The sequence below is a fragment of the Neovison vison genome, chromosome 6, assembly GCF_020171115.1.
Source record: "Neovison vison isolate M4711 chromosome 6, ASM_NN_V1, whole genome shotgun sequence".
NCBI classification, from domain to species: domain Eukaryota; kingdom Metazoa; phylum Chordata; class Mammalia; order Carnivora; family Mustelidae; genus Neogale; species Neogale vison.
The window spans coordinates 144909692-145486407 of NC_058096.1; the positions used below are offsets into that span (position 1 = coordinate 144909692).

The 576716-nt window shown below is 36.9% G+C and overlaps 1 protein-coding gene and 1 pseudogene across 2 annotated transcripts; both read right to left on the reverse strand.

Annotated features, from left to right (window-relative positions):
- Positions 1-48895: 48895 nt before the first annotated feature.
- ZNF385D (zinc finger protein 385D) lies at positions 48896-346856 on the reverse strand. Of its 2 annotated transcripts, XM_044252540.1 has the most exons (8): positions 346524-346856; positions 272704-272846; positions 172184-172294; positions 136241-136403; positions 61980-62210; positions 54969-55147; positions 53827-53928; positions 48896-51974 (listed from the first exon to the last, which is right to left on the reverse strand). In XM_044252540.1, the coding sequence occupies exons 1-8, from the start codon at positions 346543-346545 to the stop codon at positions 51741-51743; spliced, it is 1185 nt and encodes a 394-aa protein (XP_044108475.1). In that variant the 5' UTR covers positions 346546-346856; the 3' UTR covers positions 48896-51740. The 2 variants fall into 2 exon arrangements, with proteins under 2 accessions (XP_044108475.1, XP_044108476.1); XM_044252541.1 differs by lacking the exons at positions 272704-272846; positions 346524-346856 and adding an exon at positions 229750-230179.
- Positions 239874-240075, reverse strand: LOC122910906 (annotated as a pseudogene).
- Positions 346857-576716: the final 229860 nt, after the last annotated feature.

Genomic DNA, 576716 nt, shown 5'->3' on the forward strand with positions numbered 1-576716 from the left:
AGGGAAGTATATAGCAATACTTTATTGCTTACCTCAAGAAGTAAGAAAAGTCTCATATACACAATATAACTTTATACCTAAAGGAGCTAGAAAAGGAACATCAAATAAAGCCTAAAGCCAGGAGAAGAAGGGAAATAATAAAGATTATAGCAGAAATAAATGATATAGGAACAACAACAAAAAAGTAGAACCAATTAATGAAACTAAGAGCTGGTTCTTCAAAAGAATTAATAAAATGGATAAACTCCTAACCAGACTTATCAAAAATAAAATAAAAAGGACCCAAATAGATAAAATAACTAATGAAAGAAGAGAGAACAGAACCAACACCACAAAAATACAATTATAAGAGAAAACTATGAAAAAGTATATGCCAACAAACTGGGGGACCAGGAAGAAATGTACAAATTCCTAAAAACTTACAAACTACCAAAACTGAAACAGGAATAAATAGAAAATTTGAACAGACCCATAACCAGCAAAGAAATTCAATCAGTAATCAAACGTCTCCCAACAAACAAGTTCTGGGCTGGATTGCTTCTCTGGGGAATTCTATTATACATTTAATGAAGAGTCAATACCTATTCTTCTCAAACTATTCCAAAAAATAGAAATGGAAGAAAAACTTCTAAACTCATTCTATAAAGCCAGAAGTACCTTGATTCCAAAACCAAAGACCTCACTAAAAAGGAGAATTACAGGACAATATCTCTGATGAGCATGGATGTAAAAATTCTCAACAAAATACTAGAAAATTGAATTTAATAGTACATTAAAAGAATTACTCACCATAATCAAGAAATATTTATTCCTGGCTTGCAAGGGTGGTTCAATATTCACAAATCAATCAATGTGATACACCATATTAATAAAAGAAAGTATAAGAACCATATGATCCTCTCAATAGACACAGAAAAAGCATTTGACAGGGATGTCTGGGTGGTTAAGTGGCTAAGTGTGTGCTTTTGGCTCAGGTCCTGATCCCAGGGTTCTGAAATTAAATCCCTCATCTGGCTCCTTGCTCAGCGGGAAACCTGCTTCTCCCTCTGCCTGCTGCTCCCCCTATTTGTGTGCTCTCACCCTCTCTCTCTGACAAATAAATAAAATATAATTTAAAAAGGTATTTGACAAAATGCAGCATCCATTCTTGATAAAAACCCTTCAACAAAGTAGGGATAGATAGAACATAGCTCAGAATCATAAAGGCCATATACAAAAGACCCACAGCTTATCATCCTAAATGAGGAAAAACTGAGAGCCTTTCCCCTATGGTCAGGAACAGGACAAGGATATCCACTCTCACCATTAAAAAACCAGTAAAAAAAAAAAAATTACTCACCAGTAAAAAAAAATTTAAAAATTAAAAAAAATTACTCACCAGTAAAAAAAAAAAAAAAAAAAACAACTATTTTTTAAATTAACATATAATGTATTATTAGCCCCAGAGGTACAGGTCTGTGAATCACCAGGTTTACACACTTCACAGCACTCGCCATAGCACATACACTCCCCAATGTCCATAACCCAACCACCCTCTCCCTATCACCATTACTATTTAACATAGTACTGGAAATGTTAGCTTCATCAATCTGACAACAAAAGGAAATAAAAGACAACTAAATTGACAAAGAAAAAGTCAAATTCGCTATTTGTAGGCAACATGATACTCTATGTGGAAAACCCCAAAACTCCACCAAAAAATTGCTAGAATTCATATATGAATTAAACAAACTTGCAGGATTTAAAACCAATGTGCTGAAATTCATTGCATTTCTATATACCAATAATGAATATATTTTTTTAAAGATTTTATTTGTTTATTTGAAAGAGATCACAAGTAGACAGAGAGGCAGGCAGAGAGAGAGAGAGAGGGAAGCAGGCTCCCTGCTGAGCAGAGAGCCCGATGCGGGACTCGATTCCAGGACCCTGAGATCACAACCTGAGCCGAAGGCAGCAGCTTAACCCACTGAGCCACCCAGGCGCCCCACCAATAATGAATATTTTTAATCTGTGAAATTAATTTCTATTATGCTTGCTAACAATTAATTAATAAAAATTACTAATTTATAAAATGTATAATGTGGGAGAGTCCCCTATTCTCTCTGGGCCTTTTTCTCTTCAGCTTTAAAATAATACTAGCTTTAGGGATGCCTGAGTGGCTCAGTTGGTTAAGTGGCTGCCTTCAGCTTGGGTCATGATGGGTCATGATTCCAGCATCCTGGGATTGAGTCCCACATCGGGCTCCTTGCTCGGTGGGGGGCCTCCTTCTCCCTCTGCCTCTGCCTGCCACTCTGTCTGCCTGTGCTCGCTGTCATTCTCTCTCTCTGACAAATAAAGTAAATGAATAAAAATAAAATAAAATAATAATAGCTTTAGGGGTACTTGGGTGGCTCAGTAGATTAATTGTCTGCCTTCAGCTCAGGTCATGATCTTGGGATCCTGGGATCAGCCCTGTGTCAGGCTCCCCAGTCAGGGGAGTCTATCTGTCCCTCTTCCTCTGCTGCTCCCCTTCCCATCCCAGCTTGAGCACATACTCTCTCTCTGCCTCAGAAAAATAAAATCTTTAAATACATGCAGACATCATACATACATACATACCAGCTTCGTAGTATTTTCAATTAAAAGTTTTAATGTCTGTAACAGAGAGAAATAAAAGGTATCCAAATTGGTAATGAAGAAGTCAAACTCTCTCTCTTCGCAGATGACATGATTCTTTATATGGAAAACCCCAAAGACTCCACCCCCAAACTACTAGAACTCATACAGCAATTCAGCAACGTGGCAGGATACAAAGTCAATGTGCAGAAATCAGTGGCTTTCTTATACACTAACAATGAAAATACTGAAAGGGAAATTAGAGAATCGATTCCATTTACTATAGCACCAAGAACCATAAGATACCTGGGAATAAACCTAACTAAAGAGGTAAAGGATCTGTACTTGAAGAACTACAGAACACTCATGAAAGAAATTGAAGAAGACACAAATAGATGGAAGACCATTCCATGCTCTTGGATCGGAAGAATAAACATTGTTAAAATGTCTATACTGCCTAGAGCAATCTATACTTTTAATGCCATTCCGATCAAAATTCCACCGGCATTCTTCAAAGAGCTGGAGCAAATAATCCTAAAATTTGTATGGAATCAGAAGAGACCCCGAATCGCTAAGGAAATGTTGAAAAACAAAAATAAAGCTGGCGGCATCACGTTACCTGATTTCAAGCTTTATTACAAAGCTGTGATCACCAAGACAGCATGGTACTGGCATAAAAACAGACACATAGACCAGTGGAACAGAGTAGAGAGCCCAGATATGGACCCTCAACTCTATGGTCAATTAATCTTTGACAAAACAGGAAAAAATATACAGTGGAAAAAAGACAGTCTCTTCAATAAATGGTGCTGGGAAAACTGGACAGCTATATGTAGAAGAATGAAACTCGACCATTCTCTTACACCGTACACAAAGATAAACTCAAAATGGATAAAAGACCTCAACGTGAGACAGGAATCCATCAGAATCTTAGAGGAGAACATAGGCAGAAATCTCTTTGATATCAGCCACAGCAACTTCTTTCAAGATACGTCTCCAAAGGCAAAGGAAACAAAAGCGAAAATAAACTTTTGGGACTTCATCAAAATCAAAAGCTTCTGCACAGCAAAGGAAACAGTCAAAAAAACAAAGAGGCAACCCACGGAATGGGAGAAGATATTTGCAAATGACAGTACAGACAAAAGGTTGATATCCAGGATCTATAATGAACTCCTCAAACTCAACCCACATGAAACAGACAAACACATCAAAAAATGGGCAGAAGATATGAACAGACACTTCTCCAATCAAGACATACAAATGGCTATCAGACACATGAAAAAATGTTCATCATCATTAGCCCTCAGGGAGATTCAAATTAAAACCACATTGAGATATCACCTTACACCAGTTAGAATGGCCAAAATTAACAAAACAGGAAACAACATGTGTTGGAGAGGATGTGGAGAAAGGGGAACCCTCTTCCACTGTTGGTGGGAATGCAAGTTGGTGCAGCCTCTTTGGAGAACAGTGTGGAGATTCCTCAAGAAATTAAAAATAGAGCTTCCCTATGACTCTGCAATTGCACTCCTGGGTATTTACCCCAAAGACACAGATGTCGTGAAAAGAAGGGCCATCTGTACCCCAATGTTTATAGCAGCAATGGCCACGGTCGCCAAACTATGGAAAGAACCAAGATGCCCTTCAACGGATGAATGGATAAGGAAGATGTGGTCCATATACACTATGGAGTATTATGCCTCCATCAGAAAGGATGAATACCCAACTTTTGTAGCAATATGGACGGGACTGGAAGAGATTATGCTGAGTGAAATAAGTCAAGCAGAGAGTCAATTATCATATGGTTTCACTTATTTGTGGAGCATAACAAATAGCATGGAGGACAAGGAGTGTTAGAGAGGAGTAGGGAATTTGGGTAAATTGGAAGGGGAGGTGAACCATGAGAGACTATGGACTCTGAAAAACAATCTGAGGGGTTTGAAGTGGCGGGGGGGGGTGGGAGGTTGGGGTACCAGGTGGTGGGTATTATAGAGGGCACGGCTTGCATGGAGCACTGGGTGTGGTGAAAAAATAATGAATACTGTTTTTCTGAAAATAAATAAATAATAATTTTTAAAAAAAAGTTTTAATGTCTGTAAAAAAAAAAAAAAAAAGCACTTAATAGAGGTATGCCCAGGAGATATTTCTTGTGCCTAGAATACTCTGACACAGTCTTAAAGCTTGATTACAGTGAACTCTGTTTTGATTGGTCAGAATCTATGTCTTACCAAGGGTTGATCTAATGTTGAATAGCATTTCAGGATATATTATAGCTCCTAATCTAAAGAGTGTTTTTACTTACATAAAATCTGAAATCAAATAGGACTTAAGTAAGAGAGAAAGCCAGTAGAAACATTATAATATCAGTGAGGGTCAACCATTTGGTGCCAAATGTAAATGGTTTTACCTTTGGGCTCTATGATTTGATATGGTTACTGGGAAGAGAAAAATACCAATGACGAATATTTATCTATTATCCATGGCATGTTGGCACTCATGGAAGATGAGCCTATTAGAAAAATTGCCAACAAAATATACAATGCACATTCTATCACAATGAGAATTGAAAAAAATAGGAAAACCCCGTATGAAAAAGTCATAGCTCTGTAAAAAATGTCATATCATCCAAATTTTTATTGCCCAAACCAAAGGCAGTTTCCAAACACGTTTTAAAACTTGAATTCTTATTTAATCATTTTACGTACTCCTTTAAAAAACAGAAAAAAATACATATATATACATATATATGTATATGCATACATAATCTTTTGAGTTTCATCAGATGCCTTTTGGAAGTAGGTGGCTATACAATAAAGAGTATTAAATAAATGAATTAACAAATAAATGTAGAAGAATGGAGTGGAAGTAGGTAATGATTAATTTTGTCTTTGGCTTTATAGATAAAGGATTTATTATTTCAACCTGGTAATGAAATGCAAACCAATTCCAAAATAATGTTTATAAGTTTGTTTTAAGCTCTGATGTTTAAACTAATTAACACAAATGAAAGAAATGAATACATGAGAGTTTCTATATGACGTTTATGGCCCTCAGTGTGATGAATGAGGGGAAACGTCTGGCATTTTGAATGATGTGATAATTAAAGAGAGAAAGGAGAAGGATCTGTTGTCATTATCATAATTAAAGATATGAAGATTTTCCAAGAACTCAGACTACCTCAGGACTTGCACAAACTCTACTCAAGATCAGGGAGGGAATAGCTACATAAGTCTTTGTGGTTTGTCTTTTCAGGAAAGTTGAGAGTTACTAATGACCCTTCACAATATTTCCCTAACTGCTTTGCCATAAGATAAACACAATTTAAGAAGTGCATGGCCTTTCACTCCATGGTTAAAGAGGGAAAAATTATCAGTCATGTATCACAAACAGACATGGAAGAATCTTGGAGATCCAGACTTTTCATTTTGTAGATGGGGAATCAAAGGCCAAACAAGAACAACAGTAGTTTTTTAGGAATTTTTCAGAAACAAGAAAACATTGGATAGAGCTTTTAGGGATAAGCTAGTAGCCTAATGTCTATGATAAAATAAAATGTACTGCTCTTGGGCCCTTTGCTAATACTGGTGGGAACTCTGTGTGTGTGTGTGTGTGTGTGTGTGTGTGTGTGCGCGCGCGCGCGCTTCAGGGGAAGGGCACAGGTACATGATAAGATCCACAGGGAATAACAGGATGTACACAAAAAAGTTCCCAAAAAGGAGTTTTAGGATAAGTTCTAGAGTGGGTGAACTATTCTGAATATGAAAATGAAAATGTTTCAGTCTCTTGACTTCTGAACAGAATAGGCAACTATATAAAAGCGAATGGCTGAACAACTTAGTAGAATGTTTGAAGGACATTCAAAAACAGATTTTAAATACTCAGTTTTCAATTACTTGCCTTTCTCCAATATAAAAGTTTTTCCAAAACTTTCAAAAAAATATATCTTTTAAGTACACAGTGACCATGTGTGTATGTGATTATGTGCACATGCACCTAAATTAAAAAAAAAAAAGAACCAACTCCCCTTGAGCAAATGTCATATTGAAGATAATAAGACAGAGATATGGAAAACAAATATTTCTTGGACACAGAACATCAGAGACAGAAATTACCATGAAATTTGACAGAAAAACAGCAATGGTTTTAGACTTTTCACAAGACATGGCAAGATGATTTAGGCATTTTTATGAATCATTGTTCAACAAACCATTTATTGACAAGCAGGCTATTCTGTAATGCAGAGTACATAAATGTTATTACAAAAATAGATTCACAGTGAATATTTCAGTGAAGAAGTGGATATAACAGAAACACTTTATCGAAGTCCCTCAGAGGTCACACAAAAATCTGCTGTCAATGTTGTACTGATGTCTCAACCTATGCACAGACAATCTGATAAGCAGAATGAACTTAGGGATATACAAACATGAAAAACTTTTATTGTTCCCCAAAATTGATGTCAGCCATATTGATTTGCACTTCCATTTCCTGATTCTAGATCTTTCCAGTCAGTCAAAGTAAACCTTTTCCACTGTTCTTCCATTCTCTGGGCCAAGCCTGCAGCCTCTTCTGCCACTGGTGGTATGCCGTGTAATTTCTCAAAGCTCTGCCTAGTCACAGCAAGCCATGGCTACATTCCAAGGTACTCACTGAGCTCATTACAAACCCATGTACTAATGCCATGCCCTGAAGCAAAATTACAAACTGCTCTATAGTCAAGGGGAAAGAAAATCCAGTGCCTCTTTCTGGACAAATGCCACGGGACTCTGACAGTATCTTCAATTTCCCTCTTTCCTACAGTTCTCGACTTGTGTTCACCTTTGAAGGAGGAAGGGTTAGAGTCACATAGAAGTTGGTCATCTTGTATTAGTCAGAGGTGTATGTCCCCAGTAATCTCAGCTCCCATCATCTTTTTCTCACTCTCAGTAGTGGAGAAAAAGAGCTAGAAAATGAAGACTTTTAAGGACATGATGTGGCACTAAAATAATAAATGGCTCTCTTAAATATTTTTAAGTAAAATGGCTCCTGTTTTGCCAATGGGGCAACAGTGATAAAGAAGGCCCAACTATTAAGGTGGCCTGCTATTGTATATTTACATTTTCTCTCCGGTGAAATAAAATCTAAGAGACAAATCCATCTTTTAATATGGGAATGTGTCTTTTAAGATACCACTGATGATTTTTGGTTCTGTAGGAGGAACTCTGCTTCTAGCTAAAGAAAGAAAGATTTAGGCTAAACATAATTAAGAATTCTTGTCAGTGTGAGTGAACACTGAAAATAGGATGGATGTTCAGAAAAATATTTACACTGCTCTAAATAATAGGGGGATTTAGCTATCTAAGGACTGATCTATTAGATCAATTCAAAAAATGAATTCTTTCTACTTATGCTGGATCTAGTCTCCCTCAGAAGCACCAGTCTGGATGTGACAAATTTTTAACTTGATAGGTAGTTCTTAGCACAGTGGTATCATCCTCTGCAGGGGAGCTGGACATTTTTTAATCGATATGTTGATTGGTGGATACAAATAGTCATTTACTGGGTGGGAGTATATGATGGTGGACATCTTGGAATTCCTGAGACTACCTGGCACAATAAAGAAATGTTCTGTTTTGTGCATGACTTTTGAAGAACTACCCACCAGTCAAGTAGGTAAAAAGACTGATTGTATTTATCTGAGCCTAATAACAACAACTTCTCATAATAAAGTATTTTAATACTGTTTAAATGTATACTGAAAGCTGCAGAAATGTAATTGCTGTGTTTATAAAGTCAATATCTTGCTTTGCTTTATAAGGACTTTTATGTAGAGTTGTTAACTATTTCAGAAAAGTACATGACAACAGCAATGCTATTCATGGTATTAGGGACTTCAGTACAAATTCCTATATTAATCTGTATTCATAGCCGTCACAATTCAGGGATTCTACAATTAGGTGGAAACATCTGGCTAGTTAATTTGTCTTCTAGTACAGAAGGACCACAGGGCATGTGTACTGAAAAATGGATTATTTTATTCTAAATTACATTCCTTTTAAGTTTACATTATATTTTGAGAATTATATTAATTTTTTAAAGATTTTATTTGTTTATATTGGGGTGGGGGAGAGAGCACGAACAGGGGGAGGGGCAGAAGGAGAAGCGGACTGCCCACTAAATGCAGAGCCTGATGCCTGGCTGGATCCCAGGATCCTGAGATCATGACCTGAGAAGAAGTCAGACATTTAATCAACTGTGCCATCTAAGTCCCCAAGAATTATATTAATTTTAAATGTGTGTAGATCATTCAGGAAATATATGATTTTCATTTCAGTAAAGAAGCATTGCAAAGTATTCATTACCAAAGGGAGTGGTATGGGTGATAGTCCTGGCTACTAGTCCATTAGATTATATGAAAGCTTTAGGTCCTGGACACCAGATGTGGAGTTTTAAAGGCATTCTAGTTACATAAATAGTTGAAAAACAATGACATGAAAATTGGCAGACTTAAAAAATATCCTTAAGCAATTGTTGAGAATGCTTTTGATTTTTATATTCAATCCCCTAGAATGATGAATGCTGAGGTGGGGATAGATTAAGAATCTTCTCTGAGAATCAGGAAATAATGTGCAAAACCAAAGACAGAAAGATTTATTTTTTTTTTAACAGAACGCAAAACACCATCATGGTGTTCTAAAGATTTGCCAAATTATGGTGCAGAAGGAAAAGTATAAGAGTTCAGGTATGGAGAGAAATATGGTATCCTCTAAGGAGAAGATAGTGATTGTAAGTTAGGAGTAAATGACTATTATGTTGGGAGGCACTTATATCACTGACATTGCACAGTATAGGGGTTATCCGGCCTTGCTCTCTAAACCTAGAGGTTTCTTCAAGGTACATCAAGTAATATACTCATTGAGGATGGGACATGCATATAGGTCCCCTCAACTCTTCTCTTCATATACAGCAGCAGTTCTGCACTGTCCAAATTTATATATTTAGGCTTCCAAATGGTCTTTTTGTTTGTTTGTTTTTTTAAATTCTGGGGTTTATAGACTGAATGACACTGTTCTAACCCAAAGCTAGAGTTAACTTCCATCTTAGTCTGTTCAGGCTGCTACAGTAAAATACTACAGACTGAGTGGCATATCAATAACAGACTAATTTCTGGAAGTATAAGATCAAAGTTCCAGCATTGGTGGGTTCTGCTGTCTTCCCAGATGAGGACTGCTAACTTCTTGTGTCCTTATATAGCAGAAGGAGCTAGGGAGCTCTATGGGCTCACACTCTCTCTTTCATTATTATTATTATTATTAACATATAATGTATTATTAGCCTCAGGGGTACAGGTCTGTGAATCACCAGATTTACACACTTTACAGCACTCATCACAGCACATACTCTCCCCAATGTCCATAACCCCACCACCCTCTCCCTGCCCCCTCCCGCCAGCAACCCTCAGTTTGTTTTGTGAGATTAAGAGCCTCTTATGGTTTGTCTCCCTCCAGATCCCATCTTGTTTTATTTATTCTTTTCCTACCCCCTAAACCTCCCATGTTGCTTCTCGACTTTCTCATATCAGGGAGATCATATGACAGTTGTCTTTCTCCCATTGACCTATTTCGCTAAGCATCATACCCTCTAGTTCCATCCAGGTCATCACAAATGGCAAGATTTCATTTCTTTTGATGGTTGTATAGTATTCCATTATATATATATATATATATCACCTCTTCTTTATCCATTCATCTGTTGATGGACATCTAGGTTATTTCTATAGTTTGGCTATTGTAGACATTACTGCTATAAACATTTGGGTGCATGTGCCCCTTCAGATCACTACAAAGATACATACATGAATCTTTAGGGGCAATAATGTAATTGCTGGGTCATAGGGTAGCTCTATTTTCAATTTTTTGAGGAACCTCCATGCTGTTTCCCAGAGTGGCTGCACCAGCTTACATTCCCACCAACAGTGTAGGAGGGTTCCCCTTTCTCTGCATCCTCGCCTGCATCTATCATTTCCTGACATGTTAATTTTAGCTGTTCTGACTGGTGTGAGGTGGTATCTCATTGTGGTTTTGATTTGTATTTCCCTGATGCCGAGTGATATGGAGCACTTTTTCATGTGTCTGTTGGCCATCTGGATGATGTCTTTGCAGAAATGTCTGTTCATGTCCTCTGCCCATTTCTTGATTGGATTGTTCTTTGGGTGTTGAGTTTGATAAGTTCTTTATAGATTTTGGATACTAGCCCTTTATCTGATATGTCCTTTGCAAATATTTTCTCTATGGGATCTCTTTTATAAAAGCATTAATCCCATTCGGGAGGGCCTCCCTGTCCTGACCTTAGTCCTACTTAAGGGCCCCCTGCCTAATACCATCACACTGAGCATTAGGATTCAACATATGAATATTTTTTTTTGGTTGAGGAGAGACCCAAAAATTCAGCCCAGAGGTCATGAAGCTGAGACAGATTGTTGCATCATTGGTCTTCAATGAACCATGCCACCCATACTCTTCCTTTGTATAGTCCCCTCCCACACTGGCTCTTGCCTTGGTCATTGTCTTTGTCAGCAAGCATTGTCTTGCTTTGGTCAGTGGACATTAGTAAGTGTGACGCACACAGAGGCTTGATAAGCACTGGCTCATTATATCTCTCTTATTTCCCTCTCTAGAGCATCCCCTCTTGACATGATCTTAACTGTAAGGAAGCTCAGTTCAGCCACTGAGAAGAGCTGAGGGACAAAGGATGAAGGAAATTAGCCAACAGCCAGAACTGAGGCCCGAGGTATATGACACCAACGGTGGAGCCACAAACAGTGCCGACTACCTGTGCTTCACCAACTGAAGCCCTAACCAACAGGAAAGAAACAAGCCATTTTTGCCCTGTCTCAATTCCTGATTCTCAGAAGAGTGAACAAAAAAACAGCAGTTGTTTTAAGTCACTAAGTGACATAAGATAAGTGAAACAGGGAGTCTTTATGATCCCTTAGCTAAGGGACCACGGCTCCTGTATGTGTGAAAGCAAAGGTGATGTGTTTCAACTATTTTTCCATAGAAATGCTGCTCAAAGTCCCTGCCCATCTTCTCTGGGTCAAAATTCAAAGTGTCTCTGAATGTAATAAATAACACTTTCCAATACAAAATAAGGGTTTAGGCATGACATGGATTAAATTATTTCCTATTTGTTTTAAATGTCAGTGACATGCCATTTCTGTGGCATCAGTGGAAATTCCCAAGAATAGAAAATGATGTGGAAAATTGTAAATTTGGTTTTTTAAAATGAAAATTCAACAGATGAAATTTGTTTCTATTTAGAGAACAGACTCTATGGTCCACAGTTCCCTGCTTTTGCATAGTAAGAACTTTAGCATTCATTTACTGGTATATAGTTTGCCACGTAAATTGACTTTAACAACCCTGTACCACAAGATACTTAGAAATCTTTAACTATTTGTATCTTTTTAATACAGAAATTTGGCATGAGGTCCTACTGCCTATGCTTTTGCCTGAAGTATGAGCGCATGGTATTTTAATTTCTCTATCAAGTAATGTTTGGGTGAAATTTGCACATCTATTGTGTAAGATCTGTAGGCTCTCAATTGATGCCAGGAAATACACCCACCCCTCCTGTTCTGGCCATGATCTCACCAGCCCCTACTCCACCCTGGTTGAATAACTGTTTCAATAAAAATAATTGTAAGTTCTCAACTAGTATAAATGGGTACTTATGTGGAAAATCTTGTTTTATCCTGCTACCAGTTTGAAAGGACATGCTGTCTCTAAATGTGTTCCACTTGGTAAACACATATTGGGACTTCCAAAGTCTCAAAAACCACGAAGGTGAAAAGTCTCCCAATAGCAAAATCTCAGTTATTTTCTTCTATCTATCTATCCTAATTCTCTCTATCCTAATATGAGACTTTGTGCAAGTCACAAAACTTCTGCGTCTCCATTTACCCAGAACTAGACTAGAATTTTTAAATTAGGTGGTTGCTAAGATGATAAAATGAGGAGATACAATTATATATGAATCTGTTTGATATTAATCCCTATGGGGGGCTAGATAGAAGTACGTGCTAATATATATCATTGTATAAATCCAATATAATGTTTTTATAAGTACCGATATTTAAAATTTGAAACTGAAAAAAATTAAAATTAAAATTAAATTTAAAAATTAAAAATCTGATTAAGCTTATGTGTCAACTTGACTGGGTCACACGATGCCCGGGTATCTGGTTAGACATTATTTCTGGATATTTCTTGAGGATGTTTCCAGAAGAGATTAAGATTTGAATTGGTAGAATGTGTAAAGGAGATATCCCTCCCCAATGTGTGTGGGCATCATCTAATCTGTTGAAATCCAGAGTAGAGCAAAAGGCAAGGAAGATCTAATTCACTCTGACCCCAAGCTAGAACATCAATCTGCTCTGTGTTCCTGGTTCTGAGACCATCAGACTTTGAGTAGAATATAAACCCTCACCTCCCTAGCTCTCAGGCCTCTGAACTGTACCACCCACATTCTTGGGTCTCCAACTTACACAGAGGAGATGATGGGACCTCTGAGCTTCCATAATCGCAGGAAGAGAGACCTTATAATCAATCTCTCTCACTTTCTCAATCTCTCCTATTGGTTCTGTTTCTTATTGGAGAACCCTGGCCAATATAACTATCTATAAACTGACAAAGGTAACATTTAAAAATCAAAAGTAGGGATGCCTAGGTGGCTCAATCATTTAAGCATAGGCCTTATACTCAGGTCATGATCTCAGAGTCCTGGGATCCAGCCCCACATTGGGCTCCCTACTTAGTAAGAAGTTTGCTTCTCCTTCTCTTTCTGCCCACTCCCCACTTGTGCTCTCTCTCACTCTATCTCTCAAATAAGTAAAATCTTAAAAAAAAAAAAAAAATTAAAAAAAATAAGAGTAGATGTCTAAAATTTAAGCATTGAGTAGATTCCCCAATTGCTTTTCTAAACCAAGTGTAAGTTAAATTTTTAAGTTAAATTCTATTTTTCTTACAATGAGATTGGTTTGCAAGACAAACTAAAATGTATACAAATAACCACAGCTCAAAGGAGTATGCTTAAGTAGCTAAATTATTTTAATTTTTAAGCTATAATATAGTGCTTTTGCAGAATAAACTTAAAAGAAAAAATTTTTTTTCTCTTTTATTTTAAACTATACTATTGCATAAACTTACTCCCCTGATTCTTCAAAAATGACCTAATCCAATAGAAGATTATCACATTTCAAATATTTCCGGGGTTCTCAGGAAAGAGAAACATAGGTGGGAAAAAATGTAGCCGTACCTGCAGGCTATCATTGAGAATCCTAAAGTGAGAAGCCAAAACTCAGCATGTAATTTCAATTAAAATGAACATCCAGGGAAGTATGAGAAGGAAGAGAAAGGAGGCTGTATTGAAGAAGAATGAAGGGACACGTTGTTGTTGGATGGGAAATAATGGAGGAGTATCTATGGTTATGTCAACTTAATTTCAGTAATTTTATTCTGCTATCACCTGACAGTTTTACCCCACTCCCCAATCTGCTGCTTCCAGAGCATGAAGCTTATGGTACTAGGAAGGGCCCTGGTTAAAGGAGCCTTCAAAGCTCTTGAGGACCCAAGGAGAACACCAACATAGAATCAATTCCATTGTGTAATGATAAATGCACTAGATGGAAAGCCTCAAGACACTGGTTCCTCTCACTTCTGCAAGGTGCATGTGCAGAGTTATTAACCTTTCTATTAAGTACCAAGCCTAATGGAAAACAATCTTAAAGCCCAGAGAATGCTATGCTCATGTGCTCTTCTTGAGCAATCTACAGAGGTAAGCCTTATCCAACCAAGAGACGGCTGGGAAAAATATAGCAAACAGACCATTAGTGAGTGTTTCATGTACTTAACTATAGAACTGGGTATAAAACAATATGTATGTATGTATGATGTGCTCTGATAAAATAGAAAGAAAAAAATAAAAAGAATGTAACTAAAAAATGGGAGAATATGGGGGATTAATGAGAATACTCACCATGATAAACACTGAATAATATATGGAATTGCTGAATCACTATATTGAACATCGGAAACTAATATAACATTATATGTTAACAGTATAGGGATTAAAATTTAAAACTTAGTAAAAATTGGGAGAATAGGAGAGAGAGAAAAAGAAAGTAGAATAAGTTATAGACTGTTGTGTAGGAATACTAACGAACACAACCAACCAGACAGTAAAAAATAAGAGAAAGGGAGATCAAGGGCACTTGAAAATGTATACATGTAAACAAACAAGAACAAAGGCAAAAATCCAAATCTTCAAAATACCAGAAGAAATATTTAAAGCAAGGAAGACACACCAAATGTAGAAAAAAACAGTAAATATAACATTATACAGTAATTATTAAATAATAATATACACAGTTGAGACCAAATATATCAGTTTCAACAAAAGTTTCTTTTAAAGGAAAGACATTTTTAAACTGGCTCATTCAGTAAAATATACCTCTATGTGTTTTAGAGAATATCTAAAAGATAACGATTTAAAAGGGCTAAAAATAGAGGAAAAGGCAGAGGCATAAGAAAAAGAAATGAGAAAGCAGGATTCCAATCCTGAGAGTCAGATAAAGTCAAATTCAGACCAAAAAACAAAAACAAAAAACATGTAACATTAAATGAGACCAAAAAACACAATATAATGCTGAGAATACATGTTTGGGAAGAAGAAGAAGAAGAAAAAAAAAAAAACAGTATTGAGTTCTACTTCTAGTTCTTTCTATAACTTTGAGATCTTAGGCAAGTTCACTACCTTGAGTATAGATTTCCTCTGTACAAAATGATAATGATAGGGGCGCCTGGGTGGCTCAGTGGGTTGGGCCACTGCCTTCGGCTCGGGTCATGATCTTGGGGTCCTGGGATCGAGCCCCACATTGGGCTCTGCTCAGTGGGGAGCCTGCTTCCCTCTCTCTCTCTCTCTCTCTGCCTGCCTCTCTGCCTACTTGTGATCTCTACCTGTCAAATAAATAAATAAATAAAATCTTTAAAAAAAATGATAATGATAAATTTACCACAGAGAGTCCTTTCATTCTGTAGTAAATATAACCCACATTTAAAGAATGGGGAAAGCATTCCTGTCACGCACCAGATGCTTTAATACTGAGTGGAACATACACACTCTATTAGCTTGTATCCAGAGTATTTTTATAAGCTCCTCTAGATGAGTGTTTTTTTAGAGTGCATTCTTTAAAACTAAGAACCTCCTGCCCTTTTTGGATTTCTAAAATGACTGAACCATATTTGGCTGTGGGTTTCCAAAGGCAGTATCCATAGTCCCCTGTGGTAAACACACAAAGAGGAAAAAAACTAACAAAAGCTTAACCGGCTTTTCAGCAAACCCACTGCTTTTTCCACCTTTGGAATTAACACATGTTTACTGAATTCTACTACATACTGGGCACATAGGGCCCTCTTTCCTGCACTGTAATCTATCTCAATTCCTCAAGTCTTCATTGAGGGACTACTGTAACAGCCACTAAGTGCTGCTGGGGTTGCAGACACCAAAAGCAAAGAGACACAATTCTCAGCAACCTCACAAGGTGGCCTGAGTTCCCACCTTCTTATTCTAAGGAGTTTCTTATACTCATGCCCTATAGATTCTGAAAATGATTGTCTGCAGATCAGTCTGAAAGACCTTAAAACATTGATACATGGAGGTAGTTAAAGTATGCACTCATCAGCCTGTAGGGTTTTCCAATGTGAATTAATAGGGAACCCCCAGCGCAGCTTTCACAAATTGGACCGGGTTTTTGTGGATGTTGAGTAGACAAAATCAGAGAGTTTACCCTGAGTCACAAAAGAAATTTTTCATCACAGAACTAAAAGAAGGAAAAAAGAAGGGAGGAATACAGAAAGGAAGGGAAAGCATAAGGGATAAAAGCAGAAAGAAAGGAAGAAAGTGGAGAAAGAGAGAAATGCCTTGTATATATTTACAGATTTTCAAATGCCACATAATTTGGCCTTTGAATATTACTAGAATGTACCTGACTCTGACTTCAGCTTTTGCATTATGTATTTATGTAAAATACATTTAGCTAGGAGGAGCCTTTGAAATTCTCATTGCTATTCCTCGGGGGGAAATTATAAACTTGTTCCTGCTCATACAAACTCAGAGAGAGTTGTCTGTGATCCTCTCCAATATAATTATTTAATCTGAACCTAACTGTTACATGTCTCTCTTCTCTTTCCTGCCATCTGATTGACTGACATGCAATTATCCCATGGTTATTGTATTTCATTAATACCTTTAGATCCTGTGTTCCCATTTTGTTGCACGATCATTTGATTTTAAATACATTAAATATAATCAGTTTAATCCCAGCTATACTATATCAAATAGTTTGCCACCTACAGAATTTCCAGATATATTTTCAGTTTGCACAATAAACAGAGGCCTCACTCTGACTGAAAAATGGAGCTATTCATTAGAATAGTAGAAACTGAAAGTACTGACAAGAGTTGAAGATCTGAAGTTGAAGAATCTGCCCAATTTGGGGCATACAGTTTACCGGGTATTACAAAAGTACCTGAATGAACCATTTACTTATGGGAACATAGAGCAAAGTCCATAATATAAACTCAAATATTGGAACATTTGGGGCTCTAGGGCCTAAACAATGTGATAATATAAGAATACTTTTATTACTAACAAAGTGTATCATAAGTAAGAGTTTTAACAGCCCATCATTGACTTTGCCTGTGGATTCCTGGTGTGCTTTGTATAAAGATAATGTAAATTTAATTTTTAACACTGTAAATATTGTGATCATGTTTCCTAAGAGTTCAGATAGTGAAAATAAGAATAATCTCAATACCAATGTTAACGTGGCCCAGACATTACCAAAAAAGAAAGCTAAATATCTGTGTTATTTTAATAACAGATGGAAGTACAACTGGGCTAAGGAGGTAAATGATCACAATAGAGCATATTAAATAATATTTTGGAAAGAATTTGAAAATGGGCAAGGTGGACAAGGAGATATGAAAGCATATATTGAGACTGAATCTCACAAATATGGGGTAAGATAGGCAAGTACATCTAAATCAACCAAAAGGTGTGTGTTTGTTTTCAATCTCCCAAAAAGGTAAGAATGCTCAGTCAAAAAAAAAAAAAAAACAAACAAACAAACAGCCACTGGATTAGTTTTGGCATTCCTTACAAATCAACACACATACTGTTGTGACTTTGTTAAATTAACATATGGTAATGAACCCCTGGTATATCCCATAGTGAGCCTCCACACAACATAAGACAAGGAAACTGAAATCGAGAACTGTAATATGCACAGGTCCTGGAGGAAGTTCATGGCATGCCTCAAGGAGACATATGAAATGGTCAAGATGGGGTACAGACGGAGAGACACACATGACTGGGGCACATGCCTTTGTTGGGGTTAGGAGGTGGAGTCCTTCGTGGTTTCCAGGTTAAGGCTGGATTGGCCCATTTAAACTGCAAAGAGTGAAGTTTTAGGAAGCTCCATCGATGCTGTATCTAAGGAGCAACAACAGCAGGGCTCTGGGAAGCAGGGGAGACTTCATCACAAGGACAGCTGGGAAAATCCCATCAAAAACTTAACATTTACTTGTGGACAGCGCAGCCCGTTACATAAGGTGTAAAAGGATTTCCATCTAAAACAGGAGCAGAACACCTGAAATGGAGAATCTGATGCATGAGCCCTCAGAAAAACAAAACGTCAAAACGGTGCCGAGAGGATGATTTCTTTTCTTTTTTTTTTTTTTTTAAAGATTTTTTATTTATTTTATTTGAGAGAGAGAGTGAGAGAGAGAGAGCATGAGAGGGGAGAAGGTCAGAGGGAGAAGCAGACTCTCCACGGAGCTGGGAGCCTGATGCGGGACTCGATTTCGGGACTCCGGAATCATGACCTGAGCCGAAGGCAGTCGCTTAACCAACTGAGCCACCCAGGCCCCCCCGAGAGGATGATTTCTACGAACGTCTCACTTAGAGAAGATAGAACTTTCCTCCTAATAATGAACATCCGCCAAGAATCTCTACAAGCCAATGAACTTACTGTTTGGACTTGGGCCAGTCTTTCCCTTGTTTGTATTCCTTGAGCACAAATAGAGCGTGCCCCAGACTTTCAACGGATCCACCTGTAGCTTTCTACAGTTGACATTTCCCAAATTGCAATTCCGCAGCTATTTCCAAATAACTCAATTTCTGATAATTTGGGTTTGCCTCAGTATACCCCCTCAATTGGGTTGACGAGGGCATGAGTCACTGTGAGAGGCTAATGTTAGTTTAAGGCCCCCCTTGGCCAAACAAAATGAATGCCAAGAAAACACCACCATGCATTAACTTAGCCAAACTCTTGAAAATGTCATGTTATTCCCTTTAATGTTCTATGAAAATGAGTAAAATTACATTTCTTGGTTCAAAGACTTCAACTAAAATGTCTTGTGGGTCAATAAAAGGAGAAATTTTGAAAATAGTTATGTTAGCTCCTTGTAGTGTACGGCTCTTTCTGTCAGAACTCATGAATGGTCACATTTTCTGCAGTATATCAAGTGATACACTGAATCATGGCAAAAACCAAAATGATTTTATCCCTAGATATTAGGTGCTTTGATTTAAAAAAATGTAGTTCAAATTCATTTTCTAAATTCTATGAAGGTTTTAATAAAACATCAGTTAATGTAAAATAAAGATTGTTGACATCTTGACCAAATACACTCCACACTGTATCAATCTGCATAATTAGGCAATAAGACAAATGTAAATTTTGGAAAATTTCGTTCACTTTATAAACTTCTTACAAAAGAAAATGAAAAGATTTTACCCATTAAATCTCCTGCAAACCTTGTACTCGATGGTACAAAAAAAGGATGTGATTTGCTTATCTGTGATATTAAGGATTTTTTTTTAAAGGTTTTATTTATTTGTTAGAGAGAGAGGAGCAAGAGTGAGTACAGGCAGGCAGAGTGGCAGGTAGAGGCAGAGGAAGAAGGAGGCTCTCCGCCAAGCAGGAAGCCCAATGTGGGACTCGATCCCAGAATGCTGGGATCATGACCTGAGCTGAAGGCAGCTGCTTAACCAATTGAGCCACCCAGGCGTCCCTGTGATAGTAAGGATTTTATACTGAAAAATTTTTTATCACTTTTCAGTTTCCTTGAAATGTGCATAAACACTTTATGGCACTTTAGATTTTATTGAAATAAAAGAAGAGAACCTTTCACATGTCTACAGGATGGTTTTCATTGTGGACATAGGAAAGATATTAAATGTTGGCTTATTGTAATATTACACTTTCAAAGTTTGGGACAAGAAGAATAGTCTCAAATTTAGACATACATCTAAGATGAGAAATGGAAAAAGGATTAGAGTAAAACAAACTTATATGCTGTTTCTCCAAAACTATTTGTTCATCTTTGAAGGGCCATAATGAGTCAAAAAAGGATGAACTGATTATATCTGAATTATTTAATGTTATATTTAGGTTGCAACAAAAATTCATTCAGTGAAAAACATAACTCATTTTTTGGAAATAAGACAGCTTAAGAATCCAAAAGTGTGTCTACAGAAAAGAAAAGCCAAATTTAATAGGACTTTCCCAGTATCTTTACTAAAACCATAACTGATTTATTATCCAATTTTGATTTCACAAGTTCAGATTATCTCTATATATTAAAACCACTTTCTTGGAAAGATTTAAATTGTGATGAAATCCAATGTGCTTCTGAATGCTCAAAATGATGGACATTTTAGATATGGATAATTTATATGGTGAATTTATACGTGCAAAATATCTTAGTGACAAACATCTTATCTACCAAAACAAGTATATACAAAATGGATGATATTATTGTCAGTGCTTTTGATTTAAGCTATAATTTAAAATAGATAGAGTTATTTTTCATTGTTGTTTTAATTTGCAGTTCACTAATGAAACATAATACTGAGCATTTTTTCATATGCTTATTTGCCATGCATGGCAAATAAATATCTGATGTTCAGATATTTTGTATATTTTATTATTGGGTGGTTTGTTTCTTTATTGTTAAGAATTCTTTATATATTTTGGATACAAGTCCCTTATCAATTGTGTTTTCAGCAAATATTTCTGAGTCTGTAACTTACTTTTTGATTCTCTTAACAGCGACTTCAGAAATCTTTGTGTCTCTGTTAAAAATTATTTTACTCTATTTATGTGGGTCTATTTCTGAACTTTCTAGTCTGTTCCACTGACTTATTTTTCTGTTCTTTCAATAAAATCATACTTTCTTGAATATTGTGGCTTTGTAACAAGTGAAGTTGGGGAGCATCACTCCTCTATTTGTTCTTTAATATTGTGTTGACTCTTCTGAGTCTTCTGCCTTTCTACCTATACTTTTGAATAAGTTTGTTGATATCTACAAAATAACTTGCTAGTATTTGGACTGGGACTATGTTGAATCTGTAAGTGAAATTGGGAAGAACTGAAATCTTAACAGTATTGAGTATTCCCATCCATAAATATGAAAGATCTCTCCACTTATTTAGTTTTTCGTTGATTCCTTTTATCAGAGTTTTGTAGTTTTTTTCACATAGGTCTCGTATATATATTGTTGAGTTTATACTTGCCTATTTAATTTGGGGCACACTAATATAAGTGGTATTGTATTTTTTAGTTCAGTTTCCCAATGTATACTGCTGGTAAATAGGAAAGAACTGGTTTTGTATTTAACCTTTGTGTCCTGCAGCTTTGCTCTAACCACTAATTTGTTCCAGGAATTGTTGTTGTTGTTAAAGATATGGGATATTCTACATAGACAATCATGACATTTGTAAACAAAAGCAATTTATTTTTTTTCCCAAATCTATATTCCTTTTGTTTCCTTTTCTTGTCTTATTATGTTAGTTGGGACTTTCTGTACAATATTGAAAAAGAATGGTGAGAGGAGGCATCCTTGCTTTACTTCTGATTTGAGGGAGAAAGTATGTAATTTCTTACTATTAAGTATGATATTATTGAAGAGACTGTCTTTTTTCCACTGTATATTTTTTCCTGTTTTGTCAAAGATTAATTGACCATAGAGTTGAGGGTCCATATCAGGGCTCTCTACTCTGTTCCACTGGTCTATGTGTCTGTTTTTATGCCAGTACCATGCTGTCTTGGTGATCACAGCTTTGTAATAAAGCTTGAAATCAGGTAACGTGATGCCGCCAGCTTTATTTTTGTTTTTCAACATTTCCTTAGCGATTCGGGGTCTCTTCTGATTCCATACAAATTTTAGGATTATTTGCTCCAGCTCTTTGAAGAATGCCGGTGGAATTTTGATCAGAATGGCATTAAAAGTATAGATTGCTCTAGGCAGTATAGACATTTTAACAATGTTTATTCTTCCGACCCTGCAATTGCACTCCTGGGTATTTACCCCAAAGATACAGATGTCGTGAAAAGAAGGGCCATCTGTACCCCAATGTTTATAGCAGCAATGGCCACAGTCGCCAAACTATGGAAAGAACCAAGATGCCCTTCAACGGATGAATGGACAAGGAAGATGTGGTCCATATACACTATGGAGTATTATGCCTCCATCAGAAAGGATGAATACCCAACTTTTGTAGCAACATGGACGGGACTGGAAGAGATTATGCTGAGTGAAATAAGTCAAGCAGAGAGAGTCAATTACCATATGGTTTCACTTATTTGTGGAGCATAACAAATAGCATGGAGGACAAGGGGCGTTAGAGAGGAGTAGGGAATTTGGGTGAATTGGAAGGGGAGGTGAACCATGAGAGACTATGGACTCTGAAAAACAGTCTGAGGGGTTTGAAGTGGTGGGGGGGGGTGGGAGGTTGGGGTACCAGGTGGTGGGTATTATAGAGGGCACGGCTTGCATGGAGCACTGGGTGTGGTGAAAAAATAATGAATACTGTTTTTCTGAAAATAAATAAATTGGAAAAAAAATAATTAGTTTATATAAAAAAATATGATATTAGCTGTAGGTTATGTTTACTGTTTGCTCTAGCTGAAGGTGTCAGAGTCAAAATTTTCCCCTTTCTGGTCTCTACTGTGATCTTTGGCTTTTCCTGGAGATACCTTCAACAGGGCCTGAGGCTTGATGTTCTTTCAGCTGTAATCTTTAGTTACTATAAAACAGCCCTCTCTGTGGGAGAAGAGGAAGCATTCTATAGTTTTCTATTAGGTCTTAGTCTTTTAGTGAGCCTAGGCTCCTGGGCTGTAACTTCTACAACTACTTCTCTGCCTTTAGTTTTACCTTCTTAGGTAATACAAGAAAGCTAAATGTTTCTGACCTGAGTTGAGTATTTCACTTTTCCCAGGTCCCTTAGGCTCTGGCACAATAATTGACCTTTAGAATAGAATTTTGTAATGGAGAACAGAATGTTCTGAGCTTACTTCAAAATTGTTGTTTTTCCCTCCCTTTTGCGGAAACACAAGGGATTTTTCTTTGATGTTTACCCTGAGAACCTGGTGAGACTATTGGACATGAAACTCACAAAATTGTGGGGAACCCCTTAGAACTGGAGCCCCTGGAGCTTTTAACTCTTCAGCAGTTAATGCTGAACTTCCAGTGATTCATCAAACATGGTTTTAAGTCTTCATAGGTACTGGTTCTAGTTGTGTGCTTCTGCTCCAGAGAAGCTTTGGATCTCTTTCTCTGACTCTTTCTCCAGTTTTAAGGTAGTGGTTTGAACTGTAACCTCAATTCTTTGATGGGTTTACAAAGAGTGGGCGATTCTCAGTTTGGCTTTTTTCTTATTTTAAGGTTAGACATCGCAACTTCTAAGATTTTTGCATATCAGATCAGAAACCAGAAGTCTCTGGATAGCATTGTTGAAAATTGAAAATGAATCCCTACAAATTGAAAAGGACTGCTGATTCCTGTAAGCAAAATTCTAAATAGGTTGGCTACCTGCTTTTGTTGAGAGGGTGTTTAGTATGATGTTATCATATTGGACTGGCACCAAGAATCAATGTATTGTGGCTTTGATAAGAACAAAATAGTAAGTCAAAATGAATTTTATATTTAACCAAATTCATTTTTGCCACTGCATAAAAGAAAAAAATTTTATCCTAAAGGCTACAAGAAATTCAGAGAAGTATTAGTGGGCAAAGAAACAAAAGGAGTAAAAGTATCCTATTCTATCATCAAACAGAAAAACAAAACAAAACAAAACATTTTCTTAAATTGAATATAGGTAGTATCTGTTTAATTAGCCTTATTATATTTATGTTCTCCTTTAAAACAGTTTATTTTTTTAATTAACTTTTTTCAGTGTCCTAGAATTCATTGTTTATGCACCACACCCAGTGCTCCATGCAATACGTGCCCTCCGTAATACCCACCACCAGGCTCACCCAATGCCCCACTCCCCTCCCCTCCAAAACTCTCAGTTTGTTTCACAGAGCCCACAGTCTTTCATGGTTTGTCTCCCCCTTTTGATTTCCCCCAAATCACTTAAATTTATGTATCTTTAGAATATACAATAATACAGCCTATAAAATATAAACATCCACTAAACAGCTTTAAGAGTTAAGCTGTTACATTAAAGAACACAAAGGACCATAAAATTATTGCTATATTTTTCATACACATTACTTAGTCTTACTATTAATTACTACTACTTGCCACTGTTACTTAGTCCTATTGTGGTATTTAAATAATAGCATTTGTTAGGAAAATGACACAAAATAATACATAATTTCAAACAAATGCCTATTTTTCATATTTGTATGTTAAAGTAATAACTCATGGTGGATAATTATTTAATTTATCATTATGATGTTTGTGTTCTGATATGGCTGAGTCATAGCTGGCTTTTTAAAATCTGGTCAGCCTATATGACTTCATTCTAAGAAGTGTAGGCTTTCTGAAGGCAACTGGCTAATGACCAGTCAAGGAAACACTTGTGGTAGACCCAGTTAGTGAATGACACGGGCTATCCAAGTCCATGAAGTATATACCAAAAATCACAGTTTTAATGTAATTTTCAGATATGCAATAAAATCCATTACATATTATCAGCCTTCTGCAGTACTGCAAAAAATAGAGGGGAGGGTTGTATGCATGGTAGGAAAAATGGTAGAAAAGAGGAGAAAATATACTCTGAGAATCACAAGTGTCTCAGGATGAAAATCAGGAGGAGGCATTTGCCAGCTCTGAGGCTCAAAGGAAATGATAGGAACAGGTTGCGTAAGACAGGTTGGTGTAGATCAAGAGGTTAATCATAGGTGAGCCAACAAGTCTTTACCCAACTAAAATGAAAAAAGAGGGCTTTTACATAGTTAGGGTGGCAGTAACCATGATAGCTTAAAAGTTACCTGTCAGAACATGTGAGACTTTGCAGACTCCTAGAACTATTAGCAAGAATAAGAAACCTTAAAGAACTTGCACAGGTGGAATAGGACTGAGGATAGAGAATAGATTGCTATAAAGGTGGGAGCTGCAAGCTAGGAAAAAAACACGATATATATATTACTATGACCTTATTTGCACCCAAAGAGTGAAGCGTGGTGACGTCCAAGTGTCTGTATCTGTAAAGTTGACCTTAATGTCACATTCTTCAAGTTCGTGTAGTGAACACACATTTCTTGTTCCTGCCCAGCCTCCTTTTCCTCTCAGGAAACGAATACCTTAATTTCCCCTACATGAATCATTCTATCCATGTGGTTTGAGTGAGACTGATCTTAATCCAGCCCCAGAGTTAAATATGTGACTAGCCCTAGCCAATCAGAACATTCTGTATCTGGTTACCAGGACTGAATCTCAAAAGTTCACTTGACTTATAACAGGCAAATATACCCACATCTATTTGCTAGAATTGTTTGGGAAGATAAGGTCTTTTTATATTTGTATTCCCAGTCATATAGATGACGTTAATATAAAGCTACTTGTAGAGAGCCAAAACCAAAATACAAGAATGCAGAGCCTAGTGAAAGCACAAGTGAGAGAACTTTTTCACTCAGAGAGAGGTGCTCAGTAATAATATCATTGAAAAAAAAGATGTCTGAATCCTATCTCTCAAGTTTCATCAATAGACCCCTTATTGGAATTACTAATTTCTAACTAATTTCTGTCACTTACATACAAAAGATTGTAGCACAATCTTCTATGTTTAAATAATCAAGAACAAATAAAGATATTAAAGTTTTACATTAATGCATTTTTTCAATTTATTGTTATGATTTAAAGAAATTTTATGTATGTATATTTAATTGCAGTTTGTCCTAAGGGTTTATGACCACAATATGTTCCATATAAACTTTCTGCTAAGTGTGATTTCATTTTTTTTTTAAATATTTATTTATTTATTTGTCAGAGAGAGTGAGCACAGGCAGAGGGAGAGGGAGAAGCAGGCTCCCTGCTGAGCAAGGAGCCTCATGTGGGACTCTATCCCAGGATGCCAAGATCATGACCTGAGCCGAAGGCAGCCGTTTAACCAACTGAGCCACCCAGGCATCCCTCATTTTTTTTTTTAACGTGGAACTCTAGCTTATATTAATAAGAATCCCAATTACTTTCGTTTACATGTAAATGTTATAATTTTGCCCATCTTTCTTGCATGTCAATCTTGTTAAATCAATTTTCCAGTAATCTCTCATAGACAGCTCAAATTGGATTTTGTTATATAAGATAAACTGATAATTGTGTGTGTTTAGTTTATTGATTATAGTCTTCCATTTTCAATGTTTTCATGACCTCCTTATGGTCTTCTTTTTGTCATGAGTTCTAATTTCTTGTTCTTGGTTATGATTTTAAAAATCTTTTTTTGGGGGGACACCTGGGTGGCTCAGTGGGTTAAAGCCTCTGCCTTCAGCTTGGGTCATGCCGGGGTCCTGGGATCGAGCCCCACATCGGCTCTCTGCTCAGCGGGGAGCCTGCCTCCCTCTCTCTCTCTGCCTGCCTCTCTGCCTACTTGTGATCTCTGTCAAATAAATAAAAAAATTTTAAAAAATCTCTTTTTTTTGGCAATTCTTATATTTGTTTAAGAATTTTTGCACCTATATTCAGAAATTATATTTGTCTATAGTTTTTTAGTACTATCTCTTTTTGATCTTGTTATCAGGGTAATATTAACTTCACAAAATAAATTGGAAAGTGTTCCTTTCATTTCAATTTTCTCAAAGAGTGTGAAGAATTGTTAATCCTTTTTTAACCACTTGGTAGACTTCACCAATGCAACCATCTGGATTTAGAGATTTTTCTTTTGGATAATTTATTAATTACAAATTTAACACTTATAGGGTATTTCAAATTATCTATTTCTTATTGTGTGTTATACTATTTTACATTTTTTTGAGAAATTGGTTTTTTTTTTTTTTTAGATTTTATTTATTTGACAGAGATCACAAGTAGGCAGAGGGGCAGGCAGAGAAAGAGAGAGAGGGAAGTAAGCTCCCTGCCAAGCAGAGAGCCTGATGCGGGACTCGATCCCAGGACCCTGAGATCATGACCTGAGCCAAAGGCAGCAGCTTAACCCACTGAGCCACCCAGGTGCCCTGAGAAATTGGTCTTTTTTAAGTTGTCAAATGTATGGGTATAGAGCTGTTTGTAGCATTCCTTTAATATCTTTTTTGATGTCCATACAGTCTGTAGTGATAGTCCCCATTTCTTTCTTAATGTTGATAATTTGTATTTCCTCATTTTTTTTCTTTTCCAGTTTTGCTAGGGGTTTGACTATTTTATTGACATTTCAAAGATACAGATTTTTCTTTCATTGATTTTATCTATTTTCTATTTTGAATTTTATTGATTTCTTCAATTATCTTTATTATTTCCTTCCTTCTAATCATTTTGGAATCATTTTGCTTTTTCCTAGGTCTTTGAGGTCTGAGCTTAGATTACTGACTTTCTTCTTTTGTAATGTTATATTTAATGTTGTAAATTTCCCTTTCAACACTGCTACAGTTAGGTCCAATACAATTTTACCTTGTTTTTTTTTTAATTCAAACTCACTGTATTTTTAATTTTCCTTGAGACTTCCTTTTTGACTCAAGAGTTATTTAGAAGTGTATTATTTAGTTTCCAAATGTTTGGAAATTTTCCACCTAGATTTCTATTTTTTACTTCCTACTTTGATGCCAATGTGCTCAAATAACACAATTTTTATAATTATATTTTTTCAATCTGTTGAGGTTTAGTTTTTGGTGCAAGATATAGCCTATCTTGGTATTATTCCACAGGCACTTTAAAAGAATTCTGAACCCAATTTCCAACATGTGAATGTGATACCAGTTGGGGATTCTATAATTAAACTCAATTCCAACACTATCTACCCAGTGATAGATCCCACAGGTTAAGGGATTAGTTTATGAGACTGTCCCCACTCTCTCTGCTTCAAACTCAAATCGCAAATTCAGGCTGTTTTCTGCACTTCTAAACAATTGGCTATAAATCAGAGGTACCTCCAAGCTCCACCTTGGGCTCTATCAATTTTCTGGAGTGGCTTACAGAACTCCAAGAAACATTTGTTTTGACTTAGTACATGACCTGTTTGTAATAAAAGGATTTAACACAGAAACAGCCAGAGGGAAGAGGTGCATAGGGCAAGGTACAGAGCTTGGAGCTTCTATGATTTCTCTGAGCATACCACTCTGCCCAAATTTCCATGTGTTCACCAATCCAGAAGCTCTCCAAGCCCCATCCTTTTGGGGTTTTATGGCGGCTCCGTGATAAAGACATGATTGATTAAATCATTGGCCTTTGGTGATTGAACTCAATCATCAACCCTGTTCCTATCTCTGAAGGTGATGGGGTGGGACGATTGGAGGGACAGAAATTTCTAACCATCTAACCACATGGTTGGCTCCACTGGCAACCAGCTCCCACCTTTAGGTGGTGGCAGCCTCAAGTTACCACATTAACATAACAAAGACACATTAATTGTCCCCATCACTTAGAAATACCAAGGGTTTTTAGAAGCTCTGTGCCAGAAAAGGGGACAAAGACCAAATATATGTTCCTTATAATCACAGTATCACACATTTGCAAAGAAGGTATATTCTGCTATTGTTGAGTAGAATGTTTTATAATTTCAGTCCTTTTAGGTGCTGGTTTTGAGTTTGTTCATACCTTGCTGATTATCGGTTTAGTTGTCTTATCACTAGTGAGAAGGGTGTTAAAGCTTCCATTCAAAATTTTTGGATTTTTCTGTTTGTCTTTTCAGTTCTCTCAATTCTTACATCACATATTTGACAGTTGTGTTGTTTGGGGCATACACATTGAGGATAGCTATGGCTTCCTGTTGAATTGACCTTTTATCACTATATAATGTGCTTCGCTTTCTCTAGTAATTTTCTTTGTTTTAAAGACTATGTTATTTATATTAATATAGCCATCCTTGCTTTCCTTTGATAAATGTTTGCATGATATCCTTTCTTCTATCCTTTTATTTTCTTTAAAGATTTTTATTTATTTATTTGACAGAGAGATCACAAGTAGACAGGGGGGGGGGGAGCAGACTCCCTGCTTAGCAGAGAGCCCGATTCAGGGCTCAGTCCCAGGACCCTGGGATCATGACCTGAGCTGAAGGCAGAGGCTTAACCCACTGAGCCACCCAGGCGTCCCACCATCCTTTCTATTTTTAATCTACTTGGGTTAAAATGAATTTCTTGGGACGCCTGGGTGGCTCAGTTGGTGAAGCGCTGCCTTCGGCTCAGGTCATAATCCCAGTGTCCTGGGATCGAGTCCCACATCGGGCTCCTTGCTCGGCAGGGAGCCTGCTTCTCCCTCTGCCTCTGCCTGCCTCTCTGTCTGCCTGTGCTCGCTCGCTCTCTCTCCCTCTATCCCTGAGAAATAAATAAATAAAACCTTAAAAAAAATTAAAATTCTTAAAAAAAATGAATTTCTTATAACTCATATATAGTTGGGCCATGTTTTTAAAAACATATTAGGAGATTGTTTTCTTTTTTCTGGAAATAAACCCCATTACCAAGTTGAACCAGCTGTGCTGATAAGATGTTGGTTTCAAAAACACTTTTGTGATTTATTAACATTAGGTTTGGTAAGGCCACACAGTTTGCTCCAATGCAGATACTTCAACAACTCTTAGGTTGGAAGTACAAAAATGGTACTAATTTTTTTTTCCTATTTTCTTCTGGTCTCTCCTAACCTCCAGACCGTGTTTTCTCAGATTTAGAAGTTACCCCTAATATTGTAAGGACTGGCATAGTTATTATTAAGAAATATAAATTATTAAAAAATTGCATAGAGATACACTTTCTCTTCAGCTCTGCAAATAGAAATTTGAAGTACTATTGATTTCCGTAAATACATCAATCACATTGCACATTCAGCACTTGGTGTTCCTACTACTTGGAATTTTCTTCCTTTTAATATTTACATGGCTTACTCACTCATTTTATTCACAGCCATGCTGAAATGCCACTTTCTCAGAAACTCCTTCCCTAGTATCTCCTTCTATAAAACTTTCTCTTCCTTTGTACTTCTTGAGCTATTTCATTTTTATTCATTGCACTAATCACTCCCTACCTGGCTTCTTAGCTTATAAATTTGTGTGTTTATTCCTCTTTTTCTCTGTCTCCCCTCTAGAATATAAGATCTGTTAGAGCCCAGACTTTGTCTGCCTTGATGACTGTGATGTCACCAGCACCTTCAAACAGTATCTGACTCAGAACAAAGTCTGTGTCAGAATGTGTCCAGAAAGGATACTCAAAGTAATTGCTTCCTTACTTCTCTAGAACCTTTCAGCACATATGTTTAAATCATGGAATTTTATTATGTTTGGTTCAGACTATGCAATTACAGCAATGACATTGTTCTTTTGCAGGAAAAACCTATGTTTTGGTTCTTGATGTCTATTTTCCAAACAGTCTAATCAGTTCTATCTATAGCAGAAATTCCTCTAGATAAGAGCTTTTTTTTGGAGCTCTCTATAGGTAGGCCAACTATTAAATGAATTTTTTTCCCAATTTGGCTTTTTTATTCTTTTGGTCAGTTGCTATAAAGGTGAAAGGATTGACAATCTGCACTTATACCACCAGTTTTCCTAGGAGTCATATTTTTTCAGTAACAGGATATGATAGGAAGAATATAGGGCAGTGAACACCCACCACCTGGGGATATGGATAGTATTGTGAGATTTCCTCAAACCATTCATATTATCAAATATCACAACAAACTAAATAAATGATCTATATCTACTAGTCAAATGTGTATGTCGATGGTGTTAGGACAACTAAAAAAATTGCTTTTAAAAATTAATAGATCCCTAATGGTTTTTACTTGTCATTATAAATATGCATGTAGTTCATTCATTCAGTGTATAACATATGAATATAGTCTATTATATGTGTATATTTTGCTATTAATGAAAGCGAAATTCAACTTCTATTCTGTGAGGAGCCTAAGTATCTTCTAAATAGTTTTAATAAATAAATTAAGAAGTTTTAATAAATATTTATTTAATAAATAAATTTAATAAATTAATAAATAAATTTAATAAATTTAATAAAAAATCATTTTAATAAATTAATATATAAATATATATTACATATTATATCAGGGTATTACATTATCTATTTTAATGTATGATAATTTTTCTGGCCTCATTAAGAATTGTGGCTTTGGCAAAGTCATAGACTTCATTTAGTTTAGAGACTTTGAACATATTTAAAAATAGAGTTTCAGGCTTCTTTTTTCATACAGATCTTAGTTAAGAATCTCTACCATTTCTATTAGAATTAGAAATAATATAAACCTGTATAAAATTCTCCAGTGTACAATAAAATATAAATATTATGATTATTGAAGACAATTTAATTATACAATATTTATTTCTATGCATTTCTAAGTTTTTCATGTAAATAATTTGTAATTAGAAAAACTGTCAGACGAAGCATACTGAGTTTTCATTTGTTGTTTTGGGTAGAATGTTCCCTTGGATATTCTATTTGCTTTGGAACATTAAAAATACTTGACAGTCAGCTTTTAGAATGTAATTTCCTTCCTTATAATATTAGTGGATTGCACAACACAGAAGTTGAAACAAGAATGAGAGAGGGAAAAGACATAAAAAGGTAACAAAGAATGATGATGTCAAAAGGAAACTATGTATAGAGATGCCGGGAACTCCAGGATTGAATGCCTTAGAGTTTATCTAACTCAACTCCTTAACTACTTATTGAGGGTTGTGTCCTTAAGAAAGAGGCCCACAACTTTCTAACTTCTACGGATGGGTAGATTCAGGTAAGAATGAAACCTTTTCAGATAAGACTGAGACTGGATGGATGTTCACAGACCATTTTCTTCTTTCCAGGCTCGTAGCTCAGTAGTATTCCCCCGTGTCCTTTGCAGTTAAATGCGGCGATGTAATTGATTTCTAGTCAATGGACTTCAAGGAGAGGTGACATGTGACTCTTCCAGTTCTGGCCTTGGAGAACCTTTCTAGTACAATCCTTCATCTCTCTGTTCATTACACTTGAAGGTTAAACAAATGTTTTCTGAAGAGGATGAAGTCATAACATGAAAGGATCCTGCATACCAACTGAACCTGGGAAGCCCATTGACCTAACCATTAGAAATACACATGTTGAGATCATTAATAAAAAGTGTTAGACCGCTGAGATTGAGGGATTTATCTGTCATAGCAGTTAACATTAATGTGGTAAATACAGTCTGCAATTACAATGAAAACATTGCATTGAAATTATATTTCTTTAAATCTGAATCACTTATTTGACTGCTGTGACAACTCTGAGTTTAGAGACAGTGTTGTGTCTCATTCATATTGGTATCCTTAAGTTAATGCAGGTGTTCAATGAATGCCCGAATTCAGTGAATGATGGACTGAAGTTTCACATTCATGGAAATACCATATTTTAGGTAATTTATAAAAGTTATCTCATTGGGTGGCTCAGTAGTTAAGCCTCTGCCTTCCACTCAGGTCATGATCCCAGGGTCCTGGGATTAAGCCCCACATTGGGCTCCCTGCTCCACAGGAAGCCTGTTCCTCCCTCTCCTACTCCCCCTACTTGTGTTCACTCTCTCACTGTGTCTCTGTCAAATAACAAAATCTTTAAAAAAAAAATGTTACTTCATTTAATTATTACAACATTGCTTGTGATATGTATCATTTTCTCTATTTTATAAGCAAGAAAAGGAACATGAGAAGGCAAGTAATGTGGGCAAGGTTGACAGCCAACATGAGAAATAACAATCAGACCTGCCTAACTCTAAAGTTCACATTAATTGCTTGAAACATATGTCACAAAGTCTGCAGAAATCTGCAATTTATATCTATAACCTTGTGTCTTGTTGTTTTCAGAAACACTTTGGTCATATTTCAGTTCTATGGTTCACTGGTAGAGGTGAAAACTCTTAAAAATCCCAGAAGTAACTTTCGTTTCTAGATAAGCTTATTAGAAGTTATTATTTTCCAAAATATTTTGTGTCTATCATATGCATTTATTTTGTTTTTTAAGAAGTCTGTAGGTTTATCCTTTGAAAAGTGTTCTAGGTTTTTTTTTTTTTAATGGGAGGGAGAAGGTGATTTTTCTTCAAACAATGAGGTATTTTATGATTTAATCAAAAATAAAATACCAGTGACTTGTTATCTTCCAACAAGAACTCTATAGTCCTTTGCTTGCACACTTCTTATTAGTCTCCTTGGCAACGGGTAATCACTTGTATCCCTTAAATAGATGAGATGCCAACAAATATGTAATAGTGGCTTGATACATCAGCAAAGAAAAGTGCCATAATGACAGCATAATAAATCTGAACATGAAAAGTTAATAGCCACATTAGTGACAGCCTAACTATAGTGTGAGAAGCCCATGGAGCCTGAATTTTCTGCTTCTATTTCATTCTTTTTGTGATACTCAGCTCTCCCTAGAATGCCCTCCTCCCTCCCTCCCTACGCATGGCCTAAAACCTGTAAAGGGGTAGATACCCTTCAAAGTTAAAATAGACAAATTAATAATTCCTTTTTCCCCCCTCTCATAAGAAAAAATCTTAAATTTATCTGGATCAGGTAAATACTTTTATAAAAAAATATGACTTTGGGGTCAACCTTAAAGAGTTAAATGTGTAATCTGAACCTAATATATTTATCTAAATATTTTACATTGGGAGCTATTCATCTTGATTTGTTCCAATCAGGGTCATTAATCTCTATTAGGATAATCTCTCTGCTCTCTGATTAAGTATCACAGCTCTGTCGTGTAGACCTATATAAAACTCACCATGGTTCTCTCATAGTGGAGTCAGAGATAGCTAGGCCACACCTCTGAAGGTGCAACTAGTTACAGTGACCCTGCTTGGTTCATGGGAGGCCATTTTCTCTTCTCATTATTGCTGGGTCTATATGGGCATTTTGTACTGGCCAGTGGCCAGCGATTGCTTTAATTTACCCTCAGAATTAATTATGTTCTTCAGTGGCATGAAATTTAGGCTGGAACAAGAAGCCAGTAACACAAGTCTCCTACCTCTCCTCCCTTCTTTATTTTTAGCTTCACTTCTTTCATTTCCTAGGGTTCCTTCTCATATTTTCCATCTTCCATTAATCTAGAGTATCCACTTCTGTCTTTCCCCGTAACAGAGTAACAGAGCCCTCTGAAAAATATCTCTTAAAAAATATTAAGTAGACCAACATAAAAAAAAAAGGTGAGGCCAGAGAATAAAACAGATCAGAGAAATAAAAACCTAAATAAATATAAATACCATAATAACACTAAAAATCATACTGACATACTGAGAAGTAATTCCCATATGCCAAAACATGGGCTGAACTTTGTATACATTATTTTCATTTACTCTTTACAATACTGATACTACTGTCTTGATTTTATAAGCAACAGGGTCACATAGCTAGAAAGAGGCAGAGTGAGTATTTTAATCTCCATCGGCTGGTTTCCAAAGCCAACACAGAGTTGAAAGGGTCATTCAAGGAAAATGGATCATTTTTTACAAAATGTAGTCATTGTTCATTCAGAAATCTTGGAGGGTAATTAACCCAACTCTTTGTCCCTGCCTTCCAAGGCATCTATTCCATTATTAATACTAAGAGGAAGAGTAGCTATAATTTATGTCATGCTTGCAATGTGCCAGACACATTCTTAACCTAGAACACGATCAGTGATTCTAACTGTGGGTTCTGAAGTCAGACTGCCAGGATTTGAATCCTTGTTCTACCATTGTGAGAGCTTTGGCCTCTGATCCTTCATAACACCTCAGTTTTCTCCTTTCATAAAGTGGGAAATAATAATATCCCTATTAATATAGGGTTATAGCGAGAATTAGAGGAAGTAATGCACATATGTGACTGCAACTAGGGAATGTGACTGCAACTAGGAAGCGTTCAGTAAAGGTTAACTACATTGTGATGTTCTTTTTATTGTTGCAGGCAATGTGCAAGGAAGTGTGCAAAGCAATGTGCTACCTGCACTATTATACCTGCTCTTAGTAATTCTGAGTTATGCATTATGGTTATCCTTATTTTACAATTAAGAAACATGAGGCCCAGAGGGGTTATGTAATTTTCCTAAAGAGACAGAGCAAGGAGTGGCTGAGCCAAAGCCTCCCATGTCAGCCGCTCATACTCTGACTCACAGTTGGACAACACTGTAGGTAAGCAAGCGGGTTTCTATTTGAGGCCAAACTGTGCCAATGAAATTTAACCCCTTGATCTTAGTTTCCGGTTATTCGTATTTTATGCACATCATTGAACCGTGAGAATTTTCTTTTTCCTTCCTCCCATCTAATGCTCCACCTTCCTCCTCAACCACCCTACCCCAATGATCCTGCTTCACTAACCTCTCAACACAAGTCATTTGTTACAGTTATTCTAGGGAAAATGTACAAAATAAATACATACCACCTAAAACAAGAAAGCAATTTTTCATAATGTGTTTAATCAAAAAACCTGTCTTAAATTTAACAGATCTATCGATGCTTTTCTTACGATGGAAGGTAATGATAGAGTCAATCCACTAAATCAGAGAGTTTCTCAGCCTATTCTCTTGAGAGAATTCTCAGACTCTCTGAGTCTCTCTGAGAGGAGTCAGTTCTGTGTCCTTCTTTGCCAGCAAGAGAGGGGCATGTGTGTCCAAATTTACTCTGCCCCAGTGGGGATGGGGGTTCCAGCTTGGCAGCTCATATTACCTTACACCCACAATGCCTGGGACTGCCTTTCAGGAATCAGCATCTTTAGAGAAGTTATATGCCTTTTGCAAATTTGTATCATAGCAACATGCACATTTTAAATAAATAAATGGTTCTCCAAATAACTTTATTCACTGAGGAGAGATTTCAGGTTCTTGTCTCTCAGTCTGAATAGCACTTGATGTTCTGCTCTTCCTGTGTTGAATCTAAAAACCACACAAACTTTCTTCCCCCTCTGTAAATTATTATCACAAGTGGAAAATACCTTGGTTTTCAGGGGACGGTAAAACACTGTTTTTCAAAATTCTCCAGAGTTATTAGAGAAACAATGTCAAAGATGACAGGTTGATTTAAAAGGATGAATCTCTATCAGATATCATTTCCGTATCTACCCCTAGAACACTGACTTGGCAAAGGGAATGTTCTGATTTCATTTCCAGTCAGCTCATACCTTGAGTGCTCCTCGTTGTCATTTAGGGGGGAAGGGTAAAGTGAAATGGAGTAACAACAACAAAAAAAAAGCTACAGGACAGAACATTATACAATTTTTGCATACATAATTATATGAGGAATTATGCAACTGAACCAAGGAAATCAGGCTAACTTCCAAATAATCTCTATTAAATTTTTCACTCATACTTTGCTGTACCCCACTTCTGTCCTCCATGGTTTACAGTGAGTAGTCTAACATAAGCCAAAGACTTCTCGTATACAAAAATCTCTACTTGTGGGAAAAATACCTGTCCAGTCTTCATAAACAAGAACTTCATCATTTAGAAAATTCATGGCATCCCTTCCTGTTTGGCTCTAGACATGGCTCATCTTTCACCATTCTGAGGTTCTCTCTCAGCTGCAAGCTTTCTCTGACCTCCCATTTCCTTTTCCCCTAGTAGTTAGGTACTCTCTTCGGATTTGTGTAACATTTTATGTATCCTGCTGACATAATCTACATTTATTTGTCTGCATGTTCATTTACTTTCTATAGCGTAAACTTCTCAAGACAGATGCTATGTTTAGAGGTTTGTTGTTGTTGTTATTCCAAATTGTTTAGGAAATTGTTTCAAGAAATGTTTGTGGCTGAAGATACAAATGTAGTGATTTGAAGGGCATGTGCACCCCAATGTTTATAGCAGCAATGTCCACAATAGCCAAACTATGGAAAAAACCTAGATGCCCATCAACAGATGAATGGATAAAGAATATGTGATATATATTTATATGTATATATATACATATATGTACACACACACAATGGAATACTATGCAGCCATCAAAAGAAATGAAATCTTGCCATTTGCAACAACGTAGATGGAACTAGAGGGTATTATGCTTAGCGAAATAAGTCAATTGGAGAAAGACAATTATCATATGATCTCCCTGATATGAGGAAGTTGAGAGGCAATGTTGGGGGTTTGAGGTGTAGGAGAAGAATAAATGAAACAAGATGGGATTGGGAGGGAGACAAACCATAAGAGACTCTTAATCTCACAAAACGAACTGAGAGTTGCTGGGGGGAGGAGGAGAGTATGGAGTGGGTGGTTGGGTTATGGACATTGGGGAGGGTATGTGCTATGGTGAGTGCTATGAAGTGTATAAACCTGGTGATTCACAGACCTGTCTCCCTGGGGTTAATATATTATATGTTGATTAAAAAAGAAAGAAAGACATATTTGTGGGTTGGTTGGATGACTGGATGAATTAAATGACAAGACTTAATAGTAGAAATATTGGCATCACTACCTTGAAGACTCAATAATCAAACTTTCATTGATTTAAGAGATGATTAATTTGACTAAAAGAAGCAACTGGATTAAAAACAAAAAGACTTGGATTTAAATACCTATAACAGTACCTACTTGCTGTTTGGCCTTGCTCTTATTGCTTAACTTCTTATCAAAGACTACCTCTTGCATAAATTGGGCCTAATAAAATTTATCTGAAAGGCTTTTCAGAAAACTTAAATAAGATTATGTAAATAAATGGTCTGGTCAATTACACATACTCAATAAATGGCAACTCTTATTTCTAAGTCTAAGAACCTCTGTATACTTGAAAACTTATTTTTGTTTTTAAATAAAAATTATTGAAGACCTTCTTGTGCACATAAACCTGTGGATACACATTTCCTCTGTAACACTAATGTTCAAATCAAGAGATGATTTATCAGAAACACACATACATATGATCATGAGTACAAAATGTCTGTTGCTCCCTGGAAATATGTTTTGATTTAGGAACTGTTGCTTGTGTACAAAGCATATAGAATAATAATAATAATAATGGTAATATTTATATTGTGGTTATTATGTCCCAGGGGCTGTTTTAAGCACTTCACTTATGTTAGGTTCCTTCATGGACACAAGAGCATGATGATGTTAGTTTACCCATTTATCAAGTGGGGAAACTTAAGCACAGAGTAATTCTATAAGTGGCCCAAGCTCATATAGCTTGTAAATAGCCCCAGTTGGGTAAATTGATTAAGGTAGCAATGACACGAGTGACCTCATTATGAAATAAGTGGCTGGACAGGAGCTATTGGGTATTTGTAGAACAGAATCTACCCAAGCTTATGAGGCTAAACGTGATCGCAAAGAATGGCTTACAGAAACATACTATGTAGTTTCAGTTATGCGTGGTTGGAACGGAGGCTCAGGTTCCCACCCAAGTGAAGATAGTCCTTGTATTGCTTGCTGTCCACTGGCACCTGAAGTTGCAAGACTCTCCAGCATAGTGGGAGGCAAGGGCTCTTGGCGTAGGTGCCCAGAGTACCGTTTGGATTTGGAGCTTGCAATACTTTGTGTGTGGCTTGTCCCTGAAGTGGAATGCAATGATATTTGGGGCATGTAATCTCTCTAGAATGTACCTCAGCTATGTAATCACATAAACTGGCATCCATGGAAGATTTATACCAATGTGGAAAAATTCTGTTGGGAAAGAGTCTCGTCACAGCGGTGACACTACTCCCGCGTTATTTATCATACCAGAGATCATAAAGGAGGGTGACTAAAGAATGTCAGAATGTGTAGCTCTTTCAGACAGTGGTTTAGTGTACAAAGAATCAGCATGAGAGCTGGAAACAGGTAGAGCAACTTCTTCAAAGATCTTGATTCTCTCTCAGGTAGGGCCCAAGAATTTGCATAATGTGCTTTCCTGATGATTCTGATGGGGGTGATCTCTGTACCACACTTGAGCAAACACTGCTTGGGGGCCTCTAGTTGTTTAATAGCTGATATAATTTGTTTTAAATGCTTCGAAAACTGAAAAATTACAGAAATGATCTCTTGACCCTTATGTCATTACCCAAGGTCCTAAGATACATAGGCATTCTTACACCAAAAATTAGAAGGCAATTAGTCTCGGACACACTGTGGATTATAAAGTTATCCTTCAGTAAATGACAGAGATATTTGAGCCCTCAGAGACTTCAGGGTGCCATCAGAAAATCAGACTTGGCCTTGTAATTTTTTCTACTGTATTTAAAAGGTCCATTTCCTGTCACACGTCTCAGTGGTTGGACCCTTGCTTAGAGATGGTGGGGACAGGCAAAATGCCTCCTGGAGAAATCCTGGCATTCCATGATTTCTGACTGCTGCTAAGGACTTCATCAAGTTTAGAAAGGCCTCTTGTTGCTACTGTGTAATTGATGACCTTTCTAACATCAATCTTACTGCTGTATTAAAGTGACTATAGCACACTGGAGACTAAATAAAAGGCATTTGAGGTTCGAATATAACAAGTACTGCCAAGAGCCGTGAAAAGGTTGGTGGCTGGTCACAGATTTTGCACTTTGGTCTGAACATCTTAGATCACTTCACTGTAAAAGGAAAGACACTGATCAGGGAAGGGCTCTGAGTCTGAAACGAGCTCAGAGACATCAGCACCATCATCATCATTATCTTGGTGATCACAGTCAACATTATTATTCCTCAACAAATTTAATTAAAAGCTGTGACCTTCAGCCTGTAGTACAAATGATTTCTGGTTATTTATTCTTCAGCTCAGTTCTATGAAGTTTTGTTATTTTCTTCTCAAAGAGCCTGATGAAACATTTCGCAGTGCATGTAGAAAAAAAATTAGGAATTGGAGTTCTTCATCTAAATATTATCTTCAAAGATTACTTACTATTTATGTTGGGGCAGGTGCTTGACTTCTCTGATCTTACTTATTTTACATTGGTAACATGGGGATAGTAACTTTTTGCCCTTGTGACCATTGTGAGGATACAATTTAAAAACCAGAAGTATAGAATTTAGCATAGAGCCTGGCACTGAATATACTTTAGTTACCTCCCCCTTACCAAAAAGAAATGTGTTTTATTAAACACAAGGCACTATGCAGAGATTTTTATTATTGGAAGGGTCCTTGTATATCACCTATTTCAACCCACTGACTTTAAAAATTGGGAAAACCAGGATTGAAACAGATTGTTCATGCAGTTATTGGCCACACCGGGACATGGAGCTTGCAATGGAGCACTATTAATGATTACACCTGTGCAACTAGTATAAAATGCAAATATTCCAGGCAAATTGGGATTTCTAATCAGTTTACTTGAAGATAGCCAAGACTTGCCAATGGTCCAAAGAACTGATACTAGCCATCTTTTTTGTACTCAGCTCAGCAATTCTTTCTGACCATACCTGCCCCTGTAATACCTTATCCTTGAATTATATTAATGATAAATAACATCTTAAAGAATTATTGAAAATATTTATACCTAAATATAAATATTTAAGCTAAATATTTAGGCTAAAGCCTGTCCTTAGCTTTCCCCTCCAGCCCTACCCTTCTTCCCTTATTCTCTGCTCCTGAGAGCACTCCTTCAGTAAAAAAACAACTTTCAGGTGAATCTCATCTCAGGCTCTGATTCTAAAGGACCCATTGTGGATAGGTTTCAGGGTCCTGTCCTGCTTGTGTACCACTCTGAACTTTGAGGACAGAAGTGGAGGCCTTAGATGTACTTGTTCGGCTCAAGAACTAGGAAAATCCTAAGGCTAGAAATAACCCCTTAAAGAAATAACCCGATTTGAAGGGTACAAATCGTGGGTAGAAGTTTTCTGGGAAGGGTAAGGTAAGCCTAAAGTGGGTTGATCACTCTCCCCAAAAAGGTATGTTGAAGTCCTACCTCCAGAACCTGAGAATAAGGTCACATTTGGAAATAGGATCTTTGTAGATATAATTAATTAAGATGACACCATACTGGAGGAGAGCGCATCCTAAGTCCAACATGACTGGTATCCTCGTAAAAAAAAAAAAAAAAAAAGAGAGAGAGAGAGAGAGAGAGACAAGCCTGTAAGGAAGGTGCTGTGAAGACACACAGAGCGAACCCCAGTGCAAAACGAAAGGAGAGATGGGGGTGCGCGTGAACAAACTGAAGACTGCCAGCCACCACCAGAAATTAGAAGAAGTCACAAAAGACAAAACAGTTCATTCCTCTTAGCCCGGTGGAGGAAATCAATTCTGCCAGCACCTTAATTTTGGATTTCTAGCCCCTAGAACTTTAAGAGAATGAAATTCTGTTGTTTTAAGCCATCAGAGTATCTGGTAATTTAGTTCAGCAGCCCTGGGAAATTTATCTACCTAAGTGTACAGTGGCAGTGAGTTGGCTTAAACTGGGCTTTTCTTCATAAATCTGACAAAACCGTTTTTATACCAGCTGTTGTTGGCAATTGTGCCCCCCTGCCCACCCAATTTCTTACCTTGAGGAAATCCAGACTAAAGGAAACAGTGGCCAAAATAGGCTTCCTTTTCTCCTGTCCTGTAGAGCATTTTGCTCCCATTAGGCGCTGCATCTAAAGAAATCACACACTCGCAGAGGGTATGTTTATGTAGTCCTTCCCATTATAACCCAACCCAGCCCACCTGAAATGCTCTGACACTCTCGAAAATAATTCTGGTTAATGAATAAAACATGATAAACTGATAATTAGCTTTTGAAGGTGAACTCTTTAACAGGAGGGTAATTCAGTAAGGTTCTAATTGTTTTCCCCAGCATCAGACCTTAGCTGACATTTGGTTTTAGCTTCAGCATAACAATTCCCTGTCTATGTTTAGAAAGACCATGAGCAATTTCCTAGGACTTGGCCTGAAATTATTCACAATGCCTGGATTACACACTTTGAAAAATGTGAAGTTGTACATTAGTCAAGTTTCCAAATCTACTTTTAGCTTGGGTTCCTGCTTGGAGCACTCAACAGAAACATGATCAGCCATGTTTTGTGATTATTGTTATTGTTGTTTTTATTTCTAAGCAAAACAACATGAAGAGATCTTTGCAATTAGATAATTAACAACTTAAGACTTGTAGACGTTGATGTTAATGGCAATGGGTCAGGCAGAATTTAAGGATAGATATTTTGCATGCCATGGTTTCTTCAACATTTTGAATGTTCATCCTAAATGGAGGATATTATGAGGATTATTTCAAAGTTCATAAAAATACTTTGGCTTTTTTTTCAAATTAATTATCTGATAGTCTATATGCCTTTGTGAGAAAGTTGTCTATGGCCCTAAAAAACAAACAAACAAAAAAACAAAAAACAAAAATTTATTCAGCAAAGGTATGCTCAGAAACATTATTTCTGAATTTTTCTTCATATTTTACTTGAGGAAAGAGTAGAAGAAATAAGGAATTGTTTTATATGAAATATGCTTGGTGTCTCTTCCTAAAATCCGATTTCTGCTGTTAGCTGGAGCCAAACCATCCTTTAGAGAAATGTGAAGAAAATGGCAGAATCCTTTTCTTGAATGCAGTCACCCACTCGTTGCCTGAATCAGTTCTTTCCTGGGTGCCAACTCTGGAAAATCCCACATGCTCCCAGCATCATAGTCTAGTGAAGGGAGTCTTTACTGGAATTGATGCTTGCAAAATATTAATCCTTAAGAAACCACTTGTCTACAATGAGAATCAAAAGCATTACAAGATAAACCCAGAAATGACAAATTGAGGGAGAAGGTACAGGGTTGAAGAGAATGCTGAAAACTAGCTAGCGAAAGTGTAGGTGGTGATTGAGAATCAATAAGCTATGCTGGAGTTTGCAAACCAAATGTTTACAGTGGCCTGGCAGAAAACAGTTACTATGGTCTCCCAGTGTACATCATAATCAATTGCAAAACTCCACTTTGTCCAAAGGGGGCAGTCAGTACAATTGCAGATCATAGTAGCCTAGTGGGAATGCAGCAGTATGGCTCTCAGATTTTCCTGGTTTGTTAAAAGAAATCAGAATTTCCAATTTAAAAAAAAAAAAAAAAAAGCTTTTCGGGAGATGTTTGAGAGCTAATTAAAAAATACTGTTCAGGCAAAAAACTTTTTCAACCCTATGGAGACATGGACCATTATCTTGCAACCTCTTGTCTGCACTAAAATTTTATTTCAGCAAAGGCAAACCACAGGTTTCAATGTTACAAATAAAATGATTTTTCTGCCTTATACTTAAATGAAATGTACTAAGAAGTCAGTTTAAAGATAAGAACTTCTGTCCTTCAAACAAGAGAGAAAGAGGAGCCAATGGAATAGGTAACATTCAGAGAGGGACAAAAACCAAATATTTTGTTTTCCCCACCCCCTCAAACATTTCTTTTGAGAAACGGTCATGAGACACATGTTTGTGACTTGCTGATAGCTGATGCTTGGAACTATCATGTTATGCAGTTTTTTGTTTCGTTTTGTATTTCTCTGAACGGTAATCTATTACAAATAAGTAGAGTAGAACCTATAGGATGCACTCTGAATTTCTTCTAATATTCCTCTTCCAAAGAGCCTTAAAACTTAACTAAGAAAGAAAAATCTGTCCTAAATTGGATACATTACCTATGGATTATTTGTGGATGAGAGGAAAATAAGCAACCACCTTTATTTCATGAACTAAGTGAAGACTAAGGACTTAAATGTCCCAATTTCCTGAAACCATCTGAAATATTTTGTACCGGGATAATTTTGATATTGTTGAGGAGAGAGGAGATAATGGCTAAGGACATTTCTAGGGCTGCTAAAGGAACCAGGGAGATTTCATCTCATAAAAGTATTACTAGTGTCTTTCTTTTATTGAAACTGAGGAGTTCTTAAAGAATTCCTGATAAAAATAAAGATTAATTTGTTCACAGCTGAAAGTTTAACTTAGTACAGGACCAGAGACAGGATAAAATGTTCTACATTTTACATTTCTGAGTCAATAAAATTGATAGCAGCTTTGCTTCACATTGGGGAAATTAATGGTATATGGAGAGATTTTTTTACATGACTTAAAACAGAAGAATGGCATGATACAAATTATGTGAATTGCCCTGATTTCTTTAATTTCAACTGAAGACTTTACTGGCACACAAGGGGGAGTTCTTTGAGGCTTCAACTAAAATAAACAATAACAACAACACAAATAATCATAACTCAAGTACTGAAATATAAAACACACAAAAAATTTCATCTCAACGGTCCAAGTCCACGTGGGGACATCTAGAACCTCTTATTATGAGTTATTCAGCATGATTTGGCAAAATGAAAAGAGCAAAGTGAGTTGCTGAACATATGGGCTATAAGGTGACACAAATTTGCATCCTGAGCATTTTGGCTTCCGCTGCTGAAGTTAAGATCCCAAAGGTATAGGTGAAGGAACATGCTAGTTGTACATCATCACAATAGTATTTTAGCTGAGAACCTTATCTGTGTGATTATAGGTAGGGCAATTTCTTTGATCCCTGGTTTGTCTCTTTTATTTTTATTTTTTTGTAAAATCAAGAAAGCTATGTATATTGTACCTCTTCGGTGTTTGTGGTAATGCTCTTTCAAATATGAGGTATTATTGTCATTGGGTAGAACTTCTTCAAACCTTTTGCCAAGTGGTTGATAGTGGACAAAGGCCTGCCTGTATTTTCTAAACTATGAGAGTAGAAGGCGAAAAACAAATCACATATTTTTTCCCCTAAGTACTTTTTTCGCAAGGTTACAGAAAAGTAGGACAAGCCATAACCTATTTTTAAAATTTCAAAATTTTATTCAATTTTTTTTGAATGTTAATGCCAAAGATTCCAATCAGAAGTCTGGTTGTCAAAAACAAATACTGCCTTCAGTTTGTGGTCACTAAATGCATGTGGATTAGCTATTTTTAGAACCTGAGACTAAGGCTCGAATTGGCTGTCAGTAAATAGGCATAGTCATCACTCCATTTATTTGATAGAGTCTGTTTAACACTCTATTATTAAGAAAAACTACTTAAAAATCACCAATACTCCAGTTTGCATGAGAGTTGAATGTCTCATCATATATCAGCTAATAATAAATTTTTCTTTGACCTCTTAGGAGGCAATTTAAAAGTAATTGTGAAATTCCAGTAAATTAAATATTATTAGCAGAAATGATGGACTATATGTAAGGAAACCTTAGTTGAACTGACATAATATTTTGACTGATAAAAGGAAGAAAAACTGACCAACAAATTTCTCAGGAAAAACAATATTCTTAGCACAGAGTTCCATGTGTGTTTAAGACTAGATATCTTAAATAAAATAATTTACTTTTTTTTTTTTTTCAGGACAAAATTGAGGGTCTAACATAGCTACAAATGACATCGGTTTGGCATCAGATCAGTTCTACTTTAAATATGTAGGAATATGAACACTGTCAGTAGAAGATGTATTTTAAAACAACTTTACTGAAATTTATAGAAATTAGGCTTAGATTTTGGAACCAATTTTGAGAGGCAAGTGACTTGCGTTTACTAAATTCAGCTTTTACTTTTTTTCAGCATAACTTTATAGTCACATTGTTACTCTTAATTTTTTTTTCAGAAGCAAGTCATCAAAATGCCAAGCAAGTTGGCCCAGTTTCCTCATAGATATTTTGTGTTGAAGCCAGAAAACATGCCTACTGTTCTGTGATGATCAATCTTATGCCTAGATCCCTTTGCGGCAAGGCTTTTCCGCAAAATCCACCACTTCCACACATTTTTTTTTCCCCCATAATCACTTTAAAAAACAGAGGTCATCCCAGGAAATTCTTCTTGACTATTTCATGAAAGCTAAACTTTCCAGAATCTCAAGACCTTTATTTCCTTTCTGTACCTAACAATATTAACTCACGGTCATGATAGACACAAAACATTTAGTGGAAGGTCTTTACCCAATATTAGCCTTGTCTCGCCCTGGTGTCCTATGCTGAAATTATACAATGATATATTTTAAATTGAGTTGAGAAGTATCCAATAAAACCCACATTGTTATTTTTAGTTAATAAAATTCCATTCATTTCTACCATGGCTTAAAGATGCCATAACACGCGTCCCAGTAGATTTATATCTTACTAGATTTAGATAATCAAATGGCCAAATGACTTTAACAAATTTTGTTTCCTGAAAAAAAAAATACAATCTAGGCCCCCAATACAGGACTAGCTCCTTGCTAATTTTCTTTAGCCCTGTTTTACCATGTCTTGCACAGTACCTGGGTTTAAAGAAGATTTGATAAAGGTTCAACTTCTATATTGGAAGTCAGTAGCTTGTATGAAATGTTACAATTGCATTATCCAACTCAATCTTATAGCATAATGATGTTAGTAGAGAGCATAGTACCTTGACGTTATATCTACTTGTCAACTTCTCCAATGCCCTGTTTATTAAGATTCCAAAATGTGAAAATAGAGTTTCTCTTCTTAAAATGAAACCAACTTGATCATTGGGGGGAAAAAAAGGTATTTCCATGGCCTCATAAAAGGATGAATTCTCTATCACTTCATGTGTATATAAACCCACACATAAACCTTAGAATTATTCATTGTTCAGGTACTCATTTTTAGTTCAACTCTTTTTCTTATAAACCATTTTAGCCCTTCTCTTTGGAAATTACTTTTAGAGTTGACATACCAGTCATGAAAAGAACACGACTCCATTCTTGGTGGTTTTAGAAAACTTGACCAAACTCAAAGATATTCCACTAGATCATGCATATTAATCATCAGGTTTGACCTGAAATGCATTTTGGCCATTTGTAGAGTCAACTTGACCACCTAAGACAGATGGCTTTCTGTCATTGCAAACAGGAAAAAGGTGATCAGACTGAAGGTAGTTCTTGGTCCTTTCACACCTGGGGAAGCCAAGGAATTCTTCAAACCCTGTGATGTTTTGTAACCTGCTTGGACTTCTAAAGAGAGTAGCACATAGGAGGTTTTTCCAGGGCTGAACTTGCCTTCCATTAACTTTCATAATTCTGGTAAGCTATAACCCCATTCCTGAAAGTAACAACCCTGTAGGCCAACTGAGGATGATATATCAACATATCATCTTTCATTGAAAGCCCTGACACCACTCTCAGAACTAGTAAGTAGACCTACTAAGTAGACAAGGAAGATGTGTCTTATAAGTGATCCATTTCACTTCCTGGTGGTAGCCTCTGTCATTATTAAAGCATGCCATTGAAAGTGCCAAAGAGATACTCTAGAAATAAATCCACCCTTTTAGTGAAAACCTACAGAAATCATATGGAAAACATTCACTGTCAGGACGCAGCTCAAATAATTCTTGCTGTAACAATGATGAGAGCATCACTGATACCCTTTGACTGTGGACAAAGTGGTCTTAGTAAAATGCCCATTAGTTAAAACACATGCAAACCCAGGGTAGAATTAGTGATGGGGAGACCCTTTCTGCTGAAGACGGAAAACACAACAAACGAAATAAAGATGAGGCATTTAGTTGTCGCTCCCTTCCATACTCACACGAACAAATTCCTTTTGGAGTTTGCTTTGATCAAAAATTATGATGTTCTAGATTGAGAAAAGAGACACAGTGAATCCTTTATGACTTTGTGAAAAGTCCAGTGTGAATTAGCAACTCCTCTGATAATAGTTGAAGTCTACATTCTGATTGATTAGAGGAGAGGCCTACAGTGTGGTATATACTCAGGAGGGAGGGAAATACAGAACACACCTCCGGACATTTGCAAATATTTAAGTAGCTCCATGGTTCATGACAAGAAAGCAATTTTATTTTTGACAGGATGAGAGAAGTGGTCTTTTAATGCTGATATAGTAAACCAGCTCAGGCATATTACTGACAAAAAAATTGAGGACAAAGCATTAGTCGACTAATTATTACCCTGCTGGTCAGAGATAAAGTCTACAATACAATTGGACTTCTTTCAGCTCATTTTCCCCCCACCACTTTATGATGCTTTCCCTTATATAAATAGTTATTACTATAATGTCATCCATGCTAATGTATAGAAAAGTAGTCCTCTATATTAATTTGTATTTGAAGGAAGAGGCCTCTACACCACTTGAATCATTTAGCTTTGTGATCTGATTTCTTCAGGAAAGTTGACCATCACATGGGTATGGGGTCAAAGTATTTAAAATTTAATCCTAGGTGAAATTTAATGCCACGTGTGCTATGTATTGGTCCTGTGCTTTAGAAACTTACATGGGAACATCCACAATAAATTTGAATAATCCTATTTTCAAAAGCCTTGTTGTCTATTATTTTTTTCACTTTATGATTTCCTGGTCTTTTAATTTGCAAGTGAGTATGAACACTCTCTTCGTTAAATAGTTCTCTGGCAGTAAAATACGTAGCACCTTTCAAAAAAAAAACCAAATTATAGCTCTGATGATAATGGCATGAATTATTGCAATAAGTGAAGGAAAGCCTAATAGTTCCTTAAGATTGCAATCGTTACAGATGAGGCAGGGATGACATAAATTGCCAAAAGCCAACTGTGTTTGCTTATGTGAATAGAACCACCACTCTTCAAAGATTAGGACCAGTGATAGGAGCAATTTGTCATGTGTAATCACCTGTTTTCTCAAGAGAGAAATACAGTACCTCCCCAACGACTGTTTCCCATTTGTCTGGATGATGCGGATGAGGGGCAACAATGCTTTTTCCAGAGGCATCTGGCTCTTGCAATGCATTTATATCTGTTTCAAATGAAATCGGAGATGCTTTCCCTATCACTTCTTTGCCATGGGTGTGATGCGTGGGAAGGGATATATAACCATAAAGTCAGACCACCCTTCGGGATTTTCAGAGCATCGGTGCTGACCCATCTGAATTATTGATCTTTATTCATGAAAAAAGTTCCCTAAGGGAAAGGATAGGGCTTTATAGCAGTCTGAACCGTAACGGATGTTGATCTGGTATTGATAAATAACGTAGAGTGGAGGGAAGCAATTCACAGAAAGTCCACTGTAAGTTCCATAGTTAGGCTTCATCCTTTATTAGGTAGTGAGGAAAAGACAACTGATGATTACAACTCCAATTTAAGAGACCATTTAAACAAAAATGGTTCCATAGCGAAGTGAGGCAGAAGGGATTTAGGTATTTCTGAGTTTTCTCATATGGCTGATGGAGAAAATATGGCTGATTTGTTTGTTCCCAGCAAATCATTAAAGTTAGTAACACCTTGTGATCCAGGACTCTTTGCATCCCAAAGGCCCTGACTTCTAGTGGACTGGCTGATTCACTTTGGTGAAAATGGGGAAGAACAGCAAAAGCACGGAGTAGTGAGAGTGCATCAATTAACATTAAGTTCTCCAACAGAAAGAGGTTTTATCAGGTGTAAAGGTTGTTGGATAAGGATTCAGGCTAAGTTACAGTGAAAGATCAAACTATTTAACAAACCAGAACAAGGCAACTAAAGTTCAAATCCTTTAGAAGCTGGTCACACGGGATATAGACAGAGCCCCGAACAACAAACTCATGAGTGACTTTCTAGCTGGCTGAACCAGTAGGGGGTGTGTGTGGAAAAAAAGGAAGCACTTGCTAAGACCAGAGAGTAGAGGCATTGGTAAACATAAATCACCGGGTACTTTCAAAAAACAAATTTTAATACTAACTAACGTGTTTAACCAGAGATGTGTGGTTTGAAATTCTTTTTACCAAAGACCAATGAAATAACTTTTGTCTTTTGTCTAGCTTATCTACCTGCCATCTTCCCTTTTCTTCCTTCCTTCTATCCTTCCTTCCTTCCTTATTTTGTTGATTGTTTAACAAAAGATGTATAAAGCCAACTGTTTTAAAGATATGTTTATATGACAAATGTCTATAGCTGGATGGTGGAGAACTCCAAAGACCATGTTCGATGTTGAGCACCAAGCACGCTATGGGTGTTTCTCAAATATAAAATGACAAATGCTATATACCTATCTCTCAAATGGTTTCATCTGGAATCTTTGTACCTCTCAAAAAGGTTACTACAGTTTAGATAAGAGCAGTTTCAGGAAGGCCATACCTAGCCCTTCCCTATAGATTTAAATAGTCTTTACAAAACCTTTTCAAAAATATTTTTTTTCCTCTAAACCTAAATCATGTAGGGTTGATTTATACATGTTTTAACATTGTTTTAAGTTTAAGTGTCCTTGTTCTTAATGCAACAGACTGGCTGCATCGAATCCCATCATAGTGATAGGTATACATTAGCTTTCTATGGGAAAAAGCAAATAGCCTTTATCACAAATTAAAGGCACAGCTATTTTTATGCCATTTGTTACCAACTTAATGATAACATGTAACATGGGATGGTTATATAATTATTTTATATAGAATTTCTTTTTATAAGTTATTCTCTTAATCTTTCTAACATATATACAATATACATATATTTATATATACCCCTGATAAATCTTGTTTTAAAGGTAAAACATCAACTCCTTTCAGCCTTTTGGTGACTATCAAAGGCTGCCAGTATTTCATAACTCCACTAGTGAAATCATGGTCAAGTGCACCTTACCAGAATTTTTCCAACACTATATCCTAGGTCTGCAATCACCTCAGATTCATTTTTCTTGTTTTACTAGCGTTTAAGTATATATTAATTGTTCATATCATGTCAGTAGGAAATCTAAAAAAGAAACAAGAAAAAGCCCACAATAGCTAACATCTATCATCATGTTCAAAGCAGAAACCTTTGCCTAAGAGATAACCTTACTGGTATGATATAAAGGGGATATTGCAGGGATGCAATATTCTCTGTTTTTTGTGTTTTTTTTTTTTTTGGATATGTACTAACATGAAAAATCTTTACTTTGCACAATCATCTTAGGTTACGATCATTTCTTATCCACTAAACAGAACAGTTGTACTGATTTCTTTCTAAACACCCACAATGCACGGGTTTACCTGTTTTCAGATATAGTTTCATTACAAAGCTTTCTTTCCCTCTTTCTAGCAACACTGCTTCAGGGGGAGGAAAAAGTACTTTGTAAGAAATGACCTTTATTAATATCTCCCCCACCTCTATGCTTAAGCCGTGCTGTCTTGTCCTCAACTTAAAGTTACCTACAGTCTGGATGGGGGAGAGAATATGGACCAGGAAGACCTCCGCAGAACCCTCTGGTGTTTGTGTATCATTTGGCTGCTTACCGGCATGAAATAGTTGTTCATTCTACCTTTTGCAATTCTTTATAACCTAGTGGCATAGATTGAGACACAGCACTATTGTTTACAAGACATCTACTGTATCTACTTTTGTTGGGATAAATACCCAGTAATTGCTGTCATAGCAAGAGGACCAGCACGGGTACTACTATTCACAGTGTTGCTTTTGTTTTTGTTTTTCTTTTTTGTTTTGTTTTTTGTTTTTCTTTTTTCATATTATCTTAATCTACAGAGTAAATTTTTATATATATACACTGGAACCAGTTAATGCCCTTACAATGTATAGCTGTTTCATAAAGCAGGAAAGACAATGCAGAGGGAAATAGGTGCCCAAAAGCACAGTCACAAAGGCTTCAGAAATTCTAGATACCACTACAAGTCAATGCTGGAGATCACTTCTAAAACAATCAGTGTTCAAGAGGAATGCTTTAATTTGGAGAAAATATCACCCACCCCTCCCACCCTTAAGCCTCCCTCTTTTTTTTTTTTTTTTTTTTTTAATAATCTTTTCGATTCACTATCAAAAGTCCTGGCTCTTCAGATAGACTTTAAACTATAAATAAACACTGCATAGTTCTCTTTTGTTTTTTTGTTGTTGTTGTTGTTTTTTGTTTGTTTTTTGAAAAATTATTGCAGTACAAGTACTCCCATTTGGAACTCAGTAAGGAGCAAACAGCACAGGAGTGTGGGCGGTCCGAATAGGTCCGGGAGCTGGCCGCAGGAGTGCTGGCGGGAGTGCCGAGGTCTGGAACAGTGTGGCCGCTGGAGCAGTTCGGAGACTGAAGGGGGAGTTCACGGCCACTGCGGCAGCAGCGGCTGCAGCTGCCAGTGGGTTTGGTAGAATTCGTGGAGCCAATGGCTTTGAAGGTTCTTTTGAAAATACTAATTTTACCTGCAAGGGAGAGAGAGAGAGAGAGAAAAAAAAAAAAAAAAAAAGACAGAAGGACAGGAGTTTGGGCATCTACCCATAGAATCCAGAATGATGGGCAGCTTTTAAAATGTAGCAGGAAGCAACTACAAAGATAAAAATCACACTTGGGAAGGTCAATAAGAATAACGGAAAGTGTAGAACATCTTTCCTTTGAAAGAGCTGGAAGAGCACTTGAAGATGGCCAGCTTGGACTGTTGGTCCACGAAAGTACTCAGCAACCTTATTTTATTTTTCATCATAAATATACCACCTGAGGAAACTATTCATGTTGAGGAAGAAAGTATGGAATTTTTACTCCACTGTACACACACACATGAACTGTCACAGAATTGATATTTTAAAAGAGAGATTTATTAATGCTGACAGCTACTATTAGGCTATCCAAGTGTATAAACTGGGGAGCCCAGCAAGGTGTGAGGTATTAATGAAGAGAAATAAAAATAACAAAATTTCACTTTCAAGGTGAAACTTGCCTCCCCCCCCAAATCTGCCATTTTATGCTTCCTCTTTGTGCTAATGGTAACAATATTCTCTCAATCCTACTCTACAAAACCAGTTCATTCTTTGGCTAGTAGCATTAGTAAGATGGCTGTTCTCACAGAATGTTCCCATTTATGGAAACAGTAACACAGTGAGAGCTAGGAAGGAGGTTTTGGATGGTGACATTAACACAATTTGACTTCCCTGTTTATTTAAGAACCATTCACTTGATTGTTGAAAGCTGCATCTATGCTGGTCAGAAATAGCACTCAAAGTTATGACTAGTGCTGAAACATCAGCTCTGTGCAGAATTCACAGCCTTTCAATGCAGCTAAAATTGCTTCTGTACAAAAGAGTAAAGTGACTTCATTTGCATAAAAATGGGTGATGCTACTAAATTAATTGGGTCAACTCCTACTGAGGTCTCATAATAGATGATTGCAGTTTTCCTTTAACTATATTTTCATGTGCCAGCAGCACACAATAGCACCGATTATTAATAAGCTCTATTTTGAAGAAAACAGATTTCAAAATGCACAATTCAGCACATGCTGTATAGATCAGTTGTTCTTAACTTTTCATTGAGCCCTGGGTCTCCCTGATGAAAGTTATGGTCAATTCAACCAGGAAAACAAAAACAAGAAACAACAAAACCCCGCCACGTGGTCATAAATATTAGCTTGAGATTGTCAGGTTTCACAGATTTCCCTTAATTCCTAAAAAAAAATTCCAGGTCAGGACATTTATACTAGTATGTTCACTAATCAAAAGGTATATTTGGGGTAATGGAAAGAAGGCATCTCCCAGGAAGAATTTCCCCAGGCCTCAGATATTATTCTTGGTGTAATAATTAAATAAAATCAGTCATGCCCTTGAAACCATGCTATTCAAAATCCAAAACTGTTGAGGGTATCAAAAACAGCAGTGCTTTGTCCCGTGAAGATATTAAAAAAGAGAGGCAAGAACTTTTTTTTCACTGAACTTTCCTAAAATTATCCACTGACAGCAAGACCAGATATCATGATATCACTTACTTGACTCAAAGGTTTGGCTTTACTCCCTTCCCCACGCTCTGTCATTAACCAGAGCCCAACTCCAAAAGATAGAGCTACCATACTGTGGCTAAACGTGGCAAACCACCCAAACAACTCACAAAACCAATAATTCTATTGTTGGAGTGAGGGTTGGGACTTTCCAATCAATTGTTTCTCATGACTAAGGTACCTTCCATTTATTTCACTTAATAATTGACAACAACAACAAAAAAATCAAGTTCATCAGACAGTGGGACATTCAAGATCAGTGTTGATTGGGAATCAATGATGACACTTACCCCCAGAGGATGTGCTGCCTTCTGTAGTTTGTTGTAAGGACTGTATTTAGGTTTCGGGGGCTTCCCAGCAGCTCTGTCTTTGTGCCTTCTACTGCTAATGTGCTATTAAAAACAATTAAAAATGACAGTGTTTAAAAAAAATCATCCCCAAACCCCCCCTCAAAAATACTATTTTAACCTAAGGAAGAAGATTAGTTATTTCATACAAGTTGCAGAGACAAAAACAAAAAAGCATACACTTTTGTCCTTGGGTTCTGATGGCTTGAGGATATATATTTTTATGTTACCTCTTTTAGTATATTTTTAACAAATAGAAGGCTCTTCGTTTTCCCAGCCTTTTTCTTTATCGCTGTGCAGATCTCCTTTTTAAAAGTGTACAAAGGAAAGGAATGTCTAAAGGAATTTTATGTGCAAATAAACAAAGATGCCCAGGCAGGCATGAATTTATTTCCATACTAATATTTACCCTCACATTTGTACAGCCAAATGTCAGCCCCTTAAATTCTAAAGATAAATAACGAAGGTGCATAAAATGAGCACAATATTGCACACATGCATATAAAATACAACACAATATGAGGGCTGGGCCTTTAGCTGGCAACATCTAACTGATCTCTTTGGAGGGCTATTCACAGTAAAAGTGAATGCAATAGGATTAGTCATCCCTTTAGCAGGTGGCTGCAGGATTTAGCAATACAGTACAACACCATGTAATAAAGTACATAAAATAAAAGAATAGAACAGTATAAAATTAGTTGTAACATGTAAATATCTAAACAAGTAAAAATGGAACATTGCAATTTGACCTTTCAAGAAAATCAACACTTTTGAGTGGGAAACCTGGCAGAGAAAAGATCTAATACTCCTTTTCCTCCCACTCTTCAGAAAAAAGAATAGTACAAACTCACTTCAGACATTTTCTGAAAGGACTTGGAAAATATTACATTTTACTATTTCCTTGGCAACTAAACTAGGCATAAATAAATAAAGGCAATGAGTAGAAGATAAGTGGATGGATGGATAGATGGAGGGGAGGGAGGGAGAGGAAAACGGGAAAGAAAGGGAACAAAGGAAGCACACACATTTGCTTATCGGGATGTCCCCTATCTGTTGCTTTCATTTCTAGAATATGCGCTGTCTACCTGTTTAAGTTGTGTTTCCGAGTTGACGTGCACATCACAGATTTCACAGTGAAACGTTTTGTTTTGCAGACCTGTGTTTCCCTTATTAACTGGTCCTTTGCCTTTCACGCCTGCCCTAGGAAAGGCTTTGATAGTCCCGCTTCCATTCCGAGCTTCTAGCATGGTTTTGTGCTTAGTACCTGCCAGGAAGATTTAGAAAAAAAGAAAGAAAAATTAATCTTAGCTAGTATGTGCCTTTGGGAAATGATACAGTAACAAAATGTGATGCCTAGTTTTAGAGCAGTTCTTGCAGGGATTATGACTGAGATATGCTTAACTTAGAAGACAATGAGGTCTGACCACCTTACCTAATTAATTGCTCATGTTTTTACAATGTCCCACATATCAAACCAGCACCATTAACAGAACACCTACACTCCAGAGTCCCTGGATGAAATTAAATGGGTGTGACTTTGTTGCACTTCCTCTCGATGCTAATAAGACATAAATGATAGCAGATGAGGAAGAGTGATTTAGTTGCTCAAGGTATAGTTGGAGGTGATGTGTAACAAATGTAATCAGCTTAAACATGGTGTGTTTACAGAAGTGGCACTAATTAAAGACCCACTTTCTAAACAGAATACAAACAAGCTTTCTTGGCTATGTGTTTTAGGTTCAAAAAGGAAGAGGAAGAGTATAAAGATCTTGATGCCTGGAAAAAAAAAAAAAAAGAAAAAAGCCCATTAGGATAGTAAAGCCCAAACTGGTCATAACTCAATTTCAAATGTAAAAACAAATGACCAAGGAGATAAGCAGTGAAAGGCTAAGAAGTTACACTATCCACAAAGGCTTCTTTTTAATAAACCGATAAACATCTCTGGACTCTCACTCATGATGAGTGTAACTCCCATTATTAACACTTGTTTTTTGTTTTTTAGCCTGGTAGTTTATGAATGGGAGTTTTCTCTCAAAATTTTGTTCACAATTTTCTTTTTCTTCGTGTTGATAACTATTCTTTATTTTTATCACTTAGCCATATGGTTTTGCTATGAAATTTTCTCTCATCATCATTTATGTCCTTTCTGCCATTAAACCCCTTTTTTCCAGTGGTTTCTCTTTCCTACTTGTGTTTATTAGATTGTTATCAGTTCTGGAGGCATAAAAAATAAGATTCTCAATTTTCTGGATTCCTGGACCAGCCTTCCAGAAACATTGACCATCAACGAGGAAAACACATTAAGGGGCACACTAGGTCAGTGCCAGTGACCATCGCCTTAAATAAGAGGTGATGAATACAAGAAACAAGTTCACAGTTGCGTTTCTCTCTTTTAGAGTGATTGCAAAATTACTGAATCTGATATTTAAAAAGGTATATTCTTGGGGCGCCTGGGAGGCTCAGTGGGTTATGCCACTGCCTTCGGCTCAGGTCATGATCTCAGGGTCCTGGGATCGAGTCCCGCATCGGGCTCTCTGCTCAGCTGGGAGCCTGCTTCCCTTCCTCTCTCTCTGCCTGCCTCTGCTTACTTGTGATCTCTCTCTGTCAAATGAATAAATAAAATCTTTAAAAAAAAAAGGTATATTCTTACAACATAGATTCCCCACGTTGAAGGTCGTATTCTTATGCACATCTATGAAAATGTTCATATCCCAACATATGAAGGAAAGAGAAAAAGGTCGACATCTTGTAAGAAGACTGGAGGCCTTGAAATGTGGAGCCGGTGGGGAGGCCTCTCTGCTTTTCCCTTTCAGTTTGCAAGCCCCCTCCACCTGCCCTTTGCAAAATAGACACAAATATATATTTACTCTGCAGATGGTGTAAGTCAGTATATGGCGAAATAATGCTCTGGGGAGCAAGATCTATATACAAATATATTTTTTTTTCATTTTTTTTTCCTTTGTCTCACTGTGTGTGTGTGTGTGTGTGTGTGTGTGTGTCTAGATGGTTGTCCAACCTTCTTTATCCAAACAGGTGATTTTATCAAAATACTCCTTTTCCATACAGCTTCTTCAGTCAAAGTGAGAAGTATTCCTGGGCTGGTTTGGCTTATCAATGCTTAGGAAGCAGTCAGTAGGAGAGCAGCTCTTATTCTGACTGTCTAGAGGGACTCTTGACCCACCCAATATGTTCTGTAATTGGGAGGCTTACTGTTACCCTGAAAGAAGCTGAATAGGACTGGCAGATAATCTTTGGACCTTAAAAATAATAAGGCCATGAACACTGACCACAGCTGACTGGCTTAAATGAATTTCTCACTTGAAACGTGAAACAGATGTCTTGATGAAACAAGTCTTTACCTAATTCTCTTCCTGAACACAGAAGCACGAATTAGACATGGGCTTCTTGAAGGCAACTCCAGGGGTTTGCTCGTCCTGTATTCTTATTGCCTGATCCACAGGAGATATAGCTCAAGTATTGGGTATGAATAAAGAGCAATGAACACATATTTGTCAAGAGCATTGTGGACTCCGGCTCTGGCATGGTAGGAGTCGGGGTTTGCCTCCATTAGCTGTGTGGTTTACATTTCTTTGTGCTTCAGTGTCCTCAGCTGTGGAAGAGGAAATTATTTGCTCCACTGAAGTGTTACATGAAATGCATTTATTGTTCTAAGGATTACTTTTGGCACTTCCATGAGCTCTCAGTAAATTTTAGTTCTCTTCTCCTTCTTAACAGTGTCGGTTTTGTTTAAGCAAAAATTTAGAAATCTCTAAAAGTTAGTAAAGTCTATCCTTTGATAAGTGCCTTTTCTGTATATTAAAACTTAGTGAGGGATAGAATAAGCCCTGTCTAGGGATAGAAAAGCTCAAACGAGCCCAATGAAAATTATCAAATGTTACCACTTCAAGTTATTGCCAGAAAAATTTACCCAAACTTGTAATAAGCACTAACCATAAAACATATTAAAGGTTTTTAATTATGTAGAGAAAACCATCAAAATCAGCTAAGCAAAGCATTACTTAGTAGAATGTTTTGGGGAGATTTCTTTCAAGAAAAAGACAAATTTTTTTGTATTATTTGTGTCTATAACATACAACTGAAAGGAGACTTCCAGATCTTTTGAAAAGAGTATGTCCTCTTAAGTTGTTTTAAACATTCTTACACTGTTTTGTGAATCATGCCAGTAAGCTATGATATCTACTTCTCTCAAATTCTTAAAAAAAAATGCAAAGCAGGAATACTAATATTTAAATCCTGCATTCCAATGTTGTGAAATATAAATCCATTAACTGCAAATTCAGTGAAAAATAAAAGAGAAAGCAAATGAAATAACACAACCGATCCCCAAATAATGCTAGCAGCAACTGTGGTCACAATAATAATCGTGCCATAATAATTCATCTTTACAAGGTGCCATAGGACTTTTTAGCGCCATTAAAGAGAGAGGGAGAGAGGTCCAAAGAGAACAGCTGACTTGCCCAGGTTCACACAAAATTGTTATTTGTGGATCTGAGGTAAAAATGGACTGATCGCTTCTAGCTCATCCCATTGTGACATACAAGAGGTTGTGTGCGATGGAAGCTATAATCTCAAAATTGGTTTACAATTAAAAAGAAAAACCATAAATGTATAACTCTACATTGAGAACTAAAGAACTTATTCCATGCATATGGAAGGGAAGAAAAAGGGAGAGAAATACTTAGAATTACAATTTAGATGCATAGGACACATATCCCCACCCTACAGTCTGGTTGTTTCTGAACAAAATTGGCCTTCAAACAAAGTTCCCTGAAAAAAGCACAGTCTTCACAGTGGTTTCCTAATATCTAGCTCTGAAAGCAAGCAGAGAACTGTTAGTGATACAGGGAGTTGGGGGGATGAGTGTGGGGGCAGTGGAGCCCACAGGCAGTGACTGTAGTCTGCTGTGGGTACAGGTAATAGAGGGATCCATGAAAGAGAACTAGAAAATAATTAAATGGACTAAAGCAGTCTACTTTCCACCTTCACCATGAACTGGCAACTCTAACCTATGTCCATGATAAAGGACTGTGTCCTAGAACACAATTTGGCTATATCCTAAACAAGCGGTGTTTTTCCTGTTGAGATTTTAGCATATATCAAATTAGCCCATTGCTAACTTACCCTATACTAAACATCATATGCTACATGGAAATAAATGGGTAGACCTCTCTATGACACCGTGGGCCACAGACACACAGGAATTTGGCTACAGTCTCCTGTTTCATTAGCAATTCCCTACCTGTTTGAAATCATTCAAGCTCACAAAGGCTGCAGTTCATGCCTTTGGCCCCAGTGGTACTCTGTATTTTTAATGTAAACAATATATCATAAGTGAACAATGAGATGATAACACCTGGATTGTAAAGATGAAGTGACAGAATTTGAGCTAACTCCATTCAGTCATTCTATGGGACCACTGGACATTTTTATGTTTAAAACAGTGAAACGCGGTGGGAGCCCCATGGTGTCACGGCTTTGTTTGGCAAGTCCAGTAGCCCACGTTGGTAACTGCCTAGTGATGCATCGGTCGCTGGCCGCTTCCCTTCCCTGTTCCCCCTTCCCATTTCCTGACCCATGCCCTTGGCCTCGCCTAAAAGCCATTTGCTCTCAAATCCTGGTCTCAGAGTTTGCTTCTAATGGAACCCAAACTAAAACACACCACACTAATCTTAGGATGACTCCTACAACAGCTACTCTTTTTGTGGCAGGCAAGTGAGCCTACAGAGATCCCCTCTCCTTTATATCCCCCTCCCTTGGGTTTCCCCACATGGGATCTGAAGGCAAAGATGCAGGAACCAGGGCACGAGGGGCCGTTGTCTGATTGTGGAAATGACTATATTCACCATCCACAGGTAGAGGACGTCCCGGACACAATTGAGCTGCCCTCCGCTTCTTCAGTTACAAAAGAGAGCTGATTTGCAGATCAAAAATGGTGCACAGAAGGGATTAAAGAGAATCTACTCATGTATCTTCTCTTCTTTCTGGGCCACCTCCAGTTCTGGCCCAACTGGCTAGTGCAAGTCTCGTGGGAGGCTGAAAATAAGCACTCGGTCTGGACCCTGGAAAAAAATCTCTGATGTAGGAAGGGAAATGCAGGGATAAGGAACCAAGCGTAGGCAGAAGGGGGGAGGTTATAGTTCACTGACCGTACGGAAGGTTTGGAGGCGACAACCCTATAAAGGGATTCCTATAAGGTTACACGCATTTACCACCTTAAACTCTCAAATAAGATGGTTCCAGTAGTTCTCAGCTCTGCCTGCGCAACACTTTTGAGGTTTTTTGTTTTTGCTTTGTTTCTTTTCCCAAATAGTGGCTTCCAGGCCTGGATATATAATAAATCAGAACCCCCGGATAAAGGGAATCATATATATCTGAAAGTGAGATGGGTGAATGTGCTTTTAAAGCTTTATGGGTATTTCCCACACACAAAGCAGAGATAAGGATTATAGAATTGGAGAAGGCAAAATGTTGACCTGATATGACATAATGAAATAACGAAGAATACTTTACTTCTTAATCAAAGGTTTCTGATAAGTATTCAGGAAGGACATCCAAATTCTTGATAAATTAACTCCAGCCTCAAAGGTATGGTTTGTTTATCTGTCAAAGCGGAGCGCCCCCCACCCCCGCAAATGAATGTGTTTCTCTGTCACTATGCAGAATGATCAAGAATTCTTGAGAAATAAATGGACTTTCAATGATGTTTTTGCTCTCCAATTATCTGGCATCCCTGAATAATGTAATTGCATGAGTAAAACATGAGGCACGTCTGCACGGTATAGATTCTGACTTGGGGCCAGATCTTTTTCTGTGTTTCTCAGCCTCTGAACTCATGAACTCCCGGACGACAGCTCATGTTGCATGCAGGGGGGAAGAGATGTGTTGAAGGAATTGCTCTCCATCTGCAATTACTCCTGTAGAATACTGAAGTCAATACTTGAGCATTACTGTGCAGCACAGTGATTGGCCAGTGACAGACAACATAAAGCTGCAATATTAACCCAGGGTATGACTTACAAATGATTCTGTTCCTATTGTGATTGCTGACATGGTCCTGGCAATGAACCCAGCCTTTTAAAGGAAATCTAATCTAGGGCCAAAGGGCTGTCTAAAATCTTGGGCAGAATATATATCAGTTATCTGTATCTATATATCTACACATAATTTAATTATAGATATAAATATATAATTTAGATATATAGATATAAATATAGAGATCTGGGCTCTCTTTTTGCATCGACTTATCCAGATAGATAGGTATAGGTATAGATATATAATACCTATATAATATCTTTCTATAGATGTAGATATACAATAGATGGATAGAATTGAAGTATATTGGGAAGCATTTCATCCTGGCTTATTAGCATGTTCTATTATGATATATTCAAGTTTAGTGTTTAAGTTAGAAAGACCTAAGTTGAAATCATGGCTTAGCCACTTAGTTGGTCATGTGCCTGGCCTGAGCCTCAATCAAATAGCAAGAATAATATCTTTAGGTTGTCACAAAGAGTAAATAAAATATTACATGTAGAGAACACACCTCAGTGGTTGCCCATAATAAGCACTTTACCTTTAATTGTCCGGGTGATATAGATTTACGCCAAACAGCGTCATTTGCCATAAAAACCATAATGGAGAGGTTTTAGCTAAAAGCACATAGAGTTTTGGAACCAAATTTTGCAGCTATATTATTGACAAAACTTTAGAAAACATCATTTAGAAGCCAATGCGTGGGAGTACATAGCAGTTTTGAAATCAAATAAATGCAAAGCTTATACTTTAGAATTACATTGTATTTTATCTCCTAATGTTTAATAAGACACGTGCACATGCACACACACACACACACACATCCGTAAACACAAGCACATTAAGGAGCCCCACAAGTCCTCTCTTGTGCCCATGCAAATGACACTTCGCGTGTCATTTTTAATTTTTAATGGTTGATGACTTCCATGTAATAATTGCCAGTTTTCTACCACCCCTTTGTCCCCTGCTGCAAACGATCTAATCCATTCAGAGGAGGATAATTGCAGAGCTGTTGAGACAGAAGAGAAATCACTGCAACTCACCACTGTTGTGCGCCTCCAGCTGCGAGGCAGAGTTGACGGCAACCTTGCAGAGCGAGCAGTAAAGAAGCCGTTTTGCCTTTTCTTCCTCAGTCTCCGTGGAAGGACATGAGCTATTGCCACTGGCTGTCGTGGGGCTTTTTTCCACTTTGGAGGTGATCTCAGTTGTCATAACACTGCTTTTGCGAATTTCCACAGTTGTCGTTGATACTGCTGGTGTCCCTGCGGTACTGTCTGCATTCAAAATAACAGGAAAGAAGGCGAAAACAGCAGTATTATCTTTCCCTATTTGGAAATGTATCACTAATATTACATTCTGCTTATAATGATGAGAGCAGCCCGCAATTGCTGCCTCTGTACTATGAGTCAATCATCTCATGAAGAAATTTGCATAGATGGGCACGTGTAGTTGCCTATATTGATTAAAAAAAAAAAAAAAAACGCAGATGATTCTGAAAAATACACCCAAATACACTTACAATTTTTTTTTCCTGTGGGACAAATAAACATACTCACAGATTTCTCTTGTTAACATATGGCCTTAGTAAAATAGTATTTACAATGCCTTGTACTTTGTATGCCTCTATTTCTACACAGATGGCTTTTTAAAAAATAGAGGATAAACACTTTAAAGATATTTTTATTTTTCTTTATTACTCGTATTTCTATTTTCCTTCTACATTTATTTCTTTAATTAAAATATAAGTACTGATCATTTTCTATAGGCTTGTGCAAAGAAAGAAAAAAAATGGAACCTGATAACATAAGGGTTTGTTCAGATCAACGATTTAGAAAATCATTGTCCTATTTACAAAGAGTTATATATTCAATGCCGGGTACAAAAACTCTGGTCTGGCATATTTATTAAATGCATGCTTTGTACTGGGCTGCGTTCAGAGAGTTTGTTATGTAGTTTTCAAACATCAATGGCCACTCTACAAGAAATTCACAGACTGTTCGCCCCATGTTAATGTCACATCATCGTTCTAAGAGTCTGATGACCACAGAAGTGTTGATGTACTGGAATGCTACAATCCTTCTGGCTCCAAAGTCTGATTCTAAATCTGGAGAGGTCAAGCTCTAAAGCAAAAGTCCTTTATCCTGACTTCACTTGGGCATACACAGCTCCCATTCTGAAGATGACAATTACCAATTACTATCAGCAATGTTTGCCATATCCAATAACAAATTGCAAAGGATCTCTAATGCTCCTAACCTTCCTACCTTTCTACCATTTATTTTTTGTCTCCCAGCTGGCTGGTTCTTAACCTCCTATTCAAAATATTCCCAGGCTCTCTCTAGCTACACCTGCTCTTGGAACTGTTTTTCATTCCAGATGCTGCCATGGTCATTAATGCCACAGTGAAAAGTTCATAATAAGTGAATTAGGCAGTGGTTATAAGGGACAGTGGTCTGCCTGCAATGAAATGCTGTCCTCATAAATGCTTACTTCTTATTAGATCACATTATCAAGAGCTGATTGCAGTTATAGGATCCCCTTTAACTTGGATATCTCCTTTGATCCAGATATAAAGGTGGGAGTTTAGGTGAGATTGGTTATAGCTTCTTTCCCAAATATGGCATCAGAAACACTAGTCAATCAGAAGAAAAATGGGCTCTTGTTGAGGACTGTTGTATAAAACAGTTCATCTGGATCTTCTTTCCTTTGCCTGACATTTCATACATGTTTAATCACTTATCAAGTAAGCCTCCTTTAGTGTTTTGGAGAATATCCTCCAACCATGTGAAAAGAGTCTGCTCATCAGCTTTTCGTGGCTAGAGAAAAATAAATAAAATCACTCTAATCCCAAGTTTTGCACCAGAATATATTTATCCTCTCAACATTGACAGATCCATTTCCCGATTAATTTTTACTTGTCTCTTGAGGTGCCAATGTAAAATTATCAGGTAATAGCTAGAAAATATTTCTGAGAACCTAGATATGGCATCAAATGCAATGACTATGATAGTCTAGTACCTATTCATTGCTCCCAACAAACCAGAAATGATTGAAAGCATAGGCCTATATGTCTATGAATAAATAACAAGTGTCCAATTAATTTGCTAAGTGTTTTATATGTAAAATTTCATTTAACCTTCACACAAACTGTACAACTGAGGAAATTCCAGAAGTTAAGGACATTTCCAAGGTCATAGAAATAGAATATGGTGACTTAGGGCAAAGTCTTTTATAGCTTGAAAACATCAGGGATTAAAAAAAATATTGTGGATGATACTCTTGGCCATGACTGTGATACATGATAAGGTTACAAAGTAAGGTGACAAACAGAAGTAGGCTAAAACTACTAAACTTGTCTTACGATCAGCTCCATGGGGAGTGACAACCGTAAATACAAATATATATTTTAACTTAGTGTGGCTACATGCTGGAGCCGTGTGATACTCTAGGTATTTATTTCATTTAAACCCAGGGAAGGATATCCCTAGTAATACCCAACTTCTAACAACTTCTCCTCTGGATTGACTATATTTATTTTATGTCTTGATCTGAAAACTGTGTGTAGCATAGATCATAGTAATCCTAAACCAACTTCCCTATTTATAGTGATATTCATAAGAAAAGTATACGATAAACAAAACCATAGATCTTCTAATCCCTGTAACAAGCTACATCAGTATTTTTTTCTAACCTCTGAGGATAATGTACGTTTAGACCAAGGATGCCACAAGATTAGAAATGCCAGATTCTCTATGCCTAGGGCTTAGTTAAGTATTAACATTTCTCAAGGCAAGTCCTCTGCATGAGACAGTTTTAGAGGAATTAGTATCAAAAAGCCTAACTTCTGGTCTTTCTGCTTTTTGACCTCATAGCTGAGCACAAATCTGTTATTTTCTCAGTTTTGCAGTTAATTTGAAAGAAATACAAACAGTTATATTTTTCACTTTAAATTTAATATATAAATCTTGTATCCATAGGTAGGATTACTATTAATTTATAACAGGACATGTATTTTTCAGTTCCTTTTCATTTATCAGTGGTGAGGGAAATTTTTCATGGAAAAAGTAAGGTAAGTGTATTTTAAGATTATCCTGTATTTAAAGAGAATCAACTACGTTAGACATTGCCTAGAAAATTACATCTAGTCAAGAAATTTTTCTTAATATGGTACATTAAATTACCAATTATACATAATTTTTTATCCAACCAGAAAAACAGAATCTTCAGTGGGTGTTTATGTTAATAACATATACATTTGATAAGATGTGAGATGAATTACTTCTATACTTCCTCCACCAAACTCACAACTCCTGTCCAACCATGGGAAAAACATTCAACAAACCCAAATTTAAAGACATTTTATGAAATTCCTGACCGATAGTCCCCAAAACTGTTAAGGTCATCCAAACAAGGAACATCTGAGAAACTGTCAAATCTAGAGGAGTCTAAGGAGACATGATGTGATGACTTTATATAATGTGGTAGCCAGGTTAGGATTCTGGAGCAAAGAAAAGAGGGGGGGCATTAGGTAAAAACTTAGGAGATGTGAATGAAACATGGACTTCAGTTAATAATAATGTATCACTATTGGTTCATTAGTTCTGATAAATGCACTATGACATTGTGCGATGTTAACAGGGAAAACTGGATGCAGGGTGTGTAGGTGCCCTCTGTAATTTTTTTGCACCTTTTCTGTAAATCTAAAACTATTCTAAAATGAAAAGTTCATTACATTTAAGAAAAACAGAACTATAACCAGTCAACAAATAGTACATCATGTCAGTTACCTGGTAGAATCATGATCAAAAGAAATCTTAGTTGTTTCTTGGTATAGCTTTCTTAGGTTTCAGATTGCAATTTTTCAGTCACATAGTGCTCTAGGATAGAAACTGGGACTTGACATTGCAACTCCCAATCCTAAATTAAGTGCTTATTATCCTGTGCTGCAATGAGTCACGGATTCATACTTGATTCCACCAACATTTATTAAGCAGCTGTTTTGTGCGAGGTTCTATATATACTAAACCACTGAGGATGAGAAGGTTGATATATATCCATCACGGTTCATGAGACATCTCATGATGACTTGATGATAGTAAAGTTAAATCTTTAATCAGGTTTGTCCATTGCTAAATTCTTGCACTTACACTTGGCATGAGAAAAACACTCAAATATTTATTAAAAGAAAACAATGAATGAATGGATAACAATTACAGCTAATGATTATTGAATCACTTTTAAAACATTTACAGGTATGATTCATTCAGTTCTCATATAAACCTAAGAGGGGAACACCATTTTTATCCCCATCTTGAGAAGAAATTGAGGGATGGAGAGATTTCGGAACTTGCCCAAAGCCAGAGCCGCCAGGTGGAGCACAAGGGTTTGAACTTAGACAGTCTGACTCAGAAGCATATGCTCTTGGCTCAGAAGCATATGCTCTTCATTTATTTTTTATTGTTCAAAATTTGATTTTTTAAATAAAAGAACTGTATACATTCTCTTCATCTAATTTATTTTTTGCCTCTTCAGCTAATTCAAATTGGTCATGATTTATTATGCACGTTTGAAGATAGCATCTTAAAAATTTGCCTTTAAAAGAAACTAAACATAGCCTGAGCTAGAGTCAATCATGTATGTCCAACCATCCATTTATGCTGAGTATTATGTTATTGGAATCGTTTTGGGAGGAGGAGAGAAAAGAAAAATCAACAGCTCTCAAATAACCTCTTGTGCAAAATGGTAAAAGTAAACTACAGGTCTTGTCTTTTCTTCCCTTTCTCTTTTTCTTTCTCCCTTCCCTCCTTCCTTCTCCTCTCATCCCTTCTTTCTCTTTCCTTTTCTTCCTCCTTTCCTTTCCTTTCCTTCCCTTCCCTTCCCTTTCCTATTTCCTTCCTTCCTTCCCCAAAGATGGGAAATTGGAATAATGATTTACTTTTTCCCCAAAGGTTGACTCAGATTTCTTGGCATTCTATAACCAGTGACCTTCTAAGAACTATATATGTCACAAGTCAAAACTAATGGATGCTATTTAGTGGGAAGAAAAAGGTTTGAGATGGGTTGGGTCTGTATTTCTGTGCAGTTTTTCTGCTAGTATCTGGTAGCAAGTATTCATCATTGCAACTGTCAGTATTTGGCTTTGGCATCAAAACAGATTGCTAATACTTTGTGGGATGGGGTTTTAGTTGAGAACAAGAGAAAAGCTGTCAGTATTCAGAGTGACCCATTTGTGGCCCTCATCCTTGCGCAAAAACACTGCAAATACTTTTAAAATTCCGTATAGCATAAGAAAAGATTCCAGAAAATATCGACTTGAATTCCAGAGAGCAAAACAGAGCAGCTAAGTTACATGGTCTAGGTAAGAAATTTATTCTCCTAGACACAAACCTCATTACCCAATAGGACAACTAAAGCTGAGTTATTTAAGTTTCCTCTCAGGTGACAGGAATTAATATTATGACCCAAAGATACTCATCATGTTTTCCTGTAAATTAGAGACTCAGAATTATATACAATTTATGTCCTTCCTCCATGTGTGAATTTAAGTCTCACCCAGGCTTGTTAGCAAGTGAGCAGAACAGCTGCTTCCTCTTAAATATGCTGACATTCTGAAGTATAAAAAGGTGCCTCGTGACCAAAAAAATAAAAATAAAAAAAATCCACAAGTTTTTTTATAAATTATTACTGGTGGTTTCTTTCTGGTGGATGTAAATTAATTTAACTAATATTTATTGAGTACAGGACCACACCTTTAGACCCAGGCAAGAATGACCTCTGCATTGGATTTTTGAAGTCTTCACATTTCACAAGGCATCAACACAAAAGTCTATTTTTTGAATTTGTTGATATTGTTTAAAAAAAGGTGTTTTTCAAAAAATATTTTTATTTATTTGCCAGAGAGAGAGAGAGAGAGAGAACATAAGCAGGGGGCTTGGCAGGCAGAAAAAGAAGCAGGCTTCCTGCTGAGCTCAATGTGGGATGTGGGACTCCACCCCAGAGACCTGGGATCGTGACCTGAGCTGAAGGCAGATGCTTAATTGACTAAGCCACCCAGCCATCCCTTGTAAAAAAAAGTTTTTAGAGAGTTTGATAACCAAATGAGCAAGTGAGAAAGATAGGAAAGGGAAGTGAGAGCTGGAATGTGTACCTCAGAGGCCTGCATACAGAGTCGGAGCTTACAAGTTTGTGTGTGTATGTATGTGTCTGTATCTGTGTGTGTGCATGTGTCTGTGTGTGTTGCCAGGTGGGTGGCTCAGTCAGCTAAACATCCAACTCTAGATTTCATCTCAGGTCCTGATCTCAGGGTCCTAAGATCAAGCCTCTCCTTGGGATTTGTGCTGGGTGTGGAGCCAGCTTAAGATTCTCTCTCCCTCTCTTCTCTCCCTTCCCCTGCCCCTGCTCTTTTTCTCTCTCCAGAAAGAAAGAAAGAAAGAAAGAAAGGGGGAGGAGAGGTAGAAGGAGATCACAGCCTATATCTGGAAACCAGAGGAAGAGGTTAGTTTGTTCATACCTGGGCTTCATCAAATCACCTTAGCAGACAAAGTCCTTCCCCCAACAAATTCCCTCCCCTCTGCTGGGATGGCACAGGCAGGGCTTTAAACTGCCTAAAATCCGGAGCTTACAAAATGAGGGTGGGGAGAAGGGGTACCTCCCCCACAGGCTACCTGATTTGGGTGGATCCAATCACCACCCAAAAAATCCTAACTTGGGGAGCAGCTTCTGCCTTGCCCTCCAGGATCTGTCTTACCCCTTGGCAGGATTCAGGTCTGACACAAGTGAGTAGATCCCTTACCCTTCAGGTCACAGGGGCAATCCCTGGGGTTCAGGCTGTGGGGTTGCTAGGTGAAGGCTGAGGTAGAACACGTCAATATTCACCTAGATGACATAGGGTTTTCATCTGCACTCTGGTCTTAGCCCTGAAACTTTTGGCCTGAAAGAGCCCTCATACGTTAGACCCTGGGCTACTCACTGGAGGTGAAGAAATAAATATGGTAAAATTTGTATACTCAAGAAAGATTTGGCACTAATACAATGGGGAGAGGAGGCAATGGATTTTCTCTTTTTGAGGAGGATGAGCACGAGGAGTTGTAATGCAAACTTTGATTTTATCATGCTTCCAAAAGTGCAAGTACCATGCAAAAAGTGATTCCCTGTACTTTTTAAAACACATGGCATATTCTGTACTAGAGTGACCTTAGCGAAACTCTTAACATCCAATGAAACTCTTAATTCTTCTCCCTTTACAGTATTTGAACTAGATTTTCCATGCCTTGCACATATTAGAAATTATAGAAAGGCAAGAGATTTCAAAAACTCACAAAACAAAATACCAAACAGCAACTTTTGAAATGCTTCTCAAAGCTACCCAAAGATGATCTATTTGAGGCAATTACATCTGGGGTAGATTGAGACACTGATAATGATTATCTGTTGAACTCACTTGAACTCACTTTGTGCCATTTATATCACATGCAGATTAAAACATAAATTATTTCAAAGAATGTATTTGAGACAGACTCTATTTGGATTTGCCTCTTGAAATTAGGACCAATTAGTTTCATTGGGAATGGCCATTTTTTAGGAGCATCTATGATTTGAGAGGGTAACGTTAGATTAACTTTAACAGGATAATTTATCAGCAATTTAGGTAATTTCTATCACTGATTAGAGTTTTGGAGTAAGAAGCTAAGGAAGGAAGTTGCAGGTAAGTGCATAGTTGCAGAAGCCCTTAAAAGGAAGTGATGATTAGGACCAGAGTGAAGAAGGAATGACTTGGGTTAGGCAGCTCTAAGTTCAGCTAGCGAGGGGGAGGAGGGGTGGAGGAAGAGGCCAAGCAGGAGGGACACCAGAGACCCCTGAAGCTCAGGAAGTTAGGAGAAGGAACTGCTCTCAGGAGCAGAAACTGTCCAGACCCCTGACGAGGTAGGTAGGATGGAAGAGTTGGCCAACCAAAGTGGAGATCTACTTATACTTCCAAACCTTATGTCTCCAAAATGTCCTTGACCTCAAAATGGACCTCCCTAGTTTGAAATGGGATCTCACCGAGTAGAAACAGACATAAAACTAGGCAGTAGTGCGCCCACACGCACACCCACTCACACCCCGCCCCCCGCACACACCAGGGAAGGCAGAAAGTGTAAACGAGTGAAGCAGGGCAGCTGACAAAGATGGTTTGAGCCACTATGGTAAACTGGAGAGCACGCTCCGTAGGAAAGGGCTAGTTCATTATACCACTTTAGTCAGTTACTGTTGTTTTAGAAACAGTTGTCCATGGGGCATCTGGATGGCTCAGTGGGTTAAGCCTCTGCCTTCAGCTCAGGTCATGGTCTCAGCGTCTTGAGATTGAGCCCCACATCGGGTTCTCTGCTCAGCAGGGAGCCTGCTTCCCCCCTCTCTCTGTCTGCCTCTCTGCCTACTTATAATTTTTCTCTCTCTGTCAAATAAATAAATAAATATAAATAAAAATATTTAGAAACAGTTGTACAGTTTTACCAGAGCTTTCATTCTTATTTTGATAAAAGCCAAAAAGTTTTATTTAAAATCTCCAAATTTTAAGCATTAGCAATTCCGTGTGTGTGTGTGTGCGTGTATAAAATCCTGTGTAGGCCCAAATCTTCTCTGTGTTCTATCTAAGCTGTGGGCTGCCAGTTTTGCAAGGTTCTCTAGGGACACAGTGGCTGTGCTTCCAGACACACTCATTTCTATAACTGTTCAGAGACTCTGGTCTTACAGCTTGACTGAGATTCTCCCTCAGAAGACAAGGTCTCTCTCTACTTGAAGGAAAGGATTAGAGTTGGTCTTTTTTTTTTTTTTAAATCAGACAATTTGCCTTCATTCTTTTCTTTCAGTCCACAAGAAGGGGTTTGTGCTAGCACAGAAACCCTGGAAACCCTGGAGTGTCTTATCGACTATGTATCGGGTTCATAACTTTATATCTCAGGGATGTTCTTGGTTGATAAATGTAACCTCAACAATCTCTATCAATGTCTTCATGTTGGAGTCTTAGTTTCTAAAAGCCAGGGGGATATATTATATTCCCTTAGTATATATACATATCCCACAATACAACTAGAAAGAGCTTGGTAGATATTTTATAATTGATACATATAGAGGCTTCTGTCAATAAATTTGTTGTTAGGCATTTGCCTTTCTTTCAAAAGTTGAGGTCATATCCCTGTAAGGCACCAGACGTAAAATTAGCATAGCAATAGAAACTCTCTGACCTGCTAACCTAAGTTTTCATCCTTAATCAATTTCCTCTTTTTTAAAAAAGTATTTTATTTCTTTGACAGAGAGAGAGAGAGAGAACACAGAGAAAGAGAAGCATACTTCCTGCTGAACAGGGAGCCCTATGTGGGACTCAATCCCAGGACCCTGGGATCATGACCTGATCCAAAGACAGATGCTTAACCAACTGCCGAGGCGTCCTCATTTTTGTCTTATAATTCTTCACACACTGCTTTTTTCACTCTATTTTCTCTATGCTCCTTTGGTTCTCACAACATCCAACAATGATGAAGCTAAGATGTTAGAAACTTATTTGAATAAAAAATAATCCTCTTCCTGGAAACCTAGTGGTTGTAAAAATGTATTCTATTTCAGAATCACTTGGAAGTTTTTTTTTTTTTTAAGATTTTATTTATTTATTTGAGATAGACACAATGAGAGGGAGCATGAGGGAAGAAGGTCAGAAGGAGAAGCAGACTCCTCATGGAGTTGGGAGCCCGATGTTGGACTTGATCCTGAGACTCAGGGATCAGGACCTGAGCTGAAGGCAGTTGCTGAGCTTAACCCAGGTTCACCCTCACCTGGAAGTTTAGTATAAAACAGATTGTTGATGGAATACTATGCAGCCATCAAAAGAAATGAAATCTTGCCATTTGCGATGACGTGGATGGAACTACAGTGTATTATGCTTAGCGAACTAAGTCAATCGGGGAAAGACAACTGTCATATGATCTCCCTGATATGAGGAAGTAGAGATGCAACATGGGGGGTTGGGGGGTAGGAAAAGAATAAATGAAACAAGATGGGATTGGGAGGGAGACAAACCATAAGAGACTCTTAATCTCACAAAACAAACTGAGGGTGGCCAGGGGGAGGGGGATATGGAGAGGGTGGTGGGGTTATGGACATTGGGGAGGGTATGTGCTATGGTGAGTGCTGTGAAGTGTGTAAACCTGGCGATTCACAGACCTGTACCCCTGGGGCTAATAATACATTATATGTTTATTAAAAAATTTTTTTTAATTATAAAACAACAACAACAACAAAAATAGATTGTTGATTCCAGCCCTCAGAGCTTATGATTTCCAGGTCTGGGTTGGGACCTGAATATCTGCTTTTCTTTTTCTTTTTTTTTTTTTAGATTTTATTTATTTATTTGACAGAGAGAAATCACAAGTAGATGGAGAGGCAGGCAGAGAGAGAGAGGGAAGCAGGCTCCCTGCTGAGCAGAGAGCAGAGAGCCCGATGCGGGACTTGATCCCAGGACCCTGAGATCATGACCTGAGCTGAAGGCAGCGGCTTAACCCACTGAGCCACCCAGGCGCCCCTGAATATCTGCTTTTCTAACAAGTACCCAAGTGTTGCGGCCGCTGCTCTTGGTTTGCCGCCAGCAAGTCAAGAACCGCAACTGACAGATCTGTCAATTAGGGTAACTCAACTTTAGAGCTATAATATCACTTAAATATAAAGTCACTGATGTAAAAAGGGGGAAATGAGGGATCAAGTGAGCACTGTCCTGTTTTGCCTGTGACAAAGGGCGTTCCTGAGACAGGACTTCCAGTGCTAGAACAGGGGAAGGCCTGGCAACAAGGCAAAGACCCTAGAAGGGAATTCAGGATAAATTAGGAAATGACTTCTAAAAATATATTTTCGATACTACTTAAATCAAGCAATGAACACTCCTACTGAAAGATATATATATATATGGAGAGAGAGAGAGAAAGAGATGTGACAATAAATGAGGGAGGTTGGAGACACATTCAGATCGCTTAAACAGAGAAACCTAACTATGGGGCTTAGTTAACCTTCCATTTAGCAGTTAAACCAGAGTGTCTCTTGTGAGAACATAGTCTTCTCTCTTTAATATACAGTCTGTGCATTTCCAAGGGAATTCATTTCCTATATTGCTCATAAGATATCAGCTTCATCCCTTCCAAACACAGATTAATCTAAAGTCAATTCATTCAAAACTACGTTAATCATAAGATAGGACTGCTAGGACTTGGTAGAATCCATCGAGTGGCTCTGGCCACTGTACATACAATTGTAGGCACCAAGAAGAAGGGGTGAATTTTGTCAGAATTTGTGAACTTTCTGATAAATTTTACAGAGGGGAAAAAAAGTAGACGTCAAAAAGAAAATCAGTTTATTTCAGAGCTATTTTAAGTGTTTTGGATGCCACTAGATTAGGAAGCTGCCTTTTTAGGCTTCTAAAGGAATAAGAAAAGAAAATCTTTCCAAATCTATGAATGGCAATTCCCTGTTCCAAGACGTGCAGAGGGAAAAGTGCTGAATGTCACGGTAGCTGTTCCCATTTCATCAACGAGAAGGTCTGGGTCCTCAAAAATTCGATTTGAAATCTGGCAAAAAGTCAAGACATGATTTTTCAGCAGCTGCCTTTGGTAGTTTGTCTTCTTAATATATATAGCAATAGTCTTCCTTCTGGTCATATGCTTTAGGTAAAAAGAAAGGATCTGCCTTGTGTCCTTCCATAATAGCTAACGATTAAAAATTACAACACAATAAATCATGAATCCTGAAAGCTTTTACTAATTGAAAGTGAACACAAAGAGAGAGAGCATGCCTTCTGACTAGTGGATTTAGAATGTGTGAAGAACTGGGGACATGGAGATAGTTTCGCCAAGCCGCTTTCCATACAAATCCTTGAATCCTTGCTGTAGAATGCTGTTAGGTAGCCCATAGCCTAAGAAGGAAGTAATAATTGTCAGCTCTTCAATTTTCAGGTTGTTGTTTTTTTTCTGGTTTTGGGGTTTGTTTGTTTTTTTGTTACCATAGATCTGTCCTGAAGATAAGAAAACAAGCTCTCATAATGGCTGGCATACTGATAAAATATTTAGTGTGGATCTAATTTAGGACCTTATCCCATCTGGGATTGGGCGGTTTATCATATGTGTGAGAGTTGCTTACCAGTTTTCGTTACAATGTTAGTGCTTCATGGACTGACTAGGCAGACCATGTTGTAATCACCAAAGATAACATGATGTAACATGCCGCACTCAAACATCTGGATTAAAGGATTTTTTTTTCCTTCAAATTTCAAGAGATCAGGAAAGGTGTTTTTAGGAAGTAAGTTCTACTGGACAAATTATGGAAAATGGCTGGCAAAGAGGAGAGACAAAGAAAAAGAGAAGACCTTTAAAAATATCAAGGAAACAGAGAGGAGTCAAGGTGACAGAGAAGTAGCAGGCTGAGACTACTTCAGGTAGCAGGAGATCAGCTAGATAGCTTATCTAAAGATTGCAAACACCCACAAATCCAACAGGAGATCGAAGAGAAGAACAGCAATTCTAGAAACAGAAAATCAGCCACTTTATGAAAGGTAGGACTGGCGGAGAAGTGAATCCAAAGCCACTGGAAGATAGACCCTGGGGGGAAGGGCCAGCTCCCAGCAAGCAGTGGAGCAATGGAGCACAAAATCAGGACTTTTAAAAGTCTGTTCAGCTGAGGGACTTCACTCCAGAGGCTAAACTGCGGTGAAGCCCAAGAGGGGTCAGCGTGGCCTCAAGTCCCGCAGGGTCACAGAAGGATTGGGGGTGTTTGAGTGTCACAGAGCTTACACATATTAGAACGGGGAGGCTGGCTACAGAGACAGAGCCGAGGAGTGAGCTCTCAGCTTGGGGTTACCTTGAACTGGTCACAGGCTGGGTGAGCTTGGAGTGCGGCCGGAGGCCAGGGAGATGGGAGTAATTGGGTGCTATTCTCTAAGAGCGCACTGAGGAGTGGGGACCCGAGCTCTCAGCTCCTCTGGGCCTGAGACTGGGAGGCCGCCATTTTCATTCCCGTCCTCCTGAACTCTACGGAAAGCTTTCAGGGAACAAAAGCTCCTGAAAGTGAACCCGAGCTGTTTATCAGCCTGGCCCCTGGTAAGGGTGGTGCAATTCCGCCTGGGGAAAAGACACTTGAGACTCACTACAACAGGACCCTCCCCACAAAGATCAACAAGAAATTCAGTCAGGACCAAGTTCAACTACCAAGGAGTGCAGGTTCAATACCAAGGAGAGTGGAATTCCAGAGGAGGAGAAAGCAAAACGTGGAACTCATGGCTTTCTTCCCCTGATTCTTTAGTCTTGCAGTTAATTTAATTTTTTTCTTTTTCAATTTTTTTTCTTCTGCTGCAAATTTTTTTTAACTTTTACCCTTTTCTTTTTTTTTTTTTAAAGATTTTATTTATTTATTTGACAGAGAGAGAGAGAGCAAAGGAGGGGGAAAGGCTGAGGGAGAAGGAGAAGCAGGCTCCCCGCAGAGCAGAGAAAGCCCCATGTGGGACTCGATCCCAGGACTCCAGGACAATGACCTGAGCCAAAGGCAGTGGCTTAACCAGCTGAGCCACCCAGGTGCCCCTACCCATTTCTTTTTTAACGTTTTTTAAATAGTTTATCTAATATAGATATATTTTTACTTTTTTATTTTTTCTTTATTCATTTTCTTTTTTTAATTGTTTCTTTTTTTTTTTTTTTTTTTGAACCTCTTTCTATCACCTTTCTCCATCCCTTCCCCCCACCCCATGATTTAGGATCTCTTCGGATTTGGTTAAAGCATATTTTCCTCAGGTCTTTGCCACCCCTTTAGTATTTTACTTGCTCCTTCATATACTCTTATCTGGACAAAATGACAAGGCAGAAAATTCAACACAAAAAAAAAGAACAAGAGGCAGCACCGAAGGCTAGGGACCTAATCAAGAGAGACATTGGTAATATGTCAGATCTTGAGTTCAGAATGACGATTCTCAAGGTTCTAGCCGGGCTCGAAAAGGGCATGGAAGATATTAGAGAAACCCTCTCGGGAGATATAAAAGCCCTTTCAGGAGAAATAAAAGAACTAAAATCTAACAAAGTTGAAATCAAAAAAGCTATTAATGAGGTGCAATCAAAAATGGAGGCTCTCGGGCGCCTGGGTGGCTCAGTGGGTTAAGCCACTGCCTTCGGCTCAGGTCATGATCTCAGGGTCTGGGATTGAGTCCCGCATCGGGCTCTCCGCTCAGCAGGGAGCCTGCTTCCTCCTCTCTTTCTCTGCCTGCCTCTCTGCCTACTTGTAATCTCTCTCTGTCAAATAAATAAATAAAATCTTAAAAAAAAATGGAGGCTCTCACTGCTAGGATAAATGAGGCAGAAGAAAGAATTAGCGATATAGAAGACCAAATGACAGAGAATAAAGAAGCTGAGCAAAAGAGGGACAAACAGCTACTGGACCACGAGGGGAGAATTCGAGAGATAAGTGACACCATAAGACGAAACAACATTAGAATAATTGGGATTCCAGAAGAAGAAGAAAGAGAGAGGGGAGCAGAAGGTATATTGGAGAGAATTATTGGAGAGAATTTCCCAAATATGGCAAAGGGAACAAGTATCAAAATCCAGGAATGCAGAGAAACCCCCTCAAAATCAACAAGAATAGGTCCATACCCCGTCACCTAATAGTAAAATTTACAAGTCTTAGTGACAAAGAGAAAATCCTGAAAGCAGCCCTGGAAAAGAAGTCTGTAACATACAATGGTAAAAATATTAGATTGGCAGCTGACTTATCCACAGAGACCTGGCAGGCCAGAAAGAGCTGGCATGATATATTCAGAGCACTAAACAAGAAAAACATGCAGCCAAGAATACTATATCCAGCTAGGCTATCATTGAAAATAGAAGGAGAGATTAAAAGCTTCCAGGACAAACAAAAACTGAAAGAATTTGCAAACACCAAACCAGCTCTACAGGAAATATTGAAAGGGGTCCTCTAAGCAAAGAGAGAGCCTAAACGTAGTGGATAAGAAAGGAACAGAGACAATATACAGTAACAGTCACCTTACAGGCAATACAATGGCACTAAAATCATATCTCTCAATAGTTACCCTGAATGTTACTGGGCTAAATGCCCCAATCAAAAGACACAGGGTATCTGAATGGATAAAAAAAAAAACAAAACACATCTATATGTTGCCTCCAAGAAACTCATTTTAGACCTGAAGACATCTCCATATTTAAAGTGAGGGGGTGGAAAACAATTTACCATGCTAATGGACATCAGAAGAAAGCAGGGGTGGCAGATGAAATAGATTTTAAGCCAAAGACTATAATAAGAGATGAGGAAGGACACTATATCATACTCAAAGGGTCTGTCCAACAAGAAGATCTAACAATTTTAAATATCTATGCCCCTAAGATGGGAGCAGCCAAGTATATAAACCAATTAATAACAAAATCAAAGAAACACATCAACAATAATGCAATAATAGTATGGGACTTGAGCACTCCCCTCACTGAAATGGACAGATCATCCAAGCAAAAGATCAACCAGGAAATAAAGGCCTTAAATGACACACTGGACCAGATCGACATCACAGATATATTCAGAACATTTCATCCCAAAGCAACAGAATACACATTCTTCTCTAGTGCACATGGAACATTCTCCTGAATATATCACATCCTCGATCTTAAATCAGGTCTCAACTGCTATCAAAGATTGGGATCATTCCCTGCATATTTTCAGACCACAGTGCTCTGAAGCTAGAACTCAATCACAAGAACTCAAATTTGAAAAGAACCCAAATACATGGAGACTAAACAGCATCCTTCTAAAGAATGAATGGGTCAATCAGGAAATTAAAGAAGAATTGAAAAAACTCATAGGAACAAATGATAATGAAAACACAACGGTTCAAAATCTGTGGGACACAACAAGGGCAGTCCTGAGAGGAAAATATATAGCAGTACAAGCCTTTCTCAAGAAACAAGAAAGGTCTCAAGTACACAACCTAACCCTAAACCTAAAGTAGTTGGGGAAAGAACAAGAAAGAAACCCTAAACCCAGCAGGAGAAGAGAAATCATAAAGATCAGAGCAGAAAACAATGAAATAGAAACAAAAAAAAAAAAACAATAGAACAAAACAACGAAACTAGGAGCTGGTTCTTTGAAGGAATTATTAGGATTGATAAACCCCTGGCTAGACTTATCAAAAAGAAAAGAGAAAGGACCTAAATAAATAAAATCATGAATGAAAGAGGAGAGATCACAAATAACACCAAAGAAATAGAACATACTATGAGTAACTACTACAACAAAATTTGACAATCTGGAAGAAACGGACGCATTCCTAGAGACATATAAACTACCACAACTGAACCAGGAAGAAATAGAAAACCTGAACAGACCCATAACCAGTAAGGAGATTTAAACAGTCATCAAGAATCTCCAAACAAACAAAAGCCCAGGGCCAGATGGCATCCCAGGGGAATTCTACCAAACATTTAAAGAAGAACTAATTCCTATTCTCCTGAAACTGTTCCAAAAAATAGAAATGGAAGGAAAACTCCCAAACTCATTTTATGAGGCCAGCATCACCTTGATTCCAAAACCAGACAAGGATCCCATCAAAAAAGAGAACTACAGACCAATATCCTTGATGAACACAGATGCGAAAATTCTCACCAAAATACTAGCCAATAGGATTCAACAGTACATTAAAAGGATTATTCACCACGACCAAGTGGGATTTATTCCAGGGCTCCAAGGTTGGTTCAACATCCGCAAATCAATGTGATACTCTCAATAGATGCTGAAAAAGCATTTGACAAAGTACAGCATCCCTTCCTGATCAAAACTCTTCAAAGTGTAGGGATAGAGGGCACATACTTCAATATCATCAAAGCCATCTATGAAAAACCCACCGCAAATATCATTCTCAATGGAGAAAAACTGAAAGCTTTTCTGCTAAGGTCAGGAACACGGCAGGGATGTCCATTATCACCACTGCTATTCAACATAGTACTAGAAGTCCTAGCCTCAGCAATCAGACAACAAAAGGAAATTAAAGGCATCCAAATCGGCAAAGAAGAATTCAAACTATCACTCTTCGCAGGTGATATGATACTCTATGTGGAAAACCCAAAAGACTCCACTCCAAAACTGCTAGAACTTGTACAGGAATTCAGTTAATTGTCAGGATATAAAATCAATGCACAGAAATCAATTGCATTTCTCTACACCAACAACAAGACAGAAGAAAAAGAAATTAAGGAGTCAATCTCATTTACAATTGCACCCAAAACTGTAAGATACCTAGGAATAAACCTAACCAAAGAGGCAAAGAATCTATACTCAGAAAACTATAAAGCACTCATGAAAGAAATTGAGGAAGACACAAAGAAATAGAAAAATGTTCCATGCTCCTGGATAGGAAGAACAAATATTGTGAAAATGTCTATGCTACCTAAAGCAATCTACACATTTAATGCAATTCCTATCAAAATACCATTTTTTTTTCAAAGAAATGGAGCAAATAATCCTAAAATTTATATGGAAGCAGAAAAGACCTCGAATAGCCAAAGGAATATTGACAAAGAAAGCCAAAGTTGGTGGCATCACAATTCCGGACTTCAAGCTCTATTATAAAGCTGCCATCATCAAGACAGCATGGTACTGGCACAAAAACAGACACATAGATCAATGGGACAGAATAGAGAGCCCAGAAATAGACCCTCAACTAATCTTCGACAAAGCAGGAAAGAATGTCCAATGGAAAAAAGACAACATCTTCAAAAAATAGTGTTGGTAAAACTGGACAGCCACATGCGAAAAAATGAAATTGGACCATTTCCTTACACCACACACGAAAATAGACTCAAAATGGATGAAGGACCTCAATGTGAGAAAGGAATCCATCAAAATCCTTGAGGAGAACACAGGCAGCAACCTCTTCGACCTCAGCCGCAGCAACATCTTCCTAGGAACATCACCAAAGGCAACAGAAGCAAGGGCAAAAATGAACTATTGGGATTTCATCAAGATCAAAAGCTTTTGCACAACAAAGGAAACAGTTAACAAAACCAAAAGACAACTGACAGAATGGGAGAAGATGTTTGCAAACGACATATCAGATAAAGGACTAGTGTCCAAAATCTATAAAGAACTTAGCAAACTCAACACCCAAAGAACAAATAATCCAATCAAGAAATGGGCAGAAGACATGAACAGACATTTCTGCAAAGAAGACATCCAGATGGCCAACAGACACATGAAAAAGTGCTCCATATCACTCGGCATCAGGGAAGTACAAATCAAAACCACAATGAGATATCACCTCACACCAGTCAGAATGGCTAAAATTAACAAGTCAGGAAATGACAGATGCTGGCAAGGATGCGGCGAAAGGGGAACCCTCTTTACACTGTTGGTGGGAATGCAAGCTGGTGCAACCACTCTGGAAAACAGCATGCAGTTTCCTCAAAATTTGAAAATAGAGCTACCCTATGACCCAGTAATTGCACTACTGGGTATTTACCCTAAAGATACAACCATAGTAATCTGAAGGAGCACGTGCACCTGAATGTTTATAGCAGCAATGTCTACAATAGCCAAACTATGGAAAGAACCTAGATGTCCATCAAGAGATGAACGGATAAAGAAGATCTGGTATATATACACAATGGAATACTACGCAGCCATCAAAAGAGATGAAATCTTGCCATTTACGACGACATGGATGGAACTAGAGGGTATCATGCTTAGTGAAATAAGTCAATTGGAGAAAGACAACTATCATATGATCTCTCTGATATGAGGAAGTGGAGATGCAACTTGCGGGGGTTAAGTGGGTATGAGAAGAATAAATGAAACAAGATGGGATTGGGAGGGAGACAAACCATAAGTGACTCTTAATCTCACAAAACAAACTGAGGGTTGCTGGGGGAGGGGGGTCAGGAAAGGGGGGTGGGGTTACAGATATTGGGGAGGGTATGTGCTAAGGTGAATGCTGTGAAGTATGTAAATCTGGCGATTCACAGACCTGTACCCCTGGGGATAAAAATATATGTTTATAAAAAATAAAAATTAAAAAAAAATCAAGGAAACATACTACATATATCTTTTTAAGAACAACTTTTCAACAACAACAACTTGAGACAAACTCATTTTATGAGTTTGATTGCACATGTGTTGATTGCTTTAGGTAGCATAGACATTTTTACAATATTTGATCTTCCAATCCGGGACCATGGAACATTTTTCCATTTCTTTGTGTCTTCCTCAATTTCTTTCATGAGTACTTTATAGTTTTCTATAAATTCTTAGCCTCTATAGATAGATTCTATAGATTCTTAGCCTCTTTGGTTAGGTTTATTCCTAGGTATCTTATGAGACTATGTTGTCTCAAGACTCAAACTCCATTCATTTCGCCCAAGATGACACTCTGTTATTATATTCCCCTCTGCTGAAAGTGGAAGAAGAGGGAGGTCATCATATAAAACAATCACTTTTTGATAGAGTTTCTCTCCTCAAAGTTGTTGTTTCCTTGTAATGTTAATATACTTCAGTGAAGAAGATTTTTAAGAGTTGGGGGGGCAATAAAAATTATGGGACATGTACACATCAAAATAGAACAAAGGAAATGAGAATTTTACTCATTACTGAAAGGTTGGCTGCTGAAAAATTAATAGAACTGCTTGGAAAAATAATAAAATTCTGGAGCAAATACCTCTTTTCCCCAGTAGAGCCAACAGACCTTTTTCTAAGATGGTAAGAATCTCATTTTACCTACAGAAGCAACTAAAGTGGATTTCCCTGAAATTCCAGATATAAAATTAACTATCCTATTATTCCCATAAATTATCATACATTTCCAGAAATCCCAAGTTACAGCAAACTGTTTCTTGCCCCAAAATTTACCATATCATATAATCTTTCCTCTTTTGAGAATACCTTCATTATAATTGCATTGTCCTTTCACCAAAACACTGATTGAAACATTAAAAAAAAAATAGTCTCTCTTTTGTGTCAATGATAGAGAGTAACCATTTTGATTTTCCTTAGGGCTTACTTAAGAGACCAGTTATTCTGGTATTATTTAAACAGCTTCAAATCCATTTATTTATTTTGAGTATATACTTAGGGAAAAAAAGACTTTTTGGTTAGCTCTATCAACAAAGATTTCATTCAATACTTTAAGATAAATATATTTTTAAAGTAGAGCTGTGTTAATAAAGGATATTCTGCCTATGAATTAATTTCAAAGTAAATTCATATTATCTGTGACAATCAGTACTGCCATTCTGATCCTGCAGAATGTTAAATATTTTTATAGCTACAAAAGGGTAGAAATCTATCCCATGGGACCTGACCTCTCAAAGGATGATAGCATTTCTATTTCATTTTACTTTGTGGGATTCTCATCTCATGAGTCAAATCAGAATACCATATTAGAGACAATTTGATATGATAAAAGTTCTGAAATTTCATCATTAATTTAGATAAAATATTTTTTTATATTATTTATTTATTTATTTAGAGAATGGGGAGAGGGAAAGAAAAAATCCCAAGAAGACTCCACACTGAGTTCAGAGCCCAAATTCTGGGTTTTATCCCACGACCCTGAGATCATGACCTGAGCATTAATCATATGCTTAAGTGACTGAGCCACCCAGGTGTCCCTAGATAAAATAATTTTAAAATATAATTTTTAATTAAGGCTTAGAAAAGAGTCATGATTTTTTTAGGATACATATTTGTATAGCTACTGTTAATAAGCACTATTTCTATTACTTTTACCAAAACCCAACCATGACAATTAAAATTTAAGGGCAGCACTTAGAGTAAACAACTTTGCTGTATAGATCCTTTTTGAAAATTAATTTTCTTGGGACAGAAGATTTTCTTTTCTATATATCCTGTTTTCTGTAAGCCTGTTTTAAATCAACATTAAAGTTCTTCTAAAGGTGGGACACCTGGGTGGCTCAATTGGTTAAGCGGCTGCCTTCGGCTCAGGTCATGATCCTAGCGTCCTGGGATCGAGTCCCGCATCGGGCTCCTTGCTCGGCGGGGAGCCTGCTTCTCCCTCTGCCTCTGCCTCTGCCTACCACTCTGTCTGCCTGTGCTGGCATACTCTCTTTCTCTCTCTCTCTCTCTCTCTCTCTCTGACAAATAAATAAATACAATATTTAAAAAAAGTTCTTCTAAAGGTGTTTTTCTAGAAACGAGGAAAAAGCCTTACTGTGGCATGTGACTATGTTTGTTCACATCCTTAGTGGCAAATTCTTCTTGCTCAGGGAGGAAGCCAGTCCAAGAAAACCAGCAGTCCAGAGCTGAATGTGTGAAGTTAGAAGCATGAGTGGATGGGGAGTGTGCAAGGCAGAGACCTCATCCAAGCCTCGAACTTGGAAGGCTGTTGCCAACCAGTCAAGATCACAGCCAGGTCGACAGCCACTTCACAAAGCTGGGAAGAGAAGTCAGAGCCAGAAGGCAAGCTGGGTGAGAAGAAACAGCTCTTGGGTATTTAAGGACATGGCTTAGGACCATGGCAGGCAGATGAGGTGGTGACCTTCTTAGGTTACTTTAGGCTTTACCTCTTGGACAGCACTGTCATGGTTTATTGAGGAAAGAGTACTCATGCAGATAGTGGTATCTGCACCTCCCAGAAAATGGGGACAAGAGGCAAAGGAAGATATGGTAGTTGTGTGTCTAGAGATTTCGGGCTTTATGTCCCTGGTTCCCACAACAGGAAACTGGGATGAACATGCCCGCAAGCCCCAGGCTGGGGCTCAAGTTCCTCTCCTGCCTCCTCTTTTGCTCAACTTACCTATTTCCTACCTCATTCAAAATAAAATACTAACAACAACAACAAAATAATGCTTGTATGTCTGTATCTCTCCCTTTGAGATTTCTACTTGCTCCCATGAGCTGCTCCTCTAGAATTGAGGACATTGCTAGGGAAAGAAAGCTAAAAACTTTCCACGTTGGCTGGGAAAAGAAAAAAAAAAAAAAAAAAGGTGACCAAGAATTGGGCAGGTTCGTTAAGAGAGTTGAGTTGTATATGACGAATACCCAACTTTTGTAGCAACATGGACGGGACTGGAAGAGATTATGCTGAGTGAAATAAATCAAGCAGAGAGAGTCAATTATCATATGGTTTCGCTTATTTGTGGAGCATAACAAATATCATGGAGGACAAGGGGTGTTAGAGAGGAGAAGGGAGTTGGGGTAAATTGGAAGGAGAGGTTAATCATGAGAGACTATGGACTCTGAAAAACAATCTGAGGGGTTTGAAGTGGCAGGGGGGTGGGAGGTTTGGGGTACCAGGTGGTGGGTATTATAAAGGGCACGGATTGCATGGAGCACTGGGTGTGGTGAAAAAATAATGAATATTGTTTTTCTGAAAATAAATTAATTTAAAAAAAAGAGAGAGAGTTGAGTTCAGTGAAATCCTTTTTTTTTTTTTTTTTTTCCTCTCATCAGCTCATCTAGAGAACATTGAAACTTAGGTCAAGCTTTGTAAAAATACAGTGCTTCTGACCAAAATTGAAGCATGAAATAAATTTACCTAGATAATTTAAGTGTACAATAATTTTAAGTATCCAGGAAATTCTTGAAAGATGCTTAGACATTTAAAAAATGATACATTTATTTTCACACAACTTCATTTTCATTCCACATGTGATAAATTCGTTTTTAGTATGCTAAGCCATAATTTCAGTAGTCAGTTGCTTTTACTTAACACTGCAGAAAAATTCCACTGTACCTAACTTACAAAGTACAATTCCAAAGCTAATAAAAGTCTCTCTTTTTGCCTGACTTGTCAATCTGGGTTAATAAGTGTTTCCTCAGACTGGAAATTTAATTAACTTAAGTTGAATAGATGTGAATGAGATAGAAATTATTTGTATTTGCTTATTAGCTCTGTTTTTTGGTAATGTAAGAGGGAACTAGAAAGACAAGAAGCAGGAGAGAAGGGCAAGAGAGACTTGTGTCTTATTTGTCCTTCTAAATTAAAGATTTTATAAGGAGAGTACTTTTGTGAGCTTCTCCTCTTAAAGGATATTTTTATCAGTCAGTCCAGATGGATCAATAGGATGGACCAATCAATAGGATTTGGGTGAAATTGTTCTCTTTCGATCTTTGAAGCTCACATCATCACAAATGCTCCATTTCTACTGAAGGCTCTATCAGGATTTCTGAGATGCTAATGGAAAAGGTGCCACCAAATATGATGACTTATGAATTCTGATGTGAATATCACTGAAACGCAAATGAGTGATAAATGCCAAAGAAGTCTACGGCTGATTTTTGCGAGATATATGTTACACAATATACCCAAGATGATAGTTAACGCATCACTCAAAATGAGATAGACTGCTTCTTCAACTACTTTTATGTCTCATTATTTTTTTTGCTATTTTAAACTTTGCATGATGTAGAGTGGTTCTCTCTAGTAAGTCCAACAACCTAGCTGTCTAGTTTTACAGGTTCTTATTCTAAATGCCATTACTGATACCTGAAACAGCCATCAGGTGTGACAGTGGACACTCTCAAAGGTAACCTAAATAATTACAAACTTAAACAAATATGTGATAAAAAAACATTTAGAAGATGCAAGATAATAGTGATACTTTACATTTGCTCAGTGCATTTCAGTTTTCAAGTAAATTTTGTAGATACTTTTATTTTTTTATCCTCATAACAGTACTGAGAGTTCTTATTTTATTAAAGAGAGAATGGGCTTATTGCTATAAAGGCACTTGCTAGAACCACATAGCTGTTAATTAGGAAAGCCATTATCAGTGTCAAGATTTTTTTTTAGGGCTTATTGTTGCCAACTGGTAGAAAATATTATCTTTAATTATCCAGAATGAAGTATTAAAAACTTGCTTATTATCAATAGGACATTGCAGAATCATACAGTAATGTAGATAGGGAGATGGAGATACAGCTAAGACAATGTGTATGACTTGAACACATTATATGTTTAATTTTTAACTAATTTTATCATCCATAAAAGAGACACATGTATATGTTAAATGTTTTTGTGTAGCAATATTACCATATTATTTAAATTTAACGAACCATGTCAGAATTTTAATACTTATTTATCCTATTAACTAAGATTTCTAGCTTTAGTTTTAGAAATTGTAATCACTTAAAACATCAGAAAGACAAAGATATTCTTTTAAAAAAGGAGGTAGGTGGTATCACTTTTCTCCTCAAACTACCAAAATGTTCCCTGTATCTTCTCAAGTAGAAGCCAATGTCTACCTGTAAGCTAGGACTCCTTATCTTAGATCAGAAGCAAGACAAAGATGTCCGTTTTGCCACTGTTATTCAACATTGTACTAAAATTTCTAGCCAGACTATTATGCAAGAAAAATAAATAAAATAAATTGGGACTGGAAAGACGAAGGTAGAACTATCTCAATTCATAGACAGCATAATCTTATATATAGAAAACTTGAGGAATCTAAAAAATATATATAAATAAATAAAGCCAATAAATAAGTTTAGCAAATTTGCATACTACAAGATCAAGGTACAAAACACAGTCATATTTCTATACATTAGGAGTAAACAATCTGAAAATAAAATTAAGAAAACAACTTCATATACCACAGCATGAAAAAGTATAAAATACTTAGGAATAAATGTCACCATGAAATGCAAGGCTTGTACACTGAAAAGCATTGCTAAAGTAAAATTTAAAATATCTAAATAAATGAAAAGACATTTCCTATTCATGAATTGGAAGACTTAATATTCTAAGATGGTAATACTCCTTAAAGTGATCTGCAGTATAAATGTAATATCTATCAACTTCCCAATTATCTTTTCTGCAGAAACGGACAAGTTAAAGTTCATATAGAAATGGAGGGATCCCAATATTCAACAATACTGAAAAAGAAAAATAAGTTGGCATTCTCATACTTCTTGATGTCAATACTTACTAAAAAGCTACAGACATAAGGATATCAGAATATAGATAAATCGAACAAAATCGGAGTCCAAAAATAAACCTGTACATCTACGGCCAATTGATTTTTGATAAAGGTGACAGGACCATTCAAGGGGAAAGGAATGTTCGGATATCTACATGCCAAAGAATTAGGATGAACCCCTGTCTCATATCCTAAACCACTCAAAATGGGCCAATAACCTAAATGTGATAGCTAATACTATGAAACTCTTATAAGGAAATATAGTTGAAATATGTGAGACTTTGGATTAGGCAGTGATTTCTTTAAAAGGATACTGGGAGCACAAAGATGAAAAAGAAAAAAATAAATTGGACTTCATCCAAATTAAAAACTTTTTCATGTCAAAGACATTATAAAGAGAGTGCTAAAAACAAACCACAGACTCAACAAGAAAAAGACAAACAGACTAATTAAGAAGTGGACAAATTATCTGAGTAGACATTTCACCAGATACAATATATAAATAGCCAAAAAAACACGTGCAAAGATGTTTAACATCACTTGTCATTTAGAGAACTGCAGATCAAAATCACAATGAGATACCATCTCACATCGACTAGGATGGCTATAATGATGATGAAAAATTAAATTAAAATCATTGAGAAAACAACAAGTGTTACCAAGGATGGTAATTTCTTACCAATTGAAGGTAATTACCAATTGAAGGTAATTTGTAACAATCCTTGTTACCAACGATGGACAAATTAGAATCCTCATTCTTTGCTGTTTAGAATAAAACATGGTGCAGTGGCTGTGGAAAAGTTTGGTGCTTTCTCAAAAAGTTAAATATAGAGTTAACCTATGACTCAGAAGTTCTCCTTCTAAATATACACCCGAGATAAAGGAAAATATATTTTTACACACCAACACAGGAATGCTCACAGTAGCATTTCATAACGGCCAAACAGTGAAAATAACCCAAAGTTCATCAGCTAACGAATAGATACACGAATGTGGTATGTCCATACAAGGGAACACCAGTTGGCCTATATAAAGGAAGGGAGTGCAGCTACATGTCACAAGGCAGATGACTCTTGAGAACACGATGCTAAGTAGAGAAGTCAGGCACAAAAGACCCCCACATTGACCAGAGTAGCCAAATCCATCCAGACACAAAGTAGATTAATAGCTGTGAGGTAATGGGAAGGAGGGGAAATTAGGAGGTACAGGGTCTCTTTTGGTGAGGATGGAAATTCTGGAATTGGCATAATGGTCGCACAACACTGTGAATATACGAAAACCCTCTAGATTGTACACTTAAAAGTGGTTAAACAGCGAATTATGGTGTGTGAGTTTTATCTCTATCATGTTTTACTTGTTTGTTTAAAACCAATGTTCTTGCAATAGCTAGAAGGCCTATGTAGCCTGGTCCTCTGTTATCTCTCCGACTGAATCTTTTTCTACCCTTCCCTCTGGTTCCCTCCTTAACAACCACACTGCGCTGGTCTTCCCGCAGCCTCCCACCTCAGAAACTTTGAGTTTGCTCTTCCTTCTACCCAGGATACTCTTCTCCCGAAAGCACAGGACTCTTTCCCTCCCCATCTTGAAGTCTGCATAACCTTCTTCTTTTTTTTTTTTTTTAAAGAATTTATTTATTTATTTGACAGAGAGAGATCACAGGTAGACAGAGAGGCAGGCAGAGAGAGGAGGAAGCAGGCCCCCCGCTGAGCAGAGCTCCTGATGCGGGACTCGATCCCAGGACCCTGGGAACCATGAACTGAGCCGAAGGCAGTGGCTTAACCCACTGACCCACCCAGGTGCCCCTCTGTATCACCTTCTTAGTGAACATTTATCTTACTATCGTAGGTAAAACCGTTTGCCTGCATCCAGGCCTGCAGTCCCTCCTTCTCCTCCCTGCTTTCTTTTTCTCTGTGGAACTTAATCACATCACAGCCTGCCGGCTGTTCATTGTCAGCCTCCACCAGCAGAATGTAAACTCTCCAAGGGCAGCGGCTTTCAGTGTTTTTGTTCTCTGCTGATCCTCAGCATCTAGACTTGCGCTAGAGACATAATAGACTCTCAACAAATATTTCTTGAATGAATGAGTGAACAAAAAGAACACCCCAGGAAATAAAATGATACTTGAAAAGAGAAAATGAATTGTGAGAGGAGGCAGGGGAAGACCCGACATCTATGTGATTGCATTTATGTCCATGTCAGTGTTTATCTCCTTAAAATGCCTGCTTTCTTTCGTTCAGGTGTGACTTAATTGATTTTTAAAAAGTGGTCATTTTTTAAAATAAACAATTTTGTGATTTTTGACATCTCTGCCAGCTCTAAAATAATATCATGTTTTGAAAAACAGGATAGTTATTAAAACTTAGCTATAAGATCCACAGATTTTCTAAAAATGTGATTAATAAATTAATTTGAGAATTACACTAATTCTTCACTATCCCTTCTTTACCAAAGGCCAACAAGCTAAATTCAATATGGTATAGGCACAAAATTATCTTCTGTATTTGGGAAGTTATGTCAGGAATCATACCAAGGAAATACTGTAATGTCTTTTTTTTTTTTTCCCCTTCCCATTCTGCTAGATAAGGAAGAAAGGGCTGATACAGACCAGAAAAGTGAGTTTCTGAGATTCTTGGGGGAAAACAAACAAACAACTAACTTTAAGAGGCTGAAAAAGAGATTGAGATAAAAGTCAGTCATGCAAGAAAAAAAGATGAGTAAAATTTGAACTCTCAAATGTCAAACAGTGTAAAACCTAGGAAATGTGACTCTGTTAAGCAACAGACTGAGGTTCTCTCTCTTTAAAACTATAGGTAGAAATATGAGACACTTGGGGGAGCTCAGTCTGTTAAGTGTCTGCCTTCAGCTCCGGTCATGTTCCCAGGGTTCTGGGATCGAGTCCCACATCAGACTCCTTGCTTGGAGGGGAGCCTGCTTCTCTCTCTGCCTGCTGCTCTCCCTGCCTGTGCACTTTCGCTCTGACAAATAAATAAATAAATCTTAAAAGAAAAAAAAAAGCTACAGGTAAAAATATGAAAAAAGGTTTACTTTACTAAATATTAAGGTTCTCTAAATCTTATTCTAAAGCTAAATGAATTTCAGATATATTATTAAGACTAGTTAGTGGTTATGCTTTATGTTTATTCATTTTGAATGCTTTGTTTTGTTTTTATAGAAACACCATCATTAAATAAAAACCCAGACTGATTTTTTTTTTCCAGGTAGTTAATTCTGTGAAAAGCCTACCTCCTAAGAGTACGAACCTAGGGGACTTTGATAAGCAATTTTTGACCTGGTAGCTAAGAATAAGTAGACTCAAACCTAATAAGTGGATGCAGCCACACTAGAAAACATTTTAACATAATTTCTCAAAGCATTAGAAATAGACTTACTAGGTGACCTAGCAACTCCCATCCTACCCAATTCCACACACATGTAAGAGAAAAGAAAACTTAGGTTTACACAGAAACCTACCCAAATGTGCACTACAACATTATTTAGAATATCCCCAAAATGGAAAAATCCAAACATGCAGCCCCTGACAAAAGGAAAAATAAAATGTATATCCATGCAATGGCCGACTGTTTTGCCCTAAAGAGGAATGAATTCATGACACATAGGACATCATGAATGACCCTTAAATATATTAAGTAAAAGAAATCCATCACAAAACACCAGGTATTATGTAATTTCATTTTCAAGAAATACCCAACATAGGCAAATCTACAGAGACAGAAAGCATACAAGTGGTTGCCAAGGGGGCTGGGAGGAAATGGAGGGTGACTACTAATGGCTCTAGGGTTTCTCTGGGGGGCTCTAAAATTGATTGTGTTGATGAATACACAATTCTGTGAATAGACTAAAAACCACTGAACTGTATACTTCAAATGGGCAAACTGTATGGTATGTGAATTATATCTCAATAAAGCAGTTATTAAGAAAACACAGTAAGCTGTGAAAATGTCTTTTAAATTCTAGCACCTTCATTTCTGGTTTTACTATGAGGAAGCATGACCCAGTGTTGATTCATGCTACCTGGAGGATACAGCCACGATCATGTGGGTGCAGTGGCGGACTTTAGAAGTGTTAAGAAGGAACAGGTGTCCCCTGCCAGGCCCTGAGGTTGCTGTGTTGGGAGGCTGAGCTTTATAAATTAATACACACAAATGTAGTTTTCATATATCTCAAACCAAAAGGATCCTCCTGAAAGACAACTGTAATTATGCCTCTGGTAAGAACCCTGTAGAACAAAATCTAACCTACTCTGTGTAATATACCAGTTTGGATCTTGAAAGCTTTCAAGCTTCCATTCAAGCTCCTTGCCTGCACACTGTATTTTAATCTTGTTACACTGTCCTAGCTGCCACATGTGCTATGGCTTTTTCTAGCTTTGCATGCATCTTATGGCCAAGGTTCAGCACAACTGTCATTGTAGAAATCTGGCAATTCCTTTGCCATAAGCTTATACCACCTTTACCCATATTTCTATTTGGGTACTACTCATGTTACTATAATTATTTTTTTTAAAGATTGTATTTATTCATTTGACAGATAGAGATCACAAGTAGGCAAAGAGGCAGGCAGAGAGAGAGGGGGAAGCAGGCTCCCTGCTGAGCAGAGAACCCGATGCGGGACTCGATCCCAGGACCCTGAGATCATGACCCGAGCTGAAGGCAGAGGCTTAACCCACTGAGCCACCCAGGCACCCCTATAATTATTTTTTAAATTAGTAATCTTTTCCCCAGACTGTGAGTCTCCCAAGGGCAATATCTAGCACTTGGTGAATGCCTAAAAAAGTACTTATTATTTGGCTGGCTGGATGAATGATTGAATCTAGTGTTGCATTTAACTCTCTCTGATTCACATCTCTGCTCTGCAGGGAAGGAGAAGAAAAGTGGAGTGAAAAGATATAAGTGAAATATAAATTTAAAATTATGGAAATGGTGCCGGGAATCACAAATTAAATGGGTGGACAATGGTGTGGAATAGGTACGAGACTGACAGGACATGTTTTACTCTGAATGAGTTTTCCTTCCCCTTCTAGAGAGCATTCTACCAAAAAAGGAACCCACCTGCACGGTTAGTGGGAATACAAACCACTGGAGGCAGAGTGGAGAATAGTATGGCAGTTCCTCGGAAATGTAAAAATAAGAATACCATGTGATCCAGTATAATTCCACTATGGGCTATTTACTCAAAGAATACAAAAACACTAATTTAAAAAGACACATGCATCCCTATGTTTATTTCAGCATTATTTACTCTAGCCAGAATATGGAAGCCACCCAAGAGACCACTGACAGAGGAATTGATAAAGGAGATGTGGTACATGTACACGTGTGCACGCACACACACACGCACACAGACTCACACACAAATGGAATACCACTCAGCCATAAAAGAGAATGAAATCTTGTCATTTGCAACATTTGATCCATCTAGGGGGTAAAATGTTAAGTGAAATAAGTCAGGCAGAGAAAGACAAATACCATACGGTTTCACTCATATGTTTAAGAAACAAAACAAATGGATAAAGGAAAAAAAAGAGATGAACCAAGAAACAGACTTCTAAATACAGAAAACAAACTGATGGTTACCAGAAGGGAGGTGAGTGGGAGAATGGGTGAAATAGGGGAAGGGAATTCAGAGTACACTTCTCCTGATGAGCACTGAGTAATATAGAGAACTGATGAACCACTATATTGTACACCTGAAACTAATATAATGCTGTATGTTAACTATACTGGAATTAAAATTTAAAAACAGAGAAAGAGAGACTTCCACCATGCTAAGGGTATTTTATTTTGAAACAAAACAGCTCATAAACACAAGCCAACTACCTCAACTTAGTACTCACTCAATGTACCATAATCTATTGTATTGCTTGATGACAATGGAATAGGCTTGGCATTCAGGAGAGATGGAATATCTACACCAAATGTTCACTTTCTTAAGATATTTTCAAGGGTAACGATGCTAATACCCAGTTTTCACCTTAGGTGGCAACTTCTAAGATGGGACCCCAATTTCTATGTTTGGGTGGACACAATTCTGTTCCAGATCTGAGCTAACCTCTTACAACCTCCCATAATATTGTTTCATAACCTGGGCTGCAACAAGCATTGGCCTACATCACTAATATTACTGGCTGTTGCTAAATCACCTGTCCAATTTCCTGAATTCTCAGTCAGTTTACTCTGAACATTAAGTTTGCTCCTTCGTGTTCATGTTTCTGTTGTGCTGTTTACGTAAGGGTTCCCAAGAGACTCGGGCCTCATCTCAGTTTCATGCTCAGATGCTTTTTCTACAACACCCTCTTTTTTCTTTCTAGTGCTAGACAAAATAAAATTCAAATATGGTTTATTGTTGTGTGCCCTAACTTGCATGAATGACTGATGTAGATTTGGAGGGGAGTGCTTTTGGTTTCTGTATTTCCCTGAAATTTATATATCTCAGCCTAATGCTCTGTGTAACTATTTCATAGATATCAGATAATGTGGGAAATAGTATAGAGAGCACAAAGTAGCTGGTGGTATTAGTATTTATCATTTAACTTTGTTTATACCAGATTATATTCAGTATAAAGCTTTAACAGCATGCTTTTAACTTGTGTGTACTTCATGGGGCGCCTGGATGGCTCAGTAGGTTAAGCCATTGCCTTTGGTTTGGACTGTGATCTCAGCATCCTGAGGTCCCGAGACTGAGTCCCACATCAGGCTCCTTGCCCAGCAGGGAGCCTGCTTCTGTCTCTGCCTGTCACTCTCCCATTTGTGCTCATTCTCTCTCTGAACAAATAAATAAAATCTTTTTTAAAAAGTTAATAATTTAAATTGTGTGCTTCAGTGGTGATAAAGGGACAAAGCAATTGATTCTTCTTTAAAATATTATATTGTATGCAGTTTAGAAATTAAATCTTTGGATGTAATCTTGTGATGAAGCTATAACAAATAGGTCCTTTAATAAACACAGAAGTGTTTACATGTGTAGTCTTTGTGCTATGTGTATAAGAAATAATATTTTATATCATTTTCTATTGGCTACAATAAGTTTTAAGGAAAACAGATATAACAAAGTTACTTAATAGAGGAGCTGTAATCTCTAAAATTGAAGGTTTTATAATTTGTTCTAGAGTCATGATGTACAACATTTTAATAAAAAGAACAATTAATTAGGACAACTGGATTTGTGATCTAGTTCCGGAAAAACCTAAGACCCATCTTTGTTTCACGAAAAAAATATAAAGTTAATTGCATTAATAACATCTAAGCTTTGTTTAGCGTTGTGCAATTTGCTAAATGCTTTTGCATCCATTCACTCGCACAAAATTCTTTAAAATCAAAGCAAGAGCAATTTTTGCGTCTTTTAAAATGTGACTGTGGTTGATAACACTGTATTGTATAATTCAATTCTTTTTAAACGATTTTATTCATTTATTTGACAGAGACACAGAGAGAGAGGACACTCAAGCAGAGGGAGCAGGAGAGGAAGAAGCAGGTTTTCTGCAGAGCAGGGAGCTGGATGTGGGGCTGGATCCCAGGACCCTGGGATCATGACCTGAGCTGAAGGCAGAGGCTTAACTACTGAGCCACCCAGGCACCCCCATATAATTCAAATTTGCTAAAGGAGTAGAACTTAAATGTTCTCGCCAAAGTGGGTGGTGGGGGAGGAGAGGGAGATGTCAGGTGATGGATGTGTTCTGTAAATGAACTAGATGGGGGGGGAGTCCTCTCACAACAAATACATATATCAATCATCATCACCTATACTTTAAATATCTTTTTTTAAGATTTTATTTATTTATTTGACAGACAGAGATCACAGGTAGGCAGAGAGGCAAGCAGAGAGAGAGGAAGGGAAGCAGGCTCCCCACTGAGCAGAGAGCCCGATGCAGGGCTGGATCCCAGGACCCTGGAATCATGACCTGAGCCGAAAGCAGAGGCTTTAGCCCATTGAGCCACCCAGGCGTCCCTATTTTAAATATCTTAAAGTTTTACATGTCAATTATATCTCAATAAAACTGAAATTTTTTAAAAAACCCACAAAATTGAAAACTGGGAGACTTGGATTTACTCATCTAAAGATTCAGGCTCCGGGCACCTGGGTGCCCAGATCGGTATCCCTGCTCAGCAGGGAGCCTGCTTCTCCCTCTCCCTGACACTCTGCCTACTTGTGCTATCTCCCTTTGTCAAATAAATGAATAAAATCTTTAAAAAAATATTCAAAAAATCTAAAAAAAAAAAAAAAAAAAAAAGATCCAAGCTCTGCAGGTTTGGACCAAGACCATGGTGTACCTCTCTCATCACCTATGGTATCATAGGGAACTGAGAGGTAAGAAAAGGACGCAGACTGAATACCGACTCTCTGACTTTCACCTTTTAAAACCATTTTCAAGGTCTAATTTTTCCTTTTTGGCCTTCACATTCTAAATGCTACGTAAATTTTTTAAATGTAAAACTTCTCTTTGGAATTAAATTCTAATTTTGAAGAGGACAGTGTAAAAGAGCAATTCTAGTACAGATGTTATAAATTCAATTTATAATATTAATCATGTTGGGCCAAATGTTAAATAATAACTTATTTGTTTTCAAATTTGCACAGCACTAATTCGACCTCCAGCCAGTTGAAATCACACATTATCAACTTGTAGCTGTACATTTCAAATGTCTGCTGAAAGGAGTTGAGTTGAATGCTCTTCTGAGATCATTCTCTCTACAAATGTCCAGGAAGGCTGCTCGCTGCTACATACTGGGACAAAAACACATCCACAGGCATATTCAAGTATTTTTAACCTCTGAGCACTTCATATCTGGCTTAGATACTCTCTGTGACTTTCTAGTTCTCAGCATAATGGGTAAGAGGAGGACACTATATAGTAGTTGCTAAATAAATATTTTCTGATTGAGCTCATGTTTTTAGTTTCCTCATTTTCATAACTGAAATTTGACAGTCCAACACATCGTTTGTATATCCAATGGCGGCAGTAACAACAATAATCAACAACAAATCTCTTAGACTAGAAACTCCAGAGCACCCCACAGTGGCTTGGCAGTTGGCATTGTTATATTCAAATCCAAATACAAATTTTGAGAATTTAATTTAATCTCTACCACTCCCATAACCCCGGCATAGGATGCAAGAAGTCTCTGGTATTTAAGATTTCTCAGACTATAAGATATGATTTAGTTTCTGGAGAAAAGTTGTATAATGAGTATCTAGATAAGTTGTCATAGAACCAAATGGCAAAGAAAGAGACGTTTACTTCAGAGCTGTTCCTGACACCTAAAATGCTTGCTTGCCATTAAGTAAATCAAGGGAAGAAATATAACTTACAAGTAGAGAGAGATAAATAGGTATATAGGTAGGTAGAGAAGTAGCTAAATATTATTTTATGGATAAAGCTAGATATTAAAATATATACATGTAACAGTATGCTAGAAGTAAAGAGCATTTTTAGAAGTCTAAGGATAAAACTGATAATGAAGGCAAGAGAGAAAATAAATTAAAATGAATTTTAAATATTATAAAGTTTAAATTATATATGGCAACATTGTAATTATATAACTTATATAATATATATAACTACATATAATTATATATAGTATATAATTATATATAATAGTAATTATATCATGCTTTACATAGAAAGCTAAAAAACTAAGCAGGCAACACCAAGTGAAACAATTTTTAAAATATTGTTTGACGGAAAACAAATATATAGATGTGAAAGATCAAATAAGTACATTAAGCTACAACAGTATTAAAGGTAATAGCATATAATTGTATTAGTTTAACTAAATAAAGCTGAAAGTATACAAAAATAAAATAGATTAAGAGGGAAATGAAGTAGAATAGAAAATATTCAATAACATAATATTATAAAACATTATATGTGATGTGCCATTTTTATAAAAACTGCATCCCATATAATTTTAAAGGAAGACTAGAAGGATATATAAGTGATTGACACAATCCTTTTTTTTTCTGTATTAAAACACATACACCAGTGATGGGTCTATGGGTATTAAGGAGGACATGTGTTGTGATGAACACTGGGTGTTATATGCAACTAATGGAGTCACTGGACACTATGTCAAAAACTAATGATGTACTCTATGTTGGCTAATTGAGCATAATTAAAAAAACTGAAAAAAACTTAAAAATATAAAAACAAAACACATAATTTATTGCTTTCACAATTCATAGAATGCTAATTACTTAAAATAATGAAGACAGAGCACTGACCAGTGGCCAGCATGTGAGTCTCACAAAGAGGCTGGGAGGCACACATGGGAGCCTGAGAATCCTGAGGGCATGCTCACAGCTGAGGGCCATGGTGGAGCGAGGAACAGCTAAGCCCCCAGAAGACAGAATTCTCTGTGACAGCTGCCTAGCTGCCTAGCTTTTCCTCACTCAGGACTCCAGACTCACTGGTTTTTTCCACAGATGCCTACAGATATGCAAAGATACCCATTTCCACATGGTTACACTAGAGCCCAAACATCTGGGAATCAGGAGAAAACTCTTCAGATCAGAGGTCTTTTATTTTTCAAGGACAGACCTTACCAGATGAAGTTCCACATTACGGATAGGGTTAAATGTTTACTTTTTAAAGATGACATTTTCCTTTCCTAATTGGTACTCTCATATAGTGTCCTCTTGAGAGAGCCACTTAGCATCAATCTCTTCATATGCAACAGAAACAAGTGTATGTCTCATCTGTTTCATTTATAGGAGGAGACAGCACACTTACAAATGAAACAGTTGAAACAAAGCAATGAACTGCAGTGAGCTCAGCTGAGGTAAATGTTACATGCAATTCTGGTTTAAGCAAAGGAACAAAGGTTACAATAATCCTTAAACTCATCTAAATCTCTACCTAAAGTAAATATTTTATATTACAATATTCACAGAGTATTTGCTTCAAACACATAAAGAAGACTTTTGAGAAAGTAATTGCTGAGGTTTCAAAATAACTTTATAATTCCTGACTGGAAAGCTAATGTAGAGTAACACATTATTCGCATACACTTTTTTGTTAAAGAGGCAATCTTATATTTTCAAATGGAAAACCAAAAGCTTTCTTTTAAGTGAGTCTACTAATTTGAAGCAAATAAATCTTAATGCCAATAAACACATTTTTATATTAAAAAGACAAAATATATTCCCATGCTGTCTCTCTCTTTCTGTGTCGTTCCTTGTAGGCATGCACGTGCATATGCACGCACGTGCGCGCGCGCACACACACACACACACACGCACACAGGCACACCCACCCAGAGAACCTCAAACTCAAAACACTGATTGCTTTTTTTTCTCCCTGGGACACCATATTAGCTTCAGAGACGACAGCAGTCAGCTCCTCCTCAAACAGAGTAGGCTCTAGAAGTGTGGTTTTAAAACCACAGCTGTTAGAAGCTGCAGTCCAAAGTTAATACGTTTATGCCATGTTTTCAACTCATAGTTTCCAAAAATCTGGTTTTAAAAAAAATAGACACACATGCTTAATTATTTACAGTCACCAGAAAATAACACACACGCACATTCTTGTGTGCCCACTCACACTCTCATATACACAACGCAACACCATTTCTGCAGTAATTTCTGGATTAAGAAAAACAAAATCACAGCAAATGTGTAGTATATTAAAATGTTCAGAGAAATATCACCCATGTGAAAATGAGAGTACCCCTGCTTACCCAAACATTACTCGGCTACTCTCTGCTTTTTCAGTGGGGTGCAGGCAGAGAGATCCAAGCAAATTTATAAGGTGGTCATGTGACCCTAGTGTCAGCCAAAGACTCTGATACAAAGTAAGAACCTATAAATTTCTTTCTTATTATATACTTAGTCATCTTCACAGAAAGATTTTACATCCAAGTACTCTATGCTCTGTTTTATTATTATTTTTTAATATTTTTATTTATTTATTTGACAGAGGTCACAAGTAGAGGCAGGCAGAGAGAGAAGAGGAAGCAGGCTCCCTGCTGAGCAGAGAGCCCGATGTGGGGCTCCATCCCAGGACCCTAGGATCATGACCTGAGCCTAACCCAGAGGCTTTAACCCACTGAGCCACCCAGGCGCCCTACTATGCTCTGTGTTTAACAGATTTCCATCTATATCTCTTTATATGGGATATTTTCTATTAAATATTTTTTTGCACATATGTCTGTCTTCTTGACCAACTGGGAAACCTAAATTTTATTTCCATGTAAGTAACTATAGAGTCTTCCTCTTGTTTTATTTTTGTGTGTGTGTGGCTTTGGATTATATTTTTATGTAACCCATTAAGTGTTTAATGAAAAACGCTTTAATTTTTAAACATTGTTCTCTTCACTGGTTATTTTTTATTTGGAACCATGGTTATGTAGGTGCTGTAAATTTGTCTACCAATATCATATATAATCGTAATCAGTGTGAAGTACTTTCTCTTTTCTCAGTGGGGAAAATCATGTATTTAAATATTTCACACAGACCTTCAGTCTAATGGGTCTCTCTTTTCTTATTCATGTTTTTCAAGCACCTTTAGCCCCAAGTCATCCACAGCCTCTCATCACCTGGCAAGGGTGGATAACACAAGACAAAATATTTTAAGTCCAGGAAAAGCCATAAAAGAATGAATGAATCAGAAGCCAAAGCTGTCAATTACCATCAGAGCTTAAGCCTACATTCTCAAATAATTCCTCCAAGAATGTATTACAGTTATTTAGTTTTCTTGGCACTCTTGTCTCACATCTGTGTGAGTCTCAATGTGTCTTGTTTCTGTCTCGACTCTGCTTCTTCCTTGACTGTGAAAATAAGCCATTCAGAGTCCACCTGTGTGAATTTCACAACATCCCTGGAATCCATTTCTTTATTACCCATTTAATGTTCGTGATTAATCGCACAGCGGACTAACACCAGGCACTGGGGATAAGATCTGGCACGTAACCAGATTCATGGCCTGCAGGCTGACCCTCTCAGGCTAAAGAATATTCATTCTCCATCATATCTTCAGGCTCTGGAAATTACTGGGAAGACTACTACTGTTCTCTGCATAACTGTGTGCCAGGCACGTCTGCTAGGATTTCCAAGGAAAGTTCTCATCTCCATCTACTTCCACAGTAAAGTTCAGAATACTGATTGTTCTCACCTACATCACTGAAATAGCTCTGTAAATGACGCTTGCATGTCTTCTATTACACCACCTCCATCCATTCTAATATGTAAATCTATTATGAACATTTACCTTATAATATGTTCATTTGCTCAACATTCTGGGATATATAACCCAATGAACTTAATATGGCTTACAAGGTCCTTAAGGATGTGGTCTCTGTCTAACTTTCTAGATTCCTTTTTCATCTCGCCCACTCCTATATATCCATTTGATGCTCTAGCACACTGAACGTCTTCCCTTTTCTTGGAAATTGTCCTTATTTCAAGGCTTCAAACAGTATGTCTCCTTCACCTTTAATAATCTGGCTTATCATGTGGGTAAAGCCCATTTGTCTCTCAGCTAAGAGAGTTCTTTTTCCAGGAAGCCTTCAAGGATCCCCGAAAATGGGTTGTGAACCCCTCCCGCATGCTGTTGCTAATAATCATAGCTTTCAACGCCTGTATCTCAATTTCCTGTCTACCAGCTGCATGCCTCACTAGTCTTGAAAGCTGCATAAGAAATGGTAACATCCATTTTGTTCTCCATTATAACTTATGAGTCCTGCTCTAGCATTTATTTGGTACAAAAATTTGTTAACTTAATGAAGAGCTGGTTCCATCTCCTTTAATTCCATGATCTCTCCCAATTGCACAGGACCTCTCTCCACATCTTAGGTCCGCATGAATTATTGGCAAATACAGAAGAAAGCAGAAAACTGAAAAACTTAGGACCGTATCTAGTACTGTCCTGTAATTGGATAAATGGCAGCACACTAGCCCAAAGACACAAAACATCTTGCCCAGGATGTGGAACTGGAGAGAAGCAGGCTCTAGACCAGAACATGAATCTTCTAAATCCCTGGTCTGTGCTCTCTTGACTACGCCAAACTACTTATCAATGATCAAGAATTTCTCATTGACTCCTTCCAACGAGGTTCTTATGCCCTCATGTGTACATCTTATCCACAACAATGCTGATGGGGGGGGCAGCTTATTTCATTAATGGCTCTTTACCAATGTACTCACCAGTAACATGTGAAAGCAGAATTAAGAAGGAAATGTAATTAATGAAGTTGTGTCAAGACTTGAACATATTACACTTACTTCTCTATTGAATGCACTTGACAGCTCTTACAAAATACAAAAACCAAGAATGGTTTTCTCTTTGCTGGTGCAGTAGTTGTTGGTGTTCGAGGTTTAGAAATGTTTTCTGTTTGTTTGTTTTTGCCAAAACAATATTCTAAGTAAACGTAAGCTGAAAGACTAAGTAAAATAGTTTCTTTGAGACCTTATTACTACTGATGCATACAGATTTCATAGTTTTGGGGAAAACAAAACAGTTTTCCAAAATTGTGTGTGAGGTTGTTTTGTTGTTGTTGCTGTTGTCCTTGTTTTTGTTTTTATTAATCATATTCCTTTCCCTTCCAGTCTGGCCTGAGGAAGAAGGAGAACACATTTGTACTAACAAAGAGCAAACATAAAGATCTCAGTTCACTTCCACTGTTATAGCTTCCTCCTGGTCTTAGATGTCTGGTGTCCATGACCTCTTTTTGTGGGATCTCCCTGGTCATTCATAATATCCTGGCTCTGTCCCAGCAAACTTGTGCTTCTCCTCAATGGCCATTCAAGTCTATTATGGATTCCATATGCTTCAGGACCCAGAGATTGTACATGTGAGAGTATGCATAGAAGTTACAGGTCTCTTGGAAATATTGGTTCTGCCCTTCGTGGGTGGTGTGAATTTGAACAAGTTAACCTTTGGAAATGTTAACTTGTTCAGTTTCTACATCTACAGAATGGGGATGTGAACCACAGCGAGATACTTATCACACCCACTTAGAAAGGCTAAAATTTAAAAGGTTGACCATTCCATTGGTTGGCAAGGCTATGGAGTAAATGACACTTAGGTTTTGTCTATGAGATGTAAAATGGCATGATCTCTTTGAAGAAAGTTCGACAATTTCTTATAAAGTCAAACCCACTTATCCTAGAACACAGCAATCTACTAGGTTTTGTCAAGAAAAATCAAAATATATCCACAAAAAGGGTACACAGATGTTTAGAGCAGCTTTGTACATAAAAGTGTTACTGAGAAATAATCCAAACAGCCATGACCAGGTAAATGGAGAATTTATGATACATTCATAGAAGGGGATGCTTTTCAGCAACAAAAAGAAACCGCTTAATTGGCACAAAAACATATGTATGAACATGAAGAACCCTATGTTGTGCAAAAGACACTAGGCACAAAAAAGTACACAGTATGGTTTCATTTATGTCACATTTTAGAAAGGCACAATTAGTCTACCATGAGAGAAAGCCGATCTGCGCTTGCCTCTGAATAGGGAAGGCATTGACTGGAATAGGGAACATGAATGAACTTGCTAGGGTGATGGGAAGGTCCTATATCTTCCCCAGGGTGATAGTTGTACTGGTGAACAGATCCATCTGTAAAGTTTGCCTTAATAGAACAGTAAAGGAACTGAAATCTATTCATTCATACTGATCCTTGTATTGTAAATGTAATATGGGAAGAGGGCAGAGACATTTCTGCCATGAACTTGGAAAATAATCATAGTTGCACTGTGATTTCACAAAGGCAGATGCCACCCTAAGCTCCCTCTGCAACCTGCCAAAATTTGAGCTCACCTCCAGCTGACCCCATTCTGCTTCACAGAATGCATCTTGGTACATTGTTTTCTCTTGGAGGACAAAATATAAGCACATTATACATTCCTTTTTAAGTTGCTTTTTTTCCTCCAAAGGGAATTTAAGAAATGTTGGGAAAAATAAGTGGAATTTTTTGAACGATAATAATTAATATACATTGGACATTCTTCAGATAAAATAACAGATTTGGGTTCATATTATGGGGAAAGTGTTCTAGTTAAAATATTCTTTTCTCTCTTTTTTAAAATAACTATATAGACTGATGGAAATGCAATTACTTGAGAAAGATTTTTAAGTTTTCTTTTCCTTGTTTCAGTGTAACAAATAGTTTGACATAGGCATGGCCACTTAAAGCTCAAGAAAGAATTATTAAAGTGGAACTCAAGATATTAAAAAACAGTACAAAGAAGACTTAAGGGGGGGGAGTTCATAATTGTTTTGTGGTCTGGAAGTTTAATACTGGAGATCCAAAGCAATCTTTCATTTCTTTCAAAGTACTCCAAAAAGCAGGTGCATTAAGAAAAAAATGATGGGTAAGAGGACTAAGAATATAGCTACTAATGGAATGTGTTGATTTTAAAGTTGGATAAAATGGAAGTCATATCAACCAAGGATAACCGTTTTTCTCTCAGCACTTTGCTAACTATGTGTCTTATTAGGCACTTAGAGCATTCTCCCCACCGCCTTGAAAAATATAGGTTCACTGCATAATCATGGTAAGGGAACATAACATATACTTCTCTATTTTCTTGTTTTCCCTGGTGCTGGATACAGAGTAACTGTCTATGTAGCTTAAGGAAAGTAGGTAGCTGTCCAGATTTAGAATTCTTGACCCAGTCACTACTATTATTCTAAAATGTGATGGGGCTGAATGTATTCTACCTGCATTACCCTCAAATTTCTATAGAGCTGTCAGAGTATAAAATGACTGAGGAAGAACATCATAAATTTCAATATAAATATTTTTAACCTTTAAAATATTGTTTATATCAGAAATTTCTATATAAACCTTTTTAACATTTAAAAATATTGTTTTATAGAATTAGTATCAAAGACATTATCCAAAATGAATTAGTGACATAAGAATTAAATTTCAAATTCTCCTGAGTTCTGAGTTAGGACTTCCTCCACTGCGCCATCTTCTGTCTGTCTCTCTCATTCTCTCATTCACTTAAACCCTGAGTTGTTTCTTACCATTATTTGGCAGGACCTGTTTATATGAGGACATTGTTTTTATGAAGCAAGTTCAAAGCCATAGTCTGCTGGTACAGCAGAGACTCTGCTAAAACGTAGCCCCCAAAGCAGCTCTGATACTCTCTCTGAAGAACCCAGAGCAAGGACGCAAGCTCATTTCTCTGCAGTAAAATGTCAGCCTCTTATATTTATGGTGGAAATATTTCTGTTAATTAATCTATTATATGAAATCTTCTAATAATCAAAAATCCCAGAGGATGGAGTACAGAGAACACTTTTCATCCCTCAAGTTAAAACCACAAAATATTTTTATTATAATCAGTTTTGTCTTATTTGAAATTGCCTGCAGTACGTAGGGTAACATTTCCCTTAAGACTCTTTAGTTTTGACACAACTGGAAAAATGATTTCTTTCTGAGTATATTTGTAGGGTCTTTCTAAATATCTTTGTGCATGAAAATTTCAGAGACACACAAAAAAATCAATTATTGCTGGTTATGTTTCTTCCATCCCTTTTGGAGGGAAACGTAATAATTATTTCTTCGCATTTCATCGTATACATAGGTTCAGAAAACAAAATGCTAAGTTTGCCAAATTACTTTGGCAATTACTTTAATTTAGAGAGAAATTTTGTGTTCATGTGAGGACTGGTCTGCACTGAAATTTGCTCAAGACAACATGACCTGAGTATTTGAACTTCAGCTCATGTTACACTCTGATGAAGCCTCAAGATTAAACTTTTTCCATAAGCTTGTAAAGTAATAATTCCTTTTGTTTATAATAAAGTCATGTTGCTAAGGGTTGGAATGTGACCAAAGAAGGACATTTAATTCTATTTTAACATTTGTTGACATAAGGCACTGTGCTAGGCACTTTATGGGAATACATAATTTAATTTTAAAGGTTTTATTTATTTATTTGACCGACAGATCACAAGTAGGCAGAGAGGCAGGCAGAGAGAGAGGGGAAGGGAAGCAGGCTCCCCGCTGAGCAGAGAGCCCGATGCGGGGCTTGATTTCAGGAGCTTTAGCTCACTGAGTCACCCAGGCGCCCCCAAATTTTAATTTTAAAACATGACAAGAAGTCTCTCCTATTGAAGAGCTTAAACCTAAGCCTAGGAAGCAGATAAGAACTTCACCCAATGGCAAGGGGACATAAGAGGAGAGCCATAGCACAGGAGCAAGCGATATATTATGGAACCCTAAACAGTAAATGATGACTCCTATTTTGAAAATCCGAGCCTCAGCCACAAATGGCACCACCAGGCAGCTGCTGCTTACATCCGACCCTGGGCTGTCCTTGCTCCCTTACCTCACCTCGATCAATCAACAAGCCTGCTTGTTTCTATCTCAAAATGTACTTTAAAACGTTCTACCACTTCTCTCCCTACACTGTTCCAAGTCACCGTCACTTTTGCCTACCCTGGTGTAACCACCTCTATTCATTCTCCCGGATTCTGCTCCTAATTTCTGATCTACCCCCTGCGCTACAACAAACGTAAACATTTTTGAAACATGAAGAAGACGACTCTGACTTAAAACTCTGCAATGGCTTCCCATTGCTCTTAAAACTCCGACTGCTACTGGGGCACTGGCTGGCTTGGTTGATAGAGCATGTGACTCTTGATCTTGGGGGGTTGTGAATTAACGCCCCATGCTGGGTGTAGGGTTTACTTCAAAAAAAAAAAAAAGAAAAGAAAAAAAAGTCCAACCTCTATTATAGCTTACAAAACTTGCTTGATTTTGTTCCTGTCTTCCTGTCTTGTTTTGTGGAGGACAGAGGGCCTCAGCTCAGCATCCATGCCACAGGCCGGAGAGCTATAGACTCCAGGTTCTAGATTCACCCAATATGCCCTGGCTCTGGTTTGATTTCTACCATTTAGATTGCATCAGACTGGAAGAAGGGATTTAGAAAAACATTTCTTTCTCTTTTTTTCTCCTCTTTTTTGGCAAGTAGTATAAAGGAAGGTTCAGTTTTTCCTGGGCATGTTTCCCCATGTGGGCTCTTTCCTGATGCAGTGTCTTCCTACTACTGGACACGACCCCCTGCTGGCCCAGTTCTACAGGTCGTTTCTTTCTGTACCTCTCCTAACAAATCTGCAGTCCATTTTGTCCTTCCTCCTGAAACAAGCTAAGATGAATTCTAAATCCAGCTCTTCAACTCTGAATGATATATTTATTTTCTATTTCTCTAATATGCTAAGCTTTTTCTTTTTTAAAGTCTTGGGGTGGCCTTCTTTGGGGCCCTTCTCATATCCCACTTCTTTTTTTTTTTTTTAAGATTTTATTTATTTATTTGACAGACAGAGATCACAAGTAGGCAGAGAGGCAGGCAGAGAGAGAGAGGAAGGGAAGCAGGCTCCCTGCTGAGCAGAGAGCCCGATGCTCGGCTCGATTCCAGGACCCTGAGATCATGACTTGAGCCGAAAGCAGAGGCCTTAACCCACTGAGCCACCTAGGTGACCCTATGTTGTTGTTGTTTTTTTTTAACAGTAGTTAATAGAAGCTATAATACATAAACACATACCAAATACCAGCTATTTTATAGCATATACATATATCTATATCTACGTAACCTTGCTTATCATGTTTAGCCACTAAACTGAAAGGTCCGCTACTTGCTCAGCAATGCATACCTAGTACTCTGGAGAGTGCATGACATAAAGATATTTAAATTAAATCTATGTTGCTTCTCAGAGTTGTCCAACTTTTCAACCAGCCCATTCTTCTTTCATTGCTTTTCATTGACTGTGGTTCAGCTAGGGAAACCAAGAGGGAGTATCTATTCAGAGTAGTAAGAGAAGTTCCCCAGACCCTGGCCTTGAGGCAAATCATAGCAAAAGTCTCAGAGTGGTGAGGATCACAAGCATGGGACTGTGTCTCTGTGCTGTCCTATCTCCCAGGCCCTTTGAAAAAGTTGGTTGGGGGAGGTAATAATTGCTTTGTTTTATTCCATTTATCATTACCAATAGTTGAACTGATATTTATATTAGGTAATACAATCAGACTATTTTATACTAAAATATGTATGTATTCTGTTAATGATATATCTGAAGGCATCTACTTCATGCGGAGTAGTCACTTTCTGTTTTGGTTTACTGAATAATGTCATTTATAAAATAAGACATATGTTCATTTAAAATATCTAACGATTCCTTTGTACTTCTTTTGTCTTCAGGAGATTAGGGATTTGATACTCACTTTTACATCTCTCATAGCTCCAGGACACCTGGCTAGCTCAGTCAGTTAACTGTCTGCCTTCAAGCTCAGGTCATGATCCCAGGGTCCTGGGATCAAGCCCTGCATCAGGCTCCATGCTCAGCATGGAGTCTGCTTCTCCTTCGCCCTCGGCCCCTCCCTCCGCTCATGCTCTCTCTCTTTCTCTCTCAAAATGAATAAACTAAAAAAAATCTCTAAAAAATAATAAATCGGGGCGCCTGGGTGGCTCAGTGAGTTAAAGTCTCTGCCTTTGGCTCAGGTCATGATCTCGGGGTCCTGAGATCAAGTCCCAAGTCAGGCTCTCTGCTCAGCAGGGAGCCTGTCTCCCCTTCTCTCTCTGCCTGCCTCTCTGCCTACTTGTCATCTCTGTCTGTCAAATGAATACAATCTTTAAAAAATCATAATAAATCTCTCATAATTACTAAAACAAAATATTTCTTTTTTCTTAAAATCCAAAGTCTTTATTTAGACTCTCTATTTGAAAAGATCCAAGAGGAAAGACCCTCCTAGATCCAACATTCTAAAATTGTATAAAATTTCAAAACATCTTTATTTTTCTCATAAATGAAAGAGCTGGCTCCATTATGCTCAAAGTTAAAGACATACACACTTCAAATGTCAGGCCCATTAACTCTTTCAGTCCCCCTAGGAAGCAATCAATACAGACTTATACTAGTGCAAATAAAATTTAAGACAGGAAAAAGGATTACACTTTATAGGTACTTAAATTTTGAGTTTAAAGTAGACTCCATTGGCACACTTGGGAAAAGCTATTTCTTTTCTCTTGGTTTTTATGGCTTGATATAAAATCATTTCCAATGTATTATGTATGGGAAAGACTTCATCTTTTAGATACAGCTCATGTGTATAGGCATTTTGCATGCACAGTAAATCAACAACAGACACATAAGCATGTTGCTTTCTCAGCAGTTGCTGGTCATGTGGATTAAGAGGCAGAGTGTAGTTAAAGATTCCTGATTATTGGAACATGGTTTTGTAGATATTCCTCAACTCCAACTGTAACGCTAGACATTGAAACGACTAATATTTGTTTGGGCAGAGAAGCTGCAAGCTATGATAGTGTGTGTGGCAGCTTTACTCTATTGAAACACAGCATTTAAACACAACTAAACTACTTCAGTCGTGGACTGGATTTAAACTCTGCCTACATGAAGGAAGGCCACTCCTTCTTTAGCTGTTCACAAAGCCTCTAAAACAGACCAGAACAAGTAGTCAGAAAAGGGGACTGATCAAAGTAATTATCGTCAAATTTACTATTTACCTAATAATCCTGAAATTAGACCATCCACTTCTCTCACACATAAATTAGAATTTTTTGTAATGACATTGAACTTAATTTTCCTCTTACAGTAGAAGATATCACATATATTTGTTTGAATTATGTCTTTAAGATACTTATGTCCAGAGTGTGGTGTGTGTGCATGTGCATATGTTGGAAAGAGACCTAAACTCTTTTTTTATTCTGCATTTACAGCATATAAAATGGAACTGTTTTTTAGGTGAGAATGGCTAACGTTTCAGATTACAGAACTTGAATTAGGTCAGAATTAAAATAGAGCACTTCTCTTCTAGCAAAGAAAAAAGTTCCTTACCCAAAATCTATTTCTTATCTCCTTTCATCTTTCCCTTTGGCTGGAACCTAATTCTCCCCCAAAAATTAGTTCCAGAGGGTGCTCATTCTTTCCCTTGCATGGAAGAGATTCTGGGATGACAGTCTTTCTGGATGCAGTCTGACCCGTATTCACAGCCCTCTCTCTGTTCCCATCCCTTGAAGAGTCCCCTGGTCACCTTGACCATCTTTATAACTGCCTCCACAATTCTAAGACCTTCCAAGTCACAGTCTTTAAGGCACTGTTACTTCTTCCTTTACTCTGATAGACCAAATCCACCATACTTCAAGGCCTCTCCAGCCTACCCCTTCCTTTCCTATCCTATTAACAGCTTTGTTCTGGGAAATGATTGTATCATACTTACAATTTAGCAAAGATCTCCCTACATACTTTCCTCTTCAAGTCACTGCTGGTATCCAAATAGCCTAACAACTGTCAGACTGTCTCCCTAATGTCAAGCACTGAGTCCTTACAGCTACCCAACCCTGGCATTTTAACTCCCCATCAACCAACATGTTCATTCCTGCAACCCCGTTTTTATCCGTGCTCACTCCCATCAGGCTTGTTTCTACTCTGACATCCCCAAAGTCTGTGTCCAAGCAAATTCTTCCTTTAAATTTTACATCTCTCTGGAGCCCCCAGAAATGAAAACCAGTAAAAACAGATGCATTGCCACAATTTTCCACCCCATCAGTTATGAACCCCATTTCTAAAAGAAACAAATCTATGGGTGGCTATAATTGTCTCTACTATCACAATGAAGTCAGAGGGGGGCATCTTCCAGAATTGATGATTCTCCAGGGATATGTATGGAAATGTTCTTGGACCATTTCTTGGTTCCTATCCCTAATGAAATTTCTTTCAGAAAGTAGTATTTGCAGTCTCTATGAAAGGAACATAACATTTCAATCAATACAACACCAACGAAAGAAGAAAATATGTCTATGTCATTTATTATTCTAGCCTAAAATCTAGCACAAAACTTAGCACATAGTAGATGTTCCAAAATATGTATTATATAAGCAAATATTTACTGGGGATGATAGCATCATTGTTCAAAATAATCCAAAACGTTTCTCTACAGTCCCCTTCCCTACCAGAGGACTGTAAATCCCTCACAACCTGAGGACTCATCATGTGACTGACTGCTACCCTGACAGAAAAGCATAAGTAAGTGACCCATGCTAACTCTTAGCAGATAATTTAACAGAAAATGTGTGGCTCACCATTTATTTCTTTTTCCTTGTACCATAAGACAGGCTATACCCAGATAGACCTACTCTATCAGACCATGCCCAGAAATAAAAGCTTATTCAGCAAAGTTACAGCAAAGAACAAATCTTAGTCTTTGTAAGCCATTGAGATTTGGGGGTAATCTCTTTCCATAATATAACTTGGCCTAAGCTGTCTCATACAGAGAGAATCAAATATTTGAAGTAGGACTATTCTCTCCTAGTCCTAGCTATAGTCTCAGAAAGAAGGAAAGGGCAATTTTTAAAATTCAACTTTGTGCATCTATTCAGTACAAAAACACTGTCCCCAGTAACACAAAAAACAGACTGACTGGAGGGACAGAAAACGAGATGAGACCTCATTTTTTCTTTTGACTTTTGTTCAAATTTGCAGGAGGTAGCAGGAGAAATTTGAGGTGGAAGGGATTAAGGGAAGGTGTTTTTTCTTTGTTTTTCTTTTTTTTACCTTTTAGGCCATATACATCTTATAAAATATGCAAAATGAATTTTTACGATGTATAATCAAAATATTAGTAATAAATATATGAGAGGATAAAGTGACAACTATAAATTTCATGCAAACTTTGAACAGAAATATTTTTCTGAATATATTACCTATTTCAGATAAAAACATAAGTTATCAAGTTAATGTTTTTATACTTAAATGGGAAGCCTAGAGTATTGATATTATTCCCTCCATAGAAAACTTCAGAAGATTCTAGAGCTGTAAGTTAATTTAGTTCAATATTCAGGCAGGAAATGCATATTTCTCTGTATAATTTTATCGATGATACCACTTGAGAAATTTATCTTTGCTTTATGTAACTTTTGTGGAAATTTCCCTTCTCAGACCTGATCCATAATTTAGCATGTGTAATTAACACATGTAATGATGTGTTAATGATCTCTTATTTATACAGCATCTAGCTTCAATGAACACAAAGTACTCTATTTACTTAATTTATTCTCTAAACATATGCATCTGGAACTAACCTTGGACTTAAATAAATTAACTCCACTAAAGAGTAGATTTCTATAAAATAAGATTTATTTAAGGGTAAGAATAAAAAATTAAGACATGCAAATATTCTTCTGCATGACAAATTTATTTAAGGCTCTTGATTTAGACTGAAGAGTACTAGAAAAGCATTTCCAAATTCCTACCAGCGTTCAGCAGGCTCCAGATGACTACCTAGAACCTTACGTTTTTATTAACATCCTAAGAACTTAATTTGTAATGAAAGGCTACTTTGCAGTTACAGCTAATTCTACATTTACCTGCCTCTATAATTTGCTTTACTTACAGCTGTCTCTTACATTAATATTCATTACAAAAGCCCCCTTCTAATATTACTTGATTTGACAGAAATGCATTAGCTATGACAAATGCTTCATAATGTACTCAGACAGTATTAATGCAAGTAGAATCTATGCTAATTATTGCTATTTAAACACACAGATTGCTCCTTCTGGTCTTCTTTTTTTAAATGGAAATAAAATTTACAGCCACCAGAAATCGGAACTATCTGCTTTTTAAATTTGCTTTGCGTTAGTATCATTTCCCCATATTAAATGAGCCATATGCAGAGGTAACGGCATATAATAAACATGGTAGACTCATAAATTTATTTTTAAAAAAGGAGAAAGTCCTCACTTGTATGGAAAAAAAGGGGATCTTAGGAGGATGGGCCACTTGGTATCACAGTAAGTGTAAGGCCATTTGTCACTTGATATCAATTCATCCTCCAGGGGTCTCCTTCTTTAACGGCTCCCTTATCCTCATCACATCCATCCAGATCAGCAGCTCCTTTCAGTAAGGAAAGATCCAGGAGATGAAGAAGGATTTCCTGTTCACTTTGATGATCACTGAAAAGCATAGCACATATGGCCTGATTCACTAGTAGGTTGTTTGACTGATGATATTTGATATTTGACTTGTTCAAATTTGTAAGCTTAGCTCATGAACCAAATCCTTTATGGAACTCAGTGAGAACCTTGGGGTCCACAGAGCAGCTTGTGAACCACTGCCCCAATCATATTGACTAAAATGCCCCAGGCTAGCTTATTCTATTTGCGGGATTGTTTTTGCACAACCACAAAGACTGAGAATTCATCACTTCCCAAGGTAGTCCAGTCCCCTTGCAGATAGCTTTAAATTTTGGAGAAGGCTTTGTTATTGAATTGGAATACAATTTTCTATAACTTCCCTTCATTGTCTGGTTAGCTCTGGACAAGTTAGTTCTGTCTCTGAGGCCTAGAATAGCACAAAAATGTATTAAGTGCATGATATACAGTTGTAGGATGAATGAAGGAATGTATTAAAAACTCTATTTTTGAAGTCATATACTTCATAATCTTTTTTTCCAAATAACAAAGTATTTGGACACTGTTCTCAACATTTTCATCAGGTTCAAAATTCCAGTTGCTTTGGATATTTCTCTCCTTGTGTGGTTTTTAGAACTTTTACCTTCCTAAGGATCAGATCTAGCCTGGAGCAATGTCACAGACTTTTTCTGAAGTGAGATGATAAGAACTAAGGGCAATGCACTAAGCTCAGTTTGACAAGAGCAGAGTAAGTAGAACCCTTGGTTCTTAAACCTGGGACTCATTTGTTCTGAGTAGGGTTGCAAAAACTCATGGTCTAGGACAAGGAGTAGGTTGACTTCTACTAAGTGTGTGGTTCACTCAATCCTCTAAATCAGCAGCCAGTGAATTACAGGCCTAGTCTGGTCTATGTCTGTTTTGTATGTAAAGTTGTACGAGAACACAGGCATAGCCATTCTTTTATGAATTACACATGGCTGCTTTCCCTCTACAATTGCAGAAATGAGTAGCTATGACGTGGACTATATGTCCTTTACAGAAAAAGTCTGCTGATCCTTGTCTAACATCAATTAAAGTTTATGCCAACACAGGGGTGCCTGAGTGGCTCAATCAGTTAAGCGTCCAACTCTTAATTTTGGTTCAGATCATGATCTCAGGGTCATGAGATTAAGCCCCATGTCAGGTTCCACTTAAGGGTCTCTCTCTCCCTTTGCCCCTCTATCTCCCATCCCCTTCATGCGAGTACTCTCTTTTTTAAAGATTTTATTTATTATTTATTTAAGAGACAGAGCGAGAAAGCATGAATGGGGGAGAAGCAAAGGAAGAAGTAGAAGCAGACTCCCCACTGAGCAGGGAGCCTAATGCAGGGCTTGATCCTGGGGACCCTAAGAACATGACCTGAGCTGAATTGAAGGCAGAATTGAAGGCTCAACCGACTGAGCCACTCAGGTACCCCTGCCCTCTCTCTCTTAAAAAAAAAAAAAAAAAGTTCACGCCAATGTAAGCAGTACCACCAAACTTTACAAACGCAAGGGAACCAAGGAAACTACTCCCTCCTAGGCAAAACTAATATTTTGCCTTGTAATTCCTTCAAGTGTTTCCCCAACCTCTGCAATTGCTAGAATTATCTATGAAATTTTTTTAAAATGCCAATTCCTGGGTCTCAAACTAGGTCAACTAACTCAGAAACTCAAGGGTGTGGCTTTGACTAATCCCTGACACTGGCACCCCTGTCTTAGTCCTGTCCTTCTAACATCTTCATTTACTTCTGGTTTTGTTGTTATTGTTGTGGTTATTTGTTTGTGTTTGCTTAATTTTTACTTTGACATAACTTTAGACCAACAGAAAAGTTGCAAAAATAGTACTGATAGAATTTCCATGAAGTCTTCACTCAGAATCCCCAAAGATAACATTTTATATAAGATTAACAAAATCATCAAAACCAGAAAAAAATGACTGTGGACAATACTATTAACTAAATTACAGAGCTTATTCAGATTTTGCAATTCTAACATTCAATTTTTTTAGTGTATATTTCTTTGAAATTTAATCACATGTGTATATTCTTGTAATCACCACCACAATCAGGAAACAGCCTATTCCTCCAAAGAAACTTCCTCAAGTGACCTTTGTGGTCATAGCCTCCCTGAAACTCCAGATCCTAAAAACTGTGGCTGACTATGATTTGGAGAATCAAATCATAATAATCTCTACAATAAAGTACAGAATCTTTTGAGATTGGTTTTGTTCATTTACTCATGATGCCCTGAGGTTCATCCAACTTGTTGCACACATCAGTGGTTTTTTTGAATTCCTTTTTACTGCTGAGTAGCACTGTATAGTATCAGTGTATCACCATTTGTTAATCCACTTGCCCAGTGAAAGGCATTTGGGTTGTTTCCAATATCCAGTGAGCACTAATATAGCTGGTATAGAGATTTGTATGCAGGTTTTTTGTGTGAACATAAATTTTCAGATCTGCTGGGTAAATACCCAGGTGTGAGACTGCTAGGTCATATGGCAAGTAGAGTTTACATTTACAGAAACTGCCAATTGTTTTGCTTAATGGCTATACCAGTTTGCATTCCCACCATCAATGTGTTCCAGTTGCTTTGCATCCTCATCGGTATTGGTATTGGCAGTTTTTGTTACTTATTTTATCATAGCCATTCTAGTAGGTGTGTAGTGCTGCCTTATCATGGCTTTAATTTGCATTTCTCTGGTAGCTAAAAAAAAAAAAAAGTTGAATATAGCTTTGTGGCTTATTTATCATCCATGCATTTTTTGGGGAAATATCTGTTCAAGCCTTTTGTCCACTTTTCTAATTGGAATGTCTGTCTTTTTTTTTTTTTTAATTCTATCTTTTTACTTGAGAGAGAGAGAGAACGAGTCGGGGGAGGGACTAAGGGAGAGGATGAAGTTCTCTCTGCTGAGCAGGGAGCCCAATGCAGTTTCTCCTAGACTAACATTTTTCTGTCACAGAACAAAAGCTTTAATATTCATGAAGCCCAAGTTATCCATTTTTTTTCTTTTATGGATCATGCATTTGCCACAGTTATCACTCAAGGTCCAATCTGGAGAGATAAACTACACAGTAACTGGCACATGGAAAGTTCACTATTAACACTGAGAGGAGATAGCATTATGATGATTGGCTAGTATCTCTAACTAATGTATGACTAACAGATACGCAAGGCAACTAACACCCCTAAGGCTGAGGTCATGTGCCCAAGGAAGAGCCTATCCCTCTGAGAGCTGAACTCCAGACCTTGCTGGAGAGGGTATGGCCATGGCCCACTGAATGGTTGCTTTAGGGTGTCCCTGGTGGTCCTTGCTGGAATCTGGCCTCTAAAGGACCAGCTGTTCATGGTTAATTGTCAAACTGGAAGCACAAAGCTACAGAATTTCTATTTGGTGAGTTGGGAGAAGTTGTTGGCCCATGTGTGCTTTTGGCCATCATGCACAGTAGGAGCTGGGTGTCTATTGTAGAAGCTGTCCACACTGCAGGAGTCTGGCCAATGAGTACCCAAGCCCAGGAAGAAAACTTCCTTTCTCCTTCAGTGTCTTTCCTGTGCCCTTTACTGACAAAGCTTAACATAATGCCAGCTGGTAAAAAAAAAAAAAAAAAAAAAAAGAAGAAGAGAAAAATAAAGAAAGCTATTTAGAAGGGCCCACCCAGATCCATTTTCACTGAGTGAGGCCAGCTAATTGGGCTCTGCCCCATAGTTTCACAGTGCCTGCTGGGGAGGGGTCCTGCCTCTAACTTACATCAGTATTGAGCATGGATGGTAAGCAGAACTCCACCCCACAGTTTCTGAAGGGACCAGTGAGGAGAAGCTTCTTTATTCTGTTCATCTAGAGTGGAGTGTGTATACCCAGAATGGGCCCATCCTACAGAGCTACCATCTTGCAAGTCAATAAGAGGGCTGGAAAGAGAAAGCTTTCCTTGGGGCTGCTGTGTGTGCACTCACTGGTAGTTCCACATTACAGGCTGTTCTAGCATCCAGGCTGGCACTTAGGGGAGGAAAACAAAACAAAACAAAAACAAAATCAAAAACAAAAAACATGGAATTTCCCACTGAGTCATCCCTCAAGTCTGTAGGCTCCTAGGCAATCCTCTATCTATCTACCAATCAGTCTTCTGATAGTGGTCACATGGATTTTGCCCAGGCTTTATAGTCATAATTAACAAGGAGATAGGGTGCTGTGTGCTTACTCCATCTTTTCTGAAACCAGAAACTCTCCACAGCCTATGTTTAAATTGATTTATTTCCTTAGACAACATGTCAAGGCTTATTCCATATGTAGGGGTTTCTAAGCCATGGTGTTCAGCTGGCTCAGGAAAATTCCTTCTAAAAAAAATGCTTATCCTGATCTGCAAAGCTTTCTTATTTGTTAAATCTGAAGATGGGGCATAATGTCGGCATTAAAGAGATACCCATGTTACTATGAAGGGCAAGCCTTACTAAATATTGGAACAAGTGAAGAAAGTACTTGAATTGTCCTAAACAACCAGCCAGCTGGTGGAAGCAAATGTACGTTCGGCATCATCAATTCTCATCTTTGTGAAACATTAAAGGTCCGGGAATGCCTTGGTATTCTTTTGGCTAGAGCATCATTTCTGATTTCGCTGGCTATTGGTTTCCTCCATGGGGTATTTATTTATTTATTTAATGTTATTTATTTTTATGTTTTTATTTATTTATTTTATTATTTATTTATTTATTATGTTTTAATTTTTTAAATAGATTTATTTATTTGAGAGAGAGAGAGAGAGACTGTGCACTTGCAGGGGGAGGGGCAGAGGGAGAAGGAGAGCAAGAATCTGAAGCAGACTCCCTGTTGCGCATGGAGTCTGACCCAGGGTTCAAGCTCGTGATCCTGAGATCATGACCTGAGCTGAAATCAAGTCACACACCTAACTGACTTTGCCATCCAGGCGCCCCAGGGTTTCCTTTGTGTAGATGATGCCTTTCTAATCCTCCCCTCTTCCAGTTTTACACCACCAAATGGTAAGAATAACCTTCCTATCATTTCAGAGCATCTACTCTGTGCCAGGCGTTATGATACCTGCTTAACGACACTTTTGATCATCCTCACTACAATTCATTATTTGGTGAAAAAAATAAATGATATAGTAGAGATGAGAAAGCTAGAGTCAGATTCCAAATCTCTTCTACTTTTCCCAAACCCAGCCCTTGCCTCTAACCCCCTACTGCCACATCTGTACCACCCATTTTTGCCTGTACCTGTAGGTAATATCTCGTTGTGTTTCCATTTTGGTTTTATCTACTAAACAAGACTGAAAGCTCCTTGATGGAAGTGAATTACCTCAGGTCTTAAAACACTGAACTGACACAGAACCTGTCAGGTGTTGAGTGGCTGCTGATTTTCATAGCTGCCAATTTAGAGGCTGTCCTTCTCTAGCAACTGACTTAGAAAGATTAAAAGAATTTATCTAGAGAGTCACAAATCCAGCCAATGACTAGCTGAGTGGAAGGGATGCTCAGTGAATAATGAGGCTAATCGGACTGATAATCAAAATTTGACCATGCATGCCTATGCGCACCCAGCTTGAAAAGAGGTGTCACTGTATGCAATAATTTATAGCTACATATGAAGAAATGGAGCCAAGTGTCACAAACACAAGTACTAGCCTTTCATATACACACATTTCAGAGACTCATATATGACGATGATACTTGATAAAGGCTCCCATCAGTCATGCCATAGCCTCCTGTCCTGATTACAAAGTACACACTGTCCATTTCTCTGCACATGATGACATGTTATCAAAAGATGATAAATGTCCTCACAAACAGGTAGGGCTAAAAGAAGCACCTTCAATATTTCTCAGTGGTTTTGCAACAACAAACATCTTGTCTGGATTTTTTTTATTCCATGGAGTGAAAAGCCAAAGGCTTTAATTATCAGGAAAGCTCAAATGTAAAGAAAAAATAAGAGGAGGGTGGGACCTGAGCATTGGACTAGACATTACATCACAGCTAGTATAACCATAATCCAGAGCTGGAACTTGCTCCAAAACATTCCTAACAACTAGTCTTATGGCCTATATCAGAATTCCTCCAGAGTCAGGAAAATATCTGGATGCTTTATTTGATAGGAAGTTCTTTTGTTCATTTTCATGCATTCATTCATTCATTTGATGGTTGTCGTGCTTTGCTAAGACTAGGAAAATAGCCATGAACAAACAAGACACGTTCCTGTTCTTAAGGAATATCTATTCCACTGGAAGTAGCAGGCAATAAACAAAACTGCACAGGAATCAACTCTTTTTAAGTGTGATATTGTGAACCTAGGGAGTTCCTCTATATTTTCCATCCATTAGCTCTAGTTGTATACTTGCATGCCATACAGAACAAGGCTGTCTTCTTTCTTGTACATGGCACCACAACAGATACTGAGGATAACTAGCATCTCACCCTCAAATCTTCTGCAGGACAAATGCCTCCAGAATGGTTGTAACTCTTTCACATTTGACAACATGTTATGGCCCTTCATTCACCACTCTGGTCCTACGTGCTAGGTTGTTTCCTTTGCTCATCTATCACCTTTGCTTATCATCACATTCACTACAATTAATTATATGACCCTGATATAAATGCAAGAGGGCTTGAACACAGAGGGGAATACAGGGATATTTACTAAGCATTGTCTCTACTGCAAATTCCAAATTCCACCTAAAATCATGACAGTACATGTAATAATGAATGCCATCACCTTCCTCATTGTCAATTGTACACCTATACTCTCAAAGGTAATCACACACACATACCACCTAATATACACTAACATTGTTATGTTAGTTATGTATACACAATATGTATATTGTGTATATTGCCCATGTGTATAACAACTAACATTGTTATGTATGTGTATATTAGGTGGTATGTGTGTGTAATGTTAATGTAGCAATAAAATGGAGAAGACTTGATTTAAGAAAGGGAGTTAAATAATATGCTTATTGAAAATATAACCCATATGGCAGAATCACAACCTTGCATTGCAGAGGCGACATGAATAGTGTTCAGGATCAGGTTTGTGAGGTTAGATCTGCTGGATTTCAATTCTCGTTCTATCATTACCAGCTGTGTGATTCTGGTCAAGTACTTAACCTCTCTGATATTTAGTATCTTCATCACAAAATAAGAATAAGATCAGAATCAATGTTTATCCATAATATATAGACTGCTTGACTCATAGTAAGTGCTAGAGATAAATATGCTATTGTTTTTATAACAAAATATGCAGTGAAAATGCAATTTCTTCATTTGTTAAAACCAAGTCAGTGTTCCTAAAGAGCCTCCTCCATGCTAAATTGGAAGGGGGTAGAAAAATATACTGTAACACTGAACTTGTGTATTTATATCATCATAGTGTGTACAGGTTGAATAGCCTCTTTTGGATTTCTTTTAACCCTATGGTACAAAATTAAAATTTTATGTCTCTTTCTCTTCCTGTGCTTGATCTACCTCTTTTTCTTCCCCTCCATTAATTTCAGGAGGATTATAATTGTTCATAAAATTTGTTCTTATCTTCCTGGCAGTCAAGGCAAAAAGGAAAACAACTCATTATGAAAAAGCAAGAAGTATGTCAGCTCCAAAGAGAGCTAATATTAATTTAGCTTTCCTGGCACCTGTATATATCTGCATATCTAGAATAGAATCTTCTATCATACTACCAAGGCAAAACTCCTAATCTAGTACATCTGTCTGTAGAAGAATTCAAAAGGATCCCTCTGATTATCCTGATTCTCGAACTTCTGTTCATCCAACGTCACAAGTGCTGTAGAAATAGGACATCAATGACATTCAGGAGATTGCAAGTAGAATAGGCCTGGGCCCACTGGGCAGTTTGCTACTTAACACTTGGCCATTTTGTTAGACCAGGGTTTTTAGGACATGAATAAATCCAGTCGGTTTCAGTTCTCTGGAAGGAAAGTTTCAGCGTTTATTTGTTTAATCTCTCTAAAGCAGTCCAAAAGCATTACCTGAAGGCAGAACTTAGAATTGGATTTCTGGTCCCAGAGGACACCACTGTTACTGCTACAGTCGGCCTAAAGCCCTAGCATGTAACAAACACATTTGCAGTTAGAGTCTATTAATAAACTGATGAAAGCTCACCAGTTAAAAGCTGAAGATTGCTATTTAATGCTCTCTTTTGCTTTTAATGGACTGAAACCTGTTAAAATGCTGCTAAATAATAAGACAAATTCTTCTTGCAGTTGATAGAGGGACAGGAACACACACACACACACACACACACACACACACAATTGAGAGATTAATTTCCATAGGCTCAACACCAAATGTAGCTGGAATGGAGCAAAGCCTAGAGTCTGGAGAGCCTGAGGAGCCCCACAGACAGTCTGGAGATGAAACTCGAGATGTTTTACTCAGACAAAACTATGATTACATTATCAACTTTTCCTGGGGCTATTAAATCAGTGGAGCAAAAAATAGGCACATTTGGTCCACAGACAGAGAGAGCCAAGTATAGCGGAGAGAGGATTAAAATGGCACAACAGATGTCTCGGGGCTCTCGTATCAAGGTGCATGCTCAGAAGGGCTCTTCCGGGGGCTCTAATGGGGAAAATGGTTTATTGAGCGCAAAAATGAGAGAAGTTAGGGGATGGACTTTTAAAGACTTTGCTCATTCTTTCACTTCCCAGATGGGCTGTTTCATCTATTTTGGATTTGTGATGTCAAACCAACCCATCAATGCAGTCATTTTGGTGAGACTTTTGCTTTTCTGATAGCTGTCACAATTAAACCTCACAGTCAACACTTGTTTCCCCCGTGCCTTTTAGGAATATTCATCTGCCTGCCCCACCCAATGTCCTTGACCTACAGTAGGTTCTAGACCTCCAGGAGATGATGAAGTTCTTGGTTGGTCAAAATGTAGCCTTAATGTTAAAGACATCTCACTCTCGTGGTTATGGAAATCACTTACTGATTTTCTTCCTTGTTTGTCTGGATATAGATTCACAACCTTCCTCTAAAAACTTGAAGCTATCTATTTATTTTTTACATATATTTATAAAATTCTTTTACTTCAACTGATGGCTCCAGTATTTTGAATCTCATTTTAAGTTGGATTTAGCTCCTGCTTGCCTCAGCCATCATGATCAATACGTCCTTCCTTTTATTGCCCCAGTTTCTCTCTTGCTTTCTAAATCTTGTCCTGTCTTTTCTATTGCAGCTGAATAGAATAGAATAGAATATCACTGCGGCAGATTTCATTTACGAAGATGGTTCTCATCTCATAGGACCATCTTATATTGTGACTTTGCCATTCTGCCAGCATTGGGTGGAATCTAGCCTTCTTCCCTTGTGTCTGTCACAAACAATAAATTATGGTAGACAGATATTGTGACTGTAGAGGTAAGTCATAAAAGGAAATAAAGCTTCAGCCTGGCTATCATTTTGGAACCTCAATGTGAACAGCCCAGGACATATGGAGAGGTCATCAGTAGGTACTCTGGCAGACAGCCCAGCTGAGGTCCAGCCAAAAAGGCAGCAACAGGGGAATCTGGGGGGCTCAGTTGGCTAAGTGTCTGAGACTTGATTTCAGCTCTGGTCATGATCTCAGGGTCATGAGATGGATCCCTGCATTGCTCAGCATGGAGCTTACTTAAGACTCTCTCTCTTCCTCTACTTGTCTCCCAACTCCCCCTCCCCAATAAACAAATTCATTAATCTTCAAAAGGCAGTATCAGTAGCATGACATGTGAGTCAGGAAGGTCTTGAAATCACTCCAGCACAAGTTCCCATTTGACTGCAACTGTATGGAAGACAGCACTCTCTACTCCTCCACCAAAGCAACAACCACCCACTTAATCTCAGAATCCTGAGATAGTAATAATATACTACTACTACTACTACTACTACTAAGATACTAATAATCATGAGAGATACTGATAGTAAATGATTCTTTTTTTTTTTTCCCACTACTAAGTTTGGAGTGGTTTGTTTCATATACAGAGGTAATTGGAAAACAACACATTAAATAGCTGAATATGCAGCAGCATCTAGATCAGGGATTTGCAGAGTATGGCCAGGAGGCCAAATCCAGCCTGCTGCATGTTTTAGTAGCTAAGGTTTTATTGGGATCCAGTTCATTTATTTATATATGGCCAATGTTGCATTCATGTGACAGTGTCATTGTTGAGTAGCCATGGCAGAGAGTGCATGGCTCACAGAGGCTAAAATATTAATACCTGGTCCTATTACCAAAGATTGCTGAACCCTGATCTAGGCAACTGGCTAATTTCTTTTCCATTTTTTTCCCAATTTTTTTTTCATTTAATTTATTTCTTTTCAGTGTTCCAAAATTCATTGTTTAGGCACCACACCCAGTGCTCCATGCAATACGTGCCCTCCTATCGCTTCTCGGCCTTTTGGCTAAGATCAAGTGTAATACGTGCCCTCCATAATACCCACCACCAGGCTCACCCAATCCCCACCCCCTCCCCTCCAAAACCCTCAGGTTGTTTCTCAGATGCCACAGTCTCTCATGGTTTGTCTCCTCCTCCAATTTCCCCCAACTCACTTCTCCTCTCCATCTCCTAATGCCCTCTGTATTATTCTTTATGCTCCACAAGTAAGTAAAACCATATGATAACTGACTGTCTCTGCTTGATTTATTTCACTCAGCATAATCTCTTCCAGGCCTGTGCATGTTGATACAAAAGTTGGGTATTCATCCTTTCTAATACTCCATTGTATATATGGACCATATCTTTTTTATCCATTCGTCCACTAAAAGGCATCTTGGTTCTTTCCACAGTCTGGAGACTGTGGTCATTGCTGCTATGAACATTGGGGTACAGATGGCCCTTCTTTTCACTACATCTATATCTTTGGGGTAAATACCCAGTAGTGCAATTGCAGGGTCATAGAGTAGCTCTATTTTTTAATTTTTTGAGGAATCTCCCCACACTGTTTTCTAAAGTGGCTGCACCAACTTGCATTCCCACCAACAGTGTAAGAGGGTTTCCTTTTTTTCCACATCCTCTCCAACACATGCTGTTTACTTTCTTATTAATTTTGGCCATTCTAACTGGTGTAAAGTGGTATCACAACAACTCCTTTCAAGACATGTCTCCAAAGGCAAAGAAAATAAAAGTGAAAATGAAGTTTTGGGACTTCATCAAGATCAAAAGCTTCTGTACAGCAAAGGAAATGGTCAACAAAACAAAGAGGCAACCCACAGAATGGGAGAAGATATTCACAAATGACAGACAAAGGGTTGATATCCAAGATCTATAAAGAACTCCTCAAACTCAACACACAAAAAACAGATAATCGTGTCAAAAAAGGGCAGAAGACATGAACAGATACTTCTCCAAAGAAGACACAGAAATAGCTAACAGACACATGAAAAAATGTTCATCATCATTAGCAATCAGGGAGATTCAAATCTTTTCTTTTTTTTTTTTCAAAGATTTTATTTATTTGACAGAGAGAGATCACAAGTAGGCAGAAGGCAGGCAGAGAGAGAGAGGAGGAAGCAGGCTCCCCGCCCAGCAGAGAGCCCAACGCGGGACTCAATCCCAGGACCCTGAGATCATGACCCGAGCTGAAGGCAGAGGCTTAACCCACTGAGCCACCCAGGTATCCCAAATCTTTTCCATTTTTTTTAAAAAAACTCTGACCTTGGATTTTTACCATTTTGCCCACTAATTTCCTATCCAGCTCTATAAAGTTTTCCATTAATTTGTACATGAAAGGTAGAGCTACACATACACACATGCGTTTTGGTAAAACCTGCATTAAACTCAACTATACCACAGAGATGCTAAATATTCATACACGTGGCTTTCATAATAGTAATGTTGAATGTTGAACTGAGTATGAATTGAGGAACCCAAAAGTAAATATGCATATTGACCTAACCAGGGGGTGTGCCACATTATAATAAAACATTTCATTTTTCTTTCTGGAATAAGAAAACTGCTAATAATACTGGCAACTCCTGACTGCAGAAGTTTACACTGAGTAGATTTTGATGAAAATAAAACAAAGGCTTTCTCAGGTTTTTACCTAAAGGTACATGTTCTTAAAAGCCAACATCTAAACTTAATTCATCTGACGACAATGTACCCAGACACTGAATAGGTCTGCTTTATGGAACTTCAATGTGTTCTGCATGAAAAAATCATTTTGTCAATCAAGGTCAACTTGGCATGTTTCCTTATTTATTCTTGGCATTATAAAAAATTAAATTTCTACAGCATACAAGTTAAAAAAAACACAGACAAACAAAAAACTATCTAACCTTCCTCTGCTAATTGCAAGTTTGGTGGAAGATGTTACCTTTACCCTTCTGAATAAAGGGACTAATAGTGGACAGAAATACTCAATGGATTTGACAAACATGGCAAATAAATTATTCTGTCCATATCCCAACCACAGCTATTAGATTAGTGGTTTTTAACACAAAGACACATAATCTGTTTGGAAACTTGGATTACTCTAAACTCAGAAACCATTTTTCATCTACTATTTCTAAAACCTTTTAAAAATCCACACATCCTTTAGGGTAATGAATACTTCTGGGCCTCCCTTTCCTAGGAAACAAAAGTTAACACATACTAAGACTTAGATGTAGACAGATATTACATTGCTAATATATATTTTTCCATAATATTTGACAAATGAGAGATTTATGAAATACTTCTGCTAATAGGAAGATAAGTATAATTCTGTCCCATTTCTGATACACATAGTTTTCTTCAAAGCAAATTCTTTAAAATGGGGACGCTAATAACTTAGAAATAGCTCTTTTCATTTTTAATTTTTCTGTATGAGGATAAAATGTGGTAATTTATCTGATGGCATATTGAAAACTTAAAAGTTATATATATAAAAACTAGCCTGTTTTTGAAATTGCCAACTTTATAAGGAAAACTATTTGTGACCTTGAATTCTACATTACATTACCTTATTTTTAAATATCACCATATGCTAATCTAAAATGTTTTAGTAACATAGGAAGAAGCTTGCATTTATGGGCCCTGAACCAATCCTTTCTGGGTTACTGGATTTTCAATTACTAGAATTACTCCACTAAATATCATTTTAGTTGCCTGAAAGAATTAAAGCACTTTTCCAAAGCAGAAACTCCTAGCAGATGATACATGTCCTATGAAACTCTAACGTCTTGCAATGCAGGTAATCTCATATCTTTATTTGATAATTTTGTTATATTCATTTAGAAAAATTAACGTTTGACTAAAAAAAAAAAAAAAACCCTGCTTTTGTTTCTTTTTGTTTCTTTCTTTCTTTTTTTTTTTTTTGGCTAATTGAATTTATTTATTTATTTATTTATAATTTCTTTTCAGTATTCATTGTTTTTTCTCCACACCCAGTGCTCCATGCAATCCGTGCCCTCTCTAATACCCACCACCTGGTTCTCCCAACCTCCCACCACCCGCCCCTTCAAAACACTCAGATTGTTTTTCAGAGTCCATAGTCTTCTCATGGTTCACCTCCCCTTCCAATTTCCCGCTTTTGTTTCTTTTGTAGTTTTGTTCTTGGAGAGAATTCTTGTCGCTGTGTAGACAGCATTACAAAATTACACAGAAAAATTAAGGCTGCAATGGTTTCACATGCAATTCCTAAATTATTTGCTGTAAATTTTACACAGGGAGATGAAAGGTGTTACTTTCCAATATACATGAAGCTTTCTGGTCTGGAAAAATAATAACAGTATGGTTTTCACTAGCAAAACATAGACCAACACAAAGCTTTGGTCTTTAACCTTATCTTCTCTTACCAGCTGCCATTCACAACCACAATAAAGATGTGAAGAGCTTAAATGTGGGCAGACACACACATTAGAATCTTGTAACAGGTATAAGGGCTGCTACACATAGCCAAAGATATATAGCAGCACCCTTAGGGGTGTTGAGTGCTTTGCAAAATAAGTGGAACTATCTTGGGTGACCCACAGCCATGGTGATATAAATTAGCAACGAAAACTGGGGCTAGTGCTAGCAAGGGTTATGGGATGCCTAAGAGAAGATAGCAAGTCAAAAGGAGTCAGAACTTGAGTTCGAACCCTAGCTCTGTTTCGTACAAATTTGTTGGCCTCGGTCAAGTTCTTCAATTCAGAAAGTGGTTTCTTTACCTGCAAATTAAGAAAGTTTATTTCTAAGAGTCAGGTACTTCCCCATAACCTTCATAAGCCTCTAGCCCAGAAGTTCTAAACCACTTGGGATAGCCTTTTGTTCTGTCTTCTTCGCTAAATGAGTCACTAGAGGATGGAAGTTATATCTAAAGGCAGCAAATACTGAGTACTTGCTAAATTGGCTAAATGCAACATTTCAACAAAAGAGTCATTTTAAAGATGACATACTCTAGACATTAAGTTTATCATACACCAGTTAATATTCACCCCCTTCTACCTCCCTCATATGAAAGGGTCATTCCAATGGCTCTAGACTTTCATGGTACCATTATCTGCTCTTTTCTCCTGAAAAATCATGTCCTACGCTGGATTAAATTTTGGGCTTATTTCTTATTTTCTCAACCAGATTAAAGAACCTTATGGGAGAACTCCTCTTCTGCATCATAGTTTTCATTCCTGCCTTATCTTACCTACTGCAAAAATACTTGCAGCTGAACGAGTAGGTATGACCGGATGGATGGATGAAAGAACAAATAAACAACCCAGAGTTCACGAGTCAGACTCTCTAATATCTGACCATTTCAGAGAGGAGTGGGGGAGTTTTCCTTTTCCACAAGCCTTTCTACTTTGGCAGCAAGAGAGAAGTACATTATTTTTTTTTTCTTATTTTACTTAATTCCATTAGAGATCTGGCAGGAAAACAGGAGGCGGGACAATAAATAAAATAAGGTCCAAATGGGTCAGTATCATTACTGCTACACATTCTGCATCTTGACCTTCACCTTGGAGTTTGGCCAGGCACCAACTGTTAGTCTGAGTGTGATAGATCTGAACAATCACGTAAGTGTAAAATGTCAAGGCTGCCCCTAAACTGAGTCATAACAAAAGCAAAGCAAAACAAGCACCGGCTGCCCACTGTGGAGTGGCACGGATTCAACCCCGTGGAGTGAAATAAGCTCTTTGCCCTCAAATTTAACCTGATGCCAATGTCAGAACTTGAAGTTAGCGCATAGTCAATCTGACTATATAGAGCTTTTAAAAATGTTCCCAACTCTTCTTAGAAACTGGAGTAGCACAGTAATTTCATGATGAATCTGACTACAATTACGATCATTAAAATAGTAACTTAATTTAATGCTGTCTTTAGGAAACGTTCAACCCAAGGGTTGCACATTCAAATTCTGAGTTACACTGGTTAATATCTTTAATATCTATTATAAAGTAGTTACATGTGATGGATTTCAATTAGTAAAACTTATGGACTATATGCATTCAAATTGTTGCTAAATATTTTGGAGTGTGTTAGTTTTCACTGTTAAAAGAATTCTTAGGATTATCTCCCGAAAATAAAATTAACACAACACTATTTATTGATATATATTTTTCTTTACTTCCTGCCATTTCTTTTCTTTTTCTGTTTTTAAGTAGGCTCTCCATTGGGCGTGGAACCTGATCTGGGGCTTGAATTAAGACCTGAGCTGAGAACAAAAGTCAGAGATTTAACAGTCTGAGCCCATTAGGTGCCTTTACTGATATTTTTAATGTAAAATGTCTAGTTCCCAGGGCGCCTGGGTGGCTCAGTAGGTTAAATGTCTGCCTTTGGTTTAGGTCATGATCTCTGGGTTCTGGGATAAAGCCCCACATTGGGCTCCTGGCTCCAGGAAGTCTGCGTCTCCCTCTCCCTCACCCTTCCCCCCACCCCTCATGTGTGCTCTCTGTCTCTCTCAAATAAATAAATATAGATATATTTTTAAAGTGTTAGTGGCTGGGGCAAAGATGTATGGTATAAAGGTATCTGTTCTACCAAGGTGGTGAAAATTTCATGGGCTTTACAAGTAGGAAGCACACAATTTCAGTAAGTGCTAGAATAAGCTTACCTAGAAGCTTGGAACAGGAATCAATCAGGCAGAGTGTGAATGAGTTTTTATGCATTTGTGCATCCATGCACAAATACATTGTACACAACAAGTACATCCTCTGTGCATCAGTATGTGATGCACTGGGTAGGCTGAGATATAAGAAAGGATTTTTCCAAGCAAAAGAACATACACATCTTGATTGCAACCCTCACATGATTTTGTTGGGCTGGAACTAAGGACAGATACGGAGGACTGACAGAACGGTAGGCAAGAGCTAGATTACAAAAAAGTTTGAATGCTATGTTTCACAGTTTGGCATATGTAGGACATAAATAAAAGTGTAATTTTTAGTTTAAATATGTGTTTCAGTTTGGGTTTTACAGAATTCAGTAGAAGTTTTATGTCTCCTGACAGCAAGAAATACACTGTTGATATGTTTTGTTCCACATTTCCTGTCTATCACTATTAGATAGAAAATTCTTCATTTTCCCAATTTGAAGACAAAGTTCTCTAATTGTCCACATGTTTTTACAGGTGCTCACTTCACATACTGTCATATTTGGTCATTGTTCAACTTTTTTTTTCTTGTAGTTGATATTCAACCTTTAAGAATTATTATCTTGCCATTGAAATAGTTTATATAAGCATGTGTGCAAGCAATTCCTAAGAACATAAAAATAGGAGGGAAAAATCCTTCCATGAATTAAAAAATAATAATAAGAAGAAGAATATATACAAACACACACAGAGACACAGATGTTTTCAGAAGTGTGGCATCTGTAGGCAAAGCCACCGGGAGTTTTAATTTAATTCTTAAAATTCATCCAGATGTCTGGTATTTCATAGATACTGGCTAGGTGCTTAGCCTATAATTTATTTTAAGATTTGATAATTCTGGTAAAAAAGACAATTACATGTACAGAGTGTGTATATATACACACCTCATGTATGCATAGACATACACATATGCATGCAAGCTAGACACCCGGTTGCTTTAGACTCTAGCATAAAATTATGCACTAGCTTGTCAAGATAGTCTTAATTCCTTTATCTTGCACACCATACACCTGCACCCAAACAAAGATGGACAACACGTCCTTTACAAATTTTAGGACTATAACTGCTTCACTCATTCATTATCTTGAGGAAGACAACATGTTCTTGTCCAGATGAATAATTCAATATGAAATTCTTCTGTGATTCAAGGAGCAGTTTTATGTAGTGTATCTAAGACAAAACCTTTATCAGCCTAATAGGACCAGCAAAACACCATTCATCTTGATTTCTTCATGCATGAGAAGAACAGGATAGAATATCTTGTGTTATTTCCACATCATCTTTAATATACAGTTGTCATCACTGATTCACATACAAAGATCCTGGAGCCACAATATTCAAATGAGTGTTAGATTTTTTTCCCTTCTGAATTTCCCTTCTTTTTTTCAATCTCTCTCTAGAGATCTGCTACCAGCACACTCTGCTGGCACTTATCACACATCTTGAAAAGGGAACACTTGATAAAAGTCTCTATCTTTGACCAGTCTGAAGCATGTCAGGAGCCAGTGCTAAGAAAAGAAAAAGCAATTTAGGCATAAATGTTCTCACAATGATACTTCAACTCCTGGCCCAAGAGGCATGCAATGGGGTCCTTTATCATAGTACTGATTGTCCCAGGGAGGTTTTGTTTGGAAGAATGGGTCAGAAAAGAAAGACCCCAGGAGCTAGCACAATTTCCACTAAGCCAAGAGGAGCATTTGTACACCACTGCATCAGCTCTTTAAGTGCTGATAGAAATGTGTCCCTTTTCAAATGACTTCATATTTCTTCTTAAATTTCAACAGAGCTATAGATTCATAAGCCACAAAAGTATGTGTTTCTCTCCTTATAGAAAGCAGGCAATGCTGATTAGGAAGACCATGGGATATTTCAGGAGCAGACATGAAAGATAGAATCTTGCATATAAATAAGTATGTTTAATAGTTATATTTATATATACTATACACTATACTATATCATATATACAAATATATAATATAATACCAAAGATACATAACTTTCTGAATTCAAGCCCAGCTTGTATATTGTTGTTATTTTCAACATTTAGGATATTTGTTTGAGGACTATGTCAAGAAAAACAACTTTTCCTATCTTCCTTATGAAAATAAAACAAAGCTAATTCCCACTTTTTCTCTATTAAAAACTGTGTACCCATCTCCTAAATGACACTGGAATTAGTATTTCCTAACAAAATGTTCATCTACCATTTCTATTTCCAGTTTACCACTGTTATGATTTGGATTCTACCAAAATGGAAGGGGGGAAAAATGTTTGTGCTTATCTTTGCCTGGCACTGGGCCTACTGTAAACAGCTGACTTTAGAGGGTAATTCTTAGGAAAGAACCCAGATTTTGTGAACTTACAACTGATTGACTTTCCCAAAGAGACTTTGTTTCTGGATGTTTGCTTTCAGTCTTTTTTTTTTTTTAGATTCTATTTATCTGACAGAGAGAGAGAATGAGCACAAGCATGGGGAGAAGCAGAAGGAGAGAGAGAAGAAGGCTCCGCTGAGCAGGGAGCCTGATATGGGGCTTGATCCCAGGACCCTGGGATCATGACCTGAGCTGAAGGCAGATGCTTAACTGACTGAGCCACCCAGGCACCCCTCAAAAATCATTTTTGTCATTAGAAAGGTTTATCACTTCAAGTGCCTGATCAAATAATGTGAATTCAAATAAACACTTGGAGTCAATTAACCCAGAGCAAGCAAATATTCCTTTGCATTTCTACTGCTTCTCAATAATAGATTCAACAACATTTCACTCTCAGCACCTTTGAGTCATATGAATACAATATCTCTGGATTATAATTTTAAATTTAAAAAAGAGAGAGAGAGGGAAAAAAGGGGATACAAAGAGGACTAAATCATAAGGATGAATAGAGCAAACTTAAATAACATAGTGACTTTATCCCATGAATATATTTGCAATTCACTGAGACTTGATAAAGAGAACTATGTACTAGAACCAGAAGAAATGTTCTCAGATCTTACCAGTTAGATGACGAAGGTATATCTCTATACTCAATATATAGGCTAATTAACTCCTGACAGATAATCACTGAAGGGACATTAGGAATGTCAAGTGTTCCTTACCTCTAGATCTAGAGAGTTTCAAAACAAATAAGCAAACAAACCTTAGGGATTAGACTTGATGACCTTTATGAAAACTCTGAAATCTGATGAGTAGTATCTCAGAATTCCTTAGATTAATGAGGACCATTGTTCTTCCATGGAACCATCTATGCACAAATTATAAAAGTCTAAAGCTTTGCGATGTTCCCCCAATCAAGAACAAAAACACAAAGCTGACCACTTCAAGTTTTAAAGCTTCTTATTTATTATATTTTGTATAAATAGTACTCTGTAAAAAATAACCAGATTAATAATTAATCAAGTATATACTCTCAATGAATATGTCATCTAGCAATAGGTGGAGGTAAAGATATAAAAATTATATTTAGGAAGAATATGATAGGTATGGATTCTTATGGGATTTGAGATGAAGAGAGAAGAAAAGCGACATACTTTTAAGGAGAAATTTGGAAGAACAATAAGACAGAAAATGAAGGTGGGACAGAAAAATAAGGTGTGTTTGTGGTGCAGAAAATTGCAGGTGAGCAACAGAAGTTTGGAAAGGTAGGTTGTGGTCAAACCACAGAGGACCATGAAGCTAAGCCACGAAGGTACATTGAAGGTTTCTGAACGGGTAGGTGTTATGATCTTCCCTGTATAGTATAAATGGACAAGAGAATGAAGGATATGGTTGTCAAGGGACAAAAGAGGAGACACCTGGACTTGCACGGAGATTAGGGCAATTGTATGTGTAAGGCACAGACTCAAACGAGGCTAGGATGAGGGCAGTCACCAAGACGGAACAAGTAAAGGATGAGAGGGGAGTGGATTCCAGCACCTGAATAGACATGGACTGAGACAGAAGAGGCAGAGACACCTAGGATGTTTCAACCCTGTGAACTGCAGGACTAAAAATGAAACTAGGAAGACAGGATGAGACAAAGTTGGAGATGGTGGTCAAGGTTAAGCTTTTTTACTTTTTTTTCCCCTTGTGAACCTGAAAACAGGTGTTGACAAGCCATCCAGGGAATGACTGTTAAGTCATGAAATAAGTTATGGAAAGTCAGGTCAGGTTTTAGCCTAGAAATGTGGTATGCTGAGACATCTAGTTGAAGCCACAAAGGAATGCTGTGTTACTTCTTGCTAATTTTGGCTTCTCCTTCCTCAAGGAGATTATTTTTCCCTGCCCATGACAATCAATCTTGATCATGAGATTTGACAAAGTAAAGGGAGAAGAATATTATATGTCACTCCCACTAAGAAGCTTTGAGAGCCTATTAATTCACAATCTTTTTTCTACCCCTACTATAGATTTGGCAATGCCCAACTAGTGACTCCTTCATTAGCTTAGCCTAAAGTTAATCTGGAAACAACAACAACAACAACAACAAAACACACAGCTAATATGTAGTGTGAGAAATAATTAGTTGTAAAAGCTGCTAGGATTTGGAGGTTGGTTATGACTGCAGTATAAACTAACCTAACTTAACTCATAGACCATGGGAATGAACAAGATTACCCAAAATGGAAAACTAAAGAAAGATCAGAAGATGACCAAGCCTGGGACTTAATTCTATGTTTGTGAATTTGTCATTTCACAAGAAGAAGAATGAACTACATTTGCTAAGTTACTTTGGGAATACTTCTTAATTTTTCTCATTACTTTTTCTGTGTTAAAAAACCCAACATTAAAAAAGAAAAAACTCGCTAGATGAGACAAAATCATTTTGGCCATATTTGGAAACGTTTGCTCTTTGAATTATCTCTAATGATTAGCAACCGTTCTTACGTACCAACAATTTTAAGTGTTCGATATATTTTTAAACATATTAGTTTTGTCTGGAAATTTTTCTTTGTGTCAATTCACTAACCTAACACCCTTCATTAGATTATGAGAAATAAAATTATGCTTTAATGTTAGGGAGTTTCATCTTGCCTAAAGGTAGGGGAAGTAGGCTTTCTGTGAGCAGTCGGTGGTTGATAACTGAATATTATCTTTTGCTCACCATGCCAGCAGGCAGACTGACATAAGCAATGACAAAAAAAAAAAAAAAATCCCAAAATTATAGTTTGTGAATAAGAACTTACCCCACAGGTCATGTAGACATATTTGTTACCCTAAGGCACCAACCAGTTAAAACCCATAATATATGATTTAGGAATTTAAGAGAAATTGTCTGTCAAAATTATTTTTATCAAGCAGCTCTGCACTGAAACTTTGCTTATTATGACTATTCTACTGCTTGTATTTTAGAGAAACCCAGGAAAACCTCCAAATCAATGTTCTAATTAAAGTCCACACCACTTCTTATCTTTTTCACTATTGTTGTCCACCCTTATTTAAGGTGCTCAACTATCAAATCATTGTATACTTGGCATTTTTAAAAGCAATTAGTTTTTTTATACAGCTGGATTATTTTTATTAAAAATGATTTTGTAAAATTAGTAAAATGTGATTTAATGCATCTATATCTGCTTTGTATGGATAAGCCCACAAAACACAAAACAACCTTGCATATTAAGCAGTAAGGTTAAGTTTTTTATTCTTAAAAAATACATGATCTTTGATTCTAGAGACTTATCTCTCTCTTCTTCTGCCTCCAAGTATTTGATTATTCTAGGAAACTGGCTCAGAGACCCATCTTGTTTTCAGGGTTGTATTTCTTCCTAATCAATATGAAGGAGCAGACCGTAATAAAGGACAAGTAATAGTTTTAAGAAAACTCCAAATTTCAGCATAGATGCAACTAATTTATATTGCAATACAAATGGGTAAGAAGGCTATAAAATGACGGGAGCTCTCTTGAGCTACCTCTCATAGGTAGATTTGTTGAAATCCCAATTTAAGGACAGAATTCAGTGTAAAGCATCTGATGAGTGTGCTGAAATTTTTAGTCTTTCAACTTATATGACTTTTTTTCTGGGTATAAGTTCCCATGAATTAGGAAGGGAAGGTAATTCTGATGCTCATAACTTTCTTCCTTTGGCTTCAGGATATTTGTACAAACTTTATAGACTTTGCTACCCTTTCTGTCCTTCTGAAATTTTCTTAGCTTCATCTTGAAAGGGTCCTTCACCATTTCAACAGCATTCCAACCATTCGATATGTGCTGACCTCTCTGGTGGGAGTCTATTTCTTTTTTTTTTTTTTTTAAATGTAGGTTCTCTCCACAGCCCAATCCATTTAACTTCTAAAAGGACAGAAGCTTAATGACTGCCAACCTTTCCATTTCAGTGTCTAAGATTGAGGGATGGAGTTATGCATTCATAAATTCATAACTCATTTATTATTCTTGTTTCCTAGAATAGTTAAATACTTGGAGGCAGAAGGAGAGAGAGATAAGACTCTAGAATCACAGATCATGTATTTTTTAACAATAAAATTTTAACCCTACTGCATAATATGCAAGGTTGTTTTGTGATTCATGGACTTATCCACACATAAAAGACATAGATGCATTAAATCACATTTTACTAATTTTACAAAATTATTCTTAATAAACATAATCCAGAGACAATATACATGGGAGCATTTCCTAATCCAAGTTAGCAGTTTTACCCACCATGTACAAATATATTTTTAAATAAAGAGAATCCTCAATTTAACAGTTTTTTTTTTTTTCATTTTAAAGAAGAGTCAAGCAAAAAAAAGGGCGGGGGGAGACAAAGTAACCCAAATAGCAATTGATAAAAATAGCTAAGAACAGTAAAGACTGGGGACAAGCAAAAACTTTACATTAAACCCCATCTCTTTATATCAAACTAATTTATTTTGCCCTTCCTACTTCCTATCTTTTGCAAAAAAAAAAATTCTTTATGGCAATATGGCTTTAGGGATCCCAATTTGTACCCTGATATCTAGGAGCAGAAATTATAATCACCTGCTTCATTACTCTTCATTCCCCTACAGCCCCCAAAATAAGGCAGTGAATTTTCAGTTAATAGAGAAAAGATTAATGCTTTCTTGATAAGGTTTTACATCTGAATTAATAAGATGGCATAACCCAGCTCTTGCTCTGGATACCAAAGAATTGAACATGAAAAGAGCTTTTTTTTTCCCCTTTAGTATGCTGTGACAGAAAACTGGATGAATCAGAGAACCAAAAGAGTGAGAGAAAATACAGCCATTCAACAGATGTTTTACTCAGTACCTACACCATGCTAGACCAGGTTCCAGGGTACAGAGATGACAGGTGCGCTCAGCCTCAGAGAGTACATGGGGTTCTCAGGGAGTAGGCGGCACAATGCATCTACCAATAATACTTAGGTAAAGGACATGACGTGTGTCATGGGAACTCAGAGCAAACATCATTATCCCTTACAGATTCACAGAGGAGCACACATCTCTCCAGAACCTTTGAGGAGCATATATGTGTCTAATCGATGCCACCGTGTATAATAAAGTTGCTTTAATCTGGTCTGTTTGTTCACTGTAGCATTTTACATTTTCATCAGTTACGGCTGGAAGATTCTCTTCTAGTTAAGATATTACTATTGATGATGACATAAATGCTTCTTGACCATCGTTCTTTGTAGGGATTAGAAAACAACCAACAGGTACCGGCCATTGTGTTCTATAAATTGATGTATGATTGATATATTAATGAGCCACACAGAACTTCTTTTTAAGTAAAGATTGAGGACCAGCAGTCTTATATTTTAAAATGTCAGCTTAGGGAAACCCCACTGGCTTCTCCCGCCATGAATAAACTGGTTGCTTGCAGGAATTATCCCAAGAGGCCATTCAGAGGCCATTATTTCACTGTGAAGACTCTGTTAAAAAGAATAATTGGTATCAATAACACTTACCTGGGTATGCAGAGGGAAGGTTACCCAGCCATAACAAGCCCAGAATCACACAGTTACTACTTAAAACAATGCAGTGTTTGGGATTTATGAGAATAAGTCCTGTCAGTAATAATGCCCTTATCGGGGCCTTCTCGACTCATTTGGCATACGTTGCAGTGTACTCACAGTTAAATCAAATCTGCCATGCGGTTATAGGCTAAGGTGCTGCGTACAAGACAGAAACGATACATAGTGAAAAGGTTTGCTTCTCAGAAACACGGCTTCAAGTGCCTTTATGCTTTCGTGTCCCCCTAAAGCAGCCCCAGGACCATTTCGAATGCAAAAACTGCAATATAACTAGTGATTATCTTAATCAATTGCTTAAGGGTATTGGAAAAAGGAGGGGAAACAATTACCATTATGCAGAAAGATGGATCAAGCATGAATCGATGTGGCAGGAACATAAGGAAACAGACATGGGGCTAGACAAGGGAAGGGACCCCCAAACAACGATGATGACAACAACAAAGATCATCGCTTAACCTGTTTTGTCAGAGCTGGTATTGATGGTATTGGTAGTGATGGAGGTGAAGGTAGTCTTTGCGCTGTCCTTGGCAGTTACAGATTTCTGCTTATTTTTCATGGCTTCCAGTGCTTTGAGCTTCTTGGCATGTTTCGTGCCTTTGTAGTGGGCCGCAGCCTGGCTCTACAAAGGAGAACAAAATGAACCATGCAATCAGGCTCATTTCTAAACTGGCATTCTCTGTATTACTGCAAATACAGACTCCCTTTCAATAATAGGTACCATTCAAGCTAATTCTGGCGGTGGCCGAACAGTAGGGTGCTATTTAGAATGATGCTAGAAAGCAACGGGAATCACGTTCTGAAACCTCTGGACCGAAGGAAGAAATATTCTATCGTTTGTCTTAAGAGAAATGTAGCTGAACACTAACACATTGACGTTTTCTTGGTGGAGTGGAAAAAAAAAAAGGTAAGAATCTATATTCATATTGCTTTTGTTTTGCTCCAGAAGATGATGGGCTCCCAAAGATTAACAAGGGCCCCACAAAAAAGAGTAGCTCTCACCTTCTTGGCTTGGGAAATGTGTTTTCTCTTTCTACAGTGTGTCTTATTAATACAATCTCCAACAGGTGTCTACAAGGAAAGTTCACATATAACAAGAGAAGTGGGCACCCCGGAGACTAAGACTGAAGCTCGAGAGTTCAAAAGCAAATGCACTGCTTAAGTCCAGACGAAGCAAACAGAAGTTGGGCAATTTCCTGATTCTTTCTTTCTCCTTGCTTCCTACAGAGGTAGCCTGAGAAATTCAAGGGAGTGGCATTCCTTAAACATGTGGGTCTTTCACGCTCTAGCCCATTGTCAGGAGGCTCCAGTGTGTTTTGACTATTTAATGAGGCCAATACACTAATACTACTCTTTTATCTGTGATTTCCGGGATTTTCTTTTTCAACAGCAGTATGTATTTCCCAAGTTTACATTTTCTTAACACGATTTTGTTGTTGTTTTTACTAGAGACACATATAATTAGATAGAAAATCATTTTAAAGAACTCTGTTTATTGGTGTTTATTGGAAAGAAGGAAGACTTGGTGGCTTGGGGTGGGATGGGAGAGGGCAGGGAGATTCTTAGATCAGATTCTTAGATCAGCTCAAAACCCTTAAAAAGTCACCTCATAAAGAAGAAATCTCAGTGGAGGGCTGTATCGGTTAGACTACCTACCACTTCCCATGACTTATTTAAACTCCATGTTCCACTCCATGTTTTGGCTCCATTTTGCCAGAAAAAATAATAACCACACTCTCCTCTTTGTCACAGCAACTATGGTAGGGAGGGTTACAGTAAAATATCTTTTAATACATAGATAAATAAATAATCCACACTTTCATTTGCATCATTCTGACAAGTGTTCTCAAAGGACTAGGTACCGTTATTGAAAGAACACTGGACAAGGAACTTATATTAGAAACAGTTTGAACAGAGAAGACACTCATGCATCAGTTACAAGTTTTCCAACAACACGTAACATCAAAAGACATAGTATGAGCCAAAATGTGAAGTTAAGACTTGTTAGAGTTAATTGAAGAACCAGTAATAGATTGGATTGGGTTGATTCTACATAAAGAATGCTACTTTGATGGACATAGTTGCATCCCCCTTTTTTTCTGCCTAGTTCTCCTTTTTAATAAATCAAGTCCTTTGGCCATATCTTTTGAGGGCAATATGCTATATTCAATTAAATCCACAATAGAAATAGTCATCTTCTCTAGGCATTTGGCTACATACTTCCCTTAAAGTGAAGTTCTTCTCTTCCGTCAGCATTCCTACCCTTGACATAAAAGTGAATGTTTTACATAAAATACATTTTAAAAGAGAAGGTTTAGATTAACAGTGCTATCTCCACTTCACCACCAAAATACATATTTTAGGGTTCCTAACAAATCTTCATTCTCAGTAGGATTTCAAATCACACAAGATTTTGTTTTAACATACCATAGGACCAGGTGAATCTCGCTATTTTGGATACTGAGAAATTCACTCTAAAAAACAAACCAACCAACCAACCAACAAACAAAAAACCCAAAACAAAAAACCCTCTGCAAGTGAAGAAAGTACTTACACCCCCAAAATATTTTCTGCACAGGTACAGCTAAGCCAATGCTTCCAACTCAGGCTCAGTGAAATGAGCTGGCTCATTTCAGTGAAATGGCTCAGGAAGTCATGAGGAAAAGGGGGTGACAGAATGAGCAATAGTTGTTGGGCTCCCAAGTGCGACACCTGATCCATTAAAAAACATGATGAAAAATGCTTATTCACTTGTTAGTTGAATAATAGTCCCAAAGCATCTTGATAATAATTATTTTAATTAAAAATCATCTGACTAAAAAAAAAAAAAAAAAAGAAAAAGGTAACTAAGCCTTCCCTAAATATGAAAAATAAATGAAGATCCAAAGTGCTACAGAGAGATCTGAATGTGTAAAATTTGGGGAAATATAAAGTATAGAGGGGTTGACAGCCCTGGAGGTGATAATGATGATGCAGGGCATATAGGATGTAGGCATATAAGTTGGAAATTGAATATAAACAGATAGCCCTTCCTGGATATTTCACATTTTCTTTGTCATAGACTTTCACTGAATGCTTATAGAATTTATTGGACTGCTCTTGGGTTTTCCTGGTTTAGATTTTTCTAGTCCATGCATATTGACCCCCTAACTTTTGATCCATCTTGATAGAGGTGGGCTGTATGAAGGTGTGTTTCTTGCGTGAAGGAAGTACACCCAGTGAGCTCTCTTTACCCCTTTTGACCACTTCCTGGATCGAATAAATTATTCAGCTCCATCTAATATTTCTGTAACTATAGACAAAGCTGGAGTCCCGCTGGGAGATTTTGAAAAAAACAGCAGTTGGCCAGAGATATTTCTTTGGACCTCAGCTGCTTTTCCTTTGCGCAGAGAGGCACTGGATGCCCCATACCACCCTATATTCCCACCCCCCCGGGGTTGTTTCGTATTATTAGCCAGTTTCTGAATCAAGTCACTCCCGGAAACTTGGAAACCATCAGACACAAACAAACCATTATTTTTCACAAGAATAGTTTCAAGGTTAAATAAATGTACTACTTCATTATGGTACACTTCAGCATTCCATCTTTTAAAACTGAAACAGAAATCAGGTGATCACAGTACACACAGACGTGAGCAGAACAATAGAAACCAGGCTTTGACAACTTCCTTTTAAATAATGAGTGTGATATTAGGGTACTTTATAATAAACATCACTATTACCGACCTTGAAATAGCACATGACAGCATGAAATCTAACAAGTGTCATCCCAGAGGCAAATGCTGACATTAAAGATATGCGCACACATTCCTGTAGAATAGAATGATGCCACTTTAAATGTCATCACCACATCCCAGTTATCAGGAGCCAGTCAGACTTTCTCATCTTCAAATTTCATCTTTAGCATTTCAAAATGGCTTCAAGTTTAAATGCAACTGAAGTCCCAAAGCGGACAGAAATAATTGTTACATGGCCCCAGTGGGAGAGGAATCTCATTCTTTTAAACACACACACACACACACACACACGCATTTGTTTTACTTATCTAAGTAAGAGGCCAATTGCTAAATCACTTTTATCTTATGAAGCTCACTGAAAATTTGGGGAAAGACGTCCCATCTATCATTTTATCTCATTAGCACCAACACATTGTATGTTTTTACTCTACCTCTCTTTAATAAGAGGTGTCTTAATATGATTTTTAAAAACTAAGTTTATTGTTAGCACACGCATCTAGTTCCCATAACCAATTAGTCTTCATGAACAAATGTAATCTCAAAAGGAACATAGTAGCCTTTGTTAGCTTGCGATATCATGTAATTTTACCATATATGAAAATGCATTAAAACTAAATGAACACTATCATATTAAAAGGCAACATCAGAAAAAGAAAGAGTAGTTACTAGACAAGTCATAATCCTTTTTGAGGAGGGGAGGGATAATACTTAAGTCAGAGGAATTCCTTCTCCCTTCCTTCCTTCTTTCTTTCCTTCCCTTCCCCTCTTTCTTTCTCTTTCTTTCTTTCGTTCTTTCTTTCTTTCTGGAAATTATCAGATATTTTTAATTCTAGCTTAAATTGTTGTTTTGGAGATAAAGAAGAAAATGATAAAACACGATATAGTATCCTAAACTCTAAAACACTTACTTTAGATTTACATTTTAGGAATTATTAAAAATCACTTCATGAAGAAGTTCAACATTTTGATTTATCCATGTACAGTTGTTTTTACGTTGTATATACTCTCTCAAGTTTAGTACTGAGGTAGTGTTTACAGACTCAGCCCTATAGGTTAGGACAAGTATGCATTTTATATTGGTCAGCAGCTTATTAAATATTCTGAATACTACTTTTGCAAATGCCAATCGGAGATTTCTATTCTATTCTTATTCTATCTTATTGTTATTCTATCCTTATTGTATCTTAATTCTTTTATTATCATCTCTCCAGCTTCATTGTCATTGATATAAATAAAGAATTAGTTCTCGTAGTGTGGTCCTCAGACCAGTAGTAGCAGCAGCAGCTGAGATCTTTCTAGAAATGCAAATTCTCACCCTCTATCTGAGACATTCTGAATCAGAAACAATGGAGCTGGGGGCTTAGCAAAGTGGGTTTTACAACCTCTCCAGGTCCTTGTAGCCCATACTAAAGTTTCAGAACCATGCATCTTAAATGTGCTAGAGCACTTCCTTCAAAGATGGCCCCTTCTTTAATAAATAGCCAAAGTTTAGATTTTTTAAAAAGATTTATTTATTTAATTTTAGAGGGACTGGGAAGGACAGAGGGAAAGAATCTCAGGTAGACTCCCTGCTGAGTGTGGAGCCCACAGAAGACACTGGGCTATCTCAGGACCCTGAGATCTGACCTGAGCTGAAATCAACTGAGCCACCCAGGTATCCCTCAAAGTCTAGATTTTTAAAGATTAATATCGAATCATTTAACATTAAATGTGAACAATGGGTATCACCCAAGAAAAACCAAAAGTTCCTTTCCTTAAAAACAAGTCACAGTAAGAAATAAAAAATAACTGACACACAGGTAGCTGGGGAACTTCTATCAAAGAGGGATGGATGCAAAAGAGCAAATCAACCTTAGTAATAACCTTCAAGCAATTCTAAAACCCCATAGAAGTGCTTCCCAAGTCTTTGAAATTTTCTCTTTCCAGTTTCTATCTTTTCTTTTCAAGCTAATTATTATTGCAGAATGATCCTCTGACCCCATTATTTTACCTTTATATTGAATGCTTTGCTATGGTTTCTTTTTCAGGGGCCTGGGAATAGCCCCAGCTGTATGAAAAAAAATAAATAAAAATCAAGCCCTGTGCACAACGTTTAAAATGTTCCTATAACAAGTATCTAATCTACTATTTTACATGCATCCAACTGACTTAGTGTTAGTCATGTCTAGCTTCTTTCATTATGTATTTAGGGCTCTTTTCCCAAGGGAGACTTCTAGCCAGCAGACAAATGAAGACCATTCAGGTAAGTTAAGAGAGTGTCTCCCCTGTTGATCCTTTTAACAAAATATTTGAAGAAGAAATTTAAAAGACAGAATAGTTCATTGTTTTGCACTTGCCTTACTGCTGTGAATATGTGTACCTTTAAATTATCTTACATAATGGGGAAAATGATGTGATATAGATATTTTTATCACTTAATCACATGTCCCATAAAGAATATTTAATAATTTATTTTAACACTTGATTGTGTAGTTAACATGTAAGTAGATGACTGCATTATGAATAAAAATGAAAATTCCCTTGCACCGAGTGCTGAAGTAAAAAAACATGATTCAATTAAGAGTGTTCTCTGAGCTCAAGTGATTGATGCCTTACTTTAAATGTGTTCCTGTCTTCTGTACTTTTCAATACAGAAATGAACGGTAAGAGTTGCAGGAATTGAAAAAAATAGAACAAAAGAGATAGTGCCACAAGAGTAGAGTGATTTTTATACATCACCACTACCCTCTGGAAGAAAGAAATTCTAAATAAACAAAGAAAAAGAAGAGAGGGTTGTCACAGTTTCTCAGATACTTTAGGTAACTCTTTGGTTTTTTATAAGCAAAGAAAATACCTCATCACTAAGTGCTTATGTAGCTGTAAAAAAAATAATCTAGATGGACTCACTTATCTTATCAAAGTTTCTCAATGCATCTATAGACTTCATGACTTTTAAGCATTGAGCACTTAATGTTTTCAAGTATTTAAGGTTAGTGCTAAAGTACAGAACTTATTTGAGTGAGATAAGCTAATTTGAGAGGTCCTGCCTGGTTCCTGCTGTGAAACCACTGTTTTTGTGTATTTGGAATCCAAACAGCTGTCTCCCTGACCTCTCTTGGTGGGGTCCTACCTGGGGGGCACTGGCTCACAGTGGGCTCTGGTATGGATGCATGATGTAAGTATGGAATGTAGATGATGTAATGAAGCCAAAAGGAACATCTGGCTTTGCCTAAGTTTGGTCAATATTGATAGAAGCTTTTTGTAAGCCTAATACTTCTAATGAGTTTTAACTCTAGTGATATAATCACAAACACATTTTGTATGGAAATCAGAAAAACCACTTTGTCTAACCACTCAACCAGTGTTCAATATCCTGTCACAACGCCCATAGCTTAACATTCTGCTCAGTATGTGCTGGTCACGTACCACTTAAAATGTGGGAAGGGAGTTAGAAATGTTGAATCTAATTATACTTGAGGGTCAAGCTGTCATAGGTATTGGTATCAGTAACAGCGAAAAAGGGCTTTATTTCCCTGCATGGCATGTGCGCTTCCTCTAAATAACACCCAACTTCCTCCTCCAGGCAACCTGCCTGCCCCCTGGCACAACCCCACAGTCCTGACCCCTCACAGTCACCATGTATGCTCTCTAGAGAGAACAATTGCTTGCTGTGTAGCTCAGGGAGCCATAGCTCTTCCTTTTATTCTCTTAAGGGTAATACCACAAGAAGAAATAATTTCCAAGCCTTTGTGTGACTCCTTCCCTCTGTCTGGAGAACCATTACTTGTTTGGCAGATATCTACTCATCACGTGTCACCTCCCCCACAGAGTCCTGAGTATCTCTGTGTTATAACACTTATGTCACTGACATAAGAAGAGTTCAATGTCTGTCTATTCTAATAGAGAATGACTCTCTCAGCAGAGAGAGAAAGACCTGTTGTTACTCATCATTCTGGCCGTAGAACCTAGTATGGATCTCCGAAAAGGTGCCTATTAAGTGTGCACTGAATTAATTTAACATTTTGATTTTAAAATGGAAAAATGCATATGGTGTCTCAACGGATTTTGTATGTGAACAGGGTTCAACTTAATTCTCTGCCATTCTTTGGCACTTTGCCTTATCTGTTGAACACACTTTAGGGAATTTTTATGGCACTTAATGCTGGAAAAGCATCTGGCACAAACACAAACTATTATTTTTTCTCAGGGAGAAAGCTTATCATCAACCACAAATTGTGCTATTTACAGGAACTCTCTCTGCATGGAATATAGCAAAAGAATAAGTGGAGATTGTTTCACATTCTAAACATTTTGATAAATAACTAATAATTCTTTTTTAATCCTGGAAATGTAATGAATTATTCCAGTGTTGAGTCTGCAATTTAAGATTTCTCTGAAAGACTAAATTCTTATATAAGCATTTTCAGTACTTGGAAAATGCTACTTCTCTGTTAACATTCTTTAAACTTCGAAAATGGAATACTTTATCATCTAAAACAATGCAGGGAAGTTAATTATGACATCCTTAACACAATTTCCTCCCTGATAACCCACATAATAATATATACCTTGTATTTGCTGAAAAAAAAAGCACCTTCCATTGGGGAAAAAATGATTAAATTCCCTAGTTTTCCATAAACCAAGGAAGGGCTTCCCTCTATTATTTTGTAGCATTTCTAATCTCTAATTCCTAAAATTTGAGAATTGTTCTTATTGCAACTTTAATGAACTTGTCCCAGAGATGAACTCTAAGATATGCAATTGTTAATTAGATTCACTGGGTTCACAAATAACTATCTATATTTGAGATAGATGTTTTGTCAGTGTTAAGCACCATAACAGTTTTCTGAAGCACTTTGACTATACCGGGAAAAGATGAAGAATGAGATGACAAATAAGCTCAAGAACCTAGGCATAATCCACCTATATTCCAGCTGCTGCCCATTCATTCACAAAGGACTCACAGAACTGTAGCCAGACGTTATTGTAGTAATGGGAATAGAGCAGAGACAAGTCAGACTGATAAATTACATTTATACATCTTCTCTATAAAAAAATACCTAAGGCAAAATAAAAAGATTTGAAAAAAAAAAAAAAAACTATGAAAAATCCTTGCAAATCCTACTGCAAAGAGGTTAAGCTTCACATTCCATAAAGAATGTTTAGAAAATCAGGAGAAAAAACACACCAATGATTAGAAAAATTGTCAAAGCCTTCACGCAATTCAATGGGATAAATGATCTCAAAGTACCTAAGGTTTCCTGGGATGGAATGGGGGCTCAACAATGAGAATAAATGGCCCGTTTCTTTGGTCAAAATGAAAGAAAGCTAGAGTTCATCTGTATAAATCAATTTAGTGCCTAGGTCAGAACTCCAGAATTTAAAAATAAAAAAAAAATTGTGAATAAGTTGTCATTTTGGGAAATTGTGGGTTTAGGAGAAAGAGAAGAAAATATTTCTTAGTAAGAGCAGTAGTGCTCACTGGACCCCACCTCAAGACACTCTTTTGACCAAAACGGTCTAACATAAGACAACTTGGGGCAAAACCCAGCAAAATCACCCAACTTCTCAAATAATGGTCTTTTGGATTGAGGGAAATATTTGGTGGACAAAAAACAGTGTTTGTTGTTGTTGTTCTTAACTTATAACCAAAGTTGCAGGTAGTAATGGCTTTGACCTTGTATTAACTTTTGGAAGAAGAGTGAGCTGGGAATAGATAGTGGCTATGACCCTAGAAGACTGAATTATCCGGGCATGCATAAATGCCCGATTTCTTGTTATGCCAAAATTTCTTCCCCTTTCATAAGAAAGTATTTATTTTCCCTGATTGAGCAGGGATGCATGAGTTGTGTTGGCAACACTAATTCCATGAGTTTAGTGCTTAGAGAAAGCTTCCACAAATGGTGAGGTTATTAAGAGCACAGCATCCCCCTTGGGCAATCATAGTCCTTGGTGGAATTCTGGCCAGAGGGATTTCTTCCTGACTGATGCCTGGAGGAAGAGCTCTGTGTGTCATGAATGCATGAAGGAGATCCCGCTGTTCCTTTACACAGAGGATGTTTGTAGGAGGCATTTGTGGAATGTTCATCTGTGCGAGGTAGTGTGTTAAGGGCTCTATATGAACATTCTCACTCAAAGACCTATGAGGGAATTACACACTTACCTTGAGCATTTTATAAATGGAGAGATGGAAAGCTAGAGCCACTCAACCGCATAGTAAGGGCAATGCAGGGTGTGCACCTATCTGTCGAACTTCAAAGACCACAACACAGCTCCTGTTATCAGTCCAAAAGAGACTAGAACATGGAGGACAACCTTATTAGATAACTTCATAGTAGCTCACCTTGCAAAGGACATAAGTAAGGCTAAATCGTGCATAGATATTGAGCTCATGAACAAGAAATTATTCTTGATTTTTGTGGCCATTAATTCATATAATTTTACTCATCATCTGTTTTAGGTTCATGTTTTAGATGCTATTATTAGCATCGTTCTGAGGGTCTACCTAGTTCAGTTCTTTCCATACCAGCTCCAATAAAGCAATGCTGATGTTCTAAACAGGGTATGGAAAACTATGTGATGTTTGTTTATATCCCAAAATGTGAAGCCTTCAGACATCAGGAAATATCACAGGGCACCAGTCAGCTCTTGCACAGAGAGCCTTGTAGGCTTGGTTAAAGATTATACTTTTTACTCTTTGTTCAAAGGAAAGGCTGCTTGACAGTTTTAGGCTACACAAAAAATACAAACATTTTACGTTTTTGTGAGATCACCCCAGCAGGAGCAAAGAACGCTGGATAGGAGGAAGAGGGCCAGAGTGGGAAAGGAGCAGAGGGGCAGATTCCTACTGCAGTGGCCCAAGGAAGACATGGCTATAGCTAAGAATTAGATGATGAAAGCAAACACGGAGACAGAAGCATGCACAGATTTGCTTAATATCTGAGTTAAAAATGTCAAGAATTGACGATGAACTTTGACAGGTGGTCTCAAATATGCCTCGTGTATTTCTGCCTCTTGCAAACATGATTGGAGGTTCCATCCCTAGAACTGTTGATGGTGAAAGACGTCCCAATGTTTGGGGAAAGGGCATAAGATGGGTTGGGATATGCTGAGTTCATGAGTCTTTAAAACATCTCAGTAAGGTGTAGGCTCTGCACTTAGTTATGTGGTCACGAGTTGAGAGATGAAGTCTAGGCTAGAGCTAAACTGGGGAGTTATCAGAAACAGATGGTAACTGAAACCACTGGGAAATGCCATTTGAAAGGCAAATAAAAGATTTTTCCTGTTTAACCAGTGAAACACAATCCTTAATCAGCTGCAACATTTGAATGAGTTAATGAAGACGCCGGCTGATAGTGCATGGTAAAACAATTTCCAAATTTTTCATTGAGCTCAAGTATACTTCATCACTTAGCTTCAAAAAAAGTCTTTCCTTAAAGTGCTTAAAATCTTCAAGTTTCAGCCTCAGAGTGAATCATTCCTTTTTTAATCTCACACCACCATAATTTAACTAGAAATAAGGGACACGATTCTCTCTGCTATATAGAATACCATACCTCAGCATTTGGTCTCTAGAGGCTTGATTCATAAAGATAAAAGTACTATCACTAGAGCAGCAAAATGAGGATTGGTAAAGCCCAGCTATTGAAGGCTACGAGTGGCCTCCAGACACGGCAGTAAGGTTGTCCTGTGAGTTAAAATTGTAGTGGATGGAATTAGCCATTTACAGAAATCTTATTAAAGGGTAGGTCAAAAGGAACAAGGTAGGATGGGACTACTAATCAACAGCTGACTAAACGTAAGAGAGAACTGTACTTAATGAATATTATTAACATGTCTGAAGTAAGACCGTCTTAGTTGAATAGGCCTCATCCTGGCATCTGGAAAAAGGGAATTTAAAGATTAACTTCATCTAGAGTTCTTTCTTTCCTCCTGATAAATGTGGGTGAGAAACAACATCAAACCAAAGACCTAACACCGTCTCTACCTATTATGACCAAAGGAGAGTTTGTTCTCTGAGTCTTGTTTTTAAAAATCTGTATACATGTAATATCTAAAAGTCAGTAATTATAAAATTTAAGTACTTTCTGGTTTGTCCATGTGAATAAATAAAAACCCAGAACTCCACAAGATTACTAAATCTAAGATCTTTATCTAATTTTTCAATATATTCAAATGTTAATTTTCAATTTTTGAATGGATCTTTAATTTTAATGCTTTGGGGATATATAGGACTGCTTTTGACATTTTTTTTCTAATAGTATTTATGATTAGTACTAAGAAAAATATAAAAAAGAGTGTTCTTTAAATAAGAAGACATTAAAACTTTGACTTTGTAAATATTAAGAAATTTCTAACAATTGGATTTTCGATAGTATTATCTGAATCTCCAGATTGTTTGAATTTACCAGGGTCAAAACAAAATTAATAAGCGTCTGTATTTTCATGACAAGTATGAATATTTGGATCCAATCTTAAATACAGGAGTTGTTTTAAGTGATGCTTGTTAATATCACTGCTCCCAATGCTTAAACCAGCAAGCGATTCCCCTCTTGGGCATACATTAACAATTTACTTTTTGCAGACAAGTGCACAAATATGATTAGCTTTTGCAAATTGCTCTTTATTCTGTTACTAGTAAGTAATTTTTATATTATTACAGTGTAAACAGATGCTATTTTCCACTACATATTCAGCTGTAATGAGCTAATTTAATGTATTAAAACAACAAAAGAATTTCAAGAATGAGTCAGTGATTCAAGCTGCATGGAAACCAAGAGAAAAATGAAGCATGAGGTTTGCAAAAACTGTTCCTAAATTCAGCTTTCAATAAGGAATTGTGGAAACCCTGTTCTTTGGGTTGTTTAGCCAAAGCTATGTTTGCACCTTTGAAGGTGAGTCCTGAAATCTTCCAAGTGGAAGGGTTCCACAGGCTTCTCTGCTCATTATGTTCCCATTTCCTGAAACGCTATTAGTGTCATGACTTAATGTTGAAGATCGCATCTACTTACTTGTTTTTCTGTTTATTAAATATCTATGTATGCTACAAGTGTTTATGTTATGGGGCATCCCAAATATAGATAGCATTATGGGAAGTGGATCAAGAAAAGGAGATGAAGAAGATGTAACAATGAAAATAGGATAAAACCCTGAAGAATGTGGTATCACTGGAAACCAAGAAAGGTAACAACTTCTGGAAGCGAATTGTTATCAGCACTGACTGCTGCCATATCAGATAAAAGGAGAGCAAGGAGGAGAGTCTGGGTGGCTCAGTCGGTTAAGCATTTGACTCTCAGTTTTGGCTCGGGTTGTGATCTCAGGAACCTGAGATGGAGCCCGGTGATGGACAGGGAGTATGCTTGAAATTCTGTCCCTCTGTCCCTTCCTCCACTCGTTTTCTCTCTCTCCCTCTCAAATAAATAAATATTAAAAAACAAAAAAAGGAGAGCATGGAAGTGTCCTCTGCGTTTTACAACACATATATTGTTGGTAACTGTAATACAGGATGGGATAATTTAATGCTTAGTCAATTGATTGGAACAATGGATTTGGGGAATATCTGGATTGTGTGAGTTTCTGAATGTTTGGTCATAGAGTAGCCAATTTAAGTATCTCCAGATGCAAACTTTGTCATGTGACACTTTCATGCTGAACTGAGCGCTATTCTCTTATCTAATTCTACTAATACATGTTTCCATATTATAAGTGGATATCTGGAAACAGACCTGCAGTTTGTTTCTATCGTTCATAATAGCACAGAGATGAGTTAATATTTTCAATATCATCAATGAGTTATTTCAAAATACTTTCACTTTTTTTTTTTTAACAAAGCCCTTAAAGTAGAAAATCTTAAATGTTTAAATAAAGAGAAGGGCTAATGTAAAATAGCCTATACACAAACCATCTAGTGTTAATCTTTTCAGATTTATTTGTTACTTTGAGAGCAAACTTTTAGATAAAGATTAAATTAGGGTCCAATCTTAATTATTCATAGAAATATTACATTTAGGATTTCCTCTATAGATTAGCATTTGAAATTGTCTACCCTCTGGCCTTCAGTATCCTCCATGTCTTCAATGGCCATGACTTGCTACATCACCAAAACCACATGGAACAGAGATGCCTGACAACCAAAAATGCTCACTGCAGAAAAATTAGTAAAAGAGAAATAACCACCTATGTTCTCAAGTCTCTCTAGTTTAAATTCTATTTGTTACAGCAGCTTGGCATGAACAAAACTGATCAAATCCTTCCCACAGATTTTCAGGTGAGGAACAAATAATAGAAAAGTGCCCTGGTAATGATAATAATAGCTACCAAATATTTGCCAGTGAATATATTCCATTTACTACTGAACAGAGTTTACCTAAAGCTCACAGTTTCTCTCAAAATTAGATTTTATTATACTAATTTCACAGATGAGGAAACTAAACTTCATAATGTCTAAGTGACCTGCCCAAGGTTCATAAGGAGCGAGCCAGAGAAGAAACACTTGAAGTCAGGTCTTTCAATCCCCAAAACTCATAATACATCCAAAACAACAAGATAAATTTTTCGGAGTTCTGTCTTTAATGCAGCTATTTATGAAAATGAAAAAAAAAATGTATGTAACCAGCAGAGGAGAAAAGATTAAAAATTTTTAAAAAGTACTTTCTGATAGAACATATTTCCTATTTTCTCCTATGGCCCTCAACCTTTACCAAAGAAACAAAGCAGGGTATTTTTGGTAATATACTTCCTACTTTCTGGAGCACAAATGTCAGGGACTCATAGAAGAAACACATTTCTTCTTTGGCAAACAGGCAGACTACACTTCTCTTATGTGTAAGTGGCTATGTGGTTGAGTGACAGACAATGAGTGTGAATGTAAATGACCAGTGTGTCCAGCCTCAGTTCACTAAACTTCCCAAGCATAGTGTTCCAGGTTTTTTCCCCTTCTTCCTGTTGGATGAAAAAAAGCATAGCCACCTTGAAAGCCACACTAAAGATGTTGAAACCACATGATGAAAGGACCTGGATTTCTGAATCACCAGTTTGAAGAGATGTGCCAGTGGAGGGAGTACACATATTTTGGGTGTTACAGAGGAAAATTTACAACATCTGTTATGAGATATTTTAGAGCTAATAATATCTACTTTTATTAGATAATAATAATAATAGACAATAATATCTATTACCTAATAATATCTGTTATTAGATATTTTATTGGAGCTGTTATACCACCTTAAGATTTCATTTATTTATTTATTTATTTGAGAGAGAGAGAGAGAGTAGGGGGTGGGGCAGAGGGTGAGTGAGAGAATCTCAAGTTGACTCTGCACTGAGCGTGGAATCCAACACACAGCCTCTAGATCATGACCTGCGTTGAAAACAAGAGTCAGACGCTTAACTGATTGAGCCACCCAGGCATACCTAGAGCTATTACCATCTCTTGATTGATTTACCAGCAACCAGAATTACATTAAACTAATAAATGCATCTACTGTCTTATTATGCTTTAGATCTGGATAAATGTAGGGCTCCCAGCCAGAAAAAGACGAGCCAGACTATAAACAGATAGACAGAATTAAGTTTGCAAATTTATTTTTTCAGCTAGTCTTTGACTAAATGAGGACCAAAGTACCCTGAAAAACTGCATGTTATATGATTTTTAAAAGAATCAAGAATGTGATGTATCTTTCTTTGGGCCTCTTTGGGTATTTCTTTGGAGAGCCTAGAGTAAAGAAAGACCAAGGAATGGTGTTAAACCATAGATTAGACAGACCCAAATCATCCTTTCTATATATTTCCTTATCGATTCTTTCTTTTTTTTTTCCAATTTATTTATTTTCAGAAAAACAGTATTCATTATTTTTTCACCACACCCAGTGCTCCATGCAAGCCGTGCCCTCTATAATACCCACCACCTGGTACCCCCAACCTCCCACCCCCCCGCCACTTCAAACCCCTCAGACTGTTTTTCAGAGTCCATAGTCTCTCATGGTTCACCTCCCCTTCCAATTTACCCAAATTCCCTGATCCCCAAACCAGGCAAGGACCCTACCAAAAAGGAGAATTTCAGACCAATATCACTGATGAATATGGATGCTAAGATTCTCAACAAGATCCTAGCCAACAGGATCCAACAGCACATTAAAAAGATTATCCACCATGATCAGGTGGGATTCATCCCTGGGCTACAAGGATGGTTCAACATTCGCAAATCAATCAATGTGATACAACAAATTAATATGAGAAGAGAGAAGAACCACATGGTCCTGTCAATTGATGCAGAAAAAGCATTTGACAAAATCCAACATCCGTTCCTGATTAAAACGCTTCAAAGTATAGGGATAGAGGGAACATTCCTGAACCTCATCAAATCTATCTATGAAAGACCCACAGCAAATATCATCCTCAATGGGAAAAAGCTTGCAGCCTTCCCATTGAGATCAGGAACAAGACAAGGAAGCCCACTTTCACCACTCTTGTTCAACATAGTATTAGAAGTCCTAGCAACAGCAATCAGACAACAGAGAGAAATAAAAGGTATCCAAATTGGTAATGAAGAAGTCAAACTCTCTCTCTTCGCAGATGACATGATTCTTTATATGGAAAACCCAAAAGACTCCACCCCCAAACTACTAGAACTCATACAGCAATTCAGCAGCGTGGCAGGATACAAAGTCAATGTGCAGAAATCAGTGGCTTTCTTATACACTAACAATGAAAATACAGAAAGGGAAATTAGAGAATCGATTCCATTTACTATAGCACCAAGAACCATAAGATACCTTGGAATAAACCTAACTAAAGAGGTAAAGGATCTGTACTTGAGGAATTATCGATTCTTTCTAAGTCAATATTCTTCTGGTATGATTGGCATACCCAGTTTTTCCAAATTCTCTACCTGAAACCAAAGTTGGAACCATGACTGAGGGTTTTCTCAGACTTTTCACTGAAACCAGGTAATAAGTTCTTACCACAGGGCAATGGAATTTCAGTTTCTGTTATCCTATCTGATTTTGACAGAATAAATCAAAAGATCCTGCTCCTTCCTAAAGAGTCCTGCAAGTGACTGATGAAACTCCCCCAAATCAGGTCATGATCTCAGGGTCCCAGGATGGAGACCTGCATCGGGCTCTCTGCTCAGCAGGGAGCCTGCTTTCCCCCCTCTCTCTGCCTGCCTCTCTGCCTACTTGTGATCTCTCTCTCTCTCTGTGTCAAATAAATAAATAAAATATTTTTTAAATGTTTTGATAATAACTTAGGAGAATTATGCTAAAATAGACCCTTAACACTATTAAAAAAATGTTTGTTTTATGGTTATTTCATCCTAAGGAACTTGAGAAATCTCAGTACCCCCTCCAGAGTCCAGACGATGTAAGATCTAAAAAGTTGCCCTTCCTTGCTGCAGATTCAGCTAAAGGACACCAAATGGAAGCCAGCGATGGAGAGTCAGCTCTGGTGGAAATGAATAGAACAACTTGTCAGAATGTTAGTAGACCAAGAGAATGGTAAAGTAGTAAATGAAGATGAGGATTTGAGGGAGGAAGGAACCCCCAATTGCCATCCAATTTATGTGCCATATTTTATGTGGTTCTAACACAGCTACGTTCTTAAAAGCTATTTCAAAGAAATCACTCTTACTTGGTTGTAACATGGAATACAGAGGCTCTGCTTGCAAAGAGGTAGGAAAACGATCCCCAAATTTTTGGTCTTCCCCCTTACAGATGCCAGTTTATCCCCCCTCAGATGTTTAGTGGGAACTTTCTTTGGGACCCTCAGGACTCAAGAGTGCATCAGTTAAAGCAGTATGCCGCCATCATGATACATTTTAAAGTAATAGGGAGCAAGCTCTACAGTGTTTTGGGAACACTCCTTTTTCTCCCTTAAATATTTTAATTCTTGTTAAAATTACTGTTAAAATTACTTGAAAAGACGCATCTCAGTTTATTGTTTCTTTTTAACTTTGGGTAAGAAAATAAAGGTTTTTTGTTGTTCATTTTTATTATTCATTTTTAAAAATAAAAAGAAACATAAAATAAATTAAAATAATAAATTAAAATAAAAACTTAAAATAATAAAGTTATGAGAAGAAACATTAAAAATAAAAATAAACATAAAATATATTTTTATTTTTAATGTTTCTTCTCATAACTTTATTATTTTAATTTTTTATTTTAATTCCAGCATTATACTAGTTTCAGGTGCACAATATAGTGATTCACCCCTTCCACACATCACCCTGTGCTCATCACAAGACCCACTCTTAATCCCCATTGTCTATTCCACCCACCCCCCTCCAACCACTTCCCCTCTGGTAAGCATCAGAGTTGTCCTATGTTTTTCATTAAATGCCAGCCTGACGACCTTCACACTTGGTTTCAACTCCCCTCCCTCATTTGCTCTGTAATTCAGATCCGTGTCACATTTTCCCAAGACCGTTCAAGAAAACAGGGTGGCTTTTTATGGTGGCTACAGGGAAGCACAGTATTTAATGAAATGTGTGGATTTTGTGTTCAGAAGACCTTGTTCCAATCTTAGCCCTTCTGCTGCTGGTACAGGGAATTTATGCAGCCTTTTAAAGCTCAAGTTTTTCGGGGTGTCTGGATGGCTCAGTCGATTATGTGTCTGCCTTCAGCTCAGGTCATGATGCTGGGGTCCTGGGACTGAGCTCCCTGCTCAGTGGGGAGTCTTCTTCCCCCTCTCCCTCTGCCTTCCCCCTCACCCCCGCCCCTGGCTTGTGATTTCTCTCTCTCTCAAATAAACAAAAAATAAATAAATAAAAAATAAATAAAGCTCAAGTTTCTCATTGGCGAAGTAGAAGTAACAATCTATGATTACCTGTTCATTCATCCTCTGTCAAACATTGCTATAACCCACACCATGTACTAGACTCTGTGCTAGACACTACGGCTGTGGTGATGGGAATTAAAAGGCGGGTGGGGGGCGGTATTCAGTCCCTGTCCTTGGTGAGCTTGGCATTATCATAAGGATTAAAGGAGTCCGTGAATTTCAAAACACGAAGTGCTCAATACATGATAGTTACATCTATTATTGCTCAGAATACTGTTATTATTATGACATGTAGACCAACCATGGTGCAGGTTATGGGGCTGTTAGGAGATTTCCAGATTTCCATTTTAAAAGGAAACAACAAAAAGAGCAATTCACTTTCATATGAAGTGTGCTGCTCCCACACTAGATCGCGGTTAGAATAACCAAAATGCATTTGCATGCACATTTGTATGAATCATGTTAAGTTGCCAACATGTGATCATTTCTGACCTATAAAATCAGCAATTTCACATGCTCATTCTGATGTCAGCCTGAGGTGGGGGTGTGCATGAAAAGATGTATGTGGGAAGGAGAACCCAATGATGAATAGTACATGCTGCAAATTTCACTCTCTTCAACATCATATTTAACTAAATATAGATTTCTGATAATTAGATTTTAAAATATTCTTAAAAATGGAACATTCTGGCTTCCTCCTGGCTATAGCTCCAATATGAATTGTCAAGCCTAATGGAAAATACTTTTAAAATGAAATCATCTGTGGCCCGTATCTGGAACACGTACAGGCAGCATTTGTGCAGAAGCCTGTATCTGTGTGTTGTACGCAATATAATATCCTGAGTAAATGCTCCAAACTGAAAGGTGCACGGCAACTTCCAGCATCACATTCTTGTCTGCATTTCTGTTTATCCTCCCCCAATTCATTCCAGCACATACTCAGTTTATCCAACAGTTACTGAATGCCCATGATGGGCAGAAATGATTTAGGAGCTGTTATTCAAAAACACATGTAAGGTAGTAAATCAAAACCTTTACAAAGGAAAATAGCCCCCCAAATCCATTATGCAACACTCCAAAAGTATCACTAAACTTTGATGTCGGAGTTTGTGCAACTGCCTCGCACGGGGTCCTGCCCTTCAAGGGTTAAAGATCTTGTGATTCAGACCCTGAGTCTGTATTCCGTGAAGATGGATATAATCACTGCCATCAACTGACGAGTTATGCATAAAGTGATCGTGACAAACAAGGCCACAAGCCATCACAGGTCCCTGAAATCACTGATGGAGTACCAAGCCTCTGGTGTGTGGAAGAACAGGTGGCCCTCGCCCTGGACGCTGCGGCTCTAAATCTTCCCAATGGACTGGGAAATAAGCACTTCGCCATTTAACAAGAGCAGAGGAAGTCACTTCATCATTGGCCTGTCGCATGAACTGCTGACATAAGAAACTTTGCCCTACTTAGAAAACCACAAGTACCAAGCGATTATTTATCAGTTGGGAAATGCCTGGGTTCCCCTGCTCCCAACCCCCATGCACTAACAGCCTTGTATCTGGAAATAAAGGCCAGTTCTCTTTGAGGAACATTCTGGTGCACTGAGCATTTGAACTCCAGTCACCTTCCACTGAATCCCACAGCAGCAAACCTTTCACGGATCTGTCAATGGCATATAAATTTATTTATTTGTAACTATAGCTATGCATCTATTATCCACCTATACGATGCAAAATGCCAACTGTCTGATACCTGAACAGCAGTTCGCTAGATATCATTTTTGAAAAATGTTAGGTCAAACCTGCATTTATTATACACGATCTTGTGGCTTAGGATTAGAAAGTGAAAAGAGAAAACCCAGAATCAACCTGTCAGGGACTGAGTCAAGCTATAAATTGCTCCTAGAATTAATTTCTACCATATACCTATATTTAAAAAAATAACTTAGTGACTGTGCATAGTCAAAGCTTTATTGGAAGGAAGGGTTGGCCAAAAGGATAGAACATATCGGCAGAGCCCAGTTAACATGCAATTATCTAACTGATGAAGGAAGATAAAGGAGGAGTTAGATATCTACCAATCCTTGTCACAGGTATGTAGTTTGTGATTTTGGAAAGACAACAAGTATGAAAAACATGACCGTGTCCTATGCCAATACCAAATATAAGAAAATATATTTCTTATATAAAATATAAGAAATTAACTCTAAATATCTACTGTGAATCTACTGCTTTTCTTACAATACACTCTTTAAACCTCAGAGACATCTTTGCATGGTACTGTTATCCCCTTCATTGCAAAGTGAGAATCCTAGATTTGTAGAAGTTAAACAAACTTGCTCAAAATCACACAAGGAATACATGCTACTTAGCCTGATCCAAGTCCCCTAGTCTTTCCATTTCATGAATCTGGAGCAAATAGTAACCTGGAAAATAACTCCTTTCTCAGCTGAACTTGCACTGCGTGGACTAGGTGCAAAGCTGAAATGATGGTCTTAGTGATTTATCAAGGGATCACCCAAAGATTTGAACAGATTGCTGCGTCAACACTCCAGAATGTTTACTATAGCAGCTTTAATATAATCCTCCCTCTTCTGCCCCTCTCCAAACTCCAACAAAAGGTGGTTCAGCTCTCTGACACAAAGGAACTGGAACCAAGCTCAACCTCCCTGAGCAGCAAATCACTCACATGCTGACCAGAGAAGGAGAGCGCTGGTGATTTACCCTCGCCACGCACTCGGATGAGCACAGCTGGGCTGAGGAGACCTCTTTTCCTAAATTCTGTTGCCAAGCTGAATTTTATGATCTTCATTGGCAGATGATCAAATACAAACTCTTAACTTACAGCCAAGTTATCTTACAGCAGCTGTTGGAAGAACTAATTTAGAATGCAAATCTAGTCCTTCATCTATGGGAAAACTGTTGCAGTGATGGATGGTTTTTGAAGGAATAGTTCATGAAAGATAACCCTATGCCTTCTAGTATTATGGAAAGAGAAATATTTAGCTGCCATTTGTGTTTATTTGTTTTCTTTTGAGCAATTGCCTCTTTAGGGGGAATTGAAGCCCCACGGAGGAGGGTCCAGGTGTTTCAATTTGCCTCAGCCCTCTTTTCCACATAAATAAAATTGATATCAGAAGACACATGTGTAGACTAACTTTCAGATAATGTCTTCTTAGTATCTAGGACTCCTTGATTTTAGGCTAAGTCATCTAAAGAACAAAGAACAGTGGGGATGTAACATTTTGCCTAGAGTTTTTTGTCGTGTCAAGAAAGGAAGAAGGTCAGCACCCATCACTGCCTCTGCCTCTGAAGAATCCTGTTACTGTAGGTATGAATTATCAAATGAAGTTGATAGACTTTCTTTTTCTTTTTGTTCATTTAACTGCCAGTGAACAGTGCCCCTCTAATACCTAATACCTAATGTCTAAGAGTTCACTGAATCATTCTACAGCTTCGATCCTCATCTTTTCGGTTGAACAAAATCTTAGAAAATATTAACCCCTGGTTATTAGGAAGTTTCTTAGTATTCTACCGAGCTACCAAAGGAACCCGGGCTTGTACTGTATCTATGAAAATCTCACCTACGGCAACCGTCAGAGTTAATGCAACAGAAAACTGTATGTCTCGATCTGTTCCTGTTTTGTTAGACATGGAGAACGATTATTGTGCAACTGCAGATCAGTTCAAAGAATTATTAGAATAAGAATAAAGGGAAATTGCTCTAATAGGTAAAGGATTAGAAAAGGGAAGATACAACCACTTTGGGTTTTTTATTGTTATTCTTTCAGTTTGGCTTTGTATAGAGAAAAGTTGGTAGTCTAAGTGAGTCTAAGTTATTTGACTTTGAATATTAGACTAAAAACTCTATTAACCCATGAGTGTCTCTAACTGGTCACCTCAACATATGCTCGCTATTCCACAGGAACCATCATGCACAGAAGAAAGAAAATGAAACGGTGCCACTCATCATGCCTATTGGTGATCCTACTTTTCCAGGACCACACACCATCGCTTGTGACCCCTTAGTTTTCTCCGATACATAGCTGTTTATATCACTGATAAACATGCGTCATTGGTAGAGAAGGTGGAGGTTAGTGAAATGCCATAAATTCAACAGCAGTCACAACAGGGAGCTGGCGCTGCGTCTACTCAAGCTTGATATCCCCTTATGTTCTCAAGGATTAGGGGCAGCCAGAGCCCTTGATCATCCTAAATCTTCCTGCGGATAAAATACCAACAATTCATCTGGAAATACAGTGCCTTTCTTTTCCATTTACTATTGCCTTAGTGGACATATGGATATTTACATCATTGGGTATTCATCTTACTTGTTGATGCAGCACATGACGGCAGAGCCTAACAATGCATTTGGTATTAAGATACCAAGAAAAGCCTGGATCCACTGTGAAACCATCTAATGTACATGGACAGACAAAACACTTTGAAGTCAGACTATGAAGCAAACTCATAGGAGGAAGACCATATTCATTCACAAAGGGTGACCTAGGGCAAAGGGAGTTTCTTCCATCTCCCTCAAGAATCTCTCCATTCCATGTCATGGGGTGTGGGCTTTTCTGGTTTGAGTATGAAAGAAGAGCAAGACGTGTATGTATACACACACACGTATATATGTATATATGTATGTGTGTATATATATGTGTGTGTGTATACACATATATGTGTATATATGTACATGTGTGTAATATATGCATATATATGTATACATATACATGTATATACGTATATTCATATATATACACACATACATATATCAGGTAGGCATGCATACATACACGTGTGTGTGTGTATATAAAAGCTTTACTTTATATATACAGACACACATACCTATCTCAGGTAGGCATCATAACATTCATTTAGCCATTAACTTACACATTTAATAAATATTTATTAAACACTATCTATCAAGCACTGCTCTAATTGCTTGATAAAACAATGAATCATCATGCAAACAATCTTTGCCCCAATAGAGCTTACATTCTAATTGGCAGTGGACAAAAAACCTAATAAATAAATAAATGGTGAAGTATACTAGGATGTAATTAGTTCTTAGGGGAAAAACCATCAGGTAAGGAGAGTAGGAATGACAGGGGTTGAAATCCTAAACACAGTGGTTGCATCATGCAGTGATAAAATTTGAATAAAGTTTGAAAAAAATATAGAAATCTGAAGAAAGAGAATTCCAGGCAGAGAGAGAGTCCATGCAAAGAAGTAGAGGTAGAAACAAGCCTGTGTGTATTCAAGGTATAGTAAGGGCAGGGTTGGAACTAGGTTGAGGTAAGTGAAGTACTTGCCTCAGGAGAAAAATTTAAGGGAATACTAAAAAACTCTGTGATCAAAATGAATAATATTTTCATGCAACATTTTTAAAAATTTAAAATGAATGCAAAGAAAATCCATGGTGGACAAAATACCAGAATTTTAAATCACACAAAATCCAGCCCTGTACTTATATAATTCTGCCTCCTTCAACTTTTTCCAGGAAAAATTTATCTACAAAGGCAGGTGACCTGCCTATGGGCCACACTTGGCCAATTTTATCTTTTTATTGCATTTAGTATTTGTTCTGGTTGCTCAGATTTTTAGCAACCCTTCAAGATTTTACCTGAGTGCCTCCCTTGCCTTACCCTCGTCCCGGCTCTGCATAAGAGGCCAGTACTGCTATAGAGGGGCAAGTGAGGTGGTGATGGGAATGAAGAGGTCACATAGGCCCCTGAAGGTCACATCTCATAGGGCTGGATAGCCATTCTAATGATTCTGTCTTTAAATCTAGGGAAACATACCACACTGGAGGGTTTTAAACAGAAAAGCCGTCTGGTCTGAACTTATATTTTTAAAATGTTGAGTAAAAGGAGTAAAGCAGCAAGAATAATTAAGCACATGTTCATAATAATCTAAATGAGAGATGATGGATGGTGACTTGGACCAGCGAGGTAGCATGGAAACGGTGGAGAGTGATCAGATTCTAGATATACGTTGGAGGTAAAACCAACATAATTTGTGTAGTATTGAACACAAGGTGTGATATAGTAAGAAAAGATAATTCCAGTATTTTTTCTAGATGAATCAGAAACATGGAGCCACCATTATCAGAGAAATGCTATCTATGAAGCAGGCTTAGGGGACAAGCCATGGTCTATAGTTTTGAACATTTTAGATTTGCAGCGTCTACTAGCTAACCTAGTGAAGATACTAAGTAAGCCATTGATATTCAAATATGAAGTTGAGGAAGAGATTTCAGCTTAAGAAATAAATATGGATGCCATCTTGAAATCTATAGGTTTAACTTATTCCCCTCCTCCACCTCTACATACTAAAGTCATTCTTCTGTAAACTAGAATCCAGAAACTTTTTATAGAGAATATATCTCTTCATGAGATATACCTATGTTAGCACTTACTCTTTCAAGACTCTTCAGCAGCTTAGGAATTTTTTTTTTTTTAAACAACAAAGAACCCACTTGGTTTTTGTACCTTCACTGGAAATACCTTTGGTGAAATCTTTGTTTTCCACTGAGTTGTTTTTTTTTCCACTGAGGTTTTAATTCTCAGCATTTCTTTTTCAATGTAAAGACTGACAATGTAGTTTCAAGTTAGAGGAGGTGACATGGTAAAATTTTCATAATTAGATCCCACCACAAATCTCTCACTTTCCAAAATCTGCATTAAATTTTCTGCCAATGTGGAATGTGCTAAAGAACTACTCCTAGATGTAACTAAACATCTCCACAGGGTAAACAATGGGTAAAAAAAGTAGGAAACCTCTCCTTGAGTTATTGAAAATAAAGGTTTGTCATTTCATACCAGTCTCCAATAAACTGTGATAAATTTTTCAGTCAATCTTTTTTATGAATATAATATAAACATGGCCACTTGTGCAGGTATGATTTTCAAAGTTGGGCATTAGGTTATACACTGTAGCTACTGTTTAAAAGTATAAAACTCATATGGCAGGCAAAGATGACAAGTTCCTGTGGCAAACCTTTTGACTAGAGTCTCTGGGCTAAGAAGAGATGAACTATTTTGACCTACTCTTCATTACAAGATCCAGTCTGCTGACTGCTAATGAGGAGCCACAAGAGGGGGTGCAAATACTCTTGTTAATTGTCAAGCCTGCAAAATGACAAAGCATCTCTTGCCTGAAGTGATCAGCTCCTATCCTGGGAAGAGAGTCAAGACCACAGATTTCTCTCAAGACCACAGTTTGAGCTGTTAACCTTTCAAAACCAAATCCTATTTGGGGCTCCTGGGTGGCTCAGTGTGTTAAGCCTCTGCCTTAGGCTCAGGTCGTGGTTTCAGGGTCCTGGGATCGAGCCCCACATTGAGCCCCACATCAGGCTCTCTGCTCACAGGGAGCCTGCTTCCCCCTCTCTGTCTACTTGTGATCTCTGTCTCTGTCAAATAAATAAATAAAAACCTAAAAAAAAAAAAAAAACAAAGCCAATTTAGTGTTTTGTGATTTCTGTTTCTACATGGATCACTTTCTTGTTAATTGATGCCATTTGCCCTTGTTTTATTTCACCGATTAAAGTAAGAACTAATAATATCTAAATGTTGGTATCAAATGAAAATAGCAGTCTCTCCTTGTTGTCTTCTTTCACTCGAAAATAGGAATAAATCATCATCATAGGAAGTCCGGCCATAGAAGAAATTTCCCGCTTTTCTAGTTAATCCTTTTTAAGGAGAAGGCAGAAATCCCAATCAAATCCACAGTATTTTCTAATTTCATATTTCATTCAGTTTTATTTATGTTTTGCACTCTAAATGTTAAAATATCCTTTATGCTTCTCTAAATTACTGTTTTGGATTTTATAAAGTAATAAAATATAACAAAATGCATCAAAGAGAGAAAGTATCTTTGTGGCATACACAAAGGATATATTAAATGTTTCTTTAATCATATATTTATTTTAAATACTTTATGAAATCAATAAATATTTTATCATGATAATGTTCTATCATTGCCCTAGTACTACTCTGAAAATGCTCCTGTTTTAAGAAATATGAGTTGACCTAGATAAGAAATAATTTTACTGCTTATAACATATATTACAGACACAGCTAAGAGTAATGCTGTCTTTGGTTAATTGATCTTAAAGCATTTACTTCTCAGTGTTTTTTAAAACATGAACATAGCTACTTAGTGTTGCTTAAAATAAGATGAAAATTAAAGATAAATATTCCCTAGCCTAAGCCAAAACATAAAACAAAACAAAACAAAACAAAAAAAACCCCTAACTTAGGAAACCATTAAAAATTAACAAAATTAGACTTGCAAACATTCTACTAAAACATATGCTAAACTGTTTTTTTACAGAAGTACTGAATATTCATCGAATTATAATTCATATGATTTTAATTTCTACAATAACTGCATTAAGAATGGGAAAAAGTTGAGATGAAAATAAGGAAACAATAGTTTATAAGCTACCCTTTTGAATTAGGAAGGCAAAAGCATAATAATAGTAACAATATAGCACAAATTATCAACCAAACCTTGAGAGCTATTTCAAGAGAATATTTCACATGAGAGAGCAGAGTTAAAGATAGGCATGACAACTCAATGAGACCCAAATGTAAATGATAAAACCATCGACAAAAGCCTTGAAGGGAAACGCTTTCCCCATCGAGGGATGATTTGTACTGGCCTCCAGGTGTAATATCATGTGCACTGATGAGCTGATCAACAGAACAGAACTTCTACCCAGCTGTAATCAAGAGTGATTGATGGTTGGGACAAAAAAGTTGATTATCATGACAAGTTCGCTGATGCAGAGAAAATAAGCTCTGCTTGGAAAATGGATAAAAAAAACCTGTTAGGAGACTACCTTCTGCAACCTTATTTATAAAGGCATCTAAGAGAAGGTGTACGTTGTATAGACGGATCTGATATCCCCATAAGCCTGATAAGAATAAATTTGTCATACCTCAGTCTCCACAGATTTCCTATGTAAGGAATTTAAAGGCTCACTCAGGCACACTAAAAAGGAAACCACGATAGCTCAATGTTACCTGTGCTATTCCTAAAAGTTATCTCTCTGCTTCTCAAAGTATTACTGAAAATCACACACAGACACAGAAAATTAAACTTTCATAGCTCACCATGCCTCCATTTGCCCTGCCCCTTCCCTCCTCCCAAGGAATAAACTCCCCAAATGACTGCAACCTTTACCACTATCACATTCAATTAACATCAAAACATAGATTTGGACTGAGACAACAGATCCCAGAGGCAGTATTTTGCATTTAAAATGAGGTTTGGCAGGCTTGAAAAAGGTAAATCTGGGCCAGAATGTTGGGTGTACTACAGTGTTCTAAAACAGACTTAGATTATACAGAAATCTAGAGAGTCTGAAGGAATACATCCATTTTCTCAAGTTCTGGTTCCAATGTCATCTAAGAAGTTCTAGCACCATAATCCCAATGCAGCGTGCAATTTATAGCACGCTTGGCACAATTTCAATCTCCCTAAACTGGCAATAAAACCAAATAGCCACCCTTAAACTAGTCATCACAAGAAAGTTTTAGTGTGGAGGTGGTAAAATGAATGGGTATGTTCATTTCATCTATAATCTCCTGGCCATGTGAACCCTTGAAAAAGGTACAAAGATTCTGGTTTAATTAATGCAGACAATAGGACTCAACAAGAGACAGCACAGAGCAACAGAGCTGAGGAAGCCAGGATACAAAGAGCCACAAAATCCAAAATGACAGAAGAATAGATGCTAATAGCAGTTAACTTTTTCTTAAATTCCTTTATTTCTCTGCCCAGGAACAAATTCCTCTACTGCTCTAGTTTCCAGGGCCATGGCAAAACCGATGGTATATTAAGTGCTGAATGAACCATAATGACATGTAACAAAAAGGACAAGGGAGGGGCCCCTGGGTGGCACTGTCAGTTAAGCAGAGGACTCTTGATTTTAGCTCAGGTTGTGATCTCAGGGTCCTGAGATGGAGCCCTGCATCTGGCTCCACACTCAGCAGGGAGTCTGTTTCTCCCTCTGCCCCTCTCTTTCGCAGCCCCCCCACGATTATGCTATTTCTCTCTCTCTCTCTCAAATAAATAAATAAATCTTAAAAAGAAAAAAGAAATGCACATCTTGCTTCACATTCTTTCTCCACTTTCTGTCCTTTCATGCTTTGTCCATGCTTAACACTCTTCTGAAAACTCTGCCTTCAGTAGGTGCTGTTGGATGAACAGAGCTCAGCACAGATTCTCTCCTGCTTCCTTCAATATTTAGTATAGCCATACTGTTCTTTAAGTGATTCTCAATTTTGAAAGGTGTTTCTACACTCCAGCAATCTGTACTTCTAGCAATTTAGCAATGAGCGTATCCACCTTGATTAACTTCTGTATTGAGTGTAGAACTTAAGTGACTAGTTGTCTTAGCTGAGAATGGTCACTTGATGCCAGTGCAAACCTCAAGATAAATTTCTCTTAGGGCATGTCACCTGATATGGCAAATAGAAGCCTATGCTGGGAGTTATGAGCCCTGTTTCCAGCCCTACCATTTGTTCCAACAGCTTAGACACCTTGGAAAAGTCAACTAATATTCTGACCTTCCTTTTTTCCAATTCTACAATCTCTAAAATGGAAAGAAGGACTTCTTAGACATCTTTAAGTCCCATACACGACTGTTCTCTGAGGTGCTCACAGTAGTTCATAGAAATACAAAGATCACTTTGATTCCCGGAAGTTATATAACACATCTACTCATAATATCTTAAATCAACTTCTCTTTCTAGAGAAAATGGTCAAATTTTCCATGCGTAGGAGAATCTGATAGAAGAGTGAATTTTATTATTTTGTTTCTCTTTGTTTATAAAGAAAAAAGCCCAGAGGAATATAGATTCTTTTATAAAGAGTTCTCTTTTCTCGGTCCCTTACCCTTCATCCCATCCACAGATGAAACTCTGGAATATCAAAGCCTGATTCAGAGAGTCCCGAAATATCTCAGTGTTGAAGTTTTATTTTTAAAAGCCTGCCAAAGAAGCACGATGCTTAAATAGGTTCCTATGCTCCTGACTGGTTCATTTTCTCCTGAAATCGCTAAGAGCCAGACCCAATATTTCCTGCCTAGTCCTTCAGTTCCAAGTTTTGTTTTCTGAGAATTCCTGACAGAACTGTAGACTCCATTCAGGAAGCAGAAGGTAGTGAGGCTGAGTGATGAAATGGGGCCCAAATGCACACACAAAGCATAAGCCCTTCAAAAGGGACCTCTCAGGCCCTTGATTCAAAAGCAACCAAACCTACAGTCCATTACTACACGCCCCAGAGCTAGCTCCCGACACAAGGGTGACATGACAGTGCAACTAAACCTCATTAGGCCCAGACATGTCTCTTCATACACAAGCTGAATGGCCCTGTCACAGAGTACTTTTGAAGAAGAAAAAGCACCCCATGGGAATGCCACAGTGCACAGGCCAAAGTTCTAAATAGCCCTGGGAGTCCTGAAGATGAGCAGGAGCCACTCTCTTAGGAAAGAGGTATTTGTTTCAAAGCTGCCTGAAATTTAATTTCTGACTGGGTTCCTCAGAAAATCTTTTGGGACTTAGCAGCAGCAGCAACAGACTTAAAGAAACTGAGAGTTTCTAAGAAATGCAGCTTTGCTCAGGACAAGGTAACCCTGCAGTTTTTAAAAGGTAAAAGGTAAAGATACAGGAGTAGTGAGAATTTCAAATCAACCCCAAAATACATTGAACACAGGCACTTCCAACAGGGTAGATCCCTTTAAGTACTTTTCTTAAGGATAGATATTTTCCAACTTCAGTATTTCTTAGAATTAATTTACATTCAGAGAGCAAAACAGTGATAACCACATTATTTATCCTGTAACATAAAAATGACCTTTCCTTTCATTGGCTATGCAGTTTATAATCCAGTTGCCTGCATGTTCTGTTTTATAATCCTTACTACATGGCATAAGGAATGGCTATTCATTTTATTTTTTAATTTTTTTTCAAGATTGTATTTATTTATTCATTTGAGAGAGAGAGAGAGAGATTGAGCACGAGCTGCGGGGAACTGCAGAGGGAGAGGGCGTAGCAAACTCCCTGCTAAGCGGGGTGCCTGACATGGGGACTCGATCCCAGGACCTGGAAATAAGGACTGAGGTGAAAGCAGACTCTCAGCCTTCCGAGCTACCCAGGAGCCCCTGGCTATTCATTTTAAATAAGGTGATTACGCAACTTATAAATTCGACAAAGAGCCCCAGGACACAGGGCCAACTGAAAAACGGGCAGATCTAAACAAGAGGTTGTCTAATTCCTGATCCAGTGATCTTCCTGCCATTATACTTAGCTTCCCTGGATGTTGTTTTTGGGTTTGGGGTTAGATGCACATCCCCATGCATAGACTGATTGATTGATTGATTGATTTGTCAGAGAGAGAGACAGCACGCACATAAGCAGGCAGAGTGGCAGGCAGAGGCAGAGAGAGAAGCAGGCTCCCCGCTGAGCAAGGAGCCCTTGGATGCGGGGCTCAATCCCAGGACCCTGGGATCATGACCGAGCCGAAGGCAGTGGCTTAACCCACTGAGCCACCCAGGTTCCCCCCCATGCACAGATTTCTATTAACCCTTATCCTAGGATATGCAATAAAATGCTGAAATCCGAATGAGACAACGGTATCTATGAACTCTCCTGGACATGTTTTGAGACACTAGACACTGCCAGAAATAGGCAAGAAATATTTAGAAAATTTTAACTGAGGCCTTCAAAATGGAATTTATAATTTAGGACAAAATATGTGTGTGTGTGTGTGTGTGTGTGTGTGTGTGTGGTGTTTAAGTCATAGTAGAATAGTAGATGCAACAATTCCTTTTTAGCTTATAAAATTTAAGCATGCTTATAAAGGAAATTTGGAAAATAAAAGTAGAAATAAGTAGGAAGAGTTCTTCAACTCCAGCACAACCACCATTGGTTTTTTTTCTCTCCCTCCATGCAGTATTTCCTTTAAATATCAACACCGCCCAGAAGACTATAGATTAAATATTTAAAAGATGTGTCTGAAGTCGTGATATTACAAGAATTTAATTATCTAATTTAGTCATTTGGTAAGAAAAATGTTCCTTTTCACAACTTCATCATTATATTGTTTCATTTGGTTACAGAAGTTAACACAGATATAAATTAAATTCAGACATATTGGTTAATTTTACTACATCCCAGGGTGCTAAAATATAGAAAAACAACAGTAATTTCTATTTTATAATTCCACTGAAAAATGTATCAATTATCTCAGTGATAATCCCAAGGATCCCCTCTGGAGATCTGGGCGCCAAGGATTGTGACCTTCTAATGAGGTAGTTTTCCCTTCTCCTTTACAAAACAGCATCTCATTGTAATTGATGCCTAATGGTCCTAAGTCATAAAGGATATGTTGCTACTATATTATCATTCACTAATTTGCATTTGTACTTAAATTTTCACCATGTTTATGATTCAATCATGTGACTGAATATGGGTGATGCCATTGGAAAGTACTCACAAGCACTGTTAGGCAAGGCCTAGCCCAGGCTCTAGAGGACTTTCCCCAGCAGATGACACATCCAGTTAATTCTGCGAGGGAAGGAGCTCCCAGGCCCCCCTCTCCAGGAGCACACAGATCTCTAGCCACACCATTACTGTAGGATTGGCTGGAGCCTTTGGATGGACTGGCTACTCGGCCTAGACCAGATGGTCAGGAAGAGTGACAAGAGTGTCCACAAGAGAGGACACTGACTTTGCTGGCCAGTGGCCAGTGACTGGCTGGGCGGCCTTGTATGTCTCCTATATTCTCTGCTCCTCAGGTTCCATATGGGAAATTAGAAACTTTTTCTTCTGTCTCTAACATATTATGAAATACTATTGTCGGTTAACCATACTGACTTTTAGATGCTACAACTTAATGATTCTTTGGTTTGGGGCCTGAGATCTTCCTTTCCACTCTATAATAGTCATCAAACAATCATTTGACATCTCACTTAATAACATTACATCCATGCTGGTCCTGCTATAAATTGTCTTTCAAAGGTACACTTAATAACTTGCTCAGTTCAATGGTAATTTATGCTTATTTTAAGATGCTGATAAAATAACGACAAATTACAACCTTCTGGTCTTCAGTCGGGAACTTTTTGCATAACCCTTATGTGTGTTTCATGTAAATGTCGAGAAAAGCTCTCTCTTTTTTTTCCAAAGAAAAAGCCTTTATTAGGAGAAAACTATCTCATTTAAGTGCATATAGTATAATATGCCATTTAAACAGATTTCTGCAGGGCCAAAAATAGAAAATGTACTGTACAGGTATTACATAACACCAAACTACACAGGTTATAATATGAAGGGTTAAAAAATATGTAAAACCATAGAGGAAAAGGAAATTGAATTTTCATGATACAAAGATGAAAAGAACTACAAGTTATTATTTTCATTGGAAGGGGAAGAAGCTTTGAAATGTAAAAAGGTTCATAAGGCAGAAATACTTTCCTATGTGATTGAGGATGCATCCAAGCACACAAGTGAATTACAGTGTTACTTTTCCAAAATAATTCTAGGTTTAAGAACGGAAACAGGAAGATAATTCCAGATTCACCTGGAAGAAGCAGATGCAGTTTTGGGGAGATTAAGAAGTCTTTTCTTGGGTTTAAAATGGTCAAATATGAGATATATCTATATGTATCTATCTAGAAAATATTTGTATTTACTCTTAATGTAGATTATTTTCTTATATGTGAATGAATGGATGATAAATCCAACTGATCATGGCACTCAGTAGTAAATATTTTATAAAAGTAATATTTGTGGACATGACCAGTCACTCATAAACGAATCTCATATTTCCAGAACATTAGTTCCCCTTATTGACATAAGAATGCTACAGAGACATTTTTTAAGTGTCTAAAGGAATTTCTGCTCCTGTACTTCAACTTTACAAAAATTATATTTTGTTTGTAAATCATAGGTAAAGGGTTGCCCTGTCATTTATAAATTTAATAACACTAGGTTTTCACATTTTTTAAAACGGCAATTTTAAAAATTAGCACTGCATAGTGAATTTTCATTTGAGAATCAAGATAAAAAACAAGCAACGAATTCAGACGTGTCCAGTTTATATAGAGCAATGAAGCTATACTGGGTAATTATCTGATAAATTCAAGTGGTCATAAAATTCAGTTCAAACCTAAGCCAAACATCCAAATGAGTATCTGTAGCAGGCAGAATAATGATATTTAAGACCTAATCCCTGGAAACTATGAGTATGTTACATTATATGGCAAAGGGGGATTAAGTTAGTAGATGGGATTAGGTTGCTAATTAGCTGATTTTAAAATAGAGAAGTTATCCTGAATCATCCAGATGAATTCGCTGTGATCACAAGGGTCCTGAAATTTGGAAGAGGGAGGCAGAAGAGTGAGCGTCCGAGTCATTCAATGTGAGAAGGATTCAACTGGCCAATGCTTGCTCTAACAATGGAAGGGAGTCATGAGCAAAAGGGTAGCCTCTAGAAGCTAGATAAGAAAGGCAAGAAACTGAATTCTTCCCTGGAGCCTCCAGAAGGAACATAAGCCTGCCAACCATGTGATTTTAGACCAGTGAAACCCATTTCTGACTTTTACCTCCAGAAAGATAGGATAATACATTTATGTTGTTTTCAACTACTAAGTTTGCCATGATTTATCACAGCAGTAATTGAAGATTAATGCGGTAACCATTATGACCCAGAACAATTAGTCTAAATTCTCCAAATACCTTGGCCAGTTTCCATGTCCCACATGCCATACACACCTGAAAACTATTTTAAGAATGAGAATCAACTGTGCCCGATAAATACATACTGATTTCTATATCAACTTGAAACTTCATTGGCAAAATAAATTGTTATTCTCTCTTATCAAGGAAATAAAATAAGATTACATTTTATAAAAGACATAATTGTTCTGTATGTTATTGTTAATGCATAGCTGGTAATAATTCTGAAGACCTTAAGCATGACTTTGATATCCATCAACAGGATTAGAAACACTCAAAGAAAGAAAAGAAAGAAAGAGAGAGAGAGAGAGAGAGAGAGAGACTATTTTCTTGAAGTGGTGAGTGACCCACAGCTGGACCTAGCCTAGATATGGCAGATGGTTTTCTTAGATTTAGCGGGAAACTGGGGGCAATGAGCTTGAGATCTCTTTCTGATTCCCAGTTTACAGGATTTTCACTTAACACAGAGGAGAAAATATTGACAGTGAAATTGTTGGCAGGAGGAGATATTGAAATAACCCCTATTAGATGTAAGGAGCTGACAGCACGGCTCCTGGGAGACTTTTGTTTATTATCTGATCAGTTCCAAAGTGAAATATCAATAAGATTTAAGAAGGAAAGAAATCAAGAAAGATCTACTTAAAACAGCAATTACAGAACTATATGATCGTTCACTAAATGTTCAGAAATGATCAAAATCGCAAGTATTGAGTTCAGAACTCTTATGTACAGGTCAAGAGGACTTTTTTTTTTTTTTACTGAAAGAGATTATTATATGACATTTATCAGTTGGAAAGATTTTTTTCTTAATAAACTATGACAACTTTCTTAAAATCCAAATCAAATCAAAGCACTCCGTATTGAAAAACAAACAAAACAAAACAAAAACCAAAAACCTCTCTTTAAATAAAATGCTATATGTTCAGTGTATTCTCTTTTTATATCAGCAAATACTGTTTAGGTGATATGCAGGCAGTCTACTTTTTTTTTAAGCCAACAGAAGAAATGTTATAAAACTACCTGAGGATTGTACTAATAGGTATGACTTCATAAAACCATAGCAATCCTTACACAAAATGAGATGGTCTCACAGAATGAATTTATTTGTTTATAAAAGACAGTTTATTTGTTACATTTCTTTTCTGTGCATGACTACCTCACATGCTTTCCTCATTACCAGAGCACCTAAAGGACCTGCTTGCCTAGAAAGACTAACAATCTCCAGCATCCAGATCATTCTGGTGGTCTTCTCCACATGGTACATCCACTTAGGGCAAGATAACGGCACCTCGGAGGTCGGGCAACTTTGATAGGATGGGGTCCTCTGTTTGCCTAGAATATCTACACTTGAGCAGTATTCTCTTCCTAGTCCGTCCAAACCAACACTCCTTCTCTTTTCTGGACCTCTCAGGACCAACTCCACGCCAAAGGAGGTTGGGGAAGGCAGGGAGTGTTTTTCACATTGACCACAAGCCAAAATGAGCTTCACTGTGATGAATCCAGAGATTTTGTGATCCTTAGAAAGGTATGGAAGATATGAATGACTCTCTGCAAATAATTTGCCAAGCACTGGTCAGGTCCACAAATGTCTCCTCACTGTCATTTTCTCCACTTAAGATTTATTCATCAGGGGCTTGAGTGCTTGGAGATCTTTAAGACTCCCTATTAAACTGCCAATACTTCTAGGGTAATAACTCGAGAACTCTAACACAAACATCACTAAGGACACAAGGGCTGGTCTGGAATTGGGGACCACCAAGGCAGATTTTAAAAATTACAAAGCAAAATGTTGGCCTTGAAAGATAATTTGGGACTTATATTAGAGGCATAATTTATTTTAAAAAGTCTTGGTCCTAAATCTGACTATTCCCCAAAGGGAAAATATATTACCTAAATTTAACATTACCACAAGATCAAAAATATATAGAGAGAGATATACCATTAAACTGCAAGTATAAAATACTGGTAACACATATGTTTCCATAGTAAACAACCAAGAATAATAAAATAAACTCCAAAATTAAAGAACATAAGGAGTTAAAATGTTATCTTCAAATTTTGACACTCTCAGTTATTGGAGAAAAATGTTTAAGAAATCTCTTCTGCAAGATTAGAACAGCGTAATACATTTTTTTTTCAGTGAATACTAAATGGTAAACTTACATCGGAATTAAATCTCAACTGGCAAATGTTGCATGATATGATTTGCTTTCTTCGATGAGGAAGAGGAACCCCGAATGTATGATTTATTACAGCTTTCTGAATCGGGTCCATCTGTAATGAGAAAGAAAATAAAACAAATAGAAATAAAGCTTGTCAGTTCCATTGGAATGTTGCCTATTTCATTAAAGAGCCAATCTGTACAGCTTGAATCTACTGTTCACATTATGAAAAACATTTTTATTCTAGGAAACAGCATTTCTACTTTCTTGGAAAAGAGACAATAAGCTCAAAGCTCAGTATGATAAGAAAATGATAAAAGTACCCATTAGAGTTTGCATATTAACTGTTTTTCCCATTTTTGATCAACAATTGTCTCAGTTTGATAATACTAAAATATAATTAAAGGTTTATCAAAACTCAAATTATTGCAAATGCCAGCAATCTTACACAGAAGTGAGTCTATGCCATTGCCCCAAAATGAACTTATAAGTAGACTTGGTCAGATGAGTAGTTCTGAGAATAAATTATGCACCATAATCCAACATTAACCTTATGCTACTTTTGGTTATCTTTTCTGAGTTAAGAATATAGTAAACAAATCTTACTTTCTAAGAATTCAAATGCATGGAGCTATCTATTCATTCAAAAATCATTTGTGACCATTTACTATAGCCTGCTCTCCTATGGACTTACTATTTGAGGTTCAGAGAGTCTGTACCAAACCAGTTTATCTTTCTCCATCCCATATTCCCAGGATAGGTCAAGTGACACCAAAGACATAATGTCAGCAACTTGGCTCTGATAAAACTCACCAGCTTTGTACTACTGTCCACATCAGTGGTTCTCAACTGTTGGAGTCAGATAAAAATTTTGATCTGCTTCTTAATACTGGTGCAACGTCTTTGCTTATCTGTGTCTCCTAAGGTGGTGATGAGGTTCAAAAGTGATAATTCATAAATCTACCTAATCATGAAATCTACCTAGTGCTAAGCACATTATAGTGTAAATAAATTTTGGCTATTATATTTTCTCTCTCACAGCACACATGAAGATCAGAGCCTCACACTCCTATAATCATTGTTGGCACACGACTAATTTCTCACATGGCCAAGAAACATTTCAAATAAATCAAACATTACACATATGGCCATGACTTCTGTTGGATGCCTGCAAAGTTCAGAACTTTAACTCTCATCAGACATGAAGTTCTTCCGAGAGTTCTCAAAATGGGTTTGGATAGCTCAGAAATAATATGACACTCAAAAAAAAGCCAAGAATGTGTCTGTGAAATGACTCTCTAATATTAAGCCTCTTTGATACACTGTACTTTATTAATTACCCTAAACAAGTCATTGATAAATTCCATCTCTTTTGTATTTCAAATTATCAGAACCAGTTCATTGATAGGTTGTCTTCATAGTAAGTAGGAGGAAGCTTCTGTCTACAAAGTCACAATTTCTATTAGGTTGTCTAGGCACTCCTAACGCACAATAAAAATAATGCACTCAGCATTTATTAAAAGTGTCTTTTATGTGCTAAGCACTAGGCTAGATGGTTTATATATTAAACAGTTACAATGATAAAGAAGAACTCATGGGTGTAATCATTTTTACCTTCCATCATCACGTGACATTTTTTTATTTGATGTTAATCCTTTCCCTAATTCTGGAGGAAACTCAGCTATCCCTTATTTTTCTGGTCACTTCCAAGTATTAGTAAACACTAAGAACCCCTCTCTCCTTACTAATGAATTTTATCATACTTTTAAAAATCATATCATACTTTTTAAAACTAGTTTTAGTTAGGTATAATTTATATGTAATAAAATTTAGCAATGTTAGGTGTAGAATTTGATGAGCTTTGGCAAATACACATAGTAGTAATATTACACAAAACATTTCCATCACCTGGGAAGGTTTCCCACTGTCCCTCTCAACACCTGACTCCCACACCCCATTTCTGAAATCACTGGTCTGCTTTCTGTCACTATTTTTTTGCCCTTTCTTCAAGATCATATAAAGGAATCATGGAGCATGTGTGTTTTTTTGTGCCTGACATTTTTATTCAGAATAATTCTTTTAAGATTCATCCATGCTGGGGGCGCCGGGGTGGCTCAGTGGGTTAAGCCGCTGCCTTCGGCTTGGGTCATGATCTCAGGGTCCTGGGATCAAGTCCCAAATCAGGCTCTCTGCTCAGCAGGGAGCCTGCTTCCCTCTCTCTCTCTCTCTGCCTGCCTCTCCATCTACCTGTGATTTCTCTCTGACAAATAAATAAATAAAATCTTTAAACAAAAGATTCATCCATGCTGTTGCATGAATCAGTAACTTATTCCTTTTTATTGCTTTGTATTTCTTTTTATTTTTATTTTTTTTTATTTTATTTGTATTTATTTTGTATTCCTTTGTATTTCTTTGTATGGATAAATGACAATGTGTTTATCCATTTGTCAGGGGATGAATATGTGAATTGCCTCCAGTAAATTGTATTACCTTTTCAAGTCTTAACACACAGTCTAAAGCTCATTCCTAAATTCAGTTTGGCATCTTAATTCAGACGTTAAAAACTAACTTAAAATTACATTCTCCCTCTTAGACTAGACCTACTCTCAGTAGTATAAATAACAGTATGAAAAGTCACAGGCCATAGTATACAGTTCTTTTCTCTTTATATATTTTTCTTTCAAGTCCCTTACCTCTACCCCAGCTAATCTTCCAAACGTGCCTCAATCCCATCTCACCCCCATTTCCTTAGAGCCCAGCGGAAGATGCAGAGGCTTGAGAAAGGCTATATACTCCAATAGCCTTCATTTTGCTTCCCCAGATCACTTTTATAACTTTTTTAAAGATGCCATCACAATGCTGCTTGGACAACAATCACAGGGAACACTAGGGGATAATTTGCCTTTTAGCCAGAAGCTAAAGAAGTATTAAAAGCAGAAAGAGGTCACGGACTCAGAGAGAGTTGCTTCATCATATGCTACTGCATCTGCTCGGTGCATAAATGGGAACCATTTCTATTTGGGGATAAGGTGAATTATGTCTATAACCCATTTAGGAATGGGTTATTATAAGAAGTCCTCTTATAATGATACTATAAAATAAGAATAAATTATGCATTTATATTAAAGATGTTCTCTGAAAATGAATAGTGCTGAATTTTTATCATATATTAGTGAGCAGCATATTATTTTGGTCTTTCAGGAACACTGGGAAAGCAGTCACCATATTCAATCCAGATTTGTGTAGGAGGTGTTTTGGAACTAGACACTTAATGCAAATGTGGCATATTCTCTAGATTTAATTTTTTTATTTGCATTGAATGATGCTCTGATCACTGTGAGTACAAAAATCAAATTTCAAGATGCAAAGTAGTGTATTTTTCTTCAGAGACAATTTTATTCCCCAGTATACTTAAAAAAAAAAACACACCCACTTAACTGAATTATATGTCGAAGATGGATTTAACAAACTATAGTTACACCAACAAAAGTAATTCTCTTTATCATTTTAGAAATCCAGTACAATGAAATGGTAAGTTTAATACCTTTATTGATGAGCATGAATCATATTCACCTTTCTAATATCTACATCTCCAAGTATAAGTAAAACCACTTACAACAAAGAATCATGAAAGGACAAAATCTCAATAATAACCACTTCTATCGTTACATAGTTAATTAAATGATATCACATGGTATGTAACTAAAAGTAGCACCTATTATCAATCAAGGGGACACACACGCACACCAATACACAGACACACATACATAGCCACTTTGATTATTTTGTCAAAACATATCATTTGCCATTATAATCAAACATTTTGTTTAAAAAGAAAATCATATGTGTTGGTTTTACCCACAATAGGTATGTGCTGCCAAAACAATGATACTTTATTGTGTGTATGCATATTATCATTAGGAGTTTTTCCACAGAATCAGTCTCAAGTGATGCCAATGGGTGTAGGTAGGAAAAAGTGTTCTTGGGTCAAATAAATTGCAGGAAACCTGGATAGTACAGCTTAGACATTCACAGCACACAATAAAATATTAAATTCTCTGAGATGACCTGTAATAAAAACATCTGTTTTGAATAAATAATTTCTAAAATAATATAACCAAAACTTTGGTTTTCTTTGTTTTTAAATTTAGCATCCTTGTTCAATGCATACAGTTTGGAAAATAATGATCCAGTAATATAGACCAACACAAGAATATGAATGAAATATAAAGCCTTCAAAAGAAAGTAAAGACACCAAACTAAAAATGTAACACAGAGAAATCAGATCCATAAAAGCTTTGATACATTTCGCTTAACTCAGACAGCCTAGAATTAACTAAATTAAATGGTAAAATCTTCTTGTTATTGTAATACATATTTATCTAATTTCTGAAGTGGGGTATTCTAAATATATAATCCAGCCCCCCAAACAAACAAAAGTAAGAATGATACACTACCTATTGATATGCTGATCCAAACTCTAGCCTAAAATTCAATTTCAAACTCAGCCTATGGCCTTATTTAAAGCCAAATGAATATGTTTTTCTTCATTTCAAGCTTAAGCATCTTTGCATTTCTATCTCAGGTCTTGCTTTTCCTTCACATCTCCTTTGGGCATTCTGCTAAATTGATTTGTAAATGAGTATACAAGGGACAGCTACAGCTCAAGATTCCCTTCTCTAGGATGCCCATTGTATTTTCTGAAGATAGAGGTTAGCCCTGAGTTTACCTTTCCTGCTCTAAGAGACTTTCTCTTTTTCTGTTCCTCTTATTATTGTGTCTTTCAATTTTAAAATCAAAGAATAAAAACTGAAATGCCAGGAAGTTTAGAAGTTCAGAAATATAAAGGTTGTCTCTTCCAGGTGGTATTTCTATGTAACAATGGTCAGTAACGATAACTCTAAAGGTTACACTCACAGGAATTTACTGAGTGTTTTTATGGTTATCAGCGTCATTTCCATCCTATCAACTTACTGAGATACTCTCACTGCCCCTCGCCTACTATCACACACTACTACGTGGCAGAGCCAGCTAAGATGCACAACCGCCCACTCTGCCCCCTGTCTCCCTCAGGTACCACCATCAAGCTTTGTGATACCCATTGTCCTGGACATTCGTGACTCTAGTATTAGGTGACACTGGGTTGAGGCCCTGGTGACTTTACTATTCCAACTATGAGTTGGAAAAATCTGAGTTTATATTACTCACATTCACACATTAGAACACACTAATAAAAAATCCTAATTATCTCAAGCCTACAACAAATTTGTTCATTTGAAACATATGCAATGTTGATCTTTTTCTTTAACTTTTAAGTGGACATATAACTTATATTAAAAAGTGTATACATCTTAAGTACATAATTAGTTGACTTTTTAAACCTGTGCATACTTCCATGGTATCATCATCCTAATAAACATATAGAACATGTTCAGCAATCTAGAAGGTTCCAAGAATGGAGGCACAAATGTGGGAGTCCCCAAGCCACCTGCACTTCTGACTATATGGCTATAAATTTGGGGGTTACCATGACTCCTACATGTTTGATAACTTGCTAAAATGATTAATAGGACTCAAGAAAACACTATACCTATGGTTAAAGGTTCTATTATAAAGGATATAAATCAGGACCAACCAAACGGAGAGTCCCAGAGGGGAGATCTGGTAGAAATACTGAAAATGGAGCTTCCATGTCCCTTCCCCAAGAAATTAGGATGCGTCATTCCCCTTCCCAAAACCTCATAGCTAAGAAATCTGCCCCAAACCTTGCTCTCTGGAGTTTTCACTGGGGTTTCATTACATATGCATGACTGACTGAAATACTGGCAAAGTGAATTAACTCAATCTCTAGTCCCTTTCCCCTTCTTGGAGGTCCAGACTGGTATTACCTGCTCAAAGCCCAATCCTCTAATCAATGGTTAGTCTTCCTGGTGACTGACCTCCATCCCAAGTCATCTCATTAGCATAAACTCAGGTGTGATCCAAGGTGGGCATGATTCACAAAGCCTCTCATCACTCAGGAAATTCCAAGATGCTAGAGGTTACAGAAAATTTAAAAACTGAGGACAAAGATAGCCAAATTCTTTATTACACAACCATTGTATATCTTTATATTTTTGAATGCATATCTTTGCACAGTTGTAAGCACAATATAGTATATTTTCTCTTTTTTTATTTAACAATATATCATAAGAATACTTACATTTAAACATCAGTTTTCATATTTACCAATTAAATGGTGGCATAATATTTCATTAAATAATTGTACCATAATTTATTTAGTTTATTCTCTGTTGTTGGATATTTAGGTTGTCACAGTTTTAAATAGCCCTGCCCAGATCATCTATATGGGTGCAACTTTTATTAAGAACCAGAGTCTCTTAGAACTGGAAAGAATCTGAGTGATTAGATTTTGCCTTCTGATTCTACTGACAAGCCCACTAAAGCCCAGAGATGTTTCTACCAGGAGTAGAAAAGGCACAACAATCCAATTCTCCACATGCCAGTTTTAGGTTCTTGTAGCTATAATATATGACAGCAAGTCTAATCCTTCCTCTTTCCCTTCAAGTAGGAAGTAACAAATGGTTAAAATGTAGTCTAAAATGTTGCTGCTCTTATTTGCTGACTGTTCTCAAATCTTTCTAAGCTTCTATGTCATTACCTTTAAATGGAGTGATAATCATGCTGCGTTATTATGTACAATGAATTATATAAAATGTATACAGAGCCCAGCATTGTGTCTGTCACATAGAAAGCACTAGATAAAGGTAAGTATTTCTTCCATTATTATTTTATAGCAATGATAGTAAATACCACATTCCTTTCCAAAAGCAGAAAACTGAAGGAAAAAAAGAGTAGAAAGATGCCTTAAGATGTCCAAGTGATTGGAGTTCTTTGGTTGGTAATCAGCTCACTTTAGGGTACAGGTTTAAAAGGCGCCTCCTCCTACTTCCCCGGCATCTTGTCCCCCCCAAACAGACACATAGACCAGTGGAACAGAGTAGAGAGCCCAGATATGGACCCTCAACTCTATGGTCAAATAATCTTTGACAAAACGGGAAAAAATATACAGTGGAAAAAAGACAGTCTCTTCAATAAATGGTGCTGGGAAAACTGGACAGCTATATGTAGAAGAATGAAACTCGAGCATTCTCTTACACTGTACACAAAGATAAACTCAAAATGGATAAAAGACCTCAACATGAGACAGGAATCCATCAGAATCCTAGAGGAGAACATAGGCAGTAATCTCTTCGATATCAGCCACAGCAACTTCTTTCAAGATATGTCTCCAAAGGCAAAGGAAACAAAAGCGAAAATAAACTTTTGGGACTTCATCAAAATCAAAAGCTTCTGCACAGCAAAGGAAACAGTCAAGAAAACAAAGAGGCAACCCATGGAATGGGAGAAGATATTTGCAAATAACAGTACAAACAAAAGGTTGATATCCAGGATCTATAAAGAACTCCTCAAACTCAACACACACAAAACAGACAATCATATCAAAAAATGGGCAGATGATATGAACAGACACTTCTCCAATGAAGACATACAAATGGCTATCAGACACATGTAAAAATGTTCATCATCACTAGCCCTCAGGGAGATTCAAATTAAAATCACATTGAGATATCACCTTACACCAGTTAGAATGGCCAAAATTAACAAAACAGGAAACAACATGTGTTGGAGGGGATGTGGAGAAAGGGGAACCCTCTTCCATTGTTGGTGGGAATGCAAGTTGGTGCAGCCACTTTGGAGAACAGTGTGGAGGTTCCTCAAGAAATTAAAAATAGAACTTCCCTATGACCCTGCCATTGCACTCCTGGGTATTTACCCCAAAGATACAGATGTCATGAAAAGTGGGGCCATCTGTACCCCAATGTTTATAGCAGCAATGGCCACAGTCGCCAAACTGTGGAAAGAACCAAGATGCCCTTCAACGGACCGAATCGATAAGGAAGATGTCGTCCATATACACTATGGAGTATTATGCCCCCATCAAAAAGGACGAATACCCAACTTTTGTAGCAACATGGACGGGACTAGAAGAGATTATGCTGAGTGAAATAAGTCAAGCAGAGAGAGTCAATTATCATATGGTTTCACTTATTTGTGGAGCATAACAAATAGCATGGAGGACATGGGGAGTTAGAGAGGAGAAGGGAGTTGGGGGAAATTGGAAGGGGAGGTGAATCATGAGAGACTATGGACTCTAAAAAACAATCTGAGGGTTTTGAAGGCGTGGGGGGTGGGAGGTTGGGGTACCAGGTGGTGGGTATTAAAGAGGGCACGGATTGCATGGAGCACTGGGTGTGGTGCAAAAATAATGAATACTGTTATGCTGAAAATAAATAAAAAATAAATTAAAAAAAAAAAAAAGATGTCCAAGTGATCCAAAACCATTCAAGAAAAAATAAACTTAACTGTGATAAAATTTACATTTGAAAATAAAACAATAGCTAATTTTATTTGTTTGTTTGCTTATTTATTTTTTTTCCAATTTATTTATTTTCAGAAAAACAGTATTCATTATTTTTTCACCACACCCAGTGCTCCATTCAAGCTGTGCCCTCTATAATACCCACCACCTGGTACCCCAACCTCCCACCCCCCCCCCGCCACTTCAAATGCCTCAGATTGTTTTTCAGAGTCCATAGTCTCTCATGGTTCACCTCCCTTTCCAATTTACCCAAAAGCACATACCCTCCCCAATGTCCATGGGTTATTTATTTATTTTTAAGAGAAGGAGAGGGAGCAGGGATGAGGGACAGAAGGAGAGAGAGAATCTTAAACAAGCTCCACACCCAGCACAGAGCCTGATGTGGGACTTGATCTCACAACACTGAGATCATCACCTGAGTGGAAATCAAGAGTCAGATGCTTAACCGGCTAAGGCACCCAGGCACCCCAACAACAGTTAATTTTAAAGGAGCACTTACATGTGTGAGGCACTGTCAAAAAAAACCTGTCTGTCTCATTAGGTCTTCACAGTAAACCCACAAGGAAGCTACTTCTGTTTTTCTCCTTTTAAAAGATTATTTTTTATAGTAATTTTACATTCACAGCAAAATTAAGCAGAAGGAACAGCAGTAGATACTCTTTTTGCTACTATTTTATGTATGCAAATGTTTAGGTACGAGACATGAAGTTAATTGGGTTAGGGTTCCACAGCTAGGCAGTTCTACAGCTGTGGTCCGAATTCAGATAGTCTCACACTCTCATTTTCATAGTTCTAAACACTGTGCTAGATTTTCTTTCATCAGTAAACTAAAAAATATACCTTTGCACGCACACACACACAACACAAAGATGGTAATGGGGGGGCGAGAAAATGTCTGCAACATCCCTATTGATCAAAGATTATGTACTTGGCTACACAGAGGAGCTCTAGAAATCACTATGATTTCTAAAAGATAACATATCAAAGCCAAAATGTTCAAGGCATATTAAAAGGCAATGTGCACAGAAGAATATCTGAATGGTCAATAAAATATAAAACATATTGGTTATTCTGGAAGTAAAGTTTAAAATAACAGAGCAAAAATAGTCTAACAGTATTTTGTATTGACAAGGATTTGGGGAAAGTGCTTAAAAACTTGGCATCATCTAGTAAAACTGAAAATGAACAGAATATAAGATCTAAACATTCATCTTCTGTGGAAACTCTGGCTTATGAGCACCACAAGATTATTACCCAGAAGTTCCCTGCAGTTTTGTTTGTATCAGTAAAAACTTTAAAACAACCTAAATAGCCAATGGTAAATAGTCAAAGAGCTATAAAATGGAACATCATATAGATGTTATAAGGAATGTGTTAAATATTTCTTCACCAGCAATGGCAGTTAAAATAAAATGCATCAGAATATCTACAATATGAGATCAGACACTAAAAAAAAAAAAATCACACATACATAGTCAATAGATAAAGTAAGAAGAAATGATTAAGGGAGCACCATTTTATATCTCCTAAAGAAATAATGCGTCTAGGAAGGGGCCATCAATTACAGCTACTGAACAAAAAGGGACCACCGGACAGCAGACATCTCTTGAAGAAGTACAAAACCATCTGTGAGGAAGTCATGCTCAAAATAACAAACCTGCATTTCATCAAACCTCTAGATGTAATTACCCATTCTTCAGAAATAGGGATAGAAGAATATCTTTTCTCCATGCATAGAAAAAGGCAAATCCTCATTCACTATTTGTGAGAATGTAAATCGGTGTGGCCACTGTGGAAAACATTATGGAGGTTCCTCAAGAAATTAAAAATAGAAATACCACATGATCCAATAATTCCACTATTGGCTATTTACCCAAAGAAAATGAAAACAATAATTTGAAAAGATATATGCACTCCTATGGTTATTTTAGCATTATTTATATAGCCAACATATGGAAGCAACCTCAGTGGCCATCAATAGACAAATGGATAAGGAAGATGTGGTATGCATACACATACACACACATATATAAATATAATGGAATATTACTCAGCCATAAAGAAGAATGAAATCTTGCCATTTGCAACAATATTGATGGGCCTGGAGGGTGTTACGATAAGAAAAGTAAGTCAGAGAAAGAAAAATACCATATAATTTCACATAAATGTGAAATCTAAAAAACAAACAAAAAAAGTGAATGAACAAATAAACAAACAAAAACAGAAACAGATTCATAAATGCAGAGAACAAACTGGTGGTTGCCAGAGGGGAGGGGAGTGGAGGGCCAGGCAAAATAGTTGAAGGATATTAAGAGGTACAAACTTCCAGGTATAAAATAAATAAGTCATGGGGATAGAAAGTGCAGCATGCAGAAGTAGGGTTGTATTAAGCTGTATAGTAACAGATGGTTGCTACACCCCTGGAGCTAAGCACTGCCTAATGTATATAGTTGTTGAATCATTGTGTTGTACACCTGAAACCAATATAATAATATATGTTAACTATACTTCAATTTAAAAACGTTTCCACATTAATAAAGTCAATAAATTCCAAACTGTAGGGAACAACAGAACACATGTCAAGCATTTTAAAACAAATAAGTAGCTAGAATATAATGGGAAGAAGACCTATAACTTTAAGAACACTTAAGAGACATAGCGATCAAATCCAAACAATGGGGCTTACGTGGATCCTGATTCCAACAAACAGTATAATAAATATTAGAAGACAACTGGGGGAAATAAAATTGGATATTTATCATATGGAATTATTTTTTATTTTCAGTTGTGATAATTAGAGCATAGCTGCATGTTAAAAAAAGTCACTATTATTTATGCACAGAGAAAATAATATGGTTCTGATTTGCTTCAAAATAATTGAGGATATTTGAGAGCTAAGTGAGTGAGTGAGGATATTGATGAAGGTTGGTCGTGAAGGTAAGTGCTGGCTATGTGAGTTTTCATTTCATTATTTCATTTTGTAAACGCTTGAAATACTTCATAAGACAAAATTAACATTAATCTCACACACACACACACACACACACATGCACTCACAGTCTATAAATGGTTTGTGTATGTGTTTATGTGTATCTAAGAATATGTGAACCAAAGTGGAAGGAAGAATGCATACCAAGCTGGGGATCTTAGAATATGACTGGGACAATGGCTATAGAGGACGAGAGTTATATTCCTAACATTACATTTCTTCTCAGTTTGGAACTAGAAGAAAAACCAATATAATATTAACAATTGTAAAATTCTGGGTTAATTTGGGTTCTGTTATAATACTTATCATAATTTTCATTTATGTTAAAAGATCAAAAAGTAAAAAATCATGTGCGAATCCCTCAGTAGATTGTACACAGGTGAAAAAAAGTTGAGGGATGAATGTCTTTACACTTCTTTCTTTGACATTTGGGCTCGTAGGGAATTTAACAGAAGTACCAATCACCCAAGATCCATACACAACTCTGAGTGGGGTATATGAGGGCCGATACGCATCAAATCTCATAGTTTTCTGCTTTGCCAAATAGCAAATGATGTGCATGAGTTCACTCAACAAATCACTTCATTCGACTAGAGGTAGGCTTATTCCCATGAATCTCATTAATCAGGTCATGCCCAAATCTGCTGATTTAAATCAAGTAGGAAATAGAACACATATAAGTCACACAGGCACATTAAAGGCATAGCCATTTTTCAAAGCACCAACCTTCAATTCTTTCAAACATACATTCCACTTTCTCTGCCTTGAAAACTCTTTTCTTCATGCTTTTGATTGTATCTTCCCCTGACTATTGCCTACCCACTTTTAAGAACTCAAATTTTCAGGATACTTAGCTGGGACTTCTTTCAAATGGGCTACATCCTCCCACTTACTCAATCACACCATCAAAGAGTTCCCTTGACGAGTCTCTCCCTTGATAGTTAAAGCAGGGCTGGGTCCCCTTGTTCTTTGTCTCAGCAATTAGTAGAGTAGCTCCCACTTATCATGGGCTCAACACATGAATTTTGAGTTGATAGGTAAATTGAATAATATGGAAACCCAATATGAAAACACAATACCAATCTTGGAATGGTATTTACAATAGCAGTGAGAAAACATGGACTCACAAGGAAACCTTAGGCATAGGAAGTAAAGTGAGCTTATTAGAAGCAAAGTCATGTGAGAAATAACTCCATGAAAAATATGGGATGTAAGATATAGATTCTGGGAGTGCAATCTAGAACTCTAATCTACTAAGCAGAATTTGCATATAATTTACTACCATGTAAGCAATAGGGCCATTGTTGATAGGTTCTTTCACCTACTCTTTATGTACCAACATGAGATCATTTTTCTATCAGGCATCATCCTAGACAAAGGCTAACAGCCATACTGGCCCCCTGCTCAGTTAAGGAGAAGATGATTTTGTTCATAAAACCAATACTTGAACTTAAGTGAACAAAGACGTACAAATGTCAGAGATTTCATTGTCAGTAGTTCTCTGCCATGGTTACTTTTCCTAATGTTCTCTAGCTAATAGAGTAGGCTAATAAAGTGAAATGTAGAAAGCTCAAAGTAAAGGATGGATTAGCTTGAGGGGATCTTAAGACATCATTATTTTTCTTAGAATCATTTATATGACCATGCAAATTGCATTTCACCTATGTATCATGGCCCTGTCATGGATTGCCCACAGATACATGCATTTTGATATTTTTAAGTGGCAAATATGAAATTGTTACCAATACAATGTCTCCGTCATGGAGGTTCAATCCTGGTTAGAACTTTAGAAATTATCTCTTTGTGGTATTTTCAGTGGGTAGGGTCATGTTTCACACATGTTCATATACCCTGTGCTTCTCATTCCTTTCTCTGGGGCTCATAATATATTTAAAATTTATAGAAAGTTCTCAGTTTATAAATGAGAAAAGCTATACCCTGAAGTGGGGGAGGGAGTCTGAGAAAAAAAAAAGGAAAGGAAGGTGATTTCATTCCACTGATGGGCTTCCTTTTTCTGCAATGTGATAATTTTTTCTAGCCAAAAGAATATTAAATTTCTTTGAAGAGAGTGAATCTTGACTGATCACACTAATAATGCCCTGTAGAGAAGATTCCAGTGTTTAATTTGCACACTTTAGAAACTTTGTAATCAGTATTACTGGGACTTAATTTGACTCAAATGTTTTGATCAGAATCTTGCTTCTGGTGGACATCAATAGCAAAATCTCTTCCAAAGACAATGAATGCCTAGGGTGCTTGTCTGTGCAAGGAGTCAGGTTTCTCAATACTCTTAAGACTTGGTCTCTCTGAATAAGGTCTAAAGTAATCAGACCCAACAACTCCAGAGTTGGGATTCCTTTTACATGGAATGCCCCAGAAAGCATGGCATTATTGATTGAGCAAGAAAATAAATTCTAGAAATCCATTCCATTGCCAGCTGTACCAGAACTCCACAAACACGTCTGGTTCCTGGGCAGGCTGTTGAAATATGGGCCACGTGTTGCATTCTGCTATACTCTGAGATGAAAAGAAAGGTAGGAACAAACACACTATTGTACATAAATTACAAATGGCTAAATTGAAAGAATTTTCTCTTATTCTAAAAGTATGTCCTTCCTACTTTTCCCTTGAATTTCTTGCTTTTGAAAAGTCATGGTGCTAGCAAATGAATTTATTTATTTATTAGTTAGGTAGTTCTGGCTTGAAAAGTTAAAATGCAAAACTCCTATGTTAGTTGGCCTTTTAACATTTTCTTTTTAATATTTTAACCATGCATTAGTTTCTTAGGGCTGCTGTAACACAATACTGCAAACTTGGTGGCTTAAAACAACAGAAATTCATTATCTCACGCTTCTGGGAGCCAGAAGTCCAAAAGTGAGGTCTTGGCAAAGCCGTGTTTCCTCTCAAGTCTGTAAGGAGAATCTTTCCTGCCTATTCCTAGGTTTGGTGTTTTCCCAGACACGTTTGGCAACCTTTGGTTTACAGATGCCAAGGATTACCATAATCCAATGCCGTTACATCGCATTCTTCCTATGTGTGCCTGTGTCCAAATTTCCCTTCTATAAGGACACAGTTATATTGGATTTTGGATCACTCTGCTGAACTCATTGCCATCTGATTATCTCTGCAAAGAGCTTATTTTCAAATAAGGTCACATTGTGATGTACTGGGGGGTCAGGCTTCAACATATCTTTCTAGGAGGACACAGTTTAACCCATAACAAATGGAATGGACAATGTGAAAATCTAGAAATCTTTGTAAAATTTAATTGAAGCACAAATTCTAGGATTTCTTGGTTAAGGAAAAATAGAAATTAAATCAGTTTCTTTGTCTTAGTGGCTGAAAGGGAAAATGTGAACAAACAGTGGATCACTGAGACCATTCCACGCCTGACAGCTTCTTAACACGATCACTTTAAGCCTCAAAGAGTTTTGCAATCCCAGAGGGTGTAGGAAGAAGAAATAAGTTCAAAGTATTAAAATATACATAGAGATGAGGAGGATGGAATTGAACAAGGTAGTGCAGATCCTTATGAACAAGCCTGCAAATAATTTAAGCAAGGTATTTCTGAATGTCCAAAGTGAAAGTTATGAAGTCTACAGAAAGATTAAAAACAGTGGCACATCAGTATGATTTAGGTAAGTGAATATCCTGATTTTTAATTGGTTAAATTACAAATGACATAGATTTGTGGCCACATGTTTTTCATCATATTTTTTTTCCTTGCTCCTTTGCTTATTTTTTCTTTGTTTAAACCACCACTTAATGCTTTTGAAAAAGTATAATAATGTTTGGTATCTTTTTATACAAATTCCCTCTCTGTAGGTAATCTATAAGATCTGCTCTAGCATGGAAATACCAAGATAATACACGTATTAATCCATGAAACAAGATGGGATAGGGAGGGAGACAAACCATAAGTGACTCAATCTCACGAAACAAACTGTGGGTTGCTGGGGGGAGGGGGCTTGGGAGAAGGGGGTAGGGTTATGGACATTGAGGAGGGTGTGTGCTTTTGGGTAAATTGGAAGGGGAGGTGAACCATGAGAGACTATGGACTCTGAAAAACAATCTGAGGGGTTTGAAGTGGCGGGGGGGTGGGAGGTTGGGGTACCAGGTGGTGGGTATTATAGAGGGCACAGCTTGCATGGAGCACTGGGTGTGGTGAAAAAATAATGAATACTGTTTTTCTGAAAATAAATAAATTGGAAAAAAAAAACTGATATTGCAAAATTAATTAATTAATTAATTAAACATGTAAGAATATTCCTGCCTGTTTTTGTTTTGTTAAAAACATAAATATATATATATATATATATATATATATATGCACATGCATGTTTGTAGGTGTGTATGTATGTGTATGTATTCACCTGCATGCATATTATTTATGTACTAATTTATGTACCAGTATTTATCCACCAATTTCCTATGTAAAATCTACTGTTGGAATTTGACATGACTCCATTTCTATTCTTCTGTGTTTGGCTAGACTTGATCATTTCTTGAAATATTCTACCTCTCTTTGCACTGAAGTATTCATTCACTGATTTACACATACTTCCTCCCCTCTTCTTCATAGGTTGCCTATATATACCTGTTTCTCTTAGCCAATGATATGGAATTCAAGCCATAAAGGGGCATTTTGTATTGTTAACACTGCTTTCCATGAGCTAGCACAGACCTCTATTTCTGGATTCAATTCCATTCCTCCTTGCCTCTGATATTTGGCTCCCCTAATTCAGATCTACTGGCAATATCTTGCATAATCCGACTGTGGTTTATTGACCCTCATCTTTTGTAAGGCTCTTTCCTTTCTTCAATCTTTATTACTTATTTTCTACATGTATAATTCCTGTCGATTGCTCCAAATGTCATCTTTCCCAAGAGGATCCCCTTTGGTCTTTCAGTGGGGCTAAAAACCCCTCCTCCCTGTACTCACAACACCCTATGCATTCTAGTATCTTGTCAGACTGTCACTCAAATAGTCTGCTTATAGTTCTCCCTTCCACAAATTGCAAAATATGTAGTGTTATTCATCTTTGAAAAACAGGTGTCTAAGCATAGAAAATGCTCAAGAAAGGTTTATTGTCAAAGAAAGTAATTAGATATGTAAAAGTAGCCATTCTAGCCAACTGTCAATCACTTTAAATAGAAAAAAGTGGCCCAAGGTATTATTCTTGATTGAAGCCACATTATTCAATTTTATAGAAAAATTGCATTGTCATCTGAGGCTAATTGTGTTTGGAGCTTTGATGTAAATATTCAAAGTAAGCCACATATTTAGAAAGTAAAAATAATAAAAGGCCTCTTAAAATGCTTACCATATATTTAAGACACCCAACCAAGGTCCCAGTGCAAAGTAAATTCATTCAGTGTTTTAAAGGACCCTCATGGTGGTGGCTAAGAAGTACTAGCTAAAACTCGGGTAACAGAATTAACTTCTTGTGATTAAAATGTTTTCCTCAAATGCTTCCCAGAAAACCGATGTCTTTTTTTCACCAACAAATAAATTTTAGTGAAATAAAGTGGTATTATCCTCATTTTACAGAAATGAAAACTGGGGAATAGCTAAGATAAATGACCTATTATGGTAACCTTTCTATTATCAGACAGCTCCAGGACTGAAATCCAGGTTTACTAAAATTCAGTGTTCTTCCTACAGATCGCACTGACTCTCAACCGCGTCATAGAGCAACAAACTTCTGGACTCAGTTTAAACTGGATTTGAATTTGAGGTTCTTGGAAATTGGCAAAGGACAGGAACAAACACACATTAAAGAAAGAGAAAAGAAAAACTAAGGAAGAAAGTGACACCAGAACAAAGGCTATCAGAAAGTATTTCTAACAATTGACTTACTTTTATTATATTACAGGCTATTTTTAATCCCCCAAATTGTGCTAAAGCACTGATTCACTTCTTTCTGGATCTTTCTCTACATTGTCTATTTTTCACTTACTGACCTTTTTAAGCGTTTAAGTTAAAGGAACTAATATAAAGTTGAACTAGTTAGACTCTTGAAACAGATATTATGAAGACCAAGTGGTTATGTTTAGCAGAATGTTCTCAATTATGGAGATCAAGGAAGGTTCAAGATGGGGCTATCCGGGACTCCCAGAAATCCTCAAGGTCAAACCCACCTAAACCCAAAGTAAAGATAATCCAATACCTAAGGACCTCTCTTAACCACAAAGTACAGTTACATTTTGTTTGTATTTTAAACAATTTTGGTGTATATCATATAGAAACATGTGTATAAATTCTTGAAAAACCCCAAATACAGTGCTGTTGGACTATGGGTAGCTTCTTGTATAAACTACAATGAAACTGTAGAAACTAAAATATAAATTGGAACCACTTAAACCAGGGATTTGCAAATCCTAGATGGATTCCCAGGAGTAAGCAAGTGGAGAATAGTAGATTTAAGAGGTTATTTTTTCAGTTTGAATACTACCTAGTACATTTTGTATTTCTCATGCACTTCCAGTATTCTTCATAGGGACTCTCAGAATATATTGTGCTGTAATTCTTTTCTATTTTTGTTTATTTTAATCAAATAATACATACATGATAACAAACTAAATAGTACAAAAGAACTTCAGATGAAAAGCAAAACTCTTCTGCTCTAACCCTCCCAGCCCAGAGGTAAACGCTTGAAATGTTTATTATTATTATTATTATTATTATTTTCTGCCTGTTGACATCATAGCTCTAAATAACATACTAATGTATTTTTATCTCTAAATACTCACAAAGGTGAGAATTTAACACATATACACTATCACACTTTTAAAAAAAAAGGCTTTTTATTTATTTGAGGGGGTAAAGGAGGGGGAGGGGCAGAAGAAGAGGGAGACAAGCAGACTCCCTGCTAAGCAGGGAGCCCCAAAACGATGAGGGGCTTGATCCCAGGACCCTGAGATTATAACCTGAGCCAAAATCGAGTCAGACATTTCACCAACTGAACAACCCAAACACTCCTCATACTTGTTTATCTCTCCATATTCCTTTATAGAGCCTTTCAAAATTTTATTAATTTGAATATGCTATTATTTTTGCAACTCTACATAATACAGCTCCACATTTACATTTGGTTTCATTAACTTAAGTAAGGTTCTCAAATTCCCTGCTGGCATATATTTGTTTTCTTACATCTTTTCTCCTTCAATTTCCAATTTTCAAATTCTTTCAACTATATTTTCCCTTTAAAATGTTCAAAATTTAAAAAAAATGTTCAAAATTTTCTAACTGAAATATTTTGTTCTCTAACTTTAGCCCACTTTTTCAGGCTTTGTCCAAGGGTAACTCTAAAATTTAAAAGCTTGGGCGACTGAGTGGCTCAGTTGGTTAAGCATCTGCCTTTGGCTCAGGTCATGATCCTTGATCCTAGGATTCTAGGATTCAGCCCAGAATTGGGCTCCCTGATGAGCAAGGAGCTTGCTTCTTCCTCTTCTGCTCCCCCTGCTTGTGCACATGTAAGCATGCACTCACTCTCTCTCTCTCTCTCTCTCTCCCTGTCAAATAAATAAATAAAATCTTTAAAAAGAAATATAAAATTTAAAAGCTAGTAAACAACATTATCATTGTCTTTATCAATATTTTGTCTGCTGATGAGGTAATTTCATAGGATTAGCTTTCTTTTTCTATGATTCTAAAGCTACAAATCTTGTTCTGTTCAAAAGAGAGTATTTTAGCTTAGAGCAAAGCAGCTTCTACTTTCTTATTATCCATCAATTGATTGAAATTCTGTCCTATTTTCGACTAATACATATACAAACCATACTTTTTCATAGTTCCTTGTATGCTTTTTTTTTTAAAGATTTTATTTATTTATTTGAGAGAGAGACAGTGAGAGAGAGCATGAGCTAGGAGAAGGTCAGAGGGAGAAGCAGACTCCCCATGGAGCTGGGAGCCCGATGCGGGACTCGATCCCGGGACTCCGGGATCATGACCTGAGCCGAAGGCAGTCGTCCAACCAACTGAGCCACCCAGGCGTCCCATTGTATGCTTTTTTCTATAAGAGTTTTTACCTTATTTAAAACGAATTTTCTTCTTTTCAGTCAAAACCCATGTTTTTAGCCTCACTGTCTCATGCTTTCTGCTTTGTTTATTTATCATGAGTACAGACCCTAACTCCAGACCTTTTCCAAGGTTCTGACTTCATACTTTTCTCCACTTTATTTTTATGTGCACATCCATCCACCATCTACCTGGCTTCCAGAAATGTTTAAACCTTCATCTTTTGGAGAACCAAAACAGCTTTGTTCTTTTGTAGCTAGGTCTCCTTTTGGTATTTTTTCAGATTTATTTCAAGGAAATCTTAGGAGAAAAGGAATTATATTTGTAGGATCTTTGTCCCATTTTAAAATAAAACTAGAAGTTAATCCTAATTGTGTGTATGTGTGTTTTTAAGATTTTATTTATTTATTTGATAGAGAAAGACACAGTGAGAGAGGGAACACAAGTAGGGGGAGTGGGAGAGGGAGAAGCAGGCTTCCTGCCAAGCAGGGAGTTCAATGGTGGGGCTCAGACCTTAAGGGCCACCGAGGTGCCCTTCTATATGTGTTTTAAATAACAAGTCTGAAGAGAAGTAACCTTGGCTTTTAAAAATATATGGTAGTCCAATATACCTGATATCTGCTATCAATAAATTATAGTTTGCTGGTAAAGGATTATTGTTGCTCATATTTGATTAGAAAAGAACTACTCCATTTTAATAACTGCCCTTCTAAACACCATTTTAACATCAAGAACATGATTTAAGATCATGTCACTTCCTCTGAAATCTTCTGGGAACTCTTAGTGAAAGCTGCTTTCTTCCACTTCTTAGAATAAGTAATTCCTTCAATCATGAAAACAATACATGACAGCTAAAAACTACATTTTCCTCCTTCCTCTGTTACTGAATATGCTTTATATTTTACGTGAACTTTCTAAACCAATTCTCTAGATCTTTCTTGATAATGATTTATATTTTATAAAAAAAAATCTTGGCTAAAGAAAAACATTAAAAAAAACAACAACAACAACACAATCAAGAAAATGTCCTAGTACTAAAGACTTCTGCTAATTACCTGGCAAAATATTCTGGCTGCCTGAGCACCTCTGGGACAGCAATGTTAATTCTTGAGAAAAACATATCACAGATCAAGTGTCAGGCTGCTAAGCTGAATTTCAAGCAATTCCAAAATATTAAGTAAGGAAAGCCAGAAAGCCCATGTACTCAAAGACATAGCTTGGCAAGAGTTTCCATAACAATTTGCACTTTATTATGTTAATCTACACATGAATAAAATAAAGATGCCATAGGGTTAAAAAATGTGGTGAAGAAGGGCTCTTGGGTGGCTCAGTGGTTTAATCCTTTGTCTTCAGCTCAGGTCATGATCTCAGGGTCCTGGGATCGAGCCCTTCATTGGGTTCTTTGCTCAGCAGGGAGCCTGCTTCCCCCTCTCTCTGCCTGCCTCTTTGTCTACTTGTGATCTCTGTCTAATAAATAAATAAAACCTTTTAAAAGAGTGTAGTGAAGAGTAGATGAACATTGGAACATGTTGATTGAGAAATTGGTTGATACAATAAATGGAAAGCAACAAGTTAAGGATCAGCTGAGCAAGTGGATCAGTTTGATTGGGTTTTAGGATGAAACTGAACACACTGACCAAACATACAGGCTTCCAGAAAGGATGGTCGTTGACTAGTGCTGGTGAGAAGGAGGGATGCCTGTGAAGTAGACAAAAGGTGTTTTCTAGAACTCTGCAGACTTTCATGCATGAAAGAATATGTAATTTAACTGTTGGGACAGGTACAGTAATGTAAAACAAATGGTTTTGATCTCCAGAAAGAAATCTTAGATAATAAAAAATGAAAGAAAAAAACCATAAAAATACATTTAAGTTCAAATTAGCAAGTATTGAAATAAAGATATGAGCAAAGTACCATGGGAAGAGAAGAGAGGAGGCAGTTACTCAGTTTAGGGGTGTTCTAGAAGACATCAAATGAATGATTATGTTTGGGTTGAATGGGCAGGTATTGTTTAGATAGAAAAAGGAAAAGGACAGTTATAACAGAAACCACCCATGTGAAGGCATAGAAGAACGTGATATTGTCAATGAACATTTAAAATTTAGTTATAAACGGAACAGAGTAGGACTAAGAGAGATGAAAGTACAAAATAAATTGGGGCAGTACATTAAGAGTGTTAGGCTGATGAATTGGGGCTTTTTCTTTTTTTAAAGACTTATTTATTTATTTATTTGACAGACAGAGAACACAGTAGGCAGAGAGGCAGGCAGGGAGAGAGGGGGAAGCAGGCTCCCTGCTGAGCAGAGAGCCCAATGCGGGACTCGATCCCAGGACCCTGGGATCATGACTTGAGCCGAAGGCAGAGGCTTTAACCCAGTGAGCCACCCAGGCACCCTGTGAATTGGGGCTTTTGTCCTTTGAGGAATGTTAAGCTATAAGAAAACATGCAGCTTAAAAGTATATGTAATAATATTTGTATTTTTAGAAAAATTATCTAGAGAAGAACCTGAAGAGAGAAAATACATTTGGAGTCAGGAAGACAAATCAAGAGGCTGTCCCATAGTCCCGCAGAAAACACAGGTCATAAATCAGCCACTAGCAATTGGGAGACTGAGGGAGAGCTTGGGTAGATTTTTAGGGGATGGGCTTTAAGTCAGCATTATCCATTTGAAGTAAGTCCTGAGAATGACTGATTCTTCTCATTTGAGCAAGAGAATGGATAGTGACTACATTAACCACCACGCAAATAAAGGAAGAATGGCAAATTTCAGAAAGGTGCGTGTGGAGGTGTATGTGTGGGTACAAAAATTAATGAGTTCATTATTGGGAACATATTATATTTCATGTGCTAACAGCAGGTTTTATATGAGATATGCTATAGATATGTAGGAAATTAGAATAAGTCTCAGGAGTTTAAGTGTACTTAGTACTGAAGGTACAAATGTAGTAATTCTTGGTATGACTGAATAATGAGAGTAGATGATACAGAATAAACTTTTTTAAAAAATATTTTATTTATTTATTTGACACAGAGAGAGATCACAAGTAGGCAGAGAGGCAGGCAGAGAGAGAGAGAGGTGGAAGCAGGCTCCCCGCTGAGCAGAGATCCCGATGTGGGGCTCGATCCCAGGACCCTGAGATCATGACCTGAGCCAAGGCAGAGTCTTAATCCACTAAGACACCCAGGCGTCTCCCCCCCTTTTTTAAAAGATTTTATTACAGAATAAACTTTTGAGTAAGACCAGAAGAGATGGGACTCATTTATGAAGACTTCACTGAGAGTAGATTGTTATCTACTTTGGATGCCCAATCTTCCATTTTTAAAAACTTACAGAGCCTGTATTCTATATGGCAGGCACAGGGACTGAGCCCTGTGATCCAAACACAAGGTTAAGTCCCTGTTCTTTTTTTTTTTTTTTTTTTTAAGTTTTTATTTATTTATTTGACAGGCTGAGAGAGAGCACAGGTAGGGAGAGCAGCAGGAAGAGGGAACGGGAGAAGCAGAGTCCTCGATGAGCAGGCAGCCTGATGCTGGGCTCGATCCCAGGACCCTGGGATCATGACCTAAGCCCAAGGCAGATGCTTAATGACTGAGCCACCAAGGTGCCCCAGTCCCTGATCTTGATAAATGTGTCATCTGGGGCAGGGCAGAGACCTGGGGAAGGGGTAGGGCAGGGGAAGCTATCATATGGGGAGATAATTTTAACACAAGAAAATACTATGATAATTACTGTAAAACAGGGTCATAGTTAGAAACAGAGGGGAAACACTAATGAATTTTGTTGGGAATGGGTCACAGAAGGCTTCATAGTGGGAGAAAAGTTGCAAGTTAAGAGCAAAGTGCTTTTTCCTTTAAGCTTTCTCAGTAGTTTTAATTAGGATTTTCTTTTTAGATTCTCATCTCTTAGCTAAATGGAAATTTTCTGATGAATTATAATTACTAGCTTCTTTCAAAATTTTACCTTCATTCAAAATCCTTGTTACTTATGATCTAATTTTTAGAATGCATAACATCAATGTTCAGTTAAAGATAAGGACATCATAATTTAACTGAAGATATATATGGATAGCTTAACTATGTCCGGGAGAATAATAAGAATTTATCAAACCATGTATAACATTATAGAGATCATTTTCAAAACAATTTTTAACTACTTAAAACAATTGTTTAAAACAATTTTTAAATAATTTTAAGTTTAAAATTAAAGAAGAATCTAATAAATGAGGGCTACATCATATTTATGGACAGAAAAATAATTAAAATGTCTCTCTGTTCTTTCCAAATCAAACTATAGAGTCAATGCAGTGTGAATCAAATAGCTGTGAGGTTTTTCATAGGATTTGATAGATAATTCTAAAATTGACCTGGTGTGGAAATTATCCAGAATAAACAAAACTTACCCTTAAAGAATGAGAGCTTGGAGAGGCATGTCCTATCAGAAAAAAATCTTATTATAAAGGCACTGATTAATGATATTCAGCCAGAGAAAAGGAAATAATAGAGCAATGAACAGGTCTGAAGCCCATGAAGAGATAAATTTTCAAAATGTAATATGCTGATTTATCCATCATTTAATATGGATTACTGAGACCTGATTATGTGCTAGGAATTTTCTAGGTTCTTTGAACAAAACAACAGTAAAACAAAATAGACAAAAATGGGGCGCCTGGGTGGCTCAGTGGGTTAAGCCTCTGCCTTTGGCTCAGGTCATGATCTCAGGGTCCTGGGAATAAGCCCGGCATCAGGCTCCCTGCTCAGTGAGGAGCCTGCTTCCCCCTCTCTCTCTCTGCCCATCTCTGCCCACCTCTCTGCCTCCTTGTGATCTCTGTCTGTCAAATAAATAAATAAATAAAATCTTTAAAAAAAAAGGACAAAAACTTTTCTCTTCATTGTACTTATGGTGGGGGGATGCACAATAAAATACATAACACTAGGGTATACAAATTTAAATAGTCATAAGAGTGATGGAGAAAAACAAAGCAAACAGAAGGGACTGAATAAGTTTGGGGGTGTTGAATTTTAAATATAAATGGATGTGGTCTCACTGAAAAGTGACTTTAGAGGAAAAGCCCAAAGGAGGTGAAGGAGGGAGCCCTTCAGAGAGAGGGCAAAGTCAGTGCAAACACTCTGAAATGGGATGGTAGCTGAATCAGGTATGCCATTGTCATGTACTGAAGAAAGAATTGACAAATCAATGAATGAGTTGGGACATTTGTTTATTCTTATGGAAAAGATAAAATTGGATTCATATCTCTTATAGTAAGTAAAAATTAATTCTGAGTAGATTATAGACTTAAGTATGAAAAACAAGTCCTCACCTTTTCGAAGACAAAGGAACAATAAAAGAAGAAGACAGGGAGAATATTTCAATGACTTTAAGGTACTTTTTTTTTTACACTTAAGACAAAAAAAGTTCAAACAGCTTTGAAATTAAGAACATTTCTTCATTAAAAGTCACTTGTATAGATAGCAAAATGACAAGTCACAAATCTTATGAAGGATTAATACCTTGACATTTAAAGAACTTGAACAATTCAATAGTCATAACCTAATAGAACATGAGCATTTCACAGAAAGGAAAACTAAACAGTTGATAAACATTTGAAGATTTGATCATTCCTGTTAGTAGGGCAATTTCTGAATACACAAAATTAGGGTTCCATTTTTCATTCAACAAATGCACATAAAGTTTTTAAAATGTACAACAACACCAATCTTTGATATGGATGTGGAACAACAAGAACTCTTACACATTCAGGAAGTAAAAGCTCTCTGGTAACTTCTATGGAAGTTAAAATCCTAGTATTATAAGACCCAGCAACTCCATCCCTAGGCAGTAGACTCTAGAGAAACTGCAGCTACGCATGGAGGCATGTGCAAGAGTGGTTATAGTAACAGTCCTTATAACACCAAAAATAGAGCTAGATATCCATCTGTAGTAGATTATACCTTATACCATGGTCTGCTCATACAATGGATAGACTGTGCAATACAATAAGAAATGAAGTACAGGTAAATGTGCCCACGTGGATGAATCTCAGACACATGGCACTGAGCAGAAAAATAAATGACAGATGAGATACAACTCTCTGTATATCTTTATATAGATACATGGATATACTGAGAGAGAAAGAGAGAGTTCTGTGATGCTGAAAAACAAACAGAACTATGTAATCCTTATATTATAATATATATTATATATAATTGATATACAATTGTATATAATTATATGTAATTAATAATATATATTTATATTAATATAACCTTATAAAACCTCATATATAAAAACCTTTAAAAATTTTTTTTAATCTTTTAATTTTTTTTAAAGAGTTTATTTATTTGAGAGAGAGAGAGATCACAAGCAGGCAGAGAGGCAGGCAGAGAGAGAGGGGGAAGCAGGCTCTCTACTAAGCAGAGAGCCTGATGCGGGCCTCAATCCCAGGACCCTGAGATCATGACCTAAGCCAAAAGCAGAGTCTTAACCTACTGAGCCACACAGGCGCCCAGAAACTTTTTATAACCTTATAAAACCCTACAAATATATATCCTTAGGGGCTAAAACAATAAAAAAAATAAGGAAATAATGAATACAACATTTTTGATAGTGGTTACCTTTGATAGGGAAGCAAGAGTATATGATGAATGGGAGAAAGAACAAATTATCTTAAAAACTGAAGATAATGTTAAATTTCTTATGCTGGATAGGAGGTACATAGTGTTTATACTATATTATGCTTTATAATTTACATATATGGCACATATACTTGTAGACACAAATAGTTCCTATAAAAAAGTCAAAGAGTTTGTAAAAAGAGAGTTGCTGAGAGTTTATGAAACATTATGAAATAATGCTTACAAGGAACATTAAAAAATGCACCATGAGAAAATGAGTTACATTGTTTTATTAATTGAATTTTGGGGGCTCCTGGTTGGCACAGTCAGCCAAACGTCAGTCTCTTGGTTTTGGCTCAGGTTGTGATTTCAGGGACATGAGATCGAGCCTCACATTGGACTCTGTGTTCAGCATGGAGTCTGCTTAAGATTCTCTCTCCCTCTCTCCCTGTACCCCCTCTCTAAAATAAAAATAAATAAACCTTTATCAATTGAATTTTTATCCCAAGAATCCTGAAAAATGGCTCATTCTACTAGGAATTTAAGATAGTTAAAATTAACTAAGTGGAGGTAGTGATTATTTCTTCTATCTCTTCTCCTTTTTCTTCATTTGCTGGGGGGAGAGAGCAGGGAATAGAAGGATTATAGCACCTATGTTGCACTGGAGCAACCCTCCCACCACCAAAAAAAAACCTCTCAGTGGCTATCTAGATCTCTACCAAAATCAAGAAGAAAAAACAAAAAACAAAAAAACTCAAATGAATCTAAACTCCATTATATTTTGTACAAAATAAATTAAAATTTTAAATATGTATACAGCATCTTTTTTTAAAGATTTTATTTTTAAAATATTTATTTATTTGTTTATTTATTTATTTATTTAGAATGTGCTCAAGAGTTGGGGGGAGCAGAGGGAGAAGGAGAAAGAGAATCCCAAGCAAGCCCTATGCCCCATGTGGAGCCCCACGCAGGGTAATCCCACCACCCTGAGATCACAACCTGAGCCGAAATCAAGAGTCAGTTGCCTAACCAACTAAGCCACCTAGGCACCCCTTAATATGTATACAGAATCTTAAAATTAACGCGTAGACATGGTAACGCAGACAAATAAGTATGGCAAAGGTTTCTCATTCTTCATGTTCTTTTAAAATTAAATTATAATAAACTAGCAGTCCACATTATAAATTTCTCTTTTTTCATAAGCAACTCTTGCCTCTTCGATAAACAAACTATCTTACGATAGTCTCACTTAACCAAGCAAAAAGAAATGAAGAGTCTATTTGTTCTTACACTACCTAAATACGTCTTGGGGGAGAAATCACTGAATAGATACGGAAATAGAACAAGGTGAAAGAAATTCAGTAAATTTCAATCATTGTTCATCCAGACTTACCCTTTAATGAGTGCATTACATGGTAAGACACTGTGATAATCAATGTCTAGTTTTAAAAGCCAACAATATTAAGTCTAATATGAACATAAATTAACTTATTAGGTATTCATAAATGTTTACTGTGCTGTCCTTACAGAAAGAAAACACCTACCAGCAATTAATTCAGTATGTATTTGTCCAGTTTTAGAATCATACCCTGAATCTTGATTTAGTAGGAACTTTCCGGACTCTGAAATCTCAAATGCATCACTCATTCTGGCCACAAGCTTTTCTCCCACTGTATCTTGTTTTTAACTTCCTTCAGAATACTAGTTCTTTCCAGTTGTATTTCTGACTCCAGTTTCAAGCCTAAAAACCTTTCATGGCAATGACTTTCGTGTCTGTTATTCCACTATACTTCCATCACATTTTTTTTTCTGAAAAATTCCCATCACAAATCAGCCAGACATATGAATTCTTAGCCCTTTTGATTATTGCTATTTATTTTCTTACCAGTTGTTGAGTCTGATATCCTTTCAAGTAGCAATTCCCAACCCTTCCTGGTCGTGATACGTTAGACAAGATAATTAACCTTTTTAAGTTCGAGTATTCATAATTAAGATAATAACATGTGACATACAGTTATGTTGTGGGTTTTCAGGTGAGATTATATTTGCAAAGGACTTTAGTATATTTTCTGGCACATAAGAAATTCTCATAATTATCACTTTTGATTTTTAGTAGTTTTCCTTATCGGAGACAAATGAAACCCTCATGTAGATTTCCTGCTTGGTTTCTCGACTCCTGGTACTTCTCTATAAATTCTATCACAGAATGCTGTTTCTCTGTCTACCCTTTAAATGATACCATTCTCCAGTATTCCGTTTGTATTCCAACCTGAGGACCTATTTATCTATTGCGATTTAGCGCCTTATAAATAAAAGGATACTTCTTTAAAAATTGCCAACAGACATCAAGAGAAACAAGTCAAAGATCACCACAGAGGGCAACATACTGATGTATCCTGTATTCGTCCTGTCTCACTGTGTCCTCTCTAATAGGATTTATATTTTCTTATAAAGCCTTCCCTCTTTCATAACATTGTCTTCATGGCAAAATATAATTAATTATTGAATTATGTGCAATTTTCTGCTCTTTGAGAAAAAAGCAAAAACTTAAAAAGGATGCATCTATAAAACTTGGGGCTGCTCACATTCTTGTTCTCAAATCACAGCTCTTTAGATGTGAAAGGAATGGCAACTTCTATTTTAAGATTTTGAAACCCAGCAACAGGTACCTTTCAAGAATAAAACCTATTCCATTTTCTTCTAAGTAGAAAGCAGTTAGAATCTGTCAATCAAAGTGTAAAACTTCCACAAGGGAAAAGCATTCTAGAACATAAAGCCATTCATTGATCTAAATCAAATGAAAAGGTAGATCTCTTAGGCAGGCGCTTTTCTTAATGTGCTCTGTTCCCTACACTGGCTAGGGGACAACAAAGGCTAAAATATGGCCTGCACAGCAAGCTGCTGATGGTGAAATGCACATCCTTGCATGATCTCAGAGTGTCCTGGCACATAGTCCGCCACCAGGACATTCAACAGCCCCAGTACAGAATGCCTTTTCCCCTGTCACTGTGAAGCATTTTTCTGGGCTACACCCAACTGGTCCTGCTTGGATTGCTCAACTCCGTTCTACTTTGCATTTTGCAGTGAAGACTCTGGTTATCCCTCTTAAAATAAGAACGGAGGGGGGTGTGGTGACCAATGTTTGGCTGGCTTTTCTCCATCCCTCCCCACTTTCCCCGGCTCCAATGCCTGTGATATTAGCAATGTTTCTAGCTTTCCCTCTCTTTGCCTCATCCCAGACAAATCTTCTGTCTTCCTCTCTTCATCCTTACACTAGACCCAACTCTGGGCCAAAATATCCAGAACAACTTCTGAGGGACAAATGACTCCTATGCCATCCTTTATGGACAAAGTTCCATCTTTTCTCCATGACTTTCACTGAAAAAAAGAAGGGTGGGGAAGGGGCACCTAAGTAAAGCAGAGTGTTTTTGCCATTTCTTGCTTTTGGCATTTAGTAGCAAATCTTCCTTTCTAAACACAGCTTGCATGCCACTTGAAAAATATGTGCACGCACACACGCGCAAACACACACACACACACACACACACGATGGGTTTTTAAAAATGTGAACCAAGCTTATTTTTGCTTCCAGATCCCTGGCTATTTATCACAAACTCTGTTGACAATTACAGTGGGCAACAGGAAGGAAAATGTGATCTGAAACTACTCACAATGAAAACGGGCCAAAAGATCAGCCAGTACCAGAAAAGTGCAGAACAAGAGGAAAAGAGGGGTTTTAAAAGGAGAAAAACAAAAGTGCCAGGGCAGTGACCAGAACCAGGAGGAATGTCTGATGGGTTCGTCCTGCCACTAAAGACCCACTATTCCTACTGCTGTTCACTGTCTCAATCTGGCTTCCCAGTTTGGAGCTTAATGTTAGAGTTGACAAGAAAGAGTTAAAGCAGTATACAACTCCAACCAGACAAAAAATGGATAGCTTTTCACCAGAGTTTCTGTCCCAGAAGAACATTGGTAATAGAAGAAAAGATGCAACTCTAGCAGTTCTTGCCATGCGTGGATTCCTTCAGGCAATGCTCAAAAGTTGTTCTTTTATCAATGAAGACCATGGCGGTTTCTGTGTAATACGTCATGTCTGAACTGCCAAAATCATTTAATTATTTTGAAGTGGGCATTTGTCTTCTGAATTTCCTGTGATTGTAGCATCTTCACGAAAGTGTGGAATGACAAATAGGAATGGAGCTAGCTAACAGATGATGTCTGTGCATCTTTGTTTTGGAACAGACCTGTCCTAGGTCTGGTTTCCCAAAAGCAGATGATTAGATAAAGATCACACTGTACAAGTGATTTTTAATGACATAATGCGAGGAGAGACCAGTGTATTTATGGGGAAGCAAGACTGAGAAGGCAGAAGACAATCAATTTTGTGATTTTAGGCCCTGCCTATGGAGAATGGCTTCAGCCTGATCCTCCAGGGATGTCTGGAGTGTAGGTCACACCATAGTTTGTCCTGACAAGACGTGAGAAACTAGGCTTACATGTTCCCACATCTGTCAATCATCATTAAGGACCTTCCTTGGGCATCTTAAATTTCAGAGACTTCTGGTTCTCTGCCCAGGTTAGCAATGTGGCTCTAGTAGCCTCACAACAAAGTGCTGGAAGCAAAAGCATACCACAGCTGAGAAGGGCACGCGGATACAGTCAGGGGGATTGAGGTGATCTGGGTGGATAATGGACAACAAACAGCCACTACAGGCCCTTTAAGCAGCCATGACATAGTAACTGGAAATTTTAAGCTTAGTGATGCATCTGATGTGAATAAGAACTGGAGAAAGACATAAGCCAATTATCAACTAGAAGATCCCCCCCATCTTGCCTTATGCCCAACAAATTGTTTTTAAACTACTCAGTCAGTTTAAGCCTATGTTCATGTATATTGACATTTTGATTCCCTAGTCATGACCTATAGAAAGAAGACTCCAAATAAACCCATGACCTACTATACAACTGCTTTTACGACTAGCTATTGAGCCATAATGCTAATTACTTATATAGTTTAAAAAATGCATGGGCATATATCCATACCTATGTATCAGTCCATCAATACAATATAAAATTAAACTGTTCATTTGCTATCACAGGTAAAATTGGCAGTTAATTAAAGGTCCTAACATTTCATAACTAGTACTAAATAATTAAGTCGTTGTGACACTCTTTAATTCAGGCTTAAAAATGCACATTTGTCTGAACAGAGCTTACACCAGAAGGAACCCTGAAAAAACATGCATATCACAGCTCACATATACCAGGGCTACTGTGAGTTCCTACAGATAGCCACAGACTTGGACCTCACCCAATATTTCTCCCAAGGACAAGAATACAGCACATTTGTAAGCGTGGTTCTCTGCTGTTCCAGGCTCTATAAATGCCTGTAGTGGTCAATCTTTGCAAAGTCTCTTAACAATGAGACATCTCACCTTTGTTCAGACCTTTGCTTCACCTTTGAGACCCCATTATTTGTGTATAGTCTACACTTTAACACACTTCAACACAGGAACCCTGTACATATAAAACAGGAAAATGGGGGGCCTACAACATGACCAATATTGAACACCAGACCACCTCTAGAAATTGAGATGAACTAATGCCAAATTTCCAATTTCTATAGTTTTCTCTTCTATCCTAGGACTCAGTAATCAATGTGGGCCACCTAATGGCACCTGCTCACTATAGAGAAACACATTTTTCTTGGCTGAATCAGCTTTCATCTGGGCAGCAGAAATAATGACAGGGGCACCTGGGTGGCTCAGTGGGTTAAGCCTCTGCCTTCAGCTCAGGTCATGATCCCAGGGTCCTGGGGTCAAGCCCCACATCGGGCTCTCTGCTCAGCAGGGGAGCCTGCTTCCCCCTCCTTCTCTGCCTGCCTTTCTGCCTACTTGTGATCATTGTCTGTCAAATAATTAAATAAAATCTTAGAAAAAAAAAAAAAAAGGAATGAATGACAAAGCTCCCTTAGTGAAGTAAGCTAAAGTTGTCTGCAGACACAAAGCTTTCAGACCAAGAAAGACAAAGTAAAGAAGAACGAAAATCTTAGAGTGATCGTTTATAAATACCATCGTACACCAAACATCAGCCCCCGGATCCTTCATTCCATGGTGGTTTTCCACCAAACACAGGCACAATACCTAACTGAAGACTGAGTCTCTTTTAAAAACATTAATCTACAGACATAGGTATCAATGTGATTTTATAATGCAAAGGCGTTTTTATTTTTCAAAGAACTAGCAATTTGATAGCCTTGACTGAAACATAATGAACACTTAACTGCAAAATTTCACAGAAACTCTTTTTTCAATCATCTTTCAATTAAAAGAAAAGATGATATAGGAAAGAAAGTTATCCAAAATGGTTCTGAATTTCAGTTTTAGCAGCTGCACAAAGGGAAGAGGGTAATTTGAGTTTGAGAGTAATTTACTGCCGAATGTTTCAATAATTTTCTAACAAAATTAAGAGGATACCTAAGGGGCACCTGGGTGGCTCAGTGGGTTAATCCTCTGCCTTCGGCTCAGGTTATGATCTCAGGGTCCTGGGATCGAGCCCCACATCGGCTCTCTGAACAGCAGGGAGTCTGCTTCCCCCTCTCTCTCTGCCTGCCTCTCTGCCTACTTGTGATCTCTCTCTCTCTGCTACATAAAGAAATAAAAAGTCTTTAAAAGAAAAAAAAAAAAAAGAGGATACCTAAAATCACAAAGCAAACACTAGACAGTCACAAACTACACTATTGAGTAGACAGAGCCACAAAGCCTCAGAAGGGTAGGAACTTAGTATTCTTTGGAGCTCCTAGTCTCATCTTCAAATAGTCCCCAAGCTGTGTGATGCGGTCATAAGACAAATTTCTCATCAGTCAAATATCCTTTAATTTTTCTGAGGTGATGCTCTGAGGGAAAGGAAGCCAGCATAATGAGAGGTGCATCTGTGAGTTGTTTTCACGTCCCACCATGCTTGTGAGGAGCTGAGTACTTGTCACCTCACCTTTGCCATTCCTTCATAGCTAAGAAGTACAGAGAAATCTCACAATGGACGGGGAAGGGGAGTATCACTTTATCATCTACTGCCCCACTTCCAGACCTGAAAACAACAAATTCAGTCTAAGAATGCATCCCTCTGCTAACACATTCTGAGGAGCTGCAAGTTTTACTTTCCTGAGAGCTATGCTAGTTTCCCCCATGTTTTTGTGGGTGTCAATGGCTGCCAGGTACTTTGATGCTGGATAATATATCCAACAGTTGGTGTATTCATAGATTTGAAAAAAAATATTGACTACTGGCCTAAAAGCAGGCATTTTAATTAAATAAGGTTTGCTTTAAAAATGAAGCTATGTTTCAGTTCAAGGTTTAATCAACTAGTTATAATAGATTACCTAATTAATTAGTGGTTTCATTTTCTTTTCTAGTGGGAACACTCCTAGAGATTATTTTAAGTAGTGTTATCAAGTGAGTCAAGAAGTCCTGCAATTCACACTCCACTGATATTTATTAAATGAAATAAGGAAAATCCTTGCAGCTGTATTCAACTTATGTGAGCTAGAAACTGTGTTATTAAAGAAGGGGGGAAGGATCTAAAGAAAAATGATACATTAACTCTACCTAGGTGGCTCAGTCAGGTAAGCATCTGACTCTTGATTTCTGCCCAGGTCATGATCTCAGGGTCGTGAGATCAAGCCCCAAGTCAAGCTCCATAATGGGCATGGAGCCTGCTTAAGATTCTCTCTCTCTCTTTCTCTCTCTCCCTCTGCCCCTTCCCACGCTGTGCTCTCTCTCTCTCTCAAAAACAAAACAAAACAAGCAAACAAACAAACAAAAAAACCTCCAGAATATACAGAGAGTAACCAACTATATACAAATAGGATGACATAGGAGTTCAGATGGTAGAAAGAGAGAATGAGAGCAATTTCTGACAGAAGTAAAGAAGGAAGACTCAGTGGAAAACACGTTTAGAGCTTAGGTTTGACTGTTGTGTGGGGCCATAAAAGTGGAAGGGAGTAGTTGAAAGTCAGATCAGACAAGCCAACTATATATCAGAATGGAAGGAATGGAAAGGGCATAGAGGTAGCAAAGCAATGGGCAGAGATACATGATAAAGCATTGGGTAAGGATGGGTGATAATGTATTGGGTAGGGATGGGTAATAAACTTAAGAAGGTTGTTGTAAGATGAGCTTACCAAAGACCCAAAATGTATTTTTGATAGTTTGGAAATGGCATCATAGATAGTCCTTGAAAGTGTGAACCCAACATTCATATAGAGAGTTGGGTGAATAGGGAAGAGAAGAGAAGAGTTAGCAACTGAGATGTCTGAATAATGATCCAGGCAACATTTAATGGGCGACAAAAGACAAAATGTGAACTGAAAAGTTGACTGAAATTGCCAAAAAGAGTGAAATGGAATTAGTGAGATATCTACTGATTCAGATGGCACCTTAAAGAGAACCCACTTTATAGAACACCTGTTATATCTGTAATAATTCATAAGGGACTGAATTATTTATAATAGAAGATAACCATAGGAGTCTTAGAGGAAGCAGACTTGGAAATAAGGGATTTTTTTCATCCTTTTAAAACAATATCAATAGGATATATTTAGCTTAATATTTATATGGATAAAACTGTAGGTACACATCTCATATCTAAATTATTTTCAAAGAGTTCTAGATTTAAAAGATTGTTTCTGAAAGTAAGAATAGACAGCAGTATGAAACAATGTACATGCAGCCTTTAGCTTAATAGGAGACAAACCTTAATAAAAATTTTAGAAAACACAGAAGCATTTTAAGCTTGGTCATTAAGAAGGAAATTTAGTAGAAAGAACTGACAAGCACTACATAACATAATCCCAACTGGATAATTTATATGTGAATAAATAGTATAACTGGACCAAATACTATAATTGGATTTAATGACACTGAAGCAATGTCATTGCTCAAAACTGACTGAAGAGAGTGATATTTCTGTCCAATAGACAAGAGACTAGTGTCTCAAATAATGTCTGTTGATTTGGATCCTGAAAAAAAACCCAAAAACCTCAAGCATCAATTTATGCTTTTAATTAATTTATGAATATATAAATTTATGTTCTTTCATTTAAAGCACAAATTAGGTACTACAACTTAGGTAAACTACATAAATATTTGGGGACTTGAAAAGGAAATGCAAATTTCTAATATAAAATACCCAGTGTCACCAGAGTTTATCCTGGCCTCTCAGGCAAATACAGATCTATTTCATTTCAAAACTATATATTACTTATTCAGCTTCTTTAATGAGTCTAGACAAGTTCACTATGTTCTCTAATGTTCAGAAAAATCTTAAATAGAGATTATCTACAGGGCTGACCTGAATGGAACAAGGCATCCTTGAGTCTGCCCGCCATGTCTTAAACTATTTCCAATGTCATATTTATAAAAATGGCTGGAGAAAGCTCCACTAAAAAAGGCAGTGATTTCCAAATGAACTTCTACTATTTTTTAATGTGAATCTGGGGTCACATATAAACTTTTCTATAGGAGGTCACTGAAAAGTTAATGCTGGTTCTCATGGCAGGCTGGCTCTAATTTTTACAGAAAAACATCCAGCCTGTTTACAACAAATGGAGGGCAAGCCATTTTATGGATTTGATTGAAATACTGTTATTCCATATGTGAGAATAAGAAAGTTCAGAAGACTTCTGGAAAGGATTCTTTAAGGGCTAAGTATAGTGATTGAAAATACAAAATACTGAATACACATTTATTGAGTGGGTGAGTTATGTATGGTATCAAAAGGCAAAAACATTAAACATCAAGTATTTGCATTTTATAGTTTTAAAAACAAATTTTTCCTAAATTGCCTAAGTATTTCCTCCAAGGTTTGCATAGGAGACAATTTCTCTGGGTGAACTAGAATGGATACTATTTATTGAGAATCTGCCACATGCTGAGACTTTTGTTGACTGTAATGCTTATCCATTGTACAAATCTGAAGTTTTGTATTATTATTCCAGTTTTACAGATGAGGAAAATCATGCTCAGAGAGGTTATTTACTTAAAGTTGCAGAGTATGTAAAACGAATACTTAAGGCTGATGAAGAATTAGTTGAAAGAAAATAGTAGTCTGAGGGGTTTTTAAAATTTCTAACAGCAGAATATTTCTAATATGTAGTTATGCATTTTTGCATTTTTAAAATTTTCCAAATAAGGTCTCCTGATTTTGATTTTTTCTTACCAATGATAACAACTGTATTGATTAGTATCAGTTATACAAAACTGGTACAAAGTCAATCATGCCAATTTGATATACCATTTTTAAAAAGGGCAAATTTTTCATTCCAATATGCCCTATTTTCATTTAACGTAAAATTTTAAAATATTAGTGTCATAATAAACTAGATTACATTTACTCATAAAAAATATAAAGACATCAAACATTTATTTTAGTGGTTTTGTAAAGAAAAAAATAAAAGCACATTAAAAATAAAATTTTTTAATCAAACACATTTCAATTATTGTTTTGGACAGGTCTGGACTAACACCATGAATTCCTATGCAACATATTCTTTTTTTTTTTTTTAAAGATTTTATTTTATTTATTTGAGAGAGAGAGACAGTGAGAGAGAGAATGAGCGAGGAGAAGGTCAGAGAGCGAAGCAGACTCCCCATGGAGCTGGGAGCCTGATGTGGGACTCGATCCTGGGACTCCAGGATCACGCCCTGAGCCGGAGGCAGTCGTTTAACCAACTGCGCCACCCAGGCGTCCCATCCTATGCAACATATTCTTAAATGATCACGTTTTTAAGATATTAAAAGATAACAGAGATATTAAATTTTTTAAAGATTGTATTTATTTATTTATTTGAGAGATAGGGAGAGAGAGAGCATGAGCAGGGTGAGGGGCATAGGGAAACGAGAAGCAGACACCCTGCTAAACAGGGAGACTGATGTGGGGCTTGATCCTAGGATTCCGATATCATGACATGAACCAAAAGCAGCCCCTTACCTGAGACAGCCAGGCACCCTGAGATATTAAATTCTTAAGAAACTTGAATTTCTAAGTTTGTTGGCACAATTTCTAAATTGGATATTTGAAGAAAGTTAAATAACAAAGCATTAATGTATGGAATCACAGCAATTAAAATGGAAAGTAAAACAACTTTATCGTGAGATGGGAGATAAATTTCTGTCCCTCTCTCCTTTAATTTAACACCTAAAAAAAGATCAATAAACACCAGAACCAGAATCAAAATCTCTGTATGAGATGATAACACAAATAGGAAACAAAGTGAAAAAAGAGGAAGTCTAGAAACTTCAAGAGAGAGAACATTAACAAGATCTCAGAGTCATAGTGAGCATCAGGGATTTGGGCCACCAGGAACCTGGTGGGGGGGAGGGTGACACTCGAGGCTATAAAAGCAGTGAGTGCTTTATAAGGAGTGGTTAGTCCTACAGGTCTTGCCATTTTCTATTTTGTGCTCACTTTTGATCCATCATTGTGGCAACCAAGAGGTATATTCTTGGAAATGTTCAAACAGAGTAGTCATCTGGGGTAGAGTGATTAACTAAATGGGAGTTTAGTAAAGGTCAATAAAATAACTGGTAAAATTTCCCAGTCCCCTTCCTCACTCCAACATCTAGAACTGTGCTGTCCAATCTGGTACCAGTAGCCAGATGTGGCTACTGAAATGAAACAAAATGAAGACCCAGTTCCTCAACTGCACCTTTCAAGTGTTCAAAAGCTACACATGGCTAGAGGTTACCATACTAGACAGCTTGGTGTAGGACATGCCCATAATCACAGAACAGACAGACTGGACAGCATTAAAGATTTGAGCAATCTGGTGCACCTGGGTGTCTCAGTCATTAAGCATCTGCCTTTGGCTCAGGTCATGGTCCAAGGGTCCTGGGATCAAGCCCCAGGACCTGCTCTGCAGGAAGCCTGCTTCTCCCTCTCCCATTCCCCCTGCTTGTGTTCCTCCTCTCATTGTCTCTCTCTTTGTCCAATCAATCAATCAATCAATCAATAAAATCTTAAAAAAAGAAATGAGCAATCTATCTTGCAGCCAACAGAGAAGATTAAATAGTGCCTCTCAAAACACCTGAAATCCCCAAAATAAGAACTACAGTCTGTAATGTTTAGATCTTCTACTGAAAAATAGCTCTGACTTACTGCCTTACATTGCTGATCCTACCACCACTCACATAGGGCATCAAATTTGCCTTTTCAAAAACTGATGATCAATCATAAAACATTCGAGAAAAATTTTCAAGATGGAAGACAGAGACCTAAACAAAACACACACACACGATATGCAGAGGAAAAGGAGCAGGGCAAGTAACAGAGAAAAAAAATTTCCATGCCAGATAACAGAATATATTCATGCATGAAATTAAAAGACGATGCTGTTAAAAAGGAATATTCAAATGCAAGGAAAAAATCTCTGAGAAATTATAAATATGAAAGTACATATGCAAAATGTAGTTGGAAAACTTTAAAGAAAACTCAAGAAAATATCTTCAAAATTAAAAACAAAACCAAAAACTAAACCAAAAGTATGAAGAATAAGAGAAAAGATATGGAAATTAAATACTCAACATAGAGAGCCTACATCTGACAAGTGGAATCCAAGAAAAAAAGAAAATCTTGAGAAAATCTGCAAAGAAAGTTGAAGTAGAAGTCTGAGGAATACGTATTATTTTTACTGCCATTGTTATTTTTTAGGAGCATTTTATCATTACTACTTTTACTGGGTATATAAAAAACCTTGATAAAATTTAAATAATAATTATTATTTGAAATTCCCAAAACAATTTTACAAAACAGAGTAGAATTCATATATTCCACTGAATGGGTGATCAAGTTATTTACTAATTACATAAGAGATCAATTCCCGAGGGAGAACCCAAAAGATCTTTCACTGTAGAAAGCAGAAGATAAATGATAGGCCAAGACAGATCTGAATTCCTCCTGCTGACTCATCTGCAGGAATGAAGTAAAACATTCAAAATCTCAAAAAAGATAAATAAAATAAAATGAAATAAAATTTAAAAAAAAACCCTCTAGCTAATGAGGCCATTTGTGCAAATTCATTAGCATGAATACTTCAATTGATTAGCACAAAGTGTTACAAAGAAACCTCAAGAGTAAAAAGTAACATATAAGATTAGAGGCTGTTCTCCCAAGCTGGGGAAATTCCCTGGGGAGGAGAAACTGAGGAGTTAAGAAAAGCATCTGGCCTCCTTTGCAAATGAACATCGTTTAAAAGGCAATATCTTCTGGTACTTCCAAGCCTGGATTAGAGCAAGTCCTTCACTTTTATAAGGTTGCTAAATGTGAAGTCAGTTAAGGAAAGTAAAATTTAATGCTAATTATTTATAGAACGTTACCATTATTTTGTAAACAACAAAAGATCACATCACTTCTGCTCACAAGTGTCCAAAGATGTCTGCTCCCTATCAAGCCAGATAAGTGCATTGCATTAATGATCTGGAAGGCACATTTGACCCCTCCGATGATTGCAGCTGTCCCTTCCTGCAGGGAGCTTGAGCAGATCAGCTCCTGTTGTGGTGGAAAAGTAATCCAACTAATGGTACCCAGGCATCCTTACATGTCTCCATTTAGAGCACTTAGCACCATATTGTAATGATCTCTTCATCTGGTTCCTGTTCTCCATGATACTTGATTTTCAGAGAGAACTGGGAACCAGCTAACTTATTAATTGTCATACACAGAGCTACTAATGAATTGTCTGACACACCTTGGCAGATGTACAAATATTGAAGGAAAGAATGAAGAAATAAATGGAATTCTTCATTTTAGAGATGAGGAAATGCACTACTAAAGATGCAAATACTAGCCCAGAACAGGTTAGTAGCAAAGACAGGAGCAGAACTTAGATCTCCTGCTTCCTTATTACTAATAATGAAAAAGAAAACACCTCATTAGCCTACATTGAAAAGCCACCAAAAAATGATTATAAACTTCTCCATTACTTATCCTCCAGTAGTCTTATACTTCGGGACAAAAAGTTCTCTTTATTATTTAAATAATTGCAGTTTACCACTGCCTGACTCTGTTTTTGATGCCTCTGTTCTCTGCCTTTATCTTTATCCCAAACTTACTACCATACAAGGTCCACCTTAAATTCTATCTTATTCAATTATAAAAATTTAAAAAAAAATTAGAAAAAATGCTGAATCCTTTTTATATACCAAGCAATACAGGAGACACAGAGAGGGATAGTAAGTGGCCTCTCTTAAGGAAGCACACCATTTAATTAGGTAATTAAATGATTGATAATATCTAGAGTCAGTAAGAGGTTGAGAAAAACCATTGTTACACACTTTTGGTTGGGATATAAATAAGGGCCACTATTTTGCTTTATTCAGGGGGTGGAGAGGATTTGGTAATGTCTCTCTAAGTTAAAAGTACCTGTCTCCTCAAATCCAGCAATTTTATTTCTAGTAATTTCTCATAAATATACTCTCCTATAGCCATTCAAATTCTTATGTACCTTAATGACTAGAGCAGTGTTTGTAAGATTCCAAAACTGGTAAATTGAGTGCCCATTTATAGGATGTGGTAACAGAAATTGTATCTTTAAGGAGAATATGTGTGAACAGGAATGTGCTCATTCTCTACAAGCTAATACAGAAAAAACTCAAACCTAAGATATGAAAACAGCAAATACGATTGCATTTGTTTAAAAACACCTATGCAAATATGCTGTTATATACATTAAAATGATCAAAGTACAGTTGAAATGTACAAGTAGTGATCAGTTGCCTCAAGGAAGTGGAACTGGAATTGAGTGGGGATCAGTCTTTCATTTTTTACTCTTTAATATTTGAATATCTTAACAGTGCATGGCTATCCTATTCATAATTACTTATTTTTTTAAAAGTCTGTAGTTGATAGGACAGTGGTAGGAAGACTGGGGAAGGAGTAGGTGAGATACGGGGATTGTATACGGGCCTTGAAAGGTAATGTTTCCCACACGTGGAGTTGGTGGAAGGATTCTACACAAAGGGTGAGCAGCAGGTCGTAGGTATACACAGCCATATCATTTGTCCCCTCCAAAGAAATGTTTGTAGAAGTGGCATAGCTTCTATCTAGACTGGGTAAGGGAGAGCCTGTGTGTTCTCCGATTCAAACAGAGAGAGGGATGTGTGTGGAGTTGGTAGAAGAGGACACCGAGTAGCTACAACACACTGAGAGCCGTTGCTCAGGGTTCACGTGACGCCTCCAGCGTGAAAAATGAACTTTCGCTGCAAATCCACTGAGAGTTGGAGGTGTTTGTTACTAGAGCCAAACCCAGCCTGACGGACGCAGACATCAGAAGAGGAAATAACATCACATATGTGCTTAGAAAGTGACCTGGATTTGAAAGGGAAATGAAATCACCGGCCAAAACAAAGAGTTGCATTCGATTTGTTTGGATTTAATAAGTTGCTGGAAGTTTTTTGGTTGTTTGGATTTTTGTTTTTGTTTTATGCTACAAGTGACATGATCAAAGTCTAGGAATATCAATTACTACTCAGGAAAATCAGCCTAACAGTGTTATGTTAGGAAGGATAGCTGGTTTGGGAAGCAGAAGAGGGGTATTCGGCAACCACGAGAGAAAAACAGAGTAAGAGAAAAGTTGGGAGTATTTTATGTTCTAGAATCCAAGGACAAAGGAAGGAGAGCCAGATAGCCCACAATATAGAATCCAAGGAGGTGAAATCAGGTAAGGCCTGAGAACTAAGTGGTTCTGGTGATTAACAGATAAACTTAGAGAAAGTAATTAGTAGAGTAAGAAAGAAACTGGGTTGTAAGAGTTTGAGCAGTGAGAAGATGGTAAGGAAATGGGGTCACTTAGTGTAGGAAACTCTGTATAGAAATAAGCAAAGAGGGGAGAAATGAGAACAGCTTTAAGAAATTTTAAGTGAAAAAAGCTGTTATTTTTCCCCTAAAATTAAGTTACTTATTTAGATAGAGAAGGTAATGAAATATTTGTGGTCATAGACGTGTCAGGTTAGGAGGGGAGAAGAACAGTTAGAGGGTCATAATGAATGGCCCACACATGGTACCAAAGGATGGAGTCACAAGCACAGGTCAGAGAGCAGCCCAGAGCATTCTTCTGACTCAAGCAGAAGCACAAAAAACTGGGTGAAACCCGGGCAAGCTTCTGAGGTGAAGAAGAGGAAGCTCACGGGGAAATTAACCTTAGTCCTAACAGTTCTCAGTAGAGGAAACAAAAGGTGGGCTCTTTCCATCAGAGTGTGGAGACTGCAAGCAGTTTAGAAGTGAGATCACTGGAAGGGGCATTGTAGGAGTTGAGGACATTTCATTTCTAGGAATAAAAAGGGAAGGAAGAAGCATAAACATGTGAGCCACACTGGGGGTTTGGATGCAAAGAGAGGATTTCTATTGGACGCCGTAGAGAGATCTGGTAAACGCCTCCAGTTATGCACAGCAGCCCGGGGATGGAGTGGAGAAAACAGAGAAGTGGGGTCTCCTTGGGCTTAAATTGAAGTAGAAGAGTAAGGTAAAAGAATGAATCATAGCATGTTATCACTGAACTTTCTCAGTGGTGGCAAATGTGTGAGTCATAGCATCTAGCAGTGAATTTTCCAAATGCCCAGGGACAGATGTGAGCCAGCTTAGGAAATTATAAGTGTGGCAATCACAAGTGATAGGCCTGAGTGGTAGCTTTTCCAGATCACATAAGGAAAAATGGATCATTCCCTCTTCCGATGTCCTTCAGCATTTTTGCCCGACTCACTTCCGTGGCATGGATAAACCTCTCCATGCCTCAGTTTCTTCATCTCTAAAATGGATATAACAGCAGTATCTATAAGGTTAATGTGAAGACTAATTGCCATTTTTTTTCTAATCATCATTTTTATCTCATTTAATCACTATTACCATATGATCAGTTAGGCATTATCATTAACTGCAAGGTTATAGATGAAGAAATAGATTCTTACCTTGATCTTTTATGATTTCATTAAAATATTTGACTACAAACACTTCATAGTAACAGCTCACTCTACTGACATTATCCAACATTCAATAAATCAAATCCAAAATGATTCATGTACACTACAGGTACATGTACACCACTAAAAGGAAGCCCCATAATGCACACGTTAGAATGAGCAGACTAGACCAGTCATTGTCTTTTGACCACCTCCATCCACTCTCTGACTTTCTCTCATATCCTGTGTTCCCTGAGGGACTCAGTGTGTGGATGGACTCCATCACCTGCATCCCTTCCTCCTGGATTCTGGTTGTGTTTGGTCCACAGGGGCACCAACAGGAAAACTAAGGGGTGGAGGTGAGAGAGGTCTGTGTATATCTTCTTCAGCTCTCTCCAAAGGTTCACACCACTCTGACAGTAACTGCTTCTCTTTAATACCATAGCTGATGGCTTAGCCCCATGGCCCCCTTGCCCAAGGCCAGATCTCCAGGGCTCCAGCATCATCATTACCTCCTGCTGTCCCTTCTGGCCCAGGAGTGGCCAAGATGCCATGTCTGGAGGCCTCTACATGGCTTGTGGGTTCCTCTAGCATTGCCTTCACCTCTGAGCACAGTCCTTTTAAGAGTTCCGTTAAACCCTACCAAGTAGGTATTTTTCCTATCGGTACCCTGATTCACAGAGGGTATATGAGATCCCACATATTTTGTGTATAAAATGGAATATCAATAATAACTTTTAGACCCATAGGTGACTTTAGAATGCACTTGAAATGAAAAAACTGAGGGCTGGAGAAATAAATTGGATCCCAGCTGCAAAGCAAGTAAGAGTGAGATGGAGAAGGGCTGGCCTCCTGACTCCCAGAACAGACGATTTGTGTTCCATAGTGTGGTCTCCCTCACAGGGAGACCTGAACTGGAAAACAAAAGGTTTTGATTAGAGGAAGCAGCTGCAAGACAGTGACTGTGGCTTCTATTAAATAAATTCCACTGTCAAACCTTTCCACCCCATTGAAAGAAGAGTCCTACCATCTCTCTCCATGGAGATAATTAGGATTTAACCTCCGTGTCAGAGGCAGAAAGCTGCTAGCTTTCAAAAAGAGATGTTACTTAAGGGTCAAAACTATTTTCTTCTAATCAATTCTGCTGCAAATGGAGGAAGTTCTTATACCCGCTTCTGGTTCTGGGGTGTGTGAGGCGGATATATTGTTCTCTCTCCCTCTCCTGCATACTTACAGCAAATCACAGATTATCAGGCAAAATTGAGGAACGCAGTCTTTAATTCAAACAATTCCTTAATCTGAATGCATTTACAGAGCAGAGAATTTATTCACATTAATCAAAATTAACTTCCTAGCTATGTTTTATTCTCCTAAAAATTATTCTTAAAATTGATGGCATACACAATTGATGGTATCTTACACACACACACAGACACACACACACACACAAATATACAAGTACATAAAAAACATATAAACATAGAGTCTTTAAAAACTAATATGAAATTAGCTTCATCTATAATAAAGAATGATAAAAATGTATTTATTGTTTAATTGGGGAAACTCTTATGTTAATGACTTTATGGGATTATCCAATAACTTAAGGTGGCATTGTTATTGTTGTTTAATAGGTGACAAAATCGAAGCATACTGAAATTAATAAAATCAGCCTTAGCTGGCACAGGGTAGTAAATAGAAAACTGTGAATTTGAACACAAGCCTTCCTATATAAGCAGCGTACACGCTTTCCATTTTCTGGTGCTCTCGACGCAATACCACTATCACATGGACCCACAGAGGATGCCTGTATTGATGAGGACTCTGCCAAGAATGTCCTCTGCCAGTGATTTCTTTCCAGTCCTCACATCTTCTTGAATACCCCTCTACCCTCTAACTCATAAAGGGAAAACACCCCTTTGGTCACATCCTGTTGTTTCTTCTGGCAATTTAGCTTTGGGTCCTGCAGATAGTGGTTTCAGTTCTGTTGGTAGTTAAATGGAAACATCCTGTGGGAACATAAGCTGGAGGCCATGTGCATGTTGGACCAGAGAGCTAGTTACAGAGACAGAGAACAAAATTCCAGAGTGAAACAAAGATGACAGACCATTTAGTTCTGGAAAGAAAGAGAGAAAGAGAAAATAATCCAACTCCCTGGTGACTATTTTGTCTCATCCCTGTAAAAGGTTCGATGGTCAATCCTGCCTTGAATTCTGTGAGATGTCCCTTTATTATTCCAGTAAATTACCTCTTCCTTTAATTTGCATAAGCAAGTTTGAATACTGTTGTATTATATGCAACCAAGTGACCCATAATGCCAAACTATAATTTCTTCTGATAATTATGTATGTCTTTTAGGACCAATTCTGAGTGTGGCTGGTTATTAAACCATAGGCATTAGTGGAATGTCAGATAACTAAAAATGTAGAATTATCAGAGAGTGGTTAAAATTGTGGGCTCTGGATTCAGAATGCCTATGTTCAAACCTCTGCAAAAGTGTAACATAAAACAAGTAATTCTGCTTCCTCTGCTGTAGAATATGGAAAATGAAAGAATCTACCTGAAAATATTGTTACAAAAATGAGTAATATATGGAGAGCAATTACCACAGTAACTGACCCAAAGAAGAGCTTTAAAAAAAGGCAGTTATTTTTTTATAAAAAGCAGTTATATTTTTATTTTTTATATCAGATCATCTGATCTGATCATCTCCACAATTCTTTTTCCCTGTCTTACTCTCCAGATAAAGCTTCATTTTGGGTTTCATGGAGAAGCATCAAAATTCCATTTACAAATGAAAGTAGTTCCAAATCCAGTTGTGCAATAAAAACCAATTTTCTGCCATAGCTATTAATATTAACATTTATGGTTCTTCCTTTATCTTTGTTTAAATTTCCAATAAGTTTCATTCATTCTCACAAGATTGTGTTGGGATGATGACTTCACAGAAACGGGCAGAAAAAATCTTTTTAAACACCTTGGCAATGGTAAGTGAGACAACCGTGGGATATAATCGGTACCTAATATGAAAATAATTGTGCCATCTTTCATAAATGTAAGTGATGGCCAACCACTTTCTTGAAGAGTTACTGCAGAGTTGTTTTCCCAGCTGCGCTAAATAGAATCGTGCTGAATAATTTCATTTGATCTGTCCCACATCCCAAAGCTAGTGTTGTCAGAAGAAGGTGAGAGGAAGAGCAGAGCCAATACTCTACAATGAGTAAAACCGACTGGTCCACACAGGGATTTACCCACCACATTAGCCTCATTAACACATAGCTCTAGCCAATTGAGCTACATAATTAGGGTCAGCTATAGATAGAATTACCATTAATTGTTTTCAGATTTCAATCTCTGGGCCTTTTATTCCAGAATCACTAATTAAAACAGGGAAGAAAAAAAGTGCTCAGAAGGATGGAGTGAATTTATGCTTCATAATCATCTATTAGCAAGCCAAATGACTCATTTATGGAGAATGCTATCCAAATCAGGTTTTCCAGTAGTAAATATTTAAATTCCAGGCACTTGAGAAAAATGTTCCTAAATAAATTCTAGACATCATTGTTTTGTCTAGTTAACATGTCTTCCCACCCTTCTTATGGGAATAGTTCTACCCAACCCCTAGAAATAGGAGTAGATTCATGAACTACGCTGAGCCCCTTTGAGTAGCTTGCCCTATGGTGGTTGTACTCATTGGTATGAAGTGGCAAAATAGAAGCTAAGAGAGGATGTGTTCTTGACTCTCTGGTTCTGGAACTGTCAATGTACCAGTTCAGTTAATTTGTAGCCATTTCTGAAGCCACACAAAGGATGAATGAAATCCTCATGCAGAGGGAACAGAGATAAGATGTAAGGAGAGATGAGTAGAGAGGCCTAATAACATTTGAATTCCTTCTTCCATCTGTCCTTAGCTCTACTCTTACCATTCCCAATTATACAGGCTAATAAACTTCCCATATTTCTTAAACTAATCTAACTTAGGTTTCTGTCACTTACAATCAAAATGTCTTGATTAGCATGCCACTACACCAGAATTACTTTCTCTCAAGTATTGTTGAGACTTGCTTCATTTCAAAGATCCTAGAATTACAGAGGAAATTCAGACAGTAGTCATGTCTACAAAAAACATATAAATATGCATAAATGTAGAAATATGTCTCAACAAAGCCCTCAAAGAAAGCTTCTAGGAGAGTGTATTTTAACAAAGGACAGGGATATATATATATATATATATATATATATATACATGCAAAATCCTTACACTAATGGATTAAAGAATAAATGACAATGATGATGCTTTTGAGTTGGTATAATATGTCTGCCATAGATATAAGCATTTCACCTCTATTACAAGATTTTATCCTACAATAGCTCTATTAGGGTGAATTAGTTATCTACTGACATACAACAATCTAGGTACAAATTTAGGAGTTTAAAACAACATGCATTTATTATCTGGCAGTTTCTGTGGGTCAGGAATTCAGACAAAGTTTTGCCAGGTCCTTTGCAAGACTGCGAGCAAGGGGTCAGCCTGGGATGCAGTCTCAGCTGAGGCATAGGCAGGGAAGCACTGCTTCTTTACTTAATGGGTTGTTATGGGCATTGAGTTCCTTGCGGGCTGTTGAACTGGGCCTCATTTTCTTGCTGGCTGTTGGCCTGAGGCTGCCCCAAGTTCTTTGTCATGGGGAATCTCTCTATGAGCAACTCACTAACATGGCAACCTACTTTTCCAAAGCCAGTAAATGGGAAAATCCCCTTGTAAGACTGGTGTTTCAATCATACACAATATAACCATATCCATTTAACAGTGTCCCTTACACTTGTCATATTCTATTGGTTAAAAGTACATCATGAGAGCACCTGGGTGGCTCAGTCAGTTAAGCATCTGCCTTCAGATCAGGTCATGATCCCAGGGTCTTAAGATGGAGTCCTGTAAGGGGATCCCTGTTTGGCAGGGAGTCTGCTTCTCCTTCTGCTGTTCCCCTTGGTTGGTGCTCTCTCTTTCGCTCTCTCCTTGTCAAATAAATAAATCTTAAAAAATATATATTAAAAAAATACATCTTGAGTACCCCCACACATAAGTGGAGGAATTACATAAGAGTGTGAAGGTGGGGCTCAGATGAGAATGCTGAGGCATTCTTCACAAAGAAGATGTACAGCTATGCTTCAAATCCAGGCAACCTATTTCCACTGAACTATTCTTTATGGAAAAAAGAAAAACTAACATTTGGCGATATCAGCCTCAGACCTGATATTCACTAGCCATTTGAGCTGGGACTAAGTCTTAACCTCTCCATTTTCACATTTTTCTTCTATCAAGAAGAAATGATAAATAAAAACATTTTATACCTTTTGAAATTATAAGAATATTGTGTTAAAAATATTACCCTGTATCCCTATGATAAAGAATGATGACATTATCAACTTAATTGCTCAAAATTCTTTTCCTCGAGTACATTGTTTTGTATACTCTAAGCTGGCTAGAATGTACCTACATGGTCAAAGGCCAATAAATCATCCAATGCTTTCTGCAGGGTGATACCAAGTTCAGTTGTGTTAGGAAGAGGGACATAAAGATAAAACTTTCTGAAGATAACATGATACTTCACCATCACCAAGACATGATACTCCAGAACGTTGACAGCAGGACAGATAGGTTCACTCATATTTTTTTGCTTGTCATGCCTTATAATACTGCTATAAAGACTGGATTTAAAGAAATGTCTTTGGTATTAATAGATGGGAAAATGAAGGAAATTCACATCTAGTGAGCAGCTGCTAAAAGTTACCATTGTCCTAGGCAGTTCATTGATGTTATTTCATTTAACCTTCAAGAAGTTCTGTGAAGTAGTCATTTTTAACTTTATTTTCAGATTAGGAAACTACGAATCAGGGAGGTCATATAAATTTGACACTGTAGAATTTAAATCCAAGACTTTTTCAAGTTGGACACAACAGAGAAATATATATTGCATCATGGTGGAATTTACTCATTTTTCAGTTATTAAATCACCAAGGGATAATTGAGCTCTTATATCGGAGGTACATAAAGGCAATGAAAAGTCAGATTAAATGTCACCATATTTTGAAAGAGAAACCACTGAGTGGGGATTCAAAAGATATGAATCCTCATCTGGCTATACTCTTAACTCGCCATGTGTCCAAGTCAACTGATTTAGATTTTATAGTCCAAGTCTCAGTTTCTCATCTGTAAACATGGTACCAATTCCCTCTGCTCTTTTTTTCACAAAGTCGTTACTGGAATCAAATTAGTTAAAATGTCTAAAAATAAAGCACTACAATTACAAGGAATGATCACAGCCCTGGGTGAAGCAAATCCAGTCTTGGATCCATTTCTTTTTGAGTAATAGTCAAAAACAAATGTCTTCATGTGGTATCTTCTTTCACCAGAGTACCTAAGAACACTCTGTTTTCATGAGAATAACTTTGAAGCCTCTTGAATTTAATAGCAAGTGAAAATATGTACAAGAAAGAGCTAAATAAAATAACTGGCTTCTAATCATTACATACCCACAAGTAAACTAATTTCAGAAATGATGATACAATGTTACAAGCTTTGTAGAAATATAGGCATGCTATTTAAAGAGATGTATTTTTCCCCTTAATCTTTCACGTTTCATTTTAAAACATTACATCTTTTAATAGAAACAATCTAAAAATATGCTAAACTTCACATACCTACTTCCCTATAACACCAATGTGTATCTGTGAATACATAGAATAGGAACGGAATGTTCTCCCCATGTCCTAGGCAGAGTCAGGTCAAAACTGCTTTCAGGAGTTAAGTCAAAACAACCAAACAGATAATAATAGCCATAAGAACACAACAGATATTGTCACAGATAGATCCCCCTCCCCTGAAAGGAGAGCCTAAGGGTAGGGTACGAGGTACTTGTCACCAGAAGAGTTCAAGTTAAGGCTTGTTAGTGACATAGATTCAGGATTTTGTAGGGCCTAAAGCTGAAGTTCATACAATTTTAGTGGGTATTTTTAAGAAAGAGAACATATACTTACAAAAACAAAATTAGAATGGAAAAAGAATATTTTTTTAAATAATAAGATGCGTAACCAACTCCAAATCTAAAAGGAAAAAACCTGACAGACAACACAAACATAAAATTCAGAAAAAATATATATTTTTCTAATTCACCCACTTGATAATGCTTTTATCTGCCCCCCCCCATGTGTTTTGGATTCATACTCTTTCATGAACTCTTCACAGGCAGTGATTTCATACTATAGTTTACAATGAAGGCAACTAAAGAAACAAAATCAGTCTTTCTTCTGGTTTGGTTGACTGTTTTTAAAATAATAGTTTGTAAGGTAAATTTTTAGGAGTCTTGTCAAATTTGAGACACTTCTATTAAGTTTCTTCTGTACTTGAGCTATAAGATTTAGAGATACGTTCCATAGACAAGTTTCTGGCTCCACAGATGTCAAGTCTCATCCCTCCTCTATTATACACATACTTTTAGAGCTAGGCTTTTTGTAATTGGTTCATATTGAGATCTAAACTCTGACCTGACAATTCTGTTGTTACTCTGTGCATTACTGATACTATACAAGAAAACCTCAGAACAAATGAAGTTTTGTCAAGAAGACCCTTAGTGAACTTTCCAATGTTGTAATTAAGTACACTCTGTTCTTTATTCATTAGATGGTCCTTTGAACTCTTGAAGCAATAAATAGGCAGACTTGTATTATCAGATGTGGACAGAATGAGAATATTGAGGTTGGAAGTTGGAACCAAGCATATGAATGAATCATAGAAAACTGCTTTGAAACGTGGGGGTTTGGGGGGTAGGAAAAGAATAAGTGAAATAAGATGGGATTGGGAGGGAGACAAACCATAAGTGACTCTTAATCTCACAAAACAAACTGAGGGTTGCTGGGGGGAGGAGAGAAGGAAGAGGGGGGTGGGGTTATGGAAATTGGGGAGGGTATGTGCTATGGTGAGTGCTGTGAAGTGTGTAAACCTGGCGATTCACAGAATCTGTATCCCTGGAGCTAATAATACATTATATGTTAATAAAAAAAAATAAAAAAATTTAAAAGAAAGCTGCTTTGAGAGCGAATGGACACACATGTTTCTCAGTTCATTTCCATGCATACCACATCCATGTTTATTTCAGCAATCAATCCCTGACTGTGTATCTTGTTGGACATAGAAACCGCCTATGCTAATTTAGGGAGATAAACTGCTCTAACTATTAGACTCTAAATATAACAATGACTCAAGAACACAGAAGTTTTGGGGGCTTGGTTTTTTTGTTGTTTTTTGTTTGTCTATTTTAGAAATCTCTAAACCCAACATGGAGCTTGAACTCACAATCCCAAGATCAACAGTCACATGCCTCCTGTCTGACCCAGCCAGGTGCCCCTACAAGATAGTGTAGGGAGGGCGAATAGGTCTGAAGTGACACTATCACCCAGTGGTCACTCAGGGACCCTGGACACAAAGGTTCTACCAGCTTTAACATGTGGTTTCCAAGTCCCTGTAGGAGTTTGCTACAACAGCCATTAAAAAAAAAAAAAAAAACAGAAAACCAAAACAAAACCATTTTTTGGGGGTGGCTTAAATGACAGAAATTTGATTTCTTAAAATTCTGGAGGCTACAAGTCCAAGATCAAAGTCTTGACAGTTTTGGTTTCTCCTGAGTTTCCTGTCTCTGACTTTCAGGTGGCCACCTTCCTGCTGTGTCCTCACATGGCCTCTCCTTTGTATGTGTGTGTCTCTTTGCCTGTGTGCCCTAAAGTTCTCTTCTTACAAGGACACCAGTCAGACTGGATGAGGGCACACCCTCATGGTCTCCTGTTAATTTAATTACTTCTTTAAAGGCCTCTCTCCAAATACAGAGGTACTGAGGCGTAAATTTTGAGGTGTGAGGGGTACAATTCAATCCAAAACCATCATCCCGGGGGTTTTCTTGATTCTGGTCACACAGACGCAGAAAGGACTATGGAGAAAAATATCAATGGGTGTTTTTTACTGCAGACAGGCTTGAGGTAAGAAACTATCACTTGCAGTTCTATTCCTTTCACTGAACTTGGACAAATGGCTGTGTTCACAAAGAGAGCTGGGAAATTTAGTACCTGGGCAGCCCTCTCGCCACGAAAGCTCACACAATGGAAGGTTGGAACACATTTTTTGGTGGACAGGCATGCATCCTTGCCACAGCACTGTATCTAAATCTGTAGGCTCCTTATTCAAATGAAACACTGAGTTTCACATAGCAGGAACCCAACAAATACAATTTTATTTCACTTAACTTTGTTTCTTGTTCTCATCTCCCAGTATTATTAATCTTGCCCTCTAGCCATGTCCTTGACTTTTTTTTTTCAACATTAAAAAGCTACAGTTTTTGTTTTTTTCAGTTGTGTGTGTGACTATGTAGGTGTTGGAGAGTAATTTAAAAAAACTGATCAATTTGAAAAGACCTCATTATTCAGTGAAAGAGGGGAAAAGGCATAACAAGCTAAACAAGACTTCAGGAATCTGCAGTTTTATTTACGTAGGACAGGAAAAGATAACTTTCTGAAAGGCTAATCAGAATTAATGAACAGAAAAAATTAAGGAATAGAATTAATGCATAGAAAACAGGAAAAGAAAAACTGTAATCAAGCATCAAGTTGTTCTCTTTAAACAAGCTGAAATCTATTAGAATTTTAAAAACAAAATCACCTTAAGACTACCTTCCCCCATAATATCAAAAAAAAACAAATGGATATAATAAAAGACTTCAAAAAAGAAAAGGGTGTCTGATAGTAATCATATAATGTGCACAATGTGATAAAAATAACAGTAAAATGAAGGGGTGAGGGTACATATTGTCAGATTATTTAAGAATTCAGGGTGACCACAACTCACGCTATTTCCTTGCAAAGGAATCTGGGTAATAGAAACAGGGTAAGGAATGGCTTAATTCTTGTTTACTGTTGGGAATATACAGACATCTGACTCACTGATAGTGCTAAATTAGTTGCTTCTCCACTGATGCTAAAGATACCCTTCAGTACCTTCCATCAGAAAATCAATTTCCTTGCAGGAGAGTTTTTGAAGGAGGCTGGGGAACTTCTATTATGCTAAATAAGTAGTTGAAGCAAAACACACTTTCATTCCTAAAATGACCTCTATCAAATAGGGCACATTTAACATCTGCAAGTCACAAATACTTCTCTAACTGTTCAATCCAACTAGTTTCACCATTTAAAAAAATTAAAAACAACTCATATTCTCCTGTTTATTTCTTATTGCTTATTACACTTGAAAAGAGATTTGTTCAAATGTCTCCAAACAATGGTCAACAGCTCTGGAACAATGTATGTGCAGGTGTGCACACCGTGCTCACTGCAGTATCTGGTGTCTAAATGCATGGCACGAAATACTTTCTGTGATATTTGTAGGCTTTTGGTAAGTAAGACAGAAATTTACTAACAGTGGTTACTTTGAAGCTGGAATCCCATTGTGTTATAAAAAGAATATAACCATTGTCATCACCTCCGAATCTGCAATAGAGTTCTTTATTGCATCAAGTAGCCAAATTATTAATTCCTGCTCACTGATTATTTTTTGAAAGGCCTCAACAAAATCAGAAGGTACTATGTGACTAAATCACTAGAACACATTGATTTCACCCCTATTTTGAAAATACAAACCTGATATTTTCCTTCTTTGCAAAAGCATGAATTTCAGCAATCTCCTCTCTGTCCTTGAAACCTGTTCCATCAATAACAATTTCTACATTTATAAGCCTTAAAGAGTTGAGTAATAGAGAATTCGAGCCATTAAGGATACCAAATTTTCATCTCCGTTTAATAGAGTTAAGAGCAAGGGGTCTCAACTTTCATGTCCTCAGAACAATAAGCTAAGTACTTCATGAGAGTTTTTTGGCAAGAACTTGGGGTATAATAATGCTGGGTACAGAGAACTGAACTGGGTTTCAGAGAGCAGGGTTTGAATCTAGCTCTGTTATTCAATAGCTATGTGTCCTTAAACAAGTCACAACTCTTCAGACTTCCAGTGTGCATCTGTAAAGTGAATTATTTGGACAAGGTACTTGCCACATAGTTAATGTTACTGTGTTTTCACCGCCCAGGTACTTCTTTGTGCTTTACATGTGTTAGCTCACTTCTCCCTCAGAACAACCCCAAGGGAAGGTACTTTTGAGAATCTTTGCTGAACAGACAAAAACTTAAGTCATGGAGAGGTGAAGAACCTTGCCCAAGAGCAAAACAGCAAGTGAGTGTGAAGCAAATCCAAACTGGGAATAACTGCTCTTAGCCACCCTGTTACACTGCTAAGGTCTTTCCTACCACTAATGTACTCTGATTTATATCCATCTCTCCTATAAGGAAATTAGGCCTGGTGTCCTTGGCAAAACTTTTTGAGACAGGTAATATGCCGTAAGGAGAAGAACTTGGACCAGCAACCAGGCAACTGGCTTTCTCTCCCTCCTGCACCCTTTAGCAGTCGTATGCTGCCAGAAAGGTCTCCAATAAGCTTTTTGTTGTATACACATCCTAAAAGTCCCCTACTGTTCTCCATGTGTGGGATTTTAATTCTGAATTAGCAAAGAGCACATCGCTTATTGTGAACAGAAGCCCGGATTCCCAGGACAATGATTTCTTTTTGCCTCTGCAGTTAGTTGAATGAATGGTGATCTCCCAAAAGATACATCCATATCTAATCCCCAGAACCCCTGCCACATGTGAATACTCGTTTATATCGTAAGAGAATGAAGGTTGCCTTTTTCGGGGGGAAAGGGATCTTTGTCATGTAAGGAAGTAAAGGATTGTGAGGTAAGATTTCCCTGGTGGGCCCTAAATGCTGTGTAACTAGTCACAGCAAAACACATTTTCCTTCCTAAAAAGGCCTCTACAAAACAGGGCATAGTTAGACTTGCAAACCACATATTTCTCTACACTTTACATATAACCAATTTTCCCAAAAAACAAATTAGAAGCAGCTTATGTAAGTGTACATATAAAATAGAGCCAAAGGGAGCTTTCACACGGGGACACACGGAGGAGAGCGGAATGATACAGCTGTAAACCAAAGGAGACCAAGGATTGCCAGGAGCCAGCAGAAGCCAGGAAGGATCCTTCTCTAGAGCCTTCAGAGGGAAACAACCCTGCCGACATTTGATTCTGGAGTACCAGCCTCCAGAAATAGGAGAGGATAAATTTCTATTAAGACACCCAATATGTGGTAATTTGTTATAGCAACCCCACCAACCAATACAGTACCCCGTTCAGGGTGAATTAGGTAAGACAAAGAGTGGTCTCTGAATCATCTTTATATCCCAATGACTGCAAAGTGAATGGGCAACAAATATAAAATTACCTCATAGAAATCAACATACTTTGGTTCTTGTTTTCTTGTTTGTTTGGTTTTTTTCAGTATCAATTGGGAACAGGGACAGTAAGCTTAAACAAGGAAGGCATCCATCCATAAAGGAACATGGGTCTACCAAATATAAAATGATGCTTGAGAAAACATGAAATTTCAGACCATCTTCTTCTGGACTTAACCTTTATGTGTGTGTATATGTAATTATATATGCAAATATGTATAAGTACACATATATTTAGATCCAAGCTGGCATGCCTGTAGCTTTTCCTTTCTAAATTCATACTCCACTATCCAGCCAAAACAACAGTGATAAAAACAAACCTGATGATCACGTTATTCTCCTGCTTAACACCTGCAATGCTGTAAAAGAGGGACTCGACTCCATTAAAAATTCCCTGAAGCCTCTGTTTCTCTGGGGACTGGCAGTAAGGTTGCAAAACCTGTAGCTGCTTTAATGGTCTTGGCCAAGATTTACTGAGGGAGTTATGATGAGAAAGAACCTGTGATATTCTGAATCTGATACGGAGATTCTGGGAACCCACTGATAAGGAGAAGATAGGAGATTTAGCAATTATAATCCCTAGTAATTGTATCCCCACCCCCAAACCCAGCCTCGCACTGCCCTGTTCTACCTGAGAAAGCATGAGGGGAGGGGACCACTTCATGTGTATGGAGACCACAACCTGTTCTGGGTACCAATCAGGCATATTAACAAAGACAAGGCAAAGGTATGCATCACCTGACTGAAAATTGAGCAGAATTATCACTCTAAGTATTCGAGAGCCTACTAACTAAAGATCAGCACATATTTCACAGTAAGGGAAAGTTATTTTAGAAAGTGATGTTCAGTACATCAGAAATACAGTCTGGGGAAATTTGAGAACAAAAGCAGAGATCTCTGGCTACTTTACCTTTGAAACTGAGGCCCCAAAGGATCTAGGCCCCAAGTCTCCCACCTCTTGTGTTCAAAACAGAGGAACAACAGCTAAAAGGGGGCTGATTATTATTCACATGAACACTATAACTCATTAGAGAAGAGCCTTCATTTTACCAATTTTTTAAGAATCTCTGCCTCCGTCCCTCCCTCCTCAGCTCCCCATTTCCTTCTTGGAGGCTCTTTTTGGTGGTGAATAAACACGTGATTGGGTTGAGATGTTTTCAATCTTCCTCAGCCAGAAGCTTCATGCTAAGAAAGTGCCATTTTATACTAACGAGCCAATAATTAGGCTCCTTCAAAGCAGCCATTGCCTACAGCTTCACCACCTCAGATTCGGGCTGTCCCTCTGCCAGGGCCGCCTTCTTTCAGCATCTAAGCCTGTCCTTTTAGCACCAAGTAGCACAGAATGACAAGCAAAGTATTTTAGTCTCAGTCTGCTGTTTCCTTCTTTGAACACCCTCCTCCTGTCTGATTCCGTGTTTTGGTTTTGCCCAGTATGCCGAATCAGAGCCATACATGCAACGGGAACATGGGTGGCTGTGATCTGAAGCCTACCCCACTACATGTCACCCCTGAAATGTCACAGTAGGAGGCAGTTTTCCATAAAGAGCTCAAGATGCAGGACTGGCAAGGGACTCCCAGATCCACAGGTGGAAAGCTGCATATGCAGGTTATTAATGGTGTGACACTAGTTTGCATATGTTTGTCAGGGAACTTATCACAAAGCAGACACAGTAGGGAAGCAAGGCAGTGTGACTGTGTGTATGTATGGGTGTGGTGCACATGGGCGTGTGTGTGCACTCATACACACACACACACACACACACACACACACAGAGTACCGCACATACAGTATTTATTTTCAGAAGTACCAAGTCCCTGGCATAGGTTAACCTTAAGCAATGGAAAGCAATCATCCCCTTACAAAATCCTATGCTACTTGCTGTGATGTTAATGAGGGGCCTGCAAAAGCACAACTTTGAGAGCTGGACTCTTTGCTGCAAATACTGGGTGGCTTTTTCCCCTGATAATTATGCATTTGCTGTCGAAGATTAATCAGGGAAGTTAATGATGCAAAAAATTACATTTATAATCCAGTCTGAATACAGCTGTACTGCAAGCTAAGTTCTAAGTCCTATTAAAGTAAATGGAATTAATGGGCTGTCGCTGGCAATCTTTATATCTATCAGTTACTAATTAACATTCTTCTGTAAAAAATAGTTTGTGGTGGGGAAAAAATAAAACGTACCTTAGTAGCAGCTGTGGTAAAGCTTAAGTGGAGTCATTAAAGGCAGACCCAAGCAGTGGCTACTAGGGAGGAAAATGCAGACGGTGTTCACAATGCAGTGAGCAAGAAACTGCCAATTCACTGTGGCATCAGTTAAAAAAAAAAAAAAGTGTGTGTGCGCGCGTGTGTGTGTGTGTGTGCGTGTGCGCACGCGTGCAGGGGAGCGCGTGTGTGCATGTGTAAAGCTGTTTGTTTTAGGCAGCGGCAAACGATCGCCACTAAGGACAACCTTTCAGCGGGAAATGTGGACTTCAGCTAATCAGGCAAGAGCAGAGGCATGCCAGCTGTAACTCGGGAGAGTTAAATTAGCTACCGAGGACAAATGAATGTGGTGTGTTATCTTCAGAGATACTCAAGCACATTTGCTGCTCTCATCACAAAAAGCTCCCAGTTTGATTACTAATTTTATGTCCTCTGTTCTTGAATTAACTTGAAGTGTCCTTTCCAACCCTTTACCACTGTGTGTGTGTGTGTGTGTGTGTGTGTTTTGTTTGGGAAATTTATTGCTCTTCTGGATTTTAAGTCTTTCACATTTTTGTGTTGCTTTTATTTTCTTAGACAGGAATGTGTGCTTTGCTGCCTTACAGCCAAGAAGAAACTCAATTTGCTAATAAAGGGTACAGTTTCTTTTATAGGGGGCACTGAGAATTTCCACTTATTTTTTGCTATTCACAAAATGAGACTCTGATGCAATAAACTCCTCCTTGGGTCTTATCATAGGTAAAAAAATCTTTTTCAATAGGAGAAAGGTGATTGAGGAGACAGAGATTAAAAAATAATGCTTTTAAAAAAAATAAGGCTAAGATAATTTACCCTCAAATTTTCAATATCACAATTCTGCCTCGATTCAAGTTATCAGTCTGAAGACATCCTTTGTAAACTTTCTAGATGTACAGGACTTGCCTTTTTTCAGTTAGATTCATATTGAACCTCACAAATCAGAGGAAAGGTAAATCTTTAAAAAGTCAAGTGATAGAATAAAGGGAGTCCTAAATTTTCAGTGAAAAGATCAAGGGTGACAATGTAGCTTTGTCACTTATAAGGAAAAAAAATCCTGGAATTTAGATTTTTCATCCATCAAAAGGATGGATGAAACACGATCTTCCTTCCTACTAAGGAGGTATTAAGATGTTGAAGGCTCCATGCGATTTTTATAGATAGCACAGTGTTCATAAATGTAAATCAGTGATCTGTGTGATATATAGCTATCAATAAAGATACATCTTCAGTTCAGGCCGTGCCCATCAGAATCTCTAAAGCAGAGGCCAGAAGTCAAAACATGCCTTAGATTTGGGAAGGGAAGCAGCTGCCTGACCCTGTAATTTGGGGCACCTTCCTGGAAATTTTCCAAGAACTGCATGGCTGCCTGGGCCTGCAGAAGTTGTCAGGGTCAGCCCCTGAGGCGTCCTGAATGGGGCACAGATGCCCATATTGCTCAGTGACTCTTGCCTTTGAGGTGGTCATTGTCCCATGCAGTTCTAAGAGGATGGGTTGTGTCACTTCTGCTGCTCTGTGTACTATTTCTTCCACATGAGATCAGGCCATCTCTGGTGCTGATATCTAATTTGGGGTGACTAGTCACATGGCATAGGCCATGTTTGGGGTTCTGAGATACCACTGTCCACCACGCACCCTGCAGGAGTTGCCCATGTGGGTCCTGTGTGGTTCTGACTATCCATATCCCCAGGATCCAGGGGAATGAGCAACAACATTGGCTATGTGCAACCTCACTGCCAACACCCAGGAAGGGCACCTACTTCCCAGTTTAGTCTCTACCAGCTTCCTGCGTGTTCCTCCTCAATGCCAATATACCCTGCCGGTCAATGTCCTCCCTTACCTCCTACTCATGTCTCCCACCTCTCCCTGTCTCTGTGATCTTAGGCTGAGCTTGATGACAGTGGACACTTTTTGCTAGAATGGAACTTCTCTTGTCACTCTTCCTGCAGGCCAAGACTCTCCCGGCTGGTGGCCTCCTGTGGCTGGCAAGGGTGTGGTCCCCTCTGACAGAGATCACATTGTAGGAAGCCAAAGATTACATCCTGAATCGTTTGAAACATATTGTAAGATATTCTACACTTCCGCTAGAAAATCTCAAACAGTCACCAACAAAGAATCATCCTTCACACTTTCTGGCATACCCAGGACGATTTGCATTTCCTGTTCATCATCAAGGGGAAACCACAGTAACAACCTTTGCGAGGGTCACCGGGAGCCAGTCTTCCCCTGGAATGTAACAGATAAGGCAGCTCATCAGATGTAATCGTGTAACAACCCTTAAGTTAATGGTGTTAGGGAAAATCAGAAGCAAGAAGATCTATTCTGTTTCAATATAAGCCAGCTGTGAAGAACTCTGACACCGTAATCATAATGCTGTTCGTTCCTTCCTCCTTACAGTATCAAGAGATGAAGTCCACAAGGAATGTGCATTGGACGATAATGAATAGGAAGAGATGGTATCTGGGCCTGGCAAAGAGTCTTAAGGGGCACTGACTGGACAATAAATAAATACATCAGTAGCTCTTCTCTACCCATTACTTTAATTTTTCTTCAATAAATCACTATGCCTCCTAGGCTCATGGATATTGTAATGCATTTTGTAGTCCACTGGTTTTATGGACAGGAGCCACACCGAAGAGTATTTGTTCAGACTCTATACATGCTAGAGGCAATTCTGTTACACAACCTTTTTTTTTTTCTTTGTTTTTACGGGAAGAAAAACACATAAATAGATACAGATATACAGTCTATATATCTATACAAACAAATTCTGTCTCCTATTCAGTCCATCTATGTAGCTCAAGAGGCCTTATTTTTAATTTCTCTTGGACATAATTATTTTACTTTTTAATGTAAAATATATGTTGCATTTTGCTTAATTCTCACTTTATTTGATGACAGCCATAATACTTGTACAGCCAAGGCTCATTGTAACGAAGACCCACGTCTTTAAACAAATTCATGTGTTCCTTCAAAATGATTTCTGTGGATGTTCCAAGCAAAATATAATGGTAAAGGGAAATAATAATTTAAAAATCCTGCCCCCAATGAAAACGAAAATGTTTATTAGCCTTTTCTAATATGTCACTGAAACAAAGTGGTGATAAAAGAATGTTCTCAACTAGAGAAACTACCATTTTTTTACTAGTTAGAGGCAGTAAAAACTCACGTTTGAAAAGAGGAGCTCAGATTTTATACTGCCTTTCTTCACAGGAGAGCTCTGGTCTGTCCTGGCTGCATGATCTGGCTCTTGGTTATTTCAGCTCTATATAAAGACAATACAACTCCCACTATAGTATGTTGCTGTAAGGATCCCAATGAATGATGTGGGTCAAGACATTATATAACAGCACCTCGAACCAAGAATGTGTTTAATAAATACAAGTTCTTGTTAGTTTATCATAGGCCATATAATAATGTTTTGCCTTGATGATACATTTATTGCATGCTAATTACAAATCTCAGCAAAAAGTAAATTTCCATATGATCCTTACATCACTACAGTATATTGTATAATTGCACATACCACAGCAGTTTTGTTTTATCTCTTTTAATAAGGATTGGCCTCATGATGCTGATTTTAAAATATTTTATTTATTTATTTGACAGAGGCTTTAACCCACTGAGCCACCCAGACGCGCCTGATTTTAAACTATTCTCCCCATCCACTGTTTCCAATCTACCTGAGCTGCATGTTCTTTTTCTCACAACTGTAAAGCAATAAAATATTGACAAAGATTAGTCTTGAATGACGCATGTCAATGGGTTTGAAGTGAAAAGCTGAGATGTATTAAAATCATTAGGGTGTATTGAGAAAGGGGAGGCATGGCCCTAAAGTGTCTGCAAGTGGTTTGTTCATTTGTTTGTCTGTTTGTTTCAGAAACATAAAGGGACTGAATCATTTACCTAACAAACATGGAACAAAATAGAGAAAAATATTAAAAGTATTCAGATAGGCTTCTTACTCCTACTTCACATGCAACCCATCAACATTATTTGTTTTATGAAAACCAAAAGTGTTATTTCAGAAGGTACCTCTATTCCTAAAAGTACTTTTTACTGCTTTTATAATGCAGTTTTAAGAAAGTACAGTTCGATTGGCCCTAAGTTGGCCACAAACCTTAGAATGGAGCCCAGCTTTCCCCTGCATGGAGGATTACTCTGTCATCTATCAGCTTCCCTGGGTGACATACAAAATCAGCCTGATGTTAAAAACTGGCATTAATGGAAGTAATTCTTTTTTTCTTTTCAAAAAGTGCTATGATAAAAATAATAATCCTATTTCCAGTTAGACAGATTACATATAAAAGATGAAAAGGATACATTACCTGAATTGGAAAGGATTTATTTTAAAATAACAGGAATCTGGGAAATAATCATACTTTGAGACCTTATAATGACTACTGGCAAGAACATGTATTGCAAGGAGCACTGGGTGTGGTGCATAAACAATGAATTTTGGAACACTGAAAAAAAAATAAAATTAAGTTTAAAAAAAAAGAAAAAGAAGAATTAGATTGGTGGAAGTCCAGGCAGCTGGGAAAATGCTGGTTCAACAAGTGCACAGAGAAATCTTGAGTCCCTACCCAGAACTCAGGAAGGAAACCAACACTCCCCAGCCTCAGAAGACCCAACTCAGGCATCATGCAGGTTTACAGCTGAATATTCCAGGAAAACCTTGGGCCAACTGCAATTTGAATCCTGTTCAGTTGGGAAGAACAGTTCAAGTCACAATGTAATGTCCAGACTGTTTTCCTATTTCCTAGTGGAAGCCAAGTTTGAATCTTTTAAAGAGTAGAGGTAAAAATTTCCTTCTCCTTATAGTGACCGGCCAAACCTACCCAATCTCTACCCTCAAACAGGCTTTGAAAGAGAGATTACAATTCAACAAAAATTAGATTTTGTAAGCATCCGTTCACTCATGAGTATTTTCTTAATCTATTCTGAATAATAATTCTTCATTAATAATTAATTAATACTTCTTAATTAATCTACCTCTTGCCTGTCTGTTCAGTGTTCTCTTGAAACCAGTTTTAAGGAATAATGAATTAAAACTGTAATGTAACATGACAGAACAGAATTGATTTTTAGAACATACTTAAAATATTTTGATGCTGGACCTCAATAATCAAATGAAATAGTAAAGATAAAATCTAATTAGCTTTATAAATAAGAAGCAAACAAAACATTTCTTAATGATTCCAAATTCAGGACAAAGACTTTCTAAGTCTTCCTAAGGTTCCTGTTGTTGTGGATGCAGGCATTTTAGATGCTTTTGCCCTTTCTGTTGACAGACTATGAAATGATCCAAAGGAGGAACAACCAGGATGGACTACCTACTGAGAATTCTTTAGGACACACTCAAATGAAGTGAAGCTTTGGGACTTTGGAAACAAAATTATCCACTGAATCATTTTCTGACTCTAATCCTCTTAAATTATAATACTTAGTGATATTTTGCTCTTACCTTCACTGGTAGCTCTAGATACACACACACACACACACATCCACTAATTTTGAACAAATCAGGAGAACAATGTTACTTGACTACATAAGGAGAAAGAGTCTTAACTTCAGCCTTAAATTTAGCTCTTGGGGGGTTCCTGGGAGGCTCAGTGGGTTAGGCCTCTGCCGCTTAGGCCTCTGCCTTCAGCTCAGGTCATGATCTCAGGGTCCTGGGATCGAGCCCTGCATCGGGCTCTCTGCTCAGCGGGAAGCCTGCTTCCCCTTCTCTCTCTGCCTGCCTCTCTGCCTACTTGTGATCTCTGTTTGCCAAATAAATAAATAAAAATCTTAAAAAAAAATTTAGCTCTTGGAAAATAGCAATGTGTTAAGAACTCAGTCTTAATCATTTTTAAGGTTGAGTGATTGAGACACAGAAAAGTCATACAGTTTCTCTTCCTATGCTGCCAATACTATGGACACTGGTGACTACTTAAGCTTAAATTAATTAAAACTAATAATTCAATTCCTTGATCTCACTGGTCATATTTCCTGTGTTCTACAGTCATACCTGCTGAGTGGCTACCACACTGGATGGAAACAGACCATGTTCATCATCACAGAAAGTTCTAATGGACAGCAAGCCCTTCTGTGGTAATCAAAGAAAGCTGAGGCTCATTCAAGCCCTCTCTCCTTTCAGATTTCTTAAAGTTACCATTTTATTTAAATCATACTATTGAAAGGGTACTTTCCACATTTTATCTCCATTGAATTTTCATGGCTGCCCTATGAGACAAATGATATAATTCTCATTTTATAGATGAGGAAGCTGGAGTTGAGGGAAATTAAACACAATGCCCAAGGTCACATACCTAGCACTCAACCCAGGTCTGCCTAGTTAAGGGCTCCTGTTCTATGCCCTATGATTTATAGCTTCTGGATTTTGAACTTATTGGTCCAAGATATTTCAGAGACACACAGACAAGGAGGTAAACCCACCCAAATGCCCTTCGTATGTGTCCTTTGGGTGAAAATGTCACAGGGTGAGAAAGTAGAAAGGAAATTAAAGTGGTCTAAATGTCACCTCTGTGCCAGGAACTATGCCAGATATGTTGTCACAATCTTCACAAAAAGCCCAGTACAATGTATACAAATAAACAGATCGGGAAAGTGATGGTCATCGAACTAAAGCAATAAATTTGCTTATTTATTAGAGTGGATGAAATGTCATCTCTTGAGGTCAGATCTGCTTCTGATTTGTGGCATTCCCTTTCTCTCCTGTGGGATGTTCCTGTCTGATTTGAGGTAGAGATCCCCAGTGGCTAGGCAGGAGAAAGCACTGAGAAGTTTATGGCTATCACCACCTTGTGGCAACATTGGCCACTGCATATACTCCCTCCCCTGAAAAGAAGCCGAGATAGGTAAAGAAAATATCACCCACCTCTGGCTGAGGTGCCTGAAACTGATGGGAACTGTCAAGATGGAACCTGAAAAGTGAGTCCAGTTGGGTACCAATATAAGAAACCTAAGACAAACAGTTTTTGGAGGCAGAATGGGGAGAGAAAACCAGGAAGAAAGAGAGGGAAACAAGTACATTAGAATTTGTGACTGGGCAGTGATCTGAGAAATAGCGGTCAAGACCAGTGGGCTCTTTATATGCTTCAGTGCACATAGATTTGGCCCAGATCTGCCTGTTTAAAAGACTTGGTGTTGAGGGGTTTAGGAAGAAAAAGCACATGTTGACTAGGGATTTGGTGCTTATCAATGATGGGTTTTTGTGTTATACAATAAAATAAAATTTAAAAATTAGGACAATTAGAGAAGTTTTCTTTACTTTTTTTTTTCATAAAACTAGATGACCACAATTATAGAATTATCTTTCTCTCCCCCAGCCAAAGTTATGTCATTTGGTTTTAAAATGTCTATTTTAAATGAAATGCCATCCATATAAATGCTAGTTTGTTCATTTTTATGCCCTTCCCTACTTGTCAAAATTAAATAATTTTGTTTGTTAGCTCAAAAAGATGTGTGGGGGGAGAGAGAGAGAGAGAGAGAGAGAATTATTTCTGGTTTGTGATAGCCAAGTCTAGGAACTACTCTGCTGTTCGACAGTTAGTGAGAAAGCTAAGCCCGGGCTCCATATGCTTAGGTCCTCCACATGTTGTGGTTTATGCGGTTTATACTGGGTCCTGAACCTTTTAAAGAATTACCCTTTAATCAGTGTGCCATATTTTATGAGGGAAGCTGAAAGTTTGTAAGACAAGGTGCTGTGAGAAATCAGGTGATAGATCAAGTGTCTTTTTCTCACAATCCAATGCAATTCCAATTACTGAAATTATACACTTTGTTTATTGGGGCTTCTAAATTGCACAAACAACAGAATAGATACAGAAGAAAATAAATATACAAAAAAAGTTAAAAGCAGCTGCCTTAGGCGATACACAGTATGAAAGGGCAGACATGCTTTTCCCATGAAACGATACATCAAAATGTGTGCTGCTGGGGCAAAGCATCAGTCATGAAATATTTACTGTTCTGGAGCAGAAGGAACTTTTCTATTAAAGTATCATTACATGGAAAGAGGTCTGCTGGTCATTTAACTGCTTTTGAATCATGCAACAATATCGGTAGGTTTTGATTTATACCACAAAAATAATCTGATCCAAAGAGCTTATTTAAATTTTGTTGTGCATACAACAAGCAGAGCAAACCAACATGTCAAGTGTTTCCTTTGCAAATATATTCTAAAACAAAGAAGGGGTATATTCATAATTTCCTTGTAATTTGCATGACAATTTGCATGACAGATTGCAATTTGCATGACAAAATTGAGCAATGGCCTGAAAGACTTTACTTCTCCCACCAATTCTTTTGTTCCTTGACACTGTGGACAAAGGCTTGCTGCATAGATGCCTGCTACTTTCCAGAAGTCTGAAATGCATGTAAGGTGGCAATGCATTTAGAAACACTGAGGCTGGGGCAGGGAGGGGATGGGGGCGCCTGGGTGGCTCAGTGGGTTAAAGCCTCTGCCTTCTGCTCAGGTCATGATACCAGGGTCCTGGGATCGAGCCCCACGTCAGGCTCTCTGCTCCGCAGGGAGCTGCTTTCTCCTCTCTCTCTGCCTGCCTCTCTGCCTACTTGTGATCTCTGTCAAATAAATAAATAAAATCTTCAAAAAAGAAAAAAAGAAAGAAAGAAAGAAACACTGAGGCTGGGGTTGAGTAAAGGCTATGGCAGAAAGTCTTCACTTTGACACCATGGGTTTTAAGAGACATGGCATTGTGGGATAGGATCCAGCTGAAGTGCTCAAAAGCAACAACACAGCTGTTTGAAGAAGTTAAGAAGACTTAACTGAGGAAAGCTGTGGGTTCAACAGAGGAAACATTAACTGGCAGTGGAGAAAAAGGAGGATTTATTCTCAAGTCTGTCATCAACTGGCTAATATCACCTTAGGCGAGTAATTTCTACTCATTTCTTTCTTTCTTTCCTTCCTTCCTTCATTCTTTCTCTTCTTTCTTTCTTTCTTTCTTTCTATCTTTCTTTCTTTAAAGATTTATTTATTTGACAGAGAGAGAGGGAACAAGTAGGCAGAGTGACAGCCAGAGAAGAGGGAGAAGTAGGTTCTCCACTGAGCCGGGAGCCCCAAGGCAGGGCTCGATCCCAGGACCTGAGCTAAAGGCAGCCACTTAACTGACTGAGCCACCCAGAAGCCCCTTTATTCATTTCTTAAAGAGTATTCTTGGAGATAAAGGATCTGAGGTAGCTTATGTGGACAACCTAGATAAAAGAAAAGGTCAATTAAGTAAGAAGAGACAGGGACATAGCTTAACTTCTCCAAGCCTCCATTGACTGTCTTCTGTAAGGGCAGAGGAGTCTACCAGTGGTTGTGGAATTCTACTCCATGGCTTAGTGGCTGGCAGCAGCATCAGAATAACCTGGGATCTTCTTCATTATATAGCTTCTTGGGAACCACTTCTGAAATTCTGACTTAGTAAGGCTGAGGAGGAGCCGTGGAACTTGAATTGTTGTAAGCACCCCAGATGATTCAGGCACCTAACCCAAAGTGGGAGAGTTGTAGTCAAAACAACAACAGTTAACCTAGGGCATGGACTAGATGCCAAAGAGCCTACTAAAATAACATAGGTATATATCTCTTCAAACATGACATTTCTAACTCCATGATTTTATGATTCCGTGTACCTTCCCTCTCGTATTTTGCCTGGTATTAAGGGCAGGATCCTATTTTTTTTTTTAATCTCCCAATCGGCCTGTACATTATAATTAACAAACACTTAGTAAGTGTTGTTAAAATGCAGAGAATCAGCCTAAAAGTCTCTTTTTCTTGTTCAAGTCAACTCTGGGGAGAATGAGTCTGTTACACTGGGAACTTGCCCCTTCTCTCTTCCTGTAGGCTTTCTCTAAGTTGTGGTCTATCAAAGCTATTTGTTATGGGAAGGAGAACCAAAAACGGTGCAGAGCTCTTTGTCAGGACTCTCTGGTCAGGACTGTCTAAGCTAGGGCTGGAGCTTGGAAGCAGAGAAGAGCATCCAGCTGGTAGCTCCTCCCACACAACACCCCAGGAAAATCTACTAATTCCCATCTCTTTTTCTCTAGGGCCATTCCTCTCCTACCAGGTAAGACAGCTCATTCTTAAAAGACAATAACAAACCAGAACAATACATATATTCCAGGTTCTACTGTTCACTTTGAAAGTAAAAGGTTTAAATACAAGAAAAATGATCACTTGCCCAGGTGATAGGAACTGCTGTCGATGACTACTTAATCAATTAGCAATAATCGCGCCTCGGATAAACCTCATTGGCTACGATACTGCCACTGCGCAAAGCTATGATGACTACTTAATCAAGCACACACTTCTGTCTACACATGTGGAGTTGTTTCTTCTTTTTCCTCTTCTTTTTCTTCTTCTTCTTTTCCTCACACCAGCATTTTCTCAAGGGAAAGGTGGCCTCCTCCCACGTGGGCTACTATTTTAAGCTTTATAAGCAATTGGTTTCTAGTTATTTATCAGTGAGGAGAATCTAAGATGTATTATATAGGCTTCTGAAAGTCTAGTCATGGATTAAACAGAGAGATGTAAAACTGGAACACATTGTACTGGCACCCACATTATACCCTAGAATTGCTTTGATGGAATGTTATTCTGACATCATTTCACTGGTTTCTGCCAAATAAGGTTGAGGAAACCTATCACAATATTTGCTGCAAGGATGTGATTAAATATTTATCACATTGATGGTGTTTTCTCAGGGAAGATTCTTCGACAAAGTGTCCCTCTGTGTATTTTTCCTCAATGCTGCTGTTTATGAGCTGATGGGCAATCAAGATCTTCCTAGTAAAGCAGAATATTCTCTTTGTGAAAAAAAAAAAATCATTCTGTGAAGTAGGTGTCATCATTATCAGTTGACAGATGAAGAAAATGAAGATTATAAAATTTAAGAAATTTACTCATAATTATTCAGCTAGTAAATAGTGGAATCAGGAACACCTGGGTGACTCAGTCGATTAAGCGTCTGATTCTTGGTTTCCACTCAGATATTGATCTCATGGGTCGTGAGATCTAGCCCCCCAACCAGGTCTATGCTCAGTGGGGAGTCTGCTTGAAAACTCTCTCCCTCTGCCCCTCTTCCCACTCCCACACACACAGACATGTGCACTCTCTCTCTCAAATAAATAAATCTTTTAGATAGGTAGATGATAGAGGAATCAGTATTCAAAGTCACCATTTTTCCAAATTCACAACCTTTATTTCAAAAGTTTAACTGCACTTCTGAAACACCACCTATATCTCAGTATCACTAACACTTCATCTTTGCAAACCTCACTTTGCTCATCTATAAAATAGGTAGACAAGACTAAACAAGCTCCAAAATATATTCTCATTTGGATACTATAATACCTTTTAAAAAAATATTTTGTATATTTATTTGAGAGACACAGATAGTGAGAGACAGCATGAGTGGGAAGGAGAAGAAGCAGACTCTCCATTGAGCAAGGAGCCCAATGTGGGCCTTGATCCCAGGACCCTGGGTTCATGACCTGAGCTGAAGGTCATAACTGAATGAGCCACCCAGGTGCCCCCAATTTTTAATCACTGTTCTCATCAGGAATGTGGACTTGAAGTTCCTCTACATCATCATCATCACCTGCCTTACAACCTCCATCACTCTTACTTACTGGGCACATATATCCTCATCACTGTGTAGTTTTACTTCTCTCACATATCTTTGAGCTAAGTACTACTGATTTCTCTATTGTAAAGATGAGGTAAGAGACTAAAGGGATGGAACAATTGACTGAGTCTGTATATTAGTAAGAGATGAAGGTAAGGTAAAACTCCAAATCGTCATATTGAGTTTCATAGCTAGATACCACGGAAGTCCCGAGACTTACAAAAATGAGGTTTTTCCAGATATCTGAGATAGGGGAAGGAGGCTTCTTAATGCCAAAACCTGGGTATCAAACAAGCAAATGTTCTCCTAAGCAACCAGATTAATTTTTTTAAAGGGTATATTCTCAGCATGTTACCAGAAATTAAAGCATTTCCTTTATGGCTTCAGAGGTGGACTTTTATTAATTTGGAACTTATATAAAGTCCAAATTTATAGAAGTCTTATTGATACTACATATATATCCATTTATAGGTGTCCATTAGAGATTTATCTCACATTTAACCAATATTTATTGAATTCTTAATGTATGCCAGGCACTATTCTTCGTATTGGTGACAAATGATAAACAAAAAATAAAAATCCCCATTATCTCAGAGACTGCAATCTACTGGTAGGAGAGGTACTCAAATAAAAATGTAGAGAAATTATAATATTCTCACCCTCAGAGAACTTACAGATAGTAGTGAAGAGAGAGACACTAAACAAATATAACTAATACAAAATAATGTCAGATTTGGTAAGTATTATGTAGAAAACTAATTTGGGAAGAGAGGCAGGGCATAATACTGGTGAGGTAACGGTAGCTGATAAATTTTAATTAAAAGTGACCAATTTGAGATTGGCTTTCTTAATTTGTTCATTTACTGAGTTTACAACATTAGTTTAAACCCTTGGGAAATATATTAAATTTTACTCACTTTTCATGCTGATTTTTGTCAATTCAAAACAATTCTGCATGAAATGCATTAAGTTAATTTCCAAAAAAATGTAGCTAAGGGGAAAAAAAGGCAATATAATAGCATTTTGCTCTGGGAGAGTGAACAATAATGCGCGATATGAATTGGACCACAGAGTCTATTCTTTAATGAAAGATACCAGGAAAAGGAGACATAACAAATCTATTTTCAGATTCAGCTGACACGGACTGTTGCTTCTCCCTAATTTGTAGTGGAACACACATCATCTCTGTTGGATTGGATGTGACAAAATTTGGGGAAACAAAATAGAAGTCATCATTTTGTGTGAAAATTGGAATCAAGTTACATTGGCATCAAGCAATTTGAAGTTCTGAGAAATTATTTTTCATGTATCTTAGTCAAATATCATAATGTTTATAACTGAAACATTTGCATTATATCTATTTTATTTCTTTATTTGATGAATTAATTTATGGGAAAGTTTTCTTACTTTATTATATTTATTTTGAAGAAACCTATGATGCTATTAGAATGAAATTTTTTGACTTAGTTGAAATTGAAATATGCTGAAAAAATCTAAAACTCAGTATATTCTTGAGATTTAGCAGAAAATTATCAATTTTGCAGCTGTCATAAGCTGGTATTTAAAGGCAGAGAAAGAAAAGGAATATAAAGTCACTTATTTTGATTCCTTATCATATGAGAGTGAAATTAAAGCAAAATCATTAGAGGTGCAGCAGTTTTTATTTTACTGTATGATCTTATCTTTATTTTACTCTACTATTCATGATTATGCAACTACTATGAATAAGAGCTTGCTGTAGTCCTTGAATTACACAAAGTATGTGTCAAAATGACAGATCTTTAAACTGGAGTACATGAGCAAATGTAGAAAAATGAAACAAACTAGTAATAAAACAAGAAACAAAAGGTAAGGGGGTATGGTGAAACAGGAAAAAAAATAATTTTAATATATTTACCCATATGCAGCTATTTTGCTGAATTACTATTTGCAGGCTGTTCTAAATATTAGTCTGGATGTCCTGCCCTCACTGAGGAAACTTCAAATCATATCCTAAGTTATTTCGATAATAAATTCACTAAGATTCTGAGAGATGGCACTTTTAGCATTTCATTCTTTAATGATTCCAGTAAACGGAAAATTGATAATCAAGTATAAACATTTTATAAAATTGCATATTTCTTCCAACTCTCGCCTCTCATTAATGCATATATTGCATTATTCATAACATACAGATAAACCTAATGAATATATGATCTTCTACTCGCAAACTTAGTTAATGTTCTAACCAGTGATATTGGTGGCTGTGCAAAGCAAATAGAAGGAAAAGGCTTTCTTTTTCATAATAAAAATAAACCATAAAATCATCCATAAAGAAAATCCATGATCTTCTATCTCTAAACAGCATTGTAGTCTACACGTATCTGTTATTTTTAAATATTTAATGTACTTGTAACATTAAATTTGAGGGGTGCTTACCAAAATTTAATTTTCATTTGCCAGTCAATAAAAAGCTGAATATATGACATTCTTAGTTTAGAAGTACATAAAAGCTAAGTAGCATCTTTCTAGTTTTTCCAACTACATAATAACATTTTAGGTGAACGGCATGTATGTTATGTTGTTGTGATGGCTTCTTAAGTACACAAATATCCAGCTAACCAAATTACATGTAAATAAAACAATGTTCTCAAACCTGGTATTTTCCTTCAGTACATTCTAGGATTTAAGGTTTACAAATTTTGGGATTGCAGTTTTTTAAAATTTCATTTTACAAAGAGAAGAAAACTGTCACTTAGAAGAAATGTAATTAAAATATGAGTCAAGAAAATAAATCTATTCATACACATAAAGGTAACGTGTCATTAGCTTACAATTTCAATGGGAACAAACTATGGTTTTGTTCTCCAGGTCTGTCTGTGCTGCTATACAGAGGTCTTCCCTAAAAGTCCAAGCAGATCTTTATGCCAATAGAAACCCACAAACACATACACATGCATACAGAATAAATCACAGACATTCTTTACATCCCTGTAGATTCTGTTTCAGGATTTTGATTAAAAAATATTTATTTTGTTCTCCTATTTGATTAATATTGATCAAGCACAAGTGAGGCATTGTGGTTGCCTAAAAGCATAATGGTGATCAGGCTAGACTTGGTTCCTTTCTTGCAGAATCAAATGGATTCAGAAAATGTCTTTGTTTCTTAAGGTTAAAAAATAATCATTAACAATTAGATGATATCTAAAAGAATGAAAATGTATTGAGTGCCCACCACATGCCTGTATATTAACTAGTTTAATCATCGTAGGAATCTTGCAAGTTATGTTTCACTAGTATCTCTTGTATATAGAGGCAGAAACTGAGGCACAAGGAATTTATGCTACTTGTCCTAAACTACATAGTTACTAAAGTGGCTGGGATGGGAATCTAACTTAGAAAATCTTGCTCCAGGAACTATGCTCTAAAACACTGCACGAACTTTAGTAACAGACCCTGTGAACACAGTACCACGCATCCACATTTGCCTAGTAACTTTCAATGCAGAGTTCAATAAATGTATTGTCTCCAAGTGGTCCAATTTTTCTCTTTCCATTTGCTTGCTTTCCCTCTCCAACTTCTCTCTCCCAAAAATCTAGATTGTAGATTTTAGATGACTCTAATGGATCACTCTCAGGGTAAATTGTTTTTTTGTTGTGGTGGTGGTGGTTAAAGGAGAAAACAGAATTTTTAGATATTCCTGATTATCACACAGTTCCAAAACTTTAACAACTGACTCTGGATCTGGGCTGACTCTAAAATTAAGTCCTAATTTATATGTCCCTCTATTTTCCTATTCTTCTCTGTTATTGAACACATCACCCACAAAAATTCCAAATAATAACAAGAGGAAATTAAAAGAAATACAGCAGTAAAAGTAACTCACCAGAATACTGAATATTCAAAATAAAATTGGAAGGAAAATCCATGGGTTTTATGTGTCTGCACTTCTAAGCAAAGGGACTCCACAGCTTTGTTCTGGACTATCTTTTCTAGGATGTTTGTTTAGCGCATCTTGTAAGTTAGATAGTGTCTCCCTCTGGGCAGAGGACAGAAATGTTTCCTGACCAGTGTAATAAAAATAATGCTCTTCTCCAGAGCAAAGGTTGTGCAGGTTTCCTGGGAGCCCCCTTTAAAAGACTGTTCCCCTGGCTGTGATACAAAGCCACTACCTGTGCAGTACCAATCTATGCCCAGCCTGGCGTCACCCTGTGGACTTGGGAGGCAAAGCAAGCCAATGTGAACGTGAAGCTCAATGGTTCCAGCAATAGTCATTTATCTCTGACCTAGGAGTCTCATGTCTTTCGCCAACATCTATAAATACGTGGTAGACTTAGTTTGCAAGTCTGTGTAACATCTCCGATCCAAATGAATAAGAGGTACATTGGTTTTGTGTATAGAAAACTATTCTAGTTATCCTTCACTTAAATTTTTATCTACCTCTTGTAATCCTCAGATTTCTGGAAGAACACATCGTGAAACATAAGCTTGTACTTGAACTTGACAAGAAATGACCCAATGGCAATCATATCCAAAATTTTTATCTAGAGAAATTTCCTCACTAGCTGAAGCATACATACCTATTCATTGCTATGAAACCACAAAGACACTACAAAAGGCAGTTTCTCAAATTCACCCGATAAAGATAAACATTAAAAGAATTCTAGATCTTAATGTACTAAAGGACACTGACATGTATGTCCACATAAAAAAGACAACCACACATTCCAACTTCAGAAAGAGTTATATTCATATTCCCATCTAATTCAACTAACACTCTGAGACTTAACAGATTTTCAGAACTTCAGTTCATTGGAGAGCAACCAACTATAATTTTTCAAATTTTTTAAGAACAATTAAGGTAATATACAATATTTCTACACTTAAGTCCTACAACAACAGAGAAATACACACCCACCACAGCACATTATCTGTATCTCTCCTCCACTTTGTTTTCCAGAGTACTTAGTATCATCTAACACCCTTTATATATTACTTGTTTATTTATTTATAACCTACCTCTCTCCACTAAAGTCAAGCACTGTGCTCACTAGAGCAATAACAGAATATGATACATAGTAGGTACCCAATAAATGCTGAATGAATTGATAAATACATTAAATAGATATGTTAATTGATTTTTTTACAAAATTATGAAACTACTGAAAAGAGTTTTATATTCTGCTTTATAAATTAAAATATTATGAGCCTTTCCTTGTGTCATTAAATATTTTTTCAAGTCATTATTTTTTATGACTATATAAAATTCCATTTTACTGATCTACCATAACTTAAATATTTCCTCATCGGTAGACACTTGGCTTTTGTCCAGTGTTTTCATATTATAAATGATCCTCTTTATACTTCCATGAATATTCATTCTTGGCTATTTTAGTGCTAAGTATGTACTCTCATTTAGTGCTAAGTATGTATGTGAATGCCTATACATACAATTTTAGATGGAAACCAATTGTGCTTTAGATTTGCCCTACTTTAAAAATTTAGGATAATGTATAACTATTTGCAGTATAGATTTATTTATTCGAAAATATTCATCATATGAGTCTCACAAAGAGAAATCCCTTCACTTCACTATTACAGTTTAGAAAAACAAAAATTGAGACCAAACATCGCAGATTTTGTTTTATTGTACAATGAATAGAGTAAATAGACCTCACGGCTTTCAAATGATCTTTCCTTATTATTTCCTTTTCACAACAGTTTAAGTAATTACACATTGAAATTGTTCACTCAAAATTATCTTGGATTTTAAAATTGGAGTTCTTCTTCCCCTTGTCAAAGTTTTAACTTGTTTTCTTTCTGCAAACATTTGAGAAAGAAAGAAGGTTAAAATCCACTCTGTACTGTGAACGTTATGCACTTCTTATATTGGTCCTCCCAATGTGTCTGGTTCAAACATTTTGCTGGAATTAAATGGTGGAAAGTGGGTCTTCCCGTTGAAATGCACATACACACACATATACACATTTCTTGAGACTATCCCAGTAATTTATCTTCATAGTTTTGTCTTTCTTTTCTACTTTCTTACTGAGCCATGATACTGGTGGGGGGTTGGGGGTATGAAAGATTGTGCCACTCCACACAAAACATGTTCCTGATATCCATCTCCAAATAATAGACCATCTCAGATTCACTCCTCTTGAAATTCAATAGGTTTTCCAAACCTATTGTATTTTTTTATAGGCACAGTATATCGGCTATTGAAAGTGTCTTTTATGATTGGGAGCTACCAACTATATACTTGTAACAATGATCCAGAACTTTTTGTGAATGTATTCTTTGGTATGTATGATGGTACATGTGAGAACATACAGCTTGGTCTCTGAGGAAACGAAGAGAAAGGGTGGGTGGTGTGTTAACTCCAGCAGTTAAGAGTTCACTGCTTTCTTACAAGCTCTGAAAAAAGACCTTACAGGAAGTTAGAGCCTCTTTGTGACAAAGGCCATCATTGGCTGGTCCTTTCTGTTTTCTTGACCATAGGGTCAAAATCACTCCAACACACTAAATGTGAGTGTTTTATGCCAATGCTAGCGAAATTCATTGGCCTGTAAGCTGGCTGTATGAAGAGCTGAGAACCATGTGAAGCAAAACCTGGTATGTCCTTTTATAATACAAGAGAACTGGAATGGGACGCCATCTAGACCAGGGATTGAGAACATTTTCTGTAAAGAGCCAGATAGTAAATATTTCAGGCTTTGAGGGCCACGGGGTCTTGTCTCAACTATTCAACTGTGTTGTTGTAGCATGAAAGCAGCCATAAAAAAATACATAAACTAATGAGCATGGCTGTGTTCCAATAAAACTTTATTTACAAAAATACGTGACCCACTGGATTTGGCCCACAGGTTGTAGTCTGGTGACTTTCAGCTTGTTCTGGCTTCTATTCTGACATGGTGACTAAGCACAAGTAAATCACCAAATTACTCTGGCCCTTAAGTTCACCATCTATAAAAAACACTAATAGAATTCTAGATCTTAATGTACTAAAGGATACTGGCATGCATGTCCACACAAAAAAGACAACCACACATCGACCTCTAAATATTTTTGCTATAAATACATACACATGTGGATTTGACTAAAATGCCACATTTGATATCTGTGCCTCAGTTACTCCAAAGTTACCTTTTGAGTATCCAATCAGAAAAATGTGGCTTGAAACATTAATCTATCAAGTTTTAGCTTTATGAACATAGATAAAGTCATTTCTGCCTTTATGTCTCATATTCTTTACTAAAACGGGGATAATTAAACTACACAAAATTGTTCTAGCTTCATGTATAACTGCACGTGTTCAAACCAAGGTGTCCCCTCTCCCGCAAAGTCATTCAATCTTTCAGGCCACTCATTCATTAGCAAGTATCTTGATGTTCATCTTAATGTGATGGAATACTCCAAATTCTCAGCAACATCACCAAAAGCTATAAGTAGAGTTAGAGTTTTCCTGCACATGCCCTCACTAGAACTTCATCCCTGCTAGCTCCTGCAATGAGCAGCATTTCTCCTTGGTCTGCTTTTGTTCACACTGTAGATTATCTCTCATTTTCCATTTTCTTAGAGCTCTGTGTTTAGTAGAGTGTCATAAACAATTACAGGGTACCTAGAGTAAATTTTAGCATGAGGAATGAGGTATAGAACCAGAGAATTTGGATTAGAAGGGGGAGGGGGAAGACAGGGAGGAGAAGGAACAGGAGAAGAAAGAGACCTGAGGGAGAGAAGAAGAAGGAAGAAGAGAGAACAGGAGGGAGGAGAAGGAAGAGAAAATGGAAAATTATTATTATTATTATTATTTCCTATTACTGGGAATTTCATGAGTTACATCCCTCTATCATCGAGTCCTCCTGACATGTCCTCAGGTTTCTCTTTCTTGTTTAACCGTATTACATTTATGTTCTCTATCTCCACACATCTTCCAATTTCTCGGACCAAATAAAAATTTTCTCCCTTTACTATTAGAACAAATCAGCTCGTCTTTGAAGCAATCTTCTGAAAATCTCCTTACAAGTTAAGATGCATTTTGTGGCATTTTCATTCTACCCTCACTTAGTCAGCAGGACTCACTAGTTAAGAGAAAAGAGACCTCTGGGTATATACTTAAAAGATTTGAATATAGAGACTTGAACAGATATTTGTATACCTATATTCATAGCAGCATTACTTGCAATAGCCAAAAGATGGAAACCACCCAAATATCCATCAATGGGTGAATGGATAAACAAAATGTGGTACAAATATATGATAGATTATTTTTCAACCTTTAAAAGGAAGGTAATTCTGATACATGCTACAACATGGATGAACTCTGAAGACATCTTAAATGGAATAAACCAGATACAAAAGGACAAACACTGTACCCAGAGTATCCAAACCCTTAGAGACAGAATGTGGAAAGGTGATTGCCAGGGGCTGGCGGGAAGATAAGGGGAGTGGCCAATTGTTATTTAATGGGTACAGAGTTTCAAATTTGCAAGATAAAAAAGTTCTGAAGGTGGATGGGGTGAAGGTTGCACAACAATGTGAATATACTTACTGCTCCTGCACTATACACTTAGAAATGGCTAAAATGGTAAAATTTAATTATGTAAATTTTGGTATACTAAAAAAAGCCAAAGCAGAAAAAATACATGTGATTTTCAAAAGCCCACGTTTTTGAATTCCAAGAGTTGGGCTTTTGAGTGTAAGTTCTAAAGGCCATAATGTGTAAAGTTCCTACCATAACAAGACAGATTGAGAAAAATGAAGGTTCACGTAAAACCCATTTTTCCCATGTCAAAGCATAGTAGCTGAGGAAGGCCCACGGAGTCAGAGAAGACAAAAACTTAGTGTTGGTTGGTAAAGAAGAGTCAAGCTGAGTAGCAGGAAAATGGCCATCATGTACTTTGTTAGGAAAGTAGAGACAGAGGGACCTGTTCAGCTTCATCACTGACCTACGTCACCAATGCCAAGAAAGGACAGTGACACTGCAAGATCCTGGAACTTACATGGGCCCACCATAGTTCAGGAGCAAAATATATGTCTGTGTGGGTGAGTAGAAAGGATCTAAAAAAATGAGTGAGTCAAATCATGGAATTACAGAATGTTCCAGTGATGCAACGTTCAACAAAATGAATTTTCATTCACATCACAGTATCATTGATGCTCTGATGGCCTTAGACAGCCACTTCAATTTTCCAAGGACTGCGAGTGTCATGAAGAAATGACTGGATTGATTTCAAGATCCTTCATAGGTTGTAGAAATGGATAGAAATGACGTAACCTGCAGAGACCTGATGTGCTGTCCAATGCAGTAGCCACAAGCCACGAATCACTCTTCAGGTATAAATACGTTAAAATTAAATACAATTAAATACTTGGTACTCAGTTGCATTAGCCACATTTCGAGTGCTCAACAGCCACCCACGGCTAGTGGCTACCCAAACAGAGCAGACACAACACATTTTCAACATCATAAAAAGTTCACTTGCACAACACTGGTTTAGAACAACAGGTGATAAAAGCAATCTATGTGGCTGAACCACCAAGAATCATATGAATAGACCAGAGAGCATCCCACCTCCTACAACAAGAACAGGAAGGACAAAGAACCAGATGTCTCCTGCCCCTGAGATTTTTAATATAAATTAATCCAGAATATAAATATAATCCAGGGAAGTAGAAAGACTCTGGATTAACTAACATTGTATTTTTACCACACACAGAATCGAAGTTCAAAATAGAAACTAAGTTCAGTTAAAAAAAAAAAAAAAATTCTTACACACGTAGCCTTAAAAATCAAAATCTGTAGCATATCACACATAAATCATGCTTTCCCGAGATAAAATAGGCAACACTATTGTGTGAAAGTAACTGTAGCATTTTTTAAGGATGAGATTGTGTTCTTATCACCACCTATACGAAAAGCACAGCACGATACCTAGTTTATACGCCTGGTTTAGAGACGGCACTCAAAACTGGTAGTTTTTCTGGTTATTACTCCCGAAAACATCTTGTTATGGACATACAAAATAAAAGCATGTATCTGAGCAGGAACACAGCCATATCTAAAAACAACAAAACCATCTCTGAGAATAAGCAGCCAGGAAGAGTCGAGAGAACGTGAAGTCCTCTAAGTCAGAAAACTTGGCATGTCTTTGACACCATGGTCCCTGAGAAAGTTTTACAAACTCCAAACTGTAGAAAATACCAGGTTCTTGCACCCACTGGCAGTACCGGAACTGGCAACAGCTGTGCCTGTCAAATTCACACTGATCAGTTAACAGTTGTCCAAATCAAATGACAGCCAAGGTTGTTAGCGTCGTTGATAAAATAAACAGTTGTTGAGAGGGAGATGGTGCAAGCTGGTGAGATCGCACTAACAGCTGGGACTTGGGGTGTGAACGAAAAGGGACAGGAAGTAGAGGTCAGCTGAGAGCTTTGTGACCCACACAGCGGCAGACTCCAGTAGAATTAACTTCCTAACCCTTTCGTCGCTAAGCCTCCTAAAAGCGGGGGTCTTCACTGCAGCTGAAATCCACAAAGACCAGATAAATGAACAAATGAAACTCAGGGGTAATACTCCTGAAGCACAGCCTCTGTTTTGAAGGTGGGAGCAGGGCTTAGAAATAAAAAAAATAAACCTCTAAATCCACTGGCAGGCCAAAATTGGGGGATTTGAGAAAAATAAAGCTATTAAATTAGTTAGTTGGGAGGAATTCTACAGAAGTGTGTGTGACCTAAGATTTTCTGGAAAAGCCAAAGTTCCCTGCAGTCCCCACCTACTTCCAAGGCAGCCAGCCACCAGCCCTCCCGGTCAGCCAAGTTTCACACCATCGGTCCCTGCATGGAGGAAGGAGCGTCAGAGAGAAGGGCAACCGGACAAAGATAAAGCAACTTCATGCCAACGAGTCATTTCTCTTCTCCTCATTACTAAGTCACAGTGGCTGGGTCTTGTTTTAAATTCAGCTTTCCTAGGCCGACATTCAGCATTAGGTATAGCGAAGAACTGCATGTTAATAAAACTTAGCAAATGCCTCTTTCGCTAGCCAGGGTTTTAGGTTTGGCATTTCATTAGTTTATAATTTATGGGTGAGTCGCAAATTTGTCTTCTACCTGGAAGGGCAGTCAACTCCAAGAACTGAGTTTAAATGAGCATCTTGTAAAGCTCAGAGAAATGCAGTCCCAGTTTACAGGGACTGAGAAAAGATGTAAAAGATAACAGGGTCAGATACTTTCTTAAGAAGGAAAAAATTCAAGAAAAGTTTTAAAATTTGTTTTTCTTTTCAAAACTTCACGAAGAAGAATATATATATCTATGTATGTACACATAGATATATATAAAATTTGGGGGTGTAGAGATAGGACATGGAAGTAAACACAGTCATGGATTTGGTTATGTTCAGGAAAATGAGGAAGGAAGGAAAACACCATTCACTGAGCACCTACTTATTCAGGACTGTTCTTAATGGTATAAAGTTTTTACTTTGGAGGTTTTGCTTACTGTGGTGTTCCACATTATTATCCTTATTTTCTAGATGGGGAATCAGTTGCCCAGGAAGATGAAGTAAATGGACCAAGAACCACACTTGTTAAGCAACAATGTTAAATTTGAACCCAGATCTCTATTTTCGAAGGTAAGTTAGAAATTTGAAAGAGGACTTAACAGCCACAGACTGTTTTCAGTGGTAAATGGGACTAATTCATTCAGCCAATATTAAGTGAGAATCTACTGCATGTTGACCACCAATAGGGGAAAAATGGCAAATAGTGCAACTTGGGAACAGGTCAAGCCTAGAGAAAATGGGATAGTGTTGACAATGCTATAGGCTCTACCCACTTCAGAAGAAGTTACAAAGAAGGAAACTAACCTTTCCTCCCATTTCCACTCTCTTCATTTTCTTTCCATGTATCATTCGGCAATGTTTCAACCAGCATTCAGAGCCAGCGGCTTCAGTATGCCAGGTCACAAACAGAAAGCAGTGGAAAGGGCTGTGCTGTTGCCTGTTAATAGCCGCACTGCCCACCCTGTCTTTGTCTAATTCTAGGGCTTGTTGAAGTTAAGGGTAGAGAGAACAGAGAGCCAGTCCAAAGTGATTTTGTAATATATCATTTATACTATGCTACAAGTGATATTTTTAATTGGCAATCAATTTCTTAGTGACAGGCAGTTTCTCCTTTTTAAGCAGCACAGAATACTCAAAGAAAACAGCAAGTATAGGGACACCTGGGTGTCTCAGTGGATTAAGCCTCTGCCTTCAGCTCAAGTCATGATCTCAGAGTCTTAGAATCGAGTCCTGCATCGGGCTCTCTGCTCAGCGGGGAGCCTGCTTCCCTCTCTCTCTCTCTCTCCGCTTGCCTCTCTGCCTATTTATGATCTGTCTCTGTCAAAGAAATAATTAAAATCTTATAAAAAAAAAAGCAGCAAGTACAGACAGATCTAAGATTTTCAATATTAAATTTACAGACAATCCAAATGTCCAGAATAATTCTTATTATCCAAATTCTGATATGGCTGTTAAGGAAATTATAGATATTTTCTAAGCACTAATCTTTTAAAGTGATTGCCTAAATAACATGTAATAAAAATAACACAAAACCTCAATATGAGAGTTTCCTTACTGTCCCACTGTAAATCATTTCTAGTCCTACAGTTCTTCGGCAGAATATCCTGACGTGACAGTGATGAATCAATTCTTCCTTTCTTTTCACCCTCCCTACCTCTTTTTCTCTTTCTTTCTGTTTCCCTTTCTTGCTTCCTTTCTTCTCTCTTTCCCTCCTTCCTTCCATACTTGCCACCCAGATAAAACAAACCCCTGCTTATTTTTCAAGAGTGCTTTCAGTTCTGAAGAACATCCGTTAACACAGCTAATTATATAATACCCATTAACACAGCTGAATTCCTAAAATAATGATTTTGTTCCATTTTCATTATCTGTAAGTCTGTTTCTTTTACCCACAGAATTAATTGTGGTGGTAAAATGTGCTTCTCCCTCTATATTCCTGACTAGCTTAATCAAATAATTCCTTAAAGTACATCACTTCTCATTTTAAATGTAGCTTTAAAAAACAGGTTAACAACTGCCTACATTTAACTGTAGATTTTATGGGCTATAATATTATATGTCATCCACTACCAATTTTATAGGCTTAGCAGAATAAAATAATCATTGATCTTTTTCATATGAATGCTATTAAGAAAAACGATGTAAACTTCAACTGATTAAAATGTTACTTAAGATGCTTTATTAAAACTTATTTTAAAGCAATTTTTCTCATTAAGACTTGACAAATCTGGAGAGCACTTTATTTAATCTCTATTATGAGGATGTTTTGCATGCAAAGAGGAGCCTGCAGGACTGTGAGACCCAGAGAGACTTAGGTGGTCTAGAGTCGCTGGTACCTGTGGGCGATTATTTCTTGCAGATCTGCAGCGTAAATTGCTTCTTACAAAAATCGAGGTGAGAAGAGCAGGGAATCAAGATCTTGTTCATAGCTTTAGTCTTCTATAAATATCGATAACAAATGGAGATGAGAACCACTCCCAGTGAAAGCCTGTGTGATTCTTACACATCTCTTATGATTCCTTGATTAAAATATCCCACAACAGGAATTCAACAGATTTAAAGGATGCTAGCAGATGACAAAAGAACTGGAAAAGATCTATCAGGAAATCGCAAAGGAGCAATCTTCCTTGCTACTTTCCCAACTGCCCAAAGCCGGTACCATATTCTTCAGGTCAGTGTGTTCCAAGAAATAAGATACATGTGATATTTCATTTAACCCGCAAATAACCCATGAGGCAGTTAGTAGTATTACTTCCATTTTACAGATGAGGTAACAGAGGTACAGGGAAACCAAGTAACTTCCTCTACACTATATAGTAAGTAGTGAATACAGAATATAAACCTTAGACTCTGGTTCCAAAACCCATTGTCTTCAGCTCCATGGCCTTGCTCCTCAATATATGGTCCCTGGTTAGCAGGATCAGCTTTCCCTGTAACTTTTCTAGAAACACATTTTCTGATTTAATTGCATGCAGATATTCAGGAACTGCTCTACACTATAACAATAACATGAATAATAGTAAATTAAATTACATTATATATTTCTTTATAGCTTTAAGATATGGGCCCATATAGTACTCAGCCATGGGCAAACCAAGGCTCGAGAACAAGTAAAAAGAATTTTTTTTTTTTTTTTTTTTAAAAGTAGGCTCAGCATGGGGACTGAAATCAAGACCTCAGCTGAAGTCAGGAGTCTGATGCTTACCTGACTGAGCCACACTGGCATCCCAAGAAGAAAGTTCTGAAAGACAAAGAGTTTATTTGGATGTCACCGGAGGGTGTTCTGTCCCTCCGTTTATAAAACAGCATGAACACACTGGCTTCTTGGAAGATTATGAAGGGAGTGGCCATGGACTCGTGTCTCCAGAAACTACTTAGGGCTATGACATCATGGAAATTTGCTGATCTTGCCTAGGAAGTGTTGTCCAACTGTATCAGAATGCTACCTTACCAAAGACACTAAATGTCCTTTCTGAGAAAATAATGAAAAAAAATGCATTTCATGAGAGTTTCCATTTATACAAGGAGCAATCTTGGCAAAGCAACTGTTCAGAACCAGAAAATATTTAGAACTCCCGTATCTTTTATTGAATGCTTTAAATAACTCAAAGACCAAATTTAATTAATTTGTATCAAATGCAAAACTGGATATAGCTCTTTTATAATAAATGCAAGTTAGCTAAAAAATAATGTGATAGGATAGAATTTTTTTTCAATTCTTTGACTTTGTTCAAATAAGAGTCAGCTCATTAAAGAGAATCAATCTGTCAAATTAGTAGTATTGAATTTGCGAATTAAATTATTTAAAATATGTTGATTTCTTGTGCCTGCCTCCTCAGCTAAATTATGAGCTTTATTCTCCATTTATTCTACAACATTCTATAAACATTTATGAATTGTCTGTTACTTGCATCCCTGAGAGTGTCTAGTATGGTACAGATCCATATTAGTCACATAATAAATGTTTATTGATTCATGAACTAAAATGAAATTTATTTAGTTTCTCTGGATTAAGACCACATTCCTTGAAGGAAAGATCAGGGCCTTGGTCATTATTGTATCTCCCAAACTAGAAATCTGACAGTAACAGGGTATTTACTAAATTAATAAATGAGTAAAAGTTTGCAGAGAACTAGGAAGTTGCCACACTCTTGAAGGGTACCGTGAAATATGTTAATTCTAGCAAGGAAATAATGTCTATTTTATGGCAGTCATGTGAACATTTTATATCTTAAAATTTAAATTAACAACAGAACCCTTATGTATTAAACACCTTTATTTAATTATCAATTAAATTGATAATTTAATTATCAATTTTTATTTTATTTTTATTTTTATTTGTCAATTAAATAAAACCAGCTATTGTCAAAGTTTTCAGTTTCTATTCATTTCCTACTAGCTCACATATGTTGTGATTTAATGTTGTGTGCTAGCAACAACCTGATAAACACATTTATGTATTTATATATGTTTCTTTGATTTCCCAAAGTTCATTCCCACTTAATATTCACATTATCAAGAGTCAAAATTTGTAAGAACAAAGTCCACAATTACAAAACATGCATTCATGATTTTAGTAACAGAATTACTTAAGGCAGGTCTTTAAACATCAGTGCTCCACAGACAGACAATTTTTAAAAAGGGCAGAAATAAAATATTTATTTATAACAAGTGTTTTTTAGAACATCTGACATCTGTAAGATTTTTGTTTATGTCATTCTACAAAAAATTAAAAAAAGAAGAAACTAATACAGATATCCTCAGGACATAGGGAGAAATGTAGAGCCGTTTATTCTTCTGCTTTAGCTAATCAAAAATAGAAGTTGCCAATGTCAGTTAAAAATAATGGCCACAAACCAGTCATGTAAATAAAGAAAGCAGCTTCTATTGAAGAAGGCCAATGTACTAAATATGGAATTAGATAGTAATTGCAGAACTAATTACCATATTTACAGTCAAACATTAAAGTTGGCAAGAAGATCAAAAGAAGTGATGAGAAGGCAAGCATCCTGGAGTCCTAGTATTTCAAAAACCGAAAATGTGGGAAAGGTGGCCAAAATAAATGCGGAATATGAGGAACTGCATATGTAATCAACATTTCCCCAAACCTGTGGAACTCTGTATTAAATATAAACAAATTTCACCTTTTGTCAACTTTAAATCTTTGGACTGATTTCAGGAGCCAACATTCAACATTCAACTTGGAACATTTTTCTTTGCTTCTTATTTATTTATTTTTTCCCGGATGTTCTTTTAGGTTTATTTGGCTCCATTAAGAGTAAAGCTAACACCCGTCTCCCTGCCAACTATTGTAAGGATCTTTTTCTGCAGTTGAAAACAGGATAGGCAGCAAAATACATAGATAAGAGAGAATGGTAAAGGGTGCCTAGATGGCTCAGTTGGTTAAGCAATGTACTCTTGATTTCAGTACAGGTTGTGATCTCAGGATTCTGGGATCCAGTCCTATATCAGGCTGGGTGCTCAGTGGGGAGTCTACTTGGAATTCTCTCTCCCCCTCTTTTTCTGCCCCTCCTCTACTACTACTCTCTCCCACTCCCTCTCTCTAAAATTTTAAATCTTTAAGAGAAAAACAAAGAATGAAGTGGCTGCATTCATTTATTTTCCTGTATTTAGGCATGAAATTCTTTAAAACATGACTTTTTAAAAATCCTTCAACAGCTTACAGGTATCTGCAAATGACATACTATTTAAAATAACACATGCCACGTATCTCATGCTTTCAAAAGAATTCTGAGAGCAACATGTATTCTCTGTTCTTCATGTTCCCCTCTCACAGATTCCCAAAACATTTCAATGAAGTTAGAAATTAACCAGGGTAACACAAGGCAGGGAGTCTTACCTCCTCATTGCAGCTTTACTGATAATTTCTGAGACGAGCGGACTGGCTTTGGACACAGCAAACTTTTTTAAGTAGTTGATTGGTTCAAAGTTTGTTGATGTTGTTGATGTGGGTTGTTTTCTTTTTTAAGGAGTAGTTAGCATTTATATTGTTACTTTTATTATTGTTTTTTAAAGATTTTATTTATCCATTTGTTGGAGAGAGAGCACGAGCAGGGGGAGCAGCAGGCAGAGGGAGAAGCAGGTTCCCCGCTGAGCAGGGAGCCTAATGACGTGGGACTTGATCCCAGAACCCTGAGATCACGACCTGAGCCGAAGGCATTGCTTAACCAACTGAGCCACCCAGGCATCCCTATATTTTTATTTTTGACACAAATATGTTTTTCAGACCCTTACAATTATCTTGACAATTTAAATCTTTTTATAAGGTAAAAAGTAAAGACAAATTCTGGGCCTAAGAACCTATAAAATATTATCTCGTTTCTATTTTAGCTCATGTTATTTTCATTCAGCTAAAATTGAGTATATTCATCAGGTGTACCACAGAGTGTATATGTGATCACTTCATTCTATTGTGTGGAAGAAAGTTCTATGGTTTCATCTGGGTTAGTAAGCACAGCAGTCTGGATTTTTTGTGTGGGGGGTTGTTAATGGGGGAGAGGTACCTACAAGTTATTACTAAAACTATGCTGAATAGTTTTACCATTTATATGGTAAATTGCAAGTATTAACAAGTCCAGTTAGCCAACTTTAAATTTAAATTGGACTTGTTAACCTCATTTAGGAGTTTTATGATAGATATGTTATAGTGGGTTCAATGATCCTTACCTCTAAAATGAAAGTTTTCCTAACACTCAGAACCCAGTGGTTCTAAACTACAGTCTTTCCTTGAAAAATACAGACCTTTCAATAGAAAGTTAAGCATCACATTGACATTTTAAATTTGCCCAAAAGTTGACCACTGCTGAGGAATAATCAAAGGGCAGTGTTTGAATGGTGATATTAATTTGCCAAAGACTCTAAACTATCATGCCACCTATACTATGAAACCCAATGTAAGGCAGAGCACCATCTCAATCAAATTCCATGACAACTGATACTAATAACAAGACCCCAAAATGTTCCTAACCTCTTTGATCTCGATGAATATGCAAGTGTTTACATGATAATATTTTTAATAAGTAAATTTGAATTGCATTTTAGGAGTAAGTTGTCAAGCTTGATTAATACATTCTCTGATAGTGCAGTCTCCTCTAAACAGAAAGTTAGGGGACGCCTGGGTGGCTTAGTCAGTTAAGTGTCTGCTTTCACCTCAGGTCATGATCCCAGGGTCCTGGTATCAAGCCCTGCATCAAGCTCCCTGTTCAGTGGGGAGTCTGCTTCTCCCTCTCCCTCTGTCCTCCCCCCACTTCTGTTCTCTCTTTCACTCTCTCAGATAAATAAATAAAATCTTTAAAAATAATAAAAAAAATAGTAGAAAGTTACAAGAGGCAACAATTTAACCTTTCTATTTGGGTATTAATCTAAATCGTTTTAGGAGAAGCCTTTGAGCAAGCCTAATCATAAATGTGATACAGAAATCTCAGAATTGGGAACATGTTGATCAGAAAATAGACTTGTGTCTGCAGCCGGCACATCTAAGTATTAATATTGGCTAAGCCCTAAACTAACCATATGTTATAGTTGCAATATAGCATAAGTTGCAATAAAGTATTTTGCTGAAGACATTTGCAACTAATAAAATTTGAAAAGATTTTTAAAACATAAAGCACATAGAGTATTATAAATAACTATGTATTGATCACCTAGAGTGAAAAACTAAGTATTAGCAACTCTTTCCCTTGTTACAGAATTTATTATTTTTTTAAACAATACAACCTGGACATTATAGACATGTTGAAGTCTTCTTTGTACCCCTTCACCAGCCATATTGTCTCTTTCTCATTCCTTAGAATCCTCTGCAAATAAGGATTTGATGTGTGTTCTTCCAGTCCATGTTTTTATATGCCATAAATCAATCTTTCTTTCTTTTTAAATCACATTGCCATATGATTTTAAAATATGCATATGTGCATATATTCTATAGTTCTATACACATTGTGCGAGTTGTGCTTCCTCTCCGTCCCACCTTTTGCTTTTATGATATTTCCATGTAAAAACAATTCTTTTATTTCAAATACCTCTTGATATATTTATTAAATAGATCTCAATGTTTATCCATTTTCCTATTGATAATCATATTGGTTGTCATGCAGTTGTTTTGTCTATTTCCTTTGGCTAATAAAACATTGCTTCAATGAACATCAGTGAATTAAGCTTCTTGACACAGATATGGAAGTTTTTCTACATACTTAGATTCAGTGTTTTAAACATAGATATCCATATACACGTGTGTATATATATATTTTTTCCTTACTCAAAATTTTAAATGTTTTAGTATGATTTTAGATAAGTAGAATTAAAAACAAACTAGTTCTAAGCTCAAAATCATTTTATTTCATCTCTTTGCCCTCATTCCAAACTAAGATCTCAAAACCGGATATGCCAATAGGACCTGATAGTCTAAGAGCTAATTAAGTTGAATCTCAAAAACAAGTTAGTATTTTCTGACTTTTTTTTTCTAGTTAAAGAACAAGTAAGGTTATCTGAGGGGGGAAAAAAGCCAGTCTCCCCATAGAGACCATCACACACAAACACTACCTATTTGGCTATATAAATTCTGTTACGTAGAAAGTGCCAGAAAGTGCTGATTACCTCTCTATTATATAATTCCTATCACAAGTTCCTAGGAAAGCAGGGACCATTGCTATTCAACGTAGCACGTGATGAAAGTCACAGAAGTACTAAAACAGTAGGTATGCACATCTGTTCTAAAGAGCACAAGGATGTTTTGGTAAAAATGATTGTTTTTTCTGTCTGATTTCCTTTGAAAAAAATGCTTCAAAAATGTCTCCAGCTTACTGTACTACTAGATTATCATCTCTCTGGTTTCTCTTTTTAAAACGATAATTTGGATTTAGAAATCCAAGTAATAAAGTTAGCTTCTTATCTCCATATATAGTCAATTGAAATTCTTTTTTCTTTTTTTTTCTTTTTTCCTTTAGTTTCTGAAAATCCCTCAGTAAGGTCCTTGAAATAAATTCCATTTTAGAGTGTTCAGGAAGGAAAGCTCAAGAATTAACTGCTAACTTTACCTCTTTCATATTCACCCAAACTCAAGATAAAATGTGCCTCACGGGGTTAAGCTTCAGAGAAAGGCAAAATGCATATTATCTTATTTTTGACTGGTACTGTCCTGATTTAAGAGTTTCAGAGAGTGCCATTTACCACTGCCACACCTCACCAGGATAAGGGAAATTGGATAGCACTAAAGGAATTTGGGTGAAATTGTATTTGTGGCTTTCTCAATACATCGTTCAAATTATCTAAATAATGGCTTCAAAGTCCCCATCACTTTCTGTGTAGAGATGAAACTCAAATCCTTAACAATAAGAGTAGAGCAGTGCTTCTCAATTCTCTCTGCTGAAGGACCAACTATTCCCCTCATCAATCACAGACCAAAACTCTTATAAAATATAATAAAATGAATTACCGGAAAAAATGAAATGAAAAAACATACCAAATTAAATCACAGTTCTTTATTGGCTTCAACAGATGTAAAATTGCTCTACAGGGCTATAAAAACTTCCAAATGCTGCTCACTCTCTATTTCTATACCTGTCATAGACCTGTCAACAGTTTTTGGACCAGGACGGCTCTGAGAACAGCACTTTGAGAAGCGCTGGGTCATGAAACCAAACTGTCTTGCTGGCAAAAAAGTTCTCATTCCTTTGACTAAGAGCAGTGAGAAACAGCATTCACATTGTTCTTTACATTTGTGTTGAAGGGGACATATGAAAAGACAACTTTCCTCAAAAGATTGCCTAAGAAGGTTATTTTTATACCTGTACTGAGCTGTAAAAATGGATTTTCCCACCCATTTTGACCACAGGGTGGAAAACACTGACTCTCAACATTTAAGGGACAAAGGAATTGCTTTGGGGAGATTATGAATAATGCTTATAAGGGTTCCAACACCAGAACCTCTGATTCAATAGACTTCCCTAATATCTACTATTTTTATATTCCTTTTAAACTTTAACACCTTTAGACACTCATATGAGGTCAACATGATTGTTCTAGTTCCACGAATGAGAAAATCTGGACTCAGAGTTTCACAATATGGAAAGTATTAAACATAGAACTTAAACCTTTTAATTTCTAAGTTTAGTGGTTTGTTTGTTTTTTTTTTCCTTATGCGTGTACATGGGTCTTGAGTCTTAAGAAGCCTAAATTGTTGCTGGGATAGGAGTGGATTTTTTTTTTTTTAATTTATTGCCATTTAAAGTTTTTTATCCCCCTAACAATGATTGCCCGTTTACAACATAAACGCTTATGAGGGTGACGTAATATACAGTCCTCACTTACGATCTAAATGTTCTTTTCCATACTTGTCCAATCATGCCAGAATATTATTCAGCTTACTGTCTTGGAGATAAGTCTTCCATGAAATTACAGATTACTTAACTGACTAGTATAGAACCAAGGCTCTGACAGCTGATTAAAGAAACTACAACTGTTTTCAGACATGAGATCAGTTAGCTTTGTTATAGATGAAATTGCACTGATCACTGAACCTAAGTCTTGACATGATTTGATGATCAGTATTTGTGTGATTTGGGACAAATTATTTTCTCTCTCACCTACAGGTTTCCTTACTCATGTTATTTAGGTAATAGCTATAACACACAAGGCTCTATGAAATTAGATTTTTTAAAGAGGTGCATGTAAAATTGCCTTAAGAGCGCTTATCACTCAGTTCATGACCAATACATCTTTTTTTAAAAAAACATATGATATATTGTGTGTTATATTGTTCCTTTGTTTTTAGGAACTCCAAGGAGCCTGAACCAGCTCCATAAAGAAAATTTCCCTGTGGTATAGGGTCTCTCCCCAACCAGGGAGACTTACTTACCATCACTGCAGATAGGGAATAAAAAGCTGGATTAGAAATTGTCAGAAACACTGTAGTATGGAGTCTGGTGAGGGCTGGGCGGGTGGTAGATTAGATGGCTCTAAAAATCTTTTCTTGGGGCACCTGAGTGGCTCAGTGGGTTAAGCCTCTGCCTTTGGCTCAGGTCATGATCTCAGGGTCCTGGGATCGAGTCCCACATCGGGCTCTCTGCTCGGCGGGGAGCCTGCTTCTCCTCTCTCTCTCTCTCTCTCTCTCTCTCTGCCTACTTGAGATCTCTCTCTGTCAATTAACTAAATAAAATCTTTAAAAAAATAAATAAATAAATAAAAATTGTCTCGTGCTAGGGCTGCCATAACAAAGTACTACAGATTTGGTGGCTTAAACAACAGAAATGTATTGCCTCACGGTTCTGGAGGCTAGAATTCCAAAATCAAAGTGTAAGGGAAGGATCTATTCTAGACCTGTCTTCTTGGCTTATTGGTGGTGTTTTCCATGTGTCTCTTCATATCGTCTTCCCTCTATGTGTGGCTCTGTGTCCAAATTTTCCCTTATAAAGATAACCCATCATAATGTGTTAGGGCTCACACTAATGAGCTTGTCTTAACTAATTACATCTTCAATGACCTTATTTCCAAACAAGATCACATTCAAAGCACAATGACTTATGTTTTGGCGGGGGAGGACACACAATTCAATCCATAACATTATGATTCAATGATTAGCATCCTCATGAAACAGAAGACATGAGTCTCGGTTTTTTTCTCATGTCTGCCACTTACTAGCCAAGAAACTGGAATTCTCTCAATTATTCTAGGCTTATCTGTAAAATAAGTGAGTTGGAGTAGAAACAAATTGACTCTCAAAAGTTTATTTCATTTCTAAAATGTCTATATCTAAGTGTGGAGTAAAGATTTTCAAAAGACTTCATAAGCAGATGTTTCTTACGAGGCTTTTGTTATACAAATATGACCCATTTCATGACAATCCCATAAACTCTGAGCTTAGATGGGCGCTTATCTGGGTCCCCCTCTTTTCCCAGTATCAAACAGTAAGAAATTCCTAGCAAGAAACTAGCCAACAGGTCAAATATATTCTTTGCAAAAACAAAGTTTCAGCAAGAAACTAGCCAACAGGTCAAATATATTCTTTGCAAAAGCAAAGTTTCAGCTCATCATGATTAGAATAACTGATAAGGGAAAATAAGCATATGATGTGTATTATGCCACAACCTTTAATGAAAGAAACATATTCATACATACTCCTATCTCTGGAAAGATAGAAGAGTCATTGACCACCCTGATTGTCCTTTAAGAGAGGAGAACAGAGTGGCAAGGGGAAAAGAATAAGGGAAACTTTTTTGCTGTTCTTTTTACAGTTTGAATCACAGGAAAATGTGTTACCGGCTCAAAGAGTAAGCAAGTGTTAAAATAGAAGAAATATTCATGTGTTGTGCATTTGTTTATTAGCCTTTTACTTTCAAGCCATGATATTCTATATTTAAGTTATTTGAGTTTTGGAGTCTACATAAGCAGGCTTGACTTTTACGGCTTTGGGCTTCGCAGGAAGCTACAGGGTTCGGCAAACAAGATTACGTATTTGTTTCAGTGTGAAAACATATAATGAAAGAATACTTCATAAGCAGATGTTTCTTACGAGGCTTTTGCTATACAAATATGACCCACTTAATACACAGAACTAGCTAGCAATCTGCTACCTCTGTCTTCAAAGAACAAGGAACTTAGCAATCAATATTATATTTACTATGGCATTTTTCACCTGAAAAATTTCCATACCCTCTACCCATCATGACTAAGAAAGACAGTCTTATTTTTTTCAACCCATAATTTCCAGCTAGCTGCCTACGTACTTTAGTGACAGCAGCAGTTGTAAACATTTAGTAAGAGCAGTTACTAACGTATGAGCTGGATTTAATTAATATCTTTTAAAAAACAAGTGCAAGTGTGCTGAACTATTGTTTCTCTAACTCCTACACTGTTTGAGGGTTGGGAGGCATCTTCATAGCTGGAGCAGTTAACAAAATACAGAACCTCAGAGGAAAGCAAGAGTAAAGAATAGGTTTTGAAAGGAAAGGAGACCCCGTGTGCCAATAAACATGGTGGTAATTCCATTTTAAAGATGGAGGAAATGAAGATCTTGAAGGATATAAATCTGAAGAAAACAAGAACTTGAATCTGACATTTCCTATTTCGAGTTCTGTATTTTTGTCCTTCACCTATTATGATATTATAAATGCTTACTTAAGCTACAACTCTAGAATATATGGCATACACATGCAATGCTGTCCTTCTAGAGTCCTAATGTGCCTCCCAATATTTTATGGTGAAAGTCTTTCCGGATTCACATGAAAGAGTTGATGAATATTATAAAATGCTGATCTTAGAGGACATTCTATAAATAATCACTGTGATTTTAACATCACTGTTCTTTTACATAACCAAAGTAAATAAATGCATGAGCCAACATAAAATTATGGATGTAAATTAAGGGGATGGTTTGATGTTATGCTTGTTTATGTTTCCTAATAATTGCTTAAATTAATAACTTTGGTTAGATGGAAATAATCTAATGTATGAAAACAGTGAGTACTTAGATTTTTTAAATTACTGAAACATTCCCGTCAATTATGTTTTCTTATGGTGCAACTGTATTATCTTCTATTATCTATCAAGCATTTTCTATGTTATCTATCTATCTATCTATCTGTCTATTCATGCATCCCTCTATCCTCCATTCACTCATTCTAGAATTATGTATGAGTCTTTGTACTGTCCCAGGCTCTGTGCTATGGTTACTTTACTAAACAAGATTAATATGGAGCTGATCTCAGTTCCCAAATTAAACATTAACCTTTACCATATAGCTTTCCTTGGTCACCTCCGAGTGACCTCACCTTCCCTTGAACTCAGGGAGCATTTACTTTCAAAGGACTTTATTTAAGCATTTAATTACAGAGACTTCATGGAATGATTAAACACTCTACCTCATTTTTTCAACAAATGAAGAAAACTATATAGATGGAGTTCTTGCTTGCCTGAATCTTACTGTCTAATGTAATGTTTTAACATCCAGCTGTATACCAGTCACTGGTAGAAGTGTGTTTTAAGAAGTGGCTAATCAACTTATTTCAATAATGATAGACACAAGGACAATTCCTCCTCTTCCACTTCCCCCTCAGCCCTTTTGCTTCCTCTTCCTCCTCTCTCTCCTCTCCTCTTTCTTCTTTCTCTTCTTCCTTCTTCTTTTTGTTTTCTATTGTCTGCTATAGTGTCAGATATAGAGCCAGAGCTTAGTAAACATCCAATAAGCAAATCAATGCAGAAGAGATTAATTACATCTTCTTCCTCATATTCTCCATTACATTTATTTGGGTCATCTTCATAAAAGATGCCTTTGATGGAACTGTTATTTTCAAGAGGCCCGTGTCTCAAGTTATAGAATTATTTGGTGGGACTTCAGCTTTTGTAGAATGAATAAATTATTGAATGAATAAGAGAATTAAAAAACTCAGTCATATATTTTCCTCACTAACAATTTTGAGACTGTGATACACATAAAAGCTTGAAAGTTCCATAGAAAATTTTTGCTTTTAACCAGTTGGGAGGCAGGTGATAGTGTCAGATACTTGCCCCATAACAAGCATTTAATAAATAGCAGCTGTAGCCAATGTCTTGCGCAATGTCATCCAAAAAGAGAGGCTCGCAGCATTTCTGGGAGATGAAACAGAACCACAGAAGGTTGATTCTCAACATACAGCTGTAGCTTCCAATACTTCAAACCTCCCTAACACCCCACCAACAAACATCAGAAAGTAAGTTTCACAGTGACAGAAATTTAGTCTGTTAGATTTACTGCTGATTCTGAAGGGCCTGGCACATGGTCAGTCCTCAATAAACTTGTGTTGAATGAATGAAGAAATATGCTCCAGGAGTATAAGAATTGTCCAGTGTATTTAATCATTCCTCTGGCTTCCCCTCCCAATACCCATAGATGTTCAAAACCTGAGGTCCCGAACCTGAACGACTAAATCAAAACTTGAGTTTTAATATGACTCCCCCAGGGATTCATAAGCACCATACAGTATGAGAAACACTGCTATAAATCACATAAATTTCACCTTCCTGTGCCCCTCCCTGCAACTGATAACAATCCTGAACTCAAACTAACACCACACTCAAGTGTCCAGCTGCTGTTTTTTGAGAAATAGGTTGAATTAGAGTAGAGTTAGATGCTAAGATCTGATTCTCTCTTTTTCAGCATCTCCCTCCCCACTCCTCCTGCCCCCTTGGCTCCCTCTCCCCTAGTGAAACCATATCAGACACAGGAATAACACAGAGTCAACATTTCTACACTGATTTACTTTTTTTGAATGTTAGAGAATATGGGGCACCTGGATGCCTTAGTCAGAAGAGCATGCAACTCTTAATCTCGGGGTCATGAGTTCAAACCCCATGTTGGGTATAGAGATTACTAAAAATAAATAAACTTAAAAAAAATATAGAGTATTAGCCCAGGCTAATTGAAGGCAAAGAGTTACTCTCCTTTATTTGCCCATCTTTCTGCCTTTGGGCCCTCTATGTGACTTTATTCTTTTTTGTGCATCTCCTAGAAGGAGAAAGACCTCAGTGTTTACTGAGAATCTGGTATATGCAGGTGCATTAGGTCAGTTTACTCATTTAACCTTTAATGGAAGGTTAAAGCCACGGGAGGGGTCAGACATAAGATCAGGCTTACAGTCAGTCCCCATGTACACATTCTCCCAAAGTTGTACATTTTCAACAAAATTTTGAAGGTTCATTATTGTCTAACTACTGAGGAGGATATGAAGTTTTAATATGTTAGAGTAATGAAAAAGAGAGGGGAATTCTGAGACCTAAGGAGAAAACTGTCAAGAAGTACAGGTATTTTTTAATGATCATCTCCCACTGTAAACAACATCCTAAGTAACCCAAGCCACTTCTCAGCTTCAGTCTCCAGCATTTTGAAAGTCAGCTCCCCTTCCGATCACAAACCTAAGAGAAATGTATTCATTCTCATTTTATAGAAAAGGACACTGAGGCTCCAAAGGATTTAGCCTCTTATCCATGGTTGCAAACATGCTCAGGTTTTCTGATTATGCATAACCTTTCCATTCTGCCATCACGTCAAGTCTGTTGGCAACTCAGCACCGCCTTCCCTCCTCTATGCTCTCCCTCACACACAAGGACTGGAAGCCCTAGGGTTACATTCCCACGGGTCTCTGCTAGCAGTATTCAGGCATGGACCCCATAAAGAGAGGCATTTCATGGGATTTGGATGAAAGTAACTGGGATTACTGAGCATCTTGTATTTCTGCAACTTCCTGATTCCATGAAAACTGAGAGCCAACAGTAGCCTTCTCTGACCTTTGTTTGCCAGCATAGCACCTCCAAAGGCTTTAAAAGCACCTAAATCCTTATAGTAAGTCCCTTCCTGTTTGCATGCCTAGAATAGTTTTTGTTTTTCTCACCAAACCCTCACTAAGCCAACCACACAACCTTCTACTCTTGACCCTAGCCTGCCATTCTACTCTATACATCTTTCTTCATAAAAGCACCCATATTTACTAATATTTATTTGTTCAAGCTTTTTTTCATAAATTGAATTATTTCAGGGCAGGCATCACAATATAATTTTTGCTATCATGATTCCTGCCACGTAGTGATGCGCTTATTAACAACAATTGATTGAATGGATCAAACTCATATCACTTTCTAATATTTCTTTCCTAAACACCATCTGACTATTTCCAGGATTGGTTCCTTTCGAGAAATGCTGATGCAGAATGGGATCAGAATGATCCTGAGTACTTCTGAGTACTCCTGGAGTACTGAAACTCCACATTGTCTTAAGAGATTCAGGGACAGGTTAGGGGGTACATGAGGAATTCAAGGAAAGCTCTCTCTTGTCTGAAAGCTACGGAAACAACCAGGATATCACATCCTTAGGTTAAGGGAACAGTTTCTATTGCTAATCTTTAAAAATTGACTTCGAGAAGAACAAGGGAAATGGTTTTATTGAATGTCCTCTTTTATATCCTTTTCCAAGCTCAGATATGCCACCTGTTTTCCTTTCCTTTCTAACTATGCATATTTTTACAGATGTTTCATTATTCTACTTGACTTACATCCAAACTCAGTGGCTTATGCTCTTGTGGAAGGATAATAATCAGGGATATCCATTTATGTTTTCATGATTTTATTTCATATATATATATATATTTTTTTTTTCCTTCACCATTCTGCCCAACCCTATTCCCAACAGACAGATGATACCATACACAAAGCCTCAGTGGGGGAATATAACAGGCAGTCAGTCTGTGATTGTCATGAACTTGCTTCAACAAGGTCAGATGCAGGAAAGTTGTTTGATGGCAGATGGTTCATCATTTTCTTGGCAAAGAGATAATAGCAGTTTGGCACATCTAGGCGGAACGGACCACCAACAGCCTTGTAAAGTGTGTATGTCTAAAGTTGGGAGCTGGGGGCTTAACTAGCCATGCTAACCAGGTGCTGACCATCTATGACTGTCTTTGTAGATAAATAACTTGGTGAATAGGGGAGTAACCCACCAAGAGCTGGATGGATAACCTGTTTGATTCCACAACCTTAGCACACCCTGAAACAGAATTATATTGAATTTCCCTTCACCATAAAATGGAGTTTTGAATGAGGAATAAAAATCAATTTATAGCAATAAAAAAATTATATTTCAGACACCCTGAATTCATGGATTGAGATTCAGACCCACTACAAAATCAAGAAGTCAGGCTGTTATTTAGAGAAATGCTCTATACTCTGAGTCCAAAGCCACCTGATTATGGGGCTTTTCCCTCTCAATATTAAACAAAGAGTGGCTTAATCCTTGGTTGCTACAGATTGACTAGCACTGGAAGGAAATAACTTAATATGTGTAGCAACAGAGAGTCTCATTTAAATGGAATAAATACAAACATAAGTCAAATTTCATCACAGAGGAAAAAGAATGAAGTCAAACTTTTGCTCTTACTTAATGAACTGCCACATTTAAAAAAAAAAGTTTACAGGCTATGAATGAACATAAGTTAGCACTCAAACAGTGCTTGCTATGGGTTGAGTGCTGTTGTACATGATTTAACACACATTCGCATTACCACATACCTAAGAAGTAGGTAAATTATTAGTCCCATTTTACAGATGAAGATTTTGAGATACATGGGGGTCACATCACTTACCCAAGGTCACACTGATGACAAGCAACAACTCTGAGATTTGAACACAGTCAGTCTAGTTACAGGGTCCGGCTTGACCATCCCACAATGCTGCCTTTGCCCACAAAAGCTCAAATATTTGAATGAAATAAACTCCAGAGGAGGAAGAGATTATTAGGTCCACTCCCTTTATTTTAAAGAGGAGTAAATAGTAATAAATAAATTAATTAATTTTAAAAAATAGTAGCAAAGAGGATAAAGAGGCTTGCTGAGTATCAAATAGCTCAGCAAATCACTCATCTTTGTTTTCTATGACAAGCAATAGTCGTCAATCAAATTAATCATTTTGCTTTTAATATTTCTCAAATGGCAAATCGACAGTTTAAAACACAGCTTTTTACAGCCTTCCAAGAATTTCACCTCAACCGCTCTAAAGCTGACATGAGACCTAAACTGACAGGATGCCAAGTGGGCTTAGAGGTGAGGTGACACACCTTGACGGATCATCTCCGGGTGTCTGGGAAGCAAGACTGTGCCAGGAAACCATTTAACAGAAGAGCAGAGAAAGGGAACCCACGGGACTTGAGGGTGGTCATTTAAAAATCAGAGAATTTGAAGCTGAGCAATTTTTCCTCTACTCTTACTGAAACACCTAGGATTAGAAATCTTTCCTTGGGAGACGTGATTTTGATGTTCCTCCACTTACAGTCCATCAATTTTAAAATAAGATTCCCAGGGAAAACGGCTCACCCCTAAAAGAGCAAAGTAATCATTCAGATTCTGCCTTGCCCTTTAGCGAGGACTAGCATATAACTGTGCCATCTCATTGGCATGAAAAGAGTCCCCATGATGAAGTACTGTTAAAGAAAATAAGACCCACTTCTGTGTCCTGAAAGCGAAAGATCTAACGTGGGAAGATTTTTAAAACTCCATCACGGGAGTCACAAAAAGAAAATCTGTATTATTTAGATCACTGGGCTTTCAGTGACCTCCCATCTTAATCTTCTTTGGTTGTGTTGACACATCCTATCATTGATAAGCTCAGACCTCCATTATGACAAACTGCTGAAATCTGAATCAGATGATACTAGGGAAAAAATAGTCACGGGTTTCTAACCTTTTCAACCCTTATTTCTATTTTCATCATAAGAATACTTCCAGTGCTTGGACGAAAGGAGATGATGATGAATATGGGGAATCTGCCAACTCACAAAGACTAGGAGTGAAAATAGAAGCAAGTAAGTAATTGAATTTGTGTTGAGAAGACCATTAACAAAGCCCAAAAAAACAAAGTAATTTAAGTAAGACTTAACCTGAGCAGAGTAAGAAGGGAAAACATAACAAAACAAAAAAAGTAAAACCAACAAAAGAAACCCACCTACCACCAGAATGCAGAGTTGCTGTAAGTTAAGGAGGAAAAAAGTACTCTGCGAATGGAATTCATCACTACTGTGATTATTGGGCTCCTCTTTATTAAATAAGAAAAGAAGCAACAAATTTGAAAATTAAAGTGTAGCACCCAGATAGAAGAAACGCATTTAAATCTTTAGACATCTACTTGAATGCTAACATTCTCTTTAACAAATTCATTAAGTTTTAATGTAGATATATTCCAACAAAATAATGGAATTGTTAGTATTACCCAGAAAGACACTAAATGGGAAACATGAACTCAAGATCAACCCACTTGGATGAAATCTCTTCATTTTCCCTTGAAGGAGCCTAGTTCTGGGGACCTTACATAAGCAGGCAACAAGGTACCTTGTGGCATTCCGACAATCCACAGAATAAATGATAACAGCAAAATAGAGGTAGTGGTCAATTCACCACACATCAGGACTACTCTTCTCTTTCTATTCTGAACCAAGGTTACAGCCTTGTGGCCAAATGAATTTATTGTTCATAACAAGTCCCAAAGGCTCAGCTATAAAAAAGGAACCCTATGACCTCAACTACTGTACTGAAAAGACCCTGCAGCGGACTCTCCTCTGAGAACTAACAAAACATTTTATATGAGCATTAATTTCAAAAACTAAGATAATCCTTTCTTTCAAAAAAAGAAAAACGACAATAGCAACAACGACAAAGGAAACGACCCCTGCCACTTACCACTCTGCCATATGCAAATGTGACCCGGGGACTTACCGCATTAAAATTGGGGAAGAGGTTGACTGCAGCCGCAGTGTCCAGAGGAAAGGGAAGAAAGGGTTTGATATCCAGCGAAGGCTGCAGAGGAGGGGCTGGTGGACGGACCAGGGCTGGGAGAGCGGGGCTCTGGCATGTACCACCTGCAGAGAGGAGAGCAAAGGGAGCCATCAGCGACATTGTGCGTGTTAAAACAAAAACAAAAAAACCATCAAGGTGTCTTTTGAGCCCAAAAGGCCAGCTTTGTGGATGACTGGAAAAAAACAAGACAGGGACTGTAGTGGCCTCTGCTATGAAGTGGCCAGTGAGCCGATGACCTGCCATGAGGCAGAGAGAGCTAGTAAAGCTGCTCCCTTTCGCTCCTCAGATAATAACTGTAGAGTTGTGTACATAACAGTAAACATTTCAAACATGTCATACTCCACAATCTATCCTTCCTTTCTGGCCTGAAGCTCTGGATTGGATCAGCAAGAAATCTTCCACTAAGATCCCTTGATTCCAAAGGAAAACTCCTTCGTTGCACTCCCACCCCTCTTTGAAAATGAACTTCTACTTCAAACACCCCTAGAGTCTAAGCGATGATTTTACAGAACTGCTCTTTTCCACCACATCCAAAACTCCGGCAGCAAGATGACATGAACTTGGCATGGAAAAGAAACTTAACCACAAAGACAGGCAGCCACACCTTACTGACCTGGCAACTGGAGGATTAAAACAAGCGAACCCACTTACGAACCCACTTACAAACCCAGCTACAAACCCAGCAGTCCCTGAACCGTTTAGCATTCTGGTAGCTCTGAGCATTCGATGACTACCTATGTCCTTCCCAGTCATGAGTAGGTGGAATTTAGAAGGCCACCAATGAGCAAGCAGTGGGAATATTATGCCAACAAAGACACCCTTTGCATACTAGTAGGCAACTGGCTGTTTGCGAGGGAGCGCCCCCACTCCTCTCCCTCACTCCCCATTATTGGACTTCATGCACTCAGAAGCTGGAAGGAAAGAAGCCCATCTCAGTGTTCAGTCTCCCATATTTTGGTAACATTCCAAAACATCAATTTGCTGTTAATTAAAGGCTGTTTGAATCCTAGGAAACCGTTAAAATATGCCAGCATTCTTCTAATCTGAGAGGCAAGCAACAGACTGTAAAAACCTGCTGGTGAAAATCCAAGAAGCATTAGGAAAAAAAAATACAGTGGGATTTTTCCTTTCTCATGGAAAAGAACTCTAAGGGACAGAAGAGAGAAGAGAAGCTCATGTCTGTGCCACTCACTGGCCTGCCATTTTGTTTTCAAAGCAGAGTGAGACCCATAGGAATAATCTTCAAAAATCTCACAGTCACCTCTCTGGTCAGCTGGACACCATCATCCTGCCCTCAATCAGTTACCTGAACACAAGGTAAACATTCTAAAAATGATTCCCTGATGGTGAATCTAACCCTACTAGACCAGTAGATCTGCTAACAAGGTAGGTGACTTAATGCCTACAACAGAAGCCACTGGCGCAAGATGTAATTAACCATACAAGAAAACCATTAACTCTCCTGTTTCCAGGTATAAAATCAGCTGGAGTCAAATTAATAAAACCAGTGTTTTCCCCCACTCTTTTCACTTCCCTTTGAAAATGTTCCTTAACAACAGCAACGCCAACAGCAGCAAGTTTGAATCAGCAAACCAATTAAAATAGAAAGTAGTACAAGTCAGAAAATAAAGGGCAGATGTTAAAACAAACATAGATCAAAGCAAAAAAATAACAAGTCTGCATTCACCAGAGCACACTGTACATGTGTTTTATTGTCCACCTGTTAGTATATTGAGTGTGGGTGCCTTAACTTTCTTAGAGAAAGCATCCTTAAAACTTTGGTGATAAATCTGTCTTGAGTTCAGTATTACTAATAATTTCTTTTGATTAAAAGTTAAAGAACCAAAATGAATTTTTGGTCAGTACGTCTGTAGAAAACTCAAAGTAAAATATGTCTGGGTGGAAATCAATGATATAGTTTAACGTGAACACAAATAATAGTGAGTTTTAATAAATTATTTTGCATTATTTTTATCTGTGTCACACATCATGCTTTACAGAAGGTGTTCACATATATCCATTACCTTCTTTGAGCCTAAAATATCAGATATTAAGTAAGGGCTAACATAATACTATGGAGAAAAAATAAATGGAAAAACTCTTCAGTTGTTAAGGTAGTTTCCATTGAAACGTTCTGTTCTTGTGATTCAAAGAATACAACTAAGCAGGAACATATTCTGTAACTATTTCATTTATAAGTCCCCCTCTGGTTCGGAATGACTAAAAAAGTTAAAGAGATAGCTCAAGCGTATTTATTTATTTTATCCAGCACAATGAGAGGCACAAAGTAGATTGATTGCTTGATAAAGTTAATTCCCACCTCCATGCCTCCAAGATATGTATGCATTTCATATACACTGATACATGTAGCTCAAAACCTTCTCTCATTGTTGCCACTGGGTTTTCTTTAGCAGAGGATACCAAATATCAAGAAAGAGTCGTAAAATTCGGGGAACCTGGCAAACTATTAGAGCCCATCTCTTCTTACCTGTTTGAAGAGATAAGCCAAAAAGGCTGTTTGAAAGCAGAGCACACGTGACTACATGCTTTTTGGCTACTGGCTATGCAAATACAGGTGTAGTGGATGCTGCAGGCTGCTTAGACGGGCCCCTTCCCCAGCTCCTCAGCGCTGGGAGCTGAGGCCTCAAACGAAGAACCTACACATGCACTGTCTTAGGCCAGAGGGTGCCGCCTCACCACAGGTCAAACTCTTCCAGAGTCTAATGACTGATTAATACAGGGCGTCAAGACTTCTCCCTTTCGCCTCAAGACAGGACGACTCTGGAGCTCTATTTCTGTTCTAAAACTCCTCATCAGATCTAGGACAGACTGACGCCTCTCTTGTGACTGTATCACAGTTCGACTTTTCCCTCTGCCCAATCCTGTATGCTTCACTCCTCAGAGAAGATGATCTCCAGCAAACTCTGGGTCCACTTGCAGTACTTGGACAGCAGGGTATAACTATTCATGAGTCGAAGTGAAATGTCGAATGCTTTATTCTAAAATAGATATTTGCCACAAAATCCACAGAGCTGATATTAAGGTAAAAAACTGAAGCTCCCTCTTAAAGATGATCTGTGACTAACATTTCTCCTTTTAAAATTTGGATATGTCCTGAAATACTTCCTTGCACCAAACTGCTCAGCAGCAAGAATATTATTTGCAAATAGGGCAAAATCAAGATCAGCAAATAAAACACATTTAATTTGTAAAGCAGACTAAAATATTCTTGAGAAAACAGTCATTTCATTTCTTCATTTTTTTTTTAAATAGAAACTACTGCATTTAGGATACAAATATATGTTTATTATTTTTTTCTTTATTATAAACTGACCTTAATGATAATGAATATCAAAATGCATAATAAATTGGTAGGCATTATTATCTGTTAAAAAGAGTAGCTTTGTTGTTATTATTTACCAACAGTGTTCCTACAATCATTGGAATATCACACTTCTGGAAGTATTAGTATTCTTAATTTGAGGAAAGCATTTTGAAGCCTTGAGGAGGGGAGACTGAAAAAATGTAAGTTCGTACCTTTTATGTTTGAAACCCTGCCTACCTATGTCTAATACCACCTCTTTCATACCCTATGCAATTTTAACAGACACAGGTTTAACAAATCAAACAAATTATTCTGATTTCAGAGCAGTTAATATCTCTCTGTATACCAAATTTCTAATATGCCATGAAAGTCAGCAAATAAAAACATTCATTGAGTATAGTATGTTAGACACTAAAGTATTGAATAATTTAGGTAAATTAAGTAAGATAATCATTAAAGTTCATAAAAATTTCCCTTTTTAATGTTTATTCTGCTAGTTTATATTTAGAACTTAGACTTGAACTATCGAGCAAACATTAAATATTACTTTGGTCTGCTCACAAGACAGCTCTATACTCACAGAAGTACAAACATGAATTTGGAAAAAAAAAAAAAGAGTCACCCATTTGTTAATGGAGTATTTGTTAATAAAGATTATGTGACAGAGTATGACACATTCACTTCAAATGTTTGCATTTCTGAAAATCAAATTAAAATATAAAATTTGGAAAAGTTCATCTTAATAATTCATACAGAAAAAAGAATATTCTAAGCCAGCAGTTGCCACTCAATGCCTATCTTTTTAGATATTGTATGTATAGTACTTAGCCCAATGGGTCCACTAAGTGAGGCATGTATTTTTTAAGAAACCTAGTGAATTGCAGAGGAGCTGCTCAAATTCCTCCAGACACAAATTGAGGCTCCCTGAAAGCAGTCAATCAAGACAATTTTTAAAGCATGTTCATATCATTCAGTTTGTTTATTCTGACCCTGCCGAAAGAGGATCTTCACAAAGAAGATACTTTTTAAATCAATATTTTGAAATACTCCTTCAGAGTGAGAGAGTTCTCTCTGTAATATAACACTTTTAACCTTGAACTTCTGCGCTTAATCCATTCATGCATTCAGGGTTTATCAAATAGTCACAGATGTCCTGTCTGACAGCCTGACAGCTTAACCTACTACTTAATCTTTCATTTCTCCAAATGACAAAACTGAAGTTCAAAATAATCAAAGGTTGCAGCTGTTAAATATTCAAAACCATGTATGCTTTAGAACTGGGAATCATATATATATATACCAAATATAATTATATATACATGTAAAATATGCATATAATTATATAGAACATATATAATTATTATAATACACTATATATACATAAAATATTTTAAGTCTCCATTTATAAAAATCAGCATAAATCCTCAATTTCCTGATCAGATAAATAATTTCTATGGTATCTTTTTCCTTAACCATCAGTTTTACACACACACACATGCACACAAGCACACATATATACACATGTATATGTACATATATAACTTTAACTATACATTTTTATTTAAATATACACATATTAATTTATGTATTAAATATATAATTATACATATATACTTATATACAAGCATAATATGTTTCAATATTGAGCTATGATTGAGCTAATAAACTACTCAGAATATTCATATCTAACAGGAAAACATCAAGAGCATTTTTTTTTTAAGATTTTATTTATTTATTTGACAGACAGAGATGACAAGCAGGCAGAGAGGCAGGCAGAGAGAGAGGAGGAAGCAGGCTTCCAGCTGAGCAGACAGCCCGATGCGAGACTCGATCCCAGGGTTCGGGGATCACAACCTGAGCCAAAGGCAAAGGCTTTAACCCACTCAGCCACCCAGGCGCCCCCAAAAGCATTTTAAGTTGTATCAAGTTCTGAGTAGTTACTTGTGAAGCAACTACTTTGATACACATGAAACACTATTCACATCCATTTCCAATGATTTCAGTTAGAATTTGTCATGTGCATTGCGGGAAGGAGAGGTGCTCTCCGAGGTGATAGTGGACAGAAAAATATTTAGATCTGATACCACTAGCATGGAGTAGAAAACAAATGATGGATTGGATGCATAAAAGTAAAACTTGATTTGACACAAAGCACTGGCCACAGAGTGCTGTAGTGAGTGAAATCGGCCAGCAAGGATGGGTAGGAATAAGTGTAGAGAATACCGCTGAATATTATAAATCTACTGAGTAATTGCATGGACCAGGTCTCCTATCCCTTAATTCCTTTAAAATGCACAACAACAAACTGATGGTTACCTGAGGGGTGGGAGGCTTGGGGGGGGGGGGGTGAAATAGGTGAAGGGGATTAAGGAGGGCACCTGTGATGTGGAAGTGTTGATCACTATACCATACACCTGAAACTAATACTACACTGTATGCTAACAAACTGTAATTTAAATAGAAACTTAAAAATATAAAATAAAAACATAATAAAACACACAATTCTGAATGTATCTACTGTAATACTCACCTTACAAATTTAAAAGCCAAAGTTCTAGGAGGCAAAATATCTTACCTAAAATCGCACAGGTAAGAAGTGGCATCTGTTGTGAATCCCAGTGACCTTAAACATTTTCAAAGCACGGATGCAAACAGCTTTTAAATTAAAACAACCACAAAAATCAACAAAGTAACAGTAAAGGAATCCTCTACAAAGTCAGTTTTGCCATATAAGACAAGCAGCTCCTTTGCAGCCAGACGTAAGGCATTAAAATGAGAAATCTTGAAATTTTTATTACTATTCAAAAAAAAAAAAAACAAACAATAAACCCATTCCTTGTAAAGACTATAATAAATGAATATTCAGTATTTATCGCAGATATTTATTTACCATGGGAACATCCTGGCACTGCCCTATACTTGAGGGAGAATCCAGAAATACATGCATATCATATCAAACATGTTTCAAAAGCCCTCAAGTTTGCATTCTTTAACATCTACTTGCCAAATCAGGAAAATAAATACATGTTTGTTGCATTCGCTTGTGTGACTGCCTCTCAAATGCTCAAAGTTATTGGTTGGGTACTTCAATGCTGTGATGATTTTTCTACTTTCTGGCTAGAAAACTTACGTTTACCATGTCTCCTTAAACTCAGTGATCCAAACTCCCATTCAGTTCTGATCTTTGTTTAAGTATTGTTCCCAACTGAGTGATAAAGCCAGAACTATAATGAAGTAAAATCTGAATTTAGTGTGACTAGGTCACAATATTTCTCCTATTACTTTCATCTCCTCCTTGTTTTAGATTGTTAATGTATCTAACAGGTTTTGGAAAGCTGACCCAGCACTTCCTCTCTCAGGATCAAAGTCCTCATTGGCCTTATGTGACTTGCCCTTGGCAGGTCAATTCAAATGTTAAAGCAACGTCTGATGCCCAAGGCAGGTGGCAGCACTAAGCCCCACAGGATGGTGGCTGCTGTCTCACATCCTGTTCTAACCACAGAGAGGGATGAGGTGAGAATAGGAGTGTGAGTCAAGACAACTGGAGTATCACTCTGGAAACACCGATTCAGAAACTTTAGCCCAAGTCAATGGTCAGGACTCCATCTTAAAACATGAAAGAAAATATATGTGAACCAGCCGTGTTTTCCCCTATCCAGATTCTATATTTTTTCATTTCAAGTTGTGGTATTTTAGCATTTCAGTAAATCACCTCAAAACTCATTTTGGAAGGAACCTAAGAAGGGTGAGCTAACATTGTTTTCTCTGTCAATGTCAGTGAATGCCATGACCAAAATTTAAAAAAAAAAAAAAAAAAAAAAGGTTATTATCTAGTTGCCAATATCCTGAGTTAAGTCTTCACGAGACGAAAAGTAGAATCTCTCATTTATTTAGCTAACTGTCATGACAATTTCTGGTGTTTGGGAAACACTGGAGAAGATTCTGTTAGTACTGCCAGAGTAAGGGGTTTTAGACTTTTAACCCTGTACTTCATACCCCTCAAAGGGTATGTAACTCAGGATAAGTATCTCCTCACAAGAAGTCAAAAGATCTTGTTTGAAGGGCACCTGGGTGGCTCAGTGGGTTAAGCCTCTGCTTCCAGCTCAGGTCATGGTTTCACAGTCCTGGGATTAAGCCCTGCATTGGGCTCTCTGCTCATCGGGGAGCCTGCTTCCTCCTCTCTCTCTGCCTACCTCTCTACCTACTTGTGATCTCTCTGTCAAATAAATAAATAAAATCTTTTAAAAAAGGGGGATTTTGCTTGAAAAATTCCTCTCAACTCAGTACCAATGATATAAAATGTTAAAATCTAAAATTTTCCTCAAGAGGAATTACCCAAGATTTAATTCCATAAAATAAATTATAAGTAGTAATAAAAATGCTCTAGTACCAAGCTGTCCAATATGGTCATCATTAGCCGTGCGTGGCTATTTTAAATTAAAAATTAGTAAAATTACAAATTCCATTTCTCAGCCACACTAGCCACATTTACGCGCTCACCAGCCATAGGTGGCTAGAGGCTACCACACTGTATGCAGCAGTTAGCACTTCTATCATCCCTGAGGGCTCTATTGGCATTACAGCTCCAGTGCAAAGCCAACATGTTTGAGTGACGAGTAATTTACAGATAAGGTGCCTGATACAGTGTGTTTCAGAATGCAATGCTGGTAAGAGAGGACGTCTTCCTTTCTCCTGGTTTCTTCTCCTTCTGGGTCTGAGGAGAGCTTTCCAAGAGCCAAATGTGGCCACTGGCAGAGGCAGACACTGTTGGATTCATACGAAAAAGGATTACTCATCCACTCCTGGAGAAGACAGTGGACAATATGAATCTTCATGTGTGATCAATGATGATAACACTCAATGGGAAACCTAATTTAAAAAATGTTTAATGCTGAAATCAATATTAATGCATAATGAGTGCTTTGGATAAAAACGATGCCACCTTTTCAAAGCAAGGATGCAAAAAGGGCCAGTCCTAGGGCAAATGAATGTTTATTAATATCTGATAGTCTTTGAGAGTACTATGACTAAGCTTCTATTTCATGAAACTGTGTCACAATGCAGCCGCAATCATAGTCAAGTGTTTAAATCCAGCTAATGCAGGCAGTTAAACCTGCCTAACTACACCTGTCTCTCGGGGTAATTTTGCTTGTAATATCTAAGCTTTAGTCTTCTCACTCTAAAGAGAAAAAACAAAACAAGGCTGAAGTCTTGTTACTTGGCATCGTTTTTCATGATCTGTGCCTTTCACCTGGGACTTCCGTGCGTGAACTTTGCTATGCCAGTAGAGCTGGGCGTGAAGTTTTTCCAGAGCCTGCTAAGTATCTTCCCTCATGGTTTTTTTGTTTTGTTTTGTTTTGTTTCCCTCATGATATAATTGTGTTACATTTTTTGTTTCATCTCCAAGCCCTTGTCAATCTGTGTAGGTACTAAATGTGATCCAAGGCATTAATAAAACATCTCCTGAGCTTAACTGGTTAAGTACAGTTCTCCCAGTTACCATTAAAATGAGTTAAATAAGGGGGTGCCTGGGTGGCTCAATTGGTTAAGTGGCTGCCTTTGGCTCAGATCATGATCCCAGAGTCCTGGGTGGATGGAGGCCTCCAGTGAGCTCCCTGCTTAAGAGGAAACTTGCTGTCCCCTCTCCCTTCTGGGCCCTCTCCTGCTCTCTCCCTCTCTATCTCAAATACATAAGTAAAATCTTTAAAAAATAATAAAATAAAATGAGTTAAATAAGAACTACACACTACCTTCATTTATCTTGAGTAGTATTTTTATCATGTAAATGGTGAAGCTATTAGTTGACAAGAAGAGCAAGTCTAAGAGTAGACAAGCTAAGTTTTTGACCTAAAAAGCCTGAAGAGTAAGTGGGAAAGTAGCCATTGGATAAGAGGGTCCACTGCGTAGAGGCCAGTTCTGGGCAGATTCCACTCTGACCCTGGAGAGTCATCAGACAGGAAATCTGGACACGAGAAAGATTTCTCTGGGAAAGCATGCAAGAGGCCTGGGCCTAACCCTGGGCCTTGACGATTTGATCCTTAGCCCAGTGAGAAAGACCCAGAAGGACTGGAAAGAGCAAGACAAGAGGGGGAAAATACGCCTACCCAGAGGCAAACAAGCCAGCAACTTTCTGAAAGGAGAGAACAGAAATGGGGATTAAACTATCAGAGGATTTTTTTTTTTTTTTTAAGATTTTAGTTATTTGTTCATGAGAGACAGAGAGAGGGGTAGAGGCAGAGGGAGAAGCAGGCTCATGTGGGGTTCAATCCCAGGACCCCAGGATCATGACATGAGCTGGATGCAGATGTTTAACCAACTGAGCCACCCAGGGGCCCTAAACTGTCAGAGTTTATTGGTGTATATTGCTAAAAGACAAAGAACGTTTGATCAAAGATTTTTAGTCCAATTTTGTCCAATAATTAGTTAAATTAAGTTTCAATTTTTTATTTTTTTCTTTAAGAACAATAAATAAATACATAGTCCAAACATAAAACGCTCTAATCTGTTTATAACATAATTTTATTAGCATTTTTTCTCAACATAAGTTTCTTAATCATGGATTTCATTTTTAGGTGTGAATTTATTCTGTCTTTTAAACAACTCCCCCTTCCTCCATCAGCCTAGGAGCAATTACGTTTCAGCTCCTGCACAGGCAGAACTGTACAGAGAACTCTATATAGTATACAGCTCCTTTGTCCATTCATAGTCTTTTGAATTTAAAAAAAAAAAGGGGGGGGGGAATAATGATGAGGTTAAAGACAATTGCTCAAGGTCACACTGTTAGTAAGGTGTAGAGCCAAAACTTTACACCAAACATTCCGTTTCCAGAGTAGAAGCCATTATAGCTACATTTTATTCAGATATTGCCATTTCTTTGATGATGTGTAATACAGAACAACAACTTCTATAAACAAAAATCTGATTTCAATTAAACTTTGCCAAAGACAATGAATGAATGTATACTGAGACAGACTCATCTTTAAGACACTGGAATATTTAAGAAGCAATTTTAGTTTCTTGCTCCACTGGTGCTTATAATCCAGTATATTGCATATTATACATATAATGAATCTGCCAGATACCATAATGCAATAGACTGAACGTTTGTGCTTCCCCAAAATTAATATGTTGAAACCCAGTCCCCAGTGTGATGGTATTTGGAGGTGGGGTCTTTGGACAGTGTTTAGGTCACAAGGGTGAAGCCCTTTAGAATGGGATTAATGCCTTTACTGAAGAGGTCCCAGAAAGAATTCCATCCCTTCCACGTATGTGGCAGAAGTCTGTGAACCAAAAAGTAGGCCTTACCAGACAGAATCTGCCTGTGCTTTGATCTTGGACCTACCAGTCTCCAGAATTGTGAGAAATAAATGTCTGTTAATTATGAGCCACCCAATCTGTGGTATTCCAGTAAAGCAACCTGAATGAACTAAGCAGATGCATTCATCCAAAGATACCATTTTTTCTGTTTGAATTAACCTGTTATTGGTTTAGTTTTCCTTTTCACTTCATCTACACAGTCTGGAAGAACAAAGTAGAAGTTAAACTTACCATCCATCATAATTAGTTCTACTGAACTTAGGATTAATACCTGCTAAAGCATTCACTTGATTGTAAATGTTTTCATCGATGTTTCACTGTGATTTTTCCCCCACATTTCCATTGAGTTTTCTTTCATAAGAGTCATGACACAGAATTCCTAGGAAATGCAGCTGGAGTTAGCCCTGGGTGACACTGAGAAATAACCATCGAAGAGACTGTCAACATCACCAAATTAAAAGAAGATATATTCAAAAGAGGGACAATCACATTTTTGCTATCTTAAAGGTCCTACACTTGGCCCCTACACTATCCTAGTGATAATAGCATCCATTACCTTCTAAGGTGTAGGAACTGTGAGTTCTGGTTTCCACTGCTTTGGTGAATATTCTTATAAGTCCTATAATAGCAAAAAGAAATTCTGATTTCAGTTTCCTCAAGAACATTCCCTGTGGAGCTGACATGTGCTCTGTTTAGTCTCGGCCTCACTGTGATTGTTTCTTCTGGCAGGTTTTGCTTAAAACAAACCTAACTTTATATTTTCTTTTAATTCTGAAACATTTGGTCCTTGGAAAAGATGTAAAATCAGTTACTAATGGAACTGTAGCAATTACGGTGTCCTGAAAATGACTGGCTTTAAAATGGAAGAGAAATAAAATGTCTAAAAGTGATTGCAAGTGAGAAGATACACATGGCCATATTTTATTTTTATAAGAAATCCTGTCATTTAGAGCACTTATTACATTCTAAGTTCTGTGCTAGATGGCATTTTATATATGTTATTTATGTAAACAATGAAGATATCCTTGTCCTCATTATACAGATGAAGAAACAGAGGCCGAGTGAGATCCATTTAGTGAAGACAAGCAACTTTGTTAAGTGGTAGAGCCGAGAAGAATTAAAAAACCAGATATATCTGATTCCAAAGCCCATATTCTTTGATTTTATTATACCCTTCTTCCTTTCAAATACCTACCAAGTTGTGATTCCCACCAATGGCAAAGAGGTATTGATGGAAAGAGAGATTGCCTCTGAGTGAAGGACCTAAGTTTTCACATTCAAATAGCTAGGAAGGAGCAGATACAGGATTTACAAATCCAGGGGGGGGGTGGGGAACCAAAAAAAAAAAAAAATAACAGAAATTGCTAATAGCCTCAGGGAGGAGAAAGTCATCATACCAAGGTTATGGAGCCATCACCAAAACATAACACATAATGAAAAGAGACGTCTATATTGTGATAAAATAAAAGACATCATAAAATGCTGCAGTTAAAAATGAGGATTAAAGTGGAACTAAAATGAATGGGAAGCAAATAATCCCTGGGAGCTATTACTGCTGGGAGCCATGTTGGTAGAGATGACAGACTATAAAGGGTCCGTCTGAGAGAACTTTCTGGAGTGGCTCTGAGCTCAGGGAATAACAGGCACTTGCCAAAAGTCCAAGACCAGAGTCCAAGGTAAACAAGAGAACACAGATTTTTTTCTGCTTGCCATAATCACCTTCTCACCCTTCTGTGAATCCCAGCCTAAATTATATAGCTCTTCTCTTGCCATGAGGTAGAAACAAATCCTGAAGTGATCCATTCATTTGACTCAACTCAGACTGAGTCAGAGCTAACTGGATAATGTAGGGCATCGCAGAAATTGTCTTTGATTTTTCTTTGACTAAAAATTTACTAGAAGTGCATCTTTTTCTTAGAAGAATTAGAATTTGAGTACCCAGAGAGCACAGGCCTAAATAAATTTTGAAGAGAAATATTTAATTTAGCCATTAGGATAAAATATTCCAGTAATTAAATTGTACTCTGCTGGTGTGTGGTGGACTACATGTGCTGAATTATTCAATTTCAAATAATAATAATAAACATTAAAATAATAATAACCACTCTCAATTTTTGAGCACTTTATATATACATAGGATTTTAATTTTCACAATCTGTTAACTCTTCATAATTTAACTTTTATAATAGCGAAACTGAGGCTTTATAAAATTAAGTACTTTGTAGCAACTAATTCAAAGTAGGAAGGCAACCATTAATCGATTGATTTCAATATTTCTGCTCTTGGTAAAAATCATGTTCTATCCATTGTCTCCATAAACCAAAGAAACAAATCCATGATCCTGCTTTCCTTTCTAGTATTCAGGGCATAGTTACCAGTCAATCACAAATCTAGATGACCTCAGAATCCCTTGAACACAACGTACGAGTATCTAATCCAATTGATCAAAGTTTGCTACCCTCAACATGATACTCAAAATGACCTAAACATGATGACATTATGGCATCCTAAACTCTGCTCTTATCCATCAGGTTAGAAGACACATGGAAATGTTTTGTCAGCGTGGGAAGATGGACGGTGGAATCACCCTCAGGGTGTCCTTATGCCAAGCTATTTGGCAAAATGTTTAGCGTTCTCTGGGTTAGAATCTGGTGAAAGGACTAAGAAGGACATTTGACTTTTCTGTCAAAGCTTGCCCAGGTTATGAGGACAACTGGAGATTTGCACTTGCTCCTCAGTTAGTGGAAGACCCCACTCCTTGGCATTCTGCAACAATGACTGCAGACATAGTGAATATGTTTTGTGAGACCCCTTCCTGACTTGGATATGATGGAACACCTTGAGAATATATAGCTTCCTTATAGCTATTCTTCCTCATTGATCTGTCTCAGACAGTGGAAGCCTGTGCACTCACCTGATCAATGTAAAACCAGAAAGGTCTGTGGAAAACAAAAGAACTACCAACCCGATAAAGAAAATGGAGAAGAGGTTCTGATCACAGACAGGGAGAATTGGAGTTAGTCCTTTTAAATTCATGGGCCTGTTTGCCTTAAATTGTAAAGATTATTTTGTGCTTTTGAAAGGACATTAATCCCAAAGGAAGAACAAAACAGAATGAGTCAAATTGCTTTGAGCAGGGATGCCTGCTGAGAGAGGAGAGAAATTCTGCAAGAAGCATCTCTTCTGAAATTGGCCCTGCATTTTCCTGAATGATTCTAATCTGTCCTGCATATCATTTTCAAAAGTCATTATGCCTTCCAAGAGCTAACTATCTGTCTCCCATGTTATCAATGTCATTATGACCTTTTCTTGCCTATTCATACCAGTGAGTGGCTTCATCATATAACTAAGATAAGGAAAATGCTTGTTTAATTTTTTTCACATTTGTGTCATTTGTTTAACTCCTCCCTGCCCTTCAAGGTTTCTCTGAAATGCCACTTTTCCCTACCCCTGTCCATTTAGCACCAAAATCAATTTTCTCTTTTGCAAACGTCCACATAATATTTTAAGTAGTTATGAGAACAGCCTTTGTCATCAGAAATCTGATGAAATCCAAATTCCAATATCTTCATGTCTGAAGGAACTTAACAACTCTGTAGTTTCTTTTCCTATATATTAAGGAAAACAACCTCTAAATCACAGGACTTACGGATTACATAGAGAAATATTTAACAAAGTAAATACTAAATTATGATAACTCTTCTTACTGTTGTTTTCATTATTATTTTATTTAAATGATAGGAAATAAATTGATATACCATATTTTATGAAATTTGATTTCATTGAAGTTATTGTTGAAATCATTAATCATTATGTTGTATCTTACTTTTTATTTACTAGTAGAGTTATTTGGCTATGGTGTAAAAAGTTTTTGAAATGGAGTGTTACCTTAATTTCTTGAAGGAGAATGTACCTTAATTTTTTTCTCATGATGCCTAATGAAGTGCTCTGAAATTTATGGACAGTTAAGTGTACTTGAGTGAATGAATAAATGAATGGATAAATAAGACACTGTTTCTCTGAAAATTAATCCAAAGTGAGTAAATGGAAATGGCAAACTACATTTAATTTCATTAATACTATTTGGTTCATTCCTACTAAGAACATAAAATATTCAGTGATGCCTGTTTTCAATGTATGAGCATTGTGGTGGTAGGAATAGGAAATAATATTAAAAAGAGACAGAAATAAGAAGGGAGGAAGGAAGGAAGGGAGGGATTATGGAGGGAGGGGGGAGGAGGTGTTAACAAAAGCAACCTGGGGAATGATCATATTCAAATCAGATACACACATGACCCGTTTGACCTAGACAGAACTGTTACTGATACAATCTGTAAACAACATGGAAACTACCCAAAAAGATGTCCTATATGGAAACACCCACTCTTTGAAGATATCATGGTAACCCAGAGAAGTATTTCCATCTTTTAAATTAGAAAGTAATTAAGTGCATGGCATTATCTGACAAAGTACTGCATGAGACAGAGACCAGCTGTGTCTAAAATAGCCGGCTCAGAATCAAGCATGGACATAGGTTCACTATTATTTCTGGTCAGTGGAAAAACGGACACGCACTGACTCACAGTCATCCCTTCTTAGCTTTGTTGCAATTACTTCCCTGCTCAGTCACCTCTTCTCTCTTACTGTCCCTCACTTCTCTGTCCTCTCAGGTTTACTTCTTGGCACATTCATTCTCTCTACAAACATTCATCATATATTTATTGGTTGCCCACTGTCATGAATGCACTGGGTAAGTTTTAATAAAAATAAATATGATCCCGAGCCCTTTAAATAAAGATAAAACGAAAGCAATAGCAAGAGAACGAGCACATTCTTTTTTCCATCCCTATTCTCTTCAGCAACACTTTTGGAATAATAGTTTTCTCTTGTTTAATAAAATATTTCTCTCAGCCATCAAGTAAAAACAAGGAAAATGTGTTAATATTAACATATACTAACAAAAGCAAACCAGCCTCTCACTGGACATTGGTTGGCCTTACTTGGGTCTTTGCTCCATATTTTCATAGAGTTAGAAGCCCACCTTTCTTCAGTAAACAGCCATGTGTGATGTTTAATTAACAGTATGATATGACTGGAGCTTTTCTTTTTCTTTTTTAACAAAATGATACATGTTCCGGTATTCGCATGGACTGGAATCAAGGCCACTTAATTTTAGGAGTAGCTTTTTTGTGCATTTGCTACATTTTTACCAACTATTCCAGACAGACAGTTTTAGATGGCATATTGACACTGGGGAAATCTTGATAATAATTGTTTATGGCAGTCCTGCTTGTAGCTGAAGAATTCGATTAGTCCAGCCAAAATTTTAGTTGGCTCTTTTTGTCAAATACCTCTAGCCAAATCATGACTGCTACACAATTCCTTTCTTTTCTATTCTTATACACAAGCTCACAGTCTTCTATTCCTTTTCCCCACAGACAGCCATCTTGTATGCTCAGCCTTTCTTGTAATGGGGATTACCACAAAGCCAGGTAGATGTTTTGGAGAGTCCGTATTTTCATTTTTAACTTTGTCCTCCACTTTCATTTATCCTTGGCTACATTTTCATTTAGCTAGTCTGGGTAGGATCTCAACTGATTGATGAATTCCACCTATAGATCTGAGCACAATGAAACTGTTTGCAAAGAACTCAGACGCTTTCACCACATTTCAGAGTATTATACAGTTACAAAATATCTGAAGTCCTTCCCTGATAATATAAGAACATGGTAAGGTAATATTCCTCAAAACATGTTTATTTTTATTTTTAAAAAATCCTATGTTGAGAGAGCTTATGTGAATATAGTTCATGAATAAAACCCTACATTTCTGGCACATGGGATGCGAATTTGATTGGCATGGAGCAAATTATATTATTCATTATGTTTCTGGAAAGGTAAAGACTGTACAATTGGTAAATTAAAAGTGATTATTTCAGTAATGAGATATTTCAAATGAGCAGGCTTTAATCCGCTAAAGGAAATGGCAGGGCATACCTCAAGAGGCAAGCTTAGGAAAACTGGCTATCCCTCAAAGACATCCATAATACCAAAAGCACAAATGTACATCACAGATAAAGTGGTGGAAGAGAAACCAAAAGGGACAGAACAACAGCCCTGCATATATTTGCAACCCATACAAAAAACACGTGTTCTGGAAAAATCCAGACAAAGTATGATAAAAGAAGTACAAAAAGTCGAAACAAAACAACCACATAAAAAACTATCGTGTATATTTTTCACGCGACACATCAGAAAATACCAAGACTAAAGATCAAACTCAATATGAATGAAAGAAAGGGAAAAGAGAGATTTCATTGACTGAGTCACAGGATGGACAGAAATGGGGGCATAAAATCTTGTCAATTGGAATTGGGCACCTACAGTATGTTGAACCAATTGGTTGACCTATTAAAAATAACAGATGCCAGTGAAAAGCATCTAGTGTACTACATGTTTGACACCAGTGAGTCCAGCCTCAGAACATAAGAATTGACCCTTTTAAGTATGATCATTAAACTGATTTTGGAGAGAAAGGGGTGTAAAGTAAGGCATGTAGGCCACATTTAGTGAACTTCAAACAAAGGTAAGTTCAGAAGAAACACAATTATATAGAAGTCTTCACAAAATAAAAAGCTAAAATCTGGACTCTTGGGAGGTTCATTTGTTTGTTGTTCTGTTTTATTTTAATGGTGCCAGAAAGATTGGTTAAGTATGTTCAATGTCTAATCGCTTATGAAAGAGGTGTACATCTTAATAAATATTCAAAGCAGAGAAAAGGGCATGATTCAAGGGTAGGCACATAGGGAAAGAGAAGAAATGGGGAAAAGCTAAAGTTATTGGCAATGTTTGCCTGCAGGTAAGAGACTCAGTGTGACTTAATAGCCTCCGAGTATTTGAAAAGTAATATAGGAAGGATGGTGAACAGATGTTCTCCATTTTCACTTAAGACAGAAAAAGCAGGCAAAGGACTTAAAGTGCAGAGGAAGGATAAGAAAAGTTATTTTAGTTGCAACCCTGTCTGGAGGAAATGGCACACTTTCAGGTCTTCTAAGTGGAATGACTGTCAAGGGTTAAAACTTTTTAAAAATGAGCTTCTACATCTCGTCGCAGTTTTTTAGGGTTCATATGGGAAGACCAAAAAAAAAAAAAATCAGGACAAGTTAGAATAGGACGGGACTTAAACAATCAAGTCATCGATTCCCTGAGCAGAAACAGCCAACTTTTTTGTATTTTTGAAATGGCCAAATCATAAATATTTTAGGCTTTGTGAACCATATGGTCTGTACTATAATTCCACCCTCATAGTGTGAAGGCAGCCACAGACAATTTTTTTTTTTTTTTAATATGGAAAACCCAAAAGACTCCACCCCCAAACTACTAGAACTCATACAGCAATTCAGCAGCGTGGCAGGATACAAAGTCAATGTGCAGAAATCAGTGGCTTTCTTATACACTAACAATGAAAATACAGAAAGGGAAATTAGAGAATCGATTCCATTTACTATAGCACCAAGAACCATAAGATACCTGGGAATAAACCTAACTAAAGAGGTAAAGGATCTATACTTGAGGAACTATAGAACACTCATGAAAGAAATTGAAGAAGACACAAAAAGATGGAAGACCATTCCATGCTCTTGGATCAGAAGAATAAACATTGTTAAAATGTCTATACTGCCCACAGACAATATTTAAACCAATAGACATGACTATGTGCCAATAAAATTTTATTTACTAAAACAATCATCAAACCAAACCAGATTTAGTTCTCTGGCACCAGCTCTAGGTCTGCTGACCCTGGTGGAAAGTGTTGGTTCTCAAACTCTGTGAGCATCAGAAGGACCTGGAGGATTTGTTAAAATACAGACTCCTGAGGCCAACCTCTACTTCGAGTTTCTGACTGAGTCTTGAGTAAGTCCTGCTGATTTGCATGTTTTACTCATTGACAGACAATGCTGATGCTGTTGGTCCAGAGACCATACACTAAGAACCCTTAGGCCAGAGAATGGAATTGATAAGCCCAAGGTCCAGGCAAGGGTATGTGTGTCCACGTGTGTTGACTAGAATACTAAGACGGCCCCTCAGATTTCCTGCTTCCTGCAGGACACACTGTGCATAACCCCAGGACTGTGGATTTGGTGGGGATTACTCCTGCGATTATGTTAATCTACATGACATGACCTCCGAGTCGGGAGATTATTGGAGTGGGCTTGAGCTAATCACATGTGCCCTTTAAAAGCAAAAAACATTCTCCAGCTGGCCACAGAAGGATTCAATGTGCTGTGGCCAGCTTGCCGATAGAGGCCACGTGGTTGAGGAACACAGAACGGGAACAGGCCCACAGGAGCAAGGAAACAGACTTCAGTCCTACAACCACAGGAACTGAACCCTGCCAATAAGAATGAGCTTAGAAATAGGTTTGTTTTATTTCCCCCCAAAGTCTCCAGATGAGTCCAACCAACATCTTGATTTTGGCCTTATGACGCTCTGAGCAGAGGACACAACCACACCAGTGCTGGACTTCTGACCAACTAAACTGTGAACTAATAAATGAGTATTATTTTAAGCCTCCGAATTCCTGGTAAATTTATTACACAGTAATAGAAATCTAACACTGTGTGAGGTGTATGCCCCGTCTTAGACCTAAACCTCCCCTACTAAACCAGTTACATATCCACCGCCAGACATCATTATCAACGTCAACAAAAACCAGACATGTTCTGCTCCATCCCCTTCCCCCTTTATACACATACCCCCCAAAGCACTGTGTTTAGCAAGCATCTCTCTTTGAGTTAAAAACTTCTCTAACTGCTCAGTCCCCTCTTCTGGTCAGGGGCTAAAAGAAACTTGGGTAATAAATAGCTTATATGTTTGGCAAGCTTAACCTCATTAAACCTAAAAATAATTCATTGTTTTTTATCTTTCTAAGGAGTTTTATGTTCTTTAGTAAGTAATTTCAGCCATTCCTGACTATTTCAATGATGGAACCCCTTTAAGAATCTTTCATAAACCCCAAATTCATAAGAAGTTCAAAAATACCCTCAACAGTTAAGTATTACAAAAATCACATTAATTTAAAAGCATTACATTTTCTGACATTTAAAAAAGTCTCTGACATGGCATATCCATAGTTTGATTTTTCTAATGTTCTTATAAAGGTCATGTTTATGGTATAATAAGCACACATTTGCAAGGGTTATTAATCAGAGCAAAGCTAGGTTGCAAACAGATTTCCAAAGAATTTCCCATTTTTATTCTGAATATATTAGCTACTTAAGAATGTCACATTTTTCAAGAGCCTACTTGGGAAAAAAAATTAATGATTAATTTTGTTCAAAGGGATGTCTTCATTTTAAATGAAGCAGGAGTACAGCTTAGGAAAATAAATGACAGGGATGTATTCTGCTAGTTCAGCAAACTTGTATGGCAATTTGGAAAATTCTAATTTTTAAGCTAATACTTTAGAGCAGGTACATTGCTGGTTAGCAAGGAAACCAATAAGGTCTATGAGCTTCATAAAGAATCCAGTGGGTATTGGCATGAGCCTTTTCTAATTTGCATGTGAAGGAAGGAACACATCCTACCACTGCTAAGAAATACTGCAAAATCCGGATCCATACAGGTCAGTAATTCTCAAACAATTACTTTCCCATTCTGTCTTAGCAAGAGAGAGACTGGATTCCTTCTTGTTGAATGTAAGAAAAGAATAGACTTCTTTTGTTTTAATGTTCAAGAAAAGGCAGAAAGAGGAATGTCCCTGAAGACTTTTTGGCTACTAGGTATTTGGAAACATCATCTGCCTTAGGGGCAAGAATTCACAACCTACTCTTGAATTACAAGCACACTTTCAAAATATTTAAGTTTAACAAAAGAAACACACACATAGCATGGTACACCTCACTGGTCACAAAAGACAGCAGTAGTGGCAGTATTTTAAGCATTTTGTCTGTCCAGATCAGTTTCTCTAACCTTGTGTGTGATGAACTTTATAAACCAGACAGACAAGCTGGCATGAGCAATTTTGCTCCAAAAAGGGGAAGTATTGCTCCAAAGACCTTCTTCACCTGGTGGGTATTTAAACCAAACACTCCAGCTAGATTTCAAGGGCTCCAAATAGCACAGCTCATAAAAAGACCAAGTACAAACCCATGAGAAATTGATGAAATTAGTAACTGGCATTGCCAAATTACTAATGACATGAGATTTCTGGAAAACCTTTCTTATATGGAACAACACATCTGCCTATCTTAATTTAGAAAATGAAGTGCTAGAAGTACAAATCATCAGCCACCCTGAGGTTCTGGGCAAGGGACCAATAAAGCAATAAGCAAAGTATGACAGCAAGACAGGTGAATTCCCCAGGCAATAATTCCTCAACTGAGACAATCAGAGCAGGGAGAATGGGTCAACCAGGGAAAGAAAAAGAACAATAGTGAAAACTAGTAGGCAGGCCTCTTTGGTTGTCAGAAACGTCTGGCTTGGGTTTCCACACAAATAAGGGATAAAGGCAAACTGAAATATTCTAACCTTTCATGGGACCTACTGTCAAATAATTAAAGATAAATAATATAGACAAAGGAAATAGATACAATACATATTTTAAAATTAACTCTTTTAACACATCGAGCTATTTGGTAGTTGTAAATGTTACAATAACGTGAATAAATGTATACTCAATTTGTAACTGTTCTCTTCAGTAATATAATAAAACATAACACTAAATTATTATGATGTTTGGATTTTAAGGTTGCTATTATTATTGTGGGAAAGTGCAGATTATACACTGGTATAAAGAGATTTAAATATTACGCTTTGAAATCATGTATGGTCTCTAACCATGCAATTAAAGAAATAACTATGAGAAACTGAAAAGCATCAGTGTATAGAGTAAAACTGACCAACTGCAGTATAATGAGAGCCACAGATGTGAGTCACATATGTAACTTTACGTTTCCTAAAAGCCACATGAAAATAGTAAAAATAAGCAGGTGAAATTAATTTAAGGTTTTATTTGATTCAATTCACATAAAAAGGCATATCAAAATATCAGCTATTTTATAATCCTTTTCTGTATTAAGTCTTCATAAAAAAGTGTACATCTTATACATAGAGCGTACCTCATTTCAAACTAGCCATTTTTTTTTTAAGATTTTATTTATTTGACAGAGAGAGATCACAAGTAGGCAGAGAGGCAGGCAGAGAGAGAGAGGAGGAAGCAGGCTCCCTGCTGAGCAGAGAGCCCACTCAAACTAGCCATTTTAAGTTTGTGACAGCCACATGTGACTAGTAACTATTGTACTGGGCAACAAAGGGAGAGAAGTTAAGAAATCAGATTTTGGAGTCAGAATCTGATTTTAAAACTTGTCTCCACCATTAACTGTAACCTAAGCAGCAAGTCTAATATTTCTCAATCTAATTTCCTTTCTCTGTAAAATGGAAAAACAAACAAACAAAAAACTATAACTACCATTAAGTGTTGTTCTCTTGATTAAATGAGATAATTCACACTTATTATACATCTAATACTTTTTAGTTTTAATAGAGTATTTTAATATGACATTGGAATTACTTATAGTCTCAAGATTTGAGAGCCACAAAATACTTTTTGTCAGTAAAAGTGGGATTCTACCTTTAATGGTTTGGTCACCTTTATGGCAAATTAAATATAGATATCAATACTTTCTTGATCCTTCCATCATGAAGAGGAGCCCATTTTCTCACCCTGTGAGCTATCACTGACCCTGTGACCTGATTTTCCAATGGAATATGAAAGAAGTGATGCCATGTGCATCCCAGAGTCTGCATCTCATGAGGCTTCACACTCTTGCCCTTGCCGTCCAGTAAGGCTGCCTTTAGACCAGTAAGAAAGGAGACCAGTCTAACCTAATGGGGGGAGGATGGGAGGCCATAAAAAGGAGAACCAGGGTTCATAGCTAGTACCAACCTTCAGAAAGGTGAGTGAAGTCATCTTGGACCTTAAAGCCCCAGAAACTCTTGAGATAAATGGGGCTATGTGAATAAGTCAGACAATATAAGCAGAAGAAGTACCCACACCCAACATATCATGAGGAATAATGTACTGTTTTTGTTGTAAGTCAGTTAGTTTGAGAGTTAGTGTTAAGCAATAAGTAACAAAACTATTAACCCAAAACCCATTATGTTTTCTGAGTAAAGCAAAAGGTAGTTCTAAATTCACAGGGAAAAAACACAAAAAAAGGAGAAACAATGGTTCATCAATGTTAACCATGTACAGTATTGATTTGTTCCATTTAAAAAATAGCTGAAGGTCTTAATGAAGCTTTATGTTCATTATTGAAAAGTTAGACAACATAAATAAACAAAGAATAGATAAAAAATGTTTAAATCACTATAATCTCACTACCAGAAATCACCTCTGTTACTTTTGGTACCTCTATTATTTTGCTCCTTTTCATTTTATTTTTTGAAGATTTATTTATTTATTTATTTATTTGGGGTGGGGCAGGGGGAGAGAGAGAGAGTCTCAAGTAGATCCCGCTGGGCACAGAGCCTAACACGGGGCTTGATCTAATGTCCCTGAGATCATGACCTGAGCCAAAATCAAGAGTCGGTTGCCTGATCAACTTAACCACCCAGGGGCACCAATTTTGCTCCTTTTTCAAATAAATACTTGAAGGGGGCAAATATATTAGCTAACAAACACAGAATCATTTGAAACTGGCTTTGTTCTTTTGAGAAGACATTTAATAAATATACTATTAAAACATCATTTGAAATTTTGAAAAGTATTTGAGAGACATATCATAACTGATTTAACCAATGCCTTATTACTGGGCATTTATGTTATGTCCAACTTTCCCAATTATAAATAAAACTGATATAAAATAATTTAACAATCATAAGTAAGTTATTTCAAGTGAAATAAAATGAGGCAATCCATAAATGAAGGAGGGGATAAGGCATACCATGAGATACATCATTATATCAGTATTCAATGGTTATCTTCATATTATAAAACTAAAAAAAGTCTTTATCACAGCTAAATATTAACAGTATTCTTTTCAAGTCTCAGCAGCTTCAATTGTTTCTACCAATGTTTCTATTTCCATAGCGCATGTTTTAAATAATAAACTCTTTTAAAATCCATGAATTATGCTGCAACTATTGTCATCTGATGAAATTTGAATATTCAATTAGTATTCTAATATTCAGTTAATAACTCCAGAAATAAAATGCGAAAACCAAGTGTCAAGCCATATAATTTTTAAAACGACAAAGAGAGATTTCTCAGTTCTCATTCAACAGCTTTTACCATACCATATGTTTGGAAGATCAATTAAGAGCACACCAGGGTATCTGAAAACAGCATGTGTATACTATGAAATTATTATAATGTGCTTATGTTCCCAACAACATACTTCAATACATATAGAGAGATAGGTCCTTTGCCAAGAAGACTATTACCTAGTCAAATAAGCTACAAAAAATATTCTCCGTGACAATGAAAGGGAAGTTGGAGATACAAATCTTACATACTCCCCTGGCTGAGACTGTGCAATGTCAACATCCAGAGATTTTCCTCATGTCCAAATATTTAGAATCATCTGGCCTTCCGTACTTTCTTTTCTGGAAACACAAAGATCCTATCACAATTAAAGACTGAGCAACTGAATCTCAGAACACTTATGCCAAGCTGAATGTGCTCTAATACAATACTATAAAAGTAGATGCCAGAGAGAGAATTTTGCTGTTTACCCCGTGCTGTCCAGAACAGAACAACACCAGATTTAATGAACCACTAGTATTCAATCCCTGGAAACGTGTGTTCTGTTGTAGGGTAGGGTAAGCCCTATGAACTTGCAACATCTAAATGGACTCTCACTCAAAATGATCAAGTTCCTTCTGCTCCCATGCTCACCAAGCGACTTGCAGACTGACTGGGTCTTTTCAGCAACCAGGAAGGGTGGATTTGAAAAGCTGCTAGAAATATATAGTCACGGGAAATTCAGTATAGATTCAACTGCTCATTAGTAATTAGACACATTTAGATCTCACATGCCTTTTGTTCTTACATGCTGGTCTTTGAGACTGACTTGCTTCTTGTAACAGTATCAGAGTCTGGGGAGGACAGTCAGGTAGCTGCCTGGGGCATCAATCTTATCACAAGCCCTAAAGCAGTGAGTCTCAAGATTTGCCAGAATCACCCAAAGGGCTTAAAAAACAATAATACAGATTTCTGGGTCCTACCACCTGAGAATTTGCATTTCTAAGAACTTCCCCAGTGATGCTGACTATACTGCCTTGAGGACCTTATACTGAGAGTCACTGCCCTAAAATACCCTTGGATTATACTGGGAATCCAGTATATGGCAGTTTATAGGTCTTCACAGACCTAGTGAAATATAAGTGCTTTTGCTCCTACCAAAGTAGATAGTGCCCTTGAGTGATGTCTCAGACCTGGCTCCTTAGGAAACAGAGCCCAAAGCAAGAACTAATATTAATTCTATATTTAGGAGGTGCATGGCCTGGGCAGCGAGGGGGAGGAAATGGGATGCAAAACAGGGAAGATTGGCAAGAGTCGCAGGGCAATGCATGGGCATTGCTTCACAAGAAGCCGTGAAGAGATACAGCCAGCTCTGCTGGACCACATCGGATGTTTCCAGACAGGCTGTGCAGAGAAACTACTGTGGAGAAGCCAACGAGAGAGAGGCGAAGGAGAGGGAATTTGGCTACCTTTCCTTCTCCTTTTCTCCAAACCATCCTAAGCATGCTTCATAAGAAGCCACCCCCCCACCACCCCCCAGGTTCTATCATCTGCAAAACCACATTTCACTTTTCAAGAGGTGTGGCATTGATAGTGGATAGCCTAGTGTAAGAAGTTGAAGGTCTTGGGGCACCTGGGTGGCTCAGTTGGTTAAGTGACTGCTTTCAGTGCAGGTCATGATTCTTGAGTCGTGGGATCGAGTCCCGCATCAGGCTCCCAGCTCCATGGGGAGTCTGCTTCTCCCTCTGACCTTCTCCCCTCTCATACTCTTTCTCACTTTCTCTCTAATAAGTAAATAAAATCTTAAAAAAAAAAAAAGAAAGAAAGAAAGAAACTGAAGGTCTAGGGAATGGAGGTACTGAGAATTTCCAGGGAAGCTCATAAAATCTGTCTAATACCAGCAGAAATTGGAAATCTTCCCTCATTTTCACCCACTTATCTCCAACGAATAGGGATAGCATTCACCCCATTCAACTCTGAAATGACAGATCTTGTTACCAGTTCTGAGATCAGTGAGCTCACCGATGCCTGAAAATACTAGACAGCATCAGCTAAAATTCTAAGACTGAATAATGCATGCCTTGGTGCTGCTGACTGAGGAAAGGGGGATTATCTTCATTCTTCTAAAAATACAAGTGTGAAAGTCTTTAATATGCCTTCCAAAAATTTGACTGGGTCAAAAATTACAAAAAAAAAAAAAGTATTGTTTTTATTCTAAGTAGAAAACATTTGTCAATAAGAAGAATGAGGACTTATTTTCAATGAGATTTACAACTGTCCTAATGAGTGTGATCCACTAAACATTTTGAGTGATGAAAAGATGAGAATTAAATATATCACTTATAAGGTACGTGTAAGAAATCCTTTATTCCGAACCTAAAATTTGTATGACTTTTATACATATGAAATTTTAATTTATTTAGTAGAAAGATCCATTTTTAGGTTTTTATTGCAAAAAATACATTTTTTAAATTTTTATTTTTACCTTTTTTAACTTTTAAGTCATCTCTACACCAGCGTGGGACTAGAACCTACAACCCTGAGATCAAGAGTCACAAGCTCTACCCCACAGGCCTGAGCCAGCCAGGCACTCCTATCACAATTTTAATATAAAATAAATATATATAGATAAACATATATGCCCACATAACACAAATCCAGAGAATATTGACTTGAAAAGGCACTAAGACATTAAGTCACCTACAATAACTGAGTGTAGACTTGTTTAGGGCTCCTTCAATGTACCTGAACTTGCAGACTCAGGCCACACCAAGTTTTGAACACTATGTAAAACCCTCATGGGATGGTAACCTGGTCAACCTAGCAGAGATCTCGTGCTTATCCCTCACTAACTCTACACTCTCCTGATGATCATCTGCAGACACCCAGGTCATTTCCTCATGTTATTTGAAAACTTCAGCACATGGAACAGAGCACTCCTTCTTCATCTCCCGTGTATAATACTATATTGAAGATCTACCCTACCCCCTACTGTAGACTTTCTTCTATGCTCTATTCCCCTGATTCTCAGCGTAGTGTTCAAGCCGGCAGCATCAGCATCAATTGAGAACTTGTTAGAAATGCAGACTCACTGGTCCCTCCCCAGATTAACTGGATCAGAAGCTCTGGGTTTTAGACCGAGCAAAGGATGTTTTAAAGAACCTCAGGCAATTCTGATACACCTAAAACTTGAAACCACCCACCTGCCTTCAGCCCAAGCATCTACTTGATTAGTATCTGGAACCACTCCTCCAAAATCTGAGGCATTCTGACCTCTGATCACAATCCGTGATTGCTATATGTCCCTTTGCCCACAACTTCTGGTCCTTTGCTTCTAGGTCTCCTTGCAGTGTCCCAACCCCTCCTTCTTTTTTTTCCTTTTCTCTCCATCCTGGACCACACGGTCAACCAATTAAATTGTATTCTCATGAGTACCCTCAATTTCCTCAACTCTTTTAACTTTTGACCACAACTGTCTTGCCGATGCCATACCCTAAATCAATCCAACTGACTGTTTCTCTGGGTTGTTTCTGTGCTGCCAAGTACTGCTAGAGAAAATGACATAGCCATGCTTACTTGGCTCCATTACAAATTTATTATATTCAACCTCAGCTGGTTCCTCTCAGCTACTTGGCAATTATTTGATTCATCCCCAGTCTGTTTCCTTTCCCACCACAACAGCTGTTCCACAACTTCGTAACTTTCCCCGTCTCCGACCTCATCTTCAACCTTCATACTCCTTCATCCAGAGAAGTATCACCAGGCAGGAGCTCTTTACACTTCCTTACCCTCTACCTAAAAATGGACTCAAATATTCATGCCCATCCTTTCCTCCTTTCTTTCCCCCAAGGTGTCTTGACTTACCTTCCTACACCACTTTCATCCATCTCCCTTCTCTCCTGTCCTACAGTCACCAAGACCTTGATGCCTACCGACTGAACATTCTGGTCATCATTGCTATGAAACTGTGTTATCTGTATGCACTGCTCATTTTAATTTTCACAACACTTAACTTTTTTATCATGGTAAAATATTTACTATATAAACATTTACTATTTAAAGTATCTTTAAAAATACGGTTCTGTAGCATTGAGTACATTCACACTGTTGTGCAGCCATCACCACTACCCATCTCCAGAACTTTTTTTATGATCCCCAACTAAAACTCTCTACCCATTAAAGGGTAATTTTTCATTTCCCTCTCTAACCCCATCCATGGTATCCACTGTTCTACTTTCTGTCTCTATGAATTTGACCATTCTAGGTATCTCATAGAAGTAGAATCGCATATTTGTATTTTTATATCCAGCTTATTTCACGTATCGTAAAGTTTTCAAGGTTCACCCATGTTGTAGCAAGTATCAGAATTTCATTCCTTCTTAAGACTGAATAATAATCCGTTGTATGTGTATACCACACTTTGTTTATTCTTTCATCCATCAATGAACATTTGAGTTGTTTCTTCTCAGAAAACTTGTGTATGATTCTACTTTTTACCTCATTTTTTGATGAAGAGCCTGAGGTCTACAGAGATTAACTAAATTGTTCATATTCAAACTGCTGTTACGCAGGTGAGGTAATTGGATGAAAAAACCTCTAACTTCGTGTCTCTAGGTATTTCCACTATATCCTGCAGGCTCTATCTCATACACCTGCACTTCTCTGAAGATTGCACTGGATTAGTTTTCACCCTCAGTCAAGTAGGCTTTCTCCCTCACTACCCACTCCTTTGTAAAATCATACCCAATTCTATTCAATACTAAAAATAATTGTTTGACTTCCTGCTTTCAATGTACTTCACAAATTCTTCCAAATTTGGCCATCGAGGGTCACCAAGGATGTTCTAAGCATCTCTTCTCTCTCCTCTCCCACTCAAAGTTGGTCATTTTGTGTCTTCCTAATCCAGCACCAATCTACTTTTCCAGGCTTATCTGCCAATGACACCCTCACTGCACTCTGCACAGGATGTCTGTCCCTCCTGAACAGGACAGGAGGGCTCCATTCTCCTCCCCACATTCTCCTTATAATGTCCTTTTCTTCCCACTCCTTCTAACAAACTCTTCTTCAGACCCAGGTCATAAGTTCCTTTTGTGAAGTCTCCCAGGCCACCCACATTCCCACTTGTTTCAGACAGAGTAACCGTGTCTTTCTCTGAGCTATGATTATTAATGCTACTGCCCACTGTAATACTATCATTATCTGAGTATCTGTCATTCTTCAAGATACTGTGAACATCTTGAAGATAATTACTACTTGTAAATAGAGTAGACTGTGTATATTTGGGTATTTCCTGTGACCACTTCATAAGCTCTTGGCCATTTTTTTCTGCAGCTATAGTTCTGGCATCTAGCTTCACACAGCTGTAACCACTTAGCTCCTGGCTTCAGTGATAGTGGGTATCTGTTGCTTTCTTCTCCAGAGCTGTTCTGGCACTCAATGAGGGATGCCTATGGGAGACTGAGTTCATACACATGCACAGATTTAAATTTCTGCAGGATTTATCCCATGTTGCCATCCATACCCAAAGGGAAACAGAAATTGGAGGACTGCCTTCTTCTTCAGTCCCTTGAGTGGAAATTTCTGAGGCGACTGTGTACAGCACCTTAGAGGCAGCAGTATGATTGAGCCTAGCTTCCAGAGTAGCGATCAGTGTGATGATATACCTTCATTTGATTCTTCCCAATCCCCCATTCTGGTTCCCTGTGATCTCTTCCAAAATAAACTACTTACAAGGCAGACCCTTGTCTTGGGCTCTGCTTTTGGGGGGGAATCTCGGACTTACAATCAGAATACTAAATCTTGCATGTGTCTTTGTCATTTCTAACCTGTGTAACCTTGGGCAAATTACCTGACCTCCCTGCGACTCAGTACTCCATTATCCATAAACAGAATATATTAAGAAGTACTAACACTCATAGGCTGAAAAAGTACATTTTCTTTCTAAAGTATATCAGGTGTTAGAAATATTAGAAGTAATTATCTCCATATTGTTATTTTCAAAAGTTTTTGAAAACATTTCCCATAGTATGCAAACCAACAAAAGCCAATGAATGGTTTATAAATTTAAGAAAATAAGAAAAATGAGGTATCAACTTGTCAGAGAGGAGTAGGAACTATAGCTAAAATTACTTGATAGTGGGGGCGCCTGGGTGGCTCAGTCAATTAAGCATCTGCCTCGGGTTCAGGTCATGATCTCAGGGTCCTGGGACTGAGTCCCACGTTGGGCTCCACTCAGCAGGGAGTCTGCTTCTCTCTCTCTCACTCTCCCTCTGTGCTCTCACTCACTCAAATAAATAAATAAAAATTTAAAAAATAAAATAAATTACTGTAAAACTTAAGGAAATCAGGTAGTAGAATCTTCTAAGGAGCACCTTCTGATATAACCAGGGCTTATAGAAAAAAAGAACCTGCAACACTGGAAGTAGCTCAGATTAGAAGGTGTCACTTCTCAATGTGACCTCAATCTGTTTTCTTTCAGCCCTGCAAAATACTAACTGGTCTTACAGCCAGATCTGGGCACTAGGGAAGGATTTTTAGATCTTCGAGCATCCCATACGTGATAGAAGAAGACAATTCGGGGGGGGGGGGAGGGGAGAAAAGAAACAAAGAAAAAGAAAAGAAAGAAAGAGATCAGAACTGTGATGAGCTCATTTTCTGGAAGGTTACTTGAGTGCTCATTTGTGTGCATAGAGACAAAAGATGGAACCTTGGGTGTTCGAACATATGACAATGAATGAGGACAACTTAGCAAGCTTTTTGTGATGGATTTCAATTAAGCAACCTTGCTGTGCCACTGGAGGTCCAGCTCTTACTAACTGTAGAGGGTCAAGCCAGCTGTCCAATTTCACTGAGTCTAATTAAAACAAACAAAAAAGAGAATTATTAAAGGAAAGGGAAGGGAAAGGAAAGAAAATAGGGAGACAGGGAAGAAGAGAAGGAAGAAAGAAGGGAGAAAGGAAAGAAAGGCAGAGGAAGGTGTGGAAGGATAAGCTTGGCTTTTGAAGGGAGGCCAACCTGGGCTTGGATCCTTGCTCTGCCACAGAATTGCTTTTGTGCTTAATAAGTCATTTAACTTTTCTATGAAATGAGAGCATGATCTTAGAGATCAGACATGGGGTATGTAAAGTGCCTGAAACATAGGATTGATGCATAAATGGACATCATGCACGTCACTGTCCCCACCATCATTACAAGTATTAGCAGTGTATCACCTCCAGAATGCAAAAGTGCCATGCAAAAAGCAGAGAGTCATGCATCCAAAAGGACAAAAGAAGAGCAATATAATGGAGTTATTTTTTCTCGTCTCAAGTAGCTTTCAGAAATTACTTTTCTTTTCCCTTTTAAATTAATCTTAAATGCCTCTGGAGACCCGTGATTGTCAAGAGCGGAGTGAAAGTGAGGCTGATCCGTAGTAGAGCACCATACCTGAGGGACACAGTCTGGTTTGCAAAATGTGTGTCAGCAGCAAGATAGCACCGGGGCAGCACTTCTTAGTTCAAAGGGTGCAGCCACATGTGATTTTAAGCAAGCATCGCTGCAGGACACAGTATATATTATCGCTTAAGTAGAACTGACCAATAGCCCACCCAGCGAACACCAGGCTTCTTCCTCACATGATGTCAGATGCTTCAGTGGAAAGCACAAAAGGCATCATATATCCCTCACCAGGCTCTACAACACCCCAGAGAGAATTTATTCGTGACCTCAGCCAGTCGTCAAGCTATGCCATGAAGCATGAGCTCTTACAGCCACCCTAATAATTTTGTCCTTGTAGTCAAATTGCAGATCTGTTAGAGATATGTTATGCGCATACAGAGTCCATGAAGGTATTTCACTTTATTCTTTTAAAATACCCTCCCTGTTAATGCTAATGGCTGCTACCTCTTGTTAGAGCAAAAAGATGTAGTGTAAATAAGAACAGCATTTTATTCTCCTGAAGGACTTTGTAATTATAGAGGTAATTGCCATTATGTGTCTTCTCAACACTAGACCCTGTGCTAAGCAGCTTAGATATACTTGTCATAATAGTGCTATCGGTATTATAGCCCCATTTTACAAATAAAGGAAGTGAGGCTCTCAGCGGGTAAATCATTTCACCCAATTTCCTACAGTTAGTAATCGTCAGAGTTGGATGAGGACCCAGTTATGTTGGCTCCAGAGCCAAGCAGAGTGTACTTCTTTTGAACTGCTTTCAGAGAATAGAACGAGGCAGCGACCTGGTGAGTGAGGGCGCTAATCACCTAAGGGGGGCAAGTGGGAAGGTTGGACATGGAGTTTGGATTCAGATCATTCAAATCAGAGCACTGACACTTAGCAGGTATTGGACCTCAGGGAATTTACTTAATCTATCTCCCCTCCCTTACTTTATCTATGGTATGGAAACAGTAAATTCTCCTTCTTAAGCATGTGGGAGATAATCCCAGGCCCCTTATATACCTGAAACAAAGAAAACACACAACAAATATTGGTTGTTGTTATGACATGCACTGTGTTGTGACAACACGCAATCATTATACAGTCACATAGATGCTGGCCCAGATGAGTGAAAGCAAGACAGTAAATTTAGCTACAACGCAGAGCCTTTAAACATTTCTCTCTTAAACCACTTAGTCAATCAATAAAGAGGCTTTCTGATCAAATCAGAATAACCATGTCCATGTATCATACCCACATCCGTCAAACTCCAGCTCTTTAAACAATTGATCATTGTCTATCCAAGTCCATATAATGCATTTCCAGAGAATTGTCCAGCAAAATAATGAGAATGAGAACGTAGCTTCTATCAAACAATGCTTTATTGTGAGGAAAATTCTACTCCTGAGTCAAGCTCCTCGTAAATCAGCGCAGCACACAATTACCGCGGCCTGAAGGGAGCGAGAGCCTTACCACTGAAGCCATCCTCTCCCGCTAGCTAGGGAGGACCTGAGGTTATCACCTTGTAAATCATTTTGTGTCTTGTTAATATGTATTTGTTTTAATAGTATTTGAAAAAAGGAAAATTATGAGAAAAACATGAAAAAAGTGGCAGTTTATCGTTCTAGTCAATGTGTCTGTGTATTTTTTAAGTTCAGCAGAGTAGCTCAGATTAAGTATTGCTCTTGAAGAACAGACTGCCTGGGTGGAAACCCATTAACTAGCTGTGTGGCCTGGGGAAAGGTGCTTCTGGTGCCGCTATCTCCTTCTCTTATAAATGGGGGAGGGGCAAAGAGTCAAAGCTGAACCTGCCTCATAAGCTTGTTATTCATCCAACAAAGATCTGAGGGCTTGCTTTGAGTGACATAGCATTCCACCCATTATAGGCACAACAGTGAATAAAGCAGACTAATTTCCCAGCCCTTAACAAGTTTATAATCGCAGGATGAAAGACAATAAATCAACACGCAATTCGTCAAAAGTGGTAAATTGAGTTCCATCTTAGGTTTGGTAATAGTAACTTTTGTGATCTGTTTTGAATAACTCATTTGGCCTTGCTGAACCTCATGATAACAATAATAACAACAGTAATAGGAATAATACTGTAAAGTGGGGTAAAAGGCATACAGATGCACCGACCAATAAGGTAGCCACTATCTCATGTGGCTGCTGAACACTCAAAATGTGGCTGGTCCAAACTGAGATGCATTCCAAGTATAAATACAGTGTATTTACCAGAGGTATCCTAAGTGTAAGTACCAGACTTTGAAGACTTAAATATGAAAAAGAGAATATCTCAAGAATGCAAGCTGAAATGATAATACTTTGAATAAATTAAGTTAAATGAAATACATTATTTAAATTAATTTGTCCTTGTGTCTTTTTGCTTCCTTAAAATGTGACTGCTAGGAAATTTAAAATTACCTATGTGCTTTGCAGTTGTGGCTTATCTTATATTTCTATTTATACTTGGATAGAGAGTGATGGAGGCACAGAAAGGTCAGGGAATACCTTCCTTAATAGCATGACACTGGGGTGGGGACTAGAAGGAAGTGAGGGAGAGAGTCATGTGGGTTTCTGAGGAAAGAAGCATTCCTTCTGAGGAAAAAGTCAGGAATAAATGAAATAATTTATCCTACACAAGTAAAAAAGGACCTGACACCCAGTAAAGAAGTTAATTTTAGCTTTAATGATTATTCAGCCTCAAAAGATATTTATAGATCTGCATTTATACCATATGAATAATTTTAAAAATTAGTTTTGACTTTTCTATTCCTGAGAAGAAATAGCCAGGATTAACTGTCATTAGGAATTAAGGAAAAACAACTGGACAGGACAGAAGACCTGAGTGCACTCTGAATGTGACAAGTTTTATGACCTTGTGACATTCAGAAGCTCACTTGGTCTTTCTGGGTTTCATCAATTGGTGTGTAAAATGGAGAAAGGTAAATAAGAATATCTGCTCTGCCTTCTGCAGAGAATTGTTGTGAAGCTTTAGAAAGTTATTTAAATTATATAATGCAAGAAAAATCACACTGGAATACTCAAGTGGTATGTATGTGCTAATTTCATAATAAAAACTTACAGGAGAAACCTCCAAAAAACAGTTCTAATTCATCTCTGTTAAAACTGCCTATAATGCTTTATGTTGAAAAGGATTTCCTTCAGATTAACATATACTTTTACGTATCTATATCTTTATCTATCTATATGTCTACATATATATGTCCCATAGGTTAATGTTAAAAAGGATTTCCTTCAGATTATCTGTCTCTCTGTCTCTGTTTATCTTCTCTCTCTCTCTCTCTCTCTCTCTCTCTATATATATATATATATATATATATATTTATATATTTATATATATAACTGTTCAATAACTGTTCTGGACATTTTTCCTTGGCCCCCCCTGTGTATACACTCTAGCTTCCTTCACCCTTTCCTGAGAGGCTGACCTGTACTGATTGCAGCAATGGGCTCCTCAGCCTTCCAGTTTCTGATTACTTTGGCCATTGGAAGCAATAAACTATCCGAAAACAGAATGAGCATAAGTTTGAGGTTTTACTCCCTGATGGGTCTCCACTGGTTGTCCATTCTGCTTACCTACCCAACTTTTGTAAATAGTCCCTTTATTAATCCTTCGCAATTACACAGTTTTAGTATGACATCTATTTTCTGCTGGGTCCCTGTCATTGGTAAATATGCATAAAATAAACTATTTAAATGGGAAAGAAGCTGTTCCAAGCTTATAAAGGTGACTTATACTGTATATTCTCTCATTAAAAAGATCTAGGACATACACACTATTGTGTAAAGACAGCACTGCAGAGAGTTGTTGTCCTCATGCTGGTACACGAGGCTAACCATCAGACTGATTAGTTAGCCAAATTTCTTATTTGTGGCTCTTTCTTTGAGCTTATACTGAGGTCAGCCACTTACATAGCAATTAGCCCACTGCCCCTTCATGGCCACCTCCCTCCATGTCCTTCCTTAAGCCATACACTCTTTTTCTGTGAAGGCATGTCAAACTCCCCTCACACACTCTGCCTTGCACACTGTGCCTCTTGTCACCGGCACCCATATCTGCTCTCTTTGGGGTTATACCTGCCCAGGTTCTTTAGCAACTATGAACACTGAAAAGCAATTGTGTGTCAAAATATAAGCCGTTCCCAACCATAAAATGCAAAATGTACACATTTGGAAATTAGAACAGAGTCTCCCAGGGCTTCTGTTCCCCCATAAGTTTTCTGAGACCAAAATTTCTTACTCTTGAAGTAACACTCCATGACTGTATTAACTTCATGGTTGGTTTGCATACTCAATCAACCACTAATGCTGCCCTCTGTATTCGAAGATTCTACTCAGGTGCGATTTCTTGCTAAAAGCCACCACTAAGTTCTAGGGTCTGGATTAAGAGCCCTACTTCATGTGTACCTGAAACATGGTGTCTGTGTTTCCATCAGAGTCCTGAGCACAACTTAGTGTCATTGCTGGGTCCCCTGCCTTCCCCTCAAGTGCCTCTCTTCATTCTCTATCACTTTTCCTTACTTTATTTTATTATCTTTATCAACATCTGAAATTATTTATTTGCTTCTTAATTTATTATCCTTTTCTTTCATGAAAGTGTAAGTTCCAATGAAATCATGTTTCATTCCTCACAGTATCCCCATACTAGGACTAGAACCTGACACATCATGGGTCCTCAATAAATATCTGTCACATTAATGAATGAACAAATAATCTCATGTTTTTCACAAGTACAAGACAGAGGAGATGGTAATAAAGGCCTGTTTGAATGCTGAGTAGCTCCACTCTGGTACCGCAACACAGTAACAGGCTGACTATAGTTCATCTATTTCTGAGAAGAGGTCTCGTTCGGCATGGAGGCAGCCATGATGAACTAGAGAGGGTCTAAGCTTTGTGGAAGGAGCAGCTTGGATTCACTGACAGACATTTATTATCATTTGGGAATATAGGCTTGGTGCTGCCAGATCTTTCCATATTGCAAGAAAAGCCAAAGCCCTTGATTTTTCTGTTATAGTTTCTTCATTTTCAAAAGTGGTAATTAACTTAAAATAGTATAATTATGTGACCTAAGTAAAATGTGCTCAAGTGTAATATATCAAGGAGGCTACCCATTTGAGAACTCTAACCCATATATTTCCCCTACAAATTTTTATCCATAAAAGAAAGCAAACTAACAAATATCAGCATCTTGGATTAGGGCATTGCTTTAAAAATATCAAAAGTGAATTTTTAATATAGATTAAGAAGGAACAGCAGAAGCTTGTATATTTATATTTTAAAATGTTCTCTTGTAGAGTCACAAAGAGTATGAGATATAACTACTAATTAGCTCTTAATTTGAAACTTAATTAAAGTGAATTCTACTGTGCTAAAAACTCAGTGATCTCAAGGATCCTATGACCTTCAGTTTGTTTGTAATGAGGTTCTTCTTTCTAAGCGGGCATGGCAGGGCACAGAATATGAGAATAAAAAACATTCCTCAAAAGTCATCTTGCCCAACAATTTCTTTTATAAAAGCAATGAGACCTGCTTGATGGCAGAGATGGAAAAAAAGAACCCACTCTCTGCCCCACTGCATCTTTCTAACACCCACCAAATCCACCTGCTCCATCACACACCTCCTGTGGCTTAGACCCTTTTTAGTGGAATTTGTTGCACCACTCATGTTGGGATTTGACTCTCTGGACTGCTCTCTGCTTCCTGACCCAGCAGTACTCAATGGTCCAATTCCTGCCACTCCCACACCCAGCCCCACTTGCCAAAGCCTCAGCCTGGGACATGTGCCCAGATGAGCTCAGCCACCAAGGAGAAAACATAACTTGACCAGTGATGGCCGAGGTGGGGGTGGAAAGTGGAAATTTACCATCCCTGACTGCTGTGGAACATCTGATGCATTGCTTTGCCTCCTCCGAGGGTCTAACTCACTGCCACATGATGATTGTCCTTCAGCTAGTTACTCATGTATGATGGAACTAGCAATGACTCAATGATCACTGTACTTTCCTCCCAGGACCAAACCAGAAGAGACTTCAACAAGGCCATAAAACACTACACATTGGTTTATCACAAAGTTCTCATCCTGGTAATTCGTCTTTGTCATGCAATCAGCTTTTTCCTCCTAAGAGTCTGAGATGTTCCCATACCATACAATTCATCCCTTATAAAGCAAGCAACTTCTGATAGCTTACCTGAAACATCTCACATTGGGGTCAATGAAAGATCACAGATCTCTACAAAAGGGTGTGCAGTTCACTAGCAACTACAGCAAGCCAGGAATTGATTTTGCATGAGTCACAGAGTATTTATGATGTGAAGATACAAAAGAGAAGATTTTCTGGTTTTTTTGTTTTGTTTTGTTTTGTTTTGTTTTGTTTTGTTTTTGTAACCTACAGTTGGCCCCTGAACAGAGGCAGAAATTAGGGCTCCAGGGACATGTGTTCAAATTCATGGCTACATTAGCTTTATAATCTTGTCATTAGAAGTGATCATGAACCAGTGGGGTTTGTCTAACTCTCTGATCTTTTTAGATATCAAAGAGTCAATAATAATGAAGACCAATACCCCAAAACCTATTGTTTTGCATGTAACCATGCACCATGAAGGCTGCTGGTAAGGTAAACAAGGACCATGCTCCCCAATACTCTGCTTCTGAGGGCAGCTACTTAAAGAGGTCAACAGAGTCATTTACACCTGTGATAGACAGGTAGGTAATAAATAGATAGATAGATTATATAGATTCTAGGACCAGAGACAAAATCAGGTTTGCAAAGCTGACAGTTTATTTTTCTTCCTCCTTCTTCAAGTGGCCGCCCCCGCCTGAATTCCCCGGTCCATGTAGATGTACCCACAGAGAGTCTGAAAAGCATGATGAAGTATAAGTTCAGAGGCTTTCAGTAGCTTACCTTTAATAAAACCCAGATGTGATTCAAACGTGGCTAGGCCTTACTTGCCAAGAGTATTTGTTGTTATTATTTAAAGAAAGAATCGAGCGAGTTGTTGATCTGAATCACACTGCCAGGAAAAAGAGATGCTTAAATAGTTATTATTCTTTTTTAATAACTCCTATTTAGATTGGCTTCATTATGTGACTTACAAATCACATCATCTTTATTAAAGGCACTTAAAATATTCAACATGAAATGCAATTCCGAACACTTGATTTACTATAAATTGTGCACAGGTGTGGGATTGTTGACAGTCCCTTGGTAGAGTAGGAAGTCAAGCTTTCATTTGGGTTTCACGGTGCAGTAAATACCGTTTAACTCTGAAATGTTAGGATCATTACAAGGAAGCTTTATATACGATGCAACTGTCAGCACAGATCAACTTCATGACTCAGGGACCATCACGGTATCTCCTTAAAAATATTGCAAGTGCTTCTTTGATAGAACCTCAAAAAGGAAAGATCTCTACATATAGAAAATATTTAAACCCCTAAATGCTTTTGAGAGAGAAAAAGACAGCAGATCAGGGAAGTATAGGCTAATATGGGCCAAACTTGAAATGGGTTCCCCTGGGATGGCAATGTTTGGAAAGGGCACAGGCAATCCGAGCACTGCTATGAATTACCTCTGAAGGTGAGAGCATTGGAGAATCTACTGGTCTCCTTAACGGTGTTTTGGTTGGTGTTTGCAATTAGTAATATCTAGTCTCTAATCAGGCCCAGAGACTGGAAAAAGATACAAATTGTAGGAGATGACAAATCAGTTATTTTGAAATTTTAGAAGATGAGAGAAATAAATGAGTAGAATTATGTATGTGCGCGTCTGAGCTTAGTAACCCGAAGCCATTTATTTTGTGGTGATGTGGGGGAGGCTCCGGGCTGGGAAAAGACAGCTGGGTTTTAGTGCTGTTTCCGGTGCAAGAGGCACGTGGGACCTTGGAAAGTAACAACCGCCCTGTAACTCAGTTTCCTCATCTATCAAAGCGGCCCCTGGAAAATGTATCTGGACTCCCTATTAGCCTCCAAACCCTATGACAAGCTGAATTCTAATGTAAGGCAAAAACTCCTGAGTATCAGCTTAAAGCGGCTGGAGCCTATCAGTAAAAAACAACAAAAACAGCCATTTTGGGTGAATTCTGTTTTCTATTCCTAACACGGGCAGCAGCAGTAACTCCAGAAAATGTGCTGTGGTCTAGGTACTGAGCTGAGATCTTCAGCTCCTATAATGTTGAGGGAGCTGCGATTTCCTTCAGGGTGAGGTAAAAGAAATTACCCAACCAAAACAGCCCCACTTGTTAAGTGGCAGATAGGATTCAAACTTACATCAACTCATGTGACTGACTTAGTGCCAAGTGCTCTTACCTACTATCACCTCCTAATGTAGTCTGAGATTCCTGAATGTTCTAACTAATCTCATAGCTTCCTCCCATCTATGGACATTTAAGCTACCTTCCTATTTTGCCAATCATATTTAAGAAATTGTTCATCCCAAGTCCCAGAGTATGAAAATAAATCTGATATTGTTGTTTCACATTACTTAGGAAGATGCTTTTAACATTTGGTATTAAGTGTTAAAAATAATTTTAATAAAGTATTGGTTTGAGTCCCTTCAATCCTAATATTGTATTTCATTACCAACTATTAAAATACCATATATTTGGAGGCACCTGGGAGGCTCAGTTGGTTAAGCATCTGCCTTTGGCTCAGGTCATGGTCTTGGGATCCTGCGAGCATCGGGTTCTCTGCTCAGCGAGGAACCTGCTTCCCCCTCTCCCTTTACATCTCCCTCCTGCTAGTGCTCTCTCCCTCTTCTCTCAAATAAATAAATAAAATCTTAAAATAGATATACAATATATTTAATTATCTAAGAATTTCAATTAATTTGTGTCAATAGCTTTCATTAGTTTTGGGGGGGTTGTTTTGTTTTTTTGTTTTTTGTTTTTTTACACTCAACCTATTTAATTGAGTCAATGATTAGAACATCTGGAGTGTGCTCACACACACACACACACATACACACACAGAGCCATGCCTTGATCATAACGTCCTTATTTATAAAGCAAGTGTTCCTTGAAGGTGAGGTTTGTTTCCCAAGCTCCCACAGTAGAAGAACCCACAGTCAGAGACTTGAGACCACATGGGTGGACTGGCATGAAAACTGTGATGAACACTTACAGTCCTCTTGGGCCTTCCTTATGTATTTCCTAAACTAAAATGTATCATATAACAAATAGATAGTGTCTGTCAAGGACACACGACATCTTTTACATTAGTCGCAATGGAAACCAAATGTTTATTTCCATTTCCCATCTCCTTCAGGATCTCAGATCTCTTCAGTAATGAGGACGCACATCATTTCATTTCACCTTGGTGAAGCAAGCAGGTACACTAAGGGCCAGGTGCGTTATTTTCTGTACCACCTCTTCCCTCTGAATATTCAATGCCTTTCTGATTTTAGAACCCAGAGTTATCTGTACCTACTGGTCACTAATACCTTAGTTTCCAGAAAGGCCTGTGTGGTTCTAGAAAGCCCCTCTAGCCCTCAGCTCACTTACCATCCTCTTATCAGGAGTGGGAGCTTTCTCAGATGATCATACCCCTACCTAAGCGTCTGTGAAAAAATAAAACAAAACAAAAAACTTCACCTCTCTTTAGCCTCTTTCTCTATTTCTAAGCCATCAGTTTCTTCTTTTCCTAATTCTTTTCCATACAAGTGACACTTGAATGATGTTGGAACTAAAAATCTCAAGGTTTTATCAACTATAAGAGACTACTACCACACATTAAACTTAACAAAAGGAGACACAAGGATGGGAAGGACTATAGTATATATTTTCTAAATATTTTTTTTTTTTTTAAGTGATCATTTCTCCCAGTTTCTTATCCAGTTAAGTATACATTGACCATATGACTCAGCTCTCTCGCTCCTAGGTAACCTAGTTCCTACTTTTTCTGAACACAGACAGTGGAGTTATTTGTGATCATCAAAAACTAGAAATAAGGAAACTGCCCTTCAACAAGTGGCTGGTTTGCCAACTACAGCACACCCATACATGAAATATCACATGTAAAAGAATGAATGAATGAATCACTCAATCAATCAGAACAAAGGACTGATACATAAAACAACTTTGAGTCTCAAAGCCTTTAAGCGGAGTAAAAGGAGCTTCTCAAAAGACTACCTACATACTTTATGGTTTCATTTACATGATATTCTGGTAAAGGCAAAACTACAGGAACAGAAATCCATGAATTCTTTTAGAAGCTGGGGCTGGAAGTAGGCATTTACTACCAGGAGGCATGGGAGACTTGGGGGAGAAAATGGAACAGTTCTATATTTTGATTGTGGTGGTAGTTAAATGACTGTGTGCATTTGTCAAAACTTATTAAACTATAAAATAAAGGGATAGATCATAGTTTAATAAAAATAAGTAGAAAATAAACTTTTTTCAAAATAAATTAGGTCTACTAGACCCAATGACCTGGTGAAACAGGTGTAGGCTGACACAGGTTATAAAATACCAGAAAAACGATTGCAAGGAGAAAGTTCTGCCCTACAAATGACAGAAGCCTTCTCAGGGGAAAGGCTGAGGAACAAGTAGCATGTTCTATATCTCATGATTGAGTGGTATCTCTCCCTGGCCACAGTGCAGTGGACCCAGAGTGAGGAGTGAGGGTCAATGCTGGGACAGCTTTTTGAAGTTATTGTGATGTAGATGCTTTAAAAAGAAAGAAAAGAAGAGAAAAAAGAAAAGAAAACAAAGAAAAGAGAAGGGAAGAGAAGGGAAGGGAGGAGGGGAGAGGAGAGGAGAAGAGAAGAGGAGAGGCAGGGAAAGGAAAGGAAAAGAAAGGAAAGGAAAGGAAGAAAAGAGAAAAGTGAAGACAAGAGAAAAGAAAAGAAAGGAAAGGAAAAGAAAAGTGAAGGCAAGAGAGAAGAAAAGAAAGGAAAAGAAAGGAAAGGAAAAGAAAAGAAAAAAGAAAAGAAATCTGCCCAAGACTTTAGCTTGGGTTCTCGAAACTGCTTTGGAGAAATTAAAATGGAGAAAGAGAACACTGGGTAGTGGAACGCAAACACACAGCATAAGAGAAGCAGTAGCTGAGCCAAGTCATTGGAGAAGGGCTAGAATGAGAGCCCACCAACTGCTGCTGAGTAGACAAGTACATTCCGACCCATCCCCTGAAACCTATTCTGTACTCCACAAGGTACAACTTCCTGGCTTTTTCTGAGTTCCTGTGAGGTGCTCTGACTTCTTTTTAACTCTTTCTCTCTCTCTCTTTTTAAGAAGATTTATTTACTTATTTGAATGAGAGAGAGAACAAGTGTGAGTGGGGGTACGGACAGAGGGAGAGGGAGAGAAATCCTCCAGCAGACTCCCCACTGAGCACAGAGCCCCACGTGGGGTTTGATCCCACAACCCTGTGATCATGACCTGAGCCGAAATCAAGAGTCTGACGCTTAAATGACTGCGCCAGCCAGAAGCCCCTATCTCCCGAATCTTTATCATAACCTTCCAAGATCTGAGGACTGGATGGCTCAATTCCACAATGCACACCAGCATGCACTGACTAACCTGTGCTGCATTTTTAAAATTAGTGTCTTTCAGTCTTCACATTTTCCCAGTTTTGATCTTCAGTCATTTTTACCTTCACTCAGGCATGTTTGTGACAGGATTTGTGAAATTACAGCCATAGTAAAGAAGGGATCTGTGTTAATTTTGTAGATACTCAGTACTGGAATTGACATTTAAGGTCTCTGCATCAAAGATGCCTGAATATCTTCTGTATAATATTTCCTCCAAGGAGTTAGCCTCTCCTTGGAAACCAGAAGGGCGGAGGAGCTCATCACTACATGAGCTAGGCTGATTAATTCTTCCACAGCCCTGATGTTAAGGAATTCTTTGTAAAACTCAGCCACACCTCATGAACTAAAATACTCAAATTATTTTTGCTAACCTGAAACCTCTCTGAAATTCTCTTACGCCCTCCTCTAAAACAGCCATGTGACCTTTTCTCTTGGGCAACTTAAACTCCCAGGACGTGACTTTCCCCATTCCTCCAAAGGTTTTCTATCAATAAAGTATATAATCTCCTTTCCCTAGAATGATTTCTTATGTAAGTTTGTAAATACAGAAGAAATGGTTAGGATTTTGGGGAAAACCTCACCTCTAACTCATTTCAAATAAAAAAAAAAAATTCAACAGGAGTAATGATGGGATAATTCTGTTATAAATGATGCAGTCTAACAGCCCCAGAGCCCATACATCATCGCTATGTAGTCTGGAGCTCTCATATGGAGAAGACGAACAGAAATATTCCTCAAAAGGCACTCATTCATTCTGCCTTTTCAGATTTTAAAACACACCCAAGTAACCTGGATGTTTATATTTAGCTTTACTGACATATGCATCTGAAGGATATTAAAAGGAAAAATAAATAGCAACATCTAAGGCCAATCCCCTACTCCTCTAAGAGTTGAGAGAGAAAATTCTGAGACTCGAAGGTGGCGAATAGCACTAGGACTGGAATTCCATCTGGAAATCCCAGGTCTACCTTCTCCATATCACTGCTCAGAACAATGCACACACAGAATTACAGACCAAATAACTGACTTGAAGGATATTTTGCTAATTAAAACCCTTCTACAATTCCCTATACTCCATTGTAATAATACCTAAGCCATTATTTGATGGAGCATTTGAAGCCTTTTTTAAAGACCCCACCATCATTTCTGGACCTGGACCCTTCTGCTACTATAGCCCTTACTGTCTATGGCAATGGACCAGTAATGACTCCCCAAACTTGCCATGTTCTTTCACATCTGTGCGCCTCTATTCACTATGGTCACTTTGCCCTAAAATATCCTTTCCTCTTGAGAACCATACGGATGTCCACAATCCTCCCCTCTCTTCCTTGGCCATGTCTGTTTCTAAGGCATCACTGTAGGAATGTGATGCCCATGTTACGGAGCAGGATCTCTGCCTCTTAAGGACAGGTGTTCTGCATTCCTTATTCTCCACTGAGTATCCCACCTGTCTGTTCTAGCAGAGCCCATTGGCAAACTGACCTGTGGACTTTCACTCTCATCCTCACATTTCAATTTATAATGTTTCTACAACCTATAATGTTTCTATAATGTTACATCATCATATTTGCTTAAGCCATCATGAAATAATGCTATTCTAAATAATTGAAAAGGCACAGATATAAGAAAAAGATTTCTCAATAATTTGTACATCCTTGTGAAATTCTATTTTTTAAAATTTCACCCTATACACATTGGTATCCAATGTGAAAATTTCATGCAGAAAGAAGTAAGAATAGTTCATATGAAGATTACTCAGGTTTGCAAATACATAAGCTCTTGAAAACATGGATTTTACTGTTGTCTAAATACATAAGACCTGATGGCTGCCTTTATCTACTCTGAGCAAATACAGTTTTCTCTACTCCATCAAGAGTAATTTATTTCTTGAATCCATCATATCCTTTCAGCCTCTACTGGCAGTGAATTAATTCATTCTCTATTTATTTCTTGAAATAGTGCAATGCACTCCTCACTGGCTTTGATGTTTTCAGTCTCAACCCACTACACGCATACACACACACACACACACACACACACACACACAATTTTCAACTTACCAGTGGTACCAGATTTTTTAAAATATGAGTATCACTTTTTAAAATAAAAATAATTTTCTTTTATTTCCCTACCATGCAACTATACCTTGGGGCCTCCACTAGAGACAGTCAGTGGAGTACCCATGTGCTTAAATTAAGACTACTCTCCTAATTCCACTGTCAGAAGCCCTTCCCAAATACTTGAAAGTCTCCACCAGCAAGTTTTATGGGAAGTCCCATACTAGAAAAGATGACGCGTTCTCTAGACCTCCACTTGGTGGAGCCAAGTGGCAACCCCCAAACCATGTGCATCTGCAAACCTCTTCTATGATACTTCCTTCCATAGCCTGGGCACTTCCCCCATAATCCTTTCATGTGGTGGCTCTTTTCTCCTCTACCTTCCTTGTGCTTTGGGCACAAAGGTGGGGGATATGTTCTCCATTCCTCTCACTGCCATTTCCAGGCATTTTTCCTTCCCACCCCCAGCTTCAAATTTTACATATTCAGAGTGCCACTGTCATTCACTACAATGATAATGTCAATCATTGCTGCAATCCCTACCCGTTTCGGGGTGCTCCTCTCCTTTTCTTGATGGCTTCAGCGCTTGTTTCTCTACCACTTACCCTGTGTGCTATTTTTGGCGTACCTCGTAGTGACTCCAGTATACGCATAGTCAATACTTCCAGCTCACTGGAATTCCTGCTGTTTGGCCCCCTTTTTCCAAAAATCTTATCTTCCACTCCACTTCAGCCACTCTTACCCACAGTCACGGCCTAGAACCTGTCATTCACAGTATCTGCAACTTCACCACAAACTCAATCTTAAACATCCTGCCCTCCAGACACCACCTACTTTATTTTCAAGTCACTCTTATTGTACCAACTCAAACAATCCTTTATCCCATGAATACCCCTAATCTGATGATCTTACCATCCTTTCGGTCCTTCAGCTTGGTCATGCTTTTCCATCTTTACTCAGCTTAAGTCTTTGGTTAATGATTTTAATACTCTTGCAAGTATCCTCAACTCCCTAGCCCTTTCTTGCTTCTTTATCCCCTTAACTAAATGAAACCATGCTTAAACTTAATCTTTGCCTACTCATGCCTGCATTCATGCCACAGAATCGGGCGGAAGAAATTAAATGTTCTATAATGACTACTCTCAATTTAAACTCATGATAGTCAATATCAAGTGGGCCCTTCCTGCTGCCCAGTAAACAAAGACCTTTCCTGAGTCTGTTCACTCACTCTCCTTTTCTAGACAACTGTTTTTATTTTTTCTCCTCTTATTAATTTCCAACACTTCCACAACTCACCTCTGCGCCAGTGGCCTTGCTTCACATCTCACTGAGGAAAGGGAAGCATCCAAAGAAGAATATCGTAAAAACGAATATCACAGGATCCCATCTGTGCCTGCATCCTCACTACTCCTGCTGTCTATAAATGAACTGCATTCCAAGAGAACGCCAATTCCTCCTCTTGATCTCTGCTCTGAAGTCTGAACACAAACATCGCTTCTTCATTCTTCCTTCTCTCTTCTTCATCATCAAATTTCCCTCCCTACTGTACCAGTCCTGGTCATCTTTAAACATGTCATTATTTCTCCCATCTTCAAAAACAAACATTAAAAAAAGAAAAAACAAAACAAAAAAAAAAACTGGAAAAAAAGAAAAAAAGATTCCTGATCCCATACCCTTGTCCAGCTAACTCTTAACTTCTCTCTTTCCGTTACACCAAAACTCCTTGACAGGGTTCTATAATTGCTGTCTCCAAAGTCCCTGTTGCTGTTCTCTCTTAATCCCACTCCAGCCAAGTCTTTGTTCACATGATGTCATGGAAACTTCTCTCACTGAGATCACTAAAGACAATTTTCAGTCCTTGTATTACTTAACCAATTGTACCCTTCTCTTCAGATTACAGGATATTGGTTTTACTTCTACCAGTCTGGTCACTCTTTTTTACTCTCCTTTCGGTTCAACCTCATCTCCCCATGGCCACTAAATGTTGAAACACCTCAGAGTCTGGTCCTTGTAACTTACTGAATTTCTAATTTATTTTCACTAATTTCTTTGGCAATCTTTTCCAGTCCATGTTTAAAATATCATCTATATTCTAATGACCCCTATGTTTACATGGCTAGCTCAGAACTTTCTTTTAGACCTCAGACTCACTACATTCAACAGCCTAATCAGTATTTTCCCCATGAATATCTAACAGGTATTTCAAGTCTTTTGTGTCCAAAACCAAATTCCTGCTTTTCACCCTTCAAATCTGCTCTCAACACTGTCTCCATCTCAGGAAATAGAAGCTCCATCCTCCCAGTTACTCAAGCTCCAAACTCTGAATAATCTATAATGTTCTATACCCGACCCCTCAGAAAAATCCTGTCAACTCTACCTTTAAAAGAGACATTTCCAGGGCACCTGGGTGGCTCAGTGGGGTAAGCCTCTGCCTTCAGTTCAGGTCATGATCCCAGGATCCTGGGATAGAGCACTGCATCGGGCTTTCCGCTCAGCGGGGAGCCTGCTCTCCCCCCCACCTCTGCCTGCCTCTCTGCCTACTTGTGATCTCTGTCAAATAAATAAATAAAATTTTTAAATAAATAAATAAAGATAAAAATAAAAATAGACATTTCCTTGGGGCGCAGTCAGTTAAGCACCTAACTCTTGGTTTCAGCTCAGTGCACCGTCTCAGGATCCTGAGATGGAACCATGCATCAGGCTCTGCGCTCAGTGCAGAGCCTGCTTGAGATCTTCTCTCTGCCTCTCCTTCTGACCATCCCCCTCCCACACTCTTTCGCTCTCTCTAAAATAAACAAATAAATCTTCAAAAATAAAATAAAATGAACACTTCAAAAAAAATTAGACATTTCCACCACCTCTGTTACCACCCTCCTCCATTGCCTATCATGCCTCAACTGAAATACTCTGATAGCTTCCTATTGAATTTCCTTGCTTCCACCCTTGGCTATGTCGAAGCTATTCCCAACATAGCAGCCAGAATGATTCTACTTACACATATATTGGATTTTTTTTTTTAAGATTTTATTTATTTATTTGACAGAGATCACAAGTAGGCAGAAAGGCCGGCAGAGAGAGAGAGAGGGGAAGCAGGCCCCCCGCCGAGCAGAGAGCCAGATGCAGGACTCAATCCCAGGACTCCGAGATCATGACCTGAGCCGAAGGCAGAGGCTTAACCCACCTGGGTGCCCAAAGTGTTGGATTATTTTTATCCTCTTCTCCGAAGCAGTCGCTATCTACCCATCTTACTCAGAATAAGATCAAAGTTCTTACAGTATCCCAAAGTCCTTATATAATCTCTCTATTATCTCTCTTTATGATTCCTACCACTACCACCCCCACCATTCAAAGTCCACCTCCTGCAACTCTGCATCACTCTCATGCCACACTGGCCTCCAGGTTGTTCCTCTAATAATGTCACAGACTGTTCTCTCTCAGGCCTTTGACGTTTGCTGTCCCTTGTGCCTGGGATGGTTTTTGCCCATATATCTGTCTGGCTTGATTTCTTAGCTCCCTAAATATATTGCTCCAAGTTCACCCTTTCATTGAAAACGTCCCTGATCCCCAACATTTGTCTTCATCCTTCTTTCCTTTATTTTAGTATTTAAAATGTATTCCTATATAGCATGGGAAATATTTCACTCATCTTGGTATCTCTCTGTATCCCCACTAGATTGCAACTTACATTAGGGTAGGAAATTTCATTTCTTTTGCTTCATTGTTCTGCCTCCAGTGTCTAGAAAAGTTTCTGGCAAATCCCTACTAAATATTAAGTGGATAACTGCTATACTTCCAGCTATCAGTTGACTAGAAAATACACGGCAAAAAGTTTTATAAATACACTTGTGTCCTCAAATGGATTTGCCTGTTTTGATCATGAAATCACTTAGTACATGCAAGGAAAGATGGAAGGGATATGCCCTAGAGGATGTTCTGAGCCGCTCTGGAATTTTCAAACTTACAGATAATATTTGGAGCCATACGAGATTTTCAAATCCCTTGTGATAACTTCCTGGATCTCCCTGCAGTCGTGATCCAGAGATTGAAACTCCACTTTTTCTGCCAAGGTAATCTTTCCAAAATATAAAGTTCCATCACATCACTCCTCTGGCTAACGTCCTTTAGGATTGCCTATGCCTATAACAATGCTTCACAAATTCTCACCAGCAAATGAATCACCCGGAAGACTCCTTAAAACACAAACTATTGGGTCCCACCCCAGAGTTTCAAAACCAGTCAGTCTGAGGTGGGGGCAGAGAATGTACACATCAAGTTCACGGGAAATTCTGTTACTGCTTGTGCTGGGACCACAATTTGCGAACCACTGGGCTAAACAAATGAACATACTTGCTTTCCTCCCAGTTCCTCCTCCAGATGAACCTACATGATATACTTCAGAAATGGGCAGTCTGGGGCCCTCTAGGCAACGCGCTGGGAGCATTCCTGGATTGCTCCTCCAAATTTTCTCCTGACCAATCCTTCAGGGCTCCTCTCAGATAACTTTACTCTGCAATTTGATCCCCTGGAGCTGACAGGAAGAATGGTTCTGATTTGGTCTCCTGGGAAAGCCTTCCAGGGACATGCCTGGCAGCCAAGTTAGAAGACTGAGTCCTGGGAACCACTGGTGTCTACATCAGTCAGCCAGCTATAGCCAGCAGCCAACGAGGTAGGATAACAATGAAAGCCAATGTTTATCTACACACTTACTAAGTGCCTGGATATTTGCTAAGAACTTTCATGTATCGTTTTATTAAATCCTCTTAAAAACCCTACAAGGCAGGCACCATCATTATCTTGAATTTGTAGATGAGAAAACTGAACCTCATCAAGATTAAATGTTGTGCTAATAATTAAATAGCTTGCTAGTAGCAAAGCCTGGACTTGAGCCCAGATATTCTAATTCCAGAAACCAAAGTCATAACCAGGTGCTACACTACCTTGTCCTAACTATGAAATCAGGAAAGAGGAAAAACTAACACAATTAAAGCATTTACTTCCCAACATGATTTGGGAATGTTCCGCAATAACTTAAAAAACAATTGGATCAATTTTAAAATCAAGTAGCACTATGGAAGTTAGTTGACCCCAAATCAATTTTTGCTTTTTTCTTACCTTTAAACTATATTATCAGCAGAGTTAAAAAAAATTAAATTATTAAGACTTTAACTTAAAAAAATGAATGAAGGAAAATTACTTAAAAAAGGTACAAATTGGTCTAATACAGTTGCTTAAGATATGCCAATTTCCCTTGTAGTAGTTATTAATCTGCATCTGGAGTCATGGTTTTTACTATATTTCCACTTGAAATACTGATAATGTCCACTTCAACCTTAATACTCAAAATGCAGTCTGTAACGAGGTATATGGACCAAACCTGGGGATTTGTTAGAAATGCAGACTCTCAGACTGCACCCTGGACCTGCTGAGTCAGACTCCATATTTTAACAAGATCTGAGGCAACTCTTATGAAGAGGTCACATTAGGCACTTGTTGCTAAATTTTAAATCCAGGCATACCAGTAAAGAAGCGTCATGTGGTAAAAAGTGCCCTAGCCTGGACATCAGGAGAACCAACTAGCTGTATGACCCAGAGTGGTATCCCTTCTCTTGGCCTGCATTTCTTCATTTAAAAGAAAGAAGAATGGGCCTAGGATAGTGGTATTTCAAATGCAGTGGTTGGCCGTACACTGGGATCATGTGGGATCTTGAAAAAAACACTGATGCCCACTTCTCACCTACAGATAAACTCATTTAAACTGGTCAGGGGTGTAGCCTGGGCATTGGGATTTTTAAAACTTTCCCTGGTGGTTCAAACGTGTAGCCATGAGTGAGAACTCATGTTTGGTTTGGGATAGTGATTCTCAGTGCGCTCCCTTGCCCTGGAGCATCGGCACCCCCTGGAGACTCAGAAACTCAAAGTCTCAGGTACTACCCCAGACCTACCAAATCAAAAGCTCTGGAGGTGGGGCCCAGTAACCTGTGTTCAGCAAGCATCCTGGGTGATTCTTCTGTATGCTCCACTTTGAGAGCCCTGACCTGAGAAATCACCAATGCCCCTTTTATTCTGTAGAGCTATAATCTTATTTTTTATTTTTACTTTTTTGAAGATTTTTATTTATTTATTTATTTATTTGACAGAGAAATACCCTGAGAGAGGGGACTCAAGCAGGGGGAGTGGGAGGGGAAGAAGCAGGCTCTTTGCTGAGCAGAGACACCCCCCACCCCACCCGAGGTAGGGCTCTATCTCAGGTCAGTGGGATCATGACCTGAGCTGAAATCTGCTGCTTAACAACTGAGCCACCGGGTGCCCCCGTACAGCTATAATTTGAGCATGTATTTCTGATTAGGTATGTTAACAATATGTTTATCTCAAGAGTGCCATGATATTTAACTTGAAGTCTTTCTATTTTGGGGAAAGGAAAGAAGAGGAGATTCTCAGGAAGAGTTCCAAATGGTGACAAAAAAAAAAAAAAAAAAAATCCCTGACAACAGCCATGCAAATTTTGGTACCATTTTCCTCTAAGATGAACTTCACAATTGAGGGGGCATACTTAGCATATACCCATCTGATCAATGACATGCTTTTAGATTTCGCTCCTTTTTTAAAAAACATATCTCCTTTTATTTTTTTAAAAAAGATTTTATTTATTTATTTGACAGACAAAGAGATCACAAGTAGGCAGAGAGGCAGGCGGGGGGTGGGGGGAGCAGGCTCTCTGCTCAGCAGAGATGAGGGCCTCGATTCCAGGACCCCGAGACCATGACCTGAGCCAAAGGCAGAGGCCCAATCCACTGAGTCACCCAGGTGCCCCAACATATCTCTTTTTATCATGAGAAAGTTGTAATGGAATTTTTTCTAATGAGCAGAGTTTAATAAATATAATCTATGGTCTATATTCTTGGAAAAGGGCATACACACCTCTTCTCTGTTGCTAAATGCTTGCTGAGAAGTCCCCTGCAATACCCCAGCTGGTGTTGGTACTCACTCTGCCTGTTCCAAGACCTAGAACCAGTTAAGAATTTAAGATTTCCACCTTTAGGCAGAGAGTTGGAAGCAGAGTGGGTATGATCTGAACATGTTTGGACATTTTATCCTGCAGGAAGAAAGAGCAACTAAAATCCTTTGGACAGGCTCTGTCTCCCAATGGTCTGAAACATCCTTCCCATGGTTATAAAAAGAAACAATCCGACAGTGGAGGACCAAAAGTTGGCATATACTAAAAAAGGACTTCACCAAAACAGGAAAATGCCCATCTTTAAATATAAAGAAATAATTTTCTTGTGCCTTGAGTTTCTTTGAGGTTTTATAATGAAAATGAGGACAAGAAAATCCTATTTTGGAGAGTACCTAATTTATTTTAAAATACTTTTGATCCTTAAATCCCTTAGCAATGATAGTAATATTAATTCAGATTATTTTAAGTTATGTAAGTGAAATGTTACACTTTATGGAAAAGATGAGTTTATAAATACACAAAGCCTCTCAACTGTATTTTATAAAGATCAGCATGGAATCTGGAGCCCAGCCTGGTATTTTATGTCTGAGCCCTAAGAGTGTCCCATCTTCAAGAGGTATTTGCAAACAAATAGCAGGGTAGCAGGGGTGGTGCCTGGTCCCCAAAGGGGACTAGTAATCTAAGTCAATGGCCGCCCCCAGCAAACTGGCTGTTTCTAACAGACAAGCTCTACAACAGCACTTCACTCCCCTGTGGCTGTGCAAATAGGAGAGCCACTCTGGATAAAAAGTTCTCCTTAGATACCACAGTGTGTGCACAATAGATATTTTGTATGATGCATACATAACCCTCTCCCTCTCTCTCCCTCCCTCTCCCCTTTATCCTTGAAAAAACAATGCTTTCAGCCATCTGGAGCCTACACCCTATTTGCTTTGCCTTTCCTTTTAGGTTTTTCTGAGGCAGAAGATGCAACGGTACCCATGAAGCTAGTCCAGGGTTACCTGACAGACCAGAGCCTGAATTCTCAGGCTCCCAGGTCCCTCTTCGAGTAGCTTAGAATTCTGTCTTGCTCCCAGCTAAGTCCAGGGAGGCCTGGAGGCCACTGTGGCCTCTGAGAGGCAGCTTTGTTTTCCCTCATCCCCCCCTCCTGGGGCCCATTAGGATTTCATGCCTTATGCTTCAAAGTCCCTCTATCTCCTGTCCCCGATATGACCTAGATTCTCTCACCAACCTCCATACTGAAGAGACCAGATCCGTTTTTGCCAGCTTTCAAACCAACTTTGAACCTTGCTGGCACTACACAAAGGCCCTAAAACCTTTAAGTGACCCAAACTACCTCCAAAGCTATAGTGTAGCTGACCCCCTTCACCAGACTTCTTGTCTCCCCCTCCACCTCTCAACAGATTCTTGTGAGCTTGCTGCACCTCTTGGACAGTGGGTCTCTTACCTGCTGCCCCCTGACTAGTTTCCCAGGCCTGTGCACCCCAGCCCACCCAGCTGCTTATCCGCTGTGTGTTACCTTCTGCTGGTGACATCTTACATGAATCCCGCTCACGTTAGGGCCTAGGTGGTTTCCCCAATATCATGTAAGACAAAAGGAAGAAAAGAGCAGATACCCACCCAGTCAGTAGGGTGGCATTTTCTTTCCCAAGCTCTGCTTACAGGAGAAAAACAAAAACAAAGTTTTTTGCAGAGTGACCTCACCACAGGGCATATAGCCACTTTAAAAAAAAAAAAAAAAAAAAAAAAATATATATATATATATATATATATATATATATATTCAGTTAAAAACTATTTTACTTATCTTTTTAAAACAAAATTTTAAACTATCTGAAAGTATAATAATAATAAAACAAGTAATAAAAACCCTACAGCTTTCTGAGGACCATTCCTTTACTGGGATTTGAACACTGAATTCCCACACAACATAGTAAGATATTTGTCCCCGCTTCACAGGTGAAGAAATTCAGCCTCAGTGGGGTCAGGGGTCTTGATCAACCCAATCACCTAGAAGTGGCAGAAGTGTGTATGGGAGAATTCTACTAAAAAAACGGCCGAATGCCTTCACTGCCTATGTTCTTAACTACTGCTCCATACTGCCTCTGTTCTGAGCATGGAAATAGAAATTCAATCTCATTCCATGCCAAGTCACTCTCCCTGCTAATGATTCAGAAGCAAGAGGACTTCTACCATTCTCATCTCACCGATGGCAAAAATCAAAGGTGTAAGTATTCAAGTATGCCTTCCACCTTGAGGTATAAAAATTTATAAACAATAAGAATTTTAAAACCAAGAAAACTCTAAAAGCTAATTGCTCATTAAAGTGTATTTATTTAAATATTGGTTTGTTAATTGTTGGCTAAAAGACCTTCATTCAAGCTATTTTAACATTATACACCACAGTGAAAACGGATTATCTTCCCACTTCACTGTATTTGAAGATAAAACTGTCATTTCCACAAGCAGTGGAAGACAGTGTGACTCAAGGACTTTGGCAATCTTGTCAAGTCTGAGGAACTCCAGTGGGAAGGAAGCTTCTCTCTCCCCACAAAGTACTTTAAAATAAGATCTTGGGCTCCCTCAGTGCCTTAGCAAGCTGGGTTTCTATAATCTCTCTGATTCCAGTCCTGAATTGTCTGGGTGGGAAATCCTCGCACAAAATGAAAACAAGGGAGGTTTCAAAGGACAGAAACAGCCTAGAAACCCAGGACAATTCAGAGGAAATGCCTCAGTAACCCAGGAGATGACACCACTCCTGAAACCTGCAAGGAACCGCACCCATCAGTGACTGGGCTGAGAAGCAAGAAATGGAGACTAAGAGCTCCTTGCAGCTAGAAGGGGGCTGACTGTATATTCAGTTTGGGTAAACCACTGGAGGAACTTTCATTCAGCTCCCTCCCTGAGCTACTGAGATGCAGGCAGAGCGTGCCTGGGGTGGGAAGTGGAGGCGTTCAGAATGCATGAGCCACTTCTTCCATTTCCCTGTTCTCCTTCCATTCAGTAATCATTCACCCGCTGCATCACTCCATGCTCGATGACACACCACTACTCTGTATACTAACAAGATGGTATTATGTACATAACACACATCATCTAATTTAAGAACAACCCTGTGAAGAAACTAAGATGGAACCCCAGGGAGCCTGGTCAGGGTCACTCAGCTGATAGGCCCAAAAGTTGGTGCTTAAAACGAGGCAACCTGACCACAGACCATGACACCTAAATCATTTCTCAGCACTGGGCAACAGAGACAACCCTACCTGCAAAGGCCTGCAACCTAGAACCAGGGACCATTCCCAAGCACAAACATCTGTCCTGCTATCTGAGAGACACTGCCCCAAAGGGGAGAAGATGAAGTACCAACAGGGCTCTCTAAGTCTGGCTGAGCATCAGGACCACCAAAGAAGCTTTTACGTACATTTATCCTAATATCTTTCTTATCCTTAACTAATATATTTATTATCCTTGTTAATGCAGAGAAATATAGAAAGAGAACAACAACAACAAAAGTGGTTCGTATTCCAACGACAGATCACCCTTGATGAGAGGCCAAAAAAAAAAAAAAAAAAAAAAGCAAACCAATTATTCTACATAGCTCCGTATATTCCATTGTTACTGAGAACCTCTGATTGCCAAGAGTTGATCTCATGCTAAGGTGTCAAGAAGTAAATAAAACAGATATGAATCTCAGGCCCTGTAGAACATTCTATTCAAACAAGGTGACTTAAAAAAGTATAAATCCTGCCCCAATCTAACAAGTGATAATGATTTCTTGTTTTTCTTTGAAAATGCACATGGATTTACCAGTACAGCTGTTCAAGAACCTTCCTAAATTTTTACTCCCAAAGAAGTTTCTCTTGGGATTTCTCTTTCCCTTCCTGAGACTTCTTTTATTGGTGTTCAATTTTGGATTTTTACTGCATCACAACATAAAGATGTACTCATTTTTTTCATGGCTGTACATTCCAACATTTTGAATGTACCATAATTTTATTTAATGTCTCCCCTACTGATGTTCACTTGCGTTGTTTCTACTTTGTGCTTTAAAAACCAACATTGCATTTAACATTCTTACTCATATGTGTGAGGGACCTTTTGAGAATATAAAGCATAACTCTAGTAAAAAACTTGCTAGGGCAAGAATATGCTTATATAAATATCATCACATCACCTTGCGCAGAGGTTGAGAAAATTTGCTCCTTTACACACACGACTATGTATAAAATTGGTTTCTTCCACACCTGATTCTTAAAAATTTGCCCAACTTTTAAATATTTACCAGTCTGCTAAGTGAAGAACTATACACATAGTTCTTCACTTAGCAGATATAAATATCCCTTATTTCCATGTATATTTTGTTAATTATGAGTGAAATTGAATATAGTTTTATATTTTCACAGGCAATATAAATTTCTTGTAATATGTTTGTTCATATTCATTCTTCTTCTGGGTTGTTTGTCTTTTTTTTATTGAGTCTTATACAAGCTCTTCGTTAATTAAAAAAAATAGCCATTTACCTGATATTGGTATTTAAATAAATTTTGTCTTTTTTTTACTCAGTGTTTGAATAATTTTTCTCAAGCACAAGCTATTAATTTTATGTAACTAAAGTTCTATTGTTCCTGCATGTTATAGTTTTGGGTGCGGGTCCTGATTACAAAAACCTTTTCTAGTGCAAGAGTATAAATTTATTCACTCAGGCTTCCTTCTATAAATTTATGGCATCAGTGTTTATGTTTGAATCTTTGTTCAATCTATAATTTATCCTCATGTAAGAAGTGGAATAGGAATCCACTTTATTTATTTGTCTAAATGTTCATCCAGTTGTACCCAAACCATTTATTTAATAGTTACTCTTTCTAACAAGAATTGAAATGTCATTTTTATCATAGCCTATGTCCCCATATACTAAGTATTGAGGTTGACTTCTAGATATTCTAATCTGTTTTTTATTACCTATTATTCAGGACCAAATAATTTAATTATTATGGTTTTATTATATAATTTAGGGTAAGTCTCCCCTGTCAGACCAGTCTTTGTTCATAATTTCCTGGAGTGGAGTGTTTCCTTATGTTTTTTCTTTCAGAGAAATTATGACATAATTTTTTCTAGTTCACATTTAAATCCTGTTAGTATTTTAAGTGCAACTGCATTGCCTTTATAGGTTTATTTATGGAGAGCCAACAATCTTGAGATATTAAATTTGGCGGTAGTTTCTGACAATCCTGATTCTTGGGCTCTATCCCTGGAGATTCTGATTCGGTAAATCTAGGGGAAAATAGGAGTCAGAATATTCAAGCACTCCAGGCTATTGTTCAGATAGGTTCTGGAAATACCAGACATGGAAATTCAGAGAGGGTGTTTACACCTTTTGTAAAGAATTAGATAGTCTTCCTAAAGGAGGTACACTTGCAGTGGATTATGTTTCTCCATAAAATGTCTAAAGGATAGAAAAAAGTAAGAGTGAAGAAGATAATCAATGGGTAGAATTTTAGAGACACAGAGACAAAAACCTATGTATCAGGTAGGAAAGACAATGTGGGACAGTCTCAAAAGGGTTAAGAAGCAGGTTTTAGCATAAGAACTCTTAATCTTACAAAATAGACTGAGGGTTGCTGGGGGGAGGGAGGGAGGGAAAGGGTGGTGGGGTTAGGGACATTGGGGAGGGTATGTGATATGGTGAGTGCTGTGAAGTGTGTAAGCCTGATGATTCACATACCTGTACCCCTAAGGCAAATAATATATTATATGCTAATAAAAATAATTAAAAAAAAAAAGAATGGATGAGATAGGGGTAGTTGTATAAAAATGAAACCGCAAGGTAAATTTTTAGGGGCCAAAGCCTGGACTGTACTGACTACCTAGATAAGCAGTTTGGAAGCTCTGTATCAGGAAATAAGAATCACTGGAGGCATTTAAGTACCTGTGTGTTGGGGGCGGGTATCGTGTCTATAGCTATGCCTGGGGATAACAAAATGTTGACTGAATTGGAAGCATGAAAGAATCAAGTCAGGAAACCCATTAGGGATGATTATGACAGTTTACACAAAAGATAAATAATGTGTTCTGCAATAGTGAGGAATAGAACGAGGGACACTTGCTCATGTGTTTGGAACTGGTGTGAGCTACAGTGATTCATTCCTCCAAGGAGTACTACCTCTTTATCCCCAAAGCTAGTGTAGGATCCAGGAATTTTAGGGCTGGGAGGAATTTCTGAATTCATCTGGACCCTAAGAAGTACACAGACCCACACATGTTCAAACTTAAAGCACATGATGGCAGACTGGAGCCTGGAGTCCAGGAGGCAGAGAGAAGGAATAGAAAGCCTGTGAGCCTGGATTCAACTGCAGACTTGCACACTGTCTCTATAACAGTGGGGAAGTAACTTAAAGTCAGTTTCCTCATCCATAGAATGAGAATAATAATACTCATCTCCTAGATTGGTAGTGAAGGAAAAAAAAAAAAAAATGAGACAATGAGCATCCCCCTCCCTTCTGTCTTCCAAGATAAGAGAGAAAGACGATTGGTCCCCCTCCTTCCTCAGGTCCCCATACTGCAGATAAAGCTCTTAAAATTGTCTATATATTAGCAGGGATTGCTACTTTTCCATAGCAAGGACCAGGAAACCGAGGACCTCCACTTTACATAAATGTCCCTTTATAGCAAGAAACTACAGAAGTGGCCAAAGAATAGAGTGTTAGACAGAAAATACCAAAGGGTGGAGTCAACATTTTGACACACCAGACGTCCAGGTAGATGGTCTTGGGTTTGAAACCCGTGCCTGCCATTTTCAATATTCTTGGGACAAGAAACTTAGTCTTTAAGCATGTATTTCCCCTTTTGTAAACCAGAGAGAATGACATCTAGTTCATTTAAACAATATCATTATTAAAATAAACAAAAAAATCATTACTTTAGAGAGTTAGTCAAAGTTTGTAAGGAATCAAGACCTCAATAAATGGTAGCCATCATTGCTATTTAGAGTCTTTGTGTTTTTTTGTTTGTTTGTTTTTTGTTTTTTTGGAGTTTTTGTGTATTTTTTTTTGAAGATTTTAAAAATTTAATTATTTGAGAGAGAGAGAAAGAGCCTATAAGTCAGGGGGAGAGCAAAGGGAGAGAGAAAAGCATACTCCCCTGTGACAAGGGAGCCTGACGCAGGGCTCAGTGCCATGACCCTGGGATCTCGACCTGAGCCTAAGGCAGATGCTCAACCTACTGAGCCACCCAGGCACCCTATGTTTTTATGTTATTAATAAATGTGGCATTTTTACCATAAAAACATGCTATAGATATTCCAGATTATTTCTAAGCTTAGTATATTCAAATAGAGACACTGAAAAAGTCAAAGAACACAAAGTTAGGAATCGAAGAAAAAAACCCTGAAATACAAAATTATGCAATGGGCCTTTACCTTTTAACGCCCACTGACTCCAAAGAAAATTAAACCTCCAAACATATTTGGCTTAAGATCTAAGTGATGTAGAGATCTCTCAAGGACCAACCTTCTAACTTTGAGGCAAGGGTACAATTTTCTTTACAAGGTGCAAACCTCCTGTTCTATACGTCCCCATTCTTAAAGGATAAGGCATCTTTCCTTTTAGGACACCACTCCTTTTTTGGAAACTGAAACTAGCATCCATATGGAATCAGCACAATGGAAGTGAAATGGAGAGACAGACTGGGGAGGGAGGAGCAAGGACAAAACATGCAGAAAGCCATTTCATTTGGTTTCAGTCTGAGAACCCACATTTGAGAAGTCTGCAAGGCAACGTTCACATAAACAGTTTACCACTTTGAAAGTTTTTCTACTCTCTAATGATAGGAATATATGTGGAAATCAGGAAAAAATTTCCATGGGGCACTTTGGCAATACCCATGATAATTTAATATGCCTTGCCCCATAAATTGCACTTCAAAGAATTTACCCTATAGATATGTGTGTTCATGCACACAAAGAATTATGGGATATTCATTGCTTTTATCAGTCAAAGAATGGAAAGAAGCTATTTCTCTTACAAAAGGGCCAGTAAAATAAATCCCAATATGTTCCTGCATTAGAATACTATGTAGCTATAAAATAAAGAGAATGAGAAACATCAACTATGCTAAATAAAACAATATGAAAAACAGGGTTCGTGGTAGGTTTCCATTCCATGTAAAAATAAGAGAGGAGTATATACATATACTCTCCCATCGAATTTATTTTTTTTCCAGCTTTGAGATATAATTGACATGCAATAGTATATGTTTAATGTATGCAACATACTGATCTAATATATGTATATATTGAGAAATGACCACAATAAGTTTAGTCAACCTCACCTCACATGGTTTCAATGATATTCTTTTGTTTTGATGAGAACCTTTAAGATCTACTCTCTTAGCAACTCTCAAATACACAATACAATATTAACCACGCTCACTGTGCTGTACACATAAGTCCCCAGGACTTATTTATCTTATACCTCAAAGTTTGTACCTCTTGATCACGTTCAACTATTTCTCCTACCCTCCTTTCCCTGTGTTCCACAGAATGTAGACTCTCAAATATAAGAAAGCGCACAAGAGTAAATGAGAAAGATTTCATTTTCACTATTTACCCTTTTATAATATTTGATTTTAAAAATTATATATGTATTGCTTTTTCCAAAAGAAGAGAAAATAATCTCTTCCGGGTATAGAGACAATTGTCTCCTTCACTTCCCTGTTGCTCTATGGAACTAAAATAAGCTCAGATGATTATCTGACAAGAAATTATCATGGGTGATGTGTCCAGGAAGAAGTCACTGAGAAAGGAAAGTGCTTTCCCTGGAAGGGGTACACACATGCACAGGGGAAGGCCACCGCACTAATCCTGGCACACAGAAGCCAGCTGTCCTTGTGATGACATGATTTGCAAGCTTGATTTTGAGGCATTACTGGGATTGGTGCAACGTGGTCTATGAACAAGATTTCCTGTCACCTGCCCTTGGAGGGACAGTCTTTCTGGAAGGGAACTGGAACCTTCCCTTGATCTGGGCCTCAGCCCCACCACCAGGTGGCTTTTGGCATGCAAACAAAGAGGAGTTTTGCTTTTTGGTTGGTTTGCTTGTTAGTTTGTTTGACTGCTTCAGAAACCTGCTGCTGGATCTGAATAGTGAGAATATGCTCCTGGGCTCTGGTTTTCAGAGGCTGAGAGATATACTCAAGGTCACATAGAACAGGCTGGTGGATGAGCCCTGTGCTGGGGAGCCAGGTATCTTAGGTATGCATCAGCTCAGCCTCTTACTACTATACTCCCATTACTCGACCTCTCTGTAACTCCATCTCCTCATCTGTAAAATAGGCATACTGATCATTCCTCCGTCACAGGGATGTTCTGAGGAAGAGCTGAGGGGATATACTTAGAACAGTGATGGCAGGGACTAAGCATTCAAAAAACCTCAACTATTTTTAGTAGGTACAGTGCTGCCTGGTGAGATAGGGTGACTTGTCATTATCCAATTTAATGATCTGGAAGCTGAAGCCCAGGACAATTCATCCAAATTCACACCACTAGGTAAAGATAAGTTTAATTTTTAGTTTGAGTCTTGTTCCTAGCCAGACACAAGCAATCACTAATTACTGGGCCTCTATTTTCTTGTCTATGAGACGCAGACTTTGATTCTGCATGTTTAATGCCCTTTTAGAATGGCATTAGGCTCTGACTACAGTTAAGCAGTGCTGGGACCAGAGACAAAAATCTCCCAATTTTGCCTTTGAAATGAATGTAAGGGAAAGAAAGATTTTGTTGGGCCTTTTCTGCAATTGCACGTCATGCTCGAGAAAAGCAAGAATAGCTTCCGCTTTGTTGTACATTTGCTTTCTTGTCTAAAATGCTAGTCGGCAGCAGCTCAGGCCTGGTAACCCCTACTGTGGAGTAATTTGCTGCTTGTAGCAGTCCTACTCACTAGTCATAATAGAAAAACACAAGTGCACCCTGGTTCACCTATAACAGTCACATATTTGGCAGACTAAGTGCTCTGATAAGCTGATGGCATCTGACAGGAGGTAAGGGAGGTAAGTCCTTCCTAGGTAAGGACTGGCAAAGCCAGCCTCAATCACTCAATACCAGCCAATTGAACACGGGGAAGTGGAACCTCAGCTCTCTATTAGAAATTCACGTGCACGAAAGAGGGATGCCCACAGATTCGGCACTGCACTCAACAAACACTGACGGATCCACACTGCCTGTGTGTCAGGCTTTGGGCTAAGAAGCGTATGAGTTAAAAGTCTTTCTTTTTTTCCTCTCCATGGGTGTTTTTAGTAGAAGCTGCGAGGTAGGTGCTGCCTTATCTGTTTGTGTGTGTGTATGTGTGTTGTTTTAAGGATATTGATTGTTAACACAATGACAGGTCAGGAGATGGAAGGCACAGCCATTAGCTGCTGCCGCCCTCATAAGCTGTTATAGAGCTCAGAGAAACACTAATGGATGAACAAGGTCAACAGGAACACCAGGGGCCAGTTCAAAATGTCCCAAGGTGGCCAAGCCTTAGCCAGGACTTTCTTTCCCTAAACAGCAAACAAAAAGCTTTCCTACTATACACTGAACACGAACGCCTTCAACCCGGCTTGCCCATCACCTCTCGGGGCAGGAGGTGGTTTACAAGTTGTCTTCTTTGCACAGAGATGGTGGAATACAGATGATCTGTGAGTACTGACCCTTGACCTTTGGGGTATTTCTTTTCAGTAATGAAGGGAGTGCGGGCTCACGTCTATGAATTCGGGGCAATCGGCACAGTCAGCATTTAGTGAGACTGAACCAGTGCTTTCTACTCACCACCTAATTTAATACCTACAGTTATTCTAGGCAGTTTATCATTTATCATTCCTGCTTCACAGACAGGGACTTCACAGACAGGGAAACTGAGGCTCAAAGGGATCAAGTTACTTGCCCAGGCTCTCCATGGGGAACTCAGTCTTGAGCTCCTAGAACTCAAGCTGGATCTGTTGGAACCAGAGTGGCTGATTCACCACCGTCATCAGCTTGAGACTTTTTCAGTGTTAGCTCTGAAAGCCCACATTCCGGAAACCAGGCAAAGCAGGATGCTTGGTCCCCTGATAGAAATAGGAAGGTTTAGGTTAGAGTCTTAGAGGTGAATCCCCGTATGTGCAGAAAGCTGTAGCTCAGACAAATAGTCTCTAACACCTTACTGTTTAGAGTGTGGTCAGCGGCCCAGCAGCACCAAGAGTACCTGGGGACTTACTAGAAAGGACTCCTGGGACGCCTGGGTGGCTCAGTGGGTTAAGCCACTGCCTTCGGCTCAGGTCATGATCCCAGGGTTCTGGAATCGAGTCCCACATCGGGCTCCTTGCTCAACAGGGAGCCTGCTTCTCCCTCTGCCTCTGCCTGCCTCTCTGTCTGCCTGTGCTCACTCGCTCTCTCTCCCTCTGTCTCTGACAAATAAATAAATAAAATCTTTAAAAAAAAAAAAAAAAAAGGACTCCTAAGCCACACCCACACCTACTGAATCAAGAGCTGCCGTGTACTACTATCCTCAGGTGATACGTATGAACATCGAGTTTCGACAAATACGGTTCTAAAATCCTTTCCAGAACCATACCACAGTGATTCTGAACCGACTAGCACGAACCTCATTTGGGTGGCAGCTCTATAAAGATCCCCAAATAGAAAGGAGGGAGCCCATCTCTTAGGGACTTCCGCTCCAGAGGCAACAGGGCAGCCCAAGAAGGTTGTCATGGGGCCAGGACTTACACCACGGGCTGATTTCCCGAAGGGGAGTCAGTATGTTGAGGGAGAAAGAACACGGGCTTTGGGCTCCAGGGGACGTCTTCGGCTGGATTCCTGACCCGGACGCAAGCTGGGAACTCCCAGGGTGCGGGATGAGCACTGGTGAAAATGACCCATCCCATTGGTTTTCAGTTCTGGTTGCCTTTCAGAATCCACGGAGGCAGGTGTTGAAAGAAAACGCAGATGCCTGGGCTCCACCCGCAGAGAAGGAGATTTCATCTGACCGGATGGCAATGGGGCCCTGACAATGCAGCTACCGAGAGCTCCCTTGGGAATTCCGCTGAGCAGCCAGGATTTAGATCCACTGATCATCCTTTAAGGAGGGTGGTGAGATGCAATGAATTAACTCACGCCAGCCCCTGGCACAAAGCCGGCCCTGAGGCTGCTAAACCCCCTCTCAGTCAGTGGCTCCGCATCGCCTGTCAGCACCAGGCCTGCTCTCCACAAACAAGGCTTGGGAAACCCTCTCAGGAAACCAAGCTGTCCATAAAGCCCATACCTGGGGCTTCTCACTATAACGTTCTCATTAACTTATTAAGTTATTAAGCATTTTAAAGTTAGGGAAAACCGAGCCACAGTGCAAAAAAAAAAAGGAGTAATTGACCAGAAGGTTCATGTTTAAGATCTTAAGCATTTGTTTTAAAGGAAAAAAAAACAAAACTTTTTTTTTTTTTTAGACAAGCTGCCCTCTAAAGCACATTTTTTTTTTTTTTTTTAGGGAAGGATTTTCTTTTCAAAGATTTTTATTTATTTATTTGACAGAGAAATCACAAGTAGATGGAGAACCAGGCAGAGAGAGAGGGGGAAGCAGGCTCCCCGCTGAGCAGAGAGCCGGATGTGGGGTTCCATCCCAGGACCCTGAGATCATGACCTGAGCCGAAGGCAGAGGCTTTAACCCACTGAGCCACCCAGGTGCCACTCTAAAGCACATTTTCACTGATAACCTTAGGATAGTTCTCCTAAAGACCCCCACAGCCCTCTAAGGTATATCTCACCATCCCTCGGAGCAGCTAATTGAGACACCCAGTGGCAATCGTGTGCCTTCCACATTGTGCCGGGCAAGGGCAATGCTCCGAGCAGTTACCTGGCATTGCTTCTAAACAAGGCACCATAAGTTATGAACTGTCACAGGGCTTTACAAGAAGGCTTTGAAAGAGATGCTAATAACTCCATACAGGAAGGGCAGAATGTTTTCCCTCAATTTTTTTTTTTTTTTTAATAGCAGGGCCAGTCAGCCAAAGAAATCAGTCTTTAAACGTCCAGCAACACATGGAAGGATAGGTAAAATCGATATCAAATCCCTCTTCCCTTCCCAAGCAACTATTAATAAACTCCCTCGGCTTTCAATGTGTGTATTCCCATTAGAGCCTTGGACAGGAAGGAATATGGGGCACAGAATCGTTACAGAGGGTTTTCTGCCCAGCTCACTTTCTCTCCCCTGCCTTTGCTCCTGCAATTCCCCTCTGTTATAAAATAATCACAAAGAACAGATTAGACATGGCCTCACAGGTACATCTGACCTCACCACACAGGAGGCTATGTGAGGATGTACCCAAATGTTTCCTTTCTCAGTGCACTCAGAAATCCCTGCTGGAATGCTAAACTGCATAGCTGAACATATATTTCCAAGTTGTTATTTTTTTTTTTCAAGCTCCCTCTTCGCTTTCTAATTCACTGTTTTTTTACATCCTCATAACAAGGCCCATTCACATGGTGCTTTGCATATTGTGAAGCTTGCATTCAGCAATTCATTGAACCTCGCTGTCAAACAGACTCTTTAACCCACTGTACAAATGAAAAAGTTGACGCAGAGACGGATTCACCAATTTATCCAACGTCACCGTACAAGAAACTGACAAAGTAGGTAACCTGGAGGACTGGTGAGGGGCTGCAGAACCGGACTCTCCCCCAAGCAAACCTCTTGCTGATAACTGAGATGTTTGTGCAGAGACACTCTCATTTAAAGCACTACTCATATCAGGTGTAAGATCTCCCTCCAGGTTCTAGGCCAATTTGCCCTGAGGTCTATTTCCTGACCTGCCCCTGGACCGCCCAGGTGCTGACATCTGCAGGATCCACTGCCCAGGCTGCCCTATCAGTTGACCTCTGGCTCCCTTCTACCAGTGAGAGGCAAAGGCAGAGCACTGGGGTGGAAAGGAGAAGCCAGGGAGAGGATGTCTCTGTCTCTCTTCATACCTAAGACTGACTCCTTCTATCCTTTTATGTCTTAGGTCTGCCATGATTGCGGCTCCCACCAGGAGACCCTTGGGGCCTGGCCTTCAGGCCCGTGTCTCTTGTCTTTCCGTCTTACAACTACCAGTTCCTTGCTATTGCTGATCTCTGGGTTGACTCCCCCAGCCCCCAGGTAGCTTCTCAGCGGTCCTATCACCCATCTAACATTACCTGCATTAAGTAAGTCCTTTGTGAATCAGCATGGTTCGTGTTTTCTGATTTGAACTGTTTTCAGTTAGCATGGTTCCTGTTTTCTGATTTTTTAAATTTTTATACATTTGTATATTAGGCTGGATATAGAGGGAAAAGTAAGGAAGAATCAGATTTTACTGGCGGCTTACCATATACTTCCTGGGGCTTGGCACTTTTATATGCCTTGTATATTTTAGTCCTCAAAATAGAACTGTGGGAAACATATTACCATTATTCTCCTTTTACACAAATCTGGATATCAAAAATGTGAGGTGACTTGCCCAAGGATATAGAGCCAGGAAGTGGAATAGATAAATTCTAACGTAGGCCATTTTCCCCTCTTTTCTCAGTCATGGAATAAAGACCAGGCTGACTCCATCTTGAACAAATACTGGAGACGGTGTCACTGTAAATATCAAAGAGTTTGTAGAACAAATGACCTGGATTTTTTTTTTTTTTTTTGCAAGCATTGAGTCAAGTAGTGACACAGTAGGAATATATAGCCTATAATTAATACACGCCTTAAAATCTAACACTGCCTTGGAAAAACAAGAGGCAGTGGAGAAAGCCGGGTCCTGCCTGAGGCCAATTAGTATTCTAATATTTTACTTGTAGGTTTTTTAAAATTATTAATTATTTGACATAAAAATAAGGCAGAATAAATAAAAGTATGAATTACGTTCAGACCTCTGTTACTGTGATTCCACCCAGTCAAAACACAAACATACCTGCTTATTTCCCAATCATCTGTATTCATTTCTTTATCTATCAGCTGGAATATTTTTTCTAGCATTATTGTTACAAATAATCTCCCTCTCAAAAAATACATATATATCCCCCTCTATTCTTTTGTCAGGTGTAAAGAGCACTGAAGTAAGCCACAGAAGAACCAAACTGGAGTCCTGGCCTTAAGGTTTACTAGCTGTGCGACCTTGACAATGTTGTTTCAGTCGTCAGAGGCTCAAATTCCTCATCTCAAAATAGAAATAATTATATTTTATCTACCTCCTGCAATGGGTCATTTGAAGGATTAAAAAAAGCATAATGTTGATGCATTTCGAAAAATACCAATTGCCATACAAGTGTAAAGGACTGTGTTTATCCAAGTGCGTTTACATTCATTATGGCGTCCTTATCCTCAGAGCAATCTGCCACAGGCACTTTCCTTCATCAGCAAAACGCATGAATATGAAAAAGGTAAGTGTGAAGAACAATTTTACAAAAGCCTTGCATACAGTAGTCAAAATTATCTCCATTTTCTTCAGCTTTCAGGAACAACCGTCTTCAAAACTGGTGGCCCTCCTGGGCACGTCTGGCTATTTGCACAGAGCAGACTGTCCTATCTCCCCCAGCCTTGTGGCAAGAGCATGTCCACACCGGGGCGGGGGGTTGCGGGGGGCAAACTCACTGAAGCCAAGTAAAGCTGAGAGCTGAAGCTGTGATCAAGTGAATGGATAAAAACTGCAATTCTACTGCCTTCTATGTTGATTTTAATTGGGTATTCTTCAGACATTTTTGTCCATTGGTCTTACTAGTCTACAGATCTGTTCCTCTTTACACTGCAGAGTCCTATGAAGAAAGACGTAAATGCAAACAAAAAAGAGACTGTAGAATTCCTTACATGTATTTTAAGATCGAATTTCTAAGGACCAGTCCTTACTTTTAAAGGTTTAAAAAAAGGTGGGGGGCAGCTAAAATGTTTTCAGGGCCAAAAAGAGTGTTTCTCTTGTCAACACACATATACATGGCTGGAACATCAGCCTTAAAGGACCTGCTGAGGAAGTGGACAGCCATCCTCCCTAATTCTCCAGCCCATTCCGTGGTGCACCATCAACACTATTTGGAAGTGCCTACACACCTGGCACTGAGCTAAATGGGGTGCTGAGGATACAAATTCAACAGCATTCATCCTGGAACAAGAACACTCAGCCCACCAGCCCCATCCCCACCCCACATCCCTCATCTCCCACCAGGTACAATGACGCTTTGGGGCAGACAACATTTGCTCAAAGCACCAATCCTGCCACTGCTGTCTCCCTTCTGACCTTGGCCAGGTGACTTCGCTCTTTCCTCCTTACTTACAGAAATGTGATACTGCAAGGGTAGGAAAATAGAGGAGATGGAAACGCTGATAAGAAGAAGGGGCTCAGTGCATCCCATCCAATGCTCCAGAGGCGGTTCACATGTATGTCAGGTTTTGGAATCAAGAGGGTTTCCTGGAAATACCTTACATTTTAAAAGCTGTTTAAACCTGAAAGCTCACATGCAAGGAAGCCCGACTTCCAGCTGCTTCATAATGATTTTAACGCTGCGACAGAGCAAAGCGTCTTCCTATTTTCAACCCTAGTAATTTGGTTCAAGGATGATCTCAACCACTTTAAGCTTTGATATTTCTAGCCACCTCTTAGGCTGTATTTTCTCTTAATGCCACCAATCATGTGTGAAATTCTGTTGCAAAACTAATCTTTGTGGGAAATGATATGTAATGGCTTCTTTAAAGGGGGGGGCAGCAGCTATGACCTTTTTTTTTTTTTTTTGACATGTTTTTCATAGTGTAATACAAATGGAAACATCTCTTTCTCAAGGTCAAAGTAGAGATAGGTTTCTGCTTGCACAAGCATTGCTCTTTCTTAAGCAGAAAAAGGCTTAAAAATTAACCTTATGACTTGATTTTTTTAAAACCTCTAATGTATATAATGGTTGTTAAACTTGAAGCCAGCTGTGCTAAAAAAATAGTGTAATATCCATTTTGTTAAACCAATGTTTTACCTTTTAAATGATGTGCAAAGATTCAAGAACACATACAAGATGTGAATGATCAATGAAATTCAGATATATGCATAAAAAGGCACTATTTGATGATTCAATATGAAGCGCACGCGCGCGCACACACACGCCAACACATCTTGCCTTATCAGGGGAGGTTTCAGTCAAAAGCAGCTGTGACCAAATCTTCTGGAATGAAAGTCAGAAACCACTAATTTAAATTTTTCATTTGTTTTTTGGAACAATTATGCCACCCACAAAATGGTAACTTTGCAAATCGTCATTATCTCATGAATTTTGGAACATATCCCTTAAATAAACCCATCTCATTTCCATATAATTACAGCAACTAATAAGGTCCTTAAAAATATATTTTTTTGCTCAAAATTTAAGAGCGTAATAAGGATTCCATGCTACTGGCATATTGATCAAATCCGGCATTCGTTTCCTTAAAATAAGAGCTTCACATGAATTTAAAAGAGAGCGTGCCTTGAGAAAGAAACCTTTATGGTTTCTTTATGGTTTATGGTTTTCCAAGTTCTCTTCGATTGCTGGTTCCTGCACGTGATCCCTTCTGACAGGATTCACCTGTCACATTCTCCATCCCTGTTATGCAGTAATTTATTGCATGTCGTTTAGATTCATTTGTAATAAAACATAATGGTAATGACTTCAAGTTTTAAAAAGGGTAATCTGCACTAGCAAGTTCCTTCCCTATTATTCTGTCCTCCCGTCAGCCTCAGGAAGATAGAAACACCTCCAGAGCATTTAGAGAGACTCTAGTGGACCTAATTCCCCATAACAGATCACTCAGTACAAACTAATTAGGACGAGTTAAATGTTTCCACTGAAAACACACAAGAAAAGAGGAATGTTTTTCTCTGCTGCCTGCTGTTTTCTCCTCATTTCCTTCCCCATAACCTTGCCACTTAACTGTTTTCCTAACAGACTGCTTCAAAGGTGAAACTTGATGGTCCAGCCACAACCAAAAGTGTAAATGCTGACGTGAGAATGTTCTCAGCATCCCAGGGGAAAAACAAAAATCCTTCTTACGACAAAGTACGAACGTATCTATTAGAGGCTGGGGAATAGGTTTCTGGGCTAGAATTTTCCTACCAGATTTCTGTCTAGCTGTTGTATTACAAGTTTCCTCAATTAAGTATTTCTTGTTATGATCGGCATATCGCGGAGTATTTTTTCTATTTTTTGCAGGCATTTTAAGGGAAACAGCTGATCCACAAGAAACAGTAAGCTGAACTTGAATGGCCCTCTCACACTTTCTAGATTGAGTTTGCCCCTTTCTCAGGTTTATTTAGCACACTGTTAACAGTAGCATTTAGAGTGGCCTCTATTATCTGTCTCTGCGTTCTGTTCATTTGTTGAGGGTGTATCATTTCCTTTTTCCAGATTATTCTCATGGAGCAAGCCCCGGTCTCTGATTGGCTATAAGCTCCCCAGAGTCTCCAGCTGGTGGACCCGGGCCTGAAAACATCTTTAATTTCAGCCACACAGAATCTCCTCAGTGCAATCAGCCTCCTGCTTTCTCTCCTGATGGCAAGGGATCAAGACACGGCCCCTCTCTGGCCAACGATGGACAATGTTTGAGGTTGACTTGACCACTGGCAACGACTCACCGCTCCAGCAGTGGAGAAATGTGGTGGGCCAGATGGAAGGGGGAGATGATTCAGACATACGGCGCTTAGAGCTGGAGAGAGTACACGGTTACAACCTTCTGCCAGGCTCTGACAAATAGCCGGGATGCACTCAAGCAAAGAACATGCCCTTCATACCAGCACACTCCTCTTAACCAAACTGTAACCCAGCAGCTCAGGTCTGTTGTAGTGACAACCACCCACAGCCTCTCTTCCTTAATCTGAGGAGAAGCCTCCCAGCTGCCTTGCTTTTATTTCTGGATTAATTATTAATGGTTATTCATCCTTGGCACATGTAATTTTTAACTATGTAAAATATTTATGGGGGTGGGGAGGGAGTTTCATACGTACTTATTCTTTTTCCTTGCTTTTACTATAAATCCCCAATCAGGTTGCTGGCTGGGATTTTCCTTGCTTCTCTCTCTCCTCTGTGAACCTTATTTTTAACGCCAAGTAATGAATGCAAGATCGATAGCATAAGTAACAAAAGTATCCACGGTGACTGAACAGCAAACTCTTAAATCACTGCACAGTAAGTGCAAATGAACAATTATTGAAAACACTGCACTAAAATTTCAATAGGAGGTAAGAGTGAGGCTTAAGTCATTAAAAGGGTCCATTAGTCTTGTAAGTCTGAGACAGCACACTCAAAACATGAGCTATTCTTGAGAACTGGAAATATTACATATTCCACCCACTTGCACACACAGGAAACTGACTCCAACTGAGCAAGGACGGGGTCCAGTAGTCCAGTCCCTAAGGTGAGAGAGACATACAGAAAAGCAGGCAGGCTGGGCCAGCCTGTTCAGGCAATGATGCTTCAGTTATATTTGAAGGAGGGTATTGAGCAACACTGACAAATTAGATTATTTATAAGGGCTGTAAGTATCCTGCCTACATATCAGTTTACCTGGCTTTACAGCATCACCAAGCTCCTCATCACTCCCTGCTGGAGAAGCAAATAAGTCTTCTGCCGCCTCAACTCCACTCCCACAAACCACCAGAAAAGCCCAGGAATGCAGCCCCGCTTGCTCTTTGTCCATGTTCTCTCTAACTCAGTTCAAGAATGAAGAAGAAAGTCATGGGCAACCAAACTAAAAAGTGAAAGTATTGCTCAAAAAACTACCTGAAATACCTAAAGTTTTGGAAATACACACAAACACACAAATACACACACACACACACGCACACGCACACACACACGTACTCACACATATATATGTCATCTTAGGGATTTGCAAACATTAGCATGCTACTGAATCTTGAAAATGCCTGGGTTGTTTTGCTCAATTCTTCTTGCCCTAGCTCTTGCTCCATGCATTTTATTAGAGACAGGTGGGCTCTGAATGTCTAACAGCTTGAGTGAGGGGCTGCACAGCATAACCTGAAATAAACGACATTCCTGAATACCCACGATTTCCTCCAGGAATAGAAAAATATATCTCATGCTGGAATTATGGTGAGACTGAACCCTGTTCATGACACAGAGGGCAACTTTAGCTTTGCCTTTAAAAGAGTACGGTTTCATCTGAAGTAGGACATCACATTTCAATTGGTTCTATTAAAAACTTGCATTACACAGTGAAACTAATTGCCCTGTGAATCACCCTGCTTTACAAGACAGCTGGACTAGCATACAGTTAACATGAGCTAGCCCAGTGAACATTTCTCCAACAGCCACATGATAATCCAGGACAGCACGGATGGCTACTGACCAGTACTTTTGGACTATGCCACTACTCTGGCCAACCTTCCTTCCTCAACACAATCACACAAGAAATTATTACAAGAGGCTGAAAACTTTAACTAAAATTATAATCTACTTCCTATCCCTCAGTATCATTACAGATGCCAAAATTTTATTTTGTGCAAAAGACATATTCCTTTACAAGATTTCCCATTTACCAAAAAAATATTCACGAAAAACAACTTGATGTTTTATCGGTTGCCAATAAACAAGGTTACCACCTTCATCACTACGCCTGGAAAGAGGTGTTGTTCAACTCTGGATTCAGCTTAAATTTGGCTATGAAATGAGGATTGTTTCTTCCAAATCAACTTTGGTTATTTTTAAGACTTCTTTTCTAATACGACACACATGATAGGGAAATCACAACTGCTATCAGGACAGCTAAAGGCATTCAGCTTTCCCAACTTGTGTTCCTTCCATACTTTCACAAATATTTCAAAGTCTCAAGAAAACAAAAGCAAATAGTAAACACAAATAAATGGCTAGGAAACGAATACTCCCCCAACACAAGTTTACCCAAGCACCTCTTTAATCTGAAAAATGACTCTCGATCTCAGATTTAAAGCAAACCAAGAAATGACCCAGAGCATTTGCATCTTGGAATTCTTCCCTGGCCCCTCTCCAGCTGTTCTCACAAACCTCTTAATATCAGATAGATGCCCTCGGATGATGACGCGGGATGGAACTTACAGAAGGAAAGCATAACTTCGGGGGGGGGGTTCAGTGCCAACCCTTGGCTGCTTCTTATTTAGTGAAGGGGCTGAGTCTTCTCTCCCAGCAGTAAGTTGCAGCGTTACAGTGTGAACACAAGCTCCCAGCCCGCTTACAGTGCTCCAGTGATAGCCCAGATCTAAGCCTCAACATGTTTTCTGGAAATGCAGGCAGCTCAGCTGAAAATCTTCAGGGAGCTTTCCACTGTAGCACACAACTAAACTGCACAAATATTTAACAACTTCGAGACCTCTAAAGATTTAAAATAATATGCATTTTGGGCTAGGCTGTTCTAACTAGAAGGAAAATGGGACGGTATGGAGAAGCGTCCTCAGCTGTTCAATCACGGCACACCAAAGAATGTTTTTTCCTTTTTGGCTCAGAATTAGGGAAAAACCAAAACGTCTAATGAAACATTGATACAGACCAAGCTTTCACAGCATCAATAGTACAGGAACTTAGTTTTACATTCCATTGAGTGAGCCCATGACTTCCCACGCCGCACCATTTCTCCTTCACCTAGCTAAAAAAGCCAACTTCATGCAGACAAATCAAGGCAAAGTTTATCCACCCCCACCACATTCCTTTCTTTTCCAACTTAAACTCATCCACGACAAATAAACAGCCCCAATTGTAGCACAAAGGAAGCCCTGAAGGCTGCACCAGCTTGGTTCTCCACTTGCCAACTGAAGGTAGGTTTAACGTAATATATTCTCGGGGCTTAAAGATTTTTTAAAGGGCTGGTCTGCACTGACGAAGGGCTGGACACCCCCAGAATTACATCATCAGAGTTAACACTCACCAAAATACATTATGTTTCTCATTAATCAGACAGCTGGAACCCCACCGCGGCGTCTTCAGCATCAGCTCGCACCCAAGGCTGACACGCAGAGCAGAGCCGTTTCATGCTACATTCGGTGGAAATGTCCCCGGCGCGGAGAGCTGCGAGCGCTGAGCGTGCGTCCTCCGCGGGATGAGCGCCTTGCAGGCTGCCTTTCCCGGGTTACGATCCCCGGCGGCTGGAGCGTGCGCTCCGGCTGCCTGCTGCACTGCCCATCCTTACTGTAATCCGACTCCTCCTTGCGATGTCCTTGCCGCGCCTGTGACATCAGGACTGAGAGTACTACAAACAGACCCCCCCACCCCACCCCACCCCACCCCCGGTTAGCAGCGGCTCCATGAGGTGCTCCAACTGCCTGCCTGGACCAACCATGGCTCTCGGGAAGCTTTGACGAGCCCAGAGACCTGGGAGGGGGCGGAGTGAGGGGCGCGGGAGGCTCTCTTAAAGAGAGAAGGGTCTCCGGATCCACATGGGAGCACACAGGGGAAATTCAGCACAGTGCGGGAGGGGAAGTGGTTAAGGCGAGCGCTGCCATTAACGTGTAATTAGACACGATTTTATCCCGCCCCTCCCGTGAATGTCACCATCCTCGCCAAAATTTAGCCTACCACCCCAAGTTAAAAAAGCAGTGGGAAAAGGAATGGTGTCCTGTGTCTGCATTCTCTTTGCTGTGGGCTTGAGGGTTTGTTGTTTGTGATGTTTATGCCTACGGGGAATAAAACACTCAAGGGACCATTGCTAGGGTAATAGAGGTTTTCACTTTAGAAATGATCAGATCACCGAAACCTAGTAGTTGAGGTGTTATTTTTATTTCTTCAGTATTTTCTGAGCTAGGTTGATAGAGACATGTAAAGAAAAATAACGTGATAAAAGTCACCCCTCTGTTTCACAAGTTCACATTTGCTGCTTCCCATAGTAGGTAGCCGAAAGGACACTGAGGCTGAAATGATCTTTGACCCCTGAAGAGGAGAGACAATCTAGCCAGACAACCAAGATTGTGTCATAATTCAGGTCTGGTCACCAGTATAGACACGCCCACGCACAAGCACACACAAACTCACATTAAATTTGAGATGAACAGTCAAGAAAGGCAAAGCTTAGCAAAGCCTCTGGCTCCTCCAGTAGTCTAATGAATTGCAGTCCTTATCTTACATAGGAAAAGATGTTAGAAAGAAATCCCTGAAAGCGGCGCTGATTAATACTTAAATGCTCAGCATGGAAAATAAACCCATAAAACAAGTTCAGTTTCCTAAGGACTCATCACTTTGGGATCCAACTTAACCACTGGACCACTGAAACTTAAAAATTTCCACAAAAATCTATAAAATTAAGAACTGAAGATAACAAAAGAACTGTAACCTATGGAATGAATTAGTCGATATATTTTCAATACAGGTTTTATAAGCCATGATAGCAAATATTTCTACATTGTGATATTAAAATAACCAGCAGTCTTTCTTTGCACAATCCTGTCTCTATGGGTAGATTTAATGCATATTGGAACCGAATATTGGGCTGAAGCTCATAAGAGCAGCGTGTTTGGCAATCTTACAAAAAAAGCTAAACCCCCTATTTCCTCTCTGTGAAAAAAACACTATGACCAATATCCTCTTTTACAATGGATTATAAAGAATTTGGTGACTGTGAATGGGTAATCATATATAAGTCAGGAACATTACAATGAGTCTTTGGATAAATCTAGTTGTTTTGTTGTTCTTGTTGTTGTTGTTTTGTTGTTGTTAGAAATACTCTTCATTGAAAGCAATTTGGAGAACAAAATTTTAAATAGTAAAGAATACATTTTTTTATTCCTTTTTAAAAAATCAGAAATAAAAAGAATGTTACAGGAAAATACTGGGGAAAAAAAAAAACACAAAAAACGTAAGTGTTTTTCCTTTTGGACAGATGGAAATCATCCAAAAGTACAATTAATGGCCCTTCCCCCAGGCAAAGGAACCATCTGTGGTAGAGCTTATTCATGAAGCTCATCAGCTGTCCTGACCTCCTACATGGGCTAGGGGGCACTGTAGTTTAATGCTACAGTTCCTGGTCCATTTGTGTTCCTGTACTTCAAAGATGCAAGCATTGAAGAGTTGAGTTTAAGACAGGAGGTTTAAGACACTAAAGGACTGTCTTAATAATTAATAACACCTTGCATTTGTATGGCATTTTGCAGTCACAAGATACTTTCACTTATGCCATCTTTCTTACTAATAAACTGACATATAAAAAAGTGGATATTATCAATGTCCTGATGAACAGGACCTTGAAACTGAAGGCTCAGAGACATTAAGCGTTTCTCAGTGATGCCGTCAGTAAAGTATACTTGTCTTATTCCTTGTATTTTGAATTTATGTTAGCATCCCCAGAAGATTTTTTTATTCAGAGAACTAACTTACAGGGCCGCCTAGGTGGCTCAGTCAGTTAAGTGTCTGCCTCTTGATTTCATCACAAGTCATGATCTTAGGGTCCTAAGATCAAGCCCGCCCTCGGGATCCACAATGAGCAAGGAGCCTGCTTAAGATTCTCTCTCTCCTAGTCCCTCTGCCCCTTCCCCTCCCCCCACCAAAAAAAAGGAAAGAAAGAAAGGAAGGAATAAATAAATAAATAAATAAATAAAAGATTTCCCATTTATAGTGGCTCAGGTAAAGGTCTTCCCCAACCAAATTATGTCACCGTATGCTCCAGGAAAATATGTATCTACTTGGGCAGAATATACAGACAGAGAATATTCAGTCATAGAATATTCCAACTTCTGCCTGGTCTATAGAGGATCTTCCTTAAAAAGCAGCATTTAACCTCTGGAAGAGAATGGCATCTGAAAGAGAACTGAGTGTTACACGCACGCTTACACACACGCATTGGAATTCTGTTCAACCCACACAAAGGAAGGCACCTGCCTCACCCTTCCTCAACTAAGGGTTATTGGAATATCAAGACCTCAGATAGAAACAGTACTTATCTATGGGTGGAAAACAAGTGATTTTTATTTTAATTGTACACTTTTTATTGTTTCCCCTAAAATTATTTGTATGCATTGTATTTATAAAGAAAAAAAAGCAACTATTTTTATTTTAAAATAGAATAACATCCAAATAAAGGCATAGCTCATGTTGGCTAGACATGGGGTTGTGGACATGTCTGCTGTGCCTGAGAGATGCTTCTATATGTCACGTCCAGGAGAGGACTCAGCTGCTTTCAGGGAAGGACCTGGTTCACACCCATGACCATTATCTGTCTCTAAGCTGCTCTGAGAAGCTGGGGGATCCTGAGAGGAAATCGGGTCACTCCTTGCCAGATAGAAATATACCCTTCATGATTAAAACAAAAGATGCCCTAAAATCAAGTCCGTATTTTGAGTGAAAACGTTATGGTAGGCAGAGAATTTTCTCTCTGCTCCAAAAGCCAAATAGCCACCTGTCTGGATCCCTCGTCTCCAAGTCTTGCTCAAAAGTTTGTCAGCGTAGCTTCCTTCCATAGGACTTGTCACCCTCTGACACACTACTGTAGATATCCGCTTATTTTGATCTCTTCTCACTGGAATATAATCTCCATGAGGGCAGAGATTTTTGTTCATGGCTGTATCTACCATCCCTACAAGGGTATCTGGCACTTGTTCCTGCTCCATAAATATTTGAGAATGAATGAATGAGCATACTGAACACAACCATATTGGGTGTAAAACATCATACTTTTCTATGTGCCTGCAGTCAGTTCTTTGAGGTTGATGGTGTTTTATACAAAATGTTTACACAAATTGAATTTGTCCAAGCTTAGCAGCAGCTGTTCCTAAATTCTATGCAATACCGATGCCAGGTGTTACTGCAGGCCACAGTTTGTGAGCTTGCTTGTCCTTTCAAGTTCTCAGCGCTGAATGCCGCAGTAATTTAGCATTGAGTTAGCACAGCCTAGTTGTGTCTCCCATTGCCTTCCCCTGAGCCTTAATTTCGTCCACTTTCATTTCTTACTATATTGCAGCAATAAAATTTTATCCAATGTTCCTAATTCCAGCTTCCCCAAATCCCATCCATTCTTCATGCTACATCACTATTATCTTTTAATTATAAAATAACATTATCAACTATACTTCAATTTTAAAAAAAAAAAAGGAAATGAGGTCAAAGTGGTCAGATAGAGCCTAATTCAGTAGGACTTTGTAGAAAATATTATAAGACCATATTTTTACTTTTATTCTGGTTTACATAGGATGTCTTTGGAATAACATGATTTGACATATTTCAAAAGGTTTGTTATGACTGATTCATAGAGAATGGATAAAAGGAAGGAAGGGAAGATGCAAGGTGACCATTTAAGGAAGACTTTGTGAGAATCTAGAAAAGAAATGATGATTTGGATCAAGTAGGAGCAGTGGAGGTGGCAAAACACGGTCAGAGTCTGTGTGTACTTCAAAATATGTCAGTAGGGTTTGCTGTGGGTTGGGTAGGCAATAGAAGAGAAATAAAATGATAATGGATTACTGAAGGCTGAGGGACTGAGCAACGAAAGGTTGGGATCTCCACTAACTGATGCGGAGAATGCTGTGGAAGAACATGCTTTAGGAGATCGTCGATGTGGGGCATTGTAGTTTACGATTCTATTATATATTCAAGTGAAAGTGTTTACAGAAGTTTGGTTATATAGGTCTAGAGATCAGGGGAGAAGTTTGGGCTTTATATTTAAACTTGAAAGTCATCATTTTAAAGGTTGTAATTAACCCATGAGGCCAGATGATATCTTCAAAGGAGTATATTCTTTTGGAAGAAGAAAAGAGGGTCAACACTGAACACTGGAACATTGTAAGAGCAAGGGGCCAAATACATTGATTCTTGATGACTGATATTTGCTGAAAGTGTAACAATTTGTTGAATGAATATTTGTCAACATATGAATGATATTTGATAGAAGACTATTTATTTTATGCCTGAGTTTGTCTTTGTCTGATACATCACCACCCACCCTTAAAATAATTTAGAAAGGGGAGAAATAAGTAATTGGTCTATATGAGAACAAATGTCTAGTTCAATTAATCCTTATAGTCTTTCGATTAATTTTTTAGATTGTGTAGACACTGTTATAAATTCATAAATCATTTTTGTTCCTAGATTCTTACTTAATGCTTCCACTGAAATTAAATGCCCAGGGACCTTAGTCTGGAAAATGAATTGCCTACAAGAAAAGAAGTGCTAATTGTGAGCTAAGAATAATTAAAAAAAAAACTATTAATACTATGATATTCCAAAATTCTATCTATCTGAATTTCTCTGTCTTTGAAGTCACCAAATACATCCTTCTACATGTGGTCCTATCTATTCCGATAGTCAATTAATAGGAACTCTTTACAATATTTAGTACCTAGCATTAGGAGCCCTCTTAGAATTCTTACCTTGGAGCTGGCTGTGGCCTAGGTTTCTTTATTTATTCAACATATTGGGTATTGGGTATTCATTTGCCAAGTACTATTCTAGGTGCTCAAGGAACATTGATGAAGTTACAGAAATCTTTGTCTATAAGGAGCTTACATTCTAGAGGTTTCTGCCTATCAGCTTCTCTATTACAGTTTAGAACATCTTTCACCTTTCTCCATGTGGAGGAAAGGACCTAAAATATCATTTAGCTCATTCATACATTAATTGGTTACAGTTTATTGTTTCCTTCCCCCCAGTACGATGAGGACATGAGAGAAGGGGCATGTCTACCATATTCATGCTATATCTACTGACTAGATAAGAGCAGGTATACAATAAATATTTGTTAAGTAAATAAGTATCCCAAAAGTCTTCTACCTCTAGATGATATTCTATCCTGGTGTTACTGAGAATATAGTTATATTCTATCAGAAATGCCCTTTTGTATTCCCCTTTGTCTAAATACTTATATTCAACATCCAAAACTGCTAAGATATTTTGTTTTCTAAGAAGTCTTCCCTGGACTGATTTATGTCTGACTCATGTGTTCCCCTAATGAGCACTCACACAATCTTTATAGAAATCCATTACAGTATTTATCAGATTGGCTTTCAGTGACCTTCCCAATTGTCAATATCCCCCAAGTAGAATGAAGGCTTCTTTGGGGTCATAGAAATATATGTTAATTCCTTGAATGTTTTAACCTACTCCAGGACACAGCAGAAATGTATGCCAGGGACATGTCTTTTTGGGTTAGTGAGTAGATTATGCCATTAACATCAAACTTTGTCCATGATTTAGGAAGCAGCAAACTTTACCATGCTTGGAGCCAAGGATCAGAAAAGAAAGAGACATTAGGTTAGAGAAATCCCAAAGGCTTGTGGAAAGGCCAGTTAAGAACAGGATGGCTGGTCAGGAACATGGCAGGGATGTCCATTATCACCACTAATATTCAATATAGTACTAAAAGTCCTGGCCTCAGCAATCAGACAACAAAAATAAATTAAAGGCATCCAAATCGGCAAAGAAGAAGTCAAACTCTCACTCTTTGAAGATGATATGATGCTTTATGTGGAAAATCCAAAAGACTTCACTCCAAATCTTCTAGAACTTGTACAGGAATTCAATAGAGTATTAGGATATAAAATCAATGCACAGAAACCAGTTGCATTTCTATACACCAACAACAAGACAGAAGAAAGAGAAATTAAGGGTCAATCCCATTTACAATTGCACCCCAAACCATAAGATACCTAGGAATTAACCTAACCAAAGAGGCAAAGAATCTATACTCAGAAAACCATAAAGTACTCATTAAAGAAATTGAGGAAGACACAAAGAAATGGAAAAATGTTCCATGTGCTTGGATTGGAAGAACAAATATTGTGAAAATGTCTATGCTACCTAAAGCAAGCTACATGTTTAATGCAATCCCTATCAAAATGCCATCCATTTTTTTTCAAAGAAATGGAACAAATAATCCTAAAAATAATATGGAACCAGAAAAGACCTCAGGTAGCCAAAGGAATATTGAAAAAGAAAGCCAAAGTTGGTGGCTTCACAATTCCAGACTTCAAGCTCTATTACAAAGCTGTCATCAAGACAGTATGGTACTGGAACAAAAACAGACACATAGATCAATGGAACAGAATAGAGAGCCCAGAAATAGACCCTCAACTCTATGGTCAACTAATCTTCAACAAAGCAGGAAAAAATGTCCGATGGAAAAAGACAGTCTTTTCAACAAATGATGTTGGGGAAAATTGGAGAGCCACATGCAGAAAAATGAAGCTGAACCATTTCTTTACACCACACACAAAAATAGACTCCAAATGGATAAAAGACCTCAATGTAAGAAAGGAATCCATCAAAATCCTTGAGGAGAACACAGGCAGCAACCTCTTCGACCTCAGCCATAGCAACATCTTCCTAGGAACATCGCCAAAGGCAAGGGAAGCAAGGGCAAAATGAACTATTGGGACTTCATCAAGATCAAAAGCTTTTGCACAGCAAAGGAAACAGTCAACAAAACCAAAAGACAACTGACAGAATGGGAGAAGATATTTGCAAATGACATATCAGATAAAGGGTTACTATCCAAAATCTATAAAGAACTTATCAAAATTAACACCCAAAGAACAAATAATCCAATCAATAAATGGGCAGAGGACATGGACAGACCTTTCTGCAAAGACAACATCCAGATGGCCAACAGACACATGAAAAAGTGCTCCACATCACTTGGCATCAGGGAAATATAAATAAAAACCACAAATGAGATACCACCTCATGCCAGTCAAAATGGTTAAAATTAACAAGTCAGGAAATGGCAGATGCTGGTGAGTATGTGGAGAAAGGAGACCCCTCCTACACTGTTGGTGGGAACGCAAGCTGGTGCAGCCACTCTGGAAAACAGCATGGGGGTTTCTCAAAAAATTGAAAATAGAGCTACCCTATGACCCCGCAATCGCACTACTGGGTATTTACTCTAAAGATACAAATGTAGTGATCTGAAGAGGCACGTGCACTTCAGTGTTTATAGCAGCAATGTCCACCATAGCCAAACTATAGAAAGAACCTGGATGTCCATCAACAGATGAATGGACAAAGAAGATGTGGTATATATACACACAATGGAATACTATGCAGCCATCAAAAGAAATGAAATCTTGCCATTTGTGATGATGTGGATGGAACTAGAGGGTATTAAGCTGAGCAAAATAAGTCAATCAGAGAAAGACAATTATCATATGGTCTCCCTGATATGAGGAGTTTGAGAGGCAATGTGGGGGGTTTGGGGGGTAAGGAAGGAAAACATAAAACAAGATGGGATTGGGAGGGAGACAAACCATAAGAGACTCCTAATCTCACAAAACAAACTAAGGGTTGCCAGGGGGAGGAGGGGAGGGAGAGGGTGGTGGGGTTATGGACATTGGGGAAGGTATGTGCTATGATGAGTGCTGTGAAGTGTGTAAACCTGGCAGTTCACAGACCTGTACCCCTGGGGCTAATAATAAATTACATGTTAATAAAAAATTAAAAATTAAAAAAAAATAAAAGAATGGGATGGCTGATCACCTAGCAGGCAAGACAGAGATTGGAAGTGTTGTGGACAGGGGTATGTGGGTTGCTTAGTCAGTTGAATGTCTGCCTTTGGCTCTGGTCATGATCGTGGAGTCCTGGGATCGAGCCCTACATCGGGTTCCTTGCTCAGAGGGGAGACTGCCTCTCCATCTGCCTGCCACTCCCCCTGTCTGTGCCCTCTCTCTTTCTGACAAATAAATTAATGAAGTCTAAAAAATAAAAACTTGTTATGGGCAAGTCAGGAGGCCAGTATGGGAGTCAAGAACAGAAGAGAAGTTCTTTTTTTATTTGTTTGTTTTTTAATATTTATTTATTACAGAGAGATAGACACTGAGATCCCAAGTGGGAGCAGCAGAGGGAGAGGGAGAGAGAATCTCAAGCAGACTGAGGGTGCCTGGAACCCATTGTGGAGCTTGATGTCATGACCCCAAGATCAGGACCTGAGCTAAAACCAAGAGTCAGGCATTCAGCCAGCTGTGCCACCCAGGTGCCCCAAGAACAGAAGAGAGTTTAAGGAGAGAATGATTCAGGGGGACACTAGTTAAACCCCTAGATTCTCTAACAGATGGTTTATTAGTGCATTGGCCTGATTAATTGATAGTTCTGTTTCCCTTATAACAGGAATTATCACTAGCTTCCTCTCTGAAGCCTTTCAGACTATTATTTCCCTGCCATGTTCTTTCCCCCAAAATCCTTTAAGAACTGTATATTTTTATCTGGTTTTATTTTTTTTTAATAAAGTTGCTCTTCATCTATGTAGATACCATCTTCAAAAATTGATGGCCACCACATTGCAAGTTTAGAAGTCTCCCACTGCCTTGTTTGGTGCCTCACTAAAAGGAAGTGAGACCAAAACTAGTATCATCATCACTGGCAAAATAAATAAATAAATAAATAAATAAATAAATAAATAAAAGTAGAGATCCTAAATATCACAGTACCAAACTCTAATGTTTAAGCTACCATCCTGTTCTAAAAAGCACTTGGTATCTTATTTAAGGAGATGAAGCATGTATCCAAAAATACAAGTAAAAACAAAGTTAATATAAGGAAAATGACAAATGAACAATGTAGGACGTGCTTGTAAAAGTAAGATAAAATTATGATAGTTTCAGGTAAATCTGGAAAGCTATTCAGAAGAAGTGGAACTTGAACTTGGTCTTTGGTTTCAGTTCCGATTGATTAAATGCAGAAAAAGTTGGCAAATGACATAAAACAAGGATGGGATTGTGAATGATATGTCTGGGAGAGCAAGAACAAATTAGAGTATTAAAGAGCAAGTTTCACAAAAGATTTCCATGCAAAGTAAATTTAGAGAGGAAAACACAGAACCCCTATTGGATGTGATCTCACATTCCTGGTTAAAGGGTTTTAATTTTATTTGGCAGGTTATGTAGGAAGTGTTTGCTGAATGAATACATGAATGAGCCTCAAAGTGTTTCCAAGGACAGAAATATAATAATATGCCTCCTCCAAAGACATTTGGCGACACAATAACATGAGTTAATATATCTTGTATAGCAGGTTGAAAGATCTTATACACTCCAGAGGTTTCCAATTTTTCTTAAAATAAAATTCACTTATGGTTCCTGGGCAGCAATTTGAGAATCAGTCCTTTCCCCATCTAGCCCCACAACAAATGTGCTTGCAAACAAAATGGAAGAAGAAAACAGGATCATATTGAATTTCTCTTTTACTTTAAAAAAAAAAAAAAAAAGATCCTTTAAGATAAATTGAGTACAGCTCTAGTAAACTTGGATGCTTTAGGTCACAGACATTCCATTTTTATATATGCTGTGATAATAACTATATAGGGTAAGGAGAGAGACAGTGCAACTCTGCCCCAATATTGCAAGAATTCACAAAGTAATTGAAAGTGTTTCCAAGTGTGCATAATTCTGTGCCTCCAGTCAAATACAGTAGATGGAAATTTGTTTGGCTTCCTCTGTCAAAATGTCTAAAACACATAAAGGGAATGTGTAAATGGAAAACAAAATATTACAGTTTCAACATTCTTTTAATTATATCTCAATTTCAATCTTGGCTTTGCTCAAACATACTAATAATCCTAAGGGCTCATCTCTGATCCTGTGGGTGGATAAAATGACCGAATGTGATTTTTACCCTTGACTCAAAAGTGTCAGTTCTGGAAATCTACAGTATTTGTCACCATGAATACCATTTAACTGCAGCAGTACCCAAAGGAACTCCGCACAGCCACACGTGAATAGGGCTGGAGGAACTTAATTAATCTTGCTGTCACTTCCATGATGCTTTTCATTAGTTTTGCTGCTATCTGATCAACTGGCCTTCTCTGTATTGGAAATGGCTATCCACAGTTTCCTGTGCAAGCATTTTCAAAAGGTAAACAAAGACTCACCTTTATGCTGGGGAGCTTTTATGCAGATGGACATTATCATCACTATTCTAATATGGAAGTAACCCCCACACTTAATATTTAAGTTATAAAAACACAGGAAAGATAAATATTTCTTCTGTCCCCATCAGGAAAATTGTTTTAAAATCTATACATAGATGATGTATTTAATACAAAAGGTCAAAATTTTCTGTATATTGTTTTCATGAATACTGATGCTTAGTGTATTATCTGGGACTGTACTAAATAAAGAATGCAATTCATAAGAAATCTAGACTTTATCACTGACCCCTGGTAAGCAGATTAGGTGAAAATTGGATTTAATGATGGAACAACAGAACAGAACTGATAACCCAATGGTAGTATCCACTCTCTTTATCATTGTTTTTCTTAAAGTGTTTTTTTATTTGTTTGTTTTTGTTTTGTTTTGTTTTGTTTTGTTTTTTGACAGAGAGAGAGGGAACACAGGCAGCTGGAGTGGGAGAGGGAGAAGCAGAAGTGGGAGTGGGAGAAGCAGGTTTCCCACCAGCAGGGAGCCCGATGCCAGGCTTGATCCCAGGACTCCGAGATCATGACCTGAGCCGAAGGCAGACGCTAAACTACTGAGCCACCCAGGCACCCCTCTCTGTCATATTTTTGAAAGACTGGTTTAATATATATGAATGGTAAATATAACTTTATTTACATGCATTATTCTTGTGTTATTTTTTTCAATGCTGAAAAAAATTTTAATTTTTTACTAAAATTAGTTTTTTACTAAAAAACTAATAAAAAAACTAGTAAAAAATTTAGTTTTTTACTAAATTTAGTTTTTTACTAAAATTAGTTTTTTAGTAAACTAAACCAGAGTTTAGTTTACTAAAAATAACTGGAATGATTTTTATAAAATGTTATCACAGTTTGACTATATGAAAGTCAATTCATACCTATGAGATAGCCACGAAGAACTAGAAAAAGAATTCAGCAAGAGCCAACATATATGGCAGGCTCTGATGAAGAAAAACAAGACTGCAATGTATCCCCTTTCCTTATGTGTGGAAGCCAGTCTCCAAAACAGACCCAGCAATTCTTGTTTCCTAGTTTTTACAGTCTTGGATAGTCCCTTCCCACTTTGAATAGGGCTGAAGTGTGAAACCAATAGGATGTTGTTGAAATGACCAGTTGTGACATTCAAGATTAGTTCATCAAAGACAAAGTGGGTTCTGTTTCTCTCTTTTTAATCACACATTCTAGGGAAAGTGAGCTGCCGTGTTGTGAGGACAGTCAAGAAACCCTATAAAGAAGTACACATTGTGAGGAACTGACACTTCCAGCCAACATCAAGCATCAACTTGGTGAGTATCTGAATAAGTCATCTTTGAAGTAGATTCTCCAACTTACGTCAACTCTTCAGATGCCTGTGGCCATGACCAACATTTTAAATGCAACTCACGAGTAATTCCAATACCCAACAGAGCAACATCCAGATTCCTGACCCATAGCAACTGTGTGAGATGATTAACATTTATTGTTATTTTAAGCTCCTAAATTTGAGGTGATTTTCTTCTATGCATCAATAGATAACTAATGCATCATAGCCTTAGTTTAAACTTAAAATTATGGCAATGTAATGTAGACCTCAGCTAAGATAGAGATAGGCACATGACCTTGAAGAGGCATGTATTCTTTTGGGTCTTGGTTTTGGTTTTTGGTTTTGGGGTTTTTTTCCTTTTTTAGAGAGGGATATTGAGAGAGCTCACGTACGTAAGAGCTTGGTGGGGCGGGGAGGGACAGAAGGAGAGGGAAAGAGAGAATCTTAAGCAGACTCCATGCCCAGTGTGGAGCAAGACATTGGGCTTGATCTCACAATCCTGAGGTCATAACCTGAGCTGAAATAAAGAGTTGAAAGCTACCCAGGCACCCAGGGTCTTGATTTCTAAATCCAAGAAATGATGATGTAAGAATGAATGAGGGTCACTAATGTAAGATCCTTTAGGGAGAGGTAAGGGAAGTCACACAGCTGCATAGAGTAAGTCAGATATATGTTTATAGAGAAGCATTATAGACTTGAGAGGATTGAAGAGTATCAAATAACAAGGGAGGGTCTGTTACTTCACTTCAATTGACAGTATGCCATGAGGAAATTTGCCAGATTCTTCATTTTTTTCCCACTTCTTACTTTCCATGACTAAAACATTACATATTTGATAAAAATTTCATGTGACTTCAACTGAAGCTATTGGTTAAAACTTTGACTGAAACACTTTCTTTCTTGTGCGCACATTTTCCAGTATCTTAAGAATTCTATTCCAAGATCTCTGCTGTATACTCATTTGTTCTATCCTTCTTCCCTTCCCCCTATTTCTACCCTTTTCTAACTCACAAACTTCTCCCACCCATCTACCAACATATATTTCTCTCTGCCTGGCATATGTTCTCCTTTTAACTTATCCGGCTCCTGCCCACACTTTCTTAGCCTGTTGAAATGCTACTTGTCCTTGATGGTCCACCCACATGGCATCCCTCCCCTAGGAGGATTTGCTTGATTGCCAGGCACAATTAGTGATTACTTTTCTTATACCTCAAGAGTAATGTTCTTTATCTCTTGAGTCCTCCTAGGCATGTCTCACTATTTATAATGTAAAATATCATTTGGCAAAATTAATGTCTCATTAATTTTATTGTCATTGAGCATTTTTACAATGTCTGTCTGCAGTGTACCATCCGGATCTCCCTAAAAGGAAAGACTGTTTCTTGCTGCTGGAATGCTATAGACATCTGTCTTTCAACTGTTGTCTCCTTTATATATTCTCTCATCTGCTGGGAATAGAAACTTCCAAAGTTTCACCCCTTTGTGGTGAACCTTATCCAATGATCAATGCAGAAGTCACAAGGCCTGACCATCTTGGAAGAACTTGGGACAACTTGTTCATGTTGGGCCACTCAAACTCTGAAGCATCGAAGATGACTTTGGCCCTGCATCACAGCTCAACTTCTCCTTCTCCCTACTCCAATTCCACTTCTCTCTTCCAAATGCTGACCTAAAGCATTCTCTAGTGAACATCCTTCATGCTAACCTTCATCTCAGTCTGCTTCCCAGACAACTTATCCTGTGACACCATCATTGAGCAGATACTCAGTAAACTCTTTGTGACATCAATTTAAGTCCCACATCCCCACAGACAAACAGGACTAATTTCCCAAGAAGAGAGTATGCATTCTCCAAGAAGCCTGAAAGGTGTTGATAATTCTGAAAGAAAGCCCACCTTTTACCCAGAAAGTTACTGACTTTTGGAATTAATGTGAGAAAAAGAAAGCCCAGAATTTAAATGAATGCCCTGGTCCGTGTACTCTGTCTGAGTAATGGTGATGGCTCAGAGCTGTCAGGTCTGCCAGGAGATATTCAATCATGATGCTCTCTTCTTTCTCTTCAACAAAGGTAATCACTCAGCATTTTATCTTTTCTAGAACATGTCATTACTTTGAAAAGACAATAAAAGTCTCACAAGGGTTTCTATGTAGTGGAAAATTTCCTCCTCATTTTCAAGAGGAAAAAAACTAAAGAAGTAAAAGACCTTAATTAATTTAAGCATGAAAAAATATATGAGCTTGGAGGAACTTTCATAATTTTGAAGTATAAGACTTCCTGAGAAATCCTTTCAAACTGAGTAATTTATCTTGTTCTTTAGAGCCTATAATACATAACACATATCTCTTAAAATTTACCATGTTTTAGTTAAATAACAAGACCATTTTTTTTTCTGGAGGAAAGAAAAAATTTACCTTAGAAAAATCTATGATGTAGAGATATGTGTGGGGCATTTATGTTAATGAAACTATCAACCATAAGGCCTTCTTAACCTCTGACTACTTGTTACCAACAACAGAGCATAGACATAAACCAAGTGATTTACCACCTATTTTCAAGTCCAGTGTTTAATCTAGAAGTCTTTTAAGTGTTTTTCTTTATTTACTAATTTGACAAATATTCATTGACCACCCATTTGTCTAGCACTATGCTTGGGACTAGGGATATAGGAATGATTAAGACACATATTGTCCTTGGCTTCATAGAACATACAGTGTTACAGAGAATGGAAAACTGTAATGAAAAGTGGATTAATGGTTGCAATAATCTGTTGAAATGGGCAGAAAGGGAAGAGAAGGTGGTCAGGGAGGTTAGAGAAAGGACTTTTGAGAGAGAAACATCTAAACTAAAGAGGGCAGAAAGTTTGGAATGAGTCAGATAAAAATAAAGCATAATTAATAGCAATGCATAAATACCCAAAAAAGAAAGGTATGGGGATAAGAGAAGTTCAATAAGAGAATCAGGGTAAAAGTCATATAAAATGAGAGAGGACTGATAGCTTGGAGGCAATCATGAACCTGCAACAAAACTTTAGAAAACCACAAAGGCTTTAATCAAGAAAGTGATGAACCATATGATTATAGATTCAAAAGCTACTAGAATAGTTAAACACTAGCTATCCTGTGGCAATATGGCAAAGCTCCTATATAATCATATGACATTGTGAAAAGTATATGCAGTGAATGCTGCAAATCTCTGGTACAAGGCACAATTCTCCTTGCTCAGGTTTTCTGTCTATATGCCACCCAATGAAACACAACAGGCAAGAAAAGGGGGGAAAAAAAAAGAAAGAAAAAGATATGTTGCATGGCTGGACTCCTCTAGTTGGGAATCACCAATTCAACAGTTTCAGGGTAAATCAGGTTTTTTAGCTGTCATCAGAGCTGAGCTTTGAATAATAGAATGAAAACTAAATGGTTGATTGACAATTGATCCAGATTAGCCTTCAAATGATGGGAGTCAGTATATTGGCTATATTGAATTCTATACTACACAAATACTGGCACTGTAATTATATATACATATATATATAATATATGTATATAATATATATATAAAGTTTTATACATATAATATACACTATACATATATTATATATTATATATGTACACACATACCTATATATACATGTGTATTAATAGAACCTCATCTGGCTGTGCTCCTTACCCATAGCCACAAATCCTTTCAAGTGCATTGATTCAAGTAGAAATTATATTTCTAATGAATAAAATTTTAACTATGTGTTTTTGACTAGCAATAATAATTTTAATATTAATATTTATATTAATGTTAAATATATGTACAATATATGTATAATGCATGGAAGAAAATAGGAAAAATGGCATTTCAAGGAATATGCCATAAATTTTTATGTTTATATGCAAGGTGTGGTATAATTTTACATTTCTGACTTGTAAACCCATTTTTTTTCAAGTGTTCAATTCTCTCCTGACTGCATATTTTCTAAATAACTTGTTATATTATGGGTGGCCCTGTTCTTTGAAGATCTTGACCACCGAAGAGTATTCTTAGATTACCATTACCAATAGTTGCCTCAAAGAAATTAATGGAAGGTTGATTAATATTTGCAGAGGCCAGAGTGCCTTGTTCTCTAAAGTTTCAAAACTGAGTGTCTTTCTAATAACAGTAATATTTTCAGCAAATAAGTTAGTTAATGCCTTTATTTTAGAAAAATAAAACCATTTCCAACAGGTTATAAAGGTATAGCACCCACACACTGTATATATGTAATGTGAACATGTGAGATTTTACTGTCTTACTTTTCTAGAAATATAAGTCAGGAATCAATCTTGATGGGAAATGTAGGGTACTCTTGACATATTTCGGGGTATCTGCCAGACCATCTTCCTTTCTGGGGAAATTCTTTTTTTCATGTGAAATATACAGGATTTACTCACCCGTGGACATGACTGATTTGATTAGGGTGGCCTCTGAATAGGTGTTTTCTGAGACCTATGACTTGTATGACCTAGCTTGAAAAGATGAACTGAGACAATCATGTCTGTTTTTGAAAACATAAACTAAGAGACAGAGAAAGAACTTATCAATTGGTGATAGGTCCTGGAACTAGAAGGTCATATAGACTCAGGTCATACAGATTCATATGCAAGATGGATAAGCATAAGAAGGCAGAAATGGGGAGGAGGCAGAGACTGAGAAGAGTTCCCATGCCGGATGCTAGGGTGGAGAGGGAGGCACATTCTTTTTTATAGGTCAGCTTTGATTATTCAATGGTTTCTTTTACCACGCACCTTTCCAATAATCTCACCATCTCACCCCAATCCCCCAGGCAATTTTAATAAGACTCTATTCCTCCAGTAGTAACATCTTGTATTACACCTTCAGGTAATTAGAAGAGATTCAGTAGAGCCGACATCAGGAGGAGTCATGTTTAAATATTGTTCGTTAGACTTCAGACTACCTCTTCTAAACAAGAGAACACAAGATGGCAGCCTTTTGAGGAAGGGAAAGATGGCAGTCTAGGGGAAAAAGAAAGAGTGGGTCATGCTGGGAGGAATTCAGGGCTTTCAGGAAATGAACTAAAAGCAGTTATGGTTTATATTAATATTATTTATATTTGTTTATATGAATAAATATATAATATAAATATATTTATATATAAAATATAAACACAAATATATTAATATTAATATTTTTATAATTATTATGATATGATATAATAAATTTTCTAATATATTTATAATAATTATAAAATATATTATGTTAAATATTAAAATTATAAATGAATAATATATTCATAATAATTATATTATATTATATGTAATATAACACTATAATGATTAATATGATAATTTATATTAATTTATTATATTAATTAATATTATATTAATAGTATATTAGTATTAATAATAATAATAATGGTTTCTACAAGGAAAAAATAATTGCTTTTGGCTTTTCAAATCAAAGATGTATTCTTTTCCAATCTTTACTTTCCACCAATATTTTGTGAAGATGTATATGTAAGCAATAAGAGTAAAGGTTTTTGTCTCTTAGTGTTGGTATATAGCCCATATTCCTTCTATTTTTATGTATTGTGTTTCTGGTATTCAAAACTTCTTTTATTAATAAAGTGATAAGGAGAATTGATTTTTGTTAACCAGATAATTTCCTATCTGTTATGGATGAGAAATGTGCTATAGAAGTGTTAGGATCCCAAATCATGACTATGACTCACGTATTGAGGTATGGTCAGTAAACTTTCTATAGATGGATTTGTGTTTTAATGAAGAGTAGGACTTAGCATATCACTGGCCATAAGTAACATGGATTCATTGATTCTTTTTTTTTTTCCAATTTCTAGTAGTTCACAATAAATCTGCTATGAGATGCAAATCTCAGGAGAGATCATGCAGGAGAACAGAGAAAATTTTATTAAACCACTATGGAACATCAGTTATGGGATGGAGGATGACAGAGAATTAAGTAGTAAAGACAAGAAGAGCAAGTCAGAATACATGAAATTTAAAAGACAGTATATTAAATTGAGTAAAGGTAGAATGAAAGGATACAATGAGCTAGAAGGCAGGTTAAAGCAGCGAGATCCTTGAAGTCAAAAACACATAGTTAAAATTATATTCACTAGAAATATAATTTCTACTTGAACAAATGTACTTGAAAGGATTTGTGGCTACAGGTAAAGAGGACAGACAGAGGAGTTTGTATTAACATAAATCTTACCTAATCCAGTACTTGATTCAAGTTATGGGCTCCATGATCATTTTTAATGTAGCTATCAAATACAAGATCTTATCAAATCCAATCTTTTCTTTTTACTCACAGAAAGTAAAGAATGTGTGTACGAATACCTCCCCCCTACACACACACTGTAGGTACTGTCTAAGCCTACAGCGAAACAGAATTTAGTAACAAATATTGTCAGTTGAAATCCTTACAGAAATCACAGTTCTCGGGGGAATACTAGAATAGTATGGGACTATCTTTAAACAAGACTGAGGCTACACCTCTTTCTTAGGCTTGTACAAATATTCTACAAAATCCAATGGCTGATATGCCATTGTTTTTCAAAGACTTTCTCTCTCTCTCCTAATATCATTTATCTGAAGAACTGAAGTATTAGTCAGATAATCAGTTGTTCTTAGGGAACATAACATTAGAGCAAAGGGAGATGGAAAGACTTACGGGTTTATCCAGGCCACAGGGATGTCCTCGACAAAACTCCTATCTTATGTCCCTAATGTTTATGCTATTAAAATTTAGTGCCCCACGCATCTGGACAGTGCTGTACAGATATTGTCAAGACTGAGACACATATTTATTGCTATGTATTATCAGAAGTCCTATGGAACTGCTTTATTCCCAAACTTAGGTTTACAGTGTTTAGTTGTAGAAATTCTGTGTATCTTAAAGTTTTGGCTAAATGGGTACGTTTGTCAAACTAATCAAACTTTAAACTTAAGAACTGTGTTTTTAGCAAATGTAAATCATATTCCAAAAAAAGAGAAATAGAAAAAATAAATGGTAAATGCATACACATGCAGGAAAGAATTGGATGGGGTAAACAAAATGTTAAAAGTTAGCAGTGAGATACAACCAGAAAATTAAAGAATAAAAATAAAAATAAATCTTAAATATCTACCAGGATTGAACCAAGATTGTTACAACACAAGAAACAATAGGCCTCTTGGGCGTGCTGATAAAGCAGAATGTTAAAGAAGAGAGAACATAGGTTTGGAGTAATACTGACCTAGGACTGAATCCAAGCATTGCCACTCAGCAGCTATGTGACCCCGTGAAAGTCACTTAACCTTTTGAGATTCCATTTCACCATCTGTAAATGGGATAATAATCCCTTCTTTGCTTTGTGGTTTTGAACAGTTGGCTCATATAGGAGTTTAATAAATAGCTGCTATCATCATTATCATCCATCTTCTTAATGTCTTAATATTAATTTCTATAAATGTAAAATATAGTTATATTACTATTAAAAAGAAATGGGCTATTTTGTGCTTTTATGCCTGAAAATTTCCAGGCTTCTTTAGTGTTATCTTTTGTATAGTGGGTTTTCCCATTAAAAGTAGGTCAAAAATTAGTAATACCTTTAAAAAGAGAAGCCAGTGGGACAGAATCCCCCAAGCACACAAGGGGACAGAGGAAGTGGAGTCTCAATTAAATGGTATTACAAAACCCAGAGACTAGTTAAAAGGAAATAATAATGCCCAAGAAGGATCTCATAGTAGCTAACAGAGTGGAGAGAAGTGGACTTACTGGAGAAATTCTGAAGAGATCTTGACTAAGTAGACAGATGTTGATGGGTCATGGTGGGTTGATGGAGTGCATGTGATTAAGAATAATTTAGGGTTTTGACTTTTTCAGTTCAGTGACTATCTTTGATGGAAGTTCTTGGGGAACTTTGAAGAAGCCCCTTTTAAGGAGCAAAGGTAACAGATTTGGATAAGATCTTTGCATTACTTTGACACAAGGAAATGGAAATGACATTAGGCAGTTGAAGAAAAGGTCTGAAACTGAGCAGAAGAATTTACGTAGTCTTCTGCATGCTGGTAAGTGTTTAACAACTGGCTCTTTAGGAAAACAAAGCCCTGATTTATAGCCTTTGCCAATATCCATGGTTTAGATATTCCTACTAAGACACCAATTTCATAGTATAATACAACCAGCATAGCTTCAGAAGAGATGTGCAGAGCTGGAGGAGGGGGGGACCCATTCCACCTCATAATGGTGATTCAAGAAGCAGGAAGTAATCAAAGGTGTTAAGTATCCATGGAAAATGAAGTAAATTTCTCTGGAGAAGAGATCAGTTTTGCCTCTCCTTTGCTTCTGTTTCACTTGTCTTTCCTTTTTTATTAACTCTTTCATGCAGGGTTGCTTAGTAGTTGCAGGAACAATTGGCATCTGTTCCTTATATCATATTGGAGCTTTCAGTGTTGACACCTACAACACCTGTTATGTTACAAGGTCATCCGAAGGTGAAAATAAATGTAGAATAGCTTCCACTTACTAAAAAAAAGTGAGGAATGAGGAGAGAGGGTTGACAAGACAAGGGAAACTACTTTCATGTTTCTATTTTCTTAAAAGTAGTCTAAATTCTCAATGAACCTATTTCCACCTGTCAGATGTTAAACTACTTCTGGCTATCTCCTTCAGCAAAGAGAATGTTGTATGTTATCTGATTTCCAAATTTAAATCTTCTATAGTTTTATCATGACTCTGTTGGTATTTTTTATCTTTTCCTCCTCCATATATGTATATGTTGCCAGATTTTTTTAAGACAAGAAGTTTTTTTTTTTTTTTTCTTTTAAGATTTTATTTATCTATTTGAGAAAGAGAGAGCACAACTGGGGAGGAGGGCAGAGGGAAGGGAGAAGCAAACTCCCTGCTTAGCAGGGACCCGGATGTGGGGCTTGATTCCAGGACCCCCGGATCATTACCTGAGCCCGAAGGCAGACACTTAACGGGTTGAGTCATCCAGGTGCCCCCCAACCCAGAAATTTTATACTAAAATATTTGGGGTTTTCAATGACAAAAAAAATCATTTTTTATTGATACAAGGATATGATTCTAGAGTACATTTTTGAATTATCTAAGCTAAAAATAGTATATATTCCTTTCTAGAATTCATTTTGTAATTGCACTTTTCACTACTTATAAAATCATGACATGCCCTTGTTGTTGTTGTTTTAAAGATTTTTTTAATTTATTTGACAGACAGAGATCACAAGCAGGCAGAGAGAGGGGAGAAAGCAGGCTCCCCGCTGAGCAGAGAACCCGATGCGGGGCTCGATCCCAGTACCCTGGGATTATGACCTGAGCTGAAGGCAGAGGCTTTAACCCACTGAGCCAGCCAGGTGCCCCATGACATGCCCTTTTTAAGGGATTTGGAAAATTCAGAAAAAATAAGTATCCATAATCCTATATAAAAATACTACTAATATTATTTCTTTTCAGATAGTTAATGAGTATAGAGTTTATATTCATGATAGTAATGTTTTGGTTATATATTAAATATTTGAGAGTATTTCTTTATATTTTGAAATGATATTTGGTATTATATTATCAAGATCTTCCCCATGTTTTTAAAACTCTGAAAAATATAATCCTAATTGTTGAAAAAAATCCTCTGTTATGAGTGTATCATATGTATTTAAATATTGTTTTAATTTTGGACACTTCAGTGTTTTAATTTTGGACACTATTTATAATAGTTTCCACTATTATAAGTGGAATGGCAGTGGATATCTCTTCCATTAGTTTTTATGCTTATTACTCACTGCTTTCTTGGATAAAGTCCTAGAAATGCAATTACTGGGTTAAAGGGTAGAATTGCTGCAAGGAATTTTGGTACATAGTGTTCAATCGTGCTATCAAATGATTGTACCAGTTTACAACCACATCAGCATTGTACGTGAAGATCTGTTTTCACTCTACCATTGCCAGCACTGAATATTATTTTTAAAAAAGGGAATGCATGTGTTTATGTTTGTGTGTGTGTGTATTCCATTTTATAAGCAATAACTAGTATTTCATTCTTAATTGCATATATTTTTCTTTTATTAAGATAGATTAATTTTTATAGGAGAAATGTGTGTTTGTATATATGTGTGTGGGTGAGTTTCTCTTCAGATCTCTTGCTCATTTTTCTATTGATGTTTAGCATTTTACCATACCCAAGGAATTAGATGCAATTTAGAGGTAACTGAAATAATAAACTTTATTTGAGCTTCTGGAAATATAATCTCTAAATAGAGCATCAGCAGTTACCATAAAAGGGAAAATAAAGCTAAACTATGAAAATGATGTTTACAAATCATAATTACACAAAGCAAAAAGAAAAATTATCCCTTACAACTATTAGAACCCCAAGAGAAAGGTGCATTTACTACCACTTTGGGCATATACTGAATGTGTTTTCTTCTGTCCATGGATGCAGTTGGATTTTAAAGTGAAGACGAGATTCAGGATTGCAGATCCCTTTTCATCACTGCTGAACAGAACTGTAGTGGAATTCTTGCAAACAATTGCTGTGAGCTTTAGATATGATTTTCTAATTCCTCCTTGGCCCCCAAACATGATACTTCCTCAGTCTTTTCACCACATGGGATCATGTTGCCAATAATGTCTTTGGGATAAATTTGAATTCATCAGGCTTGAGTTTAATTACATTATGTAAACTAGAAAATGTCCCCAGTAGGCTTAGAAAGGATAGCTTCTGTATGCAATTGCAACGTCCTGTGTTGTTTAAAATATTTGCATTTTGATAAATCCACTCTGACTCCAAACCCTTTTCTGATCTTTGTCAGGAACTCATTTTCATCACATCGGTCCAAAGTTACTTTTTTCCTTTAATAAATATTTGCAAAATTTTGTAAAAGTTCTTTTCTTCTTGTCCACATTCTCCCCAAATGCCTCTCTCTTTACCCTGGTTGGGGCAGGACAGTGAGAGGAGACAGACAAAAGAAACATTTCCATGAGTGATCCCAGCACCAGAGAAGTTGACAAATATCAATCAGCTTTTGAATAGAGAGTAATCGTAGTGCAGAGGGAAGAAATGCTTTCAAAGTAATCAAACAGGGTAAGAGGGATCATTTGAAACACTACACGACTCCACGCATGGACTCCACATACAACGTCCGTGAACTTGCTCATAGGAATCCCCCATTGTAGACTGCACCATTGGCTCTAAATTTTCATATGTCCCTATATGCATGCCTTTTGCCATGTAACTGTGTAGTTCCTGCATATAATAATGGGCATATTATATTTCAACCTCCTCCTTATATTGGGATTGGCTTTGTGACTAATTTTAATTAATAGGATAAGGTATGCTGTATTTGAACTTAGCTCTCTTATGCCTCTGGTATCACAATGAGAAGAACCAACCCTGGCAAGCTTGCTGGTCCCAGGAGAATGAGAGTCATGTGAAACAGAGACAACCCACCTAGCTTCACACCTCAAAAGTGATACACAGAGCTGCTCAGCAATCACAGCCTGAAACAAACATATTCAGCTGTGCCCCTCCTAGATTAGCTAAATCCAAGCCAATATACAGCAAGTGTCAAAAAATGAAGATAATAAGCAATTGCTGTTTTGTGTCAGTGAGTCCCAGAATGGTTTGTTAAACAGCAACCACAAACTAATACAATACCCTTACAAGTGTTAACAACTTACAACTTACACACTCAATGCAAAAATCAAAAAAATTAAAAACTGTTCAGTTGGGAAGAAAGCCAATCGGCCCCTTTCATTTAGGAATGGTGATGTCCAGCTTCCTCAGATCCTTGTTCATAGCTCTTGAGATGTACCTCCCACCAGAAGCATTTCTATTTGCTGGCTTTTAAGGAAACATTTCTCACTACAAATACGCTTTTATTCCCCCCTCAAAGCACCTAGGCATTGCTCTTCAAAGCGGCTCCCAACTACACTCTTTTCCAACACATAGAGATGCAAAGAGCCCGAGTGAAAGGTGGTGATGGTTGAGTTCAGAAATAAAGCAAGCCTTCCCATTTCCTATTCATCTCACAGGGATAATCTAAACATTGAAGCACTCTGTAGTCAATCAGGCAAGCTCTCACTGCCAGCTCTTGAAAGATGCAGAGAAACAATTCTGATTCAGGGCATGACTCATGAAAAACAAAATCTACAACCACAGGAAAAAAGTATATATGTACACCTGCCTTAAATGAGGCCGAGAAATCACATCCCATATTTTGTATCATTTCTTATTTCTCACAACAGAAAAGAGGATCAGATTTACTTGTTTTATAATTTAATTAAAAATAAACTCAAAAAGCCAAATCCAAACCCTCCCATGATCATGTCGTGACTCAGTTTTACCAAAATCAATCAGCCACTTGTGGCTGAGTGCTTTATAAACAGCAAACTCAAGGAAAAATATCATGATGAAAAGACTATTTTAATAGGATAAAACCACCGTCTGGCATGTAGTCTGGAACATTACTCTATGTGGACCAGATCCTATTAATATCCCTGCTTTTCTAAGGACAACAAACCTAGCCTGTTTTGTTAGGCAGAACTACATCTTCCCCATGGAGAACCAGGTTGGAAAAGGAGGTATTCTTTTAGCAACCCTCAGTAAGTGGTGAGCTGGTGGCTGACGTGGACAGAGGCATACCACTTTTATTTAGCTTGGAGCAGAAAAAACAAATCAGCCTGCCTAGGAATTAGCCATGGCGCACACATTACCTTCCCAGCACCAATGACAAAACTTAGAACATCAATGTCATTAAGCTGTACTAGGTTTTCAGGACAGAAACATTCGAAATGCTCTATATTCTGTGCAACAAAACTGAGCAGATTATGCAAGTCAAATCAATTTCTATCTCAGTGATCATAAGTCTCAAAGGTTTGTATTTGGAAACATGTCTAAATAGCCCATGTGGAGAAATTGATTTACTTTTCTGTGTTTGGTTTTGTTTTTTAAATACGCGGAAAAAAACATTAAAAAGGGTTGAATATTGCCTATTTATAAATTGTATGTATGGCCTGAAGCATAATCTATAGTTTACTATGAGTATAATAAAAAAGGCAATTGAGGTATCTGTTGTAATTAGAGAATTTATACAATAGCTATTGCTCTGAATGTTAGAAACAAAAGTTATTTTCTGACTTTAATTTCTACCTTGGGGAAAAACGAAGGGGTAGGGAATTAACATTGACTACCTTCTGAAAGACCCTCAGTTTACATATGTAAATTTGTTTAATATAGTACAGTAAAAAAATCCATGAACAAAGAATCGGTAGGACGTGAAGCACATATCCATTTAGAACTGCAAGCTCTCAGATACTCAGCCGTGTTTGCTGTAGTTTCCGAGTGTGGCCTTAGGTTGATCAGATTTTATATTCTGTTGAAAAGGATCTACTAACTCAATCATTCAAAATAACTTTTTCATTCTTTTTTTGTCCTTACTGTGTATTTCCTTAGACTTGGCCCCCCAAATGGAATTTACCTTTTTATAAAAGAGACCCAGAAGGCTTTACATGGAATTTGCGGGCATTGTCTTAAGAGGCTGCCTTTGCATGAAGAACAACAGAGAAAGATGGGTTTATCTATTGTGTTCCGTGAAAGTGACTTTCAGGATTTAACTAGGATATTAGTGAATAGCACACATGAACACAGAAACACACACAGCCATCTATACAGGAACTAAATACTTCTGGAGAACCAACAATAGTAATAACCACAAACACAAAACACTTACCATGTATATGCGGGGCAGTATTATGTACGTGTTATTTCTATTAACTATTTTAATCTTCCTAACAGTCCTATGAGACCAGTTTCACACATTTCAGAGGAAAGGAACAGCTTAACAGAGCGCTCACGGCTAAGTGAATACTAGATGTAGGCCACACTATCTTTACAGCTTCTACCAGGGGAGTCCTGTCACAGTTTACAGAGTTTTTTTGACATTTCCCTCTCTTCCTCACCTACTTTTTAGTTCTACTGCTCAGCCTATGTATTCTCCCATTTCAATGTCTTCCGAATATGGATATAATATACATTTGTGTTATTTTTCTGATATTATTTATTTGTTGAAAAACATGAATATGTTTTCTATTCTGAATTTGTATTTAATTTTTCTTTTTTTAAAGTTTTTATTTTAAAGGTTTTATTTATCCATTTGCTAAAGAGAAAGAGAGGGAGAGAGAGAAAGAGAGAAAGAGCGCAAGCCGGGGAGCGGTAGACAGAGGGAGAAGCAGGCTGACCATTGAGCAGAGAACCCAATGTGGGACTCAATCCCAGGACCCTGGGATCATGACAGATGCCCAACTGACTGAGCCACCCAGGTGTCCCTACTTTTCCTTTCTCTCAGAATAGTTAAGATGTGTTAGGAACCAATAATAGTTAATACATAAAAGTGCTACTAAGGCACACAGAGTTTCTTTTGACTAGAGTAAGTCCACAGGTGTAGCATTAGGGTCCCTTACAACATTCTAGTGGGGTAATCCAGGGGACCTTTAGAGGGGCTATTGCATTTTCCTCAAATTAGCCCTTCCTTCTTCAGGGTTCACCTGAGGGAACATTTTCTGGAACCTCCTTCATCAGGTGACCAATAACAGTATTTGGGGTATTAGCTACACAACAACAAAACCAAACCTCTCCTGTGAAGTCCATCTAGCATGATGGGTGGTTGTCTGTTTCCAAAGCTGTCATGGCAAGTACTTAAGACATGAGAATTTGAAGTCGTCAGTTTTAGATCCATAATATCTGAGAAATTTTGAGGCAGTGGTTTTAATGGGTCCCCCAAATTGGACTGGGGAAGCTAGGAGATTATACCAGAGAGGTAACCCAGAAGAGATACTTAAGGTCAGCCATATCAATCTTTCAAAAAATTAGGAAAAGAGAAAAGATTCAAGATAAATATGAAGTCTAGGAATAGGGTAACTATTACTTTCCTTGAAAGGCAGAAAAAGAAAGGAAATTGTGGACTTCAGGAAGAAAGAAAAGAAAATTACTGAACCCTTTCAGAAAAAAGATATCATCAGAAGGAATGGGAGGTGGAAATCTAAAGCTTTCTTGCCTGTGTAGAATGAGCACTCTCTCTACATCTAAACAGGAGACTGTGCACAAAATATGCCAAAAATTCCTAAAGTATTTCAATTCCCTCTAGACTTTATCTGGAAGCAAATCATGTATAGCAAATATTAAATATATTGAAAGCTGTTCCAAGGAGTGTCCAATTCTTGAGGGTCCATGCAATTTGTAATATTTTGATAAAACAAATATTTCTTTATAGAAAACCTTTTGAATATCAGTTCATTTACAAGTCATTTGGGGCAAGTGTTCCATGAGTCTTGTCTCTAATAATACCTCGTATAAATTCAGGCCAGAGAATGACTAAAGATTCCTTGCTGTTCTTGACAACATAAGCCAGACACCTTGAGCAAACCCTTAAGTCTTATTATTATTATGACTCCTAAACTCATAATGTCAAAGGTTATAAATATCTAAGCAGCATGGGTTTTAGAGGCTCATCCCTTTACCAGACACAGAAAAGTTCTTACAAGTAGACCTCTAGCCCACAGGTCAAGATGAATCCAATAACTGACATCCCAGCAATGGCATTTGACCCAGAAAAAAGCTATTGCAATAAAGTGAAAGCTGAAAGGACTAAATGGGGATGGAACAACTAGCAAGTTCCATCACTCCTCAAACTGATGAAAATTGCCTCTATCAATAAAATAGGCACTTTACTTTCACGGTTTTCTCTGCCTCCATCCAGGGGGAAGATTCACCTCTACCATTTACCCCACACTTTTCTGCTCCTTCTCTTTGATGATGAGGGACATTTCATGACTTGGATCAAAAACTGACACTCTTTTATCATCTACTGCACTGTTAGCATAATTCATTCAGAGAAGACACTGCTCTGCTTTTCCTGGAGGTCCATAGCTACTCCTATAAGAGCTGCTCATATGTGCCTGTCAGGATTCAGTATCCTGGGCGGTGCTCAGTGGTACCTACCACACGGACAACACAATGTGGACACCTATGTCAGTGAGACATCAACATAAAATCTGCAAACCTGGAAATGAGAGAAAGTGATCATCAACTGGAGGGAATTTAGGGATCAGAGAATTGAAACATTTCTCTTTTAAGTGAGAAAAAGGAGGCTTGGAGAGATTGAGGTTTCTTTGAATCACCATTTGACTTCAGACAAATGAACCTCTAACTTGGGACTTTTTCAACTAGATTCTGACCACTTTCGTTTTCATACATACGGGCAGATCAGCAACTTATTTTGTGATTCCTTTTCCAGCCTCTCTTTACCTTAAAGTGTCTCCAGATTTGCTCTCTGTGTGACTGCAAACAGGATACTTTACCACTTTGAAATTGTTTCTTTATGAGTAAAAACATCTATCACAATATACATGATTAATATAGCTCTATTCTTCTTAGGATTGTTCAGAGAATTCAGTTAGACGACATTTTAGAAAACACAGTCTATTACTAAACTATTTGATAAAAGTGGGTTTCCCACCATTACTCTTTGGATAACAGTGAAAAAATTCAGGTTATAGTATATTTAAACAGAAGGTGAGAGGGAAGGCAGAACAGGAACTTGATTTCCTTGGTCACTTCATATCTTGGATAATTAAGCTTACCTACCTGAAAATTCATTATGCAATTATAATCGCATTTAGACTTAGAGAAACATGACTTAGTTAAAATATCTGTTTCTCAACCACGTGTCCTACTCAGCCCTGATCTTCACCCCTCTGCTCCACTTGACTTACATGATTAGTAACTATTAGTTATAGTAACTATCACTATTCTTTCTGATCTTTGGCTCAATATTTCAAGTTTGTCATAGGAGGAGAATACCATAGTCCTTTGATAATTTTATTTAGGAATGCACATGCATTGTGATATTCTGGTTATATATACGTGGATATCTGAAATAACCTGACAAATGAAAGACCTGGATAGGTAGTGAACAACCCATTAGCACAGACAAAGTTGCATGGGTACAGTTTCATGTGATCAAGGCATCCATCAAGAGACATTCAAAGTTAAGCTCTTTCATAGTGTCAGACATTCCATGAGAACAGTAGAGAAAAACCTGAGAAGAGACTTTCTCTGAAAATCTTCCAGGTAGGGGGAAGGAAAGAGCACCTTTTCCAAGGAAGACACATAGATGTTGCTACACATCACCATCATTTGGCAGAAAGCTTTTCAGAGAGTACTCTGTGTAGACTATCTAAAGCACAAATAGAAAAAAAAATCATCCTCAAATACCTCAGATGTTCCAAAAACACAGTTTGATGTGTAAGCCTTGAGCTTTTGGAAAGTCCAGTTAAAACTGAACCAGCCATTTCTCCACCCTTGCTCGCACATTGTCAGGCTTCTCACCTGGCTTTTCTGAATGTAAAAGGGGAGTCATTACAGAAACACAAAGGTACCAGCTAAATGATGCTATTCACCAACACCAGTAAAATAAAAAAATAAAATAAAATAAAATAAAATAGCAGCACGGGAAAAAGGTAGCCGATCTCTTCCCTTACTTTTATTTGAATAAAAAAAAATTCATAAGCTTACAATATAGCTGCAGAAAGTTAAGCTTTCCCTAAAATATCTTGATCAACACTCACTTCCTATGACAAGATTAAAAATATAGCATGTAAGCAAGTCTTCCAGAAAGAAAGTTATGGCATTGATTTTTTTTCTGCCTATTCCTCTTTTTCTATCAGACTTCATATACCACAGTGCGGCGTTATCAGAATTGCCAGACTAATTCGGCGGATAGTTGGGTTCTCTCATACATGTGCTTATCAGTCTCCTGTAAGAACTTTGTTATTTAGTGCACCATGGGTATTTGAGCTGAGTTACTGGGAACAAATTCTGCCAAGAATAAAACTTTAAAAATCAGCCTATAGAGAAGAAGAATTATGGCTTCAAAATCCACATGTTTAAAAGAAAATTATAAGAAGCTACAGGATGGGTATAGAGAAGAAGAATTATGGCTTCAAAATCCACATGTTTAAAAGGAAATTATAAGAAGTCATAGGATGGGTATTCTTAAAAACATAAATGTGCCTTCTGAGCCAACTCACAGTGTGGGCTACTTATTTACTCACCTAAAGATCTATCTGTTGGTGTTAATGTTTCAAAATGCCAGCATGATCATGCTAGCCATTTTGTTGGCACCTGGAGTTTCTGAGGTGGTGGCAACTCTCTCTATGTGGCTTTACGACGGTTATTTAACATACAGATTTCAGATAAATGGAAGCTATAAGGAAGTTTCAAATACTCTATTTGTAAGTATTATGTGAATGTGCACACACGTATATATGTATAGAGATAGAGGAAGAACTAGAAATGGACCAGGGTAGTAGAGAAAGAGTTCTCACCTCATGCACAAATTAAAGAGGGCCTCAAACATCTCAGTAACCAAGAAAGAAGGTATTTGAACACATTTTTTAAGAGAAGTCAAAATTAATGCCCAAAAAAGCCATCATAAAAAAAACACAAAGCTTTTAAATAAAGATGTAAGCAGGCTTCCTCATTTCTTTACTTGCCTTAGGCCCCAATATGACTCCACTTGGCACTGTTACTGATTATCATTTTTATTTAAAACTTTCAAAAAAAAAAAAAAAAAGGTGCACCTGGGTGGCTCAGTCAGTTGGGTGTCTGCTCCGGCTCAGGTCATGATCCCAGAATCCTGGAATCAAGCCCCGCATCCGGCTCCCCACTTCTCCACAGCGGGAAGCCTGCTTCTCCCTCTTCTACTCCACTGCTTGTGTTCCCTCTCTCGCTGTGTCTCTCAGTCAAATGAACAAATAAAAAATTAAAAAAAAAATAAACTTTCAGATTTTGTTCATCATGGATTATTTTGCATTTTAATTTTGAAAAATATTGCACTATTATATTATTTATCTTGATTACTGAGTTCTTTGGCAATCCCTGAAATTCTTTTTTTTTTTTAAAGATTTTATTTATTTATTTGACAGACAGAGATCACAAGCAGACAGAGAGGCAGAGGAGGAAGCAGGCTCCCTGCAGAGCAGAGAGCCCGATGTGGGACTCGATCCCAGGACCCTGAGATCATGACCTGAGCCGAAGGCAGCGGCTTAACCCACTGAGCCACCCAGGCGCCCGGCAATCCCTGAAATTCTGTGATGGAGGCAAGTACCTCATGCACCTCACCTTACTCTGCCCGGGAAGGGGTGCACGTGCTGGTGAGGGGGTGCTACGGGCAACCCTTGTAACACCATCACTGGCCCTCTCCAAGCCAGGAGAGCGGGGTTGTGGAAAATGAGGGTCCGAGCAATTTAATGCCTTGCCCAAATCACTGAATGAGTTGAAAAGGCAGCTAGCATGTGAATCCTGGTGTAGGGTCACACTTGAGCCCCATATTTAACCACTTGGTGACACAGTCTCTCCCTTCAATCAGGATTATAACAACAAGTTCAATTCAACAGCACCTAGTGAGTATATGTCCTTTCTTTTTGGCACTTTGCTGGCGATTTAACGACAAACATGACACACATTGAGTTTCAGGATAGTCATGGCCTACTGAAGGGCATAGAAACCTCTTTGACAGTCTATTAAATGTGGACAGTCCCCCGGCCTAACATCCACTCACATAAATCAAAGTGAATAATACTTCATCTCCATGGAGGCTTAACCTTGACGCGAGGAAGGGATGAAGGAAAGCACGAACTGTGGAGCATGCAGTCTGTCCTAAGGGCTGGTACTTTAGGATATTTTTACGTGTGATTTCATTTCACCTTCATAAAATCCTTGCGGCTATTGATGCCTTTATTATTCTAGAACTTGAAGAGTTGGGCAAAGATTCATAATCTGCCCAAACTTATAAATATACATGATAAAAATGGGATTCAAACTCCACTCTTTCTGACTCTCCTTTTCCAGAATTCTTGACAAGAGAACTTTAAAACTCCCCCAAATGCCAAGGGTGGTCCTCCTGGCTGTGCCAGGAAGGACAGGGCACTGCGACACAAGTACAGTGGGCCCCTCCGTGGCCTGCCCAGAAATGTTTTTGACAAGCTCAGTCTAAGAAAGCCAAGAATGGTTTGAGAGTACTGTCCTTCTCTAGGGAAGTCAGGGTTTTTTAATCTTCATTGTTTGCTTTGACATATTTCAGATTTTGAACGTACACAATTCACAGCAAATGGGATATAGAGCCTCCAGCAAGAATTATTCAAAAGGCTTTAATCAGAAATTTTGCTCTCATTCCCACTGCCCTGAAACCACATATCCTGTCTTCACCAGTACATTATCTCTGAATCAATCTATGCAGGGCCATCAGTGAGAAAAACAACTTTCGAATACCTCCCATTGTGCAAAAACTATGATCTGAAACAGTACAGCATCAGTACTGACAGAATAATAAGGCCATTTATACTTTTCTATTTGGTAACTCATAAAACCAAGTTGTATCTAAGTAATTTTTTCAGCATTAAGCTTTGCCATGTCTGTGGACATATGCTAATGAATGAAATGAAATTATTTTTTGTATAAATGAAGCTTATCTTTTAAACCAGAAACAAATTCCCAAGCTAAATCTCCAAATATATTTTCCTAAGCCCATATGAAGTAGTTCATTATGTTATTTTAGGAATTATGCCACCAGAAATAAAAGAAGAATGAAAGAAAAAGAAAAACTTACATTTATTTAAACCTAATAATAAAACATAGTGGATTGAACACATGTGTTTATCTTCATTCTTGCCTGAACTGAACTTAAATGACTGCGGGGCCTAAGAAAAGCATTAATCCGTAAAGGCAAAGAAATAAGACAGGAAATGATAATACATAAGTGATATCAACTCATTTTGGAAGATAGAAAATGGAGGAAAAATACATGATCTAAGGTGAAGGTAAAATTTCAGTATCCAGAGGAGATACTGATGAGAGATCAGCTTGTTGAACTTCCAGAACCATTGAAAGGCTCAGGAATTGGAAGAGTGAGGTATGTCCAAAGGCGTAAGTGCATTCCTCCTCAACCTTTTGTGCAAGAAAGGAGACTTCGAAGACTCACTAAATGGGGACAGGAGGTATAGAAAAGGATGGCTGGGAGAAGCTGAAATGAAAACAGAAGTATTTAGTAAAAATGAAAACTGCATGGGAATAGGTACCATTTCCTCATCTGTCCCCAAGCCCTCTCTGCCTCTGCTCATTATCCAGACACTAATATCCAGCACAACACCAACCACACACATTCTGTCCTGCAGGACATTAGAAGCTCCTTCATCGGAGACACAGAAAGATCCCAGAAAAGTGACATTCAGAAGCTGACATTTTGGAAGCTGCCAAGAAAAAGCCAGCCAATCACCCTACAGGGAAGGTTACCAGCCCACAAACCATGCCATCAACTTTTTAACACCTCATTTTTAAATATGAATGAACAGAAAGATCACATATTTGGAGAAAACCTCCATCATGAAAAGCAGAGACCAAGATAACTAAGGATATAATTCAAAGAAAGAGAGACAATACCAGTGGCAGAAGAGATATCTCTTTTTAAAAGAGCAGTAGTTAATAAGCTCAGAGAAAATAGGAGTTAATATTGTACCCGTAAAAAAAAAAAAAAAAAAAAAAAAAAGAGGGTTCCATGAAAAGGAGCAATCAGATAAGACGAGCTCTAGGAAATTAAAACCATGATAGGAATAATCAAATATTCAACAGAAGCATTAGAAGGTAAAGTTAAGGATATCTTCCAAAGAGTAGAAATAAAAAGACAATTAAATGGAAAGAAGGAGAGAAATGATAACAAAATTAGAGAACTGATCTCCACACAGTGATATCTGCCTAACAGGAGATCCACAAATAAAATTAAGAACAGCAAATTAGTAAAAAAAAAAAAAAAAAAAAAAAAAACCTATGTGGAAAGACACATGTCAAGATACATAGGGATCAAGTAAAACAAATTAAAAAGAGGAAACAAGATCCTCATGAAAGCAAATCCTGTAAGCATGAGACCAGAATAAAAATATTTTTGAGACACTAAGTTTTCCAATGAATAACGCTTCTCTACTCTTTCCACTACAGGAGGCACTTCATTCTGAGGAGTCAGTAATCACACTAGAGGAAACACAGAATCCAGGAAACTGGAATCAGTGATGCAACACACCTGCTAGAACTTTGGAAATTTCCAAGGTGATGACCAATGGGATGTTTTGATCAAATAGGGGGCCTAGAGCACTGCTGGTCTAAATTAGGGCAGGAAGTCTGAGGGTATCAAGAACAAGAAATTTTTTAAAAAATGGATGAGATAGAGTATCTGACAGACTATCCCATGTGTTACTGAAGATATGGACCAAAAAAAAAAAAAAGATCCCTAATATCCTAAGCAAAGGAAAAAAATAAATAAAACTATGTTTAACTCCTAGAAAAACAAAAGGAAATTGTACAGTAGAGTAAAGGTAATTATAGTCCTTTACTTGGGTTCATCATGAACAGGATGTGCACAGGCATAACATAGAAAACACAAAATACTGATTTAATTAAATCCATAATATAATTATCTTTAGAGTAGGGGGGAGGGTGTGTGTACCACTCACATTCCAATTTAGAAATTCAAGACACACTGTTTAAAATGAAAAGTCAACCAAGAGCAATAAACTCTTGATATTAGTAGTAGAAAAAGTAAAAATCCAGAAGAATTATGTAGAAGAATTGAAAGTGGTAGATTCTGTTGAGCAGGATGTGGGGATGGGGAGAATCTGGGCAGAATGTTGGTCTTGTTGTTCCTCAAAATCTTTTTCTTCTTTTTTTTAAGGTTTTATTTATTTATTTAACTGAGATCGCAAGAGAGCACACACAGAGAGAATGGCGGGCAGAGGGAGAAGGAGAAGCAGGTTCCCCACTGAGTAGGGAGCCCAATGCAAGCCTAATCCCAGGACAGTAGGATCATGATCTGAGCTAAAGACAGATACCCAACTGACTGAGCCACCCAGGCAACCCTGTTGCTCGAAATCTTAAAGCACTGCTTGACTTTCAAACTATGGGACATGTGTTCATTTGTTAAATATATAAATTAATTTAAAAAAAAGAGAGAGATGCCTTTTAACTACATTACTGCAAATAAATCTCCCTGAAAAATAAAAAAATAAAGGTAGACATCACCGATTTACATGGTAAGAAAACAACTTCTAAAAATTCTGGATTTGCATATTGATATTTTTAAAAAAATGAATAAGGCAAAACAAGAAATTAAATTAAATGATAAAGATCCAAAATGCTTAAATTATTTAGCAGGATTATTGTATTTTTATTGCATTTATCACATATTGTAACAGATTTTTGAATTGATGAATATTCTATGACTTCATGTATATGACTTCTTGACTTCTTTTAATTTGTCAGTGTTGACAGAATATAGCAAGAGGATAGGTTAAAGGGACTCAAAGTTTCTCAACAGGAAATTGATTAAGTACAGTCAGATCCTAAAATGAAACATTTTGAAGCTGATACGAGGCTGTGATAGATCTACATCAAAAAGATCTCCAGTAAAGATTAATAAGTAAAAAGATCAAGAAGTAGAGAAGAGCATGTATTCTGATTCCTCTTGTGTCCAGATATACACACAAATATACGCACCCAGTATTTATGCCTGTGGATACACAGGCTGATTTAAGGAGGACACCTACTATACCACTAAGTGCATTGGCTTCTCAAGAAGAAAACACAGGGAAAGATTCATATTTCATTCAGAATTCTTTAATACTCTAATTTGTAACTTTATTCTTTATGGTTTATTTTCAATAAGAATGAGGTTAATAAGGATAAAACACAAAATGCCTATTCTTAGCATGGTACTATTAAAATAAATAATTTTGAAAAAGAATGGAAAGATTGATCAAGTTACAAAGGGAAAAGGAATTATGATCATACGTATATAAAACAAACAGTTATCTTTTGGTTATGAAATTTGGAATGATTGTTGCTTCTTTTTTGCCATTTTTTTTTGAAGTTTACACATTTTCTAGTTTTTTTTTTTCATTACTTTAAAAATGAAAAAAATCAATAAAAAGAAAAAAAGAAGAAAGGAAGAAATGCTCTTCCTTTATCAATTCTCTAGAGCAGAGAAGATGTGCAGTCAGTATGTAGCTTTTCTGGAAGGGGAGAACGAGCATCTGGGTATTACATTTGCAGATGGACTTCATACAAAGCATATGGTAGATTTTCTCAAGGAAAATTGTTGCTATAGAGGCACGAGTTGCTATTTAAACCTTGGCAGACTAGGTCTTTTTTATGCTTGACTTTTCTCTCTCCAATATGTGAATTAGGCATCTGCTTAGATTTTCTTAAGGAGTTCCCCATCATCAAAATGAATTTTTTTTTCTTTGTAAAGATTGTAAATTACAGAATGTGAGCTTTTGCAAGCTTGGATGGGTGAGGGCGCGGGGACCGTTTTTTAACTTGTCCTTTATTTACTTATTTTTTCTTTCTGTGACCTAAGTTGCCAGATACGTTAAAATAAGAGCTAAGGAAAACAAAACAAAACACTATAAGCTAATACAAAGATATTCACAGAACCAGTGGCGCTCAAGCCAAGGAGACAGCACCATTTCAGAATAACAAGGAACTTCATTCTCAATTTACCAGAGGTTACGGTTCTAAAAATCCCAAGTACTTTTCATGGAAAGTAAATGCCTTTATAAAGGTCAACGTGGAATTTATCAGCTTTGTTGCATGTTTTCTGTCCTTTTCTTAGGCATATAAAAGGAACGCAATAGAGGGTGTTTTGTTCTTGTTTTTTGTTTTGTTTTTGTTTTTGTTTTTTTTTTTAATTGTCTCTTCTGCAACATGACTAGGTAGAGCAATTGCTTTGCTTCCAGCTCAGCAAGTTGTTTTGATTTCAGGTAGGTCCATTTTTTTTTTTTTAAGATTTTTATTTATTTGTTTGACAGAGAGATCACAAGTAGGCAGAGAGGCAGGCAGATAGAGAAGGGGAAGCAGGCTTCCTGCTGAGCAGAGGGCCCGAAGCAGGGCTGGATCCCAGGACCCTGAGATCACGACCTGAGCCGAAGGCAGAGGCTGAACCCACTGAGCCACCCAGGCGCCCCCGTTTTTAACAATAAACAAACATTCTTGCAGTGGCTCAAACTAAGAAACAGACATGAAACGTGCGGTGGTATATGAGACAGACAGGAGAAAATCTGACAAATACGGGAGGTATTGCAGAAATGTCTTCACTACAGATCATTGGCCACTTAAATTTACGGTTTTCGGCTGAAAGTTTTAAGAGAAACTCCCTTCCCCAAAGAAGAAATCTGGCTCCTTTGACGTCCCATCCTGCTTTGGGGACAAAAATCTGGAACTCTGCCAGTGCTTACAATAGTACCCCCCCCCCCCCCCGCAACCCTCCCCCACCCCATCCCAAGAGACGTTTTACAAAACATTAGCAGCTCTAGTGGTTTTCATTATTTAATGATTTCTGACATTTTGCATCGGAATGAAAACTAAAGCAAAGTTGTGAAAGTTTATATAGTAATTCATTTTTTATTTAAATGACTTTAATCATTTTTCTATTCTTTTTGTCCTCTTCTGCCAAAGATGTTTGATAATCAAAAGAAAGGAGCTGAAAATTCTGAGCTTCTTTCAACTGTTAGTTGTTTTATTTCAAGCAATTAGCTTCTCTGGGACTTATATTTTCCTATCTGTAAAATGAAGTATGTCTCTCCTGATTTTAATATTCAATGACTAAGATGTACTTTTCTCTGTCTGTAGAGCACTTCGCTCCTTCCATTAAAAGACCCAAGGATTTACAAAGTCATGGCAACCACTCCCTGCATCTAGGTAAATAAATATTCGTCTAGAGAAGAGGTTGGCATATTTCAGACCTCTGGTAAAATCTGGCGAGCCACTGTTTCTGTAGATAACATTTTATGCGAACACAACCACACCTATCTGTTTGCTTATTATCTCCGGCTGCTTTCAGGCTACAATCAGTACAGTCGAGGACTTGCACCAGAAACCATCTGGCCTAAAATACTCACTAAAGGGCCCTTCACAGAAAGAGTCTGCTGATACCTGGTCCAGAAAATCTCTGAACTGCTAAGGACATTCTCTGATGTAGGGAACCTGAGAAAAGTGCAGGTGTCCAGGAGAGGAATGCAGAGGTCCACACACAGTCAAAGGCAGGCTCCCCAGGGGACCTGCCGTTCCCTCCAGTTGGGCAAAACCGAATACCCAGATTCCTTAGATTAGAAGACAAGGTTTTATCAGGAACATGCAGCTATTCAACACCCAAAACTTGTTTCCATCATCTTTAAAAAATGCTCTAAATTTTTGTTTTGTCCATTTTATTTTTTTTAAAGATTTTATTTATTTGACAGAGAAAGATCACAAGTAGGCAGAGAGGCAGGCAGAGAGAGAGAGGAGGAAGCAGGCTCCCCGCTGAGCAGAGAGCCCAATGTGGGACTCGATCCCAGGACCCTGAGATCATGACCTGAGCCGAAGGCAGAGGCTTTAACCCAGTGAGCCATCCAGGCTCCTGTTTTGTCCATTTTAATTAATCTCTGACTTTTTTGGTTGGTCACGACCTCTCTGAGAATAGGGCTAAAGCTGTGGATCTTCCCCAGGAAAATGAGCTTGCATAATTCAAACAGGTTTTATTTTTTTAAGATTTTATTTCTTTATTTGTCAGAGAGAGAGAGAGAGAGAGAGGAGAGTGCACAAGGAGGAGGAAGAGCAGGCAAAGGGACTCAGTCCCAGGACCCTGGATTCATGACCTGAGCTGAAGGCAGAGGCTTAACTGACTGAACCACCCACTCGCCCCTCAAATAAGGTTTTATTCTCGATTTTCTTTCCTGTGTGGTGTTGGTTCATACTGGCCTACAACTTCATAAGAGATAGCCACCACAGTTTTGCAATGAGATAATTTGTATAATAGTCTTATCATAAGGTCAAGATTTCTATATTGGGTGGAATACCAATGTGACCTCGCAGAGAGAATACCAGATGAGGAGCCAGAAGAGCCAGTTGATGACTGTCTCTGCTACTAACCAGACAGGCCAGGCCACCGAAGTGCTGCATGCTTTGGTTCCCGATTTATTAAACACTGAAATTAATAAATGTCCTGTCTACTCCACAGGCTGTAATAGGAATGAAATGAGGTCATGTGTAAGAGAGGGTTTTGTAAATTACACAGACCTTCCTACTGGAGCGGTGAGGGATTTTGACAACCCATTTCACAGGAGATAACAAAGAACCTTAGCTACTCTGTATTCAAAGTGTGGTCCAAAAAAAAAAAAAAAAAAAAAAGTGTGGTCCACGGGTGGATAGCTCCAGGCAGTCCCAGGCAGTTTGTTAGAAACGCAGATGCCCAGGTCCCTCTACAGACTACTCCGAATAAATCAGAATTTACATTTTACCAAGATCACCAGCTGGTTTGTTTGCCTCTTAAAGCTTAAGGAAGACTGCCATAGAAAACTCTCTCCATAGGGTACAGATCACTTCATAAGGCTCATTTCCTTCAGGTAAGGAAACTGAGGCCTACAGAAATCACAGCACATGCTGGGGTTTTGCACGAGCCAAGCTGCAAAGTGATGGGAGTACATGGGTGTTTGATTTTAGAAATTTTCTCAAAATAATTTTGTGTCCAGAGTGCTCACTGCCTAGTGAAAGATAGACATATCATTCAATAAACACAACATGCTTAGGAAGCATCAAAACAGCTTGACCAAGCTGTTGAAAACCAAAAAGAGTTTCCTTCTATCATTATGAGGTCATGGAACCACTGTCAGGGTGAATCGCGAATTTCCAGATCTTCTTTTAATCTACAAAATATGGAAAGTGGCATGTCTGTTTCCCTGCAATATCTCATTGGGATGGAATAAAATCAGTCAGGAGAATTATATAGTCTTTATTGGCTACTCTCCTTACCACTGAGTAGTTAGTCTTAGAAAATAACAAGCTCAAAGACATCACATGGACGAAGATGTGGAGAGAGGAACAAGGAATAACTTAGGGTATTTTAAAAAGCATGCGTGCGCGCATACACACACACACACTCACACACACACAACAACAACAGAAGCTGCTGCTGATAGTAGAACCAAGAAGAACAATAGCAAGAGCTGAGGTGAGAGGGAAAGTTTCTTTGACTTAGAGAGGAAGGCCCCCATCTCCACCTTCCCGTTCTCTGCCACCAGGAGCAAGTGGCCAGGTCAGGGAAGCAGTGTGAGGATGAGAAATAAGTTAGAAGGAATGGAAAGTTTTAAACCAGAGCTAAAACTGAGAGGAGAAGAGAGTGAAGGTTAGACCACTGGGAACTTCTACTCTAGTAAGGCCACTAAACCCTGAGGCTTCTCTCTTCTCAAGAGCTAGAGATGCCAGACTCCCTCTCAGATGATAGAAAATAGAGTGGATGGAGAGCTTTTAGCTCAGGCTTAAAGAAAAGGCAGACTCTAGGTTGTCTAGCTCAGACCACCACACTGAGGGAGCAACAGGGATTCAGAATAGAAGACATACTCAGGGGTACAACAATGCAGACCTTAGAAACTGGGTGAACCCATTTCCTTATCTTTTATCTCTCAGACCCTTGAGTATGGTAGACTAGAATGGAAGGGAAAATAATCCAAGTTTAATGATCACATTTTTAAAAAGTGATAACCTTTGAAGCTGGTACTACTGCTCATGCTGGAATGTCTTAAAAGGACCAAGAGTTTGGCATCATAGAAGCCTGTATTCGAACCCAGTTCTGCCACTTACCATTACTGTGTGACCTTATCTACCACAGTCAACCTCTCTGAGTTTCTTCACTCAGACTGTGACTTATTGTCACATGGCACATGTTATGATAATTAAGTGAAATAACAAATCATGAGTCCCCATGACATAGTCATTCCATCCTCCTCCGCTTTTCACTAAGGCTCAGATTGTTAGTCCACACTCTCTTGTTCAGTATCCATCCTATGTTGAGTAATGCATCCAACAATTTATTTACAATCCTAACTTAAAACAAAAGGAAAAAGTATTAAAAAAGAACAAAGAGTCTAATGCTTAAGTTTAAGTGTGCCAGCCCTGGTTGTCCTTGGCTCACCCTTCAAGTTTAGTTATCTAACCACAGTATTAACCTGCTCTAAGATCACCCAGTGTGAATGGAAAAGCCATCAAAGTCTTTCATGTAATTATGTACACAGTTGCTATCGGCCTCAGGGGCCCCATTGGCCCTCTAATAACTGAGGAGCCTGGAAAGTCTGTGCCTCCCCAAATTATAGCAGTGGCAGGCCATGGACTCACCCTGGTAACAGATGGTTTTATTAGTGGCCACTGCCAGACACTTGTCTGTGGGTGGAGCACATGGCCATTAGCGTCTGTTCCACTTTGGTGGAGTAGGAGCTGTGTGCACAAAGAAAGCTCGGTCAGAAAATAATTGACAGTGAGCGAGATAATGCCCTCTTGATGTCACCCAGGGAAAAAAAAACAAGCTGAAAGAAATTCGGGGGAAGTTTATCTTCTGGAACAGAAATGATGAGCCAAAATAACTGTATTATTTCCATGGAAGAAGATCAGGGTATCTCTTGATGGAGGGAAAACAAGGCTGAGAACAAGATGTCCACAGGTGCCTGACACTCAACGAATATGTGAAAAGAAATTCTGACTCTTCTACCACTTCTTCAAGTTATAAGCACTCAAATATGGTGACAGGACAACTATGGAACAGCATGCAAGAGAAAGCCATTCTCATCCTCAATGGCAAACAGGAAATATTATTTTGAAAAAAATATATAAATATTAATATTTAAGACCTGGAATGCAAAGGGGCGCCTGGGTGGCTCAGTGGGTTAAGCCGCTGCCTTCGGCTCAGGTCATGATCTCAGGGTCCTGGGATCGAGTCCCGCATCGGGCTCTCTGCTCGGCGGGGAGCCTGCTTCCCCCCCCCCCTGCCTACTTGTGATCTCTCTGTCAAATAAATAAATAAAATCTTTAAAAAAAAAAAAAAAAGACCTGGAATGCAAAAACTACGAAGACAAGGAAAATTTCTAAGACCTATCCTTGAAAGATCTAGGGGCCACATGTAAGTACATTTACAGTAGTAAGAGCAGTAGCAAAGCCCAGGTGGCACTGTTTCTTTTTCCACTTGGCATCTGGATGTAAATACTATGGACATTTGTGGTGGTGAGGTGTGTGTGTGTGTGTGTGTGTGTGTGTGTGTGTGTTTTAATCAAGTTCTGGTAGATTTTCCTAGTCCTTTGGAGCTTTCTACACCGAGTTAGAGTGTATTAGAAAACTTCACTGCAGTGAATTCTCTCTATCCATCTTAGTTTTCTATTGCTGTGTGACAAATTACTACAAACTAAGCAGCTTAAAACAACACAAATTCATTATCTCACAGTTACATGGGTAGGACACCAGGCACAGCTTAGCTGGTTCCTCTGCTCATGGCCTCACTAGGCTGAAATCAAGGCATTGCCTAGGCTTGCTATCTGCTCTAAGGTTCAGGATTCTCTTGCAAATCTGAGGGGGTTGGCAGAATTCATTTCTTTAAGTCTATAAAACCGAGGTTCTCATCTTCTTGCTAGTGTTACATGAGGGACCACTCTCATCTCATCAAGGCCATCCTCAGGTCCTTACCACATGGTCCCCTCCTTTTAAAATGGTAGCATACTTCTTCCAAGCTCATAGGAGAGCATTTGCTTCAGCAACTCCTCTTTTTGAATGGCTCACCTAATTAGGTCAGGCCCACCCATGATAATCCCCTCTAGGACTAACTCAAAATCAACAAATTAGACTTTAATTACATCTGTAAAATTCCTTACCTTTGCCATATAATTTAACCTAATTGTGGGTGTGGCGTTTCATCATATTCATCATATTCACATCATAGGCGTTTCTGCTATCGCCTAAGGGGAGGGGATTGTACATAGTACATGCCCAAGGAGTTGAGAATCTTGGGAGCTATTTTTGAATTTTGAAAAAACTTCTTTTTTTTTAAGGTAATAGAGAACATAAAATCAACCATTTCATAGTATACGATTCAATAGAAATTTGTACATTCATAATGCTGTGCAACTATCACCTCTGTTTCAAAATATTGTCATCATGCCAATAGGAAACCCCATACCCATTAAGCAGTCACTCTCCATTACCCTCTCCCTTTGACCTCTCTAAACCGCTAATTTTCTTTCTGTCTCCATGGATTTAGTTATTCTGGATATTTTGTATAAATGGAATCACACAGTATGTGACCTTTTGTGCCTAGCTTCTAACAGTTGATGGACATTTGTGTTGTTTCTGCTTTTTGGTGATTGGGGGCATAGTGCTACAATGAACATTCCTGTACAAGTTTTTAAAATGTCTATTACTAGTTCTTTTGAGCATATAGTTAGGACTGGAATTTGTGGATGATACAATAATCAGTAAACTATTATCCACAGTGGCTGCATCATTTTACATTTCTCCCAGCAATACGTGAATGTTCCAGTTTCTCTACATATTCAGCAACACTCATTATTTCAGGTGTTGTCGTTATTGTTGTTGTAATTATAGCCATTCCAGTGGCTGTTAAAGTGAAATCTCACTGTGGTTCTGATCTGCATTTCCTTAATGACTCACAATGTTGGCATATTTTGGTGTGCTTTTGGCCATTTTTATATCTTCTTTAGAGAAATGTCTAAAGAACAAGTCCATTGGTCATTTTTCAATTGGGTTGTTTACCTTTTTGTTATTGAGTTGTGAGGGTTCTTGTACATTCATGTTATTAGATCCTTATCAGATACATGATTTGCAGATATTTTTTTCCCATTTTGTAGGGAGTCTTGCCACCTTCTTGATAGTATCCTTTGATGCTTTTTTTTTTTAATTTTGAAAGATAGTTTTATAAAATTTCTCTATGTTTCTTTTAATCCTTGTTCATTTGGAGTTTTATCTAAGAATTCATTGCCAAATTCCATAAAGAATTACACCTATGTTTTCTACTAAGAGTTTAACACTTATATTTTGGCCTTTGATTCACTCTCAGTTTCTATATATGGCATGAAATAGGGTTCAATTAGTTCTTCTGCATATGGATAACCAGTTATCCCAGAAATACTTGTTGAGGAGACTATTCTTTTCCTATAGAATGGTATAGTATCTTTGTTGAAAATCAACTGATCACAGACTTACAGGTTTATTTCAAGACTCTCAATTCTACTCCAACTCTCTATATCTATCCTCTTGTCAGTATCATACTGTTTTGATTATGGTGCCTTGTAGTAAGTTTTGAAATTAGGAAGCCTTAGTAGTCTAATTTCGTTTCATTTTTTCAAGATTACTTTGGCTATTTAAGGTGCCCTGCAATCCCACAGAATTTTAGAATCAGCTTGTTCATTTATGTAAAAATGTCCATGGTGATTTCAATAGAATCTGTACATTCAATCTGCACATTGCTCTGCGTACTAATGCCATTTTAACAATATTAAGTCTTCCAGCACACGAATATGAGCTTTCTCTCCATTGATTTAGGTCTTCTTTAACTTTTATCAGCAATGCTTGCTAGTTTTCACTATATAAGTCAAGCATTTCCTTGGTCATATTTACTCCTAAGTATTTTTTTATGTTCTTGTAAATGAAATTGTCTTTCCTAACTTCATTGTTCAAACTGTTCATTCATTACTAGTACATAGAAAAAAATTGATTTTATACATTGATCTTGTATTCTATAACTTTGCTAAATTTGTTTATTAGTTCTAATAGCTTTTTTGGGAGATTCTTTAGGACTCCTTAGAATTTTCTATAACAAGACCATGTCATCTGCAAATAGAGATAAGTTTTATTTCTTTATTTCTAATTTATAAGTCATTTATTTCTTTTTCCTGTGAAATTGTTGTCTAGAAGCTCTAGTATTAACATCTTTGTCTTATACTTGATCTTTCACCATTGCATAAACTATTAGTTGTAGGTTTTTCATGAATGCCCTTTACCACATTGAGAAAGTTGGCACCTATTCCTGGTTTGAGTGTTTTGTTTTGTTTTTAATCATGAAGCAGTATTGGATTTTGTCAAATGATTTTTATGCATCAATTGCGATAACCATGCATTTTATTATTTTCCTTTCATTCTATTAATGTGATGTATTACATTGATTGATTTGATACGTTGAATTACCCTTTCATTCCTGGAATAAATCCCACTTGATCCTGGTGTATAATACTCTTAACATGCTGGTGGATTCAGTTTTCTAGTATTTGCTTGATATTAAACATGGCTATCAGCCTAGGGCTTTCTTCTGATGTCTTTATCTGGTTTTAGTGTCAGGGTAATGCTGGCCTCACAGAATGAGGGGAAGTATTTCCTTCTCCTCAATTTTTTGAAGACTTTAGAAGGACTGGTGTTCATTCATTTTTAAATATTTGGTAAGATTCACCAGTGGAACAATATGGTTTTGGGCTTTTCTTTGTTGAGAGATTTGTTTTTATTATTATTACCAATTCATACTCTACCTTTCTATTTATCTATTTTCTTTTTCTTTTTTTTTTTTAAGATTTTATTTATTTATTTGTGTGTGTGTGTGAGAGAGAGAGAGAGAGAGAGGAAAAACAGGGAAAGAAGCAGGCAGAGGAAGAAGCAGGCTCCTTGCTGAGCAAGACGCCCCATGCAGGGCTTGATCTCAGGACCCTGGTATCGTGACCTGAGCAGAAGGTAGATCTTAATGACTAAGCCACCCAGGCATCCCTGTATCTATCTATTTTAAGTATAAACTTCTGGCTAACAAAGCTGGAACTTAACTGAGGCACAGTTTCCTTTCCCTCTCTGCTCAAAACACTTGCACTGTGAATCTACTAAAGTAAACCCCTGAAACAGGAGGGCCACATGGGAGTGAGATGGCAGTGGACTGTCTATGCAGCTAATGTGGCTTGGAGGTGCAGAACAGGTCATTTGCCATCTTAAAATTGGGAGCTATAGAAAATTGTTCTTATTATCTTAGATGTATTGAAACGTGGGTGATTTAGAAGATAGATCATCCATAAGGAATTAATGTCTGCTCATGAACACTAAAAGGAAAACAAAAACAATTAAGAAACAGTACATCTCTCCACAAAGAGGAAAGTATATAATTTTTAACTTTTGCAAGAAACCGGATATATTTCTTAGAAACTATTGCTCAGATCACACACTGGGCAGTCAGAGGCTATAGAAATGTCTAATCAATATGTTTCCTGGAAGACAAGGAAATTGTGCATAAAAATCTAATTTATGGCTCATGAAGATGATATAGATCAGCTACTATAGATTGCAATTCCAATATTGTCCAGGAGTATATAAAGGAGTTAGCATATGTTAAATATTGTTTCCCAGAAGAGAAGAGAACAAGAAAGGCTTTGAGCTTCAAGTATGGGGATGAAATCATTTCTTTGATAAGTCCAGTTACTGTTTCCATAGGGAAATGGACTCACTTCTTTGGGAAGGATTTTCCATTATTGTTTCCAAAAAAACTTGTGTTTTCTTCACTTCAGAGCTCTGATGCAGAAGGTTCTGAGTCCCTTCAAAAGCAGAGAGTCAAAACAATGTTTCTGTAACAGATCTCTTCAAATAAGTAAAACCCTTGAAAACCAGCACTTTATCATGCAGAAAAAAACGTACTTTATTTTCTGAGTGGATCCATTTTGGCGCATAAAGCGACCTAAACTGCTTGTGTCTGGCTGGCAGGCAAGGAAGTCCACATAGACCAGCTGAATCTGTGATGATTTTCCGGTTCTGGAGGCAGCAGCATCCTCAGCAGAACACTGTGTGGGCAATCCCATCTCAGCATGTGTGTGAACTGGAGCGACTCACGTAATCTCTGAGCCTTTGTTTCCACACCTCTAACAGAAGGATACAAACGCTTACCTGCCCATGTGGGCAGCTTAATAACATAAAGTGTATGAAATGTTTTGAAAGCCACCGGACCTAAGCAAATGTAAGTTTTCAAAGATTTATGAGCAAGTGATTAGAGAGTGCTCCCAGGAGAAACAAGGAAGGGAGTCAGGAAAGAAGTACAAGGAAGGGAAAAAAGAGGGAAGGGTGGGAATTGAAGCAATCTTGATCCTTCAGGGATCTTCGGGGTTTTAATTATGTCAGTTTGTCTTGACTCCAGGCAAGGTGGCTGTACATCATTCCTAAGGGCTCCCTTCTGGGATAAACACCCCTTAGCCACTCAGTTTTCTGTGTATGTGAGCAAAACTGCTCTAAGAACCTGAGGGCCCTCTTTGAAAGAGGATCACAGGTGCAGGGGCATCTGACGAGAAAACCAGCAAATGTGAGGGTGGGGGGAATGGTGATCAAACGGTAAAAGTGCTCTGCTAGGATCGGGGTGGGCCAGGAATGTCCACTCCAACCATTTTCCCTAACAGTTCATTTTTTTCCCCATATTTTCATTTGTTAAGAGTGTCCTAAAAATTGTCTAGACACAGCTTTTTTTCTGTATAAGCATAGATATAGTCACTGATACTTAAAATCAAGATGCTTTGGGGCACCTTGGTGGCTGAGTAGGTTGAGTATCCAACTCTTGATTCGGTTCAGGTCATGATCTCAGGGTCCTGGGATCGATCCCCGAGTGGGGCTTCCCACTCAGTGGGGAGTCTGTTTATCTCCGTTTTCTCAGTCCCTTCCTGTGCTTGTGCTTCCCCCCACTTCAAATAAATAAAAAAAATTAAATTATAAAATCATGATGCTTTAATAACTATGCAAGTGAATTATAGTTACAGAAATCAGCATAAAGCCTAAATATTCCATAATAATACCGCCTTTTAAAATGTTTCCGTTTTCAGGTTAATTTTACAATAAGAAAAATATTTTTCTTTAAATCTATGTAGAATAGATGTGAAAACAGTTCAAGGCAATGTTGTTTGTTCTGGTACATAAAAGATACATATACCATCCTTGTTGCAATTCAATATAAAATGTAATTTTCACAGACAGAACATAAAGAAATAAAAGCCTTGTTCTTTTGCTTCACCATTTTTTAGGCTTCTTGAAATTGGACAAGTTCAAGTAGTTTTTAAATATCTTCATATGAAATAAAGTTTGCATGAAATAATTTATCCAAGAGTCTTGGAAAGCAAAATGGTGGAGGGGAGGGAGCTCTTTAACAGGTCCCCGTGGGATAATTAATCATTACTCATTTAGGAAGTACACTTAGCCACTGTGGCACTGTCATTTGAGGATGAGAAATTCAGTGTTTTTCAAATTCAATAGGTGTGTTGATGGGTTCTTTAGTGCTTTATTTCATGTTTAGCCAATGAAAGTATCTTTGTTAGAGGTAACATCAAAAACCAAAGTTAAGGGTTTTTATAAAGGTGTAAATTATTTTAGCCGAGAAATTAGCACAGTCACAGGGCAAATTAAAAATACTGCACATTTTTTTACCCACAGTGAAACTATTTGCATACAATTATGACTGAATTAAAATGTGTTTGATGTGGTTGTTTTAGTAAACAGAATTGTATTTTTCTATACCACAAGCCTATTGTTCACAATTCTTGTCTTCTATGAATTCTTAATTTCTTTTCTTACTTGATAAACTGTAACACTGTCTCGAATTGAAAAGGCTAAATAGGTCTCTATTTGGAGCTATAATTAAAAAGAACACATGTGGTGATGGCAGTTACCAGTGAAGAGAAAAATTTTTAAGAAATCAATCAGATGAAAAATTAAGTAAAACTATCACCAAGGAAATGCTTCAATTTCTCCAGGGAATGCAGAATGACTATGAATAAAAGATGATTCAAAAGTAGAAGCAGTGGTATTTCTTTTCCTTGTATCCAGCCTTGAACAAAGTGGAGCTCCCTAGTGTCTGAAAACTGCATGGGGACAAGCAGGAGACAAGAGTTCGAACTCCTCCATTCACTTAAAGCTGTTCATCCCTAGGCACAATTTACTTAATTTAAACTGTTTTTAACTTTTACTTAGATCACTTACTTAACTTTATACATTAGGGGGCTGAGTGTCAGAGCAATTAAGTAATTTTCCAAGATCATAAATGATGAAGGTGGATCTATCTTGGTTCAACACTATTACATTCATATTGTCTCCACTATCTTACCCTCTTTTCCTCTGTCACTTTATGATAGAAAGAATGTTGCTTGAAACATCAGTCTTAAGAAATCAACATTTTATAGTTATCACTTTTCTTCTTTGAGAAATTAAAGTTTAGACCACAATAAAACTTTCTTGAAGAGTCTAGAATAGAGCCATGCTATTTGCTATGATAGTCACTGGTCACATGTGGTTATTTAAATTTTTAAAAAAAAATCACAAACTCTTCAGTTAAAAGGAACCTATTTCAAGTGCTTGATAGCCACATATGACTCCTGGCTACCATACTGGAAAGCACAAATAAGGAATAATTCATCATCACACAAATTTCTGTTTGGTAATTCTGGCTAGAGTTCCAATCCAGGACTTCCAACAATGCATTTTTTTTTTTTTTTTTTTTTAAAGGTGAATGATTTTCTTAAAGATTTTATTTATTTGAGAGAGAGAGACAGTGAGAGAGAGAATGAACGAGGAGAAGGTCAGAGAGCGAAGCAGACTCCCCATGGAGCTGGGAGCCTGATGTGGGACTCGATCCCAGGACTCCAGGATCACGCCCTGAGCCGAAGGCAGTCGTCCAACCAACTGCGCCACCCAGGCGTCCCCCAACAATGCATTTTATAGTCACTAGTGTTTTGTTTTTTTTTTTAAGATTTTATTTATTTATTTGACAGATAGATCACAAGTAGGCAGAGAAGCTGGCAGAGAGAGAGGAGGAAGCAGGCTCCCCGCTGAGCAGAGAGCCCGATGCAGGGCTCGATCCCAGGACCCTGGGATCATGACCTGAGCCGAAGGCAGAGGTTTAACCCACTGAGCCACCCAGGTGTCCCAGTCACTAGTGTTTTGTTTGCTTTTTGTTTTGTTTTGTTTGTCTTACTCTCAGGCATGGTATTTTAACTTATGTTTACAACCATATATAGCAGTGTTCATCTTTAAGTATTTTGGCTGGTATGTGCTCACACGGAAATCATATTGTAAAATAACGAATAAGCCCAGAATTTTGGGAACACACACATTTTTGTCATTAGACAAGACAGTGCTAAAACTCCAGCTCCAGGCAAGATGCAGCTTAGAGTCTGATAGACAAGAAGTCAAATGGAGAAGTAACAAAAGACCATTCTAGGATTCATTGATTTGTCTCTGACTATATGACCTTGACCCGCAGCTCCCCTGGGGACAAATTTCATTGTTTATAAAATGAATGAGCTCAGCAATCTTTGAACATCCCACCTCTGACATTAAGATTCCACCCCCCTCCCCAGTCACAAATAACCTCAGAGTTGCCAGGAGTGTAGTACTCCTGACAAGACTGTGCCTAACTTTCTTCTTTTCTATCCATCAAGTAGAGATGCTAATGACCAGTGAAATAGCCACAATGCAGACATGGGGAAAGCATAGGCTACTGCTTGGAATATGGAACCTCAGAGAAAATGAAACATTCCTCCCTGGGTAATTACCATTTGGGTGAAATGCCCACTGTATATCCTTTCTATTTACCTCCATTGACCAGATGATGGAAATCTGAAAGGGGTCATTTTCAATATGGTTTGGAAACTATAAAAATATAATGTCTATAAATAAATAGTATTTTCTCTTAATTTTATTTTTTAAAAGATTTTATTTACTTATTTGACACAGAGGGAGAGAGATCACAAGTAGGCAGAGAGGCAGGCAGAGAGAGAGGGGGAAGCAGGTTCTCTACTGAACAGAGAGTCTGATGCAGGGCTCGATCCCAGGACCCTGAGATCACGACCTGAGTCAAAGGTAAAGGCTTAGCCCACTGAGGCACCCAGGTGCCCCAATAAAATGTATTTTAATAAACAGTGTTGCATATACCCTTATTCTCATTTGCCCTGTGCAACTGATATGCACATAGCCAAACAACAGAGCATGCTTATTTGCCTATTACTCAAGTGGGGCCTCCTTCCTTCCTTCCTTCCTTCCTTCCTTTTTTCCTTCCTCCCTTCCTCTTTCCCTCCCTCCCTCCCTTCCTTTCTGTTCTCATCCTTCCTTCCCTTTCTAATTTTGTTATACCAATCTAAAATCCTTTTGCATTCTCTATAATAAAAATGTTATGACACAGGTATACAATAACACTCATGTTGCTATGGACTCCAGTACCATTTTATCAAGACTCTCGTTCACTCCCTTTCTAAAATACTATCAGGATCACCAGTAATATCCTCCAAGAACTCCATTTTCCAAGTGCTCTCTACCTCTTGTTTTATTTTTAAAATGTACTTCCTCTGTTAAATATGACACTACTATTTTATTCTAGCTAATCAGGACCAAAGGAAACTACATGTACTAGAGGGAGTTTGTTTTGTGGTTAAGTGAGATCATAATAAAAGTGTACATAAAGCTAGTGCTATTTTTATAGGGGAAGTGTTGTTGCCAGCACAAAGAAACATATGTTACATAGTAATGACACTTAGCTTTCAAATCAACTCATAAAACTTTGTATTTCCCTCTACTCATGGTTTCCCAATTTTCCTGATCAGAAAAGTTATTCTGGGCTCTTGTTAAAAATACAAACCCTGGAATCTCCCCACCTTGACCTGAAATAAGCATCTCAAGGAGAGAAACCTTAGAATCTGCATGCTCAGAACACATCAGCAGTAATTTTTACAAGGGAGACAAATTTGGAAGTCATTGATATGCCTCCTGATAGAAATTGCATCGGCTATGTGTACTTTTTCTGAAACCAATGCCAACCTCCCTCCAAATTTTCTGATTGATGTAAGTCAAGCCCATTTCATAGTCCACAGTAGAAAACTAGAACAAAGGAAAAGGGAGGAAATGAAGGATTGAAAATAGCACTGTTGAATAAAAATATAATGCCAATTACGTGTGTAATTTGCAATTTCCTAGAAGGAACATTTTAAAAAGAAAAAAAAAGAGTTGCAATTAATTTTGAATGCATATTTTACATAACTTAATATATCCAAAGCATTATTATTTCGACACGTAAATAATATAAAACCTATTGAGGTAGTCTGCATTCATTTTTAGAACATAGCCTTAGAAGTTTGGTTTATGCCTAAAGTGTACCTATATTTGGCCTTGTCACTTTTTAAGTGTTCAGTGGTCACTGTATCTGGTGCAGATTTAGAATATATTTGTTTATGACAAAATAATAGTAAACAGTAACTCTAATTCGTCCTACTCATTTATTTTGTAAAAAATTGCAACTGGGGGATGCCTGGGTGGCTTAGTCAGTTGGGCAGTGCCTTCAGCTCAGGTCATGATCCCAGGGTCCTGGGATCGAACCCTGTCAGGCTCCTTGGTCAGTGGGGAGCCTGCTTTTCTCTTGCCTGCCACTCCCCCCCACCCCTCCCCCAGCCCCCGTCAAATAAATAAAATCTTTAACAACAAAACAAGACAAACTCAACAGGTTTGTCTGGGTGACTCAATCGGTTAAGTCTGACTCGGTTTTGGTTCAGGTCGTAATCTCATGAGTCATGAGATCAGGCGGCAGGTCAAACCCTGCACGGGGCTCCATACTTAGTGGGGAGTCTGCTTGAAGATTCCCTCTGCCCCTCACTCCACTCATGCACAGACTGTCTTCTCTCAAATAAGTAAATAATCTTAAAAAAAACCTGCAACAGTTTTTAGACATCTTAATGATGATTTAACTTGACTTTCAAGATAAAAAGGGAAGAGAAAACCAGGAACACCGGTTACACAAATAATATGGCCTGGCTTTAGAATTTCCTGTAGACAGTTTCGTTTTCATTTTCACTGTCTAAAAATAGTATTGAGTTAATTCATACAATAGAAAATATATTCTAATTTTCATTTGTAAATATTAGTTAGTAATCCTTACCATGCCAAAAAAAATTATATTTATGTACATATTTACATAATTAAGTTTAATATTAGTAGATTTCCATGGAATCATGGAAAAAGTATTTGTTAAGATATTTGAGTTTCTTTTTCCTTTATATTTTTAACAAAATAAGAGCTCTGTTTATATCATTTCTTAAGCTTTCCAGAAGATAAACTTCTGTTTTTTTAACAGTATCTCTAAATATGCTGGTTTTTGAAATGGTTCCACATCTAAGGAAGGCTTGAACAATGTCTTTGAGATGCTTTAGGACTGAACTAATTTACCCAATCCTTATATGTAACCTTTAAAAATAAAGCCCAGATAAATTTTCCATAGTTATTTTGTTAAAATAAAGTAGGAATACAGACTAAGTGAAATGTCAGTACAAGGACCTGAAAGCCTATTTCCTTGATAACATGTGGAACAAAATGTGCTTCTTGAGGTAGACAAAATCCTAAGAAATATTATAAGCTCACAGTTATACTTTCTTCCTCTAAATTCAAAATCTGTATAATCTTTAGGATCTAAACTAAACTTATATAAGAAAATTATTTCCTGGATGTTTGCCTTGTGCCAATAATTCAATTCTTAATTTCGTATTAGGTCTAGCCAAATGTGTTTGAAAACAGAATAGCTTAGTATAGATTCTATTTTTATCATTTTTTCCTGATACTGCAATAAAATGATCAAAATATAGGAAGCCAAAAGCAGTATTAAGGAGTAATGACAAAAAAATAATTTGTCAATCATAAGTTTCTATGCATAATGGATAATGGTAATAATTTTCTTAGTAGTTGTCATTGTATATATGTGTTAATGTATATATGTGTTTACTGCTTTTTCTTATATGTGCAAATACACACACATAAACATGAATTGTGTAATAAGAAAAATAGCTACCAATCTCCTGAGGTCCTAATATGAAACAAATTCAAAATATATCATTAAACAGAGTGACACATATTTTAGATAACTTTCCACTCTCTAGTCTTCGAGTTCCCTTTACAAAGAGAACCTCAATTAAGTTGGCACATCAATATTTCTTAGCCTACCTTGAAGTCAGGGCTGTACATGTGACACAGTGACAATCAATTAAATGTAATCAGAAGTTTCAGGTTGAACATTTAGTTAAACTCTTTACACTGGGAAAGACCTAGTGAATTTGTCCCTTTTATCACTAGCCTTCACAATTCCTCTTGTTGCCTGGACTGTAGTGTTGAAGTCGGAAGAAAAATTAGCCATTCATCTTCAGATCAAATGGCATGAAGATGATGGCTGGCCATAAAGATAGCGAGCCAAGAAGTCAGAAAAGTCTTAAGGACCAGGCTTATAGATCACTGTTTCCATAACAGCCTTCTTTCACCTATAGTTGATATTAGTCCATTCAGAAACTTCTGAAAACATAACAAAGCTCTTGGTGAAAAAAGAAAAATTGAAGAACTCTTCTGAATATATTAGTGATGTTATCATTCTTAAAAAGGAAGAGGTAGCTCAATGATAACAATATTCTCTCCTCTGCATGACAATTGCCTCAAATAGTAAAAATACTAAAAATGTCCCCTGATTCCCTGAATCTTTTGTCATTGATATGATTTTAGCTATGGCCATTGGAATATGTCTTATTAATAAATGACATGGTGAGATTATGGGTAGAAAACAATGATTAGGAAGAAGTTTTGAAATATTTGTCCTTTGGGGATTAAAGATATTAATAGGGTCATCTTTACTTTGCTGAGGTACTGAGTTAAGAAAACCAGAAAGCAGTTCACTTTGGCTGGAAATATCTCCAAACACTGTCAGAAACTTCTTATGGTGTCTACAGACAGGAGCTGCATTGTGCTGATAAGAAATAGAAAGTAATTTCTTACATATAATATATAAACTCTTTAAATTGATTTTTAAATCTGTTCTTTCCAAATTGTCTGTTCCATAGCTCATCCTGATATTCTCATTGCCTAGAAAGTCAATTGTGATGGTTATTGCATGCCAAGCACATAGTCCTGTCTTCCCTTGAATTATAAGAAAATGTAAGATTGTCCATCTGCTTCAGATGCAAAAGTTTTATCAGATGTTGTAGTCCACAAAGAAGATGAGAGATGTCATAAGTCATCAATTTTAGTACGCCTTTTCTGAAATAGGCTTTGTTACAATTTACTAGGTTTCTTTCCAAAATAATTCATGCTATAGATAATTTCTATGGGTGAGGAAAAATATTTGTAGAAAACTAAGAATTTCAGAAATTAAAACAAATAATTAAGGAAAATGAAGTTAACACATTAAGAACATGTGGAAAATATATAACATGAATATATATTATATATGTTTTATCAAATATTATGATACATGCACAACTTGTATAACTTAGGAAAAGTCAAATGTGCTAATGGTCAAATATAAGGTAGTGAATGCATATTTTGTACATTTATTTTAATGTGACTGGATTAATATACATATGAAATACATAATGTCATATATCCATATGTAATCACTAGTACTAATCTTTTAAAAAACACATATAGCATAATAAAATGACAGAAAGCAAGAAAACTATGGAAGTAACTATTTCTCAGATAGTTTAAATGATAAAGATAAAGCCAAGAATTCATATAGAGTTTATTAAGGAGCTCAGTTCTTAAAAAGACAGAATGCTTATCTAAGTACTATCTGCTTTCATATAAAATAAGTGACAAAGCCTAAGAAAATAAGGATTGGAATTCTTAAAATACATAGAAAAAGTTAACTTGAAGATGCTTATAGGACTGAATTAAATAGCACAAGCAAACTTTTTTAAAAAGTTACCCCACAAAAGCACACTCTCTTTACAAAAGGACCTGGGACATAAATCCCTTCTGAGTATACTGCCCTTCTGCAGGTAAACTCCAGAAGCCAAAACTCCCCATCTGCTACATTGTGCTGCCTTCTTGAAGATTGTGGTAAGGTGCTCATTGACCATCCCCATTCTGTGATAAGTGAATGCAAACACAGATGACATCCACCACACTCCTGTCCGAACATCTGGACATGGCAGTTGTACGGAGTGTGAGGAGAACCCTGCTGACTAGCTCCTCTCTGCATTAATGTAACCCCCATACCTTCCCCTTCTTCTTGTCAGTGGCCTTGAGATTAGTTGGAACACTGTTGACTATCCCTTTCCTGCCCCAAGTAATGACAACAAGGAGGCAAACTCTTCACTAGTGACTAAGGGAAGGACTAAGGAAAAAAGTGAGCTAGAGAAAGCAATGCTTTAGATCAGTGTATCTAGTCCCAGGGCACACCCTGGAGCTGCCCAAGAAACATCCAGAATCAACAACATAAAAGCCTTGAGAACTGAACAATGGTGTGGAACATTGCCCTGGTTTCAAATGGCCTTAGGGAAGTAAACAAATGGGACAGACAAGAATAAATAGTACTGCAAAGACTTTGAAAACTAAATTGACATTTGAACCACAGCCCATGAAGGACAGCCAGGACATGCAATCTAAACTTCAAGGGATTTACTATATAACAAAACAATTAAATAGGAACCAGAATCTCATAATGTAAAATATCTAATCTGAAGAAAAATTAGCCATTCATCTTCAGAATTAGGAAAACCTCAACTGGAATAAGAAAAGATAATCAAAAGATACCAAATGCCAAGATGGCACATAAATTGGAATTATCTGATGAAAAATTTAAAGCAGCTATCATAAAATGCTCCAGGAAGCAATTACAAATCCTCTTGGGGGTAGTGTGGGGAGGAAGGAAAAGTGAATGTCTCAGCAAAGAAAAAATAGAAATTGAAAAAGATTTCAGAAATAAATAAAAAATAACAGAGATGGTAAATATCTGGGTAAATGTAATATGGCATTCTTATCCTCTTGTGTTTGTAGAATTATGCTTGATAATTAAAAGCAAAAATTATAACACTGTCTGATGTGATTTTCAATGAACATACAGGTGATATTTAAGATAATTATATTATAAAGGTGAGACAGGAAGGGTGACCTAAAAAATGTTTAGGTTTTTACATTCTTTTTAAAGTCATAAAATATTGAAACAAGATTATAAATTGTGATAATTTAGTAATATATAAAAACCTTAGAGCAACCACTAAAATCATGATGCAGCAATACAAGTTCAAAAACACTAAAGATAAATTAAAATTGATTACTAAAAAATGAACAAGTAGGAAGTAAAGGAGAGAAGAACAAAAAACAGAGAGAGAATAAGCTGGAAACCAATAGATAACCTGCACAGAGCTATAACTAAAAAGGAAATTAAATTCATAGTGTTAAACAAAATAAAACAAAACAAAACAAAAAACCCAAAACCTTCTCAAACACACACCTAGGCACAGATTATTTCAGTGGATCTCCAAAACATGTCAGGAAGAAAACATAGCCATTTTGCACAATCTCTTTCAGAAAATATAAGAGAAGGGAACATTTCTCAATGCATTTATGAGAACAGCATTATCCTGATACCAAAACTAGACAAAAATGATACAAAAAAATTACAGACCTGTATTTCCCATGAACATTGACAGAAAAGTAATAAAATACTAGTAAATCAAATGTAGTAATGTATGCAAAAAAATATACCATGATCAAGTGGGGTTTATTCCAAGAAAGTAAGGCAAGTATAATATTTAAAAATCAATTGAAATAATAAATCTATGGACAGAAACCACATGACTTCATCAATTGATGTGGAAGAAGCACTTACCAGATACATTACTAAAAGGAAAAAAATAGCTTATATGTATACACAGATGCACATGCAAACACACATATAATATATCTATATTAAAAGATGAAGATGTAAACTAAAACTAAAGAAATTGGTTACCTATGGGGAAGGAATAGAACAAGATGGAGAGAATAGAGATTATAGCTGGAGTCCCTGAATATACCTTATTTATTTGGTTTTGGACCCTTATAAATATTTTACATAACTATTAAACAAAACGAATCAAATGACACTAGCTATATATCAAGTTGGACACTTAACTACACAGGCAAGAATTATTTTGAGTGAATTTAAAGAACTAACTTTGAATAGACATTCCTACTGAATATAACCAAAGAATAAAATAAATTACAAAAATAACTTAAATGATAATCATATTATTATATATATTAGTATGAAATAAGTAATTATGTCAAGGTCTTTAGTGACCACATTCTCCATGTAGGAGAAAGGACAGAGAAAAGGGATACAATTGCAAAAGGCAAATAAATTAATAAAAATAACCTGAAATCTTCAGTTTGAATTGAAAATATCAGCAAATTGTATTTTATTCTATTTAACATAAATCCTATTTCCTAACTCATATGTTGAAATATCCTGGAAGCAATGACAAATGTAGCAGCAATGAACACTCTAATTGCTGGGATTGTGGCCTTTAAATAACTTCCTACTTAGAAGAACCAGGACTTTTTAAGAAAATTGCTGATTCTCAAAACTGGGAGAGGAAATATTAAAAAATGACACCAGAATATATATTCATATTAGAAAGCAGGAAACCTTATCAGCGACTACCATGATAATTTCAAAAGGCCCAAGATTCAGTAGAAGAGTATCCTACTTCTCAAGAGGGGACAATTTTCACAAAAATAGAACATTAAAATATGAGAACTCAATAAAAACAACACAAAATAAAATAAAACTCAAACATAATTGGAAGTTGCTAATATATGGCACCAATTAATTATTCCAAAAACTCAGAAAACAAGGAAAGTATTTATTCTGCCTTTAATTAATGAAGAATTGTACCTCCTTATAAAGTAATTTCAGTTAATTAATGAAGAAGATAGAATTACAATATCATCATTTTGCAAACTCTAATAAAATTATGTACCCAGGCACTGGTCATCAATTGTTGCTAAATTATTTAGCAAAAGGCTAACTGTATTGTATAATGAATGGATGAGAATAAACAAAACTTGATCCATAGCTGAATTTTAATACCTCAGAAAAAAAAAAGACAATAAAATATATTTTTTTTTTACTTTCTAAGATAATTCAATAGAAAGTTCACAGAACCACTTCTAAGATAGTCTTAAAAACAAAAAATGGCCACGGTCGCCAAACTATGGAAAGAACCAAGATGACCTTCAACGGATGAATGGATAAGGAAGATGTGGTCCATATACACTATGGAGTATTATGCCTCCATCAGAAAGGATGAATACCCAACTTTTGTAGCAACATGGACGGGACTGGAAGAGATTATGCTGAGTGAAATAAGTCAAGCAGAGAGAGTCAATTATCATATGGTTTCACTTATTTGTGGAGCATAACAAATAGCATAGAGGACAAGGGGCGTTAGAGAGGAGAAGGGAATTTGGGTAAATTGGAAGGGGAAGTGAACCATGAGAGACTATAGACTCTGAAAAACAATCTGAGGGGTTTGAAGTGGCGGGGGGGGGGGGAGGTTGGGGTCCCAGGTGGTGGGTATTATAGAGGGCACGGCTTGCATGGAGCACTGGGTGTGTTGAAAAAATAATGAATAATGTTTTTCTGAAAATAAATAAATTGGGAAAAAAAAACAAAAAAACCGTCTTGAACTTCATCAAGTCTGTAGGTATAACAACTAGTTTATAAGAAACAGAGGGAATAGAAAAACAAGTTAAATGCCACCTAAGGGTTATAATCAATCAAATTTAGAATATAAAAATTTTATAGAAAAATAATCTGGTTCTTTTAATGAAAATAAATAGAGAGGGGATAAGTCTCACAGATTAAAAGATCCTTTAAAAGTTACTTAAGAGACCGATCGAGCAAACGCCATGTTTTGACCTTGTTTGTAATTTGATTTAAATGATCAATTGTAAAAATATATTAATGGGATAATTGCGTGAAATCTGAATATTGACTAGATATGAGATGGTAGCAAGGAATTATTTTTCATATTTAGGTGTGATCATGATAATGCATTTTTTTTAAAAAAGAATCATCTCTTAGAGATGTATTTTCAATTTTTCTATATTAAAATATAACTAGGATTTGCTTTAAATAACACATTAGGGAATGAAGAGTGAGGAAATAGAAGAAAGGTAATACTGAATAAGATAAATAACATTTATCAGGCCATATGTTGATAATAATGGGAACTGGGTGATAAAATTCTCTTCTGTGTACATTAAAATTTTTTGGTATACTAATGGGAAAGTAATTTCAGGTTAAAGAAAATGACAGAAACAAAGAGGGAGATTAAAGATGGAATAATGAACAAAAAACTTGAGAACATCAGGATGGATCAAATCAACATTGCCATATAATCTATTTAATTTTTCATATTAAAAATAACAACAGAATTAAAGTTATAATAGAGAACAGCATATAAGCTATTGAGAGATGATTGACCTTAACTAGCTCTAAAGGGCTTGTATTTTTTTCTGGGATGGAAAAGATATTAACTCAAATTTATAGTTATTATAATAAATGTTTTGAGTAGTCATTAAAAATATAAATAAAAAAGAGAAAAAAGAACAAGAGAAAAAAGAGAAGGAAAAAAGGAACTATAAAAAAGCGAATATATAAAAAGCATATAATAGATGTTAGAAATGAATTCAAATGTATTAATAATCAAAATCAACATAAGAATTAAAGGACAAAGATTGTCAGACAAAATTAGAAAACTAAAATGTTATATGCTGTTTATTTTTTAGAAAGATTTTATTTACTTATTTGAGAGAGAGAGAGTAAGAGAGAGAGCATGAGGAGGGTGAGGGTAAGAGGAGAGGGAGATACAGGGACCCTGAAGAATCCAATAACTGAGATGAAAAATCCACTAGAGGGAATCAGCAACAGATTAAAAGATACAGAAGAATGGATTAGTGATCAAGAAAACAAGGTAATGAAAAGCAACCAGGTTGACTACCAAAAAGAAAAAAAGAATAATAAAAATGAAAGTAGGTTAAGGGACCTCTGCAACATCATTGAGTATAATGACATTCATAATATAGGGACCCCAGAAGCGAAAGAGAGAGAGAAGAGGCAGAAAATTTATTTGAAGAAATAATAGCTAAAACATTTCCTAATCTGGGGAAGGAAGCAATACCCAGGACTAAGAATCACAGAGAGCACCAAACAAGATAAATATAAGGAGGTCCTCATCAAGACACATAATAATTAAAATGGCAAGAATTAATGATAAAAATAGGATCTTAAAAGCAACAAGAGAAAATAGTTACATGCAAGGGCAATCCCATATACTGATTTTTCAGCAGAAACTTTATAGGCCAGAAAAAAGTGGCACGATATATTCAAAGTGCTGATGGGGGGTGGAGGGGGAAGGCTTATAACCAATACTATACCTGGGAAGATTATCATTCAGAATTGAAGGAAAAATAGGGAGTTTCCCAGACAAAGAAAAGTTAACAGACTTCACCACTAATTCAGCCTTATAAGAAATGTTAGAAGGAATTCTTTAAGTGGAAAGTAAAGACCAGAACTAGTAGTAAGAAAGTATTATAAAAGTATAAAAATTTACAGGTAAAAGCGAACATATAGTAAAGGTAGTAGATTAATCACATATAAAGCCACATGGAAGTTAAAACACAAAACTAATAAAACCAGTTATATCTACAAAACTTAGTCAAAAGATACACAAAATAAAAAGATGTAAGATAGGACATCATGTACATAAAATGTGGAGGGAGGTGTAAAAATTTAGTGCCTTTAGAATGTGTTTGAACTCAAGCAACTATCAACTTAATATAGACCGTTGTACACATATGAGGTTATATATGAACCTAAAGGTAATCAAAACCAAAAACTTATAATAAATACACAAAAAATAAAGATAAAGGAATCCAAATAAAATCTTAAACAAAACCATGAAGCTACAAGAGAAGATAGCAAAAGAAAAAAAAAAGATCAGAGAAGAACTACAAAAACAGCCAGAAAACAATTAACAGAATGTCCATAAGTACATGCCTAATGATTATTGCTTTAAACGTAAATGAACTAAATGTTTCAATCAAAAGATTTAGGGTGACAAAATGGATTTAAAAAAAAAACAAAAAAACAATACCCAGGGCACCTGGGTGTCTCAGTTGATAAAGTATCTGCTTTTGGCTCAGGTCACCATCCCAGAGTCCTGGGATCAAGCCCTGTGTTGGGTTCCCTGCTCAGCGGGGAGCCTGCTTCTCCCTCTCCCCACCCACACTGGTGATCTCTCTCACTAACTCTTTCTTTCAAATAAATAAATAAACAAAACAAAACAAGACCCATCTATACGGTGACTATAAGACATTCACTTCAGACGTAAAGAATCATAGAGACTGAAAGTGAAGGGATGGAAAAACATACATTATGCCAATGGAAACATTAAAGAGATCAATCCAACAAGAGGATATAACTATAAATATCTATATATTCAGCATAGGAGCACCTAAATACTTAAAGCAAACATTAGCGGACATAAAGTTAGAAGTTAACAGTAATACAATAAAGTAGGGGCCTTTAATACAGCACATACATCAATGGATACATCATTTAGACATAAAATTAACAAGGAAACAATGGATTTGAATGACATATTAAATGAGATGGATTTAATAGATATACATATATAATATTCCATCCCAAAGTATAGTGTACATGGAATATTCTCCAGGATAGATCACCTATTAGGCCACAAAGTAAGTCTAAATAAACTTAAGAAGAATGAAATTATATCAAACATCTTTTTCAATTACAATGGTATAAAACTAAATATCAATTACAAAGAAAATTCAACCAATGGGTCAACAAAGAAATCAAAGATGAAATGAAAGAATACATAAAGAAAGAAAGGGAGAACAAAATGGTTCAAAATATTTGGGACTCAGCCAAAGCAGGTTTAAGAGGAATGTTTACAGCAATGCAGGCTTACCTTAAGAAACAAAAAAATCTCAAATGAACAATTTAATTTTTCACCTAAAGTAATGAGAAAAAGAATAACAAACAAAGCCCAAAATAGTAGATGGAAGGAAACAATAAATATTAGAACAAAAATAAAGGAAATGGACATTAAAAAACAATAAAAAGGATAAGTGAAACCAAGATCTGTTTTTTTCAAAAAATAAATAGAATTGATTATGCTCTAGCTAAACTTCTCAGAAAAAAGAAGATTCAAGTAAATACTATCAGAAATGAAAGGAAAGAAAAAAACCAATGTCACAGAAATACAAAGCAATATGAGGATACCATGGAAAATTATATGCCAAAAAATTAGACAACATAGAAAAAATTATAAATTCCTAGGAACATAAAATCTTCTAAAACAGAAGTAGGAAGAAATAGAAAATTTGAATAGACTGATTATTAGTAAGGAAATTGAATCAGTTAATCAAAAAAATTCCCAATACGCAAAAGCCCAGGACCAGATGACTTTAGAAGTGAATTCTACCAAACATTTAAAAAAGAATTAATACCTATAATTTTCATGCTATCTCAAAAAGTAAAAAGGGAATGGAAACTTCCAAATTCATCCCCTGAGGCCACTACAAAAAAATTAAAAAGAAAAGAAAAGAAACCACATACCAATTTCCCTGATTAACATGGATTGAAAAATCCTCAACAAAATACTAGCAAAGTAAATTCAATAATACATTATTAAAAGGATTATTCACCACATTTAAGTGGGAGTTTTTCCAGGAATGCAAAGATGGCCTAATGTTTGTAAATCAATCATTTACAAACTAATGTTTGTAAATCAATCAATGTGATACACTACATTAACAAGAGAAAGGATTAAAACCACATGATCATGCCAATAGATATAAAAAAACATTTGACAATATATAACATTTATTCTACATAAAAACTTTCAACAAAGTGGGGTTACAGGGAACATACCTTAATAAAGGCCATATATGATAAATGCACTGTTTTCATACTCAATAGTGAAAAGCTGAATGATTTTCCTCTAAGAAGAGGATGTCCATTGCCACCACTTAACAAAGTACTGACAGTCCTAGCTGCATTAATAAGACAAAAGAGGAAATAAATTCATCCAAATTGATAAAGAAGTAGTAAAACTATCACTATTTGTAGATAACATGATACTATATGAAGAAAATTCTAAAAACTCTATCACAAAACTATTAGAACTGATAAATGAATTCAATAAAGTCACAGGATATAAAATTGATATACAGAATTCTGTTGTGTTTCTGTATACTAATAATACAGTAACAGAAAGAGATATTAAGAAAACAATGTCATTTATAGTTGTACCAAAAAGAATAAAATGTCTAGGAATAAATTTAACCAAGGAGGTAAAAGACACATGCTCTAAAAAAAAACGACATTAATGAAAGAAATTGAAGACCACACAAATAAATGAGAACATATACCGTGCTCCTGACCAGAAGAATTAGTGTTGTGAAAATATCCATACTACCCAAAACAATCCACAGATTTAATGCAACCCCTATCAAAATACCAAAAGCATTTTTCACAGAACTAGAACAAATAATCCTAAAATTTGTAAGGAATCAAAAACTATCTCAAATAATCAAAGCAATCTTGACAAAGAACAAGGCTAGAGGTATCACAATCCTAGATTTCAATGTATATTACAAAGCTATAGTAATCAAAACAATATGGTGCTGGCACAAAAACAGACACATAGATCAATGGAACAGAACAGAGAACCCCTAATTAAACTCACACTTATATAGTCAATTATCTATGGCAAAGAAGACAATGGAGAAAAGAGAGTCTTTTATTTATTTATTTTTTTGGGGTGGGGGTAAGATTTTATTTATTTATTTGACAGAGAGAGAGAGAGAACAAGCACAGGGAGCAGCAGAGGGAGAGGGAGAAGCAGGCTCTCTGATGAGCAGGGAGCCTGATAGGGGACTCAATCCCAGGACCGTGGGATCATGACCTGAGATGAAGGCAGACACTTAACGAACTGAGCCAGCCAGGTACTCTAGATAGTCTTTTTGATAAGCAGTGTTTGGAAAACTGAACAAGCTACCTGCAAAAGAATGAAACTGGTCAGCTTTTTTTTTTTCTCTTTTTTTAAGATTTTACTTATTTGACAGACAGATCACAAGTAGGCAGAGAGGCAGGCAGAGAGAGAGTGGGAAACTGGCTCCCTGCTGAGCAGAATGTCTGATGCAGGGCTGGATCCCAGGACCCCAAGATCATGACCCAAGCCTAAGGCAGAGGCTTAACCCGCTGAGCCACCCAGGTGTCCCTAAAATAAAATGTTTTTGCAAAATAAAATGTTTTTGACAGTTTTGAAACTGTCAACAAAATGAAAAGGAAACCTACTGAATGTTTGAAGAGATTTGTAAATGATACATCTGATAAGGGATTAGCATACAAAATAGAAAAAGAACTTATACAACTCAAAACCAGAAACAAATAAGCAAATAGTCTAATTAAAAAATAGGCAGAGGACCCGAACATTTTTCCAAGGATGACATACACATCGCCAACAGACACATGAAAAGATTCTCAACATTGCTAAATCATTAGGGTGATGCAAATCAAAGCCATAATGAGATATTACCTTGTACCAGTCAGAATGGCTAGTATCGAAAAGACAAGAAATTGCAAATGCTGGCAAGAATGTGGAGATAAGAGAACACTCATATACCTTGGTAGGAATGTAAATTGGTGTAACCCTATGGAAAACAGTATGGGGGTTCCTAAAAAAGACAAACTAAAAATGGAAATATCATGTGATTCAGTAATTCCATTACTGGGTATTTACCCAAAATAAATGAAAATACTAATTCAAAAAGATATATATACCCCTCTGTTTATTGCAGTTCTTTACAATAGCCAAGATATGGAACCAATCCAAGTGTGCATCAATAGACTAATAGATAAAGAACCAGTAGTGTTTGTGTGTAAAATGTACACATATAAAATATGACTGTCATAAGAGGGAATAAAACCTTGCTATTTGTGATGATGTGGATGGACCTAGAGGGTATCATGTTAAGTGAAGTAAGTCAGAGAAAGACAAATGCCACAGGATTTCATTTATATGTGAAATCTAAAAGATAAAATCAATGAATAAAATAAAAGGCAGACTTATACACAGAGGAGAAACTAGTGGTTGCCAGAAGGAAGATGGGTGAGGGGATGGGTGAAATAGGTGAAGAGGATTAAGTACAAACTTCCAGTTACAGAGTAAATAAGTCATGGTGATGAAAAGTACAGCATAGGGAATATATTCAACAGTATTTTAATAACGTATGGTGACAGATGTCAGTGACTACGTTTATGATGTTGAGCACTGAGTAATGTGTAAAATGGTCAAATCTATGTCATACACCTAAACTAAAATAACATTGTATGTTAATTGTACTTCAATAAGAAAGAAAGACAGAACAAAACTTTTGAAAAAAAATATTTGGGGATGTTATATTAACATAAAAAATTATGCTTTAAGAAAAAAATTAATAGAATATAATGTTCTACATAATGATAATAAACTTAATTCCCCAGCAAAGAACAAATTGTAGAATATACATGTTTTTCAAGCTCAATGCAAATGAGCAGTATTAGAAACAACTCAGGAAAAATCTAAAAATCTCAACAAACTCACAGTAGTGAAGTAAAGTGAATCGATATTTTAAAATATTGCAAGAGGTACAGATGGTTTCTCAAAGATGTTTTACCAAATTTCAATGAATAGACAATTCCAATCTTACATGTATTTTATCTTACATAAAATTTTACAAAAAAACTTTCTGAGTTATTTTATGAGACAAGGATAGCAGAAGGCAATTATGTAACAAGATAAGTTCACTCATAAGCTTTGTTGAAAAAGTTTTCAACAAGGGATGAATAAGCCAAATTCAGTAGGTTCCTTTAAAATATGTAATCTATCACAAACAAGTTGGTTTTGTCTTAATAGTGCAAGGTCAGTTCAAGTAAAAATTACATATGATTATAATGTTGGAAAATTATTAGGCATTTTACAATTAAAAAAAAACTTTTGATGACAGAAACAAACAAACAAAAAGTCCTTCCAACCTACTAAAAGTTGAAGAGAGAGTTGTTTTTTTTTTTTACCAATAAAGGTCACTTACATATATAATGTATATATCAAACATAATATTTAAAAATATTTAAAAATAAAATGTATAGTCCACCCACTTTAAAATTAGAAAAAAGATCTTAAATACAGAAAAAAGATGGGTGGTTGTCAGAGGAGATGTCACTGAGGGAATGGGTAAAAAAATTAAAATAAAAAAAATAATCAGAAATAAGAATAATGATAGCCCAATGGAAAATTTTGCAGAAGGTTTGAATGACGACCTCATAGAATAAGAAAAAAAAAACCCAAATTATCACCATGTTTGTGAAAAGATGTCCAACTTTGTTGGTAATCAGGAACCCATAACACACAAGGTAATGTCACTGCACACTCACCAGGTTGTGAAAAATTTAAAAATTGGCTAAACATAAATATTGGTGAATCAAGAGGGACCTTCATACTTGGCTGTGGGAGTGCATATTTGTCCAACTCTTTTGCAAAAACAATTTGTCAGTTTACTGAGAAAACTTAAAAATGCATGTATTCTGTAACTCAGTGATTCTATTCCTAGGTATATGATCTACAGAAACTTGGGCAAAGGTACAACAGATGACCTGATCAAGAAAGCTGACAGTGACATTATCAAGAGAGCAAACTCTGGAAAGAAGCTGCAGTAAAATGGCTTAGTGAAGTGTTTGTACCTATAGACTAGAGGACAGGAAAGGGGAGGAAGTAAAGTGACATGTGCATTGACATGGATGTCTCCAAAACACCGCTGAGGAAGAAAAGCAAGTGACAAAAGAATACCTGGGGAAACTTATATAAAGATCAAAAACAAGCAGGCAAAGCTGCATAAAATACTGTTTAGAGATATGTGCATATGTTATAAAGTTGTAAACAAAAGAAAAGAAATGGATCATTCAAAATTCAGGATAGTAGCTATTTGGGAAGGTAGCAAGAAGAGAAGGAGTTTGTAATCAAAAAGGGTGACACAAGAGAATTCAAAGATTTTGTAATTTTCTACTTTTTAAGCTACAGAGGGGATACACAGGTGTCTTTATTACCATATTTATACTGCAAATGTACATTATATACATTGTTGGGCATTAATGATATGCTGCATAAAAACCTTGAAAGACTGCATAAATAGAGAGTACATAGTAATTTCTACACCGTCGTTTATGTGGCTGATTATTCAGACCAAATACGTCTTTAAGCAAATTAGTAACATACCAATTTGGGCAACTTTAGGTTTAATCATTGCACCCAGATCTTCACTGTAATAACTTTCTGAGTGTTGGCTATTTCCATTTGTGTCCTAAATGTTGACTTACTGGACCTGCATTCATTACATGTCCCACACCTGTGTGCCCTCTGCTACGCCCCTAAACACACACTATGTGTATGTAGTATATAAACACATTTTGTTTTAATTCACTTCTCTTTTCATCAGACATTACAGGCTCTCTCTGGGGATGAAGTCAAGCGTTGCTATGTTCAGATGAATTTTCTGGCCCAAGGAGATAATTTTGCACACAGTCAATAGCAATATCCCAGAAGTGAGCCAGAAAACTCAACCAGCAAAACAAAATTCAATAGTAATATCAGAGCAGAAAACTCCTTAACCACAGAGGGTATGTTTTCTAAAGAACACGCCAGTAAATGCAAATGGAGCACATAATACCTACATATGGTCCAAGATGATTGTGCCACATCATCAGATAAAGTTGCTACAGGAAAAAAAAAAAATCTGCCTCCATAAGTCCCGAGGGGCCTCTACCGCTTAGGTTTACTGAAAGTCAATTTATGTTAATGGATTGCACAGAGCTGTATATCAAACCTGAGGTGAAGTTGTCACTTTATTGAGAAATCATTAAATTATTACACGATTTAATGATGCATGAAAGCAAAATGCAATTGTGAAGAAAAGCATTTTGGGTATAGACGGTGCGTTTTAGTAATGCAAAATGGTGCATTTCTGTCAGTTCCCTGAACACAGCATGGCCATCTGTGCAAACCTAAAACTGAAAGGAGATGACAAAAGGTGACTAATTAAAACACGACTTCTTTCAAAATTCATTTTATCACAGTACAGTGCACCACCCGAGGCCGTAAGACTTCTGAGCAAAAGGGGAAGACTCGCCCCTCGTGCTGTTGAAATTAACATTATATTCAAAACAAAATATCTATATCTTCAAGAATTTTTATTAAAAAGGCTACAAAGCAATGGTGCTTTTATAAAGACAACTGTTGGGGCAAGTGAAAAAAAGTCCATTTGTCTGAATGACGCCTCTGTCCACGTACATAAGTCCACTAATGTAAGAATATGCATACCTATGAAAACCATATACAAGACTGATAAATAGTATTTTCTCCTTTAAGCCTAAAGGCACACACATGCACATAAATGTACTTACACATGTATACACACACACCTTCATATACATATATGTCTGTATCTTTGTTTCACCAGATCCTATATTCTGAGGTATCCTGATCACAAACACACACACACATATAATTATATATAGTCATATACTGCATCTGTATCACTATATGTATGGATAGTTGTGGAGTTATATGCAAAGCCTAGTTTTTCTTTCAAGAGGTTGATACAGATTAGTGGCAAAACTAAGTAGAAATTGAAATGAGATAAATGATTGCCCTCAACGGTGTCATCAGTGTACAAGTTCCAGTATGTGCAAAACATTAGCTATGGATTAAAATGGAGAAGTTTAATATCTTAACAAATAATAGAGAATTTAAGGCAAAACCCAGAAATTGTCCTAAAATTTCCAGCTAAGACTGAATGACTTTTTTTTTTACACTATAAGGAAATGGTGGAGATGTCGCTTTTCTCCTTTGCGCCATACTGCTGACTGATTATAACTATAACAATGCAGCATTTCAAACAAAATTAGTTCCATTCAAAATGTTATCTATAAATGCTTTTTAGGCAATTAATATATGCAGATTTTAAGATACTATAGAGATCCCCATATCATTTAAATACTGCTCCAAATTGTCTATTTGAAATTTTTCAAGGTTCATAAGCGTTGGTACCACACAGTCATTTATAAAGAAAAACTTTCTCCTAATACTTATCTACATTACCCACCAATATTTAATAAATGCACACACTAATGCAAACAAGGAAAAGAACACAATTTTCCCCCTAATGAATGTTCTAAAAGGACAAGCATTCATAACTGGAATGTCAGAAGGAAGTTAGGATCCAAGTGAAATTCTATAACCTCCATGAAATGTGCACCAAACTCATGTACCATTTCTTTTATCTCACCTATAGCATTTATTGCCAGAACTATTTTGCTGCTTGAATGAACACTATTTTGTATTCTACTCAAATCACTTTCAGTATTTGCAGTTTATCTTCCCACATCAAATTGCTTTTAGTTTCAAGAAACAAAATTTGAAAGTAAAATTGATGAAACATTTTATATTGTTTGCAAATAACAAAAAGGGTATGATTAGGTTGTTCCAGTTTGTTTCAGGGGCTTGTAAATCTCCTGAAATAGCTAGGCTCTTTATTTGCACTCTGCATTCCTCAATTCATTACCAGTATCTTGCCTCATGGTCACAAAATGGCTGCAGTATTTCAAACACCAAGTTTTCACAGTGCAACATTTAAGAGCAAGACAGAAGGAAGGAGAGTGGGAAAAGGAGAATGAGATCATCTTGCCCATTTCTCCCTCTCAAATCATGGAGCCTAATTTTTCCCCATAAACTCTGGAGTGGAATTCCCTTACGTTTATTTGATCAGAAGTAGGTCACATGTTAATTTCCAGGAGCAAATGAAGTTGGGAAAATCGATACCTGGCTTTTGTCATCTCTGTCATGTAAGGCTCAGTCTACTAATATGAAGATGAGAGAGGAGAATACCTTGTGGATGGGAAACCACAATGGCTACTGCAATACCCCAAGCTGACTGTGGGTTATCCAGACTTGGTCCCGGTGGTGTATTACTTGTGTTTCCAGCAGAGCAGTCTGTTCAGTGCTGGTAGCTTAACACCACCAATAAAATTCACCTACATGCCACTAGTCAGAAGAAATATTTGATCGGGCACACAGGCAGCCATATGTTATTGGTGTTTAGATGGATGGGGAGGGTGAAAGAGAGGTTTGGGTAGCAGTTCACTTGGGAGTTTTTCCCTTTCTTCAGAAAAGTATATGTGATCCAGGCAACATGTTCCATTGTACAGACAGACAGAGAAATAAACAGGGTTGGGGTCATACACAACAGCTACTTTGAAGAACATGAATTGTAACAGGGATGAGGATACACTCCTTAAGTTCCAGAATTTTACAAACAGACACATGTGGTAATGAAGACCCTGTTGATCATCAAACAACTCCAGAAAGCAAGCTAGAGAATTCTACACAATCACTATAAATAGAGAAGAAACGTGAGGATTGCTAAAGAATCAGGAAATTGACAGAAAACCCTCCTGCAGGACAAGGATATAGGTGGTCTCAGCTGAGGTTCACTCCTGGACATATCTGACTGATAACAGAGATGAGTATTGGCTTCAAGGTCAAAGTGCCTGAGCGCAGAGCTTGGCCCAGCTGCCTGCTCAACTAAACAGCTTTTGTCAGCTCAACTTCTCTGTGCCTCTCCTTCCATATCTCAAAGTCAGGATTCTATTAATACTCCCTTCGTATAGTTATTGTGAGAATAAAATTAGGTAATACATGTGACATGCTTTGAACATCGACACACTATAAATATTTAATTGTCGTTAGCTTCTGTTACCATCATTGTGCTTTTAAGCCACACTTGAGTCAGGAATTGGCAGTCCTTCATGAAGAAATTTGAAAGCAATACCACAACCTCCCTGATTATTGTTTGTTTTATATTCATGCATCTTTAAGTCAGCAGTTGTGCCAACTATGTATAAACTCATACATGCACTCATATGTGTGTGTGTGTGTGTGTGTGTGTACAATTGGACCATTCTAAGCCTTTTATGGGCTTAAGAGTCCTGATTTAGAAGGACTCCTGGACTACTTCAAATATTTTTAAGAGATCAGCTAGCACTTGTGTGCAAACAGTTCCGCTTACCTGGTTTAAGTTCACTAAGATGACACATGCCACACTAGATCAGTAAAATCACTTGTTGAACTAAATTCACATGCTAAGTAGTTTATATTTCATCCACATTTTATATGGGAAGGAGATCAGTAGTCATACCAACAGCCTCCACATATTAATATACTGGAGGGCCTCTGTTTTGAAGAATTACAAGTACTCTTGGAATGCTGAAGGATGACAAATTACAAAAAGAACAATTCTCCCAGGAGCTACTACTCTAAAAAGAAGTCTTCAAAATATGTGTGACATTCAGCTCTTCATTCAAATGCAATTTCTGATTCTTTTGAAGTTTGCCTTTCATTAGTTAAATATATAGTGCAAGAAGAAACACGCTAAATTTGTAGCCTATGTTTCTCTATTCAAAGAGTATTGGTAAAAGGCTCGACATATTGAGGGCAATTAATCTTCAGCTTATTTACCTGGATAAATGCCATTATGAGTCAGCTGTATTGGGTATTAAGAAAACTTGACTTACAGTTTATGCTTTTTCTTCTGATTACCTTTTTTTCTCATTCCTACCCTGTACTTATAACTAAGCCTATGGGAGTATCATGTCAATAAACTAATCAGAAATATAAACCATAAATGTGTTATACAAAAAAAACAAATCTATGCCTCCCAGAGTTGGTTACAATTTTTAAAAACCAGAGCCGTATTCCCTACACAGAATATACCCTTTAAGCTCATATGTTCATCTGTGTTTGTGACCATACTGTCACCTATATTCATCCTGCACTTGCTACCTCTGAAGGTCACTTCCAAAGAAACAGTCCTATAGGTATGTTTATAGGAAGCTTTTAGTAAACCATGAAGTTAGCAAAGGTTCATATTTTGGACATCATCTGAATGATAAAATCAACATATATATTACTATGTTTTGTTGCCTCCTACAGAAGTAAGCAAAAGAGACTCGGGAACTCTTACTGTTTTTTAAAACAAATGGGGTTTCTAACTATAGTCTTGCTAATATACAGTCTAAATCACTTCAGCACTCATGTCTTCTCATAAGGTAATTCTGGCATGTGGTTTACCATTGTTTGTTTTACAAATTTTTATTGAGTCTTCACTATGTGTCAGGCAGGTGTGGACAGGATGAATTCAGAAGTGAACAAAGGAACCTATGAATCAGCATCCTGTGGTTGCCCTAACAAATTACCACAAATTTAGTGACTTTCAGAAATACAAATTTATTTTCTTAAAGTTAAGGAAGTCAGAAGGCTGAAATTAGTTTTACTAGACTAAATTCAAGGTGCTGTCAAGGCAGGTTCTTTTTGGAGATGCTAGGAGAATGTGATTTCCTGGCCTTTCCCAGCTTCTAGGGGCCACCTGCATTTTTAAACTCATTGCCCCTTTCTCCATCTTCAAACCACATCACTCTAACCCTTGGTTCTCTCCAAACATCTCCTTTTACTGATTTCGACCTTCTTACCTCCCTCTTATGAAGGCCCTTGTAATTATACTGTGTTAATTGTCCAGAAAAATATCCAGATGTCCAGAAAAATCTTGGATATCCAGAAAAATCTTCCCATCTCATGGCCTCTAACTTAATCACATCTTCAAAGGCACTTTTTCCATGTAAGAAAACCTATTTACAGTTTCTGAGGATAAGGATCTTGTCACCTGTGGGGCTTGGATGCTATTCTACCTGTCATACCAGGTATCTGCTCTCGTAAAGTTTGTCTTCTAGGGGGAAGACAACAAATATGTAACCAAATTAATAAAATGAATAATTTCAGGAATGAATCCTTAATTAAATGGGCAAGAGAGGAATGAGTAATTAGATATGGAGGGAGTGGCTATTTTGTGTGAGGTGGTCAGAGAAAGCCTCTGATATATGAAAATTCAGATCTAAGTCATGAGAGAGAAAGAAAGAACTTTCCAAGTGGAAGGGACAGGAAATGCAAAGACTCAGCATGAGTAACAAGTTTGGGTGTTAGGGCAAGAAAAAGGTTATTGTAGTGGCTCAGATGGTCCCAGTGGCAGGAGACTCAGAGAGCAAGGCTGCCCTGACCAAGTAGGTCTCTGTAGGTCATAGTAAAAAAACAAACAAACAAACAAACAAACAAAAACTTGAATTTGAGCTAAAATAGAAGGCAAAGCAGAGAAGAATTATGATCAGTGGAAAGACATCATGTAGTTTATCCTTTGAGAAGAAAGCTTTGGCTGCTGCTTAAAGAATAGACCACAGAGAAACATCTGGGTGGTTCAGTCAGTTAAGTGTCCAACTCTTGATTTGGGCTCAGGTCATATCTCAGGGTTGTGAGTTGGAGCCCCACATAGAACTACCTGCTCAGCAGGGAGATTGCTTCTCTTCCTTGGCCCTTCCCCCTGCTCTCTTCTTTTCTAGAATACATAGATAAATCTTGAAAAAATGTGGACCATAAAGGGTCTAGCTGGTGACAGAGAGACAGGTGGGGGGAGGAGCTGCAGTAGCCCTGTAGGGTGCAGTGGTGCTTTGGATCAGAGTTTTCACGGGAGAGATGTTGCAAAATTATTGGAACATATTTTAGAATAGCTCCAAATATATTTTCATTTAAGACTCTAGTTACTATAGCAAAAATGTAATCTTTATATCCACCAAACCGACAGCATCTACTCTGCACATACATAACAGACCTGAGTATTTGGGGATTGTTTTCTAGTTCATCTGGTCTGGCAGTTGATTTGACTGATACGTGTTTTAATGAGTTGATCAGCTGTTTAGCTGAATTGATTGGATTGATCTGTTATTTTAGCAGTGTTGATGCAGCTATATTCTGAGCTCTACACTTAAATTCCTTTATATAAAACTACTAGTAAAATCATAGTTGATAACCTCTTGGATATTATGCCTTTACATATAATTTGTACTGATGGTTGTTTGATGTCAAATTAATTCTGTAGCCCAAACTGTATTTGTTTAGCCATTCTTACCCAGTGTTGCTTTGCTTTCTTTCTTCACTTCTCTGCCCTGTCTGTCTAGGATGAGGTGAATTCTGGCCAACATCTCGTTCACAGTATCTTTATTAGCAGAGTTGTGGGCTGTGCCTGTCAAATTTTAAGTAGGTGTTCCATGTTTGTGATTTCTTTTCCTTAGCAAATATTTGTGTCTGGAAATTTTGCTTGCAGTGTACAAAGAAACCTTGTATTTTGGGCAGAAAAAAAAATAAGCAGGTCCATATTTGTCATTGCCTTGGGAGAGACAGAAATCCTGGAATTATTTGGAGGAAAATATTCATGTAACTGATCTAATTTATCATCAGACTCACATGGTGGATGCCATGTCGAAAACTGGCTTAAAAACTGATGTATAAAATACTCTGTTAAAAAAACTCAGTTTCAAAAGTGAAGTTTTATAAAACTAAACGTGTCAGATTCCAAGACTTCAGAATTTATGTACAATAGTGAGACTGGAGATGGAATCTAAGCATGAAAGGAAGTGTTTTCTTGACATTTCTTTTCAAAACAAATCAACACTCGAGGTTGTTTTTAGAGGCACAATTCGATAACTGTGTAAAAACATTTTGCTTAAAAATTTCCTCTCCTTTGCTACCTGGAATGCCCTTTCTCTTATGTTTTATTATTTCCTTCAAAATGTAACTGTTCCAGGACTCCCCCGATTAACCTCCCTTGTGGTGAGGAGGAACGGAATCATACTTACCTCACAGGAGCCTATGATAAAGTATATATATGCAAAGTCATGTGGTGGACATGGTAGGTACACAAAAATTCTATGTATTTTATTTTATTTTCATATTCCTTCAGCCCTTTTACAGTTAATTGATTCACTGGCAAATTGCTCTTCATGCATGAACCCTGGACTAGGGATAAGAAAGCCTCAGCTTTATTCTGGGCTAGTGGTGGTATTTGAACTTAAACCCCGACGGTTCTATACTCGGGTCAGAGGTCACCTATTCCACTTCCCTACTCATTTGTTCACTGAGCTTCAATCTGGTTCAAATCAACTCTGTTCTACCCCGGAATGCAACCTCTGGGAACACTGACAGTTGGAAGCTTTGCAACCACTGGGGAGGGACGTTGCTTTCCCCTCTTTGAAGGGCAAATGTGCATGGGATTCCTTTAGAGGCCACAGTTCCAACACTGAGGTCAGAAACAATCTGATCAGTTCTGGATTTTTATGGTGGGTTTCCACACATACGGTTTCAACTATGTTATCTCAGTAACATATTTGATATTGCATAACCCTGTGCTCATATCAAAATAAACTACAGTTTAAAAATATTAAAAAAGCTTATATGTACACGTTCATACTTAAACATCTTACAAGAAATGGGGTTAGAAATGTGCTTTTTTTTTTTTTTTTTTTAAAGATTTTATTTATTTATTTGACAGAGAGAAATCACAAGTAGACGGAGAGGCAGGCAGAGAGAGAGAGAGGGAAGCAGGCTCCCTGCTGAGCAGAGAGCCCGATGCGGGACTCAATCCCAGGACCCTGAGATCATGACCTGAGCCGAAGGCAGCGGCTTAACCCACTGAGCCACCCAGGTGCCCCTAGAAATGTGCTTTTAAAATACAAACATTTTGACATTAAAACACATTATCCTTTTAACTAGCAGGGATATCATTTTTCCAGACTGAGTTATAAAAACATTAAAAATCAACTCAATCAATTTTTCTAGACAGTGTTGTTAAATTATCTTTTGCCTATCTTTTCTTCTCTTTCAAGCCCATATATTTAATTTTTTCTTTTTATTAAATTTTATAATATTGAATATGTTAATAGATCACATGTCTTATTTGATTCTTTTTTCATATTTATATTCATTTAAAAATGATCCAATGCAAATATGAAAAATAATTACAACATTTTTCTTTAATATAACAAGTCTTTTTTTTTTTTTTTAAGATTTTATTTGTCGGGGCGCCTGGGTGGCTCAGTGGGTTAAAGCCTCTGCCTTTGGTTCAGGTCATGATCCCAGGGTCCTGGGATTGAGCGCTGCATGGGACTCTCTGTTCAGCAGGGAGCCTGCTTCCTCCTGCCTGCCTCTTTGCCTGCTGACTTGTGATCTCTGTCAAATAAACAAATAAAATCTTTAATTTTTTTTAAAGATTTTATTTGTTTATTTGACAGAGAGAGAGATCACAAGTAAGCAAAGAGAGGCAAGCAGAGAGAGAGGCAGAAGCAGGCTCCCTGCTGAGCAGAAAGCCTGATTTGGGGCTCAATCCCAGGGACCCTCAATCCCTGGGACCATGACCTGAGCCAAAGGCAGAGGTTTAACCCATTGAGTCACCCAGGCACCCCTAATGTAACCAGCCTTACAGCAAATCAAGTCATTTCTATAATGTCGTCTGCATTTAGCATTTTGTTAGACTCATTCACATTCTGTCAGGACTTTATGATAAATAATAAACATTGCTTTCAAGAAATAATTTAAAAACCACTGGTGCTCAGTCCCTACTTCTGAGAAGAAATAACCTTACACTTAATAGAGTGTCATATATTCTCATGGATTAGGAAAGCAAGTAACTTTTCATGATCTTAGGAATTTGCAATATGGGAAGTTGCTCTCCCTTTAAGATTTTTTTTTTTTTTTAATTTGACAGAGAGAGAGATCACAAGTGGCAGAGAGCTAGACAGAGAGAGGGGAAGCAGGCTCCCTGCTGAGCAGAGAGCTCGATGTGAGGCTTGATCCCAGGACCCTGAGATCATGACCTGAGCCGAAGGCAGAGGCTTAACCCACTGAGCCACCCAGGTGCCCCAGTTGCTCTCCCTTTAGTAAGAGACTCTCTCCAAACTTGAATTATAGCTGCCGAGACAACACTCTGGTAATTGGTCACACACATTTGAAGCTTCGTATAATTCACCTTCACCCTTCTGGATCAGTCCAATGATAAAATGGGCTGAAGAGTCAGGTGGTGTAATTCTCAAGCATTGCAGCATTTGAATGGAAACTGTCAGTGTTTCACAAGTGTGATTATTTGTCACTGGGTGTGTAATTGGACTAGGCAACATTTCAGGTCCTTTCCAACTTGATTATCTGATTTATGAATTCCTTTGCTTATTCCCTTTTGTGTCATTTCCCATCCATAACAGGGAAAAGATTAATGCAACAGATATTCAGTTATGCTTCTGACTTCACTTAAGGACATCTTTGTGGTCAAAGACTTATTCATAAGTAATCTGAATATCTTATATAAAACCACTCTCACTTCCTCACCCATGTTCTTTACCTACAGCCTCTTTTCAAAGGTAGGACACATTTCACCAGAACTGGGACATTTTCCACCCTTGTATCTGGATACATTTATTATTCAATCATTCGGCAAATGTTTATTGAGTACATTCTATACCAGACACTGTGTTGTGTTGGATACTAGAAACACAGCAGATATCAAGGTAGGCAGGAATCCTGTTATCACTGAGTTTTCTTTTAATCAGATTTTTAGCATGGTATGTTTAGTGGGATGAAAGGTGGACCCACAGATATGTCCATATCCTAGTCTCTGAAATCTCTGATTATTATCTTATATGACAAAAGATGTGATTAAACTAAGGATTTTGAGGGACACCTGGGTGGCTCAGTTGGTTAGGCGACTGCCTTCAGCTCAGGTCATGATCCTGGAGTCCCAGAATCGAGTCCCGCATCGGGCTCCCTGCTCAGCGGGGAGTCTGCTTCTCTCTCTGACCCTTCCACTTCTCATGCTCTCTCTCTCTCTTAAATAAATAAATAAAATCTTTTAAAAAATACTAGAAAACTAAGGATCTTGAGAGGAGGAGTTTATCTTTTATTATCCAGGTGGGCTGTATATTCAATGTTATCTATCCTTAAAATAGAGAAGAGGGGGAGGTTCAACACTACACATAATTGAGAAGATAATATAAAGATTGAACAGAGAGTGACTTGGCCACCAGCCAAGGAATGCGCTTGGATATGATAGCCAACAGTCATTTTAAAAATTATATAAAAGATTAAGTTATTTTAAAGGAGTTCTTCAATTGAAAAGATGAGCAAGTATTTTGGAATTACTTTTGCAATGATAATAAAATGTGCACAAAATTTTTTACCTATATATGATCTTTAATACTTATAATAACAAAATAAAAAAGAAGGCAATAAAGAAAAGGGGCATGGGGTTGCTTTATAACATCAAAGTTTTACTGCATTTCACACACATATAGCTGGCTGAAGTAGATATCGATGTTTGGTTATCTGATAGCCATTTCTTTCTCCTTCTTTTCCAAATTACCCTAGTTATGTTGAAATAGCCACACAGCCCATGAAACTCAGAGCTGACCTCAACTTCTCATCTTGAGGTCCAAGTCCAAGTATGAAACTCTACCATCTTCATAAAGAAAAGATTAGCTCAGGAATGAACATTTGCCAAATATGACAGATGAGACACAAGGGACTCACTATTGAGAGTTGCTTAGAAAGTTATTTTTTTTGTTTATCAGGGAGAGAGTTTAGGAGAGTTCTTTGTCTTCTACCCAATAAGAAAGAAAGCAACTTTTGCCATCCTATGACATTTTAGGAGAAAGTTGGCACTTTGGACTGCAGAATGAAGAGTGGTTAATGATTCTACTGCTGATCTTTTGAATCAGTCAATATTGAAATTCACCCTACTTTAACCTTCCCAGTTAAGCAAAGTAATAAAAAGTCCTATTTTTTAAAGGGCAATTTTGAATTATACTTTGTCATTTGCACATATCCTAAGTGATAGGCTGCCTAACAATGGTTATAGCCCTAAATACATCTACCTGTTCACTGACCCTAAATGAACACTTAATTCTAATTTATTTATTATTTAGATTAAATTTAATAAAATCAGTGTCATATGTGAGAATTAACCAGAAAGCAGGAGATGCTCAATAGCTAAGAAGGAAAGATGAAAAGTAATGAAGATAATTATACGTTGCATTTTTCTTTTTTTAAGTTTAAGGCAAAGAAGAAAAAAAAAAGAAGAAGAAGAAGAAGTAGTTCTTAGTACTAAATAGATTCTGTGAGACTCTATAGCAAATGGCTTATGATCCTTCCATTGTAAAATTTGCTTAGAATAGGCTTTCCCTCCAGAAAGTTGTTAAAATAGCATATGTTGCCTCCAAAATTTTCCAGCTGGATAATGTTTCCTGCTGAACTACTCTTAGCCCTCCCAGGAATGTGGTAAACACAATGCAATTTGGAGGTTGAATCAAAGTCAGATTATTTTTAAAAATATCTAAACCAAATGCATATGTTCATTAAGGTGAAAGGTAAAAGTAATAAATATTAGCATATGGTCTAATAGGAAAAGCTAAAAATCTTGGGGAAAGAGTCACGTAGCCTAAAGTTTTTAGAAAAGATGTTATATGTTACTTGGAAAGGCTCTTGGTAAACCAGGTATTATACTTGAAACTATTGTTACAAGAAAGAGGACTTGTTTTTTTTCTTCCGTTTATAAGTAATGGTATGTCACTCCAGAAAAAATATGAAAATTCCTCTAGACCTAACAATTATTGTTTCTCTAACCAAATGTCTCTTTCAATTTGGTTTTCTGATATTTTATTATATAATCCCTCAACAGTTGTAGAAGCAAGGTATTTTAATGGATTTAGACTACGATTTATAAAAGAAATCATAGAGTGCATTAGGAACAACTTTTTGAGGGAGAGTAGGAAGGGGGATGGATGCCTAGGAACTTGTGAAGGGCAACCAGGTAAGGAAAAAGTGTACCTAGCATTTTTACTTATATATTTATTTATCTATTGTCAATGACACTGTCAAAGTAAGATCTTTTGGAGAAATTTGCTCATGATGGAAGCACATAGAGAGGAAGAAATTATCTTTTGTGACAAATGCTGTTAGTCACTTGCTATTCCAGCTCTTCAAAAACAGCTTTGATTTATAAACAAAAAAGTTATTTAAAGGAGGTACCAAAAGGGTAACATGAATATGGAGTTTTTAAGAGTCACCTTTTCATTTGTTATCACCCAACTCTAATCTGTGATCTACTGCTTTCTCACTCTCTCTCCTTCCCTTATTACTCCCCTAAGGAAATTTAGGACTTAAATACCTTTACGCTTTTCCATATTAGACCAGTGGGCTGTGAGGACTGTGAGGGGAGCTGGAGGAAGTCAGCTGGGTGTGTTTATTTACAGGATGACAAATACAGCCATGGATATAACACATTACAGCAACCTAAAAAGAAAATGTTCAAAACTGCATTCTTGACCTAGAGTTGACAAACTTTTTCTATAAGGATGCAGGTAGTAAACCTTTCAGCTGTTGCATAGAGCCTCTATTACAGTCATTCAACTCTGCTACTGCAGTGAAAAAGTAGCCATAGACTACAATGTAAATGACAATATGTAAATGAAGGAGCATTTCTATGTCCCCATTAAACTTTATTTATGGACACTGAAATTGAATTTCATATAATTTCCACATATCCTGAAATATTACCATTCTTTTTATTTTTCTCTCCAACCATTTAAAAAATGTAAAAAAAAAAAAAAAACCAAAAAACATTTTAGCTCATAGACATACAAACATGTAGGGTGGCAAATTTGGCTCCTGGGTCACTCAATTGGCTGATTCTGCTCTAGATCCACCCCATTTTTGATATCTTGGAATGATATTATTCTAAACCAGGAGATATCATCCAGCTTATGCTAGGCTTCTTCTACTCCCCATTCCTTGAACTAATCATGTCACTTTTGTATGTTGCAGGATGAGAAATATTTAAGTAGGGACATGTAACTTGTTAGAATTTCACTTTGTGATAATTTCACATAACATATAAAATCCTTCACATGTCACAAACGTTGAAATGACAGAAACAAAAGCTTAAAAAAAAAGTTAAGTGATTTTTTTTTCATCTTTCATTGTCACATATCTTCCTACAAGCTTTTTTCAACCTCTAATTTAGAGAAATGACTTCTAGCTACTGAAAGCTTTTATTTGGCTTTTCTCAGTTACCTACTGATGTGTAAAATACACTCCAAATCTAATGTCTTCAAACCATAATAATTTACTGTGTCTAGCGATATGGTGGCTTATCTATGGAGTTCTGGTCTTGCCTGAGCTCACTCATGTAATTGTGTTCAGCTGGTTGGGTAGACAGGGTTCTGGACTCATCTGGGACAGCTGGCATATCTAGGCCTTTCTCTCTTCACCCTAGCCTTCTACACAGTATGAGCTCAGGGCAATATTCTAAGTGAGCATGGGTAGAGGCTGAAAAACCTCTTGAAGCCCAGGCTCAAGAATTAACACTGCATCATTTTCTCCACATTCTATTGTTCCAAGCAAGACCAAATTATAGCCTAGATTCAATAGAGAATTTATGGACACCAAATAACCTACCATAACATACTAGGTGTCATCAAATTGGTTTGTGTTGGACCTTGTCATTGTGATAATATGGAAAATTCAAGAAGATTGCCTGTGGAGACAGTGCAAGGATGAACACAGTACAGAGGATGAAAATGCTAGTGAGATCCTCAAATATGTGAGGGACAGGCTCAGGATAAGCAGTTGGAAAATTTGGAAGAAACGAAGTAATGCATGGTAAAGACCGTAGAAACAAAGGTATGGGAATGCTTTGGTCATGGTCACAGTCAGAACCGTGGATCAGGAAGAGCTCCCAGAGACTGTCATAGTCAACAATAGACATGAGTCAAAAATTAAGTGGCCAGCCTTCCATGTCAGAGTGTTTTAGTTCAGATTTACTTCAGTCTTTATCTAGAATATCATGCTAGATCTTTATAGGACTGCAAGATACGATTTCAAATGTTGCTAGGAAAAAACTGGGGTTCTGAGTGGTAATCAAGTGATGGGAAGGAGAGGTGCAGCCAGGTTATGATACTGTTGCAGGACAATCCTGACCCATCCCCCTATGACATAATGCTCAATTTAACTCCACCCAGAAACCTGATAATGCCATTAGCAATAACCTGTTTCTTCAACTCTAAGATGCCATCTATTTCAAGTTGCATTCTGATTTATATACTATCAGTAACTATAATTATAAGGTGCCACTAATTGTTAGGATGCATCCTGATTGGGGCGTGTGGATGGCTCAGTGGGTTAAGCATCCAGCTCTTGATTTTGGCTCAGGCCATGATCTCAGGGTTTTGAGATCAAGTCCCACATGGGCTTCCACACTGGGTGTGGAGCCTGATTTGGATTATGTCTCTCCCTCTCCCTCTGCCCCTCCCCCCACTCTCTCCCTCTATAAAAACAGGCAACAACAACAAAACATGAATCCTGATCAATTCCAAAGACAAATTATAAGAAAATATGCTTATTAGAGGTAACAGAACTGGCTAGTAATAATAACAAAAATAGCATGAACTAAGCAATAAGCATAGAAACATGTTAAGCATTTTACATATTTTTCCATCAATGCTTATAAGAGTCCATGAAGGACTTTCTATTATTTAATTCCTATTACATGAACAAGGCAACTGAAGCTAAAGAGATTAAATCACCTATTCAAGGCCATTTAGCTAGCAAATGCAAAGCTAAGATTCTATCCTTGGTCTAACCCCAAAACCTGAACTTTTAATCACTTACCACTATGGTTTTTCATACAAATTATTCATAGACATGGACAAGGTATTGTTCAAATAACCGTCACAAAAACAAACAAGTTAAGACAAATTAAGGCTTCAAAGATCTGAAGTTAAAACAGAATGGAGAAAAGCTGCAGGCAAGTGAGATCGTATTCACTTTTCCACCAATCAGAGAGCAGTGTAAAGAATGTGCTCATTAGGTAAAAGGCAGAGTGCTTTCTATTCCATACATCCCATGTAGACATTTCATTTCTTCTTCTTTGATAACCCAGTACTGCTTAAGCTTTAGCAAGCATGGAATTACCACAAATATATAATCTTAAAAATTCTTTACTTTATGGGCAACTTTGAGAACTTTCAAGAAAAGTTTTGTCTTTATCCAATGTTGCCACATAAATGCATTTAGGATTTTATAACTCCTAAGTGGGATACCACTGCTTCCACATGAAAGCACGCAGCAGATGACACTCTTCGGCATACGGTGATGTTCCATCTAATTCTAATATTCTACCACTACTTACTTAAGCATTAACTTTTAGAGTGTGGTTGAACCGTTACTTTTTCATCCATTAAATGTAGCTTGATAAATCATACCTTATGTCCAGTACTATATTTAAATATTATGCTAGGGATGCTGAGATAAAATATATAGTCCCCAACTTCAAAGAGTTTGTGGTCTACAAGGAACCAAGATTTGCATATATGGCCATGACTGAGGTCAGAATAATTCGGTAGTAAAGGTAATGAACATCTATCCCACCTGGGCTGGTCAATTTAGTTTTCCTGATAAGCTGAAGCTCCTGCTGCATTTAGAAATATGTAAGAATGAGACATGTAAGGGGCGCCTGCGTGGCTCAGTCGTTAAGCATCTGCCTTTCATTCAGGGCATGATCTTAGGGTCCTGGGATCAAGGCCCACATCCGGCTCCCTGCTCAATAGGAAGCCTGCTTCTCCCTCTCCCGCTCCCCCTGCTTGTGTTCCCTTTCTCACTGTGTCTCTCTGTCAAATAAATAAATAAAATCTTAAAAAAAAAAGAATGAGAAATTTAAGAATACATAAAAATGAGGTGAGCTAGATGGCACAAGTAAGAGAAGGAAAGCATGCCAAAAGCGAGGAGGCAAGGACGTTCAAGAGCAAGAACGACACCAACTATTCACATTACCCTGCAGCTTACATTTTTCACTAAATTGTGTATCATGAACATCCCTACAGATCGGTGATAAGAATTACTTCACTTTTTCTAGTAGCTACATAGAAGTCCCAGAACGAGAGGTAGATTATTCAACTATTCCTTTATTCTTGGACTTTCAAATTATTTTCAGGATTTCACTACTACAAACAATGTCATAAACATTCATTTATGTATAACTGTATGCTTACCTGTTTTGATTTCTCCTAAGATCATATCTGCAATTTACATTATTGAGTAAAAGGGTATTTCATCCAAAAAAAAAAAAAGTCATACTACTATATTGACTTATCCTCTCATCTAGCAGTGCGAGTACAAATCTTACAAAATTTTGCTGATTTAATGAGCTCAATAATAAGTGATCTTCATTGTAATTTGTACTATCTGAACCATTGATGATGTTGAAAATGTTTTCTGTGATTAGTCTGTTTATATCCATTGAGCATTTCCCTATTGTCTTTTTTTTCCCCATCATTTTTGGGCTTCTTTTGAATACTTAAGATATTAACTATTTTTCTTTTGAATTATACACATTTTCCCATTATTTGTCTTTTGAATTTTTTATGATGACTTTGACTTTAACATCATTTATAATATATTTAGTTATGACATTATTTTTTTTTAAAGATTTTTTATTTATTTATTTGACAGAGAGAGAGATCACAAGTAGGCAGAGAGGCAGTCAGAGAGAGAGGGGGGAAGCAGGCTCCCTGCTGAGCAGAGAGCCCGATGCGGGGCTCTATCCCAGAACTCTGAGATCATGACCTGAGCTGAAGGCAGCGGCCTAATCCACTGAGCCACCCAGGCGCCCCCATTATTTTTAATTTAATAAATGCATATGCATTCTTTGTTCTTATAAATTTTTAAGTTTCTGAGCTTCCTCTAGAAAGTCTCCCCTATCTTGAATTTATTCTAATATTTCTGTCATTTCTAAAATTTAGATTTCTTGTTCACCCTAGAACTATCATTTTAGGGTTGCTTTATCTTTCAGGAAAAAAAATGATAGATAACTGGTTTTGATATAAGTAATAATTTTTTAAAAAGATTTTTATTATTTATTTGATGGGCAGAGATCACAAATAGGCAGAGAGTCAGGCAGAGAGAGAGAGGTGGAAGCAGGCTCCCTGCTGAGCAGAGAGCCTGATGCTGGGCTCGATCCCGGGACCATGGGATCATGACCTGAGCCGAAAGCAGAGGCTTTAACCCACTGAGCCACCCAGGTGCCCCGATATAAGTAATAATTAAATATAAAATATTTTCTCACCAGGATAAGTCAGCTGGGATATGAGAGAACAGCCACTACCGAAAAGTAGGAATGTCATTTAGAATATCTTTTATTTTGGGGAGCTCAGGGTGGCTCAGTTGGTTAAGCAGCTGCCTTCAGCTCGGGTCATGATCCAGCCTCCTGGGATCGAGTCCCACATCGGGGTCCTTGCTTAGCGGGGAGCCTGCTTCTCCCTCTGCCTCTGCCTGCCACTCTATCTGCCTGTGCTCGCTCACTCTGTCAAAAAAAAAAAAAAAAAAAATCTTTAGAATATCTTTTATTTTGGATAGATGTGCTAATAGGGAGTTGGAAAAAGGAAGGTAAGGAAGGAAAGCAAATGAATGTTGTTCCAAAATGAGATTCCTCTCAGATCTGGTTTCTATTGTTTACGTGGATCTTCCTCTACATTATTTCCAGCAATTCTGAATTGAATTTGATGCACTTTTTGAAAGGTCAGGCAGCCATTGGTAATCATGTAAGATGACTTAAAATTCGACTTGGCTCACCAGAGGTTCTTGGGAGCCATGGTGGATGCTCACGGTAATGCTTCTTTATACTAATGCTATAATTAGATCTTTGGAATGGTTGCTTACTTATTGGCCCAAGAACGTGAATTTAAATCTAAAGGGTTGTATAATAATTGTAAGACTTTTGAAAGTGAAATGAAAGTCCTTTCTTGCTAAATTCAGCCCCATAGTCAATCCATCACCTCTCGAATGCCAAAATACAGTACTTTTTAGCTTTGGTTATTTCTACGTTTGATCTGCTGTCAAACAGCAGTTAAGCTGATGCACCAGCATTATTTTGATAAGACCATTTCTAAAGACAGAATTCAAAACAAAAACATAATAGTCTCCTCCATTAATGTCAAATAAATAATATTCTGCCAGACATTGTTGGGGGCACTTCTGAAAATCCATTCTCTTTCAAATTGAACTGCATTATATTTTCTGAAGAATGTTTGGTCCTTTTGGAAATTGTTTAGAGTAAAAGTTTTCAAGAACAGTTTTTTTAGAAGCTGGGTTGGCTTTTATTGGAATCTGTTTTATCCTAGAGAATAGTTTTCTAGATAAATGCTAGAGAATGATCACAACAAGCTAAACAGAAACATCTTGTGTGGGGTACTCTGACCAGTTAGAAGATAATATCAGGACTAACTCTTTGGTGTGTGGAAAAGGGTCTCAGAACCAGGTGTAAACACCCAAGAAATAATATTAATTCCTTTATCACTTTGATTTTTGCTTGGGTCTTAAAATGGGCCTAGCCTAAAAGATCACCAGAGTGGCATTAGTACCCCAGGAGTTACCCTGGCCATTTGGGTTATCTCTGAGGTTATATTTCAGCCCAGGAAAAGTGAAGCCTGTTGTCTATTTTAGAAAAGTGAGCTCCAGGAATACAGAGCCTCTTATATTTCTCATATTCTATAATCCAAACAAGTGAAAGTTAGATTCGGTGATAACAACTGAAAACATTAATTTGTTAATTCAATTAAAATTTATCAAGTCCTTAAAATATATAAGACATGCAGGAAGTAAATCCCAGAAGTCGATATATTCTTAATGAGAGAGTTATGTAATATGGACTTTGAATAGGAACAATTCCAAGGGTCCTGGGTGGAAATAGGAGAACTGGCACCTCCAAGGTCAAAGGAGAAAACTTATTCTCACTTTCTATAAGTATCAACTCCATTCAAAGCATCATGCTTCTTGTAGTGGGAACAAAGTTGAAACAGACATGAATCATGCAGGAAGGAGTTCCAGTAGGGAGATAAGACACCTTCTCAAATAAAGGTGATACAAGATAGAAATAATGCATTACACTAGAAATATATATAGATCTTTGTTCTGGGAATTGTGTTGGAATTTAGAGAGATACTCAGCATTACAGGAGGCCAGAGCCAAGGGACTTGAAAACATACACATCTTCTGGCATTTCACTATGGTCTACTTCTAATCTCAAAAGAACCATAAGCAGTAGACAAAACAGGCCAAGATTTATTACTCTCTCTGTTTTACAGGTGAGGAAACTCAGTAAGAAAAGACGGCTTTTTCTATTACTTTTTGTTTCAGTTGTGTTTCATTCCTCAACAGTAGTTTCATAAGGTTGTTCTTGCTAAAGGGAATTCACCCTGACGTGGGCCAAAGAATCAGTCGCTTTATTCCAGCCCATCATCAGATTGGACATTATGGATGGTCTGTTGGCATTCGTGATTGACAAGCTATAGGCTGAAGTTGTATGAAGCTCAGTTTCCCCATAGGTCAAGAGGGTGGTCATAAAGCCTACTCATAAAATCAAACAGGAAGGCCATTTCAAAATGATACACAAGGTAAGGTATTAAGTTTTGTGTGAACATTCAATCCAAATTCAGTGCCATGACATCATCTTTAAAATTTATTTCAGTGAAAGATGCTTAAAATCTGAAATATTTAGGCCTATGAGGAGTTTGTCCCAATCAGCAAAATCGACTATCACCAAATTGTCCACATTCTATTGGAAGCTAGTATTTTCATTTAGCTTGAAAGGCAAAAAAGATCAGTTTTACTGTAATTTTATGGAGCTGCCTTATTCAACTTCACAAACAGATAAGCATTGTTGTATAGTGCACTGTGACTATGCTTAGATGATTAAGATATCCTGATGGACTTTAGGATTGGTTTTATAGATGTTGCTTTCACTTACAGTACTCTTATACTTCTGACACTTTAAAATATGTGTTGATACAGTGTCAAAGGACAAACAGAGACAAATAACAATAAAAAGACACAGAATTTGCTCATCTCTGATACACAGGTCTTAAAGTTATTTTGCAACTTCTATCTTCCAAAGGATCACTTAGAGTTAAAGTGGTGGGAACTAGTATTAGTCATTTACTCTTCCGTCTAGTTCAAAGAAAATGCCAGATTACAGGCTGCATATCCGTGCTGCAGATTTGTTGTCTGTAATAGAATGCAGCTTCCTGAGATTAAAAATAAAGAAGAAAAAGAGTCTGGAGATTTAAATGTGCCTAGTGGCACAAAATAACTTCTGGTATAATGTAACATATCAGGGATGATCATTTTTTTTTTAAAGATTTTTTTATTTATTTATCAGAGAGAGAGAGGGGGAGAGAGCGAGCACAGGCAGACAGAATGGCAGGCAGAGGCAGAGGGAGAAGCAGGCTCCCTGCTGAGCAAGGAGCCCGATGTGGGACTCGATCCCAGGACGCTGGGATCATGACCTGAGCCGAAGGCAGCTGCTTAACCAACTGAGCCACCCAGGCGTCCCAGGGATGATCATTTTGATTGTGACATAAATTCATTCATAAAAGTAACCAAGTACACTGTAGCTCCTGCAACTAGTGCTATGGTCTTCTTTTTCTTCAACCTCTTTCCTTGAATCTCTTTTCAGTTAGGAAATCTACTCTCTGAATTGATATGGAGAGCTTTTTAGGCAAAAACAAATTTTTCAGTGTTAAATTTAGAGAGATGGACTGAACAAACCATGCCAGTTTCCATTAATCAAGAAAAACTTTCAGCATTACAATCTCTTCCAGGAAGGACTTTCTCTTTTTCTTTCTTTCTTTCTTTTTCTTTTTTCTTTTTAAATAGTCTTGTAAGAACTTTCTGATGTATAAAGATACCCCCTAAAAAACAAAAACAAAACAAAAAAACCCTGAATAACCTCAGCCACATTTGCCGTATTATAACATCAGGATGTTCAGTGAAAGGGCTTAAAAGACTTGATTATTAGACATGAGATTTTTGTGGTTAATGAGAGTTCCTACAAATCAAGGTCTTTGACTTTTAAAAGAGAGAGCTTGACTGCAATTTCAGTATCAATTTCAAGTTAAGAAAATACACTGGACGATAAGGAAATATTTGGCAATTCACACAAAAAGAGATGATTAGAGCAAAAATAAATTAATCTTACTGATAAAGACCATTAAGTAGCTTTGCGCAATGCAGAAAGTACCCCAAACATGTCAGAGATGACATTGCACTGCATTTCTGATTGCTGGTAAGCTTGCTAGTTACATACAGGGAAAACTCCAAATTGAGAATGAACATGCAGGCTGTATTAACTCGGTCCATGAGAGTCAGGGATAGAACTGCATGTTAGACTTTGCTGGGGAACAGCTTCCTACTTATGTTTGTGCAGCTGGGGAAACAGGCCAAGAAGGTTTGGAAAAAAGTATTTAAGAAGTGATTCTCAATTCTGGAATGCTATAGGTGCTCAAACTTATTAATATGTCCTGTAGCAATTCACGTTTCATCACCTCTGTCCAGCCCTGGAACAAGTACTATACAAATCATGCAAAAGTCTCTTAAAGTTGCATTAGGGTTTTACAGATATAAAATTCACTTTCTCATAAACTAGTATGGTGGGAAAATTACTGACTCATTAACTTGTCTATGTTCTCTTGATTTTTTCTCTCTTGCCTTTGACTTCCAGCAGGTAGCCAGAGTTTGTAATGCATTGCTTTAGGGCTTTTGCCATGGCTGAAAGGTAAAGTGGGCTTTCCTCTGGGCATATGAAAAAACAGGAATTTTTTTAGAAAACTATGACACATTGCTGGAAGGGCAGAAAGCTGCTGAGTACACTTGTGATGCAGGGGAAATCTAAGAGAATGAAGAGTAACTGAGATTTCTCTGGGTCCTTGGGTCTCTCTCTGAGGCACTACTCTTTGCCAACCTACACCTCAAATTTGGAGAGTGAGAATGGGAAATGCTGAAAGTAGTGGCCTATTGGTACACCTAAGAAGCCCACAGCAGGCACAAATCCATTTCCAAAGCCAGAGACATTTGGGATCCAAAAGGACCTTATAGGCTTGAGACAGAACCTGTCTTTTCAAAAACAAAGGAGAGTACTGACGGCTTGTTATTGCTATACTTGATTTATACAGCCTGTGGGTTTATGACTTAACAAAGATTATATGACCAGTCAAAGGTAAAGCAAAAGAAAAACCCAGAATTTCTCCAGCCCTATCCAGATTCCTTCTGTTATAGGACTCCAAACTCAACTTTTCAATTGAAACTAATTCTAAATTCTTATCCCAAATCAGCTGCCAAAGATTTCACCTCTGGAAATCCAGCTGCTAAAACTATTTTTCACCAGTAGAAACATGGAACAATTTATATTTTTATGACTCACTTCCCAGAGACCATGTATGAATAAAAAGAGCTACATATGCAAAGGGCTTTGTTAGTTGTTTGGAAGCATCCAATTATCTATATTCAAAACAGTTGCTGCTGGGTAATGAAGCAGGGGCATTGAGAATAAGAAAAGAAAGGGTCTATGGCTTATTATCAAAATTAAAAACAAAATAAAATAATAAATGTATACATTGATAAAGCTGCATCATAAGTAAAAGATTACATTTCTATCCTATTGACAGGACTAATAGCAAAACATTTTAATAATACAATTGTTCCATCTTGATGAGGATCTTTCTTAAGCTCCTAACATTTTAGATTACTAGAAAAAAGAATTAAATAATTAAATAGTGAATATAGTTTATTGAATAATGTTTTTGCAGTTTTCCCCATCATTTGGATATGTGTGTGTCAATTTTATTGAGATATGATTCACATAAAATAAAATTCACTAATTTTTTAAATGCATAATGTTAGACTTTTGGTAAGTGTGTGAAGGGTTACAAGTGGTGCTACAGTCATGATATAGAACATTTATATCACTCCCAGAAAGTCTCCTTTTGTTCTTTTGTAATTAGCTTTCTCCCCTACTACTGGCTTTTGGTAGCAACAGATTAGTTTTCTTTTCTTTATTTTCATTGTAATTGATTTTGACTAGAATACTTAATATGGAATATATCTTATTAACATATATTAAGTGTCCAATGCCTTACTGTAAAATACATGTGCAATGTTGTACAGCAGATCTCTTATTTATCTAGCATACCTGAAACCTCATACCCATTGGTTAGCAACTCCTGATTGTTCTACCCCTTGCCCCTGGCAAGCACTACTGTATTCTCTGACTCCATGTTTCACCTAATGCAATGTCTTCAAGGTTCACCTATTCTATTACATATTTCAGGATTTCCCTCTTTTATAAGGCTAAATAATATTCTATTGCATGTATGTACCATATTTTTCATTATTCATTCATCTGTCAATGGGCATTCAGATTGCTTCTACATCTTGGCTATTGTGAATAGTATTGCAATAAACATATTAACATGGGACTGGAGATATCTTTCTGTGATCTCAATTCCCATTCTTTTGGATAAATACACAGAAATGGAGTTTACAGAGGAGACAGCAGAAAATAAAAAATGGAAATAAAAGAAACAGAATAGAAAAATCAAATGAGCATCTCAATAATGCAAAAGAAGCATTTGATAAAATTCAACATCTTTTCATGATAAAGACTCTCAACAAACTAGGAATAGAAATTACTTCCATACAATAAAGGCCATATGTGAAAAGTCCACAGCTAATCTCATATACAGCAGTGAAAAACTGAAAGCTTTTCCTCTAAGATCAGGAATAATGCAAGGATGCCCACTGCTGCCACCTCTACTCAACATAGTATTGCATGCCTCAGCCAGAACAATTAGTCGAGAAAAAGAAATAAAAGACAACCAAATCAGAAATAAATAAATAAAATTGTTGTTTGCAAATGACATATTCTTATATAGAGAATATCCAAAAGATTACACACACACACGCACACACACACACACCATTAGAAATGATAAGTGCATTCAGTAAAGTGGCAGGATATCAAATCAACACACAGATATCATTTGTATTCCATATACTAACAACAAACTATCTGAAAAGCCAATTAGGAAAATAATCACATTGACAAAGGCATAAAAAGAAAATATTTAGAAATAAACTTCAAAATTGAAAGATCTATACATTGAATACTACAAAACATTAATGAAAGAAATTAAAGAAGACACAAACAAATGGAAAGACATATTGTGTTCTTGTACTGGAAGACTTAATATACGTAATGTTGTTGAAATGTCCATGCTACCCAAAGCTATCTAAAGATTCAATGGACTCTATCAAAACTTCAATGGCATTTTGTACAGAAATAGGAGGAAAAAATCCTAAAATTCTCATTGAATCACAAAGGACTCTGAATAGTTAAAAAGAACAAAGCTGGAGGTCTTATACTCCCTGACTTCAAAACATATTAAAAAGCTACAGTAATCTAAACATTATGGTACTGGCATTAAGACATACGTGAATACCAGTGGGACAGAATAGAGAGCACAGAAATAAATCCATGCATGCACAGTCAACTGGTTAGACAACAGTGTCAAGAATACACAATGGGGAAAGAATATCCTTCAGCAAGTGTTGCTGGGAAAACTGGATATCTATATTCAAAATGAAATTGAACTGTTATTTCAGTACCATACACACAAATCAACTCAAAGTAAATTAAAGACTAAAACAAGGTCTGAAACTGTAAATCTCCTACAAGGACACATGGGGGAAAACCTACATGACACTAATCTTGGTGAATTATTTCATGGTTACAAACAGCACTAGAAACAAAAGTAAAAAACAAACAAGTGATTTATTTTCTATCACTCTCATTTCGTCATTTGTCTCTTCCAGAATTTCATTATAAATGGAATAATAGAGGGTGTACTTCTTTATGTCTGACTTCTTTCAGTTACATATATATATATATATATGTATATGACAAGCTAATTCATGTATGTGTGTGTATATATATATTCCTCTGCATTATATATATATATATATATACGTATATATATATATATATACGTATATATATATATATATATATATCCTAGAGTAGTCAAAATATTTTGGGAAAAGGGCAATATTCTAGGACTCATACTTCATTATTTTAAGGATTATTATAAAGCTATAGTAATAGATGCTGTGGTACTAGATAAAAACAGACATATGTTTGACTGGAATATTACAGAAAGTCTAAAAATAAACCCACATATATATGGCCAGTTGACTTTTGTCACAGGTGCCTAGGCAATTTTACAGGCAAAGCATAATCATTTCATCTAATGGTTCTGAAGTAACTATCTATCAATATACAAAACAATAAAAAAAGAAGAATGAAACTCAATCTTACAGTACACAATACACAAATACTAACTCACAATAAATTATAGACTTAAACATAAAAGATAACATTATAAACATTCTGGAATATATATATATATATGAAAATATTCATGAACTTAGGTCAGGCAAAGACTTTTAAAACACTGTATAAAGAGCACAAACTGTAGAAAATTTAATACACTCAACTTAATTGAAGTTAAAAGTTTGTCCCTTCAAAAACAACTGTTAAAAAATTTAAAAAAAACACAAATAATAACTTTTTTAAAACATTGGAACATATAAATAACAAAGAGATAAAGTGAAGTAGAAATGTGGTGAAATCCTAATTAAGGCTAAACGTTATTTTTCGAAATGCAAGACAGTTTGATTTATCTTCTAGTCTCATGGAATGAACAATTTTTACCTCATCTCTCCCTTCTACTTTTCCCCATAAACTTGTGCAAATCTGCTAGAACCCTTCAGTAAAGCACGATGAATGCTCAGGCATTGTGTTTAGATTCTAGGGGGAAAGTCCCTGCCACATGTGAAGTAGGAGTTTTGGCCTAGAATTCAGTTCGACTGCACCTTCCAAGGACTTCCATGATCTCAGTCTCCCATGTGAACATTAGAGATTTGGACGGAATATTTACAATCATGATTAGTTATGATCCAGAACAATAGTTTTAGACAACAGACAAAAATAAATTGACAATAGCTCTGTTTTCTTTTTGGCTACTTATCTCTATGATCTGATCTCAAATGACAATAAATTTGAAAATAATACTTAAAATTTGAAAAGCCTTTTCAAATAGTTTTCCAAGTATCATTTAAAATATTTTCTATTCTTTTATGAGTTCTAGATATTGCCAATAGAATTTAAAGAAAGAAAAAACATTTTTTAGCAGTGAAGTTAGCATAAAGTAGATTTCTTTTACTTATCAATAAGGATTAGCTTTAAAGTATCAACAGGATGCTGCTATTTTATTTTAAATATCTGTCCCCACACCGGATATCCCAAATACTGTATTTTAATCAAGTAACAGAGTGGTTAAAATAAAAAATCTTCCAAACTCACATACACTCAATCATTAAATGAGTCCTAAATGACTGAAATCTTGAAAACTGACTAGTTGATTAGCTTAGAAATTTGAAAGATCTCTTTATCATGATATAGCTTCTCTTTTTCCATCAGAAAATAGTACATAACTAATAATACTACATTTACTTAGCTTCTGATCATCTTCTCCGGCCCAACATAGACTCTAAAAGTACCAACAGACATTCTTTTATTTTTGAACATATCCACATTGCAGAGATATGAACATTATCTCCTGAGAAAATTTCATTACTTAAACTCATTTTATACTCCTGTCATAAGGTTTTATTAATAGTATAAAAATACTTGTCTATGATTATTCTCATGTTGTCTGCATTTTATAATATATTTAAACTCTACATATCATTGGTTACCTATATTATTTGTACTTGGAAAGTATATATCTGCACATATCTGTTAACATTTATACTTTATATTCAAAGTATTTTACTATTTTTACATATTATGAGTCATAAAATACAAATGTCAAAGTGTTTCCACTACACCTTGGCTAACAGAATTTAAATTAAAAAAAAAAAAGAATATCTTAATCTACCTGATACATCTTACATATTCAGTATAATAATGCCACATCCTATGCAGTAAGAAAGTGAAGTCTAATGTAATACCAAAGCATGAACTAATACTTAAGCATTATCTCATATTTTCATGAATTATTCCTTTAAGTACTTATTTTATAACATATTTTTCTATTTCTTTTTTTAACACAAGAGAATAAGAAAATCTGAATATTCAACATGCTCTTTCTTCAACAGTGGCTTTTTTCCTTCTTACTAATGGTATATAATATACAGCATATATCCTAAAATGGGTCATTAAAATAATTTTAAAAATAGCTTTCCTAATATTTTCTTCCATTTATCCCCAAATAAAGTTGTTATTTTCCAAAGCATATGTCAAACCCACTCATTTTTCCAATTTTACTCCTAGAACCACCCTAACTGCCATCATTTTTTTGCCTAAACTACTCTCATATATCTTAATATAGGTGACTTCTAAATTCTTATTTATACATTTCTTCAAAAATTCAAGAAACCTATCTTTGTTCTCTTGCATAATATTATGTTAAAAGAAAGATCATGCAAATAGTAAACCTAAGAACATTGGAGTGACTTTATTATCAGACATATTATTTCCAACAAGGAATATTACCAGAGATAAAGGTAGGTAGGTATTATGATAAACATCATCTATAAGACTAGAACAACTTATATTACTTAATAAAATACTATCAACAAATGTAGAATATATGCTCATTTCAAGTACTTAGGAAACATTCACTAACACTGACAATATTCTGGGTCATAAAACAAGACTCAAAATTTTAAATCAGTGGTTAAAACACTACTTCTGTTCCACGTTATATCAAAGTACCATACAGTGCAAAAAAATTAAAAAAATCAATACAATAAATATTAAATTAATTTAAACTAATTAAATAATAAATAAATAAGGGACTGATAAATAGATAATAAAAGGATACAAATTGGAAATGAAGAAGTAAAACTATTTTTTTTGTAGATGACATGATCAGGTAGCAAAAATTCTGAATGAATCTATAGAAAGCTACTAGAAATAGGCAGTTTTACCACATTATAGAGTACAAGATAAAAAAGGCAATTATATTTCTGAATATGATCAGTAATCATACTATATTTTTAAAATATTTTGATACATTAAAAAGCTTAAGTCACACAGGGATAACTTTAACAAAGACATGGATATGCAAGACCTATATGTTGAAGAGAACAAAATCCTTCTGAGAAAAACTAAAGAAACCAAAATAAATAGGAAGATATACCATGTTTATGGATTTGTATGCAATATTATTAAAATGGAAATTTTCCTCAAAGTAATCTGGACATTCAATACCATCAGATTCAAAATATATGCATACTTCCTTGCAGAAATTAACAATCTAATTCTAAAAATTTTGTAGAAATTCAAATAACATATAGACTAGCAAGAAAAATTTTGAAAAATCAGAACAAAATCAAAAGATCTATACATATTATAAAGCTGCATTAGTACAGAAAATGTAGTATTTGGATGGAAACTATAGACATGTAAGTCAACACGACTGAGTAGAGAGCCCAAAATTGGACCTATACATAAATGGTTAATTAAATTTCAAAATGAAAATGTTATTTAATGGGAAAAGATACTAAAAAAATGAGTTGTGATGCCTATGCTGCACCATAGACAAAATTAAACTCAACTGTACCAAAGAAAAATCACAAAATTTCTTGAAGAAAATGTGGGAGAAATCTTATTTCCTTGGGATAGGCAAAGATTCTTAGGTCAGAAAAAGCATTAATCATAAAAGAAAAAAAAAGATAAACTGGAATTTATTTAAGTTAAAAGTTTTTGCATTTTAAAAATTTCTCCTTCAGAAAATGAAAAATAAGCCAGAGTGGAAGAAAATATTTCTAATACATATACCTAAAAGGAACTTTTATCTAAAGCTTGTTTTTAAAAAAACTTTATAGTTCAGTAACAAAAAGAAAAATCTCCTTTTTTAAAAATGGCAAAAGATTTTTCTTTTTTAAAGATTTTATTTATTTATTTGAGAGAGACACAGTGAGAGGGAGCATGAGCAAGGAGAAGGTCAGAGGGAGAAGCAGACTCCCCGTGGAGCTGGGACCCTGATGCGGGACTCGATCCTAGGACTCCGGGATCATGACCTGAGCCGAAGGCAGTCGTCCAACCAACTGAGCCACCCAGGCATCCCAAAATGGCAAAAGATTTTAACAAATTTTTCAGAAAAGGTATGTAAGTGACGACATGAAGAAATTCTCAGTAACATAAGTCATCACAGAATGCAAATTAAAATGGCAGTAAGACACCAGAACACCTCTGTCAGATTGGCTAAAATTAAAACTTCCAAAAATACCAAATATTAGTGAGAATGTGGAGCAACCAGAAGGATAACACCCCGTTGGTGAGAATATAACGTGCACAACCATTTCAGTTTGGCAACTTCTTGTAAAGTTAAATATACCTTTAGCATATGATTCAGTAATTCCACTCTTAAGTGTCTACACAAGAGAAATGAAAGCATATTTCATGTAAATGTTCATAGACCTTTAATTAAAATCTTAAAAATTAGATACCTTTCAAGTGTCCTTAAATAACTAATGACTAAACAAATTGTGGCACAGACTCTTAAAGGAGTACTAAACAGCAGAAAGAGCAAAAAAAAAAATCTCTTGTAATCTTAAGGTTCCTTGTTGTAAACTTTTTGTGATTAGTATTAATAAAAGCTGACTAAAAGAACATAAAATAAATTTTACAAAACAGTAACAATGATAGAGTCTTCAGGATTATCTTTCCTTTTTTGTGTATTTATAGATATAAGGATTGGGCATTATATTAATTCGAGTAAAAAGATGGATAATGCAAGTATTGTTATGGTAATATTACCAAATTTTTGGATCTCTGTGCTAATCACCACATTGTGATCTACCAAAAAAACATTTTCAACAATCTTAGTAATATGACAAATAGGGAATCACCTGATTTGTTAAGGAATTTGTTATTTTGTAACTACTCATTCACTTTTTCAGTACCAAAACCAATGGTTCTAATTGCCCTTTGTTTGGTATCCTAGGGCATTTTACCAGGGCAGTATACCATAATAGATTTTAAATGGATAAAAGCTGAACCTTTGTTTTGTAAATTATGAAAAATAACGTAAATATAAAAAAAATAGAATGAACAGAAAGTGTTTTCAGGAAGACTAGTTTTAGAAAAGAATATGGGGCGGGGGGACTAAGTGGTTCCAAGTCAGTTAAACATTCAACTCTTGATTTTTGTTCAGATCATGATCTCAATCTCATGAGATCAAGCCCCCCATCTGTCTCCACACTCAGTGGGGAGTCCACTTGAGATTCTTTCTTGCTCTTAAATAAATATAACTTTAAAAAGAAAAGAATACATACAGAAATTGAGGAGTTGTAAAATAATTCCCTTAAAACAATTCATGTCACAGGGTACCCTTTATAATGACTACTATTAGGGGTAGCATCCCCAGGTCTGAAGATCTCCACTCAACAGCTTTCCATTCTTACCTCTTGCTTCCTGGTGTCCATTCTCTTTACAGCAGCAAACCAATATTTTGAAAAATGGCCAATATTTTCAGCAATAAAAATTATATTTTAAAAAATTCTCTCTCACTGCTATTCATTCAAAACTCTCCGATATATGTCTACAGCAGTTAGAATAAAATACAAATTCCTCAACTCAGAGGCCAGATTCTTCTCTCATTTTGCACTTCTCTCCTCCATATCTGTGTTCTGGATATATATACATCCTTCTATTCCTCAGACATAAGAAGTTCACAACTACCTTGGCCTTGGTCCCCTGGTTACTCAACCTAAAGCAGTCCCTGTAGACATCCCTTATTTTATTAATGTTTTACCTTCCAAACATTTATCACTGTTACTACTGCTCTTCTCTCTCTTCTAATTTGCTTCATGACAGCAAAATCAAAACCTTTTGTCTTTTTTTTTTTTCCCTCTCATTACTTTGAACAGCGCCTAGTAGATCCTCAAAATGTTTTTCCAATAGGGGAATGAATGCCAAGTAGTTTTTATAAAGACTGTTTTTATAGACTATTTTTTAAAAAAGACATTTTGGTGTTTTTGAGCAATAACAATAAAAAATTATTCTATTTTCCAATGTAAATTTACTGTTTCCTAAAGCTAAAGGATGCAGGTGGTATGTCTCTCATTTGGCTGTAGATCTCTAAGGAATCTTTGACTGCAACACAATTTAGAGAAGGTAGAAATTTCAACAAGTTCAATTAATTGCAGAGTAGTTTCCCTGAGGACATTTCTGACACTGTTCTAGGTCTTGTTCATAAAAGAGCTTTCTTAAGTGACTATAATAGACAGCATTCCTTTGAAAACTGTCACCTCTAGACCTATGGCTTTATTTATTTCTATACTGTTTTTACTTTTGTGGTATCAAAGTCAAAAACAAAATGAAGATCCTGCTAAATGGTTGACTGTAAAGGGAATTATTTTCTCCAAAAAATTGCTGTGATATTGAACAGGATAAGAGTAGGCAGTAATTATTGTCCTGAGCTGAGCATTAAGTTCTATTATGTCTATAGTAGTATTCAGGACATGATGCTGCTGCAATTAGTAAGAATTGACTATGAACAAAACAGTGGACAAGATAGGAAGTTATAAATTGAGAAAGTATTTTATTTTATTTTGTTTTATTTATTAGAAAGAGAGAGAGAGAGAGCATGAGAGGGGAGAGGTAAGAGGGAGAGTAGACTCCTGCCGAGCAGGGCTTAACCAATGAGCCACCCAGGTACCCCTGAGAAAGTATTTTAAAAGATAAGGGTAATTATGAAGTAATTGAACTTTAATGGAAAAGGGAATAGAGTAGGGGTTAGGATATTGAAAGATATGAAGATCTGAAGAAAAATGTGTCCAAAGAGAAAATGTTCCCCCTTAAACTCCTGATAAAGCCATCATGAAATAAAATGGAATAATCCCACAAAGAAAATAAGTCATATATATATATATATATATATCCATGTTCAGAAATATTGTGGGAGACCTAAGTTCCATTTTAATTTCTTCTGATTGTTCCCTTCACATATTAATACAAAATCCATTTATATCTATTACTAAGATTTTCTTTTCCCAGTGGTAAAAGGCAATTAAAGTTCTGCATACATTTCAAAAATCAGACTTCCAAGGAAACTTGAAAGTGGTTTGAAAATAAAACTAAACAAACAATGAAAAGATACATTCAGAGTAATTTTTTTAAACAGCAAATATATGTTATAATTAGGTGTTAATAATTTTACCTACATAGAGGAATGATTTTTTTCTTATTATTGGTATGAAATCCCAACAGGTCTTTCTTAGTAAAAATAGTGTAAAAGATCTAGAAAAAAAATCTGACTTTTCCTTTAAGTAAACAATTTTCCTGTTTTGTGGTTTAAAAAAAATGTTTTGAGGAAAAAATGTGGTTGTCTTTATTAGCTCAGAAATACTGTGTTTGGTTAGTCAAACCAGGTGCATATTTATAACATCATGATCAAGGTCATTACAATTAGTAATGAAAATGCTAAAGTTTTCAAGATTTAGAATTTAATTTTTCAAAATTTGCATACCTGTTCTTTTTGAGTTCTGAAATGTCACTTTATCAGATTATGAATGTCCAAGTAGGAAGTTGAGAAAAAATAGTGGGGAAACTTAGCTTACACTTGGAAGAATAGATTTTATTTTAAGATTTTTTAATTTATTTATTTGACAGAGAGAGATCACAAGTAGGCAGAGAGGCAGGCAGAGAGAGAGAGGAGAAAGCAGGCTCCCTGCCGAGCAGAGAGCCCAATGCGGGACTCGATTCCAGGACCCCGAGATTATGACCTGAGCCAAAGGCAGCGGCTTAACCCACTAAGCCACCCAGGCGCCCGGAAGAATAGATTTTGAGCCTTGATTTTATTTCTTGTTAATCATGTGGTGTGATACTTATTTTATAAGTATTAATTTTCTCATTTGTAAAAAGGAGGACCAAGAATAATTTCCTCAAAGTGTTGATGTAACAATTAAAATTATGACTGTAAAGTCATTCATTAAAATATCCTGTACAAGTCAAAAGGAAGCATATATACTGTAGGGTTCCATTTATATGAAGTTCAAGAAAAGCAAAACAAATGTACAGTGATAGAAATCAGAAAATGATTATGGGGGATTGGGTTATTGAACGGAAAGTAACCCAAGGGAGTATTCAAGGATGATGAAATGTGCTATACTTTTATCTAGGTGGTTAAAAGTTTATATACAATATAAAAAGTCATAAAGATGTACACTTAAGATTCAAGTATTTTGTTGTAAATTGAATCTCAATAAAATAAACAAAAGGAAGGTATTACTGTAATTCTTATCCATGCTTCTTAGCATTGCCATGAGGGTAGTTATGACTGGCTCCTTATCTACTTTTCTGTCTTATACTCAAGTCTGACCATTCCATTCTCCTTCAAAAATTGTTTTGAACCAATCATTATTTCCTGGCCACAATGTTTGCCTTTAACAGTTAAAAAGAAATTGTAAAATACCCACCTCTTTGCTTATTTACATTATATTCCAACCTTACTGAACCAACTCCAAGTCCTCCCTCATAACAGATCCTATATGTCACTCTTTCCAAAAAGAAGTATTCTACACAGATAATCAGATAAGTTCCCATTGCAGGGCTAGCTTCATACAACCATAGAGACAGTACAGGGCCCTGTGATTAGAAAGGCTTTACACTTGGCTAATGTTATGCTATAGCCATCCTGAAATTCTTAATTTTTCAACAAGGGGGTGTGTATTTTCATGTTGCTTTAGGTCCTGAAATTATGAACTAGGTCCCAACCTTCTGACCTTTTTCTGACCAGTATCTTTTTGTTGGGATTTATTATTTACTTCCCTGACTCTTTAACTTACCAAGAATCCCTTTAATCATGACTATGGCTTTCCATTTCTATTTTAAGAATCCAGGGGCACCTGGATGGCTCAGTGGGTTAAAGCCTTTGCCTTCAGCTCAGGTCATGATCCCAGGGTCCTGGGATCGAGCCCCTCATTGGGCTCTCAGTTCAGCAGGGAGCCTGCTTCCTCCCCTCTCTCTGCCTGCCTCTCTGCCTACTCGTGATCTCTGTCAAATAAATAAATAAAATCTTAAAAAAAAAAATCCAAAACAACTTTTAGCATTTAATAGGCAGTGCATGAATATTTATTGATTGATAGAATAACTAATTGACCCATTAACTGGGTGAATTAATTAATAACAGAGTGAATTAATCAATGTTATTGAGTAAGAGATTGATATGGCAAGTTAAGAAATGATAAAGGAGTTGAGTAGTAAACTGAAAACTGTATTTACTCATTAATCAGATCTGCAAATTCATTCAACAAATATTTAATTAAGTACCTATAATGTGCCAGAAGATTTGATTGGCTGGCAATCACATCCATCATTTCCTATCCTTGATAGACTGATTTAACTGTCCCCCTTCCCCTATGCCTGGGGAAAAGAAACAAAAACCACTACTTCTTTGCAGTACATTGGTCCCTAAAGACCATGGCAGGAACTGAAAGTAAAGCTGGGCAGAATAAGTGAGTTTTAGGCATGCTGCCATATTGTTTTCAAGCCTACTTTCTAATTTTCTTTTAAACTTTAACTCATTTTATATCCTTATAAAATCATTCCTTGGCAACTCACTTGGCAATTTGTTCCTTGTCAATGAAGTGAGAAATGGAGGACAAGAGGAAATGACTAGGGAAGACATATTGGATACATTACAATATCCATTTCGTTTTGGAAGCACACCCTCTAAAAGGCAACTGTTGGGGACACCATGATTTTTGCTATGTTCAAAGCCCGAAAAGACCACTATGTTCAAAGCTCAGCTCTCACTGAGTTTTTCTCAGTGGCTTCAAGGATACTTAATAAATGGGCCATGTTGTTATCAATAGCTATATCACCACTTCCCAAACCCATTCCCATATCCAACCCAGAAAGTAACTTAGCATATTGTTATTTTCTCTAAGAATTTGCTTGCAATCTAGTCCTAACATATTGTCTCAAAACAATTTGTTTCCCTTCCCTTAAGAATTTTTTTTAGCTGATGAAAAATTGTACTTTTTGGCATCCCAAACTGCCCTGCTCAAGCAGAGACTGTGTCTGCACCACATAGGGAATTCATCACAGCGCAGTGTGTGACAAGATGCACACTCTCCACAGATTGCTGAGGAGTTGCATTTCCTTATGAAGATAAGGTACTATAAGCTCCATATCATTTGCCTCTGTGGAGCTAAGGCTTTCCCTGTCATTTCTAGTGTTTTAATCCTGTGAGCCTGAATTTCATTTCTTTCCTATATTCACAGGAAATTAGAATCACTGCATTAATCACAGACCTTTAAAAGCACAGTTTTTAGTCTTCCTTCTCATATATATCACAAAAAGTTGTCCAAATGAGATGTAAGCTAATATAGACCTCGAGCCCTTTTGCTTGCAGAGTTTTTACTTTGTCCCAAAGACTCTTTCTCAAACGTTTACACTGGAAGATACAGAAGGAAAGCGTTTTTTTTGAAGTGAATGTAAAGTAATACTTACGAAATTTCTATTGAATGTAAATGTTGCTGTAAGGGTTATGAGCACATTGAAATCACATTTAAAGTTTTATAATAATGATTTGTGCCAATAATTCTAGTATATTGTGATGTTAATTCAGTTTATTTACATCCTGCTGAAGGTGTTGAGAGGAGGTAACTGGTTACACTATACCCACCAAACACAAGACTGGATAAAATTTATCTAACATCTACTTATATTCACACACATATACATAGAATATATTATGTGAGAACAGTGTGTGTGTGTGTGTGTGTGTGTGTGTGCACTTGTGTGTGTATACTTTTTTTCTTGCTATAATTTGCAAGAGCAATTATTCACATGGGGTATTTTATAGCTCTGGTTGACATCAAACTTTCATTTGCATTCACTGATCATTTCTTCATAGCCCTTATGTGAATGTGTTTCAATGACTGAAGTTCAGACATTGGATTCTCCAGGATTATTTCCATAGACCCACCCGCCTGCTTCCCTACACACATTCACTTGCCCTGTACTCTCTTCTAGTTCCTTGGGTTTAAGTAAAATTTCCCATTTCTCTCTTCTTCCTGAACCCCTTCTGTGAACTCCAAACTCAATTACCATTGGGGCATCTTCATCTGGATATCAACGAACGCTTCAGAAATAGCATGTACAACGTGAAACTCCTGAGCTTCCCTTCAAAGTCTGCTCTAATTGTAGTCGATCTCATCCTTTCAGTTGCTCAGGCCAAAAATCTTGGAGTTCTGTTTTGTTTTTCTAATTTCCCTTTTTCATAAACCACATAGAATCTACCAGTTAATCTGTTGGCTCTTCACTTTAAATAAATTTAGAATCTAAACACTACTCATCCCTTCCTTCCTTGCCACCCAGTCCAAGCCTCCATCACGTTTTGCCTGGATTATTGCTGGGTTTTCCTGACTAGGTAGCCCATTTCTATTCTCGCTCCCATACTTCTAAGAAAGCACACGAGGAACAACCAGCTCATAGGTTCTGTAAAGAGCTCTTTTGAACAAATACAATGCAACATCCTTAAAATATGGTTCCTTTTTTTATCACTTATAAAGAATTTATTATATACCAAGTAAAATATGATTTCAAAGGAAACTTAGAACTTGCTTCCAAGTAACTATCTCAGAAATCTGAAAAAAAAAAAAGAAGATACAGACATAGGATAAAAAATAAAACTCAAGGGAACCATTCTAAGTGGAGCTAAGGTAAATAGCCTTCACAGGTTCTACTATGATTCCACCCAAGACGTGTACTATATTGATAGCAAAAATGCAATTTTCTTGACTCTGTTCATTGGGACCGTCTCTCACCACTGCATTTAAAACTCTATTAACTTGATCTAAGCCCTCACTAGCTTTCCTTATTGCCTTGATCTTCTTTTATGTCACTTCATAGTACCATCAACATACATTTAGTGTTTACATTTTATATTTTTTACTGTGGTTTTCCCCTATTAGACTATAATGACATGATGGTAGGGTTTTGGTTTTTGTTTTGTTTTGACATTTTGTTCACATTGCATCCCTAGGTCTAGAATAGTGCCTCACATATAGAACTTGTATTGTTCAGGTCCCAAAAGAAAATGGAATTCTACTTAAATAGTGAGGATTTTTTTTTTTTTTTTAAGGTAGAAATTACATAGGGAAACGTGTAAAAACAATCAATAAGAAATTTGGGGCACAAATTTCTATGGGGCAACCATAGAAAGTTCTTATAATCCTACAGCCTAAGAAGTAGGGAGGCTAAAGAGGTACTAGAGCTCAGTAAAAGCTAAGGCCATGGTGGGGGTTGCCTGCCAGAAGTGGTAGGTCTGTATGGAAAGGGAATGGCTTCAGTTCCAGAGCTTGAAGCATCAAGGGAGAAGAGGATAAATGCCCTGATCTCCGTGGTCTCTTGCCTTTGAATCTCCTGCTGACGTTGTCCATTGGCCAAGCCCAACGAAAGTTTGAGATCAAAGGAACCCAGGAATTCAGGCCAGGGGCCTAGCCTTTCAGGGCAAAGAGCTAGGCAGAGAAGGATGGAGAAGGATCTGAAGGACAATCAGAGAATAACCAATATGCATTTAATAGTCATGGAAAAAATGGAAGGCTTAGAGTATGGTTTCAAAGGAAATTGAATCCAAATGACTGTTTATCTCAGAAACTTTTAAGAATCCTAAGAGTATAAAAACACAATAAAACTCAAAAAAGGTAATTCTGAGAAGGGTAAGCTAAGGAGGTTATTTACACAATAGACCCTTTGGTTAAATTAAATGTTCACACAGATGGGTAGATACACATGCCCAGAATTTCATAGTTCTGTGTAAATTTTGTAGCTGACTGTTACTCCTCCATTTAACTAGGTGGTTTTCAATGATCACATCATTAATTCAACTTCCTGCCATTGTGCAGTTCTAAACTGCTCACCTAGCATGCAGGTAAGACATAAGGGCTTCACAATGACCACCCATTAGATAACACGGCCAATCTGTAAATGCCATGCAGTTCTGTTTTTCCTGGTTGTATACTCCATTTTTGGTGAGCTCTGCTTTATGTCAAGAGATCTAGGAATGTAGTTGATACCAGGAAGCCAGAATAGCAGACACCACAGCCATCACCCCCTGCATATGAGGAGAAAAGGTAAAACTCAACTTTCATATCTGAGATTTGGGGAAGGGATTCTTTTAAGTAGCAATATCACCTGGAACTAGAATTTATTATTTCTGTAAATAGTAAGGAAACACAGGTAAGAGATGAAAACCTCAAAGCAGCTACTGAGCTTTTCTGCTCTGAAATCCCAGAAGCTCAAAGAACTTCCCTTGGCAGAGCTATACTTTATACTCTCTCTGCAGATTTACTTCTGCTTTGGGAAGAAAGCCAGGAGCAAAACCAGCATGTGGAGAGCCCAGGAGTTGGAGAGTCAGGGTTATGCATGTGTGGCTATCTTACCTCTTAAGTAGCTAGGTTTGGAAAGAAAGAGATAGAAAAAGTTGGAAAACAATAAAGGGAGAAATATAGTTACCCATTTTTATGGTCATGTAGATGAAAAGAACATTCTACTGTTCCTCCCTTTGCTTTCATGAAATGCCCATGAAATAGGGCATTCAGGGAAAAAAAAAAAAAAAAAAAGAAGAAGAAGAGACAGACAAAACAGCATGTCTCATGCCATGTCAAGGTGCAGGCCCATCAACTCAGCAGCCCACAGAACTCTCCTTCCTGCAAAGAGCCTGCCACTGAAACAACATTATTGCTGGCTTTGACTCAGGAAACTCTAAAGGCATTTTTTTCCCTGCAGCTATGAGGTGCTGACCTCACTGCTGGAATTGGAAGATAAGAAAAATGTTTTAATCCGTATGTTAATTATTGAAATTAGAACGGCAAACAAATATTTTGGGAAACTTCAAGTTGCTTCCAAACGTGGCACTTTCCATTTTAAGCCCAAAGTGTAATTGTGTATTCAAAGGCTCAGATCTTCCTAAGATTCATGCATTATGTATGCCGTACTTCCCTGGGACACGGAGGATGTCACGCTCCGCATCCCGCTGAAATGGGGAAATAATTTCAGACAGAGTTTGACTTGAAAAAGTATCAAAACTTAAAAAAGAAAAGAAAAGAAAAAAAAACCCTTGGAACTCACTTTTTCAGATTCAGGAACTTTACTAATACAGAGGGGGTTTTTTGGGTAAAAAAAATATATGAAATTAAGATGATGTTGAAATAGCACATTAACGACCACAGAAGTACACTCTTTTGTGTTAAAAAAAAAAAAGTATTTCTGAAAAGAGCTAGATATAAATATGTAAGGCTGTGTGGTGACATGATCCCTATTTTAAAACCCAACTTGGTCCTTGCAGTGCACAAACAGCGGTTTGTAAATAAATGGGCGGAACTGTGTTCCAATTAACCTGTATTTACAAGGGCGGGAGGGCAAAAGAATTTCACCAGCCGGCTGCACTTCGACAACTCCTGATGTTGAATATACTTTTACAGATTAATATTTTTATGAGGTAAGTTAAATGTTTGAAAGCACTACTGCTTCCTTTGGTAAGTTGATTACTCCCCTTATACATTCCTGGGCTGCTTCTGTCAGCTGGGCAAGTACAGATTTCCCCACCTCAGAATCAAGTAAGGAGGGAGAGATTTACATTGCCAACATCAAAGTGCTCCTGGGAACAGATCAAGCGTCCTGTATGTATTACGTTTAACATTTCCATCATCAGGTTTCATAAAATCTAAACAGTTTCCAAAACCGGGCTTACACACATATTCTCTAACTTCTGCCTCAAAATCATATATTAATTTCAGCCATTGGTACCCAAGGCGTCTCCACTGCAGTGGCTTTCTGCTGCTCCAGGGAAGGCCAGGCGAAGGGAATTTGAACATCTGTCTGTAGCAACTTCACACGGAGTTCCATTTGGAGATCTCCGTTAAATCAAATGAATAGGGGCAGAATGTAACAACATCCATTTAGATTCACTGCCTAATTCTTATTTAGTTGTTCTGATTTCTTTCAGTCTCTGGGCACATCTGCCAGGACTTATTTTTATGGCTGATCTATGGTAAAGGTTTGATTAAGATACTTCTGTATTTTGCAATGCTTACAATATAGAACCCAGGGCAGAGGGCAGAGTTTAAACTCTGCCAGTTCAAGGTAAGATATCTCGGTCCACCCAGCCAAGCCAGTGAGGTTGCTCAACTCACAGCCAGCCTCCTGCTTCAGCTTCAGTGCATCTAAGAAATCCAAGGAAACAGACTGCTTTCAAAACAAGCTCTATTTTTTTGTCATGCCACAGTACAGTTGTTTCAACAGTATCAATATAGTCTGTCATCATAAACTAGAAAATTCTGAATAACTACAATTTTTCTATGTTCAGAAGTAAGGGGAATTTTCATTTAGGAGCATCAGTTGATGCTCATGAAAATGCATTTATCTAATTGCCTTCACTCATATCACTTAATGTGCTGTACTCTGATGACATCTCTAATACGATCTTGAAAACAGGACAATTCTCGTGTGCCACATGGAAATTTAAATAAATGCAATTATTTAAAATGAGTATGGGGAGAATTTGACCATTATATATACTTGATTTGAAACAGCTTAACACTAAAATCACTGATCAGTCGGCATTATTTTGCAAACTCTAGCTGGAAAAGCCAAATGGCATATGGTGAAAAAATTCTTCCACTAACCATACATGGAAAGGTTTCTGCAGAATAGGAGAATGTGGTGAATGTTGTGGTTGTCTCCCCAAGAGACTTTCCTTCTCTTATTTAATGAAATGGGTAAATTTTTGGATAATTTCTGTTCTGTATCACTCAATCAAGGTAATCCCATCTCTCTGTTAGACAGCTGGTTGAGATAATCCGTTCTATGCCAATCAATGCACAGGGGTCCCCAGATACTTTGCACGCATTATCTTGGCCAGTGAGACAGGAAGAAAAGTTCTAGCAGCTATATGAAAAAGGTTACTCACACGTCAAGAAAGCCATGCCATGCCTTGAAGACATCATTAAACAGTTAAATCAATCATAAAGCTAGACCATCTGGTTATATGATCTAAATAAACCTGGGTGGCTCAGTGGGTTGAGCCGCTGCCTTCGGCTCGGGTCGTGGTCTCAGGGTCCTGGGATCGAGTCCCGCATCGGGCTCTCTGCTCAGCGGGGAGCCTGCTTCCTCCTCTCTCTCTCTCTGCCTGCCTCTCTGCCTACTTGTGATCTCTCTCTGTCAAATAAAAAAAAAAAAAATCTTTAAATAAACCCTTAATAAGTATAATGTATACTTGTAAATTATAAAGTACTTTAAATGTATAGGAAATTAAATACTGAGATGGATATACCCCGGTATCTCATTTATATTAAAAATATCAATACTTTTCTATATTGATACCAAATCTTTTTTTTTAAACTGTTTAAAATGTTGTAGAATGTCTTCCACATTTCTGTATTTAAGTACTTAGAAATAGCACTACCATGGAAACATTATTGATAAATTAATTTGTATGCAAAAGGCAAGATATGTCTTTCTAGCAAGTTCAGGTTAAAAGCTTAAGACAAATGTGGTAAGTACAACAGGTTTGCTATGGAACATGATCAAAGTGATATGAATCAGCATGGAATGTGAACCAATTTGAGAGTCTTATATCATACTAGGATCACAGGAATAAAAAATGTACAACAGAAGCAGAACAAAATATTCCCCTTTATCATTCCTGACTAAAGATATGCCAATACTTTGATAAAAATGTCCCAGGTGACCTGCATCACCACATCATTTGGCACATTTGAATGAGTTCTCTTCATGTCCTCATTGTACTGTGTATATGGGATTCCAGAATGAAGGTTTATACTAAAGAGAGGTAATTAAATTGGAAGAAACCAAAAGACCTTGGAAGCCATCATCCTGCAGCCCAGATGAAGCTGTCCAGGCAGGCAGCTGGGCCTTCTGATAATGGTCCATTTTCTTTTTGCATGATCCCATTACATCTGCCACTACAGATCTGCAAGTGCTGTGCCAACAGCTCTAATGACCTAAGACACACCTAACTTCAAGTCAAACTGGACTATTAGCTCAATTATATCTGGTTTCCATTGTTTCCAGGATTTCTGGAGCCCTAGTGAAGGTAGACTAATGCTGTCTACATCCCACCTCACTTAGTTTCATTTGAAAAATTCACTTTCCCTCAATTTGTGTACAAATATGTGGAAATATATGCAAATAATCTTCTTGCAAAAGTGTATACATATTTGAAAATACACATGTAAATATTCATGTCCACTGTCCTCAAAATCCCAGAGGCCAGTAGCAAAAAATAATGTAGGGAAACCATATTAGAGCTCATCTCTAAGCAAAATAACTTATTGGTATTGAATTCAAAGTATCATTTAGAATGTAAAATTATATGCCAGTAGAATTATTTCATTCTCTGTTTCGTCATTTGCCCCATTTATTTCAATGTTGTCAAACTAAATGTTCAAGTGTTGACATTCTTTTTAAAAAAATGCCAGTGTTTGATTATATTTTGTAATATATATTTTCATTTCTTTTTTTTAATTTATTTTTTATTTTCAGCATAACAGTATTCATTATTTTTGCACTACACCCAGTGCTCCATGTAATCCATGCCCTCTATAATACCCACCACCTGGTACCCCAACCTCCCACCCCCCCGCCCCTTCAAAACCCTCAGATTGTTTTTCAGAGTCCATAATCTCTCATGATTCACCTCCCCTTCCAATTTATCCCAATTCCCTTCTCCTCTCTAACTCCCCATGTCCTCCATACTACTTTTTATGCTCCACAAATAAGTGAAACCATATGATAATTGACTCTCTCTGCTTGACTTATTTCACTCAGCATAATCTCTTCCAGTCCCGTCCATGTTGCTACAAAAGTTGGGTATTCCTCCTTTCTGATGGAGGCATAATACTCCATAGTGTATATGGACAACATCTTCCTTATCCATTCGTCCAATGAAGGGCATCTTGGTTCTTTCCACAGTTTGGCGACCGTGGCCATTGCTGCTATAAACATTGGGGTACAGATGGCCCTTCTTTTCACTACATCTGTATCTTTGGGGTAAATACCGAGGAGTGCAATGGCAGGGTCATAGGGAATTTCTATTTTTAATTTCTTGAGGAATCTCCACACTGTTCTCCAAAGTGGCTGCACCAACTAGCATGCCCACCAACAGTGGAAGAGGGTTCCCCTTTCTCCACATCCTCTCCAACAAATGTTGTTTCCTGTCTTCCTAATTTTGGCCATTCTAACTGGTTTAAGGTGATATCTCAATGTAGTTTTAATTTGAATCTCCCCATTTCCTTTTTTGAAAATTATTTATTTGAGAGAGAGAGAGAGAGAGAGAGTGCATGCAAGAGGACACAACCAGGGGAGAGACAGAGGGAGAGGGAGAAGCAGGCTCCCCACTGAGCAGGGATCCCAGTATGGGGCTGGATCCCAGACCCTGAGATCATGACCTGCACTGAAGGCAGACACTTAACCAACTGAGCCACTCGGGTGTCTCTATCTTCTCTTCTCTAGGCCTTTGTAGGTACTGATTACTTGTTGAATGCACAGATGGATGAATAAATTAATAAATGTCAAATGCTCATATTAAACACTGGTCTTCACTCTTTGAGCAACCTTCTTGGCTATGAGAAATAAAAATAGTACTCACATTTAACACACATAAAATGGTCATCAAATCGTAGGTTTTTTAAATCTATGTTCCCTAGGGTAAACCAGTATTTAACTAAATGGTATTTAACTCAAGAGTTGGGCAAATTCAATAGTGGAGACAAAATAAGAAGCTGTGGAGGGTCTATTGAATACTGGAAGAGTTATTCGCCAAGGATTTAACTCAGAAAAGGACAAGAACTTGCAAAGACAGTCAATATATGTCAGGATGATTGATGCAGAAAGGTCAGAATTTTAAAGACTAGACCCATGTTGCCAACAGAGAAAGAAATTAGGAGCTATTAGTGTGCCTGGTCAGACATAAGAAAGTGCCAGTCAGATCCAGACATCTGTAAAACATGAACATAGTATGTTCGGTGTTTCTCAAATGTTGACGTCCATAGGAATAACCTGGGGATCTTGTTCAAAATGGTAATTCTGATTCACTACATCTGGGAGTGATTCTACATCTCCAGCTGGCTTTCAGATGGCGCCCATACACCTGGTTCGTGGATGTACATTTCTTAGCAAAAAACCCCCCAGGATCCTTACAAAGAATAAAGAAGATCGAGGTAATGACTGTGCCTCACCAATTTTATATGCTGTTTCTATAACTGGCTTATGTGCGCGTACACACAACATTCATTCCATAGTTTAGTCTCAACTAGTCCTTTTGTTGCTATTTTGAAACCCTGAGCTCAACAACCAAGATTGTTTAAAAAAAATATAAGTGATATTTGATCCTTATCATGAGGTCTGATTGGTTGGTCAGCTAAGCATCCTTTTTATGCCAACTCTATTTACAATGAAAAGGAAATGTATTGGATAGACAGTCTTAGGAAAGCTACAAATTCTCCAAGCATCAGTTGCATCATGTATAATTCGAGCCATTTACCTTGTTTTTCTCACTGCTTGCTCCTCTAATTCACCACTGGAAGAGGTGATTAACCCTTATGAGCCTCATTTTCACTATTTTTAAATTATGAATAAAATATGACCTGTAAAGATCAAAAGTGACTATATTTAAAGTTCTTAGTACAGTCTTTGGTACATCATGAATGCTCATTAAATGACAGTGTTATAAAAACTAATAAAATAATCCAATATATTATCCATTTTCTAAAGGAATTTTAAAGTTTACTGTTACTGCTATGGCTCTAAAATTAGCCTTTTGGCTGTGGGTGTGTCTGCGGATAACTATAAAGCTTCCCATTCCATTATGTATTCCATTCTGTCACCTTGTTTAATTCTATTCATTGTATCTTCTTACTAAGAAGCTTAGTATTCAAGCCTAAAAATGTCCTTGTAAAATATCATTCTTTATTATGCCAATAACTCAGAAATGTAGGTCAAGTAAATACAAGTGGTGTGTGAAATGAAGCCTTCAGAGTTAATAGTGCTACTGACCAAATAGTCAAACATTGTTAGTGTGATTGTAACAGTCTGGAAGAGCCATCCTACCTTCAGAACAATGCTTTCTTCTCTTTTGCAACAAATACTCTGGGAGTTGGGGGACAGGAATTTTTACTTTCAGAAAAGCCCACCTCTTGCCATATTTACTTTCATTTGGTGTAATACAGTTGTGTTTCTTCCAGTTATTGTTTCGAAGACTAGCCTGTTATAGAACACTACAAGTAATTAGTGTTGGCTGCACATTGTGGGCTTCCAGACCCTGTAAGAAACATCATGAATCTTCTTTACAAACTTATAAATAGATGGAATCAATACACAGTGAAACCTCAAAAAGTCATTCCATACAAGTTTAGAATTTGTGGTTTATCGGACATAGGTCTGACTGAATTTTTTGTTGTTATTTACAGAAGGAAAAATGTTTAGCAGTATAACAAGGTCATTTACCTTTTTAAAGGAATGTATTATCATTAAGGTATTTTCTTTTTTTAAAGATTTTATTTATTTATTTGAGACAGAGAGCACAAAGGGAGAGTGAGAGGGAGAAGCAGACTCCCCGTTGAGCAGAGAGCCCCAATGTGGGACTCAATCCCAGGACCCTGAGATCATGACCTGAGCCAAAGACAGATGTTTAACGGAAAGAACAACCCAGATGCCCTATCATTTAGGTATTTTAAGTGGGTCTAAGGGGATACAGTGCTTTACACACCAACATTGCTTTCAGTTCATGAAAGCAGACTCGTCAGATCTTTTTTGACAATATTTTTAATATATGTTCGTGAACATTACGAAATAAATTATACAGAAACCATACAGAAGGTCTTCATTGAGAAGTTGCTAAAGTAGGATGGGTAACTGAATATTGCTGGGTAAACTATTAAATTAGGTTGTATAACTTGAGTAACTTACTTTGTGGAAAAAGCTTTCACTGACATAGACTGAATTACCTTCCCATTAAAATTGCCTTGCTTAGGGGCACCTGGGTGGCTCAGTGGCCTAAGCCTCTGCCTTCGGCTCAGGTCATGATCTCAGGGTCCTAGGATAGAGCCCCTCATCGGGCTGTCTGCTCAGCAGAGAGCCTGCTTCACCCCCTCTCTCTGCCTGCCTCTCTGCCTACTTGTGATCTCTCTCTCTGTCCAATAAATAAAATAAAAAGATCTTTTAAAAAAATTGCCTTGCTTAATACCAAGGTCTCTGAAATTCGAGTACTGCATTATTGAACTAGTCACTTTTTTCAAATGTGTGCACATTACTACTTCAATGCAGCTGAGAGATTTTTAAGTGCAAATATAAATATTTCATTTGCACCTTAGAGCTATAATTTATCCAGGCTGGGTAACCAGTTGCTGTTAACAGTACAAAGGACACTCACAAGAACTACATCATTAGATTTCAAGTGACTAAACACTAGATTAGAAAATAATGCTAGGTTTAGATTATGTCATCATTTAGAATTATAAGTAGGGGTGCCTGGGTGGCTCAGTTGTTAAGCGTCTGCCTTCAGCTCAGGTCATGGTCTCAGGGTCCGGGGATCGAGCCCCGCATTAGACTCCCTGCTTGGCGGGAAGCCTACTTCTCCTTCTCCCATTCCCCCAGTTTGTGTTCCCTCTCTCCCTGTCTCTCTCTCTCTCTCTCTCTGTCAAAAAAAAAAAAAAAAAAAAACAAAAACCTTTAGAATTGTAAATATAATATACTGTTATACTTCAATCTGGATCTGTTTATAGCATTTGTATACATATATACATTTTTATACACAATGATAATTTTTTAAAGATTATTTTTTTTGAGAGAGAGTGCACAAGAAGAGAGGAGGAGGAGAAGGAGAAACAGGCTTCCCGCTGAGCAGGCTTGATCCCAGGACTCCTGGAGCACAATTTGAGCAGAGGGCAGATGCTTAACTGACTGAAGCACCCAGGTGCCCCCCCACAATGATAATTTAAAAATAGTAGCAAAATACTAAAAATGGTTTTATCTTGATTTTATAAATCTAATATTTAAAAAAACAACAACAAAAAACCACCTCTGCCCGGGTTTCATGAGTGCATGGCTATGCACCCAAGGCAGCTGTTCTCAAACTTGGGTTTGCCTCAGAATCAAACGGAGGGAGAGCTTGTTAAAAGAGTCTCTGATTCAGTAAGTCTGAGTAGAAACTAAGAGCTTTGCATTTCTAGTAAGTACCACCGCTGATGCTGATGCTAGTCCTGGCAACTATACTGTAGTCACTGTTCTAGAATATCTTAACAAGTAGTTGTAATTATTTTTTAAATTTCTATTAATACTCATATATACATATTATGTATGTTGGATTTTTTTTTTTTTTAAATATGGAACGCTTCACGAATTTGCGTGTCATCCTTGCGCAGGGGCCATTGTATGTTGGATTTTTAAAGATTTACTAAGTTGTAGACTCTGTGCTAAAGAATAACATACATTATTACCTTTGATTCTTTTGACAGGTAGCTGTTTAAAGTTTCCTGTAGAACCAGAGAGTAAGTATTTTAAGGTTTTAGGCCATCTGATCTCTAATCCACATTCTCCACTCTGCTGCTGCAGTGAAAGCACACATGGACAATGCATATATAAATGGGGATGGCTGTGAACCAACTTTATTTATAAAATGGGTAGCAAGAACGATTTGGCCTATGGAGCATAATTTGTAGATCCTGTTCAGGATAACACTATACATTTATAGAGGAGGAAAGAATAGCAGAAAGTGAATGCAGAGCAAGTGCCTCGTTTCCACTATGAACAAATGCCTCAACATGCACCTCCCTACTTCTGAGTGTTATTGCATTGCAGCCAGAGGAGATCACTTCTTGACAAGAGTTATCCATAATAAGGAACTCCTTCCTTTGCTTTTTTTTCTGGGTCATCTCTTCAAAGACAAATGTCTTTTTACTCTTATTAGGTTCACTATTATAACAGGCTTATAAGCTGAGACTTCATGGTGCAAGTCTTGGTTCCAACTATTGGACAGAAAGCAGAGCTATTACACAGCAATTGAACACTTTAATGACTTTAGGTATATTATTAAATAAAGCTATGAGAAGCTGATCTGTTATATATGTTTATTATTTTGCCCAACAGTAATTAAATGACTATTATATTCAAGGGACAATGCTGGGTCCTATTGGGGAAGACAAGAAAATACAGCATGATTCTTTCCAGGGAACTTAGAGTCCAAGTAAGGAAATGCAATGGATATAAATCACTGTAATACATATTGACTTAAGAGAGGTAGAGGCTAAATATTTAGCAATTTAGAGAAGTTAGAGATCACTTTTCACTGGAATTCAAATCAATTCAATTAACGTTCATCTACTAAATGTCTATTTTGCCTGAAATTTTGCTAGGCAACTCACAGAATACAAAGAAACATGTTAGGTTTCCCATTTCATGAGTTTAAGATATTATTAGAAAAGCATGAATACTTTCTTCAAACAACTAAAAGAAATTCCAAGGGGCTAATCTCAAAAGTATTCTATAAGCCATGTAAAATAGCTACTCATGAAAATCAAGAGTGAAGAAGACCACTATAAAATCTAATTAGGCTCTGAAGACTTACAACATATGGAAGGACCAAAGCATAGGGCTGAAGTTTGTGTTTACATAAGAAACATTGCAAAAGTGTATTACCATGTAGTATTGTACTTGACCAAAAAACCAACACAATTTTAGAATAACATGGCATAACTATTACCCAGCTATCAATAGGGTCAAAGGCCTTCAAGTTTTAACATTTTATGATCTAAAACAAAACTGCTGTCATAATATGTACAGTCAACATACAGATCTTAGAACTCTTATGATAAAAGTGTTTGATGTATAGGGTGAAGACTTCTGTGGTAACTGTGAAGAGATGAGGGATGATTAAATCTTCAGAAAGTAACTGGCACTGGGACAAAAGCCAGTTTGGTATATATATGCTCTAAAGCTCATAGTCTCCAATACAGCAGAAACAAACCTTTAACGGGAATAGAATAGTAACAAAAATTAGAATCCCTTGATAGAAAAAATAATTTTTCATTTGCATTTAAAAAAATGGTCTTCAGTATATTTTTACTATTTCAGTATATTAACAATGTATGTACTCCTTGCTTCTCCTCCTTCCTTTATTTTTCTCCTTCATAACATTCTTTTTAAATGCACCATGTTGCCATTTTGAGGGAATGGTTCACTACTATATTAGACATTTTTAGTCATTTAAGTTAATTCTAAATATACTACCATTAATCCAAAACGCATATTTAAAGTATCATGGTGAGAAAAAGCACAATATTTCACACATGTAAATCAAATGGAAAGTAAGAACCATTTTCCTAGCACCTAAATAGGTCAGTAAAAGGTAGTGTGTTTTTACCTGAATATAGTATTCTCAATTATAGTAATACTTTCTTTAACTGCATTCTTTTTTCATTGTAAACATGTTATCCATCTGTTACACGGATGCCTGAGGCAAACTGTGCCTTCCTGAATAAGACCCTATTTTCAGAGGTGAAATTTTAGGCTCTCTCATATTCTATAGATTGCCTAAAACTCGAAACATTAAAATGCCACAACATCAGGTGGCAAGAATTATGGGAAAAAAGATTCATTTTGTCTCTATTTCAGTTGGAGTTTATTTATTTATTTTTTAATTTAAAGTGCCTGTTTTCCCTCCTGTCAAAGTTGCGCAGTGCATAATAATGCTTTGAGGGACCCAGGAATAAACATTATACAAACTCATTAGCACACAGATTAAGCCAACAGAAAGAAATTACTTCATCGTTTCATTTAAAGACTATTATTCTGGTGCTAATGGATCGGTATATTTTCACAGGGCAGAGGTGCAATGTCAAATAGTATGATATTCAAATAAAACCCTTTTCAGAGGGAGAATGTACACATTCTATAACTAGCTTCCCTAACACACACTCATTAAAACATGCTTCTATTATTATTATTATTATTATAGTTATGGTTACTAACTATAATGCCCATAGAAACTATCACAAACATTGCAATAAAAAATTTCTTCAACATGTGACACCCCCACTTCCCATAAAGGCATCTTTTCTAAGGAAGGGATATGTATTCTATTCAGAGAGCAACCCTAATACTGACAGGTTTGAAGGTTGGCAAAATCCACCAAGTGAATTAAATACATTGAATAAGCAACATTAATCTATATTGTGAGGGATCAGTAATGAATAATTGACAAGCTAAATACAGGCTTACAAAACAGTAAATGTTTTAAATGATGCAGTTTAGATGTACTCAGTGAAAAAATTGTATATCATTCTTAGCTTTTAATGCTATATAAGAAGAAAAATAAACATGTTATGCAGTATACTAATTTGTTAATGCCACCCATTTTGAACACAGATTACATTCTTCTACCATAAAACAGAAAATTAAGCCTGGAGTCAATCAAAGATATTATTTAAATGAATTTCTTGGGGACCTGGGTGGGTGAGTCCATTAAGCCTCTGCCTTCTGCTCAGGTCATGACCTCAGGATCCAGGGATGGAGCTGGCAGAGGGCTTCCTGCTCAGCAGGGAGTCTGCTTCTTCCTCTTCTTCTGCCCTCTCCCCTCTGCTTTTGTTCTCTAGCTCCCTTGGTCTTGCTCCATCTCAAATAAATAAATGAAATCTTAAAAATAAATAAATAAATTTAAGAAATCTTGCTAGAGCAGTATTAAAACTAGTTCAATAAAGTAGTTGTGAATCTCTTAAAAGGAAAGCTGCAACTCAGCTTTAGGGCAAATATTTCTTTACTTTAGATGAAAACTGATAAGCTCAAAATTGGTAAGAGAAGCTTACTAAAGATGATAAAACAAAAGAGATGTTGTGTTTTATATGCTATTGTGGAATTTTTAAAAAAAATCTCAATGTATAGAATACATATACCTAGTTTTAAATTGGAAGTCAATCCAAAAATATTCATTAAATAAGTTACAGCTGCAAACTAAAAGAACATTTCAGTGGTATAGATAGCTAAATATTTTGGAAATTATCTGCCCAGGAAGAAAACATTCTTTCTGACTCAAATCACAGTTTTCAACAAACATGGCTGGACATTTTGACCCCTCTCTGTCAGTTATAAATTAAAATGTCCGTGCATGATCAACAGATCTACAGAGGATATACAGAGATTGAGAAATTCCTCCCTGATATGTCTTTTTATTTAGATGTTAGCTTGAAGCAAAAGGTAAGCCCTAGCTCTCGTTTCATCATGGTAACAGTAAGACTGGATTCAAGATATGGATGCCTATATCTAGTACACAAATAAATTTGCCATTAAATAAATAAATGAATCCTACTGCTAGCATGACTAAATAAACCTATGGTATGTTCATGTCTGTGACTCATGTAAAAAGTAGCACTATTATAAATCTTATTTTTGACTTTATAACTTGCAGTTTGGGGTTCATATTTATAATCAGTAATATCTTTTTTAGTAATATTTTATTTTGTAGGGCATCATCTGTCACATGAACCTCTTGTTCAAATATACTATTACTGGTCCCAAACTTCAACTCAGTATACAACAGAACCCCTTGACACGCTGCAAAAACAGACCCCTGGACCATACACCCCTAGAGGCTCTGATTCAATACATCTGACATATAACCCAGAGTCTACATTTCTAACGAGTTCACAGATGCTGCTGCTTCTGTTCTTCTACTCTGAGCAACAGAACTAGAGGATGTCTATCTGGAGGACAACTGTCTATTTCCTTAAAGATATAGAGTATATTCACTTGAAGGACCGTCATGGGCTCCCAAAATAAATTCCATTTACGTAATAGAGTCTGTATTTAATTTTAGGCTATTTCAAATAATTTTCCAATCTGATAAAATTCTTACTGTAGTCCTAAGATGTGATAACAAAACAATAGACAACATTAGTAAACTAAAAATTCTTTTCTATAATGTCTTTAATTACTTGATCAATATACAGTTGTGAGAAATTTTTTAAAGAAATATGGTTGCAGGGTGCCTGGGTGGCTCAGTGGTTAAGCGTCTGCCTTCGACTCAGGTTATGATCCCAGTGTCCTGGGATCAAGCCCTGCATCGGGCTCCCTGTTCAGTGGGAAGCCTGTTTCTCTCCTCCTCTCACTCTTCTTGCTTGTGTTCCCTCTCTCGCTGTCTCTCTCTTTATCAAAGAAATTTTAAAAATCTTTAAAAAGTTATTAAATAATAAAAAAAAAGAAATATGGCTGCTTAACCATTACTGTCATATGGGTAAATACACTCAAAAACTGTACATCAAGAATTGTAATTCAGCTCTATGTAGAAATATAGAATTTTAAAGATGGACTTCTTGTGTCAGCTCCAACATGTAAAAAGCTTGGAAATTATCATCCCCAAACTCACAACAAGAAAAACACTTGAGCAAACTAAAATTCAATGATCTTTCTTAGATCCTCTTCAAATTGAAGCTACAGGGCAAACTACCACTGCCAAATCTAGAGAGACAGAGACTACCTGAGGCCAGCTTACCTGAAGGAGAAGCTCCTGAAGCCAGTAACTGATAGGAACATTTAAACGGAAATTTGATGAATTACTGGAGGTTGAGTTAGACCAGTTAGAGAGTTAGAATCTTGGGGGCTGAGTTTTAAAAGGGAGTCCCGACACTCTCATAGGTTTTACCTCCAAGAATCCCATCAAGTTCCCAAGTATGAAGATTGGAGAAAAACCTACACCTGTGTTGGGCAGATGGAGGTGAAAAGTAAAAATTTTGAGTTACTCCTGAGGTATTCTCCATAAGAAAGTCCTGTCATTCAAATTACTATATCTGAGCCTTATCTGGCTTGAAACAAGTCCAGGTCAAAATATATAACAAAGTGATGCAACTCAACACCCCGAAAATGAATAATCCAATTAAAAAATGGAAAGAACACATGAACAGACATTTCTCCAAAGAAGACATACAAATGGCCAACAGACACATGAAAAAATACTCAACATCACTCATCATCAGGGAAATTCAAATCAAAACTCCATCAGAAAGGAAGAATACCCAACTTTTGTAGCAACATGGATGGGAGTGGAAGAGATTATGCTGAGTGAAATAAGTCAAGCAGAGAGAGTCAATTTTCATATGGTTTCACTTATTTGTGGAGCATAACAAATAGCATGGAGGACATGGGGAGTTAGAGAGGAGAAGGGAATTGGGGGAAATTGGAAGGGGAGGTGAACCATGAGAGACTATGGACTCTGAAAAACAATCTGAGGGTTTTGAAGGGGTGGGAGGTCGGGGTACCAGGTGGTAGGTATTATAGAGGGTATGGATTGCATGGAGCACTGGGTGTGGTGCAAAAATAATGAATACTGTTATGCTGAAAATAAATAAAAAATAAATTAAAAAAAAAACAAAAACAAACAAAAAAAAACTACTATGAGATATCACATCACATCTGTCAGAATGAGCATGAGTGGGCGCCTGGGTGGCTCAGTGGGTTAAGCCGCTGCCTTCGGCTCAGGTCATGATCTCAGAGTCCTGGGATCGAGCCCTTCATCGGACTCTCTGCTCAGCGGGGAGCCTGCTTCCTCCCCTCTCTCTGCCTGCCTCTCTGCCTGCTTGTAATCTCTGTCTGTCACATAAATAAATAAAATCTTTAAAAAAAAAAAAGAATGAGCATGAGTAATGTATAGAATTCTTGAATTCTTGTATTTGAATTATTGTATACCTGCAACTGGTATAACACTGTATGTTAACAATACTGGAATTAATACAAAAAAACTTAATTAAAGACAAAAATACATAAAGCAACTCCAGGTCACTCCAGCTTTCTGGCTCTGGCTAATGGAAATAAAAACAAAAAGGCTAATGAATTCTTCTGAAGGTTACAACCCAGGAACTCAGGCCAATAAAATAAAAGACTTAATCATAAGATTAAAGAATGTTTCTCCTTTCTCACATCATACCACTATATCAATAGGGACTCAAGGATAGCAAGACTATAACTGAGAGAGATGCACATTCTATTCAAGAAGGACTTCTTAGGGAAGCACAAATACACACAAGGAAGGGAAAAAGGAGACCACAGGAACTGAAGTCTGAAGCCTACAGCTATGATCAATATTAATCATAGCACAGCTCCTCATACTAAATGCCTAATTACCTCAGTTCTACAACAGGAAGCATTATGTCTAGCTTTCAACGACAAAAAAATCACTTAGCATATCACAATACAGGAAGAGAAACAGTATGAGGAGACAAAGTGTAAGAACAAGATTCATACATGACATATATTTCAGAATTATCAGATAGGGAATTTAAGTAGTTATGACTAATATGTTAAGAGGCATAAATGAAAAAGTAAAGAACATGCAAGAACAGGGGCATAATGTAAGCATAGAAGTGAAAATTCTAAGACAGAATAAAAATATGCTATAAAGTATAATAACAGAAAAGAGGAACACTTTTATGGAGATTATAGACTGTACATGAATTTAGAGATGTCTCAGTAGAAACTTCCTAGGTACAATATAAAAAGAAAAAAATGAAAAAAGAATATCCAAGAACTATGAAACAATTGTAAAATATGTAATATTATATATACATATATATTTATATGTAATATCTAAATACATATTTATATAATTTGAATAATAGGAGAAGAAAAATAGAAAGAAGAAAACAAAATTAATAGCTAGACGTTTTCCCAAATTAATGAAAGACACCAAAATATAGATCCAGGAAGCTCAGAAACCAGTAAACAAGATATTTAGATAAAAAGAAAATGTTCACTCCTAGGCACAACATGTTCAAACAGCAGACAACCAAAGACAAAAAGAAGATGTTTTAAAAGCCAGCTGAAAAAAAAACACCCTGCCTGTGGAGGAAGAGAGAAGAATTACACTGGACTTGTTATCATAACTTGCACAAGAAAGAAGAGGGTGAAACAAAATATCTAAGTGTTGAAAAAAACTACCAACATAGGATTCTGTAACGGAAAAATTATCCTTCAAAAAGTATAGAGAAACAAACAAAAACTAAGGGACATTTTTCCAGTAGATATTCCATGTAAGAAATATTACAACCACTTCAGAAGGAAGGAGAATGGTAGGTCAGAAACTCTTATCTGCATAAAGAAGAGTGTTAGAGAAAATAAAATAAAATAAATTGTTTTTCTTATCCTTAATTACTCTATCCATTAACATGGAATATTCAGCTAAAATCAGAGAACACAGAAAAATGATGGGAGACATATAATTAGAAAAGAATAATGAATAAAAAACACAAAATGGTAGATATTAATCCAACTACATGAATAAATTATATTAATAGTCACTTTGAATGCAATGGTCTATGTACACAAAATAAAAGATAAAGGCTGTGAGTGGATTAAAAAAAAAACAAAACACCCAACTATACAGTCTACAATGAGGGCACTTTAAATATAAAAGTATAGATTATAAGTATAACATATAACTATAACATATAGATTAAAAGTAAAGAGAAGGAGAAAGATATATCATGCTAACACTAGTCAAAGGAAAGCTAAAGAAGCTTTCAGACAAAGCAGACTTTAGCACAAGGAAAATTATCAGGGATAAAAGAAGGGCACTACATAATGATCAAGAGGTCAATCCTTCAAGAAGAAACAGCCATTCTTACTGTTTTTGTAACTGAAAATAGAACATCAAAATACATAGGCAAAAAATGATAGAATTTCAAGGAGAAATAGAAAAATCCACTATTATAGTTGGAGATTTTAACAATCTTCTATCAGTAATTGACAGATCCAGTAAACATAAAGAACAACACCATCAATCAACAGGGTTTGACTGACATTTCGATGGTAATCCTTCCTAAAGCAGCAGAATACACATTATTCTGAAGCTTATATGGAATATTCACCAAGAGAGACCATATTTTGGGCCATAAAACAGAACTTACTAAACTTAAAGGAATAGAGATAATGCAGTGTTTGCTTTCAGGCCACAATACAATTAAAATAGAAATCAATAACAGAAAGATAGCTGGCAAATACCAAAATATTTGAAGATTAAATCTTATACTTCTAAATAACATATAGGTCAAAGAATAAGGAATTTTAAGAGAAAAAATAAAAATAAATAAGAAATAAAATGATTGCAATTTGTGAACTGAAACACAAGCAATGTTCTGAGGGAAATTTATAGCATCGAATGCACATATTAAAATGACCAAAAAACCCCCAAACAAACCCTAAATTTAATAATTTAAGCTTCTACCTTGAAAAACAGGGAAGAAAGAGCAATACAATGCCCTAAAACAGGCAGGAAAAAAGAAATAATAACAATTAGAAATCAATGAAATTTGAAGGCTGGGGGCTCAGTCAATCAAGTAGCTGCCTTTGACTCAGATTCTGATCCCAGGGTTTTGGGATCTAGCCCCACTTTTGGGCTCTCTGCTCAGTGGGGAGTCTGCCTCTTCCTCTCCATCTGCCTTCCCCTAGCTCATGCTCTCTCTTTCTCCCTCAAATAAATAAATAAAATCTTTGAAAAAAAGAAACCAGTGAAATTGAAAAATGAAATTAATAGAGAAAATCAATAAAACCAAAATTTGGTTCTTTAAAACATCAGTAAAATTGATTAACCTCTAGCTAGACTACTAAATAAAAAAGAAAGAAGACACAATTTATCATTATCAAATAAAAGAGTTTTGTAACTACTGATTCCCTAGACATTAAAATGATAATAAAAGAATATGATGAAAAACTCTGTGAACACAAATATGATAATTTAGATGAAATGGACCAATCTACTGAAAAACACAAATGACCAAAAATCCCACAAAGAGATATAGATCAGTTAAACAGGCCTATATAAATTAACAAAATTGAATAAATAATAAACCTTCCAAAAAAGAAAGTACCACCTTTTATCCACTGGTGATATTTACCAAACATTTAAAGAAGAAATGGTGCCAATTCTCTATATTTCTTGTGGAAAAGAGAAACAGAGGGAACACAGCTTAACTCATTCTGTGAGATCTGCATTACTCTAATGCCAAACTAGACAAGGACATTATAAGAAAGGAAATCTACAGATTAATCTCTATTATAAACTTAGATATAAAAATTCTAAAAATATTAGCAAATTGGATCCAACAATGTATAAAGAATTATACACCGTGACCAAACAAGATTTATTCCAGGTATGAAAACTGGTTTAATATTCAAAATCAATGAATGTAATCTGTTGCATTAGTAGGCTATAGAAAAAAATAATCCTATGATCAAGATGCGGAAAAGCATTTGAAAAAAATCCAACACCTATTCATAAAAGCTTAGCAAATTGGAAATAGATAGGAACTTCTGTAACTTGATAAAGGACATCTACAAAAACTTTGCAGTTAAGATAAGACTAGTGGTGAGAAAGGACAGTGAGCTTAATGGGGACCTTTTCCAATAAGCTCAGGAATAAGACAAATATATTTCCTTTCATTACTCCTATTCAATTGATGAATGCTGGGAGGCCTAGCTAAAGCAAGGACAAGAAGTAAAATGTATACATATCAGAAGGGAAGAAACAAAATTGTCTTTATTTGCAGATGGCATGATTGTATACATACAAACTCCCAAGGCATTGATGAAACCAAATCAAACCAAACAGAACAACAACAACAACAAAACTAGAACTAATTAGCAATTATCATAAGGTTATAAGATACAAGTTTATATACAAAAGTCATTTGCTTTCCTATATATGAAATTGGAATTTTAAATTAAAAATTTAATTGGAATTTTAAATTAAAAACATAATGCCATTTATATTACCAATAATAACAACAACAAAGAAATATATAAGCATAGAACTAACTATGTATGCATGGGATTTATAAGAGGATGACTACAGTTTCTCATAAAAGAAATCAAAGAATATCTGCATAAAGGGGAATATCTCCCATGTTCATGGACAGGAAGGCTTAGTACTGTTAAATATCAGTTCTTCCCATTTGATCCAGAGACATAACACAATCTCAGTTAAAATCTCAACAATATATTTTGTAGATGCCATCAAACTCATTTAAAAAGTTATATGAAAGGAGAAAGACACAGAATTACAAAGAGGACACTGAAGAACAAAGCTGAAGGACTGCCACTAGTGAATCCAAGATTTATTATAAAACTTACATCATCAGAGCAGCAAGGTATTGGTGAAAGAATAGACACATAGATAAATGAAAAACAATAAAGAGTCCAGAAATAGACAAACACAAAAGTAGTTAACTGATCTTTGAAGAAGAGCAGAAACAACTCAATGGAGAGTGAGTAGTCTTTTCAACAAATAATGCTGGAACAATTGGAAATCTGACATGCAAAGAAAAAAAAAAAAAAAGAATCCAGACACTGACTGTGAAGAGTATAAACCTCTCACAAAAGTTTTGTCAAAACAGATCATAGTCCTAATGGTAAAACTCAAAACTATAAAACCAGAAGATAACATAAGCTGAAAATGTAGAAGACTCTAGATTTTGAGATGAAATTTTAGGTACTAAAATCATGACTTATGAGAAAAGAAGTAATGTTTTATATTAAAATTAAAAATGTCTACTGTTAGAAAGACACTGTTAGGAGAAAAGACAAACCACAAACTGGGTGAAGATATTTGCAAAACACTTATTTGTTAAAGGATTTATACCCAAAATATACAAAGAACTTTTAAAATTAAACAATAAGATAACAAAGAACCCAACTGAAGTGGACAAAAGATTTAAACAGACACCTCAACATATAAAATATACCAGTATTAAGTTAAGCATATGAAGAGTCCTGAAAATCATGTGAAATTAGGTTTTGCAAATTAAAAACACAATGATTTACCATGGTTAAAATCCAAAAATCTGATAATACCAAATGCTGATGGATGTATGGAGCAACAAGAACTCTCATTCATTGTTGGTAGAAATATAAAATAGTACAGTCACTTTGGAAGACACTTAAGTTGTTACTTACAAAGGTAATATAGTCTTTACCATATGATTTAGCAATCACATCCTTATGTACTTACCCAGTTGAGTTGAAAAGACCTGCCCAGAAATCTTTATAGCAAATATATTAGTAACTGAAAAAGTCTGTAAGTAACCTAGATGCTCCTCAATAGTTGAATTTATAAACTTCAGTATATCCATAAAATGGAATATTATTCAGTGCTAAAAAGACATAGGCCATTAAGCCATGAAAAGAGATGGAGGAAACTCAAATAAGCGTTGGAAGCTAGTCTGAAAAGACTATTGTACAATTCTTACTCTGTGTTCTCTTAAAGAGGCAAAACCACAGGGACAATAAAATAAAAAATGGCTATGAGGGATTCAGGGGAAAGTGAGGATGGATGAATTTCAAATTCATTCTATGAGGCCAGCATTATCCTGATAGATAACAGATAAAGACTCCACTAAAAAAGAGAACTACAGACCAATATCACTGATGAACACTGATGCAAAAATTCTTAATAAAATACTAGTAAACCAAATCCAACAATACATTAAAAAAATTGTTTACTATGATCAAGTGGGATTTATTACTAGGTTGCATCAATCAATCAACATGATACACCACATTAATAAAATCAATCAACATGATACACCACATTAATAAAAGAAAGGATAAAAACCATATGATCATTTCACTAGATTCAGTCAACATGATACACCACATTAGTAAAAGAAAGGATAAAAACCATATGATCATTTCACTAGATTCAGAAAAACCATTTGACAAAGTAAAACATCCACTCATGATTAAAAACCCTCAACCAAGTAGGTTTAGAGGAAACATACCTCAACATAAGTAAGGCCATATTAGAAAAACCCATAGCTAATATCATCCTCAAATGAAGAAAAACTGAGAGCTTTTCAGGAACAAGACAGGGATGTCCAGTCTCACCACTGTTACTTAACATACTAATGGAAGTCCTTGTCATGGCAGTTAGAAAACAAAAAGAAATAAAAGGCATACAAACCATCAAGGAAGAAGTAAAACTGTCACTATTTAAAACTCCACCAAGGGACGCCTGGGTAGCTCAGTTGGTTAAACCGCTGCCTTCGGGTCAGGTCATGATCCCGGTCCTGGGATGGAGTTCCAGATCAGGCTCCTTGCTCGGCAGGGAGTCTGCTTCTCTCCCTGCCTCTGCCTGCCTCTCTGCCTACTTGTGTGTACTCTCTCTCTCTGGCAAAATAAATAAAATCTTAAAAAAAAAATAAAAAAATAAAAAGCCACCAAAAATCTACTAGAACTGATAAATGAATTTGGTAAAATCTCAGGATACAAAATCAATGTACAAAAATCTGTTCCAATTTGATACACTGATAATGAAGGAGCATAAAGAAAAACCAATGAATCAATCCCATTTATAACTGCACCAAAAATGATAAGATACCTAAGAATAAACCTAACCAAGGAGGTGAAAGATCTCTCCTCTGAAAACTATAAAACACTGATTAAAGAAATTGAAGATGCTGGAAAGAAATGGAAAGACATTGCATGCTCATGAACTGGAACAACAAATATTGTTAATATGTCTATACTACCCAAAGCAATCTACACATATAATGCAATCCCTAACAAAATATCAACAGCATTTTTCACAGAACTAGAACAATCCTAAAATTTTTATGGAATCACAGAAGACCCTGAATTGCTAAAGCAAATCTGGAGGGGGAAAAAAAACAAAACTGGCAGCATCACAATTCCAGATTTCAAGTTATATTATAAGACTATATCGAAACAGTACAGTTCTGGGACAACAATAGACACAGAGATCAATAGAATAGAGTAAGAAACCCAGAAATGAACCCACAACTACATGGTCAATTAATCTTCAACAAAGCAAGAAAGAATATTCAATATAAAAAAAGACAGTCTCTTCAACAAATGGTGTTGGGAAAACTGGACAGCAGAAGAATAAGACTGGACCATTTTCTGATACCTTCCACAGTAATGAATTCCAAAGGCCTTAAATACCTAGATGTGAGATCTGAAGCTATAAAAATCCGAGTAATCTCTTTGAAATCAGCCATAGAACTTCTTTATAGATATGTCTCTGGAGGCAAGGAAACTAAAGCAAAAATAAACCATTGGGACCTCACCAAAATAAATGTTTCTGCACAGTAAAGGAAATAATGAACAAAACTAAAAGGCAACCTACAGAATGGGAGAAAATATTTGCAAATGCCATATGTGATGATGGGTTAGTATCCAAACTACCTAAAGAACTTATAAAACTCAATATCCCCAAAATGAATAATCCAATTAAAAATGGGCAGAATATGTAAATAGACATTTCTCCAAAGAAGACACACACAGGGCCAATGGGCACATGAAAATATGTTCAACATCACTCATCATCAGAAAAAGACAAGCTGAAACTACAATGAGATATCATCTCACACCTGTCAGAATGGCTAAAATCAACAACACAAGAGACAACAGGTGCTCACAAGGATGTGAAAAAAGGAGAACCCTCTTGCATTGTTGATGGGAATGCAAATTGATACAGCCACTGCGGAAAGCAGTATGGAGGTTCCTCAAAGTTAAAAATAGAACTACCGGGGCGCCTGGGTGGCTCCGTGGGTTAAGCCGTTGCCTTCGGCTCAGGTCATGATCTCAGGGTCCTGGGATCGAGTCCCGCATCGGGCTCTCTGCTCAGCAGGGAGCCTGCTTCCTACTCTCTCTCTCTCTCTGCCTGACTCTCTGCCTACTTGTAATCTCTCTCTGTCAAATAAATAAATAAAATCTTTAAAAAAAAAATAGAACTACCATATGATCCAGCAATTGTACTAGTAGTATTTACTCAAAGAATACAAAAATACTAATTCAAAGAGATACATGTACCTTGATGTTTATAGATGCATTGTCTACAATAGACAAATTATAGAAACAGTCCAAGTGTTCACTGACTAGTGAATGGATAAGGAGGATGTGGTGCATTTCTACAATTGAATATTACTCAGCCATAAAAAAAGAACAAAATCTTGTCATTTGCAACGATATGGATGAAGCTAGAGAGTATTGTGCTAAGTGATATGTCAGAGAAAGACAAATACCATGATTTAACTCATTTGGGAATTTAAGAAATAATATAAATGACCAAAGGGAAAAAAATAAAGAGAGAGACAAAACAAAAACACAGTCTTAACCATAGAGAACAAACTAATGGTTATCAGAGGGGAGATGAATGGGGGGAGATGGATAAAATGGATGAAGGGAATAAGGTGTGCACTTGTTGTGATGAGTATCAGGTGATGTGCGAAGTGTTGAATCAGTATATTGTACACCTGAAACAAATATTACACTGTATGTTAACTAAGTGAAAGTTAAATAAAAACTTAAAAAATAAGAACATAAAGGATAAAAAAGTAAACATGAAATATTTAAGGTGATGAAACTATTTTGTATGAAACTGGATACATGATATGCATTTGTCAATACCCACAAAACTGTAGAACACAGACTGATCCTTAATATAAGTTATGGACTTCAGTTAATAACCAGGTATAAATTTTGGTTCATTAATAATAACAAAGTATTATGCTGAAACAATATGTTAATAATAGAGGAAACTATGTTTACATACATGTAGCGGGAGGAATATAAAGGAATTCCTTGTACTATCTGTTCAATTGTTCTGTAAATCCAAAACTTCTAGAAAGTAAAGCCTATTAATTTTTAAAGTTTCTCTTAAGTCAACCTAAAATTTAAAAGCCTGCCAATGTCTAATGAAAAAATCTTTTATTTTATTTAAATATATATATGTATGTGTGTATATATATATATATATATACATGCACATATGCCTTAAACATATCTATATACCATGAATATACATACTGTTTCCCCTCCATAAGCTGGATTTAGTATCTGCCAGCACACTATTGCTTACAGTAGTCCTTACGTCTGTTTTTTCTTTCTCATCCTTGAGGGCAACAACTTTGCTTTATTTGTTGTTCTATCCCTGTAGTCTGAAGCAGTACTTGGCTTGTACTAAGAATTCAGTAAATACATATTGAACTAATCAATGTATGAAGAAAGGAGTATCAAAATCAGCAATCTAGTAAGTGGTTATATCTCCTATTGGATTTATGTATTTTTGTAAGAGATTAAATTTGGTTAAAATAGCAATGTCAACCAAATTCTTTGTTTTAAATGGAATTTAGAAACAGACTTTGAAATTATTCCATCATTTTGATTGTTAGTAATTTTTATATAATATTTTTTGTATACTATTAATTTAACACATATATTAAAATATGGGTTTTTAAGCATCCTATTTAATACTTATATTTGAAGATGTTTATATATAATTATTAGAGTAGATCATTTATAAATTATAAATGCATCAATAGACACATAAAAAAATATAGAAATTTTCTGAGATGATGCATGTTTAAATATGCTTGAGGACAACTGTCTTTCATAATACAGCCTTAACATTTTTATTTGAGTGCATCTGAAGTTGCATTTTCCCATACGACATGTTACACTAGGTTGTAAATTCTTTGAGGGTAAGAACCATCTTTCATTATATGTATATTTCAATACCAAATATAACTGGAACTTGATATGCAGATTTTTTAAAAGGATGAAACTCTATTGAATTGAAAATACTGAAGGCACTCTAGATGAGCAAATAAAAATATACTACTCTATTACAATATAAACACATTCTTAGGGCAGGAGTTTAAAAGTTATAGTACTTAATCCAGATGTCTTCATATTATATGGTTTTACATAGCACCCTTTAATGCTTGAAATGGCTGGCATACCTCAGTGAAGCCTTAATATTCAGACTCTGAGACCATATGAAGTGGTTGCTCTTCACTGGGTGGCAATGGCCTCAGAGAAATAGAGTTGCTGAGCTTGCAAATCAAGCTGTGAAGGGAAAGGACCATCACAAAATATAACTGTCTATCTTCAGCAAGTTTCAAGCCAACACCATACTGTCTTGATAACATATTTTCTCTAAAACTGTAATTGGATCCATACGATTTGGAGCACTGAGAGTATACAACTGATAATGTCGGTCTCAGCAACAAAGAGTGCCCACAAAACAGTGTTAACTTTTCTTTACAGTTGAACGGCTACTGTGTGTGTGTGTGCATCCTAGATAGAATGACACAATTGTTACCACTATTTTCTATCAGTAGGGTTGTATGAAAGGAGAGCACATACCCATGTCAAATCAAGGTCCCTGCTTCACACAGTCTATCTAATTCCTTCTTTTAAAGTTTATCTACATTTGTATCAAATAGGCTTTGATAACTTTAAATATATTTTGGAATGAAAAAGGATATGTTATATAGGTAGACATCTATATGATATGAAGATGATGCTATAGTTCAGATATATAGACATATACATACATGTGTATGTGTGTATTATATGTATATGTTACATATGTAACAGCACTCAATATCACAGTGAGCCCATGAGGTATTTTTTTTTAAAGACTTTATTTATTTATTTGACAGAGAGAGAGATCACAAGTAGGCAGAGAGGCAGGCAGAGAGAGAGGGGAGGAAGCATGCTCCCTGTGGAACAGAGAGCCCAACCCGGAGTTTGATCCCAGAACCCTGGGACCATGACCTGAGCCGAAGGCAGAGGCTTTAAACCACTGAGCCACTCAGGCGCCCCATGAGGTATGTTTTTAAGGTTAGTTTATAGCTTTTTAAAATTTAGTAATTTCCTGAGGTTGAAATGAATTCTCCAAAGGCACACAGCTGGCAAGTGGCAGAGTCATGATATAGTCTGAATTCAATATCTGTTCTCACATATAATACACTAAATGGCTCCTTCTGTTTCTACATATTACTATATTTTCATGGTTGCATAATCTTTCATTCTTTTCTCTTCCTCATCTTCCCAATAGATGACTTAATAATTCTTCATTATATTTCTCACATCCATTTTTTTTGGACCCCACCTTAGTCACTAGTTTGGACATTTGTCACCTCATATGCTGAATAGTAAGTTGTATTCCTGCTTCCATGTATTGCTCTTTAGGTTGGCAAATGTAGCATCTATAAAGACCTCTTTAAGCCATCACTCACCTGCTAAACCCCTGTGTCCTTCAAGATCTCATTCTCACCTCTTATTTTCTGAAGATGTCTGATCTGCTTCATGATAAGACAGCTTTTTTTTTTTAAAGGATTTTATTTATTTCTGTGGCAGAGACGGATCACAAGTAGGCAGAGAGAGAGGAGGAAGCAGGCTCCCTGCCGAGCAGAGAGCCTGATGTGGGGCTCGATCCCAGGACCCTGGGATCATGACCTGAGCCGAAGGCAGAGGCTTTAACCCATTGAGCCACCTAGGCGCCCCGATAAGATAGCTTTGATGCTGATATGTGATTCTCATCTCATGCTTCTCTCATGCTTCTTTATATACGCGGTGTATTTTCATTTTCTCCTGAACCAACTAAATCCAGCCCAGCCTTTGATACCCAACTTTGATACCCATGCTGAGCAGCGGCAGTGGTGTCATTGTTATGTCACCCTCATCATCGTTATCACTATCATCATTATCATCCTTGTTTTATTTTTGTAGACACTAAGAGCCTTGGTCCTCAAAGACAAAAGCTTGGGAAACACTACTTGTTAGCAGACTAGTTCTTACCAATCCACAGTAAAATAAGGACTGAAACAGAAAGAAAGCTTTCAAAAACTTTGATACCAATGTACCAGTTCTGTAACACTGAAATGTGAACTTTGGAAAGTATCAATTCTCAACTGATTTGAAATTAAAAACCAAGAAAAAAAGCTAGCCCTTTATCATAGTTGGTTTGACAAATAATTGTTTTATAGTCTTTTGTAACATTTTCTTTTATTTTTTAAAGGTTTTATTTATTTATTTATTTATTTGACAGAGAATGAGAGAGAGAGAGAACAAGCAGGGGGAGAAGCTGAGGGGGAGGGAGAAGCAGGCTTCCCACTGAGCTGAGAGCCTGACATGGGGCTCGATCCCAGGACCCTGGAATCATGACCTGAAACAGAGATAGATGATTACCCAAATGAGCCACTCACTTGCCCCAGGCTTTTGAAACATTTTCACATGTAATAAAGCATTCAATTTATGCCAAGAGAGCGAGAACAGATACTGTATTCATTTTGTTAAAAAAAAAAAAAGGCAAAAAAACAGGGCAAGGAAATGTATGTGATTTTCAAAAACACATGTCCTGTTAGTGGTAAAACTCTGTATTCCAAATCTTCTGATGTTCCTCTCTGTCCTTCTACTTACATACTAAGGGGAACCACATAGTTATTGTTCCCCTTTTGCCTGGCCAAAATGGAATAGACAAAATAATTTGCTTGGGATCACTAAAAAGCTTCTGGCTGTTTGAAAAAACTTTTTTTTTAAAGTAAACTCCACACCCACCATGGAGCCCAATGTGGGCTTGAACTCATGAACCCCAAATCAAGACCTGAGCTGAGAATGAGTTGGATGCCTAACTGACTGAGTCACTCAGGTACCCCAAGTTTAATCTGTCAGTACAAATTAATCAAACATTTGTCTTCAAGAAAATGTAGGAGTACAATATATATTTATTAATTACTGTTAAAGCTGACTTACTCCCTCATTTGTTCATTTAGGTTTTCAATCAGATAACATTTTCTACATTTAGTGAACACCTACTATATCCCAGGCACTGTGCTCAGGATTGTGCATACATGAAGAACAAAATAGATTTTCTACAATGACTCATAAGTAAAAAATAACATGAGGGGTTGGATCAGTTTTCTTATATTTTATGTAATTTGTTGTATCATTTGGAATCATTGGAAACTCAATTTCCTGTTTTATAACACAAAAGCTTCGAAAGAATTCCATCTGATGTGGAAATAAAATTCTGCACAGGTTCACCCTGCTGCAAGCTACTAAGCATTAGCTTCTGTCTAAATGTTCTTTCTTTCTCTAATTGCTTTCTTTAGGATCACTAATCTCCCAAAGAATCATTGTTTACATTATTCCTTTGCCCATTAACCAGGGAAGCATTCCTTTCCACCCCATCCCCACTCCAAGGGAGGATTAAGAGCAACTGTTAACACAATAATTAAAGCTCAGTTTAATTTCTATGATCCATTTGCATGTGCAGTAAAACACTGTGACTGTGGATTCCTGGAGAGTTTTGAGTGCCATGGGATCAAGTTTGTTCTTCTGCCCTAAGTGACTTGTACAGCAAGAAAGCAAGGTTTATCCTGCGGAACACAAAAACACTCAGATTTGGTAAACAAGGTCATTTTGGATGCTCTGTTTGCACAGGAATAAGCATTATAATAACTACCCTGTTTTTACTCTCTATAAAGCTGAGAATCAACGTAGCAAGCCCTATACCCAAATATCTACTGGAGCCTAAAGTGGAGTCTCAAAAGCACAGTGGCCCAGAATTTTGATCCACTAAGGAAATCAATTCAAGAGCAGATGCCCCCAATATATGACCCGTTCTCAGAGCCTATGAGTCTAGGTAGCACGCAAATTCCCAGAAACATGTTAGATTAGAGGGATGACAGTGGAGTCACACAGACTTTGGTAGTTATTTAAAGTTAATTAATTTAATCTGACCTTTCCCTAAACTATAAGGCACAATAGACTACTAGTGATAATTGATTCTGGAGAGGCTCGGAAATGGTTCAAGGAAAACACAGCTGTGCTGTGTAACGGTTCTTGTTTGCTCTGGATTATAAACTATTTTTAGTACTTAGTTAATAAAGCTGATTTTCTTAAGGGGCCTGTAGTGGAATACATAAGCTGCCGTGTCAGATGCTGTTGGAACTGGGATTTGCAATGGATTGAAAAGGGTTTTCTCCCTCCCTTTCCCCCTCCTTCCCCCTTCTCTTTGCTTAGCCAACACCCCCTTCTCCCACTCCCTTAAACAATCCTCTCATGTTGTAAAAAGTGATAAGTTACTACAAGGAATGTTGAAAGGTCAGTCTACATGCAAAAAAGGGTTTGTAGTCTGACCAATGCCGAAGGTCAGTCTACATGCAAATAAGGATTTGTAGTCTGACCAATGCCGAAGGTCAGTCTACATGCAAATAAGGGTTTGTAGTCTGACCAATGCCGAAGGTCAGTCTACATGCAAATAAGGGTTTGTAGTCTGACCAATGCCGACGGTCAGTCTACATGCAAATAAGGGATTGGGATCTGGCCAATGCCGATGGTCAGTCGACATGCTAATGAAGGATTGAAATCTAGCCAATACCGTCTGTTTCCCTTTTGTTAACGACCAATGAAAGTAACTTCTCACTATGTAAATGAAGGATGCTGAGCGAACCAATCAGGGGTATTCCCGCGCGCCAAGTATGCCTTTACATTTGAACTAGCCAATCTACAAACACCAAGTATGCCTTTACATTCAAACCAGCCAATGAAAACTTTGTAACCGTGCTTTTGCTTCTGTACGTATGTTTTCGCTTCCCCAAACCCCATAAAAAGGCCCTGAACTAAGGGCTGGCGTGCGAGTCCTCCTAAGACTTGACCGCCCGCAGGTACCTGTGTCTACTTAATAAACCTCGTGCTGTTTGCATCTGACCAGTGGACTCGGCTTGGTTTTTGGGTCCGGGGGTCTCCTCCTGAGAAGGGGTCCATTCCGGGGTGCTTGGAGCCCCGGGGGGGATCTTTCAGGATGAACACAAGAAAATTAACTCTGCAGTTACTGCCTGATTTTTAGGACTGAGGCATTAGTGCATTTGCTTGTGGAGGATACCTAATGAAGGTGGTTAACCTTTTTCATGGTTTGCAAAAATAAATCTACTTTTGAAATCACAGAGGACTCAATAAAGCCGATCTCTATTTTATGCATTGATGTTTTATTAATTATAATAGCAGTAAATGAAGATTTCTGAATATAATGATAAACAACATATACAAAGTGCTCCTTATAAATGTTTTATATGTATTTTTCCATTTTGACATCTTTAAAGCTTATTATGTATCATAATAGTGAATCTTAGAATCAATGGCATATTTGGTTCAGTAAAATATGGCAACTAAGGAAATCTAAGCAACTTTCTAAAGGACTTATTGCTTTTACTCCCCATCTTCCAGAAGAGGAAACTGAAGCACTGAGAGATCTTAAGTAACTTATTCAAGGTGACGTATCTAGTAAATAATGGACCAGCGATTTAAGTGTAAACAACCTAGTTCCAGATTCAAATCCTTAATTCCTGTGTAATGTTGTCTCAAGGATCCAATTAGATATGACTCAAGTGTCATTTGAACAAGACCTTCTCAAAAGAAACCACCATTATCAGTTTCATTTTTGTCCCATCAGTATGAAGAAGACATTGATACACAGAAAATAGAAAATATATAGTATTCTGTGGATGTTTACAAAAGAGTGTATCATATTTTGCAAATCTTTACATTTTGTTTTCATCATTCAATAATTTTTGCATGAAGTCCTTTTTAACTTCCTTTTCAGAGGCTACCTAATATTCTATGATAAAAACAGATATGTAAGTGATTTTCATGTTTACATTATTATAAACAATCCTATAACAAAAAATGTTTAAACTTTCTCAATTTAAACAAACTGTTTTCTTTTCTTTTAAAGATTTTTTTAAAAAATTATTTGACGGAGAGAGATCACAAGTAGGCAGAGAGGCAGGCAGGGAGGGGGGAAGCAGGCTCCGTGCTGAGCAGAGAGCCCGATGTAGGGCTCCATCCCAGGACCCCAAGACCATGCCCTAAGCCGAAGGCAGAGGTTCAACCCACTGGGCCACCCAGGTACCCCTAAACAAATTATTTTCTAAGTAGATATTAGGAACTGGAATTTTTGGGTCATGTTTATATTTATATTTGCTTTTTTAGAAGATTTAAATATTTTAACTATAATACACCAAACCTGTTATATATAGCACTTTATTCTTAAGATCAGCAAGTTATTTATAACTATACATTAGAACAGTTATTTCTCAAACTAATTTGAAGTGCTTTTCTGCGTCATGCAGAGAATCCTTTATACCATTTTGATTTAGGTTCGTCACACACTCTAAAGATATTTTATATAAAGAACTTTGTACATTTGAAGAGCACAGCAATAGGACAAGACTTGCTGCCAAGAGCAGTTCTGTGATATACTTCCAGAAAAAAAAAAAAATTGCCCTTGTTATTTTTCATCACCCAAATGTCTCTCAAATTTGTAAAACACATCAAGCCTGTGACACTTTGCCTGTCACAAATGGTGCTGATGTGGCATCAAATGATCTGATAAAAATTTACCTCTTATTGGATCAAAAAAATCATGAAGAGGAGAAAAAAAGTCCTGTGTTTGTCATATTCCTTCCATCAGCACAATGGGTTTAGTCCTCTTGACTCCAAAGTGTTTGTTTTCATACATTATTTCTTCCAAACTGCAGGAATGTCTAAATGACAGAAAGTCTGCTAAGGAGAGTACACGTGGGATCCGTTTATCATCATCTTTGAGATGAGAATACCTGTTCTCAGCTACCTTTACAAATGTTTCTTGTCTGTGTTCTCAATATAGTTGTTTTATATAAAATAATTATGTCATCATAACTTCTAATATGAATAGCTGGACTGTAATCTTAAAACAGTGTAGGCTTTTGTGTATTAGCTGATCTGCTGTAAACCAACCTTTGTTCAAAAGCAAGAAGCTTTTCAAGATGAATTTATTAACTTAAGTATCAAGTCCTTCACACAGTCTAAACACAACACTTTTCTCACAGCTGCTATAACACACAGCAGCACTTCAATTAAAAAATAAATACTCACATGGTTTAGGAATAACTAAACACAATAAAAATAGCTGTCTCTGAGCCACTGTGTGCAACGTTTAAAAAGACACCAAAGAGTCTTCATTTGCAAAGTTGCTTACAAACTTCAGTATCAGAGGATGCATAAATACATAAGACTTTACTTCAGTTCATGATGTAATCCCTTTAGTCTTACAATGGAGAGTTGACATTATTCCTTCCTTCTTAACGTTTTCACCTTACAAGGAAGAAAATGCAAGGAGAGCAAACCCTTCTCCCATGTTCCCTCAAGCTGTTAAAGTCAGTCCACCAAATGAGTTCTTGGAGATGGCTCTGCAGGGCAGTAATAAAACTAATAAATTAAGTAATCTTTTAACATGTAGAACTTCTATGGATATGCAAATAGCATGCAAATCAAGCCAAAAGTGATTCAAATGGCTTTATGGCTTCTTATCTAGCCTTCTCTGAAGACTCCAGAAGTAAAAAATGACCACACCAGAGTGATTTTGCTACTCAAAATATGGTCTGGATCAGCAGCATCAGCCTCACCTGTGAGATCATTAGATTTACAGGCACTCTCGTCCCCACCCCCATTCCAGAACTTATAAATCAAAATTTGCACTGTAACAAGATCCCCTGATTCTCAACCATTAAAGTTTGAGGATTGCCCTATATGACAGTCAGTAGTAATTTTGTTTTTAATTTTCATTAGAACAACTGCAATCAGCAGTTGCAACACAGTGTTTTGCTTTGCTAATTCTGTGGGCTTTTTTTTTTTTTTTTTTTAATTAAGAGAACAACTAGTTGGAAACTTCCTCCACTTTGCCTTCAAAAAAGTGTTCAAGACCCTTTAGATAAAGGTAAAACCAATTAGGAACATTAGCTTATAGTGTTTACATTTAGAGTATTTACTCTGGAGGATGGAGTACAACTTAATACTTCTCACTATTTAACAAAACCGTCATTAAAATAGTATTCTGAAAATAAATATTACTTATGGTTATTTGAAGGTGACAGATTTATGCTCTGTCTCCCACCACATTAAAGACATGTCATAAGAAAACACCATAAATCATCCACGGGTTAGTTTGTATGGAGATAAGATTATTATCTCACCATTTTGCCTAGATTTATGACAATGCCTTTGTAGTTTGTCTTCTCATCAAGAACCTTATTTCTTATTTTGTAATCATTTGTTCTACAAGAATTAGTTCATGGGGGGAAAAGTCAAATTGATTTTCAAGTTAGAAGCATGTATCATTTAAAATAATTTATCTTAAAAAAAATAAAAACTAACAAACTCCTTTTTCCTCCCACAAAAGAAAAATAAATAAAACTGTTCTTCCAACCAGACAAGTGTCTAGCTAAATTGCCTGTTACTTATTTATTCTAGGTCTGTTTTCCCATCTGTAAAATGAAAAGATTTTACCTGATTATGAAGTTTTATGATAAATAGTCCTATATAAAAATGTATGATTATATGAATCTACCATTTATTATCAATCATGCTATTTTATGATATGAATAGACACATACAGTTTGGCAGGCTTTCAAGATTCCTAAAGCTTGGAATGGCACAAGTTTAAATAAATTAACTATGAATGATGAGAAATGGGTTTTGGTGATGCACAATGCTTTCTATACAGCAAAATAAAGCATATTGATTAAAGAAATGATCATTCCATTTTTATTATATTTCATCAAGTTGTTGTACATATAAGGATAGAATTTATAAGTGTGGGAAGCGTGATTGTTCATTAAAGAAATGCATTTCTATCACTGTCTTAGAGGTTCTTTCAGTGGCTAATGTAGGCAAAACCACAGGTAAGAACAATCGGTCTCAGATTGAGACATGATACACCATCTCATCTATTTCTCTATCCTCCGCAGGAAATCATAGACACTAAGTCAAATTTCTGGTCTTTCAAAGAGAATCAATTTGTGCACATTTTATGGAATCTTAACTGCATGTTAATAAAGAATGCTAAGACTTTAAGTATCAATGAGGAGCACAAGACACAGATTCATGATGCAGGTGGTCTGCAGAGGGGAAAGCAAGACTGAGGGTTTGTTACATGATTGCTTGTTCCCATTTGGCAAGAAAAAAATTAGGATTACTAAATTCAACACTTGGTAAAACGATTTCTATGAATTCTATTTTTTTAATTTAAATCCACCTAGACAACACAGTCCATCATTAGTTTCAGATGTAGTGTTCAACCATTCCATGACTTCTATTCAATACCGTTTTGGCAAAATATAATTTACCCACACAAAAATGACCCTTTTACTTTATTATACACAGGCAGTCTACAAGTTATAAACACAGTGTTCTAAAAAGGTCCCTGTCAAGTTGGCTGTTTGGAACCTGAGATTTATTTTCCCACAAAAGTAGCATTTGAAATAATAATACTTTTCTGTAGTCAAATCAGAAAATTCTTTTAATTCCATAATGTTGCTAAACTGAAATTATCAGTTGCACTGGGTACAGAGTGTGTCTTGAAAATCAGTAGATAACTCTTAAAGTAAAACATCCCTTAATTGTTGCTGCTACTTGAGTGTTCCGCCTAATATCTCCATCTTGTATCTATGTTTCTACTCAATGGTTACGCCCTTGGATAGTTTCATGGCCTTGACCAGGATTTTAAGCTGGTTCTTGACCCTGGCTAGTGGTGTGTTGAAGCCAACTTGTATTGGTTCACAAGAGCTAATTCTTAAATATTCAAGAATTTTGCAAGCCAGTTGTTCAACAGAGTCAATATTGCATATTAGATTATATATACTTACAATTAAATTATATTAAAAACAAAAGCAATAAATAGAACTCATCAGTTCTAATTATTTTATGCATTTTATTATTATCTTTTCTCTTGAGGTTGTTTATGGGTATTGTATCTGTCTGGCGGAAATGCTATACAATGTTGTGATACTGCACATCTCAGTCCAACGATAGATTCAGTGACATCATGCTGATAGCTTGAAATCAACCATGATGGAGTGCATACACCAAGGACATCAGCAAACACAACACATCAAGGCTTGATTACTTTGATTTTTAATTTTTAGACTAGGGGGATCAGAAAGTATTACCTTTTAACCTGCTACCCATTTTTGTTAATACAGTTTAATGATATATAGCCATGTTCATTTAAATATCTTCTGGCTGCTTGAATACTTGAGATTCAGAGATTACATGGCCCACAAAGCTTAAAACAGTTATTATCTGACCATTTAATCAAAAACTTTAATCAAAAACTCCTGCTCTGGATTTAAGAAAAGTGGAAAAAATGTTAATTTAATTTAACTTGAAAGTATGTCAGGTTTGTCCCTGTTACATTGAGAATAGCCCAGAAATTGAGGACATTTTTTCTAGTATTGTAAAACTATTATTCAATTCAGGAAAGAAGACACATAAAGGTACAAAGTACATCTCTATTCTCCCCCTTTTGTTTTACTTGTTAATATAAACTAAAATAACAACTAACATTTCATTTCAAACAATTTATGTTCATAATGATGTGACTAATTTCTTTGTTGAACTGAATAATAATTAAACATTTGTAGTCTGATTTGGTGACATTAGTATTAGTAATAGAATTTTATAAAACTGATAGTGGATTTCACACATTCACATATCAGATTTTATAATAATATGTTTATTGAGAAAAGAATCAGCAGATTGGGAAATAACTCCATTGTCAAACCTCAGTTAAATTACAACTACATGCTATCTACCAGTAAAATAGGTTGTCAAAAACCAAGAAAGCATATGATAATCAATTTACTATAAAAATTTACAATAGTTTTAGTCAAATGATTGGCAGTATCATTGAAATATAAGAGTATCATCCGTGTGTGGAGGTGATTAAAAATAGAATGTAGAAGTCTCTGGCAGCAATCACAATCTCAAAATAAGGAAAATACAAAGGAAATGTAGAAAAATGAGGTTTTTTAACTAATAAAATACAGAATTTGTTGTATTTTTGTAATATGTATGCTATGTAATATCGCCACTTCACAACTTACAAGGTTTGTAGAACTTGCAATTATTCCTTCAAGACATAAAAAAAAGACATTGTTTTTGCAAAGCTATACCTTAGGCCTAGAATATTCTTTCCCTGTGTGTTTAGCTGGCTGAGGACTTCCAGTCTCTTCTCTTCAGAATGTCATCTGAGAGATGAATATACAAATTGACAATGGCCAGAACATATATGTCAACAGAACTCTAACCCACAATCTCTGTAGTAACCAACCCAGAAAGCCAAATGCCAGTCTCTCAACAATGGGTCCCAAACAGTCAGGACGTGGGCATGACTGCCAGCTTCCTTATCTTTTCGTCCATGCTTCCAACTCAGGACCAGTATGAGAAAGCCAAGTATGCTCCTGAAATCGATCACATAGAATGCCCTGTTTCTAGTGAATCCACCACAGCTTCCCCATGCCAACAACCTTCTGCCAGAACATACATGAAACCTTCCCCTTTTTTTTACCATATGACGTTCCCAAACCCCTCTCTTGCCTCTGAGTCTCTACCAAGCATGAGTGATGATGGTCGAATCTCTTGCTAAAATGAGCCAGAAGGCATAGCTTTTGTTTGCTTTAAAAGAAAAAAAAAATTAGGACATTGGGGAGGGTATGTGCTTTTGGGTAAATTGGAAGGGGAGGTGAACCATGAGAGACTATGGACTCTGAAAAACAATCTGAGGGGTTTGAAGTGGCGGGGTGGGGGAAGGTTGGGGTACCAGGTAGTGGGTATTGTAGAGGGCACGGCTTGCATGGAGCACTGGGTGTGGTGAAAAAATAATGAATACTGTTTTTCTGAAAATAAATAAATTGGAAAAAAATTTAAATAAAAAAATTATAATAGTTTTACATATTTTATTATTTTTTAATTGTGTACTACACAACTTTTATATCAGTAACATTTATAATATATATATATATTATATTAGAGTTCTTAAGGAAAAAAAGATAGATGATAGATATATAGATCATAGATATAGATATGAGGATAAAGACAGACAAAAAATGAGAGAGAGAGAGATTTGAGGAATTGGTTCACATGATTATGGAAGTTTGGTAAATCAAAATCTACAGAGTAGGCCAGCAATGTGAAGACCCAGGGCAGAATCCAAAGGGAGTCAGCTGGCACAATTCTTCCTTGCTGAGGGGAGATGAGTCTTTGATTCATTAATGTTTCCAAATAATTGGAAGAGGCCCACCTCTCCCCATTACGGAGGCAATATATTTTACTCATGGTCCACTGATTTAAATGTTATTCTCATCCAAAAAGTGCCTTCATAAAAACATCCAGAATAATGGCCAAATATCCGGGTGCCATGGCCCAAATAACTGGACATATACAATTGATCATCACAGGCAAACAGACACATGAAAAAATGCTCAATATCAGTAACTGTCTGAGAATGCAAACCAAAACCACAACTGAGATACCACCTCAAACCTGTCAGAAGGGCTAGAGTCAAAAAGACAATAAATAACAAGTGTTGAAGAGGATGTGGAGAAAATTAACCTCGAGCACTATTGGTAGGAATGTAAATTGGTGCAGCCACAATATAAGGAGTCCTCAGAAAAATTAAAAATAGGAATACCATATGATCTAGTAATTCTATACTGGGTATCTACCACCCCTTCCACCCAGAATGAAAATGCTAAATCAAAATGATATATGCGCCTGTACATTCATCGCATCATTATTTATAATAGCCAAGATATGGAAGTAACCCAAATGTCCATTGATAGATGAGTAGTTAGAAAAGAAGTGATAGAACACAGACACACACACACACACACACACACACACACACACACTGGAATATTACTCAGCCATAAAAAGGAGCTCTTGCCATTTCTGAAAACATGGATGAGCCGAGAGTACTATGCTAAATGAAATAAGAAAGGCAAATACTATGATTTCACTTGTATGTGGAATCTTAAAAAAAAAAAAAGAAACAGAAACACAAAACAAAAAGCCCTAAATGACAATGAATGAACAAACAAAAACAGAAACAGAGCCATAAATACAAAGAACAAACATAGTTAATAGAGAAGAATGGATGGGGGGGGTGGGCAAAATGAGTGAAGGGTCGTAGGAGACACAGGCTTCCAGTTACAGAACGAATAAATCATGGGAGTAAAAGGCATAGTGTAGGGAATACAGTCAATGAAATCATACTGTAATAGTGTTGTATCCTGACAGACGGTAGTTACACTTGTGGTGAGCATAGCATAATGTATAATCTTGTGGAATTACCATGTTGTACACTGCTGTAACCATTGTAAACCATTGTAACATTATGCATCAACTATACTTGAATAAAAAATTAACCATTATATATATTTATAGATATTTTTTTTTCTTTAAGTGCCATTTAAACATTGACCAGGATGCACTAACCCTGGCTCACCCCCAACTCTGAAAATCCTGTAGTGGCCTGCCTATTTAATTAAGGCTGTTCAGCTTTGTACTTTCAAGTTATAGCTGGAGGACGGATCAAACTCCTCTCACCTGTGAATCACGGCATAGATAAGGTCACACTCAATTTACTGCACAATGACTGTGGACATACTAGCTAGGTCTGGGCCTCAGGCAGATGTGGGATAGAGGGCTCAAAACAAACAAACAACAACAACAACAACAACAAACATACCAAATTCTACAATTATAAATCTGTGTAGGCCTAGTCTTGTTATATCTTAGAATGCTTTCTTGTCCATATCCAATTGGAGTGCATCGATACAAAGAAATAGAGGCATGGACAGCTGATGATTATTTATGGAATGTTCTCTGGATTACATTTAGCAAAGATCATGATAAATTGATGAGATTTGAGTTCAAATGCATAATTAACATTGGCCTTGCCTAAACAGACCTGACAATGCGCTGTGTGGTTTTTTAATAGTTGTTCCTACCTAATGGCATTAACTTCATCTTCAGCTTTGGTAATGATTAGGTCCACAATGTCCCTGCAGGTCCCCTTGCAACATGTTCTTTCATTATATGTGTCGTCACCTGGTTAGAACATCTGGAACCCCATAAGATGCCAGACTTTTTAAAGAGTCTTGGCAAATGTTCCTTCCCTTCCTCCTCTCTTCAAGGATATCCCTCTGGAAGCAACATTTTTTGTTTTTTTCTTAGGGGTGTTTAAGTTTCTCCACAATGCTTCTATTGGTGGGAAGAAATGATCCCTGACCTCTGGAAGTATTTACATAAAAATTTACCTTTGGGAGACTTTTATGAGGATGAAATTGGAACTTGGGCTTTTTGCAGTTTGTAGATTCTCAATTCTGGAGTAACAATTGAAATGCCATGAAAGATGATTGGTTTTTTTGTGGATTTAGTATTAAATAACTGTTTGTTTCTGAGTGTGACCCTTAGCTACTTACTACCAATAATAGATTCTAACATTTTGGCAATCATTTAAGGAAACACACCTATGCAGTATAATGGCATAGTTTATAAAAAAAATGAATTTATGAAATGAAGAGACAATACTTTGGATGGAGAATTTAGAAGAGCAAAAAACAACAGCAACACTAAAACCTTAAATTTGTATAAGTCTAGCAAATGCTATGAAAATAAGCATAAAAAAAGAAGATTGGTTTAATTTTAAAGGAACATATTTATAACAATTTTATATACGTCAACTGCTGCATGTTCAGCAGGCAAAACTTAGCAACATAAATGGAATTTGATCTCTTGCAAGCTGCTTAGGAACAAAACAATGTGATGAAAGCAAAAATAAGTAAGTAGGGATGCCTGGGTGTCTCAGTTGGTTAAGCATCTGCTTTTGGTTCAGGTCATGATCCCAGGGTCCTGGGATTCAGCCCTGCATTGGGCTCCCTGCTCAGCGGGGAGCTTCTCCCTCTGCCTGTTCTGCCTGCTGCTTCCCCTGCTTGTCCTCTCTTTCTCTTTCTCTTTCTCTCATAAATAAATAAATAAAATCCTTAAAAAACAAAAATTAAATAAAAAATAAAATAAGTAACATGAAGAATAATAATTCAGCATAGGGAATGTGGAAATCATATTTAAAATAATCTAACAAAGTGGCTAAGACTTGGCCTAGGCTCTGCTGATTCCTAAATAATGTATAGAAAAGATATATTTCTAAGATGTCTAACACCATTTTCTATAATGCTAGGAAGAATATAAGCAAACAAAGAGAAGAAAAAAAGCATGATTAATAAACTGGTAAAAATGATTTTAAATGTTGTTTTTAAGAAATTGTAACAGAATGTTTCCAAATGGGTGATATATTTCAAGTGAAATCACATTAGTATATTATAAAAAAGCTTGAACATTTCATGAAGCATACCACATCACAATGAATAAAATTACTTTTAAAGTAAAGTGATTAAATGATTAAGAATTTATTTCCCTTTCATTTTTTGCTTTTATTCAGACTCAATAATTGCTCCCCCTCTTTGAGACATAATCTACTGAAAGTTTTTAATTCCAGGCAATTCTTCCTCCATTGTTAGATTACAAAATTTTTGTATCAAGAATAGTTCAAAATTGTATAGTTTGAAAAATGTTCATTGGGTAGTTAACTACCTGGAATTTAGGAAAGTGAGCTAGTGTGGCCCTTTAGATTTAGAAGTGATTAGAGAAAAAAACTTTTATACTAGGTTAAACTGCAAAGAGAAAAAAAGGTGCCAAAAAGGAAACCTGGAGACCACTAGCACTTAATGGAGGAAAGAGCAAGAGGAGCTTTTGGGAGGTTATGGAGAAAATGAGAAAGAACAGCATATTGGAGCACATGGGAGGAGGGTTTTTTAATTTTATTCTTTTAATTTTATTTTTTCAGTGTTCCATGATTCATTGTTTACGCACCACACCCAATGGAGGAGAGTTTTAAGAAGGAAGGAGAGGTTCAGAGAGGTTCAAAATTTCCAGAGTGTTCAGAACTGAGAAATAAACATTGTTGGAGTAATTAAGAGTTTATTAATGAATTTCTTCCAGGAGAGTTTTTAGTGTTGTTGTGGAAAAAGCAGATAGAACTGTGAATTGAGTAGGATATGGAAGAAAAATGGAAACAAGTCTAGCTACATTTTTCAGAAAGGTTGGTTGGAAAAGGAAAAGAAATAAGGTGTAGGGGCAGGTAGACAGAGGCTGAATAGAAGTGATAATAGGATGTTAAAAGTAGACCAGTTTTTCATTTCATCTGAGACCTCAGATTGATAGCAAAATAACAGGTGGTGAGTTTTCCCAAAGTGAGATGCCAGTTCACCTAAGTTCGGGGTACCAAGGAGAGAGCAAAGGCCTGATCTGTGGCTCTTCTCGGACCACCCATGTCCAGCCAATTACTTGTTCAATAAGCAGGATTTGCAGGATGACACACAAAAAAATTACCTTACTTTTTCCCTCCAAGTCAATAAAAGAGGCTGGAGATCTGAGTTCCTCAGGAAACTACAGATTTCTTTGAAGACAATAAATAGTATGAGTCCTTCAGACGTCGGGTAAGAGGCACAATACAGAAACTTCTCAGAGACTGTGATAAGAGCACTTTAGGGGACAGAGTGCACAAGCATCTGGCAATGAAAGTAGCCAACAGAGAAGCAAATCGCTGAGGCTGCTGTGGCACCAGCACAGAATATGTGAAATACTGACAGCCTTTTTTTTTTTTTTTTTTTTTTTTTTTTTTTTTAAAGAGAGAAAGAGAGAGCGAGAGAGAAGGAAAGCAAGCAGTGTGGGGAAGAGGGAGAGAGAGAGAGAATCTTCAACAGGCTCCCTGCCCAGCGTGGAGTCCAAAGTAGGGCTCAATCCCACGACCCTGAGATCAGGACCTCAGCCAAAATCAAGAGCTCAGCCGACTTAGCCACCCGGGCACCATCTGACAGACCTTCTCGTATCAGGTGAAAGGTGTGTGTTTCTCATGGATCGGCTAGGACATGCATGAGAAACAGAGCAGGCCTGACATGGCCATAGATGCTAAAAGGCCCATAGAGAAAGGCAAGGAGACTGTGTGCACAAGATGATGGAGGTGAGGTACCAGGTGACCTGGCCAGGAACAGAACACTAACCAATCTGATTACGGACGCTAAATAGAACAGATCCCTCCCTTGTGCCCTCTCAAAAACAGGAGGTGGCTTTTAATGTCTGCCAGGCCACAAGAAACTGCATTTTACATCGGCAACCATCAAACAAGACTTGGTGGCCTCTTCCTTTTCCTCAGTAACTACAAAGAAGAGAAATCCCTGGGGGAGAAAGAAAGAGCCTCCAGGTAGAAACACACAGAGAAGAGCAAGTGGGTATGGGGGAAGAGAACAAAGTGCTTTTTTCTTCAAGCCACCCTGTGTATTTGTTTCCCAGAACTATTATAACACAGTACAACATACTGGGTGACTTAAACAATAGAAGTTTATCACCTCCAGTTCCAGAGGCTGGAAGCCCGAGATCAAGGTGTCAGAGAGTTGTGCTCCCTCTGAAGGCCATAGGGAAGGATCAGTCACAGGCCCCTCTTTCAGCTTTTTTGGTAGTGCTTTGGCTCCCGGCAGAATAACTCATCACATGGCATCTCTGTATGTATGTTTCTGTATCTGGGTCCAAACTTCCCCCTTTTTAAAAGACATCAATCATATTCAATTAGGCTCATCCCAATGACCTCATTTGAACTTGATTACCTCTTTAAAAACCTCATTCCCAAATAAAGTCATATTCTAACATAGGGGGATTAGAACTCCAATGTATTTTAGGGGAAAGAGGTGGGGGATATATTCAACCCATAATACCTGACAAGTCCTAATTTTTTAATATGTAGATTACACAAGAGAATAATTAATGCACAGCAGAAGGGAGAGGATTTAAAATTAATAGATTAGGACTTCTTGGGAAGATAGTAAAGTAGGAGGACCCTAATCTCAGTGCATCCCACAGATACAACTAGATAACATTCATCTCAGTGCAAAAAATATGACACCATATACTTAAAACAGGGAGGGGGAAAGGAGTAGAGAATGGATTCAAACATAAGCAACCATAGACTTCATATACACTGCTATATGCAAAAGAAGTTATATACAAACCTAATGATAACCACAAATTAAAAACCATTTATAGATATACAAAGAATAAGGAGAAAGCAATCCAAGCATATCACTGGAGAAATCAGCAAGCCATGAAAGAGAGCAAGCAAGAAAAGATCAGAGAAAAACTACAAAAACCACAGAAAGGTAACAAAATGACAATAAATACATATCTATCAATAATTACTTTGAATCGCAATGAAGTAAATGCTCGAATCAAAAGACACAGGGTGTGAGAATGGACAAAAAACAAGATCCATCTATATGTACAAGATACTCATTTTAGACCTAAAGATACCTGCAGATTGGAAGTGAGGGGATGGAAAAATATTTATCATACAAATGTATGTCAAAAGAAAGCTGGGATAACAAAGCTCATATTGAACAAAAGAGACTTTAAAGCAAAGAGTGTAATGAGACAGAGATACACTATGTAATAATAAAGGGGACAAGCCAACAAGAGGACATAACAACTGTAAATACTTATCCAACATGTGGGAGCACCCAAATAACATAAAACAGTTAAAAACAAAGGAAACAATCAATAGTAATACAATAAGAGCAGGGGACTTTAACACCCCACTTACATCAATGGACAGATCATCTGAACAGAAAATCAACAAGGAAACAGTGGCTTTGAATGACACAGTGGGCTAGATAGATTCAACAGCTATATTCAGAATGTCCCATCCTAAAACAGCAAAATACACATTTTTTTCAAGTGCACATGGAACACTCTCCAGAACAGATCTCATATTAAGCCACAAAACAAGTCTCAGTAAATCAAAAAAGATCAAAGTCATACCATGCATCTTTTCTGGCCATAACGCTATGAAACTAGAAATCAACCACAAGAAGAAATCGGGAAAGACTACAAATATATGGAGGTTAAACAACATAAATCTCTAGCCAGACACATCATCAGGGAGCCAGAGAGGACTCAAACAAAATCACAAATGAAAGAGGAGAAATACTAACCACCACCACAGAAATACAAACAATCATAAAATAGTATTTTGAAAATTTATATGCCAACATGTAATTAAAAACCTAGAAGAAATGGATAAATTCCTAGAAACAGGTAGCCTACCAAACTGAAGCAAGAAGCAGGAAGAAATAGAAAATTTGAACAGACCAATTATCAGCAACAAAACTGAATCAACCACCAAAAAATTCCCAACAAACAAAGGTCCAGGACCAGACAGCTTCAGAGGTGAATTATACCAAACATTTAGAGAGATAATACCTATACTCCTCAAACTGTTCCACCTGGGTGGCTCTGTTGGTTAAGTGTCTGCCTTCACCTCAAGTCATGATCCCAAAGTCCTGGGACTGAGCCCTGCATCAAGCTCCCTGCTCAGTGGAGAGCCTGCTTCTCCTTCTCCCTCTGCTGCTTCCCCTAGTTGGTCTCCCTCCCTCTTTCTGTCAAATAAATAAATAAATAAATATTTTTAAAAAGTCCTTGACCATAATCAAGTGGGACTTATTCCTGGATTGCCATAGTGGTTCAATTTTCATAAGTCAATCAATGTGATATATGACATCAATCCACAGAAAGGATAAAAGCTATATGATCATTTCAGCAGCTGCAGAAAAAGCATGTGACAAAGTACAATACCCATTCATGATAAAAATCTTCAGCAAATTGGGTTTAGAGGGAACTTAGCTCAACATAATAAAGGCCATCGATGAAAAACCCACGGCTGACAGCATACTCAGTGGGGAAAAACTAACAGCACTTTCTTCTCTAAGGACAGGAATAAGACAAGGATGTCCCCTCTCACAATTTTAATTCAACATAGTACCAGAAGTCCTAGCCACAGCAATTAGACAACAAAAAGAAATAAAAGGCATCAAACTGGTAAGGAAGAAGTAAAAATTTCACTATTCGCAGATGACATAATTCTTTATATAAAAAATCAGAAAAACTCCACCAAAAAACTCTATAACTGATCAATGAATTTAGAAGCCACAGGATACAAAATCAATGTACAGAAATCTGTTTCATTTCTATATACTAATAATGAAGTATCAGAAAGAGAAATTAAGAAACAATCCCACTGACAATTGCACCAAAAATAATAAAATGGCTAGAAATAAACCTAATGAAAGAACTGAAACATCTGTACTCTGAAAACTATTAAATAATGAAAGACATCAAACAACACATGAAATGTAAAGACATTCCATGCTCATGGAATGGAAGAACAAATATTGTTAACATGTCTATACTACCCAAAGCTATCTACATTTAATGCAATTCCTATCAAAATACCCAACAGCATTTTTCACAGAACTAGAAGAAATGATCCTAAAATCTGAACTAGAAGAAATGATTCCTAAACAATGGAACAACTAAATACCCCAAATAGCCAAAGCAACCTTGAAAAAAGAAAAACAAAACTGGAGGTGTCACAGTTCCAGATTTTAAGTTATATTACAAAGTTGTAGATATCAAATCATATGGTACTGGCACAAAAATAGACACACAGATCAATGGAACAGAATAGAAAACCCAGAAATGAATCCATTACTATATAGGCAACTAATCTTCAACAAAGCAGGAAAGAATATCCAACGTAAAGAAGTCTCTTCAACAAATGGTGCTGGAAAAACTGGACAGCTACATGCAAAAGAATGAAACTGGACCAGTTTCTTACATCATACACAATAATAAACTCAAAAGTAATTGAAAACCTAAATGTGAGATCTGAAACCATAAAAATCATAAAGGAGAACATAGAACATAGAACTTTGACATTGGCCAAAGTAATTTCTTTCTAGATATGTCTCTGGAGGCAAGGAAAACAAAAACAAAAATAAACCATTGGCATTTCATCAAAATAAAATGCTTCTGCACAGCAAAGGAAACAACCAACAAAACTAAAAGGCAACCTACTGAGTGGGAAAAGATATTTGCAAATGACATATGTGATAAAGGGCTAGTACCCAGAATATATAAAGAATTTATACAACTCAACGTCCCAAAACCAAATAATCAAATTTAAAAATTGGCAGAAGATATGAACAGACATTTCTCCAAAGAAGACATACAGATGGCCAACAGACACATGAAAAGATACTCAAAATCATCAGGGAAATCCAAACCAAAACTACAATGAGATGTCAAAGCACACCTGTCAGAATGACTGAAATAAAAATGCAAGAAACCACAAGTGCTGGCAAGGACGTGGAGAAAGACAAAACCTCTTGCACTATTGGTAAGAATGCAAACTGATGTAGCCATTGTAGATAAGAGTATGGGGTTTCCTCACAAAGTTATAAATAGAAATACCCTATGCTCCAGTAATTGCTCCACTAGGTATTTGCCCCCAGAATACAAAAACACCTATTCAAAAGGATACATGTACCCCTATGTTATTGAAGCATTATCTACAATAGCTAAATTATGGAAGCAGCCAAAGTATTCATTGATAAAAGAATGAATAAAGAAGAAATGGTATATATATATATATTTGAAAGAAGAATGAATAAAGAAGTGGTATATTTATATATATAATATATATATAAATATATATATTCTTCTTTCAAATAATGAATAAAGAAGTGGTGTGTGTATATATATATATGTGTATATATATATACAATTCAGTCATCAAAAAGACATGTTGCCATTTGCAACAACTTGGATGGAACTAAAGAGTATTATGCTAAGTGAAATAAGCCAGAGAAAGACAAATACCATATGATTTCACGTGTATGTGACATTTAAGAAACAAAACAAATGAACACAGGGAAAAAAGAAAAGCAGACAAACCAAGAAACAGACGCTTAACTATAGAGAACAAAATGATGCTTACCAGAGGGAAGATGGGTTAAACATGTGATGGAGATTAAAGAGTACACTAACTCTGTATTAACAGAGTACACATACTCTGTATGTAAAGAGTACATAACTAGCACGGGGTTATGTATGGAAGTGCTGAATCACTATTTTGTACACCTGAAACTAATATAACACTGTATGTTAACATACTGGAATGAAAATTTTTAAAAAAGTGGATAAAAAGTAAAGTTAATAGATCAGCCTCAAAACTGAGAGATAAAAGAAAAACCTTCTTTAGACTAGAAAGTAGTAGGAAAGAATGAATGACGGTAGGTTCACGCGAGTCTTAAGAAAAGTTGTAGGGATACAGATGGGTATAAGAAAACAGAGCTTGCTATATGGTTAGAGAATTAGAGAGACAGTGAAGTGGGTTGGCCCAAGCATTCAAGGGGAGCAGCATGGCAGTTTCTGATGGAAGGAGTCATAAGAAAGGTCACAGCGAAATAAAGATTGACTCAATATTGAGAGGCCAAAAGAGAAGAGAAACCATGAACTTTCTGTAGCTTCAAACCACATTGGCTGTGCGCTTTGTTTCTGGGTTTGTTTGGTTTTTGTTTTTGTTTTGTCCCCAGAAGGACTAAAATGTTTAAGAGTAAGAAGACAAAGTACATTTTTGAAGCAGAACGGCAGAGCAAAAGAACTACTTGGAATTGGACAGATATAGGTTTAAATTTTGTCTCTCACATTCATTGTGCAGCACGTTTATAAATTTTCTAGAAAGTTTTGCTTCCATTATTTGTAAAATGGTTAAAATAATACTTTCTTTTTTAGGGTTTTTATGAGAAATAAATAAAATGATAGAGGAAAGTATCTAATATATATTGCTTGTAAACAGTAGGTACTCAATATTCAATTTTTATTATAGTTATTTTTCTGTTTTCACTGTTAAGATTATCATAATCTCCATCATCATTTTTAAACTCTGCAGGTTGGTGGTTGTTTGAGATAAAAGGACATGGAGGAGTTAAGTATGTTTCTATTAGTTGCTTTGGCGCTGTGTAAAAATTTATCAAATCTTAGCTGCTTAAAAGAGCACATGTTTATTATCTCAATGTTTCCATGGTTTAATAAATCAGTCATGCTTAGTTGGGTCTTGCACTCAAGTTCACACAAGGCTGCAGTGAAGATGTTGGATAGGAGCCTTCTCATTGGAGGCTCAAACGGGGAAGAATGCACTTCTAAGCTCAATCAGGTTGTTGACAGAATTCATTTTCTCACATCTGTATGACTTGGAGTCCTGGCTTATTACTATCAGTTGTAGGTTAAGTCAGATCCAACTAGCATCGCACAGTTCCTAGAGACTACCTAAAGTTTCTAGAGATGATCCAGAGCTCCTGGAGACCATCTAGAGTTTCTAGAAACCAGGCAGAGTTCCTATAGACTATCCTGAGTTTCTGGAGACCACCCACAGTTCCTAGAGACCACTCTGAATTTATAGAGACCAGTCAAGGTTCCTTGGCACATGGGCTTCTCCAGCATGGTCACTTACTTCATCAAGTCCATAAGGAGAATCTCTAGCTCTATTTCCTAAGATAGAGTCTTTTTTAACATAACATATTCACAGGAATGCCATCTCATCCCCCTGGTCACATGATATGGTTAGGAGCAAGTCACAGATCCTACTAACACTGCAGTGGAAGGGTTTAAGCAAAGATGAGAACACCAACAGGTAAGAATTGTTGGGGGTCACCTTAGGGTCTGTCTGCCATAGCTATATTAAGAAGTCCTCCATGAGTAACCAGTTCACAGAACAGAATGGCTTGTGGATTCTCTCATTCTTCTACAATTATTAATAAGTATCTCTACTTACTTTGACTATTTGCCATGTTGGCTCTATTCTCCAAGGTGGGTAAAAACAAAACAAAACAAAACAAAAACAAAAACAAAAAACCCCGCATGATTTAGGTGAAATTAATTGCAACCTCCTATTAAATATACAATCAAAAATAGTGATGTATAAAATAGTCCATCAAGGTATGCTTATAAGTCAAACATAAAAGTTCTTTCCCTAACAAAATTTAATTATTTTAAAAGAATAAAAAATAGGCATCAATGTGGCCAATAGGCAGATAAAATGAAAAGCCAACCAAACATTAGTGTTCCTTTATTTAATCCTATCATCTTAGGCAGTTTCTAGAGAAAGTTCAACATTGTTCATGGCAACAATGAATATTAAATAGAAATTTCTGTGATTAGGAATGTCTAAAGGCAAGCCATTTATCAGCATTAAAATGCAGGGTACTCTAACTTTCCTGCACAGAAAAAGGACAGTGAACTGGAGATATAGGTGGGGGAGGAAAAGAAATTTATTTTGATATCTTGAAGTGCAGCTTCTGAGAAAAGGTAGGACTTGTCCAAATCTCTCTTGCTCAGAGGGGTTCCCCCAACCATCCCAAGTAAAACAACTCCCGACTTTCCACTTTCCAACTACTTACTCTGTTTTTTGAAAGTCTTCATCATGACAATCAGACACTGTTATTATGTGGTTGTTTATGATATTTCTTCCTAACTAGAAGAAAAATAGTGTAAGCATAGGTTTTGTCAGTTTCACATGTGTGTACCTAGTGTTTCAAAGAGTGTCTAAGGGCGCCTGGGTGGCTCAGTCTGTTAAGCGTCAGAGTCTTGATTTCGGCTCACGTCATGTGGTGAGGCTGAGCCCCACATCAGGCTCTACATTGAGTGTGGAACCTGTTTAAGATTCTCTCTCCCTGGGGCACCTGGGTGGCTCAGTGGGTTGATGCCTCTGCCTTCAGCTCAGGTCATGATCCCAGGGTCCTGGGATTGAGCCCCGCTCAGCTCGATCTCAGCAGGGCTGACTCTCTACTCAGCAGGGAGCCTGCTTCCTCCTCTCTCTGCCTGCCTCTCTGCCTACTTGTGATCTCTGTCTGTCAAATGAATAAATAAAATTTAAAAAAAAAAAAAAAAGATTCTCTCTCCCTCTCTTTCCCCCCGCCCCCGCAATGCTCTTTCTTCCTCTCTTAAAAACAAACAAACAAACAAACAAACAAAAAACAGAGACTAGCACACAGAAAACAGTAACTGCTCATTGATGAAATGAATGGTACAACTTCATAGCAGCGGAAAATATCCAGCTAATGTTCTACCCAAGAGGTCGAATCTGTTTGAAATCAGGTTGAGAGGACTTGAAATTTCTTAATTATCTGAGACACAAATTAAAGAATTTGCAACGTATTATCATTATTACTATATGGTATATAACTAAAACTCTGAAGACATAGTAGATTTCTCTTGCTTTTAAATCCATACTAATTCACCAAATTCAGTAATCCATAGAAGAATTATCTATTATTGATGTGATTTAGAAAGTTCCACTCTGTTTGCTTAACAGTCTTTGAAATAGAGATCCAAGCTGATCACAAAATATTAAATCAAAAGAATATTACCAACAGCAACAAAGATATTGGTCTCTGTGTGTGCATGTAAAATAACCATTTTAATTCAACTGTAGCTTATATGATACCTATTCATGTCAAAAGCAACTGAAATTTACTTTGGAAAATTAAGTTCCAATACCTGCAGCATGGGATAGGAGGCATTCTAAAGAGAATGTTACTTTAAGCAGAGAACTTAAAATAACTCAAATAAAACTTTATTTTAATAAATGAAATGGATAAATTTAAACTTACAGAGAGTGAGAAATGCCTAAATTTTTCAGACCCTGTAGTTTACCGCCTTGAACACCTACAATGTCATATATATGCTGGTTCAGCACAGAAACCTCAAGGGGAAAACAAAAGTAAATGACTGCCTTAGGTTTGCTCAAATAAATTCCACAAGAAATCTCTAAGGATGTCACAATCTGGAAAAATCATTCTCAAAATGCACTCTTATCCTTAACAGTACTTCTCTAAATAGACTTGTTTATGTTTTGCTCTCACTGATTTAAAATAGTTATTTTTCTTACTGATTTAATTTTCTTATGCTAAAACTCTTATTAATGTAAACATGACTTCTCTCAGAATACACTTGAAAAAAATATCAAGATTAAGATTTATTGGTTTCCTTCCATAACAAATCATATTTATATTCAAAGTACCTAAACATTGGCCTCTAATGGATTTTTAATTTAATTTATTTTAAAGACACTGATTCCATCAACTTTTCTACTCTTTTTACCGCAATTAGTCAAAGACACTCTAATTTCAGGAAACTATTTATTCCCACTATTTATTTAGGCAAGATAAAGCCTAAGAAGATTACTGTTTTTCTAACCATAGGTTGTGACCAATTAATGAATTATAAAATCAGTTTATTATTATTTTTTAAAAGATTTTTATTTATTTATTTGACAGAGAGAGACCACAAGTGGGCAGAGAGCCGGGCAGAGAGAGAGAGGAGGAAGCAGGCTCCCCGCTGAGCAGAGAGCCCGATGCGGGACTCGATCCCAGGACCCTGAGATCATGACCTGAGCCAAAGGCAGGGGCTTAACCCACTGAGCCACCCAGGTGCCCTCAGTTTATTATTTTATGTCTTAAAAAATGAAATAGAATAGAAAGCAAAATATCAACATAAATGACAAGTTATAAAGATAAACTTTTTGAAAAAGATTTTATTTATTTGAGAGAGAGAGAGAAAACTCGGAGGAAGAGTGAGTGGGAGAAGCAGATTCCCCACTGAGCAGAGCCCGGTGTGGGGCTCAATCCCAGGACCCTGGGATCATGACCTGAGCTGAAGGCAGATGATGCTTAACTGACTGAGCCACCCAGGCACCCAAAGATAAGTATTTTTTGAAAAAGTTTTGATTGTGTGTATCTGCATTTGGTCACAGGTAAAACATTTAGAATGGATTCCAATCAGAAAAGCTTGAAAAACACAGGAGTAGAGAAAAGAACAGAGTTTAGAGGCAAACAGGCCTAGCCCAAATGCTGGCTATAACATTCCCTGTGTGACACAGAGTCAGTAACCTCTCACAATCTCCTATTTCTCATCTAAAATGGTAATGATTGTTCCAGGTGGAGAACTGGAAGAATATCAGTAAGTTAGAACCACTTTGAACATGAGATAGAACAAATTGGACCAACATCAGATCTCATCCACAGCTGCTTTTGTCACAGAGATGCCAGATTCCAAGTGTGAGTGACATACTTACAGAAGTGAGGAAGACCTGGCCCCAAATTTAAAATACGGGTAAAAAATACCAACAAACAGAAAAAGTGTCTTGCACATTGCAGTCAAATGACTCTTAATCAATGCCCACGTCATCAACCTGTTTTGTTCTGCTGCACTGTGGTCTGGGAACTAGCACAAGAGATATGCAAAAATGAGTCATGAGCTCCATGAATCGCATTTTAAAAGGCTTGACCATAAATAACTTAGCATTTCTATGAAATATAAAACTCATTTAATGTTTTAATGTGCCCTCAAATAATTTAGCTCATCGAATGCTTTTCTCCTGAACTCACTCAAATTAGTTATCTCAAGAAGTCTGAAATGTTAACTGTGCCAAGAGAGAGCATCAGTCCAAACTTTGAAAGTTGCTTCATAGAGAAGTTTGAAATTGAGAGCCAATTAGAATTTCCTTATTGTTAGAATTCCCTTGTCTAGCTGTCTCAGAGCTTAGAGAATTGCTAAAGAGACATTCCACACTTTATCAAAGCCACTGTTAATGCATTCTAGTACCTGAGTTAGACAATCACCAGTTTCTATTCTGTGCAGACTTTCAAAAACAGCATCACTTGAGATGGAATTTGGTTTTTTCATTTTATCATCCCAAAGGAAAATTATTTTAATTGTATGGGCTTTAGATCAATCTAAAGACAATCACTGCCTTAGATGCTTCCCCAAAGCAACTTCTTAATACATTCAAAACTTTCAACCAGCCTTAGCAAATTCCGAAAGATCCAAAGATAGAATCTTTGTATGTGTGTCTCTAGGCACAGAAATGTGCTTCACATCTCTTAAAACCTCTCCAATTTTTGTACTTGCATAATCATGTATATCAATGGTATTTTAAAATTACCTCAGTCTAGAAAATTTCTGACTTCTATCACTTTCAACAATTTAACAAGAAATCCAACGTCTTTATCTATCTAATAATTAATTAAAATGAAAGTGATTCAGGCCATTGAGTTAGTAACAAACCATTCCATATATCAATAATACCGTCTAAAGACAGGTAAGTTACAACTGGTCTGTTCATCAAATATTACTGGTCGAAAAACATGCTTCTTAAAAAACAAGTTTAAAGATTATATTGTCATAAATGCAAAGAAAAATTGTTGAACCAATGTTTCAAGCTAAAAACACTCCTGACTTTTAGATTTCCTATTTCTTTCCCATTTGTTCTCTTCCTCACTGTTGATAACATAACTTGTCTTTCAGATCAAAACAAACTTGGACTTTTATCTGATTTCCTTCCAGCTCATGGAGTTGTTTACTTACTACCTTAGAACTGTAAAACTCTCCTTATTTTAAATTTAAAGATCTACTTTATAATTATCTTTAATTAACATAGTTTGTAAGTGGTAATGATTCTTTAAATTCATGGTATATGGGCTCCCTCCAGTGGTTAATTTAACATCCACAAATCTCTTAAAATGGCTACTTTATACTACTAAGTTTATTTGAGCAACGATCAGCCATGGTTTAAAAATCTCTGAGTTAAAAGCTTACAAGGAAAAATAAATATCAAGTGAGCAGGTAGCCATAACTGTTCATCCATTTATTCATTTAACAAGAAATGGTAGAGCTTAAAATATGTGTCGGGCACCATGCCAGCCTCTGCAGATTCAAAATATGAGGCAACTTCTTTCCAGAAACTCAGTTTGAAGAGAGGACACACATGTATCTAAACAATGACAATCATCACCCATCAAAAACATAGGGAAGTGAGCACAGTAATCTTGGCATCCCAAAGTGGAGTAGAGACCCCACAGAGCAAGTGAGTAACCCTAGCCAGGTAGTTCAGGGAAGACTTTCAAGGGATCATAAAATAAGAATATGTAGTTTGAAAGAAGGGACATTCCAAGCAAAGAGAACAGCATGCTCAAAGGCTCAGAGTCATAAAACGTTCAGCATATACAAAAAAAGAAGTGTTTCTGATTGACTGGTTAGAGTTCACCTGTGTAACTAGAAAGTGCTAAGGGTGTTCCGGAAGATAAGAGTCAAAATATGGAGGACACTTGATTCCTACCTTCCTATCTGGAAGATGCCTTCTTGATATGGATGAGCCACTAAAATATTTTTTTTTAAGGTAGTTACATGGATAGATTTCCATGTGGAAAAATTGTGGTGGTGTACAGTGCAGATTGGAGCAAGAATTGAAACCAAGTTCCGGGGATTCAGTTGGGTAATTCTTAGGGGAAAAAAATAAGGGATCAGAAGAAAAATGCCAGAGAATGAAAAATGGAAATAAGTAAATAGAGTCAAGAGATGTTAATATGTTAGACGCAGGGCAGAGAAGGTAAAATGTGTCTATGATGATATTAGAAGTCAGCTTTACATTAAATTCAAACTAGTATCTAATTTATAAATTGTTTTAATTTAAAATTATGTCAATGGAAATTTATTAAATGTCATCAATGACAATTATATTTAATGAGTGGAATAGTTGTATGAACAATATTAAAAGTTAATTTGGTGCATGGGTGAGGGATTCTTCTCTTTAATATTGGGAATCAGTGACATTTACTGAAATATCTCTGCTCCTATGTCAATAAAAGACATTTTGTGACACTATGTGTCTATCGGAAAGAATATTCATGGAAACTAGAAAAAGAGAAGCGTGGGAAATCTGAAATTCCAGAACCTGAACAATTTACTCCACTAACATGTTAAGTTTGAGTGGGGAATAGCTGATCTTTAGGACTGATGCTTTGGATTTATGTCATTCATATTTGTCCCCGAAGTTCATTATTTAATAGTTTCCAACAGTGTAGGTACCAATTCCCAAAGAAGAATAAAAAAAAGTTTATTTTCCCAGTCTCCTCTGATACTAAGACACACAAGTGAGTTGGGTTCTACAGATACAACCATGGGAAACTTTGATTTTGAAGGGAATGAGGAAAGGCATAGGTTATCCCCCTTTTTTTCTCCCCTGTCGTGTTTTATGACAGGCATCATTTTCTTGAAACGACTATGAAAGCAACTTACTGTCTAGGAGCTCCCTGATTGTGGTGAATTTTTTTTTAATTTTTGAAGATTTTATTTATTAGATAGATAGAGAGAGAGAGAGAGAGCGCACACACACACACACACACACACACACACGAGTGGAGGGAGGGGCAGAAGAAGAGGGAGAAGCCCTCAGACTCTCTGCTGAAGGGAAAGCAGAACACAGGGCTCCATCCCAGGACCCAGAGATCATGACCTAAGCTTGAGTCAGATGCTAAACTGACAGAGTGACCCAGCACCCCCATTATCATGTGGTTTTAAAGCTAGCAATTGTGTAGCAGTTTCCTGATACAATAATGTATGATTATGATATAGGCAGAAGCTCCAGTTTGAGAGTGATGAAGGTTGGCATTTTAGTGATATGTTATAGGAAAATGTTCTTGACATGTTAGAGTCTATTTATCTTTCTCTCCAATGTGTTTTTTAAAAACTTATGCTTAAACTAGATAGAAGTGAGACTGTTATCTGCAATTAAGAATTCTGGCCAGTACACAAACGACTGGCAGAAGTCATTGAAGGCAGCAGCTCCTTAAGGAAATAAGACTCTGGGATTAGTTTTCTGATGACTATGGTTATAGATGGTGAGGATGAACACTGGTAAATCCACGAAAACTAGGAATAATACAGTTATTGCAGTTATCATCCAAGGACACATGAAATGCAGAGACTATGGAAGGCAAGACTTCAGCTGATTAGGTACAGGCTTCAGTAGACTTGCCACTTTGGGCTTTCCTGCTTTAGAGGTCTTTAAACACCTAAATAAGATTGCGTAGATCAGAGACTACAGCAGCGGCTCCCTTGAGACTGCCATGTGGCTATTTCACAGTGCCCGTGCCATTGAAAATAGGCAAAAGGGAATACATTCATTGCCTGGGTGATTGATCTTGACTAGCAAGTGAAAATAGAGTGCTTTACGACATTTAGAAAGAAAGAATATATATTAAACCCAGGAGATCCAACTTGATCCTTTTGTGTACTTGTAGCCTCCTGATTAGTTGCAGAAATCAGGACTGGAACAGCTATTTTCTTCCTTCCGGACTGTGTCACATATTTATTTAAGGATGCTAGCTAATTGCCCTTTCTCCTACCTCCCTTCCCCTTACTCTTTTCTGTAGGGTGCACTGGCTATGACTAACTTTGTAACTTAATTCCTAGATTTCAGAATATTAAGATGGGGTTGTGGCTAAGCAAGAGAAGAAATGAATATGGAGTTATGTGCGCACAACTTCATTGAGATGCATTCGTGTGACTGTCGTGTTAATTTAACTAGGTCTGAGAGGTGAATCTTACCACTGATATACAGGAAAGGAGCAAAATACATCCTAATCCATACCCAATACTGATTTATTTGTTGTTTTTATTTTTACTGTTAGCTTCTATCTTAACAGCAACCAAAACTTATTTCTCATTTTTTACTCTCCAAAAGGTTCTTTTGTAAACAGAGATGACTAAATAAATCATAAGCACTGAGGTTGTATTTTTGTTCATTCAAATATTAGACTACGAAGAACATAAATCAAAATGTACAACTTTCCATTCTTCTAGCATTTAAGTATTACTTTTGAGGCCAATTATTTTAAAACAAAACAAAAAAAAGGAACAATGCACACTAAAGAGATAAAATTACATTTCAGTGATGTTCAATATCACAAAAAACTTTCATTATCGCTGAACAGCAAAGACACCTGGGCATATATTCACTAACAAAACCCCCTTGAGATCTAGTATAAAGGCAGTACTCTACACTAAAATAGCTCATTGTAATGGAATTTTCTTAATATAGACATCTGAATGTGATTTCAGGAGAGTTTCATTTTCATTGCTATTGGAAGACAAACTTCATACATAAACACATAAGGAAATGTTGTTCATGCATAAACTACTTTCAGATTATCTTTTCTATATACTTCAGTATTGTTTAATATTATTTATATTTGCAGTTAACTGCAGTTTAGTTATTTGAAAGGACTAAGATATATATTAACTCCCCATTTACCAGTTTATAAATGCAATATCTTCAGTCATAGTGCACATATAAGGTAGGATGTTTTAACTTTAAGTAACACAAATCAACTAAAGATTACAAAAACAACAGATTATTTTCTCAAATAATAGGAAGCCTGATGGTGGTTGTTTACTGAACTGATTGATGTAGTAGGTCAATTATGACGTTTTCTCTGATCTTATAGGTAATCCCCTAATGATGCAAGTGCTGCCACATCTCCAAGCAACGCATACACGAAAGATAAGGTTCAAAGAGAAGGAAGAAAGAAGAAGCTTTCCTCCTGCTCATCTCCAATTTGACTGGGCAGAAAAATGTTAATGAGGAAGACTCTTCCTTATATCTCATTAACAAGAACTAGGTCACATGCTGTGAATTCCATCACAGACAATCAGGAATTGGTGATGATGCTCAGATAAGAACAAATATGAGTCATCCCCCAGGGTAGTCATTCTCATTAGGAGAAGGGGGATTTTGCTCTCAGAGGACACTAGGCACTGCCTGGGGACATTTCTGATTGTCACAACTTAGGGAAGGGGATGTTACTAGAATCTAATAAGTAGAGGGCAGCACTACTGTTATGCATCCTAAAATAGAGGACAGAAAAAAGGAATGGCACCCCTACCCCTCAACAAAACATTATCTGGCTCAAAATGTCAATAGTGCCAAGGTTGAGAAAGTTTATCCTAGGATTTCACACATCTCCTGTGGTTAGAATGCCTTTTTTTTTTTTTTAAGATTTTATTTATTTATTTGAGAGATCACAAGTAGGCAGAGAAGCAGGCAGAGAGAGAGGAGGAAGCAGGCTCCCTGACAAGCAGAGAGCCTGATGTGGGACTCAATCCCAGGACCCTGAGATCATGTCCGGAGCTGAAGGCAGAGGCTTAACCCACTGAGCCATCCAGGTGCCATAGAATGCCTTTTGATAAGTGAACAAAATCAAGTTTCTGTTAGCAAGAACCCAAAGGGGAAAGGACTCTATAAGATCAATGGTTCTCAAACTTGAGAAAATATCAGAGGGGGAATAATAAAAGAAAAGAAAGAAAGAAAAGAAAGAAAGAAAGAAAGAAAGAAAGAAAGAAAGAAAGAAAGAAAACATCATAGGCCTTCCCTGGAGGTAAGCCTGGAGGGTTAATTAAAGATTGCTGGACCCCATTCCCAGATGTTGTGATTTTTTTTTCTGGAATAAGGGCTCAAAAACGTGCATTCCCAACAAGTTTTCAGGAGATACTTACGCAAACACCACATGTTTGAGAACCAGTGTAGTCAACCATACCCCAGGAAATTACGAATAAGCATTTATCAGACTGTGTGACCTTAGACAATTAATGTGACCTCTGTGGGCTTCTACTTTCTCACTGGTAAAATCAACAATATATCAAAGGTAGACGGCCTTATATTAGGTGAGCTTTGACTCCTCTGTGAGAAAGTGTCCCATTGAAATTACACTCCCTGCCCCTCATGGTATTCGTATCATATTAACAGAAAACTAGAAAAGTTACTTAAGATGTAGTAAAATTTGAACCATGTTTAAAACCAAACAGATTAGTTGAATTTCTTTTAAGCAGAAGACCAAAAACAGTTAGCTTCTACATTAGGTGATGCAGTTTAAGGTAAATGGTTGGACAGCCAGTAAGACATCCTCTCTTTTGTGAGGAACAGCATTTGAAAAACTGCAGTAAGATCCCAAAGAGGCTATTTACAAAAAAAGAAATATACATTATTAATGAGAAAATGATAATATATTCAACTTAACCAACAAAAACATGCCAATTAAAATAACCAGGACATGATTCCTATGTCTTGACAGAGATAAAAGAAAACATTGAATGTGGGTGATTAAGGGAAACATTGAATGTGGGTGATCAGGGAGAAACAACTAGAGCCACAGTAGACACCATTTAGCAAATTTTGCTCTAGAAGGATGACAGAATCAAATAAGAAAGAGATATCAAATTATGGGAAAAATCGAACAGATAGTAAAGTGGAATTTTACTAGACCTGTGCAAAAATAATAACCAGCTCTGAAACAAGAGAACAACATTATGGTTATTTCATCACAATGATGTTGATGATGAAGAGGATAATATACCTTTAGTTATTAACATACAGAAAAAGGAAGAGATTTTAGGAAAAGCATTCATTTAAGTATATTATGGAAGTCCTGGTTATAACTTTATAACTTATAACATGGAACTTATACTTTATAAGTGCTTACATAGTATGAAGGAAAAAAAACAAGACAACTGATAGGAAAACAGTAAGAACTGACGAGTCGTACAAGATGATCTATAATATGGAATTAAGCCAAGAAGGTAAATTGAAAAAATAAAAATAGTGGTATGAGGATGGTAACGCTGTCATTGACATATTTATGTACACACATACACACACAAGGAGAAAACTAATTCATGAATTACTTGTTCACTAGGTAGACCCGGTAAAAAGTCTGACTGACCTTGCCCTTGGACTAGGATAAAGGCTAGTGATTAGCAAACTCTCCATTTCTGGTGCTTTTTATGGACAATTGTTGAATTTAGTGCACATAATAGACTTCTCAGGAAACCATTTCACAGATGAAGACAATGAAGTTCAAAGAGATGAAGGGACCACACTAGTCCTGCATCCTAGTCTGTGCTCTTTCTACTGTAGTTCTAGTGTTGCCCTTGGGTGGAGATGATAAACACCATAGCATTAATGACTAACGTTTATTGAGTCACAAGTGCTGTGCTAAGCAAATTGTTATCCCATTTAATTCCCAATATAATCCTGTTATCTATTCCCATTTGTAGATGATAAAATTAAGAGGGTATGTTCAAGGTCATACAATTCTTAAAGCAGGTCTGCATGATTTTAAGGCCTACACATAAACACCTTTCTTGTATTTTCTTCTTTAAGGTAACTTTTTTTTTTTTTTTTTAATAAGAGGAAAGAAAGGAGTGGGGGACGTCCAAAAGGAGATACAAATTTTCCACTGATGGTCACCTAGCCTGTTTGAAAAGAGGCATTCGTTGTTTTATTAGGGATTTAGAAAGATGGAAAGGCCCCACTTGTCTTGATTTAGTTCTTAATTTCTACTCTCACCTCCCAATTCTAAATACTGGTTTCAAATTGAATTTTCCATCATCAAATTTACTATTGGTTTTAGTCAACAAAGTTTGGAAGAATGTAGAAAGGGAATTAAAATGGGTTTAGGAACTGCCTATTTCTCTCCAAAAGTACACTGAATAGTTAGCAACATATGCATTGGGTAATTTTGTTCTAATGTTAGTTGAACAGTTAAGTAGTCAGGGCCAGGGTCCCCAACAAGACAAAATGGAGTCAGGACAGCTAAGATAAAACAGCGCCAACATTTTGTTTTACAGTTTTGACAGGACCACACTGACATTCTGCTTTGTAGACTTTGCAGAAATGACTTCTGCAAAATGTTTTAAAATAAGACAATTAGCCACAAAAGCATTGGTCAATATCACGGGCCGGGGGCAGTTAAGACCTAAGCCCTCAGATGTCAGCAGAAAAGGACCATCTGCACATGGACATTAACCTAAAAGGTACACAGATACATGACCAAAGCCCTGATTGGCATGACTCAGCACACTCTGATTATTTTAAAAAGTTCCTCAAAAGAGCTCATAAAAACCCGTCAACTTAGAAACTTCGAGGGTAACCCTCTTGGGCCCCCTCCTCCTCTGGGAGGTTTGTACCCTTGCACAAGAAATTTTGCTTTGGTGCTCACCATTGTTCATCTGGTCTACCTCTTCATTCTTCGAAGCGGCAAGAACCCCAGGCACTAAGGGGACACAAATTCTGTAACATTAACAGTGCTGGGAAGATACCAATAGCTGGCATGCATTACATGCATATATACCTTAAAATATTGTTAAGCCTTGCAACAATCCTCTAAGATACATTATTTTCTCCAGTTCACAGATAAAGGAAATGATGGTTAAGTGACAGAAAGGCTTAGAATGGTTAAGTGAGCTACTGACTGGTAGAATGGGCTTTTATTCCCTAACTATTTACCTCCAAACCATGCGCGCTCACCTAGGAGCTAAACAGCAAAACAGTCCACTTTGCAAAGAGCTGCGAGAATTAGAAGGACCAGGACACAAGTTAGTACCGGAAGACCCAGATTGACAGGCTATTTTAAGGGTAAAAAGGAAGGTAGGAAGATTCAGATAATGGGCGAAGGATCTCAGAAGGAAAAAAAAAAAAAGAGGACGAAGAAGAGTCTATAAAAAATGTATGTACAGTTTGTTTGCTTGCCAGCGTCAGCTTCCAAAATGTCAGGGATGTTCAGTTTTCCCCTCCACAGGGTGATAGGCTGTTATTCTTCGCTTTGTGTCATCTGAAACACAACGCTCAACTTCAAGTAGAGTTTAGAAATGTAGAGTGCTCAAGTGAAATCCAATGTTGGACCTACATAATCAGAAGTTGCTTTTCTCTGTGTCAAAATATTTGTAGAAGACATATTATCTGTTTGCATTTAAAAACTTTATTCATTCCAGGTTAGCTTTAAGATGAGTGCAAAACATTCATGAATGCACATTTTTTGTAGAGGCCTCAATGACTCATGAGGTCTCAAACTATTGATCAGTCAACATGAAACAGCTTAATATTTGATGGGAATAGATCAAGTTATCTGACTTTATGTTCTTTTCCTTCCTCTTTTTGTGTAACAAGATTGTCTTCATGAAAAATTTTTTTAAAAATATAAAGAAAGGAAGCAGGAATCAATGGAGTTTGAGAATAGCACTTAATGAAGCTTATCCAATAACCAATGGAATGACATAAGTGAAAGTTGTTTTCCTGGATTTATTATTTGTATTTATTTTAATATTTTGATTTTACTTTCTAGGAAGTAAGTCAAAGGTGTCTGAAAGAAAATGAAAAATTTTTTTAAAAGATTTTATTTATTTGTTAGAGAGAGGTAGACAGAGCAGCAGGCAGAAGGAGAGGGAGACGCAGAGTAGGGAGCCTGATGTAGGGCTCAATCCCAGGAGCCAGGAGTCATGACCTGAGCTGAAGGCAGACACTTAACTGACTGAGTCACCCAGGTGCCCCCCAAAATGGAATTTTTTAAGAGATGTATAACATACTTACTTCATAGGAATAACCAGCTGCTTTATTTTCTGATAACTTTAATGGTCTTTGTCCTTTAACTAGGCCCATCAATATAAGGCTGTTTCTTCAGTCTTTTGGATCACCACTCAAACTTCCCCAGAGGCCCAAAGGAAGGATAACAAAGATTCTGTCATCGTGATTTTAAGTAAACAACATTTGCAGTGCTGGCTCTGCAACCCCACACCTATAAAATGAAGGCACCTGTCACCCACGACATGAGGTCTTGAGACCATAAGATAAACCAAACCACCGAGTCATCTTTCTAAAAAGGGATGCCCTGCTTTAATAACTAGTAATATGCATAAGCTTTTTAGCCTCAGGGCAGAAACTGATCATTAGAAGGATTTGGGAAGGCATTTCCTCTTATTTCAAGCAGTATCACAGAATTAGATGTGTATGTGAGGAGGCTCACTTCAAATAAGAACTACTGCCAAGGGCAAAATACAGTATTTGATGCAATGATTCAGTCATTTAAAATAGGACCCGAGCTCTATTGTGTCACATTCACACCTGTGCTCTATTTTAAAAGGATCCTCAGAGTCTGCAAGGCTGGATTAACAGCACCATCTGAGACAGGCAAAAGGCCAAGTGTCTAAGCAAGCATTCTATGAAAATCAAAATTGATGGCTGTCACAGAACTTTATAGGTTGATGGAATTGTTCTGCATTTTGATTGTGATGGTAGTTACACTGGTGTAAACATTTGTCAAAATTCATTGACCCATACATTTAATATGGGTGCCTTTCATTGTATGGAAATTGTACCTCAATAAAGTTGATTTTAAAAAATGACAGCTGTCCATGTTGACCATGAACACATGCCCCTCTGGCAAAAGCAATAGAAACCATGAAGTCAGTTCTGGTTGCACACTAATAAAGATTAAATATAGCATTTAAGCCTTTGCAGTCATGAGCAGAAGGACTTCCTTGTGAAAAACTGGAGACGACAATTAAAGATCTATCGGGAACTTTATCTTACTAAGACAGAACTAGTCACTTACTATGAGACACTTAAATATGTTTTTTTTCCTTTATCAACCTAATCATAGAATGTATCAGAATGCTTAGTAGATTTCTAAAGGTTTTTACCTTTATACATGCACATAACTCACCATTAAAACTGGTAAAGCTCAACCTTGGTATGCATATTCACTGTGAAGAACTCATCTTATTATTGTTTCAAGAAAATTAAATGTAACATTCTTCTCTGGGATTATTGAATATATATACATATATATTCAATATATTATATTATATTACATATTATAATATAATCTATATATTAGAAATTTCTTATATATATATAAGAAATATGATCATGAAGGATAATTTCCTAAATACATAGTATTGTACCTATTGAGAGGCAACACATGTTCTAGAAACCACTTTTCGTTGTATGATTTTGGCTTTCTGGATCTATGTCTACTTTTGCTACTGCAGAATGAACGGGCTAGACCAGACAAGGCTCTATAACATGGAATAGCACACATCACACTTATCTCATGGATTAGAGGCTCTAATTTTACTATCTGGAAATTCTCTCTTTTTATCACCTAATTCTTTTCTTTTGTTATACTAGATTTGGAGAAGGACAATGCTGATGAGGAAATGAGGAAATTTTTTTAGTTATCTCACTCAGATCCTCTAAATATACTAATTTCTTCGCTGCAGACTGGATTTGCTATGAGGAATGTTCTAGAAATTAAGGTTTTCAGGAAAATATTAGAAAGGAAAAGAATATTATTGGCAAGGGAAAAATAAGAAAGAAATGAAGCAATGATTCATCTCACTAATATTTAACAAAAGATCTATAATAGATTAAGCTATTTTTCATTGGAAGTAGTTGAATGAATTTTTGACTTTTGTGGAAATAACCTTATATTTTAGAAATTATGACATTATAGAATCTTGGATTTGTAAGGGAACAAAAATGGTCACCAATAGCAGTTTCTCTACTTGAGGTCCAATGGTAGCCAGTATTTTAACATAACATACAAAAATAGCTAACCCTGCCCTGATTATTTTACTTTTGTACAGGAAAAGGCACAAAACCAACTTCACACAGCTGTCACTTTGCATTCTTAAGCCAAGTTGTGATTAATATTTTAGAGATAAATATTCAGAGATAGCAGCAGGGGCTTTCTCTTATCACATAAAGGCTAAATTTCATTCAAGGTCGCATTTATTCATAAACTTTAACTTGTTAGCACCAGGCAATCTTTCTCCATTTCAAACCAGGGCACAATTTTCGACCCAAGAAGTGCTGATAGTATAATGGATTTGCCCAAGGAAAACTAAACCAGAATAAAGCAAAGAAAACAAATAATAGAAGTCTAGAGCATCAGAAAAATTTTCTAAAACTTGGACATAATGTGCAAAGGCAGTGGCCCATTATTTCAGTGTCATTAGGGAGCAATGGCTAGTTAAGGATTATGTACAAGAATATATTCAGTTTAAGCCTGAACCAATGTTAACTGTTGATTACCAGTTTCATACTTAGTTTACCTCTTTACTTCTTAACTTAATGATTTTTGTCTGATAGAGGTGTAAATATTTTTTTTCTGAAACAAATCCAACTTCATGGCCTTTTGAATACTTATCAGTGTTTTTTTTTTTTTTAAAGATTTTATTTATTTATTTGACAGGCAGAGATTACAAGTAGGCAGAGAGGCAGGCAGAGAGAGAGAAGGAGGAAGCAGGCTCCCTGCCGAGCAGAAAGCCCGATGCGGGGCTCGATCCCAGGACCCTGGGATCATGACCTGAGCCGAAGGCAGAGGCTTTAACCCACTGAGCCACCCGGCGCCCCTTATCAGTGTTTTTTAAAAATAAAACTCTGTCATCTTGTCCTAAGATTTATTTGTTCAACGGTTCATAGATACTTAATTTTTCAAATGCTCTCTGAATTGGTAATAACTTTCTTTTTGTCTGATTAACAAGTTAAATGGAATAAAAGATTCCCACATATTCACTTCATATTTGCCTGCCAATCATGATTTTGCTTTTTAAAAACTGTATTTTAAACAAGAGATCATCAAGATGTTAAATGAAAAGTGTTAATTGCTGTTTTCTTCTTTCTCTCTCTCTCTCTCTCTTTTTTTTTTAAAGGTTCACATAAAAGGGCTGAGCCGTGTAACTAGAAGTTTTATGAATTATGGATACTTGGGAGAAAAACCCACAAAGATATGTCTTAACAGTGATGCAAGCCCTACACGAAGGAGGCAGTGCTCTCTGCATTCAGTTCCTTCTACTTGGCAAGAACTTCATCACCACATGCTTAGCTCCTACTCCTCTCTTACAATTCCACCGAATTATTTCTTTTGCAAGGTTGTCTGTATTTCCCTGAGAACAGTTATTTCCTTCATTGGATCCTTCATTATTTCCTTTAATCATTTGATTCATCCTTTTTAAAAGCAGCTATTACCTTGTAGTATAATTGATCTATTTAAACGTCGTTATTAACTCCTCCTCAGCTTCACGTCCACTTCATGTCCTAAGTAAATGATCACCTCAGGGACCCTCTGGGCTTTACTGCCCACCGGTGACCTGAAGAACACAGACTGTAGAATTTTCACTGTGGATCCAGTTCTTTTTCTCCGCTTCCTTCCCTTACTTATGATTTCGCATCTGAACTTGTCTTCACGCGGTATGCTCTCTTTGGTTTCTCTGGGCTCCTGCCCCAACACCCAAGAACCAGTGCCACTCTATTCTTGTGCCTAGCCATGGCTTCCAAACCACAGGCTCGGCCAGGGATTCAGGTTGTTTAAAAGTTATTCCTAGGTATTTGGCTTCTGGATGCTATTATTGTTCTCACATCCTGGGTCCTTGTCTGTCTGCCACACTGCTTTGTCTTCCAGTTGTCCCTGGTATGAACAGCTGAGAGAATGAGTGTGATCAAAGAGGACACACCCCAAGTTCCTGCAGATCCAGTCTTCAGCCTCTGTGCCCTTCAAAGCCCATTGGCAGGTTATTGAGCCTGTACTAATTCTAGTGTTCTTCCCTGCCCCATTCCCCACTGCTTGAGAGCTAACGATGTAGTCATTCTTTTCAGAGTACAGCCACACATACTGCCCAGGATCCATGTTGATATCAATCTCTAGTGCTGCTAATGTGGCCCCTTATACCAGACCATTGGAAAATACATTTTCCACTTACTCATCAAGATTGTTTATCAGAACACAAACTTCCTCCACAGGCAACCCAATGACCTCTTAATCTTAGGTTTTTTTAATTAGGTATATAATAAAGTTCACTTTAGTGGCATTTAAATACATACATGAAATGTATATATTTAAATAGTAAATAGTTAAATGTTTAAATTCAAATTTATAGAACACAGTACATAAATATATATTAAGTATATGTAACAATATACAAATTCAAATATATAAGTATACATACAAAGATATAAAATTTAAACATTTATGTCACACAAATATATAAATATATATTGCATAGCAGATATTTATATATTTAATGATATATATATATATTTGCAATAAGATAAAAATAGCATAGCTGATTTCTGCCATTTAGGAGGAAGTAACGACAACATTGTGGTATAAAACTTAATTCTTTTACCTCTACAAATACATAAATATATGTTCTTATTATGAAAATAGCATTTTCGTACGCCTTGAAATCTTTTCTATAAGAAAATCCATTTCCATGTCAATATGTATACCTTTTTTTCCCCAATTTATTTATTTTCAGAAAAACAGTATTCATTATTTTTTTCACCACACCCAGTGCTCCATGCAAGCTGTGCCCTCTATAATACCCACCACCTGGTACCCCAACCTCCCACCCCCCCGCCACTTCAAACCCCTCAGATTGTTTTTCAGAGTCCACAGTCTCTCATGGTTCACCTCCCCTTCCAATTTACCCAAAAGCACATACCCTCCCCAATGTCCATAACCCTACCCTCCTTCTCCCAACCCCCCTCCCCCCAGCAACCCACAGTTTGTTTCGTGAGATTGAGTCACTTATGGTTTGTCTCCCTCCCTATCCCATCTTGTTTCATGGATTCTTCTCCTACCCACTTAAGCCCCCATGTTGCATCACCACTTCCTCATATCAGGGAGATCATATGATAGTTGTCTTTCTCCGCTTGACTTATTTCGCTAAGCATGATACGCTCTAGTTCCATCCATGTTGTCGCAAATGGCAAGATTTCGTTTCTTTTGATGGCTGCATAGTATTCCATTGTGTATATATACCACATCTTCTTTATCCATTCATCTGTTGATGGACATCTAGGTTCTTTCCATAGTTTGGCTATTGTGGACATTGCTGCTATAAACATTCGGGTGCACGTGCCCCTTTGGATCACTACGTTTGTATCTTTAGGGTAAATTCCCAGTAGTGCAATTGATGGGTCATAGGGCAGTTCTATTTTCAACATTTTGAGGAACCTCCATGCTGTTTTCCAGAGTGGTTGCACCAGCTTGCATTCCCACTAACAGTGTAGGAGGGTCAATGTGATACAACACATCAATAAAAGAAAGAACAAGAACCATATGATACTCTCAATAGATGCTGAAAAAGCATTTGACAAAGTACAGCATCCCTTCCTGATCAAAACCCTTCAAAGTGTAGGGATAGAGGGCACATACCTCAATATCATCAAAGCCATCTATGAAAAACCCACTGCAAATATCATTCTCAATGGAGAAAAACTGAAAGCTTTTCCACTAAGGTCAGGAACACGGCAGGGATGTCCATTATCACCACTGCTATTCAACATAGTACTAGAAGTTCTAGCCTCAGCAATCAGACAACAAAAGGAAATTAAAGGCATCCAAATCGGCAAAGAAGAAGTCAAATTATCACTCTTCGCAGATGATATGATACTCTATGTGGAAAACCCAAAAGACTCCACTCCAAAACTGCTAGAACTTGTACAGGAATTCAGTAAAGTGTCAGGATATAAGATCAATGCACAGAAATCAGTTGCATTTCTCTACACCAACAACAAGACAGAAGAAAGAGAAATTAAGGAGTCAATCCCATTTACAATATGTATACTTTTTAAATAGCTAAATTATGTCTCATTGTATAGATGACCAATGTTTATATGAATAATTCCAATGGTTGGAATTTCAGAAGGCTTCCATTTTTTCACTATCATAAACAGCACTGCAGTGGACATTTTGATCATGAATGTATATTAGTCAGGGTAAGAGAATTCCTACCCGAATCATTTCAGAGGGACACACACTCTGGGACCCTTTGATACACAGAACGCTTCACAAAGTTTCTCCAGTTATTCTTCCAGAAGCACACTCTCACCACCATGCAGTACTATTAACGTTTTATAATGTTTGACAATAAGATATAAGAAAGGGCCATTATCCTCAATAACAGAAAATGTTGCATATTGTACACATCACTGTGGCCTGAAGCTTAAACTCTGTGATGGGAATACAAAGAGGACCCCAGCAGAGGTGGGGAGACTGGGTGGGTGGAAGGGATGTGGTCAATGAACCTGCCTGGTAGAAGCAACAGGGTCAGAAAGACCTTTTCTCAGGCAAGGATAAGCAAACCATGGAAATAAAAACCACGAGGGGTCTGTGAAAGAGTGAAACATTTAAAGAACAGAGACCATGATCCTCGAGATGAAGAGGAAAAAAAAAATATGTTTAAAACATCACTGATAGAAAGTAAGGGGCAAGATATTTGTTTACTTTCTTAATATATTTCATAAAAACAAGGACTGTCAGATATAGGGAAAGAAGGAGGAAACCAAGATGCGAGGAGATGAGTTGAAAAACTAGAAGGCAACTTTAAGAAAAATTGCAAAGAAAAGAAAATAAGTAGAAACATATGCAAAATATGTAAGAAACAACACAAATGATACTACCTGAGAAACAGAACACTTCTCTATTGAGAAGGGTGTTATGCTATATATCATTCATTTATTCTAAGGAATAATTCTGGGCACCCTCTGTGCAGAGCAACCTTTGAAGATAAACGCTGAGGATCCCAGTTTGTAAAGAATTCCGACAGAGCAGGAGAACAATTGGAAAGATCCTATAAGCAGAGTTCTCAAACTGAGGCTGGGCACAGTGCTGCAGGAGAAGGAGGAAAGGATTAACCACCCACAGTGTGAGGAAGGTCCTCACAGAGGATATAACCTGTAAATCAGGGCTTGCAGGATTTAGCAGATTTGGCCAGACTAAGGAGGAATTCCAGGAAAAAGAAAAAACATGGGTGAAGTTCTCAAATCCATGTTCATCTAGATTCAGTAACCCTTAGTATACTGGTTATTAACAGTGTGAGGGATTCATTTAGCTCCTTAAAAACCCTTTGCCTGAGAAATATGCAAATTATGAACATGCACACCCACGTGTCAATGTTATGACAATTGCAGCTGTTAAAAAGGTTATGTGACTACAGAATGGGAGAGTTATTTATAGACATGGGCCAGCTCTATTTAGCATAGTAAAAAATCACAAGGTTTTTTTTCTGATTTTTTTTTTTTAGCTTTTATTAAAAGGTCACGGAAACTTCAGATTAGTATTTTTTAAAATATGGTAAAACAAAGCAAAATGCAGTTTCTAATATTTAAATTGCTTTTTCTCTAAAGGTCTCAGCTTCTGAACAAAGAGTTAATTGCTCATTGATAGCTCAAGTGTTGAAAACACAGATGTTCCATTTCTTTAAATAACTTCTCTTCCTACGGAATGGCCATGTCCTGTGAGATGTAAGTTCCTCGGAATATAATATGGAATGCATATGGAAGCAATCACATTCTATTTTGGAACCACTTGACAAAACTCTGTCACTGCATAAAATACAACCACCCCCCCATTTTTTTTTTAATTTATGCAGCATGTATTCGGTTTAACAACACAAAATAACTCTGATAGTCTGAGAATTTGGCAACATTGTATTTTCCATTATGTCAGGTGGAAATGAAAAGGGACCAAACATTACTTATAATATCATTAGAAAAGCTTGTCCTCTCGCTTATGTACAGATGGGAATCATTAATGGTAACAAAATCTTTGTGACAATCTTTTTGTCTCTAAATATAGCAAACATTGAGCTCCACAGTCAAATTTAAAAGAGACACGGTTAATAGATAGGCATACAAATTCTACTCCATCCTTAGAATCTCCAGTTCAAGGCTCTGAATGAAATGTTCCAAAGTCATTACCCCATTGCTCATGGATAAACGCAGCAGGAATAGCACAGGTGTAGTAGGGAGAAAGAACACAGGATACGGAGTAGAAAGACAAATTCCAGACATCTCATTCTGAGAAAGCTTTCAAAAAATCACTTGTATTTAATGGGTTTCAGTTTTCATGAATGAAAAATGGGACTACTAATGAGACTATAGCATGCAAAAGAAAAATAGGAATATATATGACACAACTCTTATAAACTATAAAGTATTTCAAGCCTATCTTTATGAACAATGTGTCTTTGCTAATACACTGGATAAGAATTTATAACAAATAGCTTGTATGACTTTGACAATTAACAGGCAACTAATGGTGGCTGAAGAAAAAATATAAACTGCTTTTCAGTAACTATTTAGCTAACCGCTGCATTTCAAAGTGTGTATAGGGGCACCTGGGTGGCTCAGTCTAAATGACTGCCTTCAGCCCAGGTCATGATCCTGGGGGTCCTGGGATTGAGCCCCATGTCCACCTCCCTGCTCAGGAGGGAGCCTGCTTCTCCTTCTCCGTCTGTTCCTCCTCACCACCACTCTCCTCATTCTCTCCCTCTCTCTCTTAAAAAAAATAAAAACTAAAAATTGTGTATAGATCTAACTAGTTATGGGTTAAACACATTTAATATACATGCCCAAACAGATACACACACAAATGACCACTTATCTTTCTTTTACCTAAACTATTATTGTCCTACTTCATGCGATGCGATAACTCTGCCGCCCAATAGCTATGTGACTCTAGGGCTTCATTCAGCCATTTAGCTCATTGTTGTTGGAAGTGGTAACATTCGCCAGGAGTTATATCTCTTCCATGTGTTTATTATCTAGGTTCCATATGTTCTGTGTAGTTTCCAGATCTCTAAAATAGGGAAGAGACAGTGGCTTATTAAAAGCAGCTAACATGATAATCTTAAAATTTTTCAGCTCAACAACCTCTTAAAAATGCCAAAATGCAGAGAGCTTTTGCACTTAATTTAAACTCTTTTAAATATTGTCTCTTGTGCTTGCTTCTAAAAATATAAATAATAAAAAATGGAATTTACTACTTTCGGGAAATTATTAAAATTTTCATCTAAAAATGATACAACTGCTTCAGTGCAATGAGTTAAAAAGTCTTTGAAATTCTAACTAGGATCCAGAAACACAGACTCGTAATCATCACATCTCATGTATACTATTCATGTGTCAATGTACAGTTATAATTGATAGGTCGAATGAATGTGGAAATATGGGAAGTGATGTGGGTCAGTGATGTGGGAAGGGGAACAGAGAAAGTCTTTTTTGGATGAAGCAAGAGAGAACGTAAAGAACACTGCATAAATTCCCTGAAAATAAAATGATGGTATTTGAGTAACAAAATAATGGACTCATAATTTCAAAATACAGTGTGAATCGGCTTTAAAATTAAACTTAGTTGTAGAATTTTATTATATTTGATGACTAAATGTTTATTCACATTTGTCTGAAGTAAAAAAGAAACATAGTGCTCTTTCATTCATATTTGAAAAACTACATGGTATTTTCTAGATTACTGGGAATGGAATGTGTGTTTGTTTGCATGTGTGCTATGGGCTGGAAGAGGATGCTGATGAGGAGAAAAGGGAGATCTGCATGTTTTTGAAATGATAACAATCTCTTACATATAGTATCAGAGCTTCTAAGACCCAAAATAAGTTTGTAAATATTAATGATTCCAAAAACTGCAAATATTTGGGGTAGTTCTAAAATATAGAAGTAACTGCTACTTTTAAACAAATTAAAATGGGTTTTATGACATCTCATTAACACTCGTTTTTGTATTTAAGTCACATTGTAAGAGACATTAGTAAAGCTTACTGTTAAGATACTCAATAAAGACAAAGAAAATAAAAGGTGCTTTGTAGATAACTGGTTTCATAGTGACAAATATGCCCACTGTGACAAGGCCATTCTCTAAGGAGGCTGAAGACCTGAGTTCATGTTCCTCCTTTACCAGCTATGAGCTACATGACTCTCAGCAAGTTACATAAGTTCTTCGGGTTTTGTATTTGTAATATGGCCATATTTCTAATATTCAATTCATAAAGTTATTTGAGAATCTCAAGATCTAAGATGACATGCAAAGCTCTTTCAACAAGACAAATTGGAAACACTCCACATGTTAGAACATTCTTATTTAAGATTTGAGCTACATGGGGCACCTGGGTGGCTCAGTTGGTTAAGCGACTGCCTTCAGCTCAGGTCATGATCCCAGAGTCCTGGGATCGAGTCCACCTCAGGCTCCTAGCTCCATGGGGAGTCTGCTTCTCCCTCTGACCTCCCATCTCATGCTCTCTCACTCTGTCTCTCTCAAATTAAAAAAAAAAAGATTGGAGCTACACATTGGGAGGTGGAGAAGAAAAGTAAGTGGAAGAAATCGCAGGGGGAGACAAACCGTGAGAGACTGTGGACTCTGAGAAACAAACTGAGGGTTTGGGAGGGGAGTGGGGTGGGGGATTGGGTGAGCCTGGTGGTGGGTATTATGGAGGGCATGTATTGCATGGAGTGCTGGCTGTGATGCATAAACAATGAATTTTGGAACACTGAAATAAATTTAATTTAATTTAATTTAAAAATAATAAAAAAATTAGAGCTACAATGTAGAAGTCGTATAATTTTTTTAGCATTTTAACTGAGTTTTATTTTTTCAGCTTTATTGAGATATAAATGACATATAGCATTGTGTAAGTTTAAGCTATATGAAGTGAGAATTTGATATAAGTACATATTATGAAATGATAATGATAAAAGGGTGAGTTTATACAACATCACCTCATATAATAACTTTGTGTGTGTGGTAAGAACATTTTTGATCTATTCTCAGTATTGCATAATGTGTTACCATTAAAGGCCATTAAGTAATTTCCATATTTAACTACTTGCCAACACGTTATTTTATTAAAATTGAAGAGATATGAAGGATTTACATCTTTATAGGTAGTTATTTATCATACCTGGAAATCATTCCAAGGTTTAGAAAGAATTATATTTTATAAGATGGATTTCTAAAAGCATACATCATGGTCATTTTAGTTAAGCTTCTCAGTAGTCATAAAAGATAGTAAAATGGACATTTATCAATCAATATGTCAAATTAAAAATAAACTTGAGATTGATTTAGGACATTGGAAATGAAATTAGTGAGAACTGAAACTAAAATAAGGTCCTATCTCATCGTTTAACAATACTCAGACTAAACAAAATTAACCTAGTTTCTTACTCCATGAAATAATTGCTCTTGGATTCTAAGACTGTGAACCAACTAAAAAACTTACTTATCAAGACTAATGCTTTTCTTAAGGCTCAGTTCAAGATCGTTTGCTACTCACAACAATTCAAAACAATTATGTCATGAACTCTGTTGCATCTCAACCATTCATCTACCATGCAAGACCTGCCTTAAAATTATCCAGCCTAGTCCCTAACACCGGTTAAATGCCCTGCCCTAATTTCCTATTCTGAGACATTATTAACTTTAAGTGGTGTACTCCCTTGCTGCTGTAGGTTTAATAAACATAGTTTTATTTCATAAACAGATTTTTCTATTGGATGTCTAAGGAATTTTGCTGACAACAATTTTTTTTAGAGATTTTATTTATTTATCTCACATACGGAGATCACAAGTAGACAGAGAGACAGGCAGAGAGAGAGGAAGGGAAGCAGGCTTCCCGCTGAGCAGAGAGCGTGATGTGGGGCTTGATCCCAGGACCCTGGGATCATGACCTGAGCCGAAGGCAGAGGCTTTAACCCACTGAGCCACCCAGGTGCCCCTACTGACCACAATTTTTAAGACATCTCCTATAGTATCTAGAGATAAGATATGAATATCTTTTACCTTCTTGATGATAAATGGTAAAGTGTTCTTCTCACTGGTGTACAGATAAAACTGAACAGCTGCTGAGAAAATTAAACAAAGTGTCATGCTTTGATCTAGGAATTCTGTGCCATTCAAAGCAATCCAGCTGATTGTTCTCTAGTCCATGCAAGTTAGACACAGATACCTAAATGTGCATCAGGAGGAAATGGCTATCATTAGAACTTCCACCATCCTTTTGGAACTTAAACAAGGAGAAAATCCAAGTAATTCTATTATATTCTACAACATTCAGACAATACATTTGCTACACTTGGGCCTCCTCAGGAAAGCTGTTAATAAGATTGACTGGCATTCCTATTCTATTATTTGCCATTTTACTCTTGAACACTTCTCTGAAATAGCATTTGGCTCCCTACCAAAAATACAAAGAAAAGTCTGAAACTTTCTTGGATTCCACATCTAAGAAATTGAAATAGTACTGACAATCTTACTGAGGTTTGAGAAGATTGAAATAGAATCGCAAGGATGATAAGAAAAGGGTAAATCGTTCACGTTCTGGATGGGGTTCTCACTTATGTGGATCAGTGGATAATGACTCTGGATGAGGGTTCTGGGAATGTACTTGAAATAGTGATTGAATCAAAATGAATCTTCTGGAGACAGAGGCACTGTTCCTTCAAAGGTGAGTAATGTGTTACCTTCTCACCAGGAGAATGAATCCTGATGACCACTGGGGGTAGGTGCACGGGGAAAGGACTATGGAAGAGAGGAGAGGGAGCTTGCGGTGCAGCAGTGTGTCCTAGTTATAACTGTTTTACCTAAACCTACAGAATAAGTCTTGTACTGCTTCTTCCTCCCGAAAACGATTTCCTCAGGTTATGCATCTTCTTTAGTAGGAAATAATGATTAACAGAAAAATTCAGCACATTCCATTTCCCAAACCTGATGTTAGAAGACTACCTACATGAATTTCTGAGTTTTCTATTGCTAATTCATGGAAAAGCATTTGGCAAATGACTATTCTATTCCAGGAATTGTTACTGCCCTCGAAAGGATGGTTTTTAATATTCCAATAGAAATGATGGATTTCTACAAAGAGGTACTCATATCAATTTGTTTATTTAGTTAGTTTTTGGGAAGCTTCTCCACCTAAAGCCTTGTCTTTATTAAACTAAACTTTATCAAATCAAAGGTCCTATGCTCTTCCTTTTGTTCTTACAAAGGTTATTGTAGCTCCGTCAACTTGGGATAAAAGTAGCAAATGCCTGGCTTTTTAAAGAGAGATTAGAACTCTTATTTGGTGAGCATTAGTAATCCCACCTCCTTTAACACTCACTCCTCTCCAGGACAACGCCCCAGGCTTTGGTCACAACGCTAATTCATCATAAATCCATACCTCATAATGACCCATCTGTTTAGATTTCCTCATCAGTAGTTGTTAAAATTAGGCAAGGATTTGTTCATTGGTTATTTTTATTCAGAGCCACATTAATGCAAGCCCTAAAGTAATCAGCTTGTATTATGTGGCCTTTCATGCAGGGTGCACAGATTTGCAGCTTGTTTGGTTTATCTAGGCTCATGCTTGGGAGGCAGCTGTCAGACATTTAGTTAATAAAATCCTCTTCCTCCAGGGAGCTGTGCTTTGTCCATGCACAGGGAGACACATGTCACCTACACATGTAGTCTACAATTAACATGGGAAACATTTTAAATCACTCTTCCTTTCTTTCTTCCTTCCTTCCTTCTTCCCTCCCTCCTTTCTTCTTCTACTTTTTTTAATGAAGTCATCTCTAAAATTTTAGTATGTAAGTTCTCTAAAACTAGCCCACTAGTTCAAGTATGACAAAACTTCTCCACTGTGTTTCTTATTTTAATATCCTTGAAGAGGGTGAGTTAATACTTCCTACTGTATTTTTGAGATAAATCAAATTGACTTCAAGTGTTAGTAAGTAAATGATCTTTGAATGCACTTAAACTATTCAGTCTTTAACTCATCTTCTGTTCAGTGCTTCTATTTGACTTTTTTTGGTTTTAGTGGGGAGGGTCTTATCTGTCTTTTTCAAATATTGAAGAAATGAAAATATATGAGACTAAACCTTTTCTCATTTGATTGTGTCCCTGCCAAATGATCGTATCAACGAAAACTCATTCAAAAACCTCATTAAAATTCAGTCCCTAGATGAACAAACTTAATTGGCATAAAGTCAAGATACATAATTATTTAAATTATGAATATTTCTAGAAACAGATTATGATGAAAGGCATCTAATTATGTTGTATCATTTCATTGTGTTGGAAGTTACAATAAAAACAAATACTGTGTATTGCTGCTAAAAAGTAGAATATAAAATTATGAATGTAAGGCATTTTTAAAACAAAAAAGGTTTTATTTAAAATATCTGAAATGCCCTTTGGTTCATTTGTATTGAAAAATAGCATCATTATCTAAAAGATTAAGTCTTACTCTGATAAGGAGTTCAGATCAAATCTAACCATAATGTGAAAAATTACCCCAATGTTTAGCACAGACAGCTTTGGACATTAAAAAACATATATACCTAATGGCAAAAAAGAACCACTCCAATAATAAATAGTATGTGAGCACAGACCACCAAAATAGGGAGAAGTTAAGAGACTTGGTTAGTGTGAGTCACCACAACCATATTCAATAGAAAGCCAGAGTGTGAACATGACTTTAAAAATTAGTAAAAGCACAACAAAAAAAAGAGAGTTGCATGTTCCTTAATACCTGCATACCTCTCTGTCATGTTGACGTATGTCAATATGGCATATTTTTCCTACTAGCCAGGGACTGTGGGTGCTATGCCTTGACAGTGCTGTGGTTATCTGGGAATAAGATAAATATTTTCAGAATCTCAGAAAAAGGGTTTTTAGCTCATTAAAATTCAACACACTATAAAACTGCTGACACTGCTTTCCATTTCCCAAAAGGCACCTTGGGTGAATGTTAGTTTTCCTTTTTAAAGATTGGTGTTATTACTGCAGGTATGTGTTAGTTCAAGACAATGCAAATAGAATTGTAAGCATAAACATCTAACAGCACTGTGTAACTTTAGGAATGCTATCATGCTTCTTTTTTATTATTTTTTAAGATTTTATTTTATTTATTTTTATTTTTATTTGTTTTTGTTTTTGATAGAGAGAGAGATCACAAGTAGGCAGAGAGGCAGGCAGAGAGAGGGGAGGAAGCAGGTTGCCTACTGAGCAGAGAGCCCAATGATGGGCTGGATCCCAGGACCCTGAGATCATGACCTGAGCCAAAGACAGAGGCTTAACCCACTGAGCCACCCAGGTGCCCCTCTCATGCTTCTTTTTAATGTAGGTATATCTCTTTCATTTTCATCTTTTAATATTCTTGTATTAATTAATATTTTTCTGTTATCAGGTAAAATGAGTAAGAGTTTCTCTCTCAATACTGTCTGTAGTGATGATTTATATTAGTGGTTACAATAAAGCAACTGGTTCATTCAAGAAACCTGAATATACTCTCCTACTCCCCACTGTAAAAGGAAAAGTGAAAACAAGAAAAACAAAAGTGGCTTATATCCCTATACACAAACAACAAGGGGATCAGTTAAACAGAGCTTTAAGAAGGTAGAATATCGAGTATTAAGTTGGAAGTCAAGGACTTATTTAGAAAGTGAGCAGAAAGCAAAGATACTGTCCACACCTCATACTTTTAATGGGACTCAGAGCAAAATGAGGTCTAGTTGGATAGATTTTGTCCCTAGTGTCTGAGTTTCAACATGCACATGAAGAGGCTACTCAGAAATGAAGTCTTCTTGTTGAGATAATGAATGCTATGATAATGAAGATGATGAAATAATGAAAGAAGATAATGAAATAATGAATGCTATGGCATTCATTATTCTGGCCAATGGCAACTTAAAAGCTAAATTGGTCCCATTAAATTCTAGCTTAAAACTAAGAAAGATGACTGATAAAAACCAGGTACATACTAGATTTTGTTTAAATAGATAGATTTCAGGGGTGCCTGGATGGCTCAGTGGGTTAAATAAAGCCTCTGCCTTCGGCTCGGGTCATGGTCCCGGGGTCCTGGGATCGAGCCCCACATCAGGCTCTCTGCTAGGCAGGAAGCCTGCTTCCTCCTCTCTCTCTGCCTGCCTCTCTGCCTACTTGTGATTTCTGTCTGTCCAATGAATGAATAAATAGATAGATTTCAAACTTCATATGTTAATATCAGAAATGATTCTCCCTTTCTATTTATTTATTTATTTATTTATTTATTTATTTGACAGACAGAGATCACAAGTAAGCAGAGAGACAGGCAGGGGGTGGGGGAAGCAGGCTCCCTGCTGAGCAGAGAGCCTGAAGCGCCCCGCTTCGATCCCAGGACCCGGGATCATGACCCGAGTCATGAAGGCGGAGGCTCAAACCCCTGAGCCACCCACGAGCCCCTGATTCTCCCTTTCTAATTGACCATAAATATTAAAGGTATGTTACATCAAGGCTCAATGAATCAAAAGGTAAAAACTCTGTAGGCTATGTTCTACTTTCTGAAGGAAACAGAACTGGATATTTATAACAAAAAAAGATAGAAAGTTAGAGTATTTGGAAAGTAATAAAGTTTTCCTGGAGAGATGTTATCAACTTAAGTAACAAATACTGTGTACACATTTCTTGTAGTTGAATCTATTCTTTATTTTATTTTCTTGTTAGTTCCTCAAGTAGATCTTCCACATTATTTTTCTGTTGGGTTAATTCTATACTTGGCTGCTTCTGATGCATACGTTTTTTTAAAGGTTTCATTTATCTACCTGAGAGAGACAGAGAGAGAGAAAGCCGGCATGCCTGAGCAGGGGGAGGAGCAGAGGAGGAGGGAAAGGTACAAACTCTAAGCTGATCCCAGGATCCTGAGATCTTGAATGGAGCTGAAACTAAGACTCAAATGCTTAACGAACTGAGCCACCCAGGCACTGGTGATGCATAATTTTAATTATGTATACCTGTTTAAAATATTACTTTACATGAATAATACCTGTTACAGAATTTTAGAGAATAAAATAACCATAAAGAACAAAAAGGACATAAATTCCTCTATGCAAAGTAACTATCTTAACCACAGATAATACGCTTTGTATGGTCAGGCATATAGTCTTTGGCACAAATTTTTCATAGTATTTATACTATTTTGTAACTTTTTTTTTCCAATTTATTTATTTTCAGAAAAACAGTATTCATTATTTTTTCACCACACCCAGTGCTCCATGCAAGCTGTGCCCTCTATAATACCCACCACCTGGTACCCCAACCTCCCACCCCCCCGCCACTTCAAACCCCTCAGATTGTTTTTCAGAGTCCATAGTCTCTCATGGTTCATCTCCCCTTCCAATTTACCCAAAAGCACATACCCTCCCCAATGTACTCTACTGTTAATCTTTTCAAGTGTAGTTAAACGTTCTCCACAAAAGCAATTTCAACTAATTCATACTAAATGGCTGTAAAGTTCTACTACAACTTATCAACCTAGACCCTTATTGCTTGGTACTTGGGTGTTGGAAGAAGCCATTATTATTATTGTTGTTGTTACTATTTCAGTTCTTTTATTCAAGAATGCAGCAAGCACAGTGACTTTTCCAGTGGGGTTTGTAATTCTAAAATCCCCTTCCTTGATATTTCAGAAAATCGTAGGTAGTTTGCCTGAGTGATGTAAGTATTTTTATGCTTCATACTGGAGAATGTATGTGAAACATTCAAAATTGTCCTTTTGACACTAATGTCAATAGTTATAGTCGTCAGCATATCTGATAAGAGAAGTGAAATAATAACATAGGGGATTACATGGTCTATGATTTAAAAACAACTATTCATTTCTCTTGACATTTTCCCTCTCTTTCTCTGTTCCAATATCATCTTATAATTTTTAAAGTTAAATTACCAGCTTGAAATGATATCTTGACAGGGAGATCTTGTGATATTAATCAATGTCTTTATCTTCAGGCCTAGCCTTTGCTATTTATTAGCTCAAAGGTTATTTCAAATGATTGCTCTAGATCCAAACATCTAAGAGGAAATATTCAAATCCTTCCTATTAAATAAAGACAGCCTTAATTTAAAAATCTCTTCACTTGCTATCAAATGGTTTCATAATGCATTAAATTGTATCAGGAACATGGTCTTTTCTAGCAACATTTGTTTGAATAGTTGTCCCTCCTATCTTGTCTTTGATAGTTTTATTGTAAAATTGCCAAGGGGTTTAGAGGATATTGTGTCAGCATTCAGTCTCTATTCATTCATTATTCAGCATTATTACGGTCTAAACATTTATCAGGAACCAAGGTTGGCACTAGGAGTTCAAAGACGTAGTATACATATTGCCTGGCATCAAAGAGGTTGGCCTTACAGCTGCACACACAGACAATTACAACTATAATGCACTTTGAAAGGTGCAAACCTAGTGGCTGGAGGTAAGCTCCAGCAGCTTCTCTTCTATTTACTAGCCATGGAATGTGGGACAAATTAATTCACCTACCAGTTGTCAATATGTAAAATATGGAAATGATGACTGTACATAACCTATGGATTTGATGCGTTAAATAGCATAAAAAACTTAACGTAAACTCTGGCACAGAGTAAACACTTAGCAAGTGTAAAATATATCATTACTAACATTGCCATCATTTCTGAGAGAATGAAATCTACAGCGTTGTGGAATACCAGACCTTAAGGGTCTTATACAATCAGAAAGTTCATGACATGGTCATCTGTGAACAATTAAAAACAAGAACCAGGTTGTTACTTAACAAGATGGGGATGGTTGTACAAATTACTGTGAACCTATAACAGGGGATAGCAAGTTTCTCTGTAAGTGGTGAGATAATGAATATTTTAGTCTTTGAGAGTCAGTTTCTGGCAGGAATTTCTCAACTCTGTCACGGTAGTAGAAAAGCAGCTACAGACAATACATAAACCAAAGAGTGTGGCTGTGTTCTAATAAAACTTTCTCTACGGGAACTCAAATTTAAATTTCCAATAATTTACAGGTCATAAAATATCATATTATTATTATTTTGATATTTCAACTAATTAAAAGCATAAGATCCATTTTTTGTTTGTGGCCTGTGCAAAACAAACAAACAAACAGATTTAGATTCCAGACCGTAGTTTGTCTATCTCTAGTCTATATAATACTATATAACAATTAAAAATATTGTGTTGATTTAGAAGAACATATAATAGTATACTACAGTGTCCCTGCTTAATAATACTAAGTATAGAGAAAAATCTGAGGGAAAATGCACCAAAAAGTCAACAGTAGCTTATTATCAATGTTATAGATTATATTACATTACAGTGGTTTTCATTTTTTTTCTTTCCACATTTTCTAGGCTGAGCATGAATTAATTGGAAAATTAAAAAACTCAGTTTTTACATATTAATATCTACTCAAAGTTGATAGTTGATAAGTGGCCCAGTGTATTTTCAGTATATATTCATTTAAGAAAAATTCAAAAATTCAAAATCAAAATATAAACTATATCCCTAAAAATGTTCTCTTACTTTGTTTTTATGATCTTAATCTGCATAATATAAAAAAATGACTGGCCAAAGGTGAGTTTGGAAACTATTTAATATATATGAAATCTGCTAATTTTTAGAGTTTCCTTTCCTTTCTACTCTCATTTTATGTACATGCATAGTTCTTCTGAGAAAGAAAGACATTATTGCCATGAGAGATGGAGTGGATGCTGGTAAGTGTGAGAATAAGAGAAAATATGAGGGAGCAGGAACAGGTTTTTAGGTAAGCATAAAATCTGAGAGTAAGTCATTTTGGTTATCCTATTATAAAATGCCCAAAACAAACAAAGAAACTTCTCAGAAAAAAAATCTTTAAAAATGAAATATTATACTTCCTGAGAAACAGAGCCAACTTCAGGCTCATTCATTCACAAATATAATCCATGAAACAAGATGGGATAGGGAGGGAGACAAACCATAAGTGACTCTTAATCTCACGAAACAAACTGTGGGTTGTTGGGGGGAGGGGGTTGGGAGAAGGGGGGTAGGGTTATGGACATTGGGGAGGGTATGTCCTTTTGGGTAAATTGGAAGGGGAGATGAACCATGAGAGACTATGGACTCTGAAAAACAATCTGAGGGGTTTGAAGTGGCGAGGGGGTGGGAGGTTGGGGTACCAGGTGGTGGGTATTATAGAGGGCACAGCTTGCATGGAGCACTGGGTGTGGTGAAAAAAATAATGAATACTGTTTTTCTGAAAATAAATAAATTGGAAAAAAAACTCAACTCTAAGCTAGACATGAATATAGTTCTGAAAATAAATAAATATATATTTAATTTTTTAAAATTTAAATATAAATATAGTCACTGGATTTAAGGGGGAAACATTCCTTTTAAATCAAGAATGAGACAACTATCCCCACCACCACTACTTGTAGTCACCATGAACGTCCCAGCAGGTGCAATAACAATAATGACAATAACTTTAAAATCCCAAAGGTTTGCAAAGAAAAAAACACAAGTGTCATTGCTTGCCAGTGTACTCCAGAAAACCATGAGAATCTATACATGATTAAAAATAAAGGAAATATTCACCAGTGTAACTAGATTCATGATTAATATAAAAATAAATTCTATTCCTATAGGACAACATAAAATAAAATTAGAAAAGAAATATAGCACCGCAGTGGCAACTTAAATGTAAGGTATTATAAATAAAGCTGTAGTAAAAGCTGCACAGGATCTTTTTAGAGAAAAAAACACTGAAAGGCATACAGAAAGACCTAAATAAATGAAGGGTAGTCTATGTCTTAATTAACAATTCCCTCAAAATTAAAATATACATGTAGTGCAATTTTGATCTAAATCTCAAAATGTATTTCATGGTATTCAAGAAGATGACGGTTAAATTGTATGGAACAAAAAGGACAATGAGTAGCCAAGGCAATTTTGAAGATGAACAAAATGAAAAGATTTGCCCTATCAGATAACAAGAGTTATTTATAAAGTTACAGTAATTTAGAGTATGTAGTATTGGTATTAACATAAAATAGCTTAATAGTTGTAGAATAGAATGGAGAACCCAGAAATACACTTATGTTGATGAGTGCTACAGAAAAAAAAAAAAAAACCTATTCAATAATTCATCTAGGAAAACATTGTTAGCACCCTATATAGCACACACCAATATAAAATATCTCTATGTTCCTATCTATAAATTTTCCATGGTAAAAAAGTAAAAGAAATCAGGTTCTGACAGACAGGCCTTAGTCTGCATTTTGGCCTACCAGAAAGAAAAGACTATTATCAAAAGTCAGTCAGATTGCATTGTTTATTATTCAATCCTAAGATTATGGATATTCTGTGATTCCAGATGCCTTAAATGTTTTTAGTGGCATGGCATTCTTTTAGTAAAGAGCACTTGAAGTTCTTGACTAGACTATACAAAAACATAGAAGTGGAATTCACTGAGGATGTTATAATGATCCCTCATTTCTTTTTAAAAGTCAGGGGGTCAGCTCAAAGTCCTTAAGTCCTATGGTTCCTACTTCTACTGAAATATTGGTTAAAAACAAACAAACAAACAAACAAACAAACAAACAAAACAGGAAAACCTACATCCCCTTACCTCATACAGTGCTGGAAGTGATCATACAACTGTTGTTGAAAGGAATTATTCTCTTCAAGATTATGAGACACTCTGCAGAGCCAGATTTGGACCAGAATATTACTGGATTCTAGGGACACTAAGCTTACCATATGGCAAATAAAATGAGTCTAAGAACCTGCTCGCTTTCCTAACCTGAATATTATATATCTTGCTACCACCATGGGCTACATGAATGTAGGCATTTGCTAATACCTACCGAACTGTACATTTTAGACCCATTTAATTGATCATATGTAAATTACATCTCAAAGAAAAGTTCTCAAGAATAAAATAAAGTGGTATGGTGCGGAATGGGGGGCTTGGTCAAAGAAGTTTGGGAACGTCTAATTTTTTTATTTTTTTATAAACATATAATGTATTATTAGCCCCACAAGTACAGGTCTGTGAATTACCAGAATTACACACTTCACAGCACTCACCATATCACATACCCTCCCCAATGTACATAACCCCACCACCCTCTCCCGATCCCACTCCCCCCCCCAGCAACCCTCAGTTTGTTTTGTGACATTAAGAGTCCCTTATGGGGGGCACCTGGGTGGCTCAGTGGGTTAAGGCCTCTGCCTTCGGCTCAGGTCATGATGCCAGGGTCCTGGGATCAAGCCCCGCATCGGGCTCTCTGCTCAGTGGGGAGCCTGCTTCCTCTTCTCTCTCTCTCTGCCTGCCTCTCTGCCTACTTGTGATCTCTGTCTGCCAAATAAATTAATTAATTAAAAAAAAAGAGTCTCTTATGGTTTGTTTCCCTCCTGATCCCATCTTGTTTCATTTATTCTTTTCCCACACCCCAAACCCGCCATGTTGCATCGCCACTTCCTCGTATCAGGGAGCTCATATGATAGTTGTCTTTATCTGATTGACATATTTCACTAAGCATAATACCCTCTAGTTCCATGAAGTTTAGGAACTTCTTTTCCATACCCTTCTTTTATCTTGGAGAAGGCACAATACACATGAATATTAGAGTCTGGTAAATGCTGCAGGAATACTTGAGATTAGCTTTGTTGATACAGACTGTATGATAAGGAGAGGCAAGGGACAGAAATGAGACCAGAAATTAAACCTTATATTTAGAGTCAATTGATTTGTGGTGGTGATGCCAAGGCCATTCAGACTGGTAAAGAATAACCTTTTCAACAAATTGTATTAGGAAAATCAGATATCCATATTTAAAACATAAATTTCAACCCATGATTCATACCATTACATGCACACCAAAAGAACTCAAAATTTATCATAGGCCTAAATGTTAGAGGTAAACCTTAAGTTACATGGAAAAGAAAAGTATGAGAAAATCTTTAGAGCTTTTGGTTAGGAAAAGGCTTTTCAGATATGACACTAGAAGCACATTCCATTACAAAATTATAATTTTGATCTTGTCAAAATTTAAAAATTTTGTGCTTTACCAAACCACATTACAACAATGAAAAGCCAAGCCACAGAGAATGAGTAAATACACACAAATCATATTTGATAAAGGACATGTGCCCAGAATATATAAGGAACTTTCACAACTCAATTAGCCTCAATTTTTAAAAATGGGCAAAGGATCTGAATATCAAAAGATACACAAACTGCTAATTAATGAGTACATGAAGAATACTCAAAACCATTAGTAGTTAGGAAAATGCAAATTAAAACTACAATGAGATATGATTTTTCAGTCAATAGAACAGCTATAATCAAAATGACAGACAGTAACAAGTGTTGGGAAGATTGTAGAGACATTAGAAATCTCATGCACAGCTAGTGGGAATGTAAAATGATACAGTCATTTTAGAAAATAATTTGGCAGCTTAAAAAGTTAAAGATAAACTTATCAGGTGACCTATAAATTCCATTCCTAGGTATCTAGCTAGTAGAAATGAAAAACATATATCCACACAAACATGTACATGCAAATATACATTGTAGTATTGTTTATAATAACCAAAAATTGATTTAATCTTACAGTTCCATCAATTGGTGAAAGGTAAATATAATATTTTTTATTTTATCCATACAATGGAATGTGATTTAGCAATAGCAGGGACATGTTACAACATGGGTGAACCCACAAAATACTATGCTATTGAAAGATGCCAGCTGAATGGGCACATACATTGTATGATTACATTTCTGTAAAAAATCTATAGACACAAGAACACAGATTAGTGATTAACTAGGTTGGGAATGGAAACTGGCCTTGACAGCAACAGACACAGGAAATATTTTTGGGATAATGGGAAATTTCAAATTATTTTGTGGGGATGAACAATTCTGTAAGTATGCTAAACATCACTGAATTTTATACTTAAATGGGTGAATTTTATGGTATGTAAATTACACTTCACAAAGCTGCTAAAACATATGACTTGATCGAGGCAAATAAAATACAGTAAATACCATACTTAGCTGCCTTTGTTAATCTTCCTATATCTACGCCTATGAAAAAAATGTGAAAATGAAATTAGTGAGATCAAGTGTTTGGTACATGATGTAGCACTTTATGGCTAGAAACAGGGATAGATGTTTTTACATTCAAGCAATGGGCAGCATCTCCTTCAGGCTATCTGCCATAGGTATTATATTTTTCTGCCCAACTCTTGATTAAATATTGAATAGCAGTGAGTTCGACGTTATAATCCTTGACAAGTATCTAGAGAGCAGTTATTCTGTGTGGCTGATTAGGTGGGGAGCCATAAGCTTTAACAGTCCATTGAGCTGGAGTCAGGATTACTCTCTTCTTGAGAAAGTTAAGTAGCTTGAAAATACACATGCTGTAACAGAAAGCCACTCCACCTTATTTCTTGACTTTTTGCTTTCTCAAGTTGGGGAACAATTTCTAAAACAGTAGCCACATCTAAGTCCTATCTGCACCAGAAAATGCCACAGAATAACAGCAGCATATAAAGCAATTCTACAACCATTCCTGTTCCCTTTCATTGCCATGCTGAGGATGCAATTTTTATATTAACTATGACAATAATAATTACTTATGGATTGCTACCTGGACCTTTCTGGAAGTATTTATTGAGACTGTCAATAGAGACAGAAGGTCACAGGGCTAGAGCACATACATGGCTTTCTCCAAACCAGGCTTTCCTTAAGGAGACATTGACATACTGAACCCAAGGGAAATGGAAGGAAACTTGTTGGATTTGGCAGTGATGAACTGATTCTCGTGTACCATTTTCCCATGTGCTACTGACATGGGCTTTGCAATAGTGATACTTGTCTTGACTTGGGGACTTCCATATTTAAAGCCCAATAAAATATGGTTGGAACAATTCCTAATTTCCAAAGAATATTTTATGTTGTTTTCCCTCCTTCCCACTATATCTTAATCTTCTCTAGATCTGTGACCTGAACTACCAAAAAGGATCATCACAGCTTCTTTTTTTTCTCTATTCCCTAAAGGAATTTATGTGACTTTCCCTAGATTTTACTATTTAACAAGTGTGGCTTAATGCATAATACATTTGAATTCATGTAACTGTGAGATGGTTTATAACTATAAAATGAGATTAGTGTTAGTAATTAAAGACGATACTATTAATACATGGAATTTTTACTCATTTGCAAAAAGCCAATGCTTCATAGCTATAACTTTTTTAGTATCTCAGGATCACAACTGCAATTATCTATTTTGTATCTACTGGTCCTAACCTACTGGTTTTTAGCACTGAGACAAAAAACAAATATATATATATATATATATATATATATATATATATATATATATATATATAACATTTACTTTTCTATTTGGGATAAGGGGGAAACCTTTATTAACCTCTGTACAACATGACAAATACTGATGAATGGGTCCTATCTTAATATGACTCTACCATTGATTCTTCATATAGATTAAATCTTGAAAAATCAAAATATGTGCAAATCAATTTGAAGAGTCCTACAAACAGCAAAATCTGAACAACTTTCCCATCTCCTGGTCTCTTAAATAGAACATTAGAACTCTTAGCCTCTGTTTCCCCAAATCTAAACCAAGTTAATATTAATTCTACCTAGATCATAGGATTGCCAGGAATTTTGAATAAGATAATGTATATAAGGTACTTAACAAAGTTGGCTAGTGCATAGTTGGCTTTCAGCTAATTAGTTAGTATTATTTACATAACAATTCATTGCTAATGAAACTTATTTGGGCAGAAAAAGTGTTGGAAAATGAAAATTTTGCAAGTTGGTCTTCATATGAAAGAAACCTGAGTATGTCTTTCAGATAAGAAAATATAGGATATTCAACATATCCTATATTATTCCCCTTAGCTCTAAGAAGCAAATACTACTGATTTTGTTGAATCCTATTTTGGAAATCATCTGAAAACATCTATTGTTGATCATATTTATCTTCTTGGAGGGAATATATTTAGAGGGAAAGTCTACAAAACCTAGAATACTAGGGGTTCTATTTGTTGAAATGTGCTCTTTGCTCTGTGTATTTCCTCCAAATAAAAAAAGAAATTACAGTTAATGGATTATCTGAGTTCCAAAGGAATTTATGTTGTTGCTTTTTAAATTACTACCATTTATCATCAATTCTTTATACTGAGATTTTTAATAAATTATCTTTTTAAATATCCAGCAGCATGTAAAGATCTTGGCTTTTTACCAGAAGACCCCTTCTTACAATTAAATATAGAAAAAGTACATGTAGCTTTAACTTCTAAGACAAACTCTTTATCGAATACATCATAAAGACATTAAAATATATTAATGATCAAAAATTAGAGACAGATTGAGAACACAGCATGAGGGAATCCCAATGATAAAATAAAAGAGTTCAGATTTTGGGATTAAATTGCTCCAGTTAAGGGATAATTAAACAATTTTGGCCTCCAGGAAGACTGCTTTGGCTGGCAGCTTGACAACTAACAGATGAACTTGTTTTGCAAGCAAATGAGTAAACAAATCTGTTAAATATGGTTAATTTGGTTTTTCACACACTTTGATTCACCATTTTCTTATTTACTGAATTATTCTGACCTCCACCTAAATCTAGAGGATTGACTGCACATATATTAGCTATGGCTTTAATTATGTGAATGAGAGTTGAGCAAAAATTGTTTTTACCTCACTGTCCTGCGCTTTTGGACTCTTTTTGCTCTTAGTTGTATTGTCACTATTAAGTTTGCTTTTTAAAATAACACCACAATTATTTTACCTCATATTTCTTTTTTTTAAATTTTTTTTAAAATTTATTTGACAGAGAGAGAGAGATCACAAGTAGGCAGAGAGGAAGGCTGAGAGAGAGAGGAGGAAGCAGGCTCCCTGCCGAGCAGAGAGACTGACGTGGGGCTGGATCCCAGAACCCAGAGACTAGGACCCGAGTTGAAGACTGAGCCACCCAGGTGTCCCTACCTGATATTTCTACTGAGACCCCTTTATAGACGATTTAGTCAGTTAAAAATGCAATTATCAAATAGTAACAAATTATACAGGAGAAGACAGTGGAGGAGTATGTGTACTCTGATCATGAAAAAGTAGACACTGTTGGCATTAGTAATTAACAAGTTAATTTTTAGCCCTATGCATGCCTTAAAAGTCTTCCTAAGAACACCATGTTGAAAAAACACCTATCACTTATTTTATATAACAGACACTTACATAGCACTTACCAAGCAACACTAATTATTCTAAGTGTCTCATTAACTAATATATTCCTCAAAATAACCATAGATTAAGTGTTATCCCCATATGATAAGGAAACTAAGACATGGACATCAAGTGAAGTAATTCACTGAAAGAGAAAATTTTATAAATAACTTAAATAAGGAGATGAGAAAGGGAGACAAGGTAGAGAAGGTCTAAGGTAATGCCAGAGCTTCAAGCATGGGTAACTAAAATGTTGTTTCACTCATATCACCAGATAAGAAAAATCTTTCCTGAAAGAAGAGAAGCAGGAAAGGTGGCATAGAGTTAGAAGACAGAAGATGAATGTGACTTTTGAACAACTTTCAAAAGGCTCATATGCTTTTTTAACTCAGTCTTAGAACAGGTAAGTGTATTCTTAATCCCCTTTATTTCACCCACCCTCTTCCATCTATCCTCTAGCAGTTATCAATTTGTTCTCTGTATTTAAGGGTCTGGTTTTTTTTTTGTTGTTGTTGTTGTTTTGTTTTGTTTTTGTTGTTGTTGTTCATTTGTCCCTTTTTTTCTTTGTTCATTTGTTTTGTTTCCTAAATTCCACATATAAATGAAATCACATGGTGTTCTTCTTTCTCTGACTCAGAAATACACACACATCACTTCTACTTTATCCATTCATCTCTTGGTGGACTCTTGGGTTGCTTCCACATCTTGGTTATTATAAATAATGCTGCAATAAATGTAGAAGAATATATATATATATCTTTTTCGATTCAGTGTTTCATATTCTTGAGTTAATTCCACCCAGTAGTGGAATTAGAGAATCACCTGATAATTCTATTTTCAACTTTTTTGAAGAACCTCCATATTTTTTTTTTTCCACAGTGGTTGCATCACATTGCATTTCCACCAATAGTGCACTAGGGTTTCTTTTTCTCAACATCCTTACTAACACTTGTTACTTGTCTTTTTTAACCTAACCACTCTGACGGGTGTAGGGTGATACATCATTGTGGTTCTTCTGATCTGCATTTCCCTCATGGTTAGTGATGTTGAATATCTTTTTATGTGTCTGTTGGCATTTGTATGTCTTCTTTGGGAAAATGTCTATTCAGGTTCTCTGTTCATTGTCTAATCATATTTTTTTTTCATGTTGAGTTATGTAAGTTCTTTATATACTTTGGATACTAACTCCTTATTGGATAAACCATTTTCAAATATTCTTTCATTCAGTAGGTTACCTTATTGTTTTGTTAATAGTTTCCTTCACTGTAAAAGCTTTTTATTTTTATATCATCTCAATAGTTTTTTGTTTTGTTTTGTTTTGTTTCCCTTGCTTGTAAAGACATATCTTAAAAAAACGTTTCTTCAATGTCAAAGAAATTACTGCTTATGTTTTCCTCTAGGTGTTTTTGTGGTTTCAGGTCTCATATTTAAATTATTAATCTATTTTAAATTTATTTTTGTGTATGATATTAGAAAGTGGTCCAGTCTCATTGTTTCAGTGTTGCTGTCCTATTGTCCCAGCACCAATTACTGAAGAGCCCATCTTTCCCCGCTCATAAATTCTAGCTTCCTTTGTCATAGATTAATTCACTATATAAGTTTATTTCTGGGCTCTCTACCCCATTCCATTGATCTATGTGTCTATTTTTTGTGTGTCAGTACCATAGTATTTTGATTACTGTAACTTCATAGTATATCCAAGATTATGATACCTCCACCTTTGTTCTTCCTCAAGATTGCTTTGGCTATTCAGGGTCTTATATGCTTCCATACAAATTTGAGGACACTTTGTTCAAGTTATGTGAAAAACACTGTTGGTATTTTGATAGGGATTGCATATTTTGATCATCATTTACCTTCCTGAGGATAAAAATGCTCAAGTTTTGTAAAAGTAGAACTCAGTTGAGATTTTTGTTGTTGTTATGTCAGCACTGGTCTGTGTAGGGAAACTTTTTGTCGATACTAAATTTCTTCACTATAACTAGACCTACTCTGTGAGATAATCAATCTAAATTGTTACATCATCTTAATTTCTCATGGAGTCCATTTTTCCCTTTATAGCATTTATCATAATTTATAATCACATACTCATTTATATGTTCACTGGTGAAGTGTTTGTTTCCTTCACTAAGTAGTTCTTTATGAAGCCATGTACTTTATTTCATTTTACAGTAATGTATATCCACTTATTAGCATAGTTTATGGCACAAAATGAATAAATGACTTAGATTTCTTCTCCTTACTAAAAACTAAGATCTTTTTAATCTTAAAAGATTAAAAAACTGAGGTAGTATTTGGGAATTGCTATTCACATTACTGTGTTAAAATATGAAATAAAAGTCCATAAACTTTCTGGATTTCTTTTTAGAAATCAAAGATTAGGAATAGTAGCAACTAAGCAAGCAGTGAATTTGACAAATTTAAACATCCCTTTTCCAAGTGGTTAAAGTCCATTAACACTTCAACTGTTCAGGTTCTTGGATGTGAAATATTTAAGAATACAAAAGGCTGTAGTATAACATTGTAAGAAGCAGAGAGAAAAGCACTAGTCTAGATTAGGGAGATTTATGTTGAAACTAACAGAACTTAGCCTCACAGCTGGAGTGATACCAGAAAGAAAAAGTACTTCTTGAGATGGAAAAAAAAAATGTGTTCATGAAAGTTCAAATACTTCAATCAAAGTAGAGTACAGCATACACTAATTTTTTTCACAGATGAAAGACCCAAATAAAGTAAGCTTTAAAAAAATCAAAGTACAATAAAGGTCTGTGATCCAGAACATCTTCAATCACAGCCTCTTATTCTGCTCTGTCATCTAATTTCACCATTCTCCACTTCAGTGCCTTTGACCTTCGGAGAACAATAATGCCAATGGCTTTTACAGTTATTTGCCCCATTGTGCCACTGTAATTGAGTTCACCTAAGGACCTATTCGACATTGTATTAATAATTGTTTATGCTAGAGGTATTTTAGTCACAGTATAACAAGGGATTGCAAAATCTAATCAAGAAACTTGAAAGATGTTTTGTGTTATTGATGATGAAGTATCCTCAACTATATTGAATTTTTCACTATTTGAATAATAAAAATTATTTAACTAAACATTTATGTTTAAAAATAAAAAGACAAAGGACATTCATACTTTATTATGCTCTTTTGTTTTGAAATTAAGGGGAAAACTCTCCCTATAGAAGTTAGTGGTCCTACAGTTTAATATTAATGAGAAAACAATTACTGTTTTCTTTCTGAGGATGAATAAAATATGTAATTTTAATTTTAATTGTATTATACAGTCTCCAATTCCTTAGCATCGCAAAATTCTCTGAATATATTTTCAATGTAGACTATATATAGTTTATAGCATCTTTTATGGTTTATATATAGTTTTATATACTTTATTCATAGTTTATTTTATAGTCTTTATAAACTAAGAATATTTTTCAATTACTAAAGTCTCAAGCCAAAAGACCAAAAGTAGAAAATAATGTTCTTCAAAAAGACCTGTCTCTTCCATGCAGCAAATGTCCAAACTCTTCCATATGCCACACATACAATTGCCAGAAATATTAACAGGATGTCAAATATCTATGTAAAAAAGAAGGTCCAAGTTTTCTTATTTGCTTCAAGTCAGACTCAACACAACAAAATCTCAGTGCATGGAGTACTGTGGACAGTTTCATTTTTTAACTGTGTTTATACACTGAACTAAAAATTTTAAGTGTACACATTAAGTAGAAAAATTCACCCTACCACCTCAGTAGGCTTTGACCTTTTATAACCTGGCAAGGACTTTCTCTCAATCAGACTAAAATCTGAAAAAAACGCCAAGAAAGTTTTTGTTTCCTGACACTGGTGAGCCTGGCAGATGAGAAGGCCTATGGGCAGTCTGTCTAATATCACAGTCTATCAGTTCAAGCCTGAATACAACTCCCGTGAAGGTATGCATGGAGAATGACAGTAGGCTGAATGTGTCTCATCAATTATTACTTGCCCCTTTCCAAACATAAATCACCCTTTGTTAGGCAACGATCCATCATATATTGCCCCAGATGATAAATATAAGACATTTTTATCCCCTCTCTATTACTTCACAATAAATTATTATTTACATTTTACCTCTACAATTTGACCATGTTCTTTCTCTCCAACTGTGTGAGACACCTGCCATGTCAGTCACACTTATTGCTCATCATCCAATACTGACCCACACTAAATTCATTCATTCCTCTCTCTGTTTAAATTGCACATTGCCCCAAAACTAATACCAACACCCCAGTCTGACATATCTGTCTTTCTACCTTTACTCAGTATAAAGTTCATCATCCCTCAAAGCCAAGAGCAAGTTCACTTCTCCTATTTCTTATCCAAGTTCAGTCAATACAAATTATCCTTACTCTAATTTTTCCTTACTTGAAATTTAGCGCATATTTTTTTAATTGCTTCAAGCTGACTAGTTCATCATCTAACTGAACTGTAAGGTCCCCTGGTCATGACCCATAATTTTTGCCTCCTGCAATTTGGTCACTAGCAGTGCTGGATGTCATATTGAATGGGTAAGCTTGTCACTGAACTGGTTTTTCATGCTGGCAGCTGAACAAAAGGTAGAAAACCATTCAGTAGGGACAAGGACATGTGAACAGTAACTTGTGCCATCATTGCCAGGATAAGAAGAGTGTTGAAATTCCCATGTGTGCCTACTTGAAATATCTGCAAAATAACAATTACAACAACCGCAGTTACAACAAAGATTAGTGTTTGCTGGACTCCTACTTTGTGTCACGCTCTAAACCAGGGGTTTAACAGATATATCATTTCATTTAGTCAGAATAACAGCAATATTAAGCAGGTATCCCTATCTCCATTTTACAGATGAGCAAAGGGAGTCTTAGAGTAAGGAACTTGCTGAAGACTTCTTATCCTGCAGGTATAAGAATAAGAACTTATTCAGAACTTATTCAGAACTTATTCACAGAGCCTGGGTGGCTCAGTGGGTTAAGCCTCTGCCTTCGGCTCAGGTCATGATCTCAGGGTCGTGGGATCAAGCCCTGCATAGGACTCTCTGCTCACCAGGAAGCCTGCTTCCCCCACCCCACCCAACATGCTGCTCTGCCTACTTGCGATCTCTCTCTCTCTCAAATAAATAAATAAAATCTTTAAAAAAAAAAAGAATAAGAACTTAAAAACTTACTTTCATTTGAACTTAAAGCTTTTTAACCACAGAATTGTAGGAAGAGTTTAGGGCTTCTAAAAACTATATATTTGTTCATTAAAATGTGAATCGCTCACCAAAATTACCTATAATTCATTAGTTATACATTATTAAAAAGCAATATTCAGTCAAGACCTGTCGAGCATCTAGATACTATAAGGTATACAAGGAACTAAAATACCTAATCTATATAATTAGGAATAACAAGAAATCAAAAATTACATAAAAATATAACAAAATAAAAAATATTCTAAAGCACTATGTGGTATGTCTAATAACTGATGCCATTAATTTTTATGGGGATAATTTTCTTTTAAGTTTTTATTTGAATTCCAGTTAGTTAGCACAGGGAACATTAGTTTTAGAGGTGCAATATATTTTTTCAACACTTCCTTCTAAAACCCAGTGCTCAACACAAGTGCACTCCTTATCCCAATCATATATTTAATCCATCACCCACCCACCTGCCCTCTGGTAACCATTAGTTTCTTCTCTATAATTGAGTGTGTTTCTTGGTTTGCCCCTCTTTCACTCTTTTTATCCTTTTGCTTATTTGTTTTGTTTCTTAAATTCCACATATGAGTGAAATCAAATGGTATTTATCTTTCATTGATAGACATATTTCACTTAGCATAGTACTCCAATTCATGTCATTGCAAATGGCAAGATTTCATTCTTTTTTATGGTTGATTAGTATTCGTGTGTGTGTGTGTGTGTGTGTTTGTGTGTGTGTGTACCACATGTTCCTTAGTCATTCATCAATCAATGGTCATGGACTATTTCCATAATTTGGCTATTTGTAGATAGTGCTGCTATAAATACTGAGGAGCATGTATCCCTTTGAATTAGTATTCTGTATTCTTTGGGTAAAACCCGAGTAGTGCAATAGCTGGATTGTAGGGCAGTTTTTTTGTTTGTTTGCTTAAGATTTTATTTACTTGAGAGATAAAAGAGAGAGAGAGCACAATTAGAGGGAGAAGCAAACGCACCATGGAGCAGGGAGCCTGAAGTGGGGCTTGATCCCAGGAACCCGGGATCATGACCTGAATTGAATGCAGACGCTTACCTGACTGAGCCACCCAGGCACCCCCATAGGGTAGTTCTATTTTAAACTTTTTGAGGAAACTCCATACTGTTTTCTACAGTGGCTACACCAGTTTGCATTCACACCAACAGTGCAAGAGTGTTCCCCTTTCTCCATATCCTTGCCAACACCTGTTAATTTTTGGTTATTGATTTTAACTTTCATGGGTATGCGGTGATACCTCATTATAGTTTTGATTTGCATTTCCTGATGATAGGTGATGTTAGTGTTTTTCAATGTGTCTGTTGGCCAACTGTATGTCTTTGGGAAAAATATCTATTCATGATTTTTGCCCATTTTTATTGGACTATTCATTTTTGGATGTTGGGTTTTAAATATTCATATGGGGGGTAATATTCATTGCAGGCTGAAGACTTAAATAAATAGGTGGGCTAGGAGAAAGAACTTGAGAAATGAATGGGAAGGATTTCTGTCCTAAAAAGGGATGACCTCAGAGTTGGGGGTGGGAGTTAAGTACAGTTCTTGTTTCAGATGACACTGAAAAAACACACTTGACCAAAGGAGAGAGTCCACATAAGACATGATCGGTGGAAGGCTGGACAGTTGTCCCAAAGCGGGGAAAACATAGAAAAAGAAAGTTGTCTCGAGGAAAAAGAAATTAAAGCCTTCTGGACTAGTGTGGTAGGAAAAGTTGGAACTAAAAGAATTTTCACTGTGCATGTTTCACTTCTTTTGGCTTCTTTACTTTTCTTCTCTGGGCTCTTTATTTTGAATGTATTTGGAGATGAGTTTTGTTTATGTTTCTTTATAAGTTCCTAGCCAATCATGAACTGTGACATTGTTTACCATCACATTTACTCCATTTTTCTATCCTTCGCCCCCTTCCTTATAAAGGAACTTCCTCAAAAGAAAAAAAAAAAACTTTTCAACATGTGAAATATTTTTTTTTGCAAGTACAATATATCATCAAACAATGTGATGTAGCAAAAATGTATTCACAGGTTTTGAAGCAGACAGAGCTAGATCTATTCAAGCTCAGCCATTTAGTGGCAAGTCATCTACACAATGTGTCCCACATCTTAATCTATAAAGTGGTAAAAATGGTAACTACTTGACAAGATTGATGTGAAAATTAGAAATTACATATGCAAAACACTACTTTTACAGTATAATAAATGTAATACTAGCCCTGGGTATTATCAATTCTTTATCATTTATGTAAAAATTTTACATTTTATGCCAGAAGCTCTTTCATAATGTAGCATAGCAATAAACAAAACAAAACAGTCTACATGCTGTCGAGAATCTTACATGCTAGTTGGGGGTATAAAAAAAAATTCAGAAATAAGCATATAATAAATTTTAGCTATAATTAAATTCTACAAAGAAAAATAATATAAGCTAAGAAGATATAAGTGGAGCTATGGGTGCAGACAGATCAGATAAGCTGTCCAGGGAATCCCAATATATAGATTTGTTCTTAACAAAGAAGATATCATATGAAGAAACATGCTATACAAATTATTTGTCAATAAAGTAACAATTTGGAAATAGTTTTGAGTACTATACAATATTATTAACTTTATAAGAATTTATTTCAAAAAGATACATCACAGAGGATTCATCCAAGCACTTTTGGGTAATTGGTATTTCATCAGAGGCTAAAAGATAAAGAATATTAAATATAAAGTGTTTGAAATCCATGACTAATAATGGTCAATGAGAAACAAAAACAAAGTGTCTTTGAAATTGTGATTTCAGCCAGTGATAACTTTCAAGTATCTACTTTATCTTTTTCAAGAACAAACTAATAAATACAATGAGTTGAATACTGTCCTTTTTTTTTTCCCAAAGATTTTATTTATTTGAGAGACAGAGAGAGACAGCAGTGGGAAGGGGCAGAAGGAGGAGAGAGAGAATCTCAAGCAGACTCCCACTGAGCACAGAGCCTAACCTGGGACTCAGTCTCACAATTCTGATTAGGACCTAAGCCAAAATGAAGTCGGAGACTTAACCAACTGAGCCACCCATGTGTCTCAAATACTGTCTTTATATGGTGGTTAAAAGAGAAACTTTAGAAAATAAATATCTGGGTTCCTAAGCTCTGATTTTTCTTAGCTATGTGGTAGCTTTTATAACCTGTATGCTACTTTTTTGATGATGCCAATTTTGTAGAAAATTCATTTTTATGGAAAGACCAATACCCTCTCAGGTAAATTATGTAATCTCTTTGAAAATAAAGTAGAGTATATGTATATACTAAGCTGAATCCTATGTCAGGTGTAATGCAATTTTCTGCTTAGCTAAAAAAAGTGAAGAAAATAATGATCTATAAAATGTAGTAACTAGGCTGGATGTTTTATATGGTCTTTTCTAATATTAATTCCACGACAATTTAGTTTCCTCTACATGGCCCACCTTGTTTCACAAATAATTTGAAGCAATTAAAACATTAAATCTACATCTGAAAAGAAAAATAAGATTAAAAAATATTGTGTTTATTCTTTCTCTTTCACAGACTTAGGTTCTTTTACAAAGAGACATAACTAAATACAATCAGGTTACATATAATTATCCTTTTTTATTTTGAATAATTCTCCTTTATAAAACTTTGTCTTTTTAAAATAAAGAACCTACATACGATATACACATATAATTGTTTCAAGTTCCTTTTCTAAAACTGAGCACGAGTAAAGGACTCTTTAAGATTATGCTCCACATTCTGATTTCCAGTGAGTCATCCTTCTGTCCTATAAAATATGATACAAACAGAATGCAAGGACTTATCCTCTAGCTAACGCATTGTTTAGAGACTTACTAACTTTGGATAAGACACATGGCCATGAGGACACAAGAAAACCTGAGCACTGCAGAAGCAACCACATAATTTGTTCCTTGATTTATTACATCTTTGGCAGGCAACGCTCCAAGCTTCCATGCATATATGGGCAATTGGGGCATCCGTGATGAAGTGCTGTTGACAGAAGTATGGCCCGTGGTAACATGATTGCTATAATAAGGAACCATGGTAAGTCAGACAGCTGTATCAATGGTTATTCTCTGCTTTGATATTTCAAAATGTCAACGCGCCATCACAAACTGTCAGGGGAAAAAAATGTAAAGATGTGGGGAGAGGAAAGAACACTTCTATCTGCAGTTCCTTAATCAAGTCATTGTTTGAGATGTCCCTAATCACAGGCACATAATACATGCGGTTCTGCTACTTTTCCAAAAAATGAGGATTTCACTAGAAGCTAAATGTCAAGTTCATCAGTCTTATTTTAAAATCATCATTTATTTTGCCTCATGAGATGTTACAATTTAACCCTGCTAGGTCCATGAAGGAATCTTCTTGACAATACATGAGAATTTATAACTATAATATCACTCCAATAAGCACTTATATTTCTAATAAAAAATTGTATCAGAGAAATAAGAGAAAGTCTTAACATTATGCTGAATTTAACTATTTTATATGTGAAGACCTAAAAGTAAGGGCATGATTAATTTAGCACACCCATTTCATTTCTGCTTCTATCTATCCTATTAGGCCAAAAAGTACCTTAAAGAAATAATGGACTCCTCCTTATTTAACTCATTCTGTTTTTCTAGTTTCTTTATCTGTGCTCCTAATTTATCAAATATTGAACTTTAAAGTATTAGTGACTTATGCAGTAATAACTTCAAGTAAACAATACATCTACTGATGATTTATAATATATTCAGTATATTTCATCATCCTTGAATTCAGGAATTGGCCCACATAATAAAATAGAGTAAATTATAAAAGAAAAATTATGAACAACATATAACCAATAAATTATACAGGATATAGCTGGTAAGATCACTTTAAAGGGGAAATATCTTGCTCTTACATGCATATAATATATAAATGCACTCACAGATTAGTATAATGTACTGTACCAATTATAAATATGTATATTTTTCTCTACCACAGTTGGAAATTTTACTAACTAGTTATACTTTTTCTGGCAAAGAAGGAAAGAAGAATGCTACACGAACAATAATTTAGTTCTAAAGGTTTAATGGAATGACCAAACTAAGCCTGAAAATACTGATGCATTTTGTTGCATATGGAAATACAAAGAAATCATTAAATATTGTTACACTGTATGACAAGAACTATGATTGTGCTGAAAATTCAATCAGGTTTCCTTGTCAGTCCAATAATGATAATTTTAACATGTTCATACCAAAAAACCAGTGAACCATGGTATTGCATTCAGCAAACAGAATGAAGCCAAACACCAAGTCTATGATTTAGAAAACACGAAGTATATTTACTATTTCTTTATGGTTTCAGTTCTATTGTACTTAAGTAAAAGGACATTTTTTTAAATGCTATAAAAATTCATATATATAGAAGTCTGCTTTTTTATAGTCTTTCACATTAACTTACCCAACAGCATTGCACTTGCTAATGAAAAGAGAGCAGGCTGTACAAATCTTCTTAAGTTTCCTGTGGCAAGAAAACTATTACAGAAATGAACAGAAGGAAGTTTCTGGAGATTTTCTCTTGCCTTTTTGTTTTACCAAAGGCTGTTTGGATCACACTGAGAACTGTCAAAGCTGAATAAACCACTGGCAATTGGGTTTATACCCTTTGGGCAGTCAGGCTTTCATAGGGGATGATTCGACTTTGTCCAAGCACCAATATATTAGAAACAATGTGAAAACTCCCAGAGACTGGAGTCTGGCTTTTAACTGTAGACAAAGAGGCACTTTGCTGCTGGTGGTTTGCAAGGGAGGGCTTGTCAGAGAGAGTTAATTCGAGCAGCCTAAAATTACATCAACCCCGGACATCTAAGTACTGATAATCTGCAGCTTTGCATGTTGTATTTTCAAAGCTGTTCAGCTGTAGGGCGAGAGAACAACTGGGTTTACAGAATAATTAAGAAATGTGAAAGTTTTTAACTGTCATCTTTAACAAGAAAATGTTCATTATGTTTTATGAGGTATGGTTGGGAGGGAGGTCTTCCAAGTTCTCTCTCAGAAATTATTTGTAAGTCAAATTCAGATTACTTAAAATATAGATATATATGCAAGGTACTTGTGAGGTCAGGACTCTCACTTTCATTTCACAGATGAGTATAGATAAGTATTTCATGTGAGTAACAGAACTTTCAGTTATAGAGCAAATTTTACAAATGTACTATCAATATGAAATTTGAAAATCTTGTTTATTTTCTATTTACACATAGGTAGACTCTTAGAAAATATACATTATAGTGTTAAGAATTCTCAAAAACTGGACACAAATTCTCTGACTATATAAATGTGTGTGTGTATATATATATATATAAATATATATATGTGTACACATACACATACAGAAAGAAGGAAAGAGAGAAAGAGAGGCAAGGGATTGTTTCTATGTCATGAAGGCACTGGCTGGGACAAGAAAATGGTATCTGACTTAATAGAGTTTATGACTATATTTCTATCCTCTAATATTATCTGGACTTCAAAAAATCTTTATAACCTATACTGATGTTCATGCATACACAATGCATATTTATGGTGCGATTCATGCTAGTTGTATGTTTTCTGCAAAGAAGAGCCAAAACTTTTTTTTTTAAGATTCTATTTATTTATTTGACAGACAGAGATCACAAATAGGCAGAGAGGCAGGCAGAGAGAGGAGGAAGCAGGCTCTCTGCCAAGCAGAGAGCCTGATGCGGGACTTGATCCCAGGACCCTGAGATCATGACCTGAGCCAAAGGAAGAGGTTTAACCCACTGAGCCACCCAGCCGCCCAAAAAGAGCCAAAACTTTTTAAGCCTATTCTCCCCTTTAGTGTGTGAACATTGTTAAATCATTTAAAAACTGAATTTCAACATCTATAAAACAGAAAAAATAATAACTATTTAGAAGACTGTCAATATTACAAAGCACGAGAGACTGTGGACTCTGAGAAACAAACAGGGTTTTGGAAGGGACGGTGGTGGGGAGATGGGTTAGCCTGGTGGTGGGTATGAAGGAGGGCACGTATTGCAAAGAGCACTGGGTATGGTGCATAAAAAATGAATCCTGGAACACTGAAAAAATAAAATTAAAAAAAAGAAGATTGTCAATATTAAATTATTCTGTTCATAGCAAGGAATGTGACATGAAGTAGGTAGAACGAATGTTGGTTTTTCTGGACTCAGAATTTTACATGATAGCAAACATTTATCTTCAAACACATGTTTTATGTTTATATTAAAATGTGTATTTGCTCAATGATCTCATGCCTAATTGATGTATCATCTTAATCATACCCTTAACCAGACTCCTTATATTAAACCTATATCACCAAATTGCTAAACTTTGTGAAAATACCTTAAAAGTAAGATATTTAAATATGTGCACTGAGATATCAAGTTTATGACCTGGGACTGTGTGTTTATTCCAGAAACATAAATGACTATGCTTCATTTCCTCTTTAAGGAATTCACATTAATAATAATAAATATCATATTTTACATTATGCTGCTCAATTTTAAGAGCTCTCTAAAAATTAAGAAATCAGTTCACAGTAATATGAATTTAAGCTGAATCCAGTAATCATCTCTTAATTTTACTTAATGAAGTGTGTATATTCATATGGCAAATTAGCTGATTTAGCTGACCCCTGCTCAGTTCATGGATCAGTTCACCAAATGTATTCATGTATTTCTCCAAAGTCATACACTGGTGAACCACAAAATTAGGATCTCTTCTTTTGTAGATGCACTGGTTCCTTGATTTTCTGGCTTTTCTGTTTTAACTTAACCATTTCCATCCTTCCTTTAAAATGAAAGAATTAGAGGGAATAGTTGGCTAAGCTAGCAGTGTTGAAATACCCTGAACACAACCCTTTATGTGAACACACAAATCTATGCTTATATATAGAGCAATTCCTCCTGAAGAACCAATGGCTGATTGAGGAGCTTCTGCACAACAAATGACTGAGGGACTATGTAGAGAAAGTCAGAAGAGATAGAGACATGGTGGGACATGAGAGAGACATGATGAGAGCCCAACCCCGACAGAATAATCTACAGAAGGGAGGGATATCACTCAGGGCCTATACACAGATTCATCTGCCCCAGAGCACAGTGAGAAAACAGCAGCAGTTCAAGGTGCACTTAGACTATAAATTAAGAAAATCCATTTACTAGTCCTACAGCAAATACCAAACATGTGGGTAACCACTGGAGCTTACTTGGAGGTTGGAGACCCTGGTAAGTGTCATTTTTATATTCCCTCCTTGATAGTGTGTCCAGTTGCAGAGTGCATTTGCTATAGGCAGCCTGCTACAGCCACCTCAGTGTGCCTTGAGTCCTGGCCTACAGCAGATCCACTATCCCCCTAAGGTGGCCCTGGCATGGTATGCCCTGGGACATCACCTGTGCTTATCTTAGTTTCAGCCATCCCACCAAAGTAGTCACAGTATGGTACACTCCAGGACCCCCTGGCCTGCATCTGACACAACCATCCTACTGAGACAGCCCTGCAGTGGTGGGTCATGGCTCTGGCCTGAGCCCATTGCAACTCCAGCCACCCCACCAGGAAGTTACTAAATCACACTCCCAAGGATTTCCCAACCCAAACCCACTTCAGCTCCAGCCAGCCTGCCAAAGCCAGGAACATATATTCTACATGGAGGATGCTCTTATACAAGTTCACTTTTTCAAGACTGACTGAGGTAGCTCTTCTACCTAATTCATAGAAACAAATACAGGAAGTCAAACAATCTGAATCAGCAAAGAAGCCAAACTCTCACTCTTTACAGATGATATTATACTTTATGTAGAAAACCCAAAAAGAATCCACTACAAAACTGCTAGAACTCATACAGAAATTCAGTAAAGTGTCAGGACATAAAATCAATGCACAGAAATCAGGTGCACTTCTATATAAAAACAGAAAGACAGAAGAAAGAGAAATTAAGGGTGAATCCCATTTACAACTGCACCAAAAAACCATAAGATACCTAGTAATAAACCTAACCAAAGAGGCAAAGAATCTGTATTTAGAATACTATAAAGTACTCATGAAAGAAATTGAGGAAAACACAAAGAAATGGAAAAACATTCCATGTTCATGGATTCAAGAAGAAATATTATGAAAATGTCTATGCTACCTAAAGCAATCTACATGTTTAATGCAATCTCTACTAAAATACCATCCATTTTTTTTTTCAAAGAAATGGAACAAATAATCCTAGAATTTATATGGAACCAGAAAAGACCCCAAATAGCCAGAGGAATGTTGAAAAAGAAAGCCAAAGTTGGTGGCTTCAAAATTTCAGACTTCAAGCTCTATTACAAGCTGTCATCATCAAGACAGTATGGTACTGGCACAAGAACAGACACATAGATCAATGGAACAGAATAAAGAGCCCAGAAACAGACCCTCAACTCTATGGTCAACAAATCTTTGATAAAGCAGGAAAGAATGTCCAATGGAAAAAAGACAGTCTCTTCAACAAATGGTGTTGTGAAAATTGGACAGCCACATGCAGAAAAATGAAACTGCACCATTTCCTTACACCACACACAAAAATAGACTCAAAATGGATGAAAGACCTCAATGTGAGACAGGAATTCATCAAAATCATTGATGGCAAAAGGCAACAAGCTCTTCAACCTCAGCTGCAGCAATTTCTTCCTAGAAACATCACAAATGGCAAGGGAAACAAGGGCAAAAATGAACTATTGGGACTTCATCAAGATCAAAAGCTTTTGCACAGCAAAGGAAACAGTCAACAAAACCAAAAGACAAATGACAGAATGGGAGAAGACATTTGCAAACGACAGATAAAGGGTCAGATAAAGAGTTAGTATCCAAAATCTATGAAGAACTTATCAAACTCAGCATCCAAAGAACAAATAATCCAATCAAGAAATGGGTAGAGGACATGAACAGACATTTCTGCAAAGACATCCAGATGGCAAACAAACACATGAAAAAGTGCTCAAGATCACTCAGCATCAGGGAAATACAAATCAAAACCACAATGAGACACCACCTCACATCAGTCAGAATGGCTAAAATCAACAAGTCAGGAAACAACAGATGTTGGCAAGGATATGGAGAAAGGGGAACACTCCTACACTGTTGGTGGGAAGGCAAGCTGGTGCAGCCACTCTGGAAAACCGCATGGCGGTTCCTCAAAAAGTTGAAAATAGAGCTACCCTATGACCCAGCAATAGCACTACTGAATATTTGCCCTAAAGATACAAATGTAGTGATCCAAAGAGGCACGTGCACCCGAATGTTTATAGGAGCAATGTCCACAATAGCCAAACTATGGAAAGAACCTAGATGTCCATCAACAGATGAATGGATAAAGAATAAATGGTATCTATATACAATGGAATACTACACAGTCATCAAAAGAAATGAAATCTTGCCATTTGCAATAACATGGATGGAACTAGAGGGAATTATGCTGAGCAAAATAAGCCAAGCAGAGAAAGATAATTATATGATCTCCCTGATATGAGGAATCTGAGAGGCAGGATGGGGGGTTTGGGAGGTAGAGAAGGAAAAAATGAAACAAGAGGGGATCGGGAGGGAGACAAATTGTAAGAGACTCTTAATCTCACAAACAAACTGAAGGTTTCTTGGGGGAGGGTAAGGAGGGGGTGGTTGGGTTATGGACATTGGGGAGGGGATGTGATATGGTGATTGCTGTGAAATGTGTAAGCCTGATGATTCACAGACCTGTACCCCTGGAGCAAATAATACATTATATGTTAATAAAAATAATTTTAAAAAAATTAAAAAATAAAGAAAGTCAAACAAAATGAGAACATAGAGAAATATGTTCCAAGGAAAATTACAAAATATTACCCCAGAAGGAAAACTAATGAAATAGAGATAAGTAATTTACTTGGCAAAGAGTTCAAAGTAATGGTCATAAAGATGCCCAGTGAAATCTGAAGAAGAATGAAGGAACATAATAAGAACTTCAATAAATATAGAAAATATAAAGAAGAGAGGCACCTGAGTAGCTCAGCTAGATGGGCCTCTGTCTTTGGCTCTGGTTGTGATCCCAGGGTCCTGGGATTAGGTCCTACATCAGTCTCCCTGTGGGGTGGAAACCTGCTTCTCCCCCTCCTTTTGCCTGCCACACCCTCTGTTTGTGCTCTCTCTCTGTCAAATAAATAAATAAAACCTTAAAAAAAAAAAAGAAAATATAAGGAGGAACCAATCAGAGCTGAGGAAAAAAAAAAATTAACAAAATGAAAAATAAAAATATAAAACAGGGAATCAAAAGCAGATTAATTGATATAGTAAGAATATATCAGCAACTTGGAAAACAAGGTAATGAAAAAAACCACCCAATAAGAACAGCAAAAATAGGGACATCTGGGTGGCTCATTTGGTTAAGTATCTGCCTTTGGCTCATGATCCCAGGGTCATGTGATTGAGTCCCATGTCAGGCTCCTTGCTCAGTGGAGAGCCTGCTTCTCCCACAGCCTGCCCCTTGCTTTGCTTGTGTGTACTCTCTCTCTCTCTCTCTCTCGCTCTGACAAATGAAATAAAATCTTTAATTTTTTTTTTAAAAACAGCAAAAGTAAACAAATTAATTAAAAGGATAGCTTAAGGGACTTCTGGAACAACATCAAATATACTAATATTCACATTATAGAACTTTAGGAGGAGAAAGAAAGAAAGGAATAGAAAACTCATTTGAAGAAACATGGCTGAGAACTTCTCTTATCTGGGGAAGAAAACAAATATCCAATTCCATGAAACAAAAAAAGTCCAATTAAGATGAATCCAAAGACATGCACACAACACATATTATAACTAAAATGGTAAAATGTAAAGAATCTTAAAGGAAGAAAGAGAAAAAAAAATAGCCACATAAAAGGGAAACCACATTTGATTTTCACCTAATTTTTCAGCAGGACATTTGGAGGCCAGAAAGGAAAAGCAGGACGTATTTAAAATGCTGAAATGGAAAATTTACAACCACGAATACTCTAGATGACAAGGTTACCATTTCGGAATTGTAGGAGAGAGGAACAGTTTTCCAGACAAGTAAAACATAAAAGAATTGATCACCAGTAAATGGGCCTTACATGAAATGTTTAAGCATCTTTTTTAAGCAGAAAAGCTTAAAAACACCATAACTAGACATAAGGAAACATATTTTAAAAATCTCACTGGTAAAGGCAATTATATTAAAGGCAATAGATCACCCACTGAAAAAGCCAGTATAAATGTTAAAATACAAAAATAGTAAAATCAACTATAACTATAATAAGCAGTGTAAGGATACACAAAATAAAATGATAAAATATCATGTCAGGAACAAAATTATGAGGAAAGGGAGTACATATGTAGTGCTTTTAAAATACTTTTCAACTTATGTAACTATAAAATTAAAAGAAACTGATATATAACAGCATGTCACATCACATATGTATATATACATATGTCACATCACACATGTGTATATATGTGCATATATATGTACATATGTGTGTTTGTATATATATACATACATACATATATGTGTGTATATATACATATAGATGAACCTCATGGTAACTATAAGCCATAAACCTATAATAGATACATAAAAAATAAAGAAAAAGTAGACCAAACATAACACTAAATAAAATCATCAAGCCATGAGAAAAGAGACCAAGAGAGGAAGAAAGGAACAGAGACCAAATACAATAATAACCAGAAAAACAATTAACAAAATGACAATAAGTACATACCTATCAATAATTACTTTAAATGTAAATGGACTAAATGTTCCAATCAAAAGGCATAGAGTAGGTGTAAGGATTAAAAAACATGATTCATCTCTACATGTTGTCCATAAGAGACTCACTTCAAATCCAAAGACACACAGGTTAAAGGTAAGAGATGGAAAAGATATTCCATGAAAAATGAAAACAGAAAGATAGCTGGACTAGCAATACTCTGTCACACAAAATAGGCTCTGTGGGGTTTTTTTGTTTTGTTTTTGTTTTATTTAAATTCAACTTAGTTAATATATAGTGTTTTATTAATTTTGGAGTAGAACCTAGTGATTCACTAGTTGCACATAACACCCAGTGCTCATTACCTTAATGTCCATCACCCAATTACCCAATCCTTTCACCTACCTCCCCTCCAACAACCCTCAGTTTTCTTTCAAATTAAATGTCTCATGGTTTATCTCCCTGTTTTTCTCCTACTTTATTTTTCCTTCCCTTCCCTTATGTTCATCTGTTTTGTTTCTTAAATTCCACATAGAAGTGAAATCATATGGTATTTGTGTTTTTCTGGCTGACTTATTTTGCTTAGCATGATATATTCTAGTCGTATCCATGTCATTGCAAATAAGATTTTCATTCTTTTTGATGGCTTAGTAATATTCATATATATATATATGCATGCCTCTATCTCTATCTCTATCCATATATATATATATATATATATATATATATATATATATATCTCACATCTTCTTTATCCTTTTTTCCATTGATGGATATCTAGGCTCGTTCCATAGTTTGGCTATTGTGGTGGGCATTGCTGCTATGGACATTGGGATGGAAGTGAGCCTTCAAATCACTGTTTTTGTATCCTTTGGATAAATACTTAGTAGTGTAATTGCTGAGTCATAGGGTAGTTCCATTTTTAACTTTTTGAGGCACTTCCATACTTGTTTTTCAGAGTGGCTGTACCAGTCTGCATGTCCTCCAACAGTGTAAAAGCATTCTCCTTTCTCCACATTCTCACCAACACCTGTTGTTTCCTGACTTGTTAGTCAGGAAACAAAATAGGTTTTCAAACAAAGACATAAGAAAGGACACTATATAGTGACAAAGAGGTCAATCTAACAAGAAAACACAACATTTGTAAATATTTGTGTACCCTACAAAGGAGCAGCTAAATACATAAAGCAAATATTAACAGACATAAAGAGATAAACTGACAGTTATAAGCAAGAATAGTAGGGGGACTTTAATACTCACTTAACATCAATGAATATGTCATATAGACAGAAAGTCAATAAGGAAACATTGAACTTAAATGACACATTGGATGGACTTAACAAATGTTACAGAACAAATCATCCCCAAACTGCAGAATATGCATTCTTTTCAAATGCACATAGAACATTCTTCAGGATAAACCAATCACATGTTAGGGCATCAAACAAGTCTCAATAAATTCAAGACCACTGAAATAATATAGAACATTCTTTCTAACCACAATGGTATGAAATTAGAAATCAATTATAAGAAAATAACTAGAAAAAACACAAACACTTGGAGAATAAACATGTTATTAAACAACAAATAGGTAAACAAAGGAAAAAATAAAATCAATAAAAACCTTGACAAAATTAAAATAGAAACACAACTTTTAAAAATCTATAGGATTCAGCAAAAGCAGTTTTAAGATGGAAGAACTTAATGATACTGGCCTATCTCAAGAAATAAGAAAAATCCTAATAATCTATACAGCTAAAGGAACAACAACAAAAAAAAAGGCAAAAGAACAAACTCTCAAAGTTAGTAGAAGGAAGGAAATAATAAAGATCAGAGTGCAAATAAAAGAAATAGAGACTAAAAAAATAGAAAACACTGATGAAGCCAAATCCTGGTTCTTTGGAAAGACAATGAAATATAACAAATCTCTAGCCAGACTCATGAAGAAAAAGAGAATGCCCAATGAATAAAATCAGAAATGAAGGAGATAAATCAGAAATGAAAGAGAAATTATAACTGATACCACAGAAATACAAGTGACTATTAGAGACTACTACAAATAATTTATGCCAACAGACTAGAAAACTTAGAAGAAATAAATAAATTTCTAGAAACATACAGCCTTCCAAGACTAAATCATAAAGAAATAGAAAATCTGAATAGACTGATTACAAGTAATTAATTTGAATCAATAGTTAAAATCCAAACAAACAAAAGTCTAGGACAAGATGGTTTCACAAGTGAATTCTATTAAATATTTAAAGAAGAGTTAGTACCTATCCTCAAATTTTTCCAAAAATTTTTTCCAAACTCATTACATGAGGTCAGCATTACCTTTATACAAAAACCAAAGATACCACAAAAAAGAAAATTATGGGCAAATATCACCAGTGAACATAGATGAAAAATCCTCAACAAATTCTCAAGCTGGATTCATTAACACAATAAAAGGATCATATACTACAATCAAGTGGAATTTATTTCAGGGATGCAAGAATGGCTAAACATTTTCAAATACTCAATGTGATGCATCACATAACAAGAGGAAAGATAAAAATGATATGATTATCTCAACAGATGGAGAAGAAGCATTTGAAAAATTCAACAATCACTTAAGAAAAAACTTGTAGCAAAGTGAGTACAGAGGAAATGTACCTAAATATAATAAAGGCCATAAAAAACAAACCAACAGCTAACATCAGAATCAACAGTGAAAGGCAAAATCTTTTCCCTTAAGATCAGAAGCAAGGCAGGGATTTCCATTCTCATTAGTTCATTCAAAGCAATCCTGGCTGGATCAAGAAAAAGAAATAAAATGTATCCAAATTTGAAAGTAAAACTGTTACTATTTGCTGATGGCATGATACTATACAGAGAAACCCTAAAGACTCAAGTAAAAAAACTATTAGAACTAATAAATGAATTCAGTAAGGTTCCTGGATATAAAATTAACATACAGAAAGTGGTTGCATTTCTACACACCACTAACGAGCTCTCAGAAGAGAAATGAAGAAGACAATCCCATTTATAGTTGTATCAAAAAGAATGAAATACCTAAGAATAAATTTAACCAGAGCAATAAAAGACCTGTACACTGAAAAATGTAGGGGACTGATTTAAAAAATTAAATATGACAAAAGTAAATGTAAGGATATCAGGAACATATACTGGAAAAGTTATTACTGCTGAAGTGCTCATAACATCCAAAACAATCAAGATATTCATTGCAATTTCCATTAAAATACTGATATCATTGTTCACTGAACTAGAACAAAGAATCCTAAAATTTGTATGAAACTACAAAGACCCCGAATAGCCGAAGCTATCTTGAGAAAGAAGAACAAAGCTGGAGGTATTATGTTTCCTGATTTCAAACAATACTTCAGATCTATAGTAATCAAAACAATATGGTACTAGCATGAAAATAGACTCATCGGTCAATGGAATACAATAGAGAGCCTCGGTAAAAAATATATGCTAGATGGTCAACTAATCTATAAGGCAAGATTAGACAAAGGAGGCAAGAATAGACAATAAGGGATAAGCCTCTTCAAAAAATAGCATTGGGAAAACTAGACAGGTACATGCAAAAGAATGAAGCTAGATCACTATCATATATCATATGCAAAAATAAATTAAAATAGATTAAGTATTTGAATATAAGACATGAAGCCATAAAACTCCAAGAAGAAAACAAAGGCAGTAATCACTTTGACATTGGTCTTAGCAGTATTCTTTGGGCTAACATCTTCAGCCAAGGGCAACAACAACAACAAAAATTAAAAAAAAGAAAAAAAAAAGAAAAAGAACAGAAATAAAGAAATGGGATTACATCAGACTAAAAAGATTTTGCACAGTGAAGGAAACATCAATAAAACAAAATGGCAACCTACTAAATGGAAGAAGATATTTGCAAATTACATATCTGATAAGGGGTTAATATTTAAAATATATGAAGAACTTACACAACTTTTATACAAAAACACAACCCAATTTAAAAAATGGGCAGAGAACTTCAATAGACATGCTTCCAAAAAAGATACACAGATGGCCAACAAGCATGTAACAAGATACTCAAAATCACTAATTATCAGGAATATGTAAATTAAAACCACAATGAGGTAATATTTCGTATCTGTTAAAATGGCTAGAGTCAGAAAAGCAAAAAAAATTTAGTATTGGCAAGGAGGAGTCGGAGATGAAGGAGTAGTCATGCACTGTTGGTGGAAATGCCAACTAATGCAACCAGTATGGAAAACAGTATGGAGATTCCTCAAAAAAATTAAAAACAGAATTACCATATGATCCTATAATTCCATTTCTGAATATTGTCCCAAAGAAAATGAAAACAAATCGAAGAGAAATATGTACCCCTATGTTTAATGCGGCCTTATTTTTAAAAGGCAAGATATGGAAGCAAACTAAGTGTTGAATGATAGGTGAACAGATAAAGTAGAAGTTCTTTATATGGAAAAGATATTCCATGAAAAGATATTCCATGAAAATGGAAACAACAATATTCCATGAAAATGGACACAAAAGAATATTAGTCATTAAAAAGAGAAATATTGCCATTTGTGACATCATAGATGGGCATAGATCATATTATGCTAAATGAAATAAGTCAGAAAAGGACAAATACTATAGAAGCTAACTTATATTTTCAAACTAACATCAAAACAAAAATAAAATAGAAACACAAATATTTGGTTACTAGAGCAGGGAGGAATGGGAGGGGTGTGAAATAGATGAAGGAGATTAGGAGGTACAAACTTTTAATTAAAAAATATATGAACAGATGAACATCAGGAAAAAAAAAGAGAAAGAGGCAAAACAAACAAACAAACAAACAACAAAACCCCCAGATTTTTAACTATAGAAAAAGCTAAGGGTTATTGGAGGGAAGGTGATGGAGGGATGGTTTAAACAGGGGATAGGTATTAAGGAGGGCACTTGTGACGAGCCCCAGGTGTTGTATGTAGGTGATGAATCACAGAATTCTACACCTGAAACTAATATTATACTGTATATTAACTAACTGGAATTTAAATAAAAACTGTGATCAAATGAATTGGGGTCAAGTCCTTTTTCCATTATTGTCCATTGATCTTGGAATTTCCCTGAATTTCAGTTTCCTCATCCTTAAAATAGATAAGAATAGATACATAGATATAATAATAGATAATACTGGATAACAAAGGAACATAACTCAGAGAATGATTGTGATGATTAAACAAAATAGTCAAATTAAGCTTCTAATTCAGAGTCTGGCACAAAACAATCAATAAATGTTGGTTACTGTAAGTATAAAGTAATTTTTGAAAAGTAGTATAAAAGTTTTGTTATATGATACTATAATAAAATGTACCTGATTCATATTAATGTGTGTGATGATTTCAAAGAAGTTCCAAAAGGAGGCCCATCTATTTACTTTGCATTTCCACAGATAAACTAACCTCAAAGAAAAGAAGTTTAGCTATCTAAGGTAGAATGGCTAAATAAATGAAAAATGTTGAGAATCTATGAGCTACACAGGACTTCCCAAAAGGCGTCCCATGCTGCCTTAAACATGTTCTCTTCCTATGCTTTCTGGTGAACACATTCAGCAAGACCAAAATCAAGATTACAGGTGGCCAATTCCTTTATTTTTAACTTTATGTTCTTTGTTGGGTTACAAACTACAACAATTATCAAATCTGAATACTCTACAATAGTATCTCCTCTCCTTTCTGGATTTTCCTCAAGTGTCTCCTTATACCCCTGTCTCTGTCTAATGAACTGTAATAAAACACTGTAGAGGTCATATGGGAAACGAACATTTCAAGCAGTAGTACTTACAAACTAGGGCTTGGAATATACTGTTTTTTTTTTCCCTCTCAAATGTCACATCAAGCTCAATGGATAACATTTAGTCTGCAAGAGACAGTAAAACATCTGGAAAAAGTGGAATTAACCAGCTTTTCAAATTCCATTGTGATTTTTCCTGTCATTATCCTCTGACTCATCTTTCAAGACTATCTCCATTATGATATACTTGAAATCTCCTGAATAAATACAACTTCAGTAAGATTAAGTAGTTATTTCCAAGTAAAACTTTTATCAAAATTTCACCAAGTGGTTAAAATACAATATATGAACTAGCTTCAGTTAATAGGGAATATTTTCAAATAATATAGCTTTCGGGAAAATCACATTAACTAACAGTTTGGTTTGACATAAACCCTGTACTTTCTTAACATTCAAGAACTACAGAGCATTTTTTTCACTTTCATTTGACTTCAGTAAATAATAAAACCAGCCATTCATTTTTTTAAATGTCCATGTAACTAACACGAATATGGAGGATGAGAGGACAATTAATTTAGGCTTACACAAAAATATCACTGCAGTATTTGGATATTAGAGTAAATTAGAAAAGGTGGTTTCCAGTTAGAGTAGTACCCACACATATACACACACACAATAAATTTACAGATCATCTACAACAAAACACTGCCAGAGTCTTGTTTTAAAATGAGACCCTTTCTAATCTGTTTTGCTAAGCACACTTATAATATCATCAACAAACAAGAGCTGACAGAAAACATGAAACAAGGACAGAAAGACACAAGGAAACAAGTTTTTATTGGGTGATGTTTGACCTGTTACAGATGGAATTTATCTCAAGAAAGTAATCCATTTCTCTCTCTCTCTTTCTCTTTCTCTCTCTCTCTCTCTATATATATATATATCTATATTGCTTCAAGTAACCACATAGAGTTCGATTTGCTCAAAATTGTAGTTTTTGGCAATTTCTCATAATGGGGATACTCTATTATTTCATGCAATTCCAGGGACCCAAAGAGCAATAAGAATAACTTCTCAACCCAGAGATTTCCAGACTTTCTCATTTTGTGGTACTCACAGTATCTTAGTGATTTTTACGTGGTACTTTTGGGATAAAAGAAATATGTGAGTCCTGTTTCTTAAGCAGTTAAGTCCAAATAATAAATATTTATGTCCTAGAAAAATTAGTTGCCAAATGACTAAATAATAAATATTAATGAAAATAAAACACTATTTTTATTTCATTCTTTACCACAATTTCTTAATAATGAAACGCTCATACCTTAAGCCTGACATAATTTCTCAAACTTTAGAATAAGACTGAACACTTTCACTGTCATTTCCTGTTCCTCACTGATTTTGTGTTGTACTTGCTTTTTATCACAACCACCACTACAAACTAAGCTATACAAAAATATGATGTTGCAAAAAGTAATATATATGATCTAAGCCTGAAACTGTAAATAAATAGCCTCAATAAAGTGATTTGTGCTGTGTCTGATTGGCTGTGTTGTCCTTGAGAAATTTAAAATATGCAGTGATTTACTGGGAGTGTACTGAAGAGCTTTGGACCACATTTGCACACAGTATGGAACTATACCTTAAATAACTATTTCTTATCATGAAAATTCAAGGTTTTTTTTTCAACAGAGGCTTTTGTGTTGTGACAAGTAGAGTTTCATGGAAAGCTATGACAAGTTCTTTCCTCAAACAAAGGAAAACAACAGGATGAAATCCTTCCATCTCCTGATAACACGGTATTGTTAGCATAACAACACAAACTTAGTGCAACACTATCAGGGACTGGCTTCACCTTCTTCCTGGCTGTTTCCTCAAACTGGCTGAGGGTAGAGGGGACACAGGTGGAGTGTAGGAGTAAGTTCCTATTTTCTTGAGGGGTATGGGATAGAAAATGAAAGGGAGAACAAGACTGGAGGAAAAATCCATGTCACTCCACCCTGAGAAATGGGGAGAGGGAGGACAGATCCTCTCATCTCCAATATTCTCCCATGCTTAACTTCCAAAATCTGGCCAACAAATATCACCTAAGTAGGTGATTCCTTAAGGCTCTGATGTTGTCTAGGAAGCCCCCAGGTAGCCACTGGATCCAGAACCATCTCTCACATTACTTAAGCCAGGGCAAGCGAACACCATCAGTTGGTGCCAAACCAAGCAAGAACTTGGACAGGTCTAAATTTTGCATCATTCTGGCCATTCTGTTAACTCTCATTTTATGTAATTTAATATTTTGGATCCACTCATCAAATTACTGTGCCAGGAAGCTTAACTATATCATATATTAGGTATCCAAGGCAAGTCAGTTCTATACCAACACAAGAGTTATACAGATAATTAATTTTCCATAAATTAGGGAAGCGAACATCTTTATGAGTTTCTCATAAGTAATAAGATCCTGAGTTTATTTACCCAGATTCTTAATCATAAGCCATTTCCTTGTCCCCATCTCCATTATGGCACCAAATATGAGGAATCCAAACTACTGCCTTGGATCAGGGTCAGACTCTGGAGAACTCAGAATGCCTGATGGAACTTTCCAGTCATGCTGGAAGACAGGTCGTCAACAGGAGTAGGAAACATACCCTCCTACTCTAAAATATATTTGAACCTGTTTGAAGTAGCTTTAGAAAATATTGACTTTTTAATATTCATTTTACACCCAATCATTTTATTGAATTTGTAATATTCTTCACTAGTGCTTTGGATATCATATTATTGTCTAATTTGTGTTTTTGTTATGTAATATTTATACCTCTAATTTTCTCTCTTTTCTAACCGAAGTGACTAGAACTTTCAGAATAACTTTAAAAGATACTACTGATAGCGAGCAAATTTAGACAGTTTCTGATATTAATGAAAACCCGTCTAGTATTGTACTACTAAATATATTGGTTATATTTTCCAATTTAAAAATTGTGTAATATATATTGATATATTCAACATATCCCTTTCATTTACTGCCATATACACAATTTTTGTCAGCATGCCTCCCTCTAAAACAGGTTATTATTTCTCAAAAGTACATTCCATGACATAAAAAAACGTGCAATTCAACAGGAAACAAATTATTTTAATAGTGCTTTGTCATTTTCATTAAGACAATAACAATAGTAACAATAATAATTTAAGACAAGTGACATTTCTCAACACTTCTATATGTATTTATTACTGCTTATTTTTCTAACCACAAATATATGAATTTATGGTCTAACACGGACTAGTTATAACCAAAAAGTCAAACTTGAACCACTGATACTTATTTGAATGGACTTGTTGAAAATAATTTAAAAAAAATGAATTAGCACTAATGTTTGTAGTAGCAAGAAGTATTAGACAATTTAAGTTTAATATTTTACCTTAATCTCTTGAAATTAAAGCAAATAACAGAGGCCGAAACACAGACGTCAAGGCATTGATAACCTTCCAGATGGTAGGCAGACTACAAGGCAGAGATGAGACTCAATTCATTTAATTTTGCTACTTGTCAGCTGTACTGATAATATGAAGGGTGGCAGAAACTGTTAAAAGGAGGTGATGAAGTATGCCATTTATTTAAGTGACAGAGTCCTTTATTAGTGCCTATTTATCATAGACAGGTTAAAGTGAGTGGTGAGAAGAGCTTATAGTTGTAGTTAAATAGTTAGCAGACTGCTAGGGCATAAGAAAAATATTACAGCAGCTCTTAGATGATCAATAGATTTGAAAAATTTGGGTCTTCTAACAGTCAATGCTGCTCATATACAGAAACATTTAGAATATTTTTCTTTGACCACTTTTTTCTATTTCTCCCCCACTGTTTCAAAGAACATACTGGCTTTAGACATCCTTCAGTTTAGCTATCGTCAATAAACATGTTGTTCAACCTTCTTTCAAACTGTAGATAAAAAGGATATAAACCATGGTGGAATACTATTTCTAAAGTAAATTGATCAGCACACTGAGACAATATGGTGATGATGGAGCTTGACTTGGTAACTTACTAAAGCTGAATTTTTCCTCCCTGATCCAAAAGGAAACGGATTCGACATACTATCCTCTATCTTAAATATGTCATAAAATGGTGAAACATTCCCATAAAGCTAGATTTTATAAAACCATTGCTTTCAGAGTACATATAAATAGCTACAGATACAAGATAAAAGCTGATTCAATTTATTTAATTTCATAATATTAATTGAGGTGGGGGGTACCCTACCTTTTTTTATGAAGAGTTGTTTTTTTTTGTTTGTTTGTTTGTTTATAAAGTTGTTTCAAATTTTACTCTAAAAAGTAGTATTGGAGGCATCTGGGTGGCTCAGTTGGTTAAGCAACTGCCTTGGGCTCAGGTCACGATCCTGGAGTCTCGGGACTGATTCCCACATCGGGCTCCCAACTCGGCGGGGAGTCTACTTCTCCCTCTGACCTCTCCCCTCTCATGCTCTCTCTCAAATAAATAAATAAAATCTTTTAAAAAAAAAAAAGTAGTATTGGTTCTGTCCAATGTTATCATTTGGCATTGCACCGGGCTCTTTGCTCAGCAGGGAGCCTGCTTTCCCCTCTCTCTCTACCTGCCTCTCTGCCTACTTGTGATCTCTCTCTCTACCAAATAAATAAATAAAATCTTTAAAATAAAGAAATAAAAAAGGAGACAACTAAGAAGTTACCCTGGGAAAACTAAATTTTTTCACTAACTTCTCAAGAATTGGGAGGGAGTTCCTGGCCAACAAAGCATCATATTTAAAGCAATCAATATGTCAGAGAAACATGTTCACAGTGATGAAACCTTCTGCTTTCTGGTATGCCTGTGCAGTGATAAGAACTGATTCATGATTCCGGTAATTTGAGGAAGTGTTATGCTAAGCATGGTCTCTCAAAATAATCATGAAATGAGCCGCTTTCAGAAACAGAAATGCACAGCTGCAGGGGCCAATTCCAGACTTAAGCAGAAAGAAATCTATAATATTTTATCTTGTGGTCTATAGTCTTTCCTCAACAAGTGATCCAATTTAACCTTTATTTAAGGTGTATTAATCTCTGAATATTCAGTATGCCTCGGTACTAATGGCTACTTGCGTTAAGGTTGTCTTAACCTGGCAGTGATCAAATGCAATCATTGTTATGATTATGCCAACCATACTCTTTCCTTAAAATTCTACTTCTGTTTTGCAACTTTGTTCTGGTAGTGATGCTGGGATAAGTATTGCTAAATGGTGCCAAAATCACAACTTCTGTCCCATTACTAAGCTTCATGAATCTGCCTACCTTAAGAATAATAGTGTCCTTGTGGGTTAAAATAACACTCATTCTTGTCTGCAAAAGAACATTCTTCTGTGAGGAAAAACTTCCTGCTGCAATCCTACTCAATGGTCCTAAAGGTAAAAATTATGCTCTTTCTGTCTCTATATACTCCTATGACACAACTCTGCCCAGAGGATAGAAATAAGATAGTGCTGTAATGGTGTGCAGCTTGGCTTGGTGGGTTATGGCAGACTTTGTTCCCAGCCCTTTGCCTCCGAAAACAACCATCTGGCCATCCCTGTTTTTCATGTCATTTCCCCCCAACCTAGATTTCCTCTCACAGCTGAAAAGCTGATAACACATTTTCCTCTGTCTTTCCAACATATTGCTTGACTTTTTTCCCCTTCAATTCTCCATTCTGTAGCCGACAAAACCACCTGTACTGCTACTGTATTGGAAAATAAAATGTTAATTTTATTAGACATTAACAGATACACCAGCTTCATTCAGTGTACTAATTGACCACAAATTTGGGGGTATGGGTAGCATACAGTACTGTATGAAACAGTTCTATTTAAATAAGCATCCTAATTCTCAAGACCACCCCTGATATGCCCAAGTGTTAACTTTACCTGAGCGCTACTCCACATACTGGCACACATGCCTGTGCACACACACACATACACATACACACACACACACACACACACACAGAAAGAGAAGGAGGTCATGGGAGCACAGTAGTTATGGAGATACTTTCTTTTAATAAAACTGTTACAATTCATTGGAATGGACATGTGCAGTCTTATCTCTCTCCTCCCTGAAAATCCTTGTTTCCTTAGTGATTTTTAAAGTTGGTGTAACTAAGCCTTGTAGATCATATTCTATCTCTACCTAAGATTACGCTTGTGCAAAATCATTTTGTTAGCTGATCATAATAAGACCACCTATATTTTGTAGATGGGGACCCTGAATTACAGCAACATATATAAGGAATATGAGATCTGCTTTTAAAGATTTTTATTTAGGGGTGCCTGGGTGGCTCAGTGGGTTAAAGCCTCTGCCTTTGGCTCAGATCATGATCCCAGAGTCCTGGGATCGAGTCCTGCATCGGGCTCTCTGCTCAGTGGGGAGCCTGCTTCCCCACTCTCTGCCTGCCTCTCTGCCTACTTGTGATCTCTGTCAAATAAATAAAATCTTTTTAAAAAATTTTTATTTATTTATTTAATATATAGAGAGAGATTATAAGTAGGCAGAGAGGCAGTAGAGAGAGAGGGGGAAGCAGGCTCTCCCCTCCCCCACTGAGCAGAGAGCCCGAAGTGGGGCTTGATCCCAGGACCCTGGGATCATGACCTGAGCCGAAGACTGAGGCTTAACCCACTGAGCCACCCAGGCACCTGGAGACCTACTATTAGATAAAAGCTAAAACTGTACTGCTTTCCAATTGCTGGACTTTGTATACATTTCATATCTCAAAATCCCAGTATTTTCATCTCTAAAATGGGAAAATAATGTTTCTCCATAGGCTTGCTGTGGGACCAAATGAGACAAAATATATCGTGCCACCTTGCTGGGTACATGTTATATAATTATATATAATTAATAAATGGGAGCTCTTATTTCATTGTTACTATCATTATTGTTGCTGACAAGAAGCTGTATACTTAATAAAAAATAAAACAATTCCTCTCAGTACATTTTCACCTATAATACAATCCCAGGGTAGAAGTAAATTATGTTGCCAAATTATAAAATAACCAGAAAACCTGTTTTTCTAAATCATTGCAGAAAACTTCACAATTGAAAAAGAAATCCAAATAAATATTAAGCCAGAATGGCTTGGGGCTTAGCAATCAAAAAATCTGCTAAATATAAATCATGTCTGTTTATAATATTATTTTTTCTCTTATTAAATTATACACCAGTGTTTTTTTATTACAAATAATCCAAGGGAAAAAACATGGAAGATAAACCTTACCATTGTTATATTTCAATGAGTAACTGATTCATTTTGGAAGTGAGCCTTCCAGACAATGGATAGCTTCCAGTAGCTTCCAGACAATGGATAATAATTAGAAAAAAAAAAAAAAAATGAGGGCCTGGGTGGCTCAGTTGGTTGGGGGACTGTCTTTGGCTCAGGTCATGATCCTGGAGTCCCGGGATCGAGTCCCACATCAGGCTCCCAGCTCCTTGGGGAGTCTGCTTTTCCCTCTGATTTTTTCCCTTCTTGTGTTCTCTCTCACTCTCTCTCTCTCAAATAAATAAATAAAATCTTTTTTTAAAAAAAGAAAAAAAAATTAGAAATAATTAGAAAAAAATTAGAAAATTAAAAAAAAAAAAAACATGCACATTGTTCCTCCCCATCAAAAAATATCCTACCTCCCACTCAGTGTAGTATGGAATGTCAAAGCAAGTGCAGCAAAAATAGTAACTTCTAACACTACAATACAAGCTAAATACAAATGAAAATAGCAAACAAAAGGAGTGATTCAGGTTACAGTTTCAAAGTCTAGAAAGATTATATTTCTGTGGTAAATAGACTTGAACAAGGAGAGGTAGAGAACCCACTTTCAAAATCATTACTGAATAACAAAAGCAATAAAATTGAGGTTATCTTTTAACATGCAAACATATTCATATATCCATAGAACATGGGCTTATAATTATGTACATATATACATATACATGGGCTTACATTATATACATATATTTTAATTTTTTTATTTACCCAAACAACCATTTGTCTGTCCGTCCATCCATCCATCCATCCATCCCCTGACTGAGTTAACAATTCATCCAAGCTTTTATTCATTTAGCTAAGTGCTAAATTTGGTGGATTTAGTGATCTCCATCTTTTTTTAATTCTAGAATGATAGACAAACATTCAGCAACTAATTAACCAGTTAAGTATTAGATTAAAATTGTGGTAAACACCATAGTGTAGAGATGTCAAGAGCTGTGACATCAGGGGTTTCTGACCTCTTTGGGGGCTCAGGAAAGGCTTCCTTGGAGACATTAGTACTAAAAGATACTAACAAATCCATTATTTAGTGGGAGAGCATGGTGGACTTGATGAGGAGCAATTTTCAAAGAAGGAGGGACATTTGTACGATTCTGGAAAAGACCATAGAACCTATGAGAAATTGAAAGAAGAATAATGTCACTAAAAGGAAGAGAATAAAAGGAAGACAGGTCACCCAAAAGGAAGATGAGTTTGGTTGCTGGGAGTTCAAATTGTTGGGCCAGCCTAAAGCGCTGGGCCTTAATCCTAAAAGCAATAGGAAGACACTGAAGAATGTAAAGCGGGGTAAGAGATGTGGCTGGGGGAATGGGATATTGGATGACGTGGTGATGGGCATTAAGAACGGCATGTGATATGATGAGCAATGGGTGTTACAAGCAACTGATGAATTACTGAATACTACGTCTGAAACAAATGATGTACTATATGTTGGCTAATTGACTTTAAATTTTATTTTATTTTTATTTACTCATTTGACAGAGAGAGAGATCACAAGCAGGGAGGGGGGCAGGCAGAGAGAGAGGAGGAAGCAGGCCCTCCGCGGAGCAGAGAGTCCGATGCGGTGCTCGATCCCAGGATCCTGGGATCATGACCCTAGCTGAAGGCAGAGGCTTTAACCCACTGAGCCACCCAGGCGCCCCTGAATTTAAATTTTAAAAAAAGATATGATCATATGAGTGTCTTTGAAAGATCCTTTTCAATTAATGTGGAGAACAAATCATGGACCATGTAAAAATAGAAAAGTTTTAGACATTATTACTGCAAAGAAATGACTACAGATTTGATTAGAATCCTAGTGGTAGACATAAAGAGAAGTAAATAATAAATAGGGATTTCTGAAGTTAGCAACATGTAGATCAGAAAGAATTTTGGTCTGGATTTTAAATACTTAAAGAAAATTGGGTTCTTTATTTTTTTTTATAAGAATCTAAAACTTGGTGGGGCACCTGGGTGGCTCAGTGGGTTAAAGCCTCTCCCTTTAGCTCAGGACATGATCTCAGGGTCCTGGGATTGAGCGCTGATGGGACTCTCT

What these genes read in the sequence shown, in the direction of transcription:
- ZNF385D (XM_044252540.1), bottom strand. Translation starts at nt 346,545, where the DNA reads ATGAGAAACATAATGTATTTTG. An exon ending in GAGAAACATAATGTATTTTG is followed by an intron (nt 272,847 to 346,523) that starts GTGAGTGTTAAC and finishes TCCTCTCTGCAG; the next exon opens with GTGGTACATGCCAGAGCCCC. An exon ending in GCTGGAGGCGCACAACAGTG is followed by an intron (nt 55,148 to 61,979) that starts GTGAGTTGCAGT and finishes TCTTCCTGGCAG; the next exon opens with GTACTAAGCACAAAACCATG.